This window comes from Cervus elaphus, chromosome 23 (genome assembly GCF_910594005.1).
Source record: "Cervus elaphus chromosome 23, mCerEla1.1, whole genome shotgun sequence".
Lineage (NCBI taxonomy): Eukaryota > Metazoa > Chordata > Mammalia > Artiodactyla > Cervidae > Cervus > Cervus elaphus.
The window spans coordinates 68,911,934-69,428,868 of record NC_057837.1 but is presented as its reverse complement, the minus strand read 5'-3'; the positions used below and the strand labels follow the sequence as shown (position 1 = coordinate 69,428,868).

General features: G+C 47.6%; 7 protein-coding genes, 1 long non-coding RNA gene, 5 other non-coding genes and 2 pseudogenes across 27 annotated transcripts; 7 read left to right on the top strand and 8 right to left on the bottom strand.

Annotated features, from left to right (window-relative positions):
• Window positions 1–32,588: 32,588 nt before the first annotated feature.
• Window positions 32,589–39,697, top strand: EMILIN3 (elastin microfibril interfacer 3). Of its 2 annotated transcripts, none has more exons than XM_043884141.1 (4): window positions 32,589–32,879; window positions 34,997–35,119; window positions 36,192–36,415; window positions 36,689–39,697. In XM_043884141.1, exons 1-4 carry the CDS (start codon window positions 32,782–32,784, stop codon window positions 38,473–38,475), a joined length of 2,232 nt encoding a protein of 743 aa, XP_043740076.1. In that variant the 5' UTR covers window positions 32,589–32,781; the 3' UTR covers window positions 38,476–39,697. The 2 variants fall into 2 exon arrangements, with proteins under 2 accessions (XP_043740076.1, XP_043740075.1); XM_043884140.1 differs by lacking the exon at window positions 32,589–32,879 and adding an exon at window positions 32,893–33,609.
• On the bottom strand, window positions 39,088–58,512 carry LPIN3 (lipin 3). 12 transcript variants are annotated; one of them, XM_043884131.1, is made up of 21 exons: window positions 58,389–58,512; window positions 53,527–53,675; window positions 53,249–53,442; window positions 51,929–52,024; window positions 50,603–50,868; window positions 50,320–50,469; window positions 49,159–49,279; window positions 48,652–48,994; window positions 47,460–47,559; window positions 47,168–47,328; window positions 46,708–46,801; window positions 46,568–46,637; window positions 44,638–44,730; window positions 44,518–44,561; window positions 43,663–43,801; window positions 42,181–42,329; window positions 41,893–41,979; window positions 41,328–41,480; window positions 41,025–41,139; window positions 40,828–40,931; window positions 39,088–40,640 (listed from the first exon to the last, which is right to left on the bottom strand). In XM_043884131.1, exons 3-21 carry the CDS (start codon window positions 53,438–53,440, stop codon window positions 40,496–40,498), a joined length of 2,622 nt encoding a protein of 873 aa, XP_043740066.1. In that variant the 5' UTR covers window positions 53,441–53,442; window positions 53,527–53,675; window positions 58,389–58,512; the 3' UTR covers window positions 39,088–40,495. The 12 variants fall into 12 exon arrangements, with proteins under 12 accessions (XP_043740066.1, XP_043740065.1, XP_043740064.1 ...); XM_043884130.1 differs by having other exon boundaries at window positions 53,527–53,723; window positions 58,389–58,410; XM_043884129.1 differs by lacking the exon at window positions 58,389–58,512 and adding an exon at window positions 57,516–57,660.
• A 3,842-nt stretch (window positions 58,513–62,354) lies between these two features.
• Window positions 62,355–71,907, bottom strand: LOC122681116 (annotated as a pseudogene).
• A 6,532-nt stretch (window positions 71,908–78,439) lies between these two features.
• ZHX3 (zinc fingers and homeoboxes 3) lies at window positions 78,440–187,143 on the top strand. Of its 3 annotated transcripts, none has more exons than XM_043884123.1 (4): window positions 78,440–78,655; window positions 123,000–123,106; window positions 179,095–182,070; window positions 184,321–187,143. In XM_043884123.1, exons 3-4 carry the CDS (start codon window positions 179,247–179,249, stop codon window positions 184,329–184,331), a joined length of 2,835 nt encoding a protein of 944 aa, XP_043740058.1. In that variant the 5' UTR covers window positions 78,440–78,655; window positions 123,000–123,106; window positions 179,095–179,246; the 3' UTR covers window positions 184,332–187,143. The 3 variants fall into 3 exon arrangements, with proteins under 3 accessions (XP_043740058.1, XP_043740057.1, XP_043740060.1); XM_043884122.1 differs by lacking the exon at window positions 78,440–78,655 and adding an exon at window positions 78,929–79,079; XM_043884125.1 differs by lacking the exon at window positions 78,440–78,655 and adding an exon at window positions 111,281–111,526.
• Window positions 187,144–192,878: 5,735 nt separating this feature from the next.
• On the bottom strand, window positions 192,879–226,127 carry PLCG1 (phospholipase C gamma 1). The gene is made up of 32 exons (XM_043884121.1): window positions 225,800–226,127; window positions 207,794–207,946; window positions 207,618–207,711; window positions 207,430–207,477; window positions 205,243–205,327; window positions 205,067–205,150; window positions 204,824–204,858; window positions 204,524–204,596; window positions 204,325–204,426; window positions 204,105–204,223; window positions 203,939–204,024; window positions 203,724–203,844; window positions 202,901–203,069; window positions 202,675–202,797; window positions 202,496–202,597; window positions 202,223–202,410; window positions 201,821–202,021; window positions 201,286–201,405; window positions 201,014–201,194; window positions 200,180–200,257; window positions 199,377–199,480; window positions 199,108–199,204; window positions 198,782–198,851; window positions 198,219–198,376; window positions 196,946–197,042; window positions 196,630–196,854; window positions 196,409–196,557; window positions 195,537–195,651; window positions 195,261–195,422; window positions 195,071–195,159; window positions 194,808–194,992; window positions 192,879–194,670 (listed from the first exon to the last, which is right to left on the bottom strand). The coding sequence occupies exons 1-32, from the start codon at window positions 226,014–226,016 to the stop codon at window positions 194,628–194,630; spliced, it is 3,873 nt and encodes a 1,290-aa protein (XP_043740056.1). The 5' UTR covers window positions 226,017–226,127; the 3' UTR covers window positions 192,879–194,627.
• TRNAC-ACA lies at window positions 207,070–207,141 on the bottom strand. Its single transcript has one exon. It is a non-coding gene; the product is annotated as a tRNA-Cys (tRNA).
• Window positions 226,015–237,658, top strand: LOC122681114 (collagen alpha-2(I) chain-like). Its single transcript, XM_043882830.1, has 5 exons — window positions 226,015–226,149; window positions 226,322–226,867; window positions 230,519–230,613; window positions 235,543–235,640; window positions 237,342–237,658. The coding sequence occupies exons 1-4, from the start codon at window positions 226,015–226,017 to the stop codon at window positions 235,583–235,585; spliced, it is 819 nt and encodes a 272-aa protein (XP_043738765.1). The 3' UTR covers window positions 235,586–235,640; window positions 237,342–237,658.
• Window positions 233,180–233,281, top strand: LOC122682287. The gene has a single exon (XR_006337306.1). It is a non-coding gene; the product is annotated as a U6 spliceosomal RNA (small nuclear RNA).
• Window positions 236,723–322,623, bottom strand: TOP1 (DNA topoisomerase I). The gene is made up of 21 exons (XM_043884139.1): window positions 322,351–322,623; window positions 322,008–322,032; window positions 290,137–290,239; window positions 276,298–276,421; window positions 275,067–275,122; window positions 272,541–272,636; window positions 271,540–271,615; window positions 268,127–268,239; window positions 263,065–263,180; window positions 259,663–259,784; window positions 258,617–258,739; window positions 256,812–256,999; window positions 256,382–256,526; window positions 246,809–246,952; window positions 245,582–245,767; window positions 244,493–244,561; window positions 243,865–243,979; window positions 242,768–242,895; window positions 239,373–239,467; window positions 239,002–239,151; window positions 236,723–238,007 (listed from the first exon to the last, which is right to left on the bottom strand). The coding sequence occupies exons 1-21, from the start codon at window positions 322,381–322,383 to the stop codon at window positions 237,905–237,907; spliced, it is 2,310 nt and encodes a 769-aa protein (XP_043740074.1). The 5' UTR covers window positions 322,384–322,623; the 3' UTR covers window positions 236,723–237,904.
• On the bottom strand, window positions 246,241–246,343 carry LOC122682281. The gene has a single exon (XR_006337299.1). It is a non-coding gene; the product is annotated as a U6 spliceosomal RNA (small nuclear RNA).
• LOC122682268 lies at window positions 288,884–288,990 on the bottom strand. The gene has a single exon (XR_006337287.1). It is a non-coding gene; the product is annotated as a U6 spliceosomal RNA (small nuclear RNA).
• Window positions 318,459–319,001, top strand: LOC122681718 (ubiquitin-60S ribosomal protein L40-like). Its single transcript, XM_043884142.1, has one exon. The coding sequence runs from the start codon at window positions 318,492–318,494 to the stop codon at window positions 318,876–318,878; it is 387 nt and encodes a 128-aa protein (XP_043740077.1). The 5' UTR covers window positions 318,459–318,491; the 3' UTR covers window positions 318,879–319,001.
• An 18,268-nt stretch (window positions 322,624–340,891) lies between the features above and the next one.
• On the top strand, window positions 340,892–340,964 carry TRNAR-CCU. The gene has a single exon. It is a non-coding gene; the product is annotated as a tRNA-Arg (tRNA).
• Window positions 340,965–345,504: 4,540 nt separating this feature from the next.
• Window positions 345,505–509,006, top strand: LOC122682135. The gene is made up of 3 exons (XR_006337226.1): window positions 345,505–345,771; window positions 426,729–426,849; window positions 508,868–509,006. It is a non-coding gene; the product is annotated as an uncharacterized LOC122682135 (long non-coding RNA).
• On the bottom strand, window positions 369,725–370,118 carry LOC122682134 (annotated as a pseudogene).
• Window positions 509,007–516,935: the final 7,929 nt, after the last annotated feature.

Genomic DNA, 516,935 nt, shown 5'->3' with positions numbered 1-516,935 from the left:
GGGCACCATTTTGGGGGCTTGGTAAATACTTGCTCATGAGGGTTGGCCTGCCTTCTCTCTTGAGCTCCCAGAACACCTGGTTAAGACAGACGCAGTAGAAGGGGACGCAGCACAGCACCTGCTCCCCAGACTCGGGGCCTGAGCGCCCACAGCTGATGCTTGCACTCTCTTAAGCCCCATGCCAGAGGCCTTCCCCTTCAGGTAACACACCTGGGGCTTCACGGAGCAGGTGGGGGGGACCTCTGTGGGTTGGAAGAGGCCCCCAAACACCCAAGTGCCTCCTGTGTCTGAAGTGAAGAACTTTGTGATCCCTCGCTTTGGGAAGCATGGCTTCTGAAGCCCCAGAAGGGCTGTGTCCGAAGTTAGCAACCAGGCTGGCAGAGATGTCCGGAGTCTGCAAGGAGGCAGAGAGCAGGAGCCCCGCCGGCCTCACCCTTGGCTGGCTCCCTACCTAGTTTCAATAGATGGTAGATAAACAGCCTGGAGCCTGAGTGAGCCATGCTTCCAGAAGCCCTTACAGACTTCTGCTACAAGTAAATATGTATTGCCGGCTTTGTAGATCTCTAGACCTGGGTAGCACTTCTGGGTAGAATGATAAGTTGTGAAGATCAAGGTTTCACCCTTGACCTCCAAGCCTACCCCAGTAGATTCTACCTCCTTTATGAGGTTGGACAAACACACCTAGTCACGTACAGTGAGCTAGTGTTTTGTGTGTGTTTGCATAAGTGACCTCAAAGCGTGACCTCGTTTGTCTTCAGAGCATCTTGGTTGCCACATAGAGGATCCTGGCATCCGGTTGGCCTTATGAAAGCCAGCAGAGAGGCTGCAAACCTGTCCCATCCTAGAGAACAGAGCTGGGACAGACATCGCCCCCCGTCCCACCAGCCTGAGGTCAGGACACTCCAGGCTTTGTGATGCTAGTCTGGGACCAAACCCCCCCCACCACCACCACCGCCAAACGCAGAGACCAGCTCTAACGGAATTACACGTGGAAGAGCTGGCAGGAAAAAGGAAACAGTTGTGTCACACCCTCCGGAAAACTTTATGCTCGATTTATTTACACCTTAAAACTTTCTTGCAAGAATTACTGTTCATTTGCCTGCTGTAGAAACCACAGGAACTCTTAGGTCGGCAATAGGGTTCACCCAACCCAGTGACTCGAACCTTGGTTCTAGACTGGGGCTTCTCCAAACCCGGTCTCAGGAACAGGAGTGTGTGGGCAGGTGTTCAGGATACGTGGCTTGTGCTGCCAAGTGGCTGGCCTTGTGACCACTCTCGTAACCCATGCGCAGCAGGGTGTCTGGGGGATAAGACAGGAAATAAAAGGGGTGGGTTAACTACTGGCTCCTACAAGGAAGTCCCTCCCTGTGATGGATGTGGAAATGACTGAAGTCGGCGCTGTGGAGCCCATCCTGGTGTCTGAGCTCTGGCTCAACCCTCCCCCAAGGCCAAGAGGACGAAGGGAAGAACTAGGATGGGAGGCAGGAAGCGGGGGGTAGAGGCGCTGGGAGACCTGTGGCTCCTCTGGGGAGACAGGAACAGCATGCCCACCTTCTCGAAGCTTCAGTTTCCTCATCTGAGGCTTCAGCAGAAAAAGATGAGGAATTAAATAATTACAACCTGAACCAGTAGGGTTGTTGATGGGGTTGATTGAAATGATCGAGGTCAAGTGCTTGCAACTGCTTGTGATGTTCGAGTCATGTGTCCCTACTTCTTTTAATAGCTGGCGAGGTGAGGATTGCCAGTCCTGGAAGGATGAGGTAGTTAAATCAGGGGTACAGCAGGGGAATCAAGGGGGAGGAAGATCTCGCTCCAAACCCTGAGGCAAGTACATAGTGGATCTGGGATTGGACTCAAACCGGGGCAGAAAAGGGAGTTTTGTTTCTTTTTTTTTTTTTTGGTAAGTTTTTTTTTTTAATGTGGACTTTTACAAAGTCTTTATTGAATTTGTTACAATATTGTTTTTGTCTTATGTTTTGGCTTTTTGGCCTCCAGGCATATAGAATCTTAGCTACCCAGCCAGGGAATTGAACCCATACTTCCTACATTAGAAGGCAAAGTCTTAACCACTGGACTGCCAAGGAAGTCCCAGGAAATGGGGGTTCTGACTGACTGTCCCTGTGACCCTACCTGCAGGAGAGAACGGATTTTTCCATGCAAGTCTATTGGTCAGAGTGAACTAAAGGGTTGAGGAGATAGTGGGGCTGGGGGACAGGGCAGCTCCCAGGTCTGTGATGCCTCCATCAGGGTAGGGTTGCCAGATTCAGGCAGAAAAAGACACCCAGTTATGTTTTAATTTCAGATAAACCTAATGAAGTAAAGTGTCAGTCGCTCAGTCGTGTCTGACTCTTTGCTACCCCATGGACTGTAGCCCGTCAGGCTCCTCTCTCCATGGAATTCTCCAGGCAGGAATGCTGGAATGGGTAGCCACTTCCTTCTCCAGGGGATCTTCCCGACCCAGGGATTGAACCTGGATCTCCTGCATTGCAGGCAGATTCTTTACCGTCTGAGCCAAGTTAGTGAAAATGAAAGTGACTCAGTCATGTCCAACTCTTTGCAACCCCATGGACTATACAGTCCATGGAATTCTCCAGGCCAGAATACTGGAGTGTGTAGCCTTTCTCTTGTGCAGGGGATCTTCCCAACTCAGGGATCAAACCCAGGTTTCCTGCATTGCAGGTGGATTCTTTACCAGCTGAGCCACCAGGGAAGCCCAAGAATACTGGAGTGGGTAGCCTACCCCTTCTCCAGGGGATCTTCCCAACCCAGGAATCAAACCAGGGTCTCCTGCATTGCAGGCAGATTCTTTACTAGCTGAGCTACCAAGGAAGCCCCAAATTAAGCTACAATGTTTTTGGTTTATCTAGATTTCAAACCTCAGCATCCTGTTGTCTCTGGTCCCTTAATGTAATGACGCACACTTACTAGGAACTTCTTGAGTAGGGCTTGATCTTTATGTCCATATTCCCAATCCACAATAACTCTGAGGTTCTCCCCGTTTTACAGAGGAGAGAACTGAGGTCCAGAGAGGTTAAGGGACACCCAGTCACCCAGCTGACAAATGCCAAGGCTGGGATTTGAGGGCCTAGAGAGACTGGTGATTCCAGAGCTGTAAATTGACCAATAATGGAGTCAGGGTGGACCCCTGAGGCCTGGAGCAAGCCACCCCTCAGGTGCAGCTTTATAAGATAGCAGTAAATGGATGATGAACTAGGACAGAGGGACGTGCTGTCCCCAAGCTGCCGCGGCCAGTCCTGGGGCCAGAGGAGCAGGGCCACCCGGAAAAGAAGGCATTTCCCTTCTGTCTTGCTCCCCAAGCCTGGGGACAATCTTGGCGTCTAATGCGCGGACTCTCAGCCTGAGTCCAAGAGGAAGCATCCAGGCTTAGAAGGCGGAAAAGAAGGGTGTGGCGGGAGGTTGTGTAACAGCTCAGCTAGAAGGGCCAGAGGGCAGGAGAGAGTCTTCTGAGACTGAGAGGAGAGGGGCAACTTGAATATTCTTTTTCTTTTTTTCAACAGAGTGGCTCGTGGGATCCTAGTTCCCCAGCCATGCCCTCGGCAGTGACAGCACAGAGTCCTAACCATTGGTCTGCCAGGGAATTCCCAAACTGTGTTTTGGTGGGAGTGGTGGGGGCGGGGGGCAGCTGAGAGGCCTGCAAACAGCCGATCATCTGCCAGACCCTCACTTCAGCCCAAGGACCCGGAAGCAGGACCTGAAACTGGGAGAGCTTTGATCTGGTTTGTAATATGAAAACTGCTCGCCTCTCACCCTCGGGTGCCATGGATTGCCCACTGCCGCGCCGGGTGCTGCCTGTCTCACCCACCAGGCCCCCGGTGACCAGCACGGGCCAGCCCCACATCCACGAACAGTCCCCAGCGCTGTCTCTGGTGCCCACTCTGCAGCCCCCTGTGCCAGGCCTCGACTCCCGTGATCTCATCTCAGACGTGTTCCCTGAACGAGGACGAGGCCCAGGTGGCTGTCACCTCCTTCAGTGGCACGGGGAACGAGGGGAAAGACAAGGATCGAGGGGTGCATCTGATTCCAAAACCGCAGGTCCCACAGTCTTCCTAGAGCCCACAGCCCATCGCCCGGTTTTGTATAGCCCACAAGCCAAGAACGGGCTTTTATGTTTTTTTGATAATGGAAAAGTCAAAAGAAGAGTATTTCATGACCTGTGAAAATCACACCAAATGCAAATTTCAGAGACCATGAAGCAAGCTGTATTACAGCACAGCACCGCTTCTCTTTGTGTCTCCTGGGGCTGCCCGCACCCCACAGCAGAGGGCTCAGTGGTTGTTCCAGAACCGCACGGCTGGTAGAGCTGAAAATATTTGCTATCTGGCCCTTTGCAGAAAAATATGCAGACCTCTGTTGTAGAGCAGCTATTGTATTCGCAGATTCAGTGCAAAAACTAAGCTACTTAAAATATTGTACATTAATTCATACATAGTTTCGCATAAATAGGAACCAGATGCCGGGATAGAAGGGTGACGTTGACTTCTGAGATAAATCAGACCTCAAAGAAGTGCTGGACTTTGGGCTTGTCTATAGGTTCCGCCTCCAGGCCCCGAGGGCATCCTTTCATTTCCAAGTCAGAACCCCATGTCCTGCCCTCTCCTTCACGCCACTTCCTGTCTGGGGCAAAGAGGAAGGGAGCCAGTGGATAGATTTGAAGCTGGCAAAGGAGAGACAATTTTTAGAGAAAGGACCCAAAAAAGGGCCAGTGGTGGTGGTTAAGTCACCAAGTCATGTCCGATTGTTGTGACACCGGATGGGCAAGAGAGAATTCTCTCTAGGCGAGAAAGAATCCCATGGAGTGGGCTGCCATTTCTTTCTTCAGGGGATCTTCCTGATCCAGGAATCGAACCCAGGCCTTCTGCATTGTAGACAGAGTCTTTACTGACTGAGCTACGAGAGAAACAAAACAGGAAGAGGAGCGTTTGGAAGGACAGGGAGAAGGACACACAAGACAAGTTAAAGACCTGGAGGCATAACCGCCATGCCTTAGGGAGGGGCCTTCAGGACTTTTGGCTTATGGGCTGGCCACCGGCAAGGTGGGTGGAGGACAGGCCTGATGGATGAGCCAACCTGGGTCTTGGTCCCACTTGGAGCCCAGACAGCAGGAAGGCCCGAGGTGTGGAGAGCTGAGTGCAAAACAGCAGTGGCTGGGAGCCCCCCGGCGAGTGCCCTGGCCCAGGCTGACTGGCAGCCACATCCTGGGAGCCAAGTTCAGAGGAAACAGGAAAAAGCAGCTGGGACCATGTCTGTGCAGGGACAAGGGCACTCCCATCACACGCCCTCCATACTGTGACTGAGGCCAGCTGGCACCACTCACTGGGCCCCAACCCATGTGCAACTCAACACTCGTGCAACCGAGAGATGATGAACTGGCCTCCCAAAGGCCCTGGGCCCTAGCATACTGCCTGCAGACTTCCGATGGGCACCAGGCTGGGCTGGGCTCCGGGACAAGATCAGATCAGGCTGCACCCTGATGCTGGGGACCTGAGTCTGGTTGGGGACAGGGCTGACCCCCAGAACTGCTGAACTTGCTGGTCTTTGCCCTCACCTTAGTTAGCACCGGGCCAATAGACGTGAGACACTGAATGGATTCCAGTCTCCTGCTGGCCAGAGTGGATCGTGTGTGGGGAGCAGCTACCGTGGAGCAGACGTGGGTGATGAGGGTGGGGTGGGACCCGGGAGGGAAGAAGTGCTGCGGTTTTCAGTGGAGGAAGATGCAAGGTTCAGCAAACAGCTTCCTAGTAACTTTGACATCAACACTCGATGGCAAAATTGTGTAGAAGGGAGTTTAAAGCTGTGCCAAGGGTTTACATAAAACACATCAAGCCACACTGCATCCTTTTAGGGGAATGACTGCTGGGCAAAGAGAGCTGTGCCGAGTATTTTTCATGGTGATGGACAAAATGGAGAGCGGTGGGCATTTATCCAAACCTGAATGACCATACCCAAAGGGAACTAAGAAACAGGTATATGTCCCTCTGGGGAGGTGTCAGTGACTTATGGGCCCTTTTCAAAAATATTTCTTTCTTTGGGGCTTCCCAGGTGGCTCAATGGTAAAGAATCCACCAGCCAAGCAGGAGACACGATTTTGATCCCTGGGTTGGGAAGATTCCCCGGAAAAGGAAATGGCAACCCACTCTAGTATTCTTGCCTGGGGGACATCCCATGGACAGAGGAGCTTGGCAGGCTACAGTCCATGGGGTCACTAAAGAGCTGGACATGACTCAGCAACTAAACAAATTACTTATTTATCTGGCTACCTTGGGTCTTAGCTGCAGCATGTGGGATCTTCCTTGCCTCAGTTCAGTTCAGTTCAGTTCCGTTGCTCAGTTGTGTCCAACTCTTTGTGACCCCATGGACTGCAGCTTGTCAAGCCTCCCTGTCCATCGCCAGCTTCCGGAGTTTACTCAAACTCATGTCCATTGAGTTGGTGATGCCATCCAACCATTTCATCCTCTGTCGTCCCCTTCTCCTCCTGCCCTCAATCTTTCCCAGCATCAGGATCTTTTCCAAGAATCAGCTCTTTGCATCAGGTGGCCGAAGTATTGGAGTTTCAGCTTCAACATCAGTCCTTCCAATGAACACCCAGGACTGATCTCCTTTAGGATGGACTGGTTGGATCTCCTTGCAGTCCAAGGGACTCTCAAGAGGCTTCTCCAACACCACAGTTCAAAAACATCAATTCTTCAGCACTCAGCTTTCTTTATAGTTCAACTCTCACATCCATACATGACTACTGGAAAAACCATAGCCTTGACTAGACGGACCTTTGTTGCCTCATGTGGGGTCTTTCCCTGCAGCACACGGACTCTCTAGTAGTGCTTGGGTCACTAGTTTCAGCCACGCTGCTGACGAGTTAAGTCGGGGAGGAAAGCAGGATAGGGGAAGGGTCCAGACTGAGGCGGGGAGGGAGAAGGCTGGGAGGGGGGCAGGCTGGGATAGAGAGGGGCGAGGTGTTAAGCCTCCTTCCTGGCTCTGACTGAGAGGACAGACTGGGAGGACTAGGCCCCGCTCCCCCGCCCCCCCCATCCCCGCCTCAGCTCTGATCTAGGTGTTTCCATTCACAGATCCCCTAACGTTCCAGGCCGGCCAAAAGCCAGGGGGATTGCCAGAGTCCTGGTGAATGCCTTCGGGGAGTCTGGGGGGATGTGCAGGCTTGTCGGGTGGATTATAGGGGTCTGAGGAAAGCCCGCAGCCGCAGTCCCCTGGCCCACATCTGGGAGACCCTCCAACTCTCACCACAGTGCCTGGTCAGATCTCCCCATCAGGAAGCAAGCATTTGTCCATAAGGAGCAGGCTTCTTCTCCTATTCCCAAGGCTTATGGCGCATCTGAGAGCCGGGGCCAGAGGCGGGGTGGGGGGCAGTGGTTGGAGGGTATGAGGGGATGGGCGGTGAGCCCCTGCTAGCCGAGCCCCTGGGGACATTTCCTTCCTCTCCCTGGTCCAGTTGGAGGCAGTTAGCATCCTCTTCAGGGAGGGGATGGAGAGGCACTCCCCTCCCATGGACTGGGGTCCAAAAGGGTTTAGATCCCCCTCCAGCCCCACTCTCAACACAATCCAGCATCCCAAACGGGCCCAAGGAGCAGCTGTGTTCTGCTGCCCGACCCCCGACCCCACTGGCCCAGCTACCCCAGACCTCGGAAGGAGCAGGTGTTAAGAGGTTAAGCACCCATCCAAAGTGGACCTGTCTTGGACAGGGGACAGGGGTTCAGTTCCTGGTCCGGGAAGATTCCACATGCTGCGGAGCACCGAAAGCCCAGGCTCAACAACCACTGAGCCAGCGCTCTGGAGCCCGTGGGCTGCAACTACGGAAGCCCGAGCGCCTACAGCCCGTGCGGCAACAAGAGAAACCAGGGCAAGGAGAAGCCCACACCCCGCAGCCAAGCGCAGCGCCAGCGCGTCTCAACCGCAGAAAGTCAGCACGCAGCACCGAGGACCCAGCACAGTCAAAAATAAATAAATAAAAAAACATTAAAAAAAAAAAAAAAACCAAGGTGGCCCCGTCTCTGCCCGATCGACTGTGGGGCACTAGGTTCTTCAAATCTGGCCTCGTGGTGCTCGGTTCTCGGGTATTCCTTGTACCTTGCGGGTCCTCTCCGTTTCGTATTAAGCCTGTCAGCTGGTCTGTGCTCATTTCTCAGGGACAAGATATGACAATGAGCAGGAAAAGAAGAAAGAAAGCTGAGTTTCCACCTGGCTTCTGAGTTTCAAAAGCAGTCCTTGGTCTGGATACGACATGCAGGTAGGAGCAAAGCCTCCCAGTACCACGCCCCCGCTCCCCCAGAGGAAGAGGAGGGGGTGGTTGGGGGGGACCGGAGGGGACTGGGCTGAAGGAGCGCCCCTGTCTGATCCCCGCCCGGGAGCTCCTGGAGCCCAGTCTGCCCCTCTGACCTCTGGGCTCCTCCCTGGGGGACCGAGGGCCTGCCCTTCCCCACCCCCCCCACCCCACCCCGCCTGCGGCACCCATGTCAGCCGCTGCCACATGCCCCGTGGACAGACAGCCAGGGGGGCTGCCCTCTATGCCCTGGGCTTCCCTTGGGGTCAGGTCTTCTTGCCCCAGGGGACAGCCCTCCTTCCGGCACCCAGGACACCCGCCGGAGGGCGTGCCATTACAGGGTGGGGCCCGGGTGTTGGTGGGGGGCAGAGTAGGGCAGTATGCCCCCCACTGTGGTTGAGGGGGCTGGGAGAAAGGGCCCCACAGCCTGAGTCAGGTGGGTGCTCGGTGGACCCTGCCCTGGGATGTGGGTGCTGCTCTCAGCATCCCTGAGTGCTCTGAGGGCCTGGGAGCCCCCATGCAAGGCGGCCAGAGGGAGGGAACAGCACCCATCCCCCGAAGGGGGGCAGACTCGGGGTTTGTCCACAGGAGGGTCGCCGGGGGCAGCAGGATGCCTGGAAGGGACGCGGTTTCTGAACGGCCTGGGCACCACTCTGGGTCTCTCTTTCCCCGAGCTCGGTGGGGTTCCTGGGGTCCTCACCAGCTCTGCTGCCCTGAGATGCTGTGTCCCCCGCTCCCGGGGGCTGAAGGGTCCCCAGACGAAGCTCAGCCTCAGGACTCAGGGGCCCCCTCTCTGGCTGAAGCTCAGCTGACTGATGCTTTCATTTCCGCTTGGCGCGGGGGGTCCTGAGCCCCCTCGGCAGGGTCCCCACTTTCCTGTCAGACTATTCCCTACGAGCCTTTGTATAAAGAGTTCGGCTGGGATCCAGGGAACTTTGGGAAAGTATGTATGGCCTAAGCCAAGCTGTACTAACCTGTCTTCCTCCCGAGCTGAAAGGGGCCAGGTTGTTCCCAGACAAATGCAGAGGTGGGGGTGGGGGCGGGGGGGGAGGGCATAGGAAGGAAGCTTGTACACACACCACACACAGCAGAGTAGAAGCCGGGGTGGGGTACAGGTGCCGAGGCTTGGCCAGAGGCAGCCGAGATGGGGGGCCTGCTGCCGGGCGGCTGGTGTAGACAGGAAACACACAGACACGTGCACCGGAAAGAGCCTGGGTACCAACTCAGTTATGCAACAACGTGGGCATGCAAACACGGACAGATGTGTGTTGTATACACAGAAATACACACAGGCACGTATACAGAGGCTGCAGAGACGTGCTCAAACGTGTTCACACACAGGGACCCGCACAAACACACAAGCACATGCATCCACACACAACGGATTCAGATCCAGATGTGCCAGGCCAAACCCAGGAGGCAGAGAGAGGGTCTGACCACCCAGAGGACCCAGCTTCCTAAGACTCAGCACATGTGCGTGCATGCGCGCATACACACACACACACACACTCACACACACGCCCTGGGAGGAAAGCACTTCCTTCATAGGAGCTTTCAGATTCAGGGGACACGCAATCGAGACCTCGTGCTGGGAAAGAAAGCGCCTTTGTGTGCTGGGGTGGGGGGGGCGGAGATGCGAGAGCAGCTGCAGTTCCTCCAGGATAAGGGCCAGGCCCATTCCGTTCCTCCCCTGCCCTGGGGGAGGAAGGTCAGGCAGGGCCAGGGATGCAGGCGGGAGTGGGGGCGCCTGCCAACCCTGCACCAACCCTGGGGCGCTATCTCTGGCAGGCTGCCCAGAACCCAGAAAGCAACACTGACCCCTGGCCCTGGTCTGGCCCCGGCCCCGGTCTGGCCCCGGCCCCAGAAGGTCCCCATGGCCCTGCCCCCAGGCTTGCTTCAACCCTGATCCAGACCGAAACCTGCCTCTGGCTAGGGCACCATGCCTGGCTTGTGCCTACAGCCTTGCCTTTTTTTTTTTTTTTAAATTTTAACAAAGTGATGAAAGGTCAGTCTCTTGAATTAGAAAGATGTGAGCTTGAATCCCGGCTCTGTCCACCTATCAACAGGGTGACTTTGAGACGAGCCTAATTTTTTTTGAGCCCATATTTGAGTTCCCTTACAGTGCTCAGAAAGTGAAAGTGTTAGTCACTCAGTCGTGTCCGACCCTTTGTGACCCCACGGACTGTAGCCCACCAGGCTCCTCTCTCCATGCAATTCTCCAGGCAAGAATGCTAGAGTGGGTAGCCATATCCTTCTCCAGGGGATCTTCCTGATCCAGGAATCGAACTGGGGTCTCCCACATTGCAGGCACCAGGGAAGACCCGGTGCTCAGAGCCAGGAGGCAAATCGTCTTATCGACCCCTTGGAGCTCGGCAGCTTCTTGGTGTGTTTTATCACCGGGCTGGGTCGGTTGGGCTGGATGAGCATCCTGCCCACCCCCCTTGCCTCTAAGCTCCCTCCTCCCTTCGCCCTCCTGCCCTTGTGATTGTTACCTTCACCTGCATGTCCCCTGGGGAGTCCTCTCTGAGCCTCCTCCTCACACTCTGGAGGTGCCGCCCCCTCCTCTCTGCTCTGTGGCCCCAGGCCCAGCCCGCCCCCCCCTCCCCACCCCCTCCCTCTGAGTCGGGTCCTCTGCAGGCTCAGCCTCCAGCAAAAAAAGCCCCATGTTCTAACTCAAGAGGACTCAGCCAAGGGATACCCACCAGAGATGACCTCCGCGGCCCCTCCACTCACTCAGTCAGCAAGTACTTATCGAAGGTCTTCTCTGCGCCAGATGCTCTTTCAGATGCTGGACATTCAGCAGTGAACAAACAGACAGAAACCTCTGCCCTTGTGGGCTCGCATCCCAGTACTGTTACCATAGTAACGGGCCTTGAGCATCACTCGGTTCTCCCACATCTGTCCCGAGAGTTGGAAGCATCCCGAGGGCACAGACAGCACCTCCCTCCGGGGTCTCCATGAAGCTTGGGCCTGTCACTAGCATAGCTCTTTCTCTCCCCTCGAGCCCCGCTCCCCCGAGGCCATGGGTACCACAGGGTACGCCTGGCACAGAGCTCGTATGAGGCCACGATTGTCAGACTCAGCAGTGGCTTTCGGTAGTTCAGGCGCGTTCAGCCGCCACTGTTGTTTGGTGTGTTTCTCTGTTTTGCTCTAACTGAAACTTAGTGCTTCTCTTTCAATGTATTTTCACTGAATGTTATGTAATTGCATATCATTACATAATAGTAAAAAAAACTTGTGTTCCTATTGTTCATGAAATTGTCCTGTTTTAGGAAATAGCTTACCCAGAAGCTTGACTACCTAGAGTGGGGCGCGTCAGGTCAAGCGCTCTGCGGTACGATTCATCTGTTCAAGTAACATTAGTTGAATATCTGTCCCCAACGGCAGACGCCGTGAGTGGGAATGGGAGCCCAGGGAGACCCCTGTTTAGAGAGGCCTGTTTTGTAGCAGGGGGACCAGGACAGGTAAGCAGAAAAGTGCAGTTTGGAGAATGGAATGATGGGCTTGTGCTGAGGGAGCCTGGGTGGATCAAAATGACTCTTTTAGAACCCAGGACGCTGAGCCCTCATGAAATAGTTGGGTGTATTTTTCTGGTAGAGATGAGAGAGGGGTGAGCCAGACAGAGGGACCAACATTTGCAAAAGTCATATACCGGAAAAGCGTCTGATGTGTGTGAGGCAATGGGGAAATGTTAATGTGCAGGCGGGGCGGGTGTGTATCAGGCTGGGCTGGAGAAGAAGCTGGCACCAGACAGGACTGTGGATGCCAGGGAGAGTGGGGGAACCCCTGCCACATGGAGGGCGCCCAACCTGGCCCTGGAGTTGCCCCAGAGCGCTCTCCCCGCTCCTATTGGAACTCTGGCTCAGCTTCGCGGCCCCCACCTACAACCTGCCCTAGGAAACTCTAGTTTCACTGTGGTCAGATTCCCTCTATTCTTGGCTTCGATTATAAAAAAAAAAAATTTATGGGCAGGAATTTTGTAAAAGCTCTTTATATATATTGACATTCTTGATTCTTTGTTACGTAGCTATCTTGTCTATTTTTTTTTTTTTTGCAATTTGACCTTTATTTGATTCTGTTTTGAAAAAATTCTTACGTATTTTTGTTGTCCAGTTCACTAATCTGTTCATTTGACATTGTCTTAGAAAATTATTGCCTGTCCTAAAATTGTATATGGATTAAGATTCTTTCATGGTTTAACTTCCAACATTTAAATCTTTAAGCCATCTGAGGTTTATTTTGGTGTAAGGTAGGAATCTAACTTTATTTTTTCCAAATTGTGAGCCAGTTGTCCAGTCCCGTTTCGTGAGTAATCCATCATTTCTGCACTGGTTTGTTTATTTTGTTAAAAATTCATTTCCCCTCTTCTCAATTTTTAAAGTCACACTTACGATCTAAAAGCTGGGAATTTTTTTTTTTTCAATTGTAAAACAGGAGGAGGAAGAGGAGGCCGAGGAGTCCAAATATCATAGGAACATATGACATAGAAGATGAGTGCCTTCCCCTGGGCTCAACAGCTTGCTATATGTCATTTTATTATTAGTTTTATAACACTTATTAGATTTCCTTTTAGTACAAAGGAGAAAACCCAAGAGGAATCAAAATCTCTAGATAACATATATTGACATAAAATTATGTTGACATTAAAAAAAAAAAAGGGACTGGCCTGGTGTCTCAGTGGTTGCGACTCTGTGCTTCCACTGCCAGAGGTGTGGGTTCACTCCTTCGTCAGGGAATTAGAATCCTGCATGCTGAGTGGTACAGCCAAAAAAAAATTAAATTTAATAAATTAAATAAGAAGAATACATATTAATATAGAAGGTTGGAAAAGTCAAGCAATTCTGAAAGACACAAAATGAAAAATTAGGGAATTCCCTGCTGATCTAGGGGTTAGGCCTCTGAGCTCTCACTGCCAAGGGCCCAGGTTCTCTGTCTGGTCTAAGAACTAAGATCTGTAAGCCTCTCACCACAGCCAAAAAAAGAAAGAAAAAATCAATATTCTCTCACTCACTATCCACCTACCTCAAGTCCCTTGCCCCAAAGGTAAGCAGCTACATTTCCTCTTTGCTTTAGTTTGCAATGCGCTTCTTTTCCACATTCCAGTTCATTTGTGGATGAGTCTATTTCTGGACTTTTTCCCTGCCGTTTATCTCTTTGGTCTTCTGGGGCTGGTACCATACTGTTTAGGGCTTTGCAGGTGGCTCAGTGGGTAAAGAATCCACCTGCAATGCAGGAGACACAGGAGATGTGGGTTCCACCCCTGGATCAGGAAGATCCCCTGGAAGAGAGCATGGTGACCCACTCCAGTATTCTTGCCTGGAAAGCCCATGGATGGAGGAGCCTGGTGGGCTACTGTCCATAGGGTCGCAAAGAGTCAGACACAACTGAAGCAACCTAGCATACAGGCACGCACCGTAATGTTTAAGGTATTAGAGTTTTACCATATGTTTTAACAGCTAGGTGGGTAAGACCTCCCTTGCTGATCTCCACATGCAGGAATGTCATGACTGTCTTGTCTGTTGGGGCTGCTCTAACAAAGTACCATAGATGGGACAGCTTAGACAGCAGACACTTATCTCTCATGGGTCTGGAGGCTGGAAGTCTGAGATCAGGGTGGTAGCAAGATCGGGTTCTAATGAGGACCCTCTTCCCAGTGGCAGTCTGCCAACTTCTCACTGTGTCCTCACAATGCAGAAAAGGGGAAAAGGGGCTTGTGAGGGTGCTAATCCCATTCATGAGGGCTCTGACCTCTGTTCCAATCACCTCCCAAAGTCCCCGCCACCTCCTACCATTACACTAGGGGTAGGATTTCAACACAAATTTTAGGATGCTGCTGCTGCTGCTAAGTCGCTTCAGTCGTGTCCAACTCTGTGCAACCCCATAGATGGCAGCCCACCAGGCTCCACCGTCCCTGGGATTCTCCAGGCAAGAACACTGGAGTGGGTTGCCATTTCCTTCTCCAATGCATGAAAGTGGAAAGTGAAAGTGAAGTTGCTCAGTCGTGTCTGACTCTTCATGACCCTATTAACTACAGCCTACCAGGCTCCTCCATCCATGGGATTTTCCAGGCAAGAATACTGGAGTGGGGTGCCATTGCCTTCTCCGGAATTTTAGGATGAGGGGGACACAAACATTCAATCCATAGCAATAGCTATTCTACACTCATTTTCCATGTCAACTTTGTATTGTAAGCCCCCCATTTGATTAAACATTTGTTGGCCTTGCATTATTTTTATGGGTTAATTTGGGGCTGGTTATCTTCTCTGTGGGACTGAATGTTCCCGTCGTGTGTAAGGGCATGACCGTCTCCCTGGACTGCACTGAGGTTCTCTGCTGTTTCTTGTTCAGCATCTTGAACATTCCTCCTCAGGGCACCTTACTCTTCATCCTTGGGTTGCTATAACTGCCGCCCCTGGAGAGTAAGAGGACGGGGGTGAGGGTGGGGGGTTGGGTCCCTGTCCTCCCCCACCTGAGGACCCTCAGGTAGAAGAGGGAGTGGACGTGCTCAACGGGGGCTCCAGGGATGGACCTCAGACCTCTGGAGGTCATGCAGAGGCCGCCAGTGGTTCCACTGAGGGAAGAATGTTCTGTCTGTTGGAGCGGCAGGGCCACAGAACAAGGAACAAGCCGCCAGGGGAGGTGGGGAGTGCTCCACAGATGGCACCTTTCCAGTGTTCCAGGGAGAAGGTCGCCTGCACTGCCCGAGGGCTTCCCGGCTTGGTTGGGGGTCGGGGGGCGCTGATCAGCGCCCGGCCCTTGAGCTCAGAGCGAGCAGGAAGGTCAAGGCTTCCCAGCACCCGCTCTGCACCTCTCACCTCACTTCCCTCTCCACAAGGACACCTCATAATGGGATGGTGTTAATCCACTTCACCTCTGAGGACAGTGAGGCTCAGCAAGGTTAAGAGACCTACCCAAGGTCACCCAGCAGCCCTGGTGCAACTCAGGTTCCCAAACACGTGACCCCCAGGCCGCCTTTCTGGGACTGTCCCCTGGGGGCCCCTGCTCCGTGTCAGCGCAGACCAGCAGAAAGCCGATCACCCTCCCCACCCGGCACCAGCTGGGGCACAGCTGCCAGGCAGGTGAGTGGCCCAGTGGGCAGCGGGAGGCGCTGCCAGCTCCTCTCCCGGGCCTGGTCCCGCACGTACGTCTGCCTGTCTCCCCCGGGCAGCCCTCGACTTGGCTCACGGTGTCCTCCGGGGGCCAATGGGCTTCTTGATTCCAGGCTGCACATCTGGAAGTTGATGCTATTAAAACAAACCCCATTATATAACAAACGGACATCTGGAACCCGTTAACGCCGAGTTTTTAGAAAAAGAAATTGTTTTGGATGTGCTTGCTCCTAAGAATGTGGCAAGGAGCCCTCAGCCTGGCTCTCCAGGAACCTCGAAGCCTGGCAGCCCCTCCCAGGCCCAGTTCTCAAGGTATCTCAGGCCAGGCCAGAGGTGGGCCCCGGGCAGAGGCGGGGACAGACGCCCCCACTAGACAGGCAGCTTTGCCATCTCCTGAGGGTCTCGGAGGCCCCTTTCCAATTTTATTCAAATGTTTCTTCAGCATTGTGTGCCTACTATGTGCTGCTAACTCCGTACCACTCACATGCCCACTCCAACACGCCCCACCGAGCCTGATTTCTCCTTCATGGCTCACGAAAACAGATCATGGGGTCTCCCTGGTGGTCTAGCGGTTAAGAACCCACCTGCCAATGCAGGGGACACAGGTTCGATCCCTGGTCCAGGAAGATCCCACATGCCTAGGGGCAACTAAGCCTGTGCTCCACAATTACTGAGCCTGCGTGATAGAGCCCATGAGCCCTAGAGCCCATGCTGGGCAACAAGAGAAGCCAGGGCAATGAGAATCCTGTGCACCACAAGTAGAGAGCAACCCCTGCTCGCTGCAACTAGAGAAAGCCCGTGTGCAACAATGAAGACCCAGCACAGTTAACAATAAATAATAAAAAATTTCAAAATAATAAGAAGAAAGAAAACAGATCGTGGACTGCCCTGCGTGTTATAGAGCCATACTTACAGCTCTGTACCTCAGTTTCCTTGGACAAGGAGCCTGAACACCTAAGCTAGTCCCCAGAACCCCCTAGCATCCTCAAGCCACTCCCTGAATTGACTTCTTCTCCTTTCTCCCTGGACCAGGCAGAAAAGTGAAAGTGAAAGTTGCTCAGTCGTGTTGTCCACTCTTTGCAACCCCATGGACTATACAGTCCATGGAATTCTCCAGGCCAGAATATTGGAGTGGGTAGCCTTTTCCTTCTCCAGGGGATCTTCCCAACTCAGGGATGGAACCCAGGTCTCCCGCATTGCAGGCAGATTCCTTACCAGCCACAAGGGAAGCCCAAGAATACTGGAATGGGTAGCCTATCCCTTCTCCAGGGGATCTTCCCGACCCAGGAATGGATTCATGGTCTCCTGCATTGCAGGCAGATTCTTTACCAACTGAGCTATCAGGGAAGCCCCTGGACCAGGCAGACTGGGGCTAAAACCCTGTGCGGCTCTCAACCCACAAACGACTGGCTTAGAGTCATGCTGTTTTCTTCTGAGTGGACCTTGACCTAACCAATGAGGACACTTTATGAGCAATGTCTGGCTAACATTTTCAAGTGGAAATTTTAAATCTTCCCACCCCCCCAGCCTTTTGTGATGAACAATTTCAAATGTACAGAAAAGTTGAAAGAACTGTACAAGGAACACCCACATGAAACCACCACCGAGATTCTGCAGTTGTTAACAACACACTGGTGTATCTTTCCAGCTCTTCACTCAGCCAGTCCACAAGCTATCTGTAGGCACCACTACACTTCTCCCCTAAACACTATGCTTGCGTATCATTAACCAGAGATTCAATATCTGGTTTTTTAATTTTCTTTTATTTTTTAATTTTCCTTATTTTACTTTTGCTTTCATTGACATACAATGAAACGAACAAGTCTTAAGCGTAAGATTCCAATAGGTTTGACGAACACAAATACCTGTGTAACCCAAACCCCTCTAACCATGTACAAGTCACCATCAACCCCAGAACATTCACCATGGCCCTTCCCAGTCAACCCCCACCAGCCACTCTTCCCTGAGACAACCGCTATTCAGATTATTTTCACCACAGATTAGATGTTATGGGCTGAACTGTGCTCTCCCCAAATTCACATGTTGAAGTCCTGGCCCCAGGACCTTGGAATGTGACTGTATTTGGAGGTAGGACCTTTAAAGAGGTGACGAAGGGGAAATGAGGTCCTATGGGTGGGCCCTGATCCAGTATAACTGGTGTCCTTATAAGAAGGGGTTAGGACACAGATAGGCAGGAGGAAAGACTATCTGAGGACACATGGCCATCTCCAAGCCAAGGAGAGAAGCCTCAGAAGAAACCAACCCTGCCCACACCTTGATCTTGTACTCCTAGTCTCCAGGACTGTAAGAAAAGAAACTGTTGTCTAAGCCTCCTAGCCTATAGCAGTCCTAACAAGCTATTACACCAGGTTTACATCTTCTAGAGTTTTATAGACTAAGTATGTGCTTGTGGTCTTCCTTATTTTACCCAGCATTAGGCCTCTGGGATTTATCTATGTTGCTACATGAGTCAGTACTGGTTTTTCTTTTTCATAGCTGAACAGTATTCCATTACACATTCTACAGTTTGTCTAGCTAGGGCAATTTATTATTTAATGACAGAGGAAATGTTTCATAACATTTCATTCTAATTTATGTTCTGTTTGTCATCTCAGCAACAGAGAAAATGTTCCACAGCTATCCTGCCTGAGCAGGGAGCTTTAGAAGTGTATGTGGACATCTAATCATCCTGAAACGTACATAAAAGCATTATACTTCCTGAAGTGAAAATGTTCTTAGAGATTAAAGAAGAAGTACATCATTTTTATCTCAGTGAATGTAGACAAATCCATCCAGAATGCAGTTCACCTGTTTGGTTAATAACACAACTTTTCGTGTCAGGGTTTCTGGGTTTGAGTCCTACATGCTGTGTGACTTTGGGCAAATCACTCAGCCTCTCTGAGCCTCCTTTTATTCACCCAAGAAATGAGTCTAACTATCCATCCCTAAGGGTTGGTTGAAGACTGAGCAAACTAACGAGTTCAGGGTGTTCCCAGTGGCTGGAAGGCTCAAGTGTTCCTTCTTTGTCCCATTCAGCTGCCATCAGAGCCAGAACTCTCCCATGGTGGGGCAGCAGAAGTAGATTTCTAGGCCACAAAGGGTAGAAAATGAGCTTCCTGCAGTGCCATATATGATAGCTGAGACCCAGGAGCAGGGTGGTGAAGACCATGTCAAATCAGCAAGCTGCCAGGATCGACTCAGCTGATGCAATCACCCCAGGAGTGATGCTTTCAGAGTTTCATAAAACACACTCCGAATTATGGGATCCAAAGTGCTTCCAGTCCGCACAAGTCTTACACATGTTTGGCCATTTCTATTTCTTATTTTGTTCCCTCTGAATGGGGCAGTTCAAAAATGTGTTTCACTTGGTTACGATTCTTTCTAGGAAAGTGTAAATTTAAATCTGATAATCTAGAAACCCATTGTTTATAACAGATTTTAATTGAATATTTTCCTTCTGACCCAGCAGGAGACATGCATAATCCAAAAGGCCGTCATTTTCTTTCATTTCAGAAGTTCTTTTTCCTCCTGAAAAAAATTATTTTTCAACTTTAAAATCCTTAGGAATTATTTTTTGGCATAATTTATCCACTCTGTCCCAAGTGGTTTTGAAATGTTCATAATTCCTCGCAGATGATGATCTTTTTTTGGCTTTTAAAGACAAAGAAAACATCTATGGTTTCACTTTGAAGCTCTTGAGAAAAAGTTCCTGGGACGCTTACCATGTGGAAAAGAAACTGTAAATAGGAAAGATAAATCCTGATTTGGAAACGGGGTTATCAGTTCAACCCACCGATCACCTGCAGGACGAAAAGGACCATTTACTATAACTTCCCGTGGCTTAACGGCATCTCAGTGTTGTCTATTACCCAGCATCACTGCAGGTGTGTTAAAGAAACCCATTCCTCCTGCATGTTTCATTGGTACCCTGCTTCCAAAGATTTGGAAAACTTTTGGTAAGCACATCCTTTTGTGCCAAAAACAGAACTGAGAACCTCTGTCAGCCTTTCCTTTCTTCACAAAACTTCACTATCACCAGACTCCTCCTAAATATATAGAACAACCAAACCTCTTTCCATATCACTCAATATCTACAGTCAGATGTGCTCTCATAGACCTCATAGTGCCTTTTACTCAAGTCAGTTCCTCAGTTGCCTTTTTTTCCCCCTGATATATTTTTATAACCCTGCACAAGATGATTGATCCCAGTCATCTCTTCAACAGCTTTGAAACCCGAGAACCTCTCTTTAATTAAACCTCCTGGATTATGACCTTCCTTCCCAACACCAAAAGAGCTACTACGGCAGAGCTCAAGGTCAGCCGGCAGCCAGGCCTGGACTGTTGGGCAGGGACACTGCCCTAAGAGGGCTGGCTCCCTCCGGGTAGGATGGTAGGACCCGCGGCAGAGAGAGCCTGGGGTGAGACTCAGGTCTGCTCGGTTCCAGGGGAGGGCTTGGCTCAGGGATCCATCAGAGGGCCGGGGCCAGCAGCCCTGGTGGTCCTGCAGAATCCCTCCCTGTCCCTGGCGGCACAGACCCCCCCTCCTGGGGCAATCACAAGCACAGTCCGGCTATCTAGTCTGGACCCCAGCCCCGGGGGTGATTAGGTTGTTGGCAAGGGGATAAACTTCCTTCTTGGTACAGCTTTAGCAACATCTCGTACGTTTTGGTATGTTGTGTTTTCATTTTTGTTAGTCTCAAGATATTTTTAAAAATTCCCTCTTGATTTCCTATTTGACCCAATAGTTGTTCAAGAATGTGTTGTTTAGTTTCCGCTTGTTAGTGAATTTTTGTTTTCTTACTGTTACTGACTTCGAGTTTCACTTCATTGTGGTCGGAAAAGATGCTTAGGATCATTTCAGATGAATGGATAAAGAAAATGTGGTCTGTTCATACCATGGAATATTATGCAGTCTTTAAGAAAAGAAGGAAGTGTTGCCATTTGAAACTTGGCTGAACCTGGTAACACAAGCCAGACAGAGAAAGACAAACACAGTATGATCTCACTTATACGCGGAATCTAAAAAAGTTGAACTTAGAAAAGCAGAGAATAGAATGGTGGTTGCCATGGGCTTTGGGAAGATCCGCTGGAGAAGGGATAGGCTACCCATTCCAGTATTCTTGGGCTTCCCTTGTGGCTTAGCTGGTAAAGAATCTGCCTGCCATGTGGGAGACCTGGGTTAGCTCCCTGGGTCAGAAAGATCCCCTGGAGAAGGGAAAGGCTACTGGCTCCAGCATTCTGGCCTAGAGAATTCCATGGACTCTATAGTCCATGGGGTCGCAAAGAGCTGGACACAGCTGAGCGACTTTCACTTTCACTGCCATGGGCTGGAGGGCAAGGGGAAGATGTTGGTGGACGAGTGCACAGTTTCAGTTATGCGGAACAACTGAATAAGTTCTGGAGACCAAATGACAGAAATATTAATATAATGAATAATACTGCATTATGTACTTGAAATTCACTGAGTTGCTCTTTTTTTAATAGTGTTATTTATTTAATTTAGTTTTGGCTGTGCTGGGTCTTCGCTGCTTGCAGGCTGTTCTCTAGTTGTGGAGAGCGGGGGCTACTCTCTAGTTGCGGTACGTGGGCTTCTTATTGCAGTAGCTTCTCCTGTAGCAGAGCACTGGGTCTGGAGCACAGGCCCAACAGTTGTGCACGGGCTTCGTTGCTCCGAGGCACATGGGATCTTCCCTGATCAGGGATCCTGTATTGGCAGGCGGATTCTTTACCACTGAGCCACCAGGGAAGCCCAGAGAGTCATTAAGTGTTCTCGCCACCACCGCCACCAAAAAACTATGTGAGGTGATGAATGCGTTAATTAGCTTGATTGTGATCATTGTTTCACAAGGAATGTATATATCAAAACATCACGCTCTACGCCTTAACTCTACATAGTTTTTATCTGTCAGTTATATCTCAATAAAGCTGGGGAAGATGTGGAACTTAATGAAATGTATATTGAAGTTCAGGGTCAGGGGGAGACAAATAAAAAACAATATGCACCCAAAGGAAACCAGCAGGCAGGAGTAAGAGCCTGCAATTCATTCAGAACCACGGGAGGGTCAAGCCACAACCTGCACAGCAAAAGGAAGAAGAAAAAACAACGCAAGCATTAAAAAAAAAAAAAATCAAACGTGAAAGAAAATACTTTCCTGAAGTAGGAAACATGATTTTCAATTTCAAATGAATTGGAGGAGAGGATGGAGACTTGGGAAACCGAATGGAAGAGAGAATGCAAAACTCAAAGCAAAAATAGCATCAGAAATCATGCAAGGAAAACCCAAGCCCTTGGCGGAGGAAGACCCAGGAGACATCATATGGGAATAATACAAAGCCTAGAAGGAAAAAAGCAACACATGGAGGAGAAGCCATAATTTTAAAACAAGAAAGAAATTTTTCCGTGGTTTGAAGAAAGACTTGGGTTTGAAAGGGCTCATGGAGTTCCAGGCAAGAATGATGGAAAAAATCAGACATCTAGGCATAGCCTGGGAAGATTCCTGAATTCCGTGATTAAAGGGAAAACTCTTACGAGCTTCCTAAACGAGAGACCGAGTTAAGAGAGTCGGCCTGAAACCACACGTATGTAAAGTTAGAGCAGAGAAAAGCGTCCTCAGCCAGTCGAGGTGCCCTTCACATACCCGGAATAGAAGTTCAAAAGTCCAGAGACTCTCTCCGGGCCCCATGGAAAATGCCCGAGAAAAGAATCTAATCAGGTAATAAAGGACTCAGTTTGGAGACAAGGGAAGTGAAGAAAAGGGGCAGCCATCTATGGCAGCCCAGAAACTACAGTTTCTGTACAGTTAGCTCCAATGGATCACGATAGATAAGATGGTATTTGTAACAAAAGCACTAAATAATTTAAAAAAATAACAGAAGAGAGATGCAATAAGACCCAATGCTAGTTTGCAAGTAAAGCTACTAAATTATCTTGGCAAAAAGTAGGAGTTGAGGAGAGGGGAAAGGGCCAGCAAAAGCATTTCAAATATTTCCTATTGGGTGGAGGAGAAGGAAAGGAAAAAGAGACCCTGGGTGGGAGGAATTGATTGATAGTTCGTTGACACATAATAGAAAGTGATTTTGTTTGTTTGTTTTTTATGAAAACCAGAAAAGGAAAAGTCAGCTCCATGGAAGGTAACATATAGTAAAGTTTCTAAAATGAGAAGGCAAAAGAGGAAAGACCAGCATCTCTTGTCAATTGTTCCATCCTTTCCTTTTTTTTTTTAATTTAAAAAAAAATTTTTTATTATGGAAACTTCTAAACACACACTACAAGAGACAGAATAAGACAAGGACTCTCTGTGGACCTACTCCCGGGTTCAATACTCATTTTTTTTTTTTAAGTTGGGGAAATACTGATTGTCACATACCCTGCAACATTTCGGTTTTTAATTTTCCCAGCAATTTGCACACTCTTGTAGAAACTGGCGCTCCTCTTTACTGATCAAAAGATTTTTTTTCTCCTTGAATTCTTATTCTGATCTCCAACGATTCCAAAAATACACCATCAGAACAAGACAAGGCAGAGTCTTTTCCTGGTAAACATTTTAGCTTCTCCAAGATTGGCTTTTTTTATGGCTAACAACTGGCAAATACAAAATGCTAAATCTTTCTGATTACCAAGAGTCTTAAAAATCCTGCAGTTTGCACAAAACTTATGGATTTTTTTTTTTTTTTGAGACAGGCTATATCAAGCAGTGTTTACCTTCATGAACTAAATAAGCATCACTGGGTTTCAAATGGTATTAATACCCTGATTTTGGTGCCAGGTGTTAATGATTCTGGAAAACTCTGTGTCATCACTCAGCTCCCTGAATAACCTCTAGATCCTTGGTGGAAAATGGCAACAGAGTGTACATGGATGTGTGTGCTTACTCGCTCATTCGAGTCCAACTCTTTGCGACCCAACGGACCCATCAGGCACGTCTGTCCATGAGGATTCTCCGGGCAAGAATACTGGACATAAATAATCACAATTACTAAGGGAGAAGGGGCTTCCCAGGTGGCGTTAGTGGTAAAGAATCTGCCTGCTAATGCAGGAGAGGCAGGAGACCCAGGTTCCACCCCTGGGTTGGGAAGATCCCCTGCAGGAGAACACGGCAACCCACTCCAGCATTCTTGCCTGGAGAATCCCATGGACAGAGGAGCCTGGCAGGCTACAGTCCATGGGGTCTCAGAGTCAGGCATGACGGAAGTGACTTAGCACACACACATTAAGAAAGAAACCACAGCCAACTTTGGTCAAGATCTTGAAAACTTAAGAAGAAGAAGAAAACGTTTGCAAGTGAAGAGCTAGACGTCAGGCAGGCCGGTGGACCGACTGGGGACACCAGTCAGGTCGGGACCTGAATTCCATGATTCCTGAATTCCATGATTAAAGGGACCACTGAAAGGCCTGCACCAGTTGGGTTCTTCCAAAATGTTCATATTTTCCTTTGTTTTTTTTTTTTTTCTTTTCTTTTGAATTGAAAATGTGTGATTTTTTTTCCTTTTTACATTGCCACAAAACAAATAGTAGAGCTGAGTTAATAATTTACACACCTGCTTTCAGATCATTTTTGAAAATGCTGTCATGTATCTGCTGATTCTAAAGTTGTTTTCCAAAAAAAAATAAAATAAAATTTAAAAATTAAAAAATAAATAAATAAGTTGTTTTCCTCTGGGAGACGGGGTGAGGGAGCACCCAGTCCTAATGCCCTCAGGTCCCCTCCCACTACCCCGCCTCCAGATCTGACAAACAGCCTGGGATAACCCCAATAAGCTGCGGTTTGACCCCTGCCTCCAGCCCTCCTGGTAAAGAATCCACCTGCAATGCAGGAGGCTTGAGTTTGATCTCTGGGTCAGAAGATCCCCTGGAGAAAGGAATGGCAACCCTCACCACTATTCTTGCCTGGAGAATCCCAAGGACAGAGGAGCCTGGTGGGCTACAGTTCGTCGGTTTGCCAGAGTAGGATATGACTGACAGACTAACACTGTTACTGCTGCTCCGACCTCCATGGAGGGCTTGGTCAGTGGAGAGTCACGGGGGCCTAGCCGCCCTGCACACCCTCTGCACTTCTCCTTGGCCCTGTCTGAACATCCGTCCTAACCCCAAATCCCAGCAGACAAATCCCAAATGGCAACCTCCCTTGCCATTGAACACAAGAAGCCCCTTCTTGGCCACCCTTCCATTGTATAGGTGCCTTGCTTCTTACATCTTCCCACCCATGTGGAAGGATGGAACAATTGAACATCTTTCTCTCCCATCCTCCTCCCTTGGACCTGGGTCCTGTGCCTTCGGGGGTCTTGCTTTCCTCTCTCTGCACCTCCAAACTCTCCCTCTCCCTGGCTCCTTCCCCTTGCCTAGAAACATGCCCAGCTCTTCCTGCCCAGAACCCCCAGCCTTCTCGGGACCTTCTCTGGACTGAATTCCTCTGCATATTTACTTATTTGCCTGCTCAGGTCTTAGTTGCCTCCTGCGGGATCTCTTGTTGTGGCTCTTGGGCTCACTTGTCCCGAGGCATGTGGGATCTTAGTTCCCCGGGGATCAAACCCAAGTCCCTTACATTATAAGGCCAATTATCAACCACTGGACCACCAGGAATGTCCCTGAATTAATCTGCTTTTCTGTGTTCCTCATTCTCCTTCTGCTTCCCAGGTGACTCAGTGGTACAGAATCTGCCTGCCAAGGCAGGAGCCTCAGGAGATGCAGGTTTGATCCCTCGGTTGGGAAAATCAAGTGGAGGAGTAAATGGCAACGCACTCCAGTATTCTTATCAGGATAATCCCATAGACAGAGGAGCCTGGCAGGCTACAGTCCATGGGGTTGCAAAGAGTCAGACACAACTGAGTGACTGAGCACTTAGGAACGCACACCCTCCTCCCACCAAGTCACCCCTTCACCCTGTTTCAGCCCAACTCCGCCCAGGCCAAGGCCCCACCTGCTCCCTCACTTGGTCAGCAAATCCAGCTCCTCTGAGTCTCCTTCTGGGAGGTGCCAGGCTCGTGGAACAAGAGGAGGCTCAGGGCCTCAGCCAACTGCCTGGGTAGAACCCTCATGACCTCAGACCCGGTGCCCCCTCCCACATATCTGGGAGGAATGAGGTCCCCAGGACCACAGATTGGCCATTTCTTGGTGGCTCCCACAGGAATCCTAGACACCAGTGGGCTGGTGGGGGGGGCGGGGTGGGCCTCTGACCTTGCCCTAGAGGTGCACATCAAGAACTCAACCCCCACCATAGCTGGGAAGGAGCGATGCACAAATGGGACACCCACCTCCTCCAGGGCACCTGCAGGCAGCCCGACCCAATGCGAATACCCTCCACACTCGTGTCTCCCCTCTTTCCTTGTCACAGCACGGAGCTGGAAACCTGGGGTCATCCTGGAGCCCCTTAAAAATCACCGAGGCTCCCCACTTCTCCTCATCTTCCGAGACGCTTTCCACTCCCATCCGCTGTACCGGCCGCACCCTTGGCACCAACCCAGCCCGCTGCCCTGCCCCCTCCCATCACCCACAGGCGGGAGGGGGACAGGGAGGACTCCATGGCCCGTAGCTGAGGAGACAGAGGGTGGCAGGGGAGAAGGAGGTGCAGGGGAAGGGGCCTGCCATTGCAGAGGCGCTCAGTGATGGTTGGATAACATGGGCAGTGATGAGATGCGGCGGGTGGGGGAAGGGTGTCCTAATCCCAGCACAGCCCCCCGGGGCGGGGGAGGGGACGGAGGGATAAAGTCCCACCGTGGGAGCCTTCTGCCTGGCCTTTCCCAAAGGAACTGGGGCTGCCAGCCAACACCAGTGCAGCCAGGAATGTGGGAACCCCTGTCTGCAGAGGCTCAACCTGGGGAAGGCCCCCCTGATCCCATGGTGGGTGGCAAGAGCAGGTGGGTGGGCCACGCTGTCTGGGGGTCACAGAGGTCAGACCCTGGCTGGAAGCCCTTTGAATAGATGCCAGATGCACTGTCTAGCCTGAGTGTTAAACGGACAGGAAGACAGAGCTTGGGACCCCGCCAGGGTGCAGACCCATGACTCTGACCTTGGCCCTGACCCATCTCTCCAGCCAGCTCTTGGAAGCCTGGCAACTCTTCCTTCAGACGCCTGTCCTCTCTCATCCTCAGCATCTCTTGCCTGGGCCACCAGCTTCCCCAGGGCACCCTCCTCATGGCCACAGCAGGGCCCGTGGTGCATCCATTCAGCACACCCAGGCAGGAGGTGGCCCTTGCATCAAGGACTGTCTCCCGGGAGGGGAGCTCGATGCAGAAAGACAATGACCGTAGAAGTGGTGGGGGGAGTGGACCCACAGCGTGAAGACTGAGCGACTCCCTCCACCACCCCAAAGTCCTCAGCCTGGCCCTGGCCCTCCTCATTCCAGAAACATCCCCCTCCCGGAGAGAGCTCCACTCTTATTGGAGCACACCCCCTACCAGGGTTCTCTTGCCCCCTCTCCTCCCCCAGGTCCCTTTCCCGACCCCTTCTGGGGCTTCTCCCAGCTCCCAGCCACCTCTGCCTCCCAGTCCGGGTGCCCTGAGCACAGAGTTTGGGGCCCACCTGTCTGCTTCCAGCAGGAAGCGGGTGCCCAGCAGACGGCCCAGAGAATTAAGGAATTAAGGCAGAGCAGGTCTGAGATCAGGGCAGTGTCTGGGTAGAGGTCAGGCTCTGCCTATCCAAGCGTGAGTTTCCCACGGCAACGACCACCCCTCCCATCCCCCGCCTGGTGAGGGCAGCCCCCTCCTCCCTGGCCTGGCTCTGCACCCGTCCACCCCACGCCTGCCTCCTCTGTCACCAGCGGTAATCCTGTGTGGTTTTTACTCTGGTGCCCCTGAAAAGAGGGGAGAGGAAAGGAAGCAAGTCCTTCCCAGGGCCTTGCACCCAGCCCTCCAGCGGGAGCAGCTTCCAGGCTGCCGGCTGGAACCAGGCCAGATGGCCACCCACTCGCGTCCGCACCCGCCCTCACGGGGCCTCCTGCTCGGGCCGGGCCGGCTGTGGCTGCCCGGTGGCCAGCATGGGGAAGGCGGACCCTTGCCCGCGACAGCTCATTACATTCTCCACTCTCCCCACACTTGACCACACGTGGTTACCCAGCCCTGTCCGGATGCACTGGCTGACATTTTGTCTGCCTGGCACCTTCTAGAATCTTCCCCCCACCCATAGTCTGCACAGCAGCTACCAAGGCCTGTCAGCTCTCTGTCCTGAAGGCCTCTGGGAGTCACCCCCTGCTCCCACCCGATGCCCCTCCCCATCCCTGTCAGCCTGGTGGTTGAATGTTGCAGGTACCGCCTCCCTGGGCCCCCGCCTACTCTGAGCAGTGGCAGCAAAGGCATTTTTTTTTTGGAGACAGATCTGTATGTGTCGTTCCCCTGCTGTAAAGTCCAGACTATTAAGGGGCATCCAAGTCCCTCTGTTCTGGCCCCTGCAAGTCTCTCTTGGGGCCCGGCCCCCGCCCTGGAGCTCTGCAGGGCTCCCCAAACCCACAGGCTGTCTCCTGCCCCCAGCCCTGGCACACACTTCTCCCCACAGGTGAACTCTAGAGGCGCCTGCGTGGGGAGACGTCTCTGAGCCTTTCTGCCAACTCGGGTCACCTCTTCCTCTGTGACCCCCCTGCCCCCCGCGATCCTTGATATAATGAGCGTCCTGCTCATTATCCCTCTTGGATTGCAGGGCTCTCTCCTGGTCTCAGGTGGGGTTTCCCAGAAGCAGAGCTGGAAATAGGGATTCAGCAACATGCGATTGATGGAGAAAGGGCTCTCAGGAGAAACACATACGAGAGGGAAGGAGGAAAGAAGGAAGGGACAGAGCAAGAAGGGGTCCCAGGAAGAGTCAGATGTGTCCTGATTGGATAGGGGGTGGGCTCTGGGATATAATAGCTATGCTGCTGGGCTGTCCCCTTGAGGTGAGGAGGCCAGTGGCTGTATCCTTGTATCAGGCAGTCATTGGCTGTGGGATGGGAGGGGTGGACACTCCCCAGGGGACGCCCCTTCCATGAGGCAATAATCCGCAAGGAGGGGCAGCTGTGGGCATTAGGCGTTGGCAGCAGGGGTGTATGGGTGGGGACTGTGAGTGCACTGGCTGGGTACTGGGGGTCTGGCAGGTACCACCAGCATCCACTGCACCACCTGTCAAGTGGAACCTTTGACAGGCTCTGAATAAATGAGGAGTATGTGCATTCTTGGTCCATCTGGCTCTGACCTTCTCCAAGTCCACAGCTGCGATGTTGTCCTTGAATGTCCCCACATTTCAGTGAGTGAAAGAAGCCCAGACATCCACCGTCCAGGGAAGGACTCTGAGCTTGGCCCCAGGGGTCTCTTATGTGCCTGGGTGTTGGAGAAGACTCTTGAGAGTCCCTTGGACTGCAAGGACATCCGACCAGTCCATCCTAAAGGAGATCAGTCCTGGGTGTTCATTGGGAGGACTGATGTTGAAGCTGAAACTCCAATACTTTGGCCACCTGATGCAAACAGCTGACTCATTTGAAAAGACCCTGATGCTGGGAAAGATTGAGGGCATGAGGAGAAGGGGACGACAGAGGACGAGATGGTTGGATGGCATCACCGACTCGATGGACATGGGTTTGGGCAGACTCCAGGAGTTGGTGATGGACAGGGAGGCCTGGCGTGCTGCAGTTCATGGGTTCACAAAGAGTCAGACATGACTGAGCGACTGAACTGAACTGAACTGTGCAGACAGTATCTTCGGTCAGTGTTCTCAATGAGTCCTCGCAGTCAACCACTTTACAGATGGGAAGACAGAGGCTTGGAGGGGTGAAGTGACTCCGTGAAGGTTACGGAACTTGTGCTTGGAGGTCTGATCGACGCCCCATCTGGTTCCTTCTCCCAGGTGTGCACAGGACCACGGAGCCGAGTCCCTCCCGTCCACCACAAGAGACTAGCAAAGTCCTGGGTCACCTCTGAGCTCCACAGCCTGGCTCAGCTAAACTCAGGGTTCCCAAGGGCCACATCTGGCATTTGCAATGGTTGGGAGGCCCACGCATGTATTTTGCATGGGATTTACATAATAATTGCATCTGGTTTGCATGTGTCCCTGCTGAGGACCCATCAGCACTGCACAATGTTTAAGTTGCTTCTAGGCAATTCTCAGAAGTCCATCACCCGGGCTTTACAGAGTCCGGTTTCCCTTATCTCTGGACCCTCTCTCAGACCCTCACTATGGGGCTGCACACCAAGTCACCCCAGGTCCCGGAGAGGCCACACTTCTGCCCAGCCAGAAGGGGTCACTCCAAACTCTTGCCCCTGAAACGTGTGGATTTGACAGCAACCCCTACTGATGGGGTGGGTGTCATCAAAGTGCCATCTGAGCTTGGAGTGCATTAATGTTTCCATTGATGAGAGGGCTGGACCCAGGTAGAGCCTTGCTACAAAGGTACCCCATGTGCGGGGAAGCTGAGCTATGCCAGGTGGCTGAAGGGGATGCACTTCTCCCAGTGGCAGGGGCTCATCTGTGATGGGAAGGGCTTGTGCCAGACAGCCAGCAAGTTTCAGCCCTATTTCTGTCTCTTTCAGGGGAGCTATGGGGTTAGCCAAAAACTCATTCGGGTTTTTGTGTAGCATCTTATGCAAAACCCCGTACGACCTTTTTAGCCAACCCAACACATTCCAGAAAGCTTTATGAGACTTTCAGGGAGCTTATTTGGTGGGGCCTCAATAAAAAAAGTGGGGAGCATGTCCTGAGACAGGTGGATGGAGCCCAAAAAGGGGAGAGGAACTGCCTCAGATTCTGAGCCCTGAGTGGAGGCAGGCAAGGGATGCCAAGTACCCGAGGAACTCCGTGTGAAGAGACACCATCTGTCAGGCTGCAGCTTCCTGGGATCCGTTCTCTCTCGTCTTCTCTGCTCCCAGGAGCAGGTTCTTCCTTTTGCCCTAGGGAGCCCACGGAGGAAGGAGCGGAAACTCCAGGAGTCTGGTAGAGATGCCCGCTCGTGATCGCCCCCTGGACCCTCAATGCAAGACTACACGCATTCCTCTCCAGGTTTATCTTGTTATCCTGATGGCATCCTCATTCTTCCGAAGACGTGACCCATCTGTCACCAGGGGCTAATGAAAGTTGGCAAAAATCTGCTTCTGTCCACATGTCTGGAGGTGGACTGGGGTAGACAGTGTGAGTCTGGATATGGCCGAGCACGTCCCACGCAACAGAAAGCCTGATCCTGTGTGGCCCCTCCGCCGGCCTGCGCCCAGGTGTGGAAACTCCAGTCGGAGTGGGGGCGGACAAGGCTAGACCGTCTGCCTTCCTCCCTGGCCTCTGGCCTCCCTAGGCTTCCTGTCTGGCAGATGTAAAGGGGCCCCCTCATGTGCAGGGGGAGACCCCAGCCTCTGGCTGGGTACAGCCAAGACCCTGAACATTCCCCCCCCACCCATGTCCTCCTGGCCTTCCAGGATGCGGCCCCAGTGCTGGCTCCCGAAACCGGTCCACTTCGTTAGAGAGGAAGCGTGGTGTTTGATATCAGCCACCTGGGGAAGGGGGAAGCGGGGATTCCATCTGTGCTTTCAGCCCTGCGTTATGAAGGCTTTTCTGAGTTCAGACAAGGTCTACCTCCTCCCTCTGAGTTGTGGATACCACATCTGGGCTGGAGGAGGGAGTGAGGAAGGCGGCGGGACCCCTTGGAAAAGGACCACAGCTTCTGGGCCAGGGAAGTGGGGAGTTGTTCCCAGAGCCAGATAGGCAGTGCTGCCAGGTGATCAGAGCCCAGCCTAGGGTTCTGCTCATCCCCCACTCAGGTGTCTTTCACTTTCTGAGAAGTGGACATTTAGTGGCTACAAGATCAAGACCGTATTATGGATCCTATGTATCTTGCCCAGCGGCATGGACATCTTTGCTAAAGGCTGGAGCACATTCGGTGGATTTGTGGTGGAGGATGAAAGGCTGTCTCAGACAGGCATCACTTGCTAGGAGCAGAAACCCACAGAAGCAGCTCAAGTTGAGGTGGGTTATTGGAAGCAGACCAGGGAAGCCCGTCACAATGGCAGCTCACCTCACTTCTCCCTGAGTACGCCGCCGCTCCACTCCACCCCATTCTTCTCCTGCAAACTCTCCGCCTCGGCTCCCCCATAACTCCTGCCCAGTATGGCTACAGGATGCCCTGGGCTGTGCTGACTCCCCTTCAGGGGGATAAATGGCATCCCCCACAGTGGGATGAATGGCATTCCCCCCCACCCCGAAATTCATGTCCATTTAGAAGCTTAGAATGGGACCTTATTTGGAAATAGGGTCTTTGCAGATTTAAGTATTTAAGAGGTCAGACTGGATGTGACTGGGCGCTAAACTCAATGACAGGTGTCCTCATAAGAAAAGAGCACCTAGAGACACAGAGAGACAAAGGCCATGTGAAGAAGGCCACGGGAAGACAAGAGCAGACAAGAGAGATGCGGCCACAAGCCAAAGGTGCCAAGCCATCAGAAGGAGCCATCAGAAGCTGCAAGAGGTAAGAAAGCATGCTTCCCTGTGGCCCTGCTGACACCTGGACTTCGGACTTCTAGCCTCTAGGATGGTGGGAGAACAGCTTTCTGTTGTTTGAAGACACTTAACCTCTGGTAATTCGTTACAGCAGCCCTGGGATACAAACAGAGCCTCCACCCGGAAGCCGGATCGCCCTCAGCCTCTGTGTTTCATTCAATCTCAAAGCCCAGGAGCGAGAACAGTTGGCCTGCCTGACTCAGGTGTGTGCTGCCCCCCCAACCCAACCCACCCCACCCCACCCAGGACCCGAGAGCTGCTGATATGGCTGGAAGAGGGCAGGCGCACACATGTGGGCTTCAGAGCTGCCCTAGGCTAGCATCCTTGATAGCATCGCTTTTCCCAAGGGCTGTAAATTCACATCTCAAAGGTGAACTCACCTCTCCAGGTGTGCCTCAGAATTCTGCAGCTTCTGCATACCCAGCTTTACTTGGGGAGAGGCAGAGATGGTGAGGATCACCTGGGTGAATGAAACAAAGCCAAGAATAAGCGGCACTCTGTTGGATGACAGAACCAGGACTCAAAGGCTTCTTGCAGTTTAGCAAGCCAACAAGATGATGCCGAATGAGGATGACTGTCAAGGTCAACTCCTGAGTTCCAAGAGTCAATTTCACAAGGGAAATTTGGAGGGAGCCTAACAACAGCTCCTTGTGAGAAAGACCTAAAGTTTTCTTTGACTCATCACTGGAAATGAGTCAGTGCTGCGGGCTAGAGGGCTAAGAGCACAAAGAGACGCAGAGCATCTTTGACTGGGCTGGAGGGGTGATGGGCGTTTGGTACTTCCTGCAGCCATACCTGAGAGATAAGATAGACTCCAGCAGGAAAGGAGAAGGGCAGCCTGACCACTGGGCTGGGTTGCGGAGGGTTAGGGAGCAGAGAGGGGTTAAGATGCCTGGGGAGGGGTCAGCAGAGATATCAGATATCCTGGGCACCTAGGGACAATGAGGCTTCGGGGAGGCAGAACTAACGAACAGGGACGGTCTGGGGCCTATTCCAAGGAGGTGGCTGCAGAGGTGTTGCTGGCGCGCTCCCAAACACGGTAATCTCGGCTTTAGAGCCCTGGACCGCTGTCCCCGGGCGCGCACGGGCTTTGAAGACGCGTGTGTCCCGAGGGTGGACGGCTTTTAGCCCCGCGCCCAGGCCGGTCCCAGGGGTCTGGCTCGACTTCTCCCCGCCACCGGGTGCACGCGGACGACGACAGTGGCAAATGGGTGTGTTTGGGGGGGCTCCCCCGGGGCGTCGACGACCTGCGCCCCTGCCACCCCGGGGCTGCTCCCTACTTAACCTCTCGCTCACGGGCGTCAGCCGGGAGTTGGGGCGGGGGGCTGGCGGCGGAGAGGGGGCCGGCGGAGGAGAGCGACGCGGCCCCAAGTTTATGCTAATCCGCGCAGAGCCCGCCTCCCGCCTCCCCTCGGCGGCCCCAGGCGCGAGCAGCGCCGGCCACTCGGCGGGACGCAGCCGCCTCGAAGCGCCAGGCGCCCGGGCCAGCGAGCTCCGGGGGCCGCGACCTGCGGCGGGACCCGGACAGGCGAGCGGCGGGGCGGCGGGCGGACACCCGGCGGGGGCCCCGCGCGGGGCCAGGTGGAGACCCCGGGGGCCGCGATGGGCCGCCGCCGCCTGCCGGTCTGGCTGTGCGCCGTGGCGGCGCTGCTCTCGGGGGCGCAGGCCAAGGGCACCCCGCTCCTCGCGCGGCCCGCGCCGCCGGGTGCTTCCCGCTACAGCCTCTACACGACGGGATGGCGCCCGCGGCTGCGCCCGGGGCCGCACAAGTAAGCGCGGGCCGCGCCGCGGGCGGGAAGCGGGAGGGCTGGGCCCCGGGCGGCGCTCCCACCTGCCCCGGGCCGCGCGCGCGGGGGCGCAGGGCACCCCAGGGCGAGCCCCCGCCCGGCCGGGCTCCCCACGCTCCGGGGGGCTGCGGGGCTGGTGAAGGAAAATAAGCCGAGGGGGCCTGGCGCGGCGGCTGGGGTCCTGGCAGTGCCCGCGGAAACCTTTCCAGCGAAGTAACATTTTCCAGCTGCGCTCTGTGCAGACTCCGGGCGCAGCGGACCAGGTGGAGGGAGCGGAGGGAGGGCGGACGGTCCGCGGGAGCACGCAGGGCCACCCCCATCCCGCGCCGGGGCCTCTCCTCTCTCCCGCTGCCCGGCCAGGTAGGAGATGGAGCCTTGCGCCCTGCGGCTCGCCCCCTGCCGCGGTCAGCCTGGACCCGCGCAGCCCTGGAGGAGCCCCCATGTGGCTGGGCCGCAGAGCTGGTCAGGGAGCCCCTGGGTCCTGGGCCTGCGTTGTGGCTCCAGAGCTCTATGGGGTCCAGGCCGCAGGTGGTTGGCGTCTGCCAGGCAGCGGCCTCCCCAGCCACAGCGTCTGGTCTTGAGTAGTTTCAGGTGAGTTAGGGGCTCTGCCTGGGGAATGCTCGCTGAATGTGAGCCCCTGCTGAGTTTGAGCGCTATTATAGGAGGAGCACAGTCAGCCAGCCCACGGCTGACCCTCGGTAGGCCTGGGCACATTAGTGCCGGCTTCCTGGAGGAGGTGGTACGAAAAGTGATCTGAGAGCAGGGAACCAGGAGCTAAGGTAGGGGCGGGAAAACTCCAAGGTGGGATGTATTTCCCAGGAGTCAGTCAGGGGAGGAAAGATGCGAAGTGTGGCCTCACAGGCACCAAGTTGCAACCTCAGAAGCTTCAATGCCAAGATGAGGAGCGAAGAGCCAGTGAAGGAGTTGGAGAGGGATGGGGAGTGTGGCACGGGAAACCCAGGGTGGGCCTCTTCCCCAGGCCAGGGGGGTGGCTGCACCGGCGCCTGGTTCAGTATTGTACTTACATAGGCCAGTGACCAACCGGATGCGGAGGCTGGGATCAGAGAAACCAGCAGTGGGGCTGGACCCAGGCCCTGGGCCCTGGATCCCAGGAACAAGGAGGGGCACAGAAGGGAATTTCCTGGTGGGCCAGTGGTTAGGACTCGGTGCTCTCACTGCCCTAGCCCAGGTTTGATCCCTGGTTGGGGAACTACGATCCTCCAAGATGCTTCATGGGACAGGGAAAAAAAGAGGCAGAGAGATGAGAGTCTGGTCTCTTGCCAAAGCCCGCAGTGGGGGAGGGGACGAGGAGCAGCCTCAGGGGGCCTGGCACAGGCCAGGTATTCCAAGGATGCGCTTTCCCCTGCAGGGCCCTCTGTGCCTACGTTGTACACAGGAATGTGACCTGCGTCCTACAGGAGGGAGCGGAGAGCTACCTAAAGGCTGAATACCGGCAGTGCGGCTGGGGGCCCAAGTGCCCCGGGACAGTCACGTGAGTGCACCCCTGTCCCACCCACTCAGGATCCCAGGGCACAAGCTCCAGGCCTGCCTTCAGCGGAGGGCAGCAGCTGGCTCCACCACGGCTGCGACTCCTGGGACTCCAAAGGGCCTTCTCCTGTGCCCACACAGGCGGGCAGGCTCAGGCTGGAGCCCACAGAGGGTCCCGGGGAGCAGCAGCACAGGGCAGAGACGGGCGGGGACAGAGGAGAGCAGAGTCACACTGGCAATGGGTGACCCCAGAGGGGGCCCCTGGGCAGACCCAGGGAAGGTGGCGCTGACTGTGGAGAAGGCAGGCCAACGGTCAGAGGCTGGGAGCCCGAGATCTGGGGCTTCAGCCAGACAGGTGGGCCGAGGGCATGCCGCACGCAGGTGTGATGCACAGGTCTGTACTTGGAGACCTTCAAACGTGTGTCTGAAAACAAGCCTGTTTGCTCCCGTGTATCACTGGGTAAACAGGAGGGAGTCCCCGTGGGGAGCACTCCCTTGCATCCCTGGGCCTCTCCGCTGTGCTCAGCATCAGAGGTGCCCTGCTGCCAGCCTCCCGGGCCAGAGCCGAATTCTCGGAGCAGGCCAGGGTGGAGGGGATGGAACTAAGAGGCCCCCCAGGTATGGAGTGGCCCCCAGGCAGTGGGAAGGGCTGTCTGCCCCAGCTTCTGTGCCCTGCCTCTCACCTACCCAGAGGGGAGGGGCTGGGTTTTGTCAGAAGTTTTCATGGTGCCTCCAAAGCCAGAGTTGGAATTTCCGACGGCAGGGTGAACCAGAGGGGGTCCAAGTGGTCTGGGGTGTCTGGGGGCTAAATTCCCACTAGTCTTTGGCCCCAGCAAAACAGCATGGGGTGGGGCTTTGACCTGCCCCTTCCCTAGGGCAGCTCGGAGCCTCTGGAAGACCTGCTGCCATCCCTTTGCCCTGTTAGCACAGAAAAGGGGGAGATGCTGGTGGGGCAGTGAAGCTGGGAGATTTCCAGTCCTTCTGCCAGTGTCTTGAGAGTGGCCCTGGGTCCCAGCAGGGGGCAGGGTCCCCTGCCCACAGACACAAAACTCTGCCCTCTCCCGGCCCTGGCCCAGGTACCGCTCGGTGCTCAGACCCAGATACAAGGTGGGCTACAAGACGGTGACGGACCTCGCCTGGCGTTGTTGCCCTGGCCTTGCTGGAGAAGGCTGTCCCGAACACCTCACGGACCATGGGGCCACACCACCTCAGCCAGAGCCTGAGACCCAGAGTCCCTCGGGGCAGGTGGGCCCAGGCCCCAGACCCCTTCCTTCCAGTCGAGTGGCCCCAAGCCCCCACGGTGAGTCTGCCCACGGGGACACCCACCAAGGTGATCAGGCTTCTGGGGACTGACCCAGGCTGGTGGAGCCCAAGCCAAGCAGGGGAGGGAGCATCTCACTCTGGGCGTGAGGGTGAGCCCCCCAGATCCCTCCTGCCACAGCTGGGGGGGAGCCATGCCCAGCCATGCCCAGCAAGGCTTAGAACAGAAAATCTTTCAGGCGTCTGGGCCATAAGATAAGCTGAGTGAGCCAGGCCAGTGATGCTCCTGGGGTTCTCGCCTCCTCTTTCCCAGGAAGGAAAGGCCCAGGGCTGTTTGGTGAACGGCTGGAACGCCTGGAGGGTGACGTCCAGCGCCTGGCACAAGCATATGGTACCCTCAGCGGCCTGGTGGCCAGGCGTGAAGACCCCAGTAGGATGACTGGTGGGCCCAGGGCTCCTGCCGCCCCCGTGGGCTTTGGGGTCATCCCCGAGAGCTTTGTGAGCCCCCGAGACAGAGCTGGAAGACCGCTCAGCCCGCCGCTGGAGGAGATCCTGAGCAAGGTGACCGAGGTGAGCAACACACTCCGGACCAAGGTGCAGCTGCTGGACAAGGTGCACGGGCTGGCGCTCGGCCACGAGGCTCACCTGCAGCGGCTGCGGGAGGCGCCCCCGTCCCCCCTCACCTCCCTGGCGCTGCTGGATGAGTACGTGGACCGACGGCTGCACCGGCTCTGGGGCAGCCTGCTGGACGGCTTCGAGCAGAAGCTGCAGGGCGTCCAGAGCGCGTGCGACCTGCGCGTGCAGGAGGTGCAGCAGCAGTGTGAGGAGGGCCAGGCGGCCAGCCGGAGGCTGCACCAGAGCCTCGACGGCCGAGAGCTGGCCCTGCGCCGGGAACTCTCACAGCTGGGTACCCGGCTGCAAGGCCTGAGTGTGGCCAGCGGGGGCAGCTGCTGCGGGCAGCTGGCCTTCATCAGGGCCCGCGTGGACAGCCTCGAGAGGAACCTGCAGGCTGTGATCGAGGCCCACCGGGGCCACGGCGCCCCCAATGGGGATGACCTCACGCGGCTATCTGCCGCCATGCTCGAGGGGGGCATGGATGGGCTGCCAGAGGGCGTGGAGACCGCCAACGGGACAGGGGGTGGAGCCGGGGGCTGCTGTCTGGGGACGGAGGAGGGGGGCTGGGGCGCGCGCGGCTTCCACACCATGCTGGAAGAGCGCGTGCAGAGGCTGGAGGAACGCCTGGTGACGCTGGCCGGGGAGCTGAGCCACGACCGCGCCCCTCCAGGCAGGCCGGCTCGGCCCCTCGTGCAGACGGAGCTGGCCGTGCTGGAGCAGAGGCTGGTTTCGCTGGAGACCTCGTGTACCCCCGGCACCACCTCCGCTGTCCTGGACAAGCTCGGGGCCGAGGTGAAGGCCTGGCAGAGCCGGAGCGAGTCCCTTTTGCGCCAGGTGGCCAGTCACGCCATCCTGCTCCAGCAGCTCAATGGCACCGTGGCCGAGGTCCAGGGGCAGCTGGCGGAAGCGATGGGCAGCTCCCTCCAAGGCGAGATCACCCTGCTCAAGGTCAACCTGAACTCTGTGAGCAAGTCGCTCACGGGCCTCAGCGATTCCGTCAGCCAGTATTCCGATGCCTTCTTGGCCGCCAACACCTCCCTGGACGAGCGGGAACGCAAGGTGGAGGCCGAGGTCCATGCCATCCAGGAGCAGGTCAGCAGCCAAGGCTCGCGGCTTCAGGCTGATCACAGGCAGGTCCTGAGCCTGCGGGCGGAGCTGGAGCAGCTCAGGGCCAGCATGGCCGAGGTGGCTGGCGGGCTGAGCCGCTGCCAGGACACGGCCCAGGAGCTCCGGCACGCGGTGGGCCACTTCGATCAGAGGGTGGCCCAAGTGGAAGGTGCCTGCAGGAGGCTGGGCCTGCTGGCCGCGAGCCTGGACAGCTTGCCAGCTGAGTCGCTGGGGCCCAGGGAGGGCCTGTGGGACCATGTGGACCAGCTGAATCGCACGCTGGCCCAGCACGCCAAGGACATCGCCCGCCTCCGGGATGACCTGCTGCACTGCCGCGCCCAGCTGGCTGAGCGGGTGCGGCCAGGGCAGGCCAATTAGGTGGGCTGGCCGGGACCCAAACCCCCTCAGATCCTGCCAACCCTGGGAGCAGACCCTCCCTTCCCCCCCGCCTCACACACACCAGAACCCAGCCTTGCCCAGTGGTGTCTCCCAGCCTCCCCTGGCCAGCGTGGATGCCATTTCGGAAGGGCCTGAAGGAACAATCTTGGTCCAGCTTCACCTGACTGTCCAGGCACCAAAACCCGCATTTGGTGTTGCACCAGCTGGACAGTTCGGGATCACGGTCAAGGCTGGTACTTCATGCCTCAAGGCCGGGGTGGCCCTAAGAGACCTCACCATCTAGTCTGCAAAGTGTTCTGCAGACAGCCCAGCCGGCACCTGCGCACAGACCTCCAGGACCCTGCTCAGACCACAGTCTCTGCGGCTCCCTTGGCTCAGGGACGACAGCCCCAGGCCCGCGGAGGCTTCTGGCCTCTCTGTCCCTTTGGCTTCTCTTCTCGGCCATCTGGGCCCAGTTTCTTCAGGAAGGCGGTGCCTGTTGGCACGGTCTTCCTACCTGGCAGCTTCATGGATGCTGTTTCTGAACCAAGGACTAGAGGTTTCCACCGCCCGCCCCCTGGCTTCTTCAGGACAGAATGGAAACACAAGGACTCGGCGAGAGCACTCTTTATTCCTTCTGATCCTCCCCCAAGGTGAGGGCTTAGGCAGCTGTGTTTTCCTGGCGGAAAGGATGTTTGGAGGCCCCTCCCACTGTAATTTATCCTTTTTTTCCTTCCCTTCCCCAAAGATGTTTCTAGGGTACTCTGGTCCCTGCTTGGTCCCCTGCTTTCCATTTGGGGGAAAATCCACCCCCCGCCCCAGGTTAGAGCCTCCCTCTGGAGGGCAGCCCTCATGTACGTCATGGCCCGAATGAGGCCAGACCCTGGGCAGGAGGCCACGGCTGGAGAGCAAGGGCTCCAGGCCTAGTTTCCGACATCCTTGGAAAACCCCGGCCCTGCGTGGATGTTCACAACAGGGTGAGAAATTCAGGTATGACAACATGAGAACACAAGTGTTCGTCTGGCTCACATACCCCGCGGAGACCCATCCCTGCTGAGGCTTCTGGCCTCGGTTTCCCCACGGGGGCCTGGGTGCCCCCGTGGTAGCTCGCAGCCCCGCCTTCTGCGTTCCTGACATTTGGTGTTCTGCCCTCCACTTTGGTGCTAGGGGTGGTGGTCGGGGGGTGGGTAGGGCAGGCCTGGATTAAAGCTTTTAGCCTGTCTAAAGGTCCTTTCTTCCCCAAAGGCGGCGGGAGGGATGGCGGCAGAGGGGTGTTGGCCCTGCTTCCCACAGCCCCTCGGACAGAAACTCATGCAGCGGCTGTGTGGGTGGTGGAATGACCAGCAAGGGCTGGGGGTGGGGGGGCAGGCAGAGTCTTGGGCTGTGTCCTCAGTGGAGGTGCGGGGAGGGTCTGGGTATGTGGCATCTCCCTCCCCAGAGGCTGGGGGGGGGTCCCAGCACCTCTGGGGTCCGGATAGGCTGAGACACCAGGGCACCGGTGGGGCTCCATGGTAATATCTGGCTGGCTCCAGAGCTGTGGGAAGGGGCCGGGGCTATGGAGGATCTGGCTTCAGAGGGCACAGTGCAGGCTCCCCACAGAGGGTTGGAAGACAATTTCTTCCCTGGATGGTTAGCTGCCATCACCCCTCTCCTGGGCGTACAGGCCTCAAGCCTCAGAGGGGCCTCTCTCTCATCTCTGTCCTGTCAGGAGTTGAGTCCGGGTCCCGGGTGAGAAGGAAAGAGACATCAAGGGTGTAGAGAACCCTGCAAGGACCCAGTCATTTCCTGGCTACAGGGCAGGGCCATGCCGGGGCCTGAAGCAGCGGCCCCCTTGCCCCCTGACCGTAGCCCAGCTGGCCAAGACCCAGGGACAGGAGAGGCCAAGGCCAGCTCACAGCACCCCCCCCGCCCCCCACCTTCAGCGGGTTGGCCAAGCAGGCACCTGGCTTTCTGACCCACATGCCCTGGGACACAGTCAGTTCTGGGCTGGGCCATGGTCGGCGGGCAGCCGGAGGCAGGCTCAGGCCAAGGCATCAAGGTCCACGGGGGCCAGCGGCTCCCGCCAGTAGCAGAAGTTGCTGTATTCAGGGTGGGCCAGGTCTGTGCTGGGGCCGCGGGCCACGGGCGGGAAGAGGAGTTCGACCACCTCGCTGAGCCGCTCGTACCTGCGGGCAGAGATGCAGGTAGAGATGTAGGTCTCCATGACAGCAGGTGGAGACCTTGTGTTCTGCCTGGGAGCCCTGGACCCGGGGCTGGGGCGGGGATGGAGGGTGGTCCCCAGGGGTGGGTAGGTAGGTGGCACTGGGCCCCGGGGAGAGGGCCGGGGCGTGGGGGCACGTGGCAGGGCCTCACGTGGACTTGTGGTTCTTCATCAGCTCCTGGCTGAGCTCTCCCCGGGGGTTGACCGTGAAGATGCGGCAGGCAGGCAGGCCGACCTGCCGGTAGGCAGTGACATCCTACAGGGAATAAGGAGGGGTCAGGGGGCCAGGAGGGGTGGAGCCAATGGCTCAGTGCCCCCCCACCCGGCTCCCCGAGGAGGGGACACTCACATTGGGCCTGTTCCCAAAGGCGGCATAGAAGGGCTGTTCCTGGGGCAGAAAGAGCTGCTGGACATCACTCAGGCAGGCGATCTTGAACACCTCTGGCTTCCTCTCTATCACCTCCCTGTGGCAGCCGGGGGCCGTGGGCAGGGAGGGGGTTAGCGCGCCACCGGATGCACAGGGTCAGGGGACGCTGCAGGGCCTGACCCAGCGGATGCCCGAGCGAGGCCCGCGCTGGCGGTGGGCCTGCACACCTCCCAGCCCCGCCCCGCCCCGCCCCAGTGATGGGCTTGCGTCCCACCGGGCGGTTACCTGTGCAGGGCGGAGAAGAGGCTGCTGGGGGACAGCAGGATGGGGCCCTTGGGGAGGCCGCAGCCCGCCTCGCTCACCCACTGCAGGTACCCCTTGGTGAGGTTGGCCATGCCGATGGCCCGTGCCGAGCAGTAGAGGAACTTGTACCCGTTTCTGGGGGTGAGACGCAGAATCAAAAAGACCGGCCGAACCCACCTCCCCTTCGGGGCTTCGATCAGCTTAAGCGCAACCCTGGCGCCTCTGCCGGGCGGGGCTTAGGATGGCAGCTGAGCGAGGCCGGGGAGGGAGAAGGAACACCACAGAGAACCGAGGTCCATATAGACCCAGGCCAGTCTGTAGTCTATAGCAGGAAGGCCGGCAGCTAGACTCAGGCCCCGACCCCGGCCCCACCGGACGAGCCTTTCACAGAACTGAGGGCCAGCAGGTCTCCCCCACTCCAGGGACCTGCCCGGGGACCTTCTCCTCCGCTGTGGACCCCCAAGCCTGGCTTCCGGGGGTGGAGGCCAGGGGGCCTCAGGCATCCTGTCATTGCCTCCCCGGGGCCCCGCCCAGCCCAGGCACTCACAGGTGTATTTTGTGGTAGAGACTGGTGATGCCCTGATGTGTCCAGTCTTTCCCCAGTTGGGGCAGAATGTGGCCCAGCGCGTCCGACCTAGACCCACAGAGTAAGTACCCGGTTACTCGGAGACAGTCCCACCTGGCCCTCCCCCTCGGTGCGTGTAACCCAGAGGGCCCCCACCCCCACCCCCTGGATAGCCCACTGGGAGGGCGGGCCTCTCTGCCGCCCCCTCCCCGAGCACAGAGGGAGGCCAGGCCCCGGGCCCTCCTGGCCCACGGCTGACCCCTGCCTCACTTGGTGATGGTGCCGTCGATGTCGGAGATGACCACCTTGTCGTCCCACTTCCACAGGTAGATGGTGGCCCTGCAGCGGCAGGTGCCCTGGTACTGGGTGGTCACACTGAAGACCACATCGTTGGCACCTTCTTGCAGGTTCAGGCGCCGCTGGGGTGGGACACGGGGGAGGGGGGCCGTGGCTCAGCCAGGCGCTGTCCTTCCACCACCCACCCACCCTCCCACCCCCACACCGTGGCCATGCCTCTCCACAGGCCTCTTTCTCCTGTTCCTCCCAACTCAAGAACCTTCCTGAATGCATCAGAGTCAGCCATGTGGGCAGAAGGTGGCCACAAGGAGGACGCGAGGGGCTGCTGGTGGGGCCTGTATAGCGCCGGGCCCGGGAGCTTTGAGACGAAGCTCATGGACCAAGCCTGGCCCGTGACCCCCGTCCAGGTTTCTCAGGTCAGCCTTGGGGCTGACACTGCTCTGGGCGGAGACACCCCATTCCGCAGAGGGGGCCCTGAGGGGATCTTCCCCGGCAGCCCCCTCCCTGAGGCTAGGGCACCTGTGACATCTCCCCCGGGGGCAGCTCCCAGCCACAGCTTGTGACCTGGCTGATCCCCGAGCTGGGTGTGCACCCCTGGGAACCACAAAGATGGCAAGCTACTCTGTACCAGGCTGGCCAGACACTCCCGGGCACCTCCTTGGCCAGAGTCACACTTGGGAAGAAAACATTCTTGTTACAGGAGCCACAGTGATTCCAGGGTGTGACTTGGGGGCCTGGGGTTGCCAGAATCTGAGAGGCTATCATCAGCATTTGATTTCCTGTAGCTTCCAAAGGCAGACCCAGGGCCAGCCAACCCACTACAGGGACTTTTTTTTTAAATTGCTCTTGGTTCCACTGCAGGGTATGGGGGATATTAGTTCCCCTACCAGGGATCAAACCTGTGCCTCCTGCATTGGAAATGCAAAGCCTTAACCCCTGGACCACCACCAGGGAAGTCCCTACAGGTAGACATTTTAAGATTCCATACGTAAGAGGGGGCTTTTCTAGCCAGAGTGTCCACCAAAGAATGGGCTTGTCTTTCCCCCGCCTTTGTCCGGCGGTGGGAAGCAGTCCTGGCTGAGATGCCCCGCGAGGTGGCTGCGCAGAATGGTGTTGCTAACCCACCAGTTTCTTGTCCTTTTGGGGAGGTCAAGGCCAAGCCCCCACTTGGCTTGAAAAGGGACATTTTCAGAGTTTTCTGTCTGTCACTTGGGGTGTCTTTACCTCTCATATTTCCCTAATAAACTCAACTTAAAAAAAAAAAAAAGGGCTGGCATGTGAAGAAGTGGCACCGAGAGGCGTCCCCGCAGGAGGTATGCAGGGGCCGGCAGGGTGGCAGCCACTGGGGATGGATTCCGGGCTTTGGCGAACACAAGCTGTTTCGCAGTCGGACCCTGAGGGCCCCGGGAACACAGTTCTTGCAGCCCTGCCACCCCCACACCTGCACACACTTACGATCTGACTGGAGGAGAGGCGGAGGGACTTCTTGTAGGCAGGGGCGTGGGCTGGGGGCGAGGGGGGCGGGGAGGGGGCCTCCAGGATGACGGGGCTGTCCAGGGTGTCATCCTCACTGCTCAGGGCTTCTGTCTTCTCCCTGCGGGTGGATCAGCTTTCAAGCCACTTCCCCCAGGCCAGGCCTTCCCTCCCGTAGGTGCCCACCCCTCACCCAGGTCACAGGGAGCCTGCTGCATGTCCCTGCACCTCTAGGGACCCCTCCCTCTAGAGGCCGCCCATTTAGGGGGTGGTGGGAGGCAGCAGGACGCAGGCCAGGGGGGTCTCCACCCAGAAAGGTGACTCCACAGAGCCGGAGCCGAGACGCAGGGCGCCCAGCCCCCAGGGTGCTCTCCATGGTCAGGACGCTGGTACCTGCTTCGGAGACGGTGAACTGAGAACTCCGTCCTGGCCAATCCCACCTGCGGCAGCAGCAGTCAGCCCATCCTCGATAACCGTCCCCCCACCCAGCCTTGGACACTCTGGGCCGCTTCAGACATGAGAAAAGGAAGTAAGATCAGCTGGCCCCTGGGGGAGAGGGGATGCCCTACTCCTTCATAAGGTAGCCTCTTGTCCGGGCTGGGAGTCTGGGTACCCCTTCCAGCTCTGCCACTCCCTGGCTGTGAGACCTTTGGTGTATGTGGGTTTTCCCATCTGTGAAATGGGGACATGTCTCAGGAAAAAGAAGGGGTGTAGAAGTGATTGCAGAATGACAAAGACCCATGGCAGGGGAGGGGTGCTGGCTGCATCCGCCCCTCACGGCCATCGTCCCGAGCTCCTGCTTCAGCTGCAGACCCCCAGCCACGAGATCCGACTTACCCCTGCTGCTCCCGTGCTGTGGTTTTCTCCCTCTGGGCGCTGCACTGTGGGGGAAATATCCATCTAGTGAATCCCTTTCCACTGCCCATGTGGGGCCTGCCTGGGACCATGATCACCCACCTCCTTGGCCGGGAAATCCCTGCGTCGCCAGGAAAACCACCACCGGCCTCCCTTCCGGGGCATCTTCTCCTTCTCCAGCTTGTCCATGGTGCTCTGCGGGCAGAGGAAGGCCACTGGCGTTTTCTCCTGCCCCACACAAACCCACCTTACCTTGCCCTTGGGGCCCCCATGAACCCAGAGTCTGGGGCTGACCCTAGAGCAAGGGGCTATCAACATGTGCAGGCTAAAGAAGCCTACTCACCCCCATCTTAGGATTTTGAGCAATGACTCTAGGAGATGAGCGTGGGAGAACAAAGGCCACTTCTGCCCGCCTCCACCCCACCCCAGCTACAGCTGATCCCCCAGCTCTAGCCCAGCTTTGGCCTGCCCTCCAGATCTCAGGAATCAAGATCTACTACTACCAGCTCTACTCTAGTGGCTGAAGGCAGTGCTTTGGGAGTTTCTCAAGATCTGGTTCTCCCTGCATGATGCCAACAAGTGGCGGCAGGGACAGTCTCTAGCCAGTACCACCCACACACCCTCCAAGACCAACATGGGCAATTCCTAAGGTCAGTGATCTATCCCCTGAGCAGCCTCCTTCTCTGCACACATGACCATCATTGTCTGGTGGGGACAGAATGACCCTGTGAAAAACCCTGATTATGTTTGTGCTAGGTAATCCCAGGGAGAGCTCAGCCCAGGCCCACCTAGGAGACTTATCAGCTTCCTGCAAATACAGAATGGAGAACCCAAGTCAGGAGGACAAGAGCCAGGGTGTCCACCTGGGCAGGGAAGAGGCTGGGGCTTCCCAGGTGCCACGAGTGGTAAAGAACCGGCCCGCCAATACAGGAGACGTAAGAGATATGGGTTCGATCCCTGGGTCGGGGAGATCCCCTGGAGGAGGGCATGACAACCCACTCCAGTATTCTTGCCTGGAGAATCCCAGGGACAGAGGAGCCTGGTGGGTTATAGTCCCTGGGGTTGCGCAGAGTCGGACACAGCTAAAGTGACTTAGTGCCCACCACTTGGGCTGGTGGAGTTTCTCCTAAGTTTGTCTGGGTTAAGGTGAGAAGAGCCAAGTGGGGGGGCTGGGGGAGACCCTCTCCCTTCCCACAGGCTCTGGGGTCCCAGCTTAGACCTACAGCCAACCAGAGGACAGAGCTGAGTGGCACCAATGGGAGGCACCAGCTGTCAACATCAGGTCCTTTGGGCAAGCCTAACCAAGCTAATAAGGATGGGTCAGACAGGGTGGGGCCCTGGCAGAGGGGCAGAAGGGGTGGGTGCAGGTCAGCCCTGTGCAGGGTGGAAGTTCTGGGAGGGACTACAGAGGCTGGACCTTCCACCTCTGAGCACCCACACAGGCTCTTCCCCACCCCTTGCTTACTCACCCTTCAGACCTCAGCAAACCCCCTGCTGGAGGCTCTCAAAGCACCCCAGACAGTTCCTTCCTGCTTCTCACAGTTGAACTGTATACTCATTTGACTGAGTCTCTGGTTAAGTATCTCCCTAATGAGGGCGTGACTCTCCCTGGTCCGGGCCTGGCACATACTCAACAGGTACTCAACGACTGTGTGCTGATAAAGCAACACCCCAAGCCCAGCCTGGAGAGGGTCTCTGGGAAAGGTGAGGGCTGGGACCTCCACCTCCCAAGACTGTCTCTCAGATCCAAAAGGCTCCTGCTGAAGGCACGTCCTTGTTGCCTCTGGTTTGCCCTGAATTCCTCTGAAGTCTAAATCCATTCCGGATGGACTTAGCCATGGCAGGAAGCCAGGGAAAGTGGGGGTGCTTCATCTACACCACCTAGGGCAAAGCTTCAGGGAGCCTGGGTCTCTCCTCCCAGAGTGAGTCCTGCCGCCCATCAGCCCCAGGCCCATCTCTGCCCACCCTCCCCTTCCTTGCCAAGGGTATGGCCACTTTCCCCAGGAGATCCGGGAGGTGCTCTAACCATTACCTTGGGCAAGTTTTTCTGAAAGGCTTGCAGGGACAGGATCATGGGGGCAGCTACAGCCCAGTTATAATGCCTGCAGAGACAGATGGGGTGTCAGGGCCGTGGAGGGAGGGCTGACCCAGCGGCCCAGTCCCAGTACGCACTGCTTATTGATCTTCACCACCAGGTTCGGGTCGTCCAGCAGGCCGGGGTTTCGGGCGAGGTCCTGGTAGGAGACCATGTGCTGGTTGAACTTCTCTGGGCACAGAGGCAGAAAGCGAGAGGTGAGGCTGACGTCCCGTGTGACCCACTGTCCCCACCCCTCCTGGCTGCCCCATCTCTGCCCCTGGGGCCTCCTGCAGCTCAACCAGAGCAGGGCTCCTGGCTCCCCGGGGCTCTGGCATCTGCTGGTCCCACCCCAGGCCGTCCTGGAGTCACAGCTCGGCGTCACTCAGCATTGGCTTCAGGGGGTCTTGGGGACGCCCAGCATTTGCTGGCCGAGGGTGGGCTCCATGAAGCCTCACACACGCCTCCGCTGCCCACCCTTGAGGGTCTTCCCTCCCTTCTCCCGTGCCCTGGGCTCAGTGACAGTCCTCGGGAGGGCAGGACCACTGCTGAGCATACCCGCTGAGACGTCCCTGCCATCGGCCAGGCCCCCACAGAGGGACAGCACCACAGTGCCTGCTGTGTCCGCAGCGGGCTCTGGCTCCTGCTCAGGGTTGCAGTCCCCCAGCGGCTTCACGCTGTCAGGAGCACTCCACTTCCTGGCCCCCAGCCCACCGCTGCTGGGGACGAAAGGACCAACAGGGACATGAACAGAAGGAGGAGGCAGGGGGGAGGGCCTGGCCCCTGTGAGCCGACCCCTGGCCCTATGGGCCTCGATCCCAAGACACCCAGGAGTCCAGAACCCAGGCACCTCTGGGGGAAGTAAAGGGCTGCATTCTCAGAGTCCAGGGAGGGCAGGTCATCCAGGTAGATGTCACTGGGGCCCAGGTGCTGGCTTCTCTTCAGGGAACCTGGCAGGAGAGGAGGGGGCATCTGTCCGCCTAACCCAGCCGAGGTGGGCTCTTGGGCGCACTCTGCGTCCCCTACCCCTGAGCACCACAAGGTGGCGCTGTCCGGCCCAGGCCTTAACCGGCTGCAAGGCTAGGAAGGTCCCAGGTCTGCACTGTGCAGTTCGGTAGCTGCTGGCCACACAAGGCCGTGGGGTATACTTCAATGTGGCGTGATGAAGAAACGGAATTTTAAGTCTTATTTTTTTTTTTTTGGCCGCACTACAGGGCATGTGGGATCTTAGTTCCCCAAACAGGGACTGAGTCTTTGCCCTCTGCAGTGGAAGTGGGGACCGCCAGGGAAGTCCTCCAAGTGTCACTTAATTTTAATTAATTTTAACTTGGGGGTTCCCTGGCGGCTCAGACGGTAAAGAATCAGCCTGCAGTGCAGGAGACTACGGTTCAATCCCTGGGTCAGGAAGAGCCCCTGGAGAAGGGAATGGGTTACCCACTCCAGTATTCTTGCCTGGAGAACCCCATGGACAGAGGAGCCCGGCGGCTTACAGTCCACGGGGCTGCAAAGAGTTGGACACGACTGAGCGACTGACACTTTCACTTTTAATTTTAAATAGCCACATGTGGCCAGGGACTACCCATGTGGACAGTTCAGGAGTCAATTTCCCCTCTCAACACCCTCCCTGGCCTCGTTTAAGATATACCATCTGCCTCGGTTCCTAGACACAAAACCTCTCTCCCTCCTCATCACCATGCTGTTCCCTCTGCCTAGAATTCTCTTCCCCTGGTCCTTACTTGGCTGGATCTTTATGGCCTACGTCTCAGCTCAGGCATCACCCGCTCAGAGAGGCCTTTCCTGGTCCCATGATTTAAATAGCCCCGGTCCCAGCCAATGATTCTATCTGGTATGTGCCACGTTACACTCCCCTTGGTTTACGCCTGTGTCATCTGTCTGCTCCACGGGACTGAGAATCCCACGAGGAGGGCTGGGCCACACACAGCGCACACAGTAGGTGCTTAAATGTGCTTGAAGCCCCGGAGTCCACCCAGGGGATAACCTGAGGCCAGGGAAGCAGTGGGAGGGGTCTGGCCATCACTCACCTTTCCTCTGGGACACCCCCTCTGGCTTGCGGGTGTGAGCGGGGTCTTCTAAAGCAGCCCAGCTCCAGGATTTGGATGGAGGACGGGGGCCCGCGTCCCCCGAACTCTGAGTCTTGGTTTCCTCCCTCTCAGGGGCAGAGAGAGGGGAACCCGCCAGAGCAGGCACCTCCGTGTCAGGCTGAAGAAGGTCAGTGCCAGCCCCTGTCTTCAGGGTTGGGGGTCCTGGAGGGTCCACGCTAATCACAGAGGCGGAGGGGGTGCTGGGCGCCCCCTTAGGCGGAGAGGCTGTCCTGGAGTTGGCATCAGCGACCACCGAGGACTCGGGCCATTCAGCTTTGCCCACCTTCAATCCAACGGAGGGATGATGGGGACGGGGCAGGGCCTGCTGCCCACACCCCGCAAGGCCTCAGGCAGGTGGGCCAAGTCTCAGTCACTCCAGTCCTGACCTGCAGGGGCCATGGAGCCCCTAAGAGGTAAGGCTGGGGAGCTGACACAGGGGGGACTCACCTTCGGCAGCCTCCCCCAGGCCCACTGCATGTGGGACTCCGCTCTCAGGGGGCTGGGTTCGGGGCTCCGCAGTTCCAGCTCCGAGTCACTCTTGGGAGATGTTAGCTCACCTGGCGAGAGGCTGCAGGAAACAAGAACTCAGGACCCCCAAGGCAGCAGGCCGCCCCCCGCCACCCTCTCCAGCCTGGGAACATTTTTTTTTTTGCAACATGTATCTATACCTGTGTTGGATCTAGAATATATAAATATATAAAGAACTCCTGCAAATCAACAATAAGAAGGCAATCCAATTTAAGAAAAGAAAAAACAACAATGGGCAAAGTCGTGACTTCTTTTTTTTGGCTGTGTGCCATGTGAGATCTTACTTCCCCAACCAGGGATTGAACCCACACTCCCTGCGTTGTCTGTACGGAGTCTTAACCACTAGGGCACCAGGGAAGTCCCAGGTTGTGACTTCTTAATGGGTTTAGCGGTTCCATTAAGGGTGTGAAAAGGCTTTAGAACTCAAGGGGGTGATGGTTATACAACATCGTGAGTATACTAAATGCCACTGAGTTGTGTCCCTTAAAATGGCTGATGATGAGTTAGTCACTCAGTCGTGTCCGACCCCATGTACTTTAGCCCGCCAGGCTCCTCTGTCCATGGGATTCTCCAGGCAAGAGTACTAGAGTGGGTAGCCATTCCCTTCTCCAGGGGATCTTCCTGACCCAGAGATCGAATCCGGGTCTCCTGCATTGCAGGCAGATTCTTTACCATCTGAGCCACCAGGGAATTATTTTAAATGGTTTAAAATGGTACATTTTACGTGTTTTTTCTTTTCAACTTTTTGGCCGCACCGTGCAGCAGGTGGGTTCCTACGTCCCCAACCAGGGATCAAACCTGTGCCCCCAGCCTTGGAAGTGTGGAGTCTTAACTACTAGACCACCAGGGAAGTCCTACGTGTATTTTACTGCAATAAAAAAATGGGCAAGACGGTTGAATACCAACACTTTACACAAAAGATATACAGGATGGTAAATGCAGTAAGTATGTTCTGTGTCATTATTCATCAGCAAAATGTACATGGAGACCCCTCTGAGGCCTCGGCTTTGAGTCTCTGCCTGTAGCCCACCTCTGAGACCTCGGCTTTGAGTCTCTGCCTGTAGCCCACCTGACGCTCACCTGGCCTGGGGGTGCCACTCGCCGTCAGAGTAGGGGTAGATGTCTTTGGGCTCCGGTGAGGACTCCCCTTCCTGCTGGATGCTGCTGAGGGGGCCACAGGGAAATAAACGGTCCCTGACAGGACAGGTACCCTGGGCAGGGCGTGGAAGCCTGGACATCACTGAGGAAGTAAAGCAACTAAAGCCCAGAGAGGCCAGGGACCTGGCCCAGGGTCACACAGCATCGGCAGAGGAAACAGCTTGAACCCCCGGTGGCGTGCCCACACCCTCAGCCCCCGACATACCCCGGGGGCTCCGGCCTCGGCTTTTCCAGCAGGGATGGCTCACTCTCAGCGCCTGCCTCCAGCTCCTCTGAACTAGAATCGGCGGCCGCCGTGTCCTCCTTCCGCTTGGTCTTCCTCCTGCGCCGTTTCTTCTTCCGCCCGGTGGGGACCATGCCCGCGATGCTGGCGTCAGGCTCGCTGGTGGTGCCCAGCGGGGAGTCCGAAGGGAACCCCGCCAGGCCCCCCCAAGGGATGGGTGACGTGCACAGGCGGGGAGGCACGTCTTCCTGTGGAGCAGACCAAGGCTGAGGGGGAGGGAAAACAGGCCTGGAGGCTGCACAGGGGCGGCGGGAGCATGGCCTTGTGCCTTTGCTGGCCTCAGAGCTCCCTCACGGAGACAGAGCAGCCCCAGTCCCAGGGGTGCAAGCTCTCCTGAAAGCCCACCGCAACCACACGGTCGAGAGGAACCTGGGCACCGGCCTCTCATCTGCCCTGCCCACACCTACCACAGCAGACACCCACTTCCCCTCTGAGACTCAGCCAGGTGTCACCTCCTCCAGGAAGCTTGCCCTGACTTTCCTCAGTCTCCGTTGCAACCCCCTTCACCGCCTTGGCCAAGTGGTTCCTTCATCTGTTGTTCACAGGTCTGTCTCCCAGGCTAGTCTGGGAACCTTCTTTTCAGGCAGGGGTCACCCCTCATCGAAGTCCACTGCAGTGTCCAGCACATAGCAGGGGCTCAACTGAAGTTTGCCAGATACTTTAAACACCTCCGCTGGCTGCTGCTGGGCCCTGCCTCCCTTCTGCAAACGCCCCTCTGCTCCTCCCTTGCCCCCACATGTCCGTGTCCCAGCTGCCCCCAGCTGGCACCAGACCTGGAACAAGCCGTCATCTTATGCTGTCCAGTCCTGGCCACTGCTCAGCACCCTCTTCCTCTCCAAGGCTGCCCAGGGAGGGCCTCCTTCCCACCCTTCAGGGGCCCAGCTCAAGTGTCCTCTTCTGAGAACTTTCCCAGAAGTAGCATCAGCCCTTCCAACCCCCAACCACATCCCTCCCCCTACTCTCTTTTCCTCCCTATCCCCCCATCCCCATCCCTCCTCCCATCCCCATCCTTCCCCCCTCCCCCATCCCTCCCCATCCCCCACCCCACCCCTTCTCATCCCCTATCCCTCCTCCTCCCCCATCCCTCCCCATCCCCCCATCCCCCATCCCTCCCCAGGCTCCACCAGCACATCCTGATGCCCCTGCCTCAGACCCTCCCCAATGGTGGGGGAAGGTCCTCCCCACAGTGGGGACAGTGACAAATCCCCAGGCCCCGCCCAGAGGGGACACCAGTGAAGATGCACTCACCTCATCGCTCTCCAGCTCCTGGACGAAGAAGGCCTCCCCACTGTCCCCCAGCTTCATGTGCAGGTCCACGGGCTCCCCATTGATCTCGATGTCCACCTGTAACGGGGCGTGGTGGGGCGGGGGTCCCCGCTGTCATCCTCCACTCCCACCTCCAGCCCACTGGCCTCCAGGCTGGTCCTGGGGACACAGGCTGCCTGCTGCCCCAGCACACTGCACTTTCTTGGTCTCTCTCTTCCCTCCCCCAACTTGGGACACCCCCTGCTCCCCATTCTGAGGGCCTCTGCTCACCATCTCAATATTCTTGTTTATGCCTTGGTTTCTGTGTTCCTCTCTCTCCCACAGCCCATCAGCACAAGGACATGATTTTTTTTTTTTTTTAATTTTTTGGCCGCCCCATGTGGCATGTGGGATCTTAGTTCCCTGACCAGGGATTGAACCCACGTCCCTGCACTGGAAGGATGGCGTCTTAACTGCTGGACCATCAGGGAAGTCCCAGAACATGATCCATCTTGTCACTGGTTGTCCCCAACACCCAGGAGAGCACCCAAACAGTTGTGCATGACACAAACACCCTTTCCTGGGCACTCTCTAGAGTGTGTTATATAGACTATCTCATTTAATCTTCACAACCACCCCTGGCCATAGCTCCCATCATCATCCCCACTTTACCGATGAGGAAAATGAGGCTCAGAGGGGTTAAGTAATTTTCTGGGAAGTAGCCAAGTTAGGCTATGAACCCAGAAAGTCTGAGACTACAACCCAAGCCCTTAACCAGTCAGCTACACTATCTCCCGAAAGGTTAAACTCTCCTACTAGGATTTGGAAAAGTCACCCCATTGTGAAGGGGGTCTGGGCTCACCAGACCAGAACTCGGTGTTAATAAAAATCTGTCATGTTCACCTGAGCCCCGTGAATACGGAGCCGGTCTCCTAGGGGCAAGGAACTAACTTTGAGTAACTTCCCCCACCTCTCCCCAGTGAGCTCCGAGTTCATCATCAGGGAGGTGGGAATGTACCCATTCACACAGGTGAAGTGACTTACCGGGAACACAAAGGTAAGGTCTTAGGAAGCTGGAGCCGGTCTGATGGCCCCAGAATGGAAGCCTGCTCTGATATGCTGCTTCCAGGGGAAAACAGGGGCCCTTCTGGACCCGAAGCCGCAATCCAACCCCAGGAAAATACAAAAGAAGGGAAGCCTGCCCGGAGGACGCATCGCCACCCCAGGGAGGTCTGGGTCCTGTCCTGGGACCATGGTGGCCATCCTGGCTCCCAGAGCCCCCACCCCCCTCCCCCCGGGGCCCCTCTCCTGGACAAAACTCACCACCTTCTCCCGCGAGCGCAGGACGCCCAGCTTGCCAAAGCGCACGTGGAAGGGCGAGCATCGGAAGGAGCCGTCCACCTGCCTCACCACCAGCACATCGATGCCCCCGCTCAGCGTGGCCGGGTTCAGGCCCCGGTAGAGGCCCTTCACCGTGCCGAACACAGTCTCCGCCAGCTGCCCCATGTAGTTCATGGCTGTGCCGGTGAAAAAGTGGAGGCGCTGGGCCCACCGCCCCTCTGGGGGAGGCCCCGCAGCCTGACCCCCCGCCCGGGACCTACCTCAGGCTTCCGGTGTGTGGTCCTGGTGGTCCTCGGATTGCCTCCGCAGATGGGCAGCCCTGATGAGCTGGGAGGTGCGCCTGAAGACGTGGGTTCTGATCCCAGTCGGCCGTGGGGCCCCCTCCCTTCTCCAAGTGCGATGCTCACTTCTGTCAAATCGGGGCACCGGGTAAGGCCATCCAGGGCGCCGCGAGCCTCTAAATGCCATGAGTAATCATGACCACAGTGCTCAGTGGCGGGGCTCCTGTCGCCTTTATGACAACCTGCCAGGCCGGCCGAGCGGGTCATTATCCCTGATTACAGACAAGCCAGGCCGAGGCTCAGGGAGGCGGAGTGACTTGTCCACGATCTCACCACTCGTCAGGAGCGGAGCCAGGCTTCGCTCCCAGGCCTGGGTGATTACAGAGCCCTTGGTGTGAACCCCTGGGATGGCCTGACTGTGGGGGCAGGGAGAGGGCAGGCACCCCACGTTAGGGTACAGTGAGGGGCCAGCCTCATGGCAGATCAGGCCCAGGGCCCCCAGGGGTGGAGGTAACCCTGGTACCCAAGGCTTTGCTCAGTTCTCAGATGCTTGCAGTAAGGCATCCCCCACAGCTGGGCCCAAACTACAAAATTTAAAGCCCAAACTCCCAAATCCTTCCCAGTTTCCCTGGGACATGTGGGAAGCCCGTTCACAGCCACAACCTGATCCCAGAGTCTCTAAGTCATAGTTCTCAGCCGTGATCCCAGTCCTCAGACCCACATTCAGGCTTGGGCCGGCCCCTGGCCCATCACAGCTGTTCCTTCTTCTCCCAGCTAAACCGGTCCCTCCGGCTCTCACACCAGGCAAAGCTGGGTCAGCCAGAGGCAGGAGCCGTAGCAGCTGCGGAGAAGAGCCAGGGCCATGATGAGAGCAACCTCCACACTGGCCGGGTGCCTGCCCCGCCAGCTTCAGCCTATCACCCCTTCCCTGCTGGCCAATGGCAGTGGGCTATACCCTTCTGGCTGCCGGGACCCAAACCATCCCACCTTCACAGGGCACTTCCCTCTGATCCTGCATCCTCCAGGCAGACCTGCCATGCGAGATCACCCGTCAAACAAGCCAAGTGACTTATCTGAACCCTATGAAGCTAGCAGGCCATAGATGAGGGGGGAGGGACTGATGATTCATATCCTGGTTTCCTGATTCCATACCATGGTTCCTTCCCCTCCGTGGTCCCCAAACCACGCCACAGTCATCTACAAAGAGGGCCACCCTCTCTGCACAGCCCTGTAATGCCTCACCAAGATCCCAAATGTGCGGCTCCAGGGCCCAGCATCACCTGGGAGCTGGTTAGAAACAGAGAGCTTCACGAACATAAGGTCCCATGAGAATTGCTAAAGTGAAAAATTGGGATAAAAATGAAATTCTTTGGACCCCTAAAATGTCACTCAAATTGAACACATCTTTTACCTGCAAGGCACACCTGCTGTGTGGTAGGTGAAAACTCCCACTTTGGTTTCTCCATTCTTAACACTGGAGTACGAATATGGGAGACCCACTGATAAAGAGAGACATGTAGTGGGCAGGGCTTTAGATCACTGAGCCCAGGAAAAGCAGAGAAGACTCCAGAAGCTTCTAGGAATATAAAGGAGCAAGCATCAGGCTCCCTGGTGGCCAAGAGTCCAGCAGTTAAGAATCCTGCATTGTCACCTGGCAATGCAGGGGCACGGGTTCGATCCCTGGTCCGGGAAGATTTCACATGCTGTGCAGCAACTAAGCCCATGCATCACAATGACTGAGTCAGCGCTCTAGAGCCTGGGAGCTGCAACCACTTGCACCCTAGAGCCTGGGCACTGCAACGAGAGAAGCCACCGCTATGAGAAGCCCACGCACCGCAATGAAGAGTACAGCCCGCTCAAAACTAGAGAAAGCCTTCGCAGCAGGGAAGACCCAGCACAGCCAAAAATACATAAATAAGTATATAAAAAAATTTTTTTTAAAAAAGGAGCACGCAGCAGAGGGGGGACAACGTTCTGCCCCCCAGGAGTGGGGGCAACGTTCTGCCCTGCACAGAGCAGAAGAGCTGGTGGTGGGTGGGCGCGGAGGGGTGGAGGAGACAGGCTCAGCTCCACCTGCTACTGGGTTTCTCAACTTCACCACCGCTGCTGTTTGGGGCTGGGATAATTCTTTGTTGTGGGATTGGCGGGCGGCTTGTAAGACGTTTAGCAGCATTCCTGGTCTACCCACTAGATGCCAAGTGGCACCCTCCCTCCTGACAACCAAACTGTCTCCAAACTTTGTCAAATGTCCCCTGGGGGACAAAACTGCCCCCAGCTGAGAGCCACTGAGATAGGAGAAAGCTGAGTGGCAGAGGGGGCACCTGGGTCCTACTCTGATCCACTTGTGGGATATGGTCTGGCAAGTAACTTGCTGGCCTCAGTTTCCCCTTCTATGAAACTCAGCCTGGATTTCTTAGACCTTCCCAGCTCTAATGTCATGGGAGCCTAGAATTCATTCCTCTCCTTGCTCCCCTGCTCACGAGTGGATGTCCCACCTCTGTCTGCTCAGCATTTTGGAGGGGAGGGGGAGAGTCTTGTGAGTCAAACCCTGCGCTCCCTCCCCTCTACCGGCACCCATTCCTGAAGACACCTCCTGTCTCCGGGACCAGCTCTGCCTCCTTGGTCTGCTCTGGATGGAGGAGAGCTCTGCTTGGCTCCCCTATACTCCCCTTTACTCCCAAACTCACAGGTCTAAAACCAAATATGTCCCCTTCCCCTGGGAACTTGGTCAGCTGAATTCCTCTAAGGACTCATGGCTACCCTTCCCTCCCAAGGCCTCTGAATCCTATTCCTCAATTTCCTGCTCATCTGCCCCCCGCCTTTCCTGCTGTCCTAGATCAAGGCTTTATGGCCAATGCCCAGATCCTGGGGGGCAGCAGGCAGTGTGGTTAAGGCACCAGACTGTCTCTCTGACCCCTACTAGCTGTGACCCTGGGCAGGTCACTTCATCTCTCTGAGCCTCAGCTGCAGCCTCCTAAATGGGAATAACACAGGGATGCCCGAGTAACTCATGACATAATTGGTATAAAGCAGTGGCAGGCACTGAATGCCCACCCATGCCACCTATCAGTTGCAGCATTGTTTTTGGAATCGTGACAGTCGTCACTCACTCAGGCTGGTGCTGAGGGCAGGACAGGTCAGACTCCAATGCACGGCCCCTGCCCTGAGTTGACAGTTCAGACTTAACTTGGCATTCAAGGCCCTGTACAATGGTGGCCTCGCTGTTTGCTCCAGGCAGGCCTCCCGGGGTGCCCAGGCTTCAGAGTCCACAAACATTTACACGCCACCCCACCCCACCAGGCCTGCATAGAACCCCACCACAGGGAAGGCAGAACAAGCTGCCCTGGATGTCAGCCCTCAGCCTTTCTGGGCTCCCAGATTCAGGGATGCTGGCGTGTAGTGCTCTGTCTAGGACCAGAGAGTGTTGCAGGGTCAGCCCTGTCCAGCTGTGCAAGAGAGACAGCTCCACCCAGGATCCCTAGCTGCCTTCACAGCTGCTTCCTCTGACTTGCCCAGTCTCAGGGCCGGCGGGGCAAGGTCAGACCTTGTCTTGCAACTGAGGACACTCAGAGAGGGTGGGTGTCTTCCCCAGCATCACACAGTCTGCCTGAGGGGTGAAGCTGGGGGGGTGGGGGTGGGGAGGGGTTGGTGGTGCTGAAACTTTTCCCCAGAGAGGTTTTTATATCTCATTCTCTCCCGATTCCCCATTCTGGATGTCCCGGGACCCTGGAGGCGCTGAGTCGGGGAGAGGGATGAAGTGAGGCCCAGCTCCACCACCCTGGAGTTCCCTTCGGATATCTGGAGAGGGACTCGGGCGCGGGATCGGGAAGGAATGAGGGTCAGATGGCAGGGCAGATGGGCGGGGCGCCGGGTGGGGCGGGGGACGGGGACCTCATCTCCGGCCCTGGTTGGGCCCTACCTGGGGAGCTGCCCACTGGACTCCGGGTTCCCGGAGCCGCCGCTTCTACCTGAGGGTACAGGGTCAGCAGGTAAGTGTCTCCGGCCCCGCAATCCCTAGGCACTTCCGGCTCCTCTAGGACTGGGCGAGATCCCGGTTCCGCCCCTTCCACGAGCTAAGGGCTGCCTCTGCAGGTCCCAATCCGTCTAGACTCCACCCACCAGGGAGGCCCGCCCCACCCGGTCCCCACGCCCAAGGGCGCCCTTTCACCTACAGTGTCCGGGGCGGGGCCGAACTCCAGGCCCCGCCCCCGGACTCAGTCCGTCCCGCCCCCGGACTCCAGTCCGTCCCGCCCCCAGAGCTCCATCCCGCCCCGCCCCCGGACTCAGTCCGCTCCGCCCCCGAGCTCCAGTCCGCTCCGCCCCCGAGCTCCATCCCGCCCCGCCCCCGGACTCCAGTCCGCCCCGCCCCCAGAGCTCCAGGCCCGGCTCCCGGGCTCCAGTCCACCCCCGCTCCCCCGGGCTCCAGCCCGCCCCGCCCCCCGAGTTCCAAGCCCCGCCCCCGGGCCCCCAGCCCGCCCCGCCCCGCCCCGCGCCCTAGAGCTCCCCGAGGGACCATCCCCGTGGCCCGCCACCACCGCAGCCCCGGGAACGGCGGAAAAGCCAGGACTTTGGAATCGAGCCGACGTAAGCCTGCCTGGCTTTGCTCCTAGCTCGCTGTGCGACTTTGGTAAATTCTTTTCCCCATCTGACCCCACTTTCTGCTTTATGGGGATAGGGCCCCCGCCCTTGCAGGATTTTCGAGATGACCTGAAATGACTTTGTGAAGCATAGGGCGCTCTAAAGTCCCCTCTTAGGGGCAGCTTGGACTTCCTAATCCCACCTCCAACATCCCCCGCAACCCTCCTCAAAGGCTGTATCGGACCCTCGTATTATTCACTCACATGGCCCACAGCTATAATTTCATATTCGCTTGAATTTGATGATTATGGTCTGTCTCTTGGAATTCCGTGAGAGCAGGTCGCGTTCATGCTTACACCCCAGCGTCCAGTTCAGTCCTGAAATACAGCAGAAACTCAATAAATGCCCGCTCTTCATTCCATCCCACAGATGCAACCCTGGTGGAGCGGAAGTGGGGTCAATACCTTCAACGGCCAGCAGAGGGCAGGCGATGACCAGCCTTCTCTCTGAGCTGGCGCCGCGAGAACAGGGAAGTCCAGGTGCGCGAAGATTTGAAGAATCCATGGACCCGCAAGCCGCGGGCCGGGGGCTTGGGCATCTGTGGTTCGTGACTTGTCCTGGACCAAAGACGTCTCCGACAGCCTGTGAGGATGGACGGCCTCTGAAGATGTTCTGAGAAAGGTCAGCAGGTGAAGGAGTTTGCTGTAAAGACCGAGGAAACCCAGGAAAATCTGGGAGGAATGGGACTCAATGGCAAAGAATGAGGCTTATAAAGTACTAGCCGGTGGGGAGTGAGAGGTGGCCGCTGTTGATCTGTGACTTGAGATGGCAGGACCTGGCTGGAAGTGATTGGCCTCAGCTGTCCTAGATTTAGCAAAAGTCATTTGGTGTCAGTCTTGAAACCAGGCTGTGTCTGCTGGTATCTCAGAAGAGCCCGGATGGGAGCAGAGCTATTTCGGGTGGCCAGAGGGCAGAGTCATGCCACAAACATGTCTGTGGAAGCATTGTATATAAACACTATATTCAGCAGGGAAACCCTGGAAACTTCAGAAATCCCTCAAGGGAGTCTGGGAGGGAAGAGAGGAGAGAGAACAGGGGTTGTGGCTACAGATAGCACAGTAATTCTACTTCTGGGAGCCTCAATTTCCTCATCTGCAAGATGGAGATAAAAATCTACCTTGTAGGATTGCATTGGATTAAACAGGATGAACTGAATCAGTGGTTCTCAACCTTGGTCGCACATTGAAATTACTGTGCCCTTGGCAAATACTGATGCCTGGGGTCTGAGAATTAAAAAACAACAACTCTCCAGGTGATTGTAATGTGCTGCCAAGGCTGAGAGCTACAGAGCTAAATAAAACACTGAACACAGAGCAGGACACATACTAGGGATTCAACAGTGTTTAGCACATTTTTTTTTTTTTAATGGAGCACACATTGTTTTCATTATTCTTTGTTAGAGAAAAAAGTTGATACAAAGGTTGTTGCAGAAATTGGATTTCCAACAGGCTTGTTTCCGGAACGATGAATCATCTAGGATTTGATGCTTCTGGAGGTGGGGGAAGACAGAGGCAGCCTCGGGTAGTATGACTTGTCCTGACACCCAGCTGAGCTGAACAAGGCAGGGACCACCCTGTTCTAGCTTGCGGTTTGTATCACCGTCTCCGAGGCATCCTTTGAGCGTGCAAGCAGCATGAATGCTAATGTTTGCCCATTTCTGGGGTTAAGGATAGAGGCAGTTTTCTCCTCTCCCTCAGTACCCTCGAGTGGTAGTGGTGGGTGGCGGAATGCCACTGTTTGTTTTTTGAGTAACCCGTCAGTGCAGGGGGGCACTTGCTTCTCTATGGATCTTAGTAGCCGTATGTGCTTTGTCACAGACCCAGTGATTATTCACTGCACCCCACTGCTTTCTTGCTGGGTGAACCCAGCCTGAAGTGCCATGAGGACCCACTCACCCAGGCCTGCCGCTGTGACCCCTTGCCATGGGCAGCAAGACTGGCTGCAGGAGCAGGCTGCTCAACCACTGCTGGTGGTCTGGCCCGGCTGAAGGTGGAAAGGGAGGCCGAGAAACCTGCACTGACTCCCTCCAGATGCAGGCTTGTGAGTCGGGCAGCAGACAGTCGGTATCTGGCCAGGATGATCAGGTTTAGCAAATAAAAATACAGGATGACCAATTAAATTTGAGGGACTTCCCTGGTGGCTCAGATGCTGAAGAATCTGCCTGCAATGTGGGAGAACTGGGTTCAATCCCTGGGTCGGGAAGATCCTCTGGAGAAGGGAATGGCTACCCACTCCAGTATTCTTGCCTGGAGAATTCCATGGAGAGGGGAGTCTGGTGGGGTACAGTCGGGGTCACAAAAAGTCGGACATGACTGAGCAACTAACACATTATACTAAAAAGTTATTCACTGGCATCTAAAATTCAAATTTAATGGTATCTCCTTGATTTTTACTTGCTAAATCTGACTGGTCAAACAGCCAAGGAGTGCTCAGCATATGGAGCTTGCAATGGCCTCCTGCTCAATGCTGCCACATGCAGCTTCCACCTGTCACTGCCCTGCTCCAGAACTATGCGTGGCTCCCAACTGCTTCCAGAGACAAGCTTGGACTCCCGGGCCACGGTGCTGGGCCTGGCTCTCCTGCCAGGCCAGCTGCCCTGCTTGGGCTCTTTCCCATCTCTGCCCCTGCTCATGTTTTCCCTGCCTGGCATGTCTCCTGTCCATTCCCCATAGCAGTTGCAAACACTCATTGAGCACCTACTGGATGCGGGCAACATGCTGAGTTTTTCATTTGCATTATCTCAATTTGATTGTCACAAAACATAGTAGAGACAGTATTTATCCTGTTTTACCAGTGAAGAAAGCGATGCGCTCAGATGTGATTCCTTTTTTTTTAAACTGAAGTATAGTTGATTTACAATATTGTGTTTCAAGTGTACAGCAAAGTGATCTGGTTATATCTTCAGATTCTTTTCCATTACAGGTTATTAAAAGATTTTCAATATAGTTCCTTGTGCTATGTAATAAATCTTTGTTGTTTATCTATTTACATATAGTAGTGTGTATCTGTTAATCCCAACCTCCTAATTTATCCCTTCCCTCCTTTCCCCCTTTGGTAACCATAAGTTTATTTTCTATGTCTGTGAATCTGTTTCTGTTTTATGAATAAATTCATTTGTATGACTTTTAGATTCCACATATAAGTGATATATAATATTAATATTTGTCCCTGTCTAACTGACTTTACTTAGCATGATAATCTCGAGGTCCATCTATGTTGCTGCAATTGGCAATATTTCATCCTTTTCTATGGCTGAGTAATATTCCTTTGTGTATGTGTGTGTGTGTGTGTGTGTATACACACACCACACATTTATCCATTTATCTGTTGATGGACACTAGGGTTGCTCCCATGTCTTGGCTAAAATAGGCTGCTATGAACACTGGGGTGCATGTATCTTTTCAAATTAGAGTTCTCACCTTTTCTGGATATATGCCCAGGAATGGGATTGCTGGATAACTCTATCCAACAATATCTATTGCTGGATAGCTCTATCTAATGGAAACTCTATTTTTAGTTTTTAAAGAAACCTCTGTACTGTTTTTAAGAGTGGCTGCACCAGTTTAAATTCCCACCAGCGGTGTAGGAGGGGTCCCTTTTCTCCACACCCTCTCCAGCATTTATTATTTGTAGACTTTTTGATGATGGTGTGAGGTGATACCTCTTTGTAGTTTTGATTTGCATTTCTCTAATAATCAGCGATGGGAAGCATCTTTTCATGCGCCTATTGGCTCTGTGTATGTCATCTTTGGAGAAATGTCTACTTAGGTCTTCTGACCATTTTTTAATTTTTTTATTGAGTTGTATGAGCTGTTTGTATATTTTGGAAATTAAGCCCTGCAATTTGCAAATATTTTCTCCCAGTCCGTAGGTTGTCAGACATGATTCTTAAACTGTGGTCCCTGGGCCAGTGTGCAATACCATGCACCCTCTCAGGCCCTACTCCAGACCTACTGAATCAGAAACTCTGAGGCTGGGGCCCAGCAATCTGTATTTTAATCAGCTCCCTTCAGCCACACCAAAGTGTTTCTGATGCTTGTTCTAGTTTGCGACTTGCTGCTCTAAGAGATGAAGTAACTCCAGGAACCTCTCATTCAGGCAGAGGTTGAGAGGATGGTAGAGGACCCCCAGGCAGGGTGTTTATGATCATTCTGAGCATCATGCCTGGGCTAGGCTCTGGAGTTGCTACAGCGACCCAGCAGGCCTGGTGGGGGGTGGGGGGTGGGGGTGGGGAGGGAAGAAGGGAAAGAAGCAGAACTGACAGGCAGTCAGGCAGTTATGATGGATGGCGGCAGGATGGGAGGGTCAAGGAAAGCTTTCCTCGAGCAGACATCTCAGTCTCAAAAATCAGTTGGAATTAGTTAGATATAAAGGGTGGGAGGGCTTCTCAGGTGGCTCAGTGGTAAAGAATCTGTGTTGGGAAGATCCCTGGAGAAGGAAATGGCAACCCACTCCATTAATCTTGCCTGGGAAATCCCATGGACAGAGGAGCCTGGCAGGGCTATAGTCCATGGGGTCGCAAAGAGTGGGACAGGACTTAGTGACTAAAGAACAACAAAAGGGTGGGAATGCTATTCCTAGTGTACTGACTAGTTTGTAGCAAGGCCATGCAGATGTGCCTGGGGATAGTTCAGTCTTGATGATGGAAGGTGAAACAGCTGAGTAGGGGGCAGGGGAGGAATCAGACTGTGTGGGGGGTGGGGAGGGGAGGAAGTGGGAGGCGAAGTACTCTGCCTTCAAAGCAAAGGAAGGAGCTCTAGGGGCTTCCCTGGTGGCTCAGATGGTAAAAGCATCTGCCCGCAATGCGGAAGACTCAGGTTCGATCCCTGGGTCGGGAAGATCCCCTGGAGAAGGAAATGGCAACCCACTCCGGTACTCTTGCCTGGAAAATTCCATGGACGGAGGAGCCTGGTAGGCTACAGTCCATGGGGTTGCAAAGAGTCGGACACGACTGAGCAACTTCACGTAATGCCAATTGAGAAAAAGCCCTCTGGCTTCTATGTGTACAGTCCATGGGGTTGCAAAGAGTCGGACACGACTGAGCAACTTCACGTAATGCCAATTGAGAAAACGCCCTCTGGCTTCTATGTGGAGCGAGCACTAGAGAAGATAGTTGGGGAGGCGGTGAGCAGTGACCCAAGGGTGTCAGGCTTTCCCTCGACCCTAGACCCAGCCTGCTTCTGACCTTCAAGGCAGCTGCAGAGATTCAGGCCCCAATCACAGTTTTGGGCAGGTGGCGGTTCCAAGGCCCGAGTTGCCGCATCAGAGGCCAAGGGGGTGGGGCTGGGCAGGGAACCACCCCGACTATCTTCCACTACTAACCCGCCCCGATGGCCCCGCCCCACAGCAGCCCCGCCCCCATGGTCCCGCCCCCACAGCCGCCCCCGCCCCCAGCCCGCCTCTCCCCAGCTGCTGGCTGGAGGAAGCCAGGCTCTGGGCTGTGGTCCTGGGTTGTTCTTCCCTTCCTTTTCTTTTTTTTTTTCATTTATTTTTATTAGTTGGAGGCTAATTACTTTACAATATTGTAGTGGTTTTTGCCATACATTGACATGAATCAGCCATGGATTTACATGTTGTTGCCTTTCCCTGCCTATGTGGCTGAGGCTGCGGGGCTCCTGGGGCCTCTCCTCCCAGCCTTTCAGGGACAGGCTCTGGATGTGGTCAGGGATCCCTAGGCTGGAGGGCAGGAAACTTCCGTTGCTGTCCCCTATTCCTGCCAACCAGGCTGTCGGTGGTAGCCGAGCACTGCCCCAGCCTGACCAGGTTGCCTGGCAGCGTGGGCTGTGGCTGGACAGTTTCCGGCTCCAGCTGTCCTTCCCAGAAAAACGTCAGTTTGACTGAACCCTTTTGAAACCTGTTTGGGATTTCTTGTCGAGGGAAGAACACAGATCATTAACCACCTGTGAAGGGGAGCTTTCTGGGTGTTCTGAAACCTCTGCAGGACTTACCAGCTATCCTATGCGCTGAACCTTCAGCAAGGGGACCTCTTATTCTTCCTCTTTTTACTTAGATGTACTTTCTGGCCCCGTTCTCTTCCATCTGGTGTCCAGACTCATGTCTCAACATGCTTTGCAATTCAAGGAGGGTCTCAAAAGGATGGGCTTCCCCAGTGGCTCAGCAGTGGTTTGATCCCTTGGGTTGGGAAGATCCCTTGGAGGAGGGCATAGTAACCCACTCCAGTATTCTTTTTTTTTTTTTTTTCCCATTCCAGTATTCTTGCCTGAAAAATCTCAAGGACAGAGGAGCCTGCTGGGCTACAGTTCATAGGGTCGCAAAGAGTTGGACATGAATGAAGTGACTGAGCACACACACACGCTAGAATGGATGTTCAATATTTTTAAATTTTGTTCAGAAATAGAGTAAGAGATGTTAAAAAATACTGTTTAGGGCTCCCCTGGTGGCTGAGTGGTAAAGAATCCATATCTCAATGCAGGGGACACAGGTTTGATCCCTGATCCAGGAAGATCCCACATGCAGAACAACTAAGCCCGTGTATCGCAACTATTGAACTTGCACTCTAGTGCCCACAAGCCACAACTACTGATCCCATGTACCCCCAAGTACTGAAGCCTGCACCCCAGATCCCGTGCTCCACAAGAGAAGCCACAGCACCATAACTAGAGAGTAGCTCCCCTCGCTACAACTAGACAAAGTCAGTGCAGCAACGAAGACCCAGCTCAGCCAAAAATCAGTAAGTAAAAAATTTGTAAAAATACTGTTGAGAGATCAATTGATGGTAGGCCTTGCATTATATAGGGATGGAGTATATACAGGAGGGTCAGGGACAGCGTAAGTGGGTGGAAGTGGTGAATGAAGGCATGAATAGCGGAGAAAGTGAGTGCTAGGAGGTGGCCCATCTGGCCTTGAATATGGGGTAAAACCATGGACACTGAGGAGCCCTTGAAGGTTGCTGAGCAGGAGAGTGACACAATATTGCTAGTCACTGTACCAGTGCAAATGTTACATGCCCCATAGGGTCCTGCTCAATTACATCAACAAATCATCATCATTGGGCTTCCTAAAAGAAAAGCAGTATGTATTCCTGAGTTGAAAGCAATCACTTTTGCCTTATGCATAATTTTTTCTACCTGTTTAGCATCTTTGGTGGGGCTTCCCAGGTGGTACAAGTAAAATCCACCTGCCAATGCAGGAGACACAAGAGACGCAGGTTCAGTCCCTGGATTGGGAAGATCCGCTGGAGGAGGGCACAGCAACCCATTCCAGTATCCTTACCTGGAGAACCCCATGGACAGAGGAGCCTGGCGGGCTACAGTCCATACGGTCACAGAGAGTGATGTGACTAAGCACACACGCACGTGTGTCTGCCAAGCTCCCTGCTGGTGTGAAATACTGAATTCCAGATTTTTAAAATTTATTTAGGGGCAAGAGAATCAAAATTTAGGGCTTCCCTGGTGGCTTGGATGGTAAAGAATCTGCCTGCAATGCAGGAGACCCAGGTTTGATCTCTGGGTCGGTAAGGTCCCTAGAGAAGGGAATGGCCACCCGCTCTAGTATTCTTGGAAAATTCCATGGACAGAGGAGCCTGGCTGGGTGACAGTCCATGGGTTTGCAAAGAGTCAGATACGACTGAGTGACAAACACTTTCTAACACAAAAGAAGTAAAGAGGAAGGAACAAGGAGAAAAGAGATGATACAGGTAGCAATGGGTCAGGGTGGAGGAGAGAAGACTGTCATGGATTTTCCTGGGGTCCCCACCCAGTCAGTTTTCCAAGCAGCTTGAGGAGCAGCCAGGAGTGAGTGAGGGCTGCGTGCCACATATTCTGAGCTTGGTGCCGTGTATTATGAGCTGGGGGCCATATATCATGGGCTGTGGGGGGGCCACGTGGCAGAAACAGTCCCGTTGAGTCATGGGATCCACAGCCACACTGCTTCGTAAAGCTTGGTGTGAGGAGTATTTTTGTTTTTTACAGCCCAGCTGTCTGTGTAATGACTTCCTTCCCTCGGCCTTGTTCACTGAGGTGTCCCTGGGCGACCAGCTGAGTCACCACATTCCTTGCAGCTTAAAACACTGGCCCAAGCACAGGGGCCTGGCTCCTTCATGTAGGTGGGACCTTTGAAGTCTGCTGGAGAGTGCTGTGGAAAGACAGGCTACGGAGCTCCCATCTCTCACCTGTACCTCTCCCCCAAAACATGATTTAAAAAGCAAGTGAAAATAGAAAGTCCATCTGTTAAACACTACGGAATGGCCACAGCCTGAAAAAAAAATTATTTGTCAGCAACCGTGAAGTCATATAGGACTTCACCTATTACCCAGCAGATAAAGAATCTGCCTGCAACTCAGGAGACATAGGAGACGCAGGGTCGATTACTGGGTCGGGAAGATCCCTTGGAGGAGAAAATGGCAACCCACTCCAGTATTCGTGCCTGGGAAATCCCATGGACAGAGGAGCCTGGTGGGCTGCAGTCCAAAGGGTCGCAAAGAGTCAGACAAAACTGAGTGACTGAGCACACAGCAAATGAAGTCAATGTCAAATAGAATGCAGGGAAGTGGGGAGATGAGGGGTGACCAAGAACTGACACCTCACCCTCTGTCCTGTGGCAGCGTGAAGGGTCTGAAATCCAAGTGAAGAGACTGGGAACGCTCATGCCCAGCTGGAATGGAATGGAAACTTGCTCAGCTCTTCCATAAAATAAACAATAAGCAGGCAGTTTTCAGTAAAAAGAAGGATGCGTTGGCAGAAAGTTCAGCAATCTTACTCCTTGAAATATGTTTTAAAGAAAGCTCGGTCAGGTATATAAGAAGACAAGGTGGAGATTATTTATGATAGCCTTGTTCATGGCATAGGTGAGCAGGAAGCAAAAATGAGTTAGTAAACCATGGTGGAGGCTGACCTTGGAATTCTACCCAGCACTGAGAAACTATGTGTTAGTTGTACATACAATAGCATGGATGGAACTTATAGTTTTAAGTGGGGGAAATCAGTAAAAGAGATTTAAGGCATAATACTTTTCAAGTCTTACTGAGGTATAACTGATGTACAGTAAACCATATGTATTTAAAGAGTACGATTTGAGTTTTGACATGTGTAGATACCCATGAAACCATTGCCACTATCAAGCTAACGAATATATCCATCTCCTGGCAAAGTGTGGAGTAGATCTATGTGTATTAAAATGAACAGATGTTGAATACCTATTAAGATAGGAAAAAAGTTCAGCAGTGTGTGCAATATAATCCCATAATTAAAACAAAAAATGTGTAGGTACCCTGAAAAATCTGGAATGATATATATACCAAAATACACTATTTGTTATTGTTGTTTAGTCACTTAGCCATGTTCGACTTTTTGCAGCCCCCATGGACTGTAGCCCACTAGGTTCCTTTGTCTATGTAATTCTCCAGGCAAGAATACTGGAGTGGGTTGCCACTTCCTTCTCCAGGGGATCTGCCAACCTAGGGATCGAACCCGGGTCTTCTGCACTATAGGCAGCTTCTTTACCGTCTGAGCCACCAGGGCAGCCTCTGGTGGTTATTACAGGTTTTATATAAAGGTCATCATTAAGTGCGTGTTCTTTTGTGCCTGGCTTCTTTCACTCCATGTGATTGATTAGAGTCTTCCATGTTGTGTGAAGCCGTAGTTCATTCACTTTTAATGCAGCATATAGCAGCATTCCATTGGGTGAATATACCAAAATTTATTTATCCCTTCAACGAAGTGTTAAGTAAGTGTTAGCCGCTCAGTTGTGCCCAACTCTTTGCGACCCCATGGACTGCAGCCCACCAGGCTCCTCTGTCCATGAAATTTTCCAGGCAAGGATACTGGAGTGGGTTGCCATTTCCTTCTCCAGGGGATCTTCCCAACCCAGGGATTGAACCTGGGTCTGCTGCATTGCAGGCAGATTCTTTACTGACTGAGCTACAAGGGCATTTGGGTTGGTTCCCATTTAGGGCTACTACAAATAATGCTGCTGTGAGCATTTTGGTACATGTCTGCTGCTCTTCCTTAGCATATATTACGGTATGGTTCCAAGTCATTTACATCTATAATCTTGTTATTTCTCTTCTATTTGGCCTACCTGGATTTTGTTCCTGTTTTCCTTTTTTTCTTCTTTTGGATCAGCCAAGTGTTTTTGAGTATTGCATTTTATCTTCTGTATTAGACTTTTTAAAGTGTGTTAAAACATACACAACCCCAAATTTACCATTATAGCTACGTTTAAATGTGCAGTTCACTAGTTTTAAGTACATTCACATTTTTGTGCAGGCAATCTCCAGAACCATTTTCATCTTGCAAAACTGATATGCTCCATCCATTATGTAATAGTTTCCCATTCATTCCTTTGCTGCTTCCCTAGCAACCACCATTCTACTTTCTATCACTGTGTATTTCACCATTCCAGGTATTTCATATAAACAGAGTCATGTAGTATTTGTCATTTTGTGACTGGCTTATTTTCTTTTTTAAAAAAATTATTTTTGACTGTGCTGGGTTTTTGTTACTGCACGAGCTTTTCTCTGGCTCACTGCATCATTGACTCAATGGACATGAGTTTTGAGCAAACTCCAGGAGACAGTGAAGGACAGGGAAGCCTGGCATCCTGCAGTCCATGGGATTGCAGAGTCAGACATGACTGAGCAACTGAACAACAAATCATGGAGGCCAAATAGTAATTAAAATTATTTATTGTATCATTATGCACATTGATGGAAAGCATTATAGACAGAAGAGTTTCTTTCCCACCATAAGATTATTTACATCCATTTATTTAGCTAGGAACACTAGCTTGAAGAGGTACTAGCATATTCTATTTGAAATTATTTCTCTAGAGCAAACCATTGTCTTACAGTTGGAGCATGTTGAAGAAGAAATTGTTTTCTCATAAGCTTTTTTTATTCTTTTGAGTCTGAATCACTGGGTTCAAGGGACTTTGAGAGAACCCTGGTGTCCTGAATGTCCTGATGAATACATTAAAATCAAGCATTTTATTTGTATTCTGATAATATTCTTAGATCCATACAAATGTTGGTTGGTTTGTGAAGCTCATATTTCTCCCGCCAGTACCATGACACTTGAAGAATATTTGTTGTGAAAGTTTCACACCAATTTTCACACCACGGTGCTTCCTGTCCCATTTCTTCCTTTATTGTTCTTTTGCTCTTGTTTACCTGTCTGCTGCCTTCTGCTGCCTGAGGACTTCTTTGCTTGACAGACTACATCTTCTTCTTGCCATGCATAGGTATTTTCTTGCCAGGTATGTAAGTCACCGGATTCAGGAGACTGGTGAATAAAAGGCATATGGTGTGTAGCTGCTAATCTATCACAGAAACCTGTGCTACCCCCTGGGATGCCAAAGTCTAACGGTTCTGTCTTCTTAATGATTTCCTGAGTTTTCCTTTTAGTAAATGTCATGTCCTTAAAATAGTCAGAGTCCAGTTCTAAAGCTTTTTGCTGTGTTGTCACATTCCCATTTCCTCCTTCAGTCTTTACACCTGTGGGTGCCTCTTCATCCCAGAACCCTTCCACATCTGTCTGCTAATGAGCTGATGAATAATCAACTCTAGTTGGCAGAGTTCTTTGACCTCCCCTTAATTTCTGTCCTCTGTCAGATCAGCATACTAATCTCTTTAGGAATGAGAATACTGTTGCTGGGCGGGTTTGTACTTTAAATAATCAAAACTGTGATGATGGCCCTGGTGGGAATCAAAACCAGCCCCTTCCTCTCCCCATCTTCCCAGCAGAGGCTCCAGTCAAATTACTCTTTAATTAATATATTAAACCAGTTTGATATATCTTTGGTTTTTTTGTGGTTTCATTGTGATGTGTCTAGTTGGAGACTGATTTTTATTTATCCTGATTTGAACTTTTAAAAATTTATTTAATTGGAGGAGAATTGCTTTACAATATTGTGTAGTTCTGATTTGAATTTATATGGTTTACCTATAACTAGATATCTTTCATAAGTTCTAGAGAGTCCTCAGACACTATCGTTTCAAATATTGCTTCTATTTCATCCTTTCTCTTTTTCCTGTAGAAACAATCTTAAGGTTAGACTGATGTAAATTTTTTCCTAAGAGATTAAAACAATTTTTTTTTTTTTACTAACCCCTTGAAGTGCTAACAGTTCAGGATCCCTTTAATCTGTATTCAGAGTTTGACATTATCTAGACAACTCAGATGACTTGAAGCCAGGCTGCATCTGTGAAAGGAATGGATCACTTCCAGTCCACACCTTAAAGTTCTTCAGGATCCTAGATTAAAGTGTAAAGAGTTTTGTTGACTGGGAATTTGCATATCACACTGAGGAGTCTAAGGAGGGGTGGGCAGTTGTGGATTTGTCAAGTCTGATTGATCAGAGGCAGCATTTTGTTAATATTTTTTAATTGAAGTATAGCTGATTTACAACGTGTTAATTTCTGCTGTACAGTAAAGTGATTCAGTTGTACATATACATATGTACGTTCCTTTTTAAAAATATTCTTTCCCATTATGGCTTATCATAGGATATTGACTATCCTTTGATATACAGTAGGACCTTGTTGTTTATCCATTCTATATTTAAAAGCTTACATCTGCTAACCCAACCTCCCACCCCATCTCTCTCCTAAGTCCTCCCCCTTGGCAACCACCAGTCTGTTCTCAATGTCTGTTTTTCTATTTCTATTTCCTAGGTTCATTTGTGTCCTATTTTAGATTCTACAGATAAGTGATATCATACATACTATTTGTCTTTGACTTGACATCACTTAGTATGATGATCTCTAGTTGCATCCATGTTGCTGCAAATGGCATTATATCATTCTTTTTTGTGGTCGACTAGTATTCCATTGTAAGTATGTACTGTATCTTCTGTATCCATTCCTCTGTTGATGGATATTTAGGTTGTTCCCATGTCTTGACTATTGTGAATAGTGCTGCTATGAACACAGGGGTGCATGTATCTTTTCGAATAATAGTTTTGTCTGGAGGTATGCCCAGCAGTGGGATTGCTAGATCATATGGTAATTCTATTTTTAGTTTTCTGAGGAACTTCCATACTGTTCTCCACAGTGGCTGTACCAACGTATGTTAAAGGGCAGCTTGTTGAATCCTAGTGCTGTGGCTCATTGTGGGAAAAGGAGGAAGGCAGGCTGGGCTAGACTAGGGCTAGGGAAACACAACCAGTCACAGAGATGGGTGGTCATGGCCGAGGTAAACTAATGCACAGGGTCTACCAGGTGAGGAGGGGAGGCGAGAAGCCAGGACTGTAGAAAAGCTGCGAATGTGACTAGGGTGGCTCTGTAATCCGAGGCCTCTGTTCACCGGGGCCAGAAGCAAGTTCTCTTCCCTGATTCTGGGCAGCTTGGCTGGCCAGTGTCTCCTCCAGGCCACCCAGCAGCCACCTGAATAGCCTGGGCTGGATCTGGGCACTCTGGACAGCTTCATTATTGTTCTGTCTACATCCATTGTGAGCCTTCCATTCTGAACTGCACCCAACAGGTTGTCCCTGCACCTTTACTGAAGGGTTCCTAGAATACAGCTCAGATTATTACCACCACCTTCAAGGCCCTGCATGATCAGGCTGGCCCCCGTCCACCCTCCAGCCTGACCTCCTCCCTCTATCCGCCTCATTGTCCCTGTGCCTTCTTCGTCTTTGTTTAAACCACCACGTACCCTGGATGGCTGCAGGTCTGTGCATGAGCAGTTCTCTCTACAGGGAGCACTCCTCTCCCACATTTTCCTACTGTGATGGGCTAGATGTGTACGTACCTGCAAAATCCATACATCGAAGCCCTAACTCCTAGTGTGGCTATATTGGGAATAAGGAAATAATTAAGGTTGAATGAGATCTGGAGAGTGGGACCCTGATCCAGGACGGTTAGTGTCCTTATAAGAAGAGATACCAGAAAGTTCACTCTCCTTCTGTCTCCCTGCTCATATACGAGGACACAGCAAGAAAGCAGCCGTGTGCTAGTCAGGAAGAGAGTCCTCACCAGAAACTGCATGTGCTGGAAACTTGATCTTGGAATTCCAGCCTCAAGAATTTGAAGAATATTACTTTCTGCTGTTTTAAGTCATCTGGTCAAAGGTATTTTGTTATGGCAGTCCAAGCACACCAATACATGGTTTAATTAGAAGTTTAATTAGATCTCAGTTTACAGTTTATTTAGATCAATACAGTTTAATTAGATCTCACACCAACTATTTCCCTAAACATTTTTTTTTTTCCCATATTGGATCTTAGTTGCTCGGCACAGGCTTTAGGGCTTAGTTTGCCGTTAGTTCTCCAACCAGAGATGGAAACCGCATATACTGCATTGGCAGGGGGACTCTTAACCACTGGGCCACCAGGGAACTCTCCCTCTAAGCATCTTTGATCCAAAGTCTCCTATTTTTGGGATCTTATGGTACCAGGCACCATGTAAGATTTCTATTTTTGATTATTTGATCAACGTCTGCCTGACATACTAGACTGTAAATTCCATGAAGGTTTCTGGTTTTATTCAAAGCTACACACCCAGAACCCAGGACACAGCCAGGTACATAGTAGGTACACAGCACATATTTACTGGGAAAGAGAGTGGTGGGGGGAACAGACAATGCCTCGAGTTGGGAGGGTTTTATGGACATTCAAGTTCATCTCGGGTCCAGCAGCACCCCTCAAGTCCTCTCTACTGACAAAGCCTAACATTGTGCCACTGACAAAAGGGACATGCTAGCAGAATTCAGCTCCAGCATCACAAAGCGTGGCAAGGAAGGATAGATTGCAAGGAAGGATGGATTTAGAGCAGAGAGACAAATTGGCACAACTGGATTCAGAACTTTACTTAAAACGATGGATGGGACTTTCTTTTTAACCTTTGGGTTCTCATCATGCATCAGACACCATGTTAATAGCAACATGTGGATTATCTCATCCAATTCTCACAAAAACATTAGGGGGTTAAGTCAGTTACTTGAGCTTATACAGCATGTAAGTGGGGAAGACAGAATTCAAACTCAGGAGGTCTGGATTTAAATCCTACTTACTTACAGTCTACACTAACTGCCTCTGGGGGATGGGAATGCCTCTGGGATTTAACTCCAGACTTTCTAAAGGCAAGATAAGGGTTAACTATGAAATGAACTATAGGGCTTCTCTGGTGGTCCAGTGGTTAAGAATCCTCCTTGCAATACAGGGGACACTGGTTCGATTCCTGGTCCAGGAAGATCCCACATGCCACAGGGCAAATAAGCCACAACTACTGAGCCTGCGCTCTAGAGCCCGTCTCCACAGTAAGAGGAGCCACTGCAATGAGAAGCCCACGCACTGCAACTGGAGAGCAGCCTCTGCTCACACAGCTAAAGAAAGCCCGCTTGCAGCCACGAAGACCCAGGAGAACTAAAGAGAAATAAATAGAATTTTTTTTTTAAAGAAATGAACCATGTACTGTTGATTAAGGTAAGGGGGTCTGTCACTACCCTGCTTCTATAGAATTCTCTTCCTTCTAACCCTCAGGTCATGGCTAGTTACTGCCTTCTCTGTGCTCTGAGGCACTGTGATAACCTCATTCTTGACAAGGAGCCGGCATAGAAATCACAGAGAATGTTTTACCTTCTCTTCCTGGAATTGTTTACAGCTCAGACTCCCGCTTGTGATTCTATGGCACTGGCTACTACTCGGAGCTGTGCAGTGAATGTAGCATTCAAATAGCCATCATTAGAATGCTTTTGGTTTCAACTAATAAAAAAATCCAGCTCAAGTTAGAATCAATAATAGAGGGAATGCATTGATTTATATGACTTGATTGGTAAATGGGATTCAGGTAAGCTTTGGTTGGCATTTCAACACTCTTTTCTCTTCAGTTCTTTCTACTTTTCCTGATTTCATGGGTGTGCTTCATCTTTAGGCTGGCTCTTCTCATTGTACCAGAATAGCTGACATGGTTCCTTACTGACACCCAGGGAGGGAGTGAAGGCTTTTACCCAATTGTTGTGAAAAGGTAAATATTGAGTACTGAAAGATGTAATCCTGGGTAAAAAGTCTGTCTTTGCAGCAATCAGTAGAAGGTATATTGTGCGATGGACTGTAGTCCGTCAGGCTCCTCTGTCCATGGGGATTTTCCAGGCAAGATTACTGGAGTGGGTTTCCATTTCCTTCTCCAGGGAATCTTCTCAACCCAGGGATTGAACGCGCTTCTCTTGAATACTCCTATATTGGCAGGCGGGTTCTTTACCACTACCACCACCTGGGAAGACCAACGGTCAATTGAATTGAAGCTCTACACTTGCATGTGGGAGATGGGGGTCCAGCCCACCCAAATTGCCTCAGGCTGTACAATGGGAAGTGGGGTAGACTGGATGTTAGGAAGATGCATCTGTCAGGATAGGCTAGGTTTTGCTTTGGTAACAAACAAGCCCTGGCCTTGCTTTTCAAACAGCAAAGGTTTGTTTCTTACTCATAGCACATGTCTGCTTGGGTCATTATGCTGTGTCTTCTCACTCCAGGTCCCAGACTGATGGAACTGTCACCTCCTCAAGCACGGTCTATGGCTGTGGCTGAGGGAAAAAGCATAAAAAACCGCTTTCTGGCTCTTAAAGTTTGGGCTGAGAGTGATGTGCTTCTACTTGTAATGTATGGACCAAAACAAGTCCCATGGCCACTCCTGACTCCAAGCTGTGAGGAAGTATAAGCCTATCATGTGCCTGGGAAACAAACCAGAATTATCTGGTGACGTAACATTAATGTCAACTATCACAAAGGGCTTACGGAGACCACCCCAGCTTTTCCCTACTTTTTATTGGGAAAAAAAAAAACTTTGTTTTGATTGCTACATTAAAAAAAAAAAAAAAGACCTTCATACTGTGCAGAAATCAGGTGTTTTCCTGATTTCTGATCAAATGTCTCTCAGTTATTTTGCCATTAAGCAGAGTCAATAGATCTATGAGGGACTTCTCTTAAGATACCTCCTAAAATAATGCCCTTTTTGTGGTCTTGATCAACACAAATAGATTCGTAGTGAAACTCATGACTTGTAAGCCGACCCTGATTATTCTGGGGGAGGGGGACACCTGACTCAAAGTAGGCCAATTAGGGCCTCTTTTCTGGGATTGTGGAATTGGAATGATCAGGGGTTTTTCATGTCTCTCATGTCTCTCCGGATCATTGGAAGTGGTTGGGAGATAGATTTCCCACTCGAAGCAGAGGAAACAAGTTTGCAAGGAGAGCCTTACTGGCAACTCTTGCTATGCTTCCATTTCATCCAAAAGCCCAGCTGGGTTCTTGCTGCTGGCCTAAAAATCAACTCCCACCTCCCCCTGTCCCCACTTCCAAAAGCTTTAAGATCAGTTCCCCTCTTGTTTTTCTTAAACTGGGTTGATGGGTTACTGGTAACTTGTAGCCAGAAAACTCCTAATCAATACATGTTCTTTGCCTCTGGAACCAGACACAAAGAAGTCACAGGTGTAGCCCATTCCAGTAAAACAGAGGTCAGGTTGTAGTTCTATTGCATCAGCTGTATTTCTGGCAACTCTTCTGCTTGAGATAGTTCATCCGAAGGTGAGTGAGTGCAGGTGACATTATTATATGGATCACCTGGAATTCACTTAAAACTTTTTTTTTTTTTTTAAGGAAAATAATTTGTCTCCCTGGGTAAACATTATTTGCCACATACCTCCCAACACAGATATTAAGTGCACACTATCTCCTCTGCCTGAGGTCCTCTCCTCTTCCTCTCTTTAGACCCAGCCTCAGTGTCACCTCCTCTGAGAAGCCTTTCCATGCTCTCCTATATAGAACAAGTGATGTTCTTCTCTTTGCTTTACAAAGCAGTTGACACATACATCTAGTGTTACATATTTTCTTCCAGAAGTATTTCTTTCCACATCTGGCTCCTCTGAAATATCAAGTTCCTCAATGGTTGGGAGAGTGCCTTATTTATCTCTGCATCCCACAATGTTGGGTTGAAACAGATGCTCAGAAAAGCCTGTTGACTAAATGGGAGTTTTAAATGAGAGGACAATATCCCCACATACAGTCATCTCTCAGTATCTGTGGGGGGCTGGTTCCAGCATCTGTTGCAGATACCAATATCCATGGATGCTCAAGCCCCATAGGTGGCCCTCCATACCCCTGGTTCTGCATCCTGGGATTCAACCGGTCATGGATTGTGTAATATGGTGGTTTGTCTTTATTGAAAAGGATCCACGACCTGCACAGTTCAAATCCATGTTGTTCAAGGGTCAACTGTATATATACTTAACTCATTAAAGAAATATTTATTGAATATCTCAGCATGTCAGGCCATGTTCCAGATGCTGCAGATAGGTAACACAAAGTTTCTGGTCTCAGAATGTTACAGATGTTATTCAGCTCATTAGAACATGAGGAAAAGTAAAGATGATGGGAGACAGTGATGGAGGTTAGGACTTGCTGTTTCAGTAGACTATTCTGGGAAAGTTTCTGGGGAGGTGACTTCTGAGTAGAAGTTTGGATGAAGGGCACATGACTTTCTGATATCTTGGGGTAAGAAACAACAAGTGCAAAGGTCCTGAGGTAGAAGTGAGTCTGCACGTTTCAGGAGCAGGAAGGTTAGTATGGAGGGAAAGGAGTGAGTGGGTGGAGTGGATAGAGATACAACTAGAGAGGTGGGAGAGTATAATGAGCGGGGGGAGGAGATCACTTAGGATCTTGGCGGCCCTCGAAAAAACAAATTTTAGTGTTTGTTTTGAGTGAGATGGGAAGCCATTGAAGGCTTTAGAAGAGGGAAGTAGGTTTTGACTTAGGATTTAATATAGTCTCTGGCTGTCTGTGAAGGCAGAGGGGAATCACCAAGAGTGGTTTGGAAGTTTTTGCAATCATTCCAGGACAGAGAAGATGAGCGCTCAGATGAGGATATTTTAAAGGCGGGGCTGACAGAATTTGCTACTGGATTACATGTGAGATATGATAGGCAGGGGCTTTCCAGGTGGCTCAGTGGTAAAGAATCCGCCTGCCAATGCAGATGTGGGTTCAATTCCTGGGTGAGGAAGATCCCAAAATGGCAACCCACTTCAGTATTCTTGCCTGGAAAATCCCATGAACAGAGTAGCCTGGCAGGCTACAGTCCATGGAGTCGCAAGAGAGTCAGACAGCATTGAGCAGCTAAACAACATGATAAGAAGAGGAGTCAAGGATGACTTCAAGGTTTGGCCTAAGCCACCAGAAGGATGGACTTGACCCTAACAGAGGTGGGGAAGACTGTGAAAGGAGCAAGTTGAGGGGTGAGTTCCACAGTTTGACTTTGGACATATCACATTAGATATACTGCTCAGCGCTTATGTTTATGTTCACTAGTTTTCAGGATCTGAAGGTTACGATGTAACCTGAAGTTAAAGTCAGCTTTGTTTACTGAACACCAGGCACTGTGCAAAAAGCTGCCCGTGTGCTGTTATTTAATCCTCTCAGTCATTTCTACTGGCCTGATTATTGATATTTTCATTGCTCTTTTATGAATGAGAGATTAAATAGCAAAGTCACTCAGCCAATTATTAATCTTCCGTATAACGCAGATGTGAGATTCCAACTCTGGTATGTCATACTGGAGAGTGCTCGCTGTTCATTGACCCTACATTCTAAAGGTGGGGACCACTTTCTGAGCATATTTGCTACAGACTTGGGACTCCATAACAAAAAAGGTGCCTGGAACGTGCGACAAAAACTCAGAAAAGGGGTCACCTTTACCCCAGGTGTCACAGGTTACACAACAGAAGCTGTGAAAAAAGGGCTTTACTGTACCTGAGGGGGCTAACTGATGTGCTTGAAAGTTCTCAAGTACCTGAAGATTTAACGGAAAGCAGTCATCAGAAGTCGTCCTTCTTGTTAAGAAACAGAGAAGAGGAAAAAAACTGCGGTAAAGTTTTGGTGGGATAAAAGGAAAACCAACTCCCAGGCGATGCTTGTCGGGAAATACTGGACTGAGAAGAGAGGGGCGGGGCAAGGGTCAGGATTCCCAATCCAGCTAGCATCCTTTTCAAAGTGCAGCCTGGCACGGCTTTTCTTTGGTGGTTCTCTAGAAAGCCCAGGACACGGAATACAAAAGCCGGGAACCTCCGGAGATGCAGCATCCGCCCCCGGTCCCCCCTCCTTCCCTGCCGGGTTCAGCCTCCGCGCGGAGAAAAGCGGGAGCGACGCCCGCGCATGCGCCCGGGGTAAGGTCCTCTCTGCGACGTCAGGGGGCTTGCGCCCGCACGAAAGCCCCGCCCCTCCAGGCGCCAGAGGCGACCTGGGCGGGGGGCCTTGGGCCACGCCCCCAGCCGAGCCGAGAGGGGCCGAGCGGAGCCGAGCGCCTCCGAGTGCGGCCGGGCCGAGCCGAGCGGCCCGGAGTCGGTTGGTGCAGCTGTGTCCCCGCCGCCCAGGCGTCCGCGGCTCCGGCGTCGCCGCCGCCGCCGCCGCCTCCGCCTCCGTGGGGTCTGCGCCGGCCGGCCGGCCGGCCGCCCATCAGCTGGGAGGCAGGCCTGGAGCGCGGGGAAAGCGGCCCGGCCGCGGGCGCCGCCGCCGCCACCGCTGCCAGGTGAGCGCCCGCTTCGGCCCGTCGACCCCGTGTGCCCCCGCGGCTGTCAGTCCCCTGTTTGTGTGTGTGTGCGTCTCCCCGCCTGTCAGCGCCCCGTGTCTGCGCGCGCTCCTCCCGCCACGCCTGGCCCCCGGCCCGGCCCGCAGCGTCGCCACCCCCTCCCGCTGCCCCGGGTCTTTCTGTCAGCCGCCAGCACCCCCTGGCCGAGAGGCCCCGCCCCTTCCCCTCGAGGCCCCGCCCCCGCCCCATCTGTCATCACCCGCCCCCCCCCCCCCAACTCGCTCCCGGCTCGGGCGCCCTGCAGGCGTGAGGGTGCCGCTGCTCCCGGGGGGTCCGAGCAGCCCCCCGTGGCCACACGGCTGCAGCTGGAGGATCGCGGCGGGGCGGTGGGGGTGTCCGCAGATGCCCGCCGGACCATGCGAGGGTGCGTCTCGGTGTGAGCGCCGCGTGTGCGCCCTGAAGCTGGGAGGGGAGCGCGGCGGGCTGGTGGGGGGGCGGCCTGACCGACGTGGGGCGGGAGATGCCAGGCGACCTAGAGCCACTTGCCCCAGCGCCCGCGGGCCCGTTGCGTCCTGCGGGGACGGAGCTACTCCGGGCCTCTGGTCCGCTCTGCCGGGGAGGCAGCTGGACCGGGACTCGAGCCACTTGGGGTTACAGTAGACTCCTCCCTCCTGGGACCCCCCCCCCCCACCTGCCCACGCGAAGGCAGCAGAGCTGGGCTCGGGCACCCCGGATGCCGCGAGGGGCACGTGAGCGGAGTTTGGGGGCTTGTGAAACCCTGCGGGTTTGGGATTTCCATTCAGAGACGCCTGTCGGAAGTGATTGAGGGGTGGGTGGGATGTGGAGCTTAGGTGGAAAGTGTTTTGAGAGCTTGAGTCATTTTGAGTTGCGTGGTTTGCATTTCTGAGCAGTGATTGCCCCGGGCTTGTGCCCTGTGAGAAACTGTTATGTGATGTAGGGGTTGGGGGGGGGGGCGCGGAGGCTCGAGGGAGGGCACACTCCTTTCTGTTTTTATCTGTGTCATGTGGACATATAGTATATTTATTCATGAGACCTCCGTACAGCCTCGGTTTTAAAAAGGGTTACAATAGCTTCCATTTACCGATTCTCTTGTATGCTGTTATCTTGATGTGCTTTATTTGCAGTAACTTCGTATTGCGATATTTCAAAACTAAGAGAAAACGCGTCCTAAAACAATTGGTATTTTGCCGGATAATTCTCAACCACGGGGAAAGAGCCAAGAGCGCACTTCATTAGCTGGAACAACTTATTCGGGCTTAATTTGTTTCTAAGAGACACACAGTGGAAAAATCCAGAAGCAGCATAGTAGTAGAAGAGTGTTAGGAAATTAATGAAAAGAACCCTTCTATTGCTGCCTTGGAAAGATGGTATCAAACTTGCTGTAGATCACAGTGTTTCTATGTAATGATAAACATATTAACCAAGTTGGTTTTGTGACCTTCATATGTGGCGTGGTGCTTGATTTGTGTAGTGCTTTGTAACAGGGAAACATTGCATGGGAAGCAAGGTAATTTGGGGAGAAAATGGTCCTCTTTTTTTTTTTTGCCATATTTAAGTAAGATTTCAGACCAGAGCATTCTGCTGGTGGAGGTAAGTTTTTAAATTTTCTACGATGACATCAAAAATTACAAAAGTAACTCATGTTTAAGGCAGAAACTAGAAGGAAAAAAAAAAAAACCACTAAGGAAAGCTTAAGAAAAACGCCATTATCCCACAAACCATAGTAAACCACCCTTTCGTATTTATCCCTTTAGTCTTTTGTTCCCATATGGAAGTATGTTTTTTCTTACAGAAATGCTACTGTACTATAAAATTGTGTTATGGTCTGCTTGTTAACACTTACAAATAGATTGTGAGCAGTATGTCTTGTTTTTGTAAGAACTTGTTCCTTTTCTGATCCTTTTAAAAAAGAGATTAGAATCTTTGCTTAGAGTGCTCCAACAGCTTCCCATCTTAAAGTAAAAGCTGAAGTCCCTGCCGTGGCCTTTGAGGCTGCCTCCGTGTCCTCATTTCCAGCCTTGCCCCACACATCTCTTTGCTGTTGCCTAAAAACTTCAAGCAAACACCAGCGTCAGCGCCTTTGCATTTGCTCTTGTGTCGGCTTGGAACCCTGTTTCCTGGATACTGTGGTTCTTGCCTCAGGTCTCTGCTCCAGTATAACCTTCTAGTGCCTTTCCCTGACCACGCTGTGGAAGACCCACCTCATCTCCCTGTCCTCCTTAATCAACCTTACTGTTTTTTCATGGTACTTACCACTACTTGGTAAATACCAATTTATTTGTTGGTTTACTGTCTCTTTCCCCCCATTAATCTGTAAGTGTGAGGTTTTTTTCACTGATGGATCTTTAGAGCCCAGAACCTGACACATAACGGGTGCTTAATCAGTGGCTCAGACGGTAAAGCGTCTGCCCGCAATTCGGGAGACCCGGGTTTGATCTCCGGGTTGGGAAGATCCCCTGGAGAAGGAAATGGCAACCCACTCCAGTACTCTTAACTAGAAAATTCCATGGATGGAGGACCCTGGTGGGCTACAGTCCATGGGGTCGCAAAAAGTCGGACATGATTGAGTGACTTTTCACTTCACTTTTCACTTCAATCAGTATTTGCTGAATGAACGAATGAATGAATGCTCGTTATCCATCCATTCATGAGACCTTCCTGGAAGCCTCCTAGGCTGTTAGATAGCCATATCATGAAGTGGGATAACAATCCTTTAAAAGTCAGGATTGGCCTCTCCTTTACATATCTGAGGGGAAGAATTTCACAGTGTGAGGCTTATGATCTTAAAAAGAATTACAGTCTTGATTTAACTTGCACAATTGAGGGAAGGAAGAGTTTTGGCCACTGTTACTGACTTTTCTTCTTATGCATTATCCCTTATGTTACACTGGAAATCTTTGAAACATTTCAAGTATTCCAGTGGTGTTGACAGCTATGATTTTGGTTTGGTGGTTCTTAGTGATAGTTTTAGCCTCAAGAGCATAATGAGTTTTTTGTGTCAACAGATAACCAGAGATTACAGCTTTACTGCATTTTCATCTGAGGAGTAGCTGTTATATTTACTTATTTTCCTGGCAATTCTATCCTTTTCAACTCCCTGCTTATCAGTTTTTGGATGGTCTAGCAGGTAACTTAAGATTTAAAAAAAAAAAAAAAAAATTTTAAAATAAATCCTTGATCTCTTGAGCCTTTTACATTTCTCATTTGACTCTTGAACTATTTGAAAGTACCAGTTTCATCTTTCAAGACAAAATGACAATTATAGTAAAACATATAATTGCATTTTCATTATAAGGAAGGGGAAATTTGTATACTGAGGCAGAAATTTTCCAGAGAGAATAGAGTGTGAGTGTAAGGTTTTTAAAGGCTTGAATTTCAAGGAGGCAATCTTTAATTTTAATGAGTTTTTGCAAAGAATCCTTGCTTTTGCTCTAAAGGAAAAGAATTCCTTTGAACACAATCCAAACCATCAAAAAGTTTTTTTTTCTGATGCTTCAGATATATTTGGGGGAAGAAATCGTAAATGAAAAATTTTGTTCTTTTAAAGGAAGGCCTAAAGGGAATGTGTTAAGAATTTATTTGTATTTGTTCCATAGGCATTTATTAAGCACGTCGTTGGGGCAGCCATACAAGCACATTGTATGGGCTGCATCACCACGTTTAGTTTTAGATTACCTGCCTGATTTGTTATTATTTATTCCCTTCTTTCACTTGGCTACCTCCCTTCTCTCATCAGATTCCCTTCCTAAGTGATCTCATCCGTTCCCGGGACTTTATTACCCTCTGGATGCAGATGACTGCCTCAGTTACACCTCCCGCCTGGGCCTTTCTTTGGTTCTAGATTTACAGTTTTAGCTCCTGCCTCCCTTCTCTCTCTCCTTGCAGACTCATAATGATCTCAAACTTCACATGCCCACAATTGATCTCTTAGTCTCTCCCTCTCAAGCTTCCAGATTTGTATTCCTCATTCTCGATCCCTCTGCCCTCTCTTCTCCTGCCTTCTCCTGCCCCCAGCCTCCCTTTAGTCAGCACTGTCCGTCCATTCATTGTTTAGCCGGAGACCTGAAAGTCGACCTGAACTTTCCCCCATTCCTCAGCCCACATCTGGTTCATCAGTGTGGGCTGTCGGCCTGGGCTCCAGATACTTCAAGCCCGCCCTCCCCTCCGTCCTCCTCATCCGGCTACCGTCCTCTCTCAGCTGGGGTGACTGCCCCTGCCTGCCGCCTGGTCTCCCAGCTTCCACTCCTGCCTTCTCTAAGCCATTCTCCCCCTGCAGCCAGCGAGCCTATCAGACCTTGCCCCTCGAGCGTGCCCTGCCCATTTCGAGGCCTCTCACCGCCCTGAGAGCCACGTCCACACTCGAGTGCCAGCCTCTGCCTCTTCTCCACCCTCCACTCCTCGCTTGCCGCGCTCCTGTATGGTGGAAGTACTGTCGGTTCTTCTCGGTGCCAACTTCTCTTCCGTACAGTGCTTCCCTCTGCCCAGCACTGGTCCCCAGACTCTTCTAGGAGAAGGGCCTTCTCCGACATCGGGTCTCAGTGAAAATGTCCCTTCTCAGAGGGGTCCCTTCCCTGATCACCCCTTTATAGCAGCTTCCTCCTCACTGTCCCCTCTCAGTACACATGAATTTCCTGCTTAGCATGTCACCAGAATTCCGAGTATTTCATTCAGATGTTTGTTTCCTTCTTTATGGTCCATTCCCCCAATAGACTGCAAGACCGAGAAGGCAGAGACAGCCTTGGCCTATTTATGGTCCAATCTTGGCCCCATCTCTGTGTAGATTCCACTAGCTACACAGTGGAATGATAAAGTGATTGTAACAGCCAACCTTTTTTGAAATTATGTGTCAGGTCCATGGTTAAGTGTGTTCACACATTATCTCTCAACCTCTGGGAGAAGGTACTAAGGTGGTGATGGTTACTTATCATTTTTTATTGTTGTTTTGAGACAATTGAGCTTAGAGAAGTAACTTTTGAAGTTACAAAGCTAAGAAAGTGGTGGAGCTAGAATTTGGATCTGTATGGTCTGACTGTAGAATCTTTCCTCTTATTCTTTGCTGCCCTCTGATAAGAAGGTAGGAATGAATAAATAAACATGGAACAGTCTGTGAGATTAATATTGGGTGGTTCTTCATGTTTGTGTTTCTGAGCATACATTGGAGCATAAAAAACAATGCTTGTGTTAGGGTTGTGGATTTCCTGGAAACTTTCTGTTAACAAGCCCTATGCTGAAGCATATAGATTAGTTTGTGTTCGGGCTGTTTTTTTTTAAATAAAAATTTTAAATATATTTATTTATTTATTTGGCCATGCTGGGTCTTAGTTGCAGCATGCAGGATCTAATTCCCTGACCAGGGATCAGACCCAAGACCCCTGCACTGGGAGTGTGGAGTCTTAGCCACTAGACCACCAGGGAAGTCCCAGGCTCTGTGTTTTAATTTTACCTCTGCCACTTACTAGCTGCAAGCCCTTGGGCAAATTCCTTAACAGCCTAAGTCTGTTTTTTTTTTTTTTTTTTCCAGCTGTAAATGGAGAAAAATAATATTTCTTATCTCACAGGGTCATTATAAGTAGCATAATTATACACAAAAAGCAATTAATGTTAGCTATTAATATTATATGGAGGAAAAAAGTTAGGAAAAGACTTTTGGCCCCATTAACAAACTAGAGTTGGGTTAAGAGTGAAAGACCATAATTAACAGTATTGTTTCACTGATTCTGGTTTTGAGTTTATAAAATTATCAGGGCGTTAACTCTGGCTTAGAATTTGTAATCATTCTGGATGCAGCTTTTGTTTGTATTTAGTTAAATGCTTGTAGGTGAGAGAGTTTTGTTTTCTTCTTTTTCTTTTTAGACTCTTCCCAGTCTTAAGAGTCTCAGGGTAGAGGGATCCTTTGAGACGGTAGATTTTTTTTTTCCCCCATTCACGACTGTTACAGCTTACTTCAGTAATGATTATCACCAGGGAGCTTGCTTTAAATAACCAAGCAAACAGTAGGCCCAGCACAGGCACGGATGAGCTTGGCAGCGCTTACGATGAAATATCTGGGCATAGCTGTGTTTTCTGGTGGGACAGCTTATGAGCAAGTGCTAGTCTGATGACTTCCATCATTTCTGTGAAACAGAGGTTCGCTAAGAGTACGTGCAAAGAAGTCAGAGGAAAAGCAAGGAGACTTGACATACAGTCAAGGTCAGGAAGAGGAAGAGTGAACTTGGGGCGATGCCCGTGACCTCTCGGCGGTATGCAGGACTCTGTTGAGGTAGGAGACTCTGGGTTGATCAGAGCACCAGTAGCAGACAGCTGGCTGATGTCAGGAGCAAGTAAGACCTCTAGTTATAAGACTGAGCCAGGGTTGAGGCGGGCTGCAGTGAGTCGCAGCGGGACAGTGTAGCAGAGGAACTACACTGTTCCTCCGAGCAGGGAGTGATCAACATAAGCAGGAAAGGGGGTCCCAGCTGGACGTGGAGGAGAAAAGGGCCAGAGGTGTGGATGAAACCAAGCACTGGGTGTATTGGAGCACTGGAGTAGAGAGGGACATGTGAGTGGGAGATTTCAGAGTTGGAGCAATTAATTACCGGACAGAACAGGCGCCTGGGTTTTGCCACAGACATACATAGCCCAAGTGAAGTGAACTCAGTGAAGGAGGCCATGTAACTGAAGCTCAAGAGTTGTTTGGGTCATCCCTGTGGTTATCCAGGCCATCAAAAGGATGGCAGGACCTTGGCGGTGCAGAGAAGGAAGGCATGCCCAGTCTTGGGTGAATGGCGTACCAGCAATGAGAAGAAGGTTGATGGCCAGCCTGGAGGAGCCTCAGGAGACTGGGGCATTTTGCCTGAGAGCAGTGGCAGAGCAGTGACCTGGAAGCTTTGTTGGTTGCGGGGTCTCTCTGGAAGAAATCAGCCTTGGCTCAAGTTCATTGTGCTTCTGAAGGCATCCCGATTCCAAGTGAGCAGCATGGGTGACATGTAGTATTGTGTTTCTATACCTGGTTGTGGAAATCATCTGAGGGTCTGTGTTAAAAATTCAGCTTCCAGGACCCCACTCCAGGCCCACTGAATTAGAATTTCCAGGAGAGGGGACTGAGAATGTATATTTTAACATTCCACTCTCCACACACATACCTGGTAATTCTTTTTTTTTTTATTTAATTGGATAATTGCTTTACAATGTTGTGTTGGTTTCTGCCATACATTGACATGAATCAACCATAAGTATACATATGTCTCCTTCTTGAACCTGACTCCCACTCCCCACCCCATCCCACCCCTCTAGGTCGTCGCAGAGCACCTGTTGAGCTCCTGGTACTGAGCAACTTCGAGCTAGCTATGTATTTTACATATGCTAATGTGTATAGTTTAGTGCTACTCTCTCCATTTGTCTCCTCTGCTAATCCTTCGTAATTAAGCAGGATTGGGAAAGGTGGCTGTAGTGGATAAGAACACGGGAGGCCAACTGCTTAGGTCTGAAGTGAGGCAGGTGAGGGCGTGCCTTAGCCTGTGACTCTTAATAGCTTGCCTTTCCAGGTTTAGCTGATGGCAGAGGCTCTGAATTAGAGACCCTCCATTAGAGTCTGTCACCTTGGCTAAAGCAAGAAGAGACAGCTGGTGATGACAGAGACAAAACTCCCTCTACAAAGTCATCCAGAGGATAGCAGTTTGGGGACACTCAGAGAGGAAACAGTCTTGTCTGCCTCCGTGGTCTCTGAATACATTAATCATAATTGCTATCCTGTTCAGCAGGGATAGGTCAAATTATGGTTTGATTAGTTCAGAAAGGTTGAGAAGGAAGTAATGCAGTTTGATTTAGAAAGCTTTCATCCTAATCCTGCATGTTTTAATGTCAGTTATCAGTAATGTTAACTTATATGACACAGTTCTATCTCTGAGGACACTGGATTAAAAAACCCTTACTCAATGAAAAGCCAAAGACTAGAGCAGTTATTATCCCCAAGGGGCCTCGTACACGACTAGATAGTATCATGATACCAGAAGGCCTGCCACCCCATGCTCCCAGCTTTTATGAAGAAAATTCTGTTTGTTTCCATGATAAGGACAGGGAATCCTACAGGAGAATAGCTGCTAGAGAGGGAACTTGGGATTGGTTCACCATCCAAGATAATATTTCTTATCTCACAGGGTCAATGTGAGTAGCATAATTGCACTCAAAAAACCAGTGTTAGCTATTAATGTTACATGGAGAAAAAAAGGAGAAGATTTTAGCCCCATTAACAAATTAGGGTTTGGTTAAGAGTGAAAGACCATAACTAACAGTGCTTGTTTCACTGACTCCTGTTTTGTTTATGAAAATGATCAGGAAATTAACTCTTTGGCTTGGGATTTATAATCATTCTGTTGATTCTGACCATCCTGGGCTGACTGCTTAGAATCCCCTACTGCTGGTGAGGAAGGTGTGAGTTTGAGCAGCATGTTTAGAATACTAAACTATACTTAGCGCCCGGTTCGTCATAGCCAAACACTAAAAGCTTCGGGAAAACAATGTTGTTGGCCCTGCCAGACAGAAGTAGTTGCTTTGGACCTTGAGCTTGAAACTTAGCTTGCTGGATCGCGTACTCTGTTTCTTATTTCCTCGTAGCAGTGTCGGTACTGAGGGGCCTGGCTTTCAAACTTGATGAACGGGGCACCAAACGTGGCACAGTGTCTCGGCTGTATCCCCGTCGCTTTGCACGTCCTTCCGCGCACTGTCCCATCACCCTGCTAAACTGCCGGCAGCCATCTGCCTGCACATTTTGAGACCCAGAAAATGTGGCAGTGGAGGCTTAACAATGCCAGCTCCCCCAGAATTTTCTGTTTGCAAGTTGAAATTTTTAAAAAGTAATTCCCTTTTAGGAAAAAAGAAAAAGAAAAAGAAAAACCAAACAGGAATTTAGAATATTTTTCCCTTGTAGAAAAACATTTTCTTCTAAAGCTGAGAAATACTGAGCAGAGGCCAAAGAGCGTTAGTGATACTAAGTGTGGTCTCTAATATCCCACTTTTCCTGTCCTCCAGAGCTCGGGACCCCTGAAGGCTCTGCCGTGTCATGGTGCCCTTGACAGCATCTGACTCACTTAAAAAGTATTTCAGTTTGTGAAGTGTTTGTATGCCTGTTGATCTAGGCACTTTGGGGTTAAAAAAAAAAAGTCTCTGGTCTCCAGGAACTTTTTTTTTTTTTTTTTAAGTTAGACGAGGTGCATTTAAGTTTCTAACCTAAAGCAGGTCGTGCACTGTGCTGCAAAGGAGGTATAATCAAAATATGGGTTCCCAGACAAAAGAGGGGTTATTTCTGGTGGTGGGTGGAGGTGGCAAGAGGGGGTTGCAGGATAGTTTCAGGGAATATTTGTCATCAGACTGGATCTTGAAGGTTGGGGAGAATTTTGAACTCTTCTTGATATTCTGTGTTTACTAAGGCATCGTTTATTTTAGCAAGACTATAGAAATATTTTGGTGCTTAATGAATTAGCTTTCAGTTAGCTAAATGACTCACTCATCCAGCATGCCTCATGCCTTAATTACTTTGCATAACTTGTCTCCCTAAGTAACATATGAAGTATTAAGGAATGTGTGATGGCGAAAGGCTTTTATGGAAGCCCTTAAAGATAATCTTGGGATCATAGTAGATATCACAAATCCCTGAAGAAATGGAAGCATTGTGCTGTGGTGGTGAGCAGGAAATCAGAATGGCGGCAGAAGGTGCATGTTTGGGTGTGCCGTTTAGGAACCGGGGGAAGATGGCACTCTTGGGGACGCTGGTGAAGACCCGATAGGGAAGGCATAGTCTGCTGGGTTAGGAGGCCTCTTTTTGTTTTAATGACTTTTTAAAGAGTCATTTATTTTTTCATTTTTGTCCTCACTGAGTCTTCATTGCTGTGTGCGGGTTTTCTCTGATTGTAGAGAGGGGGGACTGCTCTCCGTTGCGGTGCTCAGGCTTCTCACTGCGGTGGCTTCTCTTGTTGCAGAGCACAGGCTCTAGAGTGTGCAGGCTTCAGTAGTTGTGGTGCATGGGTTTAGTTGCCCCACAGCATGTTAGATCTTCCTGCATCAGGGATTGAATGCGTGTCCCCTGCATTGATAGGTGGACCCTTAACCTCTGGACCACCAGGGAAGCCCTCGAGGCCTCTTGAATACCATGATAAACTGAAGATGGTTTATCAGCTCCTTCTCATTCCCCCTTGCTCTAGTGGGACCGAGCACATGGGGTTTTATAGAAAGGCTGTGAAGCCATGCCCAGAATTTCTCTTCCTGCCCCAAGCCTCTGTAGTTCTTGTTGCTTGTCCTGCCTCAGACCTGCGTCTTTGTGCTACAGATTCAGTCATATTGCTGTGGTCCCTCTGAATGAATTGTTGCTCCTTTAGCAAGCCCATTTTTTGCCATGGTAAGTTAGTGACAGATGGACCATTGTACCAGCCGTGCAAATGGTTCTACTATGCCAGAGACCTTGCACTTTTTCCTTTCCCATGCGAAGGCTCTATTTTCAATCTTCCACTTGCTCCAGCAGACCAACACTTAATTTTCTAGGAAGCTGAAAAACATACTCCTTGCTACTTCATGTGCTGAAATGGGGCCCTGGCTCAGAATTCTGATCCCCTTGGGAATAAACACATAGGGTTTTGAAAAGATACTATTTCCTTTTTCCTTTATTCCTCATGATGCCAATAGCATTTTAAAAGCCAAGAGATTTGGCAGTGCTCTATGCCCCATCCTACCATCAGGGTGACTAAAGCAACTCTGAGAGAATGAATTCAGTTGTTCACCAATGATGTACTTTTTGTCTGCTGTGTGTCAGGTACTGTGCTAGACCCCATGGGGGAGCAAGTCAGACGTGGTCTCCCTGTGGCCTCATGCCCCTGAGAGTCTGGAGGCTCCATAGCCAGGAAGCCAGGACAGGTTTGTGGAGTAACGATAGGTGGGGGCAGAAAGGCCTGGTATCTAGTCCCACTTTTGCCTTTTACCAGTTACATGATCCTAGGCATTTGCCCCTCTTTCCTGTCAGATAGAATAAAACACAATTTTAAAAGGTTTATAAACGTCTTATAAAACTTAAATGACAGTACATAAATAAGAGTTTGAAAAGGTCAAGTTACATATATGCAAATGTAGGTAGAGAACATCAGCCTCTGTCTTGTTCAGAAGGAATAGCTGATGGAGAGTTTCCACAACTCCTTGGCTTCAGAAAATGACCAAATACAATATTTGGACTATATATTATTAATATTTCACTAATTCTAATGTTTGTTAATAACAAGTAAGACAACCAGCTATTTGTTGGTGCCTGAAGTTAACATGGACTACTTCGTCACCCCTGAACGTGTGCTCGCTCAGTTGTGTCCGACTCTTTGCGACCCCATGGACTATAGCCCGCCAGCCTCCTCTGTCCATGAGATTATCCCGGCGAGAATACTGTAGCGAGTTGCCATTTCCCTGACTCCAGAGAGCCTGTTTGAGTCCAGGACTGCACATCCACTCAGGCTGCATTTACAACCTGCTGGTTTTCCCTGCAGATTTCAGACTTGCCAGTCCCTTACCATCATGTGAGCTGGTTCCTTAAAGTAAATCTCTTAATTTGTATGTGTGTGTACACACACACACACACACACACACACACACACACACGTATTCTGTTGGTTCTGTTTCTCTGGAGAACCCACATGGCTGAAAGAGGAGGAACAAGTGTGGTAAGCAAGGTGCTAAGTGTGGTTTTAGCCACATTGAATTTGAGGGGCCTATGGAATCCACAGGGAGATGTGCATGCATGCGTGCTCAGTCATGTCCAACTCTGTGGCCCTGTGGACTCTGTCCTGCCACAGCCTTCTCAGTCCATGGAATTCTCCAGGCAAGAATACTGGAGTGGGTTGCCATTTCCTTCTCCAGGGGATCTTCCCAATCTAAGGATCAAACCTGAGTCTCTTGAGTCTCCTGCATTAGCAGGCAGATTCTTAACCAATTGTGCCACCTGGGAAGCCTCCAGGGAGATACCAGCAGGGAAATGTAGCCAGGATGTGGAGAGCTCACACGAGAGGTCTGGACTGCAGAGATGTAAGATTGGAAGATACTTCCACACCAGTTGGAAGTATGTAGCTGTCAGTTGAAGCTGTGTGTGGGGTGATTTCAGAGAGAGAGTGGAGTAAGGTAAGAGGAGGATCAAATGGAACCATAGGAAACAGGGACATTTAGGGGAGAGGCAGAGGAAAAGAAGCCAGAACCAAGGAGGAGCAGACAGAGAGGAGGAAAATGAAGAGAGTGTGGGTTGTGGAAATCAAGGCAGAGAAATTTCAAGAGTGCAGCATTGTCAAGTGCCCTGAAAAGGTCGAAGGAAATGTTGCTATCCATCCACCGAACCCAGCTCTTAGGAGGTACCATTAGAGGTGACTGTTTCAGTGTCATAATTCATTAGAGCCGGTGGAATAGAGCAGGGGTCCCCAGTCTCCTGGATCTCATGCCTGGTGATCTGAGGTGGAGCTGATGTAATAATTAGAGAAATAAAGCGCACAATAAATGTACTGTTCTTGAATCATCCTGAAACTCTTCCCCTGCCCCAGTTGGTGGGAAGACTGTCTTCCACAAAACGGGTCCCTGGTGCCAGAAAGGTGGGCGACTGATGGGATAGAGGACCAGGTGATGAAGTGGAGATCTGGGTCTGCCTCTTAAAGGAGACCAGTGATGAGGTATGAGGAGAAGAGGGGCTGTGGGTTTCTTGAGGAAGGGGCGATTTTAGGATGCGAGGGATTCTAGCATGTTCAGAGGCTGAAGAGACAGAGCTCGAAGAAAGGACGAAGGCAGGGATTCAGGGGAGAGAAAGGACAAGTGATGATGAAGGTGTCCTCTGTGGATGGATGGACGTGCACCAGGGTGGTCAGCAACATTGCCAGAGGAGGGCTGCCTCTGGCATTTGGTATGGGAAGGGGAAGGCCATGTGGGGGTACTGGTGTGCCTATAGGAGCTTGGGGCCAGAAGTTCTGCACTCATAAGAGCATCTAGTTTCTTTGTGAAGGGGACCCCTGGCAACAAGCGATAGCCAGGGGAGAGGGTGTGCAGAAAGGTCTTTGTGAAAGTGGAGGCTGATTATTGTTCCTCCTTGTCTATTGTATGAAAGTTAAACTCCACAGCCTGATGTTTATAAAGTCCTCCACAGTCTGCCTTTAGCCAATTCTGCCAGACTCCCTCCCTATCTTCCTTTGTTTTATTCCAGCACACTGTGTACTTCAGCTGAGAGTATCTCTGTTGTAGCCCTGGAGTGTGGCTCTGAGAGGCTGGATGCTGCAGGGGAGACGCCAGTGGACTGTGAGTCGGGAGTCCTGTCACCCAGTCCTGGCTCCTCCATTTACTAGCAGTGGGACCTTGGACCCACCTTAACGTCTCCATTTCTACATTTGCAAACTGTTAATTACAACAGCACTGATGATAAGTGATGCTGATGATGGTTGTGTCAGATGAGAAAACGTGCTTCAAAGTAATTTGAAGAGAATTGTTGTTCAGTCACTAAGTTGTGTCTGACTCTTTGCAACCCCATGAATCGCAGCACGCCAGCTTCCCTATCCTTCACCATCTCCTGGAGTTTCCTCAAACTTATGTCCATTGAGTCAGTGAAGCCATCCAACCATCTCATCTTCTGCCGCCCCCTTCTTCTCCTGCCCTCAGTCTTTCCCAGCACCAAGGTCTTTTCCAGTGAGTTAGCTCTTCACATCAGGTGGTCAAAGTATTGGAGCTTCAGCTTCAGCATCAGTCTTTCCAATGAATATTCAGTGTTGATTTCCTTTAGGATTGACTGGTGTGACCTCTTTGCTGTTCAGGGGACTCTCAAGAGTCTTCTCCTCCAGCACCACAGTTTGAAAGCATCAGTTCTTCGGTGTTCAGCCTTCTTTATGGTCCAACTCTCACATCCGTACGTGACTCCTGGAAAAACCATCGCTTTGACTATAGGGACCTTTGTCAGCAAAGTGATGTCTCTGGTTTTTCATATGCTGTCTAAATTTGTCATAGCTTTTCTTCTGAGGAGCACGCATCTTTTAATTTCATGGCTGCAGTCACGGTCTGCAGTGATTTTGGAGTGCAAGGATAAGGAGTATGCAAATGAAGCTTGTTTCATCAGACCACGAGTGATCCTAGATTCAGGCTTTTGTATAAACTTTCTTCTTTACCACTAGAATCCTCTCCCTTGCTCTCCAACTATCTAAATTCAGCCTGTATTATCTAGAGAAATGCTAGTTCTGGCAACAGATAAACCCTGCTGAAATCTCAGTGGCTTAAAACATTTTCATGTTTGTTTTAAATCCAGGCAGCCATGGAGATGGGGGGGACTCAGACTGATGCTCTGCCATCTTCAAACCATGGCTTCCATGGTTCCTGGGGTCTGTCGACGTCCAGGCAGCAAGGTGGGGAAAGAGAAAGTTGATGATCAGGAGGCTTTAATGCTTCTAGCCTAGGATGGGGGCTGGTGACTAAGGCCAGAGGAGAGATGGTTGAGAGGAGGCATTTACGGGATGGGAGATGAATGTGGGGTGTGTGGGATTTAGCAGGCACAGAAGGGTGGCGGGGCCTGGGGACAGGGAGGCAGGACCTGTGGAAGAACAGACAGGCCCCTCATCCGGCCTCGAGGGACAGAGCCTGGGAAAGGGGAAGGGCCGAGGGGCCCAGGACTGGCTCCCAGTGATGGGAGGCACCAGGAAGGTAGGAGAGAGGCCCCTGGGTCAGGGGAGACAGGGAGGCGAGAACCGGGGTATGCACACACCTTCTGAGATGAGCTTCCTAGAGCTGAGGAGGCAGACCTTGTTCATTTTTTTTCAGGATGAGAAAGCTGGTGAGGTGATGCCTTGACCAGAGACACTCAGTCAATACACAGGAGAGAAATGAGCTAGGACTTGAGGTTTTTGAGGTCTAAGCCCCTGGCGGTGAGAGCCAGGACATGTCCCACCTGGAGAACCAGAGAACTTGGACTCTGAAGATGGCTAGAGGTGTGAAGGCGGGGAGGGGAGGGGAGGGCCTCTGCAGTGGCGGTTCCTTCACAGGTGATTCACCCTTTGGCTGCTTGGGTTGGAGCAGGGAGGGCAAGAGAGGGGCGATGCGGGCAGAGGGAGCAGCCTGAGTGAAGCTCCTGAGGCAGAGAAGTGCTTAGAGGGTTTAGGGACTGAAAGGAGCCCGGCAGGAGGGCCAGGGCGTGGGAGGATGCTGGGGAGGGGAGTGGGGCCCTGGGCACACAGTGTGGACAGGGAGGCGAGGGTTTCTTCCCAGGGCAGCAGGAAACCATTGTACACTTTGGGTGGGGATCACAGTGGTCTGATTTATAGTTTTAAAAGACCACTCAGGCTGTTGTATGGAGAATGGGTGGAAGGGAGGTCACAGTGTATGCTGGATGCAGTGGGTGAGGGAGAAGGAGGACTTTAGGACGGAAGTGAGTCTGGAGCTCAGGACAGAGGTTCAGGCTGGCAAAGAAAATTTGATGCTGTGTTTCCTGTTGGCTCCCTCCCTATTCTCAGCCAAATTTCCTCTGAGTAGCCTTATCCATAGTCTCCACTTCCTTACCCTCTGCGCTCTGGCCTCTGTCCCTGCCACTTCCCTGAAATGTCTCGGGCAAAGGGCACTCCAGGCCCTTTATGATTAGCCAAGTCCAGGCCTTTGACCCTTGCCTGGCCTGACTTGCGTCCAGTCACACTCTGAGCCTTTACTGCCTTTAACGGCTCCTTAGCCCCCTGTCTCTCTGGCCCCTCTGTGGTCCCCAAGTCCTTAGGCCAGTCCAGAAATGAGAGCATTACCCAGGCTTCTGACCTCGGTCTTCCTGGGTTTCCTCTGTGTCTCTTAGAAAAGGAGGAGGCCTCCCCTCTTTCATCAAGACAGTGCCTACTTGCCTTTCTGCTTTATTTCAGGTACCCCCTCCTCCAGGAAGCCTTCCCTGACCCCTCAGACAGGGTTCTGCTTCTCCTCCATTTCTCCTGGTGCTTCATGTGGGTATGGTGGCACTTAGCACCCTGCTTATTTACCAGTCCCCTCAGCCTAACAGTGCTGGAGGGATAGGGTTATGACAAAATGCCCTGTGATCTAGGACAAAGAGTGCTTTCTTCAGTTCAGGTGGAAGCCACACTCCATATGAAGGTGCCTCCCCTGATTGTGAGTCTTTTAGTAGATCATGCATTTCTCACTGGGTCTGAGGGCTGTGAAGTCTGGTATAGTGTCTTTTGTGAACAGAAGGAGTTAATTTAACTGTAAAGAATTAGTAATTGTCTCCATCTTCTGAAAGGAAAAACATCTGAGAACTTAAGAATATGAATTGCTTCAGAAGAGCTTCTGAAGACCTGCATGGCCTGGTAACTTGATTCTCCACTCCCTTGTCCCCACCCCTAAGCCTGTTCCCTGTGCCTCACATTTTGTGATTCCACAATTCTGGGTTTGACATTACAACTGCCTCCGTGACGAAGAGCACCAGCGTTCTCCTGGGCTCACCTGTGCTTGCCCTTGGAGGCAGCAAATGGGCTGAATGCAAGACAAGCCTCTGCCTTTCTATCCTCTTCTCCTGCTGTTGTTATTTAGTCGCTAAGTCATGTACAACTCTTCTGTGACCCCATGGATTGTAGTCCGCCAGGCTCCTCTGTCCATGGGATTTCCCAGACAAAAATACTGGAGTGGGCTGCCCTTTCCTTCTCCAGGGGATCTCCCAACCCAAGGATTGAACCCACGTCTCCTACGTTGCAGGCAAATTCTTTGCCACTGAGCCCTTTCTCCTGCTGACCTGGAGTGAAGAAGAGGTCGGCAGAGACAGCAAAGCATACACAGCTTGCATCTAGAATTTCAGTAAGGTTTTGGGCGGTTAATGTCACTAAACTCCCATGCTTTGCTTTCTGATGTCTTTTTCTACCCTTTTGAATTCTTTCTTTCTGTCTTTTCTCTCAGTTCCAAATCCGCTTTATCTTTTTTGGCAGGTGAAACAAAGACGAGAAAATGTTGAATCACTTTGTTCTCAGTGGCTTGATTTTTAGAATCTTTTTTGATTTATGTTCCCCCCTGTGTTTAGTTTTCTGAGCTTAACAGAGCAAAAAGCAGAGATGCCTTTGACTAAATGGAGCTCTTAGGTTTGTTTCTCAAAACAATGCTGCAGGTTTTACTTGGTCTTTTTGAATGTAGTGTTGGGCTGATTATTTTCTAAAAGAATAAAGAACTATGAGACTCTTATTTATTCTTAATTTTAGACACCTCTCAGATGAAGTAAGACTGCCTAAGTGTGTGTGATAATGGACTGAGTCTTGGCCCCCATATTACTCTCTCGAGAGTTTGTTGTTATCAGGATGAGAAATGCTTGCACGCATGAGCCCCACTCCGTCGATTCCCACTTATGTTTATTTCTGGTGTCCAAAGAAGACAATAGGATTACGGATGCTCAGATAGGAAAGGATGCAGAGTTTTCCAGTGTACCCTCTGGTGAGATGCCAAGTCCCCTTCTTTATTTTCTTTTTGGTATGATTTTATTTATTTATTTATGGCTGTGCTGGGTCTTTATTGCTCAGCAGACTTTCTCTCGTTGCAGCCAGCAGGGTCTGCTCTTCACTGAGGTGCATGGGCTTCTCATTGCAGTGGCTTCTCTGGTTGCACAGTGCAGGCTCCAGGCACACAGGCCGACTCCCCCTCTTATGTGCAGGACCCCTCTGTTAGCTTGAGAACATTCTTCCTCTCAGGAAGCTACAATCTCTGATCCTCTGGATTTACTTAGTCTTTTCCACAACATATAGCATATTCAACCTTTTAAGTACTTGAAGACAGCTATCTTCCCTCTTGTTGCCCAAGCTTTTCTCTGTAGACTATGAATTCCTAGTTTCTTCAGATGTAACCTCCTTCCTTATTCTCCATATTGTGATCTTGGTAGAGCATCCCAAGGTCTTGTTAGCTTTTTCTGGTGGCTCCACCTCTTATTGAGCTGAATCTTAGCTGAAACCCACCCTCGTGGAACCCACCTCTGAGTAGAGGTTCTAAAATGTCTATTTAACAGAATATTTTTTTATCTCAGTAGTCTTATGTAACAGTAAAGCTTTTTGTTACACTTGATAATGTTGTAATATACTTTCCTTTAAAAGAAGACAAAGGCTTTTAAGTCCTAGGGTGCAGGTAAAATGCCAGCAAGGCCAGGGAATTTGATTTTTCGCCAGAGGAGGCTTAAGCTAGTTCAGTTGGGTCTGATGATAAAGGCTGGCATTGACTGTGCCCTCACAGCATGCCTGCTGCTGGGCCGGAGTTGTTACCCATATCATTTGGTTTAATACAACGACCCTAGTTAATAATGATATCATGACTAGCAGATACTGTTGTTGGTCTTATTTTAATGATGAAGAAATGGAGTTTTAGAAGGGGTAGGGACTTGCCACATGTTTCACATACTGTGTTTAGTTGCTCAGTCATGTCAAAAGTGTGACCCAGACCTTGAGCTCTTCCTGCTCTCTGCCACCTTTCTGCTGGGCGAGGCTTTATGTACAACGCCCTTCTCGTGCGCTACATGTTTAGCTCTCTGATCTTCTTAATTAAAAGGTAAATTTTAAAAAGAAAGAATTGAATGGTTCTTTGCAACTCACCAGGGCATCTTGAAGAGTGCTCTGTACATGGTGGGTGCTGACAGGTTAGTTCTGTGTCTCCAGGCCCAAGAAAAGGAGACTATACTCTATGAGGTCTTCAGTCTGGGGATGACTGGGACTACTTCAGTCCCCAGAAGTCCATTTTGAACCAGGCTGTCCTGGTGGGCGAGGCCTGACTGAACTTTGTGTGCTTGGGCAGCTGGCTAGCACTGACCAGAGGGATGGGTGTGGTGTCGGGCTTCAGGTTGGACCAGCAGCGGGGACTGAATACAGGGATCTGGTGTCGGGTCGGTCCTGGTTCTTCCTTGCACACTCGCCCTCTGTGAGCCACAGGGCCCTCCTTTCCTAGGAACTGGGAGGGAGAGAAGTGTATGAGTGGGGAGTTGGTTACTCCACGTTTTTCCCCTGCTCTCTTGGAGGTTAGAAGAGCCCTTTCGGTGTTGGAGCGTCAGTTCTTACGGCTTGTTTCCCAACTCCTCACTTGAAACACTGACCCGGTGGGAACTACGGGACTTTGGAGGCTGCTATTTCTCCTTCCTCAGCCCCTAAAGAATTGGTGAGTTGTATACCATTATAATAAACTTGGGGTAAAACCAGAGCTCTTTAACTGAGCCTGGACTGAGGAATTAAAATACCGGTCTACCCAGGCCCTCACCCCCCAGTTCACAGGAACCAAGAGTTTAGGAACTGATGTTAATTCCCCTGTGGTCTGAGGACAGTGGCTCAGTTGAAGGCCTGCTTTAGGCCTGTTGGGGGAGCACAGGCTAGGCTTTGCCAGTCTGGTTTCTTACAATCATCAGATCCTGCCTGCATGTGCCTCTCGGCCTCAGATGAACCCTGGAACTGCCCACTGCCCCTGTGATTCAAGGTAAAAATGCTGTAGATGGAATGCTTTCGATAGGCCTTTATCGGTCAGAGTCCCGACAGGAAAAGCTGATATTCTCAATTTAGAATCATTATGGATCCTAACTAGGTTCGCTTAAAGTGGTGTGGATAGCACGTAGAGGAAATCTCCAGGGACAGAGCAATGGTGAACTTACCACCCCAGCTGCAATGGGAGAAGTGGATGGAGTGGTCTTCAGAAGCCAGAAGGGCTTGTCATTCAGAAGAGGCCACCTTGAGAAAAGCGGTGACCTCTGGTTGAGGAGTACAGCTGGCAGAAGTAGAATATTGCTAATATTGCTAAAATTGCTAACCTCACCCTTTCCTCGCTCCACCCCCCAACTCTGTTTCCTTCCCTGACCTCTTTCTGGGACTCTGCTTTGGACATACGTGGGGGGCTGTTGATGGGATCCATAGAGATCAGTCTGTAGGGGTAGGAGCAAGGTAGGGATGGGTAGAGAGTGCACCTGGAGAGCAACAGGAAGATATTTGACAGAAGGACCACGTGACTTCACAATAGACAGAATGTGTGTGTTTAGTGGAAGGTGGGAAAAAAGGATACGGTAAGCATTTCTTGAGCATCACCGTTTACTGGGGATTTTCTCCTGACCCAGTCACGTTGCAGGGGTAAGTAGGAGTGTTTCCATGTTATAGAAGTGGAAAACTTGAACCCAGGTCTCTTGGCCCTAAGTCAGCTCAGTCCTGGTGATGCCTGTGGTGACAGATGGTAGCCAGGTAGTCCTCACATCTGACTTTCTCTGAGCCCATTCCAGAAAGCCGCCCTTCGTGGCGTCACTGGGAGAACTGGGGGGACTGTAAAAGAGCTGCTGTGTGCTTTTTTCCCTTCATGTCTATGAACTTGAAGAGAAGGGGAAAGAAGAGGGAAAAAAATCAACTTGGCATGAACGATGTTAACTGAGATCAAATAAGGTGAAAAGCAAAATAGAATCCAGAAATTTAGTTTTGCTTTTACCCGAAGTTTATAGGCGGCTGCTGTACAAAGTCCTCTTACTTTCCACAGATGTTAAGCACTTTTCATTACGTGAATCTCATTGTATTTTACTTTTGTTGGTAATTTATGAAAAATAGGTTTATAAAGGACAAAGAACCAATTGAACATTAAGGTTCAACTATGTGTCACCTTTGTGTGATTTCATTTCTTGCTAATGTACAAATTCTTACACTTACAAGTTAAAATTATTTTGGTTCCTGGTACATTCATTGTAAAATTATTTATTGAACAATCAACAATAAAGTAGAAATTTTAAATTAAAAAAAGAGGAATCCTAACAGCCAAAAAGACAAACCTTAAACTTTTTCCCCCTAATTTTTATTATATGTATGCATAAATTTTACATGGCTAGAATTGTACAGGTTTATATTGTTGTCACTATGCATATGTTTACAGGTTGCTATATGACCTTCATGATTATTTAAATAGTTTATTAATTTACCTTAAACATTCTCCTACTTGTTGGATATCACTTACCCTGCTTTATGCCAAAAAAGATTGGCAGTTTTGTCGAACATATAAGTGGTTTATTTACTGTTATTTTTCTTTATAAACATTGTTCATTTGAATCTTCCTGCATTTAGTTTCCCCACCCTCTCCCTCTTTTGTTCTTTCTGACAGAGGGAAAGGAATTGTTATTTTTTTCAGAATAATTTCTCAGAAGTGGGATGGGCAACTCTGAAGGTATATCAAGGAACATTAAATATAGAAATTTTAAGGGTCTCTGAGAGAAGCAAGAATACAATTAAAATGAGTCATTAAGCAGAGCTGTTGCTTAAAATGTTGATGTGGAGGATTTTTATTAAATCCTTCGTTTAAAAAACTACTGCTAAAAGAGAAATTATACACCATTTACGTTTACATACAAAATTTATCTGAAACCCTAAATTGTGATTAAGTTTTAAAAAATTTGTTCTTGGCTAAATTGAATATAGTGTAGTTCTTTTTTTTTTTTTTTTTTATAGTGTAGTTCTGAACAGATTTTTTTATTTGATTAATGATATTGGCCCCAGTTATCCTGCAACTCTGGAATACAGCACTGGCGTGGAAGTCCCCTAGGCTACTCCCTGGGAGGCGTGCGTCCCCTCCCTAACCCATTCTGCTCAGCCTGGGGGGCCCGGCCATTCCATCTGTGCACTCTTTACAAAGCTGGAGCCCCTCGGACGGAGGTGCTTCCTTGTCTGGGGCCCTTGTCCTCCACTAGCCTTCCATCGACCACAGCTCCGCTTTCTGGGACAACAGACAAGTTTCTTCCACTAGTCAGGAAAATTCAGACAATTAACGATTCTGGTTTTCCCTCTGTCCTTAGTTCCTGGCATCGTGCCTGGCACATAGCAGATGCTCAGAAACACATTTGCAGAATGAAATGTCTTGAGACAGCCCTTCAGATGTGTGAATACAACCAAGATGTCCCCACTTAGTCACCTCTTCTTCGGATTTAATGTCCTCTAGGTCAGCCATTCCTCAGGAAAGACTCCAGGTCCCTTTCCCTCCCACCCGGGTTCTCACCATCGTCTGTGGCCACAGTTTGTCGTCAGTCACTCTGTTAGAACACATGGCCAGGTCTGCAGCCTGTTCTCCAGAAGTGGTCTCGTGTGCAGACATGCAGTCAAGTGTGCATTACTTTTTTTTTTTTTCTCGTTAGCAGATCGCTGGTTGCTTACGTCTTTGCATGTGGTCTGCTCTCAGGCCTGGCCTCTTCCAAGAGGTGCTTGTGCAGTTGAGTGTTTCCTTCTAGATGACTGTCACTTGGGACTTGCGGAAGGTTCTTCAGTATCTTCTGTGAGTCATCAGTAAAAGTGAGAGGCAGGGGAGGCCCACGAAGAGCTCTGTGGAAACCTCCCTCCACGTGGACGGTAATCCCCTAATCCTCGGCTTTTCTGAACTGTGGCGTGCATGCAGATGACCTGGGGCTTTGGCTAAAATGCAGGTTCTGATTCAGTAGTTCTGCGTGCAGCCTGAGGTTCCATCTTTCTAACAAGTTGCCAGGTGATGCTGATGCTTGTGCATCGATCAGGTCATACTTTGAATAGTGAGGCCCAGTTTTGGGGAGGAGTCAATGTGAAAAAAATCCTTCCGCATTTGGATACCTGTGCTGTGCCCATCAGATGCCCCGGAAGATACTCTCTGTTTCAGATTCTCGATCCCTTATTCAGAGGTTCCTCTCCTACCTCGCTAAGTAAATGAGGAAAACAACTGTGGTACTGTTTCGCCCTCTTGCCAGTGGTATGTACCTCTCTGTGTATGTCTGGTTGGACCCTTTATTCCAGCCTGACAGGCTGTTATCCAACATATTTGGTGTCTTTTCAAGTTTCTCATCTTCAGGACATTTAATAAAGTGCTCATGGAAACTGAGCACTTTAAAAAAGTTTTTATTAATATGGTATAGCTTCATATACCAGAAAGTTACCCAAAGTAAGTGGATACTTAGTTTTTAAAACATTGGTTATAAGATACAGTCTTCCTGATAAAATTCTTTTATAAGAAATATTATAGAGCATCTAATTTTTTTTTTTTTTTACTCTACTGGAATTTGGAGAAAATGGATGCATTGTTGAAATCACATTCCTAAGCTGAAAGAGCCTCATGTAACTGGCGGCGTTTCAGTAACAGATTAGCAAGTGAGTCTGGAGAACACCGGGCAGGGAGGTCATGAGCACCTGACCCCCCTTTTCTCCAAGCTTTTACTCTCTTAGCTCATGGAACCGGTACTTTTCTTTCACTCTTTGTTCCAAGCAGGTAACACTGTGGCCAAGACTTTTTTGGTCATTTCAGGGGGTGATTATTGTGTCAGAATTTAGAGAAAAAAAACTATTTACACTTATTTTGTAGAACTTACTGTGACCTGACCAATAAGGTGTGTCTTAGTGTTAGGGATTCTCTACCTCCTTGTGAGATGAACTGTTTCCTTAAAGCCAGAGGATTCGGCTGAAGTTCTTGACAGAGATGTTTTGCTTTGAAACGTTCTGCATCCCTAAAAGCGTGGACACTTCTAGCTCAGAGTTTGTGCTTAGAACATGACTAACTTTTTTCTTTCCTGAGCAGGCCTCTAGGATGCGGTGTTCTTGATGTGGGAGCTTATCAGAGTCACTTTGAGATGGCAGCCTACCCAGTGCCTTCGTTGTGGGCAGTGTAGAACCTGAGTGGTGCAGTTATTGCAGCGCACACGCATGCACACACATGCTCACGGAGTCCTGCAGTCCCTTAGATTTTACCTGTGCAGCACCATTTCCTTTTTTTTTCCCCCTAGTGGAACAGAGGAGTTTTTTTTTTTTACTTGAAAAATAGTTGATTTACAGCGTTTCAGGTCTATAGCAAAGTGATTCACATATATCTGCATGTGTGTGCATATATGTATATGTATAGTAAGAGAATGACATTCAATATCTAGTAGTAACCTATAATGAGAATCTGAATATATATATATATATACACACACACATATATATTTCCCTGTGCTTTACAGTAAGTCCTTGTTGTTTATCTATTTTATATATAGTAGTGTGAGTCTGTTAATCCCAGATTCCCATTTATCCCTCCTCCACGTTTCCTTTTTTTGAAAATAGTAGGTATGTCCACCACCCTAGAAGGCGTGCGTCCACTGAAAAACCAAAACCCCTCTCTCCCTGGGTTCTTAAAGCCCCTCAGCCCTGAGTTCATCACTTGAGCCAATGGGGAACAGAGGTGGAACGACATGTTGCTACCGTAGTTCACCCATTAATCTCCTCCTTGTCCGCGCTGGTTTTCTGAGACAAGTCAGTTGTTGCCCTGTTCTTTCAGCAGCTCACAAGCAAGCACAGATACAGCAGTAACTATGCTTTCCCTTTAGTACTTTTTTTTTAAATTTCAGTGATTTTCTAATATATATTACAAGCCTCCACTAGCCCATCGTGCAGCCTCCACAATGTCAGCACCTTTCTAATCTTATTTCATTTCTTTCCCATCCCTTATTCATCCTCTTCCTTGCCCATAACCATTCACCGTCATTCCCCTGGCCCGCTGTCTTCTGGTCTTTGAAAGCAAATTCCAGATGCCCTGTCCTTTCATCCGTAATACTTCAAGTATGGAACATGACAGAGAAAGCTTTTTAATTGAAGTCTAATACACATAAAGAAAGATGAACATAGTGTAGAGGCTGGTGAATTTTCATAAACTGAATGGGCCTGTGTCAGGAGCACCCAGGTCAGCAGCAGAGCACTACCATTACGGAGCTGTGGACTTTGGTCTTTTCTGGATAAATTCAGTGTTAATCTCCAACTTGTCCTTCACTAAATATTCTGAACCTATTTTGGTGCATAATTGAAGCTTTTATGGTATATCTACAATTTAATTAAGTAAATGTAAATTTTCTTTTCAATACATAAAATAGTTTGACTAATTCTGGCTTAAAGAAAAAAAGTATTATTAATCTCAATTAGTTGATTACTTCATCACTCTTGATGAATGTGTTTGGATAATTTTGACTCCTAAATACTAAAAACAGCGTCTTCCAAACATATCCTAAGAGTTAAATCCTGTAAGTAGACATTAAATTGGGAAATCCTAATCACAGAAGAAAGACAACAGTAACAAAAAATAAAGCCTCAACACTGAAAATGATCAGACTGCTTTATTTTCAGTGAAAAATAAGCAGTAATGCTCATATTCAGTCCAAGTTGAAAAGTAGTGACTTAAATGATTTATCAATGATTGAAAAATACTACAAAATAGTATAAATAGTAAAAAACCTATGACTGTAGTGCCATTAATGTACCTAAAATTAGTAGTAAGTTCTTTAATGTCATTTAAATAGTATATTAAAATTTTCCTTAATGCTCAAAAATGGTTCTTTTAGATTCATACTTTGGTTGATGGCCCATATAAAAATTACTAAAGATTTGGAAGATCTATTTCTTAATCCATCTTTTATCATTTTCATATAACCACTGCTTTCATAGAGTGCTTATTCTCTGTGCTTGCTAAGTTAATTACAAAGCCAAGTGTCATTTCTGTTATAATTATTGAATCTTTGATTAGAAGAGAAGATACTTTAAAAATCAATCCAGCCAACTTTTCCAAACCTATACTCACTTGGTTTAGTGCAACAGGCAACTTACAGACACTGCTGTAGCCCTCCTTCTGCAAAGTCTTTTGTATTATTCTGGATTTGCCTCTTCCCTGGCAGCATTTCTTATCTTACTTCCATACATTCTCAAGTTTTATGTGAATTCTACTCTCTTATCTTTCGATTATCATGTAGACAGCTTACCTTGAGGTTATGTGATTCTCCTTCCACTACTGAAAGGAGCCCTGCTTGGTAGGGGGGAAAATGTCTGGGTTGAAATCTCAGTTCTCCCATATACTGTGTGACCCGAGGCTGTGTGTTTAACCTCCCTGATTATTTATAACATGTTTAATTTCTTTTCAGTGGCCTGCATCAAACAATACCACAAATTGTTTAAAATATCCAAAAGTCCCCCAAATTTGTAAGCAGGGAGGAAGGAAATTACTGGGTCACTGCTTGTCTTCCCGAATTACAACTTAGGGAGCCAGGGTGGGAGGCCCCTGATGCAGAAGTTGGGAGAGGAGAACAGGAAGGGAGATGGTGAGCGGTATTTACTGAGGGCCTGTAATCGCTTTTCCACGTGCTCACTTGGACCTCGTGACTGCCGTGGTGATTTTATGACCCGTGTAACACTGTCTGCCAAGGTAGCCAAGTGGTTTAAAGCAATAGTCTGGGTTGAAATTCTTGCCTTGCCCCTCTGTGACCTAAGGCAGGTCCCTGGGCCTCCCTGTGTCTGATTCCTTGTCAGTGACAGGGAGGTAATGAGCGTCTGTTTCATAGGGTGTCCTGAGGGTTAGATGAAATTAGCGTGTAATGTGCCAAGCACCCTTTCTGTATGTAATCAGCGCTCAACAAGGCAAAGTGCTGCTTATCCTTTACTTCTTTTTAGATTTAACTCCCTTTTTAAAGGAAGGCTGTGGAGTTTTTAATAGCTTAATGATTTTTAAATTGTGACCACAGATTTATCAGATTTTTCAGCAATCACAACAGAACATTGTCAAGTACTTTCCTTTCATATAAGTACTTTCCTTTCAAACTTGTCATCTTGAAACCCTCTTACTTACTCCAGTGTTGACTGTGCCTCAAAATATATTTGGACTTCTTATTACTAATTTTTAGTGTATAGGTGTCTTTTTGCTAAAATTACAACTAGGACCAAGGTGCATTCTTACATAATTAAATCTATTCAACAAACTTTTATTGACCACCTACTATGTGTCACCTGGAGAAGGCAATGGTACCCCACTCCAGTACTCTTGCCTGGAAAATCCCACGGACGGAGGAGCCTGGTAGGCTGCGGTCCACGGGATCACTGAGAGTCGGACACAACTGAGCGACTTCACTTTCACTTTTCACTTCCATGCATTGGAGGAGGAAATGGCAGCCCACTCCAGTGTTCTTGCCTGGAGAATCCCAGGGACGGGGGAGCCTGGTGGGCTGCCGTCTGTGGGGTCGCGCAGAGTGGGGCACGGCTGAAGCGACGTAGCAGCAGCAGCACTATGTGTCACCTGCTGTTAGACACTGGGGGATAGCAGTGAGCAAGTAAGACAGGGTCATCTCCCTATGGCATTTGTCATCTAAGGGGCAGAAAGCTTTTACCACCTTGGATTTTGTAAAAAAAAAAAAAAAAAAAATTGACAGCACTAAATGACATTGTTAAAACCAATGAAAGGAAAAATGCGAGTTTTGGAATATTTTATAGATATGTCCAATACTTTTTGGTACAAGGTCACATCCATGACATGTTACCCAAAGGATGACAGATGCCTTTTTTATGAATAAAATGAGATGTACTGAGGAAAATGCTGATCTGTATCCATGCAATGATGTAACCAGCCCTTTAAATTCAGATTTGAAGTAAAACAAGGAGCTCCTTTATTTCTTCTCTGTTTGTGACATTGGAGTCACTCATTCATGAACTTGAGATCGGAAGCACAGTTTCATTAAACAACACAACTGAAGCTAAATTATCATTCACCAGTGGCCTGGTGATGATTGAAAATAACTCTTGATTATGCACTTGAGTATTGGCCCAGCTCTGATCTGGATTGGAGCTGGAGAGTCCCAGTCTCCTCAGAGGATACTTCTTGGCCCCACCACCCTAAGAACAGGGAGACAGGAGACCAGCTAAGGACGCAGCAGAGTGGAGGGAAAAGATGTTTTTTCCTCCATTACAGTTTCCGGTGACCGTGAAGGGATGGCTGGGACACTTACTAGCTCCAGAAGCTGCAGAGGGGGTCTTGTGAAAACTGACAAAAATCAGTGAAAAATGAGAATTCCTACTAAAGTCAGATCTCCCAGATCTCTGTCTGTACTGCTTGGTCAGGAGAGGAAGACAGTTGCGTTTTACCCGTTCTTCCCTGAAAGTGTTCACAGTCAGCTACAAGCAAGAATACTCCAGGATACCATCACTTGAACAACTTGGAGACCAGGCCAGTGGACTGAAAGTGCCTGTTACTAACTGCTTCTTTACTCACCTCACATAGAAACCTAACAAGGGGGCATTTACTCTACTGCCTCCTGAAATGAGACACAACTCTTTGAATGGACAGACTGATTTCCGGGGCTGAGACTGATTCAGGTTAATGGAGAAGGGGCCTAATTCCTAAAGAATGGTGTGTAAGTTTATAAAAAACCTGCCAAGGGCTTCCCGGGTGGCTCAGTAGTCAAGAATCCGCCTGCCAATATAGGAGACACAGGTTTGATCCCTGGTCCAGGAAGATCCCACATGCTGTGGAGCAATTAAGCCTGCGTACCAGAGCTATTGGGCCTGTGCTCTAGAGCCAGTGAGCTGCAACTGATGAAGCCTGCATGCCCTAGAGCCTATGCCCTGCAACAAGAGAAGCTACCGCAGTGAGAAGCCTGCGTATTGCGACTAGAGAGTAGCCCCTGCTTGCTGCAGCTAGAGAGAGCTCATGCATAGCAATGAAGACCCAGCGCAGTCAAAACTAAATGAATTATTTTTTGAAAAAAGAACCAGCCAAGCCTTTTGTGGTAACACATGTGACTGATGGGTCTTTTGGATTTAGATACCCGCAGTGGTTTCAATATACATTTAGTGTTACAGTTGTTCCTGGGTCCTTTGCAAAAAAAACAAACACAGAGCATCTGTTAGGTTCCATTCATTAATATGTCTAAAGTGTGTTGACATCTTAAAACTTTCCAAATATTTGTGTTTATTCAGTTTTAACATCTTAATGTTGAATAATTGCAAATAAATACATTTTGTTGTTATCGTTCAGTTGCTAAATCTTGTCCAACTCTTTGCAACCTCATGGACTGCAGCCTGCCAGGCTTCCCTGTCCTTCATTGTCTCCCGGAGTTTGCTCAAACTCATGTTCATTAAGTTGATGATACCATCCAACCATCTCATCCTCTGTCGCTCCGTTCCCCTCCTGCCCTCCATCTTTCCCAGCATCAGGGTCTTTTCCAATGAGTTGGCTCTTTGCATCAGGTGACCAAAGTATTGGAGCTTCAGCATCAGTCTTTCCAATGAACATTCAGGGTTGATTTCCTTTAGGATTGACTGGCTTGATCTCCTTGCTGTCCAGGGGTCTCTCAAGAGTCTTTTCCAACACCACAGTTCAGAAGCATCCATTATTTGGTGCTTGTGGTCCAACTCTCACATCTGTACATGACTCTTGGAAAAACCGTAGCTTTGCCTAGATGGACCTTTGTCGGCTAAGTGATGTCTCTGATTTTTCACATGCTAAGTTTGTCATAGCTTTTCTTCTAAGGAGCAGGCGTCTTTTAATTTCATGGCTGCAGTCACCATCCGCGGTAATTTTGGAGCCCAAGAAAATAAAATCTGTCACTGTTTCCATTTCTCCCCCCAACCTATTTGCCATGAAGTGATGGGACCAGATGCCATGATCTTAGTTTTTCTGAATGTTGAGTTTTAAGCCAGCTTTTTCACTCTCCTCTTTCACCTTCATCAAGAGGCTCTTTAGTTACTCTTTGCTTTAAATAACATATATAAATAAACATAATTATAGTGCCCTGAGATTCAAAAGAGCTTTAAAAATAATTTAGGATTGTCATCCTTATAGTGCAAAAATGCTTTCAGCCTATGTCCAGCACCTCTGGTGATAGAGAATGTTTAACTATAGAGGAGGGGTGATGGGCATATAACAGAAAGGTCAGAATTTGTTAAAAGACAGGAATGGTAGTTATCTGTGGGACACTTTTAGGCCCTATCTGTAAGTACAGTTATTTTTAATGTTATTTTTCCCAGATAACATTCTGGCCACTTAAGACTTCTCTCCCACAGCCCAATTTCTGCCTCTGGACTTGCAGTTTGTAGCCCTTCCACTAAACTCTGACACTGGGCTTGAGAAACACCCCAGGCTCTTTTTAGTTTTCTTAATTTGTAACTACCATGGCAGTCCATCCTAAAAGAAGTCAGTCCTGAATATTCATGGGAAGGACTGATGCTGAAGCTGAAACGCCAATACTTTGGCCACCTGATGTGAAGAACCAACTTGCTGGGAAAGACCCTGATGCTGGGGAAGATTGAAGGCAGGAGGAGAAGGGGACGGCAGAGGATGAGATGGTTGGATGGCATCACCAACTCAGTGGACATGAGTCTGAGTAAACTCCGGGAGCTGGTGATGGACAGGGAGGCCTGGTGTGCTGCAGTCCATGGGGTCGCAAAGAGATGGACATGATGGAGCGACTGAACTGAACTGATGGTCGTATATGGTTTTAACTATGTATTCAGTTAGCTAATATTTTCCGTGACTGTTGTGCACCCATCACTATTCTAGGCAAAAGATATGATGGCACCAAGCCAAAAGCAGCTGCCTCCACGGAGATGGAGAGTTCCTGAATGAGTAGCCCTAAAGTTGCCATGGAATGTTAAATAAAGGAGATGGATCAGGTCTGAGAGAGGTGATGATTCTGGCTTGGGACACAGTGAGCATGGCAGGCAGTGGACCATCTGATAGCAGATACTTGGTAGCAGCTAACTCTGTAGTTGAGAGAAAACTGGCCTTGGGGTTTGTTGGCACGGAAGATCGGATTTGAAGCGATCAGAGCAGAGAAGATCAGCAGGGAAAAGTGAGTGGTCTGAGAGAAGAGAGTCTGGGATGGCAGGCTGCTTGGGGCCTTGCAAAGTATTGATACAAAGTAGTTGTTTATGAACTCATTTATTTGGTCAACAGTTGTGTTCCTTTTGAAGTAACAGTGTAATAAGCATTCATTTTTTTGGTAATTGTCACATTATGAAGCATGTACAATTTTCTTGTTACTTTGGGAAACTCTTCTATTATAAAGGTTGGAGAAATGGAGGTTTTTGTGTAATAACTTTTCTTTCTTTTCTCTTTTTAGATTTGTGTAAATAATTCACAAACTTTCAGCAGCCAAAAATTACACAGGTATAGAGAATAACATTTGTCCCTTTTATCTTTCTCCTCCCCTCTTCCCATCCAAGACTTTTCAGAGACTTTCCATGTACTGTTCCTGAGAGAAGTTGTGTTCTGAACAGTGTCTGGGTTGGAGATTGGAGGACGCAATTCCTTGTGTGTGTCTTTGACTCACAGTGACTCTGTGTGTGTGTGTGTGTTTTAGTTGCTCAGTTGTGTCTGACTCTTTGTGATCCCATGAAAGCCCGCCAGGCTCCTCTGTCCATGGGATTTTCTAGGCAAGAATACTGGAGTAGGTAGCCATTCCCTTCTCCAGGGGACCCTTCCAACTCAGGGATCGAATCTGGGTCTCCCGCATTACAGGCATATTCTTTACCATCTAGGCACCAGGGAAGACCCACAGTGACTGTAGATGAGTTGTATTAATGTTCATTTGCTACCTCCCCAGGACATGTACTTGCCTTTGCCCTTAGTGGTGGGCGACCTCATTCAACTGCCTGGTTGGTAGATAGCTGGAGCTCCATATTGTAGACTTTTAGAAGCTCTGCTACAGCTGGACAGATGCAGGTTAGGGAGAAAATCTCATTTCCAAGGTATAGGACATTCTTGGTGTGTGAACACATGCATATATGCATAAGTGCAGACACTTATATACACACATGTACGTACCCAGATGGAATACTTGAAGAGTTGTGGCTTATGGACTGAATCGTGGGTGTTATTACTTGTACCAGTCTCTAGCTGATCAAAATAATCATCTTTAGGGAATGTTAGTGAGAAGTAGTCACGAGACACTGTGCATTTGATTAGGTTCCTTATTTGCCCAGTTTCTCTGCATGTAATGGACCTAGGTTTCTAGAGTTGGTGTTTGACTGTCATTAGAAGTGACTTTGTTAGAGGCAGTTAAGAGCCTAAGTGTGTCTAATGGACCTGTGCAGTATTATCTCCACAGTGTTAAACATGCATAAAACAGGTGCTTGAGGCAGAATGTTACTTGGTAGGGAGGATGAGAAGAGAAATTCTGTGATTGCCCTTAGCGTTTGCAGCATTATCACAGGATCTAATATTTAAATGAAGTAGTCCAGAGCAAAACCACTGAAAGGGTGCTTAGTATTTTTTTTGACAACTTGCTGATCTCTGGTCTTCCCCATTTTGGTGAAGTGGTACCTTCATGGATGTGGTTGGTAAAGTCAGAAACCTGGGAGAAACCCCCCAAATATCTTCATTGTGCCTTCCTACTTAAATGGTGGTTTTAGGGGGCTATAGGATTCTAAGTTTAAAATGATTTTTTTTTTTCCTGCAAAACTTGGTAGAAAATGTTTCATTTGTGTTTTAGCATCTGGTGTTACAGATGTGAAGTCTGGTACAAACCCACTTTTCCTTTTGTTATAGTTACACCCTGCCATCCTCCTCCACCTTAGATTGCCAGGGTCTCTTTCTTGAAATTAAAAAATCTTCACCAAGTTGTATTTAGGTGTTTCTTTTTTCAATGTTGATATCAACCATTGGCAGACCCTTTCAACCTAGCACTCAGTTTCCTCTTCAGAACTTCAGAGAAATTTGCTCATTTTCTTTCTTTGACAACTTTTCCCTCTCCATCCCTTCACCTTTAAAAAAAATAGATGTGTATTAGACATACATTGGATCATCTAGATTTATCCCCCTGCACCACGTTTCTTATCACTTGGTTTGGGAGAATTTATCTGTTCAGTTGTTCAGATCACTACTTCTATCTTTGATTATACTCCTTTTGCTATGCAGGCTTCCCCGATGGTTCAGTGGTAATCTACCTGCAGTGCAGGAAATGCAGGAGATGAAGATTTGATCCCCGGGTAGGGAAGATGGGAGGAAATGGTAACTCACTCCAGTATTCTTTTGTGGAAAATCCCATGTAGAGAGGAGACAGACGGGCTGAAGTCCACGGGGCCGCGAAGAGTCAGACACGACTGAGCTTCAGGAGCGCAAGCGCTTTTGGTCTACAGAGATTTGCTGCAGAGGACTTTAAAAGTGACTTTTTAGTTCTGTTTCTCTATTCTCCAGTAGTAACTTTTAGTACTGCTTTTCTCCACCTAGTATCCTTACAGATCTTTGAAATGGTGTCTTCACAGATCTTTCAGAGAATGCAAAACTGATTTTGTTTCCTTTGTTAATAACCCTGTTTCCTCTGGGCTAGGTTCCTCTATTCAATTTGGTGCCTGTTTTCAGGCATCTATTGTTTTTCTTACTGTTTTATTCTTAGTTGGTTTTCTGTTCATATTTCTAAATAAGGATCCAGGTCAGAGGTGCATTAAATTATCTGGAGAGAATTTAAAGCACTTTGGCAGTATGAGTCTTTAAAAAAGTTCATAGTCTTTGACCCAGGGATTAAAATACTGACAGTTTATCCCAAGGAAATAATTATAGGTTAAGGCAATACTTTATGTACAGAAATGTTTATCTCCACTTTATAAAGTAAAAAAAGCTCAAATGTACATATTCAAGTATCTGACACTGAGCAGTTGTTAAATTTTGTTACATCTCTGCAGCTAACAAAATTCTACAGGCAAAATGAAACTAACAAAAATAAAAGTTTAGATAGACTTTAATGAGATAGGGAAAATGCTTATGTAGTTTTTAGTGATGCTAAGTGAAAAAAGACATACTCTGAAATGGACTTATCTAAAATATCAACTCTATAAGAAAAACATACATGCAAAGAAAAGTAAAATTAACAGTAGTGATTTTTTTTTGTTTGAATTATGTGAGTTTTCCCCCTTATAGTCTTATACTTTTCTGTATTTTCCACATTTCAGCAGTAACTATATTATAATCAGGAAAGAGAATCAATATTACTTTTTAAATTGCCAAGCTGTCTCACAGAGAAATAAGAATGGCCAATAATCACACAAAACTATTTAATTTCAGTAGTAACAAAAAATGCAAAGAATGCTCAATGACATGGAAAATGTTTGTTACATAAATTTAAGTGAAAAAATAGTAACAGTATGCACATTACAATCTCAATTTGGTTAAAATAGTGTGTGTGTCTGAAAATGTTGACTGCTTATTTTTGGATAGGGAATATTTTTCAGATGACTTTTAATTTTCTTCTTTATGCTTATGATCTTGGAGTATGTGAATTTTCTTCCCCTATAGTCTTCTGTATTTTCCAGTTTTCCTATACTGAATGTGTATTACTCTTACAATCGGGAAATTTTTTCACACGTTTTTAATGTGTGTAATATCGAATTAGTCTTTCCATCCTCTACACTAGACTTTGTGCTCTGAAAACATTCTTAAAATATTTAACTTGGATGTTGAGTGAGAGAAATTAGAGGGAATTCTTTATCTAATTCAGTCTTAAGACTTAAATGCTCTGGCATAAATTTTACGCTACTTTGAAGAGGCTTATCTTTGTTTTGTCTTCAGGAGTATATTTGAATACTTTGAACATCTTGCCTCTTCCTCAGAATGGTAGGTGCAACGTGACAGAAAATTGTATTTTGCTGTATTTAATAAAGACTTTGGAATTTTTTTTTCTGAAAATTGAGATAGAATTTATATACATCAAAAATGTACAGATTTTAACTATAGTTTAATAAGTTTTGGCAAATGTTTACACCCATATAAATACCTCCTCAACAATCTATAGAACACTTTTGTTGCCTCAGAGAAGTCCTGTCATGCCCCTTCTCGTCAGGCTTCACATCCGAACGTTAGCTCTGATTTTTACCACCGTACGTTAATCATGTTTCTTCTAGAACTCCACATAAATAGAATCGTACAGTATATTCTCTTTTACGTGCAGCTTCTTTTGCTCAATGTGATTTTGAGAGTCTTCTATATTGGAAACTTTTTTCTTTTTTTGGCCACACCATGCAGCATGTAAGATCTTAATTCCTGACCAGGGATCGAACCTGTGCTCCCTGCAGTGGAGTCATGGAGTCTTATCCATTGGACGGCCAAAGAAGCCCTCTTCTTTTTAATCACTGAGTAGTATTCCATTGTATTAATCCCACAGTTTGTCTGTCCATTCTCATGTTGACCGATATGTAGGCTGTTGTCCAGGTTTGGGCCATTTTAAAACCAGGGATGCTGAGTTTGTAGCTGTGTCCTCACCGCCCCCACCCCTCCCCTGCTTTTCTTTTCCTGAGGAGTAGTGCTCGCAAATCAGGCCTGGTTTCCAGGAGCTTGTAACTAAGACCACCACAAAGAGCTCAGAGAACGAAAGTGAAGTGGGCCCGCCAAGGCCAGGGCAGATGCCTCTGGGGTTTAGCTCCTGGGCACAGATTGGCAAGCCTGCAATTAACTGAAAGCTCCTTTTATAGAAAGAAAAGAGAGAAAGAGCTCAGCAGTGAAAGAGCCTAGGGCACCCGGCTGGGGACCACAAGAGCCATTACCACATTAGATCCAAATCACAGCCCTTGTTTGAGGCGACAGAGGACGCTGAGTGTTAACTACAGGAGCGTGGGGTGGGGGCTTCCTCACCCTAGCTGGCCCCACAGCAGGTGTTGCCCAAGCGTCCATCTGGGCTCCCTTCTGCTGGGGTTTCTGGGGTGAGGGGAGCAAGGAAGCACTTGCTGTGTGGCCCCTGACTGCTCTGCCAAGAGAGCTACAGGGAAAAAAAAAAAAAAAACTTCACAGCCTCTAGGGCACATGATTTGATAATTGAGAAAAAACTTCCCCCAGGCCCAAGTGGCTGTCGCGCATTCAGCTTTATTACCCAAGAGCAGCAATTATGAGTCTAGGTTTGAGAGGCCCAGGATGTCTGTCTCCGGGATGGGCAAGGACCCAGCACCCCCTTCCTCCATTGCATTCCTTGTAGAGTTCATTTCCATCTGCTCTACTTCCCAACAAGGAGAACACAGCCTTTACCCCATTTCACGGGGCCCTGCCACTTTCTCCCGCCTTTCCCCTGCTTCTTGACCCAGAGTCAGATGAACGGAGTGCAGACAGAACTGAGGAAGTGTGGAGAGAGAAGTGCAGTTGTTCAGTCAGAGTGTGCAAACTGCTCTTAGAGGGGGGGAAATGGTGTGGGCCCTAGAGACGGGACCCCGTGAGGCAGTGGCGGCACCAAAGCAGAGGGTGCCCTCTCCACCAGCCCTGTGATAAGGGCTTTCCAGTTCCTGAAGAGTTGGTGGCAAAACGCACGCCTTGAGCGTGACCATACTGACGAGCTTTGCTGTAACTGTGCTGTAAGGATCCTCTGATCTTGGCAGGACATGCAGCCAGCGAGCTGTCTACTCTGTGTCCCCCCGCGGCCAGCTGTCCCCTCCCTGTCTGTTACCTCACTGCCTCAGGTTCTGCCTGCTTATCTGGTCCCCATTTCTTGCCCAAGTCTACTTTTTTTTCCCTTGTCTCATTTTTTGCCCTTTTCAACTTAAACTTTCTGGTCAAAAATGAAAATAAACCAAACAAACATCAGACCTTCTAACTTTGCCTTAGCTAACATTCCCTGCCAAGGCACTGACCCTGAGCACCTGCCAGAAGATATTTTTATTGCCTTTGGTTTCATTATAGATGACAAAATACATGGAATTGGATTTCTTTTTCCCAGGATTTGGTTGCTAGTTGTTTATCTCAAGACCAGATGGTATTTTCTGATTGAAGTTATTTATAAGCAGCTTGATTCTTAAAGCCTTTAAAAATTTTTTTATTTTATTTTTAATTGGAGGATAATTGCTTTACAATGTTGTGTTGGTTTCTGCCATACATTGGCGTGAACCAGCCACAGGTATTCCTATGTCCCCTCCCTCTTGAGCCTCCCTCCCACCTCCCTCCCATTGCACCACTCCAGGTTGTCACAGAGCACCACCTGTGAGTTTCCTGCCTCGTACTGCAAATTCTCATTAACTGTTTTACATGTGATACTGCATATGTTTCAGTGCTACTGTCTCAAATCATCTCACCCCCTCCTTTTTCCACTGTATCCAAAAATCTGTCCTATATCCCTGTGTCTCCTGTGCTGCCCTGCAGATAGGGTCATCAGTACCATCTTTCTCGATTCCATACTTATGCATTAGTATACAAGATTTGTCTTTCTCTTTCTGACTTACTTCACTCTATATACTAGACTCTAGGTTCGGCCTCCTCATTAGAACTGATTCAGTTGCATTCCTTCTTATAGCTGAGTAATATTCCACCTTGTACATGTACCACAACTTCTTTGTCCATTCTTCTTTTTTTACTACCACGCTGTATTCTTTAAAATTTATTTTTTAATTGAAGGATAATTGCTTTACAGAATTTTGTTGTTTTCTGTCAAACATCAACGTAAATCAGCCGTAGGTATAGATATGCGCCCTCCCTCTTGAACCTCCCTCCCATCTCCCTCCCCATCGTACCCCTTAGGCTGATGCAGAGCCCCTGTTTGAGTTCCCTGAGCCATACAGCGAATTCCCATTGGCTGTCTGTTTTACATATGGTGATGTGAGTTTCTGTGTTACTCTCTCCATACATCTCGCCCTCTCCTCCCCTCTCCCTGTGTCCATAAATCTGTTTTCTGTCTGTTTCTCCATTGCTGCCTTGCAAATAAATTCAGCAGTACCATCTTTCTAGGTTCCATATATATGCATTAGTATATGGTATTTATCTTTCTCTTTCTGACTTATTGCATTCTGTATAATAGGCTCTAGCTTCATCCATCTCATTAGAACTGACTCAAATAGATTCCATTTTATGGCTGAGTAATATTCCATTATGTGTATGTACCACAGCTTCTGTATCCATTCATCTTTTGATGAACGAGGTTGCTTCCATGTTCTAGCTATTGTAAATAGTGCTGCAGTGAACATTAGGGTACATGTGTCTTTTTCACTTTTGGTTTCCTCAGGGTATATGCCCAGTAGTGGGATCGCTAGGTCATATGGTAGTTTTATTCCTAGTTTTTGGAGGAATCTATACTGTTCTCCATAGTGGTAAAGCCTTTTTTGATATTACTGGACCACCTTGGACCATGAGTCCCAGGTGACCCGTATGTTGAGATACACCAAAGCTTTGAAAAGCTGACACTGAACCTGGGAACTGAAGCAGTCACTGCCCCTCAGACTAATAATCTACTGGTTTTAAGATGACTTTTCTTTTGGGGAATCTATAAATTCCTTGAAATCACTACTCTCAGAAAATACCACAGTTATTTTTTCTGGGTTACTAAATTGTCTTCAGTTCTAATTTTGACATGAGTGCAAAGAACAAACTGTCCAGCCCAAGTTATGTTTATAACATCAAACAATTGTCCCCTCATAGTCTTCACCAAAAAGTTCTTAGAGAAAAGACTTTCAAAAAGCTTTCTTCTCTCCCTCCTGATTATAGTTGATACTTTAAGCTGTAAGTAACCAAGGGTGTTTTTTTTTTTTTAATAAGATTTAATTCTTTTTTAAAAAAAGATGATCTTTTTTATTTTTGGCTGTGCTGGGTCTTCGTTGCTGTGTGGGCTTTTCTCTAGTTGCAGCAAGTGATGGGGGCTGCTCTCCAGCTGTGGGGCACAGGCGTCCCGTTGTGCCGGCTTTTCGTTGCAGAGCACAGGCTGTGGAGCGTCTGGGTTCGGTAGTTGTGGCACACGGGCTTAGTGCTCTGATCAGGGATTGAACCCGTGCCCCTTGCGTTGGCAGGTGGGTGCTTTGCCACTCAGCCGCCAGGGAAGCCCAACCAAGGGTGTTTGAGCACACGTTTGCACACAATCTTTGGCAAAGTAGCTAATGTTTCATCTTCAACTTTTAAAAATTTGATCTATATGGAAAGAGAGTTCATGATTCCATTCTGTGACGCCTGTTAAACAACTGACTCTTATCAGGGAACATATAAGATTCATGCATATCAATTCCTCTGCTGGGAGCTAAAGAGGAAAATTAAAACTAACTGTAAATCAAGGAAATGAAAATCCTTGAGTTCTAACCTTCCCCATAAACAAAAGCAAATGGCCAGACCCTGAGTAATTGGCCTTCCTTCTCTGGAATATGAATACTGAGCTCCCCATGGTAAATAAACTTCATATTTGTGACTTACTTCAGGACATACTTAATAGATTACCTAGAGATACAACTAAAGGAATTTACGTTATGACATTACCTTATCAAGGATATTTTAAGGTAACTTGAAATTATTAATATGTTATAGAATGGAAAGATACCCCACGTCTGTGGGTTGGAAGACTTGATATCAAGGTGGCAGTGCTACCCAGTGTGCTTTATAGATTCAGTGAAATGCCTACCAAAATCCAGGCAGCCTTTTTTGCGGAAATGGAAACGTTGATGCTGAAATTCATATGAAATTGCCAGAGACTCCAAATAGTCAAAACAGTCTTGAAAGAGAAGGATGAACTCATGCTTCCCAATTAAAGAAAAAACAAAGTACAGTTGGTCTCTTGCCTTCTGAGATGGCCCACATTCTGTCTATGGAGTGTGTTACTCCCAGGGCTATTCTTACCTTTTGAGATGGACTACGTTCTGTCTATGGAATGTATATCCCTCTAAATCCACTTTTTAATAAAAAAAAAAAGCTACAATCATTAAAACAATGTGGTAGGGGCATAAGGATGGACAAAATAGATCTATGGAATGGAATTTAAAAGTCCAGAGATAAACCCATGTATCTATAGTCAATTGTTTTTTGACCAAGGTACCAAGTCCATTCAGTGAGGGAAAGGACTGTCTCTTCAACAAATGGTGCCAGGACAACTGGATATCAACGTGCAAAAGAATGCAGTGAGATTCCAACCTCATGCCGTATATTAAAATTCACTCAAAATGAATCAAAGACCTAATTGGAAGAGCCAAAACACTTAGAAAAACCATAAGGGTGAATCTTCATGACCTTGAATTTGGTAATGGATTCTTAGAAATGACTCTTAACGGTGTGAGCTACAGAAGAAAAAATGGATATGTTGGACTTCACCAAAATTTACAGCTTTTGTGCATCAAAGGACATTATTAAGAAAGTGGAAAGACAGTCTACAGAATAGGAGAAAATTTGCAAATCTCAGAAGGGCCTGCTGCTGCTGCTGCTAAGTCACTTCAGTCGTGTCCGACTCTGTGTGACCCCATAGACAGCAGCCCACCAGGCTCCCCTGTCCCTGGGATTCTCCAGGCAAGAACACTGGAGTGGGTTGCCATTTCCTTCTCCAGTGCATGGAAGTGAAAAGTGAAAGTGAAGTCACTCAGTTGTGTCTGACTCTTAGCGACCCCATGAACTGCAGCCTACCAGGCTCCTCCATCCATGGGATTTTCCAGACAAGAATACTGGAGTGGGGTGCCATTGCCTTCTCTGTGAGAGGGGTCTAGTATCCAATATATGTTAAAAAAAAAAAAAACCTCTAACAACTCAGCAACAAAAAGATAACCCGATTAAAATATGGAAAAAAGACTTGGTTGAACATTTATCCGAAGATGGTATACAGATGGCCAGCAATCATGTGAAAAGATGTTCAACATCATTGGTCATTAGGGAAATGCAAATCAAAACCACCATGAGATACTACTTCACATCCACAAGGGTGGATATAATTTAAAAACACACTGAACAGAAAATATGAAGTGTTGATGAGGTTGTTGGAACCCTGGTGCTTTTCTGGTGAGAATGTAAAACAGTGTAGCCACCATGGAAAACAGTTTGGCAGTTCCTGAAAAAGTTAAATATAGACTTAACATATGACCCAGCAGTTCTACTTCTAAGTATATACCCTAGATGATTGAAGACAGGTGTTCAGACAAGTACTTGTACCCAGATGTTCACAGTGGCACCAATCACTAGCCAATCAGTAGCCAAAAGACAGAAACAACCCAAATGTCCATCAGTGGATGAATGGATGAATGAAATGTGATATATCCATACAATGGAATATATTTCAGCCATAAAAAGAAAGTACTGATGCATGCTACAGTGTGGAAGCACCTCAAAACAGGATGTCAGGTGAAAGAAAGCAGATGCAAAAGGTTGCGTAGTGTGTGATTGCGTTTATATAAAATATCCATAATAGATAAATTCATCAAAGCAGAAAGGATATTAATGGTTGCCAGGCTGGAACAGGGATAATGGTTCAGTTCAGTTCAGTTCAGTCGCTCAGTCGTGTCCGACTCTTTGCGACCCCATGAATCACAGCATGCCAGGCCTCCCTGTCCATCACAAACTCCCAGAGTTTACTCAAACTCATGCCCATCAAGTCGGTGATGCCATCCAGCCGTCTCATCCTCTGTCGTCCCCTTCTCCTCCTGCCCCCAATCCCTCCAAGCATCAGGGTCTTTTCCAGTGAGTAGTCAACTCTTTGCATGAGGTGGCCAAAGTATTGGAGTTTCAGCTTCAGCATCAGTCCTTCCAATGAACACCCAGGACTGATCTCCTTCAGGATGGACTGGTTGGATCTCCTTGCAGTCCAAGGGACTCTCAAGAGTCTTCTCCAACACCACAGTTCAAAAGCATCAATTTTTCAGCACTCAGCTTTCTTCACAGTCCAACTCTCACAGCCATACATGACCACTGGAAAAACCATAGCCTTGACCAGGTGGACCTTTGTTGGCAAAGTACTGTCTCTGCTTTTTAATATGCTATCTAGGTTGGTCATAACTTTCCTTCCAAGGAGTAAGCGTCTTTTAATTTCATGGCTGCGGTCACCATCTGCAGTGATTTTGGAGCCCAAAAAAATAAAGTCTTACACTGTTTCCACTGTCTCCCCATCTATTTCCCATGAGGTGATGGGACCAGATGCCATGATCTTAGTTTTCTGAATGTTGAGCTTTAAGCCAACTTTTTCACTCTCCTCTTTCACTTTCATCAAGAGGCTCTTTAGTTCTTCTTCACTTTCTGCCATAAGTGTGGTGTCACCTGCACATCTGAGGTTATTGATATTTCTCCCAGGATAATGGTAGCAACTACTTAATGAACACAGATTTCATTTGGGGATAGATAACTAAAATCTTTTGGAACTAGATAAAGGTGACGGATGTACAACATAGTGAATATACTAGATGCCATTGAACTGTACACCTCAACATGGTTAATTTTATGTTATGTGGGTTTTACCTCTAATTTAAAAAATTACATCATCTAGTTTTTGTGATCTCATAAGTAACTGTGGCTTTGCTGTCATAGTTACCTCGTAACTGTTGGAATCTGTGTGCTTCGTGGCGTTGGCATGTCGGGAAAGTTCTTTCCAGGTGTGGGCAAGAAAACTGGAAGACAGATGATCCCAAGTGGGTGTCCTCCTAGAATACCGATAAAGGAATAGAGTTGTGTTTTTTCTCTTTAACTTGTGGACGCTGGTAAAACTTCAACATTGAGAGGACCCTTGGTTGTTTTAAAGTGTGATCTGGACTGATCGGAATTGGTTTCTTCATTTATTAACTTGAAAAAGCATGTTTAAGGTAACTTCATATTATTTGGAGATGAAGCAGATTTTGGTTTTACGAAAATTAGGAGTGATTTTTAAAGAAAGTAAGATAAAACTATGGGAGGGCAGTAAGATTTTTCTGATGGTTTGCTGTGTTGCACTGCTAGAGATTTTTGTGGCACTTTCGAAAAGCTTCACAAGTGCTTTTTTGGTCATGGAATTGATGTCAGGAATAAGAAATTTCTGTTTTCAGATGGAGCACATGTTGTGAAAAAATTAAAAACCTTAGTTTCTTATTTGATTCCTATACCTGTTTTGATTTTTGAAGGAGGGACTTTAGGTTAGAGTCTGGCAAAAGATCTGAGCTTGGGAAGAGCATCTGAACTAGAAAGGTAGAGGTGCTCTGCCATGATCATGCGGTTTTTCTTTGTGAATCGAGTTGCTGGTTCTGCCCCAGAGTCCTGCTGCTGCCCCTGTATTGGACGTGGGCTTGGTCCTCTAGCAAATATTATTTATCCTAGTGGTATTGCACGCTCCCACCTGGTTCCTCTTATGACCCAAAATATGCCATCCAGGCTAAGGGTTTGCAGACGTGAGGCAAACAAAGCGAACTGGTTTGTCGTGAATTGAACCCATAGCTTTTGGCATCACTACCTTCAGGTCCCAATCAATTCAACCAGACAGCAGAAGAATAAATGCCTTGTTTGAGTGAGGGATTTGAAATTTTAAAGTTAGAAGGGATCTGGTAAGCAGGGCAGAATATCTGGAATAAGTGTAACAAGCTGAAGTCGTGGCTGAATGTTAAGTATTCAGCTGAAAATCCTGATTGCTTCTGCTTTCCACAAAATTAGGGAGAGTTCATTTGTGTGATGTTCCCTGGATAATTTTTTAAATTAAGAGGTCAGTTTTTTTCATTTGTGGAGACTGTAAAGTTTTTAATAAATTATTCATTAGGACAGTTTCCCAGCAAGAGCTAGTTTAGCCATTGAGCTACTACGATACTGTTAAGAGCAATGAAAGAAAGTGAAATGGGTGGAGGAGGCGACAGCTTCCTGCAGGATCACGTGTGTCCAGGAGCCACTGCAAGAGTGCATTTCCTTGCACAGTTTTCTTAACCTTTCTGTGCCTTAGTCTCCTCATCTGGGCAGTTAGAATGATAGAATCCACCTCATCAGGTCTTTATAAAAGATCGAGTGAGTTAATGTAGTTAAAGCTCTTAGCACAGTGCCTGACAGAGTAAAAGCTTGACAGGAACGATCACTCGGAGCTCCTCTGGCTGGGGTGCTTTCCTGAGGGGGTACCTTGTTTCCATTCAGATACCCATGATCCCAACCCCCTCTTGTGTTCCCAGGCACCGTTCAAAACTCTGAGATCCTCTGGTACACTCACTTTAAGGCCATTTTACTGGGCGTCTCACCCAAAGAGAATGCTTTGGGACGGAAATAAAGAACTCAAAAGCAGTGGTTTTTCAGCTATTTCCCAAATAATCTTAAGATCATGTGAAGCCTTTCTGGTTGTTTGTTGAAAACATAGTGACTGTCTCATTCATTTACCAGGAATTACTGTGTGCACATCATTGCCACTGGGTAGATTGGGATGACCTAGGGATAAGGGTCAGAGACAAAGAGGAAGGTCACAGAGCTCCTTAGCCTGGAACTCAGAATCTAGACCATTGTTATGCCTCTAGAATCCATATTAGAAAAACCCAGGCTTTGACTGAAAGAGCATCAGGAAATAGCACATCCTTAATGCGATTCATGGGGTCACAAAGAGTTGGACACGACTGAGCGACTGACCTGAACTGAATGGTATGCATCCTTGAAGCTGTAAGGCCACACCTCAGTTAATTTTATCATTTCTGCTAAGCCATCTCATACTTAGCTAGGAGAGAGAGATGGAAACTCATTGGTGGAAAGAGATGTTAATGAATCATCTTGTTCTGATCTGTTATCAGAGACAAGTTTGGCTTTTTTCCATTAATATTTTTTCAGTCACTACTAGCATTTTAAATCATTTTCAATTGCTGATTTGTACTTTAATGACCCGTTTTAATTCTCCCCACCCCCTTGGTATTTCTGTTTGTGTATAGTTCTGGAGACTGATGAGATTGGGTCACTCAGTTTCCTAGAATCCACTTTATCTCTTTTTGCGTGAAGTGAAGCTATGCCACTTCTTTTGCAGGACTGGATTGCAACTGCAGAGGCAATAACAACTGAACCTTTAAAGATGCATACGGGGCTGCACAAAGAGAAGAGAGAAATTGGAGAAACCAATGAAGTGAGGAAAAAGTATGTTTCCTGGGTAAATAGTATAATTCTGAGTGTTAAGTTTCTTGCCATATATCAGTTACCATCAATTTGTCATGCCTAAGTCTTTATAGCCATATTTATTGCTACTAAACATTTTTTTCTCCTTCCTTGACTTTTATTGCTGAGCTCTTTGATCAAATTATTCTTTTTTTGATTAATCTAAAAAATGTGTATCGAATATACAGTTGAGGTGACTTCATAGGTCACTTGATAGGAGCCTGTTCTATTCTATCTTAGGTTGACCATTGGGTATTATAAAAGTAGAGTTGTGTGCTGTGTCTCTTGTAATATACAGGTTTACTTCAAGGTCAGCTTTTCGGTCTGAGTGCAAAACTTATACTTGCTTTATTAAATGACTGATTTGAAAAACACTGGTTTTAATACCAAGTTATCCAAGCCATGTTCTTGGCACTGCCCTCTGCAATAGGAAACTTAATACTAAAGACAAAGCAGACTGGCAAATAATTAATGTAAATAGCCATAGCGTTCTCTTGAAATAGATGTGCCCTAGTAAAGTTATATGTATATGTGTGTTTGTGTGTATGAGTTGGGAATTCATTTTATTGTTACCATGCCCCTCACAAGCTTATTAGATATTGAGGGTTTTTGTTGTTAAACTTTTTTAAGTAAAGGAAATTTCTTACATTATTTATGATTATAAAGAACCTTTCTTCAGTTTGCTGATTAGAGTGTTTTGGAAAGAAAGCAGAAGAAATGGAGTCAGAGTTATGGCTGGTATGTAATGGAGGCTCTGTGCGCAGGAGCCGGGCTTGGACAACCCATGAGAGCGTCGCTGCGTCTCCACCAGCCTGGGCCGCCCAGCCCATGGGAATTTCCCCACAGTTGTTACTTGTGGAACTTCCTGCCTCATGGTGGATTGTGGCCAGGCTGCTGCTGGCTAGAAGATACAGTCCTGTTTTCTCATTTTTTAATTTTGAGTTGCAAGGTGGAGTAAGAACTGTTCAGTGGCCTTTGTATATCAGTCCTCTAAGCTGAAAGTGGCGTACGGCAGGTTGGTTGGTTTGGTCAGACTACACAGCTGGTGGGAACTTAGTCCCCCAGCCAGGGATCAAACCTGTGCCTATAGCAGCGAGAGCGCTGTGTCCTAACAACCGGACTGCCTGCCAGGTCAGTCCCCAAGCCGAGTTTATCACGAGTGAACTCATGCACACATTTTCTAGTGCTCACTTTCACACCGACTCTGCGTCAGTTACACTGATCTCTTTACGGTTCTCCAGTCAGTCTGGAATCTTCTCCTCCTGGACAGCCACATGGCTGCTGCCCGCCTTCTCCTTCAGGTTTCTGCTGGTGGGGGGACAGGCGGTGGGGGTGGGGGGGGGGGGTGAAGTGAATGCAAAGGGCAGAGCCAGATGGAATGACCAGGAGTTTTCTGTGATGCCGTTTCTGTACCTGCTTCCTGACCGCCCTGAGCCATCTCGCCCAGCTCCAGCTTACCTCTTCTTTCTCTCACTCCACTCGTCCTGTCAGGTGCGGTGTCTTGTTGATTCTGTACATCATGTTTGTTTTAGTTCACCTTTAAGATCTTTTAAAGCTGATCTTTCACTTCTAAAGACACATACCATTTGACTCAGCAATTGCATTTCTAGGAATTTATCTCACAGATATGCAGGCCATCTTGTACCTCCTCAGCCTCTCTTAAATCTTCATGCGTGCTTCTGATCTCAGTAGCATCTGGACTGAGATTAATTAGCTGTTGTTGCCACTGTTCTGTGGGTCCTCGGGCAGCTGCCTGCCTCTTTGCCTGAACTGCAGTGGACTGGAAACACTGGCCCTCCAGCTAACTGCGTCCCCTTTCAGACTTCTTCTTTTGCACTCCTGTTGCCTCACCGCAGTCTTTCCCTTCCCATTTGAGAATATCACAGATGGTTTTGCATTGCATTTCTTACATGTTTAGGTAATTATATATAATGTAGTGGTATCTCGAGTTAGCTGTCATTAGAATCGCCTTAGAAGCATTATAAATTACAAGTGTCCGGTCCCACCCCCAGAGATGCTGAGGCAATTTGTCTGGGGTGAGTTGTAGGCATTGGCATTTTTAAAAGCTGTCTGGGGTGATTTTCACTATGGTCAAGTTTGAGGACCAGAAATAGTATTGGTTTTCTGTATCAATGATGACTTTGGTCACTTTAAGCTCGTCGTAACCATTTAAGTAATTCCTTTGGGTTTGTAAGTTACAGTGATGTTATTTATTTAAAAAATTTTGCCTGGGCCTTTATTGTATTTGTATTTCTTTTTGTTTTTTATGTTGCTTTTTATTAGAAAGAACTTCTGAGCCTGTATTAAATAGCAGTGATGATAAAATGCTGCTTCAGTTTGTGTCTGTTTTTACTGACTGCATGTCTCATTTCTTCCTTGAAGTGTACTGTTGACATTTGTTTTTATAGATACCCCAAAAAGGGTAAGAAAGTATATCTTTGTTATTAGTTTTAGGATTTTAAAATTAAGAATATCTGTTGGAATTTAACAAATTAATTTTTGGTATCAGATGACATGACACAATTTAAAGGTTTAACCTAGTCCTACTTATTGTTATTTTCTTTGAAATTTTTGAGCATAAATTTTAAGTAAACTTCATCTAGTTTTCTCTTTTCATTTTTCTTTAACCAGTTTTAGAATACAGTTAGTAGAATGAACTAGGTAATCTACATCTTGACTTTTGTTAGGCATGATCTCTGTAATGTGTTGTGTTTGTTTCTTGAGAGTTTGAAATGATCCACTAATAAACCATCAGGCACTAGTTGTTTTAGGGGTGGGGGTATAGTTATTTTTAAAGATGTTGGCCAAGTTAAGTATTTTATAGGTATTTAGAATTTTACATTTTTTAATGAAAAATCCATCTGTTTAGTTTTATCCAAATTTATTAACACACACCTAGTATTTCCTTACAATTTTATTGCTGCTTTTGTGTCCTATGTTTCTAGTTTCATGCATTTCCTCTTTTTGTAATTAACTTTACTGGTAGTATCACTTTTAGTCTCTTCAGAGAAATTTTTGCTTAAATATAAAACTTTAGTTTTATATTTGAAGTACAAAATGCAGGAGTTCCATGGCAGTCAAATGGTGAGGACTCTTGAGATTTCACTGTGAGCCTGGATTCAATCCCTGGTCAGGGAACTAAGATCCCACAAGCTTCATGGTGTGGCCAATAAATAGATAAATAAATAAATGCAAAATGAGATAGTGAAAAGTCAGTTTCCTCCTCACTCCAGATCCTCAAACATTAAGTTCCCTATTTATAGGTGGCATTTCTTACCAGTTATTATGGGTCCTTCCAAAGTATTTTTTTGCTTTTATAGTATCTAATTCTTTTTAAGAATCAGGCTTTTTGGGTTGTTTGTTTCTCAAGATTATTAGTTTCATTTTTAGTTGTTTTTTTTTTTTTTTTTTTGACAATGCTTAAAGCAATATTTATCTTCTTTTTTTTAAAATTTTTCTTTTCTTTTTTCTTTTTTAAAGTCTATAAATTTCTTGTGCAGTGAAAATGCGGTTGCATTTTCTAATTTCATTATTGTTATTTCAGAGCTTTGTAAGTAGAATATTGTTGGATTTTGTCTTCTGTTCATCCAGTCTTAAAGATTCTATAACTTATGGGTGAACTTAGCTCTTTAATTTGTGGTTGCTTTTGCACTTGTTATGTTTTCTACATATAATTTGTTGTTTAATTTTTATATTACTTAGTTGTCTCTTTGCTGTTACGCCTTCTGTTTTATGGAGTGTCCTTCTTTTCAACTTTAAGACAAAATTTAAAGGTGAACAGTTCTTTTAGTGCTGAAAAGTAACATTTGTTCCTGTATTTATTTACTATCATCAAAGCAAACGCTAGAGCTTTCCTCCCATATAAGGAAACTCAGCTTCTCCCTGTTTTGGCATCCTCTCTTCCTGCTCCTCATCTGCTTCCATTATTTTTATCCTTCATATTTTACATTTATTCTGTGAAGTGCACCAATTCTTCTGGGCTCCAGCCTGATACTTATAAGTATTTTATTATTCTTGATTAAATGAAGTAAAAACCGCCAAGGCCTCACTCCGAGCTGGCCAGACACTTAGCTTGGCCAGGAAATATAAGGGAAAGGCAGTTCCATCCTTGGCTTCAAGGCCCCTTTCTGGTCGAGGAGGCGGTATGTATACAAGCAACCACGGCAAGAGATGTCGTGTGTCAGGTGTCCTGGGACACAAGAAAGAGGGAATGGTGTCCTGGTGAGTGAGTGAGGGCGTCTTGGAGCTGGGTGTTACTGTGCCAGTAGGGCTCTTCGAGATACAGGATAAAGCGAATGGGCAAAAGCCCGCAGTACCCAGATGGCTGGAGACAAGGTTGGACAAAGGGATGTTGGGGCCAGACTGAGAAGCCTCGCCAGCAAGGTTTAGTTTGTATCCTGTGGCTGCACCAGAAAGATTTTAACGCGGAGGCGTGCTCTGTTCAAGCCTGTTTTTAGGAAAATAGCTCTGGCTGTTGTGTGAAGCACGGACTGCAGGGAGGAAGTTAGCGAAGCAACTGTGGCTGTCATCCAGATAAGAGATGAGAAGCTGACAAGGCAGGAGCAGTGGTGATAGAGAAGATGAGGTGTTTTGAGGTAGAATCTAAGAATCCCTGTTCCTGACTCAAGTGAGACTGGGACTGGAGGACAATTCAGAGGGTTTTCTTGTTTATTTATTTTAGGGATGGTAGAAATATTGACTACCTTATGTCGTGGGGTAGATTGTGGAGGGGGTTGCAGAGACTAATTTGGAGAAAGAGCATTTTAGGACTTTCTGAATTTTAAAAATCTTTGAGAGATCCAAGAAAACATATCTAAGAGCAATTGGAAATATGGGTTATAAACTCAGTTGAGATATAGGGGCCAGAGATAAAGATATATCTTTATATCTTATATATCTTTATATATATCTATATTATATATATCTATATATATCTATATTATATATATCTATATCTATATATATATATATATATCTTTGCCCCAAGGAAGAGGTCCAAGCCATAGAACAGATGTAAAGTTCCCCCAAGCAGAGCCTGTAGATAGAAGAAAGGGCTTAGGTTGGCCTCTTGGCCAAGACCAGTCTTTATGTGCAGGAAATCAAAATGTGCTGAGCACTGTAATACATGTCCTGCACGGGGTGCTGAGAGCTTTTTCAGATGGCTTACTTTATCTTCTTAATAGCCCTGTGTATGGAAATTATTACCACCCTACTTTATGGGCCAGGAAACTAAGGCTCCAAGGCATTGTTACTAAGCTAGTAAGTGAGATTGCAAACCAGGCCTGAATGCCAAGCTGATGCTAGGGGAAGAGATAGAGGAGAAGCAGAAAAGAGTGGTGTGGAGGACATGATTTGCTATGGGGACAGTGGCTGGCAGTGGCCATTCTCCCAGAAGTTCAGTAGTATAAGGAGACGCTTAGCCACTGGTTTTGTCAGTTAGAAACCTGATAGCGACCCCTCCATGCTCAGTTCACAGAGTATGGAGGTCAGCTCACACTGGAGGAAGTGCAGACAGCACTGTCGACTGCAGCTCTTAGAGACATCTTGGTGTTGGAGGAATGACAAGAGCATGTGGCTAGGGGTTGGCATCATTGTGTTTATTTAGAGATGACAGCTCGAAGGATTCTGATTCACTCATCTCTTTTCCTTTGAGGTCTTATGTCTTAGTTTGCCTTGTTTCTGTGCTTCTGTTACTTAAAAAAAAAAAAAAAAAGTAACTGCTGGATTCTCTTTTCACATAACCTGCTTGTTTAACTTGTCAACTTGGAGTCCCTTCCCACACATTGTTTTCAGATGTTTCCAGGCTGTTGTCTTAGTGACCTGCTTTGATTGCTAGTTACGTATGAGATCCCCAGAGCCCCTTCTTGTTTCTTCTCTCAGGTCTTTCCATCCTGGAAGAGATTGTCTTCTGTCATTTGAATGTTTTATTCAGTTCAGCTTCCTCCAGAATTCAAATTCATGGATGGCCTCTTGTTTTCCAGATGAGTGTGTTCGTGTCTTCTCTAATAGGAAAGCACTCAGAGCCTGCATTCAGGAACTAGGCTTGCCTGGGTTCAGATTCTGGCTCTGCCAGCTACTAGCTGAGTGACCTTGAGCAAGTTGCTTTTTGTAACTTCTTTGTGCCTCATTTTCCTTATCTGTAAACTGTCATTGTTGTTGTTTAGTCACTAAGTCGTATCTGATTCTGTGACCCCATCGACTATAGCCCACTGGGCTCCTCAGTCCGTGGGGGTCTCCAGGCAAGAATACTGAAATGAGTTGCCATTTCCTTCCCCAAGGGATCTTCTAATCCAGGGATTGAACTAGAGTCGCCTACATTGGTAGGTGGATTATTTACCACTGAGCCGCCAGGCATGCCCTTCTGTAAACTGTTCAGTTCAGTTGCTCAGTTATGTCCGACTCTTTGCGATCCCATGGACTGCAGCATGCCAGGCCTCCCTGTCCATCACCAACTCCCAGAGCTTGCTCAAACTCATGTTTATGGAGTCGGTGATACCATCCAACCATCTCTTCCTCTGTCGTCCCCTTCTCCTCCTGCCTCCAATCTTTCCCAGCATCAGGGTCTTTTCCAGTGAGTCAGTTCTTTGCCTCAGGTGGCCAAAGTATTGGAGTTTCAGCTTCAGCATCAGTCCTTTCAGTGAATATTCAGGACTGATTTCCTTTAGGATGGACTGTTTGGATCTCCTTGCAGTCCAGGGGACTCTCAAGAGTCTCCTCCAACACCACAGTTCAAAAGCATAATTTCATTGGTGCTCAGCTTTGTTTATAGTTCAACTCTCACATCCATACACAACCACTGGAAAAACCATAGCTTTGACTAGATGGACCTTTGTCAGCAAAGTAATGTCTCTGCTTTTTAATATGCTGTCTAGGTTGGTCAGAGCTTTTCTTCCAAGGAGCAAGTGTCTTTTAATTTCATGGCTGCAGTCACCATCTGTAGTGATTTCGGAGCCCAAGAAAGTAAGGTTTCTCACTGTTTGCCCATCTATTTGCCATGAAGTGATGGGACTGGATGCCATGATCGTAGTTTTCTGAATGTTGAGTTTTAAGCCAGCTTTTTCACTCTCCTATTTCACTTTCATCAAGAGGCTCTTTAGTTCCTCTTTGCTTTCTGCCATAAGGGTAGTATCATCTGCATATCTGAGGTTATTGATATTTCTCCCAGCAATCTTGATTCCACCTTTGCTTCATTCAACCCAGCATTTCACACGATGTACTCTGCATATAAGTTAAATAAGCAGGGTGACAATATACAGCCTTGACATACTTCTTTCCCAATTTGTAACTGTTAACTGTAAGCAATAATAATACCTCCTAGCAAGGGTTGTGATGAGAGTTAAGTGAACTAGTGCTTGGAATATGCTTAGAAGGTACAGGGTCCAGTGCAAGCTGTGTGTCCCACCATTGTTAGCTCGTATTGTTATTGTTCTGGGGGAAAACAGTGGGAGAGGTAATAATCTTTTCCCAATTGTCTTTTGCACCACATATTTATCACTTACTTGATAAATTTACACACTGTTGGAGCCTCATTTGATAAACTAGAAGTAGACAAATCCTGGAGACCAGGTAGCATTCGCTTCAGTTGCTGAGGAGTTCTGCAGTGAACACTGAACGATGGTCCAGATGTGGCATCTGTAGTTGCAGATGTCCACTGTGTGACCTTTCCTGCCCCACGGCCGTGTTCAGTTGGTTTCCTTTAAATACAGGCCATAAAATGTTTACTTCTACCTTACTGAATAGTTCTTCCAAAAATGTTATTTAATTTTGCTCATCCCATCAACAAATAACAGATGCTGGTCAAATTGGCATACAGAATTAAGTAACTTTCCTAAAGTCCGTGGTGGGACTGGGACCTAATAAGCCTATGATATCTGACTCTAGTGGTATTCAAAGAGGAAAAAGGGTTCACTGGAATGAATACACACACACACATACACACACACATGTGTTGTGCATATACATATACATGCACAATACAATTAGCTAAACCAAAGATCTTACTCAAGTAGATATGTACATATATATGTGTATGTGTGTGTAGCTCAAACTCTCTAGAGTGCTGTCTTAGTTAGGCTTCTGTAACAAAATAGGGGTGGCTTATAAACAACAAACGTTTGTTTCTCACTGTCCTGGTGGCTGGGTGCCAGCATGGTTGGGTTCTGGTGAGGGCCCTTTTGCAGGTTGCCGATGACCTTTTTCTTGCTGTGTTCTCATATGGTGGAGGGGATGAGAGAGCTCTATAGGGTCCCTTTTATAAGGGCACCGATGCCATTCATGCAGTTCTACTGCGATGACCTGAAAGCCGCATGTCCTAATACTATCACATCAGGGCTTAGAATTTCAACATGAATTTGTGTGTGTGGCGGGGGGGATGCAGATGTTTAGTTCCCAACAGGTACCAATCTCTAAAGGCGTGGTTATGAACATATCATATTTTTTTGACATTGAAGATGTGCTGTTTTTACAAGTAGAAGAAATAAATCTTGGGACTTCCCTGGTGGTCCAGTGGCTAAGACTCCATGCTCCCAATACAAGAGGCCTGGGTTCGATCCCTGGTCAGGGCGCTAGATCCCACATGCCACAACTAAAGATCCTGCATGCTGCAACTAAGACCCAGTGCAGCCAAATAAATAAATATATTTTAAAAAATAAATATATTGAATAAACAAACAAAAAACCAAAGTGCTTGCAGGGCAAGCATAATAAAGGGAAATACTATCAACTAACCTCTTGGAGCTTTTAAGAAAAGCAAATGGGTTTGTGAATGGGGGAGCCAGTAATCCACTAAGAAACCTTTCCCAGAAGTTGCATAGTCTCAGATCAACTCTTTCAACATATTTATTAACTATAAAGGAAAGAAAAGGTAGTAACTTTACAGTGGAGAAGACACCTTAGCCAAGAGGTCAAGGTCAGCATCACCAGTAATAAGACAAGCAACATCGTGGACCCCGTGATATGATGCACCATGGACAAGAAGACATCATTTCTGTGGCTTTTTGGCCAGAAATGCATAACTGCAGCATAATCATGAGAAAACCTCAGGCAAATCCAAATCAAGGACATTCAAAATAACTTTTTAATACTTTTGAAAAGTGTCAAGGGCATAAATAACAAGACTGAGGAGCTATCACAGACTAGGGGAGGCTAAGGAAATAATGACGAAATGCAATGGGAATCTTCGATAGATCCTGGGACTGAAAAAGGACATAAATAGAAAAAAACTGGTGCAATTTGAACAAGATCTTTGGTTTAGTTAATAGTATTGTGCCAGTGGTAACGCCCTGGCTCTGTTCAGTTACTGTGGTTATATAAGATTTGAGGACACTGTTGTTGTTGTTCAGTTGCTAAATCGTGTCTGACTGTTTTCAACCCCATTGACTGCAGCACACCAGGCTTCCCTGTCCTTCACTATCTCCTGGAGTTTGCTTAGATTCATGTCCCTTGAGTCAGTGATGCCATCTAACCATCTCATCCTCTGCTGCCCCTTTCTCCTCCTGCCCTCCATCTTTCCCAGCATCAGGGTCTTTTCCACTGAGTTGGGGATACTGGGCCAGGGGTATAAGGAAACTCTGTACTATTTTTTGCAACTTTTCTGTAAGTCTAAAATTAGCTCAAAATTAAAATTTTTTTTTGTTTTTTTCCCTCTGTCTTATTTTTCTTGTAAGTAAAAAGCCATTATGGGATAAACTGTCTGGTCCTGGGTAGAAACTGGCTTCAGAAGAGGAAAGAAAGCTTAGAGTTAAGGTCCCTTCTCGGAGTGGGTGAATGTTGATAATGACCTTTCACTGTGTTGCCTCTAGGCTCATTCCAGATCTGTTGAATCTCCTAGACCTTTCTAACGGGTATGATAGTAAAAAGCTATGCTGATGGGAGATTTTCCTGAAAATTTTATGAGGCCCAGTGGATAGAAAATTAGACAATAGAAGATACTGCATTTAAGGGGAAAAAAAAATCAAACTAGTCTTTTTTTTTTCCCATTTATTTTTATTAGTTGGAGGATAATTACTTTACAGTATTGTAGTGGTTTTTGCCATACATTGACATGAATCAGCCATGGATTTACATGTATTCCCCATCCTGATGCCCCCTCCCACCTCCCTCTCTACCCGATCCCTCTGGGTCTTCCCAGTGCACCAGGCCCGAGCACTTGTCTCATGCATCCAACCTGGGCTGGTGATCTGTTTCACGCTAGATAATATACACGTTTCGATGCTGTTCTCTCGAAACATCCCACCCTCACCTTCTCCCACAGAGTCCAAAAGTCTGTTCTATACATCTGTGTCTCTTTTTCTGTTTTGCATATAGGGTTATCGTTACCAGCTTTCTAAATTCCATATATATGTGTTAGTATACTGTAATGGTCTTTATCTTTCTGGCTTACTTCACTCTGTATAATGGGCTCCAGTTTCATCCACCTCATTAGAACTGATTCAAATGAATTATTTTTAATGGTTGAGTAATATTCCATGGTGTATATGTACCACAGCTTCCTTATCCATTCGTCTGCCCATGGGCATCTAGGTTGCTTACATGTCCTGGCTATTATAAACAGTGCTGCGATGAACATTGGGGTGCACGTGTCTCTTTCAGATCTGGTTTCCTCGGTGTGTATGCCCAGAAGTGGGATTGCTGGGTCATATGGCAGTTCTATTTTCAGTTTTTTTAAGAAATCTCCACACTGTTCTCCATAGCGGCTGTACTAGTTTGCATTCCCACCAACAGTGTAAGAGGGTTCCCTTTTCTCCACACCCTCTCCAGCATTTATTGCTTGTAGACTTTTGGATAGCAGCCATCCTGACTGGCGTGTAATGGTACCTCATTGTGGTTTTGATTTGCATTTCTCTGATAATGAGTGATGTTGAGCATCTTTTCATGTGTTTGTTAGCCATCTGTATATCTTCTTTGGAGACATGTCTGTTTAGTTCTTTGGCCCATTTTTTGATTGGGTCATTTATTTTTCTGGAATTGAGCTGCAGGAGTTGCTTGTATATTTTTGAGATTAATCCTTTGTCTGTTGCTTTGTTTGCTATTATTTTCTCCCAATCTGAGGGCTGTCTTTTCACCTTGCTTATAGTTTCCTTTGTTGTGCAAAAGCTTTTAAGTTTCATTAGGTCCCATTTGTTTAGTTTTGCTTTTATTTCCAATATTCTGGGAGGTGGGTCATAGAGGATCTTGCTGTGATTTATGTCAGAGAGTGTTTTGCCTATGTTCTCCTCTAGGAGTTTTATAGTTTCTGGTCTTACATTTAGATCTTTAATCCATTTTGAGTTTATTTTTGTGTATAGTGTTTGAAAGTGTTCTAGTTTCATTCTTTTACAAGTTTTCCCAGCACCACTTGTTAAAGAGGTTGTCTTTTTTCCATTTTATATCCTTTCCTCCTTTGTCGAAGATAAGGTATCCATAGGTTCGTGGATTTATCTCTGGGCTTTCTATTTTGTTCCATTGATCTATATTTCTGTCTTTGTGCCAGTACCATATTGTCTTGATGACTGTGACTTTGTAGTATAGTCTGAAGTCAGGCAGATTGATTCCTCCAGTTCCATTCTTCTTTCTCAATATTACTTTGGCTATTTGAGGTTTTTTGTATTTCCATACAAATTGTGAAATTTTTTGTTCTAGTTCTGTGAAAAATACCATTGGTAGCTTGATAGGGATTGCGTTGAATCTATAGATTGCTTTGGGTAGTATAGTCATTTTGACAATATTGATTCTTCCAATCCATGAACACGGTATATTTCTCCATCTGTTTGTGTCCTCTTTGATTTCTTTCATCAGTGTTTTATAGTTTTCTATGTATAGGTCTTTTGTTTCTTTAGGTAGATATACTCCTAAGTATTTTATTCTTTTTTTTGCAATGGTGAATGGTATTGTTTCCTTAATTTCTCTTTCTGTTTTCTCATTGTTAGTGTATAGGAATGCAAGGGATTTCTGTGTGTTAATTTTATATCCTGCATCAAACTAGTCTTAAATAGAGTCATGGGTGGGTACTCCAGGGTTCTCTGAAGATACTGTCCAGCATTTGCTGCTGAGGCCAAAATGGCCTGAAAAATTGGTGCACATCTGTGCAGAGATGACCAGACCGAGTGATCCTCTGGAGGCATATGGAGATGAAAGTCCCTCTTTGGTCATTAGAGGTCAAATTAAAGCCCTATAAACAGAAAAATCTTAAAAGCAAGGGGTTTATGTCTTGTTCAAGTAAAGAATGCTGCAAAAGGACACCAGATTGGGAGTCTGCATGGAGCCTGGGAAGGATCCGGAGGGTTGGATTTCATCAGAATACATTTCCCTTTGTCCACGAGAGGGAGATGCCACAGTGACCTGGGGTGAGCATTCTGCTTGCTGCAAAGCTGGTCTCGCTAAATATGTAGGTGGAAAACCTTCTTAGAAGGTCTGAATTTGTTCCTCAAGTGGCCACCTGATTAGGACTTCTGTTTTCCAGGTGCTCTCATGTTAGGAACAGACATGTATGTGTGCTCAGTTGCTCAGTTGTGTCCGACTCTTTGCAACCCCATGGACTGTAGCCTGTCAGGTTCCTCTGTCCATGGGATTTTCCAGGCAAGAATACTGGAGTGGGTTGCCATTTCCTCCTTCAAGGGATCTTCCTGACCCAGGGGTCAAACCCACGTCTCTTGTGACTCCTGCTTTGGCAGGTGGATTCTTTACACTGAGCCACCTGGAAACAGACAATTCTGGGTAAATTTCAGAAATAGTGGGGCTCCTGGAAAGCTGTTGTTGTTTAGTCACTAAATTGGGTCTGACTCTTTGTGACCCCAAGGTCCGTAGCCTGTGAGACTCCTCTGTCCATAGGATTTCCCAGGCAAGAATGTTGGAGCAGGTTGCCATTTCCTTCTGCAGGGATTCTTCCCGACCTAGGACCAAACTTGTGTCTCCTGCATTGACAGGTGGGTTCTTTACCACTGAGCCCCCAGGGAGGCCCCCTGGAAAGCTATACACCCTCTAAAATGGGGGTGGGGTGGATCTAATGTATCTCCATTGAGTTCAGTTGGGATTATACCAGTTCTACCCCACTCAATTAAGAATTTAATAATGTCAGTGAATTTACAAAGCTGGGGACTAGGTCATGTACTTACTCAGTTAACAGATATTTTGTGAGCACCCACTATGGGCCAGGCATGGGATTAGGCCCTGAGAACACAGCAGTGAGCCAGACAGCGACACTCCACTCTGAGCCTGCAGACCAGGAGTCTGTCCCTCTGAGCCTGAACCAGCCAGCCCACCCACTCTCTCAAAGATGCCTCCACCAAAAGGGCTTGGTTTACACCAAGATAGAAGTCTCCCTGTATACAGTCCCCTAACTTTTAAACCTTTTTATGTTAGTTTAATTTCCTTCCAGTAGTGCTCGAAAGGAAAGATGTTTTCATGTGTAGTTCATATATTTAATTTACATAATTTGGAAGCAGCATTTGCTGCCTTTATTTGTGAAAGCTTTCCCATCTGTGGGCCGCTCCCCTCAGGGCTCTGATGTTGAAGACACTTTGAGCTTCGTGGGTTTGCTCTGTGCGTACAGCCATCAGAAATGTGTTTGCTGAGGCCAAGCAAGCTCTGAGAGGCACAGCACGGCCAGCTGGCAGCATCCAAAGGGAGCCAGCCCTTCTCTTCTGCTGCCTGGCCCTTTCTCCCTTCCCGAATTTAATCTCGGCTCAGATTCCAAACTAAACCTGAAAGCAGTGAACCAATGGGTGGTGCTAACTAACTTGATTCCACAACACTGTTATTAAGATCTTCCCTGCCCCTCCTTCTGGAATCTCTGGGCCTTCTTATTGAGTAGAGATGCCTTGAATTGGTAAAATAGTAATTGAAATGAATTTTTAGTTATTCTATATAAAGAGCACAGTGGATAAATATTTCTTATTTATCAGAAAAATTAAGGCTTGTTTTTTTTTGTTTTCTAAAAAAAATTAAGGTTTTATTTTGAAGACCTACCTCTTCTACATTCCATATATGGAATATATGAATGGATGGTCATTTTTTTCAAAATACTTTTGCAGAACAAAGTCCACATTCATCAAGAAAGCTTTCTGCCATCGGATCCCAGTCTCTTTCCAGCCTCAACTCGTCTAACCTTCCCCTGCCTATCTTTTATTATGCTCTGGTAGGTTCTCTGTACCATGTACTTTCATATTGCCAACCCTGTTCTTCCCTTTCTCTGCTTTCAAGTCCCAGATCACCCAGTGCCACTCACTCGAGGCCTTTCTTGTCTTCCTCAGTCGTTATCATCAGTCCGTTTTCTGGTATCCCAAACCCAGAGTAACACATCTCCCCTATGGCACACATCACATGCCACTTTGTGATGCTTTTGTTGACATGGCTTTCCTCTCTCCTGGATAACCAACTCCTTGAGGTGTCAGGGACTTGCCTATTCCATTCTTCTTCATATTCTCTAGATACCCAGCATAGTGAATTTGCTAACATTGACGAGTGTTTATACTGCTCCAGCCACTGTCTAAGCACTTAGTATGTAATAGCATATTGAATTGTCACAATAACCCCATTAATAAGCCCCAGTTACCACTTTTTTCCCAGGATAGGAAACTGAAGCACAGAAGGGTTAAGGGTTTTGCCCAGAGCTGCAAAGTGGTAGAGTTGAGATCTGAACCCTGGCAGTCAGTTCAGGATCAGGGCGTCTCTCCACTGCTTGATACTGAATACCCATGATACTGTAATGCCCATGCTCTTTATATAATAGTAGCTAACATTTATCGAGCACCAGCTCCATGTCAGGTACTGAACTTAAATGTTATATGTTTATCATCTCAATCCGCACAAAACCTCCATGAGGCACATGTAGTTATTATTCCATAGAGGAGGGGACAGATGCCGAGCACTTGAAGTTAAGCAGTGTGTACTAGGCGATACTGCAGTGTGTGCCTAGGAAGTGTTTGCAGGCAAATGGATGAATGAAAACAGGGAGAAGGTTCAGGAAGAGAACTAATGTGTACTGAATGCCTTCCATTCTTTTCCACTGAGTCTGTTTTTCCCAACACTTTACTATGAAAAATTTCAAACATAATGCAAAATTGAAAGGCTTTTACACTGAGCAGCCATACACACACCACCAGGTTTGAACATTAGCATTTTATTCTGTGCTTCCTGTTCCTCTGTCTGTCAGTCTGTCCATCCTGTTTTTTATGTGTTCCCCCTCAGGGCTTCGGCATGCATATCACTAAGGAAGAGGTCATTATTTGTTCATAGTTTTTTTTATTCTGAGGTAAGATTGGTACATTTCATTATAGTTAAATTTTAACAGTACATTTGCCAAGTTTTGACACATGCTTACACCTGTGTAACCCAAACTCCTACAAAGATTCTCCTACCAGAAAGTTGCCACATATCCCTTCCCAGTCAGTGCCCACCCCTACTTCCCAGCAGAGTGTCTACTATTTTTATGTCATATTTTTATATGCTTTTTTTTTGTTCCAAAAGAATTTCAGGTGACTCATTTAGTTCCATAAAAACATAAAGCATAAATCATACATGAGAAGTAGTTGGAAAAAAGAAACTAAAGGAGGAATGTTAAATGGATCCAAGAGAGCACCTCTGATATGCCAGGCACTTTTATAAGTAATATATTACTTAATCCTCACAAGAGGTATGTGTACTTATTTCCATTTTATAGATGGAGAGTCTGCAAAGTTATGTGGCTAATAAGTAATAAGGACACTCTTGACCTCCAGTGTTCATGCTTTTTCCACTCTAGCCCCCAAAAGCAAGAGAACAGGTAAAGGAAAAGTTTATTTAAAAAGTTAACAAGGTCTGCAATGCATGCTCATGTATTTTTAAAATTGTGTTACCTCATCACGTATGTCAGAGTTTAGTTCCAGGAGATGGCAGGGGTAGGGGCATTAAGTAGTCCTACAGTATTTGCAAAAGTGCTGTAAAGTCAAGGTTGGCTTTATCCTGTGGCCCTAGAGGTGGGATTCCATGTCCTCAGTAAGAGAAAAAGGCAACTTTTCTAGAGTTGATCATAACAGTGGGAAGTCTCAAAATGGTCTCACTGACTGTTAAATCAAGCCCTATATCAACAAGGAAGCATCTTATACATGAAGGAGCCTTGGTCAGAGATTTCAGCTTTGACTTCAGGGGGGTCATTTATTCATTGTGTTAAGAAATGGTAAAGGTGGGTCTGCCCTGGCAGTCCAGTGGTTAAGACTCTGAGCTTCCAATGTAGGGGGTGTAGGTTCGATTCCTGGTCAGGGGATTAATATCCCCCATGACACATGGTGTGGCTAAATAACTATCAGAGCTCAATAAAAAATTAAAAAAAAATTAAGGGTAAAGGTAATCTTTGGTAAAAGAATAACGGATTTCTAGTAGGGAATCTTAGAAATCATTGTATCTGCTACTTCCTGCATTTTGTGTTGAATCTTCCTTATGATAATAGATTGGATATACACATTAAGGATAAGGAAGAATTGAAGATTACTCTGAGTTTTCTTACTTGAAATGCCAGAAAAAGGGTTGGGTCTGTTACATTAGGAAGCTTATCATTGGGATCCTGGATGAAGTTAAGAGATTTTGAGAAAGAAAGGAAGACAAGTGTATTAAATTGGTATGGGCTTGGCAGTATCAAATAGAAAATTTCCTTTTCTGTACTGTGGCCTCCAGCATGGTGGGATGATCCTTGTGTTAGGCTCTGTGGGGCTGTGAGAACCAAGACATGTTCGTGTGGCCTTGGGTGACGGAGTGAAGATTCATGGTTTCCAGCTCAGTGGTCAGGCCTGTGGAGACCACTGGGAATGAGGCGGGTTTCCAGCAGACTGGCTCTGCTGTCCCTATCTGTCAGCTCCCTCTTCTCCCTACCTCCATCTCCTGGATCTCCTGCATGAAGCTTGCAGAGAGAAAACTTTCTGAGTCTTTCACGCCTCCTGCCTTGTACCTCTGGTCCTCTGGGGAGCAGGAAAGGGAGAGACAGCCAAATCGCCACATTAAAGAAAGTAGAAAGAACCACATTAATGGTGGCTACTGATAATAAATAAGCAGTTATCTTTAATAGACTGCTTGAATTGAAGAGCATTTAAAAAATAATGTTGTTTTCTGATTATAAAAGCCATTCATTCTTGCTAGTGGTGATACCCTAACATGAATTCTTTTTAGGCATTTATAAATTGTTTACATAAGTGTGAAGTCATGCTGTATATACATTTAGTATCTTATTTTCAAAATATTTGCTGATTTAATCCAAGCATTCTCCTATATCATTAAAAATTATTCATAAGCACAATTTAAAGGAGCTACTGACATTTTGTCTATTGTATTTTCAGCCTGCTTCAATTCAGTTCAGTCGCTCTGTTGTGTCCAGCTCTCTGCGACCCCATGGACTGCAGCACGCCAGGCCTCCCTGTCCATCACCAACTCCCGGAGTTTACTCAAACTCATGTCCATCGAATTGGTGGTGCCATCCAATCATCTCATCCTATGTTGTCTCCTTCTCCTCCCACCTTCAATCTTTCCCAGCATCAGGGTCTTTTCCAGTGAGTCAGTTCTTCGCATCAGGTGGCCAAAGTATTGGAGTTTCAGCTTCAGCATCAGTCCTTTCAGTGAATATTCAGGACTGATCTCCATTAGGATGGACTGTTTTGATCTTGCAGTCCAGGGGACTCTCAGGAGTCTCCTCTAACACCACAGTTCAAAAGCACCAATTCTTCAGTGCTCAGCTTTCTTTATAGTCCAACTCTCACATCCATACATGAATACTGGAAAAACCATAGCTTTGACTATGTGGACCTTTGTCAGCAAAGTAATGTCTCTGCTTTTTAATATGCTGTCTAGGTTGGTCAGAACTTTTCATCTGAGGAGCAAGCGTCTTTTAATTTCATGGCTGCAGTCACCATCTGCAGTGATTTTGGAGCCCCCCAAAATAAAATCTGTCACTGTTTGCATTGTTTCCCCATCTATTTGCCATGAAGTAATGGAACCGGATGCCATGATCTTCATTTTCTGAATGTTGAGTTTTAAGCCAGCTTTTTCACTCTCCTCTTTCACTTTCATCAAGAGGCTCATCAGCCTACTTACCTCACTGAGTTTGAAGTGAGTTTCATGTGAACAGCACATAGTTGGGTTGTGGTTTCATCCCTTCTGACAATTTCTGCTTTTTAATTGGTGTGTTCAGACCACGTACATTTAAGGTAATTATTTACACATTAGGGCTTCCCTGGTGGCTCAGCAGTAAAGAATCTGCTTGCAGTGTGGGAGATGCATGCAGGAGACAGAGGTTTGATTCCTGGGTTGGGAAGATCCCCTAGAGAAGGAAATGGTAGCTCACTCCAATATTCTTGCCTGGAAGATCCCATGGACAAAGGAGCCTGGTGGGCTACATACAGTCCCTGGGGTCACAAAGGAGTCAGATATGACTTAACAAAAACAAAAAATTTATACATTTGAGTTTTAATCTGCCATTTTATTATTTGTTTTCCCTCCAGTTTCTCTTTTCTTGCTTTTCTTGGGTTACTTGAACATTTTAAAGGATTTTATAGTATTTGTAGTGTTTTTTAGTATATCTCCCTGTATCATTTTCTTTGTGGCTGCTTTGAGTATTACAATATACATATTTGACTTATAACAGTCTATTGCTATCAACAATTCACCACTTTGAAATGTGAAAACCTTACTTCCATCCAGGTCTCTTTAATCCTGCCTTTTATATATAACCATATTGAGCATCAGATGGTATTATAGTGTTTGTTTCAGTCACTAAATATGATATAGAATTCACAAGGAGAAGGATAGTCTATTATATATTTATTTCCTTTTTCTGTTCTTTATTCCTAACTGATGCTCCAAGAAGATTTTTTCTCTTATCATTTTCTTTCTCTTTGAAGAACTTTTAGCCATATTTTAAGGGTAGGTCTTCTAGCTACACATTCTTTTAGTTTTTCTTAGTCTGAGAATGTCTTTACCCCTCTGGTCTTGAGGTGTAGTTTCCCTAGATACAGAATTCATGGTTGACAGTTTTTTCTTTCAACATAGAAAATATTGTGCTTCTTCCTTTTGGCCTCCATGGTTTCAGAAGAGAAGTCTGTTGAATTGGTTTTCCCTTATAGACAATGTGTTGTTTTTCTCAGTTTTCAAGGGTTTTTCTTTGTCTTTGATTATCAGAAACTTAATCATGTGTCTTGTCATGAATTTCTTTAAATTTATTTTTTTGAGGCTTGCCTAGCTTCTTGAATCTGTAGATTTATGTCTTTCACCACATTTGGGAAATTCTCAGCCATTATCTTTTTGAATAGTCTTTCAGCCCATCCCTTTATTCTCCTTCTGGGACCCTGAGGATATGAACATTGGATCATTTGTTTTTGTCTCACAAGTTCCTGAGGCTCTGTTCATTTGTTTTCAGTCTTCTCTTTTTTGTTCATAATGGGTAAATTCTACTGGCCTATCTTCAAGTTCACTTATTTTATCCTCTGTCATCTCCATTATTAAACCCATCTAGAAAGTTTTTACTTCTCTTACTATGTCTTTCGGGGCTATGATTTTTATTTGGTCCTTTTTAATAACTTCTGTTTCTTTAATGAGATTGCCTATTTTTCATTTATTTCAAGAGAATTTGCAATTGTTTATTGCAGCATTTTTGTGAGGGCTGCTTTAATATCCTTTGTAAGCTGATTCCAACATCAGATTTATTTTCTCATTCAAGTTGTGGTTTTCTTGGTTCTTGGTAAGGAGGTTTCCCATTCTGTTCTGGACATTTTGTCTATCATGTTAGGAAACTCTGGGTCCTTTTTAAACCTTATATCTTACCAGGAAGTCACTGTCTTTAGATTAGCACGCAAATTGGGATCCACTTTTATGGACTGTGGTTCCATTGACAATTTACCCTTCAGAGCCTTTGCAGTTACTGTTTTGGCCTGCTCGATTTGTCTGGTGCAGCTGGGGCTCCCACTGGACCCTGCTGGTGCTAGCTGATGGAAGGAAGTTTTCCCAGGCCACGCTGCCTGGTGCCTTCACGTAGGCGACAGGAGCCTCCATCCTGCTGGGATAAAGGGTATTTCCTGGGGGCCCTGCAGGGAGGGAGAGTGTTTTCCCAGATTGTTTTCATATCAGTGGGCTCCTAACCTATCCTCCTCGGTGGTGCTCCCGGCTGGCCTGGTGTTGTCAGCAGAACTCCCATTCCATCATAGGAAGGATGTGCTTTCCTGGGTTGCCCTCTGTTGCTAGTCTGGGGCTTGGGAAATATTTGACCTGGGCCCCCTTCTGCAGTTGGATAGGGGAGTCACGAGATGCCCTGTTGCTGCTGCATTGTTCCTTTAGTCCTGGCGTCCCTAACCTGCTCACCTTCCTTTCCCAACCTTTGAGACTTCTCCTTTGGTTGCCTCATGTTATTTACAGGACTTATAGTTGTGCTTAGCAAGGAGGCTAGGACAGAAATGGTTTACAGCATCTTGTCCAGGACCAGGATGATGTTCTGTTTAACTGTTCATCTTCTTCTTCAGTATTCTTCCTGGAAAATCCCACGGACAGAGGAGCCTGGTGGACTATAGTCCATGGGGTTGCAAAAGAGATGGATACAACTTAGCACCTAAACAACAACAGCAACGCTTTTGGGTGATTGTTGTTATTGTTCAGCGGCTCAGTCATGTCCAACTCTTTGCGACCCCATGGAAGGCAGCATGCCAGGCTTCCCTGTCCTTCACCATCTCCCGGACCTTACTAAAACTCATGTCCATTGAGTTGGTGATGTCTTCCAGCCATCTTATCCTCTGTCCTCCCCCTTTCCTCCTGCCCTCAATCTTTCCCGGCATCAGGGTCTCTTCTAATGAATCAGCTCTTCACATCAGGTGGCCAAAGTACTGGAGTTTCAGCTTCAGCATCAGTCCTTCCCATGAGTATTCAGGATTGATTTCCTTTAGGTTGACTGGTTTGATCTCCTTGCAGTCCAAGGGACTCTCAAGAGTCTTCTCCAACACCACAGTTGGAAAGCATCAGTTCTTCAGTGCTCAGCCTTCTTTATGATCCAACTCTTACATCCATACACGACTACTGGAAAAACCATAGCTTTGACTAGATGGACCTTTGTCAACACAGTAATGTCTCTGCTTTTTAATATGCTATCTAGGTTGGTCATAACTTTTCTTCCAAGGAGCTAACATCTTTTAATTTCATGGCTGCAGTGATTTTGGATGATTAGGTTGTTTTAAATGTGACACTATAGACATCATGATGGTGGAGTGGGGGTGGAAAGTTCCAACAGCCTTGAAATCTGAAAGGCTTCCTTACTCCCCAGACCCATGGGCCTGGGCCTGGTTGGCCGCCCGGTACAGGCTGTCACTCATCTGTCTCCCGTTTGCTTGCCTCTGATGTCAGCTCTTCATGTCTGCTTTAAAGGCAGGCATTTCTTGTTGTTCTTATGCTCGTTGAATAATGCAGTAGTTTGTCACACTTCTAGCATGGTTAAAACCGATAAACTGTGGCCTTTGTAGAGCCTTTTTCTCCGCCTTGTCTTTTGGTTAATTTTGTTTTTCTTTTGGCAAAGATTTTGTATTAAATTCAGCCATGGAAATTGTATTTGTGATTTAACTGGGAAACATTTAATTTTTTAATGTGATTATTTCTCTGTTTCAGAGCTGCAAAACAATGACCAAGTTTTTTCAAAATCAGTGTGAAAAAGTTTTTGACATTTTTCCACTTGAAAATGAAGAATTGGAGGTCATCACAGTAAATGTGTCTTTAAAAAAGAGAGTGGGAAATCCTTTGTATTGGAAGCCATGGGTCCCTTTGTATAGTTTACAATAATAGTTTTGCACAAATAATTTCAGGTTAAAATTGCATACTATTTATTCCCACCCATTTCCTTTATTGGCTGTGACACACAGGAATTACGCCCATTGCTTGACTAACCTTTCTGACCTTTTGTTACTTGGCTATAAATTGACTTGGGTCTTTTGCAAAAACACTGTCAGGGGGGAAAAATCTTTTTGTTAGAACCCAGCCAATTCCTGCTTCAGTGCGGAACAGTTTGTTCTCCTGAAGAAATAAGCCAGTTCAGTGAACAGAAAAACATAGCCATGAACTGGCATCGCCAAAAACTGCAAACATAATTGCCCACGATCATTCCTCAGAGCAGGGAACTTTATAAAATAATGAGGCTGGGGAGAAACTACAGTTTGGAGTTCCAGAGCTTTAGGTAAATGTAATTGATGTGTTAGAGTTGTAACCACATAAAAAGGGTTTCTTTTTCTGAACTCTGGCAGTCACAACCATTTTACCATTTTCAATGGGAATATTGTCGAATTCCCCCTCTGCCTACTCTCCCAGTGGCTCGCAGCCCCTGCTTTTCAGTGGCTCTGCCCACCAGCTTCTTTGGTTCAACACCGTAAACATTTCCTGAGTGACGACTCGGTGTAAGAGTGAGTCCTGGGTTCACCTCCCAGAGAAGATACTTACAGTGGTCTAGTGAATTACAAGAAAACATGGAAAATAATGACAGCATGGCAGTTGCAGTAACAAAGGTACGAGACACGGTCACTGCTTGACAGACTGTCACACAAGCGGGGCCTTTTGAGTGAATTTTGGAGACTGTCTAGGACTTTGCCAAATAAAAGAGAGGAGGAGGGTATTATAGGCAGAGGAGTGTGTATAAAGTTGAGGAGTGATGAGATAGCATCAGAGTTCTAATACTGTATGTAGAATTGCTTGGCCGTAGAGTGTGAGGATGGAAAGGAGTGGTGGCCAGTGAACTGGAGATGGCCGGGAACTGGATGACAGGACTCAGATGCCACGTGAAACAGTTTGGAGTTCAGAGTGTAGGCCGTGCGGGCTGTGTAAGGGCTTTGAAGCAGGGGGATGGCCTGGGTAGAGTTAGAACGGGAAGACTTGGGTTTGCAAGGAGCTCAGAAAGGGCAGGTAGGGCCACACTAAGAAAGGACCATGACGCCAGGTACTGAAGACAGTGATTTGTGTGTCTGATGGCTAGTAGGGGACAGGGGGCATGCGTGTGTACAGGCAGCGAAGGTCACTGAAGTCCCCACAGCTGGCTGCAGATGAGAGGAGAGGGTCAGTGCTCAGAAACCAGGCAGAGGGGCCAGCTTGGTGATAGGGGCGCTCAGGGACAGAGGACGGAGGCAGGAAACCCAAGACTTCTGCTTGACCGTCCGCATGCCCGTCAAGGATGCTTGCCCACAGATCAGTGGTCCCAACCTTTCTGGCCTGGGGTGTGGGTTTTGTGGAAGACAATTTTTCCACAGACCGTGAGTTATTGTGGTGGGGGTGGGGGATGGTTTCAAGTGCATTACATTTGTTGTGTGCTTTTATTTCTGTTATTATTATATCAGCTCCACCTCATATCATCAAGCTTTAGATCTTGGGAACTCCTGCCATAAACTTACTTTGTTTGATTTTTGTAGTGACACTTACCCTGTATGCACTGATTCCATTCCCATTTTATAAAAGAAAACTGAGGTTTGGGAGCTTAAATACCTCACCCAAGACCTGAGTGACCTGCCGCAGGAAGTTTCTGAGTCAGGGTTGGGACTCAGGTTTATCTGACGCCCACCACAGCGACAGGCCACCTTGGAACTGAACCTGCTAGATCTGAGCTGCCCAGTGTCAGTGAGTCTCAAAATGTCTCCATGCTGTCTGTGAGAGCTATGCCTATAGATAATAGCTCTGCCGATACTTAGATTGCAGTATTAGTGTTAGTACAATTAATATTTTAAAAACCTAGTTTTCTTCTTGACTTGTCATCTCATGAAAACATCAGGTTCTTGATGTTATTTCTTAAAAGCTCACCATTTGGGAAGAACTGATCTTGAGGAAGACCCAACCAAATTGGTAAAAAGTTAAAGAACTGAGTATACTTAAAGAAATGTAATGTTTTAATGTTCAAATGAGTATTTGTTATAACAACTTGTACTAGAGTAACAAACTATGGCTTTCAGTAATTAGAGAACCTTTTAGGACTAATAGGAAGTTAATATGGTGAATTTTTGTAAATCTATAGTTCTAAAGATCTCAGAAAATGTTTTTTAGATGTGTACTATAGCTGAAGAAGGGGTTTACTAAGCAAAACTTATCTTCGGTGAAGTCCCAGGGCAAATGAATGATTCAGTGATATTCTTTCTATAGTCATGAGGTCATAGATTCCAGGATAAGGGGTTAGGAGGCAGAAGAGAAAGAATAAAAAGCAAACCTGGCCTATTTTGTATTAAAAAACATATTCTTTGACTTCCCTGGAGGTCCAGTGATTAGGACTCCACTCCCACTGCAGAAGGAACAGGGTCAATCCTTGATTGGGGAACTAAGATCAGTCACACAGCCCCCCCAAAAAAAAGAGTGAAATTGCTTCAGTTGTGTCCGACTCTTTGCAACTCCATGGACTGTAGCCTGCCAGGCTCCTCAGTCCATGGGATTTTTCCAGGCAAGAATACTGGAGTGGGCTGCCATTTCCTTCTCCAGGGTATCGTCTCGAACCAGGGATCGAACCTGGTTCTCCCACATTGCAGGCCAACTCTGTACCATCTGAGCCACCAGGTAATTGCTTAAAAAATTGCCAAAAAAAAAAAAAAAGGAGAGGAGTATATTCTTGGTTAATGGATCAGCCCCTGTTGAGTTAGTAAAGGGCAACCCTGTCCCATCTGGGTTTGGAGCCTTGAGATTCCAGCATCAAAGACTGTAATTATGGAATGTTTTGAGCTGTCTCTTTGCCATCTCGTTTTCACCCTTCCTCTTCTTCTTGAAGTGGAACCAGAAATAAAGATGGTTTTTGAGAGAGAAAAATGCTTGGAAATGTGGGGAAAGCATCTAAATCTTACGCCATAGTCTGTATTATTATTCCATGGCATCCCTAGTAAAAGAAAATTTGCTGAATTCTTAAGGGGGGAAAAAAAAAAGCAAGTATCTCCTGTGACTGAGCTGTGGAACTGTAGCAGACTCCTCTGCCAAAGTGGAGATTATATACAACACAGGGGAGGCGAGAGTCCCACTTTCCTCCAGGGCCCGAGTGGAGCCGGAGCAGCACTTACGTAACTGGCAGGCTCAGGGCTCCTGCCCTCAGCTCACAGCTGGGCCGCAGCGGCCCTTGGTCTGCCTCCCATTAACCCTTGCTTCTTCCTCCATGGACGTAAAGAAATGCTGGACACACAGAGCCCAGAACACAGCCCCTGACGGTCTCCGTCTAGTGGAGCAGACAGGTGGGGAAAGAGAGCAGGAGGCCATGGGCCCTGGAGCCCAGGGGAGGTGCAGCGCCAGGGACTCACCAACCATGCCTGGGGCCTCTGCTCATCCGGGGAAGTTCCTCCAACCGGGAACCAAGAGAAATTCCTTGCCGCCGGTACCTTACTGTCCTCTGCTAGAAAAAGATGGTAATGCCCGCACCTTCACAGTATTGTATGAGGTGTGAGACTTGAACGCGGTCCCTTACGCGGTGGCCTCACCCAGGACTGGTACCCAGTGGGCCTTGTGTTCCTCGTGTTCCCGTTTCTCTGCCTCTGTCCTTTCCTCGCACCACCACCCCCCCCGCCACCCCAGACCCATTCTACTTTGTTGTCACTTCGCTGAAAAATATCGTCTCCTTTGTGAACTCTGTCAGTGCATCTTTCTTGAACTTCAAAATTCTTTCATCTTCACCCCGCATCTCCTTTTTCCTTTTGCTCCCAGGATGAGTATCCGAGTCCCTTTGTGCTTTTCCCAGGTGACTGTGGTCCTGGGGTGAGAGGTGTGGGGTTGGCAGGTGGCCTGGAAGGGCAGGACGATGTTGCTGTCTCAGGTGAATCGCAGCTCACTCCTCCTCCTGCTCCAGATTCCCTCATGGCTCCCAGACAGGTTTGGGAATTCCATGCTCCCATAGCTTCTGCGTGTCTTCCTCTCTTGCTGCAGTTCTCTAGGAGGAGAGAAGAGAGCACGGGAGTAAGGGTGCCCTTTGCCAGTTGCCTGGTCTTTAGAGTTCTTTCTCTCCTCCTGCAAGTGTTCTTCTCCCAACCAGCATCTTGCTGGGCATCCTTCAGAGGGACCTCCTCTTGGGGTCACGTTTGGCCCTATTTGTCGTCCCTGCTGGGGCTGATGAGAGGATGCTTGGGGCACGCACCTGTTCCCTCTCCTGTCTGGTCTGTGGCCGCCCCTTCTTTCTCTGCTCCCCAGACTCCCAGCCAGCCAGGCCCCAGTTGCTGGCACATCACCGTCTGAGTAGGTATACTTCCCATCAGGGGATGTTTGGACATGTTGGGAGACTTCTTTGATTTTTGATTGTCACAAGGGGTGGGAAGTGCCGCTGGCACCTACTGGATAAAGGTCAGGGATGTGGTTAAATGTCCTGCAGTGCAGCCCCCAGGACAGAGAATTACCTGGTTGCTGCCGTCAGTTCCCAGGTGGAGAAGCCCCGCTGGCAGGTGTTTCCTGCACGAGTCCCTTTCTCTGAGCTTTCCTCTCCGTGTCTGCGCTTGTAGGGGCTTTTGTTAGACCCCAAAGGTGTTCCCCAGAGGGTGGCCTCACCTGTATGAGGTCTTCCCATCCCTACTTCAGCCCGAGCTGATCCTCCCCGTAGGGTTTCCACACGGCTTTGTGCATTCCCTGCAACACTCACCGCCCTTGGCCTTCAAACAGCCCCCTTCACATGATTTATTCTCCCACTTTAGAAATTAGAGTGAGAGCCTGAGGTCATAATGAGGATGACCATCCAAACCCCAGTTTATATAATAATATTCCAAGGCCCTAAACCTTGCACAACATGGAATGAACACTGGACTTGGCCTCAGGAGATTGGGTCTGGTCCCTACTCTTAACATTCCAGATCTGTGACCACAGACCTGACTCGCCTGAGCCCTGGCGTCCACACAAGTAAGTAGAGATAAAAAGTCCATTTCCCAGGACTGTCTGTGGCCGTGAACAGATGTTAGCCCAGGACCTGGTACAGAGGGATCAGTCAAATGTAGGTTGAGACTGAAAGTGATTCCACGTCCCAGATGTGACCCTGAAGACAGAATTGTTTCCCATCCCCCTGATAGCAGCAGTCTTAATTCGAGATCACACCTCATCATTGCTCCTTACACGGGAACAAGGAGCCGCCCTGCCAGCACATCCTGTTCACTGCAAAGGACTAGAGAATTGATCCTCCCTGCCTCCCCGATTCCATGAATGCAGAGAAGTCCCATAGGCTTCTGACTGCCTGCTGTGTTAGGAGATACTGCTCTGTTGCTTGGAACACCGGGGCCGTGAAACAAGGGTACTTACCCTGGAGGTTGGGAGGTCCACCCTGCCCTGAAGTAACCAGAGTCAGCTGCCTCGTAAAGGGGCTGCTGAGGCGTGAGAGGGACACTGCCTTCGTCCACTCCCATCACTCCGGTACACAGAGACCAGCACAGAGGAAGTACTGTTACACTTTGTTCAGACCTGATGTTACATTTACTTTGCCACAGTGCTAAGAAGTTAGTGACAGTTGATCTCATGAGTTTTAAAGGTGGTTTTCACATATATCCTTCTGTACTTTGGATTCTTGTATCCTGTGTACTTGTTGCCCTATCCAAAGAAAAAAATAAAAGTGAAAAAAAATTTTAAAGGCCGTTTTCACATACTCCTTGGGGCTAGGGTTATAAAAATCACGTGAATATTCAGCTGTGGAAATAACATCTAGTATTTGCCCAAAGAGTTTGAGACTTAGTTCCTCAATGTGCTTAGTCTCTCAGTCATGTCTGACTCTTTGCGACCCCATAGACTGTAGCCTGCTAGGCTCCTCTCTCTGTGGAATTCTCCAGGCAAGAATACTGGAGTGGGTTGTCATGCCCTCCTCCAGGGGATCTTCTTAACCCAGAGATAGAACCCAGGTCTCCCGCATTACAGGCGGATTCTTTACCGTCTGAGCCACCGGGAAGCCCTAATTCCTCAATGTATGGTCTTATTTCTGGAACAGAGGAAATATCTTTGCACAGCAAGACGGAACTCATTCCATCCTTGGAGATAGCTGTGAAACGTCATAAGGCCTGCACAAATGTCACTGGCCTTCCATTTTTATCAGTGGCTGACATTGAAGAGACATTCCAGGAGCTGGCCATGGGTCTGAGGGCAGGGGACAGATGGTATATTAGCAGTTGGGCATCAGCTCACACAACTGATGGCCCCACGTGATGGCTCATCCTGACACCACATGCCTTCCTTGACTTCCTCAGAATCCTGGGGACTCAGCCTTTCATCCCAGGACTGAGCTCTTCACTCTGGTGCACTGTCTTATACTGTCCACGCTTCCAGCATGTTTGTGCTGTGGGTTAAGAGTGCAGCTGTGGAATCGGGAAGCCCTAGGTGTGAATCCCAGCTGTGGCCTGCTGCTTGTATGACCTGAATCAAGTTACTTAGCTGTTTAACTTTGGTTTCCCAATTTGGAAAATGCGTTGATGATACTTATCTCCTGTGATTATTGTAAGGATTAAATTAAATGAGGAAATAAATGTAAAGCAGTTAGCACAGTGCCTGACAAATACTCAGCCAGTGGTGGGAGCGGTGGTTGTACTCCTTGAGGGCAGAGATGTGGCCTTTAATCCTTTCATTTCCACCCTGTCTCTTAGCACAGAACTGAACACAGAACTGAGCACACAAATGTTTTATTCAGAATAGGTGACAGGTACACACAGATGCATACATACATACTCTGAGAGGATAATCTGATAATGACAATCACTCGAAAAACTCTAGAGACCATATTTTTAAAGAGGGTTAGCTAATTTTTAGAAATGTAATATATAAGAAAGAGTCCAAGACTAGCTAGTCTCTGTTCTTTGAGTAAGTTAGGTCATTTGAAGAGAAGCATCTGGACCGTTTGACCGCAGCCCTCTGCTGAAATAACCTCACTTGGTTTCGATTTACATCTGCCTTCTCTAAAATCGGTGTAATAATGACCTATTTGATGGGGTTTCGCTGTGTCTTTCTAAACTTAGACTGCTCTCTCACCTTTGTCTGTTTTCCCTTACATGGAGTTCGGAGACATGTTTCTTCTTGAGTTTACCTCCAAGGGAATTAGTCTCTGTTTAGGAATAAAGGTTCATTTTTATAAAGTATCACCCAGAATGCACTTTCCTGTTTGCCCTCGACACTGGGGATCTGAGTCAAATTCAGCACTGGGTGAGGTGTGGAGAACTTTATAATTGTCCCCGTTCCTCCCCACCTCTTCTACCTCCCCACTTCCCTCCAGAGCAAACCACATTGGTTTTTGTCCTCTGGTAGAGTGGGATTGGTCCCTCTCAGCCCAGGGGTGGCCCTTGAGTGTTTAAGGTCACTCAGCCAACCCTCGCAGGTCACCACAGTGATCAACCCCGTGGCAGTGCCCGGGGCAGCTGAGGGGTTGGTTGGTCCAGTGCTAGGCTTGGGACCCAGGTCAGGAGGCCTTCCGATCGTTTGCTGAGGACTTTGGGAGGAAGGCTCTCCTCAGTGTTCTGAGAGGTCTTCCCAAAGCCAGCCCTCTCTCCGTTCTTTGGGTGGTGTGGAGACTTGAAGCCTGGGACTGCAGTAGCCACATTGCCGTGACCAGGGAAGCTGCCCCGAGGATGCGGCTGGCACGTGCTCGTTAGAGACAGAGCAGGCCCTGGCTTCCATCCCAGGGCCGCCGAAGCAAGCCCCCTCCAGACTGCCCACGTCAGTGTGCCAGTAAGCCCCCTTATCATGAAAGCCATTGTGAATCCGAGTTTTATTGCTTGTGCTGTAGAATCCAAATAGTACTTCATAGATTCATTTCCTTCTATTCTGCATGTATTAGTGATTCTAATCTGTGAACTAAGACTCTACCTTGGAGGAGGGGGCCAGGTTTAGAGGGCTCCATTTGGGTAAAGTGTGAGTTGCTTATGTATTTCGGTAAATTAAAGAAGTTCCTTGCCTATATTATTAGTATTTTTCAAATTCATCAGAAGGTTTTGATTAATGAAATACAAATTTAGGTAGAGCTATTGAATTTCTAGGTTTTTGTGATGTGTTTTCACATGAATAGATATTAAATGATCATGTAAATTTCTGTGGAAATGTTTTCTGGTAAAGAAGCCATTGCTTAGGTGTTTTCCTCCTTCCTTCTCTCCCTTTTCTTTCTTCTTTTCCTTCTCTTTCTCTGTCTCTTTACCCTTCCCCCCGTCACTCCCTCTCTGTCTCTTAGTTCTTTCTCTAAATCCTTTATCACTCAGTTTTCCTTCTGTTCAGTCTTGCTAATTATCTCAGTGTCTGTTGGAAACAGTTGAGGTGTAAGTTTGGATTAATATTATCTAGATGTCAGCATTAAGATTTAGCTTGACTTTTCAGGCCCTGCAGCTATGAGTTCTCCATAGATATAAGCGAGGACTGGGTATTGAGCCCTTTAGTATCAAGGGACCCAAACTGAGGTTCGCTCCCAGGCAACAAGTTGGGTATCGAATGGGAACGCTTGTAATTACAGTCCCCCATTTTGTGCTGGTAAAGCAGGACCCTGTCGGCGGACTCTCCTCTAACAGGTGTGTTTAATAGATGCCCACTGTATGCACATGACCATCCTGAAGCTGAGTGGTCCAGCGCTGAGCCCTCACCTCAGAGACCTTGCTGTTCTTTAGCGAGAAAAGGCATGTACACCAGATACTCTCTGAGCCGGGGCTGTTTTTATATGGAAACTCTGTTTAAAAATTATTATACCAGAAGAGTCCTCTGAACCCATGTTTAATAAATGTCAATCACTGATATTTTGAAATATGCTGTTTGCTAATAAAATGTATTGCTTACATGCCCTTCTCCTTCTTTCTCTCTCCTTTTTTTGGTGGGGGTGGGGGTGGGGTGGAGCTGTATAGCTGGCAGGGTCTCAGCTCCCCAGCCAGGGACTGAGCCCAGCCCACAGCCCTGAAAGCAGTGCGTCCTAACCACCAGGCACCAGGGAACTCCCATCTTCTCTGTTCTTCTTTGATTCTTGATCAGTCATTCTCAGCCTTTTGTTAAAAGCAGTCCACAGCAGTTTTTGTGTGTGTGTTGGTTTTTTTTTGGCATAGAACCAAAATGTTGACACCCCTCCCAGTCATGTACACCCAGAGAATTTGCTGCAAATAAAGCATTACAATAATTCAAAATTGTGACTCTCTCATGGAAAAGAGGCTGCTGCTGACTCCACATTGGCATAAGCAAGCTAACCGAGTGCCCTCTCTCTTTTCCTGTTGAATGAAGTATGGCTGAAAACAGGGGAAAGAGACTTATCCTAAGGACAACCTTGAATTGTCTCCTAGTTTGTTCAGAACACAACTTACCATCTCTGGCCGTTCCACGTCAGCAGCGCCAGAGGCTTGCTGAGCTGCCCACAGTTCTAGAATGCCAGTGGGAAGGCCAGGCCGAGGCGGCCAGCTGGCCGTGGAGCCCTCATCCCGAGACGCTGCCGCCGCGTTCCTGTGACACTGCAGTCAGTCAGAGGCAGAAGGGGCCCGGCGGCCAGTAACCACAGGGCTGTGTTCAGGCAGTGACCTGTTTTTGCACTGTAATCGGACTGGGTTTCTCTTCCCCTCGTGAGGAGGTGAGCGCGCATTCTTCTGCGTGCGGGGGAAGCCACGTCCCTGTCACCCCTGTGGTTGGCGGCTTTTCTGTGTGACATAGGCTGCTCTGAAGTGGGGCACAGATATGTGCGCCTTTTCCTCAGCTGGAGGCTCAGGGTTGATTTGTGAGGATAAAATGAAAGAACAGGAGAGCCTGAACCAGGCGAGGATGGAGAACCTAGGAGGAAGAGCAATGTAAGGTGAACTGTGTGGGGGAAGGTGTTGGAATTGTCGGTCCAGGGCTCTGCGCTTTTAACCCTTGTCACACACGCGAGCTGATGGCCTAGTTTATTAGCCAGTTTGTCCGAGCTCCAGATGTGCTGAGTGGTGGAGGCGTAGTGGTAACACAGTGACCGCTCTTGCCTCAGCCCACAGTCTCAGGGGAGGCCTGTATCCATAGTCACAGTGTATTGTCACTGTGCTGTCAGGGAGGGTCCCGGAGCAAGGCTGGGACTCGCTGGGACAGAGTGGGGGCCGAGAAGGGTGTCGGGAATTCCCGTTGGAACTTGCCAGCCCGATGCCATGGCTCCTAGTGCTCTCCACTCCAGCCTGTTCACGCCTTCATCAGACTGGTGCTGGTCTGCATCGCTTCTGTTTGTGGCCACGTAGGTACACACCTTGCATAACGTACAGAGGTCAGGTTGTTTAGGTACAACCTTGAGGAGGTTCTTCCTCTTCACGGAGACCCTGGGACAGGAGGAGAAGTGTGTCACATTGCTCAGTTCTCCCGGTGGTGACAGGCCTGGGACCACGAGATCTTTACACCTAGAGTGACACTTGCCCCTGCCTCCCCTGCATGGGCAATGCCTCTCGCCCTTTGAGACCTTCTCCCACAGGATGTCAGTTCTTCGCTCCTGTCCTGAGGAACACCTGGATCGTACTTCTCCAGTGTTTGCATTGCTTGTTTTCTTTGCTCTGTGAGCACTTACAGCTTTGAGCTTCAGCGACTGACACCTGTATTGATCCATCTCCCCACACTGGGCTGTGGCTTTTGGATACAGGGCCTGTGTTGTATTCCCCCAGGACACACCATCGTGAGTCACATGAATGAAGTATACGTGTCGTGTAGTGAGGTTCCACTGAACACAAGATAACTAGAGACATGGGGAGGACCTCAAAACATCCCTGACTGATTCTCCGACTTTCTGAGCTTGTAGAACGTCTTTCGTACTTAACAATAGAAGGAAGGGCCATGGAGATAGTGCTGGAGCACGCAGCCTAGGAAGATGCAAACTGTGGCCTGCTGGCCTTCAGGAGACAGAGAGATCGGAAAGGAAGGGCCGTGTACACTGTGGCAGAGCAGGGGGACATATCAGAAAAGCACCCCATTTGGGTGATCCCTAACTTTCGTGTTTAACGTATTCCTGGATGTAGGGCAGAAGTCAAATGACGTGGCAGGCAGAATCGTCATGCCACAGCATAAGATGTTCATGTGCCAGTTGATGTCTCAGAGTCTGAGTTTGGCATTCAAGCGTGATTGGGATGCAACCGTGTTCACCGTTCACAGAAGTGAGTTTGCCTGTGTAATAGCCTTCCTGGTATGGAAGGGGGAAGTGCAGAGAGGTGACTGATACAGCTGGAAGTAGTGGTTAAAAGAACATTAGGACTAGCCTGGGAGAAGTTTCTCTGGACTCTATCATGGTCTGGACCCTATATTTTGAGAAATACTGACATATATCAAGAATCTCCCTTGATTGAAGGTCAATATGTACACCAGAGGGTGCTGTGTTTCAATTTTCACATCTTTTCTTTTCTCTTCATGTGGTTGTGCATGACATGATTTGTTTGATGATCAGCCAGTTGAGAATTTGCCCTCAACAAAGGATTGTTGAAGGCCTGAACAAACCCTTCCCACTTGCTGCTTTCTTAGCGTAATAAAGACAGTAGCACGCACTCGCTGGTCTGCTTTACTGTGTGCTAGTTCTTAGCCATTACATTTTCTGTAAAACTAGACAACTTCTCATGCTTCAGCTTAAGTCCGTTTCAGTATCCTTTTCTTTGGTGGAAATGGAGACCATCTGGTCACCATCATCTGTGTAGTAACAATGATTGAAGATGCTTATTAAGTCGCCCTTCAGCCTCTTCTCTTGTCTGGGCAAAATTGTCTCTGTTCCTGTGGCCATTCCCCATAAATCTCATTTTCCAACCCTTTAATCATCTTGGTGGCTTTCTTTGGAAGCTACATCAAAGGCTCAGTTTCAGGGCCTCTATTCTGGTGGGGTCTGGACTCTCAGCTAATGGATATGGAATGTGGTTTTAACCATTCAGTTTCCATAGCTAGTCCCCCTGTTCCAGGCCAGTCAGAATCTGCTAACCATTCGGGACTGGTTTACCATCTCTTAATTGTGATGCACTTTATAAATATTACAGTGTTGATTTGACTTTAAAAAAAAAAACACCAAATTTTAGTTTGTAAATAATTTTAGCTGTTGGTTGATACACTTTTGCAGCCTGGTTTGTTGCATTTAAGTTACTTTTCTGAACTGGATGACCGTTTAAGTGGATATGTTGTCTCTTACTGGAGGATAATCTGAATTTTGTTGTGCTTCCTTCTCTCATTTATTCACTCAGCATCTGTGAGTGCCTACGGAGTGTCCGTTTCTGTGCCAGGGATCAATAACCCAAAGATGAACAAAATATGGTTCCTAGCTTCAAGGAGCTCAAATCTGAAAGGGAAGTCAGGCACATAAAAATTTACAATAAAAAGTACAAAATGCTGTAAAAGGTGACTTTGGGTCTAATGGAAATTTAGAAAGGCTTCACTGAACATGTCATGTTTGAACTGGGTCTGCACATGAATTAGTCTTCAGGGAAAAGGAAGGTAAAGAGAGTTTAGTACGTGAAGGTAAGGAGGCTGACGTGTCTCAGGGTAGGGAGCAAGTGGTGACCAGGCTTGAACCTGAGTGGCTTGAGAAGCAGGGAGATGCCGGACTCTGAAAACTGCCCTTTCCAAGCCAACAAGTATCCAACAGAAATACCATGTGAGCTGCAAATATCATTTTAAAATTATAGGAGCAGCATTCAAAAAAATAAACAAGACATGAGCCATCAAGCCTCGAAAAGGCATGGAGGAACCTTGTAAATGCTTATTACTAGGTGAAAGAAGCTCATCTAAAAAGGCTGCACAGTATATGATTCTAACTTATGACATTCTAGAAAAGGCAAAACTATGAAGATAGTGAAAAGATCAGTGGTTGCCAGGGCCTGGGGGAAGTAGGATAAACAGGTCGAGCATAGAGGATTTTTAGGGCAGCAGAAATATTCTGTAGGTTCCTATAATGGTAGATACATGTTATAAATTTGTTCAAACTCACAGAATGTACAACATCAAGAGTGAACCGCAATGTAGACTGTGGATGTTGGGTGATAATGATATGTCCTTGTACGTTAATCAATTGTAACAAAGGTACCATCTGTTGAGGGTGTTGACAGTGGGCTACCAGGAACAGGGGGATACAGAAATATCTATACCTTCCTCTCAGTTTTTCTGTGAACCCGAAACTGCTCTTAAAAACAATTAAAAATTAATGAACCCACAACTTGAATTCATTTTAATATTTTACTTAACCCACTCTATCAAAAATATTAATACTTCAACATGTAGTTCATATAAAGGTCATTACTATTTTATGTCACTTTTTTCAGTCTCTGAAATCTAGTCTGAATGGTGTACTTCCGGTGCATCTCCATTTGCGCCAAGCCACGTTTCAGGTGCTCAGTGGGCATACGTGGCCAGTGGCTGTTGTATTGGCAGAGCAGGTACTGAAGATTGCCCCTGATTCAGAAACCTGACTTCTCAACCACACGACTCTCCTGCTTCTTAAGCACAGTAATGACAAACACAAAAGAAGGGGAGCGCGCAGACTGTCTCTGAATCCCCAGCATCAGCTGTTGCCTGGTGGCCTGAGTTCAGGTTATCCAAAGCTGCACTGTGTAAGAGAAAATGTAATGCAGGCCACATGTGTGATTTAAAATGTTTGAGGAGCTACACTGAAAAAGTAAGCAGCAGGTAAAATTAATTTCAAGACTGTATTTAACTTAATATATAAAGAATATTATTTCAACATTATTTCAAATATGTATTTAATATTAAAAATTATTACCAAAGACATAGAGACCAATGGAAGAGAATAGAAAGCCCAGAAATAAACCCTCACACATGTGGTCGAATGATTCTGACAACAGTGTTAAGACCAAATATTCAATGGGAAAGGGGAGACTTTCCAACATATGACGTTGGAAAAATTGGATATTCACATGTAAAAGAGAGATGCTGGACCCTTGCTTTTTTTACCACATAGAAAAATTAATTAATAATGCACTGAAGACCTAATTTTAAGACCTAAAACTATGGAACTCTTAGAAGAAAAACGAGGAAAAGCTTCATGACATTGGATTTAGCAGTGACTGACTGAATATAACATCAAAAGCATAGGCAGCAAAATAAAAATAAATTCTACTACATCACAATTAAAAACTTCTGTGCTTCAAAGGACACATTCAATAGGGTGAGAGGCCAGCCTATGGAATAAAAGCAAATATTTGCAAGTCATATATCTAATGAGGGGTTAATATCCAGAATATATAAAGAACTCCTGCAACTCAACTGCTCATTTTAAAATGGGCAGAGGATCATTCTCTTAATTTTTGAGAGTTTGATATTGAAATTCCAACTAAAAATCTTAATTTAGCCACTTTAAAAAATAATTGTAATATTGTAATATATAGTGGAACTATATGTAACCTCATTCTGTATTTTTCAAGTCTCCTATAAATTAAGTCTCACAATTTAAGAATAAAAAAAATTTTTTTAATAAAATGGGCAGAGGCCTTGAATAGACATTTCTCCAAAGAAGTTATACAAATGGTTAATAAGCATCTGAAAAGGTGTTCAACATCACTAATTGTTAGGGAAATGCAAATCAAAACCACGATAAGATACCATCTCACACTTTCAGGACAGCCACTATCAAAAAACCCAGAAAATAACAAATGTTGGCATTGTTGTTGGCATAGATCTAGAATAATTAGAACTCTTGTCACTGTTGGTAGCAATGTAAAATGGAGCAGGTACTATGGAAAACAATATGAAAGTTACTCAAATAGCTGAACGTATAATTACCATAAGATTTAGTGATTCTGCTCCTGGGTATATACTCTCAAATGTTGAAAACAAGGACCCAAAGAGATATTTGTACACTCAAGTTCATAGCAGCATTACTTACAGTAGCCAAAAGTTGGAAGCAACTCAAGTGTTCAATGAATGCTGAATGGATAAATGAAATGTGTTATATACATACAAGGGTCTATTATTCAATCTTACAAAGGAAGGAAGTTCTGACACCTGCTCCAACCATGGATGAACCTTGAAGACATGATGCTAAATGAAATAAGCCAGTCACAAAAGGACAAATACTATGTGGGTGAACTTATATGAGGTACCTAGAAAAGTCAAATTCATAGAGACATAAAGTAGAATGGTGGTTTCTAGGGACTAAGGGGAGAGGAAATTAAGAGTTACTGTTTAGTGGGGACAGAATTTCTGTTTTGCAAGGTGAAAAGAATTCTGAAGATGGATGGTGATGATGGTTACATAACAGCGTGAATGCACTTGTTCAGTCGCTAAGTCATGTCCGACTTTTCGCAACCCCATGGACTGCAGCTTGCCAGGCTTCCCCGTCCTTCACTTATCTCCTGGAGCTTGCTCAAACTCTTGTCTGTTGAGTCGGTGATGCCATCCAACCACTCATCCCCTGTCACCCCCCTCCACCTCTTGCCCTCAACCTCTCCCAGCATCAGGCTCTTTTCCAATGAGTCGGCTCTTTGCATCAGGTGGCCTAAGTATTGGAGCTTCAGCTTCAGCATCAGTCTTGCCAATGAATATTCACGGTTGATTTCTTTTAGGATGGACTGGTTTGATCTCTTTGCTGTCCAAGGGACTCTCAAGAGTTTTTTTCAGCACCACAATTTGAAAGCATCAATTCTTTGGCACTCAGCCTTCTTTATGGTCCAACTCTCACATCCATATGTGATGTACTTAATGATGTACTTAAAGCCCCTGAATGGTATACTTAAAATGGTTAAGATTGTAAATTTTATATGTAAACACATACTTTACCATAATATTGTTTAAAAATCCTTCTTCTAAAAAAGATGTAATTACTTCTGAGACCATAGACATTACAGATGGGAAAAGAGAACAAAAAAGGAGATATAAGTCAAGAGACTAAGGCAAATAAATCAAAAAATGTAAGCATGTTGATATAAAAAGTTAATTTAAAAGTGATTTAAAAGATACTAAAGCAGCATTTATTCCATCTCTGCTTCAAATAAAGAACTCTGTTCTATTAAAGAAAATTATTAATGAGTTATTTTACGTTTGTTTTGTACAAACTCTTCAAATCTAGTGTGTTTTACCCTAACAATGCATCTCAATTTGAACACACCACAGTTGAAGTGCTGAATAGCCCCATGTGACTGGTAGCTGAAGTGTCAAACGGCATATGTGGAGAATCTTCTCATTGGAAGTAAGAAGCCCACAGAAATTTTCTAAACCAAGGAGTGACATGAACAGCTTTGTGAGTTTTGATGATGAGCCTGGTGGCTCTGCTAGATGCAGACTGAAGGGGGAAAGAGCTAAGGGCGGCTGCGGGACTCCAGGCCAGAGCAGATGGGGGCAGCAGTGGGTAAAAGACACGAGGATGATGCCCCCGCCATCGTTTGTGGGGCACCTGCTAGGTGTCACACATGGGGTTGCACCCCTTCCACCCACACCTTCATTTTGTAACAACTCTGAAAGATGGAGACTGCTCTGTCCACTTGCAGAGGAGGAAGGGAGATGTCGAAGGCGCAAGCACCTTGCCCAGAGACCCTGAGCTCACAGGAGGCAGCATCAGGACATGAGCAGGCCTGTCCCACTCCAGAGTTCATGCACTTGACCCCTGGGCTGTGTCTCACAAGGGTGGTGACAGAGGTCAGCTTTGAAACATTCTTCCAGTTGTAAGATTTGATGGCAGCTGGGTAAGGGGGGGATGGGAGAGGGCTGTGTGAAGGACACAAGAGTGACTTGGAGATCAGATCTATTGCTTGGAAATCTGGGTGGATGAGGAGACAGGAGATGAAGATCGAGGCAGTAGCACACGGTGGCTGAATTTTTTGTTTTGCTTGTTTTGTTTTGAGGGATGAATGCTGAGGTAAGGGGAGGTAGACGCTAGTGTTAAAGAAACTGCAAGGACCAGTGGCCTTGGAAGTGATAGATTTGGCACTTAGCCAGTAGTTTACCGGCTGGCAGGGGCAATTTGGAAGTCACCTGGGGGCCGGAGATTGCAGAGTGCTCGATAGGGGTGAGTTCTTTCCCTCGAGGGGAGCTTGAGGAGGTGTGGTTTTAACCTCCTTGAGGTCCTGAATGACTGAGACTCCCTGTGGGGGAGTCAGAAAGAGCCTTTCGACTGGTGACTTGCAGTTGGAGCAGAATAGGAGGGAGCGGGCCTGCAGTGTGCCGAAGACTGACTGATGGAGGAGGCTGGGCAAGTGCGGCAGTGGGAGCTGGCCATGGGGTGGGGGTGGGAGAGGGCCCGTTAGGGGGTGATCGCTGTTCTTCAGAGAGTTCCCGGGTATTTTAAGTCAAGTCAGATGAACTTCTGTTGTCCAAGATTATCATAGACATACCACCACCGTGTAATATTAAAGCAGCCTTTTGTTTGAAAACAGATAAACAGATATAACTTTTACCAGATTTATGATGGTAGGCGCATCACATCATTTCTCGTGTACACCATCAAAAGTTCTTAGAAACTTTTGATTTAGGCTCCTGAAATCTCATGGAAGGAAAATAAATGTTTATTAATTCTCAGCAGAAGTTATGCCTCCACAAACACTCTCCTGAGTATACCAGTAGTGATTGGTGTTTGTGTGTGTGTCCACACTGAGGTATCATAGGAAGAGGACTGAGATGGAAGTAGGGAGATGTGTATTTTATTCCTGGTTTGACAATGGTTGTGAATAAATTGTAGGAGTTTTTTGTTTTCACTGTCACAGCGCTCTGACCCCCATTACTGCTTTATAGACTAGAGAAGGTGCAGCTGCTGAGGCCTTTTGTTCCTCACAATCTCCTTTTTAGAGATTTCCCAACAGAGGGGAGAAGGAAAAGCTTCTTGACAAAGATATAAATTCAGATTTTGGCCTCCTGAATTCACTTGAAAGTAGAGGAACCTGGAGGACATTAGAAAGGCCTAGGGAGCAGTCTTGGGACAGAGGTAATTTGGTGATGAGAGCTGAAACGTGAAGGCAGATATGACCGCTCTGACTGGTACTGTTCCACTGGCATGATTGGATTGTGGAGAGCTTGGCTTGTTTTTTTTTTAAAGTAATCTCTCTCCAAAAGAATTGAAAACAAGGACCCACAGAGATATCTGTACATCCATGTTCTTATGAAGCAGAATTTTCACAGTATTAGAAGGTGAAAGCAACGCAAATGTCTGCCAACAGATAAATGGATAAAAATTGGTCTCCACACACAGTGGAGTATTATTGAGCCTTACAAAAGGAAGGGAATCCCGTCACATGGTACAACCTGGGTGAACCTTGAGAACACAATGCTAAGTGAAATAAGCCAGTCCCAGAAACACAGGTCCACATCTAAAACAGTCAGACTCTTAGAAAACAAGGGTGGTTGCCAGGGATTGGGGAAGCATCGAGGGGAGTCACTGATGTTCAGTGGGTATAGAGTTTCAGTTTTGCAAGATGGAAAGAGGGCTGGAGATGTGATGTATAACCATGTGCGCCTAGTTAATCCTCCTGTATACTTCAGAGTATTAAGCTGGTTTATTTTGTATTATGTGTTTTGTTTTGTTTTGTTTTGTTTAACCACAACTCTTTTTTTTTTTTAAAGCAAGCAGGGTAAAGCAGTGGAGGTACCTTTTGCTGTTTCAGTTAGTTGTCGGCCTCCAGGGGAAGGTGGTGGAATGAGGGCAGCCACATTGCTACAGTTACTGAGGGCTCACAGTGAACGAGGTGGCAGCTAAGTTGTTCTGTGCACTCTTTACCAGTTCCCCGAACGTCGTATTGGCTCTGTGAGGTAGGCAGGATTGTCTCCATTTTACCAGCGAGGAATCCAGTCATTTGCCCAAGAATACACAGTCCACAGTGGCAGGGCTGGGGGACACAAACCCAGCTCTGTCTGAATTAGAGTTGTTAACTCCATTCTCAGCGACCGGGTTTGCCGAGAATGACTTTGCAATGAATCGATTTGTCCATTCACTCACTGAAAGTCATGATTGTGTGCCAGGCCCTGTGCTGGGTGCTGAAGACACTGGGGGCTTAGGCGCTGACTTTGTCGAGTTTACTGCCAACTGGGATAAGGGAGCAAGAAGAGGTACAAGTGAGGAGCCGATGACAAATTTTGGTAAGTGATACAAAAGAGCCAACGAGAGCACTGTGATAGAGGACTGATGATGGGGGAGGCTGGGGGCTGACTTAGTTGTTTAAAAACGGTGTTCAGAGAAGATCTCACAAGGACTGTGATCCTGGGTGAGGAGATGTTAGCAGCCGGGAGGGGCCCCAGGTGCCATCCCCACCCGGACTCTCTGGAGCCTATAGGAGCCTCACAGGTCTGTGATCCATGTGGCATGGCTGTAATAAAGGACGAGAAACCCAAACATTCCCTCCTTAAGGGCGGGTGGGGGTGTGAGGGGAGGGGGAACCAGGATGAAGGCGGTCAAAAGGGACAAGTTTCTAGTTACGAGAGAAGTAACGATTAGGGATGCAGTGTATAGCATGATAAATATAATGAACACTGCTCTGCGTTATATATGAAAGTTGTTAAGAAAAAAATCCTGAGTTCTCATCACAAGGAAAAAAAAAATTTTTTTTCTTTAATGTTGCATCTGTATGAGATGATGAATATTCACTAAACTTCCTGTGGTCATCATTTCATGCTGTAAGGAAGTCAGATCATTAGGCTGTACATCTTAAAGTTATGCAGTGCTCTATATCAGTGATATCAATAAAACTGGAAGAAAAATAAATGGCGAGAAGGTAGAAGTCAAAGGGGAAGAAAGCCAAGAACTGTTCCATCAGAACTGTAAAATATGTCCCCAGATGGCCTCATGATGAAAGAATCCCAGGCCTGCCAAATTCCAGCAGTGTTCCCTTGTGCCCCGGGTCACCTCACCTCTGCACATTGAATTTCTCATCTTTCTGTGGAGGGGAAAGAAACCAGAACTTCTTCCTGGATCGACTTCTGGTAGTATTAGCAGTAGTGGTAGGATGGTTAAAACACTGCCTGGCTTAATTCTCCTCTGGTTGGGCTAAATCCTGATGCTCATTTGGTTCTGACAGCCCCATTTTGAGAGAGACATAGATGAAAGAGAGGGTATTCAAAGAGCAGGTCACTGGAGAGAGAGTGAGTTGGATTCAGGATGCTTACTTTACACTGCAGAGGTGAATACCAAAGGGTGAAATGACAACCTTCAACTGTGTTAGAGGCTGATGTGTAGAGGGAGTTGACTGATCACAGTGATGAGTGCTGACTTGTTCTGCGTCCATTCAAAAGATAGATCTAAAACCCGGGAACCAGGTCCAACTAAGAAAAGAGCTTTTAATAAATTGTTGTAAGTGATAATAAGCTCCCAGGTCATGGAGGTACTCAAATGAGAGTGGATAACAGGTTGTTGTAGGGTTTTTGATTAAGAAAGAGTTTGCTCTGCATACACTGACCCATCCCTCCATCCTGGATGTTTTGAAGTTACTTTAGGATCATGGCTTTAGGCTGGAGGCAGATAGAATATGTTCAGGAGTAGGTATCATATTTAGTTGTGGATGGCATGCCCTTATGCACCACTACAGAGCTAAAACCAAAAGACCATCTGTATTTATTGAAGTTTGAAGTGTAAAGGAGCTCTACATGGTGTTCGACCCTGATCACATATTCTTCTTCTGTCTTTTGGCAGTTCTGGGTCTTTGTTGCGGCCCACGGGCTTCTCTGTAATTACTCTTGTGGACTCTCCAGTTGCACGTGCAGGCTTCTTTGCCCTGTGGCACGTAGGATCTTAGTTTCCCGACCAGGGATCGAACTTGCACCCCCTGCATTGGCAGGTAGGTTCTTCACCACTGGACCTCCAGGGAAGTCCCCCAGACACATAATCTTCAAAGCCCTCTGGCCCAACTCCACTAGCCACTCACTTCTTCACCTGCTACTCTTTGTAACAACTCAGCGTAGTTTAGGAAACGGCCACATTTCCCATTCACATACCTGTTGTTGCTGTTGTTCAGTCGCCAAGTTGTATCCGCCGCTTCGCAACCCCTGAACCTCAGCACTCCGGGCTCTCCTGTCCTTCTCAATGCCCCAGAGTTTGCTCAAACTCATGTCCACTGATGTGGGACCTCTGAAGTCAGTCTGTGGTGTAGGTTGAGCCTGGAAGAGGGTGGGGAACAGCACCCCTCCAAGGAGAGAGCTGGAGAGTTCAGTTCAGAGGAGTGTTTAGTCCTGAGAGGCTCAGACATGCCCACTACCCTGCAAGCTGTTTAGCCTGCAGAGTCTCTGACCCACACTGGAAAAAATCAGTTAAAACAAAGCCAGTGTAATTCAGAAGTAAAACCACATCCAGGGCAAACCATTTACTATTTTGCTTTTTGGATTTTTAGTTTTAAATTTACTAAAGTAACTTACTTTTTGGACTTGAAACAACATGTGGACTTCAAGTGCATTTTCATGTAACATGATTGACTTTGGATAGTGCAGGTTCTGACGAGTTGCCTTTCAAGGTAGCCTCTGTTGGTCGGCACCCTCCCTTTCTCCCACCTCCTCATCCCCTGGGCCCCTCTTCCCGCTTTCCGTAGTTTCTCTGTGGGTTCAAGCAGGTTTTGGCAGAGATCAGAGTCTTTTCACTGGGACACTGGCCTTTCATGGCCTCCCTGAAATGCTGATGACAAAGCCAGTTCAATCCAATCTCTCACCTGGAAAGGGGCCTTCCAGTCTCAGCAGACATTGGCTTTGGCTTTTGATAGGAAGCTTCCTGGTTCAAACCTGTCTTGGTTGATGGCGACACCACCCTTCCAGTGGCTTAGGTCAAACACCCTGGAGTCAACCTTGATTCCTGTGGATGTGATTCCTTCACACGCTCCATCCAGTCCCTTAGGAAACCTTGTCAGCTCGACTATCAGAAGGTCCCAGACTCCAGACACTTCTCTTCACCTCTGTCTCTAACCATCCTGGCCCAGGCCATTGTCGTCTCCTGCCTGGATCACTGCCATCCCCTCTTGACAGGTTTCCTGCTTCTCCCCTTGTTTTTCCTGCAGTCTGTTCTCAACGTGTCCAGCAGCTGCGTTCTGTGGGACACACGTCAGACCTCGTCAGCCTCCGCTCCTAGCCCCCGCCACCCCGGGTGCTGCCCAGCTCAGAGAAACCCGGGTCGTCACCATGGCCCGCGCCGTCTGCCGCTCACCTCTCGGGCCCCGTCCCCCCATGCTCACTCCCCCTGCTCCCGCTCAGCCGTCCTGAACAAACAGGCACGTTGCCTCCTCCAGGTCCTTGCCCAGCTCATGCCTCTGCCTGGGATGCTCTTCACCTCCAAGACGGCTCGCTGCCTCACCCGAGCCCCTGCTTCAGCGTCACATTCTTAGGAAAGCCATTCCGCCACCATATTTAAAACTGTAACCTTGCATCACCTCCCCACCCACCATGCTCCTTGTCCCCCTCCTTGCTGTATTTTTCTCCGTTGCACTTACTGCTCTGTCTCACTCGTTCTCTCTCAGCGCTGTAGACGTGCCATCCCGCTGCCTCTGTCATCCACTTGGTTCTTTTTGCTTCTTTTGGCTGTGTCGGGTCTTCGTTGTGGCGTGTGGGTTTTCTCTAGTCACGGTGTGCTGGAGGCTCCTCTTGTTGCGGAGCACAGGCTCCAGAGCATGCAGGCTCAGTAGTTGTTTCCTGCAGGCTCTCCAGTTGCCACGTGGCATTCGTTTCCCTGTGGCATGTGGGATCTTAGTTCCCCGACCAGGGATTGAACTCACATTCCCCTGCATGGCAAGGCAGATTCTTAACCACTGGACCACTGGGGAAGTCCTGCACTTACTATTCTTTAACACACAGTTTCACTTATTTATTTGGTTTATTGTTTCTCCCCTAAATGAGAATGTAAACTCCAGGGTGGCAGAGAATTTTGTATCTCTTTTTTGTCTTTCGTTCTAGTCTAGCATATTCTGGCATCTAGGACAGTGCCTGGCACAGGGTGTAGGTGCTTAGTAGACATTTCTTAAATGAATTAACTTTCTTTTCTGTATCAAACTTGTTCCTCTAAGTCTCCCAGACCTAAAGGGGAAAAGTCCAGTGTTGTATTTTGATACTAGTACTGGGTGTGAATTAAATCCAAGAGCACTTCTCCATATTGTTCTGGGGAATCTCACAGTGTAAATAATCTGGCATCCCTGGGTCACAGCTTTTATGGAAGGATAAAGTATGATGCATGAAACTCTGGTAAGAAAAGTGATAAATACATCATGACTCCGTCTGGAGAAGTAGGTTTGGATTCAGGTGCCACCCTTAAGAGAGCTCTAGACAAATAGGAGCACTTTCAGAGAAGAGCAGTTGAGACGATGCCAGACGTTCCAGCCATGACCCCACGTGCAGGAATGAGAGTGCTTGGCTTGGGTGGGAAAAGACCCTTAGGGAACCGGACTCCTTCTTTCAAATATGGGAGAAGGTGTCATTCAGACAATTAATAAGGCTTCAGGTCATCTCCTGCTCCCCTCCACCGCCTCAAAAGCAGACCAGCTTTGGTGGAACCTGAACATTAGGAGGGAGGGTCTCTTGAGGAGGGGAAAAGTATCAAGAATATAAGCATGGTGGTGGTGCTTAGTTGTGTCTGACTCTTGGCGACACCATGGACTGTAGCCCTCCAGGCTCCTCTGTCCAAGGGATTCTTCAGGCAAGAATACTGGGGTGGGCTGAAATTTTCTCCTCCAGGGGATCTTCCCAACTCAGGGGTTGAACTTGCATCTCTTTGTGTCTCCCACATTGGCAGGCAGATTCGTTACAACTAGTGCCACCTGGGAAACCCAATATAAGCATACATTTACAAAAATATAGATACATTCCTCAGAGGGAGCCCATCAAGTGAGGGTCCTGGAAACTTCATCTTCTTCAGCCTCGTGGGAAATCCACCACATTCAATCTCCTACGCCAGCAAAACCAAGCTGCTTGGTCTCTCTCCAAACCACGTCCTCTCTTCCCTCCGTGGCTTTTCATTAAGTGTTCTTCTGTCTAGAACCCCCTTTTCTCAACATGTCTGCTTGGCAGTATCTAGTCGTCCTCCAGCCTGTATTTAAAAGGCTGCCCCTTCTTCGAGGCCTTACCCACGTCCTCTGAAAAGCTTAGGTAGTGGTAAACCTTCTCCTGCACCCTCACCGAGTCCACTGCGACACTTGGCTTATTGTTTGATTTGTGTTGATTTGTTTGTCTGGCTTCCCTTATACTGTGTATCCCTCAGGATGGGTTGGATTATGCTGTAGTAACAAGCAACTCCAAAAACCTCAGTGACTTAAAACCACAAAAGTTATTTCTTGCTCACGTTACATGTGTATTATACAGATCAACTTTTGTTCTCCCTTTAGGACCCAGGCTAACAGAGTAGCTACGATCTGAAACATTTCCAAGTTGCCTAGCCAGCCAGAGAGTAAACAGTGAAGCAAAGCATGTACTTTCTCTTAATGCTTTCCCCTGGAGATGACACATTTGCTTACATTTCACTGTTTACACCCAACTGCAGGTGGGCAAGGGAAGCCAGTGTGTGCAGAAGGAAAGCATGCCCCAGATGGCTGGTGAAGAGCCTAAAGACTCCAGTAACTGATTAGCTTCTGCAGTACAGCAATGACGTCTTTTCAAAAATCCTTTTATACCCAGAACCGAGCACATAGTACTGAGCACATAGGAAGTCTTCAACAATTTTTGAGTGAAAAATTAAACCTAGTGAGTAAAATCCCCAGGAAGGTAATTTTGGGGGTGCTTGCTATAAGGAATCATTTCTAACATCTTTTCAAACCCAGTAGATGCTGAGCTCCCCATCTCTGGAGATAGTCAAGCCCGGGCCAGCCTAACCACCTTGTAGAACTGGGTGGTTAGCCATCCTAACCACAGAAGTGACACTTTCAAGATGATTCATGCAAAGTCGAACGATTGAGATATGTGGTCTCTCGAGTCCAGTATTCTTGCCTGGTGAGTCCCATGGACAGAGGAGCCTGGCAGGCTACAGTCTGTAGGGTTGCAAAGAGTCAGACACGATTGTGCGACTGAGCACACAGCACAGGGTCCCTTTAATTCTGAGGCTGCTGTATTTTTATTCTCACCACTTTTCTGAGCTTGAGAAAGAGTGAATTACTGTTCACTATAGAGGTGACAACATCTGACTGGAGCAGGCTATTTCTGTTGATGACTTGACAGAAACAAGAACTGTTTGAAGGGGAAAAATAAGTAGAGAGCGCTGGCTCCAAGCCCTCTGCTCGGTGGTGATTCCTAAGTGTAGAAAGTATTGTGACCCTCAGGTATCCAGAGAGGCCAGCCCTGGGCTTGACATGGCTTTGACACTTGAGGCCTTGGCTCAGAGACAGACTCCAGTTCTTTGTAACTCCTTTCTTTGTTTCAGCAGAAATATGACAATTCCAGCCAGCAGATCTGCTGGGCTGCCAGGGTCCTGCCCACACACATTCCTGAGGCTGGACCGTCTCCCTTATGTTCTTTTTGTTGTAGATTCCTGCTGACTAACCTCGGTCTAATCACTTAGCCCCACCGTAGCTGAGTTCTCTAGTCATGCTCTGGAGGAAGCAATCCCTCCCCTCTTCTCACACTCTAAAAATGTTATACATGTGAAGGCTCATGACAGCCCTGTCAAGTCATTTTAATCTTGAAAAATAACACCATCCAACAAATTCCACTTGTAAAAATCTTTGAGCCCTCTGTAAGAAGGCCCAAAATTATGTAATTAATAATGTGGATAATGTAAAACTAATGAAAGGTAGTGAGTTTATCATTCAGTTAGTATTCAGAGTGCACGTGGCCTAAAAAAGAACAGAGAGTCAGAACATTGGGTCCATGTATGAATCTGTCCCCTGCCATTTCTCGCCCAATAGCTCTCCGGTGCTCTGGGTGCAGCAACGATAATTACCAACTCCGGAGGCCACTGGGATGGATTGAGAGCAATGAACGCGCTTTGTGATAGAGAATTGACTTTCTTTCTAGCATACCAGTAGCGCCATCCATGCAGATTGATCTGCTTGTGTGTGGTATTATCTTATACTTCAGAAGTCCCTGGCAGTGGGGGAAGCCACTGATTTAATCCAGAGTTTATGGCAGTGGTTCACAGGCTCACAGTTCCAGCCACTGCCACTACTGGGATCACCTGATTCGTGCCACACAGCAACTCTGAAAGGTCTGTCGCTTGCAGCCCAGACTGACTTCACAGTGAGAACCTGCTGGGTGTTTTGTTTTACCTTGCTTGCACATCTGGCCCCCATCCAACTTTTTGACACTTCCAGCATATGGGGTTCACTCAGTTTTTCAGCTATTCTGTGGGACTTCCCACAAGTAGGTAATCTTTAGGATGCTTGTGATTAGGGTTAATTTCAAGGGTAAAAGCTCTGCACTTCCAAGGATTCTGCCTCAATCAAACTGTGCCCTTATGGATTGCAGAGTGTCAAGGGTCCAACAAAATGATCACAGTCATTGATGACTGGAAACAGATATTTGAAAACAGTGAGTGATCAGATTCGCTCCATCTCTCTGACACAGGTTTATCTGTGGCAGATGTAATTTATTGTTCCAGTTGAATGACTTCAGCAGGACAAGTTTGCCTAGTAAATGATAAGACAGTGACGCAAATTAGGGACTCCATTTTGACACGGCCTTGGGATCTGCGGGGGCATCAGGACCCCCTCCCCCAGCCCCTGTCTTGTACCTCTTGTGCACGGGATGGTCATGTGACAGTGAAACCTCCCAGCTATACATGAGCAGTTCACAACCATTCTGTGTGCTGTCTACCCTATTTGAAGGGTTTGCTGCTCATTAGCACCATTAATTTTATTTATTTTCATCCTTACTGCTACTTTTAAAATTAAAAGCAACACATGACTGTACAAATTCAAACAATATAGAGGGCATAAAGTTTTAAAAAAAAGTAAATGCTCTTCTCCTTCCTGATAAAGTCATTATTGTTTAATAGATCAATATTTATCCTTTGTTCTTCTGAATTATTTTCATATTCAAACAAATACAAGCCTAGATAGATTATTATATGATGAAATCATATATTTTATTATGCAGTATGTTACATATTTTATTATTTAAACGTCTTAAGAGAGATATTTACATCAGTACACATAGGTCTTAGTCCAATAGCAGAAGTAAAACTGAAAAATTCACAAATATGAAGAAATTAAACAACACATTTTTGAACAACTGGTGGGTCGAGGAAGAAATCATAAGGGAAACTAGAAAATACCTTGAAGCAAGTGAAAACAAAAACATAACATAACAAAACTTTGATATACAGTAAAAGCAGTACTACGAGGGACATTTATAGTGCTAAATACTTTCATTACAAAAAAGAAGAGGGGATTCCCTGGTGGTCCAGTGGTTAGGGCTTTGTGGTCCACTGCAGGGGGCATGGGTTCAATCCCTGGGTGGGGAACTAAGATCCTGCATGGTGTGGTCAAAAAAAAAAAAAAAGATCTCAAATCAACAGCCTAACTTTATACCTCAAGGAACTAGAAAAAGAAGAACAAACTCAACTCAACCACCTTGAAACCAGGTTCAGTGCAACCCCTATCAAAATCCCAGTGACATTTTCTTGCAGAAATAGAAAAAAATTCTAAAACCCATATGGAATCTCAAAGGACCCTGAATAGCCAAGACAATCTCGAGAAAGAAAAGCAGAGCTAGAGGCCTTGCACATCCTGATCTCAAACATATTACAAAGCAACAGTGATCAAAGCAGCATGGTACTGGCATGGAGATAGACAAAGACCCATGGAAAAGAATGCAGAGCCCAGAAGTAAACTCTGTCATGTGTGGTCAGATGGTCTTCAGCAAGGATGCCAAGGGGGCATCTGTCACATGGCACCGCATGGGTGAGCCTTGAGAACATTAAGTGAAAGAAGCCAGTCTCAGAAACATGAGTTCTGCATAGTCCTACTTACACGAGGTGTCTACAGTTGTCAAACTCATAGAAGCAGAAAGTAGAATGATGGTTTTCAGGGGCTGAGGAGAGGGCAAGGGGACCCACTGTTGTTCAGAGTCTAGAGCTACAGTTCTGCAAGGTGAAAAGAGGTCTGGAGATCTGCTGAACAACAGTGAGGGTGTGTTAACGATGCCCTACACTTCAAAGTAGTTAAGATGGGAAACTTTATGTTACGTGCTTTTTACCACAAGAAGAAATGAGAGTATAACCCTATTAAAATGCTATTTTGGTTTCTCCCCTTTAATTTAGCAATGATGTTAATTATTTTTAGAAATTGCCTAGTATTAAAACATCCTTGCAATCTTGGTATAAACCACAGCTTCCTCTGTGATAGATGATGAAGAGCCAATTTCCTTAATATGTAGAGAACTCTTAAAATCTACAGAAAAAACAGACAAAAGTAATTTATCACAAAGTATCAACAACATGTGAAAAGCTTTTCAGCCATCCCTGTACAGAAATGCAAGTTAAAACAGCAGTGACCAGTTTTTCATGTATGTATGAGCAGAGACTAGCAGTAGTGATGACATGTGGTGACCCTGAGGCCACGTCGTTCTCTGGTGATGGGAGTGAAAGTCAGCACCACCTCTTTGGAGGGCAGTGTTGTATTTTACTGACAGTATTTTAAATGCCGCAGCAGGACTTCCCTGGTGGCCCACTGGTTAAGAATCTGCCTGACGATGCAGGGTACACACATTCAGTCCCTGCTTCAGCAAGATCCCACACGCCGCAGGGCAGCTAAGCCCCCTGAGCTAGAGCTAGAGCCTGTTCTTCACAGCAAGAGAAGCCCACACGCCACAACTAGAGAGTAGCCCCCCACTCGCTGCAACTAGAGAAAGCCTGTGCGCAGCAACAAAGACTCAGAGCAGCCAAAAAAATAAAAAAATAAAGAAGTAATTAATAAATGCCACAGCAGTTCTACTTATAAGAACTTCAGAATTTCAGATACTTTCAAATGCACAAAGGTATTCTCAGGGATAGCCATTGAGCCATTATTTGTAAGAATTTAAAAAATTGGAGAAATGCAAAAGTCTGTTAAGAGCTAGATTGGTTAAGTAAATTTTGGTGGATGCATAAATTAGAACACTATTTAAAAGAGTGAGATAAACGGTAGGTTGTGATATTAAAAGGTGTTGAAACTACATCATTGTGGGAAGAAAAGAGAGGATCAGAACAAAATACAACTCCATTTTTGGTTTTTCAAAACACTGGTTATAGTAACTTATGCCTGGAAAAGATGTCTGAGATATGGATGATAGATTGTTAACAGTGGCTCTGTCTGGGGAAAACAGGGAGGATTTTCACTTTTTTCATTATTTCTGAGAGAAACATTGTCTCATAAATGTTCTTAAAAGAATATGAAGTGGATGACTGTAGAATATTCAAGACTACCCATATCTGTCAAGCTAGCCTCATTATGGAAGTCTTATTCTTCTCATCCTTTCTTGTTGTCTACTTGAGCTTTCAGAACCATAGAGAGTATATTAAAATCACTGATCATGTTTCTGCAGCTCTGTCAGCTTCTCCCATTACTCCTGTTTCTATCGATAAATTGTGTGTCGCATGTCAAGGAGGGCCGAAGCCCAGCCCCCGTAACACTTGGAAAGCGTCTGCTGACAGTCGCCTTTTCAACATTCGAAATCTTTTGTTGAGCTCCTATTGTCCTTCCAGTTCCTTCCTCAGAATTAAAACAACAATGGAAAGTTCCTGACTTATCTATAAAGCTAAACACTTTAAGAATTTGATCTACAAACATTTTTTTTCTCCAGCCCCATACATGTGATTGTTTGCAGTGTTGAAGTACAGCGACTTAGCTGCAGCTTTGTTAGTTTAGGGAACTGAGCAATTCCTAGTTTCCAAAGACAGATTTTGGGGGGAAAGTTATGTACTTTCAGTCTTATTTCCTCATTAAAGAAAAACAATGCATTTACAAGACAAACTTTCAAGACAGGGTGGAGAAAGGATTGTACAAAGAATGATGATGAACCTGGGATTGTCATCTGGTCCTTGTCTGCGAATCTCTTCGGCAGCACAAAACCTCACATTTTTATCAGCTCACCTCACTCAGGGCTTGACTTGGCTAACCGTCTGTTTCCTCAGGGTAATTACTGCCTCGCTTGTCCAGCAGGGTCCATGAGCCGCTTCTGGATGGGATTTCTCGATAGAGCCTTACTTTTTGAACGCCACTTTTGTTGGATACCCTTGAAAAAATGTATGACAAATAGACTTACCCCCACTTAGCTAAATGGGTGGTATTACTGAAAATAGCCAGATGATGTCATACAGGTTGTAAGTACGTGGGGATTCACTGGAAAATTCTGTCAACTTTTTGTCTGTTTGGCATTTTTCCTGATAAACACTGGGGGGAAGTACGGCTCAGGAAAGCCCTGCAGGCCTCCTTCCAGCAGTGCTGTGCTTGCTCGGAGAGCTCGGTGTGTGCGCCGGTGAGGGCAGCCTCTGGAGCCGCTTGCCAGCCTCCGCTGCCTGTCAGCTCTGGGCCCTGCAGGCAGTTACTGCACCGCGCTGAGCCTGGGGGTGATAACAGTTCCTCCTCTGGGGTTTGCTGTGGGAGTGAAATGAGAGGCGCGGATTACGGCACTCCCTACCCATAGTAAACACTCAGGGACCTTTGGCAATTGCTGTCCCCCTCACCCCACCCCCACTCCTGCTGTTTAATCAGCTTCCTTCGTAACAGGTGACCGAGCCACTCGGAACAGTTGGCAGTGTGCCCTCCCGGATCGTTGATTTGAAAGAGTTGGGGGGCTACTTTGAGACTGAATTGTGAATGACATTAGGACCATCTCCTAAGATCAATTCCATTTTTTGTTGTCCCCTGCTCAGCCTTAGTAAATAAAACACAAGGGACAAACCGTAACTGCTTTGCTGGAGCCCAGTCGCCATCACAAAGGTCAGTTCGGCCTGAGTGTTGGGGGCTGGGCTGGGCAGGCGGGCCTCCCGGTGACCATGCTTGCTTCCTGAGCCGCCAGGTCTGCGGTTCTCATCCCTATGGTTCTCGTCCCTTTCTCACCTTGACCCTGGTATCCACAGCCACTGCTTTCACCTTCCCTAGGGCAATCGTGAAGAAGAGGAAGGCAGGTCAGGAAGTACCATAAATCAGTGAGGCCACCTGTACTGGATCCTGAGATGTGACAGTGATGGCCGCCTTCTACAGAACTGAGGGCTGTAACTTGCTATCCTCCACTTTCTTGGGTTTTTGAAGTCCTTTCAGTGGTTTTTATCGTATTCACAGTCTTATGCATCACCCCAAATAGAAACCTCATCTCCGTTAGCCGTCAGTCAGTCCCCATTTTCCCTTCTCCCCTCTGCCCTTGGCAAACACTGATACCTTCTGTCACTATGGAGGTACCTATTCTGAGTGTTTTACACAGATGCAGTCATGTGATACATGGCATCGTGCGTCTGCCTTCCTGATGTTTCTATCCATGCTGTAGCCCACGTCAGTACTTCATGCTTTCTTATGACTGAACAATAGCGCGTCACATGGACAAAGCCCGTTGTCTTTATTCATTCACCTGTTGATGGCCACTGAGGTTGCTTCTACTTCAGGGCTATTATTATGAATATTTGTGTGGACATATTTTCATTTCTATCTGGTATTCACCAAGGAGTGGAATTATTGGGCCCTATGGTGATTCTGTATTTAACTTTCTGAGAAACTGCCCAGCTGTTTTCTCAAGTGCAGCAAAGGCTGTACCGTTTTACCTTCCAGCCAGTGATGCTGGAGGGTTCTAGTCTCCCCACATCCTCACCTGTAGTGTTATCATCTGTCCTTATGATCATAGCCATCCTGGTGGAAGTAAGTTGGCATCCCATTGTGGTTTTGATTTGTATCTCCCTAATGACTAACGATGTCGAGCACTTTTTAAAAAAATTCATTTGTTTTTGGCCGTGCCGGGTTTTCGTTGCTGCAGGGGCTTTCTCTTGTTGCAGCGAGCGGGGGGCTGCTCTCCCGTGCGGCGCACGGGCTTCTCATTGAGGTGGCTTCTCTTGTTGCGGAGCATGGGCTCTAGGGTGTGGGCTTCAGTAGTTGCCACACGTGGGCTCAGCAGTTTCAGCTTCCAGGCTGTAGAGCATGGGATCAGCACTTGTGCTACACAAGCTTAGTTGCCCCTCGGCGTGTGGGATCTTCCCAGAGCAGGGATCAAAACTGTGTCTCCTGCATCGGCAGGCGGATTCTTTACCACTGAGCCACCAGAGAAGCCCAGGCACTTTTTAAATATGCTTATTGGTCATTTGTAGGCCTGATTTGGAGAAATGTCTATTCAAATTCTTTACCTATTTCTTAATTGGATTTTTGTCTTTTTATTATTCAGTTATAAGCCCTTTTATCTGATACGATTTGCAAATATTTTCTCTCATTCCGTGGCTTGTCTTTATCACTTTGTTGATGACAACCTTTAAGGCACAGAAGGTTTTTTTAATTTTGATGAAGTCAGTTTTTTCTTATGTCACTTGCACATTCATATATTCTTTTTGATATCTTCAGTGACTTATCTGAAAATCTGATTTGCCTGCTGAAAACATAACTGTATTATACTTAGTTTTCCTGATTTGGAATTTAATCAGGTGGTAAAGCACCTGATTTAAAATGTTTGCTGGTACTATATAGAGGAGCTTAGAAATGCTGATACTGGTAAATTACCCATTGATCTGGTAAATTACCCATTTCTGTGTGCTCAGCCTCAGGAAATGATTTGATAGAAGAAACACATCCTACATGTCCAGAGGTCATTTCGTTGTCAAACCGTGAGAGGGGGACACTGAGGCCTATGCGTAGCAGAGGAGGCTGGACTCTGTAGGGGTGCATTATTAGGTGCTATTGAATATTATAATTATGAAGCTTATTTAATGACACTGTTTATGATGAAATGTTTAAAAAAAACGTGTGTGCCCATTAATGATTAAAAATGTGTACAAAATATTTGCAGTAGATGGAAAACTATAGGTGGTTTTCTTCAATTTTACTTAATATTGGTATTTTATTTTTACTATTAAAAATTAAGTTTAAAAAATGCGTAACATTTCAATGGAGGAAATGGTGACAAGTGGGTGAACTGGGTGTATATTTATCCTTATCTCACACCAACTGTTTTTTTACTAGCAAATATTTTTTTATCATCATGATCACCAGGTCTTAAAAGAAAAAAAACCAGTTTGCTATGTTTATTTATTAAGAATTTACATGGAGATATTTTACCTTTTTTTTACATTTTTATATCAAATCTAAACACTGATGATAATATGATTCTGGTATTAGAATAACCATTATTTTAGTCATTATCAGCATTGTAATTTGCTAAAAGAAAGGTAATGATGATTGTGGTGGTACGTTAAAATCAATAATAGACATCACAGAAAATTTTCTCCTGGCATCTCATGAAAGAATTAGTAGTACTTTACATATAAATAAATCATCTCAGCTTTTGAAATAAATTTCAAATGGATCAAAGCTTTCAGGGTTGGGTTTTTTTTTTTTAAGAAACAATAAAGGCACCAGAAGAAATAAAAAGCAAGCCCAATACAAGGTCACGGGTCGCACGCACACCCAAGGTGAAGCCAATCAGGGCCGCTGCCCCAGGGAGAGAGGTACAGTCACGGGGCCACAAACCGCTTCTGTGGACCCTCTGACCCTCCGAGCTTGGGCTTTACCTGAGCACCAGGAGTCCGGGGTACAGCCAGTAACTCTGAGGTGGTCCCTCTCCCGCAGCCTGGAGCCGGGGTGACAGGGCAGGGCAGGCCGGTCCCCAGAGCTTGGCCCCGGGCAGCTGCGCCCTCTCCCCGGGACACGCACTGCCACGACGCGGCCTCTGGGCTTGGCGCTGGAGAGGCAGAGGCGGCGTCCTGCGCTCGTGTGTGGGAAGGCTATGAAAAGAAAACCCTTGTTGGCCCAAACATTTAAACAAGAATTACACTAGGATCTTTTGTTCTTGCTCTGACATGGCCAGAATTCACTTGGAGGTCCAGAAGAGGATTATTTTTGTTGTTGTCGTTTTTGAGTCTGAGTTATTTTATGCGTGCAAACAGAGGGAAACACAGAACAGAAGCTCATGGCTGAAGCCTGCCCCTGGTGTCGGGGTGAACCACATCGCTCTTCCGGGTGCTGTTTTGTGCTTGAGGGGCTCCCAACTGGAACGTTCCATCCAAGGTGCTGTTGCCTTCCTCGGGAGAAGGCCCGGGTGACCGGAGGCAAGCAGCAGAATGTGTCTGGGAATCGGGGATACACACACAGCTCGGGAGAGCCTCACCTCTCTTTTTTCCTCCCCAGGTTTAACAGGGAAAACCTGCTTTCTGCCAACCACTGAAGAAGCAGCCCTCGGAAGCTGTTCCTTTGGGCCTCATGGAGCAGCTGGAAGCTGTGCTGTGAGACCCCCGGCAGGAGGAGCTGTCACCCACTGATCACTCAGCACGACGGTCGTCATGGCCAGCAAGAGGAAGTCCACCACCCCGTGCATGATCCCCGTGAAGACTGTGGTGCTGCCTGGCTCCAGCGCCGAGGCTCCACCTGCTGAGCCCGGGCCCGAGGGGCCCCCCCAGGAGCCGCCCCCAGAAGTGCCCGCCACCAGCACCGAGGCCACCCAGAGCGCCAGTGGTCCTGACGTCCCCTCGCTGGCCAACGGGCACCGGAGCACCTTGGATGGCTACGCGTTTGCCTGTAAATACTGTGACTTCAGATCCCAGGACATAACCCAGTTTGTGGGACATCTGAGCTCAGAGCACACAGACTTTAACAAAGACCCAAGCTTTGTATGCACTGAATGCAGCTTTCTGGCAAAAACTCCCGAGGGGCTTTCTCTGCACAACGCCAAGTGTCACTCGGGGGAAGCCAGCTTTGTGTGGAACGTGGCCAAGCCAGACAATCACGTGGTCGTGGAGCAGAGTGTCCCTGAGGGCGCCAGCCCTCCCGACCCGTCGGGGGAGCCAAACGTGGAGGGGATGGATGGACAGGCAGAAATCATCATCACCAAGACTCCAATCATGAAGATAATGAAAGGCAAAGCCGAGGCCAAAAAGATCCACACGCTCAAGGAGAACGTGCCCAACCAGCCCACCGGGGAGGCCTTACCAAACCCTCCAGCTGGGGACACAGAGGTGAAAGAGGGGGACCATGCCTTTGTCAACGGGGTGGCCCCCGCCAGCCAGGCCTCAACCAACCCCACAAAGCCCCCCCACTCGGCCAATGGGCCCCTGCTGGGCACGGTGCCGGTGCTGCCTGCGGGCATCGCCCAGCTCCTCTCCCTGCAGCAGCCGCCCCCACAGGCCCAGCAGCCCCTGCCCACCGCCAGGTCCCTCCCCAAAGTGATGATCCCGCTGAGCAGCATTCCCACCTACAATGCAGCCATGGACTCCAACAGCTTTCTGAAGAACTCCTTCCACAAGTTCCCCTACCCGACCAAAGCCGAGCTCTGCTATTTGACTGTGGTCACCAAGTACCCGGAGGAACAGCTCAAGATCTGGTTCACTGCCCAGAGGCTGAAGCAGGGCATCAGCTGGTCCCCGGAGGAGATTGAGGACGCCCGGAAAAAGATGTTCAACACCGTCATCCAGTCGGTGCCCCAGCCCACCATCACAGTCCTCAACACGCCCCTGGTTGCCAGCAGCGGCAACGTCCAGCACCTCATCCAGGCCGCTCTGCCTGGGCACGTGGTGGGGCAGCCAGAGGGTGCGGCGGGGGGACTTCTGGTCACTCAGCCTCTGATGGCCAATGGGCTGCAGGCCCCCAGCTCCTCTCTCCCCCTGGCAGTTACCTCTGTCCCCAAGCCGCCCGCTGTCGCGCCCATTAACACCGTGTGTTCAAATACGACGTCGGCCGTGAAGGTGGTGAATGCCGCCCAGTCCCTCCTCACGGCCTGCCCCAGCATCACCTCCCAAGCCTTCCTCGATGCCAGCATCTACAAAAACAAGAAGTCTCACGAACAGCTGTCAGCTCTGAAAGGGAGCTTCTGTCGGAACCAGTTCCCAGGGCAGAGCGAAGTGGAGCATCTGACCAAAGTGACGGGTCTCAGCACCCGGGAGGTGCGCAAGTGGTTCAGCGACCGCAGGTACCACTGCCGGAACCTCAAGGGCTCCAGGGCCGGGCTGCCTGGAGAGCACAGCGCCCTGCTCGTCGACCCTGTGCCCGAGGCGCCCTTCTCCCCGTCATGCAAGGCCCCCGAGGTGACCTGCCTCCCCACGGCGGCCACCCTGGCCACCCCCTCTTCTGCCAAGCGACAGTCCTGGCACCAGACCCCTGACTTCACACCAACCAAATACAAGGAGCGGGCCCCCGAGCAGCTCAGAGCCCTGGAGAGCAGTTTTGCACAAAACCCCCTTCCCCTGGATGAGGAGCTGGACCGCCTGAGGACCGAGACCAAAATGACCCGCAGGGAGATTGACGGCTGGTTTTCAGAGAGACGGAAAAAAGTGAGTGCCGAGGAGGCCAAGAAGGCCGAGGAGGGGGCTTCTCCAGGGGAGGAGGAGGCCGCTGAGGACGAGGGGGAGGAGGGCTTGGCCGGGGAAAACGGCTCCCCAGAAGTGCCCGGTGGCCACATGCTGGCCGAACGCAAAGTCAGCCCCATCAAAATCAACCTCAAGAACCTGCGGGTGACGGAGGCCAACGGCAGGGGCGAGCTCGTGGGGCTGGGCGCCTGCGAGCCTGAGGACGAGGCACCCGGCAAGCCGGTGGAGCAGCCGCCAGGCAAGGCGGGCTACAAGAAGACGGCCCAGCAGCGGCACCTGCTGCGGCAGCTCTTCGTGCAGACGCAGTGGCCCAGCACGCAGGACTACGACTCCATCATGGCGCAGACGGGCCTGCCGCGGCCCGAGGTGGTGCGCTGGTTTGGGGACAGCCGGTACGCCCTGAAGAACGGCCAGCTCAAGTGGTACGAAGACTACAAGAGGGGCAACTTCCCTCCCGGGCTGCTAGTCATCGCGCCCGGCAGCCGGGAGCTGCTGCAGGACTACTACTCGACTCACAAGATGCTGAACGAGCAGGACCTGCAGAGCCTCTGCGACAAGACCCAGATGAGCGCCCAGCAGGTCAAGCAGTGGTTTGCCGAGAAGATGGGCGAGGAGACCCGGGCTGTGGCCGACGCGGGCAGCGAGGGCCAGGGCCCCTGCGCCGGCGGCCCTGCAGCCCTTCACAGAGGGCTGGGTGACGTCTATGTGGAGGTGTCGGAAAACAGCGAGTCATGGGAGCCCAGCGCCCCGGAGGCCAGCGCAGAGCCCTTTGACACGCAGAGTCCCCAGGCCGGACCTCAGCTGGGTAAGGAGCCCCCGAGGACTGGGCCGTCCTCTGAGGGTGCCGGGGCACTGGGCAGGGGCGACTGAGTCTAGGGCTGGGGCAGCTGCTCTTTCTCAGGCCATCTGGCAGTAGGACCACCTTGTCCGGCTGCTTCCGGGGGCACCGGGCAGCAGAAGCCATTCGAACATCTGTGATGAAGGGTTGACCATTGGGTCTGTTTCATTTTGTGTTTGTTAAACGTGCGCAGGGAAAGGAAGGAGCACAGTGAATCCAGCAGCGAATCCACACTTCTCTAATCATTTCTCAGCCAAAGGAGAATAAGTCAGAACATCACCTGAGCCAGACAAGCCAGCAGGCAGGAGACAGAATAGGCCTGCCTATTCCTGATGAGGAAATTCAACCCAAATTGGGGAACAAAAGCAGAGGGAGCCTTTCACTGACCTTAGATACACGAAGTGCTTTTTTTTTTAAAAAAAAAAAAAGGGTGAAAAATCCTGTACCTTGCATTTCTGTACTTCTTTCTGAAGTAGAGGACATGGAGACTACGCTTCCGTCTTAGATATACAGAATCCAAAGCTTGAATTTGCTTCTCAGTTTCTCTGGATCAGGACACTAGTACTTGAAAGAAAGCTTTAGAAGGCTATTTACTGAAGACAGTTAGGCGCCTCAGACACGTCACGTTATCTGGTGTTGGTTTTCTCAGGTGTTGAACCCTGGGTTCCTGGCCTCTCCGTTCCCTCCCCACCCTCCTCACGGGTGGCCTTGTCACAGGCTGGCCAGGAGCAAGGTGTTGTTCAGTCACTCAGTTGTGTCCGACTCTTTGTGACCCCATGGACTGTAGCACCCCAGGGTTCCCTGTCCTTCACCATCTCCCGGAGTTTGCTCAAACTTGTGTCCATGGAGTCAGTGACGCCATCCAACCATCTCATCCTCTGTTGTCCCCTTCTCCTACTGCCTTCAGTCTTTCCCAGCATCAGGGTCTTTCCAATAAGTTACCTCTTTGCATGAGGTGGCCAAAGTATTGGAGCTTCAGCCCTACCAGTGAATATTCAGGGTTGACTTCCTTTGGGATTGACTGGTTTGATCTCCTTGCTGTCCAAGGGACTCTCAAGAGTCTTCCCCAGCACAATTGGAAAGCATCAGTTCTTCAGTGCTCAGCCTTCTTTATGGTCCAACTCTCACATCCCTTTATGGGAGGCTGTGGAAACCAAGGAAGTATCTGAATTCTCAGCTTCTGTAACATGTGGACTTTCAGAAGTTGGTTCCAGGCCTGGGATTTTTTGGACATGACCTTGTTTCCTCCAGGCCCCTGAGTCAGTGGGGTCCCCCCGGGGGGTGTCATGGACACCAGGGAGCAGGTGTGGGCCCACACGCCTGGGTGCCTCAGGCACCTTCTCCAGCACCAGGCCTGCCCACCCCTGGCTTTGGCTCTGCCAACAAAATGGCAGACTGCTGGAACAAGAACTCACTAATTTATTTAGGTTTGTTTTTTTTTTTAATTGCAATTCTCCTGAATTATATATTCTTATGGCTGGAAATAGCATGGTAGTTGTTGCACAATTGTGAAATGCGCTCCATGCCACCTAACTGTACACTTGAAAATGGGATGTGTATTTGACCACAATTAAAAATGCTCACCCGGATTTGGGATAAATGGGTTTGAATCACCAGCCCTGGCTCCCCTCAGCTGGTAACTTCAGCTGTGAGTGAAGAGCTGGTGTCCTGAGTGGGACAGAGCAGGGGTGGCCAGGCTGGCCGTGCCTTTGTAGCATCGTCCTCTTCTGGCCGAGACAGGTACCCAGGGGGACAGGGAGGGCTGGTCCCTATCTGGTTCCTCACCGCTTTCTGAGCCAGCCTCAACACTGCCCCCCAACGACCAAGCATCCTGGGTGAGGGGGTCTCTGCCTAGCCGCCCCCTGCCCCACAACAGATGAAGGCATCTGTGGGACACATCTGGCAGCAGACCTGCCGAGTGAGCCCCATGTGTTCTGAGGCTCCGGATGGGGCGGTGGCGCGTGGCGCGGGTTTACGGCCCAGAGGTCAGGCTCCCAGCCCGGCCTCGGGCCTAGGTTTGCCGAGGGGAGGCTCCAGGCCCTGCTAGGTGCAGCCAGCATCCCGTCCTCTGCCCCCACGGCCTTCCCCACCTTCCCTTGGGCTGGAGGGCAGGGAGGCTGGTTGGGAAGGCAAGCTCCTGGATGAAGTCCCCGGCATGGAAGGGCGGGCTGTCCTGATGATGTGCATGGAGGTGACGGGCCTGTGTTTTCTCCTCAGAAACAGACTGAACAGGAACTGATGGCTGTGAAGGACCGGCCAGCCTTGGGAGGCTGCCGCCGCTTGGAAGGGCCCAGTCCCTCTCTGCTGCCACAGGCCGAGGCCGCACCAGCCCCCAGCCCGCACAGGCCTCCACGCGGCCAAGCCCGCCACCGCCCACGAGCGGGGAGACGCGTCTGCCAGTTCTGCCCACAATGTAGGACCTCTCCTTTGCCTTCCAGTGAATAAATAGTTCAGGTTTCATATTCATAGACACAGAATCAAGTTTTTAACATATAAATCTGCCTATACACGTTTAATAAAACATCAGATTGCAGACACTTTTATTACATAGAAACTCTGGTTAGCAGTCCATGGTCTTTTACATCATCTCTGGAAATGCCCTGTGTCTGTTCTCTGAAGATCGCTGGGCCACGCATGCCTACACCTTCCACGGTCGGGCTGGGGTCACCACACCTGCAACCTTTGCAGTACTGGAGGAAGGCAGCGCCTTTGAAGAGACCTTGGCCCCTTCAGCAGTGACTGGTAAACCACACAGCGGGCTCGCCTTGCCTCCTGGGACGATCACTGCGGAACCCGTGTTCCCGGCGGTTTGAAAAACAGAGTGGGTATGTGGTTAGTGTCTGATGCTCACTCTCGTAAGCTGTTACAGCAGTTCTCCTTTTTCATAGAGTTTGAATCATGGACCATAACTCTTCAGTGATGAGATCGACTAAAGAAACACCTGTCAAGCCTAATGTCCTGACCTACGTGCCGCTTTTCTTTTTTTCAGTCTAGACATGTTTAGAGAGGAAAACTGACAAGAGAAACAGGGATGGGAGATGGGAGTGAAGGCCACAACTGCTGGGGGCTTCCACAGCCCTCTGTCAACACACTTCACAGCTGCCTCCAATTTGGGAAGGAAGACCCAGGCTCAACCTGTCAGAGCAAGAACTGACGGGGCTCAGGGGCCTCTCGGAACTGTCAGAGCCAGGGTGGTCCTCAGCAAAGACCTGCGTGTGGGGTTCCCGACAAAGTCCAAGTCCTCCTGGCCCCACACCTGGGGCCTGGCTGGCATGGTGGACATTGCTGGACAGGTCCTTGTGAGAAGGTTTTTAAAGTTCTGTATTTATATCCCCAAACTTGGAAACACGATCTCTGTGTTAGCTGAAGCATCATATCTGCTTTTTTAATTGAGAAAAATCACAGGAACGGGGGCCTTGGTAACACTGGGAAACTTGCTTACAAAGCTGTGCGCAGCAGTAAAGCCCTGTCTCCCCAAGACCAGCCCTGCGAGCAGCAGGTAAAGAGTGAAGCTCCCAGGAACCCCCTGCTGCCCAGAACACCTGGGCGCTCCTCCTGGGCCTGGGCCGGTGGGCAGCATCAGGAGACCCAGAGGGAGGGCAGGGGCTGTGGTGAGAAGCATTAGGGGTGGGGTAGCCACGGCCCTCCTCCCCACCCGCCCCGCAGAACCAGACCAGGCGGGCACCGCGCAGGCCTGGCTCCCAGCGTGGAGGTGGCGGCTGCCCCTCCTGCCTCCGGGGAGGCTTTTCTGAGGAAACCAAAAGCCCCGGAGCCACTGTTCCTCCCGTGTCTTTTCCCGCTCGCCCCGTCCCGTGAGGGACCACCTCCCCATTGTCTCGAACAGGCGCCATGTGAGCACTTGGCACGCTCTGCAGCCTGCTTTTGTCTCCTTTCCATGTTGGGTGTGAAGCTCCTTAGCCCCAGAGCCTCTCTGGAGAGCTGCCAACAATGGCGAGTGGTTGCCTCCTTTCAGAGAACAGACGCCTGCAGCGTTTCCCGTAGTGTTTATGCACATGCAGATTAATTTTTATATATCCATATGCAGTAGATACTCAGTTGATGCTTTACTGGTGACGTGTACCCCTGACGTGTACACTCGAGAACGTGGTGGCACGCGGGAGCTGGGGGCGGGGCTCGGCCGCCGGGCGAAGCTGCCTCCGATGGCGTCACTCCCAGAGCCCTGCGTGCCCCAGCCGAGGGCTGTCTCTTCAGAGAGGGTTTTCTTATGTGTGGTTTTTTTTTTTTTATATTCACATGTCATTTACAACCCAAACAGCAAAGCAGAGAAAACAAATTACAAGGTGGACAAATTCATGCAGGACACAGTGACCCCGCCTCAGCACCAGCTGGTCCTTAAAAGGTGGGCAAGTCACAGTGCTGCCTGCGGGCAGCTCTTCTCACAGACACTGGTCCTGCCCGACAGCCAGGACGTGCCCTGCCCCCTGCAAATGGCGAGACCACCCAGGCTGGCCAGACCCTCCTTCCTGTGCTCTTGGATCTGAGTGACTTAGGGGGGCTCGGGCTGCATGCTTGAAGGAGACAGATGTGGTTGGGTCATTGAATGGGTGTCTAAACATACCCAGGGCCATGGGGGCAAAAGCAGGAACACAGCCAATGGGGCAGAGATTCACCCGTGGCAGCCAGAGCCGGGATGCAGTGGGAGGACCCTGTGGCCAGGCGGGTCACTGCGGGTCTGCACCCAGCTGAGGGTTAGACTGTGATGTCGCCTCTGGTAGCAGGCAGTCTGTGGGCTGCAAAGTTGAGGGAAGTAGGGTGGGGCTAGTTTCTCCTGAAGAAAAAGCCTGTTTTTGTAAGGTGACTAATCTCTCCCCTCTTCTCTGTACGTACTTGACTCGTCAGAGATGGTGAACCATGTCAGTGTTTGTTGTTGCCTGTCTGTACATGTTTGGTTTATTGTATTTTTTACACGGGGTTGTGATCCAGTTTGAATAGGTGAGACCAGATCACCATTCTGATACAGGAAACCTGGATTTATGCTACATATACTTTCATACTTTGATTACGTATTTTAATTCTTGACTATTGAGGAGCTTTTTGATTTGGAAAGTGGGCTCTCTCTGTCGGGAGCCCTGGGGTCCTGAAGTGGAAAGCTAGGCTGGGGGACTCGCGGCACCTGGGGAGGGTGGCCCTGTGTGACTCAAGCTCCTTTCAAGGCTGAGTGCCCACCCCTGCTGTCGGGAGCACGGGTGGGAGGTGGGCGAGGGTAGGTGGCACCTGTAGGCACTCACGGGCCCGGGAGGCCTTCCCACCTGAAGTCCCGCGTGTTCTCCGGGCCGAGACGCAGAGGCCGTGGGCTCTGTCCGGCTCGGTCTGCGGTCCCCTGGCAGGGCCTGTGTCCCCTCCGTGTGCCAGGCTGCCTGCTGCAGAGGCATAGCATCGGCCGTTCTGTGCACTTCTCTGCTGACAGCTCCCTGCTCCTGCTGCCTCTTACCTTCCTGTCGTCTTCTCGGACCAAAATCCTCCGGCTGGAGTGGCTTTGTCCATTCAAAGATTGCAGCCCAAGTGGATAAAGGCACTTTGCAAGAGAGAAGAGCCAGCCAAATAAAAAATCATAAAACCTGGAATTTTGGCTCCTCCTAAAGCTCCTTCCCCCCTTTTCTATGCTTACACTCTCCCGGGGGCGGGGTGCTGGTCTGACTCACCTTCTGAGAAGAGGCCTCTGGACGCGAAGAGCTTGGCACGGGCAGCCCTTGCAGGCCGAAGTCAGCAGCTGCCCTGGTCAGGAGAGTCACGGGCTGTGTCCTCTTCTCAGCCACTGGTCCCCCCTCCAGTCCTCCCGCACCCGCTGCCTTCTCTCTTTTCCCTGGAGCACAGACCCTCCCCGCCTGCCCACCCAGGCCTGGGGGCTGGAGGGCATCTGCGTGCACAGAAGCGCCAACACCAGAAAACGTGGGGCGAGTGGGGCCCCCTCTCTCAACAGTCCCCTCCCCCAGCAGGGCTTCACTCTGGGGTCCCCACCGTGCTGTGTCCCGGCTCCATTCATAACAGCCGGGCCAGGTGACACGGGCTGGGTGGCTGCAGGCAACCTCGCAACAGACGGAACGGATGCAGAGTGGAGGAGGAAGTGGTGATCTGGAGCGCGGAGCCTGCCGCCCGGCCCTAGGTCTAGGTGAACCCGCAGGCCTCGGCTGCGGTTCGTTTCTGCTGGAATCTGTGTTCTCAGCTCTGGTCGCACTTGGGGGCAGGAGGTGAGGGTGGACGCAGCTCCCCCTCAGGGCTGACCCGGCTTCTGGGTGGGAGGAGCAGCAGGCGGAGCGCTTGCCTGGAGAGCATGGGCCACCTGCTCTTTGGTTCTTCAATTGAAGAACCTGTGACTGGCGTGCAAACCTGGCCGCCTCTGCACGGAGGCCCTGGCCTGCACCTGGAGCCCGACAGTGGGAGCGCGCGTGGGGCAGAGAGCAGAGCGGGTGGGCGCCAGGCGCCGCGGCTCTGCGGATGAGGGTGGGGCCGGCTCCCACTCCTCCATGTGCTGAAGTCCCACTGGGTTTGCAGGACGCGAGGAGTCGGGGCAGTTCCTGCCTTGCTGTCCTCGGCCCCCGCTTTCACAGTCCAAGCCCCTCTGGCTGTGTCTCCTACTGTCCTTTCGGGGCAGGCAGGGGCCTGCGGGGAGTCTGGGCATTTACCTGGAGAGCGCGTCTTCCTCCAGGAGTCCAGCTCTGCCCCCTGGGGGGTGAGGCCCGTCTCTCAGCTGCGGCTCATTTACAACGTCTGTTCCTCCCCTTGGTGAGGGGACGGTCTGAAGGCCCCCATGTGGCTGGAGCGGGAGGTGGACTGTCCAGGAGTCACGGAGGACAGGAAGCTGCAGGCCCACGGTCCGTTCCTTCCCAGTCAGGACTCTCAGGGCGCCTGCTCGTCCTGCGATTCATGTTCGGGGACACCGTCACTCACCCTGGGTCCTGCCCCACCAGGCCTCCCGGCCGGGTCACTGCCCGTGGCCTGGAGAGCCGGCGGCCCCCTGGGTGGATGCGGCCTGGTCGCAGGCCGCAGGGTGATGCTGAGGGGAGAGGGGGTCGCCCCCCGAGCAGTGGGTTCCGGCCCTGCTCCCCAGCATCGCTTCGTGCAGTGTCCGGGGGCCGGGCTGTGCCATCGTTGCTGTTGGGGAGCGGCCCCCCACCCCCGTCTGCGCAGTTGACTGAAAGTGTACTGAGCACAGTCTCTGCGCCAGGCCGGAGGTTGCCAGAGGCGAGCAGGTTCCGTCTGCCTCCCTGGTGGCTGGTCTTCAGCACAGACCTTTTGTTCCCCAAGGGCGGGCGAGGGCGACTGCGGGAGGAAGGCGGGAGGGCAGGGGCAGCTGGCTGGAGGAGTGCTTCCTGCCCGGAGCCACCGAAGAAGCCGTCGTCTTGGTGCTAAGAGGCCACTCCCCGTTCTGTCTGTCCGGGGGCCGCCTCCTCCGGCGAGGGAGGTACAGGCACACGCGGGCTGTCACCAGACGTGGTGGAAGCAGAGTCCTCACCCCAGGAAGGTGCTTTTAACAGAAAGTTGGAACTTGCCTTTGGACGGTGGCTGTGCCAGGCCAGGAGGAGGGGGCTGCCCTCTGGGCTGAGTCTCCAGGCCTCACGAGGTCCCCTGTGGGGATGCTGCTATTTCTAAGATGCAAATTGCACATTTCCTAGATTTTGTATCTGTGGATTTGGATAAGGGAGGGGAACAGGGCCAAACTGCTTGTACAATTTGAAATGGGCCGAAATGGTACTTTAAATCTTTTAATTGCTCCTAAATAAAAATGTAAATACATTTCTCACCTGCGGACTGTTTTGTGGGGGAATCAGGAAAAAAGCCGAGAACACTGACATCTTTGGACTTCTGTGGTCGAGACCGGCAACTCGGAGGGATGAGCAGGGCGGTTTCCCTCGGGCGCTCTGGGTAAGTTCCAGCTCGCTGTGTCCAGCCGGCTGGGTCACTAGATAAAGGACTGCAGCAGTCGAGGACTGATGCTAAACAGAGGGAAACTAAGTCAAACCTAGAGCTGTCAGGCATCCAGTGAGGACACTTTTCCTGGGAGGAAAATACTGAGAAGCTTGTCATTTGCTAAGGAGAGGTTGGCAAATATGCCTAAGGCCCCAGGGCCTTGAAGGAATAGGATTAAAGCCCAACTTCTAATGTTCATAGTGATTGAATCTCATGGGGGGATCCTAAGGGTCTGTGCCAAAAGGAAAAAGGGACCCTTGAAAAAGCCCCAGGGGCAGAGAGATAGTAAGGAGGGACACCAGGTGGACCCCAGGTGTGACCTATGTCTTAGGGAAGGAACTTTGTGTGGAATCTAAAAATCAAGTCTTTGGGAGGAAGACCAGCTGAGTGTAGAACGCTGAAGCCAGTCAGCCGACCCATGGTGGCTGCAGGCCCAGCTGCTCGTGTGGACGGAGTAGACAGCAGGGGCGGCCAGGGGTCACTGTGGGTGTCCTGGGGCAGCTGCAGAGGCCTCCAGCAGGGAACAGAATCCCAGGCCGACCCCAGAAGACCCACTGAGGGCCCTCAGGCTGAGACCAGACTTGATCAGTTTAACTGATGTGACCTTGTTTTGTTTCACGAGCTCCTTTGGTGCGGTGACCTCATGCCGCTTAAAAGTTGTTTTTCCCCCCCAAGAACTGAAATGGTGGGAGGTGATGAGCTCAAGCTGAAAGGCCAGTTGAGTGTCCAGCCCCAGGCCCAGCCCTGGACAATGATGTTCAGGATGTGCCTGGTCAGGAGGGAGGCCCTGCCCTCAGCACGTTAAGACCACAGATCCTTGTCAAGGGTGGTGTCCCTGGCTGAGGTCAGAAACCACTCAGGCCTCCTCCCGGCAGGAAAGCTGGGGGTGAGGGTGGGGGGCGCTCCAGATGCAGAAAGCCCCTGCCCTTGCCGTCGGTGCTGTGTGCAAGCACGTGGGAAAGCAGGCCACTCCCCACCACGGGCCAGGACACTTCACCCCAAGTGAGGGTCTCCCCAACAGCCCCCACCCACATGCTGGGCCTTCTGGGTTGTTCGACGATTGTCAGGTCTGGAGGAATCTGGGTTAAACTCAATCTGTGAATCTGCTGCCACGTTTTCTACTAGGAAGAAGGATCGAGAAATTTACAGGAAATGGCGAAGATAGTCACAGGAGAGTCCAGAAGAGGCATGTGCCCTCCAGTCAGCGGGGCCATCTGACGGCAGAGCCAGTGAAGGAGCAGACCTGCTGGTTAAAATCAAGGTGGGGAGTCACGTGAGAACACACCCGGGTCCCAGCCCTACGGCCACCACCACACACCACCTCTCCCGTCATTGGTTAGCAAAGCTTTCTCCTGCCCGCAAGTATCTGGGAACACACGGGTCAGGAAAGACTGTGTTAATCCCTGCCTACCACCTTCTCGTCTGAGGGGAAAGACGTCCTCCTCTGAGTCAGACCACGAAGCGCCAAGAAATTCAAGGCAACGGCGAGAACCTGAGCAGGGCGTTTGGCTAAATCTAGTTCAGGGACGACAGGAAGGATCTCAAACTGGGATCCCAGTTCTCCAAGTGGGTGGTGCTCAGAGGGGCCTGCACTGGACTAGGACTGGCACCAAATCTGAGAACTTGGGAAATGCGTGTCTTGGTCTGACTTGTCATGCAGGAAAGGGATGCTCTGAACTGATAACTCTATAAAAAACCTGCCTCAAGCTCGTCTTCAAAACCTTGGGTCTCTCCGAAGCCAGGGACCATACTTGCATACCTACATTGTCACACCAGGACCATGTGTCACACGATGACCATTTTAAGAACCAACTGATTATACTTCCCGATGTCTTTTCAATGGTCGCCCTCAGGCTTCCTGGGCTGGTGTATTATGCCCATCCCCACCATGCATCCAGCAGGCAGGCAGCGCTCTCCTCTGTACAGCAGCATATTTGATCCACACGAGCATGGACCACTAAAAAACCACCACAGGAAGGGAAGGGCAGGGCCATGTTCCAGGCACAGAGATCTCGGCCCCAAACTCTAGAGGCAACCAGAGTATAACCCAGAAACCTACACTTGAATGCTCCGTGGGCCTTGTTTTTAAAGAAGCAGTTTCTGCGGAACTGGGAAGGGACTCTGGCTGCTTGCAGGCGGGCGGCACTCTGCACTGCCTCACCCTTGGCACGTGAGCTGGGGGAGAGGGTGGCCACACACCACCTTGCAGCCCAGAGCGAAGATCTGCTGGACCTGGGAGGTAAATCTCACCTGCTTCTATTGCAGAATAACCACCGGGCAAGCAGCCCCAGTGAACATGTCTCCGGAAAGGAGCATGCAATTCCTGCACCTCAGAAAGAACTCACAAGTTACGGGATAAAAGAGATAACGTCATGTGGCGCTTGGACCTTAAGAGGGCAGCAGAGCCAGCCAATGACCAGCCTCAAGCCCAGCTTTGGGCAGAGGGTTGGTGCAAGCTCAGGGCTGGCTGTGCGGAGGCACCTTCGTGCCCACGGGCTGAGACTCCGGCCCCTGTCCTTAGAAGTGGGGCTGCGCCCCTCCAGCCTTCCACAGATCCTTCCACCAGCTGGGCAGACCCTGCCATGGGTGCAGCAGGGTCCATCAATGACCAGCGGCCTGTGCCCCGCAAGGCCCGCAGCTCCTTCATCCCCTCCTCCCTGAGGGAAAGCATCCCGCCTCATCTTTGCCTTTAAAGAAACCTGCGTCACCAGCAGCCTTTGCTCCGTCCTCTCCTCCTGCCCCTCGCCCACCAAGGCTGAGCAGCAGGAAGAGCAAAATGTCATCATGGTGCCACTGAGAAGTAATTCCACTTTGTACAGTCCTTTTCAGAAAAGAAGCTTTTTCAATAAAAGTTAAAATTTTTATTAACATTTAAATTATAAATCAAACGTTGGCAACCATATATAGACATGTTTGCTATGGACAGCTGACTGGGAGGTGGTACTTTAAAATACCATTTCAGAATTAGTTTAAATAAATCAATACCTTTTCTGAGAAACTGTGTAATTTCCTTCGGTTTACAGTCCATGATATGGAAAGTTTAATATAATGTTAAATAATTTATTGTCTTTCCTAAAAGCTATAGAAAACGGAATCACTATTAGGATCGGATAATAACAAGGCTTGAACGGCTCAGTGGTTCTTCTGAAGAGTATATAGAAATCTTAAAAAGCTAACACTGTTAACTGAGCTGTAAAATTCATAAAAATAACAGGTCTGCCACAGTGCGCAGAGAAGTTCGTTCGTTTTGCTTCCCCAGTCCCATCCCCCCACCACCAAGCAGCTTTCAGGTCAGAAGTGGAAGACATAGAAAATCATACATCCTACGTGAAGGAACGAAGGTCGTGAGAAAGAGTGTGCAAAAATAAACTTTACAAGTCCATTCTCCAGCATCACGTCCGTCTATTGTCAGATCTGACTGATTTCACAAATGCTCGAGATCACCCAGACAGCATCCTCTTGCAGGGTCATCTGGCAGACTCCGATCCAAGGCGTCTCGCTGCAACAGGAAAACTGGTCTTCACTCTGATTCAGGACTCCCGGCTGGCCTGCAGAGCTGCTGTGGGAGGACACGTTCCTTGTGTGAGGGCGTTTCCTGAACGCACGGCGGCCAGTGCCCAGCTGGACCTCCGCCGTGGGGACTGGCCTTTCCACTCCGGGGCCACGGGTGCCCGTCAGTCCTGACCTAGCTGGCATCTTGCTCTGGCTCTCGGGGGTCCGTGGCGCAAACGTAGGCACGTCCTCACTGATGACGTGAAAGAGCCGCCTGCCGCCCAGCACCCACAGACACATGCCCCCTGGTGAGCGGGTCCTTCAGGCTTGCGCCCAGGCTGCAGGCAGGGGGCACCGCCGCCCAGTGGGTACCCCGGGGCTGCTGTCCTCCCATAGCCCCGAGGTGCTGCAGCGGTGGCCCTGCAACTCACCGTCGCGCTCCCTGTTCCAGGTGGCAGCCTGGGCCACCTCGGCCTCCTCCACGGGCCCCTCACAGCCCGGCCGCCCAACGCTGCTGCCCTGCACACGAGGCCCTGCAGCGGTCAGGTGGGTGGCACTCCGGGCCGGGGGCAGTGCCCTTGTGCTGCGTCCTCCTCTTCAGGCAGGACCTGTGCTCCTCTGCCCGGGCTCCAGGACACCTCCCCTCCCTCCCCGCCCAGCTGGGACTGAAAGCTGCAGGACTGTGTAAACGTTGACTCCCGAGCCCAGCAAGGCTGCTGCTGCTCCGCTCCTCTCAGGAATGTCAGTGGCTCCTCAGAGCCTCCTGTGCCGCCAGCTGAGGCAGCCTCTCTCTCCGAGAGGCAGCGGCTGTGATGGTCCCAAGATGGAAGGCTCCATCTCCAGAAGGCAGGGCCAGGTGTGTGTGCTTAAAGGCCAAACAGTACAGTTTTTTGCCTTCACCCAGAGCTGGGGCGTCGAGGCCCAAAATAGGAGTACATCTCATTAATGGCGTGCTTTTCGTCTAGCGTCCACGGCTGGAATCTGGGCTCCAGGCGGCAAGGCCAGGAAGGGCGGCCCCACAGGCCGCTTCCCCGGAACCCAGCCCACGGCCCCCTCTCGTGCGCGGCATGGTGCCTGCTGCTCTCCGCGAGGCTGGGGCACAGCTAGAGGCGGTTGTCTCCATTGACCCGAGTCCTGCGCGGGGCCCTGGACAGGAGGGAAAAACGTCCTGACAGGCGGCGGGTGGAGGCCCGGGGGGGCAGGCGAGGGGAACCGAGGGCGGCTGGCCACCCCCCCAGCCTCTCAGGACCCCTCCTCCAGGCCACCTCGCCCTCACCCCTTACCTGCGATCCCGACCGTCAAAATGGTCTGCGAGATGCTCCTGGGAGATGCGGAAGTCCTCAAAGGGCTGCTGGTAGCGAGCTTCGAAGGAGCCCTCCCGGGCGCGGCCGTGGAACAGTGGGCCCGAGGCGTCGCAGCTCCGCTCCCGCAGTGACGCACCCCCAAAAGGGCTGAGGTCGCCGTTCTCCTGTGTCAGCAGCGACATGGCTCAGCGGCTGCCCCGCCCAGCGCTGCCCCGCCTGCCAGCCCGCCCACCCGCGGATACCTTGGCAGGGAACACGTCAATCTTGACCAGTAGGGAGGCCAGCTCCAGGTCCTCACTGTAGTTGTTCTTCAGAGGCACCGCTCTGTATCCTGGGGGGAGGAAGCTCGGCCCTTAGCCCGGGGGACGCCGGCGAGCTGCCCCGCCTCCGAGCTGGACCGCAGGGGGCACAGTGTGGAGGAAGGGCCCTCACCTGTCTTCAGACCCTTCACCGGGAAGGTAGCCTGAGCCAGGAAGTTCTGGTCACTAAACATGTCCTCCTCATAAACCACGAAGCGCAGGAAGGCGAACTCAGGGTTACTGATCTGGAAGTGGAAGGGCTTGGCTGGCCACACAGGGTTCAGTCCGTTGTCCACTGCGAAAGCAAGGGCAAAAGGCCTCAGGCCGCTGCTGGGAGGATGGAGTCACAGGTACAGAGGGCCTGACATGCCCAGGGGGGTGAGGAGGGGCGTGGGGACGGGAGACGTACCCACAAACTCTGTCTTCTGCTTGATGCTGTCGTACTCGGCTCCGGCCACCTCGATCTCCACAAAAGGACACACGATGCCGCGGCCATTCTTCGGCAGGTGCCGGGCCCCCAGCACCTGTAAGGCAGGCGAGGATGGGCGCGGGCTGGTCCTTCCGACCCACACCCGGTCCCCACTGAGCGGTGGAGGCAGTGCGCCCTCTGCTGGGCCCCCAGGACACTGCCCAGAAGGCCCGCGTCGTCGGGGCCTGAGAGCAGCTGCTGCAGCAAAAGCTCACTTGAAGTTGTTTTCACTTGAACCAAAACTACCATGTGAGTTTTTGCAATCTAACCTACGTTAAATCCATGTCTGTTTTAACACGGAAACATTTAAATTACTCCCCCCCGGGACAAAAAGGTCGAAATCTCTGGAAAAAAGACATGGTCACCCTCCTCTGTCTTCGCTTCTCCTTCAAGACCCGCCCAGGCCCACATCCCCTGCAGCCCACAGCACCAAGCCGCCTGCATCACAGATGCTCCCCCGGGGCCTCGAGAGAGTAGCATGGGGACTCAGTGCTGTTCAAGCCCCCATTCCAGCAAGTGCCATCGAGCTGATTCCTGTGGCAAGGGCACCAGCTCCCTGCGTCTCTGCCCACTCCTGCCAGGCAGGGGCTTATCCACGGCTCGGTCTTACTGGACCGCCTGACTCCTGAGTGCCAAGAACTGGCCACACGGGGCCCAGTCCCCCAGCGCAGGCCTGAAGCCCCACGCCCACCTCAGAGGATGGCTTCGTCTCCCTCGAGCTCCAGGACTGTCCAGCACCCCTCCCATGTCGCGTCAGCCAGCCCACCGGCCCTGGTGCCTGGAACCAGCCCGGCAGAGTGCCCCCTTCCCACCTCGATGCAGATGGCGCACGGCTCCAGCCCGCGGAGGCTGCTCTTGTCAAAGGGGTCGAAGGCCTCGTCACGCATGACGCTGGGCTGCAGCACGTAGCCGCAGTGCCCGCCGGCCAGGAACAGGGCCTGGTTCATCTGCATGGGCTTGTCTGCAAGAGCGGGTTACAGTGGACTCCAGTCCCGGGGCCCGGGGGGGCCCCCGCCCCCGGCCGCCGCCTCACCTGGGGTCTGGAAGTTGAGGGCCACCAGCTGGCTGCCGCAGATCCACATGGGCAGGGGGTCGTAATTGGAGGAGTCCAGCCGCTGGCCCTTGGGGTAGATGCGGGAGAGCTGCAGACGGTTGTACTGGAGGAACTTCTTGCCTTTGGCCTTGTTCACGTACTTCTCGGCCTTGGTCTCCGGGAAGGACGACATGTCGCGGTAGCAGGCGCGTTCGGTGCCGATCTCTGGACCCAACAGAGAGTGCGCTCAGAGTCCGCCCGCCCAGGTGCCGCCGGGCCAGCTCCCCCACCCCCCCCACCCCGGCTGGACCCTTACTCTCTTCGTCGAAGGGGACAGGCCGGCAGTAGACGACGAGCTCCGAGAGCTCCAGGGCAATCTTCTTCCTCCGCTCCATCATCTTCCCCTCGGTGAGCTGGAGGCACACAGGCCTGAGCCGTGCGGGAGCCCCCAGACACCTTGGGCACGCCCACCCGCACCTCCCAGACCCAGCTGTCCTCAGCCTCACCCCAGAAACCGTCCTGAGGACACACACCCTCCCGACTTCAGAGGCTGCGATCCTCACACCACCTGTGCCCCAGTGACACCCCAGGGACGCGTGGTCCTCACTCGGAACCGGGCCCGCCTTGGGTGCTGACTGCACTGGGAACGTGGGTGCAGTCCTCTAGGTCCCCAGGACCATGCCTCCAGCCCTGGCCCAGAAGCCTCACCCCTCACCCCGCAATTCTTTCTCAACACAACCACCCACCCGCCACCGCCAGACTTCAGCCCTAGCACGTCCCTCACTAGCACCCCGTGCGGCCCCCGGAACGTGCAGGCCCACTTCCTTCCAGAAGCAGCTCCTGTTCTTGAGCTCCTCCTTCCCTCCACAGCCCGAACCTCAGGATCCATTCCTTCAAACACTGGATCCTTTGGGCCTGGTCCTTCCAGGCCCTGCTTGGCTCCAAGTCCTCCGCACCCGGCCCTCTCGACTTGGCCTGCGGGCGTCCTTTCTCCAGAGCAGCCACGGTGCGTCCCGCAGCCCCTCCACCCAACCCTGCACGAGTGGCATCTGGCAGGATTCCCGCACCCCAGCCAGCACGCCCTCCTCTCTCCTCCAGAAGCTGGTCCTTCCACCGTCCTGCCCTGCACAGGCGGCGCCCTTGCCTTCCACCCGCCAAGGCCCACCGCCATCCCACCCAGCTGCGACCTCCCGCGGCCACAGCCGACTCCGACCGGCACTTTTGAGCGTCTGGCCCTGCCGTCTGCTTGGCGGCCCTTCGCGCGTCAGACACCCCGCCTCGCTGTCCTGCTCGTCCCGGCCTCTCTTTCTCAACACCCACGTCCTCAGAGGTCACGCCCTGCTCCCAACCTGTACCACCTCGCCCTAAACCCTGGGCACCTACACTCCTGCTTCCAGCCCAGGACTGAACCTCTCACCTCGGCCCTTGATACCAACTGGTCACTACGCAGAGCCATTCAGAAGCGTCCTGGGTGTATCTCAAACTCAACACACCCACACGGTGCCACGCCGCGGAGCACACATGTCCCTCGGGCCCCTGCCAGGCGGCGGGGGCTGCCCCGTGGCTAGAGGACCAGCGCAGGCTCTCACCCTGGCGTCCGCCGTCTGCGCCACCTCCCGGATCTTCTTCACCCAGTCCTGCAGCTCCTCCTGCGAGTCGGCAGCCACGTCCAGGGACCAGTGTGCCACCGAGGCCATGCTGATGGAGAAGACGAACAGCCGGTTGTTCTTGCCCTCGGGACGGATGGCTGGAGGGAGGAAGGAGAGGAGAGCTGGGGACACGGGGCTTAGCCCCCGCCCCACCCCAGGCGCGGGCGGAGCTCACTCCCTTCCTCTTCAGGATGGAGGACGTGCAGCCCGGAGACAAGCCCCTGACCCCATCTCTAAATCTGTCTCAGCCAAGGACCAGCCCGCCAGGACTGTGGACTTAGCTCGCCAATGCCACTGTCCCTGGTGTGTGCACAGGGCAAGCACGCAGGCCTCAGAGCTGGGGGGCGGGGGGCCAGAAGGGTACCGAGGCGTCCAGGAGTGGGGAGAGCTCAGAACGAGGGCAGCCTGTGGGGGTCCAACCCTCAGTTTCCTCGCTCCGAGCATGCAGAGAACCACCAGGGACAGCCCGTCCCTGAGAGCCAGAAGAAGGGCTGCGGGCTCACCTATCTGACAAGCCGGCACATCCAGGACCCCCCGCAGCAAGTCCCCGAGTGGGCTGTTCTCGTCCAAGTGCTGTGGGAGGCAAAGTCCACAGGGTCAGCAAGCCTGCTGTGTGCACACGAGGGGGTGTCTGGGTGCACATGAGAAATACACCCGACAGACGAACACGAAACCACACGCGTATGGCCCATGTTCACCAGACTGCGGCCTGCACGTGGTGATGGGATCTCACATGGGAGTGCCGTGCACATGGATACCGTGTGGGGAGTGGACGCCGTGTGGGGGGTGGACCTGGGAATCCCTCCCACCAGCGCGGCCCTGGTCTCACCTCCCTCTCGGGCTCCAGGGCCGCCGGGCTGACCATCTCCTCCACGTAGTTTGAAGGGAACCACAGCTGCTTCTTCCCACCATAATCACCCCGCCACCTGTGGAAGCCGCAGGGTGCTGACCCCCAAGGACCACCCCAAACTCCCGAGAGGGAGCAGCCCTGGGGGTGCATTGGGGCCCACACAGACCCATTTCTCCCAAGCCCCTCTCGCATGTACGTGGCCAGCACTCAGGGTGCCTGGCCCGCACCAGGGGCTCTCGGGGGCTCACCAGCCTCCCTCTTGCTTCTCCACGTTCTGGATGATGGCACTCTTGGTGAACGTCAGCTCGTCCTCCCGCTGCGCCTTGTAGTCGAAGAGAGCTTTGACGGCGCACTGCGGGAGAGAAGCCCCAGTCCAGCAGACAGGCCGCCTGCTCCTCTCCCACCCATGGCTGCATGTGCACCAGCCTTCGTGACTGCCCTCCCCGGGACCTGCAGGAGGCGCCCGGGCAAATGGACGGGTGAGCCAGGGCTTCTGGAGGGACGCTCCTTTGGGTTCGGGGGCACCTCGCAAGCCCCCACCCTGGGCCCCAGGAGTCAGACCCGGAAGCTGGTGTGGGAGGTGCTGAGCGCCTCCTCTAAGACTGGGATGGCTCGGGGTGTGGCTGGGACCCCAGCATTCTGCATCTCCAAAGTAGGAGAAGGAATCTTGTCCCAAGCTCCCTACTGCTGAGAAAAAATGAGGAAAAGGGCCCAGATCCTCACCCCTTAGAAACAAGGCCCCAAAGAGGAAGAGCCTCCTGTCTGACGAAGCTCAGCAACAGCCAGTGTGCCCCACCCCCCACCGGCTGCCACCAGGAAGGAAACAGGGGTCACCCCAGGGAGGAGTCTGGAAGGGTCAGTGCTGACCCCAGGACAGTGGCTGGGGTCAGCCCTGGGAGAGCTGTGGTCATACACCAACCACAGACTTCACGACACCTCTTGGGCCTCGGGAAACCACAAATACCACTTCTGCACAGAGACCGCAGGCCACCCTGCACCCCACAGCCAGGGACCCTCCCCAGCTTCCTGCGCCCAGAGCCCAAGGCTATACCTTGAACGTGGGCATGGGGTTCGCCTCCACATAGAAGCCAGGGTTGCGGCCCTCGTACAGCGCGCCGTAGTCAGGCTCCTGGAAATGGGACAGAACGGGCCATGTTAACGACCAGAGGTGAAAGTGGCTGCTGGCTTCCATGTCCCTTCCTCCCCAGGCTGCCCATCCACCCCTTTCACACCTGGTCCGCCAGGGTCCCCAACCTCAGGAGCCTAGACCGCCCCTCCTCTCTCCTCACTCTTATCTTGACCACCCAGTCCACGACTCTGAGGTCATGCTGCTCCTGAAGCCGCCTCCACCCCACGTCCTCTCAGGCTCCAGCCCCAGCGGGCGACCCTCGCCCTGGCCCCCTGGGCCCCCTAAGGACGAGAGTCTTGAGTGGCCATTCTGCTGGGGCCCCGCTGTCCTTGCTGCGGCTGTGATCCTTACCCAGGGCCCACATGGCCCCCGCACCACAGCCTGCCTTCACGCTGGCTTCCCCAGTGGCTCTGCCCTCCTCAAACACATCTCTGTAGCCTCTGAGCCCCTGCCTTGCCCTCAACCCCGGGTGGACCCCCTCCCTGCATGAACTCTGGGACCTCCCTACTGCACCCCACCCTCCAGCCCACAGGGATGGTTCTGCTGAAACCCGTTCCCCCACTCCTCACCCACCCAACTGTCCCCACCTCACAGACACACACAGAGGCCCTCCCTTGGGGACGCCTCCCTGGCTCTCTGCTGGGCTGGCAGGCCCCCCAGCAGCAGGCGGGCCACTCTGCCCTTGCATCCACCCTGGCAGTTCCGGGAGGGCCCGCAGGTCTCTGGCACCCTGCCTGCCACCCCCCAGGCACTCACAGCCGTGCCGATCTTCTCCAAAGCCTCCTCGTTGATGGGGTAGCGCAGCTTCATCTTGCGGTACAGAGGGTGCTTCTCGTAGTAGCTGACGAGGTCGACCAGGCTGTCAAACTCCGAGTTGCCCAGCATCACGGTCTGGCCCTCCTGCTGGACGCGGCAGTGCTTGATCTTGCCCTCAGCCCTTGACAGGGACAGAGGAGCCACACGGGGTCAGTGGGCCGGCACCAGGGATGCCCCGCAGCGCCTCCAGTCCCCCAGGGCAGCCCCCTCACCGGAAGGAGATGGCGTAGGAGTTGGGCTCGTTCCGTTTCCGCACCAGGAAGGCCCCGTCCCGGGGCACACGCATCAGCATGTGCTCGGCCTGCGCTCTGGTCAGGCTGGCGTGGTACCACCTGTGGATGGACAGTCTGAGTCAGCCCCACCCCGCGCCGCCCCTGGGCCCGTCTCTCAGCCCCAGGTCCATGCCTCCATCCCGCCCCAGGTCCAAGCCCCTGCCCCACCGCAGATCCATGCTCCCATCCCACCCCGCATCCATGCCCCCGGCCCAGGCCCGCGCCCCAGCCGCACCCCCGCCCCAGCCCAGGTCTGAGCCCCTGCCACACTCCCATCCCGCGCCCCCGCCGCACCCCCATCCCGCCCCAGGTCCACGCCCCCGCCATACCCCCACCCCGGCCCAGGCCTGCACCCCAGCAGCATCCCCGCCCCAGCCCAGGTCTGCGCCCCCGCCACACCCCCGCCCTGGCCCAGGTCCAAGCCCCCGCCACACCCCCATCCCGCCCCAGGTCCGCGCCCCGGCCCGTCCCTCACTCTTTGCTCTCGTGCGCGTTGGTCTGCGGCACCGGCTCTGAGAGGCGCATCTCAAATTCGTTGCAGCGCAGGGGCACCTGCTGGTAGTGCGTGATGAGGTCATAGAGGGAGTCGAAGACCAGGTTGTCCGTCAGGAAGAACTTGGGGGTGCCCGCGTCCTGCCGGGAGTGGATCCGGCAGTGCTGGACTTTGCCGTTCCGCCTGAGGGGACAAGGAGGCCGTGAGCAGCAGGCGGGATGGCACCCACACACCACCCACTGCAGGGCGCCAGGGCTCTGTGAGGCAGCGCCGGAAGGAAGGCTCGGGCGGGGGGCTCCACACTGGCCGCGTGTCTGCGTGTGCGCACATGTGCCTGTGTGTGCATGGGACCCACGCAGCCCCTGGTGGTGCCGGGAGGGTTACCAGAAGGAGAGCGTGTAGTCGCCCACGAAGGTCTCGCTCTCACGCACGAGGAAGGAGCCGTCGGGGGCCCCGGTCTCGATGCAGTACTCGGTGAGCAGGCGCTCGGCGATGTGCCGCCCGTCCCGGCCGGCCCCGAGCTTCCCGTGGAACCACTTCTCGTTGGAGTGCAGCTCTGTGCTGCCGCTGGCCTGCAAGGCGGAGGGCGACCGCAGAGACGCTTGGTGACCTGGACCCGGCCCCCAGCCCGAACCCTGGCCAAGGGCCAGCCCTCACCTCCTTGGGCTCCTCCTCGTCCTCGTTGCCCTGGTCGCTGCTTGTCTCCTCTGAGTAGTAGATCTTGCTGCTGGTCAGGACGAAGTAGTGGGGGTACCACTCCTGGAAGAGACGGGCGGGGGCCTGTGACAGGGCCCTCTGCGCGGCCGCCCCCCGGCCCAGCCCGGCCCAGTGCTCACGTGGTTCACGGGGTCTTCCAGGTAGAGGATGCCATTCTTTATGGAGTTGCTGATGTCGTTCTCGGAGTACATCACCGATGTAGGCACCTCCTCGTAGGCACTGCCCTCAGCCAACTTCTTGTGCTGTGGGCGATAGGCCAGAACTGGCATCCCAGGCCCCCACCTCCTCCCCCAAGCCTGGACCCACCACTGAAGCGGAGGCGTGCCCCGCCCCCCCAGATCCCACCTTGATAAGGATCTTCCTCTTGAGCTGGTTGGGGGAAGGGAGCCCATCGGCTGCAATGTCCACGGGCTTGGTGAGGAGTGTGTCCCCGAGCACCTTCTTGAAATACTGGGCCATGTTCCTCTGCTGAGCAATGCTGCAGTGGTCCTCAATGGACAGGATGACCGGGTACCTGCAGGGCAGGGGAACAGTGTGTAACACAGGAGACCCCGTGATTCCCAGGGGTCACGGCTCACACCCTCCCAGAGTGAGGTGTCAGGGGCCTAGGGCTCAAGGTCCTCTCTGGAGGGGAGCTACCCCAGAGAAGAGGTGGAACTTTGGGTGCAGCAATAAACCCAGGCCAACTGGGACTGCCACAGACACGCATTCCCAGAGTTGGTCCCTTCATGGAGCTGCCCCAGCAGCGAAGAGTGACATCCTACACCCAGGTCAGGAGTGGTGATGAACAGCCTCCCAATTTAGCTACTGGGGGCCCCTGGTGATCCTCTCAATGGGGTGGGAGAGGCTAGTGACCACGGTTTGGGGAAACAATAGGAACTGCAGAGTGGAGCACACACGATTCTCTGAGTTGTGATAGGAAAGGGGCTGGCAGGACAACAACCTCACAGGCCCAGGCCTACAGAACTGGTCTCTGAAGATGAAGAGCTTGAGTGTGTTCCACAGGCTGAGGAGGACCCACGGAGCAGGCGGGTGGGCCAAGTGGGCAAGAAGTGAGCAGCTCGGGCAGCAAGGGCTCTAGCAGCTGGCAGGAGGCAGAAGGCAGGGCCAGGGGCTGGGGGCTCTCACAGGGACCCAGGAGAGGTGGGGCTGAGCCCTGGCCACTCACTCTGAGGCCACAAAGGCATGCTCCTTGATGGTGTGCAGGACGTCCGAGAACTTGATCTTGGTGGTCAGAGTGTGTCCGTGGTAAATGACCGGCATCCCATCCGGGCCGTCCCAGCAGTCCACTAGGGAGCAAGGTGACAACAGTCAAGTGGGCAGGCTCCACCCCCATCTCCCTGCCCACCTCGCCCCAGACCCCTGCCCCAGGGTCCCACGCACACTCGATGCAGCGGCAGCCCATCCGCAGGCAGCGAGCGTAGGCTTCCAGGGAGGACTCGCTGGAGAACTGGTCCCCGGTCAGGTACCTGGACGGGGAGATGGGGGGCGGGGTGTCAGGCAAGCCCCACCTCCCAGAGTCAGGCCAGGGGCCAAGGGCGCCACTCACGTGTTGTGCGAGGAGGAGATCCAGTAGTGGGACAGGGGGTTGTTCATGGTGTCGGGACACACGGCGTCTAGCTGCGAGTTCCATATGCTGTTCTCCTTGGAGAACAGGAAGGTGACGAACTGCCCGGGAACAAATGTGGAGAGAAAGATGAGCCCCTGCCTTGCACCACAGCACCAGCTGGTACAGGAGGGGGTCAGTCCAGGCGGGGGACACTGCGGACCTCGTCCAGGAAGAAGTAAGGCTCCTCAATCTCTCGCAAGGGGTCTCGGAGGAAGCTGAGCATGAACTCCTGTACCTGGAGCCGGTCCACCGCCCACAGCTCCTGATGGGGTGGGAGATGGGGCATGTGAGAGGCCTCCAGCCGCAGGCGAGCCCAGACCCCCAGCCAGCACCCCGGCCCAAGCCCGGCCCAGTCCTACCCCCTGGTACTCGAGGAGGAACTGCTGGAACTCAGGAAGGGACACCCGGCAGAGCTCCGGCCGCTCCCCCGCCCTGCAGGACAGAAGGGAAGTGCCTGGCGGCCAGCTGGCTAGCGTGGCCCACGGACAATGGGGGCCCCTTGGAAGGCGGCGCCCAGCTCCGGGCCCGCACAGCTGCCCAGGACAGTCCAGGGGGGGCGCCCACCCCCACCCTCCTCGGTCTCCCTCCTGCCCGGGGAATCAACCAGGGGAGGGACGGGGGGCCTGGGGAGAAGCCCACCTCCCCACTTCAGACCAAACCTCAGGGCGCTGGCTTCCAGGAAGGGAAGGTCCATCTGCAGGAGACAGAACCGGGTCAGCGCGAGAACCCGGGGAGGCCCCATGGGCAAGGGGCTCTCGGGAAGAAAGGCTAGGGCAACGCAAAGGGGCAGGCCTCACAGGGAGAAGACCGGACACACGGCACCCGCCGCCCCCAAGCAGGGCCAAGGCGAGCAGGGTGAGGGTGGGGGCGGGGGCACGGGGCGGGGCAGGGGGCTCATGCACCGTCTTCTGGGCGCTGTACATGAGGCTACGGTACAGCTGCGCGAACTGCCCGTAGGTGATGTCGCTGGGGCGCTGCTCCAGGTCCTGGAGACAGAGCGGGACCACCGGTCAGGGCCCACCAGGGCGGGGGGCGGCCGCGCTCCCTGCCCGCCTGCAGCCAGCCCGCAGGCCCTCACCGTCAGCCGCTCCCGGAGGAAGCGCATGTTGGGGACCCGGTAGTTGACCTGGGACAGCATGTTCTTCAGGTCCTTGGCTGATATCCTGAGGAGACAGGGACACCGCCAGCGGCCTCAGCCCCACCTCTCACAACCTCTGACCTGCAGGCCGAGTCCACCTGGGGCTGGGCAGGTAAACAGCACCACTCTGGGCCCTGCAGCCCTGATGGTGAGCCTGGCTCAGAGCCGGGGTGACCGAGGGAAGGCCCTTCCTCTCTACGGCCTCCAGGCACAGAGGGAGGCAGCCCCTGCTGTGGCCCCCCGGGGCCCCTTCAGCCTCACTCTCAAACCCTGGTGCCCTCACGGGCAGGCAGCTCACAGGACTCCCCGCCCACTGCCCAGGGAGTCGGCGCCTCCTCAGGGAGCAGAGGAAAGACCCGTCTTAGCCAAGCACCAGTGCTGGTGACAAGGCATGGTCCCAGGACCTCACAGAAGTGCCCTGCCTTCCGAGGCAACCTGAGGATGGGGCAGAGGACCATGCTCGGCCAGGCAACAGGAAGAAAAAGATGGGGACAGGGAGGCCTTCTCTCCTGGGAGGGGGCAACACGGAGGGGAAGGCGGGCACGTCCCCTCTGGCCCCGGCAGTCCCGCTCTCTCCCAGCCAGCGCTTGCCTGGCCTCGGTCACCCAGGAGGGGGCAGGCAGGGCCCTCCCGGGGCGGGTTAGGAAACCTGCCTCACCTGGCCTTCCTTCCGTGGACTCCTTGCCAGCAGCACCTCACGCAGGTTGAGACCGCCCCCACACGCCTGCCCTGCTTCCTCCAGCAGCCGCCCCTTCTCCGCTCCTCCTCACAGCGGTGCTCTCAAGGGGCCACCCAGGCTCCGCTCACTCCCGGGACCGTGTCCACCCCTCCACCGTCAGCCTCGAGGCTGCCGACAGCTCTTGGTCGTCCCCACGTGACAGGCATGGCGCAGCCACCCAAGACCCTCCTCCCTGGGCTTCCAGGGATCTGCCTCCTCCGGTTTTCCTCTTTCCTCAGCTCCTCACCGCCCCAGGCCCCAGTGGACAAGCAGCCCAGGCTGGGATCGGCCACCAGCCCCCTCATCTTTCCTTGCTGTGTCTGCCTGCAGGCGCCTCTAGCCTCCCCAACCCGCTATGTGCTGTGCTCCCTGGGTCCCATCTCTGGCCAGCATTGTCCCTGAGCTCATTCTACCCACCTGCCTGCTCAACGCTTCTACCCAACCATCTACGGGCATCGCGGGACTCACCCCCTCAAATATGTCCCTCTCAGAGTCTTCCCTATCTCAGTCAAGGGCAACCCACCTTTCTAGATGCTTAAACCAAAAAGCTTAATATAAACCTCAACTCTCCTTCACACTCCAGAACTGATGTGTTAGCAAATTCCATTGAGCTCTATCTTCAAAAATATAGCCCCGCCGAAATCCAACCCCTTCCTAACACCCCACCCTGACCTAGCCATTGTCTTTACTGGGAGCGTCGGAGCCGCTTCCCCGTAAGTGAGCTCTCCACCCGCCCGCCGCCCTGTGCAATTGACCTCAGGTCACATCACACTTCTCTTCAAAACCTTCCGTGGTGCCCGCCTCTCCCCACCGCCAGCGGTCCTCCTCATCCACCTCCTGGCCTTTGACCCACATCTCTGTAGCCCCTCTGGCTGTCACACCGTGGCCTCAAAGACATGAGCTCCAAAAGGAAAAGGCAAGTGAAGGCACTCCATCGTGTCCGACTCTTTGTGACCCCATGGACTGTAGCCTACCAGACTCCTCCATCCAGGGGACCTTCCAGGCAATAAGATACTGGCGTGGGTTGCCATTTCCCTCTCCAGGAGATCTTCCCTACCCAGGGATTGAACCCAGGTCTCCTGCATTGTAGGCAGATGCTTTACCGTCTGAGCCACCAGGGAAGGTCCTGTGTGAGCTCCAAGGCACCCCCCAAACACACTACAGCACACCCAGAGCTGGTTCTGCACTCCCGCCTCTGCCCACAGCAGCGGTGCATCTGGCTTATCGTCGCTGGCCTCCCCACCAGCTGGCACAGGCCCTCGGATAGCTGACTGCAGGAAGTGCCTGTACCAGACGGCCTGCCCACCCCTGGCTGTGCGTGAGGCAGGTCCTCCAGTTCTCGAAGCGGGGCCACTGTTCTGGTCACCCCAACCCACCCTGCCAGGATAGGGCCCCAGCTCAGCACCCACCGGTCCTCACGGTTCCGGTCCACTGAGTAGAACTGCTTCCGCAGCCACCTGGTGGGAGAGGAGCCTGAAGTGAGACCAGGCCTGGGGAGGAGACCGGCAGGCAGGCTTGGGCGCAGAGGCCCGAGAGTCCCTGCCCTGCTCCCGAGGGCCCGGCGCCCCAAGCTCACCCATCAGGAGGGGGTTCTCACCTCTCAATCTGCAGGGGTGTGGCTGCCTGCAACGTGTCCTCCATCAACCAAGTCAGGCCCTTGATCCACATGTTCACTTCGTCTTCAGATGTGGCTGTGAGGAGGGGATAAAGAGCTGAGCCTGGGGCTGGGCTGCGCCCCCCAACCTCCCGCCTCCTCCAGCCCCTCAGCTCCACCTTGGAGGCTCAGGGTCTTCAGGCGAAATTCCATTCCATACAGGATGACGAAACAGTGGGACTGGTCTGGTCGAAAAGCAGGATCCTCTTGGTAGCGATCGAAGTCCCGTGAGGTCTTCCCTGGGCGGATCTCCTTGATTTCTCGAATGTCAACTGGGAGGGCAGGAAGAGGCCAAGGTCAGGCTCAGGCCTCCCAAGGTGAGCAGGGCTGCCTGGGCTCCCCGCCCGTTCCCACACCCTCTTCAGAGAGGACCACCGAAAGAGACGGCCCCTCGGGGGCAGAGTCAAGACCACTCAGACCCACTGGGGGAGGGAAGAGAGCTGCGCTCTGTCTCCGGGCAGAGCTCTGCTAAAAGCTGGGGGTCTGGGGGAACATGGAGCTCTGTGCTCTGCACGCTCCCTCCCTGACAACACAGGGTCACTCTGACCTGGAGAAAGCCGGACTCGAGAAAGAAAAATAGGGACCCACGACTGAAAGTCTGAGGACCATTTCCTGACACAAAAGTGCACCAACTGAATGGTGAAGTCCCAAGGTTCAGGCTGCGGAGGGGCAGGCCCAAATGGGTCTCAGAGTCCAAGGCGGGGAGCAGGCACTGGGCCAACAGACCTGATGCAGCCCCAATGACCCATCCCCTAAACATCCCCGAGCAAGTCCCAGCAAGAGCAGGGTTGCCCACGGACGGCTCCCACCCTGGCCGCGCAGCTTAGACGAGGGAAGCACCGGGTCGGAGCAGCAGACAAACTGCCTCAGCCACTAACTCAGACCATGCTGAGTGACTCATTTAACTTCTCTCCATCTGGGTTTTACCACCTCTAGAGCAAACAGCTTGTGACTGAATTCCTCCAGAAGAGACCTGCGTGGACTCGGGGGTGGGCCTGCCAGGACTAGACTCCCAGCTCCAGCTCACCTTAGCTGTGTGACCTCGGCAGAGGAACAACCACTCTGACCCCACTGTGTCCCCGTGAAGGCAGGTGACAGTAGGCGGCACGGGGAGGGGTTGCTGAGCTCAGGTCCAACAGCCCAGAGCGCCCCGCCCTGGAGGTGGCACATGGTGGGCGCTCACTCAAGCCTCCCTCCAGCTCCCTGACGGGTCTTGGGGGTCTGCGGTTGGAGCAGGTGCACAGAATGTGACCCCAGGCCTGGGGAGGGCACAGCTGCACAGTCCCCAGGCTGGGACCGTACACAGAGGACAGCCTTTCCAGGCCAGATGAAGACACAGATTCAGGGAGGTCAAAAGAGGGGAGCCTGGCGTAGCCGCCAGAAATGACTGAGCGCTCCCTTGGCTCCGGAGCCTCTTCAGAGGTTCTCGACCCAGACTGGCCCGGAAGACCTGGAGCCAGGAGCGGTGCCAGCACGCTGCTGGGCCCGCCTCCCCCACGAGCCCTCCTGGCCCAAGCACACACCACCCAGTCCCTCTAGCCACAGCCGTGCCCCATCTATCCCCTCACCTCAGACAGCGGCATCACTCTGGCCCCATGCCCAGCCCCCTGCCAAAGCACTGCTGGTCCTACCTGGGCCCTACTCCATGCCCTCAGCAACCCCAGGGCCTGGTCCCCAGCCGGAAGCCCCTGCTTTCCTGCCGGCCCTCCAGTTCTCACCACCCAGCCATCCTTCCCGAGCCCCCAAGTCTGTGTAGGACATTGTTCTGGTCCTCCCAAGGTGGCTCAAGAGGGAGAACCCACTCCTTCTTCGGCCTTCAGGGCCTCTGTGATGGGGTTCAGTGCCCTACCGCTCGCCGATCTCTGCTCCATCCCAACGCAGCTGGGCTGGGGCCAAGAACAGTCATGCTTCCTGTCCATCACTTTACCTTGGTCCCCAGCCAGGGACGGTCTGCCTCCCAGACTCCATTCTCTGCCACCAGAGATCCAATCTGGAAACACCCCCCGAAGTAACCGCTAAGGGCGCTTCTGTGTGTTCTTCATCTTTCCCGGGGCCAGCAAGGCCATCCAGAGCTTGCTGAACGACTGAACAAACAAGTGGAAAAGCAGGCACCCCGACGGGGGGAGGGGCAGCAAAAAACGGGAGTGGAGTTCTTCAAACGAAGAGTTACGCTCAGGTGAAAGCAGGGGGGACAGGGAGGGAGACTGAGTCACAGGCCTAGGAGACAGGGTTCCCAGGATGAGAGGAACAGCTGAACATGGGAAATGCCCAGATCAGAAACTAAAGACTAACCACAAACCCTGCCCTTTGAAACAGAAACCAGTGTGCCTTTCCGGCGCAGGGCTGCTGCCATGCCCTCCCACACCTCACACAGCCTCACACACACAACTCACACAGGCCAACAAGGCCTCGTGGCCCACAGCCTGGGCCCTTCTGCGCAGCTGCCCACCAGTCACTAGAGGCAGTTAGTCCACGACGTAGCTCCTGCCCAGCGAGCAACCACAGGGTCAGTCTGAAGCCTGCAGCCGGGCTGCCGCCACAGTGCCCCCACACGGGCACACGACATGCTGCCAGTGGGTCCCGGGTGACCCCGCGGTGGCCCGGTGCCCCAGGATACATCCACTGTGACGGACAGACAGCAGAGGAGGCTCCGCCCCAGACGGGACCAGGCAGGCACAGAGCGGCCCCAGGCCAGGCGCCCGACTTTCCCAGGCTCCTGCTGCCCACGCCGGCCCCGGGCACTTCCCCGCTCTGGAGCTGTCGGCCTGGGCCCAATGCCCTTCAAGTCCATCAAGCCAACCGCAGGCTGGAAGGACGAGACACTGGGGGAGAGGCTCTACCAGGTTCTTAAAAGCTGCATCCTGTGTGACCTCCGGCCTCACCCCCCCACCCCCACCCTCCGCCTCACCCCTGCCCTCTGCCTCCCAGAATAAATACAGCAGGGTCCTCTTCCTGAGAGCCAGGGACGGCCATCAAGCCCAGGGGGGTGGGGGGTGTGATTCCCTGGGACATGCTTGGCCTCTGCCCTAGTTTCAGGGAGGGGATAGGAGCCCCCCCCCCCCCCCAAGACAATCTGGATAAGACCTGAAGCAGGACAGGAGGGCAGGGAGACCCTCCCAGGACCTGGGAGCTGGAGGAAGGGAGGGCAGGTTGGAGGGGCAAGAGACCCAGCACCCAGCACTCATCCCCTCATACAACCTCGGAGAACAACATTCAAGGGACGTGGGGAGAAGAAAGGCCAGCCACGCCGGGAGGTCCTGGCCAGGCTGGAGATGGGGACTCTCTCTGAGGACAAGGGCAGGCTCCCACACCCAGGGCCTGAAGCCAGGCTGGACTGGCGTCCGGCAGGAGGGAGGGCGGCTTTCGTTTATGACAAAGGCCCACCCCCGAGAGGGGCCTGGAGCTTCACCGGCACAACCCAGCCACCTCGGCCCAGCTGTCTGAGGCCCACGCAGAGGCTCCCAGGCTTCAGGAGCAGCGTGGGCCTCACCATTCCAAGCAAGGCCGTGGTAGACAGTGTCAAGAGCAGCTGCCTGGGCAGGGAGTGGGGCTCGGTCCCTGGCACTTAACCGCCCACAAACTCTCATGAAGAAATAAGACCAGCCCTCCTCAAGAGGCTCTGGGCGAACAGGGGACCACCTGCGCCCGGGCCAAGGACTTGCCTCACATGCCAGGCCTGAGGGCTGAGGACCCCCTCACAGGTCAGGCCACCTCCCCCGACTCCTTCAGCGAGCCTGCCCTGACCACCCTCTCTGAAGGCTGCCCGGCCCAGCAGAGGAGAACCACACAGTGTGCGTTCGAGCTGTGTGGCCCTGGGCAGTCCGACGCTCTTCTGGCCTCGGTTTCCTCTGGTAAACTGGGGATTCCTCCCACCTCACAGGGTCGTACCAGGACCCTGCCCGGAGCCCCCAGTCCCGGGAAGTCTGACGCCCCCCTCCTGTGCGCCTAGGGTCACCGACACGGGCCCAGGTGAGCCAGCGGCAGGGCAGACAATGGCAGCCACTGCCAGCGCTTTTCTGGGGGCGAACCCGAACCTGGGCAGGGTGAAGCTGGCCCACCACTGCCTGGGCCCAAGGAACAGAATCCAACTGCCATCTCCCCAGCTCCAAACGCAGTCTCACAGGGATGGGGCACCGTGAGGGAAGACTGGGACTCATGCAGCCTCCGAGTTCGCATCCGGGCACAGGTTCTAAGCCAGAGAAGGCTCACCCGGCCCGCTGCAGCCACAGCCCCACGCCACCCCACCGTGCCTGTGGTGAGGGACCAGAGCAGGGCACTAACAGGTCTGAAATCACAAAGGCCAAGTTTCAAATCCTGTTTCCAAGCATACAGCTCAGGCCTTGAGCAAGTCTGTCTCTTCTTGGGTGGCTTGGGGATAAACTGAAGGCCTCAGTGAGGGGTGGGCCTGCCGCCATAAACCCTTCACATGCAGACAGAGAACTACACAGACAGGAAGACGGGTTTGCTAGAAAGGGACATGAGGACATACTGAAAACTAAACCCCCAAATGATGAAGATCTGGTAAAGAAAACCATCACCACGAAACAAAAACGGAAATTTCTGGACATGAAAGATGCACTCGCTGAAATATTTCTAAGAGCATTTTCCCTTTAAAAAGTACATAAATAAATTGGTAGAAACTGCAAAAGAAACTAACTGTATAAAGATGCATGCAGGACTTCCCTGGCGGTCAAGTGGTTAAGAAGTCACCTGCCAATGCAGGGGACATTGGTTCAATTGCTGGTCTGGGAAGATATGGCATGGAGCAATGAGCCCACGTGCTCTGCACCTGGAGAAACTGCCGCTCATCACAACCAGAGAACGTCTGAGCGGCAACGAAGACCCAATGAGTAAATAATACCAATTTTTTAAAATGCACGTGAATATGTTTTACAACTTAAAATAACAAAGTCATGATAAATACGAAAGGTTTTTTTTTTTTAATCTAGAAAACTTGAGAGAGGGGAGCATTACTGGGACAGGTCCCTTCCCCTGGGGTTGGCACTGCCCCTGCCTTTGGGCTGTGGATGCTCAGCCCACAGGGCACCCGAGGAAGCTGCGCAAGGCCCAGCAGCATCCCTCAAAAGGGCCCAAGTTTGGTCAAGCTCATGAGACCCAGAGACCCCCATCTCACTTCAGCTCCGAGCACTCCTCCTAGCTCTGAGCCCCTGCACGTGCCAGGCCCACCTTTTCACCTAAGGCTCCATCATGCCTGGTCCAGAGACATACTTGGTGCTCCCCTATTCTAGTCTGTCTGGTGCGCCTCCTTGGTGTCAAGATCACTGATCTGTGAGTTCCACAAGGAAAAGACCACACTTGCCTACTCCCAGGTCCCTGGGGAGGCCTCAAAATGCTGACCGAGTGCTTAAAAGTGGGAATGGACATGAGAGTTAGACAGCAGAGCTAATTATCTAAGAGGCCACAGATGCTCAAAGATGGTTATCAGGGATGACTTCCTGGAAGAGGTGGTGCACTGGGGTAATAAAGGCTGAGACGCTACAACAAATATGCAAGCGCAGTGATCAGTGAGGTGACCATGCAGACAGGAGCAACAGCAGCCACAGTGGGGGTAGGACACTGCCCCTGGGGGCCAGAGCAATCTGCAAACACTGGGAGGTTCCTGTACAAAGGTTCCTGCTGTGGGAACCCTGGGAAGCTGATGGTGCTTTGGGGAAAACAAAAGAGAAAAGGCAGGGCTCCCTGAGCACCATGCCCTCCTTGGCTCTATGCCAAGGCCACCAGGAGATTGAAAAAAGCAGGTCCCAGGCGCCAGGAGAGTTGCACAGATCTTCCCAGAAATGACCTGTCATCGCTCACGCCTTCTCCACAGACACAGCCGGGTCGTTCCCAGCCCCCACCCCACAAGTCACTGGCCTCCTGCACCCCCCTCCAAAGAACAACACACCGAGGCCTGGGGGGCGCAAACAGAGTTGAGCTCTGCTCCCTAGAGGATGAAAGGGACGTGCCCTGCCAGCCAGCTGATTCCTGGCTGGGCACCTCTGCTGCCCACCCCAGGGAGCCAGCGGCAAAGGGGCTCTGCACCCCAGGGCGCCTGGACCAGCCAGCCGTGTACAGCTCTGACAGCGTCACGGCTCAGGAAAAGGACCGAGATGGCCAAAGACAAGACAAGACAACCTGGGCACAGGTGGGACAGGAATCTGCTGGACCGTGCCGCTGCCTGCTGCCCGAGGACCAGGAGTGAGCGTCCTCACCCTGCCACCGACCCCACCCCCACTTTCCCAGCAGAAGTCAGGAGCAGCTCCTATGGAGAAAGGTGAGAGCCGAGGGCTGAGTAGCTTTCAGCCTCTATTTCACAGAGGACGAGGATCCAGACTCACAGGTCAGGCAGCAAAGAGAAGGTAAGGCTGGGCTTTATCCCCTTTCCTTTCTGGTAAAGAAGCACCTTCAATCAGACAGCAGGGAGAAAGGACTAGACCCCTCCCAGGACACAACAGGGAAGCCCCAGTGGAACCCTGGAGTGCAAAGTCCACCCCAGGCAGGGCTTGGCATCTGCGCCTGGCGGGGTTTTGTCCATTACCCTTCCCCAGACACTTGACAGAGAAGAGCAGGAAAAGACCATTCAGACAGCTGGATGGGGGTCTGTGGACCCTCCTACATGGGACCCTGCACCCCTCCATACTAACTGCTTCCGTCACAGCTGTAACAGATCCTTGCCAGTTTGTGAATCGCCTGGAGTCTAGATTCTAGGTGAATCTCCTGTTTGGAGCAATGAGGAAACAGGAGGCTCCCAGGGGTCTTGTCACAGTCACGTGGTAATTCACAGCAGAATGGGGACCCTCTACCCAGCAGCAGCCACCCCTGACACTGGGATCATAGAGGAGAAGCAGCAAGCCCTCACACTGTCCAGGAGGGCAGCCCTTGTCCCTTAGGATGTGAGATGAGTCCCACTCATCTCAGAGGTGGGAACAGCACGCCCAGGCCCCAAAGGAAGGAAGGGCAAGGGGCCCCACCCAGAGAACTCAAAGCCAGGAGAGCCATGAGCAGCTCTCTACCGGGCTTATTCTCTCATTCCATCACCCAGATCAAACATGCACCAAACCTCCACCAACTCCAGGTCAGGCCCCAGGGTGGGTCCTGGGTAAACAGAGATCAATAAGGCACTGGAATTCCTGCCCCTGAGAAAGTCAGAAAGCCCCTGCCCAGCAGAGGAAACAGATGGGGAAGCAGATAACTAGGAGGGCCTACAAAGGGTGGAACAGGGAAGTGTCGCTGGCGCCGGGAGCCAGAGAAAGTGAGCAGCTGGACTCGGGGGTCTCGGACCACTCTGTCCACAGAAGGCAGGTCGGGAGGACTGGCCCGCACAGGTTCACCCACGCGGGATCACGAAAGCCAAGGCATCGAATGTTTGGAGAAAAGAACATTCCGAGTCTGGTGGATGAGAGGGGAGGGAAGGTTGGCCTCCGCCGGCCAGCAATGTCACAGCGGGGCAAGTGCAGCAGGGGCTTGCCTCAACTTCTCTGCCCAGGCCCGCAGGACTCCCCAGGCAGCCCCCGGCATGCTGACTTCTGTCCCCTCTGCAGGCTGATGCTGCCCAAGTTCTTTCTAGATGGCCTGTGTCTGCCAGGCCCCCAGCTATAGGAGAGAACCTGAGGGCCCAGCAAGGCCAGGTATAGAGTGTCCAGGCTCTCTGGAGGCCCGATGAAATGCTTCTCACCGTCTATTCAGACCACCTGGAGGAACAGAGTACTATCCGGGGTTTAAGTCACGTGCCCAATCTCCTCTTTCCTGACTCTCAATCAACACGGCTGACCACACCCTCTCTCCTGCTGAACTTCTGCTCTTGACTTCTGATTTCCTGCTTCTTGGGCTCCATGACTGTACCCATGACACGCTGGCCTTCATCAAGGCCCAGGCCAAGGGCATTTCCTCTCCCGAAGCAACACCTGCTCCCCAGTCAGCGTCACACAGGCCCATAGCTTTCACTACCAATCACAGAAAACTCACAGACACAGCCCTACTGCAGCCCCTGACTGTAAGCTTCAGACCCTTCAAGCCAACTGCCTACTTGCTGTCTCTGCCTGTTCACCTCCAAGTCACACGTGTGTGTTCAGTCGCTTGGCCGTGTCCGACTCTGTGACATGGGCTGTCTGTCCATGGGATTCTCCAGGCAAGAATACTGGAGTGGGTTGCCATTTCCTTCTAGATCTTCCTGACCAAGGGATCGAACCCACGTCTCTCGTGTCTCCTGGATTGCAGATGGACTCTTCACCACTAGCGCCACCTGGGAAGCGCAGACCTCAAAGTCAACCCCTCACCAGAACCAGGCCGCCTGCCACACCTCGTCAGATAACAGCTTCACCTCCAGAGCGGTGCCTAAGCTAGACTCTGTAGATGCTCACCACTCTCCAATCTGATCCCTGAACGAGCCCTACTGGCTTTATTTATATTAATGACCACGCTTACCAAGGACCTAGATGAGTGGGAACCATGTGGATTTTAAGGCTCTTTGACTATCTTCTCCACTGGATCATAAGGTCCTTGACGCTGTGAACCAAATGCCCCTGTGCCTAGCAGAGAATGGACTGCGTTAGGAGAGGAAAGAAAAAACCCAGGGCCTGCCCCCCACCCCCAAAGGGAAATGAGAGGGGCCTCTGGCTGGGGGCTGAGGAGGGGCTATGGGTGGGGGGTGGTGAATGGCAGAGGCCTTCCCCCACGGAGCTCACTGACCCGTGCTGCTTCCCCGCCTTTCTGGTTTCTGTATTACTGCCAGCACGGGCCATTCTCTCCACGGCGGGGGAAATGTGGGGCCAGCCCTTAAATGCCCAACAGGGTCAACCTTGAATGTCCCGGTTGGAGACACTCTGAACAATGGACAGGGTCATTACGTCGCAGGCCTGCTCACTCAGACGCCCTCCTCCGCCCACTGTCCCGCTCTCCCGGCCTCGCCTCAGGATCGGGCCGCTCCCTCTGGGCCACAGCAGCCCAAGCCCCACCACTCGCCTGTCCTCCCTTTGCTTCCGGGGGAGCCACGGCCCCTCAAGGTCACCCCACACAGGACACGGCCCACTCCAAGGGGAGAGGGAACACCTGCTCCCCGTATCCCCGGGAAGCCCAGCTCAGATTCTTCGAAATCAACTCCCCCGCTGAGAGGGGTGGCTACCCTGGGACTTCCCCTTCCTGGTTTTAATTCCCTACTTCCACCCTCTTAAGACAGCTCCCGCCTCACCTCCCGCCCCGGCCTGTAGAGCCTCACCCCTCCAGCGGGGGCTGGTCCTCAGGCCGTGGACCCAGACACCGTCAGGGGCAAGCTGGGCATCAGGGGTTCCCACTGGAGGGGACCCTCTCTGTATTTCACTGCTGGCCTGAGTGATCCCTGAGAGCAACCTGTTCTAACCTCCATGCTGGACATGCTCAGAGCTCCCAAGAAGGGCCACAGTCCCAGCTGGGAGCTGACAAGAGAACACAGGCGCATTACCCTCTTGCTGGGTTAGGGTCGGCACAGGAGAGCTACCACCTAACAGCTGGATGACAAATGGGGGGACGTGGTCTGCAGAGCCTTTGTCAGCCCCTCCTCCTGCCACTCCCCAGCCTCCCAACCTCCCAGATGACCTCCTGCCCTGGAGTAGGCAGGGAAGAAGCCTTTGGGACCTGTGCCCAGCCCCTCCCCTCCTTCCTAGGGTTAGTCACTCAGGAACCCGGGCCCACACTCTCTGGGCCTGAGGCTGAAGTCACTCATCCCACGGCGTTAGCATTCACCCACCACACACCCACAGCCAGGGGCCCAGGATGGTCAAAGCCCTACTCCCCCCATGGGCAAGGCCATGCCAAGGACACTGTGAACTGGGCGGCAGGGGGCACCTCTAAAAACACCACTTCCCTCAGGACGTTTCAGCTCAGCCATATCCCCAGGTGTCTAGGAAAACAGGAAGCCAACCCCAACACGCATGGCCCGCCCCTGCCGAGTTAGAATTAGATCTCACACAAACAAGTGGTCAAACGCACCCAGGCCCAAGCCCTCACCAGTCTGGTCGGTTGTCCGCCGCCAGGGCCTGGAGCTTCGGTCAGACCGCCGCTCCTCACAGAGCCCACGCCTTGACCCTCCAGCCAATGCCAGCCTGCCAGCCAGCAGGGGGAGCGACCCACAGCGACAGGCTGCCGCTGTCTGGAGCCCTAGGTTCAGCCAACAGCACTCGGCACAACCATCTCCTGCTGGCCCGGGGCTCTCAAGGTTTTCGGCACGTTCCAGATCGCAAGCTTCCCAGGATCAAGGACTGGGTCACCTCCTTTCCTTGCCTCCTAACCCTAGGCTGCTCGGTGCCAGGCCTGGCTCAGCAAGGGAGATGCCAGTCCTGCAGGAGAAAGCCCTGCCCCACTTACTCTGCATCCTGAGTCTTGCCGAAGCCAGGGCCACTGGCCAACGCCAGGAAGGGCCCAGAAGGAAGCACAGTGCCTATATACGAAGTCTACATGTGGGCTGTAAAAAGGAGGCCTCCCTGATTCCCCCAGGACGGCCAGGTTCCTAGGAGGTGACGAGGTGCGGCGGGGAGAGCTACGACTTGTGCTGGGCACTCAGCCACTGCAGCCTCTCAGAGGCGAGCCAAGCGCCACCTCAAAAAGCACTGGGTGCACGAGGAGAGGGAGCCCATCTAGAGCGGAGGCAGGAGGGCGAGTGGAGACTCTGAGCCGCACCCCTGAGGCCTCGGCCTCCCCCAGAGCGACCACCTGCAGCACCTGCTCGGCCTGGCCCCTCCCATGTCCTTCCTCCCCTGCGGGGCCGAGCACCATCTCCAGGCAGCCTCGGGCCCACTCTCTCTGGAGGCCCAGCACACTCAGCCGCCAAGGGCGGCCCTAAAACCCTGGGCCGCCGGCAGGAAGCTGTGGCGATGTGAGCAGGGGCACATGTGTTGGGGTGAAGGAGGAGATACAATCAGGCGAGAGCACAGCTGCAATGCCTCAGAGCCGGAACACCAAGTTCCCTGTTTCCGAGACCCCAGGGCAGGCCGCCTCTTGACCCCCATGGGCTACAGTCTACCTGCCACAACTGTGGGGCCACCCGTCCTGCACCCCGTGCCCAGGTGTCAGGAGTTAACTGCCCCGCCCCGGCCTCATCTGTCCGTGGTGTTCCGGCTCTGCACCTGGGGGCTGACCCGACGCCACCAAGAACCCTCTGCACAAACAGGGGCGCCCGTGGCCTACCCGGGGGAGAGCCAGGCCCCGGCTGCTGTCAGCCATGGGGATGAACACGGCACACCCCGCCTCTGCCGACCCATGGCGCCTCCCCGGCTTGCATCCCTCTCAGCGCCCGCACCTCATCACTTTTCCTTTCTGGCCCTGACAGCCTCAACCCCTGCGTTTACCCTCAGCCTCCACGCACCTGGCACATTAGCAAATGCCAGCATCCAGTCAGGGGGGCACAAGCGGCGTCTCACCCGCTCATGTGCCGCAGGGGACCAAGAAAGCTGTTTTCGGGGCCTTTTTTTTTTTTTTCAAAGGAAAGAGTAGCTATGGTGACATGGAAAGCACACGACGCTGGAGATACGGCCTCAGTGAACAGGTCAGAGGCGGGAGCGACCATGTCCGCTGGGTGTGCTCCAAACACGGGAGCGGAGACCACACTCAATGTGGGATGAACGCAGGAACCCGCGGGTGAGGGCACACTCTTCAGCCTGTCGCTGGGTCCCGCAAAGGCCCTTCTCAGGGCACCTCGAGCATGAAGCCCCAGGCTCCCCCTTCCCTGGCAGAGGCTCAGGGCGGCTGTCATCATAACCCAGGGAGAGCAAGTCAGAGCACGGCTCTCCAGCTACCCCCCCACCCCACGGCAGGGAGGACCGAGTCTCGATGGGGGGACTGCAGAGGGAGCCTGGGTCTCTCAAGGGAACCACTGAGCCCAGCGTGTCCAGACCGAAGCCTGGGCTGGCTGAACAGCGCATCCGGCCGGGGGGTGGAGGAGAGATCAGACAGCCCCGTCCAGGTAAATAAAAACCCTGCTTCTCCACAACACCCACGTATCAGCTGCCCCCAAGTGGAGGGATCAACTGAACGCTGCAGAGGGAATCGGGAATTCCAGCTCCAGTCCCAGCACCACCATGAACTCGCTGGGTGGCCTTCGCCTTGGGGCCTTGGTTTCCTCCTCTGCAAGGGGGAGCCTGGCATCTCCGTCTCTCTGCGGGAGCTGTGGTGGAGTTATAACACCCCACGGATGAGAAAATGCTCCATGAACCAATGCACGACTGAAATACCCGATTTTTCTCCTGCCCGTGACCTCTGTGAACAGATTCAGGGAGGGAACAAAGAAGTAAGAAACAGACCTCCAGCCCCCAGCTGTTGGAGTAGCCTCGAGGCCAGCGTGGTGGTGGAAAGAACTGGAGCGCTGCAGTAAGCTATGGTGAAGGCAGAGGAAACCCAGAGCTATTAAGCACCCACGAGGGCCCCGTGCTGTCCTGAGCACTCTCATATGGACCTCACCTGACCACTGTCAATAGACGGCTGAGGGGGAGGCTCCCTCCCTCTGTGAGGGAGAGCCCGGGGCCTGCCTCTCTGCTACTTTTAGAACTGAAGATCAGTTTCAGGTGCCTTGTATCCAAAGGCACAGAAGAGCTGAGACTCTCACCCAAATCTGACTGATTCTGGCCACAGCTGCTGGGGACCACTCCTCACCCTGGGCTCGGCCTGGAGTCTCATCACCTGTTACCAGCTGCTTTCACAGATTTCCCCCTGGGGAAGCTAGAGCACTCCCCTCCCCGCCCCGCTTCTCCTGGGACTCCCCTCAAAGTCCCCACTGACTTCTGCAGTTCTAAGAGCAGGACTGGCAGTGAGGGAAGTCTCCTATCCTCTAGTATCAGGCCTTTGCTACCGCAGGCCTCACTTCTTCCCTCCAGCTTTAGCTCTCACCGACCTCTTTGAAGCCACATCAGAGAAAAGGGCAGAGTAGGAAGAGACGCCCTGAGTTAATAGAGACCAACACGGATAGTGACAGGAGAGGCAAAAGCAGGCCCTAGCTCAACACCTAGCTGCCGGTGTTAAAGCCTTTCCTAGAAGTCAGGGGTCTCCCACCAACGGACTCAGATACCATTTCTCAGGGCGAAGTTCTTAGAAACAGACCAATCTGATATCTTCATGTGATACCGAAGCAGCTGCTCCTAGTCAGCTGCCCTGACACCCTGCAAAACTCAGGGGCGGGAAAGAGCCCTGATGACAAGAGACAGGGGCTAGGTGACCACCTGGTCCCCACATCGAAATACGTGGCAGCCAGCCCCCTCGACCACACGTACATTTGCTCCCTTCCACTAAAGGGTCTTCCTCGTCAGGGTTCCCACATGTGAAGCACTTACACGCTACACTCGATGCCAAGCACCTTACACGTTCTCACCGAATCCTCACAAAACCTTTATGAGAAAAATGCGTTTGTTACCATCTCTCTTTTAGAGTCAAGAAAGTCACATGCTCAAGGTCACAGAGCAAGCGAGCCGCACAGCAGGCTTTTAACCCAGGCAGTGTGAGTGCTCAGAGCCCTGGTGCTCAGCCACTGCGGCTCCTCTGCCTCCTGCCTCCAGGAGCCTCCACGCCTCCATCACCGCTCATCCGCCTACCGGCTAGCAGATGAGGCATGCTGTCTCCCGCAGCGGCTCCCGGGTCCCCCTCCTCAACCTCTCCCAGACATCCCACTTCAGCCTCTGGTGACAGCTCTGCCACAGGACAGAGCACGACCCACGAGGCTCGGCACGCCACGGCCCTCCCTACTCTGCCCCCAAACCCACCCTGTGCAGCGGTCCTCAGGGCCTCACCCAGGGCACAGGCAAGGTCCTCAACCACTCAGGCCAGTTCACCAGCCACCTCCCCTGCGAAGCCCTCTTGGCTCTCTCCTCTAGACCCCCAGCTTGCTGGGCAGAGCTCATTCCTCTGCACACAGGAAGCTCTGGGCCTGGACCTTTATTATGGTACGGAATACATGGGGTTATAATTACACATCCCCAAACCTGCCTCTTCCAAGAGTTGTTCCTCAACGGCACAGTCCAGGTCTTGTTCATCTTTTGAACTCTCAGTGCCTAGCATTGGGCAAACAGGAGGTGTTCACAGAGTATCTGCTGAGCAAGCAAATGCCCCTCATTCCAAGGGGCAACCCAAAACAAGCCAGCGGCCAGGATCTCTAACTGATGACTCCAGCCTGTGCACTTGTGCGCGTATGTGCGGGCCCTGGCACACACACAGGGGAGAAGCTGGAGGTGCTGGGGGCCCCGGCGTGGTGTGCTCAGCTCTCCCAGGCACAGCAAACCCCGTCCCTAGGTTCCCAGGAAAGACAAAGCCCCAGATGCACAGGGGCCTGGCCGGGCCGGCCTGGAAACCCACACATCAGGGCAAGCCGGTGGGGGCGGGGGGGATGCTGAGGAAACACTGAGAGCTCTGACTTCCCCTGGAAAAACTGCAGTCAGACAGGAAGCACATGCGAGGACGGCGAGCGCGGGGATCCGGACGCGGGCTCTCACCCCCCTCCCACGGGGACCAACCCGCAGCACAAGGAAAATCCCCGACGCCACAGGCCCGCCCTCCCCGCGCCCAGCCTTCCGGGCTGGCCCTGGGGTCTGTCTCCTCCGTGGTCTGATGGCCACCGGGGTCGGGCCTCAGACTGCAGGTCCCTATGTCACCTCCCCCACGAGCCTGCCTGCCTGGTCCGGGGCATTTGCCTTCTTCTGCCACCCTGCCGCCCCCGGCCTCAAAGGGAGCAGCAACTGTCACCACCATTGTCCTCGTCAGTTTCCCTGAAGGCAAGGGCCTATTTTGATTCACCACCTAAGGAAGCCTGGTGTCTAAAAGGGTATCGATTGTAAAGACAAAGACGAAAACCCGGGGCTGCAATTCCCCACCCGAGCCACTGTGCCCACAGCAACCCCTGACTGAACATGTCAACCCACAAGTGTGGAGCCACAGCTGAGAAAGGCCGGGGCTGTCTGTCAGGTACAGTCCGAACAGGAAGGTTTCTCTTCAGAGGAGCGATGACCCCAGGATTGGGGGCCTGAGGCCACTCAGAGCACAACGCCAGGGCGTAGAGTGCCCTTGGGATTGGCCGGCCAGCACCTGCCGGGAGGGCTGGGTCCCACTGAGGCTGTCACGGGGCAGCACAGTTCACTCCCTGCATTTCCATTTCCTCGTCTGTAAAGTGGGGTGGCAACTCCAGACCACCCCCTGGGGCCCTTTAACGGATCTGCCAAGAAAATATGATGACAAGTCTCTGTAGCACTCAGCAGGAAGTCTGTAATTGCTTTGTACTCATTTATGTCAGTATCTGTAACACAAAAAGCCAAACACCAACCCGGTTCCTGTCACACCACCGTGACAACCAGCACCAACCCCACCCCTTTGAAGCCAAGCTCCCACCCGCGAGGTGAGCACCTGCCGGCCGCATTTCACAAGTGGAGGATGGAGAGAGAGGGCACGGACTCAGGCCAGAACGAGGTCCTCTCTGTGAGCACCCACCGCGCACTTTCACTGAACCCCATCTCCCTGCAGGCCCACGGATAACCTGAGTCCCACAAGTGTCTCTCTCTTTGGCCAGGCTACAGACACTGCGTGGTACCCTGGCAGGGTCAGCAGGAAAAGGCCAGGCATCTGAGGCACCTGGGCAAGAGGCCAGGTGGCAAGGGGCCCTGCTGGCACTCCAAACTTCCTCAGAACCTACACAGGCGGCAGCAGGGATCAGAACCCAGCAATGAGGTGCACCCACGAACAAGCGGCTCTGGGTCAGCTTCAGCGGAAGGCTCCGGCACCAAGGCCTGAACTGCACACCAGTGTCCACCAGGGTTCTCACCCAGACTCCTTCAGTCTCGGGCTGCAACTTATCAATGGGCCAGGGCCCCTTCTACCTCCTCTGCCCAGGCCCCAGGCCTCTCAAATCCCAGCTCACTGATGAGGTCACTGAATTTGCACCCCTCTTATGGATCCAACCGCAGGGGCTGGGGTTATCAGGTCCTTGGCATTCCTGCCTCCAGCCCCCAAGACCTGAGACCTGGTGGACTAGCCCCTTGCCTCTCCACACCCCTTCCTTCTGTACAGGCCCCAACTTACAGACAAGAGAGTCACCCACCCAGGAGACAGATGTGCAAGTCTCCTCAAGACAACTCCATACCCTGCTCTACGTGATAGGGGGGTGACTAGTATTTGGGTTGGGGCAAAACAAAACCACTTCCTCCCTTTTCCAGGTAGTGATCTCAGTGAAATGTGAGCTGGGTCCCCATGCTCCTCCCTTCCTGCTCCCTCACCCTTTTGTGCAGCCATACAGTCCCAGTCCAAGGGGGGCAGTCACAGTCTACTACTGTTGTCATGAATAACAGCTTACGTTTATTAAACATTTAGAATGTGTCCGGCAGCACAGCGGTTGAAGGCAAGGTTGGATTTGAAGCCCACGTATATTGTTTTACATTAATCCTCTCCTTTACCCACCTAGAATAAGCTCATTTGGTGGAGATATTATTACCCCCACTTCACAGATGGTGACACTAAGGCTCAGAGAAGTAGCGGCCTGGGTGCGATACACAACTAAGACAACGGGCTTCAAGCCCAACCTTGCCTTCAACCGCTGGGCTGCACTTCAACTGCCTGCTGGTCCCGTGCACGGTGTGAAACGCAGCCTCTTAGCCAGAAGTCTACCTGGGAACCTCAGCCAGCCGCTACCAGTTCAGGAGAGCCCCGGGAACCCACAGACACACCGAAGGGGCCGTGCCTGAGTCTGATGCCGGGGTGATGTCCCTCCCGCCCTCTGCAGGGTCTGTCCTTCCTCCACTCTGGAATCCAGGCTCTCAAATCATCTCACATTTTCTCCCGCTGGCTGCCAGGGCCCGAGGGGGCCACGGAGGAAGGCTGCTGTTGTGTGGAAGCTCAGCAGCTGTGTGAGATCGGGAGTGTGCGGCTGAGGATGGCTGTCTCACCACAAGACCTTCCTTCCTCCCCGTCTCCTCAGTCATCCACACGCAGGTACGCCAGACCCAAGGTCTGGAAGACCTTCTCTTGGGGGGTGTCACTTCCTGAACCCTCTTCCTCTTCACAGTCCTAATTCTGAGCCTGGCTCTAACTCCAGTCTCAGGGGGATGGGGGGGTTCTTGCAGGAAGCAACCCACAGCCTGGGGTCGCAGACACATCATCTCACACTTGGAGGCGGGAGAATGAAGGGCAGAGCTGGGGGGCCCATCCGGCCACAGCATAGGCACGCGCTCAGTGGCATCACTCTCTGAAGGATCTGGGGTTTTTCAAAATCCCCCAACTCTCTCTTTCGCAGAAGCAACCAAGGTCAGGTCTGGGACGGCAAAGAGGCAGGAAATAGTAGCCGCTCCTGGCTCCCTCCATCCACAGGACGCAGGACACAAAGGGCTGGACCCCAATTTGGCTGTGTCCTCTTGAAGAGTACCTGACACGAAGCAGTGAGGCTGGCCTTTCTGGGGCCAAGCTCTGGAGAATGTGCTTGCTTCCAAAGGACAAGGGGAAGCCTGGCCCCTTTCCCTGCCCTGGCGTTGGGAGTCTGCCCACGCACACAGACCTCCAAAATTCAGCTTCAGGACAAAAGAAGCGGCGGGAAAAACATCCACTGCCTCCTCTCGGGCTTTTCCAAACCAAACAAGACCACCTTCCTTCCTGGCCCCAAGAGAGAGATGAGTAGGCCCGGCTCCGCTCCAAAACCAGCCCTACGCCAACATCTGCCTAAGTTCTACTTGGGGAACCCAAAGGTTTCTTTGTAAGTAGGAGCCCGGCCGGGAGGCCCAGAGGTGCACCAGATTGCTCTTTTTGGAAAAACGGTGCATCTGGTCTGGCCTCCGGTTCCGGGGCTGGCGGGGGAGGACGCTGCCTCGGCCGACATCGCTCCCAGGGTGTGGGGGGACCCGACGTCGGTCCCGCTGGTCTCCAACTCGCTAGGATTTTTAGGCCTCTGGGCAAAGCGCCTGGAACACTCCCCCCTTGCTGAGGGTGGGGGGTGTCCTGTCAGGTGACTGAGGACCCGGATGCCCCCCGCCCCCAGTGACCACCCTGGCCGAGGCGGGGGCGGGGCCCGAAAGTTTGCCGGAGTCTTTCCAGCGGCGGCCCTCGGGCGCGCGCAAGCCGGGGCGCAGACCCCGCGCCGCTCCAGCGCGCGCGCGCGGCGGGCCCGGGGAGCCGGGGGTGTGGGGAGGGGGCGCACTTACTGGCCCCCTCGATCTTGTCGGCGCCTCGGCTCCACGTGATCTGCCGCGTCTCCAGCTTGACCTGGAAGGTCTTCCGCTCGGGCCGCTGCGACTTCTTGGAGTAGAACAAAGTCATGACGGTGCCCACCTCGAGGCTGCGGCAGAGGTGCAGCACCTCGGCGTCCGAGGGCGCGCCGGGCCCGCAGCCGTTGGCGCAGGGGGACGCGGCGCCCGCCATGGCTCGGGTGCCGGGGGCGGCGGCGGCGGCGGCGGCGCAGGCCCGGCGGGAGCGAGCTGGCGGCGGCCGCGGCGCAGGCGGCGGGCGAGCGGACCCCGGCGGCGGCGGCTCCTGCGGGCGGAGACGGGGCGGGGCCTGAGCGGGGGCGGGGCGGCCCTGCAGGCCCCGCCCCAGCCCGCGCGCCGGGAACAAAGGCGCCCGCGCGCCCGTGGGGAGGACCCCCGCCCGCCGCGCCTGCGCCCCGCGACCCCCCGGGCAGGCCCGGCGTCGGGGCACGCGCGCGCGCGTCGCCCGCAATCCGCTAGCCGGGCCCTCGGCCCTACGGGGCCTCCTCGCGCCGCCCCGGACACAGCCCGGCTGCCACGGCCGGCCCCATCACGCGCGGCAACCTCGCGCCGGCCCGGCCGTCTGTCGCGCGCGCACAGGCGGCTGCCCAGCCCACCGTCCCGCACAGGCCCGGCCGCGGCGACCCCTTCGAAGCCCGCTCGCGGGGCACCGCCCGCGCGGCCACCGGGAGGAGAAGTGCAGGCCCGGGGCGCCCGCCGGGGCCCGCCGGCCAAACCCGGTACCTGGGAGGGGTGCCCGGCGGAGGGAACCAGGCCAGGCCGGGCCGCCTCACACCGGCGGCGGCGGCGGCGGCGGAGGAGGAGGCGGGTCCTCCGCGCGCCCTCTCCGGGGCGGGGCGGAGGCGGGACCACCCGGTGATTGGGCGGCAGGCTCTGACGGACAGCCTGCCTGTCCCGCCTCTCCCCCCTCCCTTCCCCCGGCAGCCGGGGGCGGCCCCGCCGGCAGCGCCTGCGACCGTCGGACCCAAGATCTTCCCGGGCCCTGCGGCCGAAGTGGCCTCGCGGGTGTGTGTGTGTGGGGTGGGGGGGAGTCGCGTTATTCGGAGTAGCCCACAGGCCTGAGCATCCCCTGCGAGCCCTCCAGTGGTCTTGGCCTGGCCATACCCTCCGCACCCCTACGCCGCGAGTCTCCATGCGACTAGGACGCGGGCTCAGGCCCTGTGGCTCCGCACCATTGCTGCAGATGCTCTCCCGAGCTTTGGTTTTCCCGAGCCGACTCTGTCCTTGTTTTCCTCCTCCGTCTCTGGCCGCTGCCTTTTGACACCTCAGCAGCTTCTTTTCCTCTGGGGTGGGTCCTGAGTCAGTTCCCAAGGCGGCCTGACCCTTCCCTCGGCGTCACTGCCCCCCGCCAAATTCAGGCACCCGAGCGCCGAAGCTGTATCCACCCCCCCCGCCCCTGCATCCCGTTACCTGTTCCACGTACCCACGTAGCACAGACATCTCACATCTCTCCTCAAATTGCTTCTCCCATGGTCTTCAGTTTCTCAGAACATGCCTCTGGTAAGGTGCTCGGGGCTAAAACCGTTGGAGACAGCCTTGGTTCCTCTCTCTCCCTCAACCCCGCAGCACTCCAAGTCCCATTCCCTCTGCCTTCCCATGTCTCCGCTTTGCCCACAACCTCAAGGCTCATCTTCTCTCGTCCAGACTGTTTACCTTCCTTGGTTTTGACTGCGTGTATTCCCTATGCTCTAGTTTTTTGTTGTTTTTTTTAATTTGGCTGTACCGGGTTCTAGTTGCAGCATGCAGGATCTTTTAGTTGGGGGTTGCGGGATCTAGTTCTCTGACCAGGGATCAACCCAGGCTCCCTGTGTTGGGAGTGCAGTCTTAGCCATTGGACCACTAGAGAAGCCCCTATGCTCTGGTCTTCAAAATGAAATTAAATCCTCACTCCCTACCTCCAGGCTCAAATCATCCAGAATTCCCTTGGCACACAATCCCCTACCTGGCCCAGCAGGTCCGGCATGGTCTGGCCCCTTTCTTTCCCACTTCATCTCTCACCACTTCCCTTTCATTCCATTCTCCAGGCACAAGGTCTTTTGGTGGTTATTCGATTAATTTGTACTCTTTGTGCTGTGCAGCCACTCCCTAGACGCACCCGGGGCAGTCTGATTGCCCCGTCACAGAACACCGCCCAAACTAAAGACACCTTCAGTCACAGTAGAGCCTGTCTGACGGATGTTGAGCCAGACAAAGCAGGACCACGTACTGCGTTTCAGGGGTAAGAGGCCCAGCAGGGCACCCAGCTGATGCTAGAGAAAGATCCAAGGACTTCCCTGCTGGTTCAGTGGTTAAGACGCCATGCTTCCAATGCAGGAGGCACAGATTTGATCCCTGGTTCAGGGAACTAAGATCCCACATGCCATGTGCTGCTGTTGTTTAATCACTAAGTCGTGTCCAATTCTTTGCGATCCTCAAAAAATGATTAAAAAAAAAATTAGGAAAAGATCTAGGCGTCCAGGAATGTGTGAGTACGTATATAAGAGTATGTGCTCAGGCAGGCCACCCAGCTGGGTGATGACTAATGTCTGGGGACTGCCTTTGACTTGTCTTGCTGTAGTGGTAGCATGTGTATGTGTGTTGATGCCCTCAAGTGCAGCCCCCAAGGAGCTGAGAATTCAGCCTGAAGTTGAGGCAGCCGTTTGTGCTAATTGGCTGTGGTCACCCAAGGGGAGGTGGAGTGGCTGAGATGGACTGCCACCTAGTGACAGACCTTTAAAGTAGGAGGGAGGAATGAAAGTTGACCCAGTGCCTGGCCCAGCATTACAAGGTTTGCAACATGTGCTCACACCTGATCCTTATAATTACTATAATCAGGGATTATTGTTCCCAGTTTACCGATGAGAAACAGATTCAGAGAAGTTCTACGGCTCGCCCCAAGGCCACATAATTAACCAGTGAGGATTTGAACCCCTAAATCTGACACCGTGCATATTCTTCCTCACCGGAGAGCCCCTGGCTTCCATAGGTGCCAGTGGACAGTGGGCACATGGGCTGGCTGGCTACTCAGCAAGGGTGAGGGGAGGCCCTTGGCATGGCTGGCCCTGGCCACAGGAGGCGTGAGTGCAGACCTTGAGCGCTCACAGTGTGTGGCTTGGGCCTGCTGGGGCTTGATGTCGTGCTCGTCCCTGTTTGCAGACTTGAGCTTCCCTGTCTGTGCTCAGTGCTAGTGCCAGGAGTCGGGAAAACAAGAGAAATTCAGCACTAGGCCCCCAGGAATTCACAGATTTAAGACAGGTAAGCACTCTGTTATGTAGGGACAATTGTGATGGAGGGAAAAAACAGAGCTGTGAGCTAAAACATTAGGGAGACCTGCTTCAGATCTAGTAGACAAGGAAGACCTCTTCCTTTTCTGCGGGACTCAGCAGAGGCTGGAAGGATGTGAGGAGATGGCTGGCTGTGTTATTAGAGGTGGGTTGGAGGAAAGTCGTTTCTAGACAAGGTGACAGCATATACAAAGGCCCTGAGGCCAGAAAGAGCTTAGTTAAGTCTAGGAATGGGAAGAAGGCTAGAATTTACTGAGAGGGAGCATGGAGTAGGGGGGAGTGGGGGTGTTGGTGAGGCCAGGAAGACACGTGGGGGGCTGGCTGGGCCCCTCGCTGCTCATCTGATCTTATCCATTTTCCCAGAAGGCCTCCTAAGTGCTGTTGCCCTCACAACTTGGTGGGCAGTGATGCTTTTTAGAAATCTCCATTTCTCCATTTTCTGAGAGCTTCCCGACATATAGCCCGGGCTTCCTGGCTTCTGCTTTTTGCCTCTGGGGCTGGGCCTCCAGGGGCTCCAGCAATCCCCGCCAACAGGAGCTCATGTTTTCAGCCTGCTGCCAGGTCCTCAATCAGGAAACAGGGCCCCATTTCCTCCTGGGACTTCTGAGCCAGCATCCCAGGCCTCAGGTGCCTGCCTCCACCCAAGGAGACTCAGGAAAAGCAGGGTGAGCCGAGGGTGTGACCAGTATGGGCTTCCCCCAGCTCAGCATATATATATGGGGACGTGGGTGTTACTGGCAGTGCCTGCAGCTGCGCTGGCTGGGAGGCGCAGCCCAGCACCCACACCAGGCACACGCCCATGACATCACCCAGGCTCGCCTCGCTTGAGCCTATTTCTGTCAACACTCATGCTTCAGCATGCTCCGGCGACACCAGTACCTGTGCCTGGAGTGGGCGGGGGAGGTGGAGTCCCAGCCCAGCTGCCCCTCTGGCTCTGTGAGCCTGACCCCATGGGTGTTTACTTACCAAACACTTAGAGCATCACTTGACATATAGTAAGCCCCGTAAAACTGCTTTACCCCCAGTGACTCATTTACTTTTCATGACAGCCCTGAGATAAGTACTTTTATTTATTTTTTTGAACAACTTATTTATTTATGGCTGGGCTGGGTCTTCACTGTTGCACGTGAACTTTCTCTACTTGCGGAGAGCAGGGGCTACTCTCTAGCTGCGGTGCGCAGACTTCTCATCGTGGTGGCTTCTCTCATTGTCCTCACGGGGCTCTAGGGCTCACGCTCAGCAGGTGCAGCGCACAGGCCTAGTTGCCCCGCAGCCTGGGGAATCTTCCTGGACCGGGGACTGAACCCGTGTTCCCTGCATTGGCAGGCGGGTTCTTAACCACTAGACCACCGCGGAAGTCTGAGATAAGTACTCTATTATCCTCATTTTACAGAAGGAAAAACTGAGGCCCGGAGACATTAAGCTAAGAGGCGGCAGAAATGGGATTCAGGCCCATCCAGAGTCCACATCACGTTGCCTTCCACCTAGGTATGAACATTTCAGTATTTTCTTTCCCTGTAATACCCATACCTGATGTGTTTTCTATTTTTGGTTGTTTGGTTACATCTTGTTCCAGGTTGGGTTCTTTGGGAAGCCTCTGTGACAGAGGTTAGTGTGCAGGGTGTTTTTTCAGGACACGTCCTTGGGATCAGCACTGTGGAAGGGAGGGAAGAAAATGGGAGGGGGCACTGGGAGAAGTTGAGCTATGATGCAGGTCTGGCGGCAGCCTCAGCCTGCACCCAGGGAGCTCTGTTGCAGTCCCTCCACCAGGCACTGAACGTGGCCTGTCCTGGGCCAAGCGCAGCCTCAGATGTCTGCCACTACGGTGGTCTTAGGGGGCTGATGGTCTCCTAGCAACAAGTGCTCCCTCAAAGGGGAATCTGAGTGGCACATCCCTCTGCCCGCCACAGGTGTCTTCTTTCTCAGTCTTAAGTACTCAGAGAATTTCCTAAGAAATCAGAACTATGGTACCATAAAAATGGGATATGCTATTATCTAAAGGAAGAATGTAATTCAGTGAATATGGGTTAGCACGGCTGTGGTGATTGAAAATCAAATTGAGCTTCCTGGTATCCAAAGCAGAAACTTTGTATTCTGATAACTGATTCCTTGGGGGAGAAAGATTTTCCTGAGGTTAAATGATAAGGGAAGTTTCTCAAGGGGACACTTACTTTTTTGAAATAGTAGAGAATGTTCTCCGCAGATTAGCAGCAAATCCCCACCCAGTTTTCATTCTTCCCTGTAATGACCTTGAGTGACTGTAGAAGGTATAAAAGTAAAGCGCAGGCAGCTCCTACCACAGTTGAAGGTAGACAGATTTATATACTTGCAGCATCTAATTTAGTCCACATATGAAACTTTATTCCTCTTCTTTAAACTTTTCTTTAATTTTTACTTAGTAGTATTTTATGTTAGGTGGCTGACCAGCCCTTCTCATGGGTTTGAGTCAGCCAGCCTGCACCTGGTGCTTAGTAAGTACTCACCTTGGTGCACCTTGAACTCCATCCCTCAACCTGTCGTCTTGGCTGTTGAGCTTTGGTCCCCAGTATCCATCCATGGCTCCACCTTAGTCACCGGGCCTCACACTTCTTAGGTCTCATCCTCCTGCACACCCGCGATGTACTCTCAGCCCCTCGAGAGCCTCGTGTTTTCTGTCACTCGAGGGGAAACCAGGCCAGGACTCTGTGCTCTCTGCAGACCCTGCTTCTCCTCTACTGATCACCCCTCTTGCGGGGCCCAGATGTTGAGGCAGGAGAGCTGGACTCCAGGGACACTGTCATTGCCTCTCTGCAGGCAGAGAAGGGGAGCACCCTTGCTAGCTGCTGTGGCCTGGGCCAGGTCAGACCCACTATTTTTCTACCTTTTCTGCCCTTCTTCCAGCACACGTTCCCGATGCCACCCCTGTAGCAGTGAGACAGCAGAAGGAATCAGACCAAGTTCCCACTCCAGGAGGGGAGAGAGAAATGCCAGCTGACATTTGTCAGCAGAAGACATTTCAGTGTGATAAGGGCCCCTGGAGCACTGGGGAGGGACAGCTGACCTCATTAGACCTGCCGGTGGCTGTGGGCACAGAGTCAAGTGAGAGGTATTCTGCTCCAGATACAAGACTGTCAATCACTTGTTTTCAAATTAAGGTCACCACAGGTGTTTTGTGGCCATTTTTGCAACTACAGCAGAAAGCTTAAAATTATGTTTATTTATTGTTTTTAGCTGCACTGGGTCTTCTTTGCTGTAACAGGCTTTCTCTTGTTGTGGAGAATGGGGACGACTATTTGTTGTGGTATGCGGGCCTCTCATGACAGCTTAAATATTTTAGGGATACATGATTCAGATGTCCACATATGGAAGTTTATTTAGTTACATATTTTACACGTATTTAAAGTCACATATTATTTTAAATGCTGTATTAATTTATAAGTATTGATTTTTTTCCCACACTAGCCTTTTCAGTAATTATGTTCAAACTTTTTTAAAGTTAGTTAATTATGGCTACACTGGGTCTTCATATCTGCCTGCGGGCTGTCTCTTCCTGGCAGTGAACGGGAGCTACACTCTAGTTGCGGTGCGAGGGCTTCTCATCGCTGTGGCTTCTCTTGTTGTGGAGCACAGGCTCTAGGGCACGTGGGCTCAGTAGTTGTGGCCTATGGGCTTTAGCTGCTCTGCAGCATGTGGAATCTTCCCAGACCAGGGATTGAACCCATGTCTCCTGCATGGGCTGGCGGACTCTCAACCACTGGATCACCAGGGAATTTGCCGTTACAAACTCTTTACATGAATCTTTAACTTCTATATAGTTGTCACCATAAGAGCCCACTTTTTGAGCCATCTAATGTAAGTTCTGAAAGTGCATCATCATCTTTCTCAGTTGGGAAAGAGCACTTATGAAAAACCAGCTTTATTGAGGAATACCCTACAGAAAATTCACCCATTTTAAGTGTAAAGTTTGGAAAGCTTTGACAAATGTATACCCCCTTGTAACCCCCACCCAGTTAAGACATAGGACATTTCCATCACCCCAAACAGTGTTCTGGGTGCCCTTTAAGAGTCCGTCTCATGCTCAGCTTGGCAACACAACAGTAAAATTGGAGCAATACAAAGATTAGCATGGCCCCCGCACAAGGATGACATGCAAATTTGTGAAGCGTTCCATATTTAAAAAAAAAAAGTCAATCTCCCCCGCCCCCAGCGGGCAACCACAAAGTCTACTTTCTGTCACTACAGGTTAGTTTTGCCTGGTCTAAAATTTCATATAAGTAGAATCACAGAGTGTGTACCCTTGGGTCTGTGTTCAGTATAATGTTTTGGAGATTCATCCATGTTGCTGCAGAGAAAATACTTTTTGAATCAGTATGTGATACTGTCAACTGGAACTTTTAACCTAAGCATAATTACTTTTCTGTTTAACATTAAATAGCTTTTTTTTTTCATTTCTTCTGTAGATACATATCAATGATTGACATAATCCCCACTTACACTGTATTGCTTTAAAAATATTACAGAAACTTTAAAATGTATATAAATGGAGACAGGATAGCATGGTGAAATGTACCCATCAGACAGTTTAATTATGAACTCTTGGCCACTCTTGTTTCATGTCAAACTCGATACACTAACCCATTCCATATAATTTCGACACTAATCTTAGCTCTATAGTGTTATCTATAAATATTTCAGGGTTTTTCTAAAAGACTCTTTAAAAACATATATACATAACTGCAGTGCCATTTTCAAACCTGAAAAAAATCAACACCGTATTGCTATTTAAAGTCATCTTGAAGAAACCTGTTCGAATGCAGTGCTTGGGATTGTGAGAAATAATTGCCCAGTCTGTGGTAAATTTCTTTGCTTCCTTGTTTACTGGTTTTGTCAGGGGACTAACAATCATCCAAAACTAGCTTGACTGAGGTCATTTCAGGATAATGTGTTTTCTCCAAAAAGTGTTTTTTGGTTCAAAACAAGTTGAGAGAACAACCCATTTTATGGGGGATTTTGTAAAGACTGAAATGTAAGTAAAATTCCTTTTCTCAGGAAAAAAAAAAAATTTTTTTTAAGTTTTCTATGGAGGAAATACCGGGATTCGATGTATGTGGTATTTAGAAGGTGTTATCAGAATTGGTGATTTACTGGATATGAGAGAGAAAGGTGTGAAGGATGTCTGCCCTTGGTTCCAGCTGGGAGACAGAGTGGATGGTGGTGCCTTTCCCTGAGATGTGAAACCACGGCCAGTGGGCTGGTCGTGGCAGGTTCCAAACACAGTTCTAGAGCCCGTGGACATCCCCACCAAGGTGTAGCTGGCAGTGTGTGTCTGGATCTCAGGAGAGGGGCCTAAGTTAGAGGTAGGGATGTGGGGCTCGTCACATTCAAGCATGAATGAAATCAGCCACAAAAGGGAACCGCAGCCGCTAAGGACCTGATAGAGGTGGTAACAGAAGCCACAGCCTGAGACGGAGGGATAAAATCAGGAGACGGTGGCACTGTGGAGACCAGCGAGGGGTGCTTTAAGGGAATGGTGCCGTTTATGTGTGATGTACAGGAAAGACAAACCTATAGAGAGGGTAGATTCATGGAGGCTGGAGGTAGGAACGGGGCTTAACTGTCCCTGGCATGAGGCATCTTACCGAGGGGATGAAGTTCTAAAACTGATGCACACTGATGGCTGTACCACTCAGTGGTTACTAGAAGTCACCGTATACTGGAAATGGGTGGATTTTATGACACGTTAAGAATCACTAGTGATTTTTGAAGTGTCTGGTGCCACTGCAAGTTTGAGATGCAGAAGCAGAGCCTGGTTAGTGGTTTGGTCGCTCATTCCTGGGTGACTGTGGTCAGAGTGGAAGGGGGTACTGGAAGCAAGATGGGGCAGAAGCTAGTAGCAGTGGGTGGGGGAGTGACCGGGTGGTAGGGGTGACTCATTCCAGGTGCTTGTTTGTGAAATAGAGAGAGGGAGGGGGTGGTGGCTGAAAAGGGCTGGGAGTTGTGGTTTCTTTTCTTTTTTCATTAAAAAAAAAAAAGAAAAAATGTCACAGAGGCCTGAGGTAGACTTGACAGGGAGAACAGACAGGACCTGCTGACAGGATGTTGGGGGTGGCGGTGAGGGAGGAAGGGGCCAAGCAAAGCACCAGCTTTCTGGCTGGGGCGGCACATGGAAGCGGTCTCCCTCTGCCCACAGCTGGACCCAGCCTCACGGAAGGGCCTGACAGGAGAGGGTGGGGCAGACCCTGCACATCCAACCTAAGGGCTGGAAGTGGGAGGAGGGAACCTACCTGCCAGATGACTAGGAAGCGGGGGGTGGTCCTCCTGACTTCATGCTTGGGCGTCCTTTGAGGCCCTGCATACCTGGCCCTCACCTCTGTCTAGCCTCTTCCCTTGTCGCAGTGGTCAGGTCAGCTTCCCCCATTCTCTGGCTTGCTCTCCCAGGCCTGCTGCGACTGCCCAGGAAGTCCTTCACAGCTGTTCTTGACCAGCATCTAGTTGCTCTGCACCTGCCCTCAGAAGAACGGTCCTTGCCAGAAAAGGTAGGCACAGGTTTCTGCTCATCAGTTAAATGTGCCCGCAGGGCCTCCTATCCTGTTTTCACTGGTGGCCCAAGGTTGTCCCCTGGCTGTGACAGGTGCTGCTCAAGTGCATTGATAGGGCTCATGGACAAGCCTCTCTGTTGCTGTTCCTTACGTCCCATGGTATAGCTTCCCCAGAACCATTGAACTCAAAATACTTGGCTTCAGTCTCTTGCTCCAAAGCAATAGTGGCTCCGTACCCTCCTTTATTCCCTGGGGTGAATGCTGCCTCTCTCACTGGCTGATGAAATAAAGGCTGCCAAGGACCCTTCAGGATTCCCTGCATTTGGCCCAGCCCCGGCCTCCAAGTTCAGAGACCATCAGGGAGATGGCTATCCTCCCAGAATATACCCTTAGCTGGCAGGCTAGAGGACTTAGGGCTAGCTAAATGATCGGTTCTGACCACTCTGGCCTTCCTGTTACCTGCTTCTTTTGACCAGGAGACTTAATCTTTCAACTTCATCGCAGACTTAGCTATAACCTAGGATAAAAGGAGGAACAATTTTTGTAGGGATCCTGACTGACTCGGGTACTAGAGCACCGAGAAGTGGTTCTAGACCGCTCCCTCTCTGTCAGAAGGATCTGTCTGGAGAAGAGCTTCTGGGATTCAGTGTTTTAACTGGCTTAGTATCCTTAATTCCCGCCATCCTGACAGTAACTTAGCCACGTAAGTAGGCCCAAAGAAGCTCCCCACTGCTTCTCACCAGCACACACAGAAGTGTTCTAAAATCTGCTTCCCGAATACACTTGTTCCACTTCGCTCAATAAACCTACCCTAGGCTCCAAATATAGTTCTTGCACCCAACCTGTTCTAGCTTTTCTGTACCCGCCCTCACTTCCTGGGCTTGCCTTCTAAGGATGTGGACTTTGGCTCCCTCCCCTTCAGCCCATACCCACGGTGGCAAGACAGATGCAGCCCCAGCTCCTAGGGAGGGAGGCACCCTTGCAGCCAGGAGCAGGCAGACCACATCCCACACCAAGGCCCAGCCCTGGAGCCCTACTCTGGCCCGGGGCCCTGGGCTAACACAGAGGCAGACACCAAGTTTCCGTTAAGTTGTAGGAATTTATTTTAAATAACCTACAGTTGATTAAAAGGGAATTCATGATAAAAATAGAAGATACTTGAGGAAAGATGTGGGAAATGGACTCTGCACACACGCTAAACTAACAATGCCTCTAAAACTAATGATTATAGCAAAAAATGTCTTCACATTAAAATTCTGCTTTTTATGTGGTTTTTTTTTCCCATTTTTTACACAATTACAAAAGAAAAAATAAAAGCCCTAAAATCTTGATTATTTTTCCTTTTTTTTTTTTTGGACCAAATACTCATTTTCCTCTAAATTTTTTACCTGTGGAACTTTTATACAATAAAATCTTTCAAGTGAAAGACTGGGGTTTTAAATGAAAAAGATGGGTATCTGAAAGGGCATAGAGAATGCTCAGAACAAAGGATGATGGGAAAATGGTTTCAGTCACTGATTATTTATTATCCTTAGACTCGCTCACCCCTCATCCCTCCCCAGCCCCAATCTACACGATCTTTAAGATCAAGAAAAAGGTTTAAATATTTTAAAATAATTAAAAAGAAATAAAAATTCACATTTAAAAAGGAACACTCAAGTCAGGAAATATTTTCCCATCATGCTTTTCTGTGAACAGGTGTCTGAACCAAAACACTGCCGATGTCACAACTGCTTCAAGTTTAATGAAAATTGATTCCCATGACAATAGATAGTGACAACTCTAACAGGTGCGTTGGGTTTTTGTTCTACTTAATTTTAAATTCCTGAAATGGGGAACAGGGGAGTTTAGGAATTCATTTCTATTAAAATATAGAAGTTATTGCAAAACCCTAACTGTAAAAACGCACCAATATAATCGGACTTCGTATACAGTAGCTAAGAGAATCCAAATGTTTCAGTGAAACAGTGAATTTGCCTGGCAGAACTCTTGACAAATTCCCATCCACTTGACCCCTTGAAAATAAAAACAAAATTCAAAACAAATCATACAGCTAGAATTTTGATATCTGAAATATTTTTAAATAAGTTGTCCATAGGACAACTGGCTCAGCTCTCCCTTATAATATCTTTTCTCAAAGATGTTGGTTAAGACTTGCTGCCTCTCTCCCTCAGGTGTGAGGGCAAGCGAGGCTCACAGTTTATCCATCTTTCCCAAACCACACTGTTCCTTTTCACAGAACTCTTGCCCCTCAAGACTGGCTAGAACTCGTAGTCCTCGTCAGCCATGTCGATGGCCCAGGCAAACTTCTCCCGCTGGGTTTTGTTGTAAATTTTCTCAATGGGGACCCCCCACTTCTTGCACCTGCAAATAAGGGAGAGAGAAGGGGGGTTAGTGTGTCTCAGGAGACGTGGGTCAGACCCAGTTTGGGGCCTGGATGTGCCACCTTCTGTTCCATCTGGTGAGAAGGAGAATTAATAAGGTACCAGATGTGTTCTTAGGGCTTCGTGTGCTTGACTCACTGAATCCCGACATTCTAAATTAGGTACGACTGCAGGTGTGTAAATGAAAAAGGTACAGATGAAAAACTAAGAGAAGTTAGGGGATTTGGTTTCATTCTCATGTGGCTAGTGATCATGGAGCTGAAAAGTGAATCCAAGCACGTTGGCTTCAGAGTCCATGCTCTTCACCATTACACTCTATCGCCTCTCAAGCCAACCAAACCTCCAGCACCAGACAGGACATAAAGAAAAGAAAGGGGACAAGAGCTGGCTGGAACCCCTGGCCCACAGGGGATGGCTGCTCCTCTTAAGCCCACAAACTAATAGTTCAAGTTAACTAATAAGCATCTTCCAAAAGAAGTCATTTATTTTGGATGTTATTTTATTGGGGGGGGGGGGGTGTTTACAGGGAAACAAGTAAACAATGGTGCAAACTCTTTGCATAGGTTGCGCAGATCCGTATTCTCGTTTTTTGTTTTTCTTTTCTCCTTATTTGTACCTTTTTTCCTTCACTTACAAAAAAAAATTTTATTGAGAAGTTCAAGTGTAGGTAGATGGGCTCATTTTTATTTTTTCCTCCAATAAGGACTAAGAGTCTCCATCCTTGTCCTAAAGTTCCACTAGGGGTGGGGACCATACCTGCCTTAGCAGACAAAATAAACACTCCAAGGTGGTATAACAGTATTGACCATTTCAGACCATCCAGGATGTCCCAATGCATTTGCAGTGTGCACGGCAGAAGACAGGACTCTCTGAAGTGTGCAATGTAGGAACCGCGTGAGAGCTGACAATGCTCTTGGAACCCCATCACCCTTCCCAAGCCAGCGGGGGGCCTTCAAGAAGGGCGTGGTGCTTACCAAGCCACGGTGATCCTTGGGTCCAAATAATTGAGTTTGGACGTTCCCAAAGCAATCTGTTTATTCTCCTCTCGGTCTGTGGCCTGAACTTCAAGCTTCATGAGCTGCTCCTCCAGTCTCTGGACAGCCTTCTTCTTTGACTCTACAACCCTGGAAGAAAGGAAGTCATCAGGAACTGGGCCTGGCCTCTGGACAGGAGCACCGTATCCCCACATTGCCACCCAGGGGCAGTAAAAGCAGAAAAGCCACAGGCCCAGACATTTCTAGAAGACGTCACTCAGAAACCCTAGGAAAGCTAGGACCTCTGGTTGATGCTGGGACGCTTTTTCTCTCTCACCCAACCCCAGCTTTGCATCACACCAGGCACATACTTCTTGGTCTTTGCATCCTTCAGGACTTTAGCATCAGCCTTAGCACTTTTCAGGTCTCTCCGGGCATCTGCTAGCTGCTCCTTCTTCGCATCAATCTGGGTAGGGAAGAACAACAGTAAGATTTAGGAATGAAATAAGTCCAGAGAGAAAACAGGGCTCCTCAAGATGTCTCCATCAAGTAGGCTGGCCTGGTGGTTTTGTCTCATTAAAACACCCAGGGGTGGCTTCATGAAGGCAAAGAGTAGATATGCAGCAGGTGCTGAATTCCAATGCTACTTGACCATTTATATGATTCAGTCACCCTTGAAGAAATGAAGGTTTTATGGCAATGACTTCAGTTCAGTTGCTCAGCTGTGTCCGACTCTGCGATTCCATGAATCGCAGCACGCCAGGCCTCCCTGTCCATCATCAACTCCTGAAATTTACTCAAACTCATGTCCATCGAGTCGGTGATGCCATACAGCCATCTCATCCTCTGTTGTCCCCTTGTCCTTCTGCCCCCAATCCCTCCCAGCATCAGGGTCTTTTCCAATGAGTCAACTCTTCCCATCAGGGGGCCAAAGTATTGGAGTTTCAGCTTCAGCGTCAGTCCTTCCAATGAACACCCAGGAATAATCTCCTTTAGGATGGACTGGTTGGATCTCCTTGCAGTCCAAGGGACTCTAAAGAGTCTTCTCCAGCACCACAGTTCAAAAGCATCAATTTTTCGGCGCTCAGCTTTTTTCACAGTCCAACTCTCACATCCACACATGACCACTGGCAATGACTTGGGGACCCATTAATCCAGAAACTCAGGGAAAGAACCCACTGGGACTGGGTGTGTAGGTGCTAATCTTTCAATCAGAGAATACTTTGGTTTTAGATACTGGCAAGAGGATGACAGGTGAGAGCTGTTTATCAGATGGATCCTGGGCCAGGTTGTCACCTGCATCTCAAGAATCCTGCAGGAGATACTGTTTATGAAGCTGAGACAAGAGTCCTTACATCTACTGAGCTCAGCTCATTCCTCGGATTCTACCAGCACTCTGAGAAGAGCTGCTAACTCCTCCAGAAAAAAAAAAAAAAAAATGCACTGAAGAGAATACTCAAGGGACTAGAAAATGGCAATTAAAAGGTACCCAGGAAGCCAAACCACTCAGCCTCGTCTGTTCCAAGCCAATACATGGCATGGCCTGGCTTTGGCATTCTGTTTTTAAAAGGCGAGAAAGCTGAGACAGGAAGGAAATTCAAACAGTTATCATTCAAAGCAGATTTGAAAACTTTTTAGCTATGGAGTTCTTTCTCCAAATGAAATCTCCTGGGGCCCCAGTCTTTAAAAGAAGAGAAGAGGACAGTTCCAGCCTCTCTCGCTTGAGAGCACCGGTTTTAAGTTCTCTATTCCTGCTTAAGGACAGCAGCCGGCAGCACCGTGGGGCTGGGGTCACAGAGTGGTGACCTCACAGCTGGGACAGGAGAACCCCGACCTGCTATCACCCTGCTAACCCCCAAGGTCAAGGGAACCTCTGCAGAATAAATACATGCCTGACTCTGATACACTGGGCTGTTACTCTCAGCCTGGCATTGTCTGTTAGATTTACACACACAGCCCAAGACTGGAAACAGAGGCCATCATTGTGAGAGAATTATTAAATGCATTTTACTACGAATGGCTTACTTCCAACATCTATGTTGTCCAAAGTCAAACTGAAGGAACTGACTACACAAAAGCGTCACAGACACCACTAGCCAGATTCTTCTTAAGCTAGAAATGCAACAAACCACAATCTTTTAACCATTTCTGTGAATACTAAATTGGCAGGCTATGTCAAATTCTCTCAAAGCATTAAAGACCCCATTGATTCACTTGGCAAACAGGGGTGTGTGTTTGCTCTGTGGGCACACAGGAGAGGGTTCCTGGGCTTAGAGGGCTCGTCTGGCAGGCAGCCTGGACTGCCCAAACAGTGGTTCCAGAGTGAGACCAACAAAAGGCCTCCTCATGCTCCAGGGATGGGTCTCCTGAATTAGGTAAACACCACCTGAATATTCATGCTTTTATTTCTGGCTTGAAATGATAGCATGTGAAGAGTAAATGGTACCACATGACCACTGTTAACAGAGCTGCAAGGATGGGCGGTCTGGACAGGCGCTCTGCCTGCAGTCACGTGGTCCAAGGATCGGAGACGTCTGTGGACACATTCTTGTGTACTGTGGATGTGTGCACTCCTTCAGGAAAGCCAGGTGGCATGTGAAGCATGAACTGCAGGTTGTATGTGTCTTTTGACCCATATGTACCACACCTGGGTACTTATCTGGAAGAAATGTCAACAGAAGGAGAACCCCCTGGGCCTGGAAACATGTATGCAGCCCCACTCGACAGCAGTGGTTTATGAACTCCAGCTGTCCAGGTATAGTACTTCGTGAGCACAGATGGAAAAAGCAGCAATCTGTAGTTTAATTAACCCCTAGCTAAAACTCATCACTTCTTCAGTTATGAATGTTGGCAACTAAACATAGTATTATCAGTAATACTTATGACTTTATTACCAATAGATGGTATGTGTATTTTCATATTGTAATTGTTGCAGAAATCAAAGTATCATTTATATTCATTACTACCTTGACAGTTACAATTATTAGACCCACCTATTAGTAAAACCACGTCTATTACTATATCAGACCTTTGCATAAATATATTTCAAGATAATTGGTTTACTTTGTAACCTATGTATCTACTTTGTAGTGAAATAGCTACAAATTCTCATGGTGGGTTAGTACATTAGAATGGATTAGTTATGTACCCATGGGTAACACAGAAATGATCATCATCAAATGCTAAGTGCCTTGCAGCTTAAAAGCTCAGTACCAGGCAGAGTTGGAGGAAGGAGAGAGGAATAGCATCTCGTTGTTTGCATGTCAGTCTCTCCCTCTAGGGCAGCAGCTCTGGCACAAAGCCAGTATTCAACAGATGTTTGGTGATGAGCTATATAAAAATATGATTCATGTGAAATGTGTAAAACTAAAAATAGTTGTGCTAGGATTAGGGGAAATTAAATATCATTGTCTCATCATCCTTTCAATTTAAAACAATCTAATTTGGAAACAGTTGTATTTCTGGGCTGTGGAAAGGAGTTGTGAAGACTAGTAGAAGGACAATAATTAGCAGTATTTCAAAGAGGCTACATTAAATTTAGCTTTTCAACTCGGAATACTCACTGGACAATGAATACCCGATATTCAGTGTCTCAACCAGGAGTAACTACTATCATATTTCCATGCATCTTTAGTATGAACCTTTCTTCCATAACAGACCCAAGACTGGCCACCTGCCAGCCCAGCCCAGAGGGTGGAGTGTAAATAGCCATAGCAGACATGGTTCTTTTTATTTTGCTACCCCCCACCATCCAGATCCAAAATACCTTAGACTGCAAGTTCATCATGGACTTCTCAAAGGTTTTTGGTGGAGCCCTCTGATGGTTACAAAGAATTGCAACAGCTCGGTTGGCACGGTTATAAGACAGTATCTTTGCGGGGATGTTCTCGTCAGCTGGGAAGAAAGAAAAATGGTGACGAAGAGTCAATTTGTGTAACAAGAGAGCACACACAGTATGCCTTCCCCAGCACTCCATCCTGAGGGTTTACTGGGCCTCATCTCATTCAGATGATCACTTCAGGTTCCCCCAAGGCACAAGGTCAAAATCTGAGCGTCAACAGCATCACCTGCTTTCCCCAGTGCTCACCTCCCCTGTCTAACCACCCAAAACAGCACGGAACTGGGACAAATAGCCTAGAGAGGAGGGTGAAATGAAGGGTCCATAAGTTTTACATTTTAAAACCACAAGGCACTGTATCTTCCAGAAAGGAAAATGTTAAGTGTCACCTGAGAAATGTTTTCACTTGCGTCGTGTAGCATTCTTTACCACACCCTAAAATATTGACCCTCAACACACCCGCCTTTGGCTTTTTGAACACCATTTTCTAATACCATTTGACATACTTCTAGAGGACAGTGGAAACTCATTAGAATTAGACTCCAGAGGAAAAAAGCTTGCGGATCTTGGTGATACTTTCAGCAGCCAGTTTTTAGGAAAATACTATCTACTCTTAAAAGGGGGATAAAAAGAAACCTCAGGGAAAGGATCTGCTCCTATGCTGTTTTAGTAACCATGACAACCTTACTCTCTCCAATTTAATAAAACACTGCAACACTTTATCTTCATTTGGTGAGCTCTTAAATAACATAGATACAATACACAAAATACAGGCACTTTCAGAGCAGACAGAAAGCCCCTGTCAGCATTCCTTAAAAGCTTATCTAGAATAGGATTGGGGGAAGACAGAACTGATCTGTTTATCCATCTAATAAGCCTTAGCCCTCTATTTGCAGTGTGGCGGGGAAAAGTTTCCAGTCACAATGTTAATAAGGAAAAGTGGAACAGATCTAGGACTCAGCCGACTAAGGATAGTGGACATCAGCAGTAAGGCTGTGGTCCCTGTCTGGCCAGGCAGTACTTACGAGCTGTGAGTTCCTTTAGCTGCTGCTGTAGCGTGATGGAGGCATTGTATGTACGGAACACCTTGGCTGTCAAGCCCTCCATGAGATCCTGAAGATGTTTATTTAGAATACCAGTCTGGAGGATACAAAGCAACAAAAAGGATGGGATTCAAGTAGAAGCCATACCATCCAGGCCCTCCTGGCAAGCTCTAGGACATTTATGCAATTACAAGTTTACTGTCCTGCCAGTGGGAAGTTATGAAAAGGTAGAATTCCAGAATACAGAGTTACATGTACCTCCTTAAGAAGCACTTTGATCTTAAGCAGACCAATAAAGTATATGTATTCCTCCCTATTAAGACCTTCCCCAGTAAGATTTCAGGGACAGGTCTTGGGTCTCTAGCAGTGGTGACTGAGCTTCCAGCCAATGCTATGCAGAAGCCAGAGGAGGATAGAAGGCAGGGTTCATCCACCCCATCCCAGGGCTTTGGCCATGGATCTGTGTGTGCCTGAGGAAGGGAGGGTATACAGGGTGCCCCGGGATAGGCTAAGGGCAAAGCCCCAGTCACTCCCAGGCAACCCTCTTCTTCAGCGGCTTGGGAGCCTCTGGCTGGGCCCCTCTTCAACCCGGTGGGCTTTGTCCACTCACATTGAGTCTATCAAAAAGATCATCCTCAGGCTGTTTGTTTTCCATAAATAGTTGTAAGTTCTTAAAAACCTAAAAGAAATAAGCAGAGCCTAATTATTATCTTTACTTTGAAAATAATTACAACATAAAGCTTGCAAAAAAAGAAAAACCCCACAAAGCAAAAAAACAATAACAACAAAACCAAGTCCATATCCTTTATCGAGATTCACCTACCATTAGTATTTTACCTCATTTCCGGTTTGTGCAGTGTACATGTACACTCATTTCCTTTCTACATCTATATGTGTATATGCATAATTATTTGTTCAGAGCCATTTCTGGGTACTTACATAATTATGCCCTTTACCCTTGAGTATTTCAGTGTACTTCCTAAGAACAGAGATTTTCTTATATACACACACAACTTCTCAGCTTTGTCAATTAGACAGACACATTTTTATCCAATCTTGTTCATATTCCTATTTTGTCAGTTGACCCATTGATGTTCCTCACCTCCCCAGTATGGAATCCAACCTAAACTCAGATATTACATTAATTGTCAGATTTCTTTAGCTTCATTTAATCTGGAACATTTCTGCAGCCAGCAAAACCCAGCTACTGATGAAATATCGGACTGCTGAAGGGCTGGACTGCCGGGGTACTGCACTCTGTCGGGTCAAGCACAATCCTTCTGGGGGCCATGGCATTGCAGCACCTGCTTTAGCTCTGGACTGAGAGGTCCAGAGACTCAAGGGCTACCTTTTTGCTGAATCAGGAGCTGGGGAAAAGTTGAACAAAGCTACAAAAGTGACAAATCTGAAATACAACCAAGGGATACTGAAGGGTGGTTATATCATTAAAACAACACAATGGGATAAACATGTGCAACTTGTGGTGAGGGCCAACTCTTTACAGCATGGTCTGTAGCACAGGGTCGGGGTAAAGGGCAGGCGCTCAAAGGAGGTACACAGGACACCAATCAGGACCTCTTCACTCCTTCAAACCATTTTTCCTAGTGTTCATTTTCAGCCAAACACAGAGCACAGGAAAAGCACTCAACAAGTAATGAAAGCAGAAGCAGGCCAGGGAGCTCAGGCCACAGTAACTCACTCGTTTCTCAACGGGGACTTTGTTATAGTATCTGATTGAGTCCTTTCCCAGGAAGTCAAACTCCACCACGTATTCCTGACCATCCAACTCTGGGTGCAGATTGATGTGCTCCACACGAAGCGAGCAGCAACCTACAGTGTCCGCTGTTTCTCCTTCCTCCTTCTCATTGCCTGCTCGCAGAGCAAGCTGTCCAGGGAGGAGATGGGGGGAGGGGGTGCGGGGAGAAGATAAGCACAAATGAAGAAACTTCAATATCATATGCTGTCTAGGAAACCCAAATCAGAAGCCTCGCAAGTCTCTTTGGGGCCAGGGCATCAGTCTGCAAGGCCCAGGAATTCTGGATCTGCACTGCTGCTGCTTCCCTTATCAAACAGAGTGTGGGGAGAGAATCAAGGGCTACTAAACTTGCCCAGAAAACTACATGTCTCTTTACTCTGTCCTCTCGAATGGGGATGGAAGAAAGAAGATGTTTAAAACTGTGGGCAATCAGACTCAAAAAGCTAATCTCTGAATTTTTCTTAATTTTTAATTTAGAACTTGTGTTAAATATAAACAGTGCTAAAACCAAGGGAAAACATGAAACCTTTTTTTCCTGAAAGAGTGCGAGAAACTGATCTCCAAAGCACTGTCTTCCAAACTGTAGTTAGGATACATTGGCGATCATTTAACTAGTTTTCATGAATTTCTGTGTCATCCTTACATAGGGGCCATGCTAATCTTCTCTGTATCATTCCAATTTTACTCTGTACTGCCGAAGCAAGCACTATTTAACCAGTTTTAAGGATTATAACCATCCTTTTAAAAAATAAGGAACAGAGGAAAATCTATCAGAATTCGCTGCTCGTAGAAAGGCTGAGCATTGTTTTGTGCGACATTTGTTTCAGTTATACACAAACACAAATATATGTTGGGTTGTGATATAAAATATTTTGGGGGGTGGCACATGGTCAAAGAGTTTGAAAATGTCAGTCTTTCTGGCACATTCAGACTCATGAAAGTCCTTCTACTAGACAGACGAGACAGCAGCAGTCAGTCTGTCCCTCAACACCTGTCCCTCCACTTCTCCCTTCCTTAGTAGGCTAGAGCCGGGGTGAGCAGGACGCCAGATGACTGGGCTGTCACTGCCTCTCCAGCAGTACTTAAAGTACAGGGCCTGGAGGAATACATGCCTCCTCCATCTTCATGAAGGTGAACATGGTAGGCAGTCTGACAGGAAGATGCCCTCACCTTATCGATGAAGTACAGGGCTACAGCTCTCTGCCGGACTTTCATCTCTTTGGACTTCCAGTCTTCCCTATACTGGTTCCGGATCTTGTCCACACACTTCTTCAGCCTCCGAGCAGTCTCATATTTCTGCCAGTCTTTCTCACCCTGCAAAGACCCAGACCGAAGCGGGTATTGCTTAGGGATAATGGAGTAAAGAGAGACACTGAATATCCAAGTTCAGAGCTCTGAACCCAAGAGAAGGAACCTGAGCTTCAGTTAAGCAATGCGTTTACCAGGTGACAATGCACGCTGTCCCATTTCCCTGACCGGCAGAACTGGCTCCCGTCTGATTGCTAAGAAAGCCTCTGGCTTTCATTTCGTGAAATGTTTTATGTTCTTAAGAAAAGCCCACATGATATGTCCCCCAAATTAACTTCTGTCAATACAAAGGGTATAAACATCCCTATTCCCATGTCAGCATCACAGTCTTGCTGCTGATTCTGTGACCCAAGAGCAGTTTTCTGCTAGGACTGAACTTCATTAAATTCAAGACAATCCTTCACAGTTTGATGGAACTGTCAAGGAATCAGAACCAAAGATTACAGCTTATAATTACTAAGGAACACAATGACTTCCAGGAACAGCTACAATTATTCACCATTTTCTAACTTCCGCATTTAAAAGTATTCTTGATGAGACTGAGAGAAACTGTTATTGTGAGGACGGTTTTCTTTTTAACATTAGAGCTTTTGGTGGCAGGTTTAAAAACTGATTCTAAAGCTAATGTAAGGTTTTTAAAAGGGTGTGAAAAGACAATCTAATCAACAGTGAGGGAAGATTTCTCTGACTTGTTAAATGGAAAAAGTCACAAGCAAGGACTGATGCTAATGTCAAGTGAGAAAGGAAAGGGGAAAACAAAGAAAAGAAAACTGGAGAAATCCGAAACGGCCAGGGATTATTACAAGGCCAGAAACAGACTGCATGACATGGACACAGGGATAGAATTTAAGAACTCAAGAATCTCTGTTCTTATTTCCCCCAGCCCACAACCAAAGAGAGCTACAGTGATTTCTACCTATGACACAGACATGCGGTCTCTGAGGCCTAAGAACTGTGGTCAAGGCATCTGGCCTTCTGAGCATGCAGGAGTATAGGACACACGAAGCAAGAAATGTCTGCTACTTTTAGTTCCAAACATTCACAAATGAAAGCTTACCCAGCTATGCTAATGATTCATCAGCACCCTCCCCCAACTGTGTGTGGTATAGTGCTGTGTGCTTGTGTGGCTGCAAAACAAGCGATTCCTTAACTACCTGTTGTTGTGGGTGGGTGATTTAGTGGTTAAGTGATGCAGGAGAAATATACAAGTTCTATATACTGACAATGGGAAGCTGAAAATTTCTCTCTGGTTCTTCTTTGACACTGAAGAGGGCAAATAAGAAAACCGTATGACAGAAGCTTTGCTCTTGTAAGTAATAAATCTCAAGACAGTAATGAATCTCCCTCACAACCCTTCTTACATACACAAAAGGCTCATCTGCAACAGCAGTCTCCAGTTCAGAAGCAGGCTCTTTGCCATCATTCTGATGCACACAGGCCTACCAAAACCTGAGTCTGTGTCTTCATTTGCCCACTCCTTAGTCACAACACTGAAGCAAAGTTTACAGACCTAACAAATCAGTCATTCACAGGCCATAACCACCAGACCAACTTTTCTTCACAGGTTGGCTAGGCTCCTAGCACAGGGATCCAAGATTCTCTCAAATAAGGACAGAAAGATGGGAGTGATGGGAGAAGCCACCTGACTGAGCTCAACTGAACTGAACTAGGTCTAACAGGAGAAGGCTGGCTTCTAGGAAGTATGCTTATCCCTGCAGCGTTCAGTTTCCCTGAACAGAATTCAGAGAGTGAATGGCAATCTGAACGCCAAACACACGTAATTTAAAAAAAAGACAATAAACTGGCCCTAGGCATTTATACCATGTTTAAAAATAAACCTAACCAGCTTTCTGTACATGTCCATTCTTAAATATGTTGGTCTTATTATTGATTTATAGAGTTCTTTATAGATTCAAATCCTTTTCAGATATAGGTAGTATTTTTTCTTCTAATACTTCCTTTCAATCTTTCACTTTAAATCTTCTAAAAAGAGTTTATGTTACACATTTTTATGTATACAGTTAGATCAGTTTTGACAATCCATAATCCATGTAACCTACACCCCATCAAGTTAAGAGAGTATTTCTGTCAATCCAGAAAGTTCCCTCATATGTGTATATATGGTATATTCTATGATGACCCCTAATGTGTCTGACTACACTATACTGTCTTTATTCTGATGATGGACTCCTGGGATGTTTCCGGTTTTGGACTCGCATAAATATAGCATTATGAACATTGCTGTACAGTCTTTGTGGACATATGCTTTCATTTTATTTGCAGCAGAAATACCTAGAACTGGAAATAGTAGCTTATTGTGGCTTAAATCTGCATTCCACTGATAGTGACGATGAGTAGTACTCTTTCATGTGCTTTTTTATTGGCCATTCCTCTGTCTTCTAAAGCATCCAACTTTTGCTCTTTTATTATGAGGATGTTTATCTTTTTTAATATTGAATGATACGAATTCTCTGTATATCCAGAATACAAGCCTTTTGTCAGCTATACATGTTGCAAATGTTTTCCCCCTGTTACCTGTATATTTGTTTTCTTAGTAGTGTCCTTTGTTGAACAAAAGTTTTTAAATGAAGTTCAACTGTTTATTGTTTATTCTGTGTCCAAGAAATCTACTCCAAGGTCATAAAGATGTTCTCCCATGACATCATCTAGAAGCTTTAATGTTCTAGCTCTTTTACGCTTTAAAATTTAGAACTGTATACTAAAAAGTCAGGTTCAGAATGTAATTTTTTAAAATAAGCACATCTTATTTTCGCCTTCTAAGAAAACTCACCAAAATCAGAGCTTCCCAAGACTATAAAGTTTTATAAAGGCATTTTTCTTCAATCCAGCCTGTAATCCCCAGATGGTTACATTTAAAAGGTTGTAGACACATACATCTTTGAAACCCCAGAATTATAGGTTCTAAAGAGAAAAAGCAGAGATGTGTATTTGGCACTGAGAATATTTTAATATGACTGAATGCAATGTGATAGCAACAGTGATCCTGAAGGTTGCTATACTTCATTTACAAGTAAAATTATGAACTTTGTTTGTAAAGTTAAAACTGGTTTGAGGAGCCTTAATTTTACTAAGGCTGACTTCCTCAGGTTATAAGACCAGATAATGCTTGGCAGAGGTTGGACTTAGTGGTTGACCTACTATAAGCAGTCCTTTTGTAACCTCTATATCCATGGTTTATCTGGGATCAGAGAGTTTTGTTGAAAACACAGGTTCCAGAGAGCTATCATTTCCCCTGCCATTTCAGATTCTGGGTACCAAGTACAAAGTGGAAGAAGAAAGAAATGGAAACACTTGCAAGAAGATGTCTCTTTAATGGAAATCCTGGGAGAAAAAGCAGAACAAACCAAGATGAGCACACACAAATGTGAATGAGCTCAGGACAATCTTATCAGTAGCTGGACTGTGTTGTTACTGTGACTCTCAAAAGTCTTGATCTTTTCAATGACCTGTGAGACTGGAAGTACTGTAACCCCGGTTATGACTGCAAGTAGACCAATCCAAGTTTCTAGAAAGCGGCAAAGACAGGATACATCAGAGGGACACATTTCAGCTCTGTTTTTCTTTCACAAACCCAAAATTTTTCAATTATCAAAAATCCGTAAGTCACATCATACTTGAGTTAAATTCCTTGATGGAGCAGAGATGGAGTGGAAAGGTCTAGCAATATTACATGGGAGAAGTGAATGAACAAAATATAGATACAAAAACAAGCAAGCAATCTTAGGAGAAATCTCAGGAGGCTGAGCAGAAAGGTGCGCCCCATGATGGCCTATAAACTGGACCCAAAGTCTTCCATGAAGTAAAACCACCAATTACCACCCTTCACCCTCTTTGACAAAAATGTACTCTTTATAGACCTCTGGGTCAGATCAGGTCAATGAATTCATGCTTTAATCACCACTTTCCTCCAAACACATAGCACTGGAAGTGCTTCATGCAAAAAGGGGCCTTATCGCTTTTTACGCAACCTGAAGCGAGGGGCTGTGTCAACTTGGGCTGAGCTGGGCTAGACTCCCTCTAAGACAGGAGTGAGCAGAGAAGTGCAGAGCAAAGAGAAAGAAAAGGGAATGACACAAAAACAAAAACTACTTCCCAGTCAAAAGGGCTTACAAACTAATTCCAAAATACATGAGGAAATGGGTTAGAAGAACTATCAACAAAAATAATTAGTACATGAATTCACTTCAGGTAACATTTTTAAAGAACAAATACTTTCAGAAGAAAAAAAAATCTACTAAAAAAGGACTCCAATAGTGATAAAATAAGCACATGCCTTAAATGAAATGAAATCAAGTAAATTTGAAATAAAAATAATTAGAAATCCTGAAAAAATATAATTGAAGCAAATTACAGGAGGGGTAAATTTTAGATTAGATATAATCAAATAGAGAATTAGTGAGTAGAAGTAAGTCCTTGAGAACTTTCCCCAAATGAAGATCAGACCTAAAGAGAGAAAAGAAATAAAATGCAAAGGAATGGTCTATAAACTGTGGAAGATATGATGGCTCAGAGTTTTCTAAAATAAATAAAGTCCTAGGATTGACAGTCTAGTCTGAGTATCTTTAAAAATTTATCTGTACTTAAAAAATATATATATATACACACATATATATATACATTTATAGGAAATGAGTAAAAATTTGTCTCTATTTATAGGTCACTTAACTGTCTATATAGAAACTCCAGAAGACACAGACATTTTTAGAATAAGAGTTCAGCAAAGTTGCTAGATAGAAGATCAATATTAAAAAAATCAACAGCATTACTACTCCAGTAATAACAAACAAAAATGTAGTAATGACAAATACTTGAAATTCAATAGCACAAGAAACTATAAGCCCTCTTAGAAAAGATTTTAAACATGTGCAAAACCTCTATGGAAAAATTAGGACATAATATTGAAGGATATATTCAAAGACATGAATTAATGGAGAGGCATGTAACAGGTTCACGGATGGGAAGATTCAATAAAAGACTCTCAATATTTCACCCCTGTTAATCTATAATTTCAGGACTTCCCTGGTGGTTTATTGGCTAAGACTGTGCTCAGAATGCAGGGGGTCCTGGGTTCGATCCTCAGTGAGGGAACTAGATCCCTCCCGCATGTTGCACCTAAGAGTTCACATGCCTCAACTAAAGATTCAGCGTGCTGCAACTAAGACCCAGTGCAGCCAAATAAATAAAGTACATATTTTTTTAAAAATCTGTAATTTCAATGCAATCCTATAAAAAAAACTCAATAGCCTTCATTAGAACTTGACAAATTTATCTCAAAATTAATATGAAAAGGCAGAGAGCAAAGAGAAGTTTAAGAATGAGACAAAGAAAACTTGTCCTACTCAATGGTAAGGCTTCATAAAGCAACATTAGGTCAGACAGTGTGCTACTGATAAAGAAACAGACAATCAGGACAGAGAGCCCAGAAACAATATGGCATACATGTAGAAATGTGATATATGAGAGAGGGGAAAACACAACTAACTTGTTCTGGGGCAACAGGTTACGCATTAGGAAAAAATATATTGGCTCTCAACCTCAAACCATATACAGAAATACATTCTAATGGATCATAGATTCAAACATCTTTTATTTATTTTTTCAAACATCTTTTAAAGAGCAAAATTTTAGAAACAATGGCAGAGATACGGAAAAAAGAGAAACTTGAGCACAATGTTGGGAGGATGGTGGTGAGGTAAACTGGTTCCAGCACTTTAAAGATTCTTTATTAGATATTTCCAGATTGTTCTCTAAAGGAAATTTTCATCTATACACACAAGGAAAATGTGTTTATTCCAGCACTATTTATATTAGGAAATGACTATAAACTATAATTAAATGTTTGTTGACAAGAGAACAGATGACTTTTTATAAAATAGAATACTATGTAGCAAATAAAAATGGGTAAATTAGAAATATGTATCAAGATAATAAACTCTCAAAACCAAAAGGTGTTGAGATAAGTTGCAAAATGATCTCAATAAATATCTAATTTTAAATCAAACCTCTTAAAACAGTACTACATGGTGTTCATGGACACATAATGTAGTAAAAATACACAAGGATGAAAACATTAAATTCATTTCAGTATTCTCCAGGGAAAGAGATAAATGTTACCTAGTGAGCTTCAGCTACGTTTATCACAATACTTTTTTTTATATAAATATAATTTTATAATTATATATATAACATATATATAACATACACTCTAGAAGCCCTGATATGAATACATTCTTGAAGGGATAGAAAAATGTTTTTCACCTAGCATATAAGGTTTTCTTGTTGGAGACTCTTCTTTGGAGATTCTGGTTTAATTAGCTCAGAGCAGACAGGGACATCAGTATTTTATTTGGGAAGTCATTTTTTTTTTTCCTAATGCTCTCCCTGTGATTCTTTTTTTTTTTTATTTGATACATTTATTTCACAATATAATAGCCACAGTAGTGATAGCTAACACCTCTGTCACATCACATAACTATAATTTTTTTCTAGAATCACAATACTTTTTATGAAATGAAGCAGTTGAAGAAATAGGACATGATGTTAAGGTTTGACACGGGCAGATGGGGGGACGCTATATGAATGATTATTGTAACTATTTTTGTATGTTGGAAATATTTCATTGAAAATAAAATCCTTATTGCTTGTATCTTTCCACTTTTATCTAAAAAGAGACTCTTATCTCCTGCTGGCAATGCACTTAAAAAAAACTATTTAACACACTGTCAAAACCTCAACCTCTGAAGATCTATTCTGAGTCGGAGATAACTGAGGACAGGCAGAAAGCTTAAGAAATCACACTTATTTTCTCCTCAACAGTACCACTCTCCAAGCCTTTAACAATTTTTTATGACTCAGGATCGCAACCCAACTGCTGGAGTGAGCCACTCTGCACTGGATATAAGGTTCTAGGCAGGGCCTACATCTATGTGACTTCCTAGGTTTACTACCATAACCATTACTCAGAAACCTGCATAAATCCTTACAGCGCATAGGAGGTCTCTGGATATTGTCTGAATGAATTGGCTGGCTCTCTGCCCTTAGGGAACTCCACTCAGCTTATCTAACAAGGCTCTCAACCCCAGAGACTCTCCTACAATCAGTGTGAATCCCGCCTATAAGAAAGAGCGCACAATCCTCGTGTATTTGGCGTCTGTTCATCTCTCTTGACCCCTGCTGCCATCACCCTAAGTCACTGCCACTTCTTGGCTGGAGTACTGCAATAGCCTCCTCTTGGTCTCCCTTCTTCCTGGGTTCAATCCAGTCTCCACAGAGCAGCAGTCAGAATGATCAACTGTATCACAGGTTTCTAAAAACACAAATCTGGCATCATTCCCATTTAAAACCCAGTGGCTTCCTACTGGATTTAGATAATATAAAAAAATTGAAGGAAGAATCTTAAGATTTGGCCTGCATCCCTGTCTCCAGTTCCCTCCTCATTGTATCTTTCTTGATCATTATACTCAAACTACAGTCTTGAGACCACTAAGTTCTTTCTTACTTCAGGGATTTCAAAAGGCTACTTTCTTTGTCTGAAATGCCCATTCCCCTATCCTTTCCATGGATAAATCCTACTCACCCTGCAAGTCTCATTTTAAACGTCACTTCCTCAAAAAGGCCCTTCCTAGGCCCTGGAAGCCAGATCAGGTGGTCTGTGGTACCCTGCGTCCTCTGCAGCACTGCCAAGAGTTTACATTCACTAATGTGATTATGCATGACGCCTGCATACTGGATCAAGACACTCCTCTGTTCCAAGTCAATGGTTCTCCATCAAATGCAGAACATGGTCTAGTCACTTTAGTGTGGCATTTAAGGTTGGCCACAATCAGGCCTCTCAGAGACTAAATTTATCAGTAAGATGGTGGCATGAGTACATGTCTGGTATGGTTATTAAAAGAATCAAATGTCAACTTACATGAAAATACTTTTAACAGTAATCCAATATCCTTCATATTGCTAATTTTTTTTTTACTGTGTGAATAATGTGAAATTAAAAAAAAAATAATAATATGAAATTCACCCCAACAGTAGTGACATTTAGCATATTTACAATGTTACTCAACCATCACTTGATACTTTTGTTACTCCTTTTCATACCCCTTCTCTCTGTCCATATGACACATGGCTCTTTGAAATACCTCTCTTTTGAGACCTAACTGCAACCAAATTTCCTTTAAAAAGTTGTTCCTATTCTCTAACTGCTGGGAATAACTGCTCCCTTTATCCAAAGCATTTAACATTTATCTTTCTAATACAACTGAATTCTTACCCAATTTGCCCAGCAGGCCATAAGTTCTTTGAGGGCTAAAACCACTTTTCATCTACCTTGGTCACCCTATAGCTCTGTGGTATTTCAGAACAGGAATATAACATGTTTCTTAAAGTGATTTGACTTTTACTTGCCATGGGGGTTCTCTTTCTGATTCTATGCTCACTTTAAACTAAGAACAGTGTCATTTTCCAATGACACTGAAGAACATATATACAAGGGCATTTTTCATTAGGACACAGGACTATAAGCTAGAAAATGTGCAGTCTGGTCTTGAAAAGACACATGGCCTTTTGAGCTGTGGCTCTCAGTCTTAACAAGTGTTTGATAAACTATAAACCAAGATTAAGAGTGGCTTTACCCTCAGTGCCCTGCATGTAAACAGTCAGTCTACACAGAATAATTCCCTGACTGGTTTTTTTTTTTTTTTGCGGAACTCATCTCTTAAGTTGCCATTCGTATTTCCACAGTATATCTGAGGGACTCATTCAAGCGGGGTATGCCTAACAGGCTAACTGATAGTCCTTCCAAGAGAGTTTTCGCTTTTCAATAACAGTATCAATAAACAGCAACACATGTGTACACAACAGTTTAAGATATGCTTTCCCAAACATTATCCCATTAAGTCCTGGTGGAATCTACTCAGATCAAGCCTTAGGAAGACAAAGTATGTAAGACTCCAGATTTTACAACTCTTTCTGGATTCAGAGTAATTATATTCCTTTCTTCAGAGCCCAGAAAGGTGAGGAAGAGGAAGAGAACTAGTTGTAGAAACCAAGGTACATTTACCACATTTTTCATCACAGTCTGACCACTTGACAGTAAGCAATGTAGAAGCAAGGACTGTGTGTGTCCGTCTTGTTTACCAATGTAATTCCTAGCACCATGCCTACACTGTGCCAGGCTCATACATGGATTTCAATTAGTATTTGCAAATTAATAAATAAGATTACAATGTGATGTAAAAAATGGTAACATCTTAGGAAGGTCACCAGATAATGCTAACTATGAAAAGTACCCTTTCTTGTGGGTGGGGATGGTTTTCAATTTGTCAAAGTGATTCTAGAGGCTGAGGACATCAGATTTCAAACAAAATGACAAGAGATTATCAGCCCCACTAACTGGTGCAGCTCTTGGCTACCACTTACCTTGATTCGTGAGCTGGGGTTTAGCATGATGTATTTAATAGAACCTTGGATGTTCTCTGTCCAGGAGACTAGCCAAGTAACCTTGTTATCATGTCGGACCTCTTTCCACTTATGACCTGGAGGAGGAGAAGGAACCTTGGCATCTCTGTGGAAATAAAGCAGTAGAGCAGTGAGGTGAGAAGTAATGACCAAGTTCACTTTTCATCACTGGAAGTGGATGAATCTGTGAGCGTGTATTTCCAAGTTTCCTCCTCACCAGTCAATACATGATAAGCACCTGGAGATCTATACAAAGAAATACCACACGGCTCCCAAACAGTCTTCTGTAATGGGGCGGGGGGGGGGGGGGGCGCGGGGGGCGGGATCCAAACTACCAAGAACAAAGGAAGCCCCCCACTTCATTTCTGGCCAAAGGACAAACTGTGCTCACTTGCTACAGTTGATGATTATATCCTCAGGCATGATTCGTCTCTTCAGCATGCCCATCTTGGGGTGGTTGCCGCGGCCACGGAAGAGCCCAGGAGGTTCTATCTTGAAGTTGGCGATCCTCTCTCTGTGGTTATCCATAACACAAAAGCCATATTCTTTCAGTAATTTTTCATTCTCCTCTTTGATTTTCTGGAAGATAGCCAAAAAGCACTCAAAGGGGATTCAATCTACTGTTCTCTACTTACACATTTCTTAGCTCTTGTGCGAGAACAGGTCCAGATAGAGAAAAGTCTAAAAATCACTGAGAAACAAATTCAGATAAAGGAAAACCTATGAAATTTTTCTTTTCTTTTTCACTGGATGGCTTGTGGGATCTTGTTCCCTGACCAGGGATCAAACCTAGGCACCCTGCAGTAGAAGCTCAGAGTCCTAACCACTGGACCACCAAGGACTTCCTGGAAAACCAGAGTTTTTTTAAAGCTTAAATATAATAAAATTCCCACATGAACATTATTTCACACAGGGTTTCCAGCACAAAGAAATCTGCTATCGATTCTTTACTAGTACATGGGTACATATATTTCACACTGCGATCTTTTCTCTTTCAAAAAACATAAAGATTTGGAGCCCCCTTACCCTGTGCTAACCCTCCCCTCATATTGATTAAACTAAGTCCTGCTGCCTTGTGCATAGATAAAGATTCGCAACTTGCTGGTAACAGGTTATCCTTGGCAGGGCTCTGACATGGTGATACTTATAAAACCTCCTGACATGGATTTTAGTTTGAAAAACAACCCTGGAGTGAAAAGTAAAATAAATCTCGCTAGTCTGGAATACTGTGATGACCAAACTGGGACTGATAAGGCGTGGTGCAGCGTCATTCCTACCAGCTCTGTAGTGGCTCCTGCTTGTTTCAACGAAAGGCCAGACAGGTGCTCTCAAACAGTGAGCTATAGAGACAATGGCCCCAATTACATAAACATGCAAGTCTAAGACACTGAAATTTAAGACTTCGAAGTGATAAGAATCCCTTAAAATACTTAACTTCCAGACCTCTGCTAACCTGTTTTTTTTAATTCCAGCCTTGAGCCCAAAAAGTCAAACTCCAGCCTTGAGCCTCTAGATCGGGGAATGGCAAGCTTTTTCTAGATAGAATATGTTTTAGGCTTGAGGACCATATGGTGTCTGCTGTAATTACTCAACTTTGCCACTGCTGAATGAAAGTGACCATAGATAACAGGTAAACAAGTTAGATGTGGCATGTTTCAATAAAACCTTTGTACAGAAACAAGCCGCCTATTTATAGTTTGCCTACCAATATGCTAGAGGAAAGTGACATCCCAGTCAGATACTAGAAAGATCCTTCAGGAAGTGAGGTTGGCCACAGCTAGAAGATGAAGTTGGATGAGTGTGGCTAAAAACAGATCAAAGAAAGAGTGTGTGTGTGTGTGTGTGTGTGTGTGTACACATATAGCCAATATGATTTTATATGTCTTAAGTCCCTAACATCTAGGAGCCACTGTAGGTCAGATCTCCTCTTCCTTAAACACTGTATTACTGGAGGCCACTGGCTGGGTTTTAGGTTAACAGAACACCAGCTCATATTGAGCCATTTAAACATAATGCCTATTCACAATTTTTAGTCTACGTGAAACCCTTAAGAAAATCGAGACTTCACTAGGCCAAGAATCTTAAATCTTTAGTGTAGAAATCATTAAAGTCAAAGATGTTTTGTAAGAACCAAGAAGAAAATTAAACTAATCACTATTTCAAAATTCTCCAGGGGTTTAAGAAATTCTGCAGTACCAGTTTCTCTTCCTTGCTCATCTGTTTCCGAGCTTCTGTCTGGGCTTTGAAATACTGGCTCATCTGGGTAAAATCACATTTGCTGAGGCTGGTGATAATATTCTTCTCTTCATTGGTCATTTCCTAGTTAAAAGAAAAGGGGGAGACAAAAAAAGACAGTAAATAAACTAATAAGCCCTCAAGTTTCTCCACAATTACAGCAAAGTATCATGTTCTCAGTCCAAGAGTATCTAGTGAGGCAGTTAATCTAAACTTGAGAGTTTGGGGGGGAAAAAAGAAACAATTTTATTTCCTTGTTCTATTATAAAATATGCATGTGGTGGAAAAATATTTAGGAGAACAACATTGAAAACGTAACTCTCATGTCATTTCTTAAGATTCCTTAGCACACTGCCACCATCTCCTAAGCATGAATACCATGGCTGGAGAAACACAAATATATATATATCATTTAGTGACAAGAGAAACATTCCCACACTCCTTCTCTCTTAGAAACATCCTTGCTCTATTCACTTATTAAATCTTATTTTTACAGCTATTCAGAAAGTGAGCTTCAGCTCACCCTCTGTTCACATTCTCCAAATTAAGAATAAGAAAATTGTTTAAAATCATCTAGGCAGACAAAGGCTATGTGGTTTTAAGAGCAGAAAGTACCTAAAGCTAAAGACATGAATCAAAAGGGAACAGGACAATGCTAATGCATGTCTCTTTGCAATAGCAGACAGAGGGCAGTCCCGAGAGACAAACTTTCCTTTGCTCAACTGGAGCTAAGGTTTCTGTTTGACCTAAGCTGATAAACTCTCTCCGTTATAGCCACAGGAGAGCCAAGAGGAAAAGAAACACAGTTATTCTCATTGGATAGAAAACCTTTATAATACAGTAAATGAACAAGGAGGAGAAAAAAACCCAACTTTCAATACAATAAAATTCATAAAACTCAAATTGTACATCAGGGAATTCTTTTGGTAAAATTACCATTTATTACTTAGTAGCAGAGATCAGTGTTTTTGTAAGGGGCTAGGATATTAATACATGGGCTACAATACCTTTCTCCAGTCTTTAAAGAAATTTTTCCTAAATATTTCCTTAGTAGTATATTCATGGTCGAGCATTTTTGCAAAGAACGTAGCTACTTCTTCCGCTTTGGGGCTCAGCTTCATGACTTTACCTAGAGACAAAAGTGGTTCCGAAAAATGAGGTGCTGTATTCATGCTCTGAGGCTAAACACTGAGGTTCTGGAGACATCTTCTTTCATAATGGTTTATTTACCTTCTGAAGGTATATATATATAAAGGTCTGGTGACGCGTGGCAACAACAACAACAAAAACAGTATTATCGATTAACATCTACTTGTATGAGTTTTCCTTCCCTTTAGCAGATATTTACCTGGGTCATTCTCTGGAGACTATGCCCGTAAATTGTTCCCAGGAGCCTGCTCAGGACAGGGATGACCTGGGGGAGGCCCAGTCACTCTTCCTTTTCCTTTCAGCAAGCAGGGTCCTTTACACCTCTTCAATGGTTTTTAAAAATCAAATCCTCAGAGGGACTCCTGCCACTGCTAAGCTAAACAGCTTCTGTTCAAGAAGGGGAGGAAGGGATAGGACAGGGAGTGGAAGAAAGGAATTGTGGGGAAAAGAAATAGGCATCTTTCTTCTTCAAAGTTAGGTGGGTGGAATATGAATTAAAAAAATATATATTCATAGCAGGCAAGCCCAGATATCCCATATGAAAAACCTAAATAAGACCTTCCTCTAGAACTTTGCTTCTCAATGTATGGTTCATGGACCAGCAGTACTGACATCACATGAGTTTGGCAGAAATATAGAATCTCAGGCCCCACCCCAGACCGACTGAACCAGAAAGTACATTCTAATGAGACCGCCCAGGTGGCTAGTGTACACACCAGAGTTTGAGATGCCCTGGAACACAGGCAGTATTATAAACCAGCCTCTTTCAGGGAAACAGGAATCATCCAGAACACAGGGATGACCAAGGTTCTTGGCATTATACACATTTTTCCACTGCCTTACCTGTTACATAGATACTAGTAATTTACCAAGGATTTTCACATTTATTACAGAAAACTAAAACTTAACCCAAATTCCATTTATTTCAAAACTCAGAAGACATCTCATCTCATGATGGTTAGACAGTTTCATCCCTGATTGCAGGGACGGTACAGGGAACTGCAGCTCTAAACAAACTTTCAGGGTAGACAGAAAGAACCTGCTTGAAATCTATAACTTTAAAAGGCCAACAGGTGGCGCCACTTCCCCTCTAAACCTAGCTCCTTCCAAAGACAACACAGCTTGGGAAGGACAGGCTGGCGTTTCAAGAGGTTCCTGCACTTCAGAATTCACTCAAACCTGAACCAGTGTTGCCAGGTAAGATGTAACATGCTTCCGATATAAAGGAAACCAGGTAAGATGTAACATGCTTCTGATATAAAGGAAACCAGTAAGTCACTAAGAATAACGCAAATGACATAAAATAAAAGGCAAGAAAGAATGTAAGCTGTTCTCGCATACGTTTGGTATACTTGGGAATTCTGCTGAATTCTGTCCCAATACAGAAAGCAATTTAGACGCCTCCTGTTTTAGATGAGCTGCCAAAAGATGAAATGACAGCTCCCAGCAGTAGAAGGGTAGGAGGATGACTTAGAGGTTCCTGGCAATGGTAGTGCTTTGTAGGAAAGGCTGAGCTCCAGGAATAAGAAACTGCTAAGTCAGAGCTGAAAACTGGAGGTTCTCAGAGGTCATTCACTGCTTCAGCCAGCCCGTGCCCCTCCTTCCCTGGCAGGCACTAAAGGAGTCTGAGAATTCTCTTCCCTAGAGAGTAGGCAGGACTGACGGTATCAACTTGGTAGTAAGTAAAATACAACTTCTTGACTTACTGCAGTGTGGGAGTTTACCTAATCAAAGGGAAGAAATTCGAGAAAGACCAAATGAGAAAATGTGAGAGCCCTGGAGCTGGAGCTCCGATAAGGAAAGAATGCAGAAGGGACCAGGATGACCTGTGATGATTAGTTCAAGCCTTGGCTTCCCATCTCTGAAAGTAAGGGAAACCCAGAGGCTAAAGAAAGGAACCCAGCTTTCCTTCAAATCACTTTGGACCTCAAAGTTAGGCTTCACCAACTGAGTCTCCTAAAGTTCAACTCTAAAGGTAAATCTATACTAGGGCTATAGAATATCTGCACTTTTATGATTAGCTAATGTTCTTTGTCATCATTGGAGTTTTGGCTTTGAGTCACATTGCAGAGTCTCCAGAATGACCACTATGAAGGCTGAAGGTAGAATTCTGTCCCATGTTCTCCAGTCAACACGTGTCAGAATGAGGCTATAAAATCCTGCAAGATCACACATTCCATGAGATCAGAGATTCATCAGTATTGTCCACTGCTGGGTCTTGGTGTCTGAATATAGCACGTTGAATAAAGACAGTTTAAAACAACGAATTCCAGTCTTACAAGTTTGACATGTTCTTCATTTGCAAGACCCAGCCTTTCAGTATAAACTACTACCCCTTGACCTTTAAGCACCCACGGCCCGAGACCACAGCTGGTGGACAGAGACGTGCTTTTCAGCAGTTCCTGGCTCAGTTTCTCAAAGTTTGGTCAGCAGACCACTTGGTTCAGAAGCACCCATGATCACTCAATATCAATTAAATGAGCCCAGATCCACCTGGTAAATCTAAAGCATATGAGAGTTTGAGGAATAATGCTCTGGTCATTTCTGGAGAAAACCCTTGGAAGGAGGGAAATCAGTTGAGTATTACCATCTGCATACTGCTATACACCAATAAGGGAGCATCAAGGACTACTCTCAAAATTCTCAGCCCAAGGACAGAGGTCTAAGAGTGCTCTACGAGAACCAGGCCGGATATTTCCTCCGAGCAGCTCATCAGACATGACCGCACAGAGGACACCAGCACAGCGCTGCAGCACAGATGAGGGACAGACACCTGCCGGCCCCGCCCAGAGGCGGAGGGCAGACTGAGTACCTTGTCCCCAAGCAAAGCACTAATTCTATTTCTAGCAGCGAGCAGCTTGTAAGCTTGCATTTTATCACTAAAATAAAATACTACCATTCAAGTCAGTCTTTTCTAAGAACTCTTACAAAGAGTAGCTCCTTAGAAACGTCATTCAGATAAAAAACATTTAGCTTGTGGACCAAGCGCTGGCTGTGACCTATGTAGCTGGACCTTTTTGAGACCACGCCTCAAAGGGAAACAAGGGAGATGAGACAGCTCCTTTCTCACAGAACTTTTGTACCAAATGGGCTTTTAAGAGCTAACACCTGATGGCCCTTTCCCCAAACCATACAATGACATGAGAACAAAACGAGATAAACAAAAAGGATAATACAGAACAAGACGCTTCCCCACTTTCTATTCCTAAATAGAAGCACACTCTTTCCTTGGCCAAGAATTGGACAACCTTGGAACTCACCATCATAGTAAAACTTGACGTTCTCTGGAAGAGGTTCATATGGTGGAGCGAATACAGGGCCTTTATGTTCTAGGAATTTCCATTTGATGCCTTCAGGATAGCGTTCTTCTTCCCACCTTTAAAAGACAAAGTACAACCTCATTTAGTGTCACTTTACCTGATATTGAGATTATCACCGATTAAATACCAAAATAATCATCTGCTCAACTGACTGGTGCTCTGGAATGATTGGTTCCCACATTCAAGATCTGGGTCAAAAAAACTAGCATCCTTCACTTTGAAAAAGCCAATGCTTACAACAAAGATGATGGATTACTCAGGTGAATGGAGGAAAACACATTTCAACAGTTTAGTTCAAAGAAATTGAATATATGAGCTCATTATTTAGCAATGATCACAGCTGTTTTAACACAATGGTGTAAAAGTAAGCCACAATCGTGTACATGATGGAGGCACTATTTTATTCACTGATACAAAGGAAAAGGCCTCCTGGGAATGGAGATGTTGGGTGAAGGTACAGGGAAAACCACCCTTGAAGTGGTGGTGGTGGTGACTTAGTCACTAAGTCGTGTCTGACCCGATGTGACCCCGTGAACTGTGACCCACCAGGTTCCTCTGTCCGTGGGAGTTCCCAGGCAGTGAAAGTTTGGAGTCTGAACTACTGGACTGCCAGGGAATTCCTAACTCCAGTGTTTTAAAATTAAGATTCCAACTTTTTATAGTTCCTCCTAATTCCATCATGTTCATCCTAAGGGCTCACGACAACTTAAGCTTTTAAGCAAATTAAGAGATTCACTCAATACTAAGCCTCAGTTTAAAGAGAAAGAGCATATCCTATGACACACACTGATATCACTGAATCAACAACTACTAGTATAGAAATAAAAATAACAGTGTTGGCCTTTTAGGCCCCCATCAACGGTTCATCAAAAAAGTTAGGAAAAATATGTATTTAATCACATTTAACCCCATCAACAAACTCCCCAGTTTCTAGATCTTTTCATGAAGAATCATCTAATGTTCCAGCAGCTCAACCCTGACATGAAAGTATATTCAACTCAAAGCAGAGTTGAAACCCTCTACAACTATGATGGGTAACAGTTAAAAATGGGGTCATATTTCTCATTTTTTAAGGAATCTCTATACTGCCCTCCATCGTGGATATAGGAATATAGAATGCATATCTACTTGCATTTCCACCAACAGTGCCTTTTCTCCACACCCTCTCCCACATTTATTGTTTATAGACAATGATGGCCATCCTGACCAGTGTGAGGTGGACACCTCACTGTAATTTTGATTTGCATTTTTCTAATAATGAGTGACAGTATCGTTTCATGTTTGTTGGCCATTTATAAGTCTTCTTTAGAAAAATGTCTGTTTAGGTCTTCTGCCCATTTTCTGATTGCATTGTTTATTTTTCTGGTATTGAGCTGCATGAGCTGCTTGTATATCCTGGAGGTTAATCCTTTGTCAGTTGTTTGATTTGTAATTATTTTCTCCCATTCTGAAGGATGTCGTTTCATCTTGTTTATTGTTTCCTTTGCTGTGCAAAAGCTTTTAAGTATTACTCAGCCATAGAAAAGAACTCATCAGAACGTGGAAGCAACCTAGATGTCCACTGACAGATGAATGGAAAAAGTAGTTGTGGTACATACACACAATGGACTATTACTCAGCCATAAAAAGGAAACACATCTGAGTCAGTTCTAATGAGGTGGATGAACCTAGAGGTTGTTATACAGAATGAAGTAAGTCAGAAAGATAAATATATACTAACACATATATATGGAACCTAGAAAGATGGTACTGAAGAATTTATTTGCAGGGCAGCAATGGAGAAACAGGCGTAGAGAACAGACTTATGGCCATGGGGAGAGGGGAGGAGAGGGTGAGATGCGTGGAGAGAGTAACATGGAAACTTATATTACCATATGTAAAATAGACAATGGGAATTCACTGTATGTCTCAGGGAGCTCAAACAGGGGTTCTGTATCAACCTAGAGGGGTGGCATGGGGAGGGAGATGGGAGAGAGGTTCAAGAGGGAGGGAATATATTTATACCTATGGCTGATTCGTGTTTGACAGAAAACAACAAAATTCCATAAAGCAATTAGCCTTCAATTAAAAAATAAATTAAAAAAAAAGGGAACTCATTTGACTCTGTTCAAATAAGGTGGATGAACCTAGAGCCTATTATGCAGAGTGAAGTTAAGTCAGAAAGAGAAAGACAAGTATCGTTTACTAACACATATGTATGGAATCTAGAAAGAGAGTGCTGCTGAACCTCTGTGCAGGGCAACAATGGGCACACAGACGTGGAGAAGAGACCTGTGGGCACTGCAGGCTAAGGAGAGGGTGGGGCGGATGCAGAGAGGAGCACCGACACACACTGCCGTACGCAAGCCGGCCAGCCAGCGGGAACTTGCTGTGTGACACGGGAGCTCAAACCTGGCGCTAGGGGGTGGGGGGGGAGGGAGGTCCCAGGAGGGAGGGGATGTGTGTGCGCCCATGGCTGATTCATGCTGATATATGGCAGAAGCCAACACAATACTGTAAAGCAATTATCCTCCAATTAAAAATAAATTCTGAAAAAAAAAAGGGGGGGAGCTGGGTTTAAGAAGTTTTTATGATTGAGCCTCAGCATGCTGCCACCACCTCTACCACTGTTTCTAGAGAGAAAACATGACAGTGAAGAAACCCACAGGGATCCTGACCATTTTCCCATCCTCACAATCACTAAGGAGAGGGGGAAGAGGCTCACAGTTGGCTTGTGTTTGGCAGGATGAACAAGTCTTCTTCGCCCTGAAGCAAAAGACCTGTACGTTTGCCAAACTGGTAAACGGTGTAACTGTTTTAGTGAGACGGCAAAAGGAGTAGTAAAAACGAGAGTATCTGCCATTTAAGTTCCCTGACTAGGCTGTCAGGGACAGTCGCTGAGGACAGGACCACTGACTTCAGAGTCTAAGCAGCAAGCCCACAGTGGCAGCAAGAAAGCACAAGCCATCCGTAAGAGGTCAGTCACTCCTCTTCTCCACCTTCAAAAGTTCCAGTGGTGCGTTCAAGCACTGTGCTTAAGAATGTGCACAACTTTACAACCAGCCTTGAGAAACACATGCACTGGAGACTGTAGCCAAGGCTGCTCAGCCCCAAACCTACCGTCTTCAGTGATTCCACTTAAACCAAAACAAGAATAAAAACCATAGGTCACAGTCTCTCAGAATTAACATGTGTTAACAGTGATAAGAATTTCAACCACAGAACCAAAATTAGGCTATTAGACCCTTCAAGGATACTTAATTTCACACACACAAGGCTGGACCAGAACAAAAGTGTATCTGCCTCCAGGCCCAAAAAGAGCCAGGGCTCCAAAGGAAGGGGGAGAGAGCACGTGATGACAAAGAAATGAACTTGTTCACTCAACAAACTTACTGAGCACCCAACCACAGAACCCAGAGAGACGGAACAGATGATGAATTACTAACTCACCACTCCCAATAACAGCCCCTGACTTATATAATCACTTCATCTCATCTTAAAAAGAAATGTTTTATTAGAGGTCATAAAAACCTTTCAATATCCTATCACTAAAAACTGATTAGTTTCAAAGGAAAAAGAAATAAAGAAAAATGAGAAAAATGAAAACACACGTTCTTTAGTTTTCTGACCTCAGGGAAGCCCAGATTGCCTTTGCTCTGTATTTCTCCTTTCCTACCCTTCATTTCACCCATGTATGTCCACACCAACAATTGCTCATCATATAGCTGTGCTGAGCCTTTCTGCCACTGCAGCTCTGCTCCTCTCAGCCACCTCCTTGGTCATGGATGTTTCCTCATTCCTCAGAGGTACTGGGCAAGATTACTGCTCTCTATTACAAAAGCCACAGAGTAAATGCATACCAGTGGGTCTGGAACTCTACATACCAAACTACAAACAGTGGTTCCCTCAAAGCTAGAGAAGAAAAATGGGAATGGGAGAAAGAAGGAAAGCGAACTGTCATTTTTTCTTAAATCATATACCTCTGAATCATTGGAATTTTTTCAACATAAATACAAATCATGTATAATATAGATATAGTAGATAAAATTTTAAGAAAAGCCAGTATTAAAAATACAAATTTATTTCAAAACTCTAAACACCTAGAAGTAATGTTACTGCTAAAACGTCCTCGATTGAAGACAGTCTTCACTGTCTGAATCTTCATTTCCCATACTGAAAAATGCCTGTTTTTGCATATTTTGATACTTATTAATTGTTCCTAATCTGAGAGACGTTAAACAAAACGACGTATTATTTATTATTTTTCTTTGTATCTTTCTTTGCTACTTGTGAGGTTGATCATATTTTCAGATGCTTGCTAATCATGTATTTTCTTTAATGAATTGCCTTTTCCTCATTTTTCTATCAGACTGTTCCTTTCACTACTTGTTTTAAAAGAGTAAATTATAGAAATCCTATGTGTGTATGGAAACATGCATATGAATAAAGTTGCATTTAAAATGAGAGGGAAAAGATGGATTATTCTATAAATGACGTTGGAGAAATTGCCTATTTAAAAAAAACTCCACAAGAAAACCTGCGTGGATATTTTTATAATCGTAGAATAATAAAGTCCTTTTGAAACAAGATGTAAGGAAACAGAGCCATAAGGAAAATATTTGTAAATCTGATAAATCAAAATTAAAATCTTCTATATGGCAAATACACTCATATTATTTAAAAAAAAAAAAAAAAGAAGAAGAAGAAGAAAGAAAAGAAAACAACCCTAAGGGAAAATGTTTGCAATACAATGGGCTAGGGTTCCTAACATGAAAAAATAGCTGTTTCTACAGCTCACTCTGTTCAATAGAGTGGAACCCAGTTTTGAGATCCAATAGGGAAAGAGCTAGTTAATGGTCTCACCAGAACTTGCAAGATTTATTTCAGAATGTTAGAGCCCACACAGATTAGTTCAAGTACTTCCCTCCTCCCCAAAATATCAGGCTATTAACTTTACTAACTCAACATTCTTGTTTCATTAGGTTGTAGAATCAAAGAGCTACCATTTTAACCGAGATATTACCATTTCCATTTCTGCTCCTCTTCCTTCTTCGGCTTCTTTTTCTTGCTATCTGGCTCAGGAACTTTTTTATCTTTATCTTTATCCTTATTCTTGGTTTTTTTCAATTTACCATCCTACAAAGAAACATGGTGAGAAAGCACTTAACTAAGGACCAACCACACTGTTCAAAGTAGTTCTGGGGGCCCATTAGGAAGAAAAACTGGAATCATGGAATATTAAAACTGGAGAGGTTCTTAAGTCTAATACTCAAAGAGGTAGATGAATAAAAATTTACTGGTACTTTTTTCTAAAGCAGTATTTCCTAAAACTCCCTGACATGTGACTATCTGAGGAAGCAGTTAAAAACACTCATTCTGCAAGAGAAGACCCTGGGAAATTTTTTTTTTTTTTTTTTTTTTTAGCCTCATTGGAGTTTGGAACAGCACTGCTAGAGGGAGAATAAGCCCTGTGTACTATCCTCACTTTTTTTTTTATCCTCACTTATTTTAAAATCTACATATCTTTAAACCTCTTGTAATACCATCAAATAATGGGCACGGAGACTTTTTAGGTATTAAATACACAATTTGGAAGGAAATTTCTGACCAAGTCTGGGGGGGAATACTTTATTAATGCCACTTGCATACACAAAGTCAGGAAGTAGTAAGCAAGCTTGGGAAGTACGACAACAATGACCAATTCCTACCATAGTACTTCTTTGAACTGTAACCTGAGATGAGCTGTCACAGTGGCATAGGAAAAGAACAAACATGCACCAATATAAAAATTTCAACACACACACAGACAAAAATGAGCTATTCACCAGGTGAGGGTGAGGGGGTCCTGCCTATAGAATCTAAACTCTGCTGAAGAATATTTTCCTTTGTCCTAACTATTTGATATAATTTAAGCTTTTATTCAGCAAGATTTATATAGCTCTGAAAGGTGGTTTGAGTCACCTTAAAATCAGTTACAGAATGGCAGAACTTGAAAGAACTTTGTAGACAGTTTGGTTTGACCTCTTCCAGTTATAGTCAAGGAAACTCTGAGACAGAGGTTTTGTCATTTGGTCAAGGTCAAAAAGCTGCTATTGACCATGATGAGAGCCCAAGTTTACCAGAAAAATAACAGAATGTGACTCATGGGAATGACTGAAATATATAAACATTCTAGGAATAAGTGGTAGGATGGCAATCAAGATAAACTCAGGGAAAGAAAACAACCTTTGGTGTAGAAAGAAGGGGAAAAACTACAGTCCTATACATATTTTAAAACAGAATTAGAGAATATAAATGTGTAAGTATGTCTGGGAGGAGAAGATACCAGAGGATCGCATGAATTCAGGTAATGTTTGCTGTTCAGGCTCACAGTTAAGACACTCTCTGAATAGCTTCTGAACAGGCACTCAGGTGGTTCCATCAGGAAACTGCTGGCTCCATCGTATGTTCTCAAGCGTCAAAATGAGATTATCAGTCACTAAGAGGCTACACAACAATTCCCAGAAATGAAAAATTCCATGGCCAGCGGAGAGGTTAAACGACTTCTCTTGCCATCTGTGGTCCCTACTACAGTAAGACTGGGTCCTGATTCAGTCTTTCAGCCTGTTTTTTTTCCCTGTCCCTATAGGGAGATGTTTGCTAAGACAATTAAATAAATGAAGTCAACCATTCTTTTCCCAGATGGCTTTAACAGTTATTACTAATCTCTTCGAAATGCAGAGAAAGGTATTATTATATAAATGCAACCTAAGCATAAAGGCAATAGAGAACACATAGAAAGCTGAAGTTTTAGTGAATTTCTTATTGACTAGTCTGTACTGACAGTCTACATGAAAGTGGACTACCACACTCACTACTCAACACTTCATGCTCAGTTCCTTGAGGTGTCTCTCATAAACCTGAACATGTGCCAAGAGCAGGTTAGCTGTCAGAAAAACTACAATTCCCTAAATCCAGGCCCTGATCTCTCACCTACTCATTCATATGTTTCATATGATTTCATTAGACACTCCTCCTCCCTCCTTGTGAAATTAAACGATCAGCAAAGTCCCACAGGAAAGAGGACATGGCACCTAGTCTGTCGGCTTTAGAATCAAATTCCAGTTTTACCACTTAGTACCTGTGTGGCCTCAGGCAAAAGATTTCACCTCTCCATACCTCAGTTTCTGCATGTGTAAAATGGAGATAATAATAACAATACTTCCACTTCCTCTAAGGGCTGTTGTAAGGATTAAATGAAATGATAGCTATAAAGCATGAAGAACAATGCCTGGCACACAGTAAGCACATTTAATTTGATTGGCAGGGGGTAGGGTGTGTACACTGCTCACGGAATCTCAGTTCCCTGGCCAGGGACTGAACCCAGGTCATGGCAGTGAAAGTTCGGAATCCTAACCAGGAGGCCACCAGCAAACGCCCCTAATTTGAATCATCAATACTGCTGCTACTACTATGATATAGATTACACTCTTAAGACTCACTGCCCCTTACGCTCACTATCTTTACTGATGATACTTCCATGTGGACTTTACATCTGTGAATCCATTCTGCCCAAGACAATGGCTAACCTCAAACAGAGGATGAAAGCTAAGGACTCACTCAACCACTTCTTCCCTTAAGAGTGTAAGATGAAGCCCCCTGTGAATTTCTGACATCTTTTTCTGAATTACTTGCCCACAACTCTTTAGTACAAGTTATCCAAAGTGTCAAAAGAAGTAACCGTAATACTATATGTTAAATCTACCACAAGCATCAAATAAAATGCTTAGAAAAGTACTTGAATTGAAACTGAGATTTTTAAGGAAGGCTATAAGGTAGGAGACAAAGAAAAGAGGAAGACTATATGTGTTCCAGACAGAAGGAACACAGCACGTGTTACATAAAGCCCTGAAACACAGAAGAATCTAATGTGAAAAAGAAACAAAGGAGGTCTGTGAGGCTGGAAAACAAGGTAAATTAAAGAGGCACAAGACCCAGGGATGGTCAGCTATGGTCAAGAACTGGGATTTCAAGCTATGTCCAAGCAACACCCATTAAAGTACTTTAAATAGGGAGAGTTACCCAAAATGAGTGAAGGGCAAGCTTTGCTAGATTGGGGGAAAAAAAAAAAAAAGCTAAAAAACATTCCTAGGGAAAACTCTTGCTGGTTTTAAGCCAAAATATGACTTCTTGCTAGTATTTCTGTATGTACATATGAAGATGGTATAGTTTCTCTAAGAACATGTCAGCTGGCAGCATAGCTATGAGTGGACACCCAGGAAGCTAATATCTAAACTAATAGTGCCATAGCCACTGTAAGACGTAAGAGTTTTCCCAGTGTTTCCTGTACAACAGAGCAATAAACTCCTAAAAGCCACGTGCCTTTGAAAGTTATTTTTATAAAAAAACTCCCTATTCCAAATTCAAGTCCCAAAGGGCCTAAGTCTCTTTACTAACCTCTTCTTCCTCTAGTTTTCGTTTCTTCTCTTTCTTGTTATCTTCTGTTTTAATTTTCTTAGGTTTATAATCAGCACTAGAAAGGGGAACATGAATATGTAGTTAACACAACTGTGACTCAGTACTTCTCACCAGTAGGATTAGGACCTCCAAACTCTTCTTGGCGGCCTCCAAGGCAGGCGTGGTTGCTATTATTCTTGGCTGGGCGTTCTACAGTCAAGAACAGGAATGGAGAAAGTAAAGAAGGCCAGGCCAAGGACCAACAGTTATAACCCTACGCAGAACAAAACAAACAGCTTCATACTACATGCAGGCCTAGAAGGGAGGTGGAGTAGAGGTCTAAGTACATAAACAGACAATACTAGAAGTTGGAAATAGGGGAGGCAAACACACAGTGCAACAATGGCTACCACAAAGTAATAACTTGATGGGGAAGGGGAAGAAAGAAATTCTTTATGAATTCTAAACACATACAAATGAGCTAAGTATTTCCGTCCTCCCCTTCCAACTACTTTCTACCATAAATCCTTTGTAGATTCCCAAAACATAATAAATTTCACAAGGCTGAAAATAATGAATAGGATTTAACCTCACTGACTGAACCTAAGAGGCACATATAAGCCTCAAAATACGTGTTTTAAGTGAGAGCAATTTTATTACTTCTTTACATGGAAACTTCACTAAGAAGGTATTAACGGGCACAGATTCTAGGAAAAACTGCTTTAACAATGAAAACTTCTCTGTGGGAGGTGATGAAACACTTGAAGTAACTTAAATAATTTAAATATTCTTCATGAATTCTGGATTATTTGAAATTCCAACAATAAACATGCATTACCTTTTTAATAAGAAAAAATGTAAGAAAAGTGTAAATATACATTCAAAGAGAAATCCGTCACCCAGTCTATTAATCACAAATTCCTAAAGAGTAAAACTCAACTAGTGCAGAAGGTTCTGTGTACTATTCTCTTAACAACTCAAAAGTAGTAAGAAATACTCACTCATCCTCATCCCGAGGTCTCTTTAATGGCTTTATATCCTCTTTAGGAGGAGCAAAATAGCCATCATCTTCAGGTTCATCTTTAATCCGTGGTGGACTGAAGAGAAAAAAAATTGTTAGCCAGTGAGTGTTGGAAAATCCACATTACAAAAGTAATGCAAAGTTGGGAGAAGAAGCTAACAGAAGGATAATGACATACATGTGTACATATTAAAAGGTTCTCCTTGAGCACTTTTTTCTCACTTAATTCTCACCGCAACAGTGTCTTCATTTTACAGATGAAGAGGTGTGATCAAGGTCAGGGATCAGAACCCCTCATTTTCAGTCAGTATTCTTTCCATGACCTCTTGGTTCTCTTTGCCAACACAATCCACATCACAGTTAGGAACAAACCTAAGTTATTTCTTTCCCTTATTTGAGGGATCTACTGTGTATCTGACCCCACAAGCGATCTGAATTGATTATTCTAGTGCTCCAAAAGCTAAAATAAAGCTTTCACCAAAAAAGGAATAAAAATATATTTCCCAAACTTGAGGCTCAGAACAAAAAAACTGAAGTCATTCTAAGCCAAATCTTTTCACTGTTCAACTTCCTCCTTCGGTTTACTTTATACACAGAAGAGTACCTTGTCCTATTTTTGTTAGCATTTTGCCTTCTCAATATAAAAAGATGATTCTGTTAGATGACTATGTTGAACCAAAAAAGAGGAGAGAACAAATTAAAAAACCAAAGGGGCCAGCCACCACCACAGCCTGGGGTGTTCCCAGGCCTGGCACATCTTGTCAGAACCTCACTGCTCACAGCCAGAAGCATCCACAAGGTTAACTCACTCAGCACAAGGAATGGCCTCCAGACACAAAGAAAGTCACACCATCTCTAAGGGGGCCAAGGGATAAGCACCCAGATTTAGCTGCCAAATAAAGTCAGCATATTCACAGGGTTTCAATGCTGTCCCTGCCCCTCCCTTCCCCACAAGCATACTGGATGCCCTTGCTTGCAAATGAACTTAAGTATTTACAGAGATTAACTTTCCCTCCTTATTTATGCACACTCCCCAAAGGCCAACTTCCATAGCTGCTTCTCCCCTCCACAGAAACCACTGATACCGACCCAAGGGTTCAAAATCTCCAAAAGCTTTGCACCAGAAAGAAAGCAATGCTGCCATTTACCCAACTAGTTAAGTAAATGCTAGATCCTAGTACTATCATAAGTGAGGTTAAAAGCACATGGGAAGGCTTACTAGGCCTGAAGAAAAAAATTTTAAAACCCTAGAAAACTGTTCCAATTCAGTGAGGCATGTGGAATCTCTACCAAGACAAAGATGCAAGGTGGTGAGCAGACCAACAAAGCGAACACATCAACCACGGCCTCAAAGGGGGTGCTTCTGATCATCTAACCCAGAAAGGATCAAATCAAACCCAGGACTCCACACCAAGTCCAGAGAGCCTAATCATATCTTAGTCTTAGTTTAATAAAAGTCCAAGGCCATCTCCTGGCAGAAAATAGTTGCCCTGTGTTCAGTCAGTTATCTAAAGAATCAGAATGCCTAGCTTACAGCTCTAATGCTTCTTGAACTTTATTATTCTGTATTCCTGGAACAGTTACAGAACATGCCTAAAGAGGGCATTTGCTTCTCCTGGGGTAAGGAACCCAGAGTACATGGCACAATTTTCAAAACTGTTCTCAAATGAAACTGAAAGTTCAAAATTTCAAGAAAGCAAAACTCCCAAAACATTTTGCCCTGGATAATAAGGCAAACACTCCCAACAACTCCTGGTAAATCCATTCTGCCATTCAGTGGAGCAGGTTAGAATATGTTATTTATTTTTTTTGAAACTAGAGGAAACATTTGGACTTATTTTAGGGAGCTGCAGCTGATGAGGAAAACAGAATCTAAATGGCCCCACAAAGGAAAGGAAAGGTGACCTCTGGATTGTGGTGACCTCTCTGGAAAAGTGACCTCTCCTTCTGGAAAAGAGATAAAATACTTGTGCTCAAATCTACACCTGTCCCTAAAATGCAGATCAAATCAGTTTCTATATATGAGCTACCAAGGAATACTACCAAGGAATTCAGAGTAGGGGTTTTTTAGGAAACTCCAAAATTACTATTGACTAAGAATAGAGTTTCTTTTAGGGGGTGATGAAAATGTTTTGAAATTAGATAGAGGGTAGTGGGGGAGGTTATATAACCTTGTGAAAAACTAAAAACCAATCAACTGTACACTTTAAAGGGGTATATTTTATGGAAGTGTAAATTATATCTCAATTAAAAAAAAAAAACTTCTTCCTGCCAACCTTCTCCACTCAAAATAGCCTTCTATAAAATGTGCTGGTCGGTCTTGCTAAATGGCACTCTAGAAATGCTCTCATTGGCTAAGACCAAGTCCTTTCACTGCCAACTTCCTTGAAAACCTGGAGATGGCCAGGTCAGTGCATTTTAGGTGAACTCAAACAACACTGCAACATGGGCAGCTGGCCTGCTGGACACACACGGAGAAAGAGAAGCCAAGACAGCAGAGTCTTACCTAGAAAAGCCATTTTCCTTCTCCTTTTTTATTTTTGCATCCCCAGAAGCTTTAATCTGAAAGGTAAAACAGCAGTAACTGATTAGTATCTTAAAAGGACTAAAGCTGAAGAAGTGTCTACCTTACTTGAGATGATTGTGCCTCTACTCCTGAGGAATCTTGATCCCAGACTGACTCTTAATAGCAAAATTGAACAGGTGAACCAAAGATCTTGACACTTTTCTAAGACTCTTTTTTACAGTTCTTTACTGGGAAGTGTTTCCCTTCAAAATCGTGGCTTTTTACCTTTAAATGAGGGTAGGTCCCCTCCCTCAATAAATACACTCCACTTCTCAAAGATGTGCCCTCGGCAGAGCAGACAGGAAATAAAAAAACAAACCCAAATGAAAAGGAATACTTTATTTCCCATCTTCACTGACTTAGGCAAAGTATATTCATGTTTGCCCTCCTTCAACTTTCCAGACAAAAATATACACATAGACACATGCATAGGGTACCAATGAAAGAATACAAAAAAGAAAAAAAAAAAAAAAGTACAGTGGCTGCCACAGGAAAGATGGAGGACAGTGAGTTGAGGGTTAAAGGGAGATTATTTTTCATTACTGTCCCCTATTCTATACTGTCTGAATTTACCAAGTCCATCCAGCATTACTTTTTGAGAAACTAAAAAACTTTTTTAAAAAGGCTAGGCACAGTACTACTCCTCATTCATAGCCAGATGAGCTTATTTTGGGAAGGCTTGTGCTGGTTATACTGGAACCAAAAGCCACAAAAAGCACCAGTGTCACTAAATTTTCACTCAGGAAGAAGTTTCATTCAACAGAGGACCAATGTGGTATTAGGCCTTCTCTCAAAAACAAAAAACTAATTTTCCCCAAGAAAGAAAACTGACTTTTCCAGAAGTCCTACATCCCTCAATTTACCATATAAAGTAAGGTAATGACATGGATAGATTTGGTACATGAAATACAGTGGTAAAGTTTGGTTTTCATCATTTAAGACTCTGGTAGGCTCTGACATCTCTTGACACAGACTTTTTCACTCAAAGGTCAGGGGATGACAAAATTCTTTCTATAAAACAATTATCCTTCAATAGAAAAATAAATTAAAAAAAAAAATGGTCAGAGGATCTTACTTCTCAATGAAGGTACTTTCATGACTTGCTTTCAAAGGTAAACAAAATGAAAAATACACCCCACACCTCTTCCTTCTCCACTGGGAAGTTCTGTACCTTTTCTTCCTTTCGTTTTTCCTTGTCTCTGTCTTTGTGTTTGTCTTTATGCTTCTCTGAACTTCCATCTTTGTGTTTGGTTTTCTCCTTCTCTTTGTGTTTCTTTTCAGAATCTTTATGTTCACTGTGAAAATAAGACACAAACAGTAAGCCCAGAGTAGGGACCACAGGATTCATTTCACAAGATTAACTCACAAGATACCCTGAGATAACATGAACCATGGAAACTTACAATGCTTTAAATAACCAGTCCTGACAGAAAATTCAAGCAGAAACTCTTCACTACATCAGACTTTATCTTGCTTAATGTCTTAAGTTTTTCAAAGAGCAAAGGAATCCAAGGGAGAAACACAGTTATTTTAAACATACTAGGACATTTTTTTTAAAGTGTCTATGATACAACAAACCCATTGTATTTCTACAACATTCTACCAGCAAAAAACTATAATGAAAGCTCCAACTTGAGCACTCACATCTGATGTGAGGAGGTAAGAACAGCTCACCAAAAATCATTTAGTGGCTCAGTGCCAGACTGGAGACATACCATAAATGTGGCCACGCCTGGGCTTTGTGCAGTGAGCAGCCGACACAGTCGGTGTTTCCTGCCAGCTGAGGAAGAGCTAGTCACTTCTACAAGGGGCTCCTAAATCCTGCTTGGTCCTTTCCTCACAATAAGAAAAGCCCTATCTCAAAGCAAGGGCATGCTTTGAGGGCCTGTTCTTCAAAGCCTTGCTTTTAAAGGTGTTTGTGTACACACTGGTAATACTATTAAAAAAAAAAAGTGCTACTCCTCAGGAAAACAAAATATGACATTATAAAATAAGAACCATTAAAATATTCATACCCTGGGGTCTAGCTCCTGGAGATTTCTCTCTGGGAAAAGCATTACAGAAAGATGTTCACTTTGATGCTTCCCATGATGAAAAAACAAACAAGAACAAACAAATAAAAAACCACCAAGAAACCAGATAGAGCCTCGGTAAATAATCAGAGGGGGAAACTGTGATATACCAAAGCTATACATCACAGTTATCATTATGTAGCTGTTATGTTATAATTTGTGAGTCCTGTAATTACACATGATAAATTTAAGACAAGCAAAAAAAAATAAGGAATATATAAAATAACTGCAGTTACATAGAAACATGCAAGTGGACAAAAACTAAGGAGCAAAATTCAGGAGCTGTATTTTAAGGTGGCAGGACACTGGATGACTATTTTCTTCAGTGCACTGGGCAGGCGGCTTAGGAACCCTGCTCACTGCAGCAGCCAATATGTTCCACAAGTTACCAAAAGAGAACGTGAATTCAAGGGCTATGAACTGGGGGTCATCCCTAGAAATAGGATAGCTGACAACAACCCCAGCTGACAGACAGCCAATCCTACAGGCAGCACAGGCTCTTGCTTTTCCTACCATAGACTGTATTTCCCATCTGTCACATTTACCACATTCAGCCCAGGAAAAAAAAACAAACAGATTTTACCAGCAATGAGGTCATTAGGTTACAACCATTCCATGAAGTTTGTGCTAAAGAGATCTGGCTAGCATTTTCAGCTACACCCAAGGTCAGAAAGGGAGAAACAGATGATACCAGTCAGGTGAGAGCCCCAGAACCTGGATCAGGACACCAAGTGCTACCAACCACATCTCTGGAAACAAAAGGAGCCCCAACTAATGATGGGGGCTTGGATAATAAATCAGCAAAAACTATGAAATCCAGCCAAGAGGGCAGGGTGATGAGCATAAATAGGACTACAGGTTTAGGGAAGACCCAGAACTATCAACAGAGGAAAAATAAAGCAATGTCCACTTTCCTTGGTTTATATATTCCTCCCTCTGTGTTGTTCTCATTAATTAGGTTGTTATTTAGATGTGCCACACTGGAAAATAACAGATTTCTATGTAAGTACAGTTTTGTTTTTTTTTTTTTAATTCTAGTGTGCTAGCACATGATGATCAATTTTTCCCACCATGCTTTTTATTCTTAGCATTATTACGAAGTCACTCTCTACTCAATGTGCTCTCATAATCTGTTTTCACCACAGCAGTGTTTTAGAAACAACTTATTCTTTATTTTGTACAAAATGGATACCAATTACAATAATGCTCTTACTTTCAGTTCTCCTGAATTCTTTCAGCATTAGAATAGTGAAAGAGTAGTTGTCAGGATTGCAATTGATTCTCCAGGAGTTTACATATATGAAATCACAGGCCCATGGCTTTGACACTACCAGCAGAATGTGTGAGCTTACTATTTTATATACAAGCACTGAAGTTTCAGCTTTGTTTTGAACATTAACTCTAACAGGAATTAAAGGTCATCTAAAGAAGTTTCTGCCTAAAAGCAAAAAATCTGGAACAATGACATCCATAATATTGATTAGATATACTTTCCCCCCAGAATAAGAAAAAAGGACAAATTTAAGCAAGCAATATGTTCAGTGCTTTCACATACATTATTTCACTCAGTTCTCAGAACACCTCTGTGAAGAAGTCTTTATTATTCCCTTGCTGCTGCTGCTGCTGCGTCACTTCAGTCGTGTCTGACTCTGTGAGACCCCATAGATGGCAGCCCATCAGGCTACCCCCGTCCCTGTGATTCTCCAGGCAAGAACAATGGAGTAGGTTGCCATTTCCTTCTCCAATGCATGAAAGTGAAAAGTGAAAGTGAAGTTGCTCAGTCATGTCCGACTCCTAGCGACCCCATTGACCACAGCCTACCAGGCTCCTCCGTCCATGGGATTTTCCAGGCAAGAGTACTGGAGTGGCGTGCCATTGCCTTCTACTGATTAAGAAACAGAGGAGCCAGTGGTTCAAAGTCTTATTCCAAGTTACAGTGTTAGAAAGAAGGGGAGCTGGGATTTAAACTCAGCATTTCCATCTCTGAGTTCAGAGCACCTTCCACTAGATCAGTATCATTACATTTCCATGAAGCTGACAGCCACCACTTAAGGGAAGCTAGTGTTAAAGAGACAAAGGCATGGACAGTCTAAGACTTGATGTATAAAGTTAAAAGATTTTCCTCTACCATCAACCTTCTAGACAAGACCTAGGATATTGGAAATGATAAAACTCTGGGATAGCTACCTCTGAGACTGTCTTCCCATGAAACTAAAAGGCTGATTCAGGAATCTGAGTTTAGGAATGCTCTATAGTCCTTATTCCTTTATGTTCCACCTCTTTGCCTCCGCTGCCCTAGTTGCTTTGTTCTCTTTCTCAATGAAAGCAATTCTTAGAACATGATTCTGTTATACTAGAAAACTGGCTTTCTGGTCTCCTGGCAATCACAGCATGGGAACCATGAGTATACACTCCAGTTTTCAGCTTTGCTATTCATTATCATGCCACACAGAGATCAGGGAAAAGAAGTCAACAAGTGACATGGCAGTGGCACTGATACTCAGGCCAACCCCAGGTAAGAGAAAGAAGTCAGTACTTCCTCTGCCTGCTAACCAGAGGGAAATCTATTCAGGAAATTCAAAGTTTCTGCTAGTGTAGTAATCCCTTTGTAGGTCACAATTAATCGCAAAGTCCAAAAGAGATGAAACTACTAACTTGACTTTCAAAGGCATCTCACTCTCCTCTATTCCCAATTGTTTAGATAGAAGAGAACCAGTTTGCATTTTTATACTGAGTTCAGAAGACTCAGAGTTAAGGAACATCTTGTGGTACAAGCCATTCCATTGGGGACTGTTAGAAATGTGGGTTTACGAAGCTGTATTAAGTCTCTGAACACAATGCTAACATCGTGTCTACTTGTCATGTGCTGTTCCTGTCCCTGCCTCCAGAAACAGAGACCAGAGTACTGGGAGTCCTACCCCCTCGTCCATACCCTGACACCGACAGGAGTGCTGCGAAAAGCAAACCCCAGGGTCAGTCTTCCCGAGGTATCTACCGGAAGTGAGCAGCAGATGCTTTTGGAGGTCAAAGTCTTGTGACACAGAAGCATGTTGAAGGCTGTGCCGTGCAAGTCAGAAGCAGGATTTGGCCAATGGTACAAATGCAGCCAATCTGGGATCAGTGAGGCTGACTCATCATCATTCAGGATTTCCTAACATGTACCTCTTTTTCCAAAAGACTTAAAACTGGCTTGACTTTCACAGTGGCTTAAAGGGCATTACCTTTCCACTGATGATAGTGAGATGATGGAAATTCTGACCACTGCAAAAGAGGAGTTCATATGTTGACTATCTTATTTTAAGAGATGTTACCCATGTCTATGTACTGATCCCACTACTTTTCCATACACAATACACACAATATGTAAAAGTCACAGAATGGGTTGTAAATAAAACTGAGGACTAGAATACTGGCCAGTTTGGGGCAGCAGTACAGGTGACTCCAATACTGAAGAAACTTCAGTGTGGCTAAATAAGAAAAATAAACTAGAAAAACTTAATGATCATAGTAAGGAAACCCAGAGATGTGAAGAACAAATACACTTTAAGAATGAGTTTAGTCTGGGGTACGGTGAACGCTAAAATACAGACAGTAGCTGGCATTCCTAGAATCTCCGAAATGGTCACACTTTTGGATAAAATATAAATTTCATCATCAGGAACTCAGAAAGCATCCAATTATTGGGTATACACAAAAGCTGACTCCTTGGCTCGGGCTCATATCTGTTTGGGGATAAAATCTACCAAACATCAGAGTCTGGACAAGCAAAAGTCAATGCCAAAGAGAATAAATGGGAAGATCCAGCACAACAAAAACAAAAAATTCAGGGAGACAAGTTAAATTATTTGTCCCACTGGCAAGTAGTGGAGCCAGAGTTTGAACCCAGGCCATCTGAAGCCCATGCATCTAACCATGCACTCCCACTATACTGCCCCTCTGGCTGCTTCCAAAAGAGATCCAGCTGATATCTCACTGTATCCATCATACCTCTTGTGTGATTCTTGGTGGACCTGTGCAGATAAAACAGAGAGTTGACCCAGGCTCCCCTAGGCACTTACGAAGAAGGATGAGAGAGACGGTGGAAGTAGGGGGGTGGCAGCAGGAAGCCCAAGACAGAAAAATATTCTTCTTCTGCCTCGAGAAGGCATTTGCTACCTCTTTAGGAAAAAACCCCGGTCTGATCCTCTGGGAAACTAGGATGTTGGCTATGGGAAACCATTTAAATCTGCTAAAGAAAACTAAAACAATGGTCTGTCCTCTATCACTAATAAAAATATTTAGCAGACACTTAAACAGTACAAAGTCCCAGGCACTCTTCTAAGCAATTTAATCCCCATAACAAAACTCTGACATAAATATCTTCATTTTACACATACGGAAACTGAGACACAGGAAGGTTCAGTAACTCACCCAAGAAAATACATCTAATGAGCAATGACTAGGATTTAAACTCAGGAAGTCATGCCTTTGACCATTCTGGTGCCTTACTCCCCAAATAAGGCAAAAAGGAAACATTGCTAGGAAGAGAAGGGGGAGCCTCTTTATCTTCTGAGAATAGGACCTAGCCACTAATGGCTAAGAGAACAAACTCATTCCAGCAACCTGCCCATTTCCTCAAGACAACAGCCCCCCGAAGGGTGCAGTCAATGGAGTCATAGTGGATTCCTCTGGGAGAGCCTAGAAAGATGCTAAGCTGCGAAAGGAAGAAATCCATGGCCCTTCAAAGGAAAGCAGATAATTAAAGCTTAAGTAACGTTTGTTAAATCAAAATTTTAGGTAGATAAATTCTAAAGTTGCCTCTGAAAAAAACCACAGAAGCTAGTTTCTGAAAGGCTTTAAGAAGTGAAGATTTCTTTATTTACTTATTTTTGGGCATATGGGATCTTAGTCCCCTACCAGAGATCAAACCCAGGACCCCTGCATTGGAAGCGCAGACTTGTAATCACTGAACCACCAAGGAAGTTCCCAGATTTCTTAATGCTCATCCACCATTATAGGTTAATAGGCAAAATCCCAACAGTTATTAAAACCTGGTAGTTGAGTGGAATCTTACAGAACTCCCATTTCTCCTCTAAGTTCTTTCTCTCTATTAACAGGGTAAATAGTCACCCAGTTACTCAAGCTAGGAATCCTTTTTCTTAGACAACCCCCCCATGTCACTTGTGACTAAGTCTTATATTTCCCTTTCTCAACTATTTTCAGCGGCTTCTTGCTCCCTTCAGAATCAAATCTCAGCTTCTTGAAATAGTATTTAGGAGTTCTGCATCAAGCAACTTTTTGGAGGCCCCATTTTCTAATCCATCCTATTAACCTAGGCAACCACCTAACTGGATTTTCCCCAGAGCAAAGTACATGACAGCCCTTCCATATTTTATCTTTTCTCACTGTCTAGAATGTCACTCTTTCTAGCCATCACCTTCCCTTGTCAAGATCTTAACCATCTTTCCATGGCTAGCTCAAATACCCTTTCCACCCTGAAAAGGCTTTAACAACAACAACAAAAAGACTACAGGTCATCATAATAGGGCTAGGTATCATTGAAAACTAGAGCACCAAATTTGCTATCAATAAGTAACTACTAAATTAGATTCAACTACCAAAATCAACAGCTTCAATTTATTAGAATGGCAATTCTATCACGCTTTGTGGTACTCATCATAATCTCATCAATTACTGAGTATGTTAGTTTCCAAACAGCTTTTATATGCATACTTACATTGAATTCTCCCTTACACACTTGAAAGCTTGACCAGGCTAGTGTTGCTATTAACATTCAACCAAAGTGGAAAAAGATGCAGAAGTTAAGTGGCTTGGATAAGGACACACAGCTAGTCAAGGATAGGACCGGGCCTCTCCACTTCTAATTCAGTGTGCTTTTCACTACATCACATGAATATGGAGGTGATACTCAGTCTCATTTCTTAACTACCCAACCTCTTCCACTTAACTATGTTAATTGTCCATTTCCCCAAGACAGGCTGCTATGAGAACGTGTAGATAAATGGAGGGCTTCAGCAATAAGCTGCCCCCACCCCCCCCCACCAAAAAAAGCAGTAAACACATCTTTTTAAATGTGATTATTTGCAGAAAAATTTCCCTAATCTGAGAACCAGTTGATTAATTCCAGTGCATTTTCCTAAAAATCTATGTTCTCTCAACTTTAATTCAGGTAGGATATGTAACTGAAGGCAAGGCAGAAACCAAAAGCATCCTTATTCTCACACTGACTGTATAAATTAGTACTACCAACAGGGTTGAAAAAGCACTTTCCTTACTATATTTCACAGCATTGCTCTTCTATCTTCCCTGGATTTCCACAAATTTTTCACTCCACTCTGAGGATCAGGTTTAAAAAAGACAAGAGATGCACACAGTCAAAAGTTGGCAGGAGAAATCTTATGTTTCACATGTGATAGTCCTTTATTTTCTAAAATAAGCACCCCCAACTGCTTTTAATGATGTTGTATATATGACAGGTCTAGTATTAAAGATAATTTATGCTAAGAATGCAACCTTTCAAGAGAAGTATCTGGGTCAAATCCTACAAGCTCAGTGATTCTTTAGCATCTAGTCAGAGAATTCCTTTTGTTTCTTTAGAGAAGATTTATATATTGCTTTAAAAGACTAGAAGTGCTAAATATCAAAGCTAACAGAAAAAAGCAGTATCAGAGACAGATAATAGAAGAAATTATTTTTATTTGACTTTGGTATAAATTTCCTATAGGCCAGATAGTCAGAGATGGGGTTTTCACAAGGTCAGAATTTAATGAGGTTAATACTTCTAGTGCCAAAACGTCTAGGGATTTGGGGCCAAAAAGAAAGAGGCAGCATCTGAAAGGATCTGGCATTGTAAAACCTAAGTTGCCTACCATATGCATGAGAAAGAGGTGCTTGTATTTAAACACAGACAGTTTAGCGACACAACTAACTTCTTCGGGAGAGAGATTTGCTTTACCTTACATCAGGTCCTTTAAAGTCACACTAGGACTTAGAAGCCCTGGTCTCTCAGCCTCACTCTGTGACCACACTGCTGTGTGACCTGGGGCCTGTCGCCTCAGACTCATGTCCACACACAAAAGACATGAAATAGAATGACCTTTAACACCCCACTTCCCCTATGGAGCACCTTGGATGAGAATAATAAGAGGAGGAAGTACATGAATAAGATGGGATCTCCTGAGAGGTCTGTCTCAGAAAGGCTCATTTCCCATTCTCTGACACTCCAAGTATGCAGTACAATATTACTGTGCAGGAGAAAGAGGCCTCCTGGATTTGGGTCCTAAGTATAACCTAATGAAAAATCATTGATGCCAGGATCTAGCAGAGAAGGAAGAATATAGAAACACATTACTGTAGAACTTGTTTCTTCATAATAGATGGCCACAAAAGTAGGCAGGGTTGATGAGCAAAATTTTAAAATAAAGCATTTTGGAACAGAACATACTAAATCTTAATTATTCTGGGCTTCAGAGGTGATTAAACAATCCTCAAGGATTCCTTAATGTGCTGAAGAAGAAAAAGAAACCCAAAACTACCAGAAAGATCAGAAGTCATTTAAAAAGGAACACAGTGTACAGGATTTTACTGGACCATAACCAATACACTTGCTTTGTTGCAAAGCGGCAGTGTGTCAACAGAGGTCAAAACAGGAAGTACTTAAAAGTCTGCTTACAACACATCATCTGGTTAAACTGTCTTAAACTTACTCACATGTGAATTAGAGATCCAGGGCTAGATTTAGTCGTGTGTAAACAAAACCTAGGGGCAGGTTCTTTCAATGCCTTTTGGCAAACAGGCTATTATTTTTCAAGTATTCTGATTAGAAAATAAAGAAAATATTAAAAGGCACAAAACTGCACAGAATAAACTCCTGAATTTGCCTATCCTATAATCGTGGAAAAGTACACTTTTAAGGAAGACAAGAAAGTTCAGTTGAGGAAGGTTAAGTAAACTAGTCAACATCACAAGACACTTAAGTGGAGAGACCAGAACCAGGAGACGTTCTTCTACACAGACAAGAAAGCCATTGTGGACTTCAAGAAAAATGATGTCAAAATTACATCCTTGGGTTTCCCTGGTGGTTCAGTGGTACAGAATCTGCCTGCCAAAGCAGAAGACACAGGTTAGATCCCTGATCTGGGAAGATCCCACATGCCATGGAGCAACTAAGACTGTGCATCCCTCAACTACAGAAGCCCGCTCACCCTAAAGCCTGTGCTCCACAACAAGAGAAGCCACCGCAATGAAAAGCCTGCAAACAGAGACAAGCCCACGCAGCAAAGAAGACCCAGCACTGCCATAAATAAAAACTTTTAAAAAATAAGATGAATAAGGCTTTAAAAAAAATTACATTCTAAAATTTTTTAACAGATTTTGGTAAATCAGGACAGGGATCGAACTTCTGTCCCAAAGCCTTTTTATGCCACTTCTACCTAATTCTTTTCTTCCATCACAAATGGCAAATTATGGCTGGTGAAGTAAGATGTGTCAGAGAATAAGACGCCCATTTTTTAAAAGCTTATGGTTTAAATAGTAACTTCTATCCTTTTAAAGTCTTTTTTTGGACAGATTTCAGGTTAAGATAAAAATTAGTTTTTCTTCATCTGATCCATGTGTAAGCATTTTCCTCAGATGATAAGTTCTTCATAGTCAAGACTATCTCATAAATTTTTGGCCCTTCACATCAACTAGCACATCATAAATATGGCAAGCAAGATAAAAATACTTGTTTGACATGATCAGCAATTCTACTCCTAAGTATACACCCAAAAGAATTGAAAGCAGGGACTCCAGACACTTGTACACCCTGGTACATAGCAGTATTATTCACAATAGCGAAAAGGTGGAAACAATCCAAGAATCCAACAACAGATGAAAGAATTTAAATGTGGCAGGCATGCAATGAAATATTATTCAACTATAAATAAAAATGGAATTCTGATATTCAGTAAAATGGATGAACCTTGAAAACATTGTGCTAAGGAAAATAAGCCAGACACAAAAAGGAAAAATACTTTATGACTCCACTTACCTGACTGAGGTAGCTAGAATAGAACAATTCACAGAGACAGAAAATAGAAGCTGCTAAAGGACAGGAGGAAGGGGAAATAAGAAGTATTATTTAAGAAGTACAGAGATTATCTGGAATGATGAAGAAGTTCTAAAGATGGATACTAGGGATGGTTGTACAATATAGTGAATGCCACTTCCCCCAAAGGACAAACTTTATGTTCTACATATTTCAGACAGAAACACACACAAAAAGTGTTTGAAATGTGGGATGACCAAAGGGAACTCTCCTACAGAATATTGAGAATATGCGAAAAGGAGAGAGACGATGGTAACTGGTGTAACCATAGGTACACCACTCACTGATTCAATAAATATATACTACTAAGTACCACCTATCTGTCAGGTACTACAGTAAGCCTTGAGGACATAAATGAAGACAACAGACCCCAATGTTGTTCCCAGGGACATCAGGAGTCAAATAGGTGACATAGAAAAGTAGAGAGACAATTACAACACCACCACAACTTGGTAACGACTGTGAGAGGGATATATTCAAGGTGCCAGAGAACCCTTAAAAATGGTACTTTAATATGGGGGTAGGGGGGGACAGGCAGAAAAGATACCCGAAAGAAGAACTCTAAGCTGCAATTAAAAGAATGTTATTAGGAGAGCAACAGAGTCTTCCAGAACCAGTAACAGCATATTTGAAAATCTAGAGGTATTCAGAAGACACTCTGTGTTTTGAGGAACAGAAAAGCAGTTAAGGGAGATTAGAAATGGAAGGTGAAAGAAGGGTGAATCACAAGAGATGCAGCAGAGAAAGACAGCCAGACTTAGAGAATCATTCTGCAATCTGGAATGAGAAGATGAAAAAGGTAGACAGAAAAGTGGAAAGCCAGGGGAAGTTAGTTTCAAGGCCTCGGCCCAGAACACGGTGTACCTTGGCGAATGTTCCATGTGTATTTTACTGCTGAGTATAATATTCTATAAATGTCAATTAAATCAGGCTCATTGATGATGTTTCAAGTCTTCTATATCCTTGATGATTTTCCCATCAATTGAGAAAGAGGTAGCAAAATCTAACTATAAATATTATTTCTCTTTGCAATTCTAACAGTTTTCACTTCATCTATTTTGAGACTCTGATGTCAGTTATAACTGATTATATTAACATTTATAACTGTTCATACTCTTTGCTACTGTTCATTCGTGTCCCAACTCTTTGTGAACCCATGGACTCTATAGTCTGCACGGCTCCTCTGTTCAAGGAATTTTCCAGACAATAATACTGGAGCGGGTTGCCATTTCCTACTCCAAGGCTCTTCCTGAGGCAGGAGACTGAACCTGCCTCTCTTGCACTGGCAGGCAGAGCCACCAGGGAAGCTTTGTAACTGTTACGTCCTCTTGATTATTAGTCCCTTTCTTTATCATTATGAAATGAACTTCTTTATTCCTGGCAATAATCTTTGCTCTCAAATCTACATAGATATTAATATTAGGTAGATGACTACAAACTGAAGAAAAGGTGCATGTGAACTGGATTCAACTATTAGTACTAAGACTAAATTTACTGGACTAATAGAAACTAGATAATCAAGTGATAAGAAATGAGCAAGTTGTGGGGAAAGACCACAGGAGTGGTAGATGATTCCTGAAGAAACATCCTCACTACAGAAAATTAATCTGGTTATTTTAATGATTCATAAAGACTTCTTCCCTTAAAATTTTCATTTAAAATTTTTTAATGATTATAAAAAGAAAGAATTCACTTTATCATGCCTTTTCCATGATAAGCCTTATTTTTAATAATTTTTAAAAATAAAAGTAGCATATATATAGAATGCAGAGTTCAAAGAGTTATCACAAAATAAAGCTACAATGTGATTTGCCACAAAAGTCAAGAAAAATACCACTGACACCACTCCAGAAGTACCCCTCATACCATTTTACAACCGCTACCTTTCCTTCCTCACCAAAGATAACCATGACCCTGGATTCCAAAGGTCTTGATTCATTTTTCTGTTTTTCAAACAAATTGAAGCATACACTATGTATTTTTTGGCTAGTTTTCTTCATTCAACATAGGTTTGTGGAATTCACTTATGTTTATTACTTTCATATTTATTTATATATAGTATCCTAAGATATAATATGAATATACCACACTTTATCCGTTTTACTACTAACGGGCATTTGGGAGATTTTTACTTTGGGGTTATTAAAAACAATGCAGCTCTAAATATCTTTTTACCTGCCCTTTGGTGCCCATATACACACATTTCTGTTGTGAATATACTCGGGAATGGAATTCTTAGGTTACAAGGTATACATATGTTAATTTTAAAAGACACAGCTAAGTAGTTTCGTGAAATGATTCAACAATTTAGAGTCCCATCAGACATGGGACTGTTCCACACCATTTGAAGGTCTTAGAATTAGCATTATTTTAATAATTAGCTATTATTACGTTGCGTAGGATATTATATTGAAGTTGCATTTCCCTGATGAATGTATTTTTTTTTTATTTTGTTATGTTGGTACATTTTATTCTTTCTTAAATTCTTAAACTGGTCTTGTGTTCGTACAACAGCACATATTCCTGTGAACCTATTTATATTTTGGAATTTTAGTAGAAAGAAATGCTATCAGTTAATATTTGGGTTGATAAGGCATAAAAATATGGAATGCTTCACAAATTTTCGTGTCAACCTTGTACATGGGCCATGCTAATCTTCTCTGTATCGTTCCAATTTTAGTGTATGTGCTGCCAAAGAGAGCACTCCCTGATGAATGATGTTGAGCACCTTCTAGTGTTTCCACTGGCCATTTGGATATCTTCTTTTGTGAAGAGTTTGCTCCATCCTCTCATGAATTTTTCTGCTGGATTATCTGTCTCATTTTTATTTACTTGTAGATTTTTGTATACACTGGAGAAAAACTTTTGACCATGTATTTATGTTAAAAATATTTTGTCTATAGACAATAAGCAGACCTAATGAAGTAGTTCTAAGAGACTCTAGGTTGAAGGCACTTGTGCCTTAAGTTCCTTCCCACAAAATTTAGACAATTATGGGAATATCATATGGCTTTCCCCCAACAACTGCCTTTAACTCAAAATGGAAGTTTAAGTCCTCATTTTCAATAAGTAGTCCTACACCTAAAGATACCCTGTCTTTGGGCTTAACCACCTGCCACCTACACCAAAAAAGAGGCAAAATGAACAAGAAAACATCTTTCTGATCCCTCCTGGATCCCAGAGGGCAACACCTCTGAGTTTCATTTACACTGGTGATCACTGGCTTTTGTGAGAACTGAAGCCCTCTGGTAAACTGATGAAAGCTAGGAATGGTCTCTTCAGGAACATCTCATATACCCATCCTTTTGTATATGATTTCAGGGACTAATAGACCATGGAAGCCTAAGTTAAGAATTTTTAAACTTAAACCCTTTAAAGTACAGAAAGAAGAAAAATATCAATCTATATCTATCAAGTTTCCAATCCAGTCACCTTTTATCAAAGCAAGTTCTCTGGACACTTGATGAAATGCCATCCTGTGTTAACAATTTACCATACTTGCTTTGGACATTCTGATCTGAATGAACAATGGCATCGCCAGTAAGGCCTGAATTATCAAGGCCATCCATGTATTTACCTGTGGTTCAAGTTCAGGCCTATTTCAAGTAAGCCAAGCCTACTTGAATGACGAGGGATCTGAATGACGAGGGACCTGAACGACGATGGACCTGAATGAGGAGGGACCTGAACGACGATGGACCTGAATGAGGAGGGACCTGAACGACGAGGGGCCTGAACGGGGAGGGGCGTGAACGACGAGGGGCCTGAACGAGGAGGGGCCTGAAAGGCGAGGGGCCTGAACGAGGAGGAGGGGCCTGAATGGCGAGGAGCCTGATGGTTCAGCCCTTACCTGTTGCTGTGCTTGGACTTCTCTCGGTCTTTCTCCTTGTCCTTCTTGTGCTCTTTGTGCCGGTGTTCTCGATCTTTATGCTTATCTTTGTGTTTATGAGAATCTGCAACCATAAGAGATGAGTCAGTTATGAGGAGTCATGCGCTATTTCCTGCCCATCTACCTTGATGAGCTGGTCAAGAAGCACAATGACAGGACTTCAATGGCATGGTAGCCATCTATAATAGCATATTCCATTGGAGAAAAAGACATCACAAACCAGCCCAGACAAGGCATCCCATTACCCTACCTCTAAAACCAAGATATGTTATAAGCACGAAGAGAAGGGGGAGCCAATTCTACTGTAAAAGAAGGTAACAGTTTGGCTTTCTTCTCCCTAGACCTGATACCAGGAAAACTAAGCCATAAACGATTCAAAGGATAAATCTTGAACACCACCTCTCAAGATCAGATGGTTATCTATGTAACTTGTGGAAAATCCAAACCTTAAGAGATACAAGTTTTTAAATCAACTTAAAGAAGTATAATTTCTACACAGCAAGATACATTTCAAAGATACAGAGTAGTAAGTCCAGCAGACATATTCACAGACATAATCCCTACCACAATCAAAATTTAGAACATTTCCATCATCTCTGGAAGTCTCCTTTGTGCCCACTCCTAGTCAATCCCCATTTTTACCTCCAGCCTGAAGCAACCACTGATCCGCTAGCGCAATAGATTAGATTTATCTAAATTTCTAGTTTCATATAAATGGAACTACAGGATATCCTCTTTTGGGTCTGATTTCTTTCACTCAACATATTTTTGTCATTCAACCATGTTGTTGGATATATCAGTAGTTGGTTAGATTTTACTGGAATGGTAATACATTGATGGGATACACTGCAATTTATCCATTCACCTGCTGAGGGACATTTGAGCTATTTTCAGGCACTGGCTTTTTTATGAATAAATCTGCTATGAACTTTCACATACAAGTCCTTGTATAGACATGTTTTAATTTCTCTTGGGTATATACTTAATGATGAAGTTACAGGGTCACCTGTAAGTGTATGTTTTACTTTACAGGAAACTGCTAAACTGTACTGCAAAGTGATTATACCATTATACAGTCCCACCAGCAATGGATTAGAGTTCCAACTACTGCAAATTCTCACCAACATCTAATAAAATCAGTCTAATTTTAGCTATTCTAGCAGGTATGTAGTGGTATCTCACTGTGGTTTTAATGCAGTTTACTGATTAAATGATGGGCATCTTTTCATATGCAGACTGGCTACTCATATCTTCTTTGGTAAAGTATCTCTTCAAGTCTTTTCTCCACTTAAAAAAACGTGTTTGCCTTATTACTGTGTTCTTTATTTGAATCCCTGGTGGCTCAGCGGTAAAAAAATCCCCCTGCAATGCAGGAGATGAGGGTCTGATCCCTGGGTCAGGAAAATCCCCTGGAAAAGGAAATGGCAATCCACTCCAGTATTCTTGCCTGGGAAATACCATGGACAGAAGAGCCTGGTGGGCAACAGTCTGTGGGGTTGCAAAAGAGTTGGACACAACTTATCAACTACACCATCACCACCACGAGTTCTTTATATATCATGCATTACAATTTTTTGGTTAGACATGAGTATTGTGAACATTCTTTCTTCTAGGAGTTTTATACAGAGGTAAGAGGCAGGGAACATTTTTTAAATCTATAATGACGTACAGCACCATTTTTTGTTTTTGTTTTTGTTTTTTTTTAAAGACTGCCTTTTCCCCATTGAACTGCCATGGGCCTCTTAACTGGAAATGAAGTGACCACAAAATTGTAGATCTGTTACTAGACCCCAACACAGAGTATATTAACTCCTAAAACTTCAAAGTAGAGCTTTTTTTCCATAGTAATTTTGAGAGCAGATAATATAAGTACTTTATCTTTGTACCTTCTCAAAATTGTTTTGGCTATTCTGTCTTCTGTATTTCCATATGAATTTTAGATTTAGTTGGTTGATTTCCTAAAGAAAAAAAAAAGCCAGCTAGGAGTTTGTGTTCATAGGACAACTTGCAGAGACGTTACATCAAAACACTGTGTCCTTTGGTCCATGAACATGGTTATCTCTTTCTACTTTTTTAGGTTAGTGACTCTCAAATTTTAGTGTATCAGAATTAATCCAAGGGCATATTAAAAATGCAGCTCACTGGAGTCAGGTCACCTTAATGTTGACTGTCAATCAATTGGAAGTTTATGTATTCAACGCATGTGGTAGTTTTAAAATATGTCCAACAGATTCTTTGATACTCCTCCTTTCAAGTTGCGGCCTAATTTCATTCTCCTTAAGTATGGGCTAGACGTAGTAACTCACCCCTAAAAACAGGATAAAGTGGAAATGTCAGTGGGCAGGCCATCAAAGGCATTGGATCTTTCTCCTTGCCCTGGGCGAAGACAGTTGCCACACTGTTAGGACACTCAAGCAGCCCTGTGGAGAGGCCTATCTGGTGAGGAAGTGAAACTTCCTGCTAATAGTTATGTGAATGAACCACCTTGGAAGTGGGTCCTCTAAGTTAAACCTCCATATGACTGCCAACTCAGACTCTGAACCAAAACCACCCAGCTAAGCTCTTTCTGGATTCCTGGTTCACACGAACTGTGTGAGAAAACAGATGTTTATTTAAGGTGCTAAATTTTGAGATAACATGCTTAATAACAACAGACAACTAACAATAATGTACAGACAACATGTGTGTTCTACACCACTCCTTGCTCACAGCAAAAATAAGTCACATTTGGCATAATCTGTTAAATATCTATTCTGTGCTAGGCCCTAGAGAAACAGAATTTGCATGACCATTACCCTAGCTATAAGAAACTCGCATCTCACCGAGATGGGAAAATAAAAGCATGTGGTATCAGAACCCAATCTTCCACATAGCATAGAGAACCCATCAACTTCTGAAAATCTCAAGTCCAAAATTTTAAAATGCTGTCAATCTGATACAAAGCTGTTAGCCCCATTTACCTGATAATAATTAATACCCTGATTTCTTCTGCCCCCAACAAGTACTTACAGTTAAAATAATAACAACAACTGACAAACCATGCCACTAGCACTACAACCAGAATGAAGCCTGGTTCATTGACTTTGTTTACAGGCCAGATTTAATAAACAAACAACAGAACACGAGCATCTGCTGTTATGGCCCAAGGCTATGGCAGCGACACAATGTTTTTTTTTAATTATTCTGTGTATACAAACACATAAAAATGTCTGAAAAAGACTAGAAGACAGACACCAAATGTTAAAAGTAGTCTGGGTAGTAAATTTATGAGTAACTTGAGTTTTTGTGTGTATACTTTGCCTTTTTCTCCAATTTTTCCCCCAAGATGAGTCACTTTCATAATAAAAAATAGAAGTTAAAAAAATTACCAGTCTTTAAACTTTATTTTGACAAATACTGGTGTACACAAGGAAAAAGTAATATTATTAATTCACTAAAAAGCTTTAAAGAAAAAGAAAACTAAGTAAAAGATAAATTGAAAATAATTCCAGGTAGGTTTTAGATAACCAGTCTGCCAAAAACATTATTATCTTAAGTGTGCAAGACCTCAAAGCTGATTTTTAAAGCCAAATCCCCAATTCTTTCAAAGCTATTGCTAATCTAAAAACATAAAACCAAAATGTCTGGTAAAAAACTTAAAAGTTGTAGCTGAAAATTCCACCAGTGCAAATAAAACCCAGGTAAAAGATCTGAATCCCAAGTGCCCCTATTTAAAAGTTATCACATGTCTACTATATGTTCAAATTGTGCTGCGTGTGCTGTGACGGGTATCAAAAATAACATATGTCAACGTCTTTAAATATCCTAATAGCTGTGGTATAGTACTACAGGGGAGGCTGGACCTTCGGAGGAGAAATGATAGGGAGGCAGAATGGAATGAGTTGATCTGAACAACAAAAGTGTGTAAACAAGCCTAAATAACCAATGGACAGGGAAACCATCACAGAGTAGATCTGCACTAGGTAAACTGATAGATAGCTTTTACATATGCATACGGAAATACTTCCAGGTGAACGATGTCTGCAATTAGCTTTAAAATACTGTCAGCCCCCCCCCCCCCCGCAATGGGGGGATATGGGGATAGATAAAACAAGACTGGCAAGAGGTTGATGTTAATAGTTATTGAAGAGGCAGATAAGACACAGGGCAGCTCGTTGTATTACTCTACTTAGATAGGCTTGAAACTTCAGAATAAAAAGTTAAACACTTATTTTTAAGCTTTTCCCTTCCAATACCCTATTTTTTTCTTATTATATAAGGGTAAGGCAAGGAGAAGACTAGCCTAGTCCAAGAGAGGATTTGTGTTAAGGAGCAGTAAGAGATAAAGCTTGATAAAATTAACCCAAGAGTCAGGGTGTCCTACTCTCAGGATGACAAGGAGCCACTTCAAGCAGAAAAGGAACAAAATGAAAGCCATACATAAGGAAGATTAACTGAAGGGCAGTGTGGGTAGAAGGTAAAAGTAAAAGCAAAACAACTAGCTAGTGTTTTTGAAGGAATCTAGAAAAAAGTGATAGCAAAGAGGCTGAGAAAAAAATGTGAAAGTATGTTGAAAAAAATGGAAGTAGAATTCAGTTCTAGGAACTCATGGGATGTGTGATCAATAAATGCAGAAGAGTCAAAGAAGATTCAAAGACTCTAAGTCAAGGTGGTTAGAACAAGGTGCCTTAGAAGAAGACACAGGCAACCTGTGCAGAACAAAAATGTGGAAAACAAAAAGACTGAAGAAATGATGAAACTAACTCAAGTCCTATTGTATTTAAGGTAACAGTGGGACATTTAAAAATGCTGGACAGAAGAGAAGCCAATAAGTAAAAACTGAAGCCAATAAGGGCACAATGATGTATGTCCCCCATGGAGAAAATGTTTGTAGACAGCATACTAATGGATTTGAAGATTACTTTTAGTACATACTCTTTCCCTTAACTGGAGTTCATCTAAGAATAGATATTATTAAAAATATTTTGTAGAAAGGATCTTGCCACTTTAAGCACCTGTTAAACGCAGCAAGAACTGTGTTGATTTTGACTAACAGAAATGAAAGGCACAAGCCATTGCATATTAAATCATCAGAACACCTCATTCACCCTCCTAATAACAAATGTTTCAAATCCCGGAATTCAAATATTTAAGATGAAGACACAGGAGGAAGACCACTGAAATCCTGGAGAAGACAGAAGACATTAATAACTAATTCCTTTCACTTTACCTTAAGGATAGATATGTAAACAAATTGCGAGAACAGGAATCAACATCTTTTGTTACAGTTATCTAAGGTGTTCCTAAGGTCAACAATGTTCTGAGGTAAAGAGACTTCCAAATGACAAAAGAAGTATCTGTGTCTTCCCCAGTTGCAGGAATAGTTGCTAGATATCACTACAAACTTCCAGATGTGTAAGCTGGATTCAGAAAAGGCAGAGGAACCAGAGATCAAATTGCCAACATCCGCTGGACCATCGAAAAAACAAGAGTGTTCCAGAAAAACATCTACTTCTGCTTTAATAACTAGGCCAAAGCCTTTGACTGTGTGGATCACAGCAAACTGTGGAAAATTCTGAAAGAGATGGGAATACCAGACCACCTGAACCTGACTCCTGAGAAATCTGTATGCAGGTCAAGAAGCAACAGGTTAGAACTGGACATGGAACAACAGACTGGTTCCAAAGGGAAAGGAATACATCAAGGCTGTATATTGTCACCCTGCTTATTTAACTTACTCAGAGTACATCATGCAAAATACTGGGCTGGATGAAGCACAAACTGGGATCAAGATTGCTGGGAGAAATATCAATAACCTCAGATGTGCAGGTGACACCACACTTACGGCAGAAAGTGAAGAAGAACTAAAGAGCCTCTTGATGAAAGTGAAAGAGGAGAGTGAAAAAGTTGGCTTAAAACTCAATATTCAGAAAACTATCATCAAGGCATTTGGTCCCATCACTTCATGGCAAATAGATGAGGAAACAATAGAAACAATGAGAGACTTTGCTTTTGGTGGCTCCAAAATCACTGCAGATGGTGACTGCAGCCATGGAATTAAAAGACGCTTACTCCTTGGAAGAAAATTATGACCAACTTAAGAGAGCATATTAAAAAGCAGAGACATTACTTTGCCAACAAATGCCCGTCTAGTCAAAGCTATGGTTCTTCCAGTAGTCATGTATGGATGTGAGAGTTGGACTATAAAGAAAGCTGAGCACCAAAGACTTGATGCTTTTGAACTGTGGTGTTGGAGGAGACTCTTGAGAGTCCCTTGGACAGCAAGGAGATCCAACCAGTCCATCCTAAAGGAAATCAGTCCTGAATATTCATGGAAAGGACTGATGCTGAAGCTTAAACTCCAATACTTTGGCCACCTGATGTGAAAAATTGACTCACTGGAAAAGACTCTGATGCTGGGAAAGATTGAAGGCGGGAGAAGGGGATGACAGAGGATGAGATGGTTGGATGGCATCACCAACTCAACTGACAGGAGTTTGAGTAGTCTCCAGGAGTTGGTGATGGACAGGGAAGCCTGGCATGCTGCAGTCCATTGGGTTGCAAAGAGTTGGACATGACTCAGCGACTGAACTGATCTGACCACTACAAAATGACTCGATGGATACTGTGTAAAATCAAACAGCAAAAAACCAACAACCTTCTACTACTAGATTCAGAATTAGACTCTGAGGATTAATTCAGTTTACAACCATTTAAAATGTATTCTTTAATCCAAAGCATCCTCCTCTAGACTCATCAAGACACTCTGCCCTCAAGGGGTTTACAATCCAGGAAGATAATCCAGATAGGAACCCAACACAGCCAACAGCAAACAAGAGAAAAGGAGCACTACTACCTGCTAGAGTACTCAAACCGTCTCATTCGCTTTTCTTACTGCTCATACAATAAGAAAACAGTCCCATTTCACACAAGACCGATAGTTATCTCTTTCTAAGGGTGCATTCTGCACAAGGCAGTATGTTTATGTATATCTCCAGTTTTCGAAACTCTGAGCAGTACTGATTTTACCAAATCTAATACACATTTTTGCTTCTTACCATCTCTGAAAAAGTGCATATGGTTCATATAACCCCCATAGAGGGGGAATCTGGTAATATTCAGCAGAACTAACTTATTAATACTTACTAACTTTTGACCCTGGGCTTCCCAGGTGGTGCCAGTGGTAAAGAACTCGCCTCCCAGTGCAGGAGACATAAAAGGTGTGGGTTTAATCCCTGGGTCGGAAAGATCCTCTGGAGGAGGATGGCAACCCACTCCAGTATTCTTGCCTGGAGAATCCCATGGACAGAGGAGCCTGGCAGGCTACAGTCCTATACAGGATCACAAAGAGTCAGACATGCCTGAAGTGACTTAGCATGCACACATACATCTTTTGACCCAGCAAGCCATATCTAGGAATGTAGCCTGAAGATATACTTTGAAGGTAGAAAACTCATGCTGGTCTATGTATACGTGAAGGCAGAGCAAATTAGGTCAGTAGAGAAGAAACTTTTAATTTTAGACTTGCTGGAATGGATTAAAATTTCTTTCCTTCATCCCCAAATCTCAAATGTCAAATGACCTTAAAGGAACAGTGTTTATATTGCATCATGATGTTCCTACATTTAAAAAGGTAATAGACATTTTCCTAAATGTCGGTACATGAGACATGTGCCATTACCTCTGGCTCTTACACGATGGCAGAATTTTCAACTTTTCTGCCCTGCTGTTATTTCTCAGAAAGAGTAGTATGGCAGTACGATTATGGGCATTTTGAAAAATAGTATTAAGAGTAAAAATAATGAATCTGGGTTACCTGCCTCCTTTGTTTCCAAGTGAAAAGTTATATACTGAGGAGAAACAGTCTGATTCCACTAGAGAACAGAAATAAAAAGCTTAGGATCCAAGAGGGCAGAGAGATATCTAACACAGACTTTCTGAAGGAGGAAGGGTTTCCCAGGTTGCTCAGTGGTAAAGACCTGCCTGCTGAAGCAGGAGGTGCGTGTTCAACCCCTGGGTTGGGGAAGGAAATGGCAAGCCACTCCAGCATTCTTGCCTAGAAAATTCCACGGACAAAGGAGCCTGGTGGGTACAGTCCATGGGATGGCAATGAGGTGAACACAGCTAAGCACTCACGGAGGAGGCAGTGCTTGAGCTGAGTCTCACTGAAGGCGAAGAGGGAGTCAGCATGGCTGAGGACAGACAGCACATTCTTGGCAGATGAGCCATGAAAGTAGACAACCTATTATTGTCATTATTATTGTTGTTGTTATTGAAAAACTGATCTCATGTTTGAGCAAAATTAAGTGAGATATACTTCCTGCCAGCTAGGAAATGCTAGAGTTGATTCTTATCCGTATTTGTAAGAAATTAAAATCCCAGAGTTATATTTAATTTGCCTAAAGCCATGTGTCCCAAAAGCAGTTTCTTTAAAAAGATACAGAAACACTCCTACTGCTTGTAGCTTTACAGTCCTAATCCTCTGCTTAGACAGAAGAGAAACAAAACACCTAGGAATAAGAAACTTCAGTATCAAATAAATCCATCAAAATTTGATACAACTGTTACAAAGTACCTGAAAGCTGGCCTAATCGTAGGACAGTAAAACTGCCGGTTTGGAAACCAGGTACAGAACCAGCCCCAAGTAGCTAGAAGAGCATCAAATGAGGTATAAGATGAAGAGTTCACTCCTCACAGGGAAACCAGACCATATACAAATTACATGAAAAAGGAAGCCAAGCCTATAAAACACTTTGTTAAATATGTTCAAGAATGGGAATTTCCCAGCAGTCCAGTGGTTAGGACTTCACACTTCCCCTGCCAAGGACCTGGGTTTGATCCCTGGTCGGGAAACTAGTATCTCACAAGTCGCTCAGCACAGCCAAAAATAAAAAAAAAAGTTCAAGAATGATGTTGTTAGAACAAAAGATCATGGTTAAACCCTAATGACAATCAGAGACATCACAGACAAGCACAGCATGTTGGAAACAATCCCTGAAGGAAGCAGACTGGTTCAACAGAGTGAAGAAGATCTGATTCAAATTCTTGTTCTACCGGTGACTGTATAACCTTGGGGGAAAGTCACCTAACTATGGGGTCTGTAAGAAGGCAACATAAGTCAATGAGTAAGAGCTTCAAATATGTTCACTGACTTGAGACCTGTGATCTTGGTAAACTTACCTCTTTTACAGAGAAGAAACTGAGATGTAGAAAATTTAAGTGACCTTAAATAATTTTATTTTAAATTAAATCAAATTCTTTATGTATATGTATGGTTGTGACTTCCCTGGATGTCCAATGGTTAAGAATCAATGCTTTCACTGCAGGGGTGCAGGTTCAATCCCTGGTCGGGGAATTAAGATGCCGCATGCTGCATATAAATTAATCAATTAATTTAAAAAATTGTGTGTGGTTGTAACAGAATTCTTGGCTAATCTCCACAAAATTCCCAGCACACTGACAACTGTCAATAAGGTACAATTATTACTGAATCTTCTGCATGATTAATTTATATAAAACTGAAATGAGCCTACCCAATCAGTCCAAATAACTTAAGGTTCAGGTTTTATACATGCATTTAAGGCAGCAACCCAGGACCATTCACCTTGCCTGACCAGCCAAAGATGACTAAAAGGCTATCTGCATCCAGGAAAGAGAAGCACTTAAGAAACACCAGTTAACATCCCCAGGTAGAAACATTTGCATGAGTATTGCAGCAATCAGCAGGCAGCTAACAAACAGTGTTGCCAAGTGTTTCCACCCAGGTTCTCTAATGCAACTACAATCCAACCCAAGCACTAACATTTACACTTTGTTAAGAGAGAAAAAAAGCTAAGAAATTGGCAAAATTTCTGACCCTTTTAGCAACTATTCCATGATCATGGGCTTCCCTGGTGGCTTAGACAGTAAAGCATCTGCCTGCAATACAGGATACCAGGGTTCAATCCCTGGGCTGGGAAGATCACCTGGAGAAGGGAATGGCTACCCACACTCCAGTATTCTTGCCTGGGGAATTCCACGAACAGAGGAGCCTGGCGGGCTTCAGTCCATGGGGTTGCAAAGAGTCAGACGCGACTAACACCAACACTGTGATTTTAAGGATTTCACTTCTCCACCACTCTTCTAAATGATTAGGGTAATCAGATCAGGGCAGGAGAGAGACTCTTCTGCTTCATGATAAACAAAAGCAGAGGTTTCTCTCGTACAGAGAAGAGTTCTTTGCCATGTTTTGAGGCAGACCTCTTTACAGGGACTTCTGACAAAGGGTTTGAGACTTAAAGCAGTAAGTGTATAATATGATGGGTTCTCCCTTCATACAGTCAGGTGTGGAGAGGACGGGCATGGAGATGCTTATTCAACCAAAAGAGGCCTTCCCCACAGAAGCCCTGAAACAACACCGTCAGCGACAACCTCTGCTCAACTCTAACACAAAAACAAGAGTCCGTGTATTAAGAAAATAGACAGTGGAACGATTTGGGTGAAAATACTTGGTGAAAAAATTAATTTTCTAAAGGAGATATTTATCATATGCTCATTTATTAAGCCACTTCTTTTGGGATAAATTTTTGCACCTTCTTCCTCCTTGACCTTCAAATCCATGGATACATCCTCAGAAGCTGGAGTTCAAACAAAATCTCTATTCTACACACACTCTACATCTAGTACATTCCAACATTTTAAGACTGTTTTTGCCTAGGACAGATAACAAGCTGGTTTCAATGATAAAGACTGACATCCGGAGTGTGGTCAGTATCAGGGGTGTGTGAGAATCTCCTCAGGAACTTAATGCAAAACTAAAAGGAGTCGGGAAGGCTGAAAGTCTGTCACTGAAGGGGGGATGGGTTGAGGGGTAAAGGAATTCTACCCCTCCCTCTCCCCCACACAGCTGTCTGAATTCAGACTTGACCAATGCTGATGCAGCTTCAGTCCAGGAAACCCAGTCTGTGATCCATCTTAATGGGTGGCTGATTTCAATTTGTAGTCCATGGAGGAGTCTTTATTACTGTTTTTTGAAAACTTTTAATTTTATAATGGATGTAGCTGATTAACAATGTTGTGATAATTTCAAGTGGACAGCAAAGGGACTCAGCCATACAAATACATGTACCTTATCACTATTTTATAGTGACTCTCACTGAGAATATTTCCAAAATTCCAGTGCAGAGTTAATAGCCTTTCAAAGTATGCAGGACGGAGGCTGTTCTAGCTAAAAGTTCAAAGAGCTCCAGATTTAAAAGAAAAATAGAAAATCCTTCAAAACTCAAGAATGAGAGAAGGGACTAGTAACATTTTCAACTTTTAAAGTCCAAATGATCAACTATTCTCCCCAGGTGTATACAGTATATAACAAGACCTTCTGTCATGAACAGACTTGTCCATTATTGAAATTAATGGGGTTTCTTCATTAGGGACCTCATACTGTTAAGCTAATAACACACACACACACACACACACACACACACACACACCAGCTGAGAAGACAGCAGATAGAAAAACCTTTAAGTATTTCTTCTTCTCTCCTTTAAGAAACTGGAGTTAACGATATTCATCCATTCAAATATTTACTGAGTACCAGCTCTGTGTCAGGCATTGTTTTAGGTGTGGCAGTAGAGCAGGAAACAGTACCAAGTCTCTGGTCTCATGAAGTTCCATAATAAGCATCATAACCACCCAACCCTTCCCAACAGCAGCAGCTGTTAAATAAGTAACTTTGAAAAAGGGAAGTTGGAGGGGGGAGGTCTCCACAATTGCCCAAATTTCCCAAGTTTTCCTTGGATGCAGCCCCATGAAGTTCCACAGGCAGACTTTAATTCTGCAAATGGAAAAGACCTTCATAAGAAGTTATGAAGGGAACTGACCCGGTGGTCCAGGCTCCCAATTCAGGGGGCCTAGGTTTGACTCCTGGTTAGGAAACTAGATGCCACATGCTGCAACTAAAAAGGTTCTGCATGCCACAACTAAGACCCGGTGCAAACAAACTGCTGTTGTCATCCAACTCTTTTCGAACCCACAGACTGCACCACACCAGGCTTCCCTGTCCTTCACTATCTCCCGGAGTTAGCTCAAACTTATGTCCATTGGGTTGGTGATGCCACCCATCCAACAAATTATGAAAAACAAAAAAGCTATGGATGCCAAGCCAAAGAAAGGATCAAACAATCAGATGAAGTTGCCAAGTATTTTGCCAAGTGCTTAAGTTTTTGTCCTCAATATTCAATACTTCACAAAAGTCCATCACCAGAAACTTAGTAGTCCATTGTATTAAAAGACTGAGTCTTTTAATTATAGCATTTTCTGTTTGTTTTTACCAGCTCTGCAACACAATTTCAAATTCTAAAACGGATCATTTTCCCATATGTCTACATAATTTAGATGAAATGCCAGAAACTAACTTAAAAACACTTAAGTGAACCTACCTTGGTTCTGGAACATCAGCAACCCTTAAGATTAGTGTTCAGCTATTGTTTCATGTCCTTGCCACGGAAAAGACACAACCTGAAGCAGCCAACTGGTTTGCTTTAGGCCACAATCTCATACAAAAAAAGGGTTAAGGTCACAGGATGTTTTTTCTTCCAGTCCACTTCCGCATTTCAACTGGACTCCTTTTATGCTTTTACAACACTACAATTACCTTAATCTGTCTTTCCAGTCCCTTCCTGTCTATGTACCTATTTTAACTTGTTTTATAACCTCCTCTCCCATCCGACTCCTATTATGCTCCTTCAAGTTCATCTTCCTCTATTCCTCTGGCTCCCACTCCCAGGGACCAATTAATTGATTACATTAAAAATAAAATATGAGTACCATCTTTCGAGATTCCATATGTACACATTAATGTACAATACCTGTCTTTTTCTTTCTGACTTACTTCACTCGGTATAACAGGCTCCAGGCTCATCCACCTCATTAAGACTGACTCAAATGTGATTTTTTTTAATAGCTGGGTAATACTCCATTGTATGTATGTACCACAATTTCTGTATCCGTTCATCTGTTGATGAACATGGTTCCTCCATGTCCTAGCTATTGTTAAAAAGTGCTGCAAGAACACTGGGGTACATGAGTCTCTCAATTATGGTTTTCTCAGGGTATATACCCAGTACTGGGACTGCTGGGTCACACGGTAGTTCTAGTCTTTTAAGCAATCTCCACACTGTTCTCCACAGCGGTAGGGCAGCAATGGAGATGCAGAGAGAGAGAACAGACTTGTGGACACAGCGAGGGAGGGAGAGGGTGGGATGAACAGGGAGAACAGCACGGAAACACATACACTACCGTATGTAAAGGAGAGAGCAAGTGGGGATTTGCTGTGACATGGGGAGCTCACCCCAGTGCTCTGTGACAACCTAGAAGGGTGGGAACAGGGAGGGAGTGGAAAGGGGGGTTCAGGAAGGAGGGGACACGTGTATACCTGAGGCTGATTCATGTTGATACATGGCAGAAACCAACACAATATTGTAAAGGAATTATCTTCCAATTAAAAAAAAACATGCAATGTCATGACGGGGTCCTAGGTAACACTAATTTCTCTGCTCTGGTCTCAAAGTTTCTAATCTGTAAAATAACCTCTACTGATCTTACACTTCCAGTCCCAATAATTTTATGACTTTTAAAACTTGTTTTTGTTTAAACAGATTAGGATATTAAAAAAAAAAAATCGAAATGCTTGAGAGCAGTAGTTCTCAAACTTTCCTGTGTATGAGACCTGGGAATAAGATCATCCTCAGATATGTCTATTTTAACACAAGGTCTCTAGGTAACTATAATCCAGAAACATATTTTGAAAAACCCTGCACTGTCGTTTCTTGGTCCTTTGAACAATGATTCATACCAAATACCAGCCACCTACAATAATGGACAGGTTACCGATTTTATTTTCAGTTTCGATTTTAATTGGATCTCTCTGTCCCTTTAAAGGGCAGGCATAAGGTGCTGGGTCAGTTGCTGGAGATTTTTTTTTTTTTTTAATTAACAGCTGATACTATTGAGTCTCTACAATTGAGGAAGAGAGATTTTCACCTGCTACTTTCCTAGCCCCTACCTGAGAGGAAGAAGGAAGAGCTGCATAAAGGATGACACAGCTACTGCAATTTAGATAAGGAGTAGGGTAGCAAGGCTCTTTAGAACAGAGATTTTGTTGTTTGGACATCAGGGCAGAGTCATGCTTACAGACAGGTAACTCGAGTCCTGCCACTGGGACTCAGTTGTGAAGATGAATGACTACAAAAAAAATGACTTAATGCAGCCACAGATTATATGTAAATGAGTGAGCATGACTGCATTCCAATAAAATGTTATTTATGGACACTGGAATTTGCATTTCATATAATTTTTCTGTTTTATGAAACAGTAAATAATATTCTTTTTCTAAATTGAAGTATAACTGACGTAACATTATATTAGCTTTTGGGTGTATTTAATAAATTTCCCCCAACTAGTTAAGACAAATATAAAAGCCATTCATAGTTCATGGGCCATACAACAGAAGGCACAGTTTGCAGAACTCCACAGCTACTTAACAGGGACTAGTAACTACCCCAATGTCCGGGTAGAGACAGTGCTGTTGTTCTGAAGTTCTGTGTGTAAGTGAATAGAATCCTCCGAGCTTTACCTAAGGCTTTTTCCTAAATGATATCCACGCTCAGCCTGGCTCCCACTTCTTTTCCCCTTTCAAACAGCCCATGAATGGCTATTACTCAACTTGATTTAAAAGTGGGTTAAAATCAACTTGCTCTTGCAAACCTAGACAAAGTTAGTCACAAAAAGGAAAACTCTTGAAGAAGAGGCCAAGACTTAGCCCACTGCTAATTCTGCTTCTTAAGCAGCAAGCTAGTTAAATTTGTTATTTATTCCCCTTGAAGTGAGAACAACATCACACTTGTTTACACACTCCTAACCACCTCCAATGAGATTCCTTAGTAAATAGGCAGACTTCAGAGAGCCTTCTTAAACTAAGGGGGTGGCAAATCCCTGGTTAACAAAAAGATCCTTCTCCTTGAGTACTCGGATAAACAGAGGTTTTACTGATTTCTGGGAGTAACTGGTTCCAAGCACAAGCTGAACTGCTAAAAAATAAATTATCCAGGGGTCTTTGCTGCACAAGTAGGCAAGCTTTCTTTAATAGGAAAAGGATTATACATTAAAGTGCAACAGAGCCTTCTAGTCAATGAAACTAGCCTGGTAAGGATCCAGGTAAATGAAGGTAAGTGCTCTAAAAAATGCATTTCCTTGGCCTGGTACCACATGGGTCACTCCACTACAACCCAAAATTCCCAGGAGGCAACTGAGTCACTCAGGTTCCCCCTTACCCTGTTTTGTGTTACATTTAAGAAATCAAGCATAAAAAAAAAAAAAAAAAAGAAATCAAGCAGAGGCATCAGACAGGTTTCGATGAGCCTCCCAGTTGCATCGCTTACACAGCCTTGAGCCTCAGTTTCTTCAAAAGTAAAGTGTTCAAAACTCAACTATTTATTTTATACCAATTCCATTTCATCATCCTACACCAAAAGTAACATCATGATTTGAAGCTAAAGGTGAAGGAAACTGGATCTGCCCCTGGTCTTTAAGCAACTTACTCAAGTTATTTCCTAAGACCTCATATATTCACTATATGGCAGTGGTCAAGGCTACAAAATCCCACTTTGTTGCATCAGGCTAAGTCTGTCTGGCTAACGGTGGGCCTACTTATAAGTAAGTCAACACTCACTTGCTATGTTCACTGTGAGCATGCAAATAACAGGAAGACCCTAAATGGGGTGTAGAAGTTGTTCTGATCTGCTTTTACACGTGGGGTGAGTTAACATCTTGGGTGCTATTTGCTTGCCTGGACAATCTTAGACTCTCTACCACTTATAGTCAGATATTTACTTATTACTGACTACAACTGAACAAATATGAATTAACTTCTTGGTATTCAGTTCAGTTCAGTCGCTCAGTCGTGTCCAAAGTACTAGAGTTTCAGCTTCAACATCCTGTATGGCAACATGCTAAAAAACCTGCAATTTCAAATGACGTTATAGGTTGAAACTAACCATTTTAAAGTACAGTGATCCATAAAGGTATATGTAAACATAAGTTGGGCTTATACTTTGAGCAACACTTTGGCCACCTGATGCGAAGAACTGACTCATTGGAAAAGACCCTGATGCTGGGAAAGACTGAAGGCAGGAGGAGAAGAGGACAAAAGAGGATGAGATGGTTGGATGGCATCACTGACTTGATGGACATGAGTTTGAGCAAGTTCCGGAGTTGGTGATGGACGGAGAAGCCTGGCGTGCTGCAGTGCATGGGGCCGCAGAATCAGACATGACTGAGCAACTCAAATGAACTGAAGTTGGGCTTCCCTGATGGCTCAGCAGGTAAAGAATCCACCTGCAATTCAGGACATGTAGGAGATTTGTGTTTGATACCTGGATCGAGAAGATCTCTTAGAGAAGGAAATGGCAACCCACTCCAGTATTCTTGCCTGGAAAAATCCCATGGACAGCAGAGCCTGGCAGGCCACAGAGCATGGGGCTGCAAAGAGTTGGACATGACTGTGCACACATGTGAATGAAGTTAATCTCTTTTGTCAACTACAAAACAGACATGACTTATCTCACAGGGTTGCTGAGATAAAATGAAAATTTATTCAATCCAAAGCACCTTAACTGTTCATCTTTGTGTAGCACTAAAGGGGTCAAGTAAAATGTCTGACCTTTTCAACTGCTCCAGTAAACCCTACTTACCAGTCATAAATCCCCTTAGCATGCCACCCAGGACAAGGCAATGCAGACATACATAAGCAAGTTCATTATTCAAACTCATAACACAAATTCATACCTGTTTTGGATTTTAAAGTTCCAAGAGCCCCAACCTCCCATATTCCAAGCAAAATCTAAATTCAAATCTCTTTGCTCTTATCTAAATATTTATCTAGAATTGTGCTGTCCTGTATGAAGCCAGTAGTCACATGTAGCTACTTTTAAATAAAATTTGAAAATTAAGTTCTTCAGCCACCTGAGCCACATTTCAAAGGCTCAACAGGTTCATATGGCCAGCAGCTACCATGTGGAAGAGCACAGATTGAGAACAATTTCCATCATGAGAGAAAATTCTACTAGACAGTGCTAACTGAAACTCCTGAATCCAGGCCAACACCTTCCTTTCACTAGCAGAGAGCATGAGGTATCATGCTGTGTGATTTGCTCATCACAGCTGACAAAACCAAGGTTGAGACTTCCTTTGTCCTGACTCCTTGCCTAGCACTCTCTCCACCAGAGACTCCTCCGCTGGAGCCCTGTGGGGGGGCCTTTGCCCTACATGGCAAGACAGTGTGCTATGTAGTTCCTTAAGTTTGCCTGGCTAAACTGCCACCTCAAAAGCAGGCCACTTCTGTAGAACTCCTGGAGAATCAGAATCTCAGTGAAGGTCAGCCAGAGGACATTTCAATTGAGGTATTTGTGCACTAAGGCATCAGTCAAATCAGATCAAGCAGTGATTTTAAGTTTCAGGAGAATGGCAAGGAAGTCCTATTTTACTAACTTGTCTTTGTTCTCTAAATACAAGACAAAGTGGTAATTTTTACTTTTGCCTCTAAAGGTAATTAACGAGTACAAGATCCTCAGGATGGTGTTTCCCATTTCACATACTCTTCAGAAGTGAGTAACATTTTCACAAGGGCATCTCTGTAGTGAAAATGCTTCTCCTTTCCCAGGGGGCAGAACTTAGAAAGAAAAAAGGACTTGTCTAACCTGAAAATGTACCTTCTCGGGCCAGCTCAATTAGGACAGGCCCATTCCTGCAGCTTGTCCTCCTTTGCTTCTAGTAAGTAGGCCCTGAACGCCTGGGAAGTAGTGAAAGTGACTCCAAATCTCCCGACTATGCTACACTGAAACCCACCAGCTCAGCCTAGGCTGCCATTGTTTCCAAAGGGTGTGGCCGCTAACGGCCCCAAATCCACACCCTGCCTGACCACAAAGGTATGAGCGTCAGGCCACTTCACAGCATCCTACTACTAATTCAAACAAGGGGCCTTTTTGTCTAGAATGTCAATACTGACTGTGCTTGAAATGCACTGTCAAAGTGTAAGCCTGAATACGTATATGCTCTCTAGAAGTCTTCCTGGTGCTAGTTACGTAATTGGCTCCTTTTTTTGGTCCCATTGTGAATTACTCAAATTCCTAGGTATATGAAAGTACAAAAATTGAGCAAGTATTAAGGTTCAGCTATGGGCGTTGGAGAAGGCAATGGCACCCCACTCCAGTACTCTTGCCTGGAAAATCCCATGGACGGAGGAGCCTGGTAGGTTGCAGTCCATGGGGTCTCGAAGTCAGACATGACTGAGCGACTTCACTTTCACTTTTCACTTTTATGCACTGGAGAAGGAAATGGCAACCCACTCCAGTGTTCTTGCCTGGAGAATCCCAGGGACGGGGTCGAACAAAGCCGGACACGGCTGTACTACTGGTACAGCCTACTGGTACTGGTGGTGTACTACTCCACCAATGGAGTAGTACCTTAATCAAATGAAACAAAGGAGACCTTAGCTAAATAAAACAGATCAGTTTCTCCAAAGGTGATTTATGGGTTACCTATATTAAAATCATTTTGAATTATTAAAGGTATATTAAAAATGCAGGTTTCTCAGTAGCACCACAACAGAATCAATTTCTAGGTGAAATTGATTCTAGGTGAAAGTGACTTAGCAGTAGCAGTAGCATGGGCGTTGTGAAAAAACAAGGAACACTGTTTAAGAGGCTGAATTACTACAAAACTAATTATAGGCTTCATATGAATCAGAGTCGTCATTTGCTCAAGGCCACCCAACTACTGACAGTTGAAACCAAGTTTATCTAACTCCAAAGTCTGTATTTCACTGGTAAGCATGTGGACTTTGTCAACTGTCTTTCATTCCTTCTTAAAATGTGAGGCACAATGGGAGAAGGTGAACTTCAAATCTTACTCGATTCCATCGATTCTAAAACCTCAGTGTGTATCAATCACCTCGCTAACTTGTAAAACCTAGATGGCTGAGCCCTGGCTTCCGGGGTTTGAGGCAGGTAGGTCTGGATGAGGCCCAAGAATTTATATTTCCAACAAATTCTCAGACAATGCTGCTGATGATGATCAAGAGACTGCACTTTAAGAACCACTGCTCTATTCAAATCCTGATGCTTCAATCAGTGCCATCAGTAACTAAAGACCCCTAGTTTAATCCGCAGATAGTGAACTCCACAGGTTAGATCCCCAGCATTCCTCTGAACTATTCTCCACTTAACCTTCTAAAGCCTGCCTTAACCATCCCAGGAATGTTAGTCTGAAAACCACCCCTCCCTCTTTGTGCACCCCCTTAGTCCCCCAATCTTAAAAGATGACATCAGGATCAAATAGTGGCTAGTTAAACATGGAAGCAGGAGGATCAGAAGTCTGATGAGACACATAGTTAAACAGCTGCAAAGTCAGTTAACTATCTCTGCTATTTATTTAAATGTTCGTTGAAAGGTAGAAGATATTTACAGTGGGGATAAGTAACAAGCTTTTTTTTTTTTTTTTTAAGTAACAAGCTTTTATAAACAGATTTGAACACACTGTTCTGGTCCCTTTTTAAATATTCTGTAAATTTAATAGCTGGACCAATGGAGTAGTACCTTAATCAAATGAAACAAAGGAGACCTTAGCTAAATAAAACAGATCAGTTTCTCCAAAGGTGATTTATGGGTTACCTATATTAAAATCATTTTGAACTATTAAAGATATATTAGAAATGCAGGTTTCTCAGTAGCACCACAACAGAATCAATTTCTAGGCAAAGGACCAGGATTCTGAAGTTTTACTAAGCACTCCAGGTGATTCTTATGCAAATTAGCTTAAGAACAATGAAAACAATGTAAAGCTCTCAGTGTTCTTCAGGTGATCATCAACTAGCTGCTGAGCTAGGAGAGAGGGAGGATCCCATTTCACAACTCAACATTTGTCAGAAGCACCTGTATTGACCATATAAAATGAGACAGTGCTCCTGCCCACTTCCTAGTAAGTAATAAGCAAACCATGTAAATTTCTCCAGTCTATGTCTATTTCTCCAGAATGAAAAACTGGAAGAGAACAATAAAGGGCTCAGTGAAAGCCAGAGAAAAGTGGTTACTTCTGGCTTGGGTTTAAGTGTTGACTACAGGCAGATTTCACTGGAAAGGAAACTGAGTATTAAGGCTATGCCTTCAACACTGAAGCAGGCTCTGGGATGTTTCTAACCCCCAAGGAGTTTACAATTCTTAATGCTTTCCTAAAAACAGGTAGGAAAATGGAGATGAAATACCAAATTCTGGGTTTCCCAGGTGGCACAGTAGTAAAGAATCCACCTGCCAATGCAGGAGATGGATCCCCTGGAGGAAGAAATGGCAACTCATTCCAATATTCCTGCCTGGAAAATTCCATGAACAGAGGAGCCTGGTGGGCTACAGTCCATGGGGTAGTTACTGAGTGCGCACACACACCAAATCTAAAGACTAAAGAGGTATTCCTGGGTAAAAGGAACATTTTAACAGAACAAAACGTGATTACAGACTTGTGGGAGAAGAACACACACTGAACTTTTTTCTGGGAAATATGGTTGCTGCAGAAGGCCTTTAAAAAAAAAAAATACAGTTTTCAATAAACACACTGAGCAAAAACTTTTTTAAACTTTACCATTTATTTCGTGTCTTAGGTCAGACAGTGTGCAGCATGCATTCCCAACCAGGGATCGGACCAGAGACCCCTGCATTAGAAGTGCAGAGTCTTAACCCACTGGACCACCAAGGAAACCCATGACCAAAATTATCTTTTTGTACAACACCTACAGGCGTGCATAGTTACACATGTGCAATCAGTATGGATTCTGTTTGATAGTCCCCTAGTCTTTTTTATGCAAACACTCACTTATAGACATATTTTTCAATCACTTGTAGACATAGTTCATCATATTATACTTTAAACTATTCCCCTAAAAACTTGAGCTCAATACAAACTACATGACATCTAAATTCAAGGAGTTAGCTCCAGTCCTAAATAAGCTCTTTAACATTTTCCAGACTATCTAAGGAAAATTTTTAGCCTCTTGTTCACCCAACCAGAATCTCTTTCCCCATAGACAAAACAAGCACATTTCTGCTAACAGACAACTTCCCTGACATTCTGAGATTAGGAAGATGCTAACATCTGTAAAAGATTATAAAGTTCTGTGGAAGTGCCGATTTTTATAACACACTGTACTTAAGGGAAGAAGGTGGTTTGATTTTTAGGTGGAAAGAGTAATTAATTATGGTCAAACCATCACCTGCAAGGAGATCAAACCAGTCAATCCTAAATAGGAAATCAGCCCTGAATATTCATTGGAAGGACTGATGCTGAAGCTCCAATACTTGGGCCACCTGATGCAAAGAAGTGACTCCCTGATGCTGGGAAAGACTGAAGGCAGGAGGAGAAGGGGACAACAGAGGATAGGATGGTTGGATGGCATCACTGACTCGATGGACATGAGTTTGAGCAAGCTCCGGGAGTTGGTGATGGACAGGGAAGCCTGGCGTGCTGTGGTCCATGGGGTCGCAAAGAGTCTTACATGACTGAGCAACTGAACTGAAACCATCGCCAGCTGAATCTCTGATGAGGCCACCCCGTCTTCTGTATGCTAAGGGAGTTAACTGGGAGACTTTTCTTTTCAGAGCTGGGGTGTGAGGCCTTAGAGAGCTTTCAGTTTAAAGTCAAGTGTAACAAGCCAGCAGTTAAAGACCAGCCAATCTGGGCTTCTCCTCCCTCTTTTTGTTCTCTTTCCTGGTTAACTAGAACTGAAAATGTTGATGTTAAATAGCAAGAACTACTGCTGTTGCAGCTATTCCTGCAAAAACACACTGTAAGAATAAGGCAAAGTAAATCTAACCTTTAGTCTCAATCATTTTCTAGAGTTCAAATCACCATACATAACACTACTATGTGGAGAAGGCAAAGGCACCCCACTCCAGTACTCTTGCCTGGAAAATCCCATGGACGGAGGAGCCTGGTAGGCTGCAGTCCCTGGGGTCGCACAGAGTCGGACACGACTGAGCGACTTCACTTTCACTTTTCACTTTCATGCATTGGAGAAGGAAATGGCAACCCACTCCAGTGTTCTTGCCTGGAGAATCCCAGGGACGGGGGAGCCTGGTGGGCTGCCGTCTATGGGGTCGCACAGAGTCGGACACGACTGAAGTGACTTAGCAGCAGCAGCAGCCAACAATAGTAATGGGCTTCCCAGGTGATGCAGAGGTAAAGAATCCGCCTGCCAATGCAGGTAGACGCAAGAGAAGTGGATTTGATCCTTGGGTCAGGAAGAGCCCCTGGAAAAGGAAATGGCAACTCATTCCAGTTTCCCAGGACTTTAAGTACTGAGTCTAAACTCTAAAATTTCAGTTCTCCAAATTTAAGAAGATGGTGATTTCACAGGTTTTATTTCAGGCAATACAGCTCAAGGATTTGAACTAGTTCAAGCAAATATATGATTAGCCATTGTCATATGAATCTCCTGCACGAAATGTGAATATTTCCAGTCACTGTGGCAAATTTACCTGTTCAGGGAAACCTGAAAACTAATCTTCTAAAATTTATGCACAACAGGTGTCTGATACAAAAATATAATGGAAAATTCACAAAACTTAAAACTAGTTTATGCTTCTATTCCAGGTGAAAAAGGTATAATGAGTTTTTAGGTATCCTAAAAAAATTTTTTTTCTAGAACAGTTACGAGTTTGGACATGTTTGGAAATCTAAGGTTCTAGTTTTCCTTTTTTTTTTTTTTTAAGGGAAAGGGAAAAAAAAAATCTCCTAGGATTGGAAATAAATGGAGACATCACTCTTTTTCACTGACAGTGAAGCATTAGCTGCCAGAAAGCACCTTCCATGCCCACTTACCTGGCACAACAAGAGCCTTTGTACTGAGGCCCAATGAAGAATATGGAATCCCAACAGAGGAGGTAAGTATACAGGTGTACAATTTACTAACTTCAAAGTATTTCTTCTGAGAACTCTATGGGTTTGTCTAGTTCATCTGTATTTAGTCACTACAGGTATTTACTTTCTGAATGTTTGAATAAATGAATATGGAAAATTAAAATTTCCATTTGTAATTAAATACAAAACTTTTAGTTTCCAGGGTAGATCTCTAAATACTGCCCCATCCCAAGGGCAAAGGGGTGAAAGTTATTCACTGCTGAAGATTCTTAAACTGTAATTTATCTTATGAGAAACAAAGTGGTTTGTACAGTCATAAAGTCAAGGCAAGTCAGTACCCTCCTGAGTCCTACCCATCTCAGATTTACAGCAACAGTATCAAATTCAAGGCGCCCAAGTGACTCTTCCCTTGGCTAAAATCTCACAACACCCAAATTTAAAGAAAGTGAAAATGTTCCCTTTGTTTGGAAGATTACTCAAGCAATCTCTGAAAAGGTGCTTTGGTGCTTCTTGTCTGTTTGTTTTTAAGGACTGTCAAGGAATTCAAAATTCTGATCTAAGTTTTTACATGTCCTAAAGTGAATCTCACATGCTACTTAATAGACCCAGTTTACAGGAAAAGGACTAAGACTCAGAGATTAGCTTGTTCAAAGACTACACTATTGAGCAGAAGTGCAAGAGCTCAAACCGAAATGCCCCCCCCCCCCCCCCGCCGTATCACGGCTTCCGGGGGTAGGGGAGGCCCTTCTGACCCAGGACTACTCAAATTCCGAATCAGAGGAAAAGGATATAAAAGAAAGAGGTGAAAGCTCTGAGGACTTTTAAACCCAATCTTATCTTTGACGTGTTAACATACTGAGGGCAACAGAGCCATGCAGTATTATAATCACTTTCTCACTGTTTTTATTTTTTTTCTTTTTTCCTATGTACTTTAAGAACCACATATTCCTGAGACGTTTATCTTTGCAAGACTTTATCTGAGACTCTTTAAAATTAGAACTATGCTATAATTTTGATCCTACAAAACTATTTTCTCTGGCCTATCTTTAACTGAACATTAATTTTGAAGTCTGCTCCTGTTGTGACAGTTCCCTGATAATCTTTTTGATCCGTGGTATAAGATCTCTTAGCTTAAACTTAGATACAGATACACCAACTTTTATTTTACAGTGATTGCTTAATAGTCAGAAGAGAGCCGCATACACCACGCAGTTTGGTTAGCTAAAGACTCTATCTACCAACTCTAGTCATGTGCTACTTACTATTCACTGTGCAAATGTCAGAAGATTTAAAATGTTAACAGAGAATATCAGTGAAGGAAGGAAAGAGCCACCAACTCACTACTTCAAACCTAACATTCGAAATAAAGCTCCATCTCAGAGCAGATGATGTTTGATCAAAGTTTAAACTTTAAAATGTGGGCACAGAGACACCATCATACACTCATTTAAATCTCAGAAGCCTGTGAAGCATAGAAATATCATCCTTGTTTATAGATGAGAAAACAGGGGACAGTGGGGCAAGTTTCATAGCAAGAACAGGGACTTATCCAGACTTTTCTGATTTCTATTCCAACTTTCTATTTTACCACAGCTGCTCAAGGGCATAGTATTTCCCCACAGGCTCCCTCTTCATCACCTACACCCCTACTTCAGTAGCAATCTGGTTCCAGTCTTAATACCACAGCATCTCTTGAAGATGTAAGGGGTCTAAGCTATCTCTACCAGCATATAATTAAGAGCAGGCTATGATACCTCATTAGAAGCTTACCAACTACCACCTGACTGGGATTTCTGGAATCTGGGCCAACGCAGTATGCTACCGAAAAGGGGAGATGAGAAGGTGTAAAAAGAAGAAGAAAATTTCCTTTTTTGGTTTCTGGTTCTCCCACAAATACTATTCCCACTAAATTCAGATTTAATGAATACAAAAAACAGTGTCTACCAAACTCTCAAAATTAGCTCCCTTCCTACCACTTACCTTCTGCTGCCCTCAGCTGACTGCAAAGAAATAACGGGGCTACCTTACAGGAGCTGGGTAAAGCAAGGGATCTTAGTCAATGAGATTCCCTAATCCACTGATCTTGAAATCTGCTAGATCAGTTTTCTGCCCAACCAGTATTTTGCCTACAAAGCTTTATTAATCTGAGCATTCACATCTGGTAGCAAGCTTAAAATCTGACTTTTACTAACTGGCAAAAGGGTATACTTCAGTGTATTCTAATGTAGAAATAACCTTAAACTTAAAAACTGTTTTTTTGTTTGTTTGTTGCAGTAAACTCCAAATAGCCAAGGATATCTCCTCCAAGGAAGGTTCCTGGCCTCTATCTTTCCTAGGCTGTGCTGAGAAAAATACAAGAAAATGTCATCATGCCCAGGGATCTATTAAACTTGTTCTCAACAGCAAATACAAATCCTCAATTATGCTGATTGCTTAAACACCTTTTGTTGAAGCTTATCTAGTGTCTCAGGAATGCTAATGAACTGAGTTCTTTGGTTCCTTAAATCCACAGAAAGGAAGTTAATTTCAAAGGATCAGAGAGGAATTTTAAGACTGGTAGAGATGCACCTCTACCCAAACCTACTGGGGAGGGCAAAAGGGAGTTGTAAATAAAAATATTTACTATACATTTCAGAAAAATTCTCAAGAACATACAGACAGGTAAAGTTGGCAGGGAGATAACTAAGTGGATCTAAAAATATGACAACAAATTCAAAACGAGTATCTACCGAAAAGAAATTTAAAACTTACGATACCAATATCCCTTAACTAAAACTTAGAAACATAAATGACAGATGAAGACACAATCCAAAAGTTGATAAAAGGTGGTCTTGCTTGATGATATTACAATCTATGTACCCTAGACATACACTTGAGTCACCTCTCTCCCAGTGTGGGAGATATTTACAATTTTTCTTGAACATACAAAATAAGTATAATTTTCAATAATATCTAAGTGCTACTAAATCATTGCAGCAAACTATTAGTCATTTCCCACAACACTACCAAAATACCATTAATATCTAACAGATATTCCACTATAAGCTTCTTCCCACCTAATAAAACCAAGGCTACACCCAGTGTCACCACACCACTCCCTCATCTTTATCCCCCTGCGTGGTACCCAGGCCTGACGCTATCAACACGGAGCACACCACACACTGCCCTCACCTAGATAGGCAGGCTGGAGGGGGAGGGCAAAGGTTGGCAAAATGTTAGTTCTTCCATACCGATGGCCTCTATTTTAGACTTCCTACTTTAGCTACTGGCCTAAAGCCATGGGGATGGAAAGCTGCTTCACAAACTTCAATTTACAAGGCATGGAAATATTAAAGACTTCTTCCAACTATTACTACTAAAAGTTTAAACACAATCTAAAAGCTTCTTTTAAACACAGTATCTCATTCACTTCTAAAGGACCAGATTAGGAAGTTCTCCCATTCCAAGCTTTTTACCTTAACAAGCCAAATTCTCAACTTCTTGCCCAAATGCCCTCATTTTGCAGTTAATGACTTCAGAAATAATTAAGGGGCAGTCAGATCATCTTAACCATGAGATACAAAAATGTTAGTGAACTGACTCCCATTCCTCTCCAAACGCAATGAATGGACCATATTCTACCTATCTTTCAAAGACAGTTTTTTACTTCAGGATCCCATACCAAACACTCATTTCAAGCATTTCCATTGCCTCATTCGAAAGTAAATAATTACAGGCGAATCTACTTCTCCAAGCGAACCAAGAACTTTATTGGAGTTCAGCATAGTCTCATATGGAAAAGATGCATTCCCTCACAAAACACCTCCAGAGAAATAACTTTGGATTTGAAGAAAATTAGTATTCGGCACTAAGTATGGCAAAAGTTGTTAAAGATCCATAACATAACATATGAATTCACACCCAACTACTAACAGGCACAATTGCAGTATGTCTGAAAGAAATACATACAGAAATACAGGAGAATCATTCCCATTCGATTAGCAGCAACAGGTAACTGCTACCGTAATTAACATACAACACAAACATATTTAGGCTCAAAAGTCAGACATTTTTGCACCACTCCTCCACACACATGTGGAAAACAAACAAAAAACCCCAAAGGCCTAATTTTAAAATATAAACTTTAAGACATGTTAAGGATCTCTGGCATTTGTATAAATGATTACTAACTCACTGAGATCCAGAATAAACTAAAGGATTTATCTTCAAATTCTCACAGTTTCCCATTTTTACGCTGATGTTAAAGGAAAAGAGCCAGATTTGATTCTTGTTTTGCTACTATTGGTTAAACTGAGATTCTCGAACAGACCCTGAATTCCTATTTTCCATTTTACTTATCCACTGGTGGCTCAGTTGGTAAAGAATCCGCCTGCAAAGCAGGAGAACCGGATTCAATCCCTGGGTCTGGAAGAGTCCCTGGAAAGGGAATGGCAACCCACTCCAGTATTCTTGCCTGGAGAATTAGATGGACAAAGGAGTTTGGTGGGCTACGGCCCACGGGGTCGCAAAGAATCGGACTGAGCAACTAACACACACACACACTTACCAAAAACAAGTATGGGTTGATAACAGTAAGCAATATTATCTAGTTTTTACTTTTCAAACCATGAGCTATTTCTGATTTAGTAACTCCTGGATATTCTCATTTTACCGGTAACTTTGGAATTTAAAATGTTTGTGAGTTCTGACATGTTGGTAATCTAAAAAGCACAGTGTTGACAAGCAATTTTGTTTCATCTATAAAGATTCTACAGCAGCTCACTAATTCTGAAAAGGTGCCCCCAAGGAATCCGGCTGCAGTGGCAGGAAAGATGACGTTTTGCTTAAGTGTCTCCGGATAGAGGAGGAAGCTGTGCCAGATTTCAGCTGAGGGTGCCGTCAGTTTGGTTTTACAAATGTGATGGGAATTTTGAGATCGTCCCATCATTAGCCTTTCCACCCGCCACCCCAATCAGTGCCCAGCGGCACAGAAGTGTAACTACAGCATCAAAAACCATTTATATTTAATTCCACCATCCAGTTTGAATCCACTAAACTAACGGGAACCAACACAAGAGAATGTCAAACAATGATCCCATATGATATTTCTGAGAATAATCTCTGATGTCTGGTGAAACCAAGCATTATACTTTACTCATGCCAAAGAGGGAAGAACCCTACAACTCCAGAGTAGATGGGCAGAAACTTCAAGCCCTTGAAATGGCAAAAGGACCACTGACTCCCAACCTGATGTTACCATTATCAACTCTAAAGACAGTTTAGCAGTCTGCTCAGTACTGTAGTAATGACTCAGACCCACTTCAACGAGTGCTACCAACACTTAGAAAGGAAGTCTTTTCTCTTAGACAAAAAGTCTTTTTCTGGAGGCCTTGCGGGTTGGCGGTGGGCCGGACGCAGAGATGCAGATCTTTGTGAAGACCCTGACGGGCAAGACCATCACCCTTGAGGTCGAGCCCAGTGACACCATTGAGAATGTCAAAGCCAAAATCCAAGACAAGGAGGGCATCCCACCTGACCAGCAGCGTCTGATCTTCGCGGGCAAACAGCTGGAGGATGGCCGCACTCTGTCAGACTACAATATCCAGAAAGAGTCCACCCTGCACTTGGTGCTTCGTCTGCGAGGCGGCATCATTGAGCCTTCCCTCCGCCAGCTCGCTCAGAAATACAACTGCGACAAGATGATCTGCCGCAAGTGTTACACCCGCCTGCACCCCCGTGCTGTCAACTGCCGCAAGAAGAAGTGCGGCCACACCAACAACCTGCGCCCCAAGAAGAAGGTCAAGTAAAACTCCTCCACCGGCTTCTCCTTTGCCCCCAGGGCGGCCTCCTGCCCAATCCCCGTGGTCCTGGGGCCTCAATAAAGTTTCCCTTTCGTTGACTGGAGCAGTAAAAAAAAAAAAAAAAAAAAAGTCTTTTTCTTTCATGGTTTCTGCTCCCCAAACGCACAGCAATACTTTAAACATAAAGATAAATATGTTTCGATAACAGATTTATTCCCAGCAGTTGAGTACAGGCCAGAATGTTCTAAATTCTACACAACAGCAACAGTTTCAACTATTGTAAAGAATGAACTCCAAAGGCAAAAAATCCTTTAAATCTTAGAGGATGAGGGCAGGCAAATGAGCGATTTTTGTTTCAACATATGAAACTGGCACAGTCAATCTGTAAGATGGGTTAGGTCCACTTAAAATCATGTTTAAGCAAACTTAGTACAAAGATCAATAATAACTTCTCTGAGCATAATCAAACATTGATTTTTAAAAACTGTCTTCCATATTTACATAAATCAATCACTAGTTACCAGTGTATTACTTAACAAGCACACAGCTACTAATACCACATCTTCTAGACAATATTTACAAAGATAATACTCTGTCAGACTCTCAGTGAGGTGGGAAAGCAGTTACAGTGCTTCTTCTCATGAAGGAGCAGGCTAAGATAAAAAGCAAGCAAACTATCAAATCTTTCCCTCTCACATTTTTCAGCTCTGTAAGATAGCAGAGATGTGCAGCTTTTAATTTTTTCATGCTAGAATCATATATAGCATGGCAGCTAAGCTTGTGAGCTCTGTAGTGCCCAACTCACTGCCCTTGGGAAAGTCAATAAATACACCTAAGTCTCAGTTTCCTCTTCCATGGAAATAGAGATAATAGTACCTATCTCGTAAGGGTTCTTCCAAGGAAGAAATTAAACTAGATCCAACAGAAAGAACTGATGAGATTCATGCCTGCCTGGCAGACAGTAAACATTCAATAAATATTTAGCAATTATTGCTGTTACAAGCGAAAACACACATCCTAAAAGTCAATAAAGCCAGTTTACTTTGGTCTCTACAAAAATGGCAAAAATCTACCCAGCCTACAATCATTCACATATTCAATAGTGCCCTTGTATAACCTCGGTGAGAACCATGGAGGTTAACTTTCTAAGGAGAAAGGACTACACTTTGTTTCACTACTGGATAGATTACTCGGCCCAGTCTGAGAGTCAAAAAGAACACTTCTTATGTATTAAGATCCTACCTTCCTCCAAGAAAGGTCAAAAGGACTTCTTCCATCCTCACCTGTCACATCCTTTCTCTGCTCCTACATCCCAAAGAAACCTATCTCACACTGTGGTTTCTGAACCGCAGGGGCCTCATCTCGCTCTTTTAAAACTCTAATAAGGTTGGCTAAACAGAGTTAAGAAATACTCCAAGCCCTCACACTCAGCACCTAGTCTTGCACAACACCAAGCTCAGAAGCTCCCTCCTCTGAGAAATCTCCCCACCCCCAGACAAAGTTAAATTCCCTAGTCACTCGTGCAGCATTTGGGGTACAGGTTTGCCCCAGCACCTACCTTATAATTAACTAATTATGTCTCCCCAAACAGACTGAAGGCAGAAGCAGCACCGTGGGAGCCAAGGGGTTCAGCTCCAGCACTAAACATAGTGCTTTAGCACATACTAGGTGCTCAAGAAATGCTACACTTAACCCAGATTCTCTCCTTGCAGATTACATCTCTTGCTGGATGCCCCACTTGGAAATCTGAACATAAGGCTGCTCTCTGTAGAGTAGGCTAACACCATGGACTGCTGATTACAACATCAGAAAAGCTAGTCATCAGCTTCTCCCATTGGAGAGGTTCCCGGAACCCAAATTCAACTGAGCAGGATTATGTACCATCAGAATCAGTGGGAATTCCCAGCACAGAAGTTACCTTCTCCTTCAGCAGGACTGCTGAAAAGCTCTCAGGGTGAGCTTTTTAGTGGGGGAATCTTCACAGGGTAACTGAAGTGGAAATACTCAAAGAATATCAAAGATTTGGCTGAAAGGGGTTCAAAAACATAAAGATCTGGCAAAAGCCAGCTAGCTCTCAATTCCTGAAAAACAGCCACTTCTGAAAAAGAATGAACAGGAAGCAGGGGTGGGTACTGGCCACTCTTTGTTTCAATAAATAAAATCTTTTTTTTTCTGCCCGGCAGCCCACAAGAAATGGCTAACACACCAGGCCAGATGAGATGTTCAACAACCTCTCCTCTTGACAGCTACACTAAACTACATTTCTAAAAAAAACACTGCCTTAGGAACCTCAGCCCCACTGAAAAGTTCTAGTCAGTAATACTTTAATTTAAAAAAAAAAAAAGGAAATCAATATGCCTGAGCCCAGCATTGACAATGGATAGCCCATAGAGGACTTGCAAACTTTCTGAAGGGAGGTACCACTAGCTTTGCAAAGAACACAACTTGGGGAAAGCAACCTCAAAATACGGAGCACTCCACAAGGAGGGCTTTAGTTTTAGAGCCCTATTTCCTACCATAAACATCTTACCCGGGAAGGGGGAAAGGAAAAAAAAAAACCAACAGTTGCCGAAGGGCAGCTTTCATTCTGGAAGCAGAAAAGGAAACAAACAAGAGAAGCAGTAAGCAGGATAACCCCCCAAATAAAGTTCTCTTTGGGCAAAAATAGTAACAATTCAGGCTCCCACCCTTCCCTCTGGTGAGGTCTGTGATTTATACGGCTTTGCTCCGCAGAAAGCTCTTTCTGGGCAGCTCAAGGAAGGAGCCGAGGGAGGGAGAGAAAGACACACAGGCACAGAAAGGAGAGGAGAGAGAAAAAGAAAATGGCGCAGAGACTAAGTCCCGACTGTCGACAAGGCGACTTTCCCGGGAGGAATCCGGGCCCGGAAAGGCTGCCCGAGGCCCGGCGGCGGGCGACTCGGGGTCTCCGTAGCCCCCTCTTGGGATGGCCGCGATCTGGGGGGTCTGGGGTCCCCGGAAAGGGGGTCCAGAGGCGGCCCGAGGGGAACAATGGGGCCGGTGAGCGAGGAGCCGGGACTTAGTCTCTGGGACGCCATGTCTGTCCTCTGCCCGGCTCGGGCCGGGCGCGGGGCCGGCGGCCGCGGACTCGGGGGTCGGAAAGGGGGGCGCACTCACCATTCAGTCGGAAATCCGCCTCGATCTGGGGAGAGAAAAGGAGGGACCATGAAACAACAGGCACATTCACCCCGCGGGCGGCGGGCGAGCGCGCGCGGCCGGGAGCCGGGCCCACCCTGCGCCCCCCAGGAAGAGGGGGCCCCCGGGAACGGCCCGAAGGGCCAGTCAGCACCCCCAAACTGTAAGTTGGCGGCTTCCGCCCAGGTCCTGGGGAGCCGACGTCCGCCGGCTGGCCGCCCCTGGCCAGGGGCTCTGGCCTGTCAAAGCAGCCGGGCCGAGGCCGGGGCCTCTGAGCCGGGGGTCGCGGAGGGCCGAGGCACGGCCGGGCCTGGCAGGGCCGTACCTGGGAATCGTTGTGGAGGTGGTCCCCACTCATGTCGGCCGGAGCGGCGAGGGGCGCCGAGAAGACGCAGACGGTCGCAGCCGGCCTGTGCGGGCGGACAGGAGACACCCGGAGGCTCCGGGAGGCGCGGGGGAAAGGTGATGGGGCGGGCTCTAACTACCGGAACCGCTGAGGCGGCGACAGCGGCGGCGAGGCTGACGGACTGCCGGCGGGCGGCGAGAGCAGACCCCAGCAGTTGTGTAACAGCCTAAGTTCGCATTTCGGCTCACTGCGCCTGCGCGGCCGCTTTTTAAAAGCGACGTCGCTGACGTCAGAGACTCGCGGAAGGAGGCCGACAGTGGCGGGGCCCGCCCCCTCGCGCTTCCTAAGGGGGGACCCGGCTTTGCATCGCAAGCCCCGCCCCTTTAGCCCTCGCGCGCCTCTGCGATTTGCATAAGGAACTGACTCCTCCCACGGCCGCCCACCCAGAACAACCTTCTCTTCCTCTCCCAGAGCTTTTTCTCGTAACCCAGATCCCGCCCCTGGGCAGTGCGCAGGCGCAGCCCGGACACCGCCTCCTGGCCTGGGCCGGCAGCTCGGCCACGTGGTGGGCCTTTAAAGGCCGCCGCGGGACAGCGTCAGGCCCCGGCCGAGCTGGTATCCCAGACGCTTCTGCATCTTCCCGCAGCTGTAAATACCTTGGCAGCTTGGTCCCCAAGTTCTCACCAGCTCTTCTTCGCTCGCTAACCAGAACCCGAGGCTGCTTGGAGGGAGCCTTTGTCCTGGCCTTCCAACTTCTGGATGATAGCACGCCCACTTCTTAAAATGTATTTAAATTGTTCAACCCGCTAAAGGTCTGGTTTAGCCCCTGTTTTCTGCCCGTACGGGTAGTCCCGAGTAACAAGAGGCCTGATTTCGTTTGTGCATTCTTCAAATATCCCTGAGCCAGGAATTGTGCTAAGAAAAGGAGAGGGGTAGGAGCCGAATGGAACCGAATCGCGGGGTAAACACGACCTGGCTGTGAACCCCGCTGTGTCCTTAGCGCGCTGCGAAGCTTAGCGGGGAGAAATTGGAGAAAGAACTGCAGCTTATGGAGTATTTACTGTGCTTTCCGCTCTCATTTCTCACAATAGCTCTGTGAGGTCGTCTATTTTGCTAAAGTTAAACTGTGTCAGACAGTGTATGTTAGTCGGTCCGTCCTGTCGGACTCTCTGCAACCGCATGAACTGTAGCCCACCAGGTTCCTCTCTCCATGAAATTCTCCAGGCAAGAATACTGGAGTGGATAGCCTTTCTTCTTCTCCAGGGGATCTTCCTGACCCAGGGATCGAGCTTGGGTCTCCTGCATTGCAGGCAGATTCTTTACCATCTGAGCCACCACGGAAGTCCAAGTGTCAGAGATAAATAACCTACTAACCTTCCTGACATCTACATTTGGATACCTCACAGGTTTCTCCAAGGCTTATCTTGCCTTCTTCCTCCACCATGCCTGCGAGCTGAATCGCTAAGTCCTGTCCCACTCTTTGCGACCCCATGGACTGTAGCCTGACAGGTGTTCTTCAAGCAAGAATATTCGAGTGAATTGCCATTTCCTCTCCCAAGGGATCTTCCCCACCCAGGGAGCCAACCTGTATCTCCTGCATTTGGCAGGTGGATTCTTTACTTCTGAGCCACCTGATAAGCCCCGAAGCTAGAAAAGCTCCACCCTGAACACCTTCCTCTCCATTTCTCAGAAGTCCAGCTGATTGCATTGCTTCAAGCCTCTCTCCCTCACCCACACACCTGTGAAGTGTGCCTTATCTCTTGCTTGAATTCTTACAATACATTCCTAACAGGAATCCCTACTTCCCTTCTGGCCGTCTCACGGCTACTCTGCAGCAGTAGACGAAGTGCTCTTTCAACACCAGGTCTAACCATTATGCTTTCCCACAACTTCTCTCATCTTAGGACAAAGTTCAGAGTTCGTAAAGTAGCTGCCAAGATCCTGAATAACTGGCCTAATTCAAGTGTGACCCTTGTGAATTTTTCTATATCTATTACCACTTCCTTTATTATTATTGCTGCATATGAACCTTCAAGTTGTGAACGTTCAAAGATGCAAAGGTGCCCCTGTATGCCAGCTGTTGTTCTGTATGACTGTACCTTTCACGGTGCTATCCTGTAAGATAAAAAAGAACAACATTTTCTTGGATGTTTCTGTATCCTGGTGGTGCAGTGGATGGGAATCCACCTGCCAGTGCAGGGGACACAGGCTCATTCCCGAGTCCGAGAAGATCCCACATACTGTGGAGCCACTGGGCCTTTGTGCCACAACTACTGAAGCCTGAATGCCTGGAGCCTGTGCAGCGCAATAAGAGAAGCCACCGCAATGAGAGTATCGCTTCTGGAGAGTAGCCCCCACTCTCTGCGTCTAGAGAAAGCCTGCAGGCAGCAACAGAGACCCAGTGCAATCAAAAACAACAAAATAAATAATTTGTTTTAATGTTTTATGTATTATAAACCTGTTACAGTCAGTCAGTCAGTTCAGTCGCTCAGTCGTGTCTGACTCTGTGCGACCCCATGAATTGCAGCACGCCAGGCCTCCCTGTCCATCACCAACTCCTGGAGACTACTCAAACTCATGTCCATCGAGTTGGTGATGCCATCCAGCCATCTCATCCTCTGCCGTCCCCTTCTCCTCCTGCCCCCAACCCCTCCCAGCATCAGGGTCTTTTCCAATGAGTCAACTCTTCGCATGAGGTGGCCAAAGTACTGGCATTTCAGCTTCAGCATCAGTCCTTGCAATGAACACCCAGGACTGATCTCCTTTAGGATGGACTGGTTGGATCCCCTTTGCAGTCCAAGGGACTCTCAAGAGTCTTCTCCAGCACCATAGTTCAAAAGCATCAATTTTTCGGCACTCAGCTTTCTTCACAGTCCAACTCTCACATCCATACATGACCACTGGAAAAACCATAGCCTTGACCAGATGGACCTTTGTTGGCAAAGTAATGTCTCTGCTTTTTAATATGCTATCTAGTTGGTCATAACTTTCCTTCCAAGGAGTAAGCGTCTTTTAATTTCATGGCTGCAGTCACCATCTGCAGTGATTCTGTTACTGTGTGAAAAGTATTATAAACCTGTTACAGAACAGTGCTATATAGCCAATGATGTTAGTTGGATACCCTAGGCTAACTTTGTTGGACTCACGAATGTGCTCTCAGAATGGAAGTCATGCGAATGTAGGGGAATAACTGTACTTAATGTTTTAATTCATCCCTCTTCTTTCTTTAGTTTCATCCTAAGTAATAATATCTATGAAATAATAAGTTTATGAAATCATTTACAAATAAATGATGAAAAGTGTTCATTCATGAACTGTTGAAATCATATCTAGTGGCAAACACTTTAATTCTAATTCATTGAAAAAAATTAATGCTTGTGAATGCTTCAAAGCTCAATCTTAATATTATTTTCTCCCTTCCACACTCCCTGACTCCTCCTTCCTGACCAAGGTCAAGTGCCCCCTTCATTGAGTATCCTTTTCCTGTGTGACACTTGTCACAACTTTTATTAGGTTAGTAATGGTGGTAACTGGCGATTTTATGTCTCTCTGCCCTACCGAATGCCAGGTCTGTGAGGGCTGGGACCTTGTCTGTCTTGCTTAGCACTTGATCCTCAGCACCCAGCCAGAGATCCTACAGAAGAGGCATGTGATCAATGAGGGAATGAAAGGAGGGGAGTGCAGTGGTTAGGACCACACATGGAAGTCAAACCAATCTAGTTTTGAGTTCTGCTCTATAATATTGACATGTTTTTAAATATATAGTTATATATTATTATCTATTTATATATAGTTTCAGAAGGAGGAATCTCTTGAGAGAATTTAACAGAGATCCCATTTTACACACACACACACATATATAGTCATATATATACTCCTTGTTTATTAACTCCATGACATCAGGCAAGTTGCTTAACTCCTCTGAGTCCCAGTTTCCTCATCTGGACAATGATAATAAGGGTGGAAATTTTTTAATTATTTACTTTTGGTTGTGCTGGGTCTTCGTTGCTGCGCATGGGCTTTCTCTCATTGTGGCAAGCAGGGGCTACTCTTCATTGTGGTGCAAGGGCTTCTCATTGTGGTGGCTTCTCTTTTTGAGGAGTAGAAGCTCTAGGGCTCACGAACTTCAGTAGTTGTGGCACGTGGCCTCAGCGGTTGTGGCTTTCAGGCCTAGATCACATGGGTTTAGTTGCTCCATGGCATGTGGAATCTTCCTGGAGCAAGGATGGAACCCATGTGCCCTGCATTGGCAGGTGGATTCTTATCCACTGTACCACTAGGGAAGAACCGTAAGTGTAGAATTTTAAGAGATTTTTTCTTTTTTTTAAGCTGTTGGAGAACACAACTAGTAAGTGGTGAGTTTTGGATTGACACTCGGGTCCTCTTACCTCCAAAGCTATGTTCTTCCTCTCAAGCAAGTTGCCAGAACCAGTTTCACCTTGCTTTTGGATGCTTTCATCATAGTCTTTCCATCTTGGGATCAATTGCAGGCCACCAGGTGAGGTATGTGACTTCTACTTGTTTGCTGCCGTAAGGCCAAAGTAATTTGAGGAGTGCTTTAAGGCAGACAGTGCCTCCTAACACTTCTCCACCACCACCCTCCAAAGCCAGGGAGAATCTGCATTTATTTCCCAGGTACCTCCAAGGAAGATCAGAGTAGCCATGAAAACACAACACACATGCCAAAAGGGCACACAAGCACAGTCCCCATGCACAAACATGCAGGTATCTGGGCCCCTTTGTTAGAGGCTGAACTTCCCTGCCAGAATGTGTGATGACGGTGCTTTGAGGCTGGCTGTCTTACTCAAGGCCACCTGGCCCCTCTCTGATTCCTGATACTTCAGTCTGGTGTCCCCACGATATGGTCTACCCACCCCTAGTACTTGAGAAGACTATAGATAATGCCTGTATAGACATCTTAATTTTAATGATTATGTATATATTTCCATGTATATGAGAAAAAAATTTTAACCATCACATCAAATCCATGATTTTAAGGATATCTCTGTTTGGAATGGGGCTTTTTAAAAAGTTGATTGATTTAAATAACAATGTGAAGGAATGGCACAGAGGGAACATATAAGACAAACTCCAGAAAGGTTAGAGGGAAACAAATGAGGCTTGGGAAACATTACTTTTTAAATCGAGACTGCTCACTCATGGGCCATCCTGGCCCCTGTAAAAATAACTAGCAGATGACAGCTGATGTTGTAGGCCTGTTTCCAATGTGAGAAATAGATGATTTATCAATATTCCACTAAAAGAAGGGCTCCATATACAAATGCATACATTGTTATGATTTAAAGTTAAACAGGTCTTTTCTCACGAGACTTCCCAGAGTCGTCCATATGCTGATACACATGGCAGGAAGCATCTCCAAAATGTATGTAAGCCCAGAAATCTTTTTTTTTTTCTTTTCCAGAGTGCTTCTTAAGCCTGGGCTCTTTGGAATGACCAGCCCTCAGGCTTCTTGTTCTAGACGGTCACCCAAGATACAGCCTGTAATCATTTGCTTCTGACTTGCATGGGATTGTTCTTGTTGCCTTAACCCAAGTCTTGGCTCCCAGAACTGAACATGTCCAGGGTTGTCTGAATGACTTTTGCTTTTCAGGGAACCTGTGCCTCTGCATAGTGTACACAAATGTACAAATATGATGTTGTCCCTCTGGCTACAGTTGTGTGACCCAAGCTGAGCCACTCAGATCAACTTCCTTGAGACTTTGGAGCCAGGAAAGAGAAAGTGGTTTGGTCTCTCTTCCTGCAGATGGATCTGTAGTATGTAAATCAGAAAGCTGCCCTGCTGGTATTTTCTCCCAAAAGGGCCAGAGAGAGCTGGGGACAAGGAAGAGAGAAGGAAGAGAAGAGAAGGCCCTGATGGAGTTCAGGGTCCTCAGTTCCTAGTATCTCTTGAGGCTTTATTTCCCCAGATCCTGTGCCTTTAAATAAATTCTCCTTTTTGCTTCATGGAGGTCTGATGGGTCACTAAAGACCAAGAACTCTACGTTATACCAAGTCCTAATCTACACTCGACTCCTGCACACTCTCAAGGCCTCTGTTTTCTTTTGGTCCTGGATCTGGGCCCCCTCTTGTTATGGCACCTGGATGCCCCCTAGAGCTTTAATCTTGGATGTTGGCACAGCCTCAACTGGCAATTCTTGGGCAGCAACATCTTCTAGTTCTCCTTTCCTATGTGTGCCTTGCCTAAGGACCTGCTGCCCTTTCAAGACTTAGATGATGCTCAGAATAGAACCTGCTTGATATCCCAGAAAGGACACCCAGGCTGGCCATTGCAGTAACAACTAGGCACACCCTTTGCCTGTTGGTAATGGCCCAGCAAAGGTTAAATTTTGTGGAATAAAAAAGGAGAGGAACAACAACAACAAAAAAAACATTAAAAAAAAAAAAAAAAAGGAGAGGAGCAACAGAAAAGCTGGCAGCCCTGGAGTCGTGGAATGAGAAGTGAAAGTCACTCAGTTGGGTCTGACTGTGACCCCATGGATTATATAGTCCATGGAATTCTCCAGGCCAGAATACTGGAGTGGGTAGCCTTTCCCTTCTCCAGGAGATCTTCCCAACGCAGGGATCAAACCCAGGTCTCCCGCATTGCCCAATCCAGGGATCAGACCCAGGTCTCCAACATTGCAGGCGGATTCTTTACCAGCTGAGCCACAGGAGGACAGACGATAAAGACATAGGAGCCTGGTCATGTGGGGAATCTACTTTCACAGTCTTACTTTGTCTTCCTGCCAGAAGATATCTTTTCTGTGATGAGGACATATATTCATTCCACCACTATTCCCCAAGAAATGAGGGAGTATATAGGTTATATGCAGGGGCTTCCCAGGTGGCTCAGTGGTAAAGAATCTTCCTGCCAATACGGGAGACGTAGGAGACGCAGATTCAATCTCTGGGTTGGGAAGATTCCCCTGGAGGAGGAAATGGCAACCCACTCCAATATTCTTGCCTGGTGAATCCCATGAATAGAGGAGCCTAGCAGTCTATATAGTCCATGGGGTTGCACAGAGTCAGACACAACTGACCGACTGAGGACACACACATATACACACACACACATACACAGGCTATATATGTGATAGATAGGTACTATGCTATGCCCTGGGGACACAGATATTAATAAGACCAAACCCTTTTGTTGGAGAAGTTCTTAGTCTGATAACAAGATAAACATATTCCCCAACTGTTACCATAAGGTACGAAGAATAACATGGCGGAGATGGCCAGCTACCAGTTGCTATGGAAACACTGGGAAGGAGGTGTTCAACCCACCAGGGGTGGCAGGGCGGGCAATATGAGAGACTTCTGGTCGGATGCCATTCTCTAAAGCTGTGGAGGCAGCCTGTGGGAGAAAAAGGAAGGTACTGCAGGAAGAAGAGCCACTTGGGCCAAGGCAGAGCATCCTGGGCAGGGGCAGCTTTGGTCAGGACGGAGCAGAGGGCACCTGTGAAGATAAACCAGAGAAGGAGGCCGGGCAGGTGGGGATGCCTCCCTTGGTGATGGTGGAGCTCCCGCAGGGCGAGGTGTCATGGGGTTTTGAGGAGGTGTGAGGCAAACCATGAGCAGCATGGTAGGGGAGAGTTTGGCAGAGCTGATGCTGGAGATGCGCAGATTAGCCAGGAGGCCCATGGAGGCTACTGCAAGTGTCTCAGAAGCATCAATAAGAGCGGGGTTGGGAGGTCGTTTGGAATAACTGAGGAGGCAGCCCTTGAAGGGGACAGCAGGATATTGACCTGTGACCAGGGTACTGCCCCAGGAGAACTTAGGACAGCAGCTGTCCCTGAATCTCCCTCTCACCACGTATGCTGCTGGGACATCCTGCTGCCCCTCGGGCCCAGCCACCTCCACATGGAGCACCAGCAGGCTGGGGGCGGCAAAGAGGCGGGAACTGGGGCTCCAGGAAATCCTGGATAATTCTGGGAGTGAGTGCAACCCCAAGCTGACTCAACACGACTCTCTCAAGAAGATGGAAAAGAGACGACAGCCCGCCCCGCTCGATAACCAGCAGGGGTTATCGACACAAAGAAAAAGAAACGAGACTTCCCTGGTGGTCCAGTGGTTAAGACTCTGAGCTCCCAGTGCAGGGGGCTTGGGTTCGATCCCTGGTGGGAGAATTAAGATCCTGCATACCACACAGATTGGCCAAAATATTTAAAATAATAATAATAAAATAACCAGCAGGCAACAGCTTTGCCAAGATCAGGTTCAGAAGAAATATACCTGCCCGTGCCCTCAACAAGGTCTTGGACTCCTACATCCCATCTCTTCCACCTCCAGCATTTTCTCTCCCTCCTGCCTGGCAACTTCTCCACTTATTCCCCCCTCTCAGCTTTCTCTCTTGACCTTGTTAAAAATAATCTCTCACATTAATCGATTACTTCCCACGTGCTCTCCCCTGGACTAAGTGCTTCCCATACATTATCTTACTTAATCCTCACAATAACTTTTATCAAGCTGATACTACTAGTTTCATCATTTTACAAACCAGGAAACTGAGGCTTAGGAAGATTAAGTTAACTTGGCCACACAGTTATTAAGTTGTGGGGCAGATTTGAACCCAAGAGGTGTTAGTATAGAGCCCACAGTCTCTTAATTCCTGTGCTGCCTCTGAAGGTCCTTAGGTCACTGTTTCTCTTGGCATGCTTGAAATATTTGGAAAGGATAGTCCATGCTTGCTGCATTTTCTGCCTTATAATCCAACCCCTTAAATGGTGTTGATATGACTTCCATTCTAATCAGAGACTTCCTAGTTTGCAAATAGATTAGCCTTATTCTCCTCCACCTTCCCGCAGTACTCAGTGATGCTGGGCATATTCTTTGGGTCCTTTCCATTTGGCTCCAGTGACCATGAATTCTCTTGGTTTTCCTCCTACCTCTGCAAATGCCATTATTTCTGCCTCCTCCTCTTCTCCCAGCACAATGTCAGCATGCCCACAACTTCTGTCCTCAATCTTCTTTTCTCTCTATCCACCCTCCTCCTGGAAGCTTTATAGACTCTCTGCTGACTCCTACAGAGAGCCTCTCAAATGGGTATCTCGAGGCTTGACTTCTTTTTGGAGCTACAGAAACATTCACCCATCTGCCTTTCCCTGGTGGCTCAGAGGGTAAAGACTCTGCCCACAATGCAAGAGACCCAGGTTGGACTCCTGGGTTGGGAAGATCCCCTGGTGAAGGGAATGACAACCCACTCCAGTCTTCTTGCCTGGAGAATCCCATGGACAGAGGAGCCTGGTGGGCTACAATCCATTGGGCTTGCAAAGAGTTGGACACAACTGAATGACTAACACACACAAACTACTGCGTGTGTTCCCTTGATGGTCCCCGCAGTCCTCTGCTCCTAGGTTCAACTTTTCACCTGGATCTACCCTTCCCTTCTGTGGTCTCTGCTTGGTGAATAGGTCTATCCACCCCTTTCCTAGTCAAGCAGCTCAAATCTTTAGAGCCTGTTGAATTGATCCCTTCCTTCCCATCCCATTTGTGGCTATCTCTGTGGAGTCTGCCAAGATCTATTTCTGTGATTATCTGTCCCTCTTCCCCCCAGGTATGCGTGGCATCTGCCCCTTCCCTGGCTTTCCTGCATAACACACACATACACATAAATATCGCAACACCTATGAACCAGCTGCCTGGTGCCAAGGATTTAGCCATAAATTAGACAGACAAGGTCCCTTCCCTCAAGGGGCTCAGGCCTGATAAGTAGGACAGACAAGAGAACAAGTCATTGCCACTTACTCTGTTAAATGCTTTGGGGATAATGCATAGCATGTTTGCTACAGGAGCCCTTTAGGGATGCTGTCATGCCAGAACTGAGGAGTCAGACAAAGCCTTCTGTAAATGACATTCAAACCTGAGGCCTGCCTTACAAGAGGGAGCAGAAACTAGCCAGAGAAAGTTAAGGAAGACAGAGAACACAGTGAGGGAGATGACCACTAGAGGCCTGGAGAACAGATGAAATAAAGACTTGGGAATTCCAGAGTGGGTTTATAAGACCCCTGAATTACACTAGTGTGGCTGAGGGGTAGACTGAGAGAAAGGGTAGTGAGAGGTGAGGCTGAAGGAGTAGTCAAGGCCCATGTTTGGGCCTTGCAGGATGTTTTTTGTTGGTTAAGAAGTTTACAATTTATCCTGAGAGCAATGAGGAGCCACTGATGAGTGGTAAGCAATGGAAGAACATAATCATCTGCATTAAAAAAAATTTTTTTTTCAATTTTTTGGGCCCATGACGTGTGGCCTCTTGGATTTTACTTCCCTGACCAGGTACTCAACCTGAGTCCCCTGCAGTGGACGCACGGAATCTTAACTAGTGGACCACCAGGGGTCCAGTCATATTTATTTTAGTAAATGTTACCTACAATATAGAAAATGGATTTGAAAAAATCAAGAGGAGAGGCTTGTTAGGCCACAGTTAAGAAGGCTGATGCCATCATCTAGGCAAAAATGACAGCAATGCTGGCCCTAGTCAGCAGAAGAGCCATGAGGGTGGAAAGGAGTGGATATGCATTTGAAGGATATTCATGACAGAGGGTTGATGTATCAGGTGTCAATTATACATGTCAGAGAAAGGGAGAGGGGAGGAATCGAGGCTATGAATGGGCGTGCCACTCACAAAGGCTCGGGAACACTGGGGAATGACCTAGTTTGAGGGAAAGATGATGAATTCCGCCCTGTACATTCAAATTTGAAATGCCTGTGGGGTAACCTGGTCAAGATATCTGGTAGACAGTTGGATACATGGGTTTAGAGCTCAGGAGAGGGACTGGAAGTGGTACCTGAAGTGACTAGGCCAGATGAGGTCATTTGGGAGGGTCTTATTTTAGGGATGGGCCCGAGAGAGGAAGTAAAGGATTACAAGTTTAGGCAAGTTGTTGAAAAGGTTTAGTTATACACAAGGAATGCAGTGCAGGAACCAGAGTAACCTGAGGTTATGAGGGTTTGTGTGTGTGTGTGTTTGTTTGTCTGTTTTATGATGGAGAAGACACACTTGTATCTAGTCTAGAAGAGGGCCTTTGGATCATTCCATTCCTTGGACAAAGTGATGGCACAACTGAGTTGATATACCAAAAATTGTGGCTCAAATGGTAAAGAATCTGCCTGTAATGCAGGAGGCCCAGGGTTCGATTCCTGGGTTGGGAAGATCCCCTGGAGAAGGAAATGGCAACCCACTCCAGTATCCTTGCCTGGAGAATCCCATGGACAGAAGAGCCTGGTGGGCTACAGTCCATGGGGTGACAAAGAGTTAGACACGACTGAGCGGCTAACACTTTCACCAGGAATTCTGGATCAGGTAAAGAAGCAGGTCCCTTTGGAGCAGAGACCCCTCTTTGCTTCTCAGACACCACGGGCTGCCTCAACCTCCCCTCCAGGGCTCTGGGGACTTTCCATCCACAACTCGCAGAAGGATTGACTCAGAGAACTTGTTTTTCGGGATGGCTTATCCAGGCCCCCAGGGAATAGTCTCTTCCCAAAGGGTCAAGTCCAGCCCTGCAGAATCTATCTCTACCTTTCCAGGACTCAGCTGCAGGTGTCAGAGAAGGAGTTCGACAGAACAGACTCTGATTGGGGTGAAAGACACCCAGAGTCTGGGAGCTGGATTATCCGCCTCGGTTTCTGCAATGTGGTCAGGGTCCGCGAGGATTTCCTGATGCATGCTTAGTGCCAGGTTCTGGTAGTAGTCTTGGGGTGAATGAGATAGGGCCTTCATCTGGAGGACCCCACAGTCCAGAAGGGGAGCTAGACAAGTAAACCATCAGTTTCAAGACAATGGTCTAGGAACCTCATTAGAGAACCCACAGGGCTAGGAAGCCAGGCAGACTCTTCTTTGGAAGCCTGGCCTGAAGGGTTTGATGGCAGAAAGCTAAAGATTCCAATGATGATGGATAGCATCACCGACTCAATGGACATGAGTTTGAGCAAAAACTCAGGAGATGGTGAAGGACAGGAAAGTCTGGCGTGCTGCAGTCCATGGGGTCGCAAAGAGCCAGACATGACTTAGCAATGAACAACAACAAAGACTCCAAATTTCCCATCAGACCCAGAGCTTGGCTTTTCTGTTATTTGGGGGAAAATGGCAACACAATCTATTTTAAATTGACTTTTTCTTCCTCTGGGGGAATTTCCCCCTTCCTGTTGTGCATGAGTATTGAGAACTGGGAGACAGAAAATATTTGCACAAAACCTTACAGAATATCCAAGTTGAGCCTTGGAAACCCCAAATGAAAGCAGGTGAGGCTGTCATTGCTGGATGTTAGAGAATTCCTGAACTCTGTCCTCAGACCTCCTTTCTTCCTATCTCATTCAACTTGTGGCTTTAAATACCAGTTGAAGTGAAGTGAAGTGAAGTCGCTCAGTCATGTCTGACTCTTTGCGACCCCATGGACTGTAGCCTACCAGGCTCCTCCCTCCATGGGATTCTCCAGGCAAGAATACGGAGTGGGTTGCCATTTCCTTCTTCAGGGGATCTTCCTGACTCGGGGATCAAACCCAAGTCTCCTGCACTGCAGGCAGGCTCTTTAACCTCTGAGCCACCAGGGAAGCCCTAAATACCAGTTACATACTGACAAGTCCTGAGTTCGTATCAGTAGTCAGGGCCTTGGCCAACTCACACCACAGCTCTGGCCTCACATTTATATACCCACTATCCCTGATCAGGGATCAAATCCACACCCTTGGCAGTGAGAGCGCTGAGTCCTAATCACTGGACTACTAGGGAATTCCTTCCAATGGGCTTCTTAAACACACCTCTAACCAAATTTCTTTCTCACCCAACCCGGAACCCGCCGCTCCCTCGGTCTTCCTTCTCACAGTCAATGGCTCAGGTCAAACCTCTGAGTCAGCCTTGGCTTGTGGCTTTCTTCCTTTTTTTTTCTTTTGGCTTCCCTGGGTCTTCGTTGCAGCCTGTGGGTTTTTGTAGCCGTGGCCCCTCGGGTTTAGTTGCCCCGCAGCTTATAGTATGTTATTTCCCTGATCAGGGATCAAACCCAAGTACCTTGTATTGAAAGACGATTTCTTAATCACTGTTCCACTAGGGAAGTCCATGTCCTTGGCTCTTTCTCTTGTTCATCTACTGCCCCCACATCACCCATATCCAACCTGTCAGCAAATCCCATGGGCATGACCTTAAATATCCAGAGGCTAAACCTCTCTCCCCTTTCTCTCGGCTTCCATTTTAGCCCAAGCCTCCATCATCTCCACCTGGTTTAGCCTCCATCATCTCCCTTCTTCTGTGTTTGTCTTCCTGTAGGACATCCTCAGAATAAGGGATCTTTTAAAACCATGATCCTTTGAAAAATGTGAAATTCTCTCACTTCTCTGCTCATACCCCCCAATCTCTCCCGTCTCACTCAGGATAAGAGTCAAAGTCCTTACCCAGGCCCCCATGGTCTTCCCCTGCCCACCCCCGCCCCCTGCCTGGTCCCTTGACGTCATCTGCTGGTGCTCCTCACCTCCATCACCCCGCCCCAGCCTCACTGGTCTCCCTACCACTCACCCTCCAGCCTTAGCACCCTTACACTTGTAGATCTTTCTGCCTGGGACATCCTTCCCCCAAATATCTCCATGGCCTACTTTCTCACTTCTTTCAGATCTTTACTAAAATATCTCCTTTTCAGTGAGATTTTCTTGACTACTCTATTTATCTGTTTAGTTTAATGCCAAATTTCTAGCATCTACAGCAGTGCCTGGCACCTGTGGATGCTCAATTAATATTTGTTGAATAAATTAATGAGTCATGGGCTGCAGTGAGCTCCTTTGTGTATCAAGTGGGGGCCTGGGATATGCCAGAAAACTCCCTAGACTGGTGACATGATTCCCATTTTGCAGATAAGGAGACTAAAGTTTGGAGAAGTATGAGCGCCTTTCCTGTCTGTTCTCAGAGCAACATGTCCCCAGCACCTATCATTTGCTGCTGTCATTGTCCATTTCCTCAAGTAGAGGCAAGACTTTTGAGCCCAAGGGTCATCTCTTGCTCCCTGTTGCTTAAAAGCACCTGGTAGAAAGTTAGGCATGCAGAGAATGCTTAAGAGAGATTTTTTGTGTGAATGAATGAATGAAATGGCCAAATCAGGATACAAACCCCCAGCTGTCAGATAGCAAAGTCTCAGCTCACCCTACTCTATGGGGGTGGGGGGGGATCCCTAAAATAGCCATGGAGCCAATAGTTAAGAGTCCCTCCCCTTGGCAGAGTACTCTTCTTGAGAGCCAGAAGTATTTCGGATGGAGAACAGTGTCCACTGGCTGACAGTTTTTTCCCATCACACACCAGGCAAATGGAAAGAATTTCTCCACTCAGTCCTTTCACAGTTCCCAGACACACAGTCAAGATTAATCTTCAGACCTCTCCTCTGTGTTCTCCCGACTCACTGTCTCATTTACTCTTGCGGCTTTAAACATCAGTTACATACTGAGAAGATCTAAGTTCATATCTGTGACCAGGATCTTGCCCCCATCTGCATTCTGCCCCACTAATTTTCCCAAACTTCAGCTGCTGGGTTGGGCGGCTTGCCCATCACCCACTCACTCAGCCTTCAGCCAGCAGTCTCTGCTGCCTTCCCTGGGCCACACTGAAAACTGAGTTTCCCTTCCCCGCCTTTCCATCCCCACTGTGAGCTGGCTTTTTCCTCTGAGTCTTCATTCCAACAAACTCGCTCTCCTTTGCCTCTTCTTTTTATTTCACTTATTTATTTTAAAATTATTGTTAGTCCTTAATTTTAACGCACCGTGATCAGGAAAGGTGGCTTGTATAATCATTCCTTCTTTTTGGCTGTGTCTTCTGGCATGCAGAACTTCCCCAACCAGGGATCAAACCCATGCCCTCCAGCAGTGGAAGCTTGAGACTTAACCAAAGAACCACTGGGGAAATCCTGTCTCTTCTTTTTAGGCTCTCCTCTATCCCCTAAACCCCTGCCTTAGGTCATGGAGATGGCTCACTCCATCCATGGATGATGGTGGCCCACTTATTTCATGTGTTTCTCTCTCGTGAGCCTTTAGTTCTCTAGATCAGTAATCCTTAAACTACAGGGAGAGGTCCTAGACCCCTTTGAGAATGTGGTCTATGGGCCCTCTCCCTCCAAAAAAACCCACATATACTCTTTTTAAAAAACTTTTTATATTTTTTAATTGAAGTATAGTTGATTTATAATGTTCTAATTTCTGCTGTATAGTGAATAACTCAGTTACACACACATATACATTCTTTTTAAATATTCTTTTCTGTTATGGTTTATCCCAGGAGTTTGGATATAACCCCCCATACTATACCTTAGCACCTGGTTGTTTGTCCATTCTAAATGTAGTAGTTTGCATATACTCTTTTTTTTTACAGTGTTTTATTTTTTTATTTATCTAAAAGTTCTTGAAAATATATAATTGCTATACAATATTAAGTTACAAGTTTATGATATAGTGATTCACAATTTTTAAAGGCTATGCTCCATTTATAAGCAACAAATAACATACGAGGGATTCACAGATACTCTTAAATACAGCATTTGCATAGAAGTTCAAACGCACCCCAGTTAAGAGCCCTTCTGCTAGACGGTCTCTCTGCTTCTCCCCTCCCCTCGCCTCTAGGTTTCTGATTGTTGTTGTCTCTCCAGTCAATCAGAAGCCTCTTTAGAATCAGAAGTGTCTCCCTACCGTATTATCACCAATACCCTTATTGTCGTGAACAGCAGCCACAAGATTTGCACAACCCCTTTTCACGCATCAACTGATTTTGTGCTCTTAACAACCCCAAGAGGAAGGAACTATTATTGTCCCATTTTCACAGCTGAGAGAACTCCATGGTTATGTGTTTTGCCAACACTGCTCTAAGTCCAGGCTGTCTTTCCTCTGTACCACATTGTGTTGCCCATTACAAACTGCTGTTTCCTTTGACCCTTTTATCTCCACCGCCTGAAACCTACCTCTGCCCCCTACCCACACCCCATGATGTGTTGCCTGTTATTCTCAACTGCTGCTTTTTTTTTTTATAACCTCCCCTCTCCCTGTCGCCTGAAAGGCACATCACCTCCCCCACTTCTCTGAAGCTCCCTCCTTCTCCCCCATCCATGCCTTCAACTGACCACAGGTGGCTTCTTTGCAGTTGCTTGAGCACATGTGAGCCATGCAAGGGTTGGTTTCATTTCCCCTTTCACTCAGCCCAGCTGTGCCCACCTCTGGGATCCTTGCTGGCACTCCAGCCCCTTCTGGCAGAAGGCTTCGGCACTTCTAGGGTTGCCATACCTGAAATCCAGGTAAGAGGAAGGAAAGGGACACGCCACTCAGGACCTGCTTTGGGTCAGGCCTCATGCATGGCCTGGGGGCCCAGACTCCAACCTTTAAAGCCTCCAGCTTCCAGGTTCTTCCAGGTATCCTACGGATGGGCACCTGGAGGCTCTAGGATTGGTCTGAATCCATCCGCTCCCTGTTTGCCAATGGCTAAGGGCCCCTCTGCAGCTTGGCTAACCTTTAACTGCCCTCTGAGCCAGCAGAACTGCTGCTCAGCGCCTCCATGAGAAACACCTGGCTGTTGGTTAACCTCTTCCTCTTCAGCTCAAATCTCAGACCGGCCTGATCATCTTAGTTAGGTTAATCACAATCACGCTTTTGCTCCTAGTGTGATAAAATAGTCGGTCATTACAAAAGCAGTTTATAAAACTGCTTACCAATGTGTAACATAGACATAGAAAAGTACGCATATCCGAAGTAGGCAACTTGATGAGCCTTAACCCATCTATATAACCTTCATCCAGTCAAGGAACAGAATTGGTCGGCCGCCTGAAACACCTCTGCCCCATGTGCTTTCTCCCTCTCCTTGCCCTCAGCGTGACCTGATGACCATCCTGATGACTTTGAACAGTGCAGATTGGTCCTCCTTGGTTTTGTCCCACAAAAACAATTTTAAGAGAACTAGATCATTCTCTTATCCACACCCCTAGACACATATTTTAATTGATTGACTGATTCAATTCATCATTGATCAGATGTTGACTGTGTATAAAACGGATCAAAAATCTGAATTAAAACAAAAAATTCTGGGACTTCCTTGGCAGTCCCGTGGTTAAGACTCCACGCTTCCAAGGCAGAGGTTGCAGGTGCCATCCCTGGTCAGGAAACATGCTGTGGGGCATGGCCGAAACCCCCCACAAAGCAAAAACCAAGAACCTGTGGCCTCAAAAGGTCTTTGGCTATAAACTGACCCTTCACTGAGCCTACAGAATCCCAAAGTGTATCCTTCATAAAGTGCCCAGAACATGCAAGCCCATCTGATCACTTCCTCTAAAGTTCAAGTGCTTATCTCACTGGGTTTTTTATTTTGTTGCTTTCTTTCCTCTTGATTTTATTTTATTCGTTTAGTTCTAAAGGAGGGAAATTAGAGATGCTAGGGTGGATTCCACCTCCCCCACGTCCCCACAACTCCAGCTTTGATCACTTCTAGATGGAGAAGTCATCTCATCAGGCTACCTACTGCATTTTCCAAGAAGATGTGGCAAGTTAGCTTTAAGCTGTTACTTACACACACACACACACACACACACACACACTCACTCAAAACCCCCAAAGCTGTCCTCTTTGTGCTCAGATATGCTGCAGTTTTTGCTTACTGATTCTAGCCCTGCCCTCTGCAATCTCCCTGAATTAATTAGTCAATTCAATATTCAGGTTTTGGGTGTTTTCCTGAGTGCCAGACTCAGAGGCACTTGAGGTAGGGCTTTCTGAACTCTGAATTCTTCTTGTGGAGATCCTGGGATTGACTGATTCAGGGATGTGGCTAAACGAACATTTACTACAGAACATTCCACTGGACGCTAATCCCCAGAAATGCTTTGTGAAAATAGAGCTTGGAGCTCAAAGGAGTTGAGCAAATGCTCCACGCTCGCTGGTCTATTTCTCATATCACATCTTATACTAGCACAGATAAGACTCTGGGAGATCCGGAAGCATAAAAACTGATTCACTTTGTCAGTGTTTTGAAGACTTACATGACTTAGAATTCCTTTTCTTATAGAAGGCCTGTGAGTACTTCTCAGAATTAGTGTCCTCAGGGCAGGATATAGACCAAGAAACATTAAGCATTCTCCAAAACTGCACTAGCCCATGGTGATACTGAGCCCTTGAAACGTGGCCACTCCAAACTGAGATGTGCTGTGTGTAAAAGGATTTCTGAGGTGTTACAGTTGGTAAAGAACCTGCCTGCCAAAGCAGGAGGTGCAAGAGACGCGGGTTCAAACCCTGAGTCAGGAAGATCCCCTAGTGAAGGAAATGACAACCCATTCCAGTCTTCTTGCCCGAGAAATCCCATGGGCCGTGGACAGTGGAGGCTGGCGGGCTACAGTCCACGGGGTGGTAGAGAGTTGGACACGACTGAGCACACGGACCCTGCACTGTGAGTGTAAAACACACACCAGATTTCAAAATCTTAGAAGAAAATCAAAGGCTCAAAGTTTTTATCTGGCTTATATGTTGAAATAAGACAATTTTTGAAATATTGGGTTAAAATGTACTATTAAAATTAACTTCAGGGACTTCCTTGGTGGTCCAGTGGTTAAGACTCTGAGCTCCTGATGCAGGGGGCCCAGGTTCGAACCCTGGTCAGGGAATTAGATCCCATATGCAGCAACTAAGACACAGTGCAGCCAAATAAATTAATTAATTAATTAAAAAAAATTAACTTCATCAGGGACTTCCCTGGTGGTCCATTGGTAAAAGCTTTACCTTCCAATGCAGGCAATGCCGGTTTGATCCCTGGTCAGGGAGCTACGATTCCCATAGGCCTCGTGGCCAGAGAAACAAAACATAAAACAGCAACAGTATGGTAACAAATTCAATAAAGACTTAAAAAACGGTGCTCATTAAGAAAAAAATCTTTAAAAAATTAATTTCATCTATTTCTATGTTGCTTTTTAAAATGTGGCGATTAGAAAACGCAGTGATGCATGTGGCACGCATTAGGTTTCCATTGGAGGGTGCTACTTCAACATTCTGCCGTGCTGGGCAGGCTCTGTGGGCTGAAACAGGGACGTGGGATAGGGAGAGGGTTTGCAGCCTGGTGGAGGACGGACAGGGGGACCCTGGGAATTCACTGAAGGGGCAGCTCACAAAGCTTCAAGACAGGCTGGTCAGGAAGTGGTGACTAAACTGAGATGTGAAAGATGAAAAGGAGTTAGACAGGGGAAGGCAGAGAAAATAGCATGAGCCCAGCCCTGGAAGTGAAAGACAAACTGTGAGGATTCCAGAATGTCTGATGTGGGGGGTGGGGAACAGAGGGTAGGTAGTGACCCAACCTGAGACCAGAGAGGGCAGCCAGGGTCAAGATTTTTGGGGGTCTGGTAAGCCCTGGGTCAGGAAGATCCCCTGGAGAAGGAGACAGACATGGCAACCTACTCCAGTATTCTTGCCTGGAGAATCCCATGGACAGAGGAGCCTGGTCGACTACAGTCCATGGAGTCGCAAAGAGTTGGACACAGCTGAAGAGACTTAGCCTGCATGCATGTAAGCCCTGGTAAGGAGTTTCTCCTGAGGGCAGTGAGACACCGCTGAGGGATTTTCAGTTAGGTGAGATTAGGAAGAATTAAATTTTTAGAAAGAATAGATATTTGGATGGGGGGTAGATGAGTGTAGAGATAAAGTACAGGGAGAATGTCTGCTCAGAAAGTGTTGGAGTCATCGAGAAGTGAGGAGTGAGAAGTCTGGAAACTATTCTACAAACCCTAGAAGTAAGGAAATCCAGCGTCTGAAAGAGTCAGAGATGGGACCACTGGTCGGGACTCCTGCTTGGAGGTGAGACCAGGTGAGAGAGTGGTTGTCATTGTTGCTGTTTAGTTGCTAAGTCATGTTTGACTTTTGCAACCCCGTGGGCTGTAGCCCGCCGGGCACCTTTCGTCGATGGGGTTTTCTAGGCAAGAATACTGGAGTGGGTTGCCGTTTCCTCCTCCAGGGAATCTTCCTGACCCAGGAATTGAACCCGGGTTTCCTGCATTGGCAGGTGGCTTCTTTACCACTGAGCCACCAGGGAAGCCCAGAGAGGGTGGAGCCAGGGTTGATAGCCCGTGTTGTTTTTAATTTTATTCATTTGTTTATTTCTTTGGCTGTGCCTCAAGGCATTCGGGGTGTTAGTTCCCCTACCCGGGACGGAACTCGTGTGTCCTGCAGTGGAAGTACGGCGTCTTAACCACTGAACTACTGGGGAAATCCCCCGGTTTTGAATGGTGAGGCTGTGATGGGAAAACAGAAGTCCTCAGGATGGGAAGATGATGAACTTAGGGTCGTTCAAGTGGAGGGTGGAACGAAATGTGGTGCATACAGTGGGGATGCCCGAGATGAAGTGGACAGCTGGGTGTGATTCTCAGAAGAGAGCTATGGGGTGGAGGTAGAATCCACAGGAAACATCTCCCCCGTGAGCCTCAGTTGCCTCATCTGCATGTTGGCGCTGTGATCTACTTCCCAGTGTTAGTGTGATGATTGGATGATGTATCGAGTTGAATATGCCGGGCCCCGCACAGGCTCACAGTAGGTGCTTTGGGAGATTTGGTTCTTTGTTTCAGAAGGTCCATCAACATTTCCTACAGGGTCAAATGTACCAAGTGCTTTTCAGATACCACTTCCTTCTCCAGTATCCATGGGACCCACATCTTTGTTCTCAAAGTCCCCAGTACACTGATGGGGAGATGTTGCTAGAAAAAGCTGTGGGGAGAGGGAGTGAAGGTGGCTTCCCCCTGCCTGGGTTATCCTCGAAAGGGAAGGAAGAGGGCAGTCAGTGCTCTGCAGTGGAGGAGATGCTGTCCTGGGCGACTGGAGCCGGGGCCACCTGCCCCAAACCTGCCACCAGCAAATAAAGAGACCTTGCCCTGTTCTAAGCCTCAATTTCTCCACTGGCTCAAGGAGGAAGCTCCCCTGGTTCAGTCCCTGCCTTCTCTGGGAGTCCCTGGCTCCCAGAAAGCCTCTTCCCTTTTCTTGACCTACAGAAGATATCACTTCCTTGAAGACTTGGCTCGCTGTGGGCCTCCTGGCGTCTCCTTGCTGGGGCAGAGGGCCAAAATCTTGACAAGATTAAGAAGAGGTTTTGGGACTGGGCCAGTCTGGGAAAACAGGAAAGATGACGAACCAGACTCCCCCTCTCTCCTCCTGGGGGTTGTTTATTCTAGTTTTCCCTCAGCCGAGTTTTCCGGATCCATTGTAACCCTTGACATTTCAGCTGGTGCCTGGCCTCTGGCCCCAGGGCACCTAACACACCTCTCCATCACAGAGCTCATGGAATAGACTCGCTCCCATGCCCACTTGGCCAACTGTGCCGAACTCCTGGAAAGCAGCAAGTACACAGATATATCTAAACTGAGAGCCTCCCACAGTCCAGGGGAGGACTTGTCCTCTCCCACAAGCCTCTCCGGCTCCCGGGGATCAGGAATAATCTTGGCATTTTCAGCCATGGGAAATGAGGTTCAGGGAAGCCACCCACATCACCCAGCGTGCTGGCGGTGGCTCCAGAAATGAGCAGGGCTGGGGATACCTTATCAATGAGAGGCACGTTTTTCTGGAGGCTGCTGCTGAACTTTGCTTGGTTTGCATTCTGACTTTACAATTTCCTGCCTGTGGAATTCAGGCAGGTTCCTACGGGGAGGCAGCACTGGGTGTAGCCGGTTAAGAGCACAGACTCTGGAATTGAAAGTCAGTTCCGCCATCTGCTCGTTCTGTGACCTTGGGCAAGTTCCTTCGCCTCTCTGTACTGCAGTTTCCACAGCTGTAAAACACGATAATAATAGCTCTGACCACATAGACTTGTCGTGCGGATTAAATGTGATAATCCATGTGGAACACTTCGCACAGTGTCTGGCCCAGGGGCCGATTCCATCCGCGTCAGCTGCGTAAGGATTCGGACCTCGAGGACTCCCGCCCCACCTGCTCCCCAGCCTGTCGCCGTCACCCTGGCTCACTCAGCCCCCGGTGTGTGGTTAGGTAGTCGCTGGCGTGCTGACTGCAGGGGAGTGGTTGGGGACTGACTCAGTGTTTCTGAAAACGAGTTTCTGATAATGTGTGGGAGGAGGATCCTGAAGGAAGATTTTCTGGAGTTTCCCAACCACCCTGCGAGGGATTGCTTTTTGCACGCTAGTATGAACTTGAAAATATTTCCAGACGCCTTTTGCCTCCCTGACGGCAGAAGCCACTTGTATGTTCACTGTGAACTGTTCAAACGTTACACACAGATATCAAGCTAAAGTCCTGAGTAATCCTGCTTTGAGAGAAGTGTTCACTGTTATCTAAGACACGCACCGTTTATCTGAGGAATGTCCTTCCAGATTTTTCCTGTGCCTGGTGTGTGAGCTCTGGTGTGTGTCCCACTCCGGGGTATAAATCTAGATGACTGACTGTACCTTAGGGGTGGGCATTGTTGGGCTAGGATGCAGAATTTCACGGAACACTTAATCAGCAGTTAAAGCCACCCATGACTCACACCCCCAGCATACAATTAACCTTCAGGACTCTGAGACCCGGAAATGACAAATCAAGTTCCCACCTGGCTTCAGAGTGAGATCTGAGATTGAATTTCAGCAAGGGGATCCTCCGGTGTACTTGACCTCGATTATGTGCAAGTCAACCAAGCCTTTGTGAGGGGGCAGAATGGGAGCTGTGGGCCCGCTGCCCAGAGAATAGCACCCGTCCCCCCCACCCCACACCCACACCCCCACCGCCACTCACTTACTGTGTGTAGGGAACTGAGCTGAAGGAGCCAGCCAGGCTGGGCTGGATGTGGGTGGTTTCTGTGACCTCATGCAAGCTGCTTCTCTTTCCTCAGGTTTCTCATCTGAAGAATGAGGAGAATCTTCCTGCCTTAAAAGGCACATTCCCCCATCCATCCATCCATCCATCCAGCTATACTTCCATCCTTCATCCATCCATCCATCCATCCATCCATCTATACTTCCATCCTTCAACCATCCTTCCATCCATCCATCCATCCATCCATCTACACTTCCATCCTTCCAACCATCCATCCATCCATCCATCCATAGGAGATGGTATTTCATAAGCGTGTGGGAGGATTACTCAATAAACATAGCTATCTAGAAAAAAAAAAAGAGTTGAGTCCAGTGGTAGATTGTATTATTGTTCAGCAAATATTTACTTCCCCCAGCCCTCCTCACCATGGGAGGAATACACTTCCTCACTGTGTTGACATTGGAATTAACCATGTGACTTGCATTGGCCAAAAGAATGTGTGTTGAAGTGACGATGTCTCCATTTCCCCTTCTTGAGCAGCTGTCACTGGTCGTGAGAACCGTGAGTCCCAGACAGTGGGGGCTGCTTCAGCCTGGATTCAGAATGAGAAGATTCATGGGGCATGCACCCCACGGCCTGGAGCCCAGCCTAGGAGAGCTGTGATGAACCCCAAACTGACTTGCAGACCCCTGGGTGAGAAATGAATGCTTACTTTTATAAGCACTCAGTTTGTAGAAGCTGCTATTTTTCTTCTTCTTCCAGCTTTATTGAGATATAATTGACAGACAGCACTGTATAAGTTTGGGTGCTAGTGGTGAAAAACTCACCTGCAATGCAGGAGAAACAGGAGACTATGGGTTCCATCTCTGGGTTGGGAAGAACTCCTGGAGGAATACTGGCAACCCACTCCAGTTTTCTTGCCTGGAGAATTTCACGGACAGAGGAGCTTGGCAGGCTACAGTCCATAGCATCGCACAGTCAGACATGACTGAAGAGATTTAGCATGCACGCACGCACGCACGCACTGGGTAAGTTTAAGGTAAACAGCGTAATGATTTGACCTACATACTTCCATGAAATGATGACCACTGCAAGTTTAGTGAATATCCATCATCTCATACAGATGCAAAACTAAAGAAATAGAAAAAAAATTTTCTTTATGATGAGAACACTTAGGATTTATTCCCTTAACACCTTTCATACATAACATCTAGCTGTGTTAATTATATTTATCATGTTGTACATCACATCCCTAGTACTTACTTATCTTATAACTGGAAGTTTGTACCTTTTGACCACCTCTATCCATTTCATTCACCCCCTTCCTCTGGTTACCACAAATCTGATATCTTTTTCTAAGAGTTTGTTTCTGAAGTATAATTGACCTATAACACTATGTCAGCTCCTGTTACACAACATACTGATTGGATATTTCTATACATTTCAAAATCATCACCTTGGCAAAGAAGTTTTTTTAATGCAGCATCATTGTAGCAAAATCTGATCCATGCGGATCTCTAACTCACTCCTTCTGACTGACTTAACTTGGGTTCAAAGAAGGATTGTTTGATCAGATGCTGTTTGACCTGAGGTCTGAATGTTAAGAAGGACCTAGCTATATGGCCATCTCAGGGGAGATGTTCTGGGCAAAGGGAACAGCAATGCCATGGTCCTGAGGCTGAAGGAAATGTGGCCTGCTTAGGAATAGGTCAGTGGGATGAATTGTTTGATAAGAAAGCGGAAAGGGGTCTGAGGTGCATGTATTCAATGGGTCACTTCACATTTCCACTTGGACATCTCTCAGATGTTTCAAAATATCAAATCCAAAGCTGAATTTGTGGTCTTCTCCTAAATCCATCCTTCCTTTTTCATTTCCTCATCTCAGTCAATGGCACCATCCTACCTACCCAGTCCCCCAAGCTACGAGGCTGGATTTCATCCTTAATTCTTCCCTCTCCCGGAAACCCCACATCTAATCTATCTTCAAATCCTGACAATTCCACCCTCTCGTGATCTCATATTAATATTTGTCCACTTCTTTCCACTTCCGCTGAGACCACCCCGGTAGAAGCCACTGTCCTCTCTTGCTTGGACCACAGCATTAGCCTCCTCCCCAGCTTCCCTGCCTTCATTCTTAGTGCTTCTCCAGTCAGCCCTCTACATGGAAGCCAGTGGTCTTATTTAAAAACAAATCATCTCTCTTCAAGTGAGTGGATAAACAAACCCTGATTCATCTATCTGTACAGTGGAATATTATTGAGCAATAAAGAATGAGCTAAGCTTTGGGTTGAATGGTTGCATGACAATGTGAAAATACTTAATACTGCTGAACTGCATACTTAAAAATGTTTAAAATGGTAAATTTTATGTTATGTATATTTTATCCCTCCCCCGACACACAAAAGAATGAGCTATCAAACCATGAAAAAACATGGAAGATCTGTAAATGCATATTGCTAACTGAAATAAGCCAATCTGAATAGGCTACATATTATATGAGCCCAACTTCTGGAAAAGGCAAAACTATAGGGACAGTAAAAAGATCAATTGAGGTCAGGGAGGAACTGGAGAGAAAAAAATGTCAAGCACAGGGTATTTTTAGAGCAGTGAAACTTTCTGTATGATGCTATAATGGTGAACTCTTGTCCTCAGACATTTGTCAAAACTCAGAAGTATTAATATACAACACGATGAGAGAACCCTGGTGTAAACTATGGGCTTCTGTTAATAAAAAAGCAAAAATCTCACAAAATCAAACAAGTCAAGTTTCATGACCCCTCTGTTTAAGACTTCCAATGTCTTCCCTCTGACCTGGCTAGGAAGATCTGTCTGTCTTTCCTCCGCTGGTTCATTCATCCCTAGTCATTCTGTAGGGTTCAGTTTATTTACATTTTAGATATTTTCTTGGCCACGGCACACAGCTTGTGGGATCTTAGTTCCCTGACCAGGAACTGAATCCAGGCCCTCAGTAGTGAAAGCGCAGAGTCCTAACCACTGGACAGCCAGGGAATTCCCTAGGGCTCAATTAAAATGTCACCTCTTCAGAAAAGCCCTCCCTCATTCACCAGATCAGACCCTCACCACCCACTCCTTTGTTTTACCTTCCCTGTAATTCAGTTCTTCAATTCTGCAGCATTTGCACATTTGTAATTAGATAGCTAATTGTTTGTGTTTATTTGCACAATGGTCTCATGCCCCATGAAGGTTGGGGTCACGTATCCATCTTCATTATCTTATCTCTAGAGCTGAGCTGGTGCCTGGTACACAATAGAGGTCAGTACACATGTGGTTGAACACAGTTTGAAGTGAAACTCTTCTCTGATTCCATGTATATGAAATATCCAGAATAGGTAAATCCATAGAGACTGAAAGCAGAAGGTGGTTGCCAGGAGAGGCCTGAGGGGATTCTTTTGGGGGGGTGGTGTAAATGTTTTGGAACTTGACAGAGATGATGAGTGTTCAACATAATGAATATACTAAGTGTCAGTGGACTGTACACTTTAAAGTAGCTCATGTAATGTCATGTGAACTTCACCCCAGTTTAAAAAAAAGAGACTGAAAAAAAAAAATAGACTGAAGCATGAATCAATGTATTTCTTTCCTTCTCCTCCTCTCCCCTCCCTCTCCTTCCCTTTCTCCTCCTCCTCCTCTTTCTTCACAGCCTTATAACCCCTTATCTTTCTCAGGTTCAGACGAGTACCTTTGGCCTCAGAGGTGGTTTTTGTAGCAGAAATGCAGAAAGACTACAAAACAATTAATGTTTGCTTTTTCCCTTAAGATTTTTTATTATAGAAATTTAAAAATATATATTTATTTATTTGGCTGTGCCAGGTCTTTTTTTTTTTTAGTTCTACCACTTTATTGCTACCAACCCATCTCCCTCCACCCTCGTGCGTACATGCTCAGTCATGTAACCCCATGGACTGCAGCCCGCCAGGCTCCTCTGTCCATGGACTTTTCCAGGCAAGAATACTGGAGTGGGTTGCCATTTCCTTCTCCATGTGCCAGGTCTTAGTTGGAGGATCTTCACTGTGGCATGCGAGCTCTTTAGTTGTGTCTTGTGGGATCTAGTTCCTCGACCAGGGATCGAACCCAGGCCCCCTGGCATTGGAAGAGCGCAGTCTTAGCCGCTGGACCAGCAGGGAAGTCCCTGTTATAGAAAATTTTAAGTGAATACAAAAGTAGAATAACGTAATGAACCTCCACATACCTATCACCCAGCTTCAACAGTTATCAACTCATGGGTGAACTTCCTATACGCCCACCTCTCCCCCTCCTCCGTTGTTTGAGTTTATGCAAATACCACACACTGTATATATCATTTCATCTGTAAACATTTCCTCGTGTCTCTCTTAAAGATAAGAACTTTCAGCATGTAACCGCAATACCATTATTGCACCTACAAAATCAACAACACATTCTTAACACTGCCAAACATCCCTTCAGGGCTCAAATATACCCAATTGCTGTGTTATTTGAAAACAGATGATGTATTTGTTTGAATCAAGATCCAAACAAGGTCTATAGACTGCATTGAATGATATGTCTCTTAAGACTCTTTCAATGTACAGGCTCTTCCACTGTCTCTCTCTTTTTGTGTAAGAGTGGGAAGTGAAATAGAGAGGACTTGGAGAGATAACCCCTTTTTCTTCAATTTATTTATTGAAGAAATGAAGTATTTGTCTTGTAGAGTTTTCTACAGTGTCGATTTTGCTGATCACATCCCTGTGGTGTCATTTAATGTATCCCTTTATATGATGTGACTAGGATCTTAACAGAGTCAGGTTAGATGGTTTTTTAGCAGGAATACCTCACAGGTGATGTTGCACACCTCTACCAGGAAGCACACCATGAATATGTATTTCTCTCTCTTTCAGCGACATTCCGAGCCATTGATGATCATGGCCTCAACCTAGTGTTTTGTTGAAGGCTGCAAAATCCCAAATGCAAAATTCTAATTAAAAAAAAATTTTTTTTGGTTATACCGTGTGGCATGCGGGATCTTAGTTCCCCACCACGGATTGAACCCACGCACCCTGAAGTGGAAACAGAGTCAATCACTGGACCACCAGGGAAGTCCAAAACTCTAATTCTTAATTTTTTTCACCTATTAGCAGAAATACGTCTATCAATAGAAACTTCCTGTAACAAATTAGTTGATTACAACGAGAATCAGTTTGTATAGGAGAAGTGGAAAAAAAATACTGATTCTTTCTTTTTATTTACCAACTTTCAAAATGTTAACTTGCTTCCCTAACATGCTCAAAGAGAATCCAATGAGATTTTCTTTTTCTTCTTTTTTTATTGAGTATCATTATGAACTTAAGGACTTTAAATGTGTTGATTTTAAACCCTATTCATACTCAAATTGTCTCATCTTTAGCCAGATAGAATCTCTTCAAATTGATTTCTGAGTCCTTTTGACATGACCTTCTAGCTTATTTGCTTTCTGGAATAGCAAGATGTTCTGGGATCATCTTGTACATTTTTTTTTTTTTGCACTAGACCTGGAATTGGCCATTTCTCCAAAGAGCCTTGATTCTTGGGAAATGATATTTAGATCTTTCACAATCTTTCCTCTAGGCATGCTCATAGCTACTCCATTGGTAATTGTTTCCAGGTCCTTTCAGTGGATAGAGATAAAAAAAAATTAAGAGGTCTTGAGTTCACACTGATAAATTCAAATTTAATTTAGATTACAGAGTCTTTGCTTAACTTGTTCAGTTTTAAATTTATATTTCTTTTCCCTTATACTGAGAGTCTGGGTTTTGAATGGCAATAACACTAAATTTATGTATAATCCAAGAATGTATAGTCAAATTAACATATCAAAATTATTTGAAATGATTCTTCTGTGAATGATTCCACTATCAATTTAATTCCTAGTTTGATACATCTGTTTCATTTTGATTTCAAGTTTTAGGGATTACTTTATTTGAAATTCAGTTTTGCTTTAATAATTATGTAGAACAGTGATAGAGTTCTACAGCCAAACCTTCAAAATAAAGTATACTCATAGTAAGTCTAGATTCTATACCTGTTCCCTCCACTCTGGTCTTTCCCTGTCATAGGTAATCATGTTTAAAAAGTTTTATTTTTGTATTTTCTTCTTTAATTTTAAAGAGTGTAAGTGTATATGTGTACATATATCCCCTCTTTCTTACATAACTGGTAGCATACCATATATATTTCTTTTGAGAGGTAATTGTTTGTTAAAGTGTTTTTTTGTTTGTTTTCCTCTTTAATTTTTAAATAATTAAGTTTTTGACTGCACCACGAGCCTTGTGGGATCTTAGTTCCCTGACCAAGGGCTAAACCTGGACCCATAGCAGTGTAAGCACAGAGTCCTTACCACCTGGCTGCCAGGGAATTCCCTCCTCTTTAATTTTAAGTGATATATGCATATGTATGTATATATATATTTATATCCCCTCTTTCTCACATAACTGATAGCATACTACATACACTTCTTTCAGTAAGTATGTTCTGAAGTTCTCAGCCCGTCTTTAACTATATGTCTCTATGTTTTTAGTGATAAATTCTGAAATTCACCCTATTATAATGTGTAGAGACAACTCATTCCCTTTTCACAGCTGCATAGTACTGCATCAGGTAAATGGACCATGATTTATTCACTTAATCCCCTGTTGAGGGACATTTGGGTAGTTTCCAGTCATCTGCTATTACAAAGAGTATAATAACAAAAAGTCTTGTGCGTAATTACTCTCAGGCTTTTGGCAGGATATTTTGGGGATGGATTCCTAGAAGTAGGATTGCTGGGGGATGGAATCCTATATAATACTGATTTTTGAAGTTCTAGCCCAAGAATACCTTCTGCATGAGCTTTTTCAGAGGACTTCTCTGTGCCCCAGTTTCTCATCTGCAAAATGAGAATATTAACGGCATTTCCCTCAGAGAGTTATTGGGAAGACTAAACAGGCTAAAGGTTTAAAGTGCTTAGAATATGCCTGGCCCACAGGAGGTGTTCAGTAAATGTTAATAAGGGGTGGGAAGTGCAGGAGTATGTACGCAGGGAGGATGGTATGTAACATTAGATGCAGAAATGAATCTTTGAGAAGAGAGTCTATGCCTGCTGCACTTGCCCTGCCGGAGAGGTAGGAATAGTAGAATCCAGAGACGAAGTTTAGAGATCAAAGAAGAGATTCAGTGAAATGATATAGACTTGCATGTATTCCGAGGGAAAAGAAGAAGGAAATTGTCACTTGACTGCGTTTATTTATTTATTTTTGTCTGCTCTGGGTCTTTGTTGCTGCACATGGGCTTTCTCTAGTGGAGTGGAGGCTACTCTTCATTGCAGTAGCTTCTTTTGTTGTGGAGTGTGGCCTCTAGGCGCATGGGTTTCACTAGCCGTGGTGCTCGGGCTTAGTTGCTCCCAGGCGTGTGGGATCTTCCCTGACCAGAGATTGAACCCGTGTCTCCTGTGTTGGCAAGTGAACTCTTAATCACAGGACCACCAGGGAAGTGCCCAATTGACTGCATTTAACCTGAATTTATTGACAGTAAATCTCTACCAGAGGGTGGGTACTTGAGACAGATGTTCCACTCGACGACAGAAAAATCAATTATTTTGCGTTTTTACATTAGTTTACGGCCTATGAAATTTGTACCCGTTACAACATAATTTTGATCGATTAGCTTGAGGCATAAGAAAAGTAGGATTTGAGAGAATGGGAATGATGCTGCTGCTGCTGCTAAGTCACTTCAGTCGTGTCCGACTCTGTGCGACCCCGTAGATGGCAGCCCACCAGGCTTCCCCGTCCCTGGGATTCTCCAGGCAAGAACACTGGAGTGGGTTGCCATTTCCTTCTCCAATGCATGAAAGTGAAAAGTGAAAGTGAAGTTGCTCAGTCATGTCCGACTCTTAGCGACCCCATGGACCACAGCCTACCAGGCTCCTCCATCCATGGGATTTTCCATGCAAGAGTACTGGAGTGGGGTGCCATTGCCTTCTCCGATGGGAACGATAGGGAGGGGTAAAAAGAAATAGTGGGAAGTGGCTTTGTTCACCTTACACATGAGCCTGGAGCTGTGTTGTCCAATATGATAGCTACTGGCCTGTGTGATTAGTGGCCACCATGTTGGAAAACCTAGCTATAGAACAAATAACTCATTGCAAAAAGTTGTATTGAACAGTACCGATCTAATCCACATTCCAGTGGAACAGCATATGTGGAGATGTTATCTGGGCAGTAGACTGTGGTGCTGAAGGTCCCATCCTAGTACCTCCATCTCTGATGTCCCCCTAAATGGGGCAAAACTGGCTCTCTGAAGGTCCAAGCTAGCTGCCCAGAACCACGTGGCCCTCCAAATCCATGTCTCAAGCTCCCCCACCCTCCTCCCTCCTCCAGAGAGCATCTGCTTGCAGCTCCTGCTCTTCATCCCTTTCCCTCCAGCCTGTCTCCTCAAAGTTTTGTCCTGTCTCATCCCCCAAGTCTCTTTCTCAGGGTCCTATTAGGCCCTGACTCAGCTGACCTATTTGCCCTTCATCCTCTGCCAAGGCTGGATGCAGATGACTGGGGGACTGCCTGCAGGTGGAGGCAGGCAGGGCAAACCCCCAGCTGGTTCCTACTTAATCTCTGCTGGCTCATATTTCCTGTTCCTGTCACCAGGCCCCTGGGCCTATCAAAGGGTGCTGTGGAAGCTGGCCCCTTCCTTCCTCCACCGTGTTTGCTTTTGAAAAAGGGGAAGTGGAACCGCCCCAGGGGCTGTGAACTGGACTGACAGCACCACTCTGGTTCTCTGTTCCCCTGCAACCCTCCCGGCCCTAAAACCTCCAGCTCTCAGTCCTACTCACGTGATCACGCCCACCCCACAAAAAGCCTCATCAAAGGCTTCTTGTAACATTGCAAGTTCTAGGAGCCCAGTGCCTCGGACTCAGAGGAAGCCCCCCTGCTCTGCTTGCTCCTGCAGGGATGATGTGACCACCTCATTGCTATCCCACTTCCATTCAACAAACGGCAATTGGTCATCTACTCTGGGCCAGGCCTGGAGAACACCAGGGCCGAGAAGACAAATGAGGCCCCTGCCCTCTGAATGTCCATCTGGTGGGGAAGATAGACACGAACAAGAAGGGCGTGGGGTCCTGTCTGAGGACCTGGCTGGATTGTTTTTGATCAGTCGCTTAGTTGTGTCTGACCCTTTGCGCTCCCACGGACTACAGCACGCCAGCCTTCCCTTGTCCTTCACCATCTCCTAGAATTTGTTCAAGTTCATGTCCACTGAGTCGGTGATGCCATCCAACCATCTCATCCTCTGACATCTCTTTCTCCTCCTGCCTTCAATCTTTTCCAGCATGAGGGTCTTTTCCAATGAGTCAGCTCTTTCCGTCAGCTGGCCAAAGTATTGAAACTTCAGCTTCAGCACCAGGCCTTCCAGTGAATATTCAGGGTTGATTCTTTTAGGATTGATTGGTTTGATTTCCTTGCTGTTTGGGAAGTGGATTCTAATACTGGTGGTTCTTCTGGGCTTAGAAGGAGCCGTGGATGCTAGGCAGGGAGAGAGGAGGTGTGAGGCTGATGTAAACTCCTTGAAGACAGGAACTGTGGGCCATCTGCCCCCCTTGGATCCTCAGTATCTGGTTCAGGAGTTCATTAAACACTGTATGAATGAATGAATGAAATAATACTGACTGAGACTGGGGACAAAGCTGGGGGCTTCTGAGCTGGCCTCGCTTCTGTGGTCCCCTCTACTGCCCACTGTTCTGCAGGGCTCGGACCCCAGCCCTGAGTGGGCCAGCTCTGTTCCACTCAGATTCATCCTCTGACATTTCTTAGTCATTCCCAACCTAATTCCAGCTCAGGGATGTTATGGGTCTAGACGTCTGTTCTGCCTGCTACTCACTTAGCAATTTGTCGAGTGGAGACACCAAGTGGTCAGACCCTGGAATGGCGGTGGTCATGCTGAAGATGGATTCTTGATCAACCTGAAGACTTGGGTCTTGACCCTATGTCCACGCTGATGCTTATCCTGCTTTCTAGTCCTGGAATGAGCTCTAACCCTGGTCACAACCTAAAGCCTGTCCTCCCAAACAGTACAGCTCAGATCAGTGGCTCAGTCGTGTTTGACTCTTTGCGACCCCCATGGACTGCAGCTTGCGAGGCCTCCCTGTCCATCATCAACAGTACCCCTAATTTAAATTTCGTATTATAATGACTTGATACCACTAAAAAAAACCTTTTTATTGAAGTGTAACATACATTGAAAAAAGTGCCCGTAGCATAAGGATTTTCACAGATGAAACACATCCAGGTAATCAACACTCTGCTAGCATCTCTCACATCCTACCAGCCACAACCTCCCAACGTTTGCCACCATCCTGACTCCTGGCAGCTTATATCAGTTTTATCTGTATTTATACTTCTATATACAGTTGACCCTTGAACAACACAGGTCTGAACTGCTCAGGTCCACATATGTGGATTTTTTTCAGTAAATATAGCACCTGTATTTCCATTTTACAGATATTTAAATTAACAAAGAGTGGGGAAGAATTTGTACGCGATTAGCGATCACAATTGCAACTAAAGATGCTGCATGCTGCAACTATAGAGCCCGTGTGGTCCAACTGAAAAAAAAAAAAAGAATCCTGAGTGCTGCTACTAAGTCCCAGTGAAGTCAAATAAAGAAACAAAATAAAAAAAGCACCCAAACCAAACAAAAAACTAAGACTTGAGTTCTGATTCTATCCAAACTCTTTCAACTTCCTGCCCTTGGGTGAGTCCTTTATCAATTCCCTTGTCTCTGAAGCAGGCAGAGCTCTACGGGGACTTTTGGCTGTCTGGGAGTTGACACCCACTAACCCTTGCATTGTTCAAGGGTCTCCTGTGTTTGAAATCACACAGTATATATATTTTGGTGTCTGGTTTCTTTTGCTCAATGTCATGTTGATGAAATCATCCATATTTCTCTGTGTGTTTGTTGATAGTTCATACTCATCAGCATGGAGAAGGAAATGGCAACCTACTCCAATATTCTTGCCTGGGAAAATCCCATGGACAGAGGAGCCTGGTGGGCTACCTTCCATGGGGTCGCAAAGAGTTGGACATGACTGAGCACACACACACATACTCATCAGTGTTTTGTGTTTCACAAACCCACTGAGAATCTAGGCAAAGGAATTCAGTCCAAATCTGATCGAACCTCTGGATCCAGCTGCCGACTTGCAGGAAGCACAGAGGTAAAAATTTGCTCGTCTCCCAATTGCACACGCTCATTATGGACCACTTCCACCGCTTAACTGCTAATTCTACGTAATCTCTATCTGAACAGGTATTTTGTAGCACTTAACCTTGGAGGATTCCCTAGGAATTCACTGTTTTTACTAAACTGGCCTTCAGCCTTATACTCTGGGCCTTCATCAAGATGGTTTAGTTGGAGACTTCCCTGGTGGTCCAGGGATAAGAGTCTGCGCTCCCAATGCAGGGGGCCTGCGTTTCCATCCCTGCTCAGGGAACTAGATCCCACAAGATGCAACTAAGAGTTCACAAGCTGCAACTAAAGATCCTGCATGCCGCAATGAAGATCCAAGATCCTGTGTGCTGCAATTAAGACCTGGTACAGCCAAATAAATTAATAAATAATTTTATTTTTTTTTAAAAGAAGAGTTATAAGAAACAGCCTTAGGAAACCTGGATTTACTGGATTTACTGGATTTACTGTCAGGAGCTTCCTGGAGACAGTGTTCATTCATTGTGTCCACAGTGGCCTCTCCATGGGAACTCCAGAATAAATTTCTTCTGCATCGTTGTACTAGAAATAAGTATTTTCCTTGGAGGGGGAAGGGAGTGGTTTTGCTTTTAGCTGACACAGGCCTTATGAATCACGTGATGGATCTTGTTTCCCTTTTCACTATGGCTGCTAAGAAGCTGAATCATTTCTGCAGCATACGATTTCCAGTGCCTCGGACTCTGAGCTGAGCTGTCTGCACTAACCCTCACTACTGGCTGCTCTCAGCTTTCCTTCTCTCACTTCTCTTCTGACTCTATTTCTTTACCTTCTTATTATTATTTTTTTTTTTAACATTTTTACTCCTAAATTATCTGTCAGCTCTTGAGGAATACAGGGAGATGGCCATTTCAGGAACATGGACATGACAGTAACAGGGTGCCTTTGAGAATTAAATGCTGGGACCAGCCGAGTCGGTTTGGAGCAGAAAAGTGCAAAGGCTACGGTGGGAGCAGGACAGCTCCTGGGCACGATGCTTGGTGATGCTCTAGGTTTGTGAGACCCCGGCGGAGTCTCCGGTTCCCAGCATGACCTCCTCTCCACACTCCTGCCGGGGGATTAACAGACCAGATTCTGATCTTGGCATTTGACTGACTTCCCCCTTGTGACTCTGAAGGTTGACCACTTCCTATGTGTGTGTCTCCCGAAAGCAAAGGCAACAATCAAGCTGTCACTGAAACAAGAGGAGATTTATGACTTCCAGCTAAAAGAACCATTTTTACAGGAGGCATGCTTGATGGGTCCCAGCTGTGGCGGCTTGGACAGACTGGGGGCTAGAAGGTCTCCTGCCCTCCTCTGCCTCCTCCTTCCTGCATCATCTCTGCAATTTGGAATCTAGACCCAGAGCCAGCAAGTCCAAGAAAGTGTGGGGTGGGGGACTGGGGAGACATGAATCTGGAACTCTGGGCATCCAGGGCTTTTTGTTTATTTGTTTGGATCTGGTTTATACTTCCTGCAGGGCTGGAAGACAGCTTTCAAAATGATCCCTGGGCCGTTTCATTTGGAAAAGAAATAATTGTTTTAATCGTAAGCGAGCACAGAAGTGAAGTCTTTCCTGGCCTGGATTTCCCCAGCAGGAGAAGCTTAATGCTGGCCACTGTCCCTTACCCTTGGCTGTCCCCTTGGCTGGTATCACAGGTGTATGTTGGAACCCCAGGGAGATGAGCATAATCTCTTGTCCAAACTCTAGAAGGATCCCAAAGGATGCTTCACTTTCTTTGGTCTTCTTCCTCTTTAAAATATTTATTTATCTATTTGGCTGTGTCGCATCTTAGTTGCGGCACATGGGATCTTAATTGTGGTGGGCAGGCTTCTTTCTAGCTGTTTCTCGCACGCAACTTCATTGCGCCGCGGCATGTGAGAACTTGGTTCCCCGACCGGGGCTCGAACCCACGCCCCCTGCTTTGGAAGGAGGATTCTTAACCACTGGACCACCAGGGAAGTCCACTTTTCTTTGTCTTCTGATGGGACATTTTCCCAAGATTTCTTTGGACTGAGAAGAGGGGCTGTTTCCTTGGTTTCAAATCTCCACCCCCTCCCCCACAGTGGGTAGAGCCAAGAGCAGGGGAGTCAGCCTCCTAGGATCACAACACTAGGTCCCTGGGAGAGGCAGAATAATGCCTACTGAGCCCCCACAAGATGTCCCTGTCCTAAAACCTGGAACCTGTGAATCTGTTATCTCACATGCAAAAGAGATTTTGCTGGTGTGATTAAGGATCTTGAGATTGGGAGATTATCTGGGATTATCCAGGTGAGCTCAGTGAAATCATGAGGTTCTGATAAAAGGGGGGCAGGGTCAAAGAGACGATGTGAGAACAGGAAGCAAAACCCTGTGATGTAATTGCTGGCTTAAAGACAGACAAGGGCCGTCTGGATCGCAGGCAGCTACCAGAGGCTGGAAGAAGCAAGACTGGAAGAGTTTCTACCCGAGAGCCTCCAGGAGGGACAGAGGTCTGCCAACACCTTGGTTTCAGTCCAGCTCTGACTCGCAGGACTATGATGCTATTGTCCCAGTGGTTAAGTTATTATAGCAGCAACAGAAAACTGATACAGCCCTAAAATACATGGGCGTGCACACACATGCGCAGCGTTTGAAATATGCCCTGTGGACTTTTCCTCATCCGGCCAAATGTATTCAACAACATAAAGAAAAGAGGTGGCACTTTCCTGGTGGTCCAGGGGTTAAGAATCTGCCTGGCAATGCAGGAGACACGGGTTCGATTCTTAGTCTGGGAACTAAAGATCCCACGTACCTCTGGGCAACTGAGCCCATGTGCTACCACTGCTGAAAACCTGGTGACCTGGAACCTGAGAACTGCACCTGCTGAGCCCATGCATCTAGAACCCACGCAACAAGAGAAGCCCAAGCACCAAAACGAGAGAGCAGCCCCTGCTCACCGCAACCAGAGGAGCCCGAGGGCAGCGACCAAGACCCAGTGCAGCCAAGAATAGATATTGGCCAATCCCACCTTTATTAACTGGTTCACTCGCTCAAAGACCCTACGGGTAGGCATTATCATAACTCCCATTTTAGAGTGAAAGAGCATATATACATATATATATATATATATATATATATATATATATATATATACACACACACATATTTAATTGAAGTAGAGTTGACTTACAATGTTGTGATACTTTGTACAGAAAAATGATTCAGTCATATATACATTTTATACACACACACACTCAGATTTTTTTTCCCCTTACAGGCTATTTCAAAACATTGAGTATAGTTCCCTTTGCTATACAGTAGGTCCTTATTGGCTATCTATTTTATACATAAAGTAAAAAGTAAAGTCACTCAGTCGCGTCCGACTCTTTGCCACCCCATGAACTATAGCCTACTAGGCTCCCCTGTCCATGGGATTTTCCAGGCAAGAGTACTGGAGTGGGTTGCCATTTCCTTCTCCAGGGGATCTTCCCGACCCAGGGATCAAACCTGGGTCTCCAGCATTGCAGATAGACGCTTTACCATCTGAGCCACCAGGAAGCCCATGTAGTGTGTTTATATGTCAGTCCCAAAAGCCTGATCTATCCCTCCCTCTCTCTCCCAGTAACCATAGAGTTTGTCCCCTATGTTTGTGGGCCTATGGATGGTATATATATATTTTTTCCCATTTATTTTTATTAGTTGGAGGCTAATTACTTTACAATATTGTAGTGGTTTTTGCCACATATTGACATGAATCAGCCATGGATTTACATGTGTTCCCCATCCTGAACACCCCCCCTCCACCTCCCTCCCCATCCTATCCCTCTGGGTCATCCCAGTGCACCAGCCCCAAGCACTTATCTCATGCATCCAACCTGGGCTGGCGATCTGTTTCACACTTGATAATATACATGTTTCGATGCTGTTCTCTCAGATCATCCCACCCTCGCCTTCTCCCATAGAGTCCAAAAGTCTGCTCTATACATCTGTGTCTCTTTTTCTGTCTTGCATATAGGATTATCATTACCATCTTTCTAAATTCCATATATATGCGTTAGTATACTGTATTGGTGTTTATCTTTCTGGCTTACTTCACTCTGTATAATGGGCTCCAGTTTTATCCATCTCATTAGAACTGATTCAAATGTATTCTTTTTAATGGCTGAGTAATATTCCATTGTGTATATTATGGATGGTATATTTTAAAAGTATCGATTGAACCTTGGACTCTGTGTGAAATAGATAAAAAATGACACAGCAATTTGAGTCACTTAGTCATTCAACAAACATAATGTGCTCCTGCTTTCCATGAGTGAGTGTGTGTGTGTGTTTATGTTAGTTGCTCAGTCCTGTATGACTCTTTGCAACCCCATGGGTTGTAGTCCGCCTGGCTCCTCTGTCCATGGAGTTCCCCAGTCGAGAGTACTGAAGTGGGTTGCCATTCCCTTCTCCAGGGGATCTTCCCGATGCAGAGATTGAACCTGGGTCTCCTGCATGGCTGGCAGATTCTTCGCTGCCTGAGTCCCCAGGGAAGCCCTGCTCTCTGTGACGATGAGTGTCAAGTACTGAAGTGATAGGTCCCGAGGCAGATAAGCGAGGGGCTCTAGCCTGCAGAGCTGATGGCACCGGTTCATCATCACCCCATGTGCCCCAAATCCTTGGTGCCTCCCCCAGGAGGGATAAGAAGGGAGGGTTGTGAGCTGAACTCTTAGTTTCAGGCCAGGACCCTTTCCCACATCCTCTCTCCTCTCCAGGGGACAGAACACTCTGGGAAGGTGATGAGAAACAGAAGCGAAACTTCATCAGGTGGTCAGGTGAGGTCACTTCCACGTCCAGAGTCTGGGCTGAGAAAAGCTGCGTGGGCACAGTTTCTGAGAGCACCATGTGGGTCCCGCAGAGGGGAGGGGCCCTGCGGGGGAGCTGTGACCACACCCAGCTGGGTACCGAGACCTACCTCCCGCGTCCCTCCCGTGCAGGACAGGTGGGTCTGAAGCCAGACTGTTTTAACTCAGCTCTTTGCCCAACAACCAGCTCAGCAGGTGTCAGCAACTGTTTGTTGAAAGAACAGTTGAGTCTCACGTGGGTTTGTAGCCCAGCTGGATGGCTTAGCAGCTGCATGGCTTTAGGCAAACTTCGTTCCTCTCTTGAGTTGTCCCTGTGTCATCCGTCGAAAGAGAACAGTGAGACCTCCTAGGGTGGTTCATTCAGTCATTTATTTCAGTCTTAAAAAACCCCTTTATTGTGAAGTGAACACAGGTACAGAAAACCACACAAAATAAACTTAATGAGTCATCTTACGGCAAGTGTTTTTGTAACTACACCCCAAGTTAATAAAGAGAATTTTGCAAGCAGTCATCTTCCCTCAACTCTCTCCAGGATCTCCTCTCCAATCTAAGCTCTCTCATTCCCCTGAAATGAACTCGTAGCCTGACTTTTATAGTCATCATTTTCTTTTTTTTTTTTTAAAACATCTATTTATTATTTTTTGACCGTGCTGGATCTTCACTGAGGCTCAGGCTTTTCTCTAGTCGCAGCGAGCGGGGGCTCGCCTCTAGTGGTTTGCACACTTCCCAGAGCGGTTCCTTCTCTTGTGGAACACAGGCTCCAGGGCGCACCAGTTTCAGTAGCTGTGGTTCCCCAGGCTCCAGAGCGCAGGCTCAGTAGCAGCCGCTGGCTCACAGGGAAGTCCCACGAGCTCTTTCTTGATGTGATTGATACCCTCCCTGCTTTTATTTTAAAGAGAAAGGGAGAACTTCTTTCCTCCAACTTTTCTTTTTGTAATTTTATTTATTTTTGGCTATGTTGGGTGTTTGTCGCTGCTTGGGATTGTCTCTAGTTGCAGCAAGTGGGGACTCCTCTCTAGTTGCGGTGCGTGGGCTTTATTTCGGTGGCCTCTCTTGGTTCGGACCACGGGCTCTAGAGCATAGGCTCAGTAGTTGTGAGACACGGACTTCGTTGTTCTTCACCACGTGAGAGCCTCCCGGATCAGGGATTGAACCCCCGTCTTCTGCATTGGCAGGCAAATGCCTTACCAATGAGCCGCCAGGGAAGCCCAAGTAATCATTTTCTTGCAATACTTTTTCACGTAAGTATGTATCCCTAGATATGATTGCTCAGACTTGCCTGTTAAAAAAAATAAAAGATGCATCTTTAAAGTTTCCTTTAATCTAGAGGTGTCCCTGGACCCTTTCTTTTCCTTAGAAGCTATTTGGGATGGAGCTTCCCACAGGATGGACTTGGCTGACTTCATCTGCAAAACACCATTCAGAGTGCTCCTCTGTCCTCTGTGCTTCCTGGGAGCTGGCAGCTGGATCCAGAGGCTTGACCAGATCTGGGTTCGATCCCTTGGGCCAGCTCCTCAGGGAGCCTGTGTGTTTTCCTCTGGCGACGCACAATGGTGGATGTTCTTTCTGTTTTAGCAGCAGTGGGTGGTCTTGCCAGGTGGCACTAGCGGTGGAGGACCCACCTGCCGGTGCAGGAGACGTAAGAGGGCGTGGGTCTGATCCTTGGGTCCAGAAGATCCCCTGGAGGAGGGCATGGCAACCCACAATATTGTGTTGGTTTCTGTCATACATCAACATGAATCAGCCATAGGTATACATACAGCCCCTTCCTCTTGAAACCTCCCTCCCACCCCATCCCACCCCTCTAGGTCATCACAGAGTACCAGGCTTGAGGGAAAGAGACTTTTAGAAAGGGATGTTTCCCCTCATTTCCTCTTTGATGCTCAGGGATACAGGTCATCTAGGAGAGGTAGAACACAGGTTTACTTCTATCCCTTTGTTCACCAGTTTACAAGAAAATGAATTGGTTCTTTATTATCCTCCAGAGGAGAGGACCAATTAACTCCTTTTCAATGTCATTGTGAACTCTAAGATTTTAACATATCTGATGGGTTACAATCATTTACAAGTATTTTAAAAACAATTCTAAAAAATGTCTTCATTGAATTTGTTACTATTCTGCTTTATGGTTTTTTTTTTTTTTTTGGGCCATGAGGCATACGGGATCTTAGCTCCCCAATCAGAGATGGAACTTGTACCCTCTGCACTGGAAGGATCCTTAAGGAGTTATCACTTCTTGAGGTTAAGGAGTGACTCTTAACCACTGGACCAGTTAGGGAAGTCCCCAGCATTATTCTTGAAAAACCTGATAATAATTGACTATTTTTTCTTTATAAGTCAACTACTATTATTACCTAAGCTGAGCACCAAAGAATTGATGCCTTTGAACTGTGGTGTTGGAGAAGACTCTTGAGAGTCCCTTGGACCCCAAGGAGATCCAACCAGTCAATCCTAAAGGAAATCAGTCCTGAATATTCATTGGAATGACTGATGCTGAAACTGAAGCTCCAATACTTTGGCCACCTGATGTGAAGAACTGACTCATTGGAAAAGACCCTGATGCTGGGAAAGATTGAAGGCGGGAGGAGAAGGGGGTGACAGAGAATGAGGTGGTTGGATGGCATCACCGACTCGATGGACATGAGTTTGAGCAAGCTCTGGAAGCTGGTAATGGACAGGGAAGCTGGCATGCTGCAGTCCATGGGGTCGCAAAGAGTGAGACATGACTGAATGACTGAACTGAACTGAGAAGCCTGAAGGACTTTTTTCTCTTTCCTTGAAGTCTAGTCATTTTATTAGAATGTCTTGAATATGTCTGATTATTCTGGGTTGATATTTTCAGGTATTCAGTATGCTCCTTCAATATGTAATTTCAATTAAAAAATTTCAGTAGGTGTTCTTGATTGTTTTAATATTTGTTCCTTGCTTTGGTTTTCTTCTATAGGAACTTTTATGACTTGTATGTTGAAACTTCTTGACCTAATTTCAATATTTGTCATTTTCTCTAGAATATTTTAAAAACCTCTGTCTTCATTTCTGGTTGATTTATAATATTCTTTTCACTTTTCACCTTTTTCTATTCTGGCATTATCTCAAGGTTGGGTTAATTTGCTCTTGTGTTTCTTCTATTTTAGCTTTCATTTCTAAAATAAGTTCTTTCCTTTGTATGTCTAATTTGTTCTGGAGTTCTGTTTTCTAATCAAAACTCTCGAATGCTAATTTATGTTGTTCTTTCACATCTTGCATATTTAAAGATGTTTTTAAGGTCATTTTGAACTAGAAGGTTATGGTTTTGATCTGTCCTGAAGAAATGTGTCACTGGCATGCTTTATCCTATTTTTAGGAATGCTATTGGCTCCTGATTATTCTTTTGCCTAAGTTAATTTTGTATGAGAGCTGACCTCCAGATTCTCTACTGCTCATTTTTATGTGAAATTAAGTTTTCCTGAGGGCTTCTTGGGTGGTTCAGCGATAAAGAATCCATCTGCCAATGCAGGAGACTCAGGTTCGATCCTTGAGCGGGGAAGATCCCCTGGACTCTTGCCTGGGAAATCCCATGGACAGAGGAGGCTGGCGGGCTACACTCCATGGGATTGCAGAGTTGGACATGACTTAGTGACTAAACAACGACATAACGAGTTTTCCTGAACTTGCAGGTGATGTTCAGGATGCATCTCTAACCTCAAGGTCGCCCCCTCCTCTTGTCTGCATGGAGGGTCCAGACATGGTGGCCTGCTTTCTAAGGCCTCCTGGTTCCATCTCCTCCCATCACTTCGATCTGCATCTTCTTCCTTTGTCTTAGTCACTCTGCCTCTGTGTTGATCCCGTTCCAAGGCATCACCTCTGCAGTGAGGAACCTTGTCCGGGAAGGGATCCAAGCAGTTTCCAGAGTTCGAAGTCCTTCCTGAGGGCTCTCACCCTCACTAGGGGGCGGGCCAGGCCCCTCCCAGACTCAGTCGCTGTTCTCCAATTGTCCCTCCACGCCCTCCACTGAATACCTGCTGGCTCTTTGGGACTGGTCCTCTTGTCAGGTCCCTCAGACACCCCCTTGCTTCCCTCTGCTGGCAACAGGTGGGATGCCAAAGGCCAGAGGCTGAGCTAGAGCAACTTGGGAGGTGTGTGTGTGTGTGTAACCCCAGAACATCTGATAACACACAGGTAGCTACTGGGGGCTGTGCTCCCCCACTTAAATTCTTTCAGTGTTCAGGGGGATACCTTTGGCACCTAATTCTGAAGTGACTGTTGTCAGTGGGTTTTGTTTCTGCTAATTTGCCTTGCTTATTTTTGTTGGAATTTGGAGGGATTCAAAAATGATGCAGGCATGGCCACTATCTCCCCAGCAAGTCACTATCTTGTTGTTTTTGGCCACACGTGCTGTGCAGCTTGCAAGATCTTAGTTCCTCCAGGACCAGGGATTGAACCTGCCCCAGGAAGTGAAAGCACTCGGCCCTAATCACTGGACCCTCAGGGAATTCCCAGCAAGTCACTAATTTTAATGCTCATTCCCCTAAAGGGCCACAGGAAAGATGAGATAAAATAATACATATGCGTAAAAGTAAGTAAGGGACCATCTTAAGGGTGCAGTAAACCAGCTACTCCTTCCTTCTGCTGTCTTGCAGCCAGGACTGCCCCTCTCATTCAAAGCGTGCAGGTTTGAGATCGGAGCCTGCAACTGCCTCAGAGGATGGGGCGCACAGGCCCCCAGGCTGGCTGCCTTGAAGCTGAGTGAGTCCCCGAGCTTTGTGCGCTTGCCTTGTCCTGCTGGGACCCCTCCGGGCATCTCCTCCAAGAACGAGTTTTGGAGAAGAGAAGGGAGGACCTCTTTCACACCTCTGCAACCCCAGAAAAGGGATGACCCGGGGGCGAGAAGCCGGCTGTGAGCCTCGCCCGCCATCTGCTGGCCATTTGTTTAATTGCAGCGAGAAGCTCCATTAACCAGAAAGGGAAGCGTCAGGCCCACTCTCTTAGTTCCCGCCAGTAACATTGGTTAATAAGGATTAACCTTTCTGCCTCTGGTTGAAAATGATGCCCGGTTGACCCTTGAAAAACATGGGTTTGAACTGCGCAAGTCCACTCACACGCGGATTTTTTTCACTAAATACACACCACACGCGTCTCGGTTGGTTGAATCCCTGGATGTGGAACTGCGACTGGAGGGTCAAAGTTAGGCGAAGATTTTCAGTTCGCTTTGTCCCACTTTGTTCAAGGGATAACTGTATTTATGCCAAAACAATGACAATAAAGGGAAATAAAGAGACAGTTTTCCCACGTGTTCCCGCTGTCTAGACAAGCACTATTTTTTTTTTTTTTTAATAAAGTGTGTGTTAAAGTGTTAGGTGCTCAGTCGTGTCCGACTCTTTTCAGCCCATGAACTGTAGCCCGCCAGGCTCCTCTGTCCATGGGATTTTCCCAGGCAAGAATACTGGAGTGGGTAGCCATTCCCTTCTCCAGGGGATCTTCCAGACCGAGGGAATTGAAGCTGGGTCTCCTGCACTGCAATCAGATTCTTTATTTACTCTTAAAGGGGTCTGGGCTGGTATGTCTTACATTTCTGGCTCCTAAAATGTCATCTGGAGACCCTGGGTATTTGCATTGGCAACAAGGGGTGAGAGAGCTCAGGTTCTGCAGCCCCAAAGACTTGGTTTTGAATCCACTTCATTAGTCACAAGCTGGGAGGGGTAGGTAGGTTAATTCACCTCTGAGTTTGAATCTGTGTGTGCTAGGCTGGATAAAACCTCTCCCTTCCACCCCCAAGATATTCAGGTTCTAATCCTTGGAATCTGTGAACATGTTACCTTGCATTGGAAAAAGGATTTTGCAGGTGTGATTAAGATTACAGACCTTGAGATGGGGAGATTATTCTGGATTATCCTGGTGGTCTCAATGTAATCACAGGAGTCCTTAAAGGCTGAGAACCCTCTCTGGCTTCAGTCAGAGTAATGGAACATTGTCTACTTTGAAGGTGGAGGCAGTGGACCATGAACCAAAGAATGCGGGCAGCTTCTAGACTCTGGAAAAGGCAAGGAAATGGGATTCTCCCCAGAGCCTCCAGAAGGGATGCAGCTCAGCAGATACCTTGATTCAAGTGCCTGGGACCTGCATACGACTTCAGATCTGCAGAACAGTGGGAGCGTAAAGCTGTGTTGTTTTAGCCACAAAGTTCGTAGTGATTTGTTACTGGAGTGTTGGGAAAGGAATACACTGCAGTGTGGGGTAATAATAGTGCCTACTCTGGCTGGTGGGGAGAATGAAATGTGTGTGCACACTCCGTTGCTCAGGCGTGTTTGACTCTCGATGGCCCCATGGACTGCAGCCCACCGGGCTCCTATCTCCATGGGATTTTCCAGGCAAGAATACTGAGGTGGGTTGCCATTTCCTTCTCCAGGGATTTTCCCTACCCAGGTTTCGAACCCGCGTCTCTTGCATCTCCTGCATTGGCAGGCAGATTCTTGACCACTACGCCACCTGGGAGGCCCTGAGAATGAGATGAGATTGCTGGAAGACATGCCTTGACAATTGTAAACCGATTTACAGGTGTTTTGTGTTCTCTTCTGGGAAGGTACCCATTTATTCTTTTGCTTCCTCCGTGGTTCTTTGCTGAGCCCTTATTGTATGCCAGGTGCTGTGCTCCGTACAGTGGTTACAGGGGTGAACTGGGCCCCTTTCATGGGGCTTATAGGTTAGGAGGGTAGCAGACTAGTAAAAGGTCACACAACCACACACGTCATGGAATTGCAATCACCATGTGGGCAATGAATAAACTATTTGGGAAGCTGTGAGCATGGAGCTAGGAATCTGCCAGACCCCAGGCTTCAGACCTCAGGCTTTAGGCCAGGTCTCCAGGACGTGGCTTGTCTTGCTCACCTTCCCATATAGGCTGGTCTGTCCTGACCAGGGATCAGGGTACCAAGGGCCAACATCCAGGTCAGAGACAGCATCTTGGGTGCCGTCAGATGGATCCACGCTGGTCCAGAGATCTGGGACCCTGCATGGCGGCCCCTATTTGCTGAGGCAGTGTGTAGGTGGCTCAGGCCGGTGAGCTCAGGGCTGTCGGAATGGTGGGCAGAGAAGGCAGGGCTTGGCACGTGGCCACAGACCACTGATCCTTGGTTCAGGGTCTTATGGGCACTGGGTGAAGGAAGAGTCAGAAACTGGGACAGGGACTCAGTTCAGTTCAGTCGCTCAGTCGTGTCTGAATCTTTGCGACCCCATGGGCTGCAGGCTTCCTTGTCCATCACCAACTCCTGGAGTTGACTCAAACTCATGTCCATTGAATCGGTGATGCCATCCAACCATCTCATCTTCTGTCATCCCCTTCTCCTCATGCCTTCAATCTTTCCCAGGATCAGGGTCTTTTCCTGTGAGTCAGTTCTTTGCATCAGGTGGCCAAAGTATTGGAGCTTCAGCCTCAGCATCAGTCCTTCCAATGAATATTCAGGACTGATTTCCTTTAGGACAGGGACTAGGGCTACTTTATTTGGTTCTGGAAGCCCTTCTCTGCTGCACACTGGCCCGAGCCTCCTCCTGCCCCTTCTAGGTTTTCCGGGGTTGTCTGGTAACCCCACTCTGTCTCCAGTGTAATGGGGTGAGCACAGATTCTCAGGGACACGGGATTCCTTGTGCCTCAGTTGATTGCAGTATCTTAGCCAGCTGAGGGGGTTTACTAATGAGTATGGAGGACTCAGAGTGAGTCACACAGCTGAGACAAGCAGAGGAACCGCAAGACAGGGTCTGGATACAGATCTGAGGGTCCCTGTGGACCCCCCAACTATTGAGACCAGGGCCAGAGCCGGGGCTTTGCTGCCACCTCGTGGCAGATGTTGGAATTGCCGCTGGATCCGATGCCACCTTTCCAGGGATGCGACTTTCTGTTCAGCTGGGTTTCTCTGTTTATCTCCTGACACAGCGGACGGAAGGGAGTGCCTGGTGAGTGAATCCGGCAGAGAAGGTGGTGTGTCCTGGCCTTAGGGTCCCTTTTACCCGTCACTAGCCGTAGTTCTGAGAATCAGAGGCAATTCTAGAAAAGGGGTTGAAGAGAACTAGGCAGGCACCCCTGGTGCCCCACCCCCACCAAGGGCCTCAAGGTCTGTGTCACACCTGCTGCTCTAAAACCTCTCCCGTGGAGTTTACACATGCACCTGGAGCCAGGTGAAGGGGCCATAGCTATGGTTTTTCCAGTGGTCATGTACAGACGTGAGAGCTGGACAGTAAGAAAGGCTGAGTGCCAAAGAATTGATGCTTTTGAACTGTGGTGCTGGAGAAGATTCTTGAGAGTCCCTTGGACCCCAAGGAGATCCAACCAGTCCATCCTAAAGGAGATCAGTCCTGAATATTCTTTGGAAGGACTGATGCTGAAGCTGAAACTCCAATACTTTGGCCACCTAATGCGAAGAACTGACTCATTTGAAGAGACCCTGATGCTGGGAAAGATTGAAGGCAGGAGGAGAAGGGGATGACAGAGAATGAGATGGTTGGATGGCATCACCGACTCGATGGACATGAGTTTTAGCAAACTCTGGGAGATGGTGAAGGACAGGGAAGCTTGGCGTGCTGCAGTCCATGGGGTCGCAAAGGGTCGGACATGACTGAGTAACTGAACAACAAAAACATTGCATCCCTAGAAGAAGAATCCAAGGGTTTTCCCTCCTGTGTGATTTCGTCTTGTTTCTTCAGGGTTCATGATGCCTGCTGAGGTTGTCAATACAATGAAATCAAACTAATGGGACAGGAGCAGGTTTTTCTGCCATTTTTTTTTTAGATCTTTGAATGGCACGTTGAATCTGGGGCTGATCACTCCACACTTGTTTAGCTTGCCTGTGAGGTTCACAATTGCCCAGCCCTGTGGTCATCATGATTTCAAATTCCCCAATGTAACCGTGCTTCATCATCACAGTTAGAATCCTGACGATGACTTTGGAGCATTGCCTGATGTGAACCTGGCGTGTGCCTCTCTTTTCAGCATTGTTGATATTCTTAAACGCATCAGCCAGGTCATTCACATGCACCATTGTGGCAGCACAGAAGGATGGCAGGAAGATACATTCTTTATTAATACAATAGAAATGTATTTTCTCCCCATTTCCACCAAAATGATGTTGAAAAGTATTTGAAAGCATACAGGTCCCTACCTCAGGGGAACCCTAACATACATACACTTTCTGCTCAGTTGCTCAGTCTTGTCTGACTCTGTGTGACCCCATGGACTGTAGCCCACCGGGCTTCTCTGCCTATGGAATTTTCCAGGCAAGAATCCTGGAGTGGGTGCCATTTCCTACTCCAAGGGATCTTCCCGACCCAGAGATTGAATCTGAGTCTCTTGTGTCTTTTGCATTGGCAGGCAGATTCTTTACCACTGAGCCACCTGGGAAACCTCATGTTGAGATTCACTGTGAGATGCATACATTTGGAGGCTATTGGCCATAGCACTGTCTGTAGGCAAGAAAATCTGGAAACAACCCAAATGAAAGGGTCATGGATGGACAAATCTCAGTGCATGTGGCAGGTGTCAATGACATGAAGGCCTCCTTAGTTGAAATGAATGGTTCTATGTGTTGACATGCGAAGATCTGAAGAGCAATGTGGAGTAAAAAAGCAAGTTGCAGAAGCAAATATTCTGTGTATTATTTCTGGACTTTTTTTTTGTTGTTGTTCACACCATGCAGCTTGTGAGATCTTTGTTTCCTGACCAGGGATCGAACCTGGGCCCATGGCAGTCAAAGCACTGAGTCCTAGCCACTGACCACCAGGAAATTCCTCTATTTCTGCATTTTTTATATGTGCAACAAAAAATGCAAACAAGGATGGCTGTCACATTGCCTTCATGTCCTAATGAATAAATGAATGCCTCTTTGCCTAGTTAAGTCCCACTCATCTTCCAGATCTCAGCTCAAGGCATCACTTTTTCAGAGATTTCCCTGCTTCCCACCCCCTACCCACCACCCCTCTCCTGCCCCACCCCTGTCTATCACCACCCCAGGGCAAGTAGCACTCTGAAATCCAGTCTCAGAACCTATACATTTCCTTCCGGTCTTTTTTCACTGTTGTATATTTATGGGAGAAAGCAAGGAGGAATTAAAGAGCCTCTTGATGAAGGTGAAAGAGAAGAGTGAAAAAGCTGGCTTCAAACGCAACATTCAGAAAACAAAGATCATGGCATCCAGTCCCATCACTTCATGGCAAATAGATGGGGAAACAATGGAAACAGTGAGAGACTTTATTTTGAGGGGCTCCAAAATCACTGTAGATGGTGACTGCAGCCATGAAATTAAAAGATGCTTGCTTCTTGGAAGAAAAACTATGACAAACCTAGACGGTGTATTAAAAAACAGAGACATTATTTAGCCTACAAAGATTTGTATAGTCAGAGCTATGGTTTTTCCAGTGGTCATTTACGGATGTGAGAGCTGGATAATAAAAAAGGCTGAGTGCTAAAGAATTGATGCTTTTGAAAACTGTGCTGCTGGAGAAGGCCCTCCTTCCCCAAGGAGATCCAACCAGTCCATCCTAAAGGAAATCAACCCTGAATATTCATAGGAAGGACTGATGCTGAAGTTGAAGTTCCAATACTTTGGCCACCTGATGCGAGGAGCTGACTCATTAGAAAAGACCCTGATGCTGGGAAAGACTGAAGGCAGGAGGAGAAGGGGATGACAGAGGATGAGCTGGTTGGATGGCATCACTGACTCAATGGACATAAGTTTGAGCAGACTCCGGGGATAGTGAAGGACAGGGAAGTCTGGTGTGCTGCAGTCCGTGAGGCCACAAAGAGACAGACTTGACTGAGTGACTGAATGACAACAATATTTATTTGTGTGATTGCTTGATTAATGTCCATCTTCCCCACAAGCTTGATTTGGGCAGGGACCCTGGCCACTTTCTTCACCCTCAGCACATAATGCCCTGTATGGACTGTAGCCTATGAGGCTCCTCTGCCCATGGGATTTTGCAAGCAAGAACACTGGAGTGGGTTGATATTTCCTTCTCCAGGGGATCTTCCCGACCCAGGGATTGAACCCAGGTCTTCTGCCCTGTAGGCAGGAGACACTAGGGAAGTCTGAGACACTAGGGAAGTCCCACCTAGCAGAATGGATGCCTAATAAATGAACTTGTGATTTCTGTGCCTCAACCAGGCTGAAAGCTCTGTGAGGCCAGGGGAGGTATCTATTTTCTTTCTCGCTTATTCCCCTGAGGCTTAGGAAAGGTTTTGGTGTCAGAAAGTCTGAGCTAGAGTCCAGGCTCTGCCACTTGCTGGCTGTGTGATCTTGGGGGCAATTCAGTTTGAGTCTCCGAGCCTCAGTGTTCTCACCTGTAAAAAGGGTAAAAATACCTTCCTTAGAGTGTTGTTAGAATTCAGTGATGTATTGTACGAAAACAATTCATCAACAGGGCTTGGTATCAGAAGGGGATGACAGAGGGTGAGATGGTTGGATGGCATCACCGACTCGATGGACATGAGTTTGAGTAAACTCCGGGAGTTGGTGATGGACAGGGAGGCCTGGTGTGCTGCAGTCCATGGGGTCGCAAAGAGTCGGACTCGACTGGACGACTGAACTGAACTGAAACGTCTAAACGCCCTCAGTGTGAAGGGTGGGGGCACCATCTCCCACATTACCACCAGGTGGCGCTGTGATCATTCACACCGGCGATGCTCACCCCATCAGCTTGCTCCAAGCCTCGAGTCGTGTCCAGCTTCCTTGTAGTTATCCTGTCCCGTAGGCTCCAAGTGGCCATTTGGCCTTTGCTCTAATGTCTCTGTGACGGGGAGGTTACCGTCACCAGGCTGGAGACCCTTGCAGGACTGGTCTGAGAGCCCCTGTCCTCTGGGTGGAGGAAACAGAGGACCCCAGAAGAACGAGGGAGACCAGACAGAAACTAGTGTGCAGAAAGACGAGAGTTGGGACTAGGGTGAGGCAGTCCGGCGCCCAGGGTGCAAAACTGAAGGATGTGGTCGTTCTCGGACTTGCGCATGCGTGGCGTCTCGGACTTGCGCATGCGTGGCGTCTCGGACTTGCGCATGTGAGGCCGCCCTTGGTGGCCTCGTAAGAATACCCAGGGGCTGGGCTGAGAGCCGGTCCAAAGCGTCAGTGCTGCCTGCCGTCCACTCATCCACAGTAGGACAGAGCTCTCAGCAGGTGCCAGGCTGTGGAGGAATCCCCTTGTTGCTCTAAAGAACCCTCGCTGGTAAGAACTATTATTATTTTAAAACATGCATTTATTTATTTATGGCTGAGCTGGGTCTCTGTGGCTGCAAGAGGGGGTTTCTCTAGTTGTGGTGAGTGGCCTTCTCATTGCAGGGCCTTCTGTTGCAGAGCACGGGCTTAGTTGCTCCGAGGCATGTGGAATTTTCCCAGACCAGAGATGGAACCCTGGGTCCCTTATATCGCAAGCCAGATTCTTAACCACGGGACCACCAGGGAAGCCCCAAGAGCTATTATTATAGTCATCTTTCAGATAAGAAAATGGACACGGAGACAACTTAAGAAGCTTGCAGTTAAAAAGTGACAGAGCAGGGATCTGAACCCAGGCTGTTTTGGCTCGGGACAGTCCCTCTTGACCATCACCCTGTGCTAATCTGTTGTCCTTCCCTCTTGCTACTAATCCCTTCTTCTGTCTAATATTTATTATGAACCAGTCGATCTGTTCCAAGCACTCTGCTAGCGGGACCAGTGGGAGGCAAGGCTGGACCCTGCCCGTCCAGCAGAGGCCTGACTCTGCCATGTCCTTATCCCGTGACCTTGGACGAGTCACTGAACATCACTCTGCCTCCGAGTCTTCATTTTGAGATGGGAGGAGAGTCCTGGCCTCTCGGAGTTGTGGGGAGGAGGGAGTGACTCAGATCTGCAAGAGCTGTGGCCTGGTCCTGATGGGGCTTGGAAAGTGTCAGCTATAATTTCCCCTCGTGTCATCACCCACCTCCTGACCGCCAAGTGGAAGAGGGGAGGGGAGAGTCAGAATCCAGTGCTCCTGGCTCCCCGCCCCTTTTTAAAAAAAATTAGTTTAATTGGAGAGTAATTACAATATTGTGATGGTTTTTGCCATACATCCACATGAATTGGCCACAGTGTTGCCCCACCCTGAACCCCCCTCCCACCTCCTGCCCCACCCCGTCCCACTGGGTTTGCATCTTGACTTTGGCACCGTGACTGTCCCAGACACGGCATCTTGTATAGGCTGAGTTTCTCCCCCTGTAAGACGGGATGACTCATCCCGACCTTGTGGTGTCCTTGTGGTCGTCGAATGAAGTCACAAGGTTGAGTGCTTGGCACATAATAGCGGCCTTTGTAACATTGCATTTCCTGTCCTCAAGAGGCATCAGGCGGTCACCTCAACCCCGGGCTCAGCACTTCTGGAGTCTTGGCATCTCCCCTTCTCCCAAGGAAGGGCCAGATGTGATAGACCGCAGGATTCTGTTTTCTTCTTCTTTTGTGGGGCGGGGATCTTAGTTCCCTGACCAGGGATCGAACCTGTGCCCCTTGCATGGGGAGCGTGGAGTCTTAGCCGATGGACCTCCAGGGAAGTCCTTTCTTTTGCTTCTTTTTTTTATTCCTGTTTGAATTCTGTTCCTTGAGAGGCAGGTGGGTGCGTTTTGCAGCCTCCCCCCGCCGCTTTTCCCCCAGCCTGGGTGTGTGGGACTCCAGGTTGTCCCCAGCAGAGGGTGGCCGCGTCTTGGACTCTTGTCACCTGCACAGTGGAGGGTGAATGGGGTGTGGAGCGTGGTGGCCTTGGGCCTCCTCTCTGTAGCTGAAACCTCCCAAGAAACCAGAGAGCTGGCGGGGGGCTGAGGTCCAGCCTCCTCCAAGGTCTCGGGGCCCTGTGGCTGCCCGCTGTCCCCTCCCATGCTGCTCTTGGTCCTCTGTCCCAGGGATGCTAGGACTTGGCAGTGGCGGGAATCAGGGGGTTGGGGCGTGTGTGACCCAGGGACCAGAGTGAGCCCAGCTGGGCAGTGAGAGGCACTCTCAGAGGTCTGGCCTGGTAGGCAGGACCGCTCTCCCCTTCCACTAACTTCCCCAGGGTCCCGGTGCTGGGGGCCTCATCCTAGGGTCCCCTAAGACGTATTCCCCCCAGCTGGGAGTTCCACGCATGTTATCATTGACCTGGTAGTCACAGCGGCCCCTCCATTTCAGAGATGGTGAAACTGAGCCTCGTGTCCTTGAAACTGAGGCCGAGTAGTGACCGACTTGCGACAGGGGGATGTCAGAGTCCCAGGGGGTACTGATGCCTAGCTCTGCTGCCCATCCCCCGCCCTCCCCCTCCCCCGCCACTACCACGTTCCTCCAGCACTTAATTTTAATGGCCCTTTGATTGCGAGCCTCTTCTTGAGGAAGAGGCTAATCATTATTAATGAATTTGGGCTGCTCTGGCATAAATGAGCCAACGGGGCTGGCTGGTGGGAAGCTGGACCAGCAGATAGCCGGCAGTGGGCATCTCGCTTTGGGCCACGGAGAGTCCCATTAAACCAGATGCTTGTCTGGAAGGGCTGCTGGAATCTTCTTGTCCACCCAGCCACCCGTGGCCCTTATCCTGAGCCTGTGAAACAGGCTGGGCTCCCCGGCCACTGCTCAGCCTGGGTGGATGGGGACGAGGACAGCTGCGGTGGGGGGATTTGAGGGTCCCACTTCTTACCCCACACACTGGCCTGTTCTCTTGGCAGCAGCTGATCGTGGGAAGGCTCACGGGGCCGATTTTAGATTTGTTTTCCAAAATGGAAAGACGACAAATAATCCTCATGGGGAAGCAAAAACAACAAACGAAAACCAAGACCTCTCTGAGGATCTTTCAGTCCTGAACCCTGGCATCAGCCTCCTGCGTAGTCAGAGCTGGAATCTCCCCCCATCCCAGGATCTTGAACTCGCCCCAGCGGCTCTCAGCCTCGCGGTTCTCAGCCGTGGAACACAGCTTACACTATGCACCTGGGGGCTGGGAGGGGATGGAGTGAGTTGGGATGCATTTCGCAAATGAGGCCTTATGCGGGTAATTTTCTCACCAGCAGGAGACAGACACCCTCACACGCCCCCAAATCACTAATGGGGCCTCCTCGGAAGGGACTCCTTATTTCTGGAGCTGGTGTGATTACTCGGTGGGTTCTGTGTAATTATTTAATCAAGCCTCCACCAAGTCCTCAGCGTGGAGCTGGGTGGCTGACCAGACCCTGTCCTCCCCTCTCCCCCAGGAGGCTAATCAGTTCGAGCTGCTGGGAGGGGGAGAGCGTGGCCCCAAGCCCCCCTTTTCTCTATGTGGCACAGCTGGGCTGCATGGGGGCGATGGCCGGAGGCAGGGCTGGGTCACCTTGGGGCTCTCCCGGGCTGAGTGCAGCGCTGGAGGGACCTGTGGGTGCAGCCCTCTTATTTTGCTTTAAGGACAAGGCAGCATGGAGGTCCCACAGCCCCTTTGCCCAGACCTGGCTTCTGGGGGGTCCCTCCCTCCTTCCCCTCCCCTCCACCTTTGCTCCCCTTTTCCTTCTTCCCTTCTCCTTCTTCCTTCTCCTCCTCTCCCCTCTTTTTCCTCTATCTGTATTATACAAGTAATAGACAAACGTACACATTCTGTTTTTTAAGCTTTTTATTTTGTATTGGGGTATAGCCCCATTTTCATTGGAGGATGAGATGGTTGGATGGCATCACTGATGCAACAAACATAGCAAGTGAAGTCGCTTAGTCGTGTCCCACTCTTTGCGACCCCATGGACTGTAGCCCACCAGGCTCCTCCATCCATGGAATTTTCCAGGCAAGAGTACTGGAGTGGGTTGCCGTTTTCTTTTCCAGGGGATCTTCCCGACCCAGGGATCAAACCCAGGTCTCCCGCATTGCAGGCTGACGCTTTACTCTCTGAGCCACCAGGGAAGAAGTGAACATGAACTTGGGCAAACTCTGGGAGATGGTGAGGGACAGGGAAGCCTGGCGTGCTGCAATGCATGGGGTTGTGAGGAGCCAGATGCGACTTGGCGACTGAACAATGTCGATTAACAATGTTGTGATGGTTTCAGGTAAAGAGCGAGGGGTCTCAGTCATACAAATACAAGTGTCCATTCTCCCCTAAACTCCCCTCCCATCCAGGCTGCCCCATAGCACTGAGGGAGTTCCAAGTGTTATACAGTAGGTTCTTGTTGGTTATCCATTTTAAATATAGTAGTGTGTACCTGTCCACCCCAGACTCCCTAACTATCCCTTCCCTCCATCCAATCCTGCTGCCCCAAACCCCATGCCTGGAAACCGTTAAGTTTGTCCTCTAGACTGTGAGCCTCTTTCTCAAACGTGTACATTCTCAATGACAGACGTGTGGATGACACAGCGAGGTGACAGCCTCCTGTGACCCTGCTCTTTTCTCCCATCCACACTCCCACCCTCTCCCCAGAGGGGACCCCAGCTCTCATCCAGAAACTTGCCTTCCGGACTTTCTCTGTGCGCTCACACACTTACCCAAGTCCCAGAGGAAAGGCTGATTCTGGTGTTTGCTTTTGCCCCCATAAACATTCCTGATGATGCATAGACCACTGATTCTCCGGGGATGTGTGTGACGTTACTTCCCGGTGACATTTGGAAATCTCTGGAGATGTGTTTGAACATCACGGCTCATGGGGTCAGTGCTGCTGGCATCCAATTGGTAGAGGTCAGGATGCTGCTAAACACCCTCAGTGCACAAGGCAGCCCCCATAACAAATAATTACTGGACCCAAGATGTCCATACTGCTGAGAGCAAGAAACCCTGGTCTAGAATGTTCTTCAACTTGCTCTTTTCTAAAAGCAGCATTTCTTGGAAGTCTTGACAGGTTGTTGTTGCATAATTGCTCAGTTGTGTCTGACTCTTTGTGACCCCGTGGACTATAGCCCTCCAGGATCCTCTACTCGTGGAATTTTCCAGGCAAGAATACTGGAGTGGGTTGCCCTTCCCTTCTCCAGAGGCTCTTCTTGGACCAGGGTTCGAACCCACGTCTCCTGCATCGGCAGGAGAATTCTTTACTATTGAACCACCAGGGAAGCTCCTTGATGGGTTAGTGAAGATCTTTTCCTCCTTCCTTTTACTTCTGCATAATTTGCCTGCATCACCATCCACTTGTCTAGTTCTCTTTCTATAGATCGCAGGCAGCTTCTAATCTTTTGGGGGTTAATGGAAATGGCTCTTTGGTGGAAGCCCTTGTTCCTACGGCATGTGCTGGAGTCCAGTGTTTCCCTCCTTTGGACGCCTGGGAGCTCGATCGCTCACACACTGACTTTGTTTCAATAGAGCCTCGCTGTGTGTGCGTGCTAAGTTGCTTCAGCAGTGTCCAACTCTTTGGGACCCCCATGGACTGTAGCCCGCCAGGCTCCTCTGTCCATGGGATTCTCCAGACAAAAACACTGAAGTGGGTTGCCATGCCCTCCTCCAGGGGATCTCCCCATCCCAGGGATCGAACCTGAGGCTCCTGCATTGCAGGCGGATTTGGATACTACACCGTGCTCTCCCACAAAGGTTATACCAGCTTACCTTCTGACTTTTCTTCCTACAGATCCCAGCTTTCAGGAAAGATGACTAAAAAAAAAAGTTTGGAGTGATAGCTGTTATTTCTCCAAGAGGACTAAACGGAACCTGACCTTCACAGAGGGGTGGGAACCCACTCATGATTTCCCCAAGACAGCCCTCCACCCCGATCCCTGTAGCTGGTGAAGAACAGACTTATGCACTCCCACCATCCTGTGTGACCCTGGGTGGGAGGGACAGGGACAGGGTGGGGACCGTCATTTTACAGATAAGGCTCAGGGGGTTTGAGGGCCTTTGCCCACCAACTCCTAGAAGTCACACCCACCTGTTGGATCCAGAGGGGACCAGAAGGTGGACAGCAGGTGGGCAAAGTGAGGCTGGCCGTGGCTTTGGACCCTGGGAGTTCTGACAGCTCTAGTCTGCTGAACACCCTCCCAGGACTCTCACGGCCCTGCTAGATTTTACAGGACATCCACACAATATTTGGGACATTCTTGCACTAAAAAGTGGTCCATTGTTTATCTGTGATTCAAGCTTAACTGGGGGTCTTGTGTTTTAGTTGCAGCCCTACCTGGGGCAGCAAGGAAGTGGGAAGGGGGCCCTCTGGCAGATTTCCAGTAGCCTGGAAAGTCCTCTTGGGGCTGTTGGCTTTTCATCTTTTCCCTTCCCCAACTATCAATACCCTGCAGATCTTGTCTGAAGACCCTGTTTCCCTCCAGAGACTTAGGAGGAAGCTGGGGGAGCCAAGTTGCTGGCTCCAGGGACAAGGAAGTGAGGAAGGGACAGCTGGGACAGGACATTCCCTCCATTTCTCCCCTCTCCCCGTCTTCTCAGAGCCTTGATACCCATCTTGGAGAATTCGTTCTTGCTTGGGCTTGAGGGGCTGGAAGAGAAGGGCGGTCGGGTGGGCATGTCCCAGGCAGTACTGATGACCACACCGACCCCACCTCCCCTCCATGATCCATCCTCAGAGCCCACGTCCGCTGCAACTGTAATTAGTCCATAAATCACTCCGAGTGATAAATAGAATGATAGATGCAGGTTTCACTTGATCACTTTTTTATTAAGGTGAAATAAATCAGCACCACATTGTTGCTATAAACCTTTCAAACTGGTCAGATCCTGGCTGGTAGAAGCTGATTAACATGGCCACATGGAGGGACCATTTGTAGCTGATCATTGAGATCAATCAAACCCTGTCATTTTACCTCCTTGGAGGAGGTGGCAGAACAGGTGCCGGTCCATCATCCACTGCACCCCTGGCGTCTTGCTCCTTGGGCGCGGGAGCGGGGGGTAAAGTGTGTGTGCCGTGGTACCAGACAGCCCGGATTCGGATCCTGGCTGTGCCATCAGCCTGCTCTGTGAGCCTGGGGAGCTGTCGACCTGTCCTGTGTCTGAGCATCAGGGTCCTCTGCCCTAACTGGAGGTGGACAGCATCACTGACAGTCAGTGTGGTTAGCGTGGAGTTGTTCTGAGCATCCCATAGAGCAATGGGTGCCAAACTTCTGCATCTTAGGACCCCTTTGCTGTTGTTTGATTGTTGTTTAACCCATCTCTTTATTTATTTAAATAAGGGTCCGCTTTCAAGGTCTGTGTTTGTACTGAAAACCAAGATCAAGCAAGTTTTGGCCTTTTTGCTCCATGGGAGGTTTCTATCCACCGCCCCCTTCCCCGCGCTTGCCTTAGGACACACTCGTTACCGTTTGACGGGTGTACTGCCCCAGTCAAACTCCCCACCTGGCGCTGTCCCCAGAGGGAGTTGCACCCAGGCAGCTCAAGGATTTTTTTTTTTTTTTTTTTAAAAAAAAGACCCTTTGTGCTACAACTAAGGATCCCGCATGGCAAAATGAAGATTAAACTTCCCACAAGCTGCAACCCAGACCCGGTGCAGCCAAAAACCTTCAAAACCAATCAAGTAAAAAACTCCCCCCAAACATATCTGCTTCTCCAATCAGCGTGTGAACCCTGGGAAGGCAGGCGCCACATTCATTTGCTCACTGTCTTGCAGCCTTGGGGTCTAGCACTGTGTCTGGCTCAGGGCTCAAGACACATTTTTGGAATGAATGATCTGGAGACACGCATGCATGCTGAGTTACTTCAGTCATGTCTGACTCTCTGCGACCCCATGAACTGTAACCCACCAGGCACCTCTGTCTATGGGATTCTCCAGGCAAGAGTACTGGAGTGGGTTGCCATGCCCTCCTCCAGGTGATTTTCCTGACCCAGGGATCGAACCAGTGTATCTTGTCTCCTGCATTGGCAGGCGGGAGTTGCTTAAAGCCAGGGATAATGGGAAATTCTGTAGCATCGTTGAGTTGCAGAATTGAGGTGTTCTCGGCATCCTGATTCCTCCCTTGAGGGGATATTTCCATGCCCTGGGGACCCTCCCGCAGCCCACAGCCTCCACTTCGCTGAAGCCCCTAGCCCTGGGAATCTCCTTTTCCGTTTGTGTCTCCGGCAGCTGCTTCCTTGGCAGGGCCCTGAGGACATTTCGACGATGCCGATTTCTGCCCGTGTTCCAGCCACCCCTGAGTGAGTGACCCTGCTAGGAGTGCAGTTTTCTCTCTCTCTCGCCCTCCTTTGATTTGATCAGGCCAAATCTGAAATGATGTGTGAAAGTAATGATATTTTGTAATTAAATCTCTGGTGACGGCCACTGCAATTTGTGCTACATGCATTGTTCATAAGGAAAAAACGCATCAATTCATTTTCTGACCGGCGACTCCAGGGACTGGCAATTAGGAGAAGCTCATCTTTCGTTGCTTCGCATATTAAAGAGCTACTGAAACGCAGAGAGAATTTGGGAGGGTTTTTTTTCCCCCCTAATAATGTTAGCTTAATTAGGGACGCTCAGTGATAAAGGGAAAGTTTTGGATGATGAGCATATTGTGGTGGAGAGAAAAGAAAGGGCAAAGAAAGGGAAATGAAAGTGTCAGGATGAGACCGGGAGGGCGAGAGGATTAAGGACGTTCCATCCTAAGAGGTTTGACTTTGCTGAACCAGGGCTGGCAAAGGCTAAGGACAGGAGCCCAGGGCAAGCTGGGCCCGTGGATCTAAGTGCTAATCCCTTTGTGTCCTGGCTGGACCCTTGTTATATTTATTTTTATTTATTTATTTGGCCCCGCTGGATCTTTAGCTGCAGCATATGGGATCTAGTTCTTTAACCAGGGATCGAACCCAGGCCCCCTGCATTGAGAGCACAGAGTCTTAGCCACTGGACCACCAGGGAGTCCCTGAAGTCATCTTTTAAAAAATATTTATGTTTAATTGAAGGATAACTATAATATTGTGTAGGTTTCCGCCATACACCCACATGGTCACCCTGAAGCCATCTTTTTAAGGGCAACTTTTTTTCAGGATCACCCTTCGGAGCCCAGGAAAGCCATTCTCCCTAATACCACTCACCCTGCCACGTATCTGAGCCATGGTTCTGACTGTGCACTTTCCAGGGATTGCTTGAAGGGGCAGAGGGGAAGGCGTGAGAGACAGAGGTCACGGAGGATAAACTGGGGAGAGAGGGCAATAAGGAGGGCCCAAAGATCTAAGGGGAAGAAAGGCAGAAATAGTGGCTGAAGTGGATTTGGTCAACTTTATTTGTGCTTTTAGTGTCTGCCAGACAAGCTGCTGGTCTAGGTGGTTTCACAAAGAACTTTTAAAATTTCGAACTTTTAATTTTGTGTTGGGGGGTATAGCTGATTAACAGTGCTGTGATAGTTTCAGGGGAACAGTGAAGGGACTCAGCCTCACATAGAACTTTTAGATCGGCCTTTGGACCGAGGTTGCTGCCTGAGGTGAGATGGTTAGGACAGCCCATTTTACAGGAGAAGAAACTGAGGCTTGGGCAGTTTAGGTGCCCTGCCCAAAATCTCAGCAAGCAGGGGGCAAAGCCAGGTCTGAATCCAGGTGAGTCTGACTCTGGGCCAGAGCTGAACTTCTGTGATGATGGGAATGGTCTGTATCTGTGATGTCCAGTACAGTCGTGTCTTAGTCTGTTCAGGCTGCATGGTTTGTAAACATAGGAATGTAATTCTCACAGCCCTTGGGCTGGAAGTCCCAGATCAAGTGCTGTCAGATTTGGTGTCTACTGAGACTCTGCTGCTTGGGCCATGGATGGATGTATTTTTGCTGTGTCCTCACGGGGCAGAAGGGCCAGAGGAATTCCCCTAGGTCTCTTTTATAAGGGCTATAATCCTATTATAACTTCATAGCCTCCCAAAGACCTCTTTTCTAACACCATCTCATTAGGGATTAGATTCAACATGTGAATTTGGAGATTGTGGGGGACACCAACACATAGTCTAGAGCAGGTAACCCATGTAGGTTACCCATGTAGGCTATTGAGCTTTTGGAGTTTGGCTAGTGCAGCTGAGGAACAGAACTTTAATTGTATCTAATTTAATTTAACTTTAAACAGCCACATACCATTAGCAGCTTCCATAATGGACAGCACAGCTCCAGACCCTAGGAGATCTAGACCGGACCCTGGCTGCCCCCAGTCCATCATTTCCCCAGCACTGTGAGTGGCAACATCACGACTGAGTTGATGTCTTAACATCTTGCCTCCCCGGAAGACAAGGAAGTGTAAGGAATGCAAGGAAGCTCCTTTGCTTACACTACTGTCACTCAACAAATCCTCTAGCAACACTTGTTGACTAGGTACCTGCTGGTGCCAAGTGCTTCGCCTGCAGGATGTAAATGAGTCTTCTCGACAGTGCTGTGTGGTGGATCGCATTAATAGTCCCCCTTTATCATGAAAGAAATAGAGACTCAACAAAGCGGACCAACTTTTAAGTCACACAGCTGGTATACATTTGGGCCAGATGTGGAGCCCAGGTATCTCTGCTCCAAACGTCCTTACTCTCTTCTGCAATGTGCTCAGAGGCCCGTTTAGGATGGGTCTCCATGACAACTGCGGACCTGATGACTCCAAAGGTGTTTTTCTTACCCTCTGTCTTAGTAGACAGGGATTCAAATGCTAACTTGTTTATTTGGGACTTGGAACCAATGCAGGCAGTCAATAAAGGGTGCATGATTCTACTGATTATACTAGTTCCCACAGTGTGACTGTGGCTTAATTCTGCTGGGGGACTGTGAGACCCCGCATGGAACACCATGGGATTATTCCACCCCAGAGGTGAGGGAGCTGGGGTATTTATCCACCAACTCTCATGGGTCTTTGGTTGAGAGCCATGGGGTTGTGGGTGGCACTTTTGACCTGCCATGATGTTCGTGGAAATAGTAGATTCTATGCCCAGAGAACATCATCAGGCAAAGAAGCAGCAGTTGGCAGCAAAGCCAGAATGTTGCAGAAAGTCGCCCACACTTGTGAAGATCCTGGGGTCATCACAAGCCCTGTCTCATCAGAAGATAAAGGCTGAGCTTTTCTTCTCTTGGTTCCAAGGTTCTGTGTCACTCTTTGAGATCCTGGGGTTGCCTTTTAAGGGATTTAACCATTAGCAGAGCAGATGGGTGCTTTGCTGATGATCTTTGAAAATTGGAATCTATTTGCAGTTCAGAAAGGAAGGCTGGGAATCTTTGCATATGTATAAAGAAGGTGTTTTCTAAGAATCTTAATGGTGTAAATAAGGTTTAGGAGCATGTTTAAATCTACTTTGCAAGCTTTCCCAAGGTCTTTAGAAATGCTTATGTAGTTAGTTGCCCAGTTGTCCAACTCTTTTCTACCCTATGGACAGGAGCCCACCAGGCTCCTCTGTCCATGAAATTTCTCCAGGCAAGAATACTGGAGTGGGTTGCCATGCTCTTCTTTAGGGGATCTTCCCAACCCAGGGATCAAACCCAGGTCTCCTGCACTGCAGGCAGACTCTTTACCATTTGAGCTACCCAGGAAGCCCTTTAGAAATGCTTGTCGGCATACAAACAACTCATGGATTACAAATTATCCTTCTGTTTCATTAAAGCATGCCTCCTAACCACTGATCACAGGCAGCCCTTGGCTTAGTTTGAATAAAAGTGTGGGTTTTGTGTATAGTCAGTAATATAGGTTTGGTTTTAAAGCCAGCATGACCTCCTCATTCTGAATTCACATTGGAACATAACTCCTTTTGGCCAGATCATCTTCACTGTTAAATCATTGATATTTAGTTTTCTTCTTAGGTTATAACGGAGTCATAAGCTATAGTGAAGGCTCACTAGACGTTCCATCTTCTTCCTTCTTGCTGTTTTCTGTTTGGAAGTTAACATTTATTTAGCCTCTGTTAGGTGCTTGACTCTGGATTAGCCCCTTTCATCCTTGCTGCAGCCCTGCAAGGGAGTGTTCACATTGCCATTTTGCCTTGAGGTCAAACTCCTTTCCTTTCTGGGAAAATGGGTGGGAAGTAAGTGAGACAGAGAAGGACAAGTATCATGTGATATTGCTTATATGTGGAATCTAAAAAAAGGGTACTGATGAACTTACCAACAAAACAGAAACAGGGTTACACGTGTAGAAAACACACTAATGGTTATCAGGGGATAAGGGGTGGAGGAGGGATATGTTGGGAGAGGGGGGTTGACATATATGCACTACTATACATAGAGTGGATAACTAATAAGAACCTACTCTGGGCTTCCCTGGTGGCTCAGACGGTAAAGAATCTGCCTGCAATGTGGGAGGCTTGGTTTTGATCCCTGGGTCAGGTAGATCCTCTGGAGAAGGGAATGCCTACCTACTCCAGTATTCTTGCCTGGAGATTCCATAGACGGAGGAGCCTGGCAGGCTACAGTCCCTGGGCTCACAGAGAGTTGAACACAACTAAGTGACTAACAAGGAAGGAAGAATCTACTATGTAGCACGGGGAGCTCTACTTCTGTGCTTTGTAAAGGCCTCTGTGGGAAAAGAATCCAAAAACGTGTGGATGTGTGTATATGTGTAACCGGTTCACTTGGCCATACATCGGAAAACATTGTAAATCAACTGTACTCCAATAAAAATGAAAAGAAATTATTTATGTAAAAAAAATAGATTTCAGGGAATGTCCGCTGGGTGAAGTGTGCCTGGTAACTGGGAGTTAGGCCAGTGGTTCTCAACACTGAGTCACTGGGCAGCTTTTGAAAATTACTGATGTCCAGGCTGCACCCAGACCAATGAAGTCAGCGTGTCTGGGAGTGGATCCTGGGCAAGCTTTCCAAAGCTCCCCAGGTGGAGACTCAGCTGAGAACCATGCCTGAGCAAGTACAAGTCCACTCTCCCAAAGCTGAGTCCTGACGTCCTGTGTCCTGGGAGTGACATGAACACCAGAGCATGTGGACCTCAGTTCGAATCTTGACTCTGCTCCATATGAGCTGTGATTCTGGACGAGGTGTCTTATCACTGGGAATCTCTTTTTTGAACTGATGATGATAATATTTATCATAATAGTTTAAAAGACTTGTAGGGTTATTCTGAGGATTTAAAAAATATTTATTTATTTGATGGCCTTGGGTCTTAGTTGTGGCATGCAGGATCTTTCGCTGGGGCATGTGGGATGTAGTTCCCCAGCTGGGGATTCTGCTGGGCCCCTTGCATTGGGAGTGGAGTCTAAGCCACTGGGCCAACAGCCGTTCTTCTGTTGCTCAGTTGTGTCCGACTCTTTTTGACCCCATGAACTGCAGCATGCCAGGCTTCCCTGTCATTCACTATCTCCCAGAGTTTGCTCAAACTCATGTCCATTGAGTCATGATGCCATCCAACCATCTCATCCTCTGTCGTCCCCTTCTCCTCCTGCCCTCAATCTTTCCCAGCATCAGGGTCTTTTCCAATGTCAGTCACCTTCACATTAGGTGGCCAAAGTATTGGAGCTTCAGCTTCAGCATCAGTCCTTCCAATGAATATTCAGGACTGATTTCCTTTAGGATGGACTGGTTGGATCTCCTTGCAGTCCAAGGGACTCTCAGGAGTCTTCTTCAACACCACAATTCTTCTGCGCTCAGCCTTCTTTATAGTCCAGCTCTCACATCCGTACATGACTGCTGGAAAAACCAAAGCTTGGACTATATGGGCCTTTGTCAGCAAAGTGATCTCTCTGCTTTTTAATGTCTCTGTCTAGGTTTGTCGTAGCTTTTCTTCCAAGGAGCAAGCATCTTTTAATTTCATGGCTGCAGTTACCATCCTCAGTGATTTTGGAGACCGGGAGAATAAAATCTGCCACTGATTCTTACCGCCCCCCCCCCCCGCCCCCGCCATCTATTTGCCATGAAGTGATGGGACCGGATGCAGAAGTCCCCATTCTGAGGATTTAATGGGACACTCAGACACTCATGATGCCTAAGAAGGAGCAACAATGTCACCAACCTCTTCCAGCCTTGCCCACGGTGACCGGGTCCTCACCCTGCCTGGAAGCCTGTGGCTGACCCCAAGTTCCAGTGCTGGCCGCCTCTCTGGAGGCCACCCCCTTGACCGATGCCCTCGACGTGCTCAGCCGTGCCCATCTTCTCCTGAGGAGGATGGTATCGACATTTCAAAACAGTTTAATTATTCTGCGGCTGCCTGGCTATTAGCTGCGACAAGAGAGCTCAGGGCTATTTTTCAGCATTAATTTTCCATTTGAAATGAATTCCTTTTGGTTACACTTTTTAAATGTTTCTTTTAATTAGACGCAATTACTTCAGAAGAATTGCTTTTATTCCTCAGCCTGAGATCCCAGTGATAAAGTCGCTATCTGGCCCCACCGAACGACCGGGACGGCTCATTTAGCTGCTGCACTAAAGTATATTGAACTAGGAAATTATACAGCGAATCAACTATTAATTCCTTTTATGATCGCTCCCTCTAACATCTTGAATGAGATCTTCAGGGGGAAATTTAGTCACAATAGGGATCATTGTTCTCCACCTCCAGCCGCAGGCCCAGGCTTTGGGGGGGTGGGGGGCGGTTGGCAGCTGGGGGCTGCTGCCCTGGTGCTGGGTCTGACACAGGGGCAGGATGGCACAGGGACTCCTGGCTGTCCTGGGGCTTGGGGGGCTGGGAATTCTGCAGCCAAACAACTTGGCCAGGCTGGGGGGTAGGCCCTTAAGCTCTGGGCAGGGGGAGGGGGCTGCGGCTTTGCAAAGGGAGAAGGCAGGCAGTTGACTCAAGTTGAAGGTTGCCAATTTTGGCATTCTTTGGTGGTTCGGTGAACTGGGCGTCAGTAGGTGGCGCTCTTGCTTCTGTGTTGGTCATTTCTGCCTGGACTAAAGGGAGGCCCCGGAAGAGCTTCCGCAAGCCAGACTCCAAAGTAGCCTTTCTTTAGACGCTTCAGTCCCATCCACTCTTAGCAGATGGGGAAACTGAGGCACAGAAGGCTGCCCAGCCACAGACAGAGGCTGAACCCGATCACTTGAGCTCACCCAGGTCTCTGACCAGGGCCCCTGGGATTTTCTTGGCTTGGAAAGCCACCCCTCCAATACAGCTGGCTGACGGCTTCTCCTCCAGGGGTTTTGTAGGTGAAGTTCATAGTTGTACTCATCGAGGGCTGCTTTGCCATCGTGCACCAGAGATGCTGGATGCCCAGAGCACTGGATGGGGAAGGGGTGGGCAGGACCTGGGCACGTTCCTCGGCATTGGAAACCGCGGGGCTCCAGGAGAGGGGCAGTGACCTCAGGAGTGTCTTTGCCGCCTCTACAAACCCTGTTGGACCAGCCGCTCTAAACCAGCCGTTGGAGGGATGTGACCAAGGAAACATGGCCCTGACCGCTTGGAAACATTTACTCAGAATCACATCATGGGACTTCCCCTGGTGGTCCAGCGGTAAAGAATCCTCCTGCCGATGCAGGGGACACAGGTTGGATCCCTTCTGGGAAGATTCCGCATGCCTGGGGGCGACCAAGCTCGTGCACCCTAGAGCCTGTGCTCTACAATAAGAGAAGCCACGGTGATTAGAGCCCCATGCACCGCAGTGAAGAGAAGCCCTCGCTCGCTGCAGCTAGGGAAAGCCTGCACACAGCAATAAAGACCCAGCCCAGCTTAAAATCACAGCGTGACGAGTGTGTGGCATTTCTCTTAGAGGAGCTGGGCTTTGAAGGATGGCTAGGAGTTTGCAGAGGAAAGGCCTTCTGGGTAGAGGGCACTGGCGTGGAGGGGCGAGAGCATGAAGGTGGGGGTTAGTGCGGGGAGGGCAGGAGGTCTGCATGCAAATGCTTACCTAGGCCTTGGGTGCCATGCCTGAGAGTGTGGACTCTGTCCCGAGGGCAATGGGGAGCCACGGAAGATTCTCAGCACAGAGGAGAGACCTAGTCACATTTGTGATTTTTGACAGGTTGTGTGGGCTGCTCTGTGGAGGATTTGAGACAATCAGCTGGGAAACCTTCTGGGAGTCTCACTCCACCGTCCAGGGGAGAGGCAAACACGGCCTGAATTAGGACAGGGTCAGACGGTCAAAAAGGCAGGCGCAGGTGGGGCTTTGAGCAAGGCTGCCTCATAACTTCGATGGACCCTGAACACTTCTGCCTTTTTGGTCTCCTCCTAAGAGAATAGATTTTTGGGTGGGTTCCTAAAAATTTCATTTGTTTCTGATGAGAGGAAAATTAAAACATTTTGGTCTACTCTTTTTTTTATTTTGTATTGGGGTATAGCTGATTAACAATGTGAACAACAAAGGGACTTAGTCATGCATATGTATACATGTATCCATTCTCCTGCAAACCCTGCTCCCATTCAGGCTGAATTTTGATCTACTCTTTTTTTTTTGGTTGTACTGTGTGGCCTGCAGGATCTTAGTCCCCTGACCAGGGATCGAACCCATGCCCTCTGCACTGGAAGTGCAGAGTCTCAACCACTGGACCTTCAGGGAAGTCCCTGGTCTCTTAAAATTAATTTTCTATTCTGATTAAAAAAAAAAAAAGTAAACTATTGTATATACATACAATGGATACCAGAGAGAAGGAAATTCTGCAGTATGCAACAAGGTGGAAAAACTTTGGGGTCATTTTGCCCAGTGAAATAAACCAGTGACAAGGAAGACAAGTAGTAACTGATTCCTCTTATAGGAGGTAACTAAAATGATCAAATTCATGGAATCAGTGGTTGCCAGGGGCTGGGGGCAAGGGGGAAATGAGGAGTTATTCATCAACAGGCATAAAGTTTCAGGTTAGCACACCGTAAATTTACACAACGTTGTATGTCCAATGTAATTCAATAAAAAAAGTTTCAGTTAAGTAAGATGAATAAGGTCTAGAGATCTGTTGTATGACGTTGTACCGATAGCAGACAGTAATGTATCGTACACTCAAAGATGTGCAGAGGGTAAATCAAATGATGGTGTTGGATGTTCTTACTACAGCAAAAGATGAAAAGATATTAAAATATTGTTGGGTGTAAAATATCGTTGGTCTCAGGCATGTGCTTCTGAGCCTGATGGTGAGGTCAGTACTGGTTTTGAGAGAGAGCAGATAGGATTGGGAACTTGGGTCTCCTGCTCTGTGGTTGAGGGAGAATATGGGACCCTTCCCCTCCCCTAATTCCTTCAGTCACGGCACGCCCCCCGCCCCCCGCCCCACCTGGGTACCCTGGAGGATGAAAGTGATGACGATGATGAACATTTACTGAGCACTTATAATGTCCAAAGCATTTTATGGGCTATTTCATTTACTGCTCCCTAAGATCCCCTGGAATCTTGGAAGAGAGAATGGCTACCTACTCCAGTATCCTTGCCTGGAGAATTCCACGGACTGAGGAGCCTGGCGGGCTCTAGTCCACGGGGATGCAAAGAGTCGGACACGACCGAATAACCAATACACACACACACACACATGATTCTTTGAAAGGCTTCCCAGGTTGCGCCAGTGGTAAAAAACCTGCCAATTTAGGAGACATCAGAGATGTGGGTTCGCCCCCTGGGTAGGGAAGATCCTCTGGAGGAAGGCATGACAACCCATTTCAGTATTCTTGCCTGGGAAATTTCAAGGGCAGAATAGCCTGGCGGGCTACAGTCCAGGGGATTGCGGAAGAGTTGGAGGCAAGTGAAGTGACAGAGCACGCACGCACGCACAAGGCTTCCCGGATGGCTCGGCGGGAAAGAATCCGCCTGCAATGCAGGAGCCACAGGGGCCACAGCCTCCATCCCTGGGTTGGCAAGATGCCCTGGAGGAGGGCTCGGCAACCCACTCCAATATCCTCGCCTGGAGAATCCTCTGGACAGAGGAGCCTGGCAGGCTACAGTCCACGGGCTCGCAGAGTCGGACATGGCTGAAGTGACTGAGCACTCACGCAAGGGTTGTCCTGAAGTTTAAACAAGATCATTAATGTAAATTGTAGTTCTTGGCACATAGTAAGGTCTGATGAGTAGAAGCTAATTATTTTTATTTTTAGGAAAAAAAAAATAGAGACAAATGATCAGAGTGAGCAGGAACCCGAGGAATCCTGTTCCCCAAGATGTGCCACATTTACACGTGGAAAACAGAGTAGCTAATATAAATTCATCTCGTTGACACAAAGTATTGTATCAGCACAGTTGGCTGGTCATGCTCTGAAAAACCTCTGGGGCGAGAAACCCTGGGTGGCAGCATTTCAGATAGGGTCTCATGCTGCCTACACATCCGTATCACCTGAAGGAATTAAAAAAAATTACTGATGTTTGGGCCCTGCCCATAGAGATTCTGTTTTAATGTGTCTGGAGTGGGGCCTGGGCATTGTACCTAAAAACTCCCCTGCTGATTCTAATGGGCTGAGAACCACTGCCCTGTGTAGTCATAGATCTGTTTAATGTCTGTCTGTCCCAAAGGGCTGGAGGCTTCCCCACTGCAGGGACTGTAAATATTTGTTGAATCGGAAATGGATGAATGAAGGAGGCTGTTGTAGGCAAGCCTTCTCTGAGGCACTGGCAAGGGACAACTGCCTGGCCTGCCTTAGACCCTGACTGATGTGAGCTGGCCTCCCTGGTGGAGGAGCATGCATAGTTAGCTAGTAGAAAATCAGTCAGCCCAGGCTATAAACATGGGTCGAGGGCACAGTGCTGGAGAGGGGCCTTGTAAGGAGTCTGGACTTCATCCGCTGGTTGCCTCTCCTGGAATCAGCGCTTGGTTCCTGCCTCTCCTCTCATGGTGCTCAGCTTCAGGGTGGAGAAGTCTCAGGGGCAGATTCTCCTACTGATGCCTGCCCTGTAGTCCACGGAAGCCAGAGCCCAAGAGGAAATTCCTGTGCTCTACCCAGACGCCCAAGAACATATGGGCCTTGGAAATCATCATCAGAGGAAGCCATCTTCTTCATTAATTGATTAATGTAATTAAAGAAAGATAAGTACGTCGATACCGACCACATTAGAGTTAATTTGTACAGGCAATTAGCTGTGCTCCCTCCTTCATGCTAACTGCCTTAGACGTGTGCTTGTGCCCTGGGGGGCATTAGTGGGTGCTGGGTTTAAACCTGGCCCCTGTGGGCTTTCTCCTGGGCACCTCAGTGTCCAAAAGGAGCACTTGAGCCCCCAGATGTGGGTTGGAAACAAGCTCGGTGACCTTGGGAGATGTCTCCTGTCTTCTGTGGCCCTCGGTTCTCTTGTCTGTCTATTGGGGATAATTACACTGATCTCAACGTGGAAATGTATGTGCCAGGTCCGGGGGAGAGTGGAATGCCCTCTTCCTTCCTGTGTCCTCCCAAAGACATCTCCTTTTTCAGGCCAGGGGGCCAGCCCTGGGCATAGCTCTGCTCTGGATCCTAAGCTTAAGATGCTCCTGCAAGGTCTCTGGGAAACTTGTGGGTCTGGTTCTCAGCCCACTTTCCCCCTTTCCGACCCTGTCTCCATCCTCACTTGCCCTGGGGGCTGCCTGTCAGGTTTTCTGCTTCTCTCTCCCTCTGGGCTTGGGCACACATCCCTTAGGGAAACCTGTTTCTCTCTCCAACCTCCTGCCGCTCGCTCTCTCTTTTTCTCTCTCGTATTCCCACATCAGGATATGGCTCCTCCATCCCTCAGGGGCTCAAGCTGGGAACTTGGGGCGGGGGTCACACTTGATGTTTCTTTCCCTCTCCCCTACACCCCCAATCCATTCACAAATCCTGTTAATTTTTTTTACAATTTTGTTGAGGTTTACTTGATATGCAATTAACTGCTCATGTTTAAAGTATATAATTTGAAAAGATTTCACATACGTGTGCGTCTGGAGAACTAACATTACACTCAAGATAATGAACATATCTGTGACTCCCCAAAGTTTCCTCATGTCCCTTGGCAATCCTCCTTCCTGCTTTCCTAAATCTCTCCTCCCTCCCATCCCCAGGCAATCGCTGATCTGCTTTCTGTCCCTGCAGGTTCCTTTGTTTTTCTAGAATTTTATACAATCATTTCATAATCATACAGTATGCATTTTTTTTCCTGACTTCTTTCACTCGGCATAGCTATTTTGAAATTCACCCTTGCTGTTGCATGTGTTAATAGTTCATTTCTTTTTATCATTCAGTGGACTAGTATTCCGCTGAATACCATGAATGTGCCATGAATTTTGTTTATGTTTCTACCTGTTGATGGACATATGGTTGATTTCCAGTTTTTGGCTATTAGTGCTAATGCTGTTATGTACATTCCTGTGCATGTGTTTGCATGGGCATATGCTTTTGTTTCTCTTGGGTAAACACCTAGGAGTGAAATATCTGGATCACATGTCGGTATATGTTTAATTTTTTAAGAAACTTCTGAAATTTTTCCAGCGTAGCAGTGCCATTTCACACCAGCATCGGGTGAGAGTTCCAGTTGCTCCAAATTCTCACCCTTATCTGATATATGGTCAGTCTTTTAAATTTTAGCTATGCTGATAGAAGTAGAGTGAAATCACATCGTGGTTTTAATTTGCATTCCCCTCGTGAATAATGATGTTGGGCATTTTTTTCATGTTTTTATTTGCCATCCATAAATCTTCTTTGGTCAAGTGTTTGGTCACAGCGTTTACCATTTAGAAAAGTTAGGTTGGACTTCCCTGGTGGTCCAGAGGTTAAGAATCTGCCTGCCAATGCGGGAGACAGGATTGGATCCCTGGTCCAGGAAGATTCTACGTGCCTTGGAGCAACTATGCCCGTGAGCCATGGCCATTGAGCCTGTACTCCAGAGCCTGTGAGACGTAACTACTGAAGCCCAACACCCGAGACCCTGTGCTCTGCAATGAGAGAAACCACTGCAATGAGAAGCCTGATCACTGCAACTAGAGAGTTGCCCCCACTCTGCAATTAGAGAAAGCCTGAAGGCCGCAACAAAGACCCAACGCAGCCCCTAGAAGATTTAAATAAATAAAAAGAACTTAGAAAAAAAGGTCGCTCATTTTCTTATTATTGAATTTGGTAGTTTTATATACTTGGAATACAAATCCTTTAAGCAGAAATGTTATTTGCAAAATAATTTCCTGAGTCTGTGGCTTGTCTTTTCTTCCTCTTAACAATATCTTTCAAAGAACATCTTTCATGCTTTTTGTGGTGTGTATAAGGAATCTTTGACTTACTTGAAGTTACACAAATTTCCTTTTGCTATGGTTTTGTGAAGTTTTATAGTTTTAGGCTTTATATTTAGTTCTCTGAACTTTTCTTTGGTTCACAGCATGATGGAAATAAAATTCATGCACCCCACAATTCACCCATTTCAAGTATATGATTTGGTGGTTTTTAGTATTTAGTTTTTAGAGTTGTACAATCATCACCACTCTCTAATTCCAGAACATTCTCATCATCCCCCAAAGGTACCTCACATACATTAACAGTCATTTCCTATTCCTCTCATCCCCTAAGCCTGGAAATCATTACTATAATCTCCTTTCTGTCTCCATGGATCTGCCCCTTCCAAATATTTCATAGCAATGGAATTGTACATGACTGGCTTCTTTCACTTAGCGTAATGTTTGCAAGGATATTCATGTTGTAGCATGTATCAATATGTCACTCTTTTTTATTGCTGAGTTATATTCCATTGCATATATTGAAATGTATACATGATGTATAATACTCCATGTAAATATTTTATTTATCCACTTATCAGTTGGTAGACATTTGTGTTGCTTCCAAGTTTTAGCTATTAAGGATGGTACCAGTATAAACATTTGCATAAAAGTTGTTATGAGAACTTATTGCTGGGTTGCATATTAACTCTATGTTTAACTTTTTGAGGAACTCCCAAACCGTTTTTTGAAGAAACTTCACTAGCAATGTATGCCACGCTCAAGGCCTGTAATGGAACAAATCTTCTACCAGGAATTGAACCCAGTCCCCCTGCATTGGGAGTGCAGTCTTAGCCACTAGACCTCCAGGGAAGTCCTTAGCATAATTATGTATTGAAGTGAAATTGTGGGGGGTGCTCCAAACTGTTTTTTTTTTCTTTTTGCTGTGCCGCATGTCATGTGCGATCCTTGTTCCCCCACAAAGGATTGAAACTGCGTCCTCTGCAGTGGAAGTGCAGAGTCTTAACCACTGGACCACCAGGGACGTCCTCACAGACCAAATGTAAACAAGGTAAACAGAGAGTAATAAGCCTCCTTTCCAACGTGTTCCCAGCTCCAGAGCCCCCTTTTTCTCTATGGAACCAAACATTGCCAGAATTGTCATCCTTCTGGAAGGATCCCCTGTGTGTATCAGTGAGGATGTGTGTGTGTCTATATCCTTAAAAAACCCTCATGGAGAGCAGCGTTCTGATCACACTGTTCAGCACTTTGCTTTTTTTTCACTGAACAATATATCTTGGAGATTGTTTCATATCCATCCATAAAGAGCTGCCTCATTCTTTTTTAACGGCCATAAAGATTTCCATTGTGTGGATGTATGGCAATTTGTTTAAGCAGTCCCTTGTTGATGGACATTCAGGCTGTCTCCAATCTTCTGTTATTATAAACCGTGCTGCAGTGAATAGCCTTGTACATCCAACTTTGCATACATATATGCAAGTATGTCTGTGGAATATATTCTAGAGCAGGAGGATTTATGGGTCAATGGGTACGTGCCTCAAACAGCTTGATACAGTGTTGAATTGCCACCCACGGAGACTGCCAGTTTATACTCTCACCAGCCTTTGAGAGCGATGGCTTCTCCACACTCTGGCCAGTTCAGTGTGTGATCAAACATTTTGATCTTTGTGCATCTGCTAGGTAAAAAAATGGTATCTCTTTGCGGTTTTCATTTGAATTTCCTTTTAAAAAAATGTAAATCATGAAAGTATGATAACACATTTACAGGGGGCTTGGAAAATGCAGAATAAAGTTACATACAGTTCCACTGTAGGTTGCAATTATCTTTTGAGTGGGTAAATTAAAATTCTTAGTTGGAGTTTCAATATCAAACTCTCAAACATTAATTGAATGAATAGACGGAAAAGTAGAACCTGAAAAGCACCATGAACCAGCTCAACATAATTAAGATTTACACAGTTTTCACACAACAGCAGGATACAAGTTCTATTCAAGTCCCCATAGACTATAAACCAGGAGACACTGGAACATATCCAGGGTGCACATCCTTCTTATTAAGGCTAATGTTGAGCATTTCTTTGTAGGCTCAACATGGGGATTGAACTTGTGCCCCCTATAATGGAAGCTCGGACTCTTATTCATTGGACTGCTAGAGAAGTCCCTCGTTTTGAATGTTTTGAGGCCAAGTTTCCTAATCTGAGAACTGCTTGTTCATATCCTTTGCCCATTTTTTATTGGATTGTTGGCCTTCTTTCTTAGTGAATTGTTAGGATATTAGTATAATGGTGTAGCTCTCGCCTCTTGGTCAATTTCCTCCAGCTTCTGACCCATCACATTGGTTGCAGTGTATGCATACAGATGCACTGCTCCGCTCAGTGGAGGTGGTGGAGGTTTGGAGAACGGAGATTCTTCTTTTGTGAAGACATGACTGATGGAATGGAGAAGTTCTACTCCTCTATTGCAGAGGAGCAAATGCCTCTGACTGTGGCAGAGACCCTCTCTCTGCTCCTCTGCAGTTCTCTCTTCTTTTCTCCCTGGTTCAATAACACGCTTCCCCCGCCCCCCACGCCCCCGGAGTTCTCCTTGCTCAGCTTCCCCTTTCCTAATATTAGCACAGGCACAGCCCTGCCCCCCTGTCACAGGCAGTGATTATATAGCAAATTAACCACAAGCTGTTCGGTCCTCGTCCGGTGGCAGTTGGGGAGATGCTACTCTGAGTAATGACTTGTGTAGTCGATGCTCTCATCTGTAATTTGCGTGTGCAATAAACGCAGAAATAAAAACCCAATCCATATGAAAAAAGGACCAAGTAGAAGGAGCAGGGGTGGGGGAAGAAATCATGAATTTTGTGGACTGCATCTTACAGTCTGGCTTCAATTTCCTCTTGAGTAATGCAGTCATTGCCGACATGTGATTGATGGCTGTGTTTGCCTAAAAGATGGAGACAGGCAGAGGGAGAGGCAGGGAGCCGGGCTTGACTCCTGATGGCTCAAAGTGTGTCTTTGAGAGAGGGACAGTTATTCTCTAAGCCTCAGTCTCCTCATCTATAAAATGGGGACAATCATAATGATAATAGTGATCTCCAATCAGGTGTTAAAGAGCCTGGATTTCAGAACATGGTAAATCCATAGTTAGTATTAATTTTATTCCCTCCCTTCCTCTCTTCCTTCCATCATATTAAGTAGGGGGCTTTAAAATGAAACTTTAAATTTTGAAATAATTGTTGATTCATATGCAGTTGTAAGAAGTAGTAGATTCTGCACACTCCTCACCCATAATCGTACAGTGATGACATCTTGCAAAACAATAGTACAGTGTTATAACCAGGATATTGACACTGATACAAATCACAGATCTTACTAATATTTCCCCATTTGTACTTGTGTGTGTGTAATTAGTTCTGTGCAATTTATCACATGTATAGGTTTGTGAATTCATCATGACATCAAGATAGGTAACACTTTTATTACCATAAAGACCCTTCTCGTTGCTCTTGAATAACCACACCCACTTCTTTCCATCCCTCAGCCCCAGTCTCCAACTTCTGGCAACCAACAATCTGTTAATTTCTAAGCTATGTCTTTTCAAAAATTTTATATAGATAGAATCATATAGTATATAACTTTCTGGGATTGGCTTTCTTTTTTTTTTTTTAATACTCAGCATAATTCCTTGGAGATTCACAGAGCTTCTGTGTGTATAATTCATTCCTTTTTATTGCTAAGTAGTGTTCCATGGTATGAATGCATCAGCGTTTAACAATTCATCCACTGAAGGATGTCTGGGTTGTTCCTAGTTTTTGGCTATTACTAATAAAACTGCTGTGAACATTCACGTACAAGTTTTCATACAGTTTCACTTATATTTGAACACAAATTTTCATTTCTCTGGGACAAATACCCAAGAGTACAATTGTTAGTCATATAGTAATTGTGACTCAGGTGGTTCAGTGGTAAAGAATCCACCTGCCAGTGTAGGAGACATGGGTTCAATTCCTGGGTTGGGAAGATCCCTGCAGGAGGAAATGGCAACACACTCCAGTATTCTTGCCTGAAAATTTCTATCGACAAAGGAGCCGGGCAGGCTCATAGGGTTGCAGAGAGTCGAACGACTGAGCAACTGATCACCACCACCACTTAGTAATTATATGTTTAGTTTTTGTAATCAACTGCTGAATTGTTTTCCAATACAACTGCTGAATGTACTATTTTACATTCCCACGGGCAATGTGTGTGTGATTTCAGTTTCTCTACATGCTTGCCGGCACTTAGTGTTGTTACTACTTTTTATTTTAGTCCTTCTTGGAGGTGATATCTCATTGTGATGATATCTTAAATGTTTGTGTGAATATGTTTTTACCTCTCTTGTATATTTATGTAGGGATGAAATTTCTGGGTCTTATGGTCACTCTATGTTTTGAGGATATGCTAAACTGCTTTCCAGAGTGGCTGCATCATTTTTTATTCCTACTCACCATATAAGATCTCCAGTTTCTCCACATCCTCACTAACATGTGTTACACCATTTTTTTGGTCGTAGCCATCCTAGTGGGCATGAAGTGGTATCTCTTTGTAACTTTGATTTCTGTTTCGCTAATAACTAATGATGTTGAGCATCTTTTCATGTGCTTCTTGGTCATTAGTATATATTACTTGGAGAAATGTCTGTCGAAAATCTTTGCCCATTTAAAAATTGGGTTGTTTGTCTTTTTTGCTGTTATTGCCTTGTAAGAGTTCTTTATATAGTCTAGATATAAGCCCCTCATCAGATATATGATTTGCAAATATTTTTCTCCCATTCTGTGGGTTGTCTTTTTACTTTCTTGCTAATTCCCTTGATTGCACAAAAGCTTTTAATTTTAATGAAGTTCAGTTTATTTTTTCTTTTGTTGTTTGTGCTTCTGGTATTGTATCTAAGAAATGATTGCCTAATCCAAAGACATTAAGATTTACTCCTATGTTTTCTTCTAAGACTTTTATGGATTTAGCCCTAACATTTGGTCTTTGATCAATTTTGAGTTATTTTTCATATAGTGTGAGGTAGGGGCCCAATTTCATTCTTTTGCATGTGGCTATCCAGCTGGGCCAGTACAACTTTTTGAAAATACTTTTCTTTCTTTACTGAATTGTCTCAGCACTCTTCTTGAAAATAAATTGACTGTAAATGGAAAGGTTTATTTTCAGATTTTTGAATTCTATCTGCTTGATCTATATTTCTATTTTTATGCTAGCATCACAGTGACTTGATTACTATAGCTATGTAAGTTTTTGAAACTGGGAAGCATATGTTCGTCAATTTTGTTCTTCTGTTCCAAGATAATTTAGTCTATTCTGTCTATTGTTTTTGTCTATTTTTACATTTCCACATATATTTATAAAATTATCCCATATGTAGGATAATCTTGTCCATTTCTGCAAGAAAGGCAACTGAGATTTTTGGCAGGTCTGTGCTGAGTCGCTTCAGTTGTGTCTGACTCTGTATGATTCTATGGACAGTAGCCCGCCAGGCTCCTCTGTCTGTGGGATTCTCCAGGCAAGAAGACTGGAGTGGGTTGCCATTTCCTTCTCCGGGGGATTTCCCAACCTAGGGATTGAACCCACGTCTCTTATTGTCTCCTGCATTGGCGGGCAGTTCTTTACCACTAGCGCCACCTGGGAAGCAGTAGGGATACTATAGATCAATATGAAGAATACTGCCATATTAATAATAGTAAAAGTCTTACAATATATGAGTAACAGATATCTTTTCATTTGTTTAGGTCTTTAACTTTTTTAATGATATCTCATAGTTTTCAGCATCTGAGTCTTGTATCTCTTTTGTTAAATTTATTCCAAGTATTTTACTCTTTTTGGTGTTACTCTAAATGGAATTGTTCTCTTAATTTTATTTTTGGATTGTTCATTGCAAGTGTATAGAAATACAGTTTATTTTTGTGTATTGATCTTGTATCCTGCAAGATTACTGAACTCTATTTTTCCATAATAAGTTTTAGTAGACACCTTAGGATTGTCTATGCAGAAGATAATATTTGTAAATATAGATAATTTTACTTCTTGTTTTCCAACCTGGAAAACCTCCCTCCTATTTTTGTTTGCCTTTCATTTCTTTATTTGTAAATATAGGTAATTTTACTTCTTGTTTTCCAACCTGGAAAACCTTCCTCCTATTTTTGTTTGCCTTTCATTTCTTTTTCTTGTTTAATTGCCTAATGACACGAAGCTTTTATAAACTGTACGGATGAGCAAACTGATGCACAGAAAGACCCGATTACTCATTCAGAATCTTACAGACTATAATATTGGCAGCAGGACTTAAACTTGGTTCAGTGATTTCAAAGACCATCATCTCCACCATTATGAAATGCTGAACTCTCTCATGGTGTGTTTCTCAGAATGAGAGACTTTTTCCACTGGGCTGCCCCTGCCAAGTGCATACTTCTGACCATAGCAATTCAATATTGCCTTGACAAACACTTAGCCCTCATTGTGTGTGGCATCTCTCAGGCTGTCATTCAAGATATCCCACCCTTCCTGGTCACGTGACCCCAGCTAAGCCAACGCTCCTAGGATGCCTAGCCTCCAATGCATGATGCGAGGACAGAAATGGCAGGGGACCATTTTTTGGCAGACCTGATCCAAATGGTCTTTGATTCCTGATAACTGGGAAACAACAGTCCCACAGTAGAGCCCAGACTTTGCATTTAATAAAGCCAGACCCTAAGCTCCACAGAGAGTCTAGGGCACTGTTCCCTAACCTTTTTGGCACCAGGGACCAATTTCGTGGAAGACTATTTTTCCACAGACCAGGCAGGGGGTTGTGGTTTTGGGATGATTCAAGTGCATTACATTTATTGTGTACTTTATTTCTATTATTACTACATCAGTTCTACCTCAGACAACAGGCATTAGATCCCAGAGGCTGGGAACACCTGGTCTAGGGAACTTAGTATCTATCTTAGTGGGAGTTTATTTCTTTGTCATTTAACATTAGTTGGCCAATAGGAGTTTTCTCTTTCTTTATACAAAATTTAATGCTTTTTATTATAAAATTAGTACCTCTTGATAGGAAATGTGGAATATAGAGAAATTAACTGAAAATTCACAATCTAGAAAGCATTTGGGAAATATTCTTTCTCTCTCATAAACATTTCTCTGTGTGTGTGCACGTGTTTGGAAAAATCAGGATCACACTGTACATATTATTTTGTATCTTTTTTCACTTACTATCATATGACCATTTTCTCATGTCCCAAGTCATACTTTATTAATGTGATTTTTAATGGCTATAAAATGGTCTACTGTATGGATATACTGCAATTCATTTAAATCCATCTTTTTTAAACAGTAAAAATTAATTTAAAAAAATTATTTATTTTTAATTGAAGGATAATTGCTTTACCATATTGTGTTGGTTTCTGCTGTATATCAGCATGAATCAGCCGTAGGTATACATATGTCCCCTCCCTCCTGAACCTTCCTCCTACCTCTCACCCCATTAAACCAGTCTTTCATGACTGAACATTGAAGTTGTTTCCAATTTTTCATTATTATAAACTATATTATAATAAACATTTTGGAACATAAATTTTAGCACCTGTTTCTGGTTAATTTCAAAAGATAAACTTCTTTAAGGGCAACTGGGAATTTTTTATTAACAATTTTTTAAAGTGTTTCATTTTGAAAATTTAATGCATACACATGATGAGAAATATCAAAACAGTTCAAAAGAGTGTTCATTTAAAAAGGAAGTCTTGTTTTCATCTTTCATACCAGGTCCCTATATTCACTCCCCAGAAAAATTCAATATAACCAGTTTCTTGTGCGTAGCTCCAGGAGAATACAGACATGGATATGAAAGGTATATTTGTATATATATTTCCTTTTTCTTTTTTTACATTTCCTTTTTCTTGTCACCCGCTAAACATCTTTGGCACCTTCTTTTTATCACTTAACAATATATCTTGGAGATCATTCCTTATCACTACATGTTCTACAGCCATCTCATATTTTAAAATTGTGTTTCTTTTCATAGATGTATATATCATAATTCATTTAAGAAGTTTGTAGTTAGTGGGCATTTAGTTGATTCACAAGCCTTTGTTATAAAAGAATGCTTTAATGTATTATCTTGTACATACATCTTTGCACTCATATATGAGAATATTTGTGGAGTAAATACTGAAAGTGGACTTATACATTTAAAATTTGAATATATACTACCAAAATGCCTTCCAAGGGTGAGCAACAATGCATATATCCCCAAGAACACTGTCTTTGTCTGTTTACTCATACTTTTACCAACAGCATGTAACTAAACATTTTATCTTTGCCCATTTGATAGATAAAAAGAGGTTTAAAATTATGCTTTTAATGTATATCTGAGAGAAGTTGACCACTCTTTCAAAAGTTTAAAAGCCATTTATATTTCTTTTTCTCGGAGCTCTCATTTTTTCCAAGCCAAGTTTTCTGTTTTCCCTCTATTGATTTCTGAAAGCTTCTTCTTTTTTTTTTGAAAGCTTCTTTATGTAATGGAAAAATTAGTTCTCTATTTTGTGTTGCTTATATTTTCCCCTTGAGTTTGTAACTTCTTTTTTTTCTGTTTACCATACAGTGAGTTAAAATTTTTTTTAATGTAGTTAAATTTCTCAATCTTCTGTTTTATTCACTGGCTCGTGGATCTTGTGTACAGAAGGCAACATGAAGGATTTTTCTTGCTCTGAAATTCCAAAAATTTTCCCATACTTTTTCCTAGTACTATTCTGATTTCATTTCCATGTTTAAGATTTTTGATATATCTGGAATTTATTTTGGAATGAAGAGAGAGGAAGACATTCAACTTGCTATTTTTCTAAATGACTAATCAGTTTTTACAACTGAGGAATCCAAGAATGGATTATTTCTAAAGATGGCTTGAGTCTGTTTGATAATCCCAGTGGTCACAGGAAGTCCACACGGGGTCTTTCAGGATCAGCAGGTGAAACTCACCTGTCTGCCTTTTTGCAAAGGGATTCTGGGCAGGTAGGCAAGGAGCAGGTTGTAGTGAAATATCTCTAGGTTTTAACTTTACATCAAGCAGAAAATGGTGAGGAAGGATGATATTATTTAGAACTCTGAAGAATTACTTTTTGAAAATTTTATTATAGAGTTATCTTCTTGAATCCTTGCATGGATGCTACAAGAAACAGCTTTCTGGAAACCCTGTGACACTATTACCTGAAAGGCTATTTTGTGGGCATTGACACAGTGGTTATCAATCAGAGGTTTATTTTTATTTTGTTTTGGGGGTGAATAAATGTGTGTAACTTATTTGCAAGATAGTTCACAATGGATTTTCACAGGTAAAAAAAAGATATGAAACAGAAGATAAACTGCTCGTTACAGGGACTTCCCTGATGGTCCAGTGGGGAACTGTCAGGAGCCAAAGCAGGGGACACAGCTTTGATCCCTGATCCTAGAAGATCCCAGTTGCCACAGAGCAGCTAAGCCCATGCTCCACAACTGCCAAAGCATGGGCCCTAGGCGCCCATGCTCTGTAATAGAGAAGCCACCACAATGAGAAGCCCTCGAACCAGAACAAAGAGTTAGCACTTGCTCATGGCAACTAGAGAAAGCCTGTGCGCAGCAACGAAGACGCAGTGCAGTCAAAAATAAATAAGTAAATATTAAAAAACAACCCTGCTGATTACATGTAAATAAATAGAAGCAGTGGAAAAAATCCCCACATTTTCACTACTCAGTTAGTTCAGTTGCTCAGTCGTGTCTGATTCTTTGCGGTCCCATGGACTGCAGCACGCCAGGCTTCCCTGTTAATCACCAACTCCCAGAGCTTACTCAAACTCATGTCCATTGAGTTGGTAATGCCATCCAACCGTCTCATCCTCTGTCGTCCCCTTCTCCTCCTGCCTTCAATCTTTCCCAGCATCAGGATCTTTTCTAATGAGTCAGTTCTTCACATCAGGTGGCCAAATTATGGGAGTTTCAGCTTCAGCATCAGTCCTTCCAATGAATATTCAGGACTGATTTCCTTTAGGATGGACTGGTTGGATCTCCTTGCAGTCCAAGGGACTCTCAAGAGTCTTCTTCAACACCACAGTTCAAAAGCATCAATATTCACTACTATAACACTAAAAAAAAATCTAGTGTAGGGAACAGGCACCTTGCAGTTTCCTGAGGATCTTCTTCCCATTGAATGATGTTGCTCATCGGGGGATTACTTGATGAAACACAGGATTCTCAGTTATATTTGAATTTCAGATAAAAATGAATAATTCTTTAGTATAAGTATGTTCCAAATATTGTATGGGACATACTTACACTTAAATATTATTTGTTGTTTATCAGAAGTTCAGATTTTAGTAGGCATCCTGAATTTCTATTTTACTGAATCTGGGTACTCTACCCCCGGGGACGTTTGACAATGTCTGGAGACATTTTAATGGTCTCAGCTGGGAGGAGGTGCTACAGGCATCTAGTGGGTAGAGGCCACCACCCTATAATGTACAGGACAGACACCTGCCCCCACTCCCCCCTCAATAACAAAAACGATCCATGCCAAAACATTAACAGTGCCAGGCTGAGGAACATTTTAACTTGCTTAACACTGTTTTCACAATCTCTAATTAAGAGCTCTCTAATATGAAATTTCCTTTTGAATCACAGCTGAAGAAACCCGAAGAGTCCCTTGAGGAACTGACTTGTTTTCATCTTTTCATTAATGACAGTAAGACCTAAGTAACTGGTTTTGTTTCCTTTTTTCTCTTTGACTATACAGAAATTTAGGCCAAATTAAATGTCCAAGTGTAAAGACTGGGGTCATTTATTTATTTGGCTGCCCTGAGTCTTAGCTGTGTTATGGAAGACCTAGTTCCCTGATGAGGGATTGAACGTGGGTCCCCTGCAGTGGGAGTGTGAAGTCTTAGGCACTGGACCACCAGGGAAGTTCCAAGATTGTGAGCTCTTACTTGACATATATAAGTCACTTCATTTGTCCTTATGGACAAACCTTATGGACTGTAGCTCGCTAGGCTCCTCTGTCCATGGGATTCTCCAGGCAAGAACACTGGAGTGGGTTGCTGGGCCCTCCTCCCGGGGATCCTCCCAACCCAGGGATCAAACCCACATCTCTTACTTCTACCTGCACTGGCAGGCAGGTTCTTTACCTGGGAAGCCCATACACACACACACACACACACACACACACACTTGATATATATATCAAGCATATATACATATATAATGATTTGACTTACATACATCATAAAGTGATGATCACAATAAGTTTAGCATACACCTATCATCACATACAGGTACCAAATTAAAAAAATACATACATTGCTGCATACATATTTTGTTTTTTCCTATAAGTCTTAACATTTTTGACTGATTTGCATTTCCCTGGTCCTAATTCTTATTCTTTATTCGTTTTCGATCAGGTCCTGTACATCACTTAAATCTTTTGTGGGATAAGCTGTGATACACACACACACACACACACACACACACCATAAATATTTAAATCTTAACTTTAAGATAAATAATACTTAAAATACTTAAAAAATACTTAAATCTCGTTTATGGGACACTTGACAAGGCCACGTACTGTGCCCACAGGACCAGGGAGAGAAATGGGGCCTGCCCCTTTCCTTCCATATAACCTGCATGTCTCAGGAAACTCCTCAGCTCTCCGGCTTCCTCTTTACCTGCAGGCCTTGGCCTCAGAACACCCATGAGGTTTGCCCTGGGGAAGCAGAGCTGCCATGCCAGTGGGCTTTGGGCCTCAGGTGAGTGGCCACTGGCTTCCTCCAGCTTGATCCTGGGAGGCAACAGAGGTCCTTTCTGTTGCCCAGCAAAAGAGAGGCTCCTCGGCAGATACCAGGCCAACAGGCCCGTTTGAGGCCCTGTGAACGGCCGACGTAGACACACACTGGGAACAAGATTGCATCTTCCCCCGGACCAGCGAGATGCTATAAACATAATCAAAATGTAATAGAAACTTTTTGGAAATGCTGTTATGAGGAGAAAGCATCAATCTTGATGGAACTCCGCTCAACAGGCTTTGCGGAGCTAATCAATCATGGTCAGGACTCGGCCTCCCCATCTGTCTGCGCCAGGGACCGCGCCGAGCTTGCTGACTCCCAGGCTGGGGCTGCGTCCCCTCACCAGGCAATCCATCATGCTGCAGGGGGATGGCAGGAGGGGAATAATAGCACGCTAATAAACTAGGAGCTTTTTTCATTCCCAACTAATTTTTAGTAAATGAGCCCAATCCAGACAGAGCAGGAAAAAGAGCCCGAGGAGATGGTGCTTCCGAGATGCGCCTCGCTGGCTGGGGACAATGGCTCATGGGCCCGAAGGGAAGCAAAGAGTCAGCCCATCTCAAGATAACTCTCAGTGTTCATCTAAGGCACGAACTGGTCTGCAGAAGCTCAGAGGAGAGTGAGGCTGGAACTACTTCCGGACCGGTGGTGTGGACTTCCGGGGGTGGGCTCATGGTACTGATGCTGAGGTCACGGCTGTAACACCTGGATCTGGTTTGGGGCTTGAGTTTACGAAGAAAGCCAGAAGGCAGAGAGTTAGAAGTCCAAGCAGTGGGCCAGATGACAAGAAATGGTACCGGGGCCAGAAGCCAGGGAGCAGAATGAAGAACAGAGTGCAAGACAGGTTTAGACAGAGGCTGTGAAGAATCAAAGCTGCATGGAGTCCACTTTCATTTGACTGTAGCTACCTTGGGGGTGAACATTCCAGGTTACAGAGCAGGACCGGACCAGAATGGGATAGTCTTAGAGAGGCCTGTAGTTTGGGAGATTAGGTCTGTGTTCACTCATCCTTTTGTCTCTAGCACTTTGCTAAGTGCTTGACACCTGGTGGGTACTCAAATATTGGTTAAATGAATACATGAATGAAAATTGTCTCTGTGATAGCAGCTTTTGAAGATATGGTCTGATAACTTCCTGAATTCTTTAAGTTCCTAGTCTGAAATACATCACAGTTTCAGTCCCAGGTTTGCTCCCACCAGAACCCAGTCTTGGACAGGACAGTTTAGAGAAGGTGTATATGTTCTTAATTATTGCTGTGTAACAAATTACCACCAAACTAAGTGACTTTAAGCAATAATAAACATATATTATCTCTCACTGTGGATCAGGGATTCAGGAGCTGTTTTTTTTTTTTTTCCCCTGGACGATTCCCAGTCTTGGTTTTTCTGGAGGTGTGATGATCAGTTCTACACATAGGATTTCAGGATACTTGTGAGTTTTTTGACATGGCCCTCATCAAGAGATGGAGTCTATTTCTTCTCTTGAATCTGGCCTGGCTTGTGATTGTTTTGATCAACAGACGAGAATGAATGAATTGATGCTATGCCAGTTCTGGGTCTAGTTTTTAAAAGGACTGGCAGCTTCCACCTTGGTCTCCAGGAGCCTGATTTGCCATCTAAGAAATCTGACTACACTCAGGACATACTTTATGGACAGGCCCTGAGTCTACTTGAAGAAGGAGAGGCACCCAGTGGAGGCCAGCCCGCTAATCCTTGCCAAGGGATTCACATGCCAATGGCATGTGAGAGATGCTGTTTTGGGCCCTCCAGATCAGCCCAGCTGAATGAATACCACCAAGTGACTATGGCCGATGCCATGAAGAGCAGAAAAATAGCCCAGATGAACCTTGCCATAAAATCATGAAACATAGTAAAATGATTGTCATTTCACGGCACTAACTTTTGAGGTAGTTTTGCATCAAGAGATAATTGGAACACCCAGAGGTCAAAGGAAGATCGAGGATTATTGATTGTAGATGATCCAACTGCACATTTTGTATTTGAATCATTTCTTCAGTTGTTTTCCCCTGGACCTCATTCAGTCTTTTGTTTAATTACCTAGAGGGGCAGGACAGTTATTATATCTGGAGTTAGCCCCTTGTATTTTAACTATAGCTCTCATCCCTTTTTCCTTTTCTCCCTTCAACTTTCCTTCCCTCCCTCTGCCTCTCTCCTTCCTTTCTTTCCTTCCCAAATATTTAGTGGGGAAAGAATTAAAAAAATGGTCCCCAGAGGATGTATATTAATCAGGGTTCTCCAGAGAAACAGAACCAATAGGATATATTTATATAGGTATATATAAGAGGAGATTTATCATAGGAGTTGGCTCATGTGGCTGTGGAGGCCAAGAAATCCCGCAGTTTGCTATTTGCAAACTGGAGAATCAGGAAAACCAGTGGTATAAATCAGATGGAGGCCTAAGGCCTGAACTGAAGGGTTTCTGGTATAAATCCTGGAGACCCAGAGGCTGAAGCTCTGAGACCAACAAGCTCTGATGTCCAGGAAATGTCCAGAAGATGGACATTTCAGCTCCAGAAGAGAGAGAGAATTCACTCTTCTTTTAACTTTTTGTTTCATTCAGGTCCTCTAGTGGATTAGCTGGGGTCTGCCCTAGTGGGTGAAGGCAGATCTGTTTACTTAATCTACTGAATCAAATGCTAATATCTCCTAGATACACTCTTCCAGACACACCCAGAAATGATGTTTTGCCAGTTGTCTGTATCCCTTAACCCAGTCAAGTTGATGCATACAACTAACCATGGGCTGGTTCTGGATTGGAGTGTAAGAGTTGAGCAGGTATGTGGAAAGGAGCTCCTTCTAGGCAGGACTGGTGTTGAGAGTGTGTAATATTGGGAGGTGTTAATGGTGGGTCATGAAATGAGCAAAGGAGTAGATATGGCCGCATCACAATAGACCGACGCTGCTTAGGAGTTTGGACTTTATGAGCAGGTTGAGCAGGAAGATAATTCTCTTTCAGGAAAGCCACTCTCTGGTTGCTGTGTAGGCGGTCAGTGCGGCAGCAGGGAGATGCAATTAAGAGGCTGATTGGGTGAAAGATGGTGTTGGCTTGGACTAGTGTGTAGGTGGTGGAGTTACAGGGAAGTAAGTGGTTTGAAAGATATAATATGTATTTACTGTGTTACTTGAGAGTATGTAATTCTTCTCTAAAGGACAGGAAAAACAAATAAGATGGATAAATGTCCTCAGGAATTTCCTGGCAGTTCAGTGGTTAGGGCTCTGTGCTTCCACTGCAGGGGGCATGGGTTTGAAACCCTGCTCAAGGAATTAAGATCCTGCATGCTGTGCTGTGTGGCCAAAAAAAAAAAAAAAAAAAAAAAATGGATGAACATCCTAAGAGGTATTTGGCATAGATAGTACATAAACTAGAAGCTTATGCAACAGAGATAAAACTTAGAGGATATGAGTATATACCATGAATGAGCTTGTGAGACTAAGAAAAAATTTATAAGATGTATTAAATACAGGTAGTAAGAACGTTAGTAACATGTTAGTCATGAATTAAATGACTTACGTGGTCAAATAAACAAGAGTACCATAAATAGAAGTGGGTAGAAAGACCAAGTCATGATTCTGCCACTTCTGGTCTGACAGCTGGGTCATCGCTGAATTAGCCATCCACTGGTGTTACCAATCCTGATCTCATTCTGCCCCTACACGTGGTTTGTCCCAGAAATGAAGCTAAAACCCATGGCTGTTCAGAGGTGAGCAGTCAAGCTGCAGCACTGCCGAGGCCTACGTGCTTAGCTTTGTCTCTTCGATGGATCATGTGTGTGATTGACCCTGCCAGGCACCTTCTGCTTGTTGGACTCCTTTACTCAAACCTCAGCTCTGGTCCTTTGAACCACACATCAGCAGCGCAGGCTGATGTGATGGACAGCATTGCATACCTCAGGGTTCCAGGGTTATTTGGTCCTTCTGCCCACTGTACCCCATCTTAAATGTGCCAACCAATCTCACATCTTTCTTTTTTTGCTTTGTATCTTAATTGGGTCAATGAACAACATGATTTGAGCATCTCAGTTTAGTCTGTGAGCCTTCTTGTTCTGCGGTCTATGAGTTAGTTGCTGACTGGTGCTCTTGTGATAGAAGAAGCCAGACATGTGGCAGGGACAAGATGGATTATCAAGAACTCTCTCTCTTTCTAAAAAATATTAATTAATTTATTTTAATTGGAGGCTAATTAGTTTACAATATTGTGGTGGTTTTCGCCATACGTCGACATGAATCAGTCATGGGTGCACATGTGTTCCCCATCCTGAACCCCCCCACCCCCACCCCATCCCTCTGGGTTGTCCCAGAGCACCAGCTTTGAGTGCCCTGCTTCATGCATCGAACTTGCACTGGTCATCTGTTTTACATATGGTAATATACATGTTTCAATGGTATTCTCTCAAATCATCCCACCCTTGCCTTCTCCCTCATAGTGCAAAAGTCTATTCTTTACATCTGTGTCTCTTTTGCTGTCTTGCATATAGGGTCGTCATTACCATCTTTCTAAATTCCATTTATATACATTAATATACTGTATTTGTGTTTCTCTTTTTTACTTACTTCACTCTGTATAGTAGACTCCAGTTTCATCCACCTCATTAGAACTGACTCAAATGAGCTCTCTTAAACTAAGAGACTCCATCTGTATTCCAGAAGTACACATTTAATGCACGCAGGGAGGGAGGTCTTTGGACAGGGGTGGGGTTGCAGGAGAGTAGTGGTCAGGGGCCCCTGCCTCAGCTCTGTGGGGCTGTAACATCCTGAAACAAGTCCAAGATGAATTGCATCCTAACCAGAACCTCCCTAGTTTGTGCCTCTTCCACATTTACTTCGATCATTGTCCCAGCTTCCTCCTCATCTTTCTACCCACAGCCTGGCCTCTTCAGCCCACCCTCCACTGACAAGGGTTAGTCTGAAACACAGATCCGGGCTATGATGTGAAGTCCATGTGCCCGGAGGTAGGGAGGTCTTAGAGTATGAATGGCATGAGGCAGGAATAGGGAATAATATGCTTTGCATTAGTTAGTTTTTGCTGCATAACAAATAATCCCAAACTTTTTTTTTTAACGGTTAAAGGTCACCTGACTTTTAGTTAACCTTGACTGGGTTTGACTGGGCAGTTCAAGTCCTCTGTTTCTTCATTTCAGGGTTCAGGGTGAAGAGCAAGCAAACTGGAGCATACTATTCACATGGCATTTCAGGGTGTGATGGGAAGGATGGGAGGAAGGGATAGTCAGGGAGTTTGGGACAGACATGTACACACTGCTCTATTTAAAAGGGATAACCAACAAGGACCTATCGTATAGCACATGGAACTCTGCTCAGTGTTATGTCCAGTTCCGCCAATGTTACAGCAGCCTGGGTGGGAGAGGGGGTTGGTCTGGGGAGAATGGATGCATGTGTGTGTATGGTTGAGTCGCTTTGGTGTCCACCTGAAACAATCACAACGTGGTTCATCGGCTATACCCCAATACAAAATAAAAAGTAAAAAAAAAAAAAAAACCCAAAAACCTCAGTGGCTGAAGACAGCAACCATGTATTAATGCCCCTGGGAGTTACTGTGAAAGTACTTTACCAGGAGACTGCACTCAGGAGAAGGGAGGTTAAAGAAACATGTTAAAACAGATGAAGAAAGTTAAGTCTGAGTGTGGTGTTAGCTGGAGATAAACTTCAACTTGGTTCAATGCAGAGGCAACGAGAACAGCCCTTGGTTGGTCCCATCTTCAGGCCCTTTGATAGATCCCACCCTGGTCAGTCGCTGGCCACAAGCTGACAGATCCAGCTTAGCCAACGGCAATTCTCCAGAGAAGGGTGGAAGTGAAAGCTATTAGCAGCCAATGTTGGTAGCAGCTTGGAGAGGGAAAAGGGGATAAAGTTTATGTGTTGCTTATTGTTTTAGTCGCTAAGTCATGTCCAGCCCTTTTTGCAACCCCATGAACTGTAATTCCTCTGTCCATGGGATTTCCCAGGCAGGAATACTGGAGTGAATAACTATTTCCCTCTCCAGGGGATCTTCTCCATCCAGGGACAGAACCCTCATCTCCTGCATTGGCAGGCGAACTTTTTACTGCTGAGCCAAAGCAAATTTTGTGTATGTTTCACCACAATTAAAAATAGTTAACACAATCGGTGGCACGGGGAAGTACACTTCATCTACAGTGGGAGGCACTACAAAGTTACAAGGCAAAAGGTGTGGATGGCTAATCCTGGAAAAGTGGAGTAAGAATTGGGACCAGTAATCCAACCCACTATATGCTCAGATTTTCATGACGTGGTGGAGGATGGGCAAAAGTGAGAGAGGGAGAGCCCTGAACTAGGCCAAGGGTAGCATGGGTGGATATGGGGTAAAGAATGTAATAAGAGTCCTGTTTGTTGAGGACTTAGTGTATTTGAAATACTCTGCCCATGGCTTTGCATCTTTCATCTCTTTTAAGCTTCCAGCAATCGGATGATAGTTCTTACATGAATCCTATGGAGTAGTTGGGAGGGAAGGGTTTTGCTTTAGGTTGCACAACTGATAGGAATTCAAACTGGGCTTGAAACCCACATCTGTCTACCTTCAGGACCTAAGTCTTAAGTCTCCATGCCCTACCATCCTGGTTGAGGGAGAGAGGCATCTGATTTGAGCTTCAAGTTTGAATGACAAGTGTTTGGTGAGTCCATCAACCATGGCCAGGCACCACAATGTTGAGATCAAACGGGGGCAATGAAGTGGGAGAAAAAAGTGGTGAGAGACTGATTTTTACTGATTCTGAAATAGCAGCATTAGACTTCTCTGGTTGTCAAGTTTTTTTTTTTTTTTTTGGTTGTCAAGTTTTAAGAATCTACCTGCCAATGCAGGGGACATGGGTCTGATCCCTAGTCTGGGAAGATCCCCCATGCCGTGCAGCAACTAAGCCCATGCACCACAACTCCTGAAGCCCACACACCCTAGAACCTGTGCTCTGCAATAAGAGAAGTCACTGCAATTCGAAGTCCTTGCACTGCAACTAGAGTAGCCCCCTCTAGCCACAACTAGAGAAAAGCCTGCTTGCAGCAATCAAGAGCCAGCAAACCCGTTCCCTCCCCTGCCCCCCCCCCCCCCGAAAAAAATAGCAGCGTTTTCCTCCAGCCTTATTTCCCTCTACTTGTTTTCCTGTAACTTCTTCCAACTCCGACTGCTGGGGACAGAGAGGAGGGGAGGATGGGAATCCTCCAGGGGCCCAGGCTGCTGTTCGGCTCGCAATGTAGCCTGACAAATCAAGTGGGTAAAAACCATTAATTAGCAGTTTTGGAAACAGTTGCAAAGTTAATTATTCTGTTTTCTGATGAAAGAAAGCTAATTTTTGGCATTTACACCGACAGTGACACGAACTAACATTTTTCGAGTTGACATCCCTCAAGATAAATGATGCCGTGAGGCGTTTGTGTAAACATCCTGACCCACAGCTCACTGACGAAGACAGTCTGTGGTGGGTGACTTCGCGGCAGTCTTTGCCTGGCAAGTTGGGGAGATGGGAGAGCCAAGAAAAGGTGTTTTTTTTTTTTTTTTTCCTGGGGGTGGGGAGAGGAGAGAGCCGGGTGACATGCAGAGAGGACCCAGAGCTGGAGGGAACATTTGCATATTCAGAAGGTTTTGCTGTAACTGAGAGAGCAGGGAAGTGTATTGACATTTCTGTCCATCTGTCTGTCTGTGGTGAGGTTTGTACCCAGAGGAGGGACCTAGTTTTTCCAAGTGGTTGCTTCCCAATTTAGATCTACCTCCCCAGACTTTTCTTCTGAGTAGCAGGCCTGGGCATCCAACTGTTGGCTTGACATAGCCATTTGGCATCTTACAAGCATCTCAAACTCACTTTTGTCCCAAAGGAACATGCACCTCCCCGCCCCTCCCGGAAATGTTTTCCCTCCATTAAGTCATCCCCATTCGAGGCAATGACACCATCATCCATCCAAGTGCTCAAGCCAGAACCAACACTATCATCTCTGATATTCCCCTTCCTCTCACTCATCCCAGACATCCAATTTATCAGCAAGGTTGCCAGGGCTCCCTCCAAAACACTTCTCAGCCTTTTCCTTTTCCCTTTAGCACCACTACCCCAGTCTCAAGAACCACCGACCCTTCTTGCTCAGTGCTTGGAGAAACCTGGAGAAACCTAGTGAGAGTCACACGGGAAAGCTGACCTTTTCTTCTTCTTCTTTGTTCTGTTTAGACCTGTTGTTTTTTGTGTTTTATTTTTCAAATTTATTTTTAATCGGCGTGTAATTGCTTTACCTTGTTGGGTAGTTCCTGTTGTACAACAGCGGGAATCAGCCACGTGATTATGGCTCTCCTACCTCTCGAGCCTTCCTCCCACCCCACTCCCCCACCCCATCCCTCTGGGTCATCACAGAGCACCAGCAGCTCCCCACTAGCGACCTGCTTCACAGAAGGTAGTGTACATGTGTCAGATCCTACTCTTTCAATTTACCCCCCTCCCCTCTCCCCCTCTGAGTCCACACGTCTCTTCTCTATGTCTGCGTCTCTATTCCTGCCCTGAGAATAGATTCATCAATACCATTTTTTTCTAGATTCCATATATATGTGTTAATTAATATATATTTGCTTTTCTCTTTCTGACTTACTTTACTCTTTTGTATTTTATTTTTAAGTTGTATTTAACTATTACTAAATCAATCTTACAGGCACGCTACCAATGTAACAGATCATTAAAATTTGCCTAAGTAACCAAATTTGTCTGCCACGAGCATGCCCTTTATATTTAAAATGAGGTAGAGTTTAGTTCTTTACCTTATCAGAATTGCTACGTGGTCGCATTTACCTTTTCTGCTGGCCGCGTTTTAAAAAAGTGAACAGAAACAAGAGAATTTAATTTTTTAAATGAATGAGCCTTAGGTTTCAGAGCAGTTTTAGGTTCACAGTGAAATTGAGTGCAAGACAAGAGTGCAAATACAGACTTCCTGTACCCCCTGTCTCTCCACACAGGCCCAACCTCCCCCATCGGTGGTACATTGGTTACAGTTGATGAACCTGCATGGACATATCACCACCTGAAGTCCATAGTTTCCACTGGGGTTCACTCGTGGTGGTGTACATTTTGCAGGTTTTGACAAGTGTATAATGATTTGTACCTGTCATTATAGTATCCTGCAGAAGAGTTTCACCACGCTAAAAAATCCTCTGTGCTCCACCTCTTCATCCCGTCCACCTCCCTAACCCATGGTACCTCTGATATTTTTACTTTCTCCATAGTTCTGCCTTTTCTAGTGCAATTTGATGGGATGTCTCCTCCCGGGCTCGCCTCTGTCCAACCCATCCCCACCGAGCCACCAGAGGCGTCTCTCAAAGAGGCAAATTGAACCATGTCGTTTTCCACCAGACCTAGAATAAAAAGACCCCTTCCTTCAACCTACAAGTCCTGGCATGATCTGGTCCCTGCCGATTGTCTGTCCACTTTCATGCTACTCTCCTCTGCTTAGTACGTTTGGTGACCTTTGCTTCGTTTTACTTCTTCAAACGCGTCATGCTTGGTGTTGCTGAAGTGTAAATTGCGAAGAGGGAGTGGAGTAGGTCCCCAGGCACCTTGCAGGCCAGGTGGTCCTGAAGGCCCATGGGAACCCCACCTCAGTACCACAGAGGCGAGTGCGTGGATCAGGGTCTGCACTACCCTTCCTTCCTGGTTGCCTCCCTCTGCCTCGCCAGAACCGAGCCTGCATCACATGCTCCGGGCAGCATCCCTCTTAACATAGGCAGATTAATTGGAAACAGATGTCAAGTGGTGGGAGTTAAATACAGACATCTCACCAAATGTCAGCCTTTCCCCTGGGCACGATGGAGTCCTCGCTTCTCATCCTCACCAGGGAGTTGGGAAAACGTCTCTTAGATGGGCTGGTGGCAAGTTTGACCTCAAGAGTCTTTCTCAAAAGCTTAAGGCAAGTCACAACTCTGAAAATCAGAACCTGATCAATGAAGTTATTTGTATCAGATGCGTACATACAAGAGCTCCTCTCAGAACAGCTGACTCTGCAAATAACCACAGAACCCTCAGACTGTAAGAACTGGAGGGGATGGTCTCACCTCCCCACTCAAAAGCCAAGAACATGGAAGGGACTTGTCACTGAGGAGGTTAGTGTCAAAGCTGGGGGTGGACCCACCGTCAGAGACTATTTTCGAAAGTACCTGTCTGATGCTGTCTCCTTCCATGCTTCCCTGTTACCTGGAGAACAAACCCAAACTCCTTGACAGGGGCCTTCCCTTTCCCCTCAGCCTCATCTCCCCAGCTCTGCCAGGGCAGGGACCTTCCTGTATTGCTAAAGGTATCACTCTGTAGCCTTTGCCCATGATGTTTCCTCTCTCTCCTCACCTATCTAGCAAACTCCTATTCATCCTTCACAACCCAACTCAAATATGCCCTTCTCTCAGAAATCCCCTCAACTCTCTAGGTAGAGTTACCCTGCCCCTCTTCTGGGATCCTGTAGCACTGAACACATGTTGTTGTGATTGTTTGTGTATTGTCATTGTTTATTTCACCCCTCTATTTTATTTTTTCTTTGCTTCAGAAGGTACTTGGTGAGTCCTTGTGACTTTGACATTGCCAAAGCCAAGGGATTCCTTTCTTTGCCTGTTTTCTCAGCTTTTCTGTAGCATCTGATGCCCCTGATTCTTCTTGAGATGCTTGCTGCCTTAGTGACTATGGTTCCCTCTTGCCTGGTTTTTCCCTCTCGTCTCTCTGACTGCTCTGCCTTGACCTCCTTTTTGGGTGTTCCCTCCTCTCGCCATCTTTTCTAGGCTGTGGTTGTTAGAGGATTTGGCCTGACCTTCTCCTGTCCTCCTCCAGAAAAACCTTCTCTGCCTGGATCAAGTGTCATGGGATTCAGGGCCTTTGACTATGTTGTTTTCTCCCCCTGAGACATTCTTCCCGTCATTTCTGGAGTGATCAGCTTCTTCTCAACCTTCAGGTTCCAGCCCAAATGTCAACCCCAAAGCAGAGACTAAGCATTTAGTGGAATCTTTTCTTTTTTTTTTCTTTTTTCCATAATTTTATTTATTTTTGGCTGCGTCTGGTCTTCACTGCTGCACGGGCTTTTCTCTAGCTGCGGCAAGCAGGGACTACTCTCTAAATTGTGGTGCGTGGGCTTCTAATTGCGTTGGCTTCTCTTCTCGCGGAGCACAGGCTCGCAGGCTGCAGCAGTTGCAGCCCTAGGGCTCTAGAGCTCAGTCTCAATAGTTGTGCATGAGCTTAGTTGCTCTGTGCTGTGTGGGATCTTCCCGGACCAGGGATCGAACCCACGTCTTGGGCATTGGCAGGCATCCGGATTCTTTACCAGTGAGCCACCGGGAAAGCCCTCATTGTAATCTTTTAGGGCAGTTGTTGATAAACTATGCCACCTGAGTTTAGCCTGAGGTTGGGTGCTGAGCAGCTGGTAGGACAACTGAATGAAATGGAAGGATGGGGGAGTGGGCAGGATCTGGGCGGAGTGGAGTGGGGAGGTGGAGGGGCAGGCATCCCTGGCACCAGTGTGAACAGCTCCTCCCAAATCACTGGCTGGGCAGTCCACCACTCCTGTTTGGAGCCAGGCCGGCCCCAGCATTTTTGGGTTATTAACTCCCCTCAGTAAACTTCCAGCGAGTGTGATAAAGCACTCAGCAGAATGCAGCAAGAGCTCATAAAAGCAGGATTTAGTGCCATTTTATAGATGTCAGGGCTGACTTCCACACTCCAGCTAGTGTATATTTAAAATTCATGCCCGGCTCACTGCCTGCAGGGAGAAGGCCCGAGGCCTGGGGGAGCTGACACGGTTCTGCCTGCCCCTTTCAGGTCTCAGAAGCATCCTCCCACCTAGGATCAGGCCAACCCAGATGGGGCCTCCTGTGACCCCCTTCCTAATGAACTGTGAGAATGAGCTTTGGAGCCAGGCAGACCTGTGCTGGAGTTCTGGCTCGATGACCAGCTGGACCTGTTTGTCTGGGGCAGAGGTGTTTTCTGGGTTGTGGGACTTTCAATGCTAAAACCAGGGAATTTCCGGCAAACCAGGGTGAGTTGGTCATCTCAGACCTGACTCTACTATTTATTTGCTTTATAACCTTGGAACGCTCACGTCCCTCTCTGAACCTTATTTTTCTCAGGAATCAAAAGAAGCAATAATCCAAGGCCAGTGGTTTGGAGCAGGCCACAGTGTTTTGTGTATGCAATGGCTGTTGTCTGGTTCAAGGATAATACATGGTCAGATCCATACTTAGTGAGCTGTCCTTGAATCATAGCCTCCTCCAAAAGTGGGCACAGCCAGTAACCTGGGCTAGAAAGGGCTAGACAGTTCATCAGATACTGCAAAAAGGAGCAATTAAGTCTACTTTGTCAGTCAGGTGGGTTAATGCAAGAGGCTATAGCAGACAATTCCCAAATCTCTGTGGCTTAACACAGTATGCATTATTTCTTGCTTTCATCATGGTACAACTCAAGTTAGATGGATTTAAATCTCCTTACAGCAGGGACTCGGAGCCAGGCACTTCTGGGTTGTGGCTTTGCCATCTCAAGACCGCCTTCTCTGCTAGATGCTCTGTATTAAGCTAGCAGAGACTGAGGTTTTTGTGGGATCTTTTAGGGTATACATGTGTGCTTAGTCACTCAGTTGTGTTTAATTCTTTAACCCTATGGACTGTAGCCCTCTAGGCTCCTCTGTTCATGGGATTCTCCAGGCAAGAATACCAGAATGGGTTCCCATGCCTTCTTCCAGGGGATCTTCCTGACCCAGGGATCGAACCCGGGTCTCTTAAGTTTCCTGCCTTGGCAGGCAGGTTCTTTACCCCTAGTGCCACCTGGGAAGCCCCATCTTTTAGGGGAGTTGTTGGCAAACTACACCCATAAGGTGAATTAGTCCCTGGTGAGTTTTTGTCAATAAAGTTTTATTGGAACAGTCATACTCATATTTTTATTTTTGGCTGCCTTTGCTCTTTGGGCTTCCCTGGTGGCTCAGATGATAAAGAATCCATCTGCAGTGTGAGAGACCTGGGTTCAATCTCTGGGTTGGAAAGATCCCCTGGAGAAAGGAACGCTTCAGATCCTCTGAAGTGGCTACCCATTTCAGTATTCTGGCTTGGAGAATCCCATGGACAGAGGAGACTGACAGGCCACAGTCCATGGGGTTGCAAAGAGTCAGACACGACTGAATGACTTTCACTTTGCTCTACAGTGGCAGAGTTGAGTAGTTGTGACCAAGACTATAGGGTCTGCAAAAGGTAGCATGTTTACTACCTGGCCCTTTACAGAAAGCATTTACTGACCTTGGTTTTAGGAGGTAGGCTTGGAAGTGGTTTCTGTCATTTTACCTACAGTCCACTGGCTAAAATTTTGTCTAACTATCCCAAACTAGTTGCAAGGGAGGCTGGAAAATGGAGAAGAATATTAACATGTATGAATATTAGCAGGCATTCATGGTCCTTGCTGAACAAATTGCTCAGTGGCATTATGATGACACAATAAAACCATGCCTAAAATGTATTTCTGGAGGCTCTTGCACATGCACTCTCTTCCATAATGCCACCCATGCCTCCCCAGGTCTCAGGGATGTACCAAGTGGCTGGATGCAGGATTGTATGGAGGATTCCCTCCACACTCTAGAGAATAAAGAATAACTGGTTGTTCAGGTTTTAGTAACTAGCATGTCAGCTGATACCTGGTGCCATTTGATTTGAATTTGGGGCTCTGGCTATTTCCATGTGGCTGACTGGGGCAGCTATCAGAAAGAACACAGGAACGCTTGTTTGAGTCTTAAACCTAACACCTCCCAGAGAGGTGTCTTTTCTGCTGGACCACCAGGATCACTGCCATGGGTTCACCAGCCCTCAGGACGTTGTTCAGTCTCGGTGTAACCCGGCTGGATACTCAGCCCAGACTGACATAGCGATCCTAGCCTTGGCTTTGGGGGTAAAACCCCTTGGTTTAGGGCTCCATGACTCTGCACTCTTCTCATTTACTTTTTGGGGTCCCTGTTTGGTGTTGCCTTCCTCCCCTTGAGGAGTACAATTCGCAATGTCAGTGTCTGAGAAAGGGTGAGACACAGGGATGAGACAGAGGGTGAGACATAGGGATGGTGAGTTTCTGCATCTGGGACCCAGCATCCTGGAGGTGACAACACGGATGACAGGGCGAGAGTGTGAGCTTCCCTGGTCCAGCGCCTAGGATGGGCCACACCAGGGCTGGAGGAGGCGGGGTGTGAGGGAGGAGAGGAAATAAAGGAAAGAGATGCGGGTGGGGGAAGAGGAGAGAATTTGGGGAGGGGGAAGAGGGAAGAAGGAGAGGATGGAGGAGGGGAGGAAAAAGACCATAGAGGAAGGGGGAGGGGCGGGGCAGGTGGGAGGCGAGGGGCAGAGGGAGCAAGAGTCCCTGACTGGGGGGCTTTCAGGACAGGGTTGACACGTGAGTGAAGCCCGGTGACTTAAGAGAGAAGAAGCTGGCGACCTCAAAGGGAGGGAGACAGAAAGCAGGGCTTTTCAATATGAGCATTCATGTCGCAGTGACAGCGGTCGTTTATCACAGCCTGAATGGGAGTGCGGGCCCAGAGCTGCAGTCAAAGGATTCTGGTTAAAGTTTTACCTGAGTGTGAAAGGGGTCGGGCTGGGCCTAACAGCAGCTCTTGATGCTTCCGGGGGCTGTGGGGGTGGCCCCCGGGGGGCCTGTCTGTTTGGAGCAGAAAGACTCTGGCACCAGAAGAGGGGCCACGGGACAGGATGTTTCCGGGTGGGGGACCCCTCCAGGCATCCCGGCCATGGCGGGGAGGAATCCCCTGCTCCAGGCACTGAATGAGGCCCCTGTCCCAAATCAATCTCCTGAGCCTGCCAGGGGGTGTGGGAGAGGGCAAGTGTGTGTGTATGTGTGTGTGGGGGGGCACATTTGGGCAAGCCATGTCACTGGTGCCCAGCTCAAGATTTTAGAAAAGGTATTATGTGGTACTTACCATGTGTAGGTCATATATATTATTTATTTATTTTTAGGAAAATATTTTATTTATTATTTACTTATTTGGCTGCCCCGGGTCTTATTTGTGGCAGGCAGAATCTTTATTTTTTTCATTTATTTTTATTAGTTGGAGGCTAATTACTTTACAATATTGTAGTGGTTTTTGCCATACATTGACATGAGTCAGCCATGGATTTACATGTGTTCCCCATCTTGATCCCCCCTCCCACCTCCCTCCCCATCCCATCCCTCTGGGTCTTCCCAGTGCACCAGCCCTGAGCACTTGTCTCATGCATCCAACCTGGTCTGGTGATCTGTTTCACACTTAATAATATACATATTTCAATGCTATTCTCTCAGATCATCCCACCCTCACCTTCTCCCACAGAGTCTAAAAGTCTGTTCTGTACATCTGTGTCTATTTTTCTGTCCTGCATATAGGATTATCATTACCATCTTTTAAAATTCCATATATATGCATTAGTATACTGTATTGGTGTTTATCTTTCTGGCTTACTTCACTCTATAATGGGCTCCAGTTTCATCCATCTCATTAGAACTGATTCAAATGAATTCTTTTTAATGGCTGAGTAATATTCCATTGTGTATATGTACCATAGCTTTCTTATCCATTCATCTGCTGATGGGCATCTAGGTTGCTTCCATGTCCTGGCTATTATAAACAGTGCTGGGATTAACATTGGGGTACACGTGTCTCTTTTAGATCTGGTTTCCTCGGTGTGTATGCCCAGGAGTGGGATTGCTGGGTCATATGGAAGTTCTATTTCCAGTTTTTAAAGGAATCTCCACACTGTTCTCCATAGTGGCTGTACTAGTTTGCATTCCCACCAACAGTGTAAGAGGGTTCCCTTTTCTCCACACCCTCTCCAGCATTTGTTGCTTGTAGACTTTTGGATAGCAGCCATTCTGACTGGTGTGTAGTGGTACCTCATTGTGGTTTTGACTTGCATTTTTCTGATAATGAGTGATGTTGAGCATCTTTTCATGTGTTTGTTAGCCATCTGTATGTCTTCTTTGGAGAAATGTCTGTTTAGTTCTTTGGCCCATTTTTTGATTGGGTCACTTATTTTTCTGGAATTGGGCTGCAGGAGTTGCTTGTATATTTTTGAGATTAATCCTTTGTCTGTTTCTTCATTTGCTATTATTTTCTCCCAATCTGAAGGCTGTCTTTTCACCTTGCTTATAGTTTCCTTTGTTGTGCAAAAGCTTTTAAGTTTCATTAGATCCCATTTGTTTATTTTTGCTTTTATTTCCAATATTCTGGGAGGTGGGTCGTAGAGGATCTTGCTGTGATTTATGTCAGAGAGTGATTTGCCTATGTTCTCCTCTAGAAGTTTTATAGTTTCTGGTCTTATATTTAGATCTTTAATCCATTTTAAGTTTATTTTTGTGTATGGTGTTAGAAAGTGTTCTAGTTTCATTCTTTTACAAGTGGTTGACCAGTTTTCCCAGCACTACTTGTTAAAGAGGTTGTCTTTTTTCCATTGTATGTTCTTGCCTCCTTTGTCGAAGATAAGGTGTCCATAGGTTCATGGATTTATCTCTGGGCTTTCTATTTTGTTCCATTGATCTGTCCATTGATCCATATATTTCTGTCTTTGTGCCAGTACCATATTGTCTTGATGACTGTGGCTTTGTAGTAGAGCCTGAAGTTAGGCAGGTTGATTCCTTCAGTTCCATTCTTCTTTCTCAAGATTGTTTTGGCTATTCAAGTTTTTTTGTATTTCCATACAAATTGTGAAATTATTTGTTCTAGTTCTGTGAAAAATACCGTTGGTAGCTTGATAGGGATTGCATTGAATCTATAGATTGCTTTGGGTAGTGTAGTCATTTTGACAATATTGATTCTTCCAATCCATGAACACGGTATATTTCTCCATCTATTTGTGTCCTCTTTGATTTCTTGCATCAGTGTTTTATAGTTTTCTATATATAGGCCTTTTGTTTATTTAGGTAGATATACTCCTAAGTATTTTATTCTTTTTGTTGCAATGGCGAATAGTATTGTTTCCTTAATTTCTCTTTCTGTTTTCTCATTGTTAGTGTATAGGAATGCAAGGGATTTCTGTGTGTTAATTTTATATCTTGCAACTTTACTATATTCATTGATTAGCTCTAATAATTTTCTGGTAGAGTCTTTAGGGTTTTCTATGTAGAGGATCATGTCGTCTGCAAACAGTGAGAGTTTTACTTCTTTTCCTATCTGGATTCCTTTAATTTCTTTTTCTGCTCTGATTGCTGTGGCCAACACTTCCAAAACTATGTTGAATAGTAGTGGTGAGAGTGGGCACCCTTGTCTTGTTCCTGACTTTAGGGGAAATGTTTTCAATTTTTCACCATTGAGGATAGTGTTTGCTGTGGGTTTGTCATATATAGCTTTTATTATGTTGAGGTCTGTTTCTTCTTTTGCTGCTTTCTGGAGAGTTTTTATCATAAATAGATGTTGAATTTTGTCAAAGGCTTTTTCTGCATCTATTGAGATAATCATATGGTTTTTGTCTTTCAATTTGTTAATGTGGTGTATTACATTGATTGATTTGTGGATATTAAAGAATCCTTGCATTCCTGGGATAAAGCCTACTTGGTCATGATGTATGATCTTTTTCAGGCAGAATCTTTAGTTGTGGCATGTGGGAATCTCATTCTCTGACCAGGGATTGCTCCCAGGCACCCTGCATTGGGAGCGTGGAGTCTTAGCCACTGGACCACCAGGGAAGTCCCTATTTTTTGAATTAGTGTAACATCCCTGTTTGCTGTCTGGAACTCAGCAGTCTCCTGGGACGTGGACTTCCAGTGTTAAATTTGGGATGTTTTGCTGTGGTTAGTTGCTCAGTCATGTCTGACTCTTTTCGACTTCATGGACTATAGCCCAGCAGGCTTCTTTGTCCATGGGAATTCTCCAGGCAAGAATACTGGAGCAGGTTGCCATACCCTTCTCCAGGGGATCTTCCCAACCCAGGGATTGAACCCATGTCTCCCACATTGCAGGCAGACTTTTTATTGTCTGGGCCACTAGGGAAGCCCCCAAACTTGGGATAGTCCTGGGCAAACAGGACAGTAGGTCACCCTCCTATTAATTTGTTTGATTTCACAGTAGCTCTTGGAAAGAAGCACCAAATTTACCTCCACTCACAAATCAGGAATCAGGCAAGGAGAGGAGAATGGTGTTCCTGAGGCTGAAAAGCCAGGGATTGTGTGAGCCTGGGTCTGGAGTGAAGTAGTCAGGTGTCCATGCATGAGCTCCCAGCACATCCACTTTGCTGCCTGGAGCCTGGAGGTGATGCCAGGGTAAGGAGCGTGTTTTCTGAATGGAGAACCAGGATCATGGGGGCTGAAGGGTTTTCTGATCTTTAGGACAAAATGCTTGAGATGGGCTTGTCCCTCCCTGACTTCTTCATCTGGTCCACGGAGGTCAGCAGTGACAGAGCCCAACTGTCCTCAAGGTGTGCAGTGCTTTGAGGGTCTGGGGCCCTGGTGCTTGCCCAGGAACAGAGCTAACAACCCTTGAGGTCTTTGCCGAAACTCTCAGGCCTTTGAGGACTGGAGGAGGAGGTCATGGAGGAGACACATGTTGGGACTTGCAGCCCAGAACAGCAGATGAGTGAGGCCAGGGGAGGAAACAGGGTTCCTGGGTAGGGACCACTTTGGCTTGTTTTCCATCCTGGGATGTGAGACCACTCTGTCATCCTTGTGCCAGGCTCCTTCCAGAACAAGGATGCTAATCAGCTCTGTGAGTAACACCTGCTGCTGAGAAGCCATTTATAGGAGCGAAGTAAAATTTCCCCTCATTCTCCCACTTGAAACCTCTCTCGAGTGGGTGGTGGTGATGGAGGCTTTCTATGCAACTACTTTCTGGGTATCTTGTTCATTCCTAGCATTGTGGGCCGAGGTCTCAGTCCTGGAAAAACAAAAGGAAGGTGTATGTATAAGGGGAGAGGGTGAGGTGCTGGAGCAGCTCTTACTTCTGCTGACAGAGCAGCCCAGCCAGGAACCTGGAACCTCTAGCAGTTTTTCCCAAAGCCCAGCACCAAGTCCTAGCTGTCTCTGGCTTCTACCCCAAGTTGTGTCTATTTTCTCCTGTGATCTTCTCCCAGCTCCTGCTGGGAGACCTGGCTCCTTGGTCCCTTCCAGCCCTGGCCAGATGCCTCACGCCTCTGCAGAATGCTGGGACCTCACTAGGTTTGGTAATGACGTTTGGAGAGTCAAGTAGTCACATTGTTTAACATCCCAGAGCTGACCCGTGAGTATGGGTGATGGGAACACAGAGGTCTTGGGTGGCAGAGAGAAAGGCCACCAGAAATAAACGTAAACTGCTTTGATGACCAGGAGATGGGGGATTCAGAGAAGCTTGATGGAGGGGGAGGCCTCAATCAGGAACCCAAGGCCAGTGACGCTCCCCTCTTCTTTCTCTCCTATAGCATCATCCACTCAATACATGCAAAGCATGTTCACTGGCATCTATCGTGGGCTTGTCCTGTATTGGACTCAGGGTATCCAGGAGAAAATAAGACATGGTACCTGTCCCATGGAGCTTATATTCCCTGGCAGAAGACAGACATGAATCAAGCAAGTTATATATTGTGGTTAGTATTAATGAAGTAGATAGTGAATGACAAAGGTGGTCTGGGAAGGCCTCTCGGAGGAGGTGACATGTAAGCGGAGCCTGCCAGTGAGGCGTGGGGGCAGGGTCCAGGCAGAGGAAACAGTCTGTGCCAAAGCCCAGAGCTCACAGTGTTTGAAGAACTAAAAGATGGCTTGAGAGGGTAGAGCCCAGGGAGTGGCTTGAGATGGAAGGGCAGATGGAGACCAGATCCTCTGGGGTCCCAAGGGCTGGGCTGAGCAGATGTGCTGTTGGATGGATTACTTTACCAAGGCAAGGTTTGTGAGTTTATGGCTAGATCTGTGTCAGGATAAAACAGTAGGTGCTCAATAAGTGTGTTAGGGAACGAGTGAAGGCAGAACTGAGGGACGAAATGGTGTGAGATGGCCCTGTTGGTGGGTGGGGGCGGAGGCAGCACTGGCACCAGCTCAGTGCCCTGGGGGCAGTCTCTGCCCTTCCCCTCCGCCTACTCCATCCTCGTCCTTCTGCTTGCCTTCATTGTCATGGAGGAGCTGAACAGGGAGCCTGGGAGCGGTTTGCGTTTGCGCCTTGCACGGGGGACATTAAGTGAACGGAGTCCCTCTCAGTTTTTCATGTCATTAATTGGTGATCTTCAGACTCTGAAATAGCATTTTCCCTCGCCCATCCCTTATTTCATTATCCTCAGCTCAATACACTTCAGTGCTGCACAAGGCAGCCTGCTTGGATATATTAGGAATTATTTAAATGAGAAGGGGATGTATGGGTAGTTAAAAGCGCAGTCTTCTATTCTGCCCTAATTATGTATCAAATTACATTACAATTATCCCCAAATATAAACTGGCTGAGGACCTCAAAAGGGGGAGGTTCTGGGAGCATCAGGAGAGGTGTGAAGTAGGACCCAGTGGGGGTGATGGCCCTGTGCCCCAAATGGGTTCTGTGTGTGCCTTTATGTCTGTCTATGTCTCTGTGTCTCTGTGTTAGCAACTGCTCTGCCATGCTGTGTCCATTACACGCTATTGGCTCAGGTCTTGGCAGCCATGAGACAACAGAAAGAAGTCTTGTCCAGCCTCTAGGCTGAGTGATCTGCTAAGACTCTGCCATCCCCCAGCTGTGTGATATAGGACAAATCTTGTAACTTCTTGGAGCCTCAGTTTCCTCCCCTGGAAAGTAGAGGTGATGCTAGTAGTTATACCCTACAGGCCCTGGGACCTAGGAAGCTCTTGGCAAATGGGATGACTTACCACTGTTAGCTCACCCACTGTGTCCATCGTGGTCATCAACTTCTCTAAGGGGTGGGAACCTCTGAGGCCGCCCTGCCCACTGGCTTTCCCTCCCTGTGTCAAGCTGGTCAGGCTGAGCTAAGCCTGGGGAGTCCAGGACTCAGGCCTCAAGCTCCAGCCTACCCTTATCAGGCAGGACAACACTGAGCACCTATTCTCCATGGTCCTTTGCAGATGCCTTTACACTTTTCTCACTCAATCCAGGGAGGAAGACGTGGACTTGCCCAAGTAGTCTCAACCAAAATGTGGCAGAGAGGAATTCAGACCTGGGTCTGTCTCAGACTCCTGGAAGTGATGGGGAGCCACTTGGTCTCCAGGCTAGCAGGTGAGTTTCCTCTGAGTTGTTTTCATTATTTACTTTATGCAAGGAGAAAGACTCCCCTGCAGCTCTTGGGGCCGGTATTCATCTTTATTAATAACTTATTAATAATTATTAAGCATCACGAGGCTACTGATGTTGCAGGGCTCTGAGCTGGGCTGTTTCCATTCCTCTTCTCCTGAGACGGTCACCTACAGCTACTCCTATTTCCATCAGGGGACCCGTTCTTGCCCATCTCTGGTTATTAGGTGGGTGACGTGACCCAGGGCTGTCCAGGCATTTTTCAGTTAAGACCTCCAAGCATGCTGAGACCTTGTAATGGGTTGGATTGTAATCTCCCCAAAAGATGTTGGAGTCCTAATCTCCAGGACCTGGGAATGTGACCCTACTTGGAAATAGGGTCTTTGTAGATCATCAAGTTAAAAGAGGTCATTGGGGGTCGAACTCATCCAGTATGACAGTGCCTTTATATAAGGGGGAATTTGGACACTGAGAAAGATATACACAGAAGGAGGATGAGAAATAGGGTGAAGGAGAAATGCAGCAGAAGGTGGAGATAGAGGTGATGTGTCTCCAAGTCAAGGAATACCAGAGATTGTCAGCAGCCCAGCAGATGCAGGGGAGAAGCATCAAACAGATACTGCCTCACAGCCCTTGGAAAGAACGGGCCCCACCTAGACCTTGACTGTTGTTTAGTTGCTCAGTCGTGTCTGACTCTTTGCAACCCCATGGACTGTAGCCCACCAGGCACCTCTGTCCATGGGATTTCCTAGGCAAGAATATTGGAATGGGTTGCCATTTTCTTCTCCAGGGGATATTCCTGACCCAGGGATCGAACCTGTGGATTGGCACGCAGATTCTTTACCATGGAGCCACCAGGGACCTGTACCTTGATTATGGAATTTAAAACCATGGGATTTCTGCTGTTTAAGCCACTCAGTTTGTGGCAGACTTAGGTTATGAACCCAGCACTCACTGGTGGGATGCAGGCAAGACAGAGGGGGTGGAGAGCTGCCGGAGAGGCCACCAGGAGCCTCCCCCTGACAAATGTCCAAAGGATACTGGACATTGGCTAGGCAGGGGTCAGGGCAGGGCAGTAGGGGCAGGTGTCTGGCCCATCTCCGGGAATGGGTGAATGCGGTCATGTGGCAGCCGGTCCTGATATAGAAATGAGATGCTTACCTGGCAAACAGCCACCTGAGGAGTTCTCTTTGAGTCTGGATCAGGAATTCAGCCCTTAGTTGAAGGGAAAGAGAGCAGACTCCAGTCTCTGGGGGAGGAGGGTGGTAGGACCTTCATCTTATGTGGGCTTTGAAGTAGAGATGTCCAGGACTCACTAGCATCTGTTTCTTCTGCTTGTCAAGAACTTTGCAATGGTCTCTGGGAATGAGGTCTGACTCTGTGCCCTCCGCCCCTTGGTTCTGACTAGTTCTTGCCAATGAGATGTAAGGACAAGTGATGGGAACCACCTGTGGGCCAAGGTAGTTAAGAGGCAGTGTGCCCTCTCTACATGTCCTCTCCTCTGTGCTGCCTGAAGGAGGGGACTCTGAGGATGGAACCTGGACATAAAAGGCACCTGGGTCCTGGAGTCCTTGCTTGGAGGATGGCTGCACTGGAGAAGATTCTGGAGTGGACTGCATCAGCCATGTGGAAAGGTCTAGATGATGCATGAGCCTCAGCATAAGGGACATGCCTGGTTACTTTTTATGTTTATTTTCCTTCTAGGGTCTAGCTTTCCAACACCAGAGGTGAGATCACCTCTCTTTCCCAAATAAGAAAACTTTTCCTGTTGAGATCTCTCCTCCAAGTGTTCTCGAATCCCCCAAGAGAAGCCAGAGGCCTCAAGCCTGACCTTGGGGTCTCTTTGATTTGCAAGATTGCCTATTTTCATTTTAATAGAAGTGTTTCTAATTAAGGTAACCAAAACCCATGAGCTGTTGATAGATGCAACTATTTTTTTTTTAGGGAGGGTAAGACAATTTGTGCTAATTAGATGTAAAAATCATTCCTGGGAAAATTATATAATTTGCATGCAATTTGCAAAATAAACCTTTGCTGTTATTTGTGCTGCTGCTTTGCTGTGAAATAAGAAAGAAGCATAAACACGGGCCTGGGGAGAAGGCGCTTCAAGGGAAGGAGGCCTGGTGGTTCCAGACCGTGGGTGTGGCCTTCTAGGTGGTACACCAGGTTCTCACTGCAGAGGCCCATTCTCCCCAGAAGCAGCCCAGGTAGGACCAGCTGACTCCAGCCAGGCCCCACTTGGGCTGGATTTCAGTTTCAGGATGATTCGAACATGGTTTTCTACCTGTCTCAGCTACGATGTGATTCGTGAGTACTCGGGTTTGAGGAGAGTCTCTTGGGAGCTGCTTCACTGCTACCCAGAGGCCTCTGTCCTGGGCGCTGGCTTTCTTTTTTGTGGCTGTGCTGGGTTCTCGTTGCGGCATGAGGGCTTCTCTTTAGTTGTGGTGCGAGGGCTTCTCCCTGCGGTGGCTTCTTGTTGCTGAGCACAGGTGCTAGGTGCCCAGCCTCAGTAGTTGCAGCACGTGGGCTCAGCAGTTGCGGTTCCTGGGCTCTAGGGCACAAGCTCACTAGTTGTGATGCATGGGCTTAGCTGCTCCTCAGCATGTGGGATCTTCCCAGACCAGGGGTCAAACCCATGTCTCCTACACTGGGAGGTGGATTCTTTACCACTGAGCCACCAGGGAAGCCCCGGAGTGGCATTTTGATTAGTGATTTGAATGAGGGCTCTCGATTGGTTGATCACCCTGGTAGATGGCATGAAACTGGGAGAGATAGTGAATGGGTTGGAAGACAGGATTTGACAATCTCTAGGCAGGCAACCCACTCCAGTGTTCTTGCCTGGAGAATCCCAGGGACAGTGGAGCCTGGTGGGCTGCCGTCTATGGGGTCGCACAGAGTCGGACATGACTGAAATGACTTAGCAGCAGCAGCAGCAGGCAGGTAGGGCTTCCCTGGTGGCTCAGATGGTAAAGCGTCTGTCTGCAATGCTGGAGACCCGAGTTCAATCCCTGGGTCGGGAAGATCCCCTGGAGAAGGAGATGGCAACCCACTCCAGTATTCTTGCCTGGAAAATCCCATGGACAGAGGAGCCTGGTAGGCTACAGTCCATGGGGTCACAAAGAGTCCAACACGACTGAGCAACTTTACTTTAATCAGGCAGGTAGGAGCTGTGTTCAAATCTAACAGGAGGAAATGTAATAGTTGTATCTAGAAAACCACTCATTAGGTACACAGTGGGGGAAGATAAGATTTAGCAGAAGTCTACCTGTTGGGGTCCTATCAGGAGAAAGAAACCACAAATTGTATTTTAACAGAAAGTAGTTTGTATACAAAACAATCAGAAAACTGAAAGGGTGGGACTTCCCTGGTGGTCTAGTGGCTAAGATTTCCAAGGCAGGGGGCCCGGGGTTTGATCCCTGGTCGGGGAACTAGATCTCTCATGCCACAACTAAGAGTTTGTATGCCTCAACTAAAAGACCTTGCAAGCAGTAACTGAGATCTGGCGCAGCCAAATAAATAAGTAAAAATAAATAATAAAAACCAAGCAAACAAAACCTGGGGAGGAGATTCAGAACCAAAGCCATACGAGGAACCCAAGATTGGAGGAACTAGAGCCCACAGAGGGATAAATGCTATCTTCATCCCTCGGGCTGCAAGTGGCAAGCAGAGCCAACTTGGTTTAGATGGTTCCAGGTGGGTAACAATAAGCTCCAGAAAGGCAGGTTCCAGCTTGCGTAAAGAAGACTGTTTTCCTTAAAAGAGAAAAATAAAACATTTTTTTCCTTCTGATTGTAGAAGCAATGACTGCACATTATGGAGGACTTCGAACATGCAGGTTACGGAGAGGTCAGTGAGGGCGCAGGGAGAGAGACATCCTCTTTGGGAGTTTGGGTTGAAATGAGCTGACCCCTTCATTCCATAAAGGGAGGGTTTCCCAAGTCCTTGCTAAAAAGTTCTGTGCCTTCCCACTGTGCATCTCTAGTCTCCAAGCCTCCCCTGATTCTTAAATCCTTGACCACACTGCCCTGAGACTCAGTTTCCCCCTTGGGTCAGGCCCTCCAGGCTTCAGCCTCTAGCGCTGGTGCTTTCAAGGCATTCCTCCAAAGCCAGATTCTTTCCTCAGAGGAATTTTGGCACCATCTCTTAAGATAATCATATTTTTCCACCTTGCTGCATACAGAAGCATTTAAAGAAGCAAATAAAAATCATTTGTAATTATACCTCCCAAAGATGGCCACTATTCACATTTTGGCCTTTTTCCCCCTGTGCAAATATATCCACATTTTAAGAAAACTGGGGCTTAGTAAATATATAATTTTATATCCTGCTTCTCCTTAACCCCCTCATGTAACACAAAGACCAGTATGTGTTTTTAAAAATATCTTTTTACCATAGTGACCTAATATTCAGTTTGTTATCTGTATCATAACTTATCATGGGCTATTTCACTTATAACTGATTTTTTTTCTCTCATGACCAGTTTTCTTGTTGATATCTCTGTTCATAAATCTTTGTGCACATCTTTGGTCATTTCCTCAGGATAGAATCTTATAGAAGGATTGGCTCAAGTGGTATATTAAACCACCTTTTATTATGGAAAAATTTCAAATATACTCAAGAGAGAATATATAGCTTCAACCATTACCAGCATTCTGATAATCTTGTTTTATCTATCCTTTCCCATTTTTTTTGTGGTTAGAATATTTTAAAACAAGTCCCAGATGTTATATCATTTCCCCTGTAAAAGTTGTTTTACTTCTCAAATAGATCAAATAACTTCTTAAAGCATAACCAGAATGCCTTTTGCACACCCAAAATAATGAACAAAAATTCCTAAGTAGCAACTAATATCTGGCGAGGTCCAAATTTCTCCAATGATCTCAAAAATGTCTCTCAGTCAAATTGCTTGAATCAGGCTTCAAACAAAAGTCCACATTTTATATCTGGTTGATGCATCTTGTAAATTTCTCTGAATCGACACCACCTCTTCCTCCTTTTGAAATTGTACTCTTTGTTTACTTAAAGAATCTGCTATAAAGAATTTTACGGTTCTTGATACATAATAGAGACCGATTTCCTGGAGGGTCATAATGACTTATGCCTCCGCCAGGGAAGAGAGATGTGAGAAAGAACATTTCCCATTCTCAGCATTGAATATCATTAAAATTTTTAAAAATCGATTTGATAGGTGAAAGATGACACCTTATGGCTGCTTTAACTTGCGTTTCTATGATGATGAGCTTGATTGAACATTTTTCCATATGCATATTAGCTGTTTGTATTTCTTCTTTTGTGAATTATCTCTTTTGACCTTTGCCCCTTTTAAAAAGGGGTATTGATTATCAAGCTTGAGTATATAGCATAGAGAAATTTAAGATTTTTATGTAGTCACATTCATTATCTTTTCCTTTGTGAATTCTTTAGTTGTTTTAAAGCTTGGAAAATCCTTTCTCTACCCCCAAATTCCATTTTTATTTTTTCTCCTAGTGTTCTTATTTGATTTTTGCTGAGTTTTAAAATCCATCTGAGATCTCATATATAGACTGTTGATCTAGTACCATAATCCTTCACTTAGTTTGTGATATGCTTTTACGATGCTCTAGTTTCATTTATGGGCTTCCCTGGTGGCTCAGTGGAAAAGAATTTGCCTGCTAATGCAGAAGATGTGGGTTTGATTCTTGGGTGGGGAAGATCCCCTGGAGAAAGAAATGACAACCCACTCCAGTTTTCTTGCCTGGAGAATCCCATGTCCAGAGGAACCTGGCAGGCTATAGTCCATGGGGTTGCAGAGTCAGACATGACTTAACGACTAAATACCACCACCCACAACAACAACAGAATTTCATTCGCGCACACACACACACACACACACACACACGTTTGTCTGTTCAAGAACTTGTGCAGTCAGCAGTTTTCTGGCCCCTGAGTGGAAGTGAGTGCCCCATTGTGGGAGGTATTCAAGCAGGGATCTGTCAAACACAAGACCAGGCTGAGATCGTCTGTGCCTGGCATTCTGAGGGCTTCTGGTTTCCCTCTCCTCACTCAGCTCTGGGAGGCAATGACGATTTCCCTTCCTCCTCTTCTTTTTCCTGTTCTTCCTTCCTACAGGGTGAACCTTCAGACTCTGTTTCTGTTTATGCTCGCGGCTGGGGTGTGGAGCCTGGACCTCACCAGAGAGGCCTGGCCTGAAGGGCCTGAGAGTCCCTCAGCTGGATTATGCACTGGTCACTCTGGGGACCCACAGGGTGACTGGGATCTGGGCTCAGCTCTGAGAAGAATCAAGATTTGTCTGCTTTCTCAGATGTACTTTGTCCTCATAGCATTTCCTCCAATTTAACAATTACAGCCAATTGTATTGTTTGCATCTTCACTAGCAAGTAAGCCCCAAGGACAGACGCCTTGTATTTCCATGTCTGGCACATGGCAGGCACCTAGGAGTTGAAGGGAAGAATGAATGAATGGTCCTTTGGAACCTGTGGGTCAGGGCTATGGTGCCTTCATAAGCTAAGCCCAAACCGGAGACAGTCATCTGAGCAGAACAAATACTCTTTTGGGGACAAAGGGACAGAACAGCTGAAATGGAGATCCATCCTGGAAAATCCAGTGCAGCTGGTTGTCACAGGGAGTGCTGGGTCTCCTGAATCTCAGGTCTGTGTGGAGCTGTGAAAGTCCCCCATTTTGACCCTGAGCTGACACCTGACCTCTAGAGCTGATTATTTCTCCTCTCCACCAGCAACATTCCCGACAAAATGGGGTCGGGAGACATTTGCATCCAAACCACCAGGCTCTTTAAATGCTGGGGCCCGGAGGCCCGATGGGTTTATTAGATTATCATTGCGGAAGTTAATAAAGAATTAATTTCTCTTCATGTGACATCCAAAGGCAGTTATTTCAGGAGCCTGTCCATTTACACAAAGCCAAGTATTTGTCAAGTGTCAGAGGCAATTCCCAGGTCCCAGCCCCCCCTCAATAATTCTGGATTAGGGACAGCCTGAAATGACATTACACAAATTTTCTTTCGAGATGCATTGAGCTCTGGGGACCACTCAGGAATTTCAGGTTCCTGAAGGTTATACTGTCAGCAAAAGGGCGGGGGTGGGGGGGAGCTGGAGTCACTGTGGCTTTGCAGCTGGGCCAGCTCCGGAGTGGGGAGGAGAGGAGGCGGGGAGGGAGCCCCGGACGGCCATTAGTCTGTGGGGGCCCATCTGCCTCCCGAAAACAACTTACTTACGGCCATTTGTAGCGCAAACCTTACGCCCAGCTTGATGGTTTTTCCTTGTTCTTTGACTCAGGCCCAGGGAGGGGCCGCGGCCTGGTGGGGATGGCAGGGCTGGCCCGCGTCCCCCGTGGTAATTTATTAAGGAAGGTCAGGGCACCATCAATCCCTGTCTGGGGGTTAAGTGCTGGGAAGTGGGGGGCACTGCAGGAAAGGACTCACTCCTAGACCCTAAAAGCAAGTCGTGGAACCGTCACTTCAGGGCGGTTTGCGCACAAGTCTGGGGGGCTGGGCTGGTGGGAGGGCATCCTGAGCTGGGTCCAGGCTAGGCCCCTGGAGCGGCAAGAGTAGGCCAGTGAGGAATAGCTCAGCGCTCGCACTGGAACTCCAGGCGTGGGCATTTGGCCTCGTCCTAGACGCCATCCCACATGTGTCCCAGACTGAACCTTGCACCTCCAGTTCGTCTCCCCTCACATACCTGACACTCCACCAGGTGGGGCTTCTTCCTCATTCTCCAAGGGAACCAGCCCCTTTCAGACTTCCTTGCTGTCTTCTCTCCTCGGCGTGTCTGTCCCTTCCAGCCATATTTGTCGTTTAAGGTCCAGCTTGGATGTCGCTTCCTCTGTGAAGCCCTTCCTGACTGCTTCGGGAACAGTCCGTCTCCTGCCGTGGTCACAGAACCGTTGTGCAAATAAAGGACCTCCACTCATCATGCCCCATCCGTGCTCACGTCTTTTCAATGGAGAGTGTCTGTATGTGAAATAGAAAAAGGTGTCCTTCCCCTGTCCCCACCCCTCACCACAGCCATAGTCCTCACAAGGGCTTAGAGCTTGGTCAGAGGAATGTGGGCTGAATTTCGACCCCAAGATCTCCTTAGCTGGCTATTTTTGGGTCGGGTACAACCTGGACAACGACACATCACAGCCCTTCTCCGTCAGCTGAGATCCTACAACCCTCTGTGCAGAACTGTGTGACTATGTCTACTTGTTTCCTATTGCAGCTGAAGCAAAGGACCAAACTGAGTAGCTTAAAATAGCACGTGTCTATTATCTTACAATCCTGAAGGTCTGAAGTTTGAAATAGGTTTCACTGGGCTAAAAATCAAGGTGTTGGCAAGGATGAATTCCTTCTGGAGGATGTAGGAGAAAAATTGGTTTTCTGGCCTTTTTCCAGCTTCTATAAGCCACTTGCATTCTTCAGCTCATAGTCCTCCAAATTCAAAGCCAGCGGCAAAGCATCTTCATCTCTCTCTCTGATTCTGCACTCTGCTTCCATCATTACATCTTTTTTTGGATTCTGACTCCTGTCTCCCTCTTTGGCCCATTTGGATGATCAGGGGTAATATCCTCGTCTTAATATCCTCCATTTAATCTCATTTGCAAAGCCTCTTTTGCCATGTCAGGTAATGTAGCCTCTGGTTCCAGGGCTTACGGCACAGACATCATTGGGGGCCATTATCTGCCTGTGATACCATGCAATCTCCTTATATCAAAATAATTTCTTCCTCTAACTGTCAAGTCTCTGAGAGGAGAATCACAGTTGTGTTCACTGCTCTTTTTAGAGCCCAGTACAAGCTTAGCACAGAATAAGTGTTCAAAGAATGTTTGTTGATCAAATGCGTAAGGGCGTGGACACATAGGCCCTCCTCCAGGAGACAGAGGCAATAGATAGGTGACACTTGTCCACAGATTGTCTCGGAAGCTTGCTTGTAGCCCTGCATGGTTTATTTAACCGGGGCAGTTTTGCCTCCAGGGGACACTTCACAATATCTGAAGACATTTTTGGTTCCCAGAGATGCTGTTAAACATCCTTCAATGCATGAGGGCATTAACAATGCATCCGGCCCCCGTGTCTACAGGGCTGAGTTTGGGACATCCGGTGTGTACCAGGACTGCATGGCTGGAAAGCCCAGAAGGCGGCCGTGGCTGGGGCCTATGGTAGACGTGTCAACATGCCACATACCTTATTCCTCAAAGGGTTGGGTTTATCAGACTCCAATCAGAAGATGAGAAAGTAGATCACTGTAGGCCACTTGCTCAGGCTCTATAACTAGTCCCTAATGGGGTCAGGTTTTGAAATCAGGTCCCCCTGCCCCAGGCAGTGGGCAGATGGAAAAAATGACGTGGGCCAAGGTAGTGGCCCCCTCCATACACACTGGCCTGCTTGGCTTTCCTGCTCCCTCTCTGATCACTCCTTCTCTGCTTCCCTGATCATGCTGCCTCTACTAAACCCCTCTGCATGGTGCCATGTATCCCCAGATCCCATGTGATCCCACCGCTCCCTTTTCTGCTCTTTGTGGGACAGCTCTTAAAACTTTGTGTTAGCAGAAACCTCTTACCTGAGTGTGGGGCCCACCTTCTGTCCTGTCTAGTGGATCTGCCAGCTCCTGCTATCAGCACAGCCCCACTCTGATCCTACCACCATTCAAACACCTTCGGTGGTAACTACGAGCATCACTAAGCCCAGCATTCAGGCCCTGCTCTGGCCAAGCTGAAAACTCAGTTTCCCAAGCCCACCTTGCACTTCCTCACTCTCTTGTTTTTGCCCAAGCTCTTTTTTTCCCCGCACCCCTCTTGTTCCTTATCTTCTTCCTGGTGTCCTCCGGAGTGCAATATATTTGCATCAGATCTGCAGGTCATCTTGTGGTTTGGGAGAAGTAGGAGGTTGATTTAATAACTAATTATTTTGTTTATTTACACTCCCCATGTTTATAGACCACTACTAGGTCACAGGCACAGGGCTGGATTTGGGGCATGTGGAAGTAGATGAGAAAATTGTGCTAGTTGTCATAAAGCTTGCAGCCTTCAGGGCAGACAGACACGGAACAGCTAATTTTATAATCCATTAAATGGTTTCAGTTGTGGTTGGGGTGCTGAGAAGACTTTCAGGGGGAGGGGGTGCCAGGTCAGTGAAGTTGCCTTGAGGAGGTGACATTTGGGTCCAGGATCTGCTGGTCATTGTCTAGACTGAGCAGTGTCTTGAGTTGCCAGAGCCTGGACTGCTAAAGGAGCGGTCGCGTTGCTGCGGAGGGCGATGTGGCCGGGGCAGGTATAAATCAAGCAGACCTCTGCCAGTCCCCCTGGGCTCTGTGAAAAGGTTACCCCGAGCTGTGGTTCCTGGCTGGGCTTGCTCAGATGCCATTAATCCAGCTTCCAGGAAAGGCATCAGGCTGGGTGGGGGTCGACCAGATGGATGAAGAGCCCAGCGACACCATGATGCCCAATATTGCCGTGCCTGCATGACTTCTTACCAGCAGAATCACCTGGCGACAAGGGTTTCTGATTGCTCATGCCTCAAAGCACCCACCACCGTTTGTAACTGAACATTTGCTTGTGTGATGCGGTAACGCCTGCCCTTCCCGCCACTTGTGAACTCACAGGGCTGACTCCAGAAGTTCCCTGGACCCCTGACCCTTGTGCCGAGCCTGGTGGGTGCTCCATACACACCTGCCAAGTGAATTCACATCATCAGGCTTGCCTGTCTCCTGCAACCCAAAGGAGACTGTTACCAGCTGAATTATGTGCCCCGTGAACTTTGTTGATGTTCTAACTTCAGTAGCTCAGAGGTGATTAAGTTAAAATAAAATCATAAGGGTGGGGGCTTCTCTGGTGGCTCAGTGGTAAAGAATCTGCCTGCCAGTGCAGGAGATGAGGGTTCAATCCCTGGGTTGGGAAGATCCCCTGGAGAAGGAAATGGCAACCCATTCTAGTTTTCTTGCCTGGAAAATCCCACGGACAGAGGAGCCTGGCGGGCTATAGTCCTTGGAGTCGCAAAGAGTGGGACATGACCGAGCACATACACACACACTCCCCAGCATTCTTGGCACCAGGTTACCAGTCTCATAGAAGATAATTTTCCCATGGACTCGGGGGAGGGGGTAGGAGTGTGGTTTTGGGATGATCCAAGCACATTACATTCATTATGCCCTCCATTTCTATTCTTATTGCATCAACTCCACCTCAGATCATCAGGTATGAGATCCTGGAGGTTGGGGACCCCCAGGTTTAAGCCACTTCATTTGCAGTGCTTCATGAGGGCAGCCCTGGCAAACTCATTCAGTGCCTCTGTGGGAACCGCATGTCCAGGGCTGGGCCTCTGCCTGGAGCAGGATGGTGGGGGCCATCTGGGCGATAGAGGGAAGAAGGGAGGTCTTACTCCTTCCTCCAAGCTTACCCCTGGCCTGAGGCCCAGTGGCCCTGGCCAAGTAGAGAAAGGCAGGGCCACAGTTCTCGCCCACTCCTCAAGTCTTGATTTGCACATCAAAGGGCCTATTCCTGGCAGGTCCTTCACAGGGGGCCCGAGTGAAGATTCATTGTCTAGGCCCCTGTAGGCCTTGCTTGGCTGGATTTTGGGAGTCAGTGAGGTAGCCGGAAGGGAAGTTTGGTTAACAGACAGGAGCCAGGTGCATCTGAAAGGGGCTTCTTTACTCCCTGCATGGTGGCTGTGGCCCCCACAGACAGACACCCTGGACCAGATTAACCTTTAACCAGGCAGCTCCGGGCCTCAGCTGCTGGGCCTGGGGCTCCTGCTGACCAGCGAGCAGGCAAGCTTTTCTGCTCTTGTCTCCGGGCGAACCGGAGTCCCTGATGAATGGCCCGCACAGCCCCCCACCCCGGCCCTGCCACCATGTTGAGTGCTGGTGTCCCCGGCCAAGATGAATGGGCCCCACTAATGAGCTGGAGGCGGCGGCTCGGTGACCCCTGACCCCACGCACTCGGAGCCAGCGGCCTGGGGAATGGCTGCCCCCAGCCTGCTTAATGTGTCGGGCTGGCCTCTGAAAGGAAAACACATTTATTGCTACTTAGAGAAAATTGATCTAATTGGGCTGGAAGCATTCTGCTGATGGAACATGGAATTTTTATTAGGAGGGTGACTTAAGTTCAGCCAAGGTATCCTAGCTGGGGAGGAGGCAAGGCAGTGTTTCTAGGGATTTCACCCCCAAATCTCTTTCCAGCTGATGTCCCGTGTCTAGGGAGGTCTGGGTTTGAATTCAGACTGTGCTGTTTACAGCCTAGAAAACTTGGGCAGCTTCTCCCAGGCCTGATGCCTTAATTGTAAAATGGAAAAAAGAAAAATTATAGCATTCTTGCAGTCTTGTTGTAAGAGGGAAATGAGATTATGCATGCATCAGGGCCACGGGACTGCCCTTAGCAGGAGCCTGGATCCAACGGGGCCTGTGTGAGCCAAGACTACATGTGGTTTCAGTCCCTTTGGCCAAATCCTTTGCAATTCAGTAATAAACCAGCCAAATACTCGTTGGCTGCGATTGAGGTGACTCATTTGAGAGCTATTTTTAGATTGAGCTCTGGTCCCTGAAATGTGGGGGACACACCCCCTAATAGCCTTAGAACCACCCTCTAGCTTCTCCACCAGCTCCTATTGCAGTCAAGTCTGTTTAATACCTCCAAATGCCCTTAAACTTCCCTTGACCCTGTCACTGCTTTTCTGGCCTCAATGCAGGCTGTCAAGATCGCTGATTGCACTGACCAAAGGACTATCCCCATCTCCTCCCTGGCCTCTCAACTTGTTCCATCCTGGTCCACATTCACTCTCCAAACCAGCCCACCCTCCATATGAGCTCACCATGAACACCGGTAGCTTCTCTGCAGATGCATCTTTCTAGAATACATTTTGATCTGTTCACTCCCCAGCTTAAAACCCTTCTGTGGCTCCCCATTACTTAAGAGTCAGGTCCAAATGCCTTACTTAGCCTGCACTCTGGGTTCATCCACAGGGTAACCATATCTAACTTAGCATCATCTAAATCAATGAGGCAATTTTATCCAGGGCAAATAGTAAATTTTATGGGATGCCTTGTTCACAGGCATAAATCAAAACTGTCCTGGACAAACTGGGATGTATGGTCATTCTGTCTATCATGACCTGGCCCCCACTGCATCTCTAACCACTCACTGTGGGGCCTCCTGTTCTTCCAGCAAAGCCCCCAATACTTATACCTTAGCACACCGTGCTCCATCCCCCAGGAAGGTACGCCCTCTCTCCCCATTTTGGCCTGTGTTCTTAAAGCCCTGTCTTTGACATCATTTCTACAGCTCTTCCTGACTCTCACTGACACTGAAAGCTGTTTCTTTGTGTATTTGTCATCTACTGCTGCATAACAAATACCTCCAATCAATCATAGGAGTTTAAAACAACAAATACATTATGTGACAGTTTTTGTAGATCTGGAATTTGGGAGCGCCTTAACTGGGTGGTTGAGGCTTAGGATCCGTCAAGAGGTTGTGTCAAGATGTTGGAAGGGACTCGGGTGGTGGTGGTCTGCTTTCAGGGTGATTTCCTCACATGAGGGTGCTGACTCTGGAGCTCTGGATCACACCCTCACTCTAGGAGTTTCCCAGCAATTCGGTTCCTCCTCTCCTAGACCCTTGGAAATACTGATCTGATCCAGCTAGAGGTGGAGATAGGGGAGGAAAAAAATTCCTAATTTTAATAAATCAATCTGATTTCATTTCCTAGCTTTGTGATTTCTAATGAATTTTATGGGTGCCCTTCAGGGACTCCATATCAGAAGGTACCTCATTAACAATTCCTCTGGAATAGATCCACTTTTAGCCACCAGGAACCTGGACTTGGCTCTAAGAGAAGGCCTAAAGCTTGGTATGTGATGGCTGTGGCCACAGGTCCAGAAAGAAACCTTGCTTGGGATCTTGGGTCCCTGAGAAGCTTGAGCTTGTTTTCTTAGGATCCTCATCCTGATCTGTGATGCTGTGTTAATGGCTGTAAAGGATGTGGAGAGTTGACTTCATCTGGTTTGCTAGTGGCCACTATTCTTGGGTGGTCAGGCTCCCTTTGGGCTTCCCAGGTGGTGCAGTTATAAAAATCTGCCTGCCAATCCGGGAGATGTAGGTTCAATCTCTGGGTTGGGAAGATCCCCTGGTTCTTCACTCCAGAATTCTTTGCCTGGAAAATTCTGTGGAGAGAGGAGCCTGGTGGGCTACAGTCCATGGGATTTCAAAGAGTTGGATATGACTGAGCATGCACACAGGACTCCCTTTCCTCTCAATTATTGACCTAATATATGGTCAGAGGATAGAGTTAGTACTTGCCTTCAATTCCTAGATGTGAACCATTCCTCCATTCTTCCTCCTTACTCCTCTTCCCTTTATCCATTTGTACTATCCATATCCATCCATCCATCGATCCATGCATGCATCCATGTCTGTCCATTCATCATCCATCCATCCACATCCATCCATCCATCCATATCAATCCATCTATCCATATCCAATGAATTCTTCTTCAGCACCTAGTGCAATTTTACAGATTGTACTCTTCCATCCCAATGCCCAATCTCCCTCACCCTGTCCTGCTTCTCCCCAGACATAATGCATTATCCCCTCCCAATATCCCATTTACTTATTTATTATGCACCTTGTTGAGTGTAGAATATAAGCTCTATAAAGAGAGGTCCCTTTATTTTATTCACCTAGAGATGTTCCAGTACAACATAGACATTTGTTAAATCTTTGTCGATAGGTGAACATTTACCTACTGTATCCCAGACACCATAGGCATTGGACTAGGCACCAGGAATATAGCAGAGAACAAGCAGGAGAGGCCTCTGCCTTCACAGGGCTCCCTATGAGTCTAATGAGTGAGATGGAAATGAACTTAACACAGAAATAAAGATAATTATTGATCACAATTGCTAGTATAAAGGAGGAAAAAAGGAAGATGTGTGATGGTGAAAACAGGGAAGACCTATCTTAGTTAGGGGTACATCAATTTCCTGGAGCTGTTACAACAAACTATGTGACTGAAAACAACAGAGATTTATTTTCTCACAGTTCTAGAAGCTAGAAGTCTGAAGGCAAGGGTCCACATGCTCTCTCTTCTAGCTTTTGGTGGCCTCGGGCCTTCTTTGCCTTGTGGCCATGTAATGCCATCATCCTAGCATGGGATTCTCCTTTCTGGGGCCAGATTTTCCTCTTTTAATTATAAGAAGTCATTGGTGGAGGGCCCACCCTAATCCAGTATGATCCATCCTAATGTGATTACATCTTCAAAGACCCTATTTCCAAATAAGGTCACATTCACAGATCCCGGGGCTTAAAACTTGAACTTATCTTTTGCAGGGGGACATAATTCAACTCACAATAGGGGGTCAGAGAAGCTCTCTGACATTTCAACTGATATCAAAACTGGAGAGTGGCCGGCCAAGGGAAAGGGGATTACGACTGGAGGAAGAGGTCAGATTTATATTACTGGAGGCGGCAGGTGAGGGACGGGGGATTGGATGAAAACAGTTAAAAGGTGTAAACTTGCAGTTCTGAGATAAATAAGTACTGGGGATAGAATGCACAGCATGATAAATACATTTAACACTGCTGCATGCCATGTAAAATTGGTAAGAGGGTAAATCCTGAATTCTCATCAGAAAGAAAAAAAATTCTATTTCTTTGATTTTGTATCCATAGGAGATGATGGATATTCACTAAACTTATTGTGGTTATCATTTTATGATGCATGTAAGGCAGATCATCAGGCTTTACACCTTAAGCTTACCCAGTTTTTCTGCGCTCAGTTGCTTACTCATGTCCGACTCTTGGGGACTCCATGGACTGTAGCCTGTCGGGGTCCTCTGTTCATGGAATTTTCCAGACAAGAGTGCTGGAGTAGGTTGCCATTTCCTACTCCAGGGGATTTTCCTGACCCAGGGATCAAAGCTGCATCTCTTGAGTCTCCTGCATTGGCAGGGGGTTTCTTTACCACTGAGCCACTTTTCTTCCTAAACTTATCCCGGGTTGCATGTCAATTACATCTCAATAAACCTGGAAGAGAAAAAAGAGCTAAGGAAGAGGGCTCAGGTGGGAGTTCCTACAGAAGCCCAGCCCAGCGGCGGGAGGAGTGGAGCATTGCTGAGCTTCCCAGCTGAGAACTCAGCCTCTCAACCCAGACCCTGGCCTGAACAGGGAAGGGGTGAGGGGTGGATGGGTCTAAATAGACCCCCAGCCTGGCACAGCCCCGGCAGCAGCGATGGGCTGAATCATCACAATGGATTCACATGCATCTCTTCTCTCGTTCCTCCCCTGCTTCCCACTCCTCTATGCCTCCCCAGTTCCCTCAGGACAAAACCCGAAGTGATCTCTCTTCCTCTTCCTCAGCCTGTAGAGGTGGAAAGAAGTAGTGTGAAGGGTCCTCACGTCACGAGTAGCTTTGGGCAAGCCACCTTATCCCTCGGTGACTCAGTTTCCACATCTGTAAAATGGGAGGGAACAGCTTCTGCTCTAGGTTGTTGTGAGAATTGAAGGAGCTCCTGGAGGTAAAGTGCTGAGCCTGGCTGGCCTTTGGTGGGCTCCCCTTCCCTTTCCCTACACGTGCTGAGACTCCTGCAGCCCCCCTCACCTGGGTGGACATTGCGACCCAAAGCAGAAGGCCTGACACCCGGGAGCATGTCTTTGGTCAATGTTCTGGGGATGGAAAATCCAGGTACCTGTCCCCTCCTGCCCCCATCATGCCTTGATGCTTGGAAAATGCCTTTCATTTCTTTCAGGGCCCCTCCTCTCATGGGGATCACAGGCACCCAGGTACAACACAGATAATCAGAAATCACCAGTAAAAAAAACACAGAGGAAGAAGGAATGCTGGGAAATCAACACGAATGATTGACAAGCTATCATCCAGGGGTTGGACCCTGGTGGTCAGGATGTGCCTTGGCGAGGACCTCGATGTTTCCATGAAGGGGAAACCTGAGACAAGTGCCACTTTCTCTTCGGGGTGGCATCACTTGGGCTGGCTTGCTGGGCTGGAGGTGAAGAGAGTGAGAGCTGAGTACCTTGCGCTGCATTTAATGTCTCAGCACTGTGCCCTCAACCAACCTGGAGCTCCTGGGGGTGCAAGAGTCAGATTTTTGGGGTCCTCACTGCATCTCCAGCCCCCAGCATGGGGCCTGGCCCTGAGCAGGTGGGTGCTCCCTGAATGAATACCCATGTGCCTGAGACTTGCATCCCACGCTGTCTGTTTAGACCCCACGTGGCCAAGGCATTGCAGTAGTTCAAGTCCCTGTAGAAGCAGCCCTCGAAATGAGGAGGTGAGGGCAGGCAGTCTGTTTGGGAGGTGATCCCAGATGTTCTTGCCAGAGAGAGAGGATGCGAGAACAGAGAGGAGAAGGAAATGCATGTCTTCCTGGGCAGGTTGCCTCTGTGGGCAGCGGGAGCCCAGTCCTACTGGAGACTTCAGGAGACAGTGCAGAACACGCACGTCGGCATAGCTCACCCAAGGAGCGAGAGAGCTGGGGCTTTTGTGCGCCCACTCACACAGTTACCATTCAGGGTCTGCTTCGAGGGTGTTATATTTACTCCTCCAGCAGAAGGGCTGGTGGTTTGGGGAACAGCTGCAGGTGGCTGAGGAATCAGGAGTGCACGTGGAGAGATGAGCAGGGGACCGGGAAGGATCACAGGCTTCAGGGACCCCTCACTCACTCACAAGTCTTTGGATGAAGGGCACTGAGTTTTGCCTGACCACGTTCACACCCCCATTAGCCATCGAAAGTGGCTGATGAAGGAGAACCTCCCGGGGTCCACCTGGACCTCAGTTCCCAGAGTTCTGGCTCGGGTCCTCATCAGGATCCCATCCTAGCCTGTGTCTGGCCCCCCACCCTGGCCAGAGGGGCAGGGGCAGGGAGGCGCGAGAGCACCCGGGTGCCCAGCTGGTGAACTTCGGCTATCCCCAGACCAGAGCTGACTTGAGGGCTGACATGGGGATGAAAAATGAGCAACCTTGCTTGCATTAAATATTTAATATTCTCTCCCTGGGAGGTGTCAGGAAAAGGACCCTATAATAAATACCGTGTGGGGCAATTCCATCACTGAGCTCTCAGTTAATGGCCTCGTTTGCTCTGACAGAAGCATTAATGATGTCGAGTCTATGGCCCGTTTCGGGTGTGTGTCTCCCTCCAGCTTCGACCACAGAGGGCAGGGGACCGGCTGGAGAAGAGGGTCCTCAGGTTGCCAATTTTTATGCTAATACTTGCAGAATTACTGGAATTATGGTTGGGCAGGAGAAAGGTTCATGTAACAAACACACAATGCTTGGTATCAGGCCCTGTTTTAAGTGTTCAGTTTAGTTCAGTTCAGTTTCTCAGTCATGTCCAGCTCTTTGCTACCCCATGGACTGTAGCATGCCAGGCTTCCCTGTTCATCACCAACTCCCAGAGCTTGCTCAAACTCATGTCCATCGAGTCGGTGATGCCATCCAACCATCTCATCTTCTGTTATCCCCTTCTCCTCCTGCCTTCAATCTTTCTCAGCATCAGGGTCTTTAAATGTTCCATGGATATCAATTATTTAGACTTCACTACTACTGTACTGGGGCTTCCCAGGTGGTGCTTCAGTTCAGTTCAGTTACTCAGTCATATCTGACTCTTTGTGACCCCATGGACTGCAGCACACCAGGCCTCCCTGTCCATCACCAACTCCCAGAGCTTACTCAGACTCATGTCTATCGAGTAGGTGATGCCATCCAACCATCTTATTCTCTGTCATCCCCTTCTCTTCCTGCCTTCCTTTAATCTTTTCCAGCATCAGGGTCTTTTCCAGTGAGTCAGCTCTTCACATCAGGTGGCCAAAGTATTGGAGTTTCAGCTTCAGCATTAGTCCTTCCAGTGAATATTCAGGACTGATTTCATTTAGGATGGACTGGTTGGATCTCCTTGCTGCCCAAGGGACTCTCAAGAGTCTTCTCCAGCACCACAGTTCAAAAGCATCAATTCTTCAGTGCTGAGCTTTCTTTATAGTCCAACTCTCACAGTCATATATGACTATTGGAAAAATCATAGCTTTGACTAGATGGACCTTTGTTGACAAATTAATGTCTCTGCTTTTTAATATGTTGTGTAGGTTTGTCATAGCTTTTCTTCCAAGGAGCAAGTGTCTTTTAATTTCATGGCTGAAGTCACCATTTGTATTGATTTTGGAGCCCCTCAAAATAAAGTATCTCACTGTTTCCATTGTTTCCCCATCTATTTGCCAAGAAGTGATGGGACCGGATGCTATGATCTTTGTTTTTTGAATGTTGAGTTTTAAGCCAACGTTTTCATTCTCCTCTTTCACTTTATCAAGAGGCTCTTTAGTTCTCCTTCACTTTCTGCCATAAGGGTGGTGTCATCTGCATATCTGAGGTTATTGATATTTCTCCTGGCAATCTTGATTCCAGCTTGTGCTTCATCCAGCTCGGCATTTCTCATGATGTACTCTGCATATAAGTTAAATAAACAGGGTGACAATATACAGCCTTGACGTACTCCTTTTCCAATTTGGAAGCATTCTGTTGTTCCATGTCCAGTTATAACTGTTACTTCTTGACCTGCATACAGATTTCTCAGGAGACAAGTCAGGTGGTCTGATATTCCCATCTCTTGAAGAATTTTCCAGTTTGTTGTGATCCACATAGTCAAAGGCTTTGACATAGTCAATAAAGCAGAAGTAGATGTTTTTTTCTGGAACTCTCTTGCTTTTCCGATGATCCAACGGATGTTGCCAATTTGATGTATGGTTCCTCTGCCTTTTTAAAATCCAGCTTGAATATCTGGAAGTTCATGGTTCATGTACTGTTGAAGCCTGGCTTGGAGAATTTTGAGCATTACTTTGCTAGCATGTGAGATGAGTGCAATTGTGTGGTAGTTTGAACATTTTTTGGCATTACCTTTCTTTGGGATTGGAATGAAAACTGATCTTTTCTACTTCATTAATGACTTTGAGTAAACTCTGGGAGTTGTTGATGGACAGGGAGGCCTGGCGTGCTGCAATTCATGGGGTCGCAAAGAGTCGGACACGACTGAGCGACTGAACTGAGCTGAACTGAATACTGTACTGGGGCTTCCCAGGTGGTGCTAGTGGTAAAGAATCTGCCTGCCAAAGCGGGAGTTGTAAGAGATGCGGTTTCAATCCCTGGATTGAGAAGATGCCCTGGAGGAGGGCATGGCAACCCAATCCAGTCTTCTTGCCTGGAGAATCCCATGAACAGAGGTGCCTGGTGGGCTTCAGTCCATAGGGTTGTACAGAGTTGGACACAACTTAGCGATGGAGAATATACACACGCACTACTGTATTATGATAATGATTTCTGTTTTAAAGTTTGGGAAACTGAGGCCCAGAGAGTCTGTTGAACAGTTCACTCAAAGTCACATGGCTAGTGGATTCCTCTATCCATGTGACTTTGAATGAACTGTGGTCCAGAGGTTGAGAGTCTGCCTGCCAATGCAAGGGATGTGGATCTTCTCCCTTGTCTGGGAAGATTCCGCATGCTGAGGAGCAACTAAGCTCATGTGCTGCAACTACTGAAGCCTCCGCAACAAGAGAAGCCACCACAATGAGAGGCCCAAGTACCACAGTGAAGAGGAGCCCCGCCCGCTGTAACTAGAGAAAGCCCATGGGAAGCAACGAAGACCCAGTGTAGCTAAAAAACAAAACAAAACAAAACACAAGTCACAAGGCTAGTAAATGGAAAAGGTGGGATTTGAAATGGAAAAGACAGGCCTGTCTCCTGCCAGTGTCTGTGCTATGTTGCCGCGGCTCTGGAGGCAGACAGCTGTGGGTTGGGATCACAGCTCATCGGTGTTGCTACCTGTGTGACGGTGGGGAATCTGGCTCCCCTCTCTGAGCTTCACTTGCTATGTACACAAAACTGGGGCAATCCTGTCCTGTCTCATGGAAGCTGGGAGGAATCGCATGTAATGCTTTAATCACCACACTGATAAAAGTTCATTCTTACCACTGTTGAAACCCAATTTTGTCATTTCCTGGTGGTGTGACCTCCTGGCAAGTGACTGAACCTCCCCCAGGGTTAGTTTCCATATCAGTAAATGGAGTTAAAAATTCCTATCTCCCAGGGATACAGGGAGTGCCCTTCAACCTCTAAGCCTTGGACTGAGCAGCCTGCATTCTGCTTCGTCCTAGGAATGGCCCTGAGTGGTCCTGAGGGTCAGACCTGAGCCAGGTGGTCCCAACGTGCCCCAGTGGGTCAAGCATGTATCAGGAGACCCAGGTCACCTGCAGGTTCTCATCCCTGTGCCCCTGGCTTATGCCAAGCTGTCCTGTGCTTCCTGGGGGATGGTTTGCAGCCATGAATTATAGCTGAACTGCTGAGGATGAGAAAGGGGCAGCCTGATCTGAGCTCCTTGCAGGGAGATTTCAGAGCCCATTGTGTTCATACACACGAGCTGAAGCCCTGGGCAGCCCGTGGTCCCAAAGTTCTGGGTGGCCCAGTGTTGCAAGGCTCTGGCACCGGGCATTTTCTGCTTGTGACCTTGGCTCTTGGCACCCATGTGGCTGCTGAGTTCAGGGCACTCCCTGCTCCTAAGGGCAGAGTGGTTCTCAGGACGGCAATGTTCCAAAGGTCACAGACTCTGGGAGTGGGGGGGCCTGTCCATGGCCCCAGGGGTGCCATCCCCAGCCAGCCAGCCAGCGTATTTTGCACCTCTGGGGCCTGGAGCTGGGGATGAGGGTGGGAGTGGGGAGGGCTGGCAAAAGCAGGGAGGAGTGCTCTGTCAGCAGTGGCTTTATGGATGGCTGCCTGCTTGTGAGGGGAAAGGAACCTATGGGCTGTTCCCTGGGAGCCCCAGGCTCTGCCTGACCCGGAGCCGAGATGTGCTTGACTAATTTATATTAATTCAAGACCATTAATGATGAGCTATCGCTTTTCTTTCCTCTCTCCTCTCCCTCTCCTAGCGGGAAGACAGTGCTCAGATTCAAGTGCTGAGCTTTGTGGGCTCCCGACTCTTTGGGTAATGAATTCAGACTAGAAGTTCAAATTAGGCGACTCCAGTTCCTGACCCCCACCCAACCCCTTCTCTCTACCCAAGAAACTAGCTCCCAGGGTTCTTTTCTGCCCCAAGGTCAACCAACTAGTCTCCTGATGAAGAAGAGAGCCCCAGATCTGTTGTGAAAAGTCTAGGGGTGATGTGGGAGGGCAGGGCCTCCGAGGGCCTCAGGTGCATGTGCAACAACCACACAGTACAGCCTTCAAAACAACTTCCTCCCTTTTGCCTGTTTGTGCCTGAAACTGTTGGAGGAGCCAGAGGGCCTCAGATTGCCCTGTTCTGTGGACTCCCTGCTCACAACTTTTCCTCCTGCAGTGGCATAGCTGCTTCGGTCGTGTCTGACTCTCTGTGATCCCCTGGACTGCAGCCCGCCAGGCTCCTCTGTCCGTGGGTTTCTCCAGGCAACAATACTGGACTGAGTTGCCATTTTGACCTAAGTGGAATTTTCCAGTGGGCCTGAGAAGCAGAGACAGGGCTGATGGAATTAACTTGAACCGAGGAAGGAACTGAGGCTTCCCCCCAAACACCAAGCTGAGCCCAGGACCCAGGACTCCTGAGTGCAGGCACACGGCCTCCTGAAGGCATAAGCAGAGATTTCCAACTAATTATCTGGACATAATTGTTCAGTTCCCAAGGGACTGGGGACAAGACCAGGCCCCAGAAATGCCTGTTCCCAGGACCGGGTATGATAGGAGTCCCATTTTAGGGTGTCTCCAGAAGCTAGGGGTAGAGATATTAAACAGCTGCCCAGGTGTAGTCCTCAGGGAGCAGAGTAGGTGGTGGGGTGCACAGAGGCTATGGGGAGAAGGCCTGTGGGCAGGACCCAGCCAGAGTCCAGAGGAGGCCCTGGGGTGATGTCTTTCTCCTTTCGAACCTCAGTCTTCCCATCTGGATGTCGACTTAAAAAAACGCACAGAGTGGGAGTTGTGAGCTAACTTTTACCAAGGGGCAAAGTGAGGACTGCAGCCTGGGAGACAGCACTTCGGATACCTCTGAGAAACTGCCCCAAAAAGGTGGGCAGGTGGAGGGGAAGGTTGGGATATATGAGATTTTGGTGAAGGGGGAATACATGCAATTAAGCATATTTTTCCAGAAGGTTTCTCCTAGTCTCATGAAGCTTTGCTAGTCACGAGGAACAGTGGTCACCATGAAGGATTTTAGTGCTTTTCTAGATATGGGGCAATGAAGGAGGAAACAGAACAGGCTCTGTCTTGAAAGCAGGACTCCATCTCGGGCGGACTGTGGACTTTGAGCTGTGTGCCCAGTATCTATGGAAATGACATGTCAATTGGAAAACCAGGCCCCCTGGATGGAAGAGCCCCAGGGCTCATACCTAGACTCTCCATCCCCTAAACGAATACCCTAATTATCTGTGTAACTGAATAGAATCATAAATTCTATTATGCTTATTGGGGTATGACCACAGGCCTATTGATAATTGTCCACTGTTAACTACCTAGGCTTAAGGCATATGAAACACGGGTTAACTTTGATTGTATCTTTCTTTTCCTTTGTTCAGACTAGTTTCAGGGAATTTGGGGAGGTGGGTTTGGGTGCATACACTTAGGGTATATAAGGTTTTCACAAAAACTGGTCGGGGATCCTTGGCTAAGAGCAGACTCTGCCTTGGGCCTGCCGGTGTAATAAACTGCACTCCACTATCTGCATTGGCCTTCTGAGTGAGTGTTTCCTGGAAGGCGTGGCTTCAACAGAGATACAAGAATTGGGCCCATAAAATCAGCTCCAGAGGATATTTAACTATCTGAAGACCTGTCCTGTCCCTTCTGCCCCCAGCCCCTCACCCCAGCGCAGAGTGCCTCATTTCTGCTCTCCTACCCGAACTCTTTCAGGGGGTATTGAAGATTAGCAGCTGCAGCAGCACTTGATTTAATCCTTGTGCAGGTAAATGGCAGGTGCCCATGGCAAACGCCCATTTGTAGTTGATCTGGACAATGGAAATTGTCCAGGGAGCCTCTGTGAACATTATCAGCCTGCAGATGCCTCAGTGGAGCCTTGAGGGAAGGAAGGCCCTTTAGATACTGAGACCATGAGATTCCACTGGGGAGGGGTTACCCAGCTGTCTGAGCCTCGGACCCTAGATCCAGCTGGAGGCAGAGTCCCAGGGCAAGACAGAGGCCCCTTCCCCCTCCCTCAGGCCTCCCCTGAACAGCAGTGACTCAATTCCCCTGCTTTTGCTCCTGGTTGATGATGTTACAACTTGGGGCATCTGAAACACTTCCGCACAAACCCACACAAATGATTTCTCCCAGCATTTACATATTTCCTTTTGAAACCCTGCGAGGCTTTTCTCCAAAGTAATGGATTTTCCTCCCCCCCAACCCCTTGTCTGGGCCAAATGTATTCAAATCTGGTCAGAAGATTCCTATCAGCTCAGCAGGGCTTCCCTCCTGTTTCCTGGCAAATCAGCATCCTTTTTATTCTCCCCCTCAGATCTCTGCGTAAAAAGGAGCCTTTCTATGTGAAAGTTTTACTGGGACAGACAGACGGACTCCATGTTGCCGAGGGGTCTTTGATAGCCCAGAACACAAGCTCTGACTTCAGGGGGCTCAGAAAACTTCATCAGCCGAGGAGGGGGATGAGGAAAACAGGATCCTGCTGAAACAGCCCTTTGAAATCCCCCCAAATGATGTTTGATATGCCGGAGCCTTTCAGCCTAAGCCATACCTTTGGCATCAAAAGCACCTTTTGAGAAAAAAAATTAGCTATTTTTTAAGGCACAGAAGGAGTAAATTTAATATTAAGTCCTAATGGCACAAGTCTTTGAAAAAGCATTTCTGGACTTCATTTAATACTCTTCCCCCTGATCTAGCAGCACAAGCTTTCCCCCCCTTTTCTCCCCCTGCTCTTTAATTCTTAATCCTCCTCTTTCCGAATCCTGGGCCTCTGATGGCAGGTCAGGGCCTGGCACCCCCAGGGCTGCAATGACATCCAGCAAATGGAGCTAAAGTTTCATTCCCTTTGGCCACCCAGATCCCCTGGCTATTAAAGCAGTGGCCAACCTCTGGGGTTTTCTTCTGTTTTTTGGCCTGAAAGGGAGCTTCTGAAGGCATTACTAGTACTGAGAACTGGAGCCTCAGCCTGGCTCCCCGTGGTGATAGCACTGACCACCCAGGGTGGCCTCCAGCATACAAGCACTGGAGTGGGAGTCCAGCCCTGAGGGGTCCTGGACCACTCCAGGGCCCAGAGGCTCACTCAGCTCAGGCTGGTCCAGCTCCCCAGAGAGTCACCTGCCAAGTCCTCATCCTGGAGGGGACCTCCCCTGACACCACACAAGGGCTTCTGACCTGTCTTGGGTGGAGAGCATCTTTCCCTTTCTCTTCCCTGGACCAAGGCAGCCAGGACCACGGACAGCTCTGTGCATGTCCAGTTCTGGTTGCTGGGCTCACTGTACATCCTGGCCTCCCTCTGAGAGTGGCAGGGACCCCTTGTTGCACTAAAGTGAGCTTACCTTTTGGGGATGGGCCATCCTGTTCTTCCACACACAGGAGCCAGCGTTCAAGTAGGAGGTTTCTGAGGGGTCCTAGGAAGTGTGAGGGATGGAAGAAGAAAGTGTGCAGAAAGAATGCTAGATTTCTTGCCTGGAGGGAATGGGGTCACTGTTGCTGGGACCAGGGAGGTTGGGCTGGGTGTGTTCACTTGGGGAGAGAAGAGTTGGGGGATTCCTGGAGGAACGGGGTTGTGTGATGAGCACATGGATCCCACCTAACTCGGGGCTGTCCCATCCCCACCAACCTCTCCCTTTCACAGAAGGAACTTTCCTGGGTGCAATTGTTGTCCTTAGCTCCATCCCTGGCTTAAGACCTTCTTTGGCTCCCTATTACCCTTACCATATAGGACCAGCTTCTCAGCCTGGCAAATGAGACCTTTGAGGATCTGGCTTGTCAACCCATCCCATTTCATTCCCTGATTCTGTTTCAGCCATGCTGGGCATCTCACATGTGCCCTCCACGTCTCTGCCCTGCAGTCCTCTCAGCCCAGACCCTCTCCCTTCTCTTCTCCATCTGGCAGACAGCTGCTCTTTGCTCAAGGGTCACCGCCTTGGTGAAACCCCCTCTGATCTTAGGTAGTGTTTCTAGCACTGGGTTTGGACATCTCTGACAGCGTTAGCTTCTTGCATTGTGGGTGTTTGTACCTATCTCTCCCAATGCCTCTGAGCTCTTTTTAAAAAAAAAATTAATTAATTTGTTTGGCTGTGCTGGATCTTAGTAAGGCCTGCGGATCTTCAATCTTTAGTTGTGGCATGCAAACTCTTAGTTGCGGCATGTGGGATCTAGTTCTCTAGCCAGGGATAGAACCTGGCTCCCTGCATTGGGAGCATGGAGTCTTTGCCCCTGGACCAATAGGAAAGTCCCTGAACTCTTCAAAGAGAGGCTGGGTCTTATTACTCTTTGCATCCTCATCACCTACAAACCCAGCCCGATCTCCTTCCCCTGAGCATCAATACATTCTATCATCCTCATTTTACAGATGAAGAAACTAAAGCTCAGAGACCTTAAGTAACTTGCTTAAGGTCACACAGTGAATAAATTAAACATCTCCCTTGCCTTAAAAGAGGAGATGTAGCTCAAAGACCATTGTTGAAGCCAGAGCTTACAGAGATGGTCAGGTAGGGCCTTCCAAGCAAAGTCCCCTTCCCTTGGAAATTGTTTCCAATAGTATGGTCGGCCTCACATGCCCTGATTGTGATGGTCTGGAACCAGGCTGTCCCAGGTGCCTGGCTCGTGAAGTTGGACACCCGAGACCACGGAAGGGAGAGAAACCTGCAGACAGAGCAGAAATGGGGAAGTGCATTCGGTATTTTCTGAGTCCTGGAAACACTGCTCTTCCTGGTTCTGTGGAGGCTCCGGGCCGTGTCTCCCACTGATTCTTGCTCCCCCCTCCCCTCCCACCCCCCGACACAAGGCATTAGCTCTTTATGACTTCATATTAATCTACAGGCACTTATTGCTCTGCAAGGCTGTTTTGACAAAAGTTCATTATCAAGACTGCTAAATGCTTTTAAAGCATTGATTGGGCAAATTATTACATCACTGGGGTAGACACTGGGTTTGAAGATGGATGGTGTTGCTCAGACCATCTGAAATTTTCCTTCTTTTAATTGGATCGATCCCCAGAATAAACGAAGTTTAATTGAATTTTGAGGAAAATTGAGCAGTTGTTTGTGAGTCTCTGTCGATAGGCATTATTTCAATTACACGGTGATAAGTGAGCGGGGGTGGGTGGTGATGGTGGGATGGGGTGGACAGGACGGAGCTTGCTGTGCCTAGGGCTGGAGGCAAATTTCCCTGAAGTGCGTCCCTGTCCTTCAGTAAATGTTTACCGATCATCAACTCGGTGCCCCCGCCCACGTTGGGCCAGTTCCCTCCTGGGGGCCTGCAACACCCACCTCTCAATATTGATGTTGTTGTTTAGTCGCTGAGTCCTGTCTCACTCTTTTGAGACCCCATGGACTGTAGCCCTGCCAGGGTTTTATGTCCATGGGATTTCCCAGGCAGGCAAGAATACTGGAGTGGGTGGCCGTTTCCTCTTCCAGGGGATCTTCCCGACCCAGGAATTGAGCCCCTGTCTCCTGCGTGGCAGGCGGATTCTTTACCACTGAGCCACCTGGGAAGTCCCACTGGTGATGTAGCTCCCAGCAAGCTGCATACGTTTGCTGAGCCTCAGGGTCCCAGCCAGTGAAATAAGCATATGACGGCTGCAGTCACTCGGGGTTGATAGGAACCAGAAATGTGATGACGTCCGGGCTGGTCCCTCAGTTAGTGCTGGAAGGTTGTGCAGGTCTAGACCCGTGCTGGTTGGCGGGGGAGGGGGAAGCAGTTGTGGACACACAGTTGGCAGAGGGTGAGGAGAAGCTCCTGTGATCAAGGCTTGCCCCTTCGTTACTGTGGCATTCTTTCTTTGCCTCTCTCCACGTCCCCTTGTTTCTCTGCGCCTCTTTCTATCTTGGCCATGTTCTCTCAGGCTTACTTCTTCTTCTTTTCCTCCACCTGCCTCAGCCCTCCCCCCGCCCCCCCACATATTTATCTAACCGTGAATCACACAGGATGCTGTGGGGTGTACACCATGGCACCTAAGGGTCCAGGGAGTGAGGGACACAGCCTGTGGGGAGGCAGCCTTTAACCTGAGACCTGGAGAAAGAGAAGGTGGTGAGCACGCTGTGTATGTTTATGGGCGTGTGTATGTATTTATGAGTATGTGTATGTTTCTGGGTATGTGTGTATATGTGTGTGTCTTTATGGGCATGTGTGTATATATCAGTTTGTGTGTATATGTATGTTTATGGGCATATGTGTTTATGGATCTGGAGGAGGCCATGACAACCCCCTCCAGTATTCTTACCTGGAGAATCCCATGGACAGAGGAGCCTGGCGGGCTACAGCGCATGGGGTCACAGAGTCAGACACGACTGAAGTGACTTAGCACACATACATGTGCTTATGACTATGTGTGTGTCTGTCTTTATGGACATGTGTGTATATATGGAGGTGTATGTGTGTGTACATGTGTGTCTAGGGGTATGTGTGTGTGTGTGTGTGTGTGTGTGTGTGTGTGTGTAGACAGTGCTCTAGGCAGAGGTAGCAGCCAGTGCAAAGGCCCTGAGGATGAGTGTGAAGATGTTTGCCAGCAGACCAATGGGGCTTGAGCACAGTTAGGAAGGGAGGATCCAGGTCCCTGAAGGACAGACCACGCATGACCAAGTGAGAAGCCTGGGCTCAAACCCAGCTCCATAGAATTCTAAATAACTCTCACCCCATAGCCCCATGACAGCCGATCAGTTCTTCTTCAGTCTTCTTTGAAGTCCCAGGCAGAGCAAAGCTAAGGGAGCTCCTTGAGGTCCGTCACGGGAGGAAAGTGGTGGTTAACTGAGGATTAACCACCAGAGGTTAACTGCAAATCTTTAGATTCTTCAGAAGGGAGCTTTTTGAGCCATTAAACCTTTCTCTCATAAGTCCTGGACCCCTTCTTCCAAAAATAACCAAGACTCAGAACTGGTCATCAAAGTCTAGGTGAGGGGGTGTCTCAACTGGGGGCAATTTGTCCCCATGGGAACACTTGGCAAATTCTGGAGACATTCTGAAGCGGGTGCTACTGGCCTCTAGTAGGGAGCCAGGATGCGGATAAACATTTTTCAACATGATACTGTGCATAATCCAACCCAAAGAATTATCCAATTCATACTGTCAGTGGCTTTGAGGTTGAAAAACTTCCCTGGAAATTCTGGACAGCGGTCTCTGGGCCTTTTACCTTCCACCCCTCACACCTGGTGAGTGGCCAAGTCAGAGGCCTCTCTTCTGTGGCCACAGGGCATTTCTTCCCAAAGCTTTCTGCTCACAAGCTGTGCTAGGCTCCCTAGATACCTAGCTTGTCCTGTCCTTGGAGAGAATTTCCTTCTCTGGTTTCTTCCTCATCCCAGAAATCAGCTATACTTCTTGATTTTATTTTTAAAAATTTACTTATTTTAATTTTTGATTGTGCTGGGTCTTTGTTGCCGTGTGTGAGCTTTCTCCAGTTGCAGGGAGCGGGGGCTACTCTCTAGTTGTGGTGTGAGGGCTTCTCATGGTGGTGGCTTCTCTTGTTGTGGAGCACAGGTTCTAGGTGTGTGGGCTTCTGTAGTTGTGGCACATGGACCCAGCTGCCCTGTGGCATGTGGGATCTTCCCGGACCAGGGATCAAACCTGTGTCCCCTGCACCAGTAGGCGGATTCTTAACCACGGGACAACCAGGGAAGTCCCCGTGCTTCTTGGCTTTAAACAGCACCTCTACTTTTGTTAAGAGCTTGATGACACCACGTCTTTTTGGCCCCTTTTCTGGGAGCTCAAGTTCCTCATGCCTGCATTGTTCAACTACCATTCTCTCATCAGAGTTAAGTACTCGGATAACATACACCCTGTGTGATGTGGCGGGATTTGGATATTTTCCTCCCTTGTCACTAATTGCAAACAATAAAATAAAACATCAGATTGCCACCAAGACTGCATTGCCATTGAAATTAGGTCCATTTCCATTTAAACAAGTTTGTGAAACACGCTCATTGGAAACAAATGTGTTCCTTGCACATGAATTCAGATGACAAATGGCTTTTTCTAGTTTTCCAGAGTACGTCTTTCTCCGCACTGGGAACTGTGAACTTCTTGCAAGTGCCTTTGTAACTTCTGGAGTCAGCTAGTGGCCTGATTCCATTTCCCCTGCTTACGCTTTTGGGGACAGAGTCCAGGAGGGGGTGGCTTGCTTTAGGGGCTGCAGCCGTCCTGGCAAGAGGGTTGAGTGGATTTGATTCCACCAATGTGTCACTCCCATGCTCAAAATCACAGTTGTCTGTTGACCACAGGATAAAGGCTGAGCTTCTCCTAATGACATTCGAGGTTGTTCATTTTTACCATGTGGTTCTTGTCTACCCAATGAGTTTCTAGCTGCTTCTTCACCCTACTAGGGCTTCCCTGGTGGCACAGATGGTAAAGAATCTGCCTTCAATGCAGGAGACCCAGGTTCCAACCCTGGGTCAGGAAGACCCCCTGGAGAAGGGAATGGCTACCCACTCCAGTATTATTGCCTGGAGAATTCCAGGGACAGAGTAGCCTGGTGGGCTTCAGTCCATGGGGTCACAAAAAGAGTCAGACATGAGTGAGCAACTAACACTTTCACTTTCTTCATCCCACTAGACTTTTCATTTTTCCCTAAACACTCTGTATCTTTGCAGTTATTATTTCCACAACCAGGAATGCGCTTGCAATTCACGCCTATAAGGTGAACATATCCTTCTGGATCCAACTCAAACATTACTCCTCTGGGAAGCCTGGCTTCCTTTTCTGGAATGTTCCCTTCTCCATATTCTTTTTTCAAATTTTTTCAAAAATTAATTTATATTGGATTATCATTGCTTTCTGAAGCACCAACCAATACTTTGGCCACCTGATGCCAAGAGCCAACTCATTGGAAAAGACCCGGATGCTGGTAAAGATTGCTTTACCAGCAATAAAGTAGAGAAGGCAATAGGAGAAGAGGGTGGCAGAGGATGAGATGGCCATAGATAGCATCACCATGGACATGAATTTGAGTAAACTCTGGGAGATAGTGAAGGACAAGGAAGCCTGGCTTACTGTAGTCCAAGGAATTGCAAAGAATTGGACATGACTTAGCAACTGAACCCCCTGGTGGCTCAGAGGTTAAGGCGTCTGCCTGCAATGTGGGAGACCTGGGTTCAATCCCTGCATCAGGAAGATCCCCTGGAGAAGGAAATGGCAACGCACTCCAGTATTCTTGCCTGGAGAATCCCATGGACGGAGGAGCCTGGTGGGCTACAGTCCACGGGGCTGCAAAGAGTCGGACATGACTGAGCGACTTCACTTTCACTTTTCACTTTCATGCCTTGGAGAAGGAAATGGCAACCCACTCCAGTGTTCTTGCCTGGAGAATCCCAGGGACAGGGGAGCCTGGTGGGCTGCCGTCTATGGGGTCACACAGGGTCGGACACAACTGAAGCGACTTAGCAGCAGCAGCAGCCACAGGATATACGAAATGCATATTTACTTATAGAACCCAAATAAAACCAAGGCCCCACGTGGCCCAGTCTTAGCATGGAGTTGCATTTAAAGAATCACATAAAGCAGTCGAAGGAATTTAAGGCAATTTAAATCTTTTATTGGTATCTCTCAGTGTCAGAGAAGATCCAAATCCTAATTCACAACAACACTTAAAATTCTCTTTCCTCATTCCTCTGACTTTCAACTGCTCTCTCCTTTTGTAGCTGTCCTCATAATTAACTCCGCGCTAAAAGTCTCTAAGCCATACCAATCATGGCTCTTGACTTCCTTGTTACTTCTTTCTCTTTCAAGTACTTTCCTCCTCCTAAGTGGGTTTTCCTTACATTTTCCTAAATGGGAGTTTGAAAAAAAAAAAAGAATCCAAGGGAAATTACTGGCAGACTCAGAATCTCCCTGAGATGGCAGAGGAGAAAGAGGGTCAGAATAGCCAAAGATAAGCTTCTCTTTAGTAGGCTGGGAGGTGGGGAGTTGGCAGACCCTTACAGTTTAACATGTTTTTCCCCTGGTGCTTGTTTGTCTCTACTGCTGGACTTCAGGATTGGGTCTGCATCCCATTCATCTGTATCTAAGCCCCATGCCTAGGGCTTTTCACTAAATATTCACTCAAGGTTTATTCCCACAATTCCTCTCATACTGAAAAACTCAAGCATCAGATTGGGTGAATTGAAATGTCTGCATGTTCAGCCCAGACACTTTGGGTTCCATATTGGGGGATGTGGGGCATGTGTATGCTGGACCCTTATTCTAGTCACCATCCGCTGGGGGCTGCATTCTGATGGAGTTGGCTTTCTTCTATTTCCACCCCTCCCCATTGCTCACATTGATTTGTTTTTGTTTTTCATCTGTGAATGCCTAAATTATTTTTACATGTTCCCTGAATTTTGAAACAGATTTTTAATTATACATTTTCAACTGTTTTAATGTGAACATATGAGCAGCTACCAAAAGTGCAGATAAAAGCACCACATTTCCAATTGTTTGTCACAATATTTGCTTTTTGCGAAACATTCCGGGGATGTGGTGTCCCACATCCACATTTGTAGGCTGTTTTGGAATTACTGCCAACAGCATGGCCAGTGTTGTGAAAGCTGAGAAAGAGAGGGTCTGGAGCTTGTACAGTTATTGTTTGGGTGGGTGGATTCTGGAGCGTATCCCTGGCCAAGCTGTGTATACAGCAGGAATGGCAGTGGGATTGAGCCTAAGTACACGGCATCCAACAGACCAGTGAACAGTGTTCAAAGCATGGGCTTGGGATCGATCTATTGATCCATTCATTCATTCAATAAATTATTCTTGCACATCTACTATGTGCAAGGGATCTCACCCAGCTCAGGCCTGGGTGTGATGACTGTCTAAACCTGAAAACAAGTCCTGACCAGAGGCTTTGGAACATGGCCAACTCGAGTCATCAAAGGACTCAGATGGTGTGCAGAGAGGCTAGTGTATACACAGAAACTAGTCTGAGGCCTAGACTCTTGTGCATGGAATGAGGGGAAAGCCCTGAGAGGACCATTCCAGTATCCCCAGACAGAATTTTAGAGTAGATGATGGATTTTATGGTGGTCAGGCAAATATCTTCTCCTTTTTCTCCTTCTACTTCCCTCCCATGTCCATGGGAGGAGTTTACTTATCTGCTCTATTAAATTGGATTTTGTCAAACGCCTTGCTTTGCACTCTTTATGAGAATTCACTTCTTTATTCCTTGACTTTGGGCTTGACTTTGTGGTTTTCCTTGGTCAATGGAATGTCAGCAGAATCTAGTCTCTGGCCTCAAAACCAGCCCAATCTAGAGCCGCCCAGCCTGGAATAGCCAGATCTAAGATGATCTGAAGACCCATAAGTGAAACATAAATGGTTATTATTGTATGCCTCTAAGAATTTTAAGGTTGTTGTTACAGAGCAGTAGCTGGCTGATATAAGGATCTGACAGATCAAAGGCTATACTGAACGGTTGCACATGGTTTTATACCCATGTCTCCTTCAATAAAAGTACAAATCTCCCATGCTCCTCACCCCAGATCAGCGATTATAACACATCCTTGAGGGACTAGGTCCTCTTTTTCCTTGTTGAGCATTACTGTCTTCTAGACATCTTCACTAACCAGGGCATTTGATCAGGTTTACTTGTTATAGTTTATGCTATGAAAGGAGTAGATGGGATTTTAAATTTCTAATACGACAAACAATATTAGGATATTGAGGATATTTTCCATAGCTAGGCAAATCCCTTGACATGACCTTCTTAAAGGCAAGCTGAGCTGAGAGATGGGCTGGGGAGTGGCTCTACCCCAAGATGAATATGGCAGGCCTCGATGTTTGTGGTCCAGGCTAGTGCCTTTACCGCAAACAGGGTTGGGGCCTAGGGACAAAACCTGGCCTAACACGTAGAGTCCAGTAGGGGTCCAGCATGATAGAGATGCTGGGAAAGATTGAAGGCAGGAGGAGAAGGGGGCAACAGAGGATGAGATGGTTGGATGGCATCACCATCTCAATGGACATGAATTTGAGCAAACTCTGGGAGATGATGAAGGACAAGGAAGCCTGGTGTGCTACAGTTCATGGGGTTTCAAAGAGTTGGACACGACTGAAGCACAGGGGCCTTATTATTCTGCTGAACACAGACTCTGCTCTGCTGCCTTTATTTTGGATTCTTCTTTGATTGTGTGTGTGTACTCAGTTGCTCATTCATGTCCTATGGACTGTAGCCTTCCAGTAGAGTCCATGGGATTCTCCAGGCAAGAATATTGGAGGGGGTTGCCATGTGCTCCTCCAGGGGATCTTCCTGATCCAGAGATTGAACACACATCTCCTGCATCTCCTGCACTGCAGGGGGATTCTTTACCCACTGAGCCACCTGGGAAGCCATCTTCTTTGAGGGTCACATGCAAATCCCAAAGGGCCCTCCCATTTCTGAATCTCAGAAAACAAGTCCTCAAACCTGCTGATAAGATGGGTTAGAGGTCACAGGGAAGTCCTCACCCTTTCCTTGGGAGTAGGGAGGTGGGCAATGGGAACCAAAATGCTGTGAACCTCTCCTTTCAGTGTCAACACAGCTCTGAGGTCTCAGCCCTGGGACCACAGGATCCTCTCTAGGCCAAGCTGGTCTTCAAGGTAATGTTTGATATTTGCTGGCTGGCCCTGCCAGGCTGTAAGTGTAATTTAGGATAATTAAAATGAAATGCTAGCAAGTAGTGTATCTCCCCACGATGATGAGACTCCAGTGTTGGATATAGCTGAGCAGCTGGGTCCCCTGATCCATCAGAGGGGGATGATGCCATCCTCTAAGCTCCTGGCCGATCTCCCACGTGGAAGGAATTAACACGGCAGACATAATTTCCCCGGGGTCAGCATGCTTCACCCTGCATATCTGTCTCCTTTCAAGCTCGGGGAAGGCTGACAGCAACCACATGCTTGCCTGGCGTTGGAGACCTTGTCTGAGCCTGCTGACCACCCCTCTGCATCCCCAGGTTTTGCTTCTAGCTGAAACCTCCCTCCCCCTTCCAGTCTAATCACCAGGGGGAGGGGAACACAATCAACTTGGGTGTAAAATTCTAAAGTCCTTTGGAAAATGCAATTGGAACATAATCCCGCCTGTGAACATTTCCCAGTTAATTATCATCGGCTATATTTTTGGCATCAGGGCTGAGCGGGTGGGAGGGGGTGAGGGGGATGGGGGAGGCATCTTCATCACAATACCAGTTTTAGGAGTCGTTTATCTTGTCTTTTAGACTAATTATCCCAAACTCACCACTAGACTGTCACACTTACATGCTCCAATAAATGTAGTTTTAAATCAGCCGCTGACTTGGTGGCAGGGTTACTAGCAGCGTCCCTGGCTCGTGTCTAACTAGGGCCATCCATCTGTAATCATGGCGCTGAGGGGAGGTGGCACTGTTCAGGCCGCCATGAATGATCATGCTTATTTATATGCAAATACGTCTGACAAATCAATAATGTATGATTTAGCTGTCCATGGGCTAGCAATCCCAGGTGGAGGCTCTACCGAAGGTCTGTGTTGGCTCCTGCCCTGTCCCACCAGGACTTTGCTTGCAGCTGCCCTTCCCCACTGCAACCAACTTCTAAGGTTTCCAAGTTCAAGGTGTCTTTGCTGAGATCAAGGAACATACCCTTGTGAGGGTCTTCATCCCTATCTCAGGCTCCACTCTAATTAGGACTTTGTCCCTTTCTTAAACTCAGCACATTATTAATTCATTAAATATTTATTGAGCATCTACTATTTATCTATCTCCATCTTTATCTCTACCTATATCCATATAGAAAACAAATCCTTGTATAGCACTTACCATATTCCCAAACTGTTCTTGAGCTGTCTATATATGCTGTCATTTAATCTTCCTAACAAGATAGGAGGATAGTGGTGGCTCGGGTGGTAAAGAATCTGCCTGCAATGTGGGAGACCTGGGTTTGATCCCTGGGTTGGGAAGATCCCCTGGAGAAGGGCATGGATCCCCACTCCAGGATTCTTGCCTGGAGAATCCCATGGACAAGAGGACCCTGGCACTCTACATGGGGATGAAAAGAGTCAGACACAACTGAACGACTAAGCACATTATTGGCCCCACTTTGCAGAGGGAAAAACTGTGTCACTCTGTTATCCAAAGCTATTCAGCCAGAGAGTATTGGTTCTGGAATTCAAGCCCAGGCAGTCTGGCCCAGACTCTCCACTGTGGTCTGCTAGACTGTTGTCAAGTGCTGCACCAGCACTGGGGCTACAGCAATGAACAAGGCAGCCTGGTGCCTGACCTCATGAAGCTTTCATTCTTGTGGGTAGATAAAGAGCAAAAGCAAGATATAAAACAATGCAAAATGACAACAAAGCTCATACAAGTGAATAACCAGTAATTCACAAACTGTGTGGGCTTTCCAGGAGGCGCTAGTGGTAAAGAACTTGCCTGCAAATGCAGGAGATGGAGAAACGCAGGTTTGATCCCTGGGTTGGGAAGATCCCCTGGAGGAGGGCATGGCGACCCATTCTAGTATTCTTGCCTGGAGAATCCCATGGTCAGAGGAGCCTGGCAGGCTACAGTCCATAGGGTCACACAAAGCCAGACACGACTGAAGTGACTTAGCATACACGCGATAGTTGTGTTAATTTCTCTGAAAGAAACTGACAGAAGGAAGAGCATAAGGAAGTCAGAAAACTCACCTAACTGAGCACGGCATTGTTGGCATGTGGTCAGTCCAAAAGAGGGGCATTAGTCTGGCTTTGCCGACTCCTGGAGACTTCTAATCTAGTGAAGGGGCCTGGCAGCAAGATTCTTAGGTGCAAAATATTAGGTCATGTTTAAGCACTGGGGAGGAGGTTGGTGGTAAAGAGAGATGGTGAGTGGTGGTCTAGGTCCCGGAGAGAAGAGCTTTGACATGTAATAGGGAAGAACAAATCTGATTCCATATTAGATCTGTTTCTTTTGCTTTAACATTTGTATTTCATTGCTTTAGATTAGAGTTCAGAACTATTGCTTGCAGCCTAAAATATACCAGATAGCCCATTCTCAAGGCTCTGACCTTCAAGAGTATGGAGTTTTCATTCATATATAGATAAAATGTTGCAGAACAGAGAATAACATTTATCTTGTTGAGGGTTTACAAGAACATCAAACCTGATCTACATAGTATAGTTAAAGGATTCTTATACCAAGAAGCTTGCAAAACTGAACCATGCCCCTCCCTCACTTTTCCTTCCAGCTTGCAATGCAGGGGAAACAGGCTTGATCCGTGGCTGGGGAACTAAGATCCCACATGCTGCAGAGGACCTTAGCCCATGAGATGCAACTAGTGAGCCTACAGGCCACAACTAGAGGGTCCATGTTTGGCAACAAAAAGATTACATGGTGCAGTGAAGACCCAACACAACCAAATAAATAAACAAACAAGCATTGTTTAAAATAGAAAAACAAACCGACAAACATAACTTAAAAAGGGTATAACTGGCTCCTTTAAAAAAAATTGCTTTACTGAAGTCCAGGGAGTTTGGAAATTTTTGGAGGGCATGAACAACTCGTTTCCCTTGCATGCTCCTGCCATAAACCTTTATCTGCTCCAGACTCCGATGTTTTGGTATTGTTTGGCTTCACTGTGCGTTGGGCACATGAACTTGTGTTTGTGACAGACACACATAAAGGACTAATTTGTTGTTGTTGTTCAGTCACTAAGTCATGTCCAACTCTTTGCGACCCCATGGACTGCAGTACGCCAGGCTTCCCTGTCCTTCCCTATCTCCCAGAGTCTGCTCAAACTCATGTCCATTGAGTTGGTGATGCTATCTAACCATCTCATCCTCTAATTCACTCCTTAAGAATTTACTGAGTGGATACTATGTGTCAGATGCCTTATGTAAGTCAACGTCCATGACAACCTTATGAAGTTAAGAGATGAGAAAATTGAGGCCCAGGATCACATAACCTGCAAATGAATGGTGGGTGGGGGGCTGGCACTTGAAACAGAACATGTGTCCAGTTCTCCAGTTCTAACCCTAACTCTAAGTTAACTCTAACCCTAAACTGGATCCTCTAGAGTAAGCTACATCTTAGGGCTGACTCAGGCTTCTGTCTCCATGTTTTCAGAGCACCTTTTCAAACCCACCCAGATTCACCACCATTGCTTGGATGCAGCAGACGTGGGGTCCACCATACCCAGAGGGGAGTCTTAAACCCATCTAAGTCTCCTCGGGTTGCTGCAGGTGAAACCTGGCATTGAATGTGCTGTCTGAGCTCCAGCCACACTGACCTTTGTGGTTTAGTTCCTTGGGTTCTCCATTCCCCCATTTCTGGGCCAAATTGCATAGGCTGTTCCCTCTGCTGAATGCTTTTCCCTTTTCCTCTTTGTTGAGAGAACTTTGTCTTTTAAGTCTCTAACCACATGTCACTTCTTCCAGAAACCTTACTGATTCCCTGATAGCAGACTAGCTTCCTATCTTTAGCTTTACTTGCCCCAAGTGGAAACCATCCTCCGAGATGGTCCCAATGATCCGTGTCTCCTGGTGTCCAAGTCTGTGTGTAGTGCTCTCCTACATTGCATCAAGGTTTGTCTGTGTGACCAATAGAATATAGTAGAAAAATGGTTCTCAGCCTCTGAGTGTGGGTCATAAAAGACATTGCCATTTCTACCTAGCTTTCCTGAATTACTCACTCTGGGAAAAGTCAGCTGCCTGGGCACTCAAACAGCCTTACAGAGAGACTTGGTGAGCAACCGAGGCCTCCGGCCAACAGCCAGCATCATCTTTCCTCATACATGAATTGCCTGAGAATTGTATCCTAGTCAAATCTTGATGAGAAATCCTGAGCCAAAGCTACCCAGCTAAGCCACTCCCATATTTTGACCTACAGAAGCTGTGATTGATAATATATGCTTATTGTTTTAGGCTACTAAGTTTTGAGGGTCGTTTGTTAAGCCATAATAGACAGCTCCTCTGTCTTAACAACAACAACTAGCTAATACATTTCATCAAGATAATTTTCCATTTTGTTTCATTTTTCATGCCTGACTGTGAACTCCTTGAGGGCAGAGGCTGTGTCTTCTTCATGGCTGTATACTCAGCACTTAATGAGGAGCCTGGCAGATGGTGGAGAATCATAAGGTAATTGGTAAAGGAATGATTGCCAGGATAGGGGTTTCCAGAGGCATTTCAGGGGGAGAAGAGGCTGGGCAGGGTCTCCTGATTTACCTTCCCGTGTATTCTTAGAAAGGATGAGGGTCTCCTTGGGTGTGTCACTGAGCAGAACACTATGGGGCCTTCCCTGGACAGGCCTTCCCCCATATCCTCTCCCTTAACTCCTCTCTGAAGTACTTAATATTTATACTATTAATACTATTAATAGTATTTGATGCAAATTTCCTGAGTTGTTTTGCAGATGTGAAACCCCCTTCCCCTACCAAGTGGAAGATGTTAACTACTTGTTGACTGTAAGCACAAAGCCCCAGGCTCCCTGGAGCCCAAGGACTGCTAAAGCTAACCCCTGTGACACCATCTTGCCCCCTCATCATTAGCCAATCAGAGAATTGGGCAGGAGCTGATCATGCACCCTGCAACATCCACCCCCAGAAGCTCTTTAAAAAGGCCAAAATCTTTCAGTGAGTTGGAGACTTTTTAGGTCATAAGCCACTTTGACTCCTTGCATGGCCTTGCAATAAACCTTTCTCTGCTCCAAACGCCTATGTTTCAGATTGTTTGGCCTCACTGTGCGTCAGGCACATGAAGTTGCGCTAACAGGTGGACCATGCCATTTCCCACCCTCTCCAGACTTCCGTTCCATCCACGTGGCTTGGGAAGTCAGTCTGTGATGGCTTGAACAAGCTCCCTTCTCTATAGAAGTTTCCAGGAACCAGAAGGTAGAGGCAAAAAGCAGATATTCTGCTTGAAAAAGCAGAAAAAAGAAAAAAAAAAAAAAAACAAAAAACGGCTGCGGTGGGCCGTGCCCAGATAGGAGGGCTCATCAATTCCAGTTAGCAGCTCTCCTCCCGGCTGGGGAGATTGTTCCTGCCTCATCTCCTGGACTGTTAATGCCAGCGCTCCCTGGCACACACAGCCAGGCCCAGCTCTGGGCTGGGGACCTTCACTTCCAGCTAGGCTCAGAGCCATGAAATATTCAGTGCCAGTGACTTTCTCTCTCATATTTCTTCATATTTGGAGTGGCCACTCAATTGATATGTAAATAAAGTGCACCAGCACCGAGCCTGTCCTGCACTGCATTATTTAAGCTGCAAAACGATGCATCATCCGTCATGGGGCCCATTGGCGGGACCCCGCTGGGCGCCGGGCAATAAAGCCCGCAAGAGCCTCATCAGAAGCAGCGGGTGGCCTAGTGGAAGTTCATTTATGCATGAAATATTCAGCCAGCAACAGTGCCAGCCTTAAACATCAGTAATTGGGGGGTTTCTATTGCTCCTAACTAGCGCCTCTAAATTATTGCAAAAGACTGGCCAATTTTCAAATTACATATATTTGTCATGCTCTTGTACCTTTCCTGAACTAACTGCACTGGCCCCGTGTTGTGGTTGCGTGCACACTCACCGTGATGAGCTGTGCCCGGTGGAGCTGGGCGCCTCTGCAGAGGAGAAAACAGTAGAGGCTGCATCAGTCCAGCAAGCCCCGTGCTCCCCCTCCGTCTCACTCTCCTGATTTTTGGCAGTACCGCTCATTCTGGTTTCCTTAGTGGCGTCATTTTCATTCCTGCGTCAGCTGTCTGAGACTCTGGGGTAGGAAGGCAAAGATTTCCCAGGGTTCCCCTGAGAAGATTCGGGTCCAATATCTGCCCTTATGTGGACTTGCCTAGTTCTGCAAGGACACAGTTCATTGATGGTGCATCTTTTTTGTCCCAGACCCTAGGTGAGATGTTGGGGATACAGCAGTGAATTAAAAGGCAGGTTGCCTCAGTCTTTAAGGAGCTCACAAGGCTGGTAGCTCACAGTCCCATTTAGATTTAGTAAATCATCTTTGGATAAAGTGTTATTATCTTGCCCTCACCTTGAGGCAGATCCTAAGACAAGAATGTGAATGCAGATTGTTTATTTGGGAGGTGATCCAGCAAACCGTGGTGGGAGTGGGGAGGTGAGACAGGGAAGTGAAGGGAAAGAGGTTCATAAAGTGTTCATGAGCTAGGTAGGTACCTGGGGTTCCATCCCACTGGGCTGAGTTAGCATAGATTACATCTCAGACTTTCTCTACACGTAGGTTGAGGGAGGTAAAGTATTTGTCCAGTGGCCCCTGTGCATCCCTTGGAGACACATTTCAGAGAGGTGCCCCTGCTTGTGGCATGGGAGGAACAAGGATTAAGGCAGTATGCTTGGCATCCTCCCAGCGTCACCTGTGGGAACTGGCAGCATCAGACAGCCCTCTGTATGGGAGTTCCCCATTTTTCTTTCTGAATTCTGGCACAGGTCCTGCTTGTATAGGGAGAGAGGGGGAGAAGTTCCCTGCAAAGCGCTTGGCCCAACCTGCCCAGGGGGGCTGCTGACCTTTTGCACAAAGAGGTCTTGCCCCTTGGTTGAGTAACTGCCTGCACTGGGCAAGGGTGGAAGGAAGGAGAAAGGAGGAAGCAAGGGGTGCTAAAATCATCTCACGATCAATTCTGGATGGTTGCTAATCATCTCAAAAATGCCTTTTCACCTTGGCTGCTACCTCTCAGCCTTCAAGTCTTTAAGTGTCACCTCCTCGGAGAAGCCTTCCCTGACCAAGTGGATGGTCATCCCTTTATTCTTTGTCACAGTCTGTTTCACCCACAGCACTTATCGCAGTCTGTAAGGCTATCACTTACTTACCTGCTGTCTTGCTGTCAGTCACCTCCCACTGGGTAGTAAATTCCAAGAGGAAGTGATTGTGTCTACTCTATTCACTTTTCTGTTCCTAAGGTCTGACCCAGCGTCTGACTCACAGGGGGTCCTCAGTAAATGCTGTCAAGAGAGTGAAGGAGTCAGTGATGACTGTGAGCGAGGTAGTATGATCTCTCATGTCACAGATGGGGAAAATGAGGCCGAGAGACTCTGAAGGAACTGTCCCTTTGGTGAAGTCAGGGCTGGAAGCCAGCTATCGGCCCCCAGGGCCCTCTGGCAATGACTCCTCCCCTTCTGTCCCCTTTCTAAATCCTTGGCATTCTGCCATTTTCAACACCGACACCCCCCCCCCCCCCACCCCCCCAAACCATACTTGGGAAACCTTGAGGCCAAATTCAGCCTTGAAATCCATAGGAGACAAGATTCCAAGAGCTGAGTTGCCCAGCCACGGGGCAGGCAGCAGAGGGTGGGTTGAATTCCATTCCCCCATTCTGCCAGGCCACACTTGGCCTGCCTGCCGGCTCTGTTTCCTCTCCCACCAGGGACGTGATGTCAGCTCTGATTCCCAAGGCTCAGCTACCAAAGGAATTTAAGATCCTGAGGAGAATAAAATATTCGAATATCCAAGAAACCCTTCAGGGCCAAGACTCTTTTCTGATAAGCTCCTCAAAGATGTTTCCTATGTAGTAATAAACTTTTCTTTGTTGCTTATTGCAATGGACTGAAATTTGTTTTAATCCTTCTTTTGAAAAATAAGACAGATGAGTCTCCATGAGATTAGGTGATTTTTTAAAAAAACTTTAAACATTTTGAAACAAGCTCATGTTTGTTTACAAGAAAGTTACACAAATAATTCAGAGTTGCTGTATACTCTTTACCGAGATTCCTTCACAGTTAACCTTTAACCACATGTATTTTATCATTGTATGTGTGTATGTGTGTGTGTATAAACATACAATGTTTTTTCCTACCTGAACTGTTTGACCTAAGTTTTGAACATAATGTCCTTTTGCTTTCAATATATCAGTGTGTATTTCCTAAAACCCAGGAAATTCTCATATAACTGTAATCAAAATAGAACTTTCAAAACCAGGAAAGTAGCATTCATATAGTACATCATCTGATCTAGTAACCTTATCTTAATCTTACTAGTTGTCCAGTAATGTGGATGAAGGGCCCCTGAAGGAGCAGCATGTGGCTATGGGCCTGGGGTTAAAGGAGACATGTTTCCAATCTTGACTCTTTCCCTTTTTAATCTGGGAACCTTGGATAAATAATATATTCCACCCCAAGCATAGGTTTCTTCCTGTATAGAATTGGAGTTACAATAGGACCTTCCTCTTAAGATTGTTTTAGGGACTTGCCTGGTGGTCCAGTGGTTAAGAATCTGCCTGCCAATGCAGGGGACACAGGTTCAATCCCTGGTTGAACCAGGAAGCTTCCACTTGCTGCAGAGGAACTAGGCCTGTGCACCTCGACTGCTGAGTCTGTGCTTTTGAACCTGAGCACCCCAACAAAGCATAGCCCCGGCTTGCTGCAGCTAGAGAAAGCCTGTTCATAGCAAAGAACACTCAGGCCAACCCCCCCTCCCCAAATAATAATAATAAAATAAATGAAAAAAGATTGCTTTAGAATTAAATGAGATTATGCCAGGAAAGCACTTGCCCCTGTACCTGGCAGCCAATCCACATGCAGTAAATGGTAGCTCTTGCTGGTGGTGGTGGCAGAGGGTGCCACCCTCTGTATGGTGCCACGCATTGCAGTGAGGGCATTTGACACCCCCTCTGCCTTTTCCCTTGCGGCTCAGCTGGTAAAGAATCTGCCAGCAATGCGGGAGACCTGGATTCGATCCCTGGGATGAGAAGATCCCCTGGAGAAGGGAGAGGCTACCCACTCCGGGACTCTTGCCTAGAGAGTTTTCCATGGACTGTACAGTCCTTGGGGTCCCCAAGAGTCGGACACGACTGAGTGACTTTCCCTTCACTGCCTTCTCCAGGTTTGGGATGGTGAATAAGCCTCATGACTCTGCCTGTGTCCACTTCTGACTTCTTTGGTTCCTCTGCCTCTGGACAGTTGGGACAGTTGCCACTGGTGCCCCCATGACACATCCCTTCATTCCATCTCTGACTTCAGCTGTATATATGGTGGGACGTTCCCATGCATCTGGAGAAAGTCCCATTTTTAACATTGAAATATAGTTGATTTGCAGCATTGTATTAGTTTCTGGTGTATAGCACAGTGACTCAATTATATATATATATATATATATATATATATATATATATATATATATATGTACTTTTTGGGTATTCTTTTCCATTATGGTTTATTAGAAGATGTTGAATATAGTTCCCTGTGCTATACAGTAGGACCTTGTTGTTTATCTACTTTATACATAGTAGTTTGTATCTCCTAATCCCAAACTCCTAATTTATCCCTTCCCACCCCATTTCCCCTTTCATAACCATAAAGTGTTTTCTATGTCTGTGAACCTGTTTCATAAATAAGTTCACATGTGTCATATTTTAGATTCCTCGTATAAGTAATATCACACGGAGTTTGTTGAGAAAGTCCCATTTTACGTGCTTGCTGGGCCTCGCAGCTCTCCTGTCTCAAGCTCTTCTCCAAAGCTGGGGGGAGGCTCCTACCCTTGCAGCATACCCAGATGCAGAAGCATTAAGCACAGGAAAGAGAACATCCCTGGGGGCAACTGAAAAGAGTCGGTGTGCTGATGCCCAGCTTCCTGTCCTCTGTGTGAATGCTAAGTCGCTTCAGTCACATCTGACCCTTTGAGATCCTATGGACTGTAGCCCAGCAGGCTCCTCTGTCCATGGGATTCTTCAGGCAAGAATACTTGAGTGGGTTGCCATGCCCACCTCCAGGGGATCTTCCCAGCCCAGGGATCGAACCCGTGTCTCTTATGTCTCTTGCATTGGCAGGTGACACCACTAGCACCACCTGGGAAACCTGGGAACCCCCTGGTCTGAGGTACAATCTCACAATTCCCCAAAGGGTCCCCCGTGAGAATGAGACTCCTTTTCCCACAGTGGTAAGCAGCTTGTATTGGCTTGCCATCCTTCTGTGTCTCACTCCCCCCCATCCTCATTTCAGGGGTCACCTCCCAAGTAAACTGCCTGCATCTAAGTTTTTATCTTAAATTCTGCTTTGGGGGGAACTCAGATTAAGGGACAAAGCCGGGCTTTGAAAATGTTGGCTGTGCCCCTCATTTCTTCCACTCCTCCTCCGAGAACTCAGTTTCCAGCCCCAGGCTCTTTATTCTGAACCTCAGACCCTCCTTTGTTCTGTTTTGCCTCATCGTCTGGATTCCTGGTGGTGAGAGAGCAGGCACCAGGGCCCAGGTGGGGCCTGACTCTCAGACCTCCCTCCAGCTTACCTCCAGGATTCACCCCCTTTTCTCTAATCATGCACTTTCACTTTGCGTTTCCTTGGTGGCTCAGATGGTAAAGAATCTGCCTGCAGGGCAGGAGACCTGGGTTCTATCCCTGGGTTGGGATGATGCCTTGGAGAAGGGAATGGCTACCCACTCCAGTATTCTTGCCTGGAAAATTCCATGGACAGAATAGCCTGGCGGGCTACAGTCCATGGGGTCACAAAGAGTCGGACGTGACTGAGCGACTAACACTTTCGGTTCGTTCTTCTCTTACAGCCACTGTCCTAGCTCAGATTTCGTTGTCTTCCAAGAAGAATATTGAAAGTGTCTCAACTGCCTCTGGTCCTGAATCTCTCTCCTTCCATCTATTTTATAAAAAATAATATTTATTTGTTTATTTATTTTATTTTTGGCTGAGACAAGTCTTAGTTGCAGCACTTGGGATCTTCATTGAGGCATGCTGGATCTTTTCATTGTGGCTAACGGACTTCTCTCTAGTGGCAGCATGTAGGTTCAGTAGTTGTGGCATGGAGGCTTTGTTGTCCCAAGGCATTCATGATCTTAGTTCCCTGAACAGGGATCAAACTCACACCCCCTGTATTGGAAGGTAGATTCTTAGCCACTGGACTACCAGGGAAATCCCTCCTTCCATCTATTTTGTACGAGGCTTCTCAACACACAGTTCTCTCTTCACGTCTCTACTCTGCTTCAAGCGCTGTTGGACCTACAGAATGAAGCCTTCACTCACAGCCTGGCACAAAATGTTCTGGCTGGCTTGTTCTGTTTCTCCCATTTCCTAGCCAGTTCCGTGTCTCCCAGGCCACCCAAGGCCCTGCAGATCCCAAACAACTTGGCCTGTCTCATAGTCCATGCCTTGCCCCATACTGTTTTCTCTGCCCAGAAAGTGCATCTGCCCTAGTGGGGTTTGGAAAATTCCCATTGACCTTCAAGTTTTATCTCAAACATCAAGGCCTCTTGGATGCCCCTGAGCATGTCCTCCCTGGCTTCTTTCTCAAATAACCTTTATTGCCCTGAATTGAGGTTGTTTCTTTCTCCATTTGTCTAGACTGGAGCTCCTTAAGGGCCAGCCTGGTCTTGGTCACACCACAACCCTCAAGCCCAGCTCATTGCTTGACTCAGATGAGCACTGGGGAAATGTTTGTGGGGTGAATTAGAAGGACAGATTTTAAAAATATGTTTTCCCCTTACTCATTTATTTGGCTGTGCCAGGTCTTAGCTGAGGCACACAGACTCTCTAGTTGCAGCACACGGGCTCTAGAGCGTGCGGGCTCAGTAGTTATGGGGCCAGGCTTGGCTGCTCTGTTGGTGTGTGGGATGTTTGTTCCTGGACCAGGGACTCAAACCCTGTCGCCTGCATTGAAAGGTGGTTTCTTAACCCGTGGACCACCAGGGGAGTCCCAGAATGATGGGCTCCTGAGCTTCTAGAGCAAACTTCCTGTTAACGCTTGCCTGATTCCAACATTGAATGGCCCTATGTAGATGCTATTAAAATAATGAATGCAGAAGGGGATAGATGAACAAGGCTGGGAATTGATCTCAGACCCCTGATGAGATCATTAAGAACTGGGGGAAGGGGTGGGAGCATCACTCTCACAAGCTGAGATTCCACTAGCCTCTCTCCCCTCCTCCATCAACTCCACCCCCCCACCACTTTGATTTATGAGCTGGAAGCCTTCCCCCTCCCCCATCCATTACCCTCATTGCAGCGCTAACTCACCATGGAAAATCTATTTGAGTCAAATAGAATTTTTATCTTTGCCTGGGAATTAATGTATTTGGTAAAAGATGTTTTAATCATGCTTTCCTTATGGCAAAAATCATTGCTTAAAAAATATCTACCCCAAAGACTCAGGCAGGTGTCCCATAGATGTACCTCGTCTCCTTGACAGGGAACACTTTGCGAGGAGTCTAGACTGGTCATACCTGAGGACTAGGTGTTGTTGGGGGAGGAGGAGGCTGCATGGAGGGGATTTTGGCTGGGTGATGGAGAGCTCCTACAACTCTTAATAGCGATCATCTATTTTATTATTGTTAATAAATTCTTCTTGGAATCATGTTCTCACATTCTGGTAAAAATGAAGATTTTCATTCTGGTGATTTGATTAAATTAATAAGAGGCTGGGGAGGAAGCATGCTCTGGGGAAAGAAGCCACGCCCCCCACCCCAGGTCCAAATTCTAGCTGTACCACTTTCTAAATGTACGGATAACTCCTGAGCTGTGGGAAATTGGGAATTACCTTAGTCACCACCTCTCTGCTACCTTGTGAGGACTGAGTGAAAAAATATGCACAAAATCACACAGCTCTGACACACAGTAAGTCCTCAATAAATGCTAGCTTTCCTTTACTCTCTTCCTTCCTCATTTGGAATCAGATGATCTTAATCAAGTTTTAACATTGCCACTTCGTAGCAGCCAGGCACAGTGTAGGCGCTCTGTCAATATATGTTGAGCAAAAGCATAATTTCCTTTTGGGGTCACTGAGAAATTTTACTCTCTCTTTGGCTTATGGAGATAAAAATTCTACCAAGTGGGTTGTGGATTTTTGCTATTGTCTCTGCAGCCGATCTGGATTTGCTTTTTCTATTCTGTCACTGTCTATTATGTTGCCTTCTTTAAATGGAATTCTTTTATTATCTGATCAGTTCAGTTCAATAGCTCAGTCTTGTCCGACTCTTTGCGCCCGCACGGACTGCAGCATGCCAGGCCTCCCTGTCTATCACCAACTCCTGGAGCTTGCTCAAACTCATGTCCCATCAAGTCTGTGATGCCATCCAATCATCTCATCCTCTGTTGTCCCCTTCTCCTGCCTTTAATCTTTCCCAGCATCCAGTTCTTCGAATTAGGTGGCTTAAGTGTTGGAGCTTCAGCTTCAGCACGAGTCCTTCCAGTGAGTATTCAGGATTGATTTCCTTTAGGATTGATTGGTTTGATCTCCTTGCAGTCCAGGGGACTCTCAAGAGTCTTCTCCAACACCACAGTTCAAAAGCATCAGTTCTTCGGTGCTCAGCTTTCTTTATGATCCAACTCTCACATCCATACAAGACTACTGATATTTCCATTTAAAATTTACTTGTTTGTTGATTGCCTGCCTCTTCTACTGGACTTCGAGTTCATGGTGGCCCATGTCTTTCTCACAAATGATTGTATCCCTAGAATGTGGAACATAGTAGGTGCTGAATAAAATAATTGTTGAATATATTCATAAATAAGAGTATAAGAAGAATAAGTGAATTTTTAAAAATCTCTGCTTGGTGGTACAGGTACCAAGAGAGCAATATCGGGCCAGTCTGTTTCCAGAATAGCTTGTACAAAGACTTAAAAAACTGTAGGCACTAGAGTGGGGGTGGCTGTAAGGGACATTTGTGAAAAGAGGTTCCTTATCAATGTAAGGTCTCTGAATGTTGCAAAAAAGGTCTGGGATGGGGAGGAAGGTGGTTTGGATTGTGAAGACCAGTTTCTCAGTGGGTGTGGCAGGAGGGAAGGAGTTGACCTCTGATAACAAGGTAGGAGAAGGTATTACACGAGTCTTCTTGAGAGGGGTACCCAATGTACCAGCTTTGAGATGATGGGAAAGGAGGGCTTCTCTCCCATACCCGCCTGGTTTGATGGTTGAAGGGGAGGAAGTATGTGCTGCCTGAACTCTCCTCCCTCCACTCCCTGGAGCTGGTGGCATGGGGTGTCTGTCAAGACTAAAATGAAGTGTTCCAGGGAGACCTCTCAGGCTTCCCGGTGAGGGGAAGAGTCTGCCTGCAATGCAGGAGATGCAGGAGGCATGAGTTCAATTCCTGGGTTGTGAAGATCCCCTGGAGGAGGGCATGGCAACCCACTCCAGTATTCTTGCTGGGAAAATCCCAGGGACAGAGGAGCCTGGTGGGCCACAGTCCATGGGGTTGCAAAGAATCAGACATGACTAAAGTGACCGAACATGCATGTACAGGGAAGCCTCTCACTGATGGACATCGCTTTCAGAATCTTAGAAGCTTGTGTCTGAGGTTCTCATTGGCTCACAGGGATTCAGGTTCTCATGGCTCAGGGGTGAAAGATCATCTGTTTTGACTTATCCCTCTGCTATGAGTTGCTTTGGAAAAGGGCTCTGATTTGGCTGTTAGAGAAGTGGGAGAAAAAGGTCCACAGGAAGAATGAATGGGGACATTCATTTAATTCCCTCATTTAATCACTCAGTTAATTAATTTACTTAATGACTTTTTAAAAGATTTTTTTATTTGATGTGGACCATTTTTTAAAGTCTTTATTGAATTTGTTACAATATTGCTTCTGTTTTATGTTTTGGTTTTTTTGGCTATGAGGCATGTGGGATCCTAGTTCCCTGACTAGGGATCGAACCTGTATCTCATGCTTTGGAAGATAAAGTCTTAACCATGGGGCCACCGGAGAATGTCCCTACACAATGAATTTTTTTGGGAACACTTCCCATGTGCCAGGTAGTATGTCAGGCCAAGGAATTCAGTAATGTAAATGTAAATTCTAATGTAAAAGACACGCTATCTCCCAACATGAGGCTTACAGTCTAATGGAAAAAAAAAAACATTTATAAGATAAATGCACAAAGAAATACATAATCACAACTGTAACTTGTTAGGAAGGGAAATTTTAGATATCAGTTTTCCGTATTGGTTTTCAATTGTCACACAATTTTGGATAAAAAACGTCATCCCAAAATTTGGTGTCTTAAAACAATGAGCATTGATTTAGCAGTTAACCCAGAACTCAGTGAGGCCTTTGGTTTTGGTTCAGACTCTCCTGTATCTGCTGTTTGGCTGTGGGTTGGCTGACCTGAATGGATTTCAGTTGAGTTGACAGGAGGGGCTCATGTCTGTTCACAAATCTTTTTTTGTTTTTAAAACCTAATTAATTTTGGCCGTGCTGCGTCTTTGTTGCGGCACATGGGCTCTTGGCTGCACACAGGCTTTCTCTACTTAGGGCATGAACTCGGTAGTTGTGCTTCGCTGCCCTGTGCCGTGCGGGATCTTAGTTGCTGGAAGAGGGATCGACCCTGTGTCCCCTGCATTCTTTACCACTGAGCCAGTAGGGAAGTCCCATCTGTTCACATGTCTTATCTCCAGGCTGGGTACATTCTCATGATGCAGGTAGATGAGCAAGAGGGTAAGGGAAAATACACAATGCCTCTTGATGTCTACGCGTCACTTCTGTTTTATCCTATTGGCCAAAGTTAGGTCCCAAGGCCAGCCTAGATTTCAGTGGTGGGGAAACAGATGCCATGTCTCTAGTGAGAGTTGCTGCAGAGGCACAGGCAGAAGCTACGGATGAAGGGAGAGAGGATATGGTGAAGCACTGGGGCACTGGGGCAATCAATCTGCTGCAGTGTATCCTGTTCATGTAGAATAGGGCACTTGATTTAAATCCAGTGGTCACAGAAGGCTCCTCTGAGGATGTGACATTTCAGCTGAGCTTGGCAGGATAAATAGGGGCTGGCCAAATGAAGAGAGAGGCTTCCCTGGTGGCTCAGTGGTAAAGAATCTGCCTGCCAATGCAAGAGATAGCGGGTTTGATCCCTGGGTAAGGGACAATCACCTTGAGAAGGAAATGGCAACCCGCTCCAGTATTCTTGCCTGGGAAATGCCATGGACAAGAGGAACCTGGCAGGTTACTGTCCATGGGGCTGTAAAAGAGTCGAACAAGACTTAGTGACTAAATGACAATTGCAACAAGTGAAGAGAGAGGCAGAACATTCCAGGGGGTGAGCATGTGCTCTCTGAACTCTGAAGTGGGAGCCAGCTGGGTAGAATCAAGAGACTGGGAGCAGAACAGCGAGGCTCTGGGGCGAGACGAGGCTGAAGGGGATGGCAGAGGCCAGCCAGGCTGGCTCTGAAGTTGCCCTGCCAGGAGCAGAGGCTTTATTTGAAACAATAATCATAATAATGTCATGGAAGCTCTAATTGAGCATCTAACTGCTCTTGGTGGGGATGAATAGAGAAAAAGACACAGTCCTTATATGACTCAGCCATAAAATAGCAAAATAATGCCTTTTGCAGCAACGTGGATGGACCTACAGATTGTCATACTGAGAGAAGTAAGTCAGACAGAGAAAGACAAACATCATATGATATCACTTATATGTGGAACCTAGAAAAATAGAACCTAGCAAATGAACTTATTTACAGAACAGAAATAGGGTCATAGATGCAGAAAACAAATTTATGTCATCACAGGGGAAAGGGAAGAAGGGACAAACTGGGAGATTGGAATTGACGTATACACACATACACACTGCTATATATAAAACAGGTAACTAATAAGATCTTACTATATAGCACAGGGTAGGGCTTCCCAGGTGGCGCTAATAGTAAAGAACCTGCCTGCCAATGCAGGTAGACATAAGAAACGCAGGTTCGATCCCTGGATTGGGAAGATCCCCTGGAGGAAGGTGTGGCAACCCACTCCAGTATTCTTGCCTGGAGTATCCCATGGATAGAGGAGCCTGGTGGGCTACTGTCCATGGGGTCTCAAAGAGTTGAACACATCTGAAATGACTTAGCACACACACATGCACGTATAGCAGAGAGGACTCTACTCAATACTCTGTAATGACCTATATGGGAAAGGGATCTTGAAAAGAGTGGATATATGCATATTATAACTGATTCTCTTTGCAGTGTAGCAGAAACTAACACAACATTGTAAATCAGCTCTAATCCAAAAAAATTAATTAAAAAAAAAGACACTGTCTTTGTCCTTGGAGGGCTCACAGAAAGGTGAGGAAGTGGTCACAGGAGTGATTGTGCACGTGGAGGGGTGTGATGAAGGGACACGCAAACACAGTAGGGAGTCCTGCAGAGGAAGAAGTGCCCTGGGAGGTGGGGGTCCCGGGGAAGGGAGCTGGGTCAGAAAGGTGAATAGGTATGGCAGGGGCTGAAGGCGAAGGGCCTTTTGAATGGAGGAAAGGGTCTGAATGGCCCACGTGGATATGAGAAGTGGTCAGTGTGGCTGGAGTGTGTTGAGATGTCAGGGTAGGAGCTGGGCTGGTGGGGGCAGGCCAGGTCTGCAAAGGATTTTGAGTTGGCTGAGAGATTGGAGCTTTGAGTTTGGGGTTGGGGGGAACCTCTGCTGTGTCAGAGAGTGGGGTGGGATGGAGTTGGGGCTTTATGGAGGGATCACTGATCACGTGTGGCAGTGGTCAGATGGGGAAGGCAGAGCTGCTGCTGGCATCCAGACAAGTTGGGGAGGACGGAGCACAGCAGTGGTGAGAGATACCAGCCGGGGAGGGGAGGTGCAAGTTCCCTGGGACCCCGAGGGAGCCTCAGAGGAGGTTGTACCCAGGGCCAAGCAGGGGTCGTGGAGGCTGGAGGAGTCCCTGGGGAACATGGAGAAATAAGAGTGGGCAAAACCTTCCTCTCCCTCTTTCTGTCTCCTCTGATGCTGAGGTCCCTATAGCTAACAGATTTTCTATCCAGTCTGTGATCTGTGATGGTGCTGGAGTGAGAAGGATGTGATCGGAGGACCAGAGTGGGTGGAGTGAGAAGGAGTCATGGATGCAATCCCCAAGGGGGTCCCTTCTGCGAAGTGTCAGGGACAGGGAGGGACCTGAGGAGTTGGGTGGATCTGGGTTTAGATCCCACTGTGTGAACTTGGGCCAGTCAAGTCACCTCTCTGAGTCTGACCTTCCTCCTCTATGAAGTGGGTACACAAAAGAGTACTGTGATTAGCCAGAGGTTGTGGGGTGAGGTCAGCGGGATAGATGCTTAGCACAGAATTAGGATGCCTTCCAGAAATGTCAGCAGCACTGCTGTATCATAAACTCCAGGGGGCACCTTTTACACGGAAAACGAGGTGAATTAGTTGATACAGACATTAAGGCCGGGAGACCTCAATAGTTGATGGTCTTCAGGGCCAGGTGACTTGGTGGTACTCAGCTTTATGAGTACCGGAGGGAGGCTTGGCATTTGGAGAGATGCTGGCCTGTCCCCACACTGCTGTCCCATCCTCATAGGAGCTGCCCATCTGTCAGGGGCTCAGGCAGTCAGGCAGGCTATTGAAGGGGCCTGCAGGCAAGGGACGCTTCCCCTGACAGGGGCGTCCTTCACTGTCAGCAGCCTTGCTTCGGTGGGTTAATAAAGCCATCCATCACCCTTCTCCATGCCAAGTATCTAAATGCCTGCTTAATACCACCCTGGGGGGGCAGGAGCCTGCAATAGGGATGCTCACCTGGCATCCTCACCTGGGTTGAGGACAAGAGGAACCTGCCTGGTGGTTTGGAACCTTACTGCAGTCCCGATGCAAACCCAGTCCAAGACCTCCCTCCACCTGGCTGGCCTGGGCCTCTCCAGATCACTTAGTGACAAATGGCATCAAGGCATCCAAGTTCCCATTTGCTGTCTTCGTGTTTGCAGGGGTTACATGTTGGAGCGGGAATAGGTGTCTGGTGACCAGAGCCACCCAGCTGATCTGTCCCACCCATCCGCCTCGGCGCTGAGTCGGGGATGTGTGAGTTATGTCTGGCTCTTCAGAGAAAGGCATTTGAGAGGCATGAGTGGTTGTTCTGATGCCTGTTTGGGCTCAGGGAGGGAAGAGGAGGGAAATTGAGTTGAGGGCTATCAATCAAATGACAGGCTGCTGTTTACTGAGCACTTACTATATGCACTTCGCCTGCATATGACCAAAACCTGGGTGCAGTTATTACCTGCACTGTGCAGATGGCAAATTGAGGTCCAGAGAAGTGAACCGTGTATGATTAAAAAGACAGAAGGTGCCGAGCTGGAATCTGAGTCCAGGTTCATTTGACTCTGCAGACTTTCTTTTTTATTTTTATTTTTGGAGTATAATTGCTTTACAATTTTGTGTTGGTTTCTGCTGTACATCAGTGTGAATCAGCTCTATGTGTACATAATATCCCCTCCTTCTTGAGCTTCCCTTCCCCCCATCCCACCCTTCTAGATCATCACAGAGCATTGAGCTGAGCTCCTTGTGCTATATAATAGGTTTCCACTAGCTGTTTTACACATGAAAGTGAAAGTGAAGGATGCTGAGTCGTGTCCAACTCTTTGCGACCTCATACAGTCCATGGAATTCTCCAGGCCAGAATACTGGAGTGGGTAGCCATTCTCTTCTCCAGGGGATCTTCCCAACCCAGGGATCAAACCCAAGTCTCCCACATTGCAGGCGGGTTCTTTACCAGCTCAGCCACCAGGGAAGCCCTTTTTACACCTGGTGGTGTATATATGTCAGTGCCTTTCTCCCAGTTCATCCCACACTCTCCCTTTTCCCCTCTGTCTTCACGTATCTGTTCTCTAAGTCTTCGTTTCCATTCTTGTCCTGCAAATAGGTTCATCTGTATCATTTTTCTAGATTCCATGTATGTGTGTTAATATACCATATTTGTTTTTCTCTTTCTGACTTACTTCACTCTGTATGACAGACTGCAGGTCCATCCATGTCACTACAAAGGGCCCAATTTCGCTCCTTTTTATTGGAGCCTCATTCTGAACTGGAACACTTTGCTGGCTTCAGGACTGGTTGGTCTCAGAGTTCTCCTAAAATCCTCCCCATAACTCTGTGAATCAGTGTTATCTCCCCATTTTATCTATGAAGAGAAGGAAGTTTGGAGAGGTGATAGGAGGAGAGCAAGCTCACACAGCCCGAGACCTCAGAGCTGGGCTTCAACCCAGGTCTGCGGGACCCCAAACTAGTGTGTGTAAAAATGTTTTTTTTCCCATCAGACCAGTGTGTTTTCAAATCTTTGTAGCCACAGATCCTCTTTTGCTCTCAAAGGGGAGATCTGATTTGGGACCCTGCAATAGAGAGCAGATGAAACAGGATACCACTCTGGTTAAGCGGGGACTTCTCCTAGCTGTCTCTTGCTGTGTAACAAATCATCCCCAAATGCAGTGGGCTTAATACACAGTCGTCGTGTATTACGTCTCGTGGTTTTTGTGAGTCAGGAATTCGGGCAGGGTGCGGTGGGGTTAGATTGCTTCTTTTCCACCATGTCTGTTGGAAGACTCGAAGGCTGGGGTTGGAGCCTGCGGGGTCATTTAGTCTCATGTCTGGTGGGCAATGCTGGCTTTTGGTTGAGGGGGGCAGGTGGTCCACACTTCCTCCTCGCGTGGTCTCTCCCTGTGACTTAGTTTGGGCTTCCTCACAGCATGGACGTTGGGTTCAAACCATAGGCACCCAAAGAGAGAGAAAGAGGCAGACAGAAGCCATGATAGCTTTCATGACATGGCTCAGAATGTCCCTTCCTGTCTGAGTTCAAGGAGAGGAGACAGACCAGAAGAGCATGTGGGACTGGAAATATTGCTGGAGCTAGTTTTGGAAAATACCATTTGCCACATGGAGCTAGCTAACCCCCTTCCTGCCTCCACAGCCCCTGAATAACCCAGGGGTTCCAAAGATTAGTTAGAAAGCTGTCCCATAACATGCAGCCTAGGTGACAGTTTGAAGATCCATCAGTTCATTAATCAACAGTCAAATTACTACCTAACTTGCCAGGTCTCTGCCGAAGTGGAACTCAGCCTCGTCATGAGGCTCACCAGGCAAGTTCATTCTTCCTTCGTTCATGTGTTAAGGTTGGCACTGCGTCACAGCCTTTAGGGAACTTGTGGTCGGTGGAAGAGACACAGAGGCCAACAACCTTACTAAGCAATATGCTGAATACCATAGTTGTACCAGTCCAGTACACCTCAGCAGAAATGAATAGCGCTGGGGGTGGGACTTCCCTGGTGGTCCAGGGGCTAAGACTCCATGCTCCCAATGCAGGGGACTTGGGGTTCCATCCCTGGTCAGGGAACTGGGTCCCATATGCCACAACTAAGAGTTCTCCTGCCCTAACAAAGACAGAAGACCCTGCGTTCTGTAACTAAGATCTGGTGCAGCCAACAAACAAACAAATAACAAATAACAAAACAAACAAAAAATCTGGGGGCCCCAGGGATGCTTAGGATCTTCTCCTTTGGTTAACCCCTGCATTTTAGCCTTCCTGATTTTCCTCTCTGCGACCCCTGGGACCTTTCTACTGTCCCCTGCATTGTCCTGGGAGTGGGGGCTTCTGCTTTAGGAGCCCCTCTTCCCCCTCTGCTCCTGTCCTCTCCCCGGCCAGGTCAAAAATACCCCCTGTCTCTAGCTCTCCTTAGGGACCCTGCAGGCTCAATCCATCCACCTCCAGCTCACTGGCTTTTTGACCAGCAGCTGTATTAGTTGAGATAATTCTGTCAACACATGCCTTTTGTATCCAGAATGTGCCTGGTTAAATTTGTTAAAGAATACCCCAGGCTAACACATCATTATACTCCCAGACTCATCTATCTTTGACTTCGGATTAATTCTTTTTTCCCCCCCTTCTCTCTTCACCTCCTCCATAAATCCTGGTGCACTTAATTAATTTCAGTTCCACTGTAAGGTCCATAATACAGAATTGTTCAAGCAAACACAAAATTAATTATTCTATTTACAGCCTTCTCATTGAGAGGAGCATTTCATCTTTCATAATTACATTTTGGAACGTCCAATTATGAATTCAGGAGCCTGCTGTTTTGCATACGGGGACAGTCCCTGACTTGTCCTCGAGGTAGGGGAGTTGGGCTGGTGGCCTCTTGTGCCTTCTGCACTGGTTCAGTCCCCGGAGGACCTTTTAAGGAGACACTGAGGCAGGGGCAGGATGACAGGATCTGGGAGGGAGTGGAGCCCAGAGATGGGGGGTGGAAGGCAGGGGGGAGGAGGAAAGTGGGGGATGTGCTGGTTTAATTGGTTTCTCATCATATGAGCAAGAGCCTTCAAATGAGGGAAAACAGACCTCTTCATCTTGCCAGGTTGGCAAGGAGACCCTTGGCTTTTCTGCAAACCTGTGAGCCAGGCACATGAGAGCCTTCTTATGCTTGGCTTTTGCCCTGCTCTCAGTCATGAACCCCGGAAGTCCAGCTTTTCCTCCTTTTCTCTCTGGACCATGTTGTGACATGAGTCTTACCAAGCCATCAGGCTCTCGGTCAGAACCCTTCCAGCAGAGGAGGAGAGCCTCTGTGTTCCCCAAGAGCTGCTCTCAGCCTCTCCAAGGTCATGGGCCAGCATCGCCTCTCAGATCAGGGCAGGAGGGATGCTTGCTCTTTGGCTCCAGAGGGCATTTCTTTGGCTTCACCATGATGCTTAGCCCCCTGGAATTTTAAGATACAAAAGAAACCCTGTTTATTTTTAAAAAATTAGGAATTTTTTTTTTTTTTGATGTGGACCACTTTTTGAAAGTCTTTATTTAATTTGTTACAATACTGCTTCTTTTATGTTTTGGTTTTTTTGATCTCAAGGCATGAGGGATCTTAGCTCCTTGACCAGGGATCAAACCTGCATCCCCTGGCATTGCAAGGTGAAGTCTTAACCTCTAAACTGCCAGGGAAGTCCTGAGACCCTGTTCAAAGGTTTTAAAAAAATATCATTTTCCAACAGACTCATATTTTGATGAAATTATGCATATATGTTTAAAGACAAGTGTTTAAAACATTTGTTAAAAGTAAGGTCCAGTTTGTGGAATGGGTATGCTCTGATGGTTCACACTAGGTAATATGGTTCCTTCCTCCCAGCCTAGTCTCCCATGTTTCTCTTCAGAGACAGTGTGGCATCGCTTTAACATAAGTAGAAGTGTTTTTCTTTTCTTAAAAAAAAAAAAAATCTATGAAGTTCCTGTTAAATGCTAGGCATCGTGTCAGGCCCGGTGCGGGCTTCTTTGCATGTGTTCCTTATTTAACCCTCACAACCATCCTATGACATTCAGAGGTGAGTTCTTGACACACAGGACGGTTATCTCGGACAGGTACATGCAGGTGACCAAGAGGAGACTTGAGTTCCAGGCCTGAGTGGGCTCTGAAATCTCGGAGGAATGATTTACTCCAGGAAGGCTATAAGGTGTAGTGTGAGAACTAGACTCTCTTTCTGTGTTTGAATCCCAGCTCCAGTACATTCTAATGTCTTGGGTAATTTACATAACTTCTCTGTGCCTCAGTTTCCTCGTGTGTTAAACTGAGACAATATTACCCACCTCATTGGACTGTTGCAAGTTTTCTAGGAGACTCTACACATAAAGCCCTGGCTCATATTGGGAAGGTACTCGCTAAGAGTCTGTCTGTTTCTCTGTCTATGGAATGAGTGAATTTTGAGTAAGAGGGACAACAATGCCTAGTGGAAATGAATGGTCTGTCACAGTTCACGAAGGCCTGGGACATGCTAGGACTTTAAGGGTGGGACAGGAATTAATGTGGACGGATGTGAAAGGCCCAGAAGGTGTGCTGAATCTTCCGCTTTTATTTCTGCCTATCATGTTGCTCTCAGTAAACCCTTCTCAGTTTCCCCATTCGTTCAGAATAAAAATATACCCCTGATGGTGGCCTATGTGGCCCAGCCAGTTTCTGTTTCTCCAAACTTACCTACTTCCCACTTTTCTCTTTACTTTCCCTGTCTAGTCGTAATGACCTTCTCTCTGTTCCCCCTGTGACATTTTTCCAACCTCAGGACTTTTGCACTAGCCATACGCTTTGCCACACTTGCTCTTCCCTCTGCTCTTAGCATGGCTGGTTTGGTTCAAGTGTCATCTCTTTGGAGAACCTTCTCTGACCATCCTACCTGTGAAGTAGCCCTTAGCCCAATACTCTTAATCACAGCACCTCTTTATTATCTTCATAGCTCTTACCACTCTCTGAAAGATCTTGCTTGCTTCCTTGTTTAATTGTCTGTCTCCAAACCACTAGAATATAAAGATGTGAGAGCAGGGGTCATGTCTGTCTTGCTTCATTCTCTCACCCAGGTTTCATGGTGTGTGTGTGTGATCAGTCACTTCAGTTGTGACTTTATGGACTCTAGTCTGCCAGGCTCCTCTGTCCATGGGATTCTCCAGGGAAGAATACTGCAGTGGGTTGCCATGCTCTCCTCCAGGGGATCTTTCCAACCCAGGGATCAAACCTGTGTCTCTTGCATTGACAGGCAGACTCTTTACCCGCTAAGCCACCTGGGAAGCCTGGTTTCATGATAGGTGCGCAATAAATACTGTTTACCTTCATCCTTAAAGTGACAACAGCAAGCCTGGAAAAACAAAGACTTTGTAGTCTCGGTTTATGATTAACTGTAGAGGAAATGGGCGAGGCTTCATTTTTGCTTTAAATCAGTTTCCTGATCTTGAAGAGCCTTCCTCCACTCTAACAGATACTCAAGATTGGGGAGAGCCATTGATTTATCTCATAAGTGATTTTTTCCGGACCTGCCCACACTGAATAATGACTTGCTTTTGTGGGCTGAGAATGTCTTTCTGTTGTTCCACCTGGTAGGTTTGTTTTGTTTGTTAATTACCTATTAATTGCAAGGGCTCCTGGGGACTGGGGTTTGGAAGGGAGGCCCCAGAGGAGGGCCAGGGGGTCTGGGGTGAGCGAAGACCCCAGATTGGATTGAGGATGACCTCACTGGGTACTGGGCTAATTTATTTCAAATGCTGTCATGTCCAGATAGTCAGTGAGTTCGTGGGATGATGAGTGATTTTGTTAATTAAGTCCTGTAAACACTATGGCTTAATTTTCAGCAGTGGGACTGCAGCTGGTGGGTGGGAGCTGCCAGCAGCTGTGACAGAGGTTGTCCTTGAAGGAACAGGCCATGGGTGGTTGGAAGTGGGGCAGGGCAGGGCAGGGAGGTGGTTCAAAGACAGGAAACTCATTCTGGGGCATTCTTTTCTCCCTCTCCATTTTGTCCCTTCTCTGTCCCTCTAAGACAGGCCTTGCCCATGGGAATACCCCAGATTAATGAAATGGTAATAATGGCTCAGTGGTGAAGAATTAGCCTGCCAATGCAGGAGACACAGGTTCAATCCCTGGGCCAGGAAGATCCCCTGGAGAAGGAAACAGCAACCCACTCCAGTATTTTGGCCTGGGAAATCCCATGGACAGAGGACCCTGATGGGCTACAGTCTCTGGGATTGCAAAAAATTTAACAAGACTTAGTGACTAAACAACAGCAATAATGGCCATAAATTCTTTGAAAGGAATTTCAGGGAGAGCACCCTATCTCCTTTAAAGCCCAGGCTTCCATCACTTTCTTCATCATCCTCCACTTCACCTCCTCCAGACCTCATGTCCATCATCACTTGTATCTTTCAGTTTGTCTCTGAAGCACCCTGTGCCTTGTCTTTGCCCACATCTCCCCATCTCCTCCAGCAGCCCTGATGTAGCCCACCTCCGTCTCTCTCCAGAAAGACCCTGATCACCATCATGTGGATCTTCTTACTGGCACTCTTGGCTGTACAATTCTCTCTCCACACAAAACACCCAGTATGATTGCTTTGAAATATACCTTTGACTATGTCACTCCCTTGCTTAAAATTCTCTAGTGACTTTCTATGTCCTTTGGATATAGGTAAAAGTCCTTTCCAAGGTCTACGATATCCCATACCACCGAGTCCCATAGCTCTGTCTGCCATCACTCTCAATTGCATACTTGGGAACAAATTGCTTTTATTTTTTTGGAACCAGTCAGATTAAATAAAACAAACAACCCCCCCCCCCCCACCCCGCCCCAAAACTTCAGGTCTTTAAACAAGATGTTCCTTCCACTTGGAATTCTTTCTTCTTTTCCTTGATGCCTTTGCTTTTCTCTCTCCCCACTGTATAGGTCTCAGAAGTCCCTTCATTAGATCAGGGGATTCTTCCTGGCCCCTTAGCCACTTAGGACTCCCTCGGGTGGCTGACACCATGGAGGACTTGATGGCATTAGAGTGCCTACACTGAAAGTAATATGTTTATTGTCAGAGTCTGTCCTTATAGGGATGGGACCATGACTAGTTCACTGCTCCCCTCCCCATGCCCAGAATGGTGCCTGCCATCTACATGCTTGTTGAATTGCGTGAATTCAGCACTGCATTTCTATGATGGACAGAGAACAGTGAGGCGCAAAGCGATTGCTTTCACTGGGGCTGAGAGGAAGGGCTTCAGAGAGGAGGCCATTTGGAGTCAAGTCCTGAAAGAAACGACCGCAGAGATGACAGGGTTCAAATGATAGATTTACCAATTTCCCAGCAGAGTTAGGGGAGTTAGGAACATGGGGCAACAAGATCAGCACTGAAGGTCAGGGGCAGGCGAGGATGGGGTGTTGGGAGTGGGGAGGAACCATCTGAGGGTGATCCTACCTGAGAGCCAGGGATGGCCAGGCCTTGGGGAGCTGCTGCAGTCTCCTGTGACTTGATGCCATAATGCCCGGTGCCCTCACCTGGGCTGCCCTCTTAAGGGATGCTCTAGAGTTGTCTACATCAAAGGGTATTCACTGGGAATTCACTTCTAAGAGTGCTGGCTTCCTGAGACAGCTAGGCCATCCTCCTGATGAGGACAGAGGCACAGCACAGAGCTCCTCAGCCTCTTGAGCTTCTGTGGCCCTGATTTTATATGGAAGACTGATCAGATCCTGACAGCCACCTGGACCCAGGAGGATCTCAAATGTCTTCTTTTGGCTTTGACTGGTCCCTCTGCTTGTGATGCCACTCATGCTTTCTACTGCTGTGTCCTACCCCAAACTTACTGATGTCAAGCACCCAGCTGGTTCGGCTCACAGGTTCTGTGGTTCAGGAATTCTGGAAGGGCCCAGTGGGGACAGCTCTTCTCTGCTTCACCATATCAGGAGCTTCAGCTGGGATGACTTGCCTGGGGCTGGGGGATTCTACTTCCAATATGCTTTCTTCACCTGAATATCTGGTACCCCAGGCAGGGATGGCTGGAGACTGGGCTTAGGTGGGACTGTCACAGAGGACTTACAAATGGTCTCCATTACTGGAGTCTGGGGTAGTAAGAACTCTTACTTGGATACCTCCTACCACGTTGTGATTGTTATGAACTCCTTCCCGGCCTCCAAATTATTGCATGGCTTAACTCAAGCTGCTTAATCTCCTCTGAGGCCTCAGTTCCTCATCTGTGAAATGGGGATAATGATGGTGCCAATCCCATAGGGTCTTGGTGAGCATTAAGTGAGAAAATGTATACAAAATACACGGAATAAAATCTCAGTGCTTATTAATATTGCCATTGCTTCCTCACATTTAATGTGTGGAAGTAAATCTCCATATTTCTTTAGCATCTAAGGATCTCCTTTTTTACGCTGAATGTGTATGGAGAGAGAAAGGACAATCTCTCTGGGATCTCTTCTTATGAGGACACTAATTCTATTGGATCAAGGCCCCACCTTTATGATCTTATTTAATCTTAACTACCTCCTGAAAGTCCTATCTCCAAAAACAGTTGACCATCAACGACTTCTGGGGTTAGGCGCACTTTCAACCATACAGCTGAAAATATGAGTATAACTTTATATACATATATATAGTTATCATAGTATATATTTATAGAAAGAGTATATTTCTATATATTTGTTTTATTTTATCTCTCTGTATATGTAATATATACATAAATATATATATATTCTTGTGTTTGAGCAGTCTATTTTAATACATATTTTTCTTATATATATATAAAATATATTTCTCTCTGTGCATTGTGCATGCATGCCTAGTTGTATCCAACTCCTTGCAACCCCATGGCATACCAGGTTCCTCTGTCCATGGTATTTTCCATGCAAGAGTACTGGAGTGGGTTGCCATTTCCTTCTCCAGGGGATCTTCCAAACCCAGGGATGGAACCCACATTTCCTGTACCTGCACTGGCAGGCAGATAGTTCATCCCTGTGCTACCTGAGAAGTCCCATATGTCTCTCTCTATATAAAGAAAAAATGTGTATTAAGAAAATAGGACTGAACTACCCAAACCCAAGAATACACAAATACACAGCTAGTTAGTGGCCAAGCCAAGCTATGAATCCCAGTCTGTCTTACTCCAAAGTGAATTTGGAGGGGGAAGAGAGGAACTATTGCAGGATGGGTATCAGTTCAGTTCAGTCGCTTAGTAGTATCAGACTCTTTGCGACCCCATGAACCACAGCATGCCAGGCCTCCCTGTCCATCACCAGCTCCTGGAGTCCACCCAAACCCATGTCCATAGAGTCAGTGATGCCATCCAACCATCTCATCCTCTGTCGTCCCCTTCTCCTCCTGCCCTCAATCTTTCCCAGCATCAGGGTCTTTTCCAGTGAGTCAGCTCTTTGCATCAGGTGGCCAAAGTACTGGAGTTTCAGCTTCAGCATCAGTCCTTCCAATGAACACCCAGGACTGATCTCCTTTAGGATGGACTGGTTGGATCTCCTTGCAGTCCAAAGGACTCTCAAGAGTCTTCTCCAACAACACAGTTCAAAAGCATCAATTCTTCAGTGCTCAGCTTTCTTTATAGTCCAACTCTCACGTCCACACATGACCACTGGAAAAACCATAGCGGACCTTTGTTGGCAAAGTGATGTCTCTGCTTTTTAATATGCTGTCTAGGTTGGTCATAACTTTCCTTCCAAGGAGTAAGCGTCTCTTAATTTCATGACTGCAGTCACCATCTGCAGTGATTTTGGAGCCCAGAAAAATAAAGTCAGCCACTGTTTCCACTGTTTCCCCATCTATTTGCCATGAGGTGATGGGACCGGATGCCATAATCTTAGTTTTCTGAATGTTGAGCTTTAAGCCAACTTTTTCACTCTTCTCTTTCACTTTCATTAAGAGACTCTTTAGTTCTTCTTCACTTTCTGCCGTAAGGGTGATGTCATCTGCATATCTGAGGTTATTGATATTTCTCCCGGCAATCTTGATTCCCGCTTGTGCTTCCTCCAGCCCAGCGTTTCTCATGATGTACTCTGCATATAAGTTAAATTAGTAGAGTGACAATATACAGCCTTGACGTACTCCTTTTCCTATTTGGAACCAGTCTGTTGTTCCATGTCCAGTTCTAACTGTTGCTTCTTGACCTGCATACAGATTTCTCAGGAGGCAGGTCAGGTGGTCTGGTATTCCCATCTCTTGAAGAATTTTCCACAGTTTGTTGTGATCCACACAGTCAAAGGCTTTGGCATAGTCAATAAAGCAGAAATAGATGTTTTTCTGGAACTCTCTTTCTTTTTCAATGATCCAGAGGATGTTGCCAATTTGACCTCTGGTTCCTCTGCCTTTTCTAAAACCAGCTTGAACATTTGGAAGTTCACGGTTCACGTATTGCTGAAGCCTGGCTTGGAGAATTTTTTTTTTTTTTTTTTTTGGCTTGGAGAATTTTGAGCATTACTTTACTAGCGTGTGAGATGAGTGCAATTGTGCGGTAGTTTGAGCATTCTTTGGGACTGCCTTTCTTAGGGACTGGAATGAAAACTGACCTTTTCCAGTCCTGTGGCCACTGCTGAGTTTTCCAAATTTGCTGGCATATTGAGTGCAGCACTTTCACAGCATCATCTTTCAGGATTTGAAATAGCTCAGCTGGAATTCCATCACCTCCACTAGCTTTGTTCATACTGATGCTTCCTAATTGAAGAGGTTTACATGGTGAGAAACTGAGACCTCCTGCCAAGGATCAATATCAACTGGCCAGACATGTGAGGGACGCATCTTAGACGTGGACCCACCAGCCCCAGTCAAGTCTTCAGATGATTATGACTCTGGCCAACATTTTGACCATCACCTCATGAAAGAGCTTGAGCCAGAACCACCCACCTAACCCACTCCTGAATTCCTGATTTCAGAAACTGTGTGAGATATAAATATTCATTGTTTCAAGCTGCTAAGTTTTGGGTTAATGTATTATGTGCAATAGATAACTAATACTTACTGTTCCATGGTTTTCTAGCTGTTGAGACATCCGAAGCATTTCTGACTCCTGATCCTTTCTTGGATCTATTTGTTTTTTCCCTCTAGTAGCTGGTTAGATCGTCTCTTTGTATCCAGAGTCCTGATATTTTCTTAACATTTCATTATAATATGCCTTGTGTGAGACTATTTTCATCCTTTCTATACATGTTTTCAATGGAAACTCATATTCTTCAGAGCTCAGAAATTCTCTTGGATAATTTTAGTAACTTTCTTTCTCTATTGTTTCTGTCCTCCTTTTCCAGAATGCTCATCACTTGGAGTCTGGACATCTTTGGCTGATTCTTTAATTTTCTCATCTTTTCTCTCTTATTTTTTGCTTTGTCTTTTTGCTCTATTTTCTGAGGAGTATCCCCCTTATATTCAAACTCTTCTCTGAGTGTTTTATTTAAACTGCTGCATTTTAAATTTCTAACACCCTTTTGTATGTGTTCAGAATGTTCCTTTTTATATCATTCTACATTTGTTTGATGTAGAATGTCTTTTTTCTTCTCTCTCTGAAATATATATATAAGATAGCATACATGTATATATATGCATATATATATATATATGTAATTTTTTTGGTAACAGCTTTACTGAGATATAATTCAGACAACAGACAATTCACCCATATCAGTATACAATTTCAGGGTTTTTAGTATTCCACAGAGTTGCACAATTGTCCCCACAATCAATTTTAGAACATTTTTCTCACCCTCTAGAAGAACTCTGCACTTTTTAGTTATGACTTCTCAACCCCTCATTCCTACTCTAGCTTAGGCAATCACTAATCTGCTTTCTGTCTATCTATATTTTCTGTTCTGGACACTTCTTATAAATGGGATAACATTTATAACATCTTATAAATAGGAATTGATGCTTTTGAACTGTGGTGTTGGAGAAGACTCTTGAGAGTCCCTTGGACTGCAAGAAGATCAAACCAGTCAATCTTAAAGGAAATCAACCCTGAATATTCTTAGAAGGACTGATGCTGAACCTCCAATACTTTGGCCACCTGATGCAAAGAGTCGACTCATTGGAAAAGACTCTGATGCTGGGATAGATTGAGGGCAAAATGAGAAAAGGGTGGCAGAGGATGAGATGGTAGGATAGCATTGCTGACTCAATGGACATGAGTTTGAGCAAACTCTGGGAAACAGTGAAGGACAGGTAAGCCTGGTATGCTGCAGTCCATGGGGTTGCAAAGAGTTGGACACAACTGAGCAACTAAACAACAACTCACAGGCTGATTTTTTGGGGAATAGGATTGTTTCTGTTTTTTCCTAGTTGCTTCTCATTCTGCATTTATTTGCCTTTATCTCCATCTTCTACATTAGGAGCCTTTCTCAGATGTCTGTTGATCCTTAGGTGCTTATTCTTATTAAAGAAGGAGGCCCTAGCTGGCTGATTGGACACTTTGAGTGTGTGAGTAAGACTTGTCATCTCTGAGCTTCTGCGTTGGGTAATCTGTGGCTTATTTGGTAGAGCAACTGCAGAGAGCATCATTTTTAGGTCTGTGTTTTTGGGATGAATAGACTCCTAGAGGAGATTGTTTCAGTCTCCCACCTGGAGGTAGAGTTTTGGCTGTCAATATTCTGAGAGTCAAATGGGAGAACAGTATGGGGAGGTCTACACATCTAATGTTAGAAGTTCACTTGTTTCCTCTATTTTTAGTAAGCAACCATGCTCTCAACAGTGCCTGCTATCATTTTATTTTATTTTTGGCTACACAGCATGGCATGTGGTACCTCAGTTCTCCAACCAGGAATCGACCCCTGCAGTGGAAGTGTGGAGTCTTAACCACTGGACTGCCTGAGAAGTCCTCTGGTGTCCTTATTTTAGAGATTTTTTTTGCCTAATACTCTCTGGAGAAAAATTCTCCATTCATCTGCTGAGACAGGACAGGGGCAATTGCTTCTCTGTGAAAGCGTAGAGAAGAAGCTTTAGAGATCTCACTGCTTCTTAAAGATATTTTAAACCAATTTTATTTATATTTTTTCAAGAAACATATAACCACTACTATGTTCCAGGTACCCTTAAAAATTTAAAAATGGTAATTTTTTTTATTGCAGTGAGAACACTTAACTTGAGATCTACCCTCTCAATAGATTTGGAGTGGACAATACAGTATGGTTATCTGCAGGCACAATGTTTGACAACAGATCTCTAGAACTTACTCATCTGGCACAACTGAAATTTTATACCCATTTGTTAGCAACTCCTCATTTCCCTTTTCCCCAGCCTCTGGTAACTATAGTTCTATTCTTTGCTTCAGTGAATTGGACTATTTTTTTATACTGCATGTAAATGGAATCATGCAATATTTGTCCTGTGGCTAGCTTATTTCACTTGACATACTGTTGTCAAGGTTCATTCATGTTGCTGCATATGGTAGGTCCTTCTTCTCTTTATCAGGTTGAATAATATTCCATTGTATGTAATAAATCACATTAAAAAATTCACCCATCGGCTGATGAACACTTAGGTTGTTTCCATATCTTGACTATGGTGAAAGGTGCATCAGGTGGATTCTCAATCCTCTCTACTGCTGGCTTAGGATCCAGTTTCCTCAAATGTGTTAGTTTGGTTCGCTTAGAGGTAGGCACTATGATTGAATTAAAGGTAGGAGAGGTTTCTTGGTGAGAACGCCTATGAGGGAGAAGGCTGGGAGGGCTGTCAGGCCATGAGGCAGTTCTAACCTTTTTGGAAGAGAGAGGGAAGGAAGCATGGTTGGGTAGTGTCGACTAAAAAAAATGTACAACGTGAGAGTTTGAGTTAAATTTTATTTGGGGCAATATGAGGACTGCAGCCTGGGAGACAGCACTTCAGATAGCTCTGAGGCCACTGTTCCAAAGAGGTAGGGAGGAAGCACAGTTATATATGTGATTTTGGTAAAGGGGGAATACATGCAATCAAGAATATATTTTTTGTAGAAAAGTGTCCACTGGTCTCATGAAGCTTCTGCTAGTCATGAGAAACAATGGTCACCATGAAGGATGTTAGTGTTCTTCTAGATATGAGGAGATACAAGAATCGGGCTCATAAAATCAGCTCCGGAGAATATCTAACCATCTAAAGACCTGTCCTGCCGGTTTTCCCAGAGTACAGAGTGCCTTATTTCTGCTCTCCACCCTGAACTCCGACGTGTGTGTGCCTGTGTGCGCCAATGCCCAGTCTTGTCCGGCTCTTTGCGATCCCATGGGCTGCAGCCCACCAAGCTACTCTGTCCATGAGATTTTCCAGGTGAGAATACTGGAATGGGTTGCCATGCCCTCCTCCAGGGGAGTCCTCCCAACCTGGAGATCAAACCCTACAATGAAGGTATCACAGGACACTGTGGCAGAATAACTGAGGGGCTCCCAACTCAGCGTCTGGGGTTCATGAAAGTCTTCTCGGAGGGGAAGTTTGAGCCTCAATGGACCGCAGATGCGGAGAAGGGTATTTCAAATAGAGGAGATGTGTTTAGAAGCATAGTGTGAAATGCAAGAGTGCACTCTGGAAGTCCTGAGCATCTCAGTGTTACTGGGACATAGAGCACAAGGACTAGAAGTGAGAGATGTGACAGACCTGATCCTGAGGATCGTGGATGTAATCAGGAGCTGGGGGCTTGTTCTGAAGGTGCTGGCTTGTCCATCCATTCCTGCTAGTTTGGGCAGTTCCCTGAGACTGTCATTACCCAGCTCCCTAGCATCCCCTCCCCCAACGCCTTTCTGGAGATCTTGCAGATGCCCAGGGTATTGGCTGGCTGTGGACATCCTCCCACGATGGTGGGTTCTATTACTCTCTCTTGTTAGATGAAGCTGGGGCCATCTCGCCCTGCCTCCCTTCCCTAACTAGATAGTCCAGAAATGTTATCCTTGTGTCGGCATCCTGTCTTTGAGAAATCACATTCCACACTCTTTACCTTGCGGGAATCAGGAGGCTGGGACCCCCTGCAGACCCTGCTTTGCTATCTGGCTTTGGGGAGAGAATGCCAGCTCAGATTTCCCCAAGAACCCCAGGAGTCACCTGTTTACAGGAGGGGTGTTGAGAAGGAAGGTGTGAGGGGAGTCAGACAGATCTGGTGCTAATCCTGGCTGAGGCGCTCACCTGCTGGGTGACCTTGGGCAAATTCTTTCTCTAGTGAGCAGGCACTGGCTGGTGCCCTCTCCATCACAGCTATATGCTGGGTTCTGGGGAAACAAGACACTCTAGGGGAGATAGACGGACAGAGTAAGGGAGGGTCAAGGCATCGTGTTAGCCCCGGAAGACTCAAGCCCTTCAGAAGGTGAGAAGAAGCTGGAGCTTGAAGAGGTCATGTAACTCACCCTAAGTCCCTGTAGCTCTCCTCTCTGACACCGCAACCACTGTTCCCAAGGTTTGCCTAGTCATGCCATAGCAAGAGTGCAGTAGCCCACAGTCTCACTCTCCACACCGCTGGCTGCTTCCTCCTGCCTGTGGAAGGACCGGAAGTTATCAGTGAACCTGGAGGGATGGTGGATGCCCCAGACCTCCAGGTGGACCCACCTGGAATGGGCAGGGAGGCTGTGTTGGTGGCCTAAGATGTTTCCAGCCCCTTTTCTTTCTTTCCCCGCAGGACTGTGGCTCCCTTGCACCCGAGGCCCTGGCTGGGTGGTACCCACAGTTATGGTCTTTGAGGGGTACCGCTGGGGCTTCTCTCCTTGGCACATCTGAGCAGCGGGGCTGGGCGTGTGTGCTGGGCTGACAGGAAGAGTTATCTGCAGACAGCCCCTCGGCCTGCCGGCTTTCTCCTCTGCAGTCCCCTCCTAATTCATTTTCCGCCTTTAATGTACTGTTGTGGAGCTTCCTCTCCCATTAGGGCCTGTAATGCGCACCGATTCCCTTCAGCTTGACTGCCCTTAATAGGCAGCGTAAATAGAATTTAGTGTGGCGTGCACTAACATCTCTATCCATTGTCCAGAGATTAAATACTTGCCACCGATGGTTCATGCATCATCAGCCTCGGGCCCTGTTTCATAGCTCCCAACCAAAGGAGGATATTAAATTAATTTGCAGGTTGCTTTAGCAAAACCTAACAGAAAAAACCTCCATAGGAGAAAGAGGGGGCTTGAGGTGTCTGCCTACCATCAATCACAGGTGGGGGTGGGAGTTATTAGAAACCAGGGATGGGGTCCTGTCTGTCCAGGGCTGGGTCCACGTGAGGGCTGCACTGCTTGGCTATCTGCTTCGATCATGGTCCCCAAGCCTTGGTCCATGGCCAGCCCTTCTTTCAGCTTTGGAATCTGTCTGAGGATTGAGAGAGGGATGGAGAAAGGGGTGTAGGAACTGGGGGTCTGAGTGCAGGATACAGCGGCTACTCACTCCTTCTTAGTGTGTGAAATGCCCTTGTTGTCCTGGTAAGGGAGATTCTGGAACCATTTTTTTAACCTTTTGAGATCCCTTGGCATTTCTTCTTATTGGGAGCTCTGCTGGCCGGCTGTGGAAGTCTGGGATGTGAAATCCAGACTGTGAGATAACAGGGCTGAGGGTCAGCATACATCCTGCTTCTGGGGTCCAGTCGAGGCATGTACCGGCCTATTTGCACTGGACGCTGGTCTGTGTCATGAGTCAGAAGAGACAGACCTGCAAACAGACAATGTTGATCCAGAATCCCTGTCTCGTGGGCTCTGCCTACCCGGAATCAAGGCACGGGGTAAGAGGAGGCAGGTCAGAGGGGTTTGGCTCACTTGAGCATGGTTGGAAGGGAAGATGCCCCCAGTTGGTGAATAGACCAAAGAGGACAGTCACTGTCCCAACAGGAATGGTGGATACAGGGCTAGCATGCTTCCGGCCTCCACACCGGTGCCCTGGCAGATGTCCCTAACCAATGCCTTTCCCAGGAGGCCTTAGTCACACAGCGCACAAAGGCAGCCACCACTACTGGCCTGTAGTTAGCACAGGAGAGTGCTACCTGGACTCTTGAGCTGCAGACAATCACGTGTAATCGGGGGCACCCCTGGCAGACTGAGTAAGACCACTCAGGATGACCGAGTTTGGCCCGAAAGCCCATTTTTCCTTAAGGGGACTGATGTGTGCACATGTGCGCAGTCGCTCAGACGTGTTTGACTCTCTCTGGCCCCACGGACTCTAGCCCGCCAGGCTCCTCTGTCCATGGGATTTTCCAGGCAAGAATACTGGAGTGTGGAGCCATTTCCTCTTACAGGGGATCTTCCCAACTCAGGGATCAAACCTGCGTCTCCTGCATTGGCAGGCAGATTCTTCACCACTGAGCCTCCTGGGAAGCCCACACGAATGGATAAAAACTGGCCAATTATTTGTTTAATTGCCAGCCAGGCTCTTGTTTCTTCCCAGGTTTGAGCAGTGTGGTGGATGTGGGGAGACTTCCCTGTCCTCAGATCTTAGCAGATGTTTCTAGTCCCTCACTCTACCCTTCCCTGCATCACGGGAACGTGGGTCCCTGTGGTTTTGGAGGCATGGTGAGGAGAGGGTGGGGTCCTCAGCGGCGGCGTGAGACTCCACTCTGGGCTGCCAGTTGCTCCCTGATGACCCCCTGCACCAGTGGCCTCTGCTCATGGTGGTTTATTAATAGCTTTTAACACAATCATTTGGACTAATTGAAAATGGGAGTGATGCTAATATGCCCCTTGCATTTCATTCCTCTTTTATTTCAAAAGATGCTAAAAGCATTTATCGAGTTGTTTCTGGGGAAAAGAAAGGAAAAGGTCTCCCCTCTGGCCATTGCAATGGTGTGGTCTCCTGCCAGCACCCTACACGGGAGTTCTTGTGGTTTATTAGTGTGATTTAAGGTGTCCAGGTGACCCCGTTATAAAGCCATCAGCGGGAGCTGCTCGGATAGAGCCTTGGCTCATTGGTAAGCTCTGCCTGGTCCTGATGGTGGAGAGTGGGTGGGACAGGATGAGGGCTTCACTCTGGCCCCTCTGTGTGGTTTGGGTGTGATGGTGGTACAGGCACCATTATGGGAATGAATTTTTTTTTTCTTGCTTTTTTATCTTTCCGGTTGGAATTTAAAGTCCTGGGAGAGTACCATCTTAGGTTAGTGCCCATCTCTTGGTCAAAGTGGACAGGTTGTTTTCCATTTGCCCTCGATCTTCCCCTGGTTCCTATCTCTACCCTCCCCTGAGCCCCAGAAGGTGACCTCCAGATTTGCATGTAAGCATCCCGCTGGACTTGGCCAATGGGAGGCAATGGAGGAGATCAGAGAGTGGAAGAAGACTGAGGTTGGGGTCTCTCTTCCTCACCCCCTTCCCTTTCCGGGTTGCACTGGCTCTGGCAGTCACTGTCCCTGTCGGACTCTATCTCCTGCCGGACAGTCTCTCTCCACAGTGCCAGCTGTCCAAGGAGGGGAACAACGTCCCCTGTGACGTCAGCCTCTTTTGTTTCCTTACACCATCTGTACTTGGACAACTGTCCGTTCATTAAATACTCCTTGTTTGTCCTGGGGCTTTGATCCCAGTTATCACAGTGGAAGATGATCACACTTCCTTGAAGAGAGATACTGATGTTATCCCAGTAAAGGAGAGTGGATGTAGGATGGCCCTCAAAGCTTCAACCACCCTTCATATTCTGGCCTTACTCTTGCCATAGACTGAGCCCTGGGTCTGACTTCTCCTTTCCCATGGGTGTGTAGTTTTAAGGCTAAGGCTGAGAATGGCCCTGGGCTTACTCTGTCCCTGGCCATCTGGGGACTGATTCTCCTCAACCAAGTCTTCATCCAGCTACTGGTTCTCCAGCCCTCTTCCCAGCATGAGGACTGTGTGTCTGTGGCCCCAGCTGGGGACAGCTCTGGCTCCCCAGAAGTCATCTCCAGAACCACTCCACAAAAGCTTTACCTCCATCTATAGTTCCTTCTTAGACCCTTCCTAAGAGGGCCTATTCCAGTCTGAGCTCATCAGAATAAATACTGGGTTGGCCAGATGTTTTGTTCAGGTTTTCCATCTTATGGAAAAATCTGAATGAACTTTTTGGTCAACCCAATGCTATGGCCTGGGAGCTGTTTCCAAAATCACTTCTACCCTCAGAGGATCAACGTTTGCCCTTGCCAAGACTTTCTGGCTGCAGAATAAGAGCAGGGCTTTCCAAGGAGATCCCTCTGATACCAACACAGGGGTGTGGATGAGCGGCTGGCTGTTGACCATGTAGCCATAGCTCAGGCTGTGGGTTGTGTGCACATACATGTGCCTGAAAGTGTGTGTGTGTGTGTGTGTGTGTGTGTGCGCGCGCGCGCAGGAGTGTGTGTTCTTGACAAGAGATCCTGTAGGAAGGGGAGAACTCACCAAAGGAAAGCTCTCTGGACTCATCTTCCAGGGAAAGGAGGTTCCTAGGACCCACCATCCTAGATCTTACCTCATCCTGGACTGGGGAGGCAACTGAAGATAAGATGAGAGCCCCCTTGGAGCAGAGAGAGGCTGGGTCCAGGTGCCAGATGCTGTGTTAAGCTCTAGAGGAAAAAGGTTGGACTTGGATACTGGCTAGTATCTACTCTACTATTTACTCCAGAGGTAACACTGGACTTGAATATTGGCTACTTCTAACTTGGCAGTGACTTTCAGGTCTTCTTGGGTTCTCAGTATCTTTATCCATAATGGGATCAACATCCTCAGACAGTCTTGAGATTCTGTGGTCCTCTGACTGGGGGAACCTGGGTTTCTCAGCCTTGGTGCCATTGGCATTTTGGGCTGGATAATTTTTTGCCATGGAGGACTGTCCTGTGCATTGTAGAATGTTTTACAGCATTGCTGGCTTCTACCTGTGGATGCCAGAGCACCCTGATCATCAAAAATATCTCTAGGCCTTGTCAAATGTCTCCTAGGGGGCATTGTTGTTACCCTGACTGAGAACCGCTGGTCTAGAATGATCGAAGCTCACCATATAACTTGGCCAGGAGTTTTCCCAGGGCTGTGTTAGTGAACAGACTTGGACTTGATTATGGGTCTTATGAGCCTGATTCTGAGGCCTGGGGCTCGGCCTGCCTTGTCCTAGCCTCACGAGGCAGTGGAATCACAATCTCAAGCCTTTCCAGCTGCAGGGACTGAGGGCTCATTTATTCTATGATCAGATAAGGTCTGAACCCGACAGCTGGACTCCCAGCCCTGTGGTAGATGACACAGTGAGGTCACACGGGCTAACAAGAGCAGAAAACCATTTCCTTTCCTCCTTCCCCAGGGTGAAGGGGCAAGGGGAGGAATGGTGTTTTCTGAGGCCTGTGGGGGTCAGAGTTTTGGAACCCCTCCTCCAGCCCCCACCTAGACCCGTGGCTGGAGAGGAACGCAGCCATGGCTAGAATCCCTAAGGGCCCCTAGTCTTGGGCAGTGCTTTCCATTGCTGGAAGCCAGCTCCCAGCTGGAGGGCAAGGGAGCTCCTCAAGCATCAAGTGCAAGGGAGGGCATCGAGCGTCCCAGGGAAGGTTGGAGATTAGACGTGGACAGCAGATGGGGGTGGGAAGGACAATTGTTAGGAAAAGGAACTCATGGATATTTGTCCAATGCTTAGAATAGCCCTTAGCATATAGTAAGCATTTGCTAAATGAAGCCTTGTGCTAGACTCTGGGTACAACGCACATTAAATAAACCTCTGCAGCCTCTCCTAGGCCCAGGGCTGGGCTCCCCTCTGGGAAGGTGCCAGGCTCTTCCTTTGGAGTTGTGAGAACAGCCTGGGTAGGCTGTGGTTGGCCCCCACAGGGAGACCTTAGCTCAGGATGTACCCCTCCCCTCCCTTACAGAAGTAGCCATGGAAGCTCAGCTTGGGCCTCTCCACCGGTGCCTGACACAGTCATCTGGATTCACCCACGCTTCCCTTGGCCCTGCCCCGTCTCCCCCACCTCTCCTGGTTCCTTTTGGTTTTGACCTCACAAGTGGGCCAGGACCCGGGAGGCCTCGAAGGCCCCGTCTGGGGAGAAAGGTGGCCCAGGCTCCGCCGTGCCCTCAGTCTCCTTGGCACTGACATTTTCATGATGCACAGAAGGGATTGTCCTCTGCTTTTGTGAGTCCCTTTCGTGCAGCCCTGCAGATACGGGATGGGGAGCCACGTCATGGCTCCTGTGGGGCTTGAGGTCCTAGCTGCCTACAGGAGTGCCCTCTCAAGGGACCTAGGGTCAGAGGGGTTGCCAGAAAAGCAGGGAGAGGCAGAGGGAGTGAGGAGGCAGCATCTCATGAGCTTTCATGCTTCATCCTTCATGGCTCCAACCATAGGTTGCCTTGCAGGTGGAAGACAGGCTTCTCCTACTCCTGGGGCCTATCACCAGGAAGAGATCTGGAGATGCTGTGAGCTGGAACCTGAGCCCCTTTCTGCTCAGATCTGACAGAGGCATTGGAGGTGGGGGCTGGGCTCAGAGAGGGGAAGGTTCCTGGTCCTTTCACCTCCCCACCCCATCCTCCATCCACAACACCCCCACCTCCTCCATCCACAACAAGCCTCCATTTGGGCTTGTTTCCTGTGTCTAGTGGGCTCCTGGGAGCCCTGGATACTCTTGCAGATCCAGCTTGTCCTGACTCTCCACCTAGTGTTGCTGGATATGATAAAGGATGCTGGGACTTCCCTGATGGTCCAGTGGTTAAGTCTTCCCATTCCAATATAGGGAGGGTGGGTTTGATCCCTGGTTGGGGAGTTAGGATCCCACATGCCTCATGGCCAAAAATATAAAACAGAAGTAACATTATAACAAATTCAATAATGACTTTAAAAAATGGTCTACATCAATCAATCAATAAAGGAGCCAAATTAGAACTGATTTTGGATAAAACAATGAATCATTGTTTAGCATAAGTATATCCCAAATGTTGCACGGGGCATATTTATGCTTGACAATGACTTGTTATTTATCTGATATCCACATGTAACTGGGTGTTCTGTTTTTTTTGTTTTTTTTTAATCTGTTTTGCTTAATCTGATAATCTTGCCCCCACAGTCTCTGGCCTACTTACCGTCCCCCTACTGGCCCCCAGAAGTGGGGATTTCATGACATCCTCCTCTTCCTCCATGGCTCCCTTACAAGTGAGGTCCAGGATCTGAGCTCAAAGAGCTCTGGAGAGGGGCCATTTCAGATCCAGGGCTGGTAGGCTGAGACCTTGGCCTTCGTTGCTATGTAGGCTTCTCTCTAGCTGCGGTGAGCGGGGGCTACTCTCTAGTTGCAGTGCCCAGGCTTCTCATTGAGGGGGCTTCTCTTGTTGCAGAGCACGGGCTCCAGGGCGCGGGGTTCAGCAGCTGCAGCACATGAGCTCGGTAGTTGCGGCTCCCCGGCTCTAGAGCACAGGCTCAACAGTTGTGGTGCGGGGGCTTGTTTGCTCTGTTGCCTGTGGGATCTTCCCAGATCAGGGATTGAGCCCGTGTCTCCCACATTGGCAGGAGATTCTTTACCACTGAGCCAGCAGGGAAGCCCTCTGGTTGGCGTTTGTCAGGTTGGGGTGGTGGAAGCGTGTGGAATGGAGCTGGATACTGCACAGACTCTTGAGCTCCGACAGCACAATGACCCTTCGAGCTGCAACCAGCATGGGAGGTCTGAGCTTATGCAGACTCTGCGTTTAGCACTGGACTTGCCTTATTTCATTCACCCTCCCACAGTTCTGCGAGGCTGGCACCGAAAGTATCTGTGTAATATAGGAAATCAAGGCACAGAGAGGTTACCGGGGCTCGGGCTTCTTGTTTTCCCAGGGTATCATCAGGCCTGGGGTCACTGCAGGGCGGGGGCCGCAGCTCAGGAAAGAGGCTGTCTTGGGAACATTTTTGCATGCCCCCACCCCCCGCCCCATGCAGCTGTGTAATGAGCCCACATCTGTTCCCACCACATGTTGCTCAGTGCTACGCAGATGTAAAGTCTCAATTTTTCTAATTAGCAGCAACACGAAGTCTATCTTCATTTTCTCCTCCCCTCCCTCTAATAAACGTGATATTAACAAGGTTACACGTCTGCGTTTTTGCTGGTGTAATTGAATCAGGTTGCAGATTTGATTAGTGGGTGTGGGGCACTGGGGTCTGGTCAGGCTGAGGGGCTGGGGGAAGGAAGGGTCTGGGTCCCAGCCATGGATGGACCTCAGGACGGAGAGAAAGAAGGAGAGAGAAGAAAGCGAGAGAGAGAGAGAAAGGAGGGAGAGGGGGAAGAAGAGAAGAAGAGGAAAGAGACAAGGAGAGAGTGGGAGAGACAAAGACAGACGAAGATGGGTAGTGGATGGAGAAAGAGATGGAGAATAAAAAGAGAATAATAGGGGAGAGAGACAAAGATGCAATGAGATGGAGGGGAATACAGAGGGAGAAAGATACATACAGACACACACCCAGAGCACATGAGCAAGCAAGAGACAAAGGGGGAGAGGAAGACAGAGATGCTAAAGGCCAAGGAGGACAAAGCAGAGAGGCAGGTACCACCGGGCCCCTGCTCAGAACTTTCTGCAGAGGTACCTGGGCAGAACCCACCTCTGGAGGGCCTGGATTGAGGTGGGACAGGCAGCCAGAGCACCCCCCACCCCCTCATACCCCCATCTGAGCCTGAGAGCTGCAGGCAGGAGGAGGGGCCCTGAATCTGGGTGCCCGAGGGCCAGTCAACTCCCTGAACTGGGCCTCACTTTCTCCATCTGTTAAAAGTGGTCTGCATCAGGACTTCCCTGGCAGTCCAGTGCTTGAGACTCTGTGATCCCAATACAGGGGATACAGGTTCGATCCCCAGTCAGGGAACTAAGATGCTGCATGCCGAAAGGCCAAAAAACAACAATAACAAAAAAGCCAAAAAAAACAACAACAAAAAAGAAAGAAAACAAGTGGTCTGGATCACAGACTCAGAGAATGAACTTATGGTTTCCAGGGGGGAAGGATAGCAGGTAGGGATAGTTAGGGAGTTTGGGACCAACATGTATACACTGGTATATTTAAAATGGATAACCAACAAGGTCCTACAGTACAGTACAGTGAATTCTGCTCAATGTTATGTGGCAGTGTGGATGGGAGGCGAGTTTAGGGGAGAATGGATACATGTATATATATATGGCTGACTCCCTTTGCAGTCCCCCTGAAACTATCACAACCTTGTTAATTGACTATATTCTAATACAAAATGCAAAATGAAATAAAATAGATAACCAACAAGGACCTACTGTATAGCTCAGGAAACTCCACTCAATATTCTGTAATAACCTAATGGGAAAAGAATTTGAAAAATAATAGATTTTTACATTTGTATGTAGTTTTAAAAAGTGGTCTGCAGGTCCCACTCCCTGCCCTGAAAATCTAAGGTTCTCTGGAGCTGTCCCCGACTCTGCTTTGACTGGGAAACCTCACTTACAAGAGCCTCATGATTCATGACTCCAGCCCAGAGGATCTCTACAAGTATCTCTCACCTAGGGGTCCCCTGGACAGAACTGAGGTGGGGGAGTTGGTAAACCAGTGTCTGGAATGGAATCCCCTGGCCTCCAGTGGGCCTCCAAACCCTCCAAATTGCACCCCTCTAGGCACCCCCACACTTTCAGTGGCTTCACATAGGACAGTCCAACGCTTGGGGTCACGCAGTCTCTGCCCCGCCTGTCCACCATCCTCACAGTCCTCCATCCTGGACCACTGACTGTTCCCAGAGCATCCCATGTTCTTTCATACCCTCAAGCCTTCACTCCTGCAGTTCCCTCCGTCTGGAATGCCCTTCCCAACTTCCTTGCCTTGTCCTCTGTCAACTCAGCTCAAATGTCCTTCTTACCTGGGCCTTGCCCTGATGGACCCAGGAACTGGCTTCTTCTTCTTGTGATCGCATGTTCTTTGCCTTTTATCACAGCGTCAGATTTATTTATGTGACTGCTTCTACTCACCGTTTTCCCCAGTTGCACCTGGCCAGTGTTTAGTAGGCACTTTGTGTGTGTGTTTGTGAAAGTGTGATCAGGTGTGTGGATGTACAAGTGATGGTGTGTGTGGGAGGAGGGCTGTGGCAGGGCTGTATTCCTGCTGTGACAATTTCTCCTGCTGATGACTCAGTCCCCAGGGCCTCGGGAGGCGCTGAGAAACTTCTGTCAAGGGGCAGTGGCTTTTCCCCCTTCGCTTAAATGAGATATGAATAATTGATTCGGCTCCTGAATAATTAATCAGATATTCAATAAGGAAAGTAATTGTTTGCCACATCCCTCATGGATGGTCGGGCTCAGCCGCCGCCCCACTCTGGGTGGGAGGCTGGCGGGGGGCTATGGGCCCATAAGGAGTCCAGTGCCAGCTGGGGGGAGGTCACCTTGTCCAGCCCTTCTGGCACGCCTGTCTGGCTCACTGTCTCCCGGGAGGCCACTGCCTGCCTCCACGTGCCAGCCAAGACCTGGGTCTTACGTCCTCTCACTCAAGTGTCCAATGGCCCCTGTGCCTCCCAGCTCTGCAGGGGGCCCCCTCATTGGATGCTCTTCCCTCCGGATGCCGTCCCGTCCAGTGGATGCTCTGGCCCGGGGGCTGGCCAAGGGGACTGTGGGCAGGTCTCATGTTCCCTCCTTCACCTTCATACCACTGCAAGCCTGGGTGGCATTGCCCACTTTCTGTGCCATGGGGCCAGGTGGGGACATGCCGGTGGTGCACTAAACACGGCTCTCTGCCATGGAAAAGCCAGGAGGAGGATCTCTGAGTGGGGGTCTCATGCGCCTCCTTGGGCTTGCCCTTCTTCCAGAGAGCCGTCTTCTTCTAGGTCCCCTATGGGACCCTGTACCCGCCTCTTAGGGACCCCGACTTGCCGACCCCCTGCCTGGAGTGTATTTCCCTCTGTTTCGAGGAATGGCTCCCCTTGTCACTCCAGCCAGTGGTGATGGCCTTGGACACTCCAGGGCTCACTGAACAATTTAGGGGTGCCCTGGGGCCCCAGGTCTGTCCTCAGCTGGGTGAGTCCCCTTGGGATTTTATGAGTTGCAGGTAGTTGCACGTACTTCTGTGTGTCAGACCAAATGCACTTATGCATGCCACACAGACCACCCAACCCACTCAAATACACACAGCAGACACATATACCTTACACAACGCACCAACATACACATCGCACACGTACAAATGCACCCCCACACAGAAACATACACCCTACACACCACCCACATCACACGAACCACACACACACATATCAGACACACATACAGATACACACATAACACAATAATACACACGCCACACGCACCGTGTAGGCAAATGGAAACACACACCACATACACCAGACCTACCTGGGAGTGAGAACAGGCTCATTTTTCCCGGCCTCCAATTCTTCGCGGCCACTTCCCCAGGCAGACAAGGCCAAGTGCTGGGCTCACTGCTCCAGGAGGGGCCTGAGAATGCTCGTTCTCTGAGCCCAAGGCAGGGAGGGCTCGGGGCTACAGACAGAGATAAAACCAGTGTGTGGGACTGACATTTACATGCTATTGGTTAGGCATAGAATAGATAACTCATGAGAGCCACCTGTATAGCACAGGGAACGCCACACAATGATTAGCAGTGACCTAAATGGGAAGGAAATCCAAAAAGAGGGGATATAGCTATACGTGTGGCTGATTTTCTTTGTTGTATAGCAGAAACTAACACAAGACTATAAAGCAACTATACTCCAACTGGAAAAAAGCCCAGTGTGTGGAGTGGATCCCAGCTCAGCTAAGAAGGGAAGGGGACCTAGGTGAGCGGAGAGAAAGAGCCTGAGGGGTTTCGATGTGTATACGTGTGCGTGTGTGTGTGTAGAGCTGTGTGTATGTCTCCACACGTGTGCACCCTGGGTCCCTCGGGTGGGACAGCAGCCCAGCAGCCCCCCACTCACCTCCCAGAGGCCTCGCCTCTCCCATTGCTCTCTGATCTGTGTGTTTCCTTCAGGGCAGGGTTGCAAAGTCACTGCTGTCATCCTGGGAGACCCCTGGGTGTCCCCCTGTGAATACCTGGATTATGCCTGCTCGCCCAGCTTTGCCAGGCACATGCACAGATGGCCTTGTTGGGAGGCTCATGGTGGGTGGGTGGCTGGGGCTGGGCATCAGATTCTGGCTGGAGGCAGAGGGGCAGCTGGCTGGGCGGCTGGGGATTTGCATGGATGCTACTGACCAAAGGCCCCTGGGCTGTGCCCTGCCCAAATCACTCAGGGTCTGTATTAGATTGTGCTGGGGACCTCACAAGGTGACTGTCAATTGAAAATGGCACAATTTGACCGATGATAAAACTTAGCATAAGTAGTCAGGGATTTGTCCTCTCAACCAGCCACCAGGAGTGTCCCGGAATAAAAGAAAAATCAACTTTCAGGGTACCCTTTAGCCCCAGTTTAGGTATGGCAGGTGTCCCCCAGCCTTCCCCCCAAACCTGCCATTATGGGACAGTCTTGGACAAAGAATCTTTCTTGGCAGAAGTTTCATGGAAATCCTCAATGACAGCTCTGATCCCAGTCACCTGGCTCTTTTCATGGGCGATGGTAGTCTGTCCAGCTGAACAGAGCAGTGGATATTTGAGGCACTTGTTTTATCTAGGAAAGAGGATTGGGGGCGGGTGGTCAGGTGGGCCTGGTGGATCCTGAGGTCCGATTCTATAGAGGATGCTACTGATGTCTTACTCTGTATCCCCTGGGCTGACCAGAGTCCACCTGTGGCTGCAGGTAGTTCTGTTGTACGAAGGGGGACCCCTTCCAGGGCCTGAAACTGGGCTCTTGTCTAACATTCGGAAATGAATTGTCCGAGGAGACACATGTGCTGACAAAGCAAGAGATTTTATTGGAAAGGGCACCCGGGTGGAGAGCAGGAGGGTGAGGGAACCCAGGAGAACTGCTCTGCCGCCTGGCTCACAGTCTTGGGTTTTATGGTGATGGGGTTAGTTTCCGGGTGGCCTTTGGCCAATCATTCTAATTCAGAGTCTTTCCTGGTGGCGCACGCATCACTCAGCCAAGATGGATGCTAGCAAGACGGATTCTGGGAAGTGGACGGACACACGGTATCTCCTTTCGACCTTTCCCGAACTCTTCTGGTTGGTGGTGGCTTATTAGTTCTGTATTTCTCATCAGGATCTCCTGTCATAAAACTCATGCAAATGGTTACTATGGTGCCTGGCCAGGGTGGGCGGTTTCAATCAGTGTGCTTCCCCTAAGAGTTCCTTGGTCCCTTAAGCCCTATGTCTCTCTTTTTCTAGGTTTGGAGCTCTCCCTGGTCCCCCAGGAACCTGTCCAGCCTCGAACAGAAGGTTCCAGAGATGTGCTCAATGACATGTTGGGGGCATGGTTTTTCTTTATCACTTGGGCTTTCTTGGTTCACCTAATAAACCACCTCATGGTATATCCTTGACTTGGGGACTCCGTTTATGGGAATCCAATCTAAGATAGGCCTTACATGCTCCAGGGCTAAGGGGAGGAGAGAGGGGGTCCTGAGCCTGTCCCTCATGCCTCCTTGACTCCCTCTCTCTGTGTTACTTCTGAGAGTTCAGATTCTAGGTGTCCTGCTTCTGACCCCAGGAATAATATCAATACCCAGAGAGCAGAATGCTTTTGCATCTGAGCTTCTGTCCCCATCAGTAGAACAAAAACCTTTTGCTAGGCTTTGAGTCTCCAGTTTTGATTTGAAAGAAGACAGTCAGTGGAGCTAAAGCAGTTTGCATTCCCCAAGGTGATCATTTCTCCCAGGCTTGTTCTCATCCAAGTGTCAATAGTAACATATCTCAATGGTCCAAATTCCTAGAGGGGCTTTTAAAAACCCTTTCAACTATTTTGACAACCCATGTCTGGCTGTCCCCTCTGATTCCAGCTGAAATTTACTGGAAAGTCTCAGTGTTCGCTTGTATGGATGGCTGGTACCTTTCACTGCCCACGGTGGTGCTGCCTCTTTGTTAGGACTGCTGCCTGTGCCTATGAAGTTTGCATGCTGCTCAGCTCCAGAGAGGGCCATTTACACAGCATGTGACATGAATGACAACCCCCTAGACTTGCACAGTGTACAGCCTGAACAACTGTACACAACACCCCTGCTCTGGAAAACAGCAGGCTGTGCTCTCTGGCTCTTGTCTGTACTCTACTTATGCTTGGATTCCTGTTCTGGTGTGGCTCCTGACAGGAGGAGAAGACAGCAACTTACATTCTGATGCCTGGACTTGGTCAAAATCCTCCCTCGAGGCTTGGAGTCCGAAGCATTTGCTGTTGCTATGTACAGGAGGTTGGAGGATCAGAGGAAGCAGGGGCTAGAGAGTGATCAGAAGGTGACCAGCCCCTCGACCCTGAGGTCAGGGAACATTTTTTAGCATTGACCTTTCAGAGCCCTCTCACCTGCTTAGAGCAGCCTCAGACCCTTGGTCCCATTTCTGAAGCCTGGGGTTGTCCCTGACTCTCTTACTCTCCTTGGATCCCAGAGGGCAGACCTCCTGCCTGGCCTTTTTCAGATTTGCCAAGACCAGGAGGCCCTTGGAAACATTTAGCAGAAAACCTGGCTCCTGGAACATTCCAGAAGTGAAGGATGCCAAAAAAGGCGGATGGCAGTATTGAAATCAGCCAGAGGAACTGCCACCCAGGACCTAAGCTCTGGGTTATTTATGCACGTTCAGAAATGGCTTCTTGCATCCGGGCGCAATCCAGTGATGTGTCAATGAAGCCTCCCCATGCCCCCTGGCCCTACCCTGCCTCTGATAACATTTACAGTAAATCTATTGCACTGACCATTAAATCCGAGGCCGCCCCGAGCGATCGCTTCAATGGGGCGCTGACGGGCCGCGAGTTAATAATAACGCAGACGCTAACCTGTTTATTGATTTGCTTTTTGTTCCCTTCATCCTCGCTCACTCCTTCTCGCTCTCCGAGGAGAAATCTTGGAATCAGTAATCAGGTGACAGCCTCGCCCCCTCCGGTTCCCAGCCATGTCATCCTGCTTAAACTCTCCGAGATAAATGAGCCCTACCTCACTGGCCCCTGCCAGCCACTCACTCTCCAGTTATTCAGCACAAGATGCCGCATCTGTCACTGGAGCCAGCAGACAGAAAAAAACATTAACACAGACGTGAAAAGCTTTTAACTTGGACAAGAGGAGCGCAGCAAAGTTTTATATTTAGCTCCTCCAGCAAAGGCCATGGTCCATCCATTAGGGTGGCTTGTCAGGCCTGGGGACCACGGACCGCACGTCGGCTCAGGATGACCAACACCTTGTCCTTGGGGGCTGAGGAAAGGACCCACGTTGTGGGGGCGGGGGGCTCTGTTTCTGGGTTAAAATAGAGATTTTTAACTTCTGTTTAAAGATTTTTTGATGCGGCCTCACATAAAACTGACCCGTTTTGTGGCCACGCTGTTGCCAATATCCACAAATAAGACAAATCTTTTTATGGAAGCCTGAAAAACTAACAAAGAAAGGGTTGCTTCTCACGAGGTGAAACGTAAGCCTTCCCAATAAAAGGGGGGGCACTATTGTTTAGTTTCTCCTCAAGAGTCAGTCGTTTCAGGCTGCGGGTTCCTGACCTCCCCTCCCCTCCTCCCTCTTCTCCCGTTCCCTTTTTCCTTCTTCTCTGCCTCTGTCTCCCTCTCTTCACAAACCACCTCCCAACTCTGAAGCTGAGCCCTTGCTGGCTCTTGCCACTTCTCACCTTCTCCTGAATTTATCTTCTCTTTCCTCAAGAGAGGATTTTTAGAAATAAAGAAATAACGTGTTTCTCAGCATTCTTGGATCCCCCACCCCTCACGCTTTCCCTCAGTTGGCACAGGCTGAGTTCCCCTCTGCAAGCTGGGATGGAAAGGCAGTGAGTGTGCATCTATGAATATATAAGCACGCACGCGCACACACACTCACACACACACACACACACACACACACACTCACACACACATTCACATATACAGTGCATTGTGGCTTCAGGACAGGAGCAGCTGCAGTGACTTCATGGAAGAGACACCTCGAATGTGTCTTGGAGGAAGCAAAGCCATCTTTTGAGCAGTGTTTGGGAGTAGCACAGGGAAGGGTTGGGGTGAAGGCTCCAGGCTGGACCCACGGCCCGGGACCAAGGTCAGGGCAGTGATCTTGGGGTACCTGAGGGGGAGGTGGTAGCCAAGTTGGGAAGGGACTCCAGGGGAGCCAAGCAGGCACGGTGGGTGGGGGAAGCCTCTGAATGTTGCTTTAGTCTGGGGTTCTCCCAAAGCAGGACTTGAAAGAAGGCGTCAGGGGCAAGTGGTTACCTTGGGACGTGAGCCCAATGGTCCCGGCCAGTAGTTGAGCATGAGCTAGGGAAGGAAAGGAGGTCTATACAGGGTGTTGCTTTGGGCAGCTGAGGCACCATCCTGCTCGGAACCTCTGGAAGATCACGTGGGACATCGCCCCAGTTGCCCTGCCCCCCTCCCCCTTCACTGGGCGGGAGGGAGCTGGAGCATTTAGTCACCAGTCTCCTTCATCACTGTGGAGGGCTACCCTGGGGTGGGAGGGACTGTGTCTGGTCCGCCCTACCTGGGGCTGGGGTCCTCAGGGTCCTCAGGGGCCAGAGAAAGTTTTCCAGAAGAGCGTTTCTAGTTCCACAGTAAGAAACCTCCAATGTTTACAGATGTGGGTAATGTACCAACGATACCAATGTACAGAAATGGTATAACTATCGGTACAACCTCCCCAACCATTGGCACATGGGCCCTTCGTTCATCCGCCAGCTGGACTCCTGAAGAATCTGGAGCAGGGATAGTTTGCGGGATGAACTTGTAACTGAGTGAAAGTTTGTGTTAATATTTCTTTTTCTCTCCTAGGGATGAGGTCATAGTCATCTTTGTTTTTTAGTGCTTTTTATGATAATTTTTTATTTTCTGGGCTGCACTGTGTGGCATGCAGGATCATAGTTCCCCGACCAGGGATTGAACCCATGCGCCCTGCACTGGGGGTAACCAGTCTTAACCACTGGACCACCAGGGAAGTTCCTCATCTTTGTGTCATATTACAGGGCCTAGGTCCTCAAAAAAATGTTGCATGCTACTTTGTCATTGTCATTATTTTAGCACTGATCTGCTTTCTCTAGGAGTTTTAGAGCTTGTGGAGGGCAGAGAGGGAGCCCCGGTCAGTTCTTGCTTCCAGAGCTGAGCATGGAGCTGTGTAGAGATCAGGTGTTCTGGGAGAGTTTATCAGAGGAAGGAAAAGTATCCAGGACTTTCCTGGGACTTGGCGAGTGGGTCAAACAGACAGACCCTGTGGATCCTCACCCGCAGGTATAGGAAGGAGGCTGTCTCAGCCCAGGTGAGCGAGGGTCCTGTCTCAGGCTGCGGGGAAGGGACGCTGGGCGGGGTGGAAGGGCAGATTGTGGGTGTGCAGAGGGGCCAGGGCAAAGGTGAGTTGGACACCCTAGGAGCACTCTTCGTGGAGCCCCAACAGAAGGAACCAGAAGCCCAGCTGTAGGCAGAGATGGAGTTCCTGGGGGCAGGAGGTCAGCTGTGGTCAGCAGCAGCTCCTTTCTGCCCACCTCTCTGGTTTCCCTCCTCCTTTCATCCAGCCTCAGGATCCCGACCAGGGCTGGGAGGATCCGAGGGCTTCTGGGTCAGCTCTGACCGGAGCCTGGCATTTTTAACACTGGCACAAGGACTCCAAGTTTGAAGATGGGACCTCCGTACCCAACGCAGCCGTTCTTTTCTGGTGTGCTCAGCCATTCCTTTTCAGCAGCTGCGCAAACTCCCCAGGCCCCTCTGTCACCCCCTAACCCCCACCCCATGAGAGGAAGGAGCCCAGAGTCAGAGGAAAAGGCTCCCCACTTCTCACAGCTCAGGTAAGATGGAGGGAAGCCATAGTCTCCAGAACCCCTTGGGCCCTGTGACAGCCTTCCCTACTGGGTCCAGACTTGGCTCAGTTTCTTGAAGGGACTTGATTTTTCAGGATGGCCGGGACGGGGGACTGTGGTAGCTGGAAACCGTCTCCAGGGGCAGGGCAGGGCAGATTCCTAGTGGTATGAGTGTTGGGGGCAGGAGGCGTCTGCCCACCCTGGAGGCCGGGGTATCAGGTCACCCCTGCCAGACGAGGTGAGTCCTTGGCTGCCGAACAGGACTTGATAGCTCTCGCTCTCTGTGTGGCGATAAAGGCTCAGAGAAACCCAGCCGCTGCGGATTGGCGTCTCCTGTAGCAGCCACAGCTGCTGAATCTGCTGTTTCTGAGAAAGTGAAATTCCAGTCCCTCCACCCTCCCCTCACCCGCCGGGCTGGCAGGGCCTGTGGAGAGGGCGTCAGCCAACCTCCCAGGCCTCTTAGGAGAAAATGAACGTTCTTGTGGAGGCAGAGACTGGATCTCCGTAGATAGGGCCCATCTGGGGACGTAGTCTAGGCCTGTCTGGACCTTGGGGTGAGGGAAGTTGCAGACTGCTTCTGCGTGTGCCCAGCCCCTGGCCTGATGATGTGAGGATGGCAGGTGGAGGGGCCAGAGGGGACACGGTCGGTGCCAGGCCCTCCAAGGACAGTGATGCCACCATCCTTCCCTCCCCTCCCACCTTTATTCTAAAGAGAAGACCAGTGTCACACAGGGAAGGGTCAAGATGCAGAGGAAACGGGCCAGAGGCCTGAAGGAAGGGGGCAGGGGAGGGAGGAAAAGAGTCTACGCAGGTGGCAAGTTGAGGGAGCTTTTGGTGAATTTCGGTGTTAGGTGTTGACGGGAAACTCTGGGGTCCTGCCAGGGTCTGCCATGTGCCTCTTCAAACCTGTTTCCTTTCTCTCCTAGACTCCAGCTTTCTTTGCCATCAGGTGGGCTGTTGTCAGCTTCCCCAGTGGCTCAGCTGGTAAAGAACCCGCCTGCCAATGCAGAAGACTCAAGAGACGCGGGTTCGATCGCTGGGTTGGGAAGATCCATTGAAAAAGAAAGGGCAACCCACTCCAGTATTCTTGCCTGGAAAATCCCATGGACAGAGGAGCCTTTTGGGCTATAGACTGTGGGGTCTCAAAGAGTTGGACACCCCTGAGCACACATGTATACACAGGCTGTTGTCTGGTTCTGGCTGATAAAATATAGGTGGCAGTGCAGATCTCTTTGAGATTTCCTTCAGTTGCACATACAGAAGTGGGATTGCTGGATTGTATGGTAGTTCTATTTTTCAGTTTTTGAGGACCCTCTATACTGTTTTCCATAGCGGCCACACAAGATGAAATGAAAGAGCATGCTTGAAATTGCCCAGCGCAAGATTTGGCGCATAGCAGGACTCCATATATATTTTTATCCATAGCTGCAGACTCTTCTTTTCTCCAGGGAGGGAGAGGATGAGGAGATACTCTGAGCAGAGAAAGCCACAGCCAGACAGAGGAAGGAAGACCCCAGGGTGCTGTGGAACTCCTGCCTGTTGGCGGTGTGTGTGGGTACTCAGTCGCTTCAGTTGTCTGACTCTTTGCAACTCTGTGAACTGTAGCCTGCCAGGCTCCTCTGTCCATGGGATTCTCCAGTCAAGAATACTGGAGTGGGTTGCCATGCCCTCCCCAGGGGGTCTTCCTAACCTGGGAATTGAACCTGCATCTCTTTCGTCTACTGCATCACAGGTGGATTCTTTACCAATGAGCCACTGGGGAAGCCTGTCTGTTGACTGGGGAGGTAGAAAAGCAGCCTTGCATACCTGGAGTCCCCAGATGGTTCTCTTTCTTGATCTCAAAGACTTTAGAGAAAACTTCCCCTCCCCCATGCTCTGGGTAGAACATTTGTCTTTGGAAGAGAAGATATAAGTAGTATACTGTTAGATTCCATCGTTAGTATTCATCTCTTAATTCTCTCTATCTTGTTTCAGCAGCTGGAAATAGAATTTAAAAACTAGCTTTGTAAGATAAGCTTTCCTCTCGCTCAGTTAGGGGTTCAGAGCCGCCAGTGGTGCATGTAAAGATGTTTGCCTATTCATTCTTGTGAGCCCTGGGATGATGGGTAGGAAGTGGCCACTGGGAAGAAAGCAAGGGTTCCCATGTGTCCTTGCTGTTCCCACGCACCTTCAAAGGGTGTCAAAAGTGATGGGCTGAATTACCTCTGCCCTTGCCTTTTAAAATATCAAGTTTTTGGCATGGAGTCTTAAAGTTGTTCCTAATATTTTGGATTTCACAGACTAGGAAATGTTAAAAAGAATAGTTTGGAGAGCTATTCTTTTTAACAGCACAAGGCTGACAACTTTTTATTTTGCCAAGTAAAGACATAGAGAAAAGAGAAGGCAAACCATCTTTCTGAAAAATCATTTTAACATCCCTTGCCCATAGGAAGGGCATGATTTTGTTTTTTGTTTAAAGTTTAAAATTTGTTTTATTTTGTATTGAGTTATAACTGATTAGCAATGTTGTGATATTTTCAAGTGAAGAACAAAGGGACTTAGCCATCCATAAACAGGTATCCATTCTCTGCCAAACTTCTTTCAGGAAGGGCATGATTTTGAAATAAAGAACAGTCCATCCTAAGAAAGGCAGTTGACAATTATATCCGGATATAAAATATGAGGCACATTTTATTGTGGAAAAGTGACAATGTCATCACACACTAGCAGCAGTTTGTCACAGACATTCAGGTGCCACGATGTCTCAGCTACGGCGTTGGCACTAGGAAGAAGTCGTGTCTTCAAAACATATTTGAGCATCTTATTTGCTTTGTGGCCTTAGGGAAACTAAGTGACTTTGCTGAGACTTACACTTCTCTCCTGTAAAATGGAGAAAATAAGACTACTTGCTGTTAAAAGGACTGAATGTATTAACACAAGGAAGTGCCCAGGATGGTCCCCCACATAAGATTGTTGTTCAGTCGCTAAGTCGTGTCCAACTCTTTGTGACCCCATGGACTGCAGCATACCAGGCTTCCCTGTCCTTCACCATCTCCCGGAGTTTACTCAAACTCATGTCCATTGAATTGGTGATGCCATCCAACCATCTCATCCTCTGTTGTCCCCTTCTCCTCCTGCTCTCTATCTTTCCCAGCTGCAAGGTCTTTTCTGAGTCAGTTCTTCAAGTCAGGTGGCCAAAGTATTGGAGCCTTAGCTTTAGTCCTTCCAATGAATGTTCAGGACTGATCTCCTTTAGGATGGACTGGTTGGATCTCCTTGCAGTCCAAGGGACTCTCAAGAGTCTTCTCCAACACCACAGTTCAAAAGCATCAATTCTTCGGTGCTCAGCCTTCTTTATGGTCCAGCTCTCGGCTTCCCTTGTGGCTCAGCTGGTAAAGAATCTGCCCACAATGTGGAAGACCTGGCTTCGATCCCTGGGGTGGGAATATCCCCTGGAGAAGGGAAAGGCTACCCACTCCAGTATTCTGGCCTGGAGAATTCCAAGGACTGT

Bases quoted from the DNA above. Each gene is read 5' to 3' on its own strand.
- EMILIN3 (XM_043884140.1), top strand. From the start codon at position 33,443: ATGGGCCGCCGCCGCCTGCCGGTCTGGCTGTGCGCCGTGGCGGCGCTG. The intron at 33,610-34,996 runs GTAAGCGCGGGC...TTTCCCCTGCAG, and splicing joins CTGCGCCCGGGGCCGCACAA to GGCCCTCTGTGCCTACGTTG. The intron at 36,416-36,688 runs GTGAGTCTGCCC...CCTCTTTCCCAG, and splicing joins AGTGGCCCCAAGCCCCCACG to GAAGGAAAGGCCCAGGGCTG.
- LPIN3 (XM_043884131.1), bottom strand. From the start codon at position 53,440: ATGAACTACATGGGGCAGCTGGCGGAGACTGTGTTCGGCACGGTGAAG. The intron at 44,731-46,567 runs GTAATGGTTAGA...CTCTGCCCGCAG, and splicing joins TTCAGAAAAACTTGCCCAAG to AGCACCATGGACAAGCTGGA. The intron at 41,140-41,327 runs GTAACCGCCCGG...CGGCTGCCACAG, and splicing joins CTCTTCTCCGCCCTGCACAG to GGAGGTGATAGAGAGGAAGC.
- ZHX3 (XM_043884123.1), top strand. From the start codon at position 179,247: ATGGCCAGCAAGAGGAAGTCCACCACCCCGTGCATGATCCCCGTGAAG.
- LOC122681114 (XM_043882830.1), top strand. From the start codon at position 226,015: ATGGCTCGGGTGCCGGGGGCGGCGGCGGCGGCGGCGGCGCAGGCCCGG. The intron at 226,150-226,321 runs GCCTGAGCGGGG...GCAATCCGCTAG, and splicing joins GCGGGCGGAGACGGGGCGGG to CCGGGCCCTCGGCCCTACGG. The intron at 226,868-230,518 runs GTGTGTGTGTGT...CTCATTTTACAG, and splicing joins CGGCCGAAGTGGCCTCGCGG to AAGGAAAAACTGAGGCCCGG.
- PLCG1 (XM_043884121.1), bottom strand. From the start codon at position 226,016: ATGGCGGGCGCCGCGTCCCCCTGCGCCAACGGCTGCGGGCCCGGCGCG. The intron at 202,798-202,900 runs GTGGGATCTGGG...TATCGCCCACAG, and splicing joins AGAGGAAGATCCTTATCAAG to CACAAGAAGTTGGCTGAGGG. The intron at 195,423-195,536 runs GTACGTCTCCCG...TTGCTTTCGCAG, and splicing joins GCAGAAGACAGAGTTTGTGG to TGGACAACGGACTGAACCCT.
- LOC122681718 (XM_043884142.1), top strand. From the start codon at position 318,492: ATGCAGATCTTTGTGAAGACCCTGACGGGCAAGACCATCACCCTTGAG.
- TOP1 (XM_043884139.1), bottom strand. From the start codon at position 322,383: ATGAGTGGGGACCACCTCCACAACGATTCCCAG. The intron at 246,953-256,381 runs GTAAGTGGTAGC...GGGTCTTTGCAG, and splicing joins ACCCCAGCTCACGAATCAAG to GGTGAGAAAGACTGGCAGAA. The intron at 238,008-239,001 runs GTAAGCACCACG...CCTTATTTGCAG, and splicing joins CCAAGGATCACCGTGGCTTG to GTGCAAGAAGTGGGGGGTCC.